The sequence below is a fragment of the Lithobates pipiens genome, unplaced genomic scaffold (assembly GCF_037356315.1).
Source record: "Lithobates pipiens isolate NorthernLeopardFrog02 unplaced genomic scaffold, aLitPip1_a1.2 Scaffold_13, whole genome shotgun sequence".
Taxonomy (NCBI): domain Eukaryota; kingdom Metazoa; phylum Chordata; class Amphibia; order Anura; family Ranidae; genus Lithobates; species Lithobates pipiens.
In genome coordinates, this window is record NW_027507718.1 from 324,954,056 (window position 1) to 325,530,771 (window position 576,716).

The window sequence follows — 576,716 nt, forward strand, 5'->3', positions numbered from 1 at the left end:
GACGGGACGAAAAATACGACGTCCTATACACTGCAATGCAACCTTCCGACGTGGAAATCCTTTCTGAGCATGCGCGAGACTTAGTTGGCCGAACAAGCCTACACACGAACGAACAGTCCGCTGAAACCTTGTTTCAGCGGACAGTTTTTCGGAATTTCCGTAAGACCTTGTTCGGCCAACTGTCCGCTGAAACTGTCCGCTGAAGCCCCACACACGAGCGGACTGTCCGCCCAAACACTGTTCAGCGGACAAGGTTGGGCGAACAGTCCGCGCGTGTGTACGCGGCCCTAGTCTCAATTTAGACTTAGAAATAGGCTTTAAACAATTACAAACAGACATGGAAAAACAAATTAGGCTATGGTGGGATGTAGCTTCCTTTGATATGTATATGGAAAAGAGTCTGACTCCAAGGAGACTCAGGTGGGATATCAGTCCCAATGAAGGGACTGAAGATCTCCAAATGCTGGATGAATGGTACCAGTTTTTCAATGCCTGTGAGCAAAAACTGATGCAACTCATGGTCAGGAAAAGGAAAGCTAAATCTGCGATTTTGGATACCAAGATCGCAGACCTTAAAGAAAGAATGGTACCATTCGTTGCCACTGATGAATATTCAGAAAGAGCCAAAACTCTCCAGAGTCATCTGGCTAAATATGATAGTGAAATTAAAAATAAAAAAATAAAAAAATATCAGAGGGATATTAAAGATTTTGAGCAACATAAAGTTTATAAATGGCAGGAAACTCTTCTGGCTAATTCTGGCAATGAGACTTCAGGTGAAAGGGAACCCACCTTTAGTGATGGCCGAACGGTTCGCCCGGCGGTCGTTTCGCGGCGAATTTCCGACTTTCGCCGTCCGCGGGTTCGAACGCCTTTTTCCGTCGTTCGCCCCGGCGGACTTACGTGTTTAATGTATACAAGAACTTTAACCTTTCGTGACACGTTTATCATGTGTTACAGGACAACCAATTGAGACATGACAGCTCATGGACACTTGGACATTCCCCCTAACCTATAAATACACCCGATCCGGTGGCCATTTTACATTCTTTCTTCTGTCACTGTAGGGAAAGGATCCTGTGTGGAGTAGGGACAGAGAAAACGCTAGCTATTTGGTACACAAAAGTTCTTTTCAGGACTGGTATAGGTGTTAGGTCAGCAGCCTGAGTTTCTTTTGTCAGTTTAGATAAAGGGACAGAGCGCTGTATGCTGCTATTTTAGGGACAGCTCAGCCAGATTAGTCTTTCTTCATCATCATCATCATCATCATCATTAGCTGTTACTATCAGGTCCACAAAAGAGCTGTTCCAGCTAATCGTTCCAGCCTACTCTTTTTTGCCAATTTGTATAGGGACAGGCAGGAAGCAGTGTGTCAGGCAGTGAGGATAATTTTAAAGACTTGCTGTTACTATTAGTTCCACAAAGGTTCTTTTCAGGACTGGTATCAGTGGTACGGTAATAGGCTTGTACACGTATAATATTCTTTCTTCCAAATATAGAAAGAATATTATACTTGACTGCTGCCCTTCTGCTGCAGTCTGCTAATCATTCACAACTCACTTGTTCCACAAAGCTCTTTATCAGGACTGGTAACTTGGTCTGTCTAGGGTGCTACGGTACATAGGCTTGGGTGCGGTACAGTCTGCTGTTCTGTAAGGACCGCTATCGGTCCACAATACATAGGGTTGCCGTGCACTACTGCTGACCGCTGCCCTATACTGCAGCAGTCCTTCATTGGTATAGGGACTGACGTACAGTCTGCTAATCACTAACACACAACCTGCTTGGTCCACAAAAGTTCTTATAAGGACTGGTAACTTGGTATAGGGTGCTACGGTACATAGGCCTGAGTGCGTTACAGTCTGCTGTTCTGTAAGGACCGCTATCGGTCCACAATACATAGGGTTGCCGTGCACTACTGCTGACCGCTGCCCTATACTGCAGCAGTCCTTCAGCGGTATAGGGACTGACGCACAGTCTGCTAAACACTAACACACAACCTGCTTGGTCCACAAAAGTTTTTATAAGGACTGGTAACTTGGTATAGGGTGCTACGGTACATAGGCCTGAGTGCAGTACAGTCTGCTGTTCTGTAAGGACCGCTATCGGTCCACAATACATAGGGTTGCCGTGCACTACTGCTGACCGCTGCCCTATACTGCAGCAGTCCTTCATTGGTATAGGGACTGACGTACAGTCTGCTAATCACTAACACACAACCTGCTTGGTCCACAAAAGTTCTTATAAGGACTGGTAACTTGGTATAGGGTGCTACGGTACATAGGCCTGAGTGCGTTACAGTCTGCTGTTCTGTAAGGACCGCTATCGGTCCACAATACATAGGGTTGCCGTGCACTACTGCTGACCGCTGCCCTATACTGCAGCAGTCCTTCATTGGTATAGGGACTGACGTACAGTCTGCTAATCACTAACACACAACCTGCTTGTTCCACAAAAGTTCTTATAAGGACTGGTAACTTGGTATAGGGTGCTACGGTACATAGGCCTGAGTGCGTTACAGTCTGCTGTTCTGTAAGGACCGCTATCGGTCCACAATACATAGGGTTGCCGTGCACTACTGCTGACCGCTGCCCTATACTGCAGCAGTCCTTCATTGGTATAGGGACTGACGTACAGTCTGCTAATCACTAACACACAACCTGCTTGGTCCACAAAAGTTCTTATAAGGACTGGTAACTTGGTATAGGGTGCTACGGTACATAGGCCTGAGTGCGTTACAGTCTGCTGTTCTGTAAGGACCGCTATCGGTCCACAATACATAGGGTTGCCGTGCACTACTGCTGACCGCTGCCCTATACTGCAGCAGTCCTTCAGCGGTATAGGGACTGACGCACAGTCTGCTAAACACTAACACACAACCTGCTTGGTCCACAAAAGTTTTTATAAGGACTGGTAACTTGGTATAGGGTGCTACGGTACATAGGCCTGAGTGCGTTACAGTCTGCTGTTCTGTAAGGACCGCTATCGGTCCACAATACATAGGGTTGCCGTGCACTACTGCTGACCGCTGCCCTATACTGCAGCAGTCCTTCATTGGTATAGGGACTGACGTACAGTCTGCTAATCACTAACACACAACCTGCTTGGTCCACAAAAGTTCTTATAAGGACTGGTAACTTGGTATAGGGTGCTACGGTACATAGGCCTGAGTGCGTTACAGTCTGCTGTTCTGTAAGGACCGCTATCGGTCCACAATACATAGGGTTGCCGTGCACTACTGCTGACCGCTGCCCTATACTGCAGCAGTCCTTCAGCGGTATAGGGACTGACGCACAGTCTGCTAAACACTAACACACAACCTGCTTGGTCCACAAAAGTTTTTATAAGGACTGGTAACTTGGTATAGGGTGCTACGGTACATAGGCCTGAGTGCAGTACAGTCTGCTGTTCTGTAAGGACCGCTATCGGTCCACAATACATAGGGTTGCCGTGCACTACTGCTGACCGCTGCCCTATACTGCAGCAGTCCTTCATTGGTATAGGGACTGACGTACAGTCTGCTAATCACTAACACACAACCTGCTTGTTCCACAAAAGTTCTTATAAGGACTGGTAACTTGGTATAGGGTGCTACGGTACATAGGCTTGAGTGCGGTACAGTCTGCTGTTCTGTAAGGACCGCTATCGGTCCACAATAGATAGGGTTGACGTGCACCACTGCTGACCGCTGCCCTATACTGCAGCAGTCCTTCAGCGGTATAGGGACTGACGCACAGTCTGCTAAACACTAACACACAACCTGCTTGGTCCACAAAAGTTTTTATAAGGACTGGTAACTTGGTATAGGGTGCTACGGTACATAGGCCTGAGTGCGTTACAGTCTGCTGTTCTGTAAGGACCGCTATCGGTCCACAATACATAGGGTTGCCGTGCACTACTGCTGACCGCTGCCCTATACTGCAGCAGTCCTTCATTGGTATAGGGACTGACGTACAGTCTGCTAATCACTAACACACAACCTGCTTGGTCCACAAAAGTTCTTATAAGGACTGGTAACTTGGTATAGGGTGCTACGGTACATAGGCCTGAGTGCGTTACAGTCTGCTGTTCTGTAAGGACCGCTATCGGTCCACAATACATAGGGTTGCCGTGCACTACTGCTGACCGCTGCCCTATACTGCAGCAGTCCTTCAGCGGTATAGGGACTGACGCACAGTCTGCTAAACACTAACACACAACCTGCTTGGTCCACAAAAGTTCTTATAAGGACTGGTAACTTGGTATAGGGTGCTACGGTACATAGGCTTGAGTGCGGTACAGTCTGCTGTTCTGTAAGGACCGCTATCGGTCCACAATAGATAGGGTTGACGTGCACCACTGCTGACCGCTGCCCTATACTGCAGCAGTCCTTCAGCGGTATAGGGACTGACGTACAGTCTGCTAAACACTAATACACAACCTGCTTGGTCCACAAAAGTTCTTATAAGGACTGGTAACTTGGTATAGGGTGCTACGGTACATAGGCTTGAGTGCGGTACAGTCTGCTGTTCTGTAAGGACCGCTATAGGTCCACAATAGATAGGGTTGACGTGCACCACTGCTGACCGCTCACCTATACTGCAGCAGTCCTTCAGCGGTATAGGGACTAAGAGTTTTGTCACAGGGTCATTTAAAAAATGACATGCAGAGGAAGAGGCAGGCCCTTCCGCAGGGGTGGTAGGGGTAGGGCAGGAGCAACAGGCTTGAGCCAAAGTGGGAAGTTGCAGAAGGTGCGTTCAATTACTTTAAAGGATGCACCAGACTTGGTTGAGTGGCTCGCTCAGCCTTACTCTTCTGCACCCTCCTCATCCTCTCGATCTGCACCCTCTTCTTCACTCTCTGCTATGTGCACCCCCAAAGACACTACCACCAACAACACGACCACCACCACCACCACCACATACCTTCCGCTTGAGTCACTGGAATTATTTTCCGATCCATATCAAGAGGACATTTCTGATGCGCAGCCACTCTTGGTATTGGATCAGGAAGAGGAGGTAGCAACAAGCGCTACTCAGCAGTCTGACGCCAGTACCCAGATCAGCCCAAGGAGGAGGTTGGTCCCCGGTGTTGCTGCCTACTCTACTTATAGCGGTGGGGAAGGTGACGTTGATGATGACGTGTCTAGTGATGTCACGTGGGTGCCCACAAGAGAGGAAGAGGAGGGGAGTTCAGAGGGAGATATGGACCAGCAGATAGGGAGGAGAAGCAGCAATGACTTACATTGCACAGCAGGGACAAAGCAGACTGCAAATGTATCAGGAGCGAGTCATCGACCATGTACGGTCACATCTGGCGCTCCCAGGACACCGGCACATGGCTCCGCAGTGTGGGCTTTTTTTAACGTGTCCGCTGCTGACAATAGCGTTGCCATCTGCAATCTTTGCAGTCAACGCGTTAGTCGCGGTAAGCCCAATACTCACCTAGGGACGACCGCCTTAAGAAGGCACATGAGCAGCCATCACCGAGCCCAGTGGGAGCAACGGAACACACAAAGCCACACTGCAGGCTCTCACCGTCCAGCCTCGTCTTCTACTTCTCCTTCTCCTCTCTCCTCACAATTGTCCTCCACTCCACCTTCCATCACGCCAAGCTCACATTTTTCTGCAAAAAGGCAGGCTTCCGTGGGCCTAATGTTTGAGCGTAAAAAAATGATGACGCCGGATAACCCTCTTGCCCAACGGTTGGCGGCTGGCTTGTCAGAACTCATAGCCCGCCAACTACTGCCATATAAACTGGTGGACTCGGAGGCCTTTCGCAAATTTGTGGCCATTGGAACACCACAATGGAAGGTCCCAGGAAGGAAGTATTTCTCAGAGAAGGGCATCCCAGAGCTATATGGCCATGTTCAGCGGCAAGTGAATGTATCTCTGGCACACAGTGTCGGTGCCAAGATACATCTGACCACAGACACGTGGTCTAGCAAACACGGGCAGGGAAGGTATATCAGTTTTACTGCCCACTGGGTGAACCTTCTGACGGCCGTCAAGCATGTAACCCGTGGCACCCGTGTAGATTTGGTTTTACCGCCACGGATTGCATGCAGGCCTGACTCTTCTTCTCCTCCTCCTACTCCATCCTCCTCCCTCTCCTCCTCAGCTGCCTCCTCCTTTTCCGCTGCTAGCGTCTCTTCCACTGCACCGCCCAAGCTCCCCAGAACCTATTCCACATGCCAGGTGAGACGTTGCCATGCCGTGCTGCGTCTGTTGTGCCTGGAAGCAAAGAGCCACACTGGCCCGGCACTCCTTTCAGCTTTGCGTTCACAGGCAGATGAGTGGCTAACACCGCTCAATTTGACAGTTGGTAAAGTGGTGTGTGACAACGGTGCCAATCTGCTTAGCGCATTGAAACAGGGCAAAATCACGCACGTGCCGTGCATGGCACACGTCTTAAACTTGGTCGTGCAGCGATTCCTTGTCAAATACCCTGGGGTCCAGGACATCTTGCGGCAGGCAAGGAAAATCTCGGCCCATTTCAGAAGATCTTACACGGCCATGGCTCGCCTTGCTGACATTCAGCGGCGACACCATCTGCCGGTCAGACGTCTTATTTGCGATTGCCCGACGCGATGGAACTCAACCTTCTATATGCTTGATAGGCTGCTCCAGCAGAAACGTGCAGTTAACGTCTACCTGTATGAACTCTGCGAAAGAAACGGTTCTGGGGAGCTGGGTTTTTTTTCACCGCGCCAGTGGCTGCTCATGCGCGACACATGCAGACTTCTGCGGCCATTTGAGGAGATCACCAAACTGGTCAGTCGCAGCCATGGCGCCATCAGTGACATGGTACCTTATGCCTTCTTTCTGGAGCGTGCATTGCGTCGTGTCATTGATCAGGCTGTGGAGGAGCAGGAGCGGGAAGATGAGGAAGTCGCAATGCTGGATGAATTCCCAGGGGGGGCTACTCTATCTGAGACAAGTCAACAACAGGAGTCTGATGAGGAGTCAGAGGAGGATGGTGCCGGGGCGGATGAGCAGGAGCAAGAAGAGCATGCTTTAAACCTTTCTGGGATCCCTGTTGTGCGAGGATGGGGAGAGGAGAATGAAGAGGACGACATTATCCTGGATGATGAGCAGGAGCCAGGCCACCACACCGCTTCCACTTTAGTGCAAATGGGGGCCTTCATGCTCCAGTGTTTTAATAGGGACCCCCGTATAAAAAGCATGAGGGTCAAGGACCAGTACTGGGTGGCAACGTACTTAGACCCCCGGTACAAACACAAAATGGCGGAAATGTTACCGCCGTCGCAGAGGGCTGTCAGAATGCAGCACTTCCAGGCCTTGCTTCGAGAAATGCTGCATTCTGCTTTTGCGTGCGCTGGCAGAGGAGCAATTCCCACTCCCAGAGAAGGATTTGCGGGTACCAATCCAACAGCGCCTGCAAGAAGAGGCCGGTTTGAAGATGTGTTGGTGACTTCGGATATGAGGTCATTCTTTCAGCCGACCCATCGACAGGTGTCATCCGGATCCAGCATCAGGGAACGCCTAGACCGTCAGGTGTCCGACTACATTGGGTTAACGGCCGATGTGGACGCTCTGAGGAGTGATGAACCCCTAGACTACTGGGTGGGCAGGCTTGACCTCTGGCCAGAGCTTGCCCAATTTGCAATCGAACTGTTGGCTTGCCCCTCATCCAGTGTCCTGTCCGAAAGGACGTTCAGCGCAGCAGGGGGGATTGTGACCGATAAGCGTACTCGCCTAGCTCACCACAGTGTTAACTACCTCACATTTCTAAAAATGAATGAGGCATGGATCTCGGAGGAATTCAACACATGTGATCAGTAGACCATGTATATGTCTATAAACAATTTTTGGAATCAAGCACACAGACCTTCTTAATTCATTTGGCTCACTTCCCTGACCCAAAAAAGCACACCGTACTATATGCCCCTACCCTCCTCTTTGAAGAGGTTGAGCGGTGTCATATTTCTACTGGGGCTGCTTATTATGAGGGGTTCCCACCATCCCTGTGCTGTGCTGACTTCCTCCTGGGTGTTCTTATTATGAGGGGCTCCCACCATCCCTGTGCTGTGCTGACTTCCTCCTGGGGGTTCTTATTATGAGGGGATCACACCATCCCTGTGCTGTGCTGACTTCCTCCTGGGGCTGCTTACGGTGCTGCTGTCAGCGCTGTATGTCACGGAGCTGCTGTCAGCGCTGTATGTCACGGAGCTGCTGTCAGCGCTGTATGTCACGGAGCTGCTGTCAGCGCTGTATGTCACGGAGCTGCTGTCAGCGCTGTATGTCACGGAGCTGCTGTCAGCGCTGTATGTCACGGAGCTGCTGTCAGCGCTGTATGTCACGGAGCTGCTGTCAGCGCTGTATGTCACGGAGCTGCTGTCAGCGCTGTATGTCACGGAGCTGCTGTCAGCGCTGTATGTCACGGAGCTGCTGTCAGCGCTGTATGTCACGGTGCTGCTGTCAGCGCTGTATGTCACGGAGCTGCTGTCAGCGCTGTATGTCACGGAGCTGCTGTCAGTGCTGTATGTCACGGAGCTGCTGTCAGCGCTGTATGTCACGGAGCTGCTGTCAGCGCTGTATGTCACGGAGCTGCTGTCAGCGCTGTATGTCACGGTGCTGCTGTCAGCGCTGTATGTCACGGAGCTGCTGTCAGCGCTGTATGTCACGGAGCTGCTGTCAGCGCTGTATGTCACGGAGCTGCTGTCAGCGCTGTATGTCACGGAGCTGCTGTCAGCGCTGTATGTCACGGAGCTGCTGTCAGCGCTGTATGTCACGGAGCTGCTGTCAGCGCTGTATGTCACGGTGCTGATGTCAGTGCTCTGTATTACGGTGCTGCTGTCAGTGCTCTGTATCTCCTGCACCCTCTTGTTTGCCTACCCTGGTCCCTGACCTTCCCTCTCCTCCATTGCCTTCATTAGCTCCATAGTCCTGAATTGTCAGAACAATTTCCCAAATAAAAAAAAAATGCTTGTAGTTATCGATCCCAAATTCACCTCATACATGTATTATGCTATTGTCCAGGTGGTGGGACTACGTGCTACCCCCTAATAATTACCCCGTGGCCGCAAATTCGACCTAAAGGTTTGCGAAATTCGCCTCCCATTGAAGTCAATGGAGCCCGCGGCGAACGGTCGTTTTCGCGAACGTTTGTGTCCGTTCGCGTTTCGCGTTCGCGAAACGTCCCGTCGGAAGTTCGTCCATCACTACCCACCTTAGACTCGTTGACCAAAGCCAAACCAGTTTCAAGCACTCCGAAAAAAACTACTACCAAACAAGGGGGTAATTCCAAAACTCACCACTATCCACCCTCTAAGTCTTACCCCTATTCCTCTCCCCGCCCGATACATACCTACAATAGGTATAGTCCTTTGGACAATAGATACCCGGATTATCATTATTATGAACCACCAAGAAATCATTTTCCACTAAGGCCCCCTAGAGGTGCCTTTAGAGGTAACTTTAGAGGAAGACCAGGGCCTCACCAAAATCAGCACCAGGGGGGGGGAAGGGAGAGGATGGAAGGGGCCCTATCGTATCCCTCCTACCCCTTACCCCCCACAAGAACCTATAGAAAACGAGGAAAGAGAGGAGGCAGGAGAAAGAAAAAGAAAGAGAGACAAGTAAATGAGGGTATTTTTAATCTAGCAGGCGTCAATCTTTCCGAAAAAGAATTAGAAATATTAAATCAGGGTTTAAAATTTGCACCTAATAAAGATGTGAATAAGTTTGAATTATTTGTTGACATCGAGAAATATGTGAGAAAACTTAATATTAAAAAACATTTCATTAACCCTAATTTAAAAACCAGTATCCCCACCACTGAGTCATCATATGTACGTAGTGGGTTGAAAAATAATTCCGTGTTTAATCCCAAGAAAGGGACGCATCACCACATAGAAGTGTTTAAAAATATGGTCCAACATGATGTGAGGAATTTAGAAATTAAAAGACAAGCTAAAAATAAAACTACATGGGAAGGCATAAAAATGATAGAAGAAAACAAACAGATAGTGATACGTGCAGCAGATAAGGGGGGGGGGGTCTCGTGATATTATCCCGAGACTATTATTATCAGGAAATGGGACGATTATTAAACGACACCTACACTTATAAAAAATTAAACAGTGATCCGACGTCAAAAATAAAAACACTACTTACAGAGTGGGTAACAGATGGCCTACATAAAGATATTTTAAATCAAAAGGAAGCCGATTACCTTGTACCACATGCTCCTAAAATTCCAGTTATGTATATTTTGCCAAAAATACACAAAAATAGTGAAAGACCACCCGGCCGACCTATAATAAGCGGGATGGAATCTTTGCTAGCGAGGTTGGGAGAATATCTGGATGGTTTTTTCAAGCCACTAGTGACAAAAAGTCCTTCATACTTGAAAGACAGTAGAGATCTGTTAATACTTTTACAAGATTTAATTGCATCAGAAGATACCATCATGATCACGGTAGATATTGAATCACTTTACACCAATATCCAACATAAAGATGCACTCACGGCAATAAAGTGGGCACTAACAAAAGAATCTAAATTAAAAAAGGTTCAGATAAACTATTTGATTAGAGGCCTGGATCTCACTATGAGCAATAACTTCTTTTGGGCCAATAATGAGTATTACAACCAATTATCAGGAGTGGCCATGGGAGCACGTTACGCTCCCAGCGTAGCCAATATTGTTCTTAATAAATGGGAATCAGAAACCATCTATAAAAACATGCATAAGTCTCTTACTTTCTATAAAAGATATATAGATGATGTAATTCTTTTTTGGAAAGGTACGCTAGAGAGTTTCAAAGATTTTTTGAGCAATATGAATGCCAACCAATATTGCTTGAAATTTGCAGCTGAATTCAGTAAGGTGGAAGTGAATTTCCTGGACCTCACTATTATGAAAAAGCATAACAAGTTTGTTACTAAAACCTACTTTAAGGTCACAGACAGAAATGGGTATGTGCCGACACATAGTTGCCATCATCCACAGTGGATAGGAGCTGTTCCAAAAGGACAATATATGCGATTAAAACGTAACTGCGAGGAAGAGTCTGAATTCCAGTCACAAGCTAAGGTTTTAACTAGTAGGTTCTTGGAAAAGGGCTACTCACAAAAAACTTTAGAGAAAGTCGTAACACAGGTGTCACAGATGGACAGACAAACTTTATTGGTATCAAAGGCTAAACCAGAACATCAAGGAGCTATAGCCTTTGTGACAGGGTTCAACAGACAGTATAAACAAGTAGAAACCATCTTTAAAAAATATTGGCCCATTTTGCAACAAGATAATGATTTGGCTTCCATTATCCCGCGGAATCCCAAATTTATTTATAGAAGGGCACCGAGTTTGAGAAACCAACTAGCCCGTAATGTCCCCGACCCCCCAAAAAAACTTGTAACCTTCCTTGATGGATCCGGCTTCCACTATTGCATGAGATGCAAAGCTTGTAAGACTACTAGAGGACCCGGTTCATCAAGGAAGATTACTCAGTTTCAATCCCAAGTCACCAAGCTAGAGTATAAAATTAAACCATTAATCACATGTAATTCAGACCATGTCACCTATGTGCTGGAATGCCCCTGTTCCATGCAGTATGTAGGTCGAACTACCAGACAGCTAAGAATTCGGATTAATGAACATCTTACAAATATTAAGAAAGGATTTCCCAACCATAGCGTGTCAAGACATTTCAAAACACATCACGATAGTGACCCTGCACTCTGTAAATTTTATGGGATCGATAAGATCTCTAAACATTGGAGAGGAACCCATATGAAAAGGGAGATATCAAAGAACGAAACGAAGTGGATATACAATTTAAATACTATGCAACCTCTAGGAATGAACATAGAACTAGATCTGAATTGTTTTTTGTCTAATGATTAAAAAGTTTCCCGTATTTCATGATCCAGCTATTTTTCTGCCTTTTTTCCACTTTGGAATTTATTTGGCGTTTTCTCTGGCTTGTGATGGGGGTTTTGGTTTGGTTTTTTTCCCCACATCTGTTAACCAGAGAGATTGCCAGTTTTCCTTTTTTGGATAATGACAGTGATATATTTAATAATTTAACATATGGTTTTTTGAAGAAATTTTTTTATCAGTAATTAGATAAAAACTATCCCTCTTTTTATTTTTATTTTTAATTTTATTTTTATTTTTATTATTTTTATTGATGAAGGGGTATTTATCTCTATATTACAGACTGACATCCAGTGGTTGGTTTGTAAATCACAAGCAATTTATCCCCTCTGCTTTTTCAATGATGAAACCGATTGGATTAGTAGTAGTGCCCCTTTTTCTTAAATTTCACCTTTTTTGATTTTCTTTTATTCTAATTCATCCCTTTGTTTGTTCGGAATGATATGTTACAAATGTTTATTTGTGATTTTCGTTTTTATTTGAATTATTATTGCTGTTAGCCTTAAGTGGGACTGAGGCTGCGCATTAAATTAAGTGTTTCTCGATTGGTCTGTTGGATCGATCGAGACACTATAAAGAACGTTAATTTTTGTGACTGGGTACGCTTCCTGATGACGTGTCAAACGAAACGTACGTCGAGGCGGTATCCAGTCACGTTCGTTTACGTTTAGTTCCGGTCGTCTTTGGTCATCGGCTGCCCTTCGGTGGAACGCACGCCTTATACCACGAGGAACTACATATCCGTTACGAAAACTTTTTGTTTTAAGCAAGCAGCCCCAGTGCCAGGTTGGGCACCAACTTATGTAAGCAGCCATTTGGCCTTATGTTTTATAATTTATGTTTTATTAAACGGTATTACGCTATGGATTTCTGTTTGGCTTTTTTTATAACCCATCTGAGTCTATGAGGAGAAGCTTCTGTCCATAGGAGGTCCACCTGATTCCATGTGAATAGGGATTTTACCCTGCATAAGCCTATTTGACTATCTTTTTAATTAAAGTAGTCAACAGCATCTGGTAAGAAGACATCTATTTTCTTCACAAGTGGGGTGTCCTTTTTATGTCCATAAATTCTTGGTGAAGGGACATTGTTTTATCACGTTATAGAAGATCCCAGCAGTTGTTCTGTTTATGGATTCAGAAGAAGGTTTTCACTAAAAAAACACTGCTTTGGACTTTTGGATTTATACTTATTTATTTATCTGTATTTCCTTTGTTTTGGTGTTAGCACCTAATTGGGACTTCACCTACTATTGTTTGTTCACTTTATTTTGTTTGTAACCTTTTTTTGGTATATTGCAGTTTTTTGTGATATGTTATGTACCAGTTTAGATATTGTATGATCACTAGTCTCACATTTTTTATTGTTTGATATTTGGTCTAGCGCCCCTTTTTATGAGTATATTTGTAGCAATTTATAGGCTGAGAAGAACAGCTCAAAAAGATGAAAAAGATATCCGATCTGATGCATGTGAATTTGTGTAAAGGAATTTTTACATGACAGGCCCAAATCTCTGCCTACAGAAGAAGCAATTGATCTTTCAAGGGAACTCAGGATTTGCTTGCCACTGCCAACCTCAGGCTTCACAAAATTGTCTCTAACAGTGACAAGGCAATGAAGGTCTTTCCTTCTGACAACCCTGCTTTTGGTGTAAAGTAACCTAAGCTTATGCAGCGTAGTGTCAGATTGCTTTGGGATTTACCGTATTTATCGGCGTATAACACGCACCCCAAGTTTAGGAGGGAATTTTGTGGAAAAAACTTTTAGGAGGGAAATTTAAGGGAAAAAAATCTACATTTAAATGCCCATCAATGCAGCCTTATCAGTGTCCATCTGAAGCCTTGTCAGTGTAATTTGCAGCCTTCTCATGCAGCCTGTCCTCATTGCAGCCTTGTCATGCAGCCTGTCCATCATTGCAGCCTTGTCGTGCAGCCTGTCCATCATTGCAGCCTTGTCATGTAGCCTGTCCTCATTGCAGCCTTGTCATGCAGCCTGTCCATCATTGCAGCCTTGTCATGTAGCTTGTCTGGCGTTGTAGCCTTAGTGCATTAGTGATGTCCGCTTATTTTTTTTTAAATGGCGCCGCCGAGATGTCCTGTGCATCTCGGCGGCGCCCGGAAGTTCTTGGCGGCTTTCGGACACTCTCGTACCCTCTCGGCAGCTTTCGGCCACCTCGGACCTTCTTGGTGGCTTTCGGCCGCCTCGGCCCTTCTCGGCGGCTTGCGGACGCTCTCGGACCTCCTTGGCGGCGAGAAAGGCCGAGGCCTTCGGACCTTCTCTGAAAGCCGCCGAGAAGGGCCGAAGGCGGCCGAAAGCCGCTAGAAGGGCCGAAGGCGGCTGAAAGCCGCCCAGAGCCCAAAAAATTGTGCAGAAATCGCGGAGTATCTGCATATAACACGCAACCGCGATTTTCCCCTGATTTTAAGGGGAAAAAAGTGTGTGTTATACGCCGATAAATACGGTAAGCATCAATATGTGACAAGGCCTGCACAAAATCAGGAGTTTTGTCTGCTGTGAGCAGTATTTACAATCCTCTGGGTTTCGTAGCACCCTTTATTCTTCAGGGTAAAATACCTTTAAGACAACTTTCTTCTGAAAACACAGATTGGGATACCCCATTACTCAAAAAGAAACAACAAAGTTAGGAATCATAAACAGAGACCTGGAAAACACTAGAACATTTTCAGATACTGCGCTCTTACATTTCTGCATCCCTAACAAATGTCACCAGAAGAGATATCCATGTTTTCTCTGATGTCTTCGTTGAAACAATAGCTGTGGTAGCCTACATCAAGGTTATAGCTTCAAGAGAAAAAATAAATGTAGGTTTTGCCCTTGTTAAGGCCAAGCTGACCCCAAAACCAGCACATATCATTCCGAAGCCCGAACTCTGTGCAGACATGTTAGCCAGTGAAATTACTGAGCTTATAAAATGTGAAATAGACTCTTTTCACTTCTACACAGACAGCAAAATAGTGTTGGGATACATACACAACTAAACTATGAGTATGTCAATAACAGAGTAGAACATATCAGCTTTCTCAGGTATATACAGGGCTATGGGAATCATTAAAATAAAAATCAAACACATACAGACATATACAGTACATAGGTTGAACTGGATGGACCTGTGTCTTTTTTTCAACCTTATAAACGAAGTAACTACTGTATATAGGTCAGAACCAAATGCCCACCCCCAGTGATATCACAGTGACATAATTCATATGTCACCAAAAATAATCATAATGCAACTTTTTAAAAAAACTTACATTTGCAATTTCCAAACATATTCCATATAAACAACAAACAGCATCTTCAAACACAGAAATGCCATGCAGATGGTAAGGTAAATCAAGAATTTGGCAGTGACATCATTACCCATTCCTAGCAATCAATGCAGCTTACTGCATCATTGGTAACAGTACAGGAAATATGCGAAATTACAGGACATCTCCAGCTTACAAGTCAACCTCAATGCACTGTAATTATGCAACTATGTGGCAAATGAGGTTAAGGCTGGGTTCACACTGCTGCGGTGTACGAGATCGGATGTGATTCGCACCGCACTGCAGTGCAAATCACATGCGATCTCTGTGTGATGCGATTTCAGCCATACAGACAGTATGGCTGAATTTGCATTGCATCCGGCCCAAACTTGTACAGGACCCTTTTTTAGGTCCGCAGCAGAATCGGCTCGCATGGGTGTTCACACCATGCGATCCGATTCCTGTCCGAGTTTGCAGATCGCACTGCGATATGCGACCTGATTTGGAGGTGTCATTAACTTTTCGCTGACACTCCCAGCAGTTCGCATAGGGCAGAGTAAACTGCCGGCCGGGAGGCATGAGATGCGGGAACCCGCAGTAGATTCGCAGTGTTCCTGCATCGCAGCAGTGTGAACCCAGCCTTAATGTGGATAAATGTAAAGTTATGCACTTTGGGCCTAAGAATATGCATGCATCATACATACTAGGGTGAGTACAACTGGGGGAATCAATGGTGGAGAAGGATCTGAGGGTTTTGGTAGATCATAAGCTCAATAATAGCATGCAATGCCAAGAGAGGTATGGACTGCTGAGAGAAATATTATTTTCCCCCTGTACAAATCATTAGTAAGACCTCATCTGGTATATGCAGTTCAGTTTGGGGCACCAGTTTACAAAAAGGATATAGGAGAAATGGAGAAAGTGCAGGCATGGTGGAGCTCAGCTATGAGAAAAATTAGAGGAACTGGATTTATTCTTTCTTGAGAAAAGGAGGGGGGGGTTTCATCAAAATAAAAGAGGGGGGAGGGGGGTTCTTCGCAGTAAGAGCTGTGAAAATGTGTTTCGGTCCAGCTCAGTAGATTGCTTTAAAAAAGGACTGGATTTTTTCCTAAGTCTTCATAATATCACTGGATACTAACATTTATAGGTAAAGTTAATCAAGGGAATATCCAATTGCCTCCTGGTTGATTAGGAAAGATTTTTTTCGCCAGTTGGAACAAATTGGATCATGTTTTGCTAGGTTTTTTGCCTTACTCTGGATCAACTGTGGGTATAGGATTGTGTGTATATTTTTTCCCCTTTTAATGGTTGAACTAGATGGGCTTGTGTCTTTTTTTCAACCAGACTAACTATGTAGCTATGAAATCTGGATGTCTATGGGGTCTGCTAAAAAACAGTTATAACCATCACTGTCCAAAAACTCCCATGTGGGTGTCTCTCACATAGAGAACATATGACATGCAGCCAATAGGAATCCAAAGGAAGAAAAAGAACCAAAAGGGAAACAAAAACAAAATAAAAGTACTATATATACACATATGGTATGGATGTCATAAAGACAACTCAGACCTATGGTGATTTAATAAGTCAGGAAATCACATAAGGGTGGAAACTGGGATAACTGTGTACTCAGACATGATACATTTTGAATATACATTTTAGACACCACCTATCCAAGAGGCCTTGACTCTGCCTTATCATTGCCTTATAATTTTCATGTGTTTTCGATGATGGCTAGCCAACACTCCCATATCTATTTTGTGGTAGCCAGTAAAAAAAAAAAAGGGATGTTTTTCATATGGACACATTTTTTTATATTTTGATATTTTGTCTCTGTATTCTCTATTTTGCTGTGATATGCCATATAACATTATTCATGCTGTACCAGAGTCATAATCTATTATATTATGGTACAATATAGAATCTATTTACCTAGATTATTTGCATTTATTTGCTTCTCTTCTACTGTTTCAAGCACCACTTTTTGCAATGGCATGGCTCTTTTAGACCTTGGTCCATCTGACGAGTATGGTCATCTGCTGAATAAACAAACATTTCAATAAGACATGGCAGTTTAATCCAACAAAGTGAAAAATTGGTGTAAATACTGTGCCAGTCTTGAAAGTGAGCAGCCAACACAACAATAAGGCTTATTGTAAAATATTATGTGAGATAAATGTGTAGCGCTAGTGCTATGCATTACACACCGGAACACGTCCCAGATATAAATCTGAAGGATGTGTACACTGTGAATACAATCACATATAACTTAAACAAAGTGTGTATAGAAAATGTAGTCAAACCTATGTGAGGGTGATGCGATTAAAAGAAAATTGCACAAAGTTGCATGGGTTTTCTATGTGATTCCAAAATCGCACGAAATCACATAGATTTGTGAATGTAATAAATCCCAGAAAGTAAGATAAACATTCTAATGTTAGCAAATATACAATTTGAAAACATTATATATATCCCTAAAAGTGGAAAATAGATGATGTGTTCAAATAATCAAGTGAATATATATCCCATGAATATATACTAAGATAGCAGATGGTAATCAAGAGTATATCCCTGAAGATGGTGACTCAAAACCATAAATTCTTGATGCGACTACTGTGAATGACACCAAATCGCATAAATTGGTAGTTCAATTAAAGTCACAGTGATTAAAAAACTGCATAGGCTTATTTATAGATTGTAAGCTCTAACGAGCAGGGCCCTCCTGTATTGATTTGTATTGTAAGTGTACTGTCTGCCCTCATATTGTAAAGCGCTGCGCAAACTGTTGGCGCTATATAAATCCTGAATAATAATAATAATAGTAATATACAAAGATGGTAAGTGAGCCACAAACCGTGAAATGGGTGCTCTAAAATAAGTAAATACGTATACTGTGTGGTTTTAGGAAAAACAAAAAAGTTTTGACACAAAATGTATAAACTGAATGAAAATACCATAAATGCTATCTCAAACATGTGATATAGAGTACAAATATTGTGAGTACCAATATTTCAGGTATATAAGTACAAAAGGTGAAACAATAACATAAATGTGTCACATATTAATGAAAACAATTGATTGAGTCCATGATTTTAAGATTCTCTAGTCTACAGACAAGGAGGTATAGTACACACAATCATTAACTGTAATAACACCCGGGTAGTGCCTCCCCCTTCTGGGGGTGGGGGGGATGGGATACTCTTACCCTAAATGGTGGACCCACTCGTCAGCAGCGGTGGATCAATCAAGCATGGACAAGAATACAGTATGTCTGGATGGATCCCAGGGAGGGGATAAACTCTCCACAAAGATACAGCAGACAGGGCTCAGGCTCAGAAGGCAAGGTAAGCAATCTTCTCCCCTATTGGTCAAATGGGTGATTCAAAGGCACTGCACAAATGCCAGGACCCTCTGGATAATAATGGTGATTTCAAAATATAAAAGAGAGAGAAAACACCTCCACATAGTGTAAATCCAATAATCTTGGAATTTATTGTAAAAAAGCAGTCCAATATTTTAAAATGGATACGAATGAATAAAAAGGGTTCAATTGAACAAATAAAATGTGCAGTAAAAATGTGGCTAGGCAGGCGTAATAACCCAGAAAGCATAATAACCCTACGTGTTTCGTCTTAAGAGACTTCAACTGGGGTGTGCCCTTGCCAGCCACAACTGCGCTTATAAAGACAAATATCAATTATTACATTGGACACCTGTGTGGCTGTCATGAAACCTAATTTCCGGGTATGGCCAGCATGCGTTTCAAGCTTCAACTTCCAATAGTGACTGAGGTGCGTACCAAGCGTCATCACACCAGGAACGCACGGCAAAGAAAAATGCTCATAGAGGAAAACTGACAAGTGAGCCAAGCCTCTGTATGAAAAACCAATCATCATGTTAGCGAGTACATCACGTGACTACAACGTCACGCGCATCAGGCGAGAGGGGCTGGCGTAATAGATGTAATGGGTAGCCACAACAACAGCAGTGTTGCCACGACTACATCAGGAATGTTAGAATGTGGAAGGCGATAAATAGGCAAGCCGAGGAAACAAAGCAGCCAATAGATCGCGTTGTGTTCCAGGGCATGCCAACAGAATAGAAGACTAAAACAGACAATGGATTGCAAATGCGTTCCAAGGCTTGTGAAGATCTATTGAGAATAACTAGCATCATGAACCAGGATGGGTACTAAGGATGATGAAGCATGAAGGTACCTAATATAGAAAAATCAGAAGGTGAGATTTCATGCGGCCAGTACAGAACTATGATACATGTACATTTTTATAAAAAAACAGTAAATCAATGATCTGAACACATATGCACCCTAATAATGTAATAAGCTGATGAGACAGCAACCTGGTAATTCATGAAAGACCTTTTGAGAGGATATGGATATTACCTTCATCAGTAAAAAAATCGCAAAAAGGTGGATCTACATCTGTATCCCTTGTTCAGCAAATGTTATAAACTGATAATGTAGGATGGAACATCAATGAAAGCGTGATCAAGCTGAATTAATGAAAGCATTGATGTTCCATTCTATGTTTAATCCATAAGGAACATAAAATTTCAACTGGTATATCCAGAAAGTTTCAAGCCTAGACACAACTCTTTGCCCTTGTACACACAGTTGGACATTTCCAGATGGAGAATGTCCGATCGGACCGTGTTGTTGGATAATTCGACCGTGTGTGGGCTCCATCGGACTGTTTCCGTCGGCATATCCGACCGACAAAGTTTTAGAGCTGGGCTGTAAATTTTTTTCGACAACATGATCTGATCGGACTTTGCCCAATCGTTTGTAGAGAATTCCGATCGGACAAAGTGCCACGCATACTCAGATCAAATTCCTAGACCAAAGCTATTGGCTACTAGCCTGAATGTAGTCCCGTTGTAACCAAATAACGTCATCACGTTCTGAATGATTGGATTTTCCGACAACTTTGTGTATGCAACACCAGTTTTGGACAGAATCCGTCGGACAAAATCCGATGGATTTGGTTGTCGGAATGTCCGACCATGTGTACAAGGGCTCAGACTTGATTCGCCCCTCCAATGTGGGATGAATTTGTCTATGACTTGAAACTTGGTATCTGTTGGATTTTTGTTATGGAATTGGAGGTAGTGTCTAGGGACGCTATGATTAATTTGTCCCTTTTTTATGCTGGCTATATGCTCACTTACCATTATGGAGAAGGTATGCATGGTACGGCCCACGTATTGCGTCCCACAAAGGGCAATATTCATATGATATTCTATTGCGGTGGATGTTGATGTAAACGTATCTGTTTTCCTCCCTCTACAAGTGTTGTGTATACAGACATTACACTTGCGGTACAGAAAAAATCCTTTCAGATTATGGAAGAAGACTGGAGTGATAGGGGGGTCTATTACGTTGGGTGCAATTTGTCCACTTAACGGGAGAGCACCTTTATAGATAACTCCTGCACGGTCTGGCAGTTATGCTTAGAATTCTGCACAGGTTGCTCTGATATCTAACAATTCCTATCAGGCAATGATATTTTAGTGATCTCTTCATCAATAAGGGAAGTTTGGTATCCTTTATCTATGAATCTGGATTTCAGGGTATCTGCCTGATGATAAAAATTTGAAAGACTGGTACAATTGCACCTAATCCGTTTCAATTGAATATGGGGTACTGACTTTAGCAATGCGGGATGATGGCAGCTGTCAACCGGAATGTAGCTATTCTGGTCAGTAGCTTTAAAGAAGATTTTGGTCATCAATTGGTTGTTAGCTATGGAAGTTTCTATAATCCAAAAAGTGATGACTGAGGAGCTGGCTACATAGGTCAACTTAATCCCAATATTATTATCATTCAAAGTCAGCATGAAATTATCATGGGAATTCTGGTCTCCTTTGCATAGGAGGAGGATGTCATCTATGTACCTAGCCCAAAGGACCATCTCAGGAGGGTCAATGACAGTTTAATCCAATGTATTAATGCAGAACATGGATGTTCACCAGTCAAGGCAAAGTGTAAAGAGAAAAGGAAAGATGGCGCAAGAATGAAATCATGCACAGCAAAACAATTTACCAGTAAAATGGCTATATAAAGAACACTATTATTAAAATATAGGAAAATGATTGGTGAACAACAAGTCCCAGTATGTGGTGATGAGGGTAGATAATAAGCACCAGCGGCAGTTTCCTTGAGAGTTGAAGCAGACTCTGGAAGACAGGGTAAAAAGGGAACAAAGTGTGCAAGACTAAGTGCAGTATATTGGAAACGTTTTATTATAAAACAAAGCCAATTGGCTACTCACACAGCACTGAAGAGGAATGAGCATAAAAAATAGGGATTTCCATGATCTCCATAAAGTCATTGTGTACCCCGGAGCTGTATCCTGAGGCGTGTCCCCGCGGGCTGCAGCAGATCAGTCAGCAGGTCAATGTAAATAATCTATACACATAATATAAGAAAATATATACTTTTGATGCAAAATAGTAAAAAATGTATTAGTTAAAATTACTATAAAAGAACATTATAAATGTTTTTGTACAGTTTGATAATAATATGATATCCTAAACATACTCGTTATATTCATATTTATATCTATATAGATAATGGAGTGGTGGTGACGTCTCCTCATTTTACAGGTACATGAATCTGGTGCAAGTAACAAAAATTTCACTGTGGAGGCCCAACAGAATTCAAAAGAATGTCTACGACACTTCATGATTTTTCTCCATTGTTTTTGGAACACCACAGCGACCTTGAGCCTAGCATTTCTGCTTTGCAGTACTGAGTCCTCGGGTAAAATGCTGGCCAGGACACTATCTGCATAGAGTTTGCATGTTCTCCCTGTACTTTTGTGGGTTTCCTCCACACTACAAGACATGGTGGTAGGTAAATTGGCCCCAGAGTGTGTTTGCATGTGAGATAGTAAAAACTCTTTGAGGGCAGGGACTGATGTGAATGATTAGTATGTAAAGCACTGAGTAAATTATTGGCATTTTAAATGCCTATAATAAATGAAGGCCTTTTAGATATGAATTGTTGAATTATTGTGTGTTGTAATCCATAAAAGTAATTATATAGCATAGTTTTGGAAGTTGGAATAGTTCCCAAGATAAACTAGAGGTGGGAATTAATTGATACCACATCTCACATGCTTTGCATTTTATTGTTGAGGACTTCAATGTGACCGATAGTTACCCTTCCATGTTTGTGCTAGAGAAGGTATATTTAGTTTGCCCTTCCAGACTTTTATACTGCTGCTAGATGCAGTGAGGAGAATGTAAAATGACATGTACTTGTTAAAAGATGTTTTATTTTCAGAAGTGTTCGTCAGACTTGTGAATGCATCAGGCTACATTTGCATATTCATCCTTGTAAAACCTAGAAAAAAAGATGTATGCTGACGCTGGAATTTTTGCGTGAAATAAGGCAGCTGCAACTGTATGGAAATTCCATTTATATTACTGTTATAAATAACAAAGCAAACATGCTGCCAATTAAGTCTGAATAAATTAGAATTTTAGCTCTCATGTATGGTCAGCCTTCATCCTTAGCATGTCATAACGGACTGGCTCTGAACCAGAAATGATTGAAAAATAGGTTACAACAAAAATTTTAGAACTTTGAGCTATAGTCTTTTGTGCAAATGGGCTAAAACATACAGCAATTGCTATTTTTGATGCAATGTCTAGCCTAATAGATTTATTAGCCACAAATGTATGACTTGACCAAAGGAAAAATTATGTGTTTGCTTGAAGTAAGCGTCATTGCTAATTCCGAACTCCATTTATGAATGCAGCTCTGTAACGTCACCTCATTATTATTATTATTATTTTTTAAATGCAAGCAGCATGAGTTCATAAATTTGACTCGGTATCAGCTTCTTGATATCCACTGTACAAAATAGCTCAAAATAGAGGAAGGAAAAGCAGCACAGGATGCCAATCAGCTGTGCTGCAGTGCAATGAGTATGCTGATAGGAGGAGAGAGCAGAATGACAGAGAGATGAGATTATCAGTCTGCTGTTTTTATTTTCACTACCTAGTCACAGGTTGGGGGAGAGAAAAGACATGTTTAATAGGCAGGGCTTTTTTTCTCAGAAAATAGGTGCAAGAACTCAACCATGCCCTGCACACATCCCGGGCACCTGCATCCCCCTTCTCCCCATCCTGCACTCAGTGGGAGCCACTCAGGAGACCAGATCTGAGGGAACCAAGCTGTCACTTGTAAACACAGAAGTCCAGCTTCTGTGTTTACAGGTGACAGCTTTGCTCCCACAGAGCGATAGTGGTGAGCAGGAAGCAGAGGGCCTGAGGTGGTGGAACTGAGTTCCACCAAGTTCCAGCTGAAAAAAAATCCCTGGTAATAGGTCTCCTGCCCTACCAGACAGGACTGTGTTGTGTTGCAGAACTGTGCTGAATTCCAGGACTGACTATACAGAAATCCTATTCCTTTGAGAGGCAAGGCAACACTTATATTTGTATTTAGTCTGTGTATTTAGCTGTCTATAATGTACAGTATATATGTATACAAAGTAGAGCAATTCCTGCATGAAGTCTTTAATGATTTTTAAAAATGGGGAGAGTCAGCCTGGGCAGCACTAATTTGGGAGGGCAGATATTTCCCCCCCAATGTCCTGCCTGTTAAACAGATGAGCTCAGAGACTGTTGTGTGAAGAGTTTGCATGCTTGCATTTTAGGGAAAAGCTGTTACACTGCGCTACCTGAAAAATTTGCATGTCTTGGACTCTGTCCTACCTGGTAAGCCCTCTGTCAATCTGTGGTGAGTTTTTAAACTTGTGTTGAAGCAAAGTAGATATGCACTCACCGGCCACTTTATTAGGCACACTTGTTCAATTGCTTGGTAACACAAATTGCTAATCAGCCAATCATATGGCAGTAACTCAATGCATTTATGCATCTAGATGTAGTGAAGATGACTTGCTATAGCTCAAACCGAGCATAAGAATGGGGAAGAAAGGGGATTTAACCACTTCAGCCCCGGAAGAATTTACCTCCTGACCAGAGCACTTCTTGCGATTCAGCACTGCGTTGCTTTAACTGACAATTGCGCGGCTGTGCAAAGTGGATCCCAAACAAAGTTGACGTCCTTTTTTTCCCCACAAATAGAGCTTTGTTTTGGTGGTATTTGATCACCCCTGTGGTTTTTATTTTTTGTGCTATAAACAAAAAAGAGCGACAATTTTGAATAAAACGCATTATTTTTTACATTTTGCTTTAATATCCCCCAAAAATATATATAAAAATCTTTTTTTTTACCTCAGTTTAGGCCGATACGTATTCTTCTACATATTTTTGGTAAAAAAAAAATTGCAATAAGCGTTTATTGTTTGGTTTGTGCAAAAGTTATAGTGTTTACAAAATAGGGGATAGTTTTATGGCATTTTTATTAATATTAATATTCTATTAATATTTTTTTTTTTACTAGTAATTGGGGCGACCAGCGATTTCTTTTTATCGTGACTGTGACATTTTGGCAGGCACATCGGACATCAGTGCTATACAAATGCACTGATTCCTGTGTAAATTACACTGGCAGTGAAGGGGTTAACCACTGTGGGGCAGTGTAGGGGTTAAGTATGTCCTGGGGAGTGATTCTAACTGTGAGGGGGGATGGCTACATGTGACATGTCACTGATCTCTGCTTCTGATCACAGGGAGCAGAGATCAGTGACATGGTCACTAGGCAGAATGGGGAGATGCTTGTTTACATTAGCATCTCCCCATTCTTCCTCTCCGTGAGATGATCGCAGGTATCCCCACGGCGATCGAGTCTGCATGACCCGCAACCCGACTCACGGAGCTTGCCAGCGGCGGCGTGCGTGAGCCCGCTGGCCGCCTCTTCTTTTAAAATTCAAGATCTAAGTAGTCAGACGGAGTTGTAAGTCCTGTATTTCACTATATAAACTGACTTTACTGTTATAAATACGTGTAAAATGCAAAACTCTGGTGGGTGTAAGAACATGTCCGCTTTCCCCCTTTTTAGACCCCTTTCACACCACGCCGCCCATAGCGTCGGCGGTAAAATACCACTATTTTTAGCTGTGTTTTACCATCGGATTTGAGGCGCATTTCGGCCGCTAGCAGGCGCTTTTACCCCCGCTAGCGCCCGAGAAAGGGTTAAAACTGCCGGCAATATGCCACAATATTACAGCGCTGCCCCATTGATTTCAATGGGGAGCAGCAGTGGAGGAGCGATAAACACACCGCTCCAAAGAAGCTGCTGGCAGGACTTTTCCTGACGTCCTGCCAGCGTACCGCTGTAGTGTGAAAGCCCTTGGGGCTTTCACACTACAGACAATGGTGCAGCTGTTTTAGGGCGCTATTTCTAACGCTATAGTGCCTGCAAAACGCCCTTGGTGTGAAAGGGGTCTTAGTGTATCCTTACTGTGGAAGAGTGTGGGGTGTAGCAAGATGGCGGCAACGGAATGTCACTTCCATAGCAAACTGCGATGGGTCGCCATATATGTTGATACACTGTTATCAACAGAAACAGGAACTGGAAGTGACAGGAAATCCCTCCATAGTGAGGGAAATCCTGGTTATCAGCATGGTCATAAGACCCAATGTTCCTACTGGAACATTTTCCCTCTATTCCTTCTCCTGTGACAACCCAAAACTTGGAATTTTCTTCCACTTTCACACACTTACCTGCATACAAGTTTAAAATGGTACATTCATTTCACATATAAATAGCACAGCACGGGTGTATTCTTAAGTAAACTAAAGCTAAATTTAGCCAGTCCAGGGCAGGGGCATTACAGTACATACAAAAAAGTGGCCACTGCCCCCACCTATAACTGGTCTTTGTAGCAAGGAGCACTGGAAGGACATGTGTGTCAAACAAATATAAAGAGATTTCCAAGCTCAAACTTACCAACCAGCCAGCGACCAACCGAATTGACCTGTCTAACAATATGCATTAAGAACAGGGGTTTAGTTTGCCCCCTTATCAAATACATGCGTAAGCTGCAGGCCCCACCAAGGCACCCTTTTTCCTGCAGTCCCTAACTACTGAACGTCTCCATCTTGGAAGCACATGCATTTATAGTGGATAGGTAGGTGAAAGGTGAGCCTGGAAGGAGCCACCCCTCCTTACAGGTACAGAGCCACACTGAACACCCCTTTAAAGAGGGGCAACTCCTTCCAGGCTCACCTGTTCCCTACCTATCCATTATAAATGCAAGTGCTTCCAAGATGGAGACTTTCAGTAGTTAAGGACTGCAGGAAATAGGGTGCCTTGGTGGGGCCTGCAGCTTACGTATGTATTTGCAAATGTGTTCAACTAAACCCCTGTTCTTAATGCATATTGTTAGACAGGTAAATTTGGTTGGTCGCTGGCTGGTTGGTAAGTTTGAGCTTGGAAATCTCTTTATATTTGTTTGACATACGCCCTTCCAGTGCTCCTTGCTACAATAAACAGTTATAGATGGGGGCAGTGGCCACTTTTTTGTACCTTGAATATATTGATCAGGCAATGCTGCCATGCTATGTGTTGGGTGTTCAGTGTGACTCTGTACCCATTAACCACTTCAGCCTCAGAATGATTTGCCCCCTTAATGGCCAGGCCATTTTTTGCAATATGGCACTGCGTCATTTTAACTGACAATTGCGCAGTCGAGCGACGTGGTACCCAAACAAATTTGGTATCCTTTTTTTCCCACAAATAGAGCTTTCTTTTGGTGGAATTTGATCACCTCTGCAGTTTTTATTTTTTGCGCTATAAACAAAAAAAGAGCAACAATTTTGAAAAAAAAACAAAACAATATTTTTAAGTTTTTTGCTATAATACAGTTGCAAAAAAAAGTATGTGAACCCTTTTGGAATGATATGGATTTCCACACAAATTGGTCATAAAATGTGATTTGATCTTCATCTAAGTCACAACAATAGACAATCACAGTCTGCTTAACCACTTGCTTACTGGGCACTTAAACACCCCTCCTGCCCAGACCAATTTTCAGCTTTCGGTGCTCTCACACTTTGAATGACAATTACTCAGTCATGCAACTCTGTACCCAAATGAATTTTTTGTCCTTTTTTTCCCACAAATAGAGCTTTCTTTTGGTGGTATTTGATCACCTCTGGGGTTTTTATTTTTTGCGCTATAAATGAAAAAAGACCGAACATTTTGAAAAAATAAAACGCATATTTCTTTGTTTCTGTGACAAAATTATGCAAATTATTAATTTTTCGTCATAAATTTTGGCCACTATTTATACTGCTACATATCTTTGGTAAAAATAGCCCAAATTAGTGGATATTATTTGGTCTTTGAGAAAGTTAGAGAGTCTACAAGCTGTGGTGCAAATCATACAAAATTGATCACATCTGATGTACTGGTGGACTATCTCGCTTCTTGTGACCCGAACAAGTCAGGAAAGTGCAAATACCCCCCAAATGACCCCTTTTTGGAAAGTAGACACTCCAAGGTATTTAGTAAGAGGAATGGTGAGCTTTTTGATGTTGTAATTTTTTCCCACAATTCTTTGCAACATTAAGATTTTTTTTTCCCCCCACAAAATTGTCATTGTAATAGGTTATTTCTCCCACGTGGCATGTGTATACCACAAATGACACCCCCAAAAAAATTCTGCTACTCTTCCTGAGTATTACAATACCACATGTGTTGGACTTTTTCACAGCCTGCCCACATAGAGAGGCCCAACATGCAGGGAGCGCCGTCACATGTTCTAGGAGCATAAATTACACATCTAACTTGTTGACTACCTATTACACTTTTGAAGGCCCTGGAGCACCAGGACAATGACACGTGGCACTGATGACAGATGGCACTATACGTGGCACTGATGACATGTGGCACTGATGACAGATGGCACTAATATGTGGCACTGATGACAGATGGCACTTATACGTGGCACTGATGACAGATGGCACTTATACGTGGCACTGATGACACGTGGCACTAATACGTGGCACTGATGACAGACGGCACTAATATGTGGCACTGATGACAGGTGGCACTAATACGTGGCACCGATGACAGATGCACTAATACGTGGCACCGATGACGCGTGACACTGATGACAGATGGCACTGATAAGTGGCATTGATGACACGTGACACTGACAACAGATGGCACGTGACACTGACAGGTGGCACTGATGACAAATGGCACTGATACGTGGCACTGATGACAGATGGCACTATGTGGTACTGATGACACGTGGCACTGATGACAGATGGCACTGGGGACAAATGGCACTGACAACAGGTGGCACTGGGGACAGATAGCACTAACAGGTGGCACTGGAAACAGATAGCACTAACAGGTGGCTCTGGGGAGGATGGCACTGGGCGAGGATGGCACTGGGCTAAGATGGCACTGGGGGAGGATGGCACTGGGGCGGATGGCACTGGAGCGGATGGCACTTTTTTTTTTTAAACTTACGGCCGCTGCAGCCGTTGATCTCTCCCTTCTCACACGCTGTCTGTGTGAGGAGGGAGAGCGGCGCTGAGAGATGATCTCATATGTTTACATATGAGATCATCTCACATTGGACATGCAGATCGCGCTGTAAACGGCCGCTGTGATTGGCCGTTTACAGCGATCTGTGACTGGCTGTGTCCGAGGGACACGGCCAGCACAGAACTTCACCGATGCGCGCTCACGGGAGCGCGCATTGCGAAAGTAAACAGGAGGCCGTTCAGGAACGGCCTCCCGGCAGTTAGCGTCCGCTCTGCAGCCGTATTTCGGCTATAGGGCGGGCGCAAAGTGGTTAAACTAATAACACACAAAGAATTAAATGTTACCATGTTTTTACGACCATGTAAACATTCACAGTGCAGGTGGAAAAAAGTATGTGAACCCTTGGATTTAATAACTGGTTGAACCTCCTTTGGCAGAAATAACTTCAACCATACATTTCCTGTAGTTGCAGATCGCACATGCACAACGATCAGGAGTAATTGTTGACCATTCCTCTTTACAGAACTGTTTCAGTTCAGCAATATTCTTGGGATGTCTGGAGTGCATCACTTTCTTGAGGTCATGCCACAGCATCTCAATCGGGTTGAGGTAAGGACTCTGGGCCACTCCAGAAGGCGTATTTTCTTCTCTTTAAGCCATTCTGTTGTTGATTTACTTCTATGCTTTGGGTCGCTATCCTGTTGCCCTGTTGGGTCATTGTCCTGTTGCAACACCCATCTTGTGTTGAGCTTCAGCTGGTGGACAGATGGCCTTAAGATCTCCTGCAAAATGTCTTGATAAACTTGGGAATTCATTTTTCTTTCGATGCTAGCAATCTGTCCAGGCAAAGCAGCCCCAAACCATGATGCCCCACCAACATACTTCACAGTTGGGATGAGGTTTTGACGTTGGTGTGCTCTGCCTCTTTTTCTCCACACATAGTGTTGTGTGTTTCTTCCAAACAACTCAACTTTGGTTTCATCTGTCCATAGAATATTATGCCAGTGCTGATGTGGAACATCCAGGTGCTCTTGTGCAAACTGTAAACGTGCAGCAATGTTTTTTTTGGACAGCAGTGGCTTCCTCTGTGGTATCCTCCCATGAAATCCATTATTTTTTAGTGTTTTACGTATTGTAGGTTCGCTAACAGGGATGTTAGCATATGCCAGAGACTTTTGTAAGTCTTTAGCTGACACTCTAGGATTCTTCTTCACCTCAATGAGCAGTCTGCGCTGTGCTCTTGCAGTCATCTTTACAGGACGCCCACTCCTAGGGAGAGTAGCAGCAGTGCTGAACTTTCTCCATTAATAGACAATTTGTATTACCGTGGACTGATGAACAGCAAGGCTTTTGGAGATACTTAGATAACCCTTTCCAGCTTTATGCAAGTCAACAATTCTTAATCGTAGGTCTTCTGAGAGCTCTTTTGTGTGAGGCATCATTCACATCAGGCAATGCTTCTTATGAAAAGCAAAACCAGTACTGGTGTGTTTTTTTATAGGGCAGGGCAACTGTAACCAACACCTCCAATCTCATCTCATTGATTGGACTCCAGTTGGCTGACACCTCACTCCAATTAGCTCTTGGACATCTCATTAGTCTGGGGGTTCACATACTTTTACCACCTTCACTGTGAATGTTTACATGGTGTGTTCAATAAAAACATGGTAACATTTAATTGTTTGTGTGTTATTAGTTTAAGCAGACTGTGATTGTCTATTGTTGTGACTTAGATGAAGATCAGATCATCATTTTATGACCAATTTGTGCAGAAATCCATATCATTCCAAAAGGGCTCACATACTTTTTTTTGCAACTGTAACTATCCCCCAATTCAGAAAAAAAAAATTCTTCATCAGTTTAGACAGATATATACATATTTTTGGTAAAAAATCTTAATAAGCGTACAGTATATTAATAAGCACCTAAATGAGGAGGGTGCAGTTCTGCTGGGAGTAAAAATGGCCAAAAAGTTAGAGGGGTTTTTAAATTAGGTGATGGGGGAGAGGGTCCAGAAATAAAGATAGTCAGCGCGGAACATAGTCCAGAGGGTAGTATTGGGGGCATTAGTGGTAGGTTGACTAAAGCACATAAACCCAAGGTAAGTATAGTAATAAGTCCTAGTTGCAATCTCGGAACACCCAATAATAGGATAGTATGCGACCGGTCAAAACTATGTGGCATGTTCACCAATGCCAGGAGCCTGGCGCACAAGATGGGTGAATTAGAAATACTGTTGTACGAGGAGGATTTGGATTTTGTTGGAATTTCGGAGGCTTGGTTCAACATCTCTTATGATTGGCTGGCAACTATTCAAGGGTATACCCTTTATTGCATGGATGGAGAGGGTAAAAAAGGGGGAGGGGTATGCCCATATATCAAGAATAATGTACAAGTGAATGAGAGATGGCCTCATTAAGGGAGCTAGGAAGGAGGTGGAATCCTTATTGGTAAAGCCCCAAAGGGATGAAGCAAAGGGGAAAATAATACTGGGAGTATGCTTTAGGCCCCCTAACCTGAGGGAGGAGGGGGACCTCCTATTACAATTTGTATTAGCAGCAACGATGGGAAATGTTATCATAATGGGGGATTTTAATTATCCAGACATAGACTGCGTGGAAGGAACCATGCATTAGTCTAAGGCTCGCCAGTTCCTAAATGTCTTGCAGGACAATTTCATGGGTCAGATGGTAGATGCACCAACTAGAAATAAAGCGTTACTAGATCTACTGATTACCAACAATACAGACCTGATCATGGATGTGGAAATACCGGGCAATTTAGGAAACAGCGATCACAGGTCAATTAGCTTCAGTATAAATCAGACAAGTAGGAAACATAAGGGAAATACAAAGACACTGAATTTCAAAAGAGCCAACTTCCCTAAACTATGAACCTTGCTAGAAGATATAAATTGTGATAAAATCTTAGGAACAAAGAACATAGAAGAAAGATGAGTTCGCTTTAAGAGCATATTAAATAAGGGCATTAGCTAGTGCATCCCATTGGGTAATAAATGTAAAAGAGCGAACAAAAGTCCTGGATGGCTTTACGCCAATGTAAAAATGCATATAAAAGCAAAAGAGAAGGCCTTCAAAAAATACAAGGTTGAGGGATCATCAACAGCATTCAAACTTTATAAAGAATGCAACAAGAAATGTAAGGCAAGTAGGGCGGCTAAGATAGAACATGAAAGACACATAGCGGAGGAGAGCAAAAAAAAATCCCAAGAAATTGTTTAAGTATGTAAACAGTAAAAAAGGTAGGACAGACCATATTGGCCCCATAAAGAATGTGGAAGGAGATCTGGTTACAAAGGATGGGGAGATGTCGAAGGTATTGAATTTATTCTTCTCCTCAGTCTTCACGAGGGAATCGGGGGGCTTAGTAACCAAAACTGCAGTGTTAATCCTTGTGACACATCACAGGAAGCACCCTCATGGCTAACAGAGGACAGAATTAGAATTAGACTTGGGAAACTTAACATTAATAAATCACCAGGATGAGATGGCTTGCACCCGTGGGTACTTAGGAAATTCAGTCAAGTAATTGCCAGACCATTGTTCCTAATTTCTGCTGACAGTCTACTGAATGGAATGGTACCAGCGGATTGGAGAAAAGCCAATGTAGCACCAATATTTAAAAAGGACCCAAAATACATCCCTGGGAATTACAGACCAGTTAGCCTAGCATCAATAGTATGCAAGCTCTTGGAGGGGATGATAAGGGACTCTATACAAGATTTTAGTAATGAAAACGGTATCATTCGCAGTAATCAGCATGGATTCATGAAGAAACGTTCTTGCCAATCTATTAACCTTCTATGGGGAGGTGAGTTGCTATCTAGAGAAAGGAAGGCCCGTAGACGTGGTGTATCTGGATTTTGCAAAAGCATTTGACACAGTTCCCCGTAAACGTTTACTGTACAAAATAAGGTCCATTGACATGGTTTGAAAACTGGCTACAAGGGCGAGTTTAGAGGGTGGTAATAAATGAGGAGTACTCAGAATGGTGAGGGGTGGGTAGTGGGGTCCCCCAGGGTTCTGTGCTGGGACCAATCCTGTTTAATTTGTTCATAAACGACCTGGAGAATGGGGTAAATAGTTCAATCTCTGTATTTGCAGATGATACTAAGCTAAGCAGGGCAATAACTTCTCCTCAGGATGTGGAAACCTTGCAAAAAGATCTGAACAAATTAATGGGTGTGGGTAACTTCATGGCAAATATGGTTCAATGTAGAAAAATGTAAAATAATGCATTTGGGTGGCAAAAATATGAATGCAATATGTACACTGGGGGGAGAACCTCTAGGGGAATCTAGGATGGAAAAGGACCTAATATAATATACACAGCGTAAAAATGAAGGGAAAGGAGCATACGTTATTCTAATTTGAAAATTAATATGACTAAATAAATATGTCTAAATCTGAAATATAGAATACATGAATACAAAATACAAAATATTTCAATACCTACGCATGAAGCTGAAATATTAAAAACAGCATTCCCTTACTTGGCAACCAGCCACCTTAAAGTATTTAGTATCCATCTTACACCTAGCCTTACCAATGTATTTCATTACAATTATCTTAATTTACTTAAAAAAAATGTAACTAGATTTACATAACAGGACTTCCCTTTGCCATTCCTGGCTGGGTAAGATCAATGTTATTAAAATGAATCTTCTACCCCAAGTCTTATATCTATTCCAAAATTGTACAGTTTGGTGTCTCTATAGGATTTTTTGTGATGCTAAAGTTATCTATAGCACATTATATTTGGAAGGGACGGGGTATTCGAATATCTCGAAACATCTTATACTGTTCTAAAAAGCTAGGGGGAATGGCTTTAACGATTTTTAAATGTATACTATCAAGCAATTGCACAAGCTCCAGTGGATGCACCAGTATGTCGGAAGTGGAAGGAAGGGACCAGACTGCCCCAGCTGAGGCCAGCTCCAGCCACGCTAAGGTACAGGGGACCTAGGGTTGAGTTCCCCTTGCCAGAACCTACCCCCCCCCCCCATGGGACTGGAGGGGTAGGGAAAGAGTCCCTCCAGAGGGAAGTTAATGGGGCCTGTAGTAGCCTGAAATGTAGAGTTTTGGCTGACTCAGATACAGGCCCACATTGAGGAAGGAACTTCAAAAGAGCAGATTCTATCCTCTTTCCTCATGCTCCTGCGAGGCATTGCTTATATTGCAGATGCATCAGCGGAATCGGTAGGGATGGAAGCCAGATCCTCTGCCTTATAAAATTCCAAAAGAAGAGCCCTGTGGTTAATGACATGGCAGGGGGACTGCGCGTCTAAAGCCAAACATTCACAGGGGACTTACTGTTTGGACCAGGGCTGGAGAAACTGCTGGATCACATGAGGGAACAAAAAAAAGCATTTTCGCTGAAGCTTAAACCAGCCTAGGGACTGCCCAGCAAAATAAAACAAAGAAAAGGCCAGAGAATTCATGAAAGCCATAAAAGAACTCAGAAAACAGAAAGTCATTACCAAAGTACCAATAGAAGAAAGAGGTCAGGGCTTCTACTTTCACATATTTGGGGTACAAAAACCCTCAGGAAAGGTCAGGTCGATACTCAACCTCAAACTTCTAAACCTATCTATAATCTACAAAAGATTCAGGATGGACTCCATATACTCAGTAAAGACTCTATTACCTCCAAACTGTTATATGGCTTCCCTGGATCTAAAGGATGCGTACTTATACATACTGATAAATCAGAGTTGCCGAAAATTTCTAAGATTAGCAATAAGAACAAAGAAGGAAACCACGCACCTTCAATTTCAGGCTCTATCCTTCGCCTCAAATTTTTACAAAAATTCTGGCAGAGGCCCTGGCGACACTTCGAGTCAAAGGCGTATCCATGATCGAATATCTAGATGATCTTTTCCTCTTTGGCATTCCTAGAAAATCTAGGTCGATTGGTAAACAGAGAAAAATTCAACCCAAACCCCACTCAGCAAATATAATACTTGGGGTACATACTAGACTCAGCTCAACAAAAAGTGTTTCTACCCAGGGAGAAGATACAAAAGATCCAAGAGGCAATGAAAGCATTACAGGCCAATCAACCATGCTCAATAAGACCATTAATGTCAACATTAGGATTACTAACCTCGGCAATCCCGGCAGTACAATGGGCAGGTTTACATTTTAGGCCCCTACAGATGTTTTTTAAAAGTATGGGACCACAACCAAGAGTCCTTAGACACACAGGTTCTGACACAGGTTCTGATACCAACATAGGTAAAAAGATCCCTGTGTTGGTGGAGGAGATCAGAAAATGTAAACAGAGGACGGATGCGGGCCCTACCAATCACCCAAATAATAACTACGGACACAGGCAGTGTAGGGTGGAGAGCACATCTAGGCTCCTGGGTAACACAGCGAACTTGGAAAGTGTAACAGATGACGAGATCATCCAATTGGAAGGAGTTCAAGGCAGTACTTCTAGCACTTCGATCCTTCCAGAAAGAACTGAGCAGTCATCACTTACAGATCAGGTCTGACAATTCAGCAGTAGTCACCTACAGCAACAAGCAGGGAGGAACAGGGAGTGGAACCCTGTGGACCTTAGCAGAGAAAATCCTAAATTGGGGAGAGAAAAACGTACTCTCCTTGTCAGCAGTACATTTAAAAGGGGAATTAAACAAAGTGTCAGATTTCCTCAACAGAAAGAAGTTGAGAGAAGGCAGCTGGGTATTAAATCATTAATGCCACATACACACAATCAGACTATCCGGCGGACTTAGTCTGGCAGACCAGAGTCCGCCGGACAATCGGCCCATGTGTGGGCTCCGGCGTACTTTTTCTTTCCAAAAGTCCGGCGGACTTAGAAGACTCGGTAATCCGGCGGACAATCCGCCCGTCTGTGTGCTATGAAATGAACGTACTTGCCCACACACGGAGAAAAGTCGGTTCATTTTGAACGTGGCTCCAGGTAGACGGGACTAGCACAGGAAGTCAATGTCGCCGCCTCCATCGGCAAGATTGACACCTCGCTGGCCCTGTCACCTGGTGTGGACTTAAAGGGAAAGCCCTACGCCGTAAAAATGGCGTGGGGGTCCCCCCAAAGTCCATATCGGACCCTTATCCGAGCACGTAGCCTGGCCGGTCAGGAAAGGGGGTGAGGACGAGTGAGCGCCCCCCCCTCCTGAGCCGTACCAGGGTGCATGCCCTCAACATGGGGGGTGCTTTGGGGAAGGGGGGCCCTGCGGCCCCCCACCCCAAAGCACCTTGTCCCCATGTTGATGAGGACAAGGGCCTCTTCCCGACAACCCTGGCCTTGGTTGTCGGTGTCTACGGGCGGGGGGCTTATCGGAATCCGGGAGTCATCTTTAATTAGGGGGCCCCCAGATACCGGCTCCCCACCCTATGTGAATGAGTATGTGGTACGATGTACCCCTACCCATTCACCTGGTGAAAAAAGTGTAAATAAAAAAACAACACAAGTTTTTAAAATAATTTATTAGACAGCTCCGGTGGTCTTCCGTCCTGGGGGGTTCTTCTGGCCAGACTCCTCCGCTATCTTCTGCTCTTTTGCTAGCTCTATTACTAGCGGAGGAGCCCGGCTTTCTTCTTCGCCTCCTCTGTCCGGAGGTCTTCTTCCGACTTCGGGTCTTGTCCCGCTCTTCGGGGGTCTTGTGCCCCTCTTCGATTCTTCTGCTGGGCCTCTGGTTTTCTTCTTCCAGCTCTTTTACTAGCGTTGGCCCGGTCTTCTGTCACTGTCGCCTTCTTCTCTTCTTCCTTACGATGTTGACACAACGCTCTCTGGCCACAATGGCAGGGACACGTTGTGCGGCGACTTATATAGGGACAAGGGGCCGTGTCAACATCGCAAGGAAGAAGAGAAGAGAAGAAGAGAAGAAGGCAACAGTGACAGAAGACTGGGCCAACGCTAGTAAAAGAGCTGGAAGAAGAAAGCGGAGGCCCGGCAGAAGAACCGAAGAGGGGAACAAGACCCCCGAAGAGCAGGACAAGATCCGAAGTCGGAAGAAGACCCCACAAGATGGAAGACCACCGGAGCGGTTTAATAAATTATTTTAAAAACTTGTGGTGTTTTTTTATTTACACTTTTTTCACCAGGTGAATGGGTAGGGTACATCGGGTGGGGGCCGGTATGTGGGGGTCCCCTTATTAAAGGGGGCTCCCGAATTCCGATAAGCCCCCCGCCGCAGACCCCAACAACTAACGGCCAGGGTTGTCGGGAAGAGGCCCTCATCAACATGGGGACAAGGTGCTTTGGGGTGGGGGGGCCGCAGACCCCCTAGACTTCCACAGCACATATTTACATGGCACTCTGTTAAAAAATACATTTGGATTTAGCATTTTAGGTTCAGCAGTTGACATGTTGGGGTAGTTTTGAAGCATGGAACAAAGAAAGCTGGGGAATAAAAGGGACTGTTACCATCAATGTGCTTACCTGAGTCATGTTAGCGACCAAACAGGCGTGTAACATAGAATCTGTTTTAGATCCAGTTTTCTCCAACTTTTGTAATTCAGTCCCACCAGGCTGCATATATTAACATGGAAAGGGGCATTTTAATATTTAATACAACTTCACTATCATAAGAGAATCTGTAACATCTCATTTACATATAAAAGCCAGAAAGAAAAGCCATCTGCAGGAAGGCTATGTATGTATGAGCCAAAAATTGAAAAGTTTTTGTAAGGTGGAAGCTGTATAACAAGCCTGGTAGACCTAATTTATACATTGAATAAAGCGTCTTGAACATGGACAAGAGATGTGCATCTTTACGAACACCTCTTAACAGTTGAGAGTTTACCGCCTTCTTTTACTCCCCTCTCTAAATAGTCAAGTCATTGGTTTGTCGGAAATAATCACATCCCATGCATGTTATGTCTGTGCATCATGAAGAGTACATACTAGTCAGTGAAGGACTGGGAGCCTTCCAATATTACACTTCCATTGTCGCTTTTGGCATGAATTCCTAGAGTTGCAGGGGAAGTTGGAAGACTTCCCTCTGAGAGACACTGTCCGAAAAAGGAGCAGATCAATGTATAATGCACAGTGAGTGTTACTGACTGCAGGTCCAGTTCTGACTGATGTCTGAATGGTGAAGTATGCTTTATTGTCATAAGTACTAGGATGCCTGTCTTTACACGCATGTGAATTTTAATGGCATCCCAGTCTTAGTTGGTAGGGTTCAATATTGAGTTGACCCACCCTTTGCGGCTATAACAGCTTCAACTTTTATGGGAAGGCCGTCCACAAGGTTTAGGAGCATGTCTATGGGAATGTTTGACCATTCTTCCAGAAGCGCATTTGTGAGGTCAAGCACTGATGTTGGATGAAAAGGCCTGGCTCTCAGTTTCTGCACTACTTCATCCCAAAGGTGTTCTCTCAGGTTGAGGTCAGGACTCTGTGCAGGCCACTCAAGTTCCTCCACCCCAAACTTGCTCATCCATGTCTTTATGGACCTTGCTTTGTGCACTGGTGCACAGTCACGTTGGAACAGGAAGGGGCCATACACAAACTGTTCCCACAAAGTTGGGAGCATACAATTGTCCAAGATGTCTTGGTATGCTGATGCCTTAAGAGTTCCCTTCACTGGAACTAAGGGGCCAAGCCCAACCCCTGAAAAACAACCCCACACCATAATAACCCCTCCACCAAATGATTTGGTCCAGTGCGCAAATCAAGGTCCTCACACATGAGAAGGTTGCTGAATAGCTAGGGTAGGATATCAGGAGATTAAAGGATTACTACCCTTCCAGGCTAGTGTAGTTTCTGCAACAAAAAAAAAGGCAGCAATAGCTTGAAAGTTCCTTTGTTATTGCTGTAGATACTTAGCAAAAGCCTGCGAGCCCATTAAAAACAGCCGTATGTAATGGGCTAATAGTCTGTGTTGCCCATTGCAATCCCAACACATGAGAAAGCAAATAGCCCTATGTCCTCTGGTTTCAATCGTGCGTGGTAAGTGCAATCGGCTGCACTGCAGAATCATAAGTTTAACTTTAAATGGTATGAAAATTTGCCTACACAACACAATGCATTTGTAAGCCAGATGTGGGTTGTGACGCACTGCAATGAAATAAAAAATCTTGCCTGCCTGATTTCAGTACAATGAGGAGCTTTAGCAGCCCATTCAAAATACTCACAAACATACTATACCACGTTACCATAATGTATTGGCATGAACAGGTCCTAACTCCAGAGTTTTTTTAAATTAAATTAATCATGAATGCTGCTGCAAGACTCATCCACCATACAAACCGTTAAGAGTCTGCTACCCTTCTCTGCCAATCACAGTCACTTACAAAGCCATCCACAACTTGGCCCTCCGCTACGTCACTAACCTAGTCTCAAAAATACCAACCAAATCATTTTCTTCATTCCTCTCAAGACCTGCTCTCTAGCTCCCTTGTCACATCCTCCCATACTCCAGGATTTCTCCCAAGCCTCTTCCATCCTTTGGAATTCCCAGCCCAAATCTGTCAGACTATCTCTAACTCTTTCCACTTTTTGGCGATCCCTGAAAAAAATTCTCTTCAGAGAAGTCTATTCTGCCTCCACCTAACAACTGTACTTTTATTTTCTTCATCAGCTCATTCCCCACAGTTAATACTTTCTGTATAACTTGGCCCTCCTTTTTGAAATGTAAGCTCTAACAAGCAGGGCCCTCTGATTCCTCCTGTTGTGAAGCGCTGCACAAACTGTTGGCGCTATATAAAGCCTGTATAATAATAATAAAGTTGTTCAGAGTAAAGATTTCTGAAAAAAATTATATTTCTGTCTGTAACTCCATTGAGAAGTATTTGTCTCACTTCCTTTCTCTTCCTTCAGCGTCTGCCAGATTTCTCCATGCATGTGTGCAAGTTGAGGCATTACTTTACTCGGGAGGAATCCTGGTTGGGGCAGGACCTCAGCTATGTAGCCAGCACAAATCCCAAGCCTGCCCATTGGCCTTTCCACCTCAATAAAAACTTTTATAAAAGGTCTTCATAGCTATTCTCTCCCCTCTCAAAGAGCAGGACAGAATTCACCACTATCTGGATCAAATTTTGCTTTAAGCACACGGTCCATAATAACTATTTACACTATAGCGGTGCCCCTGTGGGGTCGCTGCGTATTTCAACATCCACACATTTAACCCTGCTGGTCAGACATCCATTTTGGCAAACTTTCCCAGACAATGAATGCTTTCTTGTTTTTGTTGTTTTTATTAGGGGATTAAACTTGGATGGGGAAAACGGACATGGGATGCCCAGATAATGAATACTTCTACTTCTAGTGTAGATTTGAGAGTCTCTTCCTCTGCACATCTCCTCCAGCCCACTACTTGAGATCACTTGCTTCAGTTCACTGTCCAAATCTAGGTTCCTGTCTCCATTAGCACATGGCTAGGCCTCACTCTGAATAAGTCTTAACGTTTTCCTAATAGTCCAGTACAGGCTGGGGTCTGCAGTCCCCTTTGAGGTAGCAACCATTTTAGTAGAGAAGAATAAATGTGCTAACTGACACTTGGTGGACTACTGATCCCAACACATTCAATGCAAATCCTGCCAGTCCTTGTGGCTGCAACGACTCCAAAACAACACCACAGTCTCTCCCTCTGCCTCCACATCCAATCATGGCTTGTCCCCCCCAGTGCTTCGCACTGTGCTTCTCACTCACCGACCCCGACATGGATTCTTCCTGAATGACTTTCCTGGCAGTGATCCTGTCAGGGCTGGGCTCCGCTCTTCCTTCTCTGAGTTGGCCCCTGAGCTGTCTGCTAATTGCCAGCTCCCACAGTGACTCACCTGTTGATGATATCCTGCTCATCAGTCCTGCCTACATAAGCCATCCAGTCCAGATGATCTCTGCCTTCCCTGATTTCTTGCTATGTTTTGACTATGTTTACTCTGTTTACCTTTTTTTATTATTATTAAACAAGTGTGATTTAACTGTACTTCTGTCTCAGTCTGATTTATGGTTTCTGACAGTAGGTGAAGGCAATGATTTCAGAAGATGCAGTCAATCCACTTGTTGGTAATATTTCTTCCAGATTGGATGAGCAGGATCACCACATGGATCAATTTGCCATGGCGTTACAAACGCTTCCGAGTCGCATGGCTCATCTAGAATCTCCCACTGTGGTTGCTTGGGTACAACCTGTGTTGCAGGCCGTCCCTGCGGCTGCTCCAGTCTTTGTGCAGGCACCCGCCTCGAGTATTACCTGCAGAGCCTTGACCTGGGCAAACCCTCTATGGGAGACGCAAAAACCCGTTGTCTTGAGTTACCCTGAGTTTGTGGCTTCTTTTAAATGGGTATTTGACGTTCCTACACGCTCCGCTTCTGCTGCCAAGTGCCTCATGTCCATCAAAGTACGAGAACTGTTGCCAATTATACCATCAAATTCCGTACTCTGGCAGCAGAGGTTGCTTGAAACAATGAGGCCCTCATGGCTGCTTTTTCTGATCATCTCTCGGATACCATTAAGGATGAGAATAGCAGCCTGAGATACACCCACTGAGCTGGAGCAGTTGATCATGTTTGCCATCCTCATTGATTCCAGACTCAGAGAAAGACTCTCTTTTAAGCAGCGCTTGTGGAAGCCTCCTGTACATTTGTCTCCAAGCTTTGCAGTCCCAGCCTTGCCTCCCTTACCTCCCATGCCTCCTGGTACCAAGTTGGTCACTGAAGATGAACCCATGCACTTGGGCTTCACACGTCTTTCTGCAGATGAGAGAACTCTTAGCAGGAGGGAGAGATTGTGCCTTTATTGTGGCCAGGCAAGTCACTTTTTGAAGTCTTGTCCTACCCATCCAGGGAACGCCCAAACCTTGAGGTTCTGTCAAGATGGCGTTGTTTTGTCCCCAGTTATCCTGAAGGATAAGCCCCTGGTTTCCGTTACCCTTTCTAATCGACTCTGAGGCAGACCTGTTCATTGTTGCTGCCTTTGTATCAAAGCACTCGATTCCGCTGCAGCTGCGTGACACTCCACTTGCCATTGAGGTTCTTGACGGGAGACCTATACAGCCTGCCCATGCTACTCATAAGACTGTTCTATTGTCCATGGTCGTAGGGGCTCTTCACCATGAGATAATCAAATTCCAAGTTATTTCCTCACCTAAGTTTCTGCTGGTTATTGGTTATCCTTGGTTACGCAGGCACAACCCCTATTGGCTCCATGCTGAGGTTCTCTCCTGGTCGCCAAAATGCAGTAAGACATGCTTCCAGAAGGTAGCCAAGGTCCTGTGCACCTCTTCACTCTCCTCCCTGCCTGAGGAGTACTGCGATTTTAGCGATGTCTTTGACAAAGGTCAAGCCGGTAGTTTGCCTCCACACCAGTCGTATGATTGCACAATTGACCTTCAATCTGGTGCCACAGCCCCTCGTGGCCGGGTTTACCCTTTGTCAGTCTCAGAGGATAAGGCCATGGAGGAGTATGTTGCAGACACACTTTCTCGAGGTTTCATCTGCAAATCCTTGTCTTCTGCTAGTTCTGCTTTTTGAAGAAGAAGAGTGTTGAACTGAGACCTTGTATTGATTATAGGGGTCTCAATCGTTTCACAATTATGAATGCCTATCCGATTCCGTTGATTAAGGAGTTATTTGACCACCTCAAGGGAGCAATGGTTTTCACAAAGCTTGATTTGAGGGGGGGCATATAATCTTGTGAGGATTAAGGAGGGCAACGAGTGGAAAACTGTGTTTAATACCAGAACAGGCCATTATGAGTACCTTGTAGCGCCTTTTAGCCTTTGTAACACCCCAGCAGGTTTCCAGGAGTTTATTAACGGTGTCCTCCGAGATTTTTTGCAGCTATGTGTGGTGGTTTATCGCGACAATATCCTCATATTTTCCAAGTCCCTGGAGAGCCACCACACATATGTCAGTCGTGTGTTTCAGAAACTAAGAGAACAATCTCTATTGTAAAAAAATAGAAGAACGTAGCTAGCGGGACTTTTCCATGAAGTCCCGCAAGCTACGTTCTTCTATTTTTTTATATATTGAACTGGGATGGAGGAGGGGACTTGAACGGCCCCTGTATACCTCATTTAAAGTCCCAACTAATTTTCTTTCTTTTTTTCTTCTTTTTATAATCTCTATTGTAAATTGGAGAAGTGTGAATTCAATCGTGAACAGGTTAAATTCCTGGGATATGTAATTTCCACTGCTGTTTTTTTTATGGACCCAGAGAAACTTTCAGCAGTCCTACAGTGGCCCCGACCCATGGGTTTACGTCTTCTGCAGCGTTTTCTTGGCTTTGCCAATTATTATCGGAAGTTTATCCGTAACTTCTCGTCTCTGGTCAAGCCCCTGACTGATATGACCAGAAAGAATGGTAACCCACAGATTTGATCTCCAGAGTCCATTAAGGACTTTGAGAGTCTCAAGTCTGTTTCTGCTCCTGTGTTAGCGCATCCTGATCCTACGTTACCTTTTATCCTTGAGGTTGATGCTTCTGACACTGGGATTGGCACCCTTCTGTCTCAACGCCCTACCTCTGAGAGCCCTATGCATCCTTGTGGCTACTTTTCCAAGAAATTGTCACCTGCTGAGTGCAATTACGAGATTGGTGACAGAGAGCTGTTGGTGATCATTTTAGCCCTGAAAGAATGGAGATATCTCCTTGAAGGTACCACTGTGCCGGTTCTCATTCTTACTGAATATAAGACTTTCACATTCTTGTCTGAGGCTAAACGGCTCTCTCCCAGAAGGGTGCGATGGGCTCTTTTCTTTTTCAAGTTTTAATTACATTGTCTCATTCTTTCCTGGTACTAAAAATGTAAGCTGGCGCTTTGTCATGACAATTTTCCTCCACTTCCAAGATGGAGTCAGTTCCGGTTCCTGTGATTATTCCTGATCATATTCCGGCCTACGGTTCGCACCAGTCTCACTTCACTTTTGGGTGACAAAATTCTTGCTGCTCGGGTCCATGTAGACTTACCATTCTTTCAAGGCTGCTGGCTACCTTGGGAAGTATCAACTATTTTGGGCCATTTCCCATCAATTCTGGTCACCTAGTCTATGTGCTGATGTAAACGCCTTCATAGCTGCCTGTTCCGTATGTGCTCAGAGTAAGACTCCACGACACCTTCCGGTGGGCTTACTACAACTCATACCCAATGGAGAGAGGCCCTGGACCCACCTGTCTATGGATTTCATTGTGGAGTTACCCAACTCCCAGGGCAACACAGTTATTCTTATGGTGGTTGACCTATTCTCAAAAATGTCTCATTGTATTCCACTTAAGAAGTTGCCCACTTCTAAGGAACTGACTTACATTTTTGCTCGGGAGATCTTTTGCTTACATGGGCTATCCAAAGTGATTGTCTCGGACAGGGGTAGTCAGTTTGTGTCCTGGTTCTGGCGAGCCTTTTGTGCACAGTTGGGAATTTAGCTTGCTTTCTATTCTGCATGTCACCCGCAGTCTAATGCGGACGCAGAGCGAGCCAATCAGTCCTTGGAGCAATTCCTACATTGCTATATTTCTGACCATCAAAATAACTGGTTAGACCTCTTACCGTGGGTTTAGTTTGCTCACAATAGTGCCTTGAATTCTGCTTCCCGATTGTCCCCATTTATGGCGAACTATGGTTTCCAACCTTCCATGTTGCCTGACTCATTTGTTCTGCAGAGTATTCCTGCGTTAGAGGAAGATCTCTCTGGTATTCGTTCCACCTGAGCACAAGTATAGGAGGCTTTGCTAATGCTAATTGTAGGTACAGACTCCATGATGACCGCAGATGCCTGCCTGCACCTTCCTACCAAGTTGGGGGCAAGGTCTTGCTGTCATCTCGCAACCTCGGACTTTGTGTTCCCTCTCTGAAGTTCGCACCTCGGTTTATTGGGCTTTTCCGTATTCGTTGCAGGATTAACTCAGTGGTTTATGCATTAGACCTTCCTTCTAATATGCGTATCACAAATTTCATGTCTCCATCATGTCTATCATGTCTGTATTCATGTTTCTGTCCATTAAAACATTTGGTCTGCACCTGCTTTACCACCTTGGTGCCTCGTCCTCACCTTGTACAGGTTGAGAACCATGAGGAGTATGAAGTACAGTCTATTGTTGATTTGGTAGGTTCCATGGGCGCATACAGTACCTGGTGCATTTGAAGGGGTACAGTCCAGAGAAACGCTCTTGGGTCTCATCTTAGGACATACATGCCCCTGTCCTTCCATAGACATTTTCCCTCAAGCCTGTTGGTGAGGGCTCCTACATACACCCCACCTCACTCCAGCTCTCTGCCCTGCCTCTTTTCCAGAACCTTCTAAAAACCAGAGGAGGCACCCAAGAGCTGAAGCACATGTTAGTCACCTGCTGCTACGTTAAACCACTCCCCTGCCCCCATACCAAAACAAACAGGCCTAGCTCACAGCATAGGCCTGCCTAAATTTACCTGTGCTGACAGTACAAAACAAACCCACTACTCTAGCACCTACCTACCTAAGGTAACGAGTGTCACATTAAAAGATTCTCCTACAGACATTCATCCCGGCAGACATAGGGCAAGATAATCAACTTTAAGATGAGCAACCTTGATCCCTTCCAGCAGTTGGAATACCTAAGAGGTCTCTTCAACACATTAAACGGTTTCATACCCTCCCTTTACAGAAAATACCAGCATTCAAGATCCAAAAAGCAAAACCATTTACTCTAATGACAGACTCACCATGCATGAGCCTGCTAGAAACCATGTAAGCCTGCACTAATACCCTGAGCACCTCGGCACTTTAGCCAATTCCAGAGGGGGTTTCTGGTACAATGGAAGAGACAACATCTCAGTGGTGTATACAACATAAAACTCTTATGCAGTGTTAGAATCCCATTATTCTGGATCACTTTTAGCATAGACGCCAGATTGAAAGGATGGGGAGCCCTGTATGGTGACTCCAGAATGCAAGGTAGGTGGAACTTTCCAACAGAGTGGATGGTGTCAAGCATCCTGCAAATTAAGGCAGTCCTAATAGCACTGTCTTCATTAGCCCCCTATATTTCAGGGAAGCCAGCGATTCTTCATATGAACATAAAGGCAGCAAGTACCCTACATACAGAGGCAAGAGGGGACCCAACGCTGGGTCCTTCTAAAAAAGTAGAGTCTATCAGTATCTGGGCAGATGAAACTCTCCTGGAACTCCTGGAAGTGATCAATCTCCCTGGAAGCTAGAACACAAAGGCAGACTACCTGTCCAGAAACTTTGCAGAACAGTGAGTGAAGCCTGCACCCTGTCATTTATCTCACACAGTTATTGAGCCTCCCTTAAGTTGATCTTTTTGCAGATCCCAGCAACCAGAAGCTTCCTAGATTCTTGTCTCACCACCTACCCCCCAGTGGAAGGGGTCAATGTCCTCACTCACCCATGGAGTGGCCTACACCTTCCTCCCTCTCCCTCTCATAATAAGTATCCTAGTGAAAGTTCTCTAACAGTAAATTACATTTTATCTTACTGGCCCAGCATGGGCTCTGGCAGTACTCCTCAGCCTATGCACTCTGGTAGCTCTTCCACTTTTCCCACAGCTTCTGGCTCAGGGGAAGCTTCTTCATTCGAAACCAGAGCAACGTGTTCTTCAAGCCTGTAAGTTGAGAGGCTAGAATGACTAGGGTACTCCCCAATGATGATAACAACCCTGTTGAAGTTTAGCACATCACAAACCATATTTAATCTCAACATGGGGAAAATATGTACTGTTTGCTGCAGGTTTTAACTTCCAACTTACAAATCCTGAGTTTTCTTAGCCTTAGTTTCCTAAAAGTCCAGATTTTGGCAATTTCAGCAGTCACAAGGAGTGGGCAAATGAAACTTTTACTGAATGATTCTCAATGGTGGAACTAAAGATCAGACACCACAAAATACATTTCTTTCCTCAGTGGGATATAAACATGGTCCTAAACAAGATTTCATAAGAACCCTTCACACCCACAGAGAACAGTTCATCATGGACCATCACATTTAAAACCCTTTTTTGGTTAAAATTACTTCAGGGAAAGGGTTTCAGGCTTCAATCACTGTAAGCCTCCAAACTATATGCTACATTCCTCCCTGGCAGGGTGGTTCTAAGACCCATTCAGCAATTAATTCCCAAAGTGACGTCTTCATACCCTGTCACATGAACGAGTGCAGCTAGAATTTCCAACAGAAGCCGAGAGTTTAGAATGATATGGACTAGTTGTTGTAAGATCCCTGGAGGTCCTACCTCCAGGCTAGTTCCTTGTTCAGGGCTTCATAGCGGCACTAGAGTCTCCCTAGAGACAATCTCCAAAGCAGCCAACTGGTCATCTACTTACACCTTCCTTTGACACCACAGTGTGGATCTGGGTGCTCTGACAACTGTAGAATTCAGAAGACATACTCTCCAGTCCTCAATTTCTTGTATTATAAATACTTCAGCATTATCCTCCCTGTCTGCAGGTTATTTTTATCAGTATGCTGCCATATAGGCATCAGGAAAACTGGAAAATTGTAAAAATATTAAATTACGGTAAGTATTTAGACAATTTTTCCATTTATTTTTTTTTTGTTTAGGCCTTTATCTTTGTCCCTGTTGTAAAGCTTTCCCATTACTTCCTGCCCTGACAGGAAATAAATCTCCCAAACAAGGGGCACAGAAGAGAAAAAACTTGCAGGGGTTATAATGCTTCCCACATCTATCCAAAACAAAATAAAATGTTTTGACTTGAACTGGGCTACAGTGCAGGAGTGCGTTATGATAGCACCTTTCATCTTTTTATTTCACAGATATTACTATAAATTTTCTAGAGATCAAAGAATCATATGTCTGTCTTGTGGGTGGATAAAGCTGCTGACTCATTATATGTTCTAGTTCTCTTTTTCTTCTAACTTCCTGTCACGTTAGACCTAGACTTGCTGCATTGCAATGGGCCATTGAATAGTATGTCTCTGGCCCAATAATAGCCAAGACTCCATTGTTGACTCGCATAGAGCTTTTAAATCTTTCTAACTTCATTTTCAAGCAAGAGGGAGGCTCAGAATATCTCTATATTTTCTTCATGTTTGTGAATAAGGGATATAGACATTTTTTAAAAGTAGAACCCAATCTTGTTGATGGCAAGACCACCAATAACTAAATAGGTTTCATATACAGTAGAACATTGTTGTCATGGTTATGCAGTGATCTTCCTGTGTTTACTTACCTCCCCTCATGTGTTCAGACTAAGAGGCCAGCCACTTCCACCTGGTGTTTTTTATAACCTCTCCTCTAAGCATGGCTCCACCCCAGGCCCTATCAGGGAGCCCTATATTAACCTGTGCACTGCAGGCCATCAGGGCTGATCAACCATTGTGTATTCCTTTGTGTGTTAGCTTCCTGTTACCTGCCATGTGCTGTTCTACTGTTTTCCGCTACCGACTTTGGCGTGTCTTTGACTATCCCTGTTTGCCTGTGATCCTGACCTTTTGGAGTGTCCCCAACTATTCTTTTCTGCTTGTGGCCCCAACCTTGGCTTTGTCCCTCACCATCCCTATCCTCCTGTTGCCTACTGTGGGTGTGAGCTGGGGGACCCTGGGGGTCGCGACCTGGAGCCAGTTGCAGCCAAGTCCATCCTCACCACTCGAGGCTCTGGTGAACACCTGCTGGCTCTTAGACTCCGCGCCCCAGGGAATCTTACGCTCTAACCCCGGTGGGACCTGTCTCCCGTCCGCAACACATAATGCACAGTTCATTTTTGCTGTTAGACAAATGCTCTGTGATATGAGCCATTCTACCAATAATGCACTTAAAAGTCCAAACCCCTCTGTGTATATTTCAAAATTTTGACTCAACATATTAATGTGATTCAAAGTTTCCGTGGTGTTTTTACATAACAAAGTCATTCTCAGCCAGTAGCAGCCTTGGAAACATAATTCAAGATTAAAGCACAGAAAATTCTGTGTAATATTCTAACTCACAAAGGAAATGGAAAATGTACTGAGTGCCCTCAAATGTAAATGCTATTTATGCAGGTTCTAAGGAATAAAATACATTGAAAATAAATGCTGCATATTGTTTTAATATATGTGCTCTCAAGGGATAAGCCCATGATTCAAATCCGTGCTGTTGTTGTTTCTACTATTTTCTGGTGAAAGTGATCATTATTATAAATACTGTATATCTAAAGAACAATCTATTCAAACTTTAGCAACAGGGGTGGTTCTGAAAGCAGTGGGCCTGTGTAGCAGATCATTAGTTGGGTCCCCTTGAACAAAAAAAAAATTATTTTTAGTCACCACCTGCCATGATTATCTGCAGAGCATCAACAAATGTCATACAGTGCCTTGCGAAAGTATTCGGCCCCCTTGAACTTTTCAACCTTTTGCCACATTTCAGGCTTCAAACATAAAGATATAAAATTTTAATTTTTTGTGAAGAATCACCAACAAGTGGGACACAATTGTGAAGTGGAACAAAATCTATTGGATATTTTAAACTTTTTTAGCAAATAAAAAACTGAAAAGTAGTGCATGCAAAATTATTCGGCCCCTTTACTTTCAGTGCAGCAAACTCACTCCAGAAGTTCAGCGAGGATCTCTGAATGATCCAATGTTGTCCCAAATGACTGATGGTGATAAATAGAATCCACCTGTGTGTAATCAAGTCTCTGTATAAATGCACCTGCTCTGTGATAGTCTCAGGGTTCTGTTGAAAGCGCAGAGAGCATCATGAAGACCAAGAAACACACCAGGCAGGTCCGTAATACTGTTGTGGAGAAGTTTAAAGCTGGATTTGGTTACAAAAAGATTACCCAAGCTTTAAACATCCCAAGGAGCACTGTGCAAGCGATCATTTTGAAATGGAAGGAGCATCAGACGACCACTGCAAATCTATCAAGACCTGGCCGTCCCTCTAAACTTTCAGCTCAGACAAGGAGAAGACTGATCAGAGATGCAGCCAAGAGGCCCATGATCACTCTGGATGAACTGCAGAGAACTACAGCTGAGGTGGGAGAGTCTGTCCATAGGACAACAATCAGTCGTACACTGCACAAATCTGGCCTTTATGGAAGAGTGGCAAGAAGAAAGCCATTTCTCAGAGAAATCCATAAAAAGTCTTGTCTAAAGTTTGCCACAAGCCACCTGGTAGACACACCAAACATGTGGAAGAAGGTGCTCTGGTCAGATGAAACCAAAATCGAACTTTTTGCCCACAATGCAAAACAATATGTTTGGCGTAAAAGCAACACAGCTCATCACCCTCAACACACCATCCCCACTGTCAAACATGGTGGTGGCAGCATCATGGTTTGGGCCTGCTTTTCTTCAGCAGGGACAGGGAAGATGGTTAAAATTGAGGGGAAGATGGATGCAGCCAAATACAGGACCATTCTGGATGAAAACCTGTTGGAGTCTGCAAAAGACCTGAAACTGGGACGGAGATTTATCTTCCAACAAGACAATGATCCCAAACATACAGCAAAATCTACAAAGGAATGGTTCACAAATAAACGTATCCAGGTGTTAGAATGACCAAGTCAAAGTCCAGACCTGAATCCAATCGAGAATCTGTGGAAAGAGCTGAAAACTGCTGTTCACAAACGCTCTCCATCCAACCTCACTGAGCTCCAGCTGTTTTGCAAGGAAGAATGGGCAAGAATTTCAGTCTCTCGATGTGCAAAACTGATAGAGACATACCCCAAGCGACTTGCAGCTGTAATCGCAGCAAAAGGTGGCTCTACAAAGTATTAACGCAAGGGAGCCGAATAATTTTGCACGCCCACTTTTCATTTTTTTATTAGTTAAAAAAGTTTCAAAAATCCAATAGATTTCGTTCCACTTCCCAATTGTGTCCCACTTGTTGTTGATTCTTCACAAAAAATAAACATTTTATATCTTTATGTTTGAAGCCTGAAATGTGGCAAAAGGTTGAAAAGTTCAAGGGGGCCGAATACTTTCGCAAGGCACTGTATACACACACACACACACACAGTCTCTCACAAAAGTGAGTACACCCAATCAGATCGAGTTATTACCACATGTGTCAAGTAGTCTATAAAATAATAGATTTAATACTATTTTTTCAACTTCACTCTCTAGAACAGCTACATGCTAAGCTCCCTAGTATCTGACACTTCTGGGTGTGTCAGATGTGTTGTCCCCTGCTATGTTCTGTTGTTCCTACCCAGTGAAGTAGCAGAAAGGAGCAACCGGAGTGCCCAGCAGTGGACCAGGTATCTGACACACCTGAAAAGGTCAGATACCTCCCCCTCCCCCTTTGTATCGCTACTGTAGTTGCACAATTGTGTCCCACTTGTTGGTGATTCTTCACAAAAAATAAAAATTTAATATCTTTATGTTTGAAGCCTGAAATGTGACAAAAGGTTGAAAAGTTCAAGGGGGCCGAATACTTTCGCAAGGCACTGTATTTGTGTTTCCTTACTGCAGAGCATCACTGTCACCAATGTGTCCCCATACTGCAGGCCATCACTATCACCATGTGTCCCCTTACTACAAACCCTCACTGCTCAAACCCTGTGCTGCAGCAGCAAGTGATAGGTGAGGCTACAGCACAAAGCATGGCATTGTGGTGAGGAGTGTTTTTTTACTGAATTGAATCCCAATGTGTGCAGTGAGTGCGCAATTGGCCCACTCCACCTTGGGGTCCATATGCACCACACATACTAATTATGCTTAGTAAGTGATTGTGAAACCCTCTTTCTCTGGGATCCTGTGCTGCTCTCCATTCTGTATTGAGCAGAGAAAAATCTGGATGGCGATTATCAAACAATTACAGTCAAATGACTCCTCCTATAGATTTCACCTTGATGCTTGGAACAGATATTCAGCTGATGTAAAGTAAATTTAAACCTCCAGCTCCAGAGTTCCAGCTGCTTTTGTGTTTATTAAAAGTCAGCAGCTACAAAAAGTGTAGCTGCTGACTTTTAATAAACGCACACAGTCACCTGTCCCATGATCCAGCGATATGGCCACCTGAGCTCTCGCTTCTCTCCCTCCCCTCTCCCCAGCGCCGGCATTACAAGTGTGGGCACCCAGCTGTGACAGCTTGCGGCATTGTAGCACCTCCTCAAAAGTCGGGCAATCTTCTGGGACCTGTGAAGTGTCCCAGAAGATTGCAGGGAGGGAGAGGGAGAGAAGAACTTCCGTTCAAGTAACCTAGGCGGCCAAAGCAGAAGTGGGAGCAGGTACCTGTCAAAACTAGATACCTTACCCCCCCCCCAAAAAAAAATTACTTGCCAAATGTGGCATAGAAGGGGGGAGGAATGCTTAAAGTGGGACTTCCCCTTTTGGGTGGAGCTCCACTTTAAACATACTTGGGACAAACATAGATTGGTAGTATATTCAGATAAAAAAGTTAAAGGCCCCAACAAAAATTATGAGACATCACTGCCCTGCCTCTACTTGTTCAATCATAGAATGCTTTGCATTCATTTAGAAAATGCAATGGAACCCATTCCGAGCAGCTGACGTCCTGTGTTTAGGATGCAGCAGGGCACTGCTCGGTGTGTGGGACCTGGAGATCACTGGTGTATAGACATGTGCATTCGTTTTCGTCCGAATGCATTTTCGTCCGAATTTCAGCTATTTTCGTTTTCGTTTTGACAAACGATAACGAAAGCACAAAATACGAAAAACGAAAGATCCGACATAAATAAATGCTTTATTTTTGTTTTCATTGTTACAACAGTTCGATATAGAATAGGAGATTCGACATGACTCTGACAAAAACAATCTGTCTATAGAACCTGTGGTCGAATGTGCCTAACCTTACCTCTATTAGTCCAAGATTATATAGAGAAAATATTCAACAGAGAAAAAAGATTTGACAGAGAGAAAAGATTCTGCAAGTTACTGTCCTAAAAAGTGTTTGCGGACCCGGGTCCTGCCCCAGGGGACATGTATCAATGCAAAAAAAAGTTTTAAAAACGGCCGTTTTTTCGGGAGCAGTTATTTTAATAATGATTAAAGTGAAACAATAAAAGTGTAATATTCCTTTAAATTTCGTAGCTGGGGGGTTGTCATAGTATGCCTGTGAAGGGGCTCATGTTTCCCGTGCTTAGAACTGTCCCTGCACAAAGTGTCATTTATGCAGGAAAAAAAGTCCTTTAAAATCACTCGCAGCTATTATGAATTGTCGGCTCCGTAATACAGAGAACACTCATTGAAAGTCATTGATAAAAAAATAAATAAACAAATAAATAAATAAAAAAGCGTGGGGGTCCCCCAAATTCAATTACCAGGCCCTTCAGGTCTGGTATGGATATTAAGGGGAACCCTGCCTCAAATTTAAGAAAAAAATTGACGTGGGGTTCCCCCTAAATATCCATAACCAGAGGGGGTACAAAAGTACCCCTACCATTTCACAAAGAAAGTGTAAAAAATGGTTAAATAAAACAAACACACTTTTGAAAAATTCCTTTATTAAAAATAAAAAAATAAAAAAAAGATTCCAGCGGCGGTAATCCACTCTTGCTATCCAGCGACGGACGGTCATCTCTCCAGCGATGGCTCATCTCATCCAGCGCAGCGAATCCATCCTTCTTCTGTCTCCGTGGAGGAGACACTGCAGGGATTCCGGCGGCTGACGTTTCTTATATACGGAGGGCGGGGCCACCCGTCACCTGACCCCGCCCCCCCTCTGACGCAAGGGGAAACCCGGAGTTCCCTGTGACGTATGGGTGACCCCGCACCCCTCTGATGTAACACAGGCAGGTTTCCTCCCAATGTTGAGGGCATGTGGCCTGGTACGGTTCAGGAGGGAGGGGGGGCCGCTCTCTCGTCCCCCCCTCTTTTCCTGCGGCCTGCCAGGTTGCGTGCTCGGATAAAGGGTCTGGTATGGATTTTTAGGGGAAATCCCACGTCAATTTTTTTTTAAATTTGACGCGGGGTTCCCCTTAATATCCATACCAGACCTGAAGGGTCTGGTTATGGATATTTAGGGGGAACCCCACGTAAATTTTTTTCTTAAATTTGAGGCAGGGTTCCCCTTAATATCCATACCAGACCTGAAGGGCCTGGTAATTGAATTTGGGGGACCCCCACGCTTTTTTATTTATTTATTTTTTTATTTTTTTATCAATGACTTTCAATGAGTGTTCTCTGTATTACGGGAGCCGACAATTCATAATAGCTGCGAGTGATTTTAAAGGACTTTTTTTCCTGCATAAATGACACTTTGTGCAGGGACAGTTCTAAGCACCAGAAACATGAGCCCCTTCACAGGCACACTATAGACAACCCCCCCCCCCCTACGAAATTTAAAGGAATATTACACTTTTATTGTTTCACTTTAATCATTATTAAAATAACTGCTCCCGAAAAAACGGCAGTTTTTAAAACTTTTTTTTGCATTGATACATGTCCCCTGGGGCAGGACCCGGGTCCCCAAACACTTTTTAGGACAGTAACTTGCAAATTAGCCTTTAAAATTAGCACTTTAGATTTTGAACGTTGGAGTCCCATAGACTTTAATAGGGTTCTAAAGTATGCTATATACTAGCTCCGTCGAATCTTCTTTATACATTCGACAGACACCATAAGCCTTCAAAGACAGATTCGACCGTAATTCATGTGGATTTTCGGACGAATGCAATTTTTGAATGAAAAACTAAATAAATAAAAACGAATTTCGGGAGTAACTAAATAAATTACGTTTTCGGACGAAAACGAAATTCCGAAACGAAATATTTTACTCTGCACATGTCTACTGGTGTAGCGGTGTCTACTTTAGTCATTTCCAGCTTCCAGGGACATTGGTATAGTATATACATACATAGTTACATTAGTACAAGCTGGACCAATGTAACTATGTATAAAATATTCATATCTGGAATTCTTGTTTAAAATAAAAATGACAGGCCAGAACAAATGTCCCTAAAATGGTCCCTTTATGGAAACCCCAAGGTGATCTCTTTTATGGTCACAATTGTTTTGGAAATGGAAAAAACTTGCTGGTACTGAGTGTGTTAAAACATGAAGCTTGGAAATGGTGCACTAGATACAGTGCATACAGGTAGGAGGCGGTGAAAGGGTTAATGTACTGGTCATATACAGTGGGAGGGTGGAGTTGGAAGGGCTAATGCACAGATGTGGGGGGTGAAAACTTAATATGTAGGTCACATAGGCAAGCTGAAGTTTAGATGAAGGAGAGAAGGGGCAGTGAAAGGGTTAAAAAAGGTCCTTACTGCTACTGCCAAGTCTGTGTTGCAATCACAAGAACAAAAGATTATTCTGTTGTGAAGAGAATGGGTGGCTTATCACAGTGATCAGAAGGTACAGAGCTCTGCATTAAGAATTGAGCCGTGTCTGACTGAGAATGGATGTTGGTAAACCCTGGTTAAGAAATGGAATGGATGCCAGAAGCAAGTTTATACATTTCACTCCAGAAATAGACATCTACTTCCTTGCTATTTCTTACAATACACCAGTACGGCAGGGTGGTTAAAGGGGACCTAAAGATTTTCTATGATTTGGGGAACATTTACACATTTTTTTTGACTAAGCAGTATTCAGAAATATCTACCTTTTCTATGGCAGCCCTCCTGAAATATAGCAGTGTACTTGCTGGTATGTGAGGGTACCTTGGTATGCCTGTGCTTACTGCTTACAGCCTCATAGCTGGACATCTGTAGTGTGAGATCTGTTGATGCCAATACTGTGCAGCTCTCTGTTCTCTTTGCTAGATGCTCTGACATGGGGAAGCAAAACCCTGCTTCTACCAAGATGGCTACTTCAACACAGAGATACAGTGCAGAACAAGGCATGATAAGTCAGTGGGGGAAAAATCAGCTGCAGGAAGACCCCAGACAACATGTGTGACTAGTTCTTTGCCTTCTGCCCTGTGGAGGTTGTGGAGCAGTTAGCTGTGAAAGGCACTGATGTTCTTTGGATAAACTTTTTGCAATGAGGGACTAAAAATGGGAAGATGATGAGAAAAAAAACATATAACACTTTAGGTTTCGAGGTTTGGTCTATGATGGTTTCCCAGAACCGCTTACTTAGTCACCTGAGTTCCTAGAGTTCCTAGCATCACCTTGATAAATTCACACATGGGCAATCGTTTTGTTATAGACATGGGTGCATCAATGCTTAAAGCACACTAAAACCTTCATAACTGAATAAATCAAAACCAATTTTCTGATGTTTTACTTCACATTGATATATGTAATATATTGGACTTCCTATTATGAAATGAAAGGTCCAAATTAATGCTCATTAATGTGTACTCACTGTTCTTTTCTTCTATTTTTCATTATACCTCTGCCATTTAGCAATTTTTTTACTTTTTGCCTTGAGCTACTATATGTTCTAATATATAATTATAGATATGCTTTCTATGTTTCCCAAAGAAGCAGATTTTTAATCTGGGATACATGTTAATTGTTCTTATTCCACTGCAAAAATTGGCTTCTACTGAATGGCAATATACACTACATTCAGAAATATAAAGATTTTTAAATTCCATAAATAGTTGGGGTTTAAGGTTGTAAATATGGAGGAAATTAATTAATGTATATGTAAATACATCTGGTATATCTAATTGCATTTAATAAGAAATGTTCTTTATAATTTTTTGTATTAAAAATTATTTTATTATATGTGGTATAATTTGTTACACATCTATTTGTCACCTTCTGTTGACAATCCAAGTAATTGTTCTTTTGCCTTGTATTGAGGTAATTTTCCTTTCTATGCTGTTTTCCCCATTACTGGCTGTACTCCTGCTCTGTAACCAGAGGGAATGATCTGCCTGCTTCTGATTTATATTTCTAAATATTGCTTTAGTTTCATCTCACAGTTTACAATAAAATCTTTTCCAGTGGCTATTCAGCATAACTCAGGTCAATAATATCCTCTTTACCTTGTTTACCTCTGTTCTCTATAATTATGTTAAATATTGGCGTTTTAGAAAAAAATGATGCTTTAGGTTGAAATGATATAAGCGTGAACTTTTTAAAAATAAAAGAATATAACCATATCAGTGTATCAAAATTGAGAATTTTGAGGCACAACAATAGCTTTTATGTTTAAAAAATATTATTTATTAAAACATGCATATAAGTAGGCCATTTGTTTCTCACTTAATTAAAAAGATTACACCCTTTTTACTCTTCTTAAATATGTCACAACCACATTATGACACAGAAAGGTTGTATCATATACATTCAGTGATCCATTTTTTAATATTATAAGGCTCATAAAATTATTATAAGGCTTTTTTACAATGTAGTTTTCTACCAAAATTACATTTTCCTGTCACGTTGGACCAAGTGTATCTAATTTGCAGCTTTCAAGTCTTCAAATGCAGGTTTTTCTCTAATATCTTCTAATAATATGCTGCATGAATTTTGACTAAAACTCCTATGCTGTTGTAGCTCAAACACCCCAAAAATGACAAATCCACTTCCATGCTTCCCGTTAACGTTGACTCCTTATCAAACATATTGTTTATGACTGTGACCAAAAGTTTATTTTTGGCTTTATCACTGCAAATGATTTTGTTCCAGAAGTAAAAATGTGAACACAGCAGTATATAGAAGGTTTAATAATGCAACGTATGTTACGTTTCAGCAGTTTTTTGTCTGTCTGGAAAAAGCATTTTGAGATTCATGGAAACTGACTGGTATAGAGATGGAAAGAAAGGTGAGCTGTAATCAAAAGTCCATAAACATGACCCAGAGGAGTTTGCTTTGTTTTACTAAGCTATACTATGAACATATTAACTAGCATGTGGATGCTATGTACTACATGATAGTTTTTCACTGTCCTATTTGTAAAGAGATAGAAAGACTATTTTAATAGTCCAGCTACGGATTCATTTGAGTCCCCTAAATAAAGGTCAATTTCCAATGTATTACATTTTGGTTAATGTTGGCCAAGGTCATTGGGAACTGAGGTCAGCATACTGTACAATATTTTATTCAGAGTTACAGCTGGTCTGAGTGCAGACAGCAATCAACAGGGGAATAATAAGTGAGTAAGTAATATTGTATTCGGACAGGAAACAGGACTGATTTTTGTGTGAGGGTGTAGTAGACATTAGCTCATCAAATTCCACTACCGTGATTCCAATCTTTCTAGGCATGTGTCCAAAACTGATACACATAGGCCTAACTCAAATAATTTGATTCAGTACAAGTCCATTGTCTCCTGATGGACACAGAATAACTGAGAAGTATAACAGTTATGCGGTCAATTTACTTTTTTGGGTGTCTGCACCACAGTGAAGTAATCTTTTGCCAATAAAGATTAGTTGTTATGTAACATAGTAAGTCTTATAGTAGGACCACCTGTGGCTCCTATACTATGGAATTCACAGTATGCACTCTATTGTGAGTGAACCATATGATCGTTTTAAAAACAATGTGATGGAATAAATGTAGTACTTATTCAGTTAATTTTTCTTTAAATAACAATGGTATACTATAGAAGAGGAATAAAGGAGAAGCAGAAGTTTTACTTATGGTCAAACTTACTGTTTGAGTTTGACTTCACATGTAGGCAGCTTTTAATCCGTACCACAGTGCAGAATTGAAGGAAGCCCACAAAGTAATTCAGACTTTAATCCAAAAAGACTTAATTCACTAATGCAAAGCATATAAAATATTATTTTTTCCATAAATTAATTTATTTCATATAAGTTTTAAAATTAATTTTTGTGGTAGTTTGCATATATAAATATATGATATTTTGCAATATTATTTACAAGTTTTGTCTTCTTAGACATTCGGAGCATCACACCCAAAAAATCTTTATCAAAGTGTGTACTCCGTAATTTCTGGTCATTTGTCACCACCATAGCCAATCTGCCAGTATAATTGTCAAGTGACTCCCAGCTGATTCTCACTCTGTGCCTCAAGAGCAGCTGCAGCTGTTCCTGTGTAAAATCATGTCTTCATGTTTGCAAACATCTTTGGTAAATACAAGGGATCTTCAAAAAGTTTGCGCACTTTTTTAAACTCTATTAAGAATTTCAAAAACTAATTACATCACTTTTCTTCATAGTCATCTTCCCTTGTTATCAATTTTCCAAGCATTGTACCAGCTTTTTAATGCTATCACCAAAAAATGATTTTGGTTGAGAGCATAGCCAGTGATGCACCATTGCTTTCACATCATTACATGAAAATCTTTTTCCCCTTAAAGCTTCTTTGAGTGGTCCGAAAAGGTGGAAATCAGATGGCGCTAAATCCGGACTATAAGCTGGGTGTTCTATAACCTCCCAATCACAAAAAAGCGGATGGCAGAACGCTGTTCATGTTTGGTACAATTTATATATTTTGCAGCCATTTTCACCACAGCGTGCAACTTTTATACTAAACTTCAAAGCTAGCCAGCTTGCCAGACAGAATAGTCACATGATACTCTTAGACAAAACCAATTACAGTACTACTCCTTCCATCTTCACCATTTGCAACGAAAATAAATGCAGAAACTTTTTGAAGACCCCTCGTACAATATAACATATTATTGCTACATAGTTACAAAGGTTGAATAAAGACACCAGGCCACCCTGAGTGAGTGTGCATGTGTGTCTACACATTGTGTCTCATTAAGAAACTGACTGGTATAGAGATGGAAAGAAAGGTCAGCCATAATCAAAAGTCCATAACAAAGTTTGCTATGTTTTACTATGCTAAGCTATACTATGAACATATTAACTAGCATGTGGATGCTATGTACTACATTGATAGTTTTTCACCTATTTGTAAAGAGATAGAAAGACTAATTTAATATTATATTATTATTTATTTAAGGTACCCATATAACGCTGTCAATTTACGCAGCGCTCCACAGATACATCGCACACTCACATTGGTCCCTACCCTCAAGAAGCCCACAATCCAAGGTCCCCAACTCACATTCACATACTAGGGCCAATTTTGGGCATAAGCCAATTAACCTACCAGCATGTCTGTGGAGCATGGAAGGAAACCCACACAGGCACAGGGAGGTTGGGTAGTTTTATGGTTGCTAGGCAAGAGTGCTACTCACTACACCACTGCGCCAGCAATTGCTACAATGTATTTACACACTGGTCCTTTTATGTGCAGATCATAGTTTGCATATGATGTCATTTAACCTCCCTGGCGGTACAATTATTTCGGATTTTAGGTGCTAAAAGCGGTACAATTATTTTGCATGAAAATTTGGCGTTTTATATTGTAGTCCTGTAATTCTTAGGAATAACTCTCTTAAATCTGTCCAAACCAGAGTCTAGCAGACATCCCGGGTATAATAAAGTTTGAAAAATTAAATCATAAATTATAATATAATAAATAACTATAAATAATTGTACCAAATAATAATATAACAATAATAAAACTTATTCAATAATGTAATCAAATCAAAAACACTTAAATTTGCTCAGTTGCAGAATTGTCACTGTCATTACTTTTCAATATTTGATGACGGATCCCCGCACAAATCGCTGTCGCTCAATTCTGAGAGTGATTCCAATTTATTATCGCTATTTTCTAGCTGGTCTAAAACTATTTTTGATGTAAAGGGACAGTTTTGGTTGCTGTGGACAATCTCCAGTTTCCAGGCATAAAGAACAGTTTTTATAATATAAAACTGCATGCAGGGCACTGGGCAGAACCACTAGGGACAAAGAGGATGTGAAATATTTACATACAGCAATGTATTCTGTAAGATTACATTATACTGTATGTATACTGTGTGTTTCACTTTTTGAATTTGGCACCGATCTCCGTCCTCGTGCGTCGCAACGCTCGCAGGGAACGGAGATCGGCTCCATGATAGATCGAGCGAGACACAGCTCGCTCGTACAGCGGGGAGACAACGCTGGATCCGAGGGAGAAGGTAAGTAAGCGTCCTCCTGTTTTCAGCGATGCATTCCCGAGTCTGGCTCGGGGTTACCGCTAATGGTACAAAAATTCCATCCCGAGCCAGACTCGGGAAAACGGTCAGGGGGGTTAAGGCAAACAAGTAAATAAAAAATGTTTTCCAAAAATAAAATGTGTTCCTCTTTGATCCTTTATTATCTCCTAACTTAACCATAATCATACATAATTAGCTACTTGCATCACTTTAAAAAAATGTAGTTGTTTTTTTTAAGCTTCATTAACCACTTGCGCACGACGATGTACGTGGACAGAATGGCACGGGCAGGCAAATGGGCTTACATGTACGTCCCTTTAAATTTGCCGCCCTACCATCGGGAGCGAGCCGGCGGCGGCGCGCTCTCGCGCTGGTCGGGACCTCCGTGAGTCCGGTCGCGGGACCCGCGGACTCGATCGCCGCGGGCATCCCCGCGATCGTCTCACGGAGCAGCCGAATGAAGAAATGCCGTTGTAAACAACATTTCTCCATTCTGCCTAGCAACTAGTGACGCTGATCTCTGCTCCATGTGATTGGAGCAGAGATCAGTGTTCACTAAATGAAAGCCCAACCCCCCCCACAGTTAGTAACACACCCCTAGGAACACTTAACCCCTACACTGCCACCCACTGGTTAACCCCTTCACTGCCAGTGTCATTTACACAGGAATCACTGCATTTATATAGCAGTGATTATTGTATAAATGACAATGGTCCCAAAAATGTGTCAAAAATGTCCGATGGGTCCCCCACAATGTCGCAGTCACAATAAAAATCGCTGATCGCCGCCATTACTAGTAAAAAAAAAAATTATAAAAAATTATTAATAAAAATGCTATAAAACTATCCCTATTTTGTAAACGCTATAACTTTTGTGCAAACCAATCAATAATCGCTTATTGCGTTTTTTTTTACCAAAAATATGTAGAAGAATACGTATCGGCCTAAACTGAGGGAAAAAAATGTTTTTTTATATATTTTTGGGGGATATTTATTATAACAAAAAGTAAAAAGTAATGCGTTTTTTTCAAAATTGTCGCTCTATTTTTGTTTATAGCGCAAAAAATAAAAACCGCAGGGGTGATCAAATACCACCAAAAGAAAGCTCTATTTGTGGGGAAAAAAGGACGTCAATTTTGTTTGGGAGCCACGTCGCACGACCGCGCAATTGTCAGTTAAAGCGACGCAGTGCCGAATCGCGCAAAGTGGTCTGGTCTTTGACCAGCAAATTGGTCCGGTCTGAAAGTGGTTAATGAAATGCAAAATCTTATTTCATTTGTAAATATCTTTGCCCTGCTTTGTACAAGCAATGTGATTTTAGTACCATCATATATAAATTATAAAATGCAATTTGCAATTGTAACCAAAATTACAGTAACAATGCTAGTTACTTTAAACCATACACTGGTTGGACTATAAACAAGATTTGTGTAACATTATTTTGCTTATAAAAAGCATAGAAATAAAATAGTTTTTGCAAAACAGTTTTGCCAGAAGAGAGCTTTGTTTTATCCCAAAAATGACATACAATATGTATTACTTTGGTGTCATAATGTCAAAGTTATTGTCAAATTAATAGGCCCAACGTTGAAACATAAAATTTGCTTTGATCCATAAGATGATAAAGCTGCTGAAGAATTCAGCTAGATCCAAGTGATAGTTATGAGGTTTTATGAAGTGTCTATTGAGAAAAGCAGGACATGGAACCACTGGGGGTTGAGATCAAATAAAGATTTGTGTGTGAAATAAAGGCTTTTGTAGTTATAGTGGAACTACAAGATACTGGCTCACATCTGGTAAAAACACAGCTTTTGTTGCAATCCTGAGAAAACACTCAATCTAGAGCTCTCCCCTCCACAGATCTTCTTCTCTGCCACTAGATGCCGCCACTCTTCCAGGTTGAATGATGGTCATCTTCAACCAACTCACTTCTTCTAAGCCCTTGTACACACGGTCGGAGAATCTGTCGGAATGAGTCTTATCGGACCGTGTTGTCAGATAATCGACTGTGTGTGGTATGCATCGGACTGATTCTGTCCGAATCTCCGTCCGACCCAATTTTCCAACATGTTGGAAATATTTCCCGACCAACTGGGCTGGACGGACCTAATCCGATCATGTGTAGAGCATTTTCATCGGACCAAGTACCACGCATGCTCAGATCAAATTCCTACATCAAAGCTATTGGCTACTAGCCTGAATGTAGTCCCATCGTAACGAAATTACGTCATCACGTTCTGAAAGATCGGATTTTTCGCCAACTTGGCCCGACCGTGTGTATGCAACAGTTTCGGACACAATCCGTCGGACTAAATCCGACGGGCAAAATCCGACAGATTTGGTTGGCAAAATCTCCGACCGTGTGTACGTGGGCTAAGCCAAGGCTGACATGGGCACACCATCTGGGCAACTAGAGTTCGACCTCAATCCAAGGTGAAATAAACATATGCAAACTGAGCATGTTGATGAGAAAATGATCATGAAACAAAATAATAAATTAAATTAAAACATATGTTATCATTGTGAACTGATCCCATTTGATTTTATTCACAGACAATTTAACAATTAAAATGCAAATAACACTAGAGCACTGCCCCACTCCTTCATCCCTGATCTCTACAGTAGCTAGGTCTGCTTGCTAATGCCATTGATACATTTGTATTACAAAAGCTCTTTCTTAAAGGCATTGAAACATATTGGACACTAAAATGAAATTCACAGGAAAAGCAGAACATTCTAAAATAAAATTTGTAAATCAAAATCCGTTAACCTGTAAATGTTCCTTTATTGGATTCTATAGGGAGTAATAATCCTCTTCTAGTTAAGGGCTGCTAGCAGGAAATTAAGTCTCCCAAACAGGGTTCTGTACCACATAGCAGCCATTAAAGAATAAGGATTAATCCAACAGTGAACCCCTAATTAGTTCATTTGATTTGATTTTCAAAGTCAAAGTGATAATAATAACACAAAGTAAACCAATAATTAAAATATCTTACACGCGTTTACATGATAGTATGTTGTATTTCAAAAATTGTTCTAAATCTTTTTTTTTTATATTAAATTGCCAGCTGTTATCCTGTCATGAGGGCCCTTTCTCATATAATTTTGTTATGGGGTGACTGGCTCTCAATTGTGCTCCTGCGTTGTCACCCTGTTAATAGTCCCTGGTTTAAACTGCAAGCAGCTGTGCCAACATGTTGTTCTAGCATGGTCAACCATGCTCAATATCAGAAAGCCAGTACAGAGCAACAATGTGCAGTTAACACTGAAGCAAGTGCATATAGAAAATAAGTGGCTTAAAGGGTAACTCCCTTTTCATGGGGAAAAATATAGCTAAAAAAAATCTGCAGTGCTGTAATTTTCTGTAAAATTCAATGCAATATGGATACCTGGAGATGTTCTGTACAAAGACTGGTGTACAGAACACCTCCAGAATTGTATTTTCCTGCTTGTGTGATTGGATGGCTGATTTTCCCAGAAGCCTGCACTAAGATGCAAGGCCGATTTTAGGCATCCTCTGAAACAAAAATGGCATTTTTGAAATGGTTAATCACTTCTTAAGGGATGCAGACCCACCCACTCTCCTCATTAGAGCACTGCAAGTGCATCAGCTGATAAATAATGAAAAAGTCACTCCCATTCAGAATTTAGAAACAGTACAATGTACATTGATCACCCAGAGTGGATAGTTTTTTTCACAATAAAAGTTGGCGGTACTCTTTAAAAAAGCTGGAGGAGATCAACAGCACTGAAAAAGCTGGAGGGGATTGTAACGGACGCAGTATCAAATCCTAGCCACCTTCACAAACTTGGTTTGTCAAACTCACATTGCACTGTCACTGCTATGTGACAATGAAACTCTCATCCTTACCCTGCACAAAGATTTTCCAGCTCCTGGGGCCACAATCAAAGTGACAACAGATTGATAGTGATCTTCACTGGATTTTGCTAATTGTACGGTTAACTCTTTACTCTTCCACCAGATATTTATCATAAATCCCAATGTTCACAATAACATTTAAGCCTTTTAATAAATATCTGTAATACAAACACAGGAAGACAGAAAATATTCCAGAGATTTATGGTACAGTAGTGCTCTTCAAAGAGAAAGAGATTATTTAAGTCCTGCATTGGTGCATCTGAGCTACTTTTGCAATTTTAAAAATATTGTTTAGATATCTTTATGATGCTTCTACTCATCCTAAAGAAGTGTTGTTTTGTATAAGTTGTTGTTAAACGAGAAAATTGTTTAATAAAAATTACCTGATAAAAAAAAAAGATTTCATATATATATATTTTTTATATTGTTTAATAAGTACACAGGTAAAACAGTGCAAACAAATATTTACAGAAAAAGGGTATTACAAAGGAAAAAGACAGACAATAAAAAGAGTTTAAAAGTTAAAATACTTAACCAAAGCCTGATTCCGGGAGTCAAAGTGCAGTAAATAAGCACAAGATGGATCGTGTCTCTCATAGATGTTGGCTGATTATCTATGTTTGATAGTAAAAAGAGCTACAGACTACTGAACAGTGTCTCATTTTTGGTCTCTGAGAGGAGGATGTTGACAGAAATGATCTGACCAATGAGAAGGTCTAAGTAGTAGCCAATGGGATGTCACATTCTTTACGATCATTCAGTTGCTCCTCCCTTGGCTACAGTGTTTGAAATATAGCTAATATCTTGGAATACCTACGGGTTAAATTCTTGTAACTTGCATGTTTTTTTCCAGCATGAAATTACCGTTTGAATGAAAGCAATTATAACGGGTATCATCGGGTGGCTATTTTACCCATTAGAAGTAATGGACCTGATTCCCCCTCCAGTACCTACTAGGATAGTGGTGTTTATGCTTAAATGCTGCTAATTATTTTATACATGTAAATATATCCTTATTTTGGTTGTACTATTATCATCTCAGAAGTTATGAAATATACTGAAGTTTTAGTTCACCAGGAAAAGATAGACAGAAATGTGTATTTGCTAATTCCTTCAGCTAATCTATTTATGACATGTAATTAGTCCGATACTGTTAGAAGGGGTAGATATCTTCTTAAGATAAACAATTACTTAACCTAGACCTGAAGGTTTTATGCTGGCTATTAGAGCGTGACTGGGATGTGTATCGTATTAGGTTCTGTTAAGGTGGTTTATGATGGCTAATCCCAATTCAGTCAGTGGCAAATGCGAATAACCTTTGTAGATGTTTATTATTAACAGACATGGAGATGATAAGCAAACCCTGACATACTGTCCATGTTCCATTACAGACCTCCATTACAGACAGGAATTCAATTAGATATTTACAAATTAACTAATACTAAGTCCGGACTTTATGGCCCTGCCAGGAATTCTTGAGTCATGTTCTGGGAGGGGGGTCACTGACTATGGGGTTAAGCTGCTCGCATCTCCCATTCTTAAAAAAAGAGTCATGGCTGCCCTATGCATTCTCAGTTTTTTGGGGAGCCCAGTTTGCATTATCATCACAGGGATCATCAGCGCTACAATTAAAGCTGAACTAAAGGGAGCGAAACATACCTTTCCTTAACCAGTCTCTGTCCTTTGCTGGTGCCGGCATCTTCTCCTGGGTGCTGGCCTTTGGCCATCTTTATTGGCCATCGTGGGATGATAATACCAGTGGACATGTGCAGAAGCCCACCATCCTGTCACACAAGTACAGTGCTGGCAATGTAAGGCACACGCAGCCTAGTTTACATCCCTGGAGAATACCGCAAGCAGGCAGGTAGGTGTAGTTTATTGTCTGTAACAAAAAGCCTGCCTGCTTGATTTAACAGATAAACTTCAGTGATGAAAAATGGTGCAGTTCTTCCAAAAATCCAGCCCTGTCTTAATTATGTTACTTTGAGATCTTGCTTGACCACATCAATAATGCAGCGTGAGCCCTTCAAAGGGTTCCATGTAAGTGTGGTCGAACACTACAGAATAGAGTGCCACCTTTTTAGGAGATGCTAAGAATACTACTGATGAAACAGACTGAACTTCCCACAGCCTCACAATAGAGATCTGTGGTTGATTCTGTCTGACCTCTATATAAACTTAGCTATATGACTTAAAATGCACTAAGAAATTTGATAAGGTCTGGGGAGCCTGGGTTAAGGCCTAATTCTGATGATTTTAAAGGTATCCTTACATGGTAGCTGACACTGAGATGTTCCCCTCCCGTGCCCAACTCTCCCAACCCCCCCTCCCCTATCCCTTCCCCCTCCTGGTAAATTGTTCTATCTGTTATTCTTGCTTATCTGGGTGACCATAACTAACATTGATATATTTGGTAACTAACACTGATATATTTGGTTCTCTGGATGATGCCTATTGTACATTGTTAAGAGATTATTTTGAGCTATGTACTATTTTCATTGTATTAAACTGAACTCTGTGCCTCAATGCTTCTTTTGTATTTGTGTGTCTTTATTTTTGAGATAAAGAAAAATGTTTCTATTAAAAAAAAAAGAAAAAAAAAAAAGGATACTACTGATAACACTTTGCATTTATGCTACTTCTTTGGAGCTCCCCTGTACATGTAAATATATCCCTGCTCACTGGCTAGTAAGCAGATAAATTCAATCGGATCAAAGGGAAATAAATGAATAGCTACAGCGGAAAATAATATTAGTTGATGCACGCATTCATTTAATTATCTGCACCTTTCCATTGTTTATGTAATAATATTGATGGCAGGCTCAGTGGCTTGGGATTACACTCCATAGATTCTTGGGAATGTACATTCCCAGAGTGACGGTAACATTAGTGACAGCTGTGTTGTGTGTTTAGTTTACATGGTAACCGGCACACATGGCCGTGCTCCATTGATCTCAGCCTCAGGTTACACAAATTACTAAACACAAAGCAAACAACATTAGAATATCATTTATACCTGTAATGATCTTTCCCATGATGGATCAGTACACAGGGAATGAGTCTGTATAGTGTACAAGTGCCTATTTACAAAAGGTTGAGTCCTTTCACAGTGGTTTTCATGGGGAATATGGATTCTGTTTTCTCTATTTGTAATGCTGTTCTGGGTAATGACTTTATTCATCTTTGTCATTATCTAAACAGGGACCCCAATAGTTCATTGAAATTGTATTTTGTTAATGGACTTTCTAATATAAGAATTGTTACAACTTTTTATGCAGATTTACAAAGATTTTTTTTATCCCCCTAAACTTGTATAATCTATTATGTCAGTAGTAAATTTGCGGTACAGACTTGTTGAATTTTTCTGGCAGTCTGGCTATCCCCTCATCTCTCTGCATTTAACCCTAATTTACTTTTTCCCTCCACATCCCAACTTATCTTATCTCAAACGTTATCAAACTGGTGAAAAAGCAGACAAGCCATCAAGCAAAATGCAGAGAATAAGCAATTATTCTTCCAAACCTGCTGAATTGTGTTTTACTTACCTATCGTAAGAGTGTGTTGTACCTGGTATGCTAATATTGTATATGAATAAACCCATATTTCCCTTTCAACTAAGCAGCAAGTATAAGAAAAACTAAATTTGTACAAATGGCTGGCTACAACAACTGACCCATACTATATTATAAAACAGTAGACACTTTCTCTAGTAAGATATACATATGAACATTCTTTAGTCCTAGATTGTTAAGTGACTAGCACCATATTTATAAAGTCCTAAAAGTAAACATGTTTACTAAGGCTATGGACATTTAAAGCAATAATAAACCCAAAAGCAAACCTTACCAATTCTAAGATGTGCTGCAGCAATCTTTCCTTTATTTTCACCTGGTGATCCAGCCAGTGAGTCTGTTGTTTTTCAACAGACAAATCTGTCCTGCAGATGTAGCAGTTAGAGAGTTTAGACAAACCACTTAACACTGACGGGGTGCTTATATGATCAGCATTTTTGTATGTAAAACCTTTATCTCAAAAATAACACTCTTGCTGTAACTGCTTAAAAGTGTAAGCTGGAGTTTGGCTTTAATTTGTGTAGTGTATGTAAATCTGCTAGTGCATATAACACTTCACACCCCCCCCCCCCCCAGACTGACAATGTCACTGTCCAAAGGTGTCTCTGTTGCTCCTCCATCCAGAGTTTAGGCACCTTAATGCAGGAAATGCTGTCCTGTCCTGAAAACAGAGGCAAAAAGCCTAAAAAGAAAATAAAAGCAGCCACCGCATCTAATGTTTGGTACACTGCAATAGGTTACATTTTTGGTTTTGGGTGTAATACCACTTTTTATTTATATATATATATATATATATATATATATATATATATATAGTTGTGCTCATACGTTTGCATACCCTGGCAGAATTTATGATTTCTTGGCCATTTTTCATAGAATATGAATGATAATACAAAAACTTTTCTTTCATTCATAGTTAGTGTTTGGCTAAAGCCATTTATTGTCGATGAACTGCGTTTACTCTTTTAAAATTACAATGGCAACGGAAACTACCCAAATTACCCTGATCAAAATTTTACATACCCCAGTTCTTAATACCATGTATTGCCCCCTTTAACATCAATGGCAGCTTGAAGTCTTTTGTGGTATTTGTGGATGAGGCTCTTTATCTTCTCAGATGCTAAAGCTGCCCATTCCTCTTGGCAAATGTCTTGGGCTGTCTTGCCTGAACTGCACGTTTGAGATCTCCCCAGAGTTGGTTAATGATATTCAGGTCAGGAGACTGAGACCAGAACCTTCACTTTATTCTGATGTAGCCAATGACAGGTCGACTTGGCCTTGTGTTTGGGATCATTGTTATGTTGGAATGTCCAAGTACGTCCCATCCCAGCTTACTGGCTGATGAATGTAAATGTTCCTCCAGTATTTTTTGATAACAAACTGCATTCATCTTGCCATCGATTTTAACCAAATTTCCTTTGCCTTTGTAGCTCACACATCCCCAAAATATCAGCGATCCGCCTCTAGGTTTCACAGTATGGTGTTCCTTTCATCATAGGCCTTGTTGATTGCTCTTCAAATGTAGCATTTATGGTTGTGACCAAAATGCTAAATGTTGGTCTTATCCAGTCAAATGACTTTGTGCCAAAGGTTTGAGGCTTGTCTCTGTGCTGTTTGGAGTATTGTAAGCAGGATACTTTGTGGCATTTGCGTAGTAATGGCTTTCTTCTGGCGACTCGACCATGCAGCCCATCTTTCTTCAAGTGCCTTCCTATTGTGCATCTTGAAACAGCCACACCACATGTTTTCAGAGTCTTGTATTTCACCTGAAGTTATTTGAAGGATTTTCTTTGCATCCCGAACAATTTTTCTGGCAGTTGTGGCTGAAATTTTAGTTGGTCTACCTGAGCGTGGTTTGGTTTCAACAGAACCCCTCATTTTCCACTTCTTGATTAGAGTTTGAAAACGGCTGATTGGCACTCTCAATTCCTTGGATATTTTTTTATATCCCTTTCCTGTTTTATACAGTTCAACTACCTTTTCCCACAGATCCTTTGACAATTCTTTTGCTATGACTCAGAATCCACAAATGTCAGTGCAGCACTGGATTAAAGCTGCAAGGGTCTGTCAGGAGTCCAGAAACTCACTGACCTTTTATACACACACACACACTAATTACAAGCAAACAGATCACAGGTAAGGATGGTTACCTTTTAATAGCCATTCAAACCCCTTTGTGCCAACTTGTGTGCATGTTATTAAGCCAAAATCACTAGGGTATGTAAACCTTTGATCAGGGTCATTTGGGTAGTTTCTGTCGTCATTATGATTTAAAAAGAGTAAACACAGTTGATTGATAATAAATGGATTCAGCCAAACACTAACCATGAGTGAAAGAAAAGTATTTTACCTTGAACACACGGTCAGAATTTCTGAAGGAAAAGGTCCGATAGGATTATATTGTTGGACTTTTTCTGTCCGAAATTCCGACGGAAAAAATTTGAGAGCAGGATCCCAAATTTTTTGGAGAGAATTCCGATCAGACAAAGTGCCACACATGCTCAGATCAAATTACGAGACCAAAGCTATTGGCTACTAGCCTCAATGTAGTCTCGTCGTAACGAACAAACGTCATCACGTTCTGATCGGATTTTCCGACAACTTTGTCCGACCATGTGTATGCAACACAAGTTTCGGACAAAATCCGTTGGAAAAAATCCGATGGATTTTGTGGTTGGAATATCCGACCGTGTGTACAAGGCATTAGTGTTATCATTCATATTCTCTGAAAAATGGGCAAGAAATCATAAATTCTGCCTGGGTATGTAAACGTATGAGCACAACTGTGTTCTTCTAGGTAAATCTATTTCTAAAGGGGCTATTGACATGACATTTTCACCACATGTTCATACAAAGAAACCAAAACAAATATGTTCAGAAATGAAGTCATGCGTAATAAAATGGAATGACCCAGGGAAAAAGTATTGAACACATGAAGAAAGGATGGTGCAAAAAGGCATGGAAAGCCAAGACACAAGCTGAAATCTATCAGTAATTAGAAAGCAAGCTTGCCCCTTGTCAGTGCAAATTAATATCAGCTGATTCACTGTTAAATGCTGGTCTATAAAAAGGTGTCTCATTACCAAGGAGTCACACAAGAAACATCTCATGATGGTTAAATACAAAGAGCTCTCTGAAGACCTTTGGAACCTTATTGTTGCAAAACATACTAATGACATTGGTTACAGAAGGATTTATAAACTGCTAAATGTTCTAGTGAGCACTGTTGGGGCCATAATCCGAAAGTGGAAAGAACATGATTTTACCATAAACCGGCCACAACCAAGTGCTCCTCGCAAGATTTCTGGCAGAGGAGTAAAAATAATTATCAAATTATCAGAAGAGTTGTCCAAGAGCCAAGGACCACTTGTGGGGAGCTTCAGAAAGACCTGGAATTAGCTGGTACAATTATTTCAAAGAAAACCATAAGTAATGCATTCAACCACCATGGCCTGTATGCACGCTCTCACCATGCAAGTCTCCATTGCTGAAGAAAAAGCATGTTGAAGCTCATTTAATCTTTGCTGCACGGCATTTAGAAAAGCCTGTAAAATACTGGGGGAATATAGTCTGGTCAAATGAGACCTAAATTGAATTCTTTGGATGCCATAATACACACCATGTTTGGAGGTCAAATGGCACTGCACATTACCCCAAAACACCCCAATACTTCATATCATTGAAGGAAGGATGAATGGAAAAATGTACTAAGACATTCTTGATAAAAATCTGCTGCCATCTACCAGGATGAAACGAGGGTGGACATTTCAGCAAGACAATGATCCCAAACACAAAGCCAAGAAAACACTGAATTTGTTTAAAAGAAAAAAAATAAAGATGGTAGAATCAGTGATGGGACAGAAAAGCAGGGGGTAGAGCAGTGGGGCAGATGTGAAAGGAGGTGTATTGGTGGGACAGATGAGCAGGGGGTTTCAGTGGTGGGGCAAAAGAGCAGGGGGGTACAGAGGTGAGACAGATGTACATGTACATTGGTGGGGCAGATGAGAAAGCGGGTTACAGTGGTGGGGCAGATGAGAAGGTGATTCAGTAGTGAGACAGAAGAGCATGGAGATACGGCGGTGATGCAGATGTGCAGGGAGGTACAGTGGTGGGCCAGATGAGAAAAGGGGGGTACATTGATAGGGCAGATGAGCAGGGGGGTTACAGTGGTGAGACAGAAGAGCAAGGGGGTACAGTGGTGGGGCAGATGTGCAGGAGGTACAGTGGTGGGAGGGATGAGAAGGGGGTTAAGCGTTGGGACAGAAAAACGGGCGGGTTCATTGATGGGGCAGATGAGCGGGGGGTTACAGTGGTGAGGCAGATGTGTAGAGGGGTGCAGAGGATAAAGGAGTTACATCAGTGGAACACATGAGCAGGGGGTTACAGTGGTGGGGCAGAATAGCAGATACGTTCAGTGTTAAGACAGACGAGACGATGGTTCAGCAGTGAGACAGAAGAGCATAGGGGTACGGCGGTGGAGCAGATGTGCAGGGGTTTACAGTGGTGGGGCAGATGAGAAAGAGGGTACATTGGTGGGGCAGATGAGAAAGGGGGATACAGTGCTGGGGCAGATGTACGGGGGTTACAGTGGTGGGGCAAATGAGCAGGGGGTTACAGTGGTGGGGAAAAATAGCAGGGGTTACAGTGGTGGGGAAAATGATCAGGGGGTTACAGTGGTGGGGCAGGTAAGCAGGGTGGTACAGTGGTGGGGCAGTTGTACTGGGTACTACAGTGGTGGGGCAGATGTGCAGGGGGGTACAGAGGTGGGATAGATAAGCAGGGGGTATTGATCTCAGGTGTGAAGGTGCAGGAACTGGGGCTGATCTGAGGCGTGAGAGTGCAGGATGCTAATGTCTCACTACTAAAGTAATTTACAGCATTTATTTTATAACAAAATCCTTTTTGTGATTGAGAGTGTGAAGTTGACATTTTTTGTTATAAAATCGGCATGCTCAATTTCTTTGAAAACATTTTTCGACACACTGTGTTTAAAAGGTTGTGTACCCTTGAGCTAAAGGCTTACAAGTTATCAGTTTAATCCCTTTAACATCATATTTCCTAAAGAGACAGTTAGGTGTCTGAACAAATCAAAAGCCTAATTCCCTACAAAAGAAGAGCCAGTTATACTCATCTCAAGTAGCCCTTGTCTCCTTGTCTTCTTTCCTCCTATTCCTTCAGAAGTGGTGAATGCCAAAGAAACCAATGGTGACTGCAGCAGTCAAAGAGATACAAGCTACCTAAAAGGTGAATATACAAGCTCATCTATTGATGGTGGCTGTTTTTTTTTTTTTTTTTTGTTTAGAGACCTCAAATGGTCTGTCTAAGTTTCTGAAAAAATATCAACTGAATTAGGGCTTTTGATGAGAAAGGTATGTAAAAAACAAACAAAAAAAAGAAACAGAGAAAGCTAAGTTGCAATTTGCAATAATGTACAAAACATAATAAGTATATTACTGTGAATATCTACTTCACCATTCCCTTTGTTTTTTTTTTAATAAAAAAACAAAATAGAATAACATAATACAGTTTAAATAATAGACCCATCATTCAGCATGTTCTGAATAGAAAACATTCAGAATCAGAGGCCTGCAATATACAGCAAAGCCCTACTGGGAATTACCTAAATACATTTTACATGGCAATATGTTAAACTTTAAAAGTAGACCATTTTTTGCAGGTAAAAAAACAACTGTTATACTCTCCACACGCCCACACTTCTGCCCTGCACATACTGCCCCCTGTCATACCCCCCACACTCCTCTCCTACAAATACTCCTCTCCATCATATCCTCTGCACTCCTCCTCTGCATATACTGCCCACTATAAAACTTCCTCAGCATTGCTTGTTACTGTATATCACTAACATTGGCAGTTGTGAAACAGCCACACTTTTGCTAGTTAAGCTAAAACAAGATTAAGGAGCCATTATACCTGAGCAGTCAAGCTGCCATGTCAGTTTTCACCTGTAGGGGCACTGCTGGTAAAGTCTGGAGAAACAGAAAATCAAGATGTAGGAACATTTTCAATGCAACCCAGAACTGACACTAATTGGGGACTACTTTGGGTTTTAACTAGAAGAAAATAAATAAATAATGGGACTAACAAAGAATCTGTGTGAAATGTAAATGTAGCCAAGTCCTGGGCCCCCTGAAGCACAATGGTGACCTCCAGAGTTAAGGACAGCTGATATCCTTTAATGTATAGTGGGTTACCAGGCATGGAGGGTGTAATGCAAGATGAACAGGTGGGCGCCAGACACTTTTTGAATGCAAAGAGATTTATTGTTATTGTTTAAGGGCCAGAGCACCCTTAGGTAGATGCAATGTTAGCTGTCAGACTCTGATGCCGCGTACACACGACCAGTTTTCCCGTCGGAATAAACTCCTAAGGTTTTTCTGACGGAGTTCCGCTGAAACTGTTGTGCGTACACACGATCACACCAAAGTCCAATCGTCAAGAACGCGGTGACGTACAGCACGTACGTCGGGACTAGAAAAAGGAAGTTCAAGACCCAGTGCTCCACCCTTTGGGCTCCTTCTGCTGATCTCGTGCTAGTAGAAGTTTGGTTAGAGACAATTTGTGCTTTTCAGACTCCAGCTTTTTCAGATCGTTTTACTGCTGTTCAGTTTGTGCTTGTGGGTTTGTATCTGGTTTTCAGTGCGTGTAGTGAGTATCTGTTTTTCTGTGCATTCTGGTCCACTTGTTACCGATTTTCAGCTCGCTCTACACAGGCCTTGCTGCTCTTCAGTGCTTTCTGTTAAGTTGGCTCTGACCAGGCGACCATTTTGAAACCATGGTGCGGGTACATACTCATTCTAGAGTTCGTGCTGTGTGGGGGCTTGGTGTTGGGGTTCATACTTTGACCCGAGTCCAGTCCATGGACAGGGCGAGTAGGAGTTCATGGACCAAGAATTGGTTACTCCAGTGTGACCAATTCTCGCACATGCCTTCATCACATTATATGTATTTAATGTTTGCTAATGTATTGTATTTATTTCATCTTTCCCTAATCACTATGATTGGAATATGCGGTGAATGTCACCTTTATCCTCATGCATGCTGGAAGCTTTTAATGCTCTTTTTTTGGCCTACATGCATATTTGAATTCACTAACCTACCCAGCATGCTATCCTGGGCCCAGATACACCTATAGCCTAGTCCAGTGATGGTGAACCTTGGCACCCCACATGTTTTGAAACTGCATTTACCATGATGCTCTGGCACTCTGCAGTGTAGTGGAGCATCGTGGGAAATATAGTTCCAAAACATCTGGGGTGCCAAGGTTCGCCATCACGGGCTTAGTCCCTTAAACAATGTATATTGTCAGCTCCATTGTACTGATTTCCCCTAAAAACACACCCTAAAATGTGTCCAAATGTTATGTGTGTCCTTAAATTCAGGCAGAGTGCTGGAGGCTTTTTTTTTTTTGGCTCCCAAAGTCACCTCAAATCCTCCCCCCACACAATTTTATCAATGGGCCATCAGAGAGGGTGAGGAATCTGATAAGTGAGCCTTATATTTTTGTCTTTAACCACTTCAGCTCGAAAGAACTTACCCCCTTCCTGACCAGAGCACTTTTTGCGATTCAGCATTGCGTCATTTTAACTGACAATTGCGTGGTCAAGTGACATTGTACCCAAACAAAATTGACGTCCTTTTTTTCCCACAAATAGACATTTCTTTTAGTGGTATTTGATCACCTCTGCGGTTTTTATTTTTTGCACTATATACAAAAAAGGGCGACAATTTTGAAAAAAAATGCATTATTTTTTACTTTTTGCTATATTAAATATCCCCCAAAAATATATAAAAAAAAAATTTTTCCCCTCAGTTTAGGCCGATAGTTATTCTTCTACATATTTTTGGTAAAAAAAATGCAATAAGCGATTATTGATTGGTTTGCGCAAAAGTTATAGCGTTTACAAAATAGTGAAAAGTTTTATGGCATTTTTATTCATTTTTTTTTAAATGGCGGCGAACACCAATTTTTATCGACATTATTGGGGACACATCAGGGCACATTGGGGACATTTTTGACACATTTTTGGGACCATTGTCATTTATACAGCAATCAGTGCTATACAAATGCACTGATTCCTGTGTAAATGACACTGCCACTGAAGGGGTTAACCAGGAGGTGGCAGTGCAGGGGTTAAGTGTGTCCTAGGGGCGTGTTGCTAACTGTGGGGGCGTGGCTGTGTTGTGCACATCACTGATCTCTTCTCCAATCACAGGGAGCAGAGATCAATGTCACTTGTTGCTAGGCAGAATGGGGAGATGTTGTTTACATCAGCATCTCCCTGTTCTACCTCTCCGTGAGGCAATCGTGGGTATCCCCGTGGCGATCGAGTCCGCAGGACCCACGACCAGACTCACGGAGCTTCCCATGGGCACGTGCATTTGCCCCGCCCCCTCTTAAAGGGCAACGTACAGCTATGTGATTTTGCCTGTACGTGCCCTTCTGCCGATGTATATCGGCATGAGGCGGTCGGGAAGCGGTTGAATACTCCTTAAAATAAATGTTATACTAATGTTGTGCAATAATGTTTTTGTGTAATCTGCTTGCAGTGTTATGAGCAAAGTACTTTTTTTTTTTATTGCTTGACTCCACAGTTTCCTTCAGCGCCACAGGAATGGCAGACTGTGGCCTCTCATTTTGCTGACTGTTGGGACTTTCCCAGCTGTGGAGGGGCTATAGATGGGAAGCATGTCCACATTGTGCCACCACCCCATTCAGGATCTTACTATTATAACTATAAGGGGTTTAATAGTGTAGTGTTAATGGCGGTGGTATCGGTACACTATGAGTTCCTCTATGTGGTGGGGAAGAATGGTCAGATGTCGGATGGAGGAGTCTTTGCCCAGATGGAGATTTACCAGCATCTCCAGACTGGTGGCCTGGCATTGCCACCTGATGCGGATAACTTGGAAGGGCTACCCTTCATCTTTATTGCAGATGAAGCCTTCGGTCTGGGTGAGCGCCTGATGAGGCCATTCCCCCAAAGGACACTCACCCCAGAAAGGGAGGGTTTTTTACCGGCTGGCCAGTGCGAGAATAGTGGTTGAGCATACCTTCAGGATAATTGCCAGTCAGTTCTGCCGGTTTCTGACAGCAATCTATATAAAGGACTACAAGATCAACCATATCATCCTATGCTGCTGCATACTACACAATTATTTAAGAAAAAATCCACTGAATTATATAGCCTCAGTTGGGCCTGAGGCCGGACTTATTACAGACGATTCCCTGAGAGGCCTGGATACCGCCCGTACTGGCTTGGCACCCCAAAGTGCCGTAAGGTTCAGGAAAAATATGTTAATTATTTTACGGGTAGGGGGGCCATTGCAATGCCAAACAATGTCTAATTTTTATTAATAAAAAAAAATGATCAGATAAAATCTAGAAATTTCTTTATTGCTTGCTTTTCTTTTTGGCTCCTAGGTTCTCCTAGTTGTCAATGTAAACACAAAATTACTTATAAAACGTATTGAGCATTGAAAGAAGAAGTCACACATTGTTGTTTTTCAAAATATTTACTCAGTGCACATTCACATGTGCGTTTAGAAAATTTAAATAATTTTTTTTTCTGAATATTTTTTTTTTTACAAACAGGCATGTTTTAAAACATAACATACACAACTCTGGAACTTACAAAGTTCAACGTATAAAAACAGAAGTCAATATGAAACATTATAGTGTCAGAAATGTCTTGATATTGCCATCATCAGATAGGGTGATGTCACCCCTGTAAAAGCCACATTTTGAAGATGCAGACAACTTGGGAGTCCAAATGGGCAATGTCAACATGTGCTATCTCCCATCATGGGGGATCAATGGATGTGTTTTGGGTGCGCAACCCCTTTTTCTCACCTAGTAGAATTACGAGGAAGGGGTTGCACCCACAAAATGCATACATTGAGATCCCCTGATGGCAGATAGCACAAGTTGAGTGTGCATCTTCAAAATGTAAAAATGTACAAACATTTTTTTGGGGAGTCAAAAAAATTAAAACTGGATGTGATTAGGCAAAAATTTAGATTCTCCCCAACACATCTATCATGTTCTTCATTTGCTGTTCCATAATATTCAGTCTATTTTGAATATTGTTGATTTCCCCATTCCAAAGCATGATTTCCGTGAAAGGTTCTGCTTCCTGTTCCACAACCAGCACATCACCTAAAAATTAGTTTAAAAAACATGCATTTATAAATATGCAGGAATACATAGATTACCTGAAGCTGGGGTGTCATACACTCACCTGCTGGGGTGGCCATTTTGCTCACGTCTTCCACCTCTCTTTCCTCCAGATCCTCAGGGGGGCTTGGGCTGATTTGCCAATCTTTCTGGCGATGTGGGGGGTCCCTGGTGTACTCTGAGTGATGTCCTCCAAATCTTTTCTCCCCCATGAGAATGAAACACTTAGCACACAGATATTTGAGTCCAGAAATAGGAATATGTAACATTGCTTGGAAGTGGTGTACAATTGTCTGTTTGGGCAGAGATCCAAGTTGAAGACATGATTAATTCCCTTTTAACCAAGCTGGAATACTTACCTTTTTTGGCCAAGTTTCACAGATTGAGACACCCCAAGTATCCACTGGAGCACCTGTGTGGGTTACCCTAAAAGCTCTGGTGTCCCACACTAGTGCTCCTAAGTCCAGATGTGTAAACAGCTGCTGAATGTCCTCTCCTTACATTCCACTGAATCAAGTTTGCATTCATTCAAGTTTCAAAGACATCTAGACAACAATGTCCTAAACTTCTTTTAATAAGACAAATTTGCATGACCAAAATGTAGTTAAAACCCTGTATCAACTAAAAACATCATATTTATTTGGAAATGAACAATGTTTCCTACGAACGATGTTTCCTACCAAAGATTACTGTGCCCACGAACATGAAAGTAGCCATTTTAAACTGTACAACAGTAAACAAAATCACATGGAGCGGCATGCAAGTTAATAATCATAACAGCAACACACGACAAGTACTTACTTTTTTTGAAGCACCTTCTTTATTCTTCTATACTGATCCGACTCCCTTAGTTTAAGGTCGGACCAGCATTTCCTTAATTGGTCTTTGGAGCGTCGTACCCCAAAATTCTGCTCCAGAGTTCTTCACAACTGTTAACATGATTTTGGCCTTGCACAAATTCGGCTGGGTGTACGGTCCATGTTTCCCATCATAATCCTTCCACCATAAGATGTCCACCATCTCCACCATTTCTTCAAAGGCCATGTTGGAGGCCTTAAATCTCCTTCTCCTGGGTTGGGACATTTGGGGCTCCGGGTTTTGCTCCTTGCTACTGGAATAATTTCCAACCACCTGTGCCCCCGCCATGTTGCTCCTACTGCGTACTGAAGAGAGAAGGGGTGGGAAATATTCATGAAAAAGAATGTCAGGGGCTAGCAACGCGGGCGGAGTTTCATGCATGTGCAGTGTATATAAAACTAACACACGTGTCGTATGTACGATCTGTGTGTGTAGGATGAACTTGACTCATCACAGTGGCCTATACTGCTTCAAGATTGAGGCCTATATTGGGATAAGATAATGAGACTTTAGGCTGACATTAGTGTTTTTGTCTTGTGTATTGTCTTACAGCAAAGATGAATCAGTTTAAGGACCCAGAATTCATGGGCAGTTTCATAGACAGATACAGATAATTAACCTTTGATAGACACCGGTCTTTATATACTTTGTGGAGGGGTGAATTACTCCCTGTGCTTATGTCGCTAGGGACTTCGTCTTGTCATCCAGCTGAGTCTGTATCATCTATGATGACATCCCATTGAGGAATTCTCTATTATGAGCTTTAAAAATGACACTTTATCTCATTCTACTCTTTACCCCTAATGAAAGTTTTCAAGAAAAACTGCAAACATGTCGGGTATTGGGGCATCTTACCCCAATGAGAGCATAAGTGTTATTTGTGATGTCTTATTGTTGATTTCTATTGTATTGAACACTGTCCAGATGCTAGACACCTGTTTTACTATGTGACGTTTGACTTTTTGTACTATTAAAATTCTATTAGTTTAATCCAGTGTGTTGGTGGTCTGTCAGAGTCCCAATTAGGGGTATTTTCTTGGTTTATCTAATCCAAGGATGGAGCCACCACACTGTCTTCTCTGATACAGTGGGAGACCTTCTTTTTTGTCTCACTAGAGTAACAGTGTAGCACTCTGTAGCACAGTATCTTCCTTCCTGCTGGGTCCCTCGCTTGGCACTCACAGATACTCTTCCAACTTCACCCCTGCTGACACCTTAGTTCCCTGGCTTGGCACTCCACAAGCATCACATCTGCTGTCCTACTTGGTCCCTGACTTGGCACTTGCTGATGCTTTCCCACTTCTTCATTGTCCCCAGTTGGTGAGAAGTCCACTCTGGTACTAGTCTCAGCTCACTCACTATGGTCTCCGGTAGCAAGGTGGATGGTCCCTTTGTGGCAACAGCTTTCCCTCTACCCCTGCCCATGACTGGTTCCCCAGCCGTCGAAAAGGTTACTTCTGGTTGGACTACAAGCCCACAGTCCCAACCCTACCATACTTCTGGATAGACTTTCAGACAACCTAGGAGCCAGATTCCCCCGGGATAGGCCTTAGGTTTCTGGCCTAGCAGCCCGGGGAAATACGACACATTTCCACCCAGACAGCCGTCCGGGTGGCACAGAACCCCCGCTCACCTGACTCCACCCAAATAAATAGGTTCTCCCAGCAGGCCAAGGGACCAAAGAAAATCCCTGCCCATTGGCTGAGACACCCCGTTGATTCTTACTCTGTCCTTGCAGTGCCCTTGTCTTATCTAATGTCACCAGCTACCCGGCCATCTAGTGACAGAAGAGAGAAGTGCAGCAATTCCAGAATTAGGAGGACATCAATTGACCTCCTAACAATTGGAAAAGGCAACTATCACTTGGCAAATAAATGTAATAGCAACCTTGCCTAGACATCAGTGTGCTACATAAAATAAGCATATGAATGTTTTTTTAAATATCATTAGACCTTCGCATTTGTCTGCTGGTAAAGTGCATTTTAAAAGTTGTAATTTCATCTTCATGCAGATGGTGAGAAATTAAATTGTGTGTTACAATGATTGGAATGTACTGTCCAAAAAAGAAGAACATTTTTAGGCTGGCCAAAGAACTAATTTCCAGTTCTCAATGCCATCATACTAACCCTCCAAATAATTTCCTTCTCATACAATACATCTGTTTCCATGAAACAATGTGAGTCTTGCTATGTTTCTAGTACAACAGCTTTGCTTTGGAAAGGCCAAATCATTTTGTAAACAGTTTTTAAAGAATAACAGTGGTTTAGATGAAAGGAAAAAATGAAGCTGCTTTAATGATGTTTAGCTTTAAATTCAGCAATTAAATTTTAGGTTTCCTCTGCCATTTGGAAAAGCGGTTTCCATTTTTGGTAGTCTAGGGCAGTGGTCATCAACCCTGTCCTCAGGGCCCACTAACAGGCCAGGTTTGCAAGATAACTGAAATACATCACATGTGATCTCATTTGCTGCTCAGTGATTACAGTATTCTAGTCTGCGTCTCCCCAAGGTAATACTTAAAACCTGGCCTGTTAGTGGGCCCGGATTGATGACCACTGGTCTAGGGCACCTATACGAGGGTTCTTCAAAAAGTTTCCGCTCTTTTTTAAACTCTGTTATATCTGACAAAAGTGAGTACACCCCTCTCATTTTTGTAAATATTTTATTATATCTTTTTATGTGACAACACTGAAGAAATTACATTTTGCTAAAATGTAAAGTTGTGAGTATACAGCTTATATAAAAGTGTAAATCTGCTGTCCCCTCAAAATAAGTGGGCTTAAGCACCATATAGCAATATGCTGTGACCAAATCCTCATATTTATTGAAAATGTTCAGGTGTTTTAACCACTACAATACAGGGCACTTTCGCCCCCTTCCTTCCCAGCCCAATTTTCAGCTTTCATCGCTCTAGCGCTTTCAGTGACAATTGCGCGGTCATGCTACACTGTACCCAAATGAAATTGTTATCATTTTGTTCGCACAAATAGAGCTTTATTTTGGTGTTATTTATTCACGACTCCGTTTTTTATTTTTTGCGATATAAGCGCAAAAAAAGCGGAAATTTGGAAAAAAAACAATATTTTCTTTTTTCTATTTGAAAAGAAATCCAATAAAATCGAATTTTGTCATAAATTTAAGCCAAAATGTATTCTGCTACATGTTTTTGGTAAAAAAAATTCCGTTAAGTGTATAATAATTGGTTTGTGTGATCACGGACATATATACGCAAATGATCATGTACATATGTGTGCAGGTGATCACGTACATATGTGTGTAGAAAATCATTGGAACATGTGATTTTAGTGGGACATATGTGGGGGACATGTTTTTATTATTAGGGACATGTGTTTTTATTATTTGGGGACATGTATGTTTTGGGGACATATGTGGGGACTGTGTTTGTACTGTGTGGTGTGTTGTGTGTTGACACTAGACTGATGATCAGTGAGTAAAAAGCTGTAAAAAACAGCTCATACTCACTGATATTCAGCCGGCTGCAGCGATCTGCTCTCCTCTCCTCAGCGATGACTTCCGTGTGAGGAGAGGAGAGCCGATTGCCTAGCAACCGGCTGTTTGTTTACATCACATGACGGCCGTGATTGGACACGGCCGTCATGTGATCAGGAGGGCAAATCACAGAGCCCTCCTGCCGATCTGAGATGTGCCGTGTCCGGGTGACACGAGCACATCGGGATCGCGCCGCTGCGCGGGCACGCGCGTGCGCGATCCCGCTACTTCTGAAGGACGTTCCTGAACGTCCTATCAGGAGTAGACGGCTCCCACCCGGCCGTATATATGCATTGGCCGGGTGGGAAGTGGTTAAATAGCCTTGCAGGAGTTAAATGTAATTTTTTGCATGTGTGCGCTGTAATATTTTCTTCCGTCAAAATAACACACCACACAGCCATTAATGTCTAAACTGCTGGCAACAAAAGAGAGTACACCCCTAAGTGAAAATGTAAAAAATTGGGCCCTAAGTGTCAATATTTTGTGTGGTCGCCGTTATTTTCCAGCATTGCTTTAACCCTCTTGGGCACGGAATTCATCAGTGCTTCACAGGTTGCTACTGCAGTCCTCTTCTACTCCTCCATGATGACATCGCAGAACTGGTGGATGTTAGAGACCTTGCGCTCCTCCGCCTTCCATTTGAGGATGCCCCACAGATGCTCAATAGGGTTTAGGTCTGGAGACATGGTTGGCCAGTCCATCACCTTTATCCTCAGCATCTTTAGCAAGGCAGCGGTCATCTTGGAGGTGTGTTTGGGGCCGTTATGTTGGAATACTGCCATGCGGTCCAGTCTCTGAAGGGAGGAGATCATGCTCCGCTTCAGTATGTTACAGTAGATGTTGGAATTCATGGTTCTCTCAATGAACTGTAGCTCCCCAGTGCCGGAGGGGAGCATGCAGCCCCAGACCATGACACTCCCACCACCATACTTGTCTTTGTACTCCTCACCTTATTGCTGTCTGTGCCACCATTAGGTAGATTCCCCCTCTCTATTTGTCCTGATGACAGTTATCATTGGGACTGAACGTTAAGGAGAAGCCAAAATGTTGTAACTGGAACAGTAACAGAAGGTAAGGCTCCATTTCCATTAGTGCGACTTGGAGCCTACAAAGTCACATGACAATTCATACCCCGTGATTTCCAATGAGTACCGTTCATATTTGTGCGACTTCAAAGTAGTCCCTGCACTACTTTGGTCCCATTTTGATGCGACTTGAGGTCCATAGACCTCAAGAATACACAGGCATTGCTTCAAGTCGCAAAATATCATAGCAAACAATTGGAAACCTAGGTTAAACATTACAATGAGGATGTTCGATCCAAAGACAACTGTTTAAGACCACCTTTTACATGGAATGTGTCTGGTCAGATTAATGCCTCATACACACGATCAAACAATCCGGTGGAAAAGTCCCCCCCCCCCCCCCCACCGTGTGTGGGCTCCGGCTGACTTTTTTTAACTTTTTTTACCCAAAAGTTCGGCGGACTAAGAAAGTATTTTTGCACTCCAATCTGTCTGCCGGACTCGCATTTCGGCGGACAATCCAGCCGTGTGTGTGCCAGTCCACCATACTTTTGAAACTAACAGACTTTTCCCGCCCAGAGAAAAGTCCGCTCATTTTGAGCGCGTCTCCAGGTAGCCGGGGGCCAGCGAATGAGGCATCGCTGGCCCCCGTCACCTCGTATGGACTTAAAGGGGAATCCCTACACCGAAAAATCGGTGTGGGGGTCCCCCCTAGGTCCACATCAGACCCTTATCCGAGCATGCTACCCGGCCGGCCAGGAAAGGGGGTGAGGACGAGCGAGCGCCCCCCCCCCCTCCTGAGCCAAACCAGGCCGCGTGCCCTCAACATGGGGGGGCACCTTGTCCCCATGTTGATAAGGACAAGGGCCTCTTCCCGACAACCCTGGCCGTTGGTTGTCGGGGTCTGCGGGCGGGGGGCTTATCGGAAACCCCCTTTAATAAGGGGGCCCCCGGATCCCGGCCCCCCACCCTATGTGAATGAGTACCCCTACCCATTCACCTGTGGAAAAAAGTAAAAATAAAACACAACACACAAGGGTTAAAATAGCTTATTGCACAGCTCCGGGGGTCTTCTGTCCGTCTTCGGGGGTCTTCTCACCGGACTCCTCCGCTATCTTCTGCTAGCTCTTTTACTAGCGAAGTAGCCCGGCTTTCTTCTTCGCCGCCGCCCTTTTCTTCCGACTTCAGGGGTCTTGTCCCCCTCTTTGGTTCTTCTTGCCAGGCCACCGCGCCTTCTTCTATCTCTTTTACAAGCGGTGGCCCGATCTTCTGTCACCGCTGTCACCATCTTCTGTTCTTCAGGCTTCCCAGCCTAGAGGTGAGATGTTTTATTTATTTATGAGATGATTATTTACCCCATATCTCACTGTAATGAGGACCTGTCATGCCATATTTCTATTACATGTTTACATTCCTTGTAATAGGAATCAAAGTGATCAAAAAATTAATTTTGGGGGAAAAAGTGTCAAACTAAAATAAAGTAAAATGAACAATAAAAAAAATTTAAATCGCCCCATCCCCGTGTGCTCACATGCAGAAGCGAACGCATATGTAAGTCCCACCCACATACGAAAACGGTGTTCAAACCACACATCTGAGGTATCGCTGCGAACGTTAAAGCAAGAGCAATAATTTTCACCCTAGACCTCCCCTGCAGCTCAAAACATGTAACCAGTAAAAAAAAAAATTAAAGCATCACCTATGGATATTTTTAAGTAGTGAAGTTTGGCGCCATTCCACAACTGTGTGCAATTTTGAAGGGTGACATGTTAGGTATCTATTTACTCGGCATAACTTCATCTTTCACATGCAAAACTATACTGTTTTTTTTTTTTAAGCACAAAACAGTTTTTTTCCAAAAAAAATTGCGTTAGAAAAATTGCTGCACAAATACCGTGCGAGATAAAAATTTGCAAAGACCGCCATTGTATTCTCTAGGGTCTTTGCTAAAAAAACATATATAATGTTTTAGGGTTCTTTCTAGCAGATAAATGATGATTTTTACATGTAGGAGAGAAATGTCAGAATTGTCCTGGGTGCTCCAGAACACCTGCAGGTGCTCCTTGCATGTTGGGCCTCTGTATGTGGCCACGCTGTGTAAAAGTCTCACACATGTGGTATCGCCGTACTCGGGAGTAATAGCAGAATGTGTTTTGGGGTGTAATTTGTGGTATGCATATGCTGTGTGTGAGAAATAACCTGCTAATATGCCAATTTTGTGGCAAAAAAATAATCTTGATTTTGCAAAGAATTGTGGGAAAAAATCACAACTTCAAAAACCTCACCATGCATCAATCTAAATACATTGGAATGTCTTCTTTACAAAAAGGGGTCATTTGTGGGGTATTTGTACTTTTCTGGCATGTTAGGGTCTCAAGAAATGAGATAGGCCGTCCGTACTTCAGGTGTGATCAATTTTCAGATATTGGCAGCATAGCTTGTGGACTCTAACTTTCATAAAGACCAAATAATATACACCAATTTTTACTTATGTTTACCAAAGATATGTAGCAGTATAAATTTTGGCCAAAATTTATGAAGAAAAATTACGAATTTGCTAAATTTTATAACAGAAACGAAGAAAAATTCATTTTTTTTTTTACAGAATTTTTGGTCTTTTTTCTTTAATAGCGCAAAAAAAAAAAACAGCAGTGATTAAATACCACCAAAAGAAAGCTCTATTTGTGTGAAAAAAGGACAAATATTTAATAAAGGTACAGTGTTGCATGACTGAGTAATTGTCATTCAAAATGTGAGAGCACCAAAAGCTGAAAATTGGTCTGGTTAGGAAGGGGGTTTAAGTGCCCAGTGGTCAAGTGGTTAAACATTACTTACTGTATCCAATATAAAAAAAATGTGTTCACTCTTGAGTCTTTATCACACCCTCAACTTGTCTTGTCTTTAGTTAAAACCAGGTGACACTAAAATTAATCAGCTTCCTTATTTACTGTAATTGGTTTGTATCATATTGTAAAATATCGCCCTAGATAGTCCATGGAAAGCAAATGTTGAATTATTTTCTGTATTCCAGCCTAGTAGAACTCACTGAGCATAGCAAAAGTCTCTTAAACCTAATGCAAGATGTTAACTGGGAGCCACTACATTATGAACAGCTATTATCCACAGAAATGCTTCACTAAAGATAAGACATGAATGACTATGAAGGCTCTTCTGCTGTTAGACATATGATGGTGATGACGGATGTACTTCCATTGGTGTGATGAGGGTGAAAGAGTCAAGCATTCTTGAATCAGCGTGGGAGCACAGCCATGGGCTTTTTTTGTTCCTTCGAAACCTGTTAAACACAAATGAAGGCAGGTATCCAACCCTCCAAAGAGATGATTGATCTAGGGCTGTCCAAATTCCCGTCTTTTTATGATCTGTGGTTTAACCAAACTTTGGAGGGTATTTTAATTGATCTTTAATTAAAAAAAAATACACATCAATTCTTCAATAAAGTCATAGGCTTTGTGATCCAAATATTTGATTAGAAAAATTAAGCATTATTATGGTGTTAAAGAGGAAGTAAACTCTGATAGGTTTTACTTCCTTTTTTGTTCCCTGCAAAGAGCATAATGGGCTAGTATGCATTGGATACTAGCCCATTATGTGACACCTGCAAACGAAGCCCGCACCGTCCCTGCTAGTGGCCGCATCCATCTTCACCCCTCTTGCTTCCAGGGCATGCACGTTAGAGCCGCCAGTCACGGCACTTGCTCAGGCATCATCGGCACACTACAAGGTAAATATATCCTAAATGGCGCAAGTTTTGGAAGTAATTCTAGGCTTACCTATAGGTACAAGTTCTAAAGAGGGGTTTACAACCACTTTAAGACCAGCTGCCACAATTGTACTGCAGCAGGTTGGCTCTTCTGGGCGAATCGCCATCATTGTACGTTGATTGATTGTACGGTCCCTTTAAGAGCTCTAGTGGACGCGCACAGCGGCCACCCACGAGTGCTCCTGAGAGAGGCAGAATGGGGATCTGTCAATGTAAACAGACAGATCTCTGTTCTGTCAGTGGAGGAGAGACAGATCTGCTGCTCCTAGTGATTAGGAACAGCGATCTCTCTCCTCCTGCAGTCACTACACTCCCCCCACAGTTAGAAACACCTCCCTAGGGAACACTTAACCCCTTGATTGCCCCCTAGTTTTAACCCATTCCCTGCCAGTGACATTTACACAGTAATCAGTGGCTATTTTTAGCACTGATCTCTGTATAAATGTCACTGGTCCCAAAAAAGTGTCCGATCTGTCCGCCACAATGTCGCAGTCCAGCTAAAAATTGCTAAAAGCCACCATTACTAGTGAAAAAATTACAATAAAAGTGCCATAAATATATCCCCTATTTTGTAGACGCTATAACTTTTGCGTAAACCAATCAATATACGCTTATTAAAAAAAAAATTTTTTGCCAAAAATATGTAGAAGAATGGATATTGGCCTAAACTGATGAAGAAATTATTATTTATTTTTTTGTTTACATTTTTTGGGGATATTTATTATAGCAAATAGTAAAAAAATATTATTATTTTTTTTTTAATTGTCTGACTTTTTTGTTTATAGTGTAAAAAACAAACAAAAAAAAAACACAGAGGTGCTCAAATTCCACCAAAAGAAAGCTCTATTTCTATTTATGGGGAAAAAGGGACATATATTTTGTTTGGGTACAGCGCCGCACAACCGCGCAATTGTCAGTTAAATTGATGCAGTGATGTATCACAAAAAATGCCCTGTCATTAAGGGGGCAAATTCTTCCAGTTGTTAACTAGTTAAACAGAGTAAAATTTTTGTTAAAACAAAATTTCAAATTCTGCAATACGATAGAAATGTATGTGGATGCTTATTTTTACTGTCAGCTGTATTTGCTTATAAAGGTTATGGGTTAAAATAACAGCACCAGATTTTTTCTAGAGACTTCCCAAAATAAGCGTGAATGTTTAAATTACCTTATTTGACTTTTCAGCTACGTATTTGCCAAATAACAAATGTTCTCCTAAATCATAAATTAAAAACTGTGTAGGGATGCTATAGGATCATAGTATACAGGGCTTTGAAAAAGTATTCACACCCTTGAAATTTTCCAAGTTTTGTCATATTACAGCCAAAAACGTTAATGTATTTTATTGGGATTTTCTGTGACAGACCAACACAAAGTGACACATAATTGTGAAGTGGAAAGAAAATGATAAATGGTTTTCAATTATTTTTACAAATAAAATATCTGTAAAGTGTGGCGGGGCATTTGTATTCATCCCCCCTTATTCTGATACCCCTATCTAAAATCTAGTGGAATAAATTGCCTTCACCTAATTAGTAAATAGAGTCCACTTGTGTGTAATTTAATCTCAGTATAAAATACAGCTGTTCTGTGAAGCTCTCACAGGTTTGTTAGGGAACCTTAGTGAACAAATAGCATCGTGAAGGCCAAGGAACACACCAGACAGGTCAGGGATAAAATTGTGAAGTTTAAAGCAGGATTCGGTTATAAAACAAAAATATCCCAAGCTTTGAACATCTCACAAAGCACTGTTCAATTCATCATCCAAAAATGGAAAGAGTATGGCACAACCACAAACCTAGATGGATGGATGGAGCCAAATACAGGGCAATCTTAGAAGAAAACCCGTAAAGCCCCATACACACTATCAGATATTCTGCTGATTTTTGTCTTCAGATTTACCAAAACCATGTAGTGCAAGGGCCTGCCCGATTGCATACACATTGAAACTCCTAAGGTTTGACCTCATATTATATGGTTTTGATAAATCTGAAGGAAAAAATCAGCAGAAAATCTGATAGTGTGTATGGGGCTTTAGAGTCTGCAAAAAACTTGAGACTGGGAAGGGGGCTCACCTTCCAGCAAGACAACGACCCTAAACATACAGCCAGAGCTACAATGGAAGGTTTTGATCAAAGCATTTTCAAGTGTAAGAATAACCCAGTTCATGTCCAAACCTAAATCCAATTGAGAATCTGTGGCAAGACTTGAAAATTGCTGTTCACAGACAATCTGACAGAGCTTGAGCCATTTTGCAAAGAAGAATGGGCAAAAATGTCACTCCCTAGATGTGCACAGTTGGTAGAGACATCCCCAAACAGACTTGCAGCTGTAATTACAGCGAAAGGTGGTTCTACAAAGTATTGACTCGGGGGGGGGGGGGGGGGGGATATAAATATAAATGCATGGCACACCTTTCAGATATTTATTTGTAAAAAAAAAAAAATTCAACCATTTATCATTTTCCTTCGACTTCACAATTATGTGCCACTTTGTGTTGGTCTATCACATAAAATCCCAATAAAATACATTTACATTTTTGGTTGTAACATGACAAAATGTGGAAAAATTCAAGGGGTATGAGTACTTTTTCAAGGCACTGTATAATATAGATTTCTGCTAATTTCTTTGGCCTGATGCTAGAATACAAACAGTACAAATAATACGCTAGAAGATTGTTTGTGCTTCAAGAAACATCCAGTTTAGCGTTTGTCTCAGTAATGGAAACAACATAGTGGCTTTAGTCCTCAGATTTCTAGAATTTAGTTGATGCAGATGGAGAATCATTAATTAAATACAGTGCTTGGTTTATGTATGTATGTAGTCTCTGTGGGATATATACAAGTATTATGGTGGGTGGGTGTTTTTATGAGCGCCATAATACTTGTATATATTTGCTGTTTGAAACATTGTTGTGCAGCTATTTTTACGCCTAACGCCCATCATGTGCCTTATTCATTTATTGGTGACAGTTTAAACTCAATACATGAGTTACCTCCTGACATTATAGTCGTACACATGAATTTATCATTTCTAATTATACATTTTACTAATTTTAGTACTCTCAACAATAGTACCTTTACATCTTCTCTTTTTTCCTTTTTTACCCTTTTTTTACACTCTTTTTCTCATATATATATATATATATATTTTTTTTATGGATCTCCCCGCCACCATAGATTGTCAGAGGTATCTGACCCTCGATAAGTTTTATTCCCTTTTTCAATTAAATAAATTCTTCAAGGAAGCGACACTTACGGGTAAAATACGACAAACCCTATGTGGGAAGTTTAAGCAGCTTGAAAGATTAATACATACCACCAACCAACAATGGTGGGACCAATTTTTTCTAAAACAGTATATAAGAACCCACACTTCTCCGAGAGGTCTAAGAATTATGAAAGAGTGCCCCCCTTCTTGGATGTCGACAACACCAAAGAATGGGCAGATCTCGCCGAATTTTGCACTGCTAAGTGGATGGCTGTTCTCATCACTCATAGAAAAAATAGGTACAAAATATTAAGTGACCAAATTCACTTGATCGTTCAGGATGTTAACAACCAGTCCAACATCATCTCCCTCACATGGTTGGATACCCTCAAAGCCAACAATAGGCGAGATGAGGACTTTTTGATTAATATCAAAATGGGTAAATTCAAGAGGGATCTGGATGATTAAAATTTTAAGAGAATTTTTACTTGGAATAAAAAAACGTCTCTTTTACGCCACTCACTAGTCAATAATAGTTGTCCCAATCCATCTAATCAAGTGTCTCCTATGGGCCAGCAGAATTCTGCCTCTTCCCGTCCTTCTCCGGTTCCCCTTATGAGTCTGAGATTACACACCCCTGCGGGACTCATAAAAAACGCCCTAGCAACAACCATTCACCCTTCCCTTTATCCAAACATATCCCTGCAAATACAAACCACGAACCAAGGAAACAATACAGTAAGGGTAAAAATGTGAGGAACACCAAAGAGGGTTTGGTTACCTCCCTCAACCGTTTTTACAATAGACCAGTTACAACGGCGACGCATGTTCCCAGTACCTCTGGGCCCGAGAATCATCCCACTGAAGTATATTTTTCTTCCACTACCAGTACCACCAACACAACTCCTGGTACACCCAATACCGATTCCCCTGTATTATCAAATTCCAGTAGTACTAATAACAACACTCAGGCCATCTCACTCGCTGGTCAACAGAACCTTTCCTCAAACCTAGGTGGAACTGAGGTTCCCTGTCAACCCATACCACACAGCATCAATAATACGGCTACTTTTTTAGTGCCCAATCCTCCTCTGACAACCACATCACGAAAAAGAAAACTCACAGAAGAGGTTGCAGAGGAGGATGCAACAGAACGGCTAAACCTGCAGAAAATAATAAAACGATAAAGATTTTTAATCTTTCTAACCAAACCCTATCCCCTGCTGATATTTCTTTATTGAGCTGTGGCCTTACTTTCGCTCCCACCAATCGACCTAACCCCTTCCTTTTATTCAAAGACCTCAACAGTTATATTAGAAAACTAACATTGAAGAGGCATTTCCATATAAAAAACCAAAAAGCCCAACTCAAAACTCTGGATACACTAACCACCTCTCCCCCACCCACTGTCTTACCTAATGAGTCTGAAACCAGTTCTGAAAACCTTGAATATTCCATTTTGGATCTATCCCATACAGAAGATGATCTACTAAGATCACTTTCACAACATTTAACCACCTTGCCCCCCATTGTACACACCAGTCTGAAACCAAAATCTATATTTTTTCCCACCCATTCAAAAGGCCCATATCTAGAAAGCTTTTATCGAGTTGTCTTTTCTGACATGATAAAACTCTGCAGTTCTTCCTCCAACAACTCACATAATCTGACGCCTTTAGAAACTAATGCCTTGAAGCATTTCACCCAGGCCAGTGATATCATCATAAGATCTGCTGATAAGGGCGGAGCTATTGTCCTCCAGGAGAGGGACGACTATATTGCAGAAGCCTTAAGACCACTCTCAGACCAATCCACCTATATCAAGCTAAAAACGGATCCTACTAATATTTTTGCACAAGAAGCCGACCAACTCATCAAATTTGCCCTCTCAAATGGCATCATTACCAAAATTGAAAGTTCCTTTTTACACAAAGATTTTTACTCCATACCATATTTTTATCATCTTCCTAAAATCCACAAAGATCAGCAACATCCCCCCGGCAGACCCATAGTGGCATCCATGGACAGCGTCACTTCTGGTTTCAGTCTCTACATTGATCAATTTCTACAACCTTTAGTTCAATCCCTTCCGTCATACATCAGAGACGGAACCCACCTCCTGGAACTTTTGTCCTCATACACCTGGGAACCCACATACATGTGGGTGTCCCTAGATGTTAGCTCATTATACACATCGATCCCACACTCCTTTGGCATTACGGCTCTCGAACATTTTCTGACTAGTGATCCTCTAATGAATGCCCGTCAGGCTTCCTTCATTATTGAGGCCAGTAAATTCTGTTTGACCCACAACTATTTTATTTTCAACAGTGACTTCTATTTACAACAACAGGGCAAGGCTATGGGAGCCAATTTTGCTCCCTCTTACGCCAACCTCGCTATGGGCTACTGGGAACACCACTATATTCAACACAACAATCCATTTGCCCCAAACATTATCTTCTTCGGTAGATACATAGATGATTTGATAATCATCTGGGACGGTACTCCAGATAACATCAGGTCATTCATCGAGTACTGCAATAAAAATACATATGGCCTCTCTTTCACCCATGAGAGCAACCAAGTATCCCTAGCCTTTCTGGATCTTGAACTCGGCCATGACGACCCCCTAATGTATGCAAAAAACTATACAAAGCCTACTGCGGGGAACTCATACCTGCACTTCAAAAGTTGTCACTTTCCAAAATGGATTAAAAATATACCTAAGGGACAGTTCTGTCGTTTGAGACAGAACTGCACACGGGACATGGATTACATCCAATCCAGCTCGTCCTTAAAAACAAAATTCAAAGAAAAACAATACCCCGAGAGTCTCATGGAGGATGCATACCAGCTATACCTACACGGCAAACCTAAAAAAGTCGATCCAAGCCATAGAGACCATTCCAGCAACTTCATTACCACCTTTCACTGTAAACACAAAAAATTGAGAAAATCATGGAAAAACACTAGGGTATACTACAACAAGACCCCCACCTGAAACCTATTCTCCCCTCTCGGCCCAAAACAACATACCGTAGGTCGCCCAACCTTAAGAGTAAAATTGCTCCTAGTAAATTAAAAACTACTCCCATGTCCATCACGGTACCTACCCTCATCCCTCTTGTGGGAATGTACCAGTGTCATAAGAAACTGTGCAAAATGTGCATCTTTGTGGAACATGGTCAGAAGTTTTTCAACACCAAAGGCACTACCTATAGTCTGAGAGACTTCTATAATTGTTCCTCAGATTATGTGGTATATGGCCTTACTTGCCCCTGCGGTCTTATCTATGTTGGCCGAACTATCCGGCCGGCTAGACAAAGGTTTGGGGAACATATTCAGGTCATTCCCTATTTTTACTTTTATTTTTATATTTATTTTTATCTTTATTTTTATATTTATATTTATTTTCATTTTTATTTCCACATCCATCATTTTCATTTTTATTTCATTTTCATTTTTATATATTTTTATTTTTCCTTTTTTCCAACAGTTCCCATTTATTTCGTCCTTCTCCCTCTCACACATTTTTTTCATTCATTTTTCTTTTTCAATTTTTTTTTGTTTTTTTCATTTGTTTCATTATTATCATTTTTCACTTTAGTTTCATTACTAACTCCTCTTACTTCACCACACATATATAAATAAATATATATTCATGTCCATACATATATCTTGCACTACTCTTTCTCCCATTTACTCCTCTTCTTCCTTTTTCCATTGTATTTAGTTCTGTGTCCTCACATTATTATGGTCCCCCCGCATTGGTCCGTGCCTTATTAGTTCCTATGCCTGTATATTGGTTCCGGCATCCCGCCCCCTTTCCCTCCCCTGTGTGCTATTTATATCCCTGCCCTGATTCCAAGCGCCCAGCTTGATAAAGGAGCGCAGCCGTCCTGTCATACACGGTCTTGCCAGCTCAGGAAACGCGTCGCATCCCCTGTGACGTCATCTCCCGTCGCCCGGAGTTCCTCGTGCGTTCCACGTCTCGGACTAACGCTCACTGCTCTACATTGGCCGGCTCTGCACATCTAACACAGCCCCCAGGAGCGGACACACGCCGACAGGACTCCCCCAGCGCAAGGGATACAGATGACACATCGAGGGTCCCCCTCCGGTTTGGAATTTTTACATTGCCTGTTAATGTACTACTTAATGTGAGTGTTTTTAACCACCTGTGCATTAAATAAGAATTTTACAGTCTACACTCAGAGGCGCCTCTCTCTCTTATCTTTATAGTCTCTGCGGGAGCCCGCTTATGGAAGGTGGGACAGTGCGGAGTCAGAAATGCAGATTTCCACCTACTGACCACATAATTGCAAATGCTTTCATTCATGTGGGTACAGAACATTTTAAAGGAGAAATCCACACAGAACCTAGGTTTTGGGGGAAAGTCTTCATGGTACTAGGAATGTAAAGTAAAAGCACCTGCATGATGTTCCTTGTACAATTTACTCCATTGATTGGTCTGATGCTACAAACCTTGCCTCCAGGATCCCAGTAAAAAGGATTCTGAGTCTATTGCCTTCAAGCAATCACATGCCCAGCAACTGGTTTTAGTCCAGTCTATTAGCTGTATAACAAGTTATTAAAGCTGAACTGTAACTGTTAAGAAAAGGCCACATACTTGTTGGGATTATCTCTTCATATCTATTCTTCACCTTTTGCTGGCTTGAATTTCCTTTTAAGAATTGGCTCCTGCCAAGATTTCTTGACTATGGAGGTAATTCAGTCAATGGTCTTGGGAAAAGATTTGGGAAAACACATTGGCCAGGGTCTGCACACTCAGTAATACACACTACAAATTCTGTAAGTTGAATTACAGATGAGGACATGCCAATGACTGTGTTCTCACATGAGCTTCTGAACTCAGTGACCACAAGAATTGCTTTTCCAGCATGGGTTGTCAGTAGGGAAAGCTGCTAGTGATTTTAAATTAAAATCTTTGAAATTCATGTAATAAGATAATTTTAGAATATAATAAGTAATCAAAAATATATCTATATCTTTAAAAGGTATTTATATAACTTTACTGTGGTTGATTTCAGATCAGATACTCTCAGATGCCATTAACAATGTGTATGGGAAAGCTAAAAATGCTTTAATCTCCATATTTACATTCACCTGTGGCCAAAAAAGCTTACAAAAGTCTAGCACTTAATGGCCTTCTGTATCCCACTGTATTCAGGATGGACGAAAAAGTGCTGAAGTAGCATAATCTGTTGGCTGCTTATTTGGTTTGCTGAATCCTACAGCAAGTGTGTATGTTAGCCTACACTCAAGCTTAGATACTACACCAGACAAAAATTAGAATGACCTAATTTGTTTAACTTAAGAATTACTCTTAAACCCTGGAAACAGTAACAGGCATGCCAGTGGCACACCAACAGTGAAATATGTCCATATACAAACTGTTTGGATGCATTCATCCTACCTGATTTTGTAGATGTATCTTCAGAATTAGCGACCCGACAGATTAGGAAATGGAAGTGACGTTTCGTTACCTATGCATGCGTACACCCGCTACCAGGTTTCCTAATCTGACGGAACACCTGCAATCAGAAGAAGACAGCGGACATCTTACTACACCGAGCTCCGTCTTTGATTAAAAAGTCATTTTAGTAATAAAGTGAGCATATATAAATATAGTATGTTGACATCTGTGATGCTGTTTGCAACAACATGGCCTCCACCACCTTCCTACTGCTTGGGGCCAAGTTTCGTTCAAAATCAAACATCAAAACACCATCACAGATGTCAACGTACTATATTTATTTATATACGCTCACTTTATTGCAAAAATTGTTCTTAACCACTTGAGAAAAGACGGCTACAGCGCGGATCTCCTTTTCCGGGACTACGTCTATTGACGTCGTCCCGTGCACGAGCGGCATGCGCGCCCCCTGAGGGGCACGCGCGGCGCGCTCTGTGATCGGCGAGTCCATGAGACTCGCCTGATCACCGATCCGTGCAAGGGGTCGATCCCGACCCCTTATCACGTGATCAGCTGTCAGCCAATGACAGCTGATCATGTGATATAACGGAGCCGGTAATCGGCTATTATTCCTCCTCGCGCTGTCAGCGCGAGGAGAAAAAAAAAAAGCCGATCACCGGCGGCCATGATCGGGACATCAGTCCTGATCACGGCCAGCCCTGCTAGTGCCCACCTGCCCCCTGCCAGTGCCCACCTGCCCCCTGCAGTGCCACATGTATTAAAAGTAAGTGCCCCCCGTCAGTGCCACCCAGCAGTGCCCATAGTGCCACCCAGCAGTGCCCACAGTGCCACCCAGCAGTGCCCACAATCTGCCTCAAAGGTGCTGCACCCCAGTGCCACATATCTGTGCCCATCAGTGTCATCTACCAGTGCCCAGCAGTGCCGCCCATCAGTGCCCAGCAGTGCCACCTATCAGTGCCCATCAGTCCCATCTATCAGTGGTACCTATCAGTGCCCATCCGTGCTACCAATCCGTGCCACCCATCCGTGCCACCCATCCGTGCCATCTTATCTGTGCCCATCTTTGCCCATCAGTGCCGCCTTATCTGTGCCCATCGGTGCCGCCTTATCTGTGCCTATTATTGCCGCCTTAACTATGCCTATCAGTGCCCACCAGTGCAGCCTATCAGTGCCCACCAATGCAGCCTATCAGTGCCCACCAATGCAGCCCATCAGTGCCCACCAATGCAGCCCATCAGTGCCCACCAGTGCAGCCTATCAGTGCCGCCTAATCAGCGCACTTCAATGAAGGAGAAAAATGACCCGTTTGCAAAATTTTATAACAAACTATTAACCACTTTTAGACCGGACCAATTTGCTGGTCAAAGACCAGACCACTTTTTGCGATTCGGCACTGCGTCGCTTTAACTGACAATTGCGCGGTCGTGCTACATGGCTCCCAAACAAAATTGACGTCCTTTTTTTCCCACAAATAGAGCTTTCTTTTGGTGGTATTTGATCACCCCTGCGGTTTTTATTTTTTGCGCTATAAACAAAAATAGAGCGACAATTTTGAAAAAAACGCATTATTTTTTACTTTTTGTTATAATAAATATCCCCCAAAAATATATAAAAAAACATTTTTTTCCCTCAGTTTAGGCCGATACGTATTCTTCTACATATTTTTGGTAAAAAAAAATCGCAATAAGCGATTATTGATTGGTTTGCGCAAAAGTTATAGCGTTTACAAAATAGGGATAGTTTTATAGCATTTTTATTAATAATTTTTTATTATTTTTTTTTTTACTAGTAATGGCGGCGATCAGCGATTTTTATTGTGACTGCGACATTTTTGACACATTTTTGGGACCATTGTCATTTATACAGTAATCACTGCTATATAAATGCAGTGATTCCTGTGTAAATGACACTGGCAGTGAAGGGGTTAACCAGTGGGTGGCACTGTAGGGGTTAAGTGTTCCTAGGGGAGTGTTACTAACTGTGGGGGGGTTGGGCTTTCATTTAGTGTACACTGATCTCTGCTCCAATCACATGGAGCAGAGATCAGCGTCACTAGTTGCTAGGCAGAATAGACAAATGTTGTTTACACAGCATTTGCTCTATTCGGCCGCTCTGTGAGACGATCGCGGGGATGCCCACGGCGATAGAGTCCGCGGGTCCCGCGACCGGACTCACGGGGGTTCCGACCAGCGCGGGAGCGCGCCGCCGGCGGCGCGCTCCCGATGGCAGGGCGGCATCGAATATTGGACGTACCTGTATGCCAATATGCCTGCCCGTGCCATTCTGTCGACGTACATCGTCGTGCGCTGGTCGGGAAGTGGTTAAAACATGATTTTTTTTTTTTGCATCTTTTTTTGTTTGTTTAGCAAAAAAATAAAACTCTGAGCTGTAACTAAATACCACCAAAAGAAAGCTCTATTTTTGGGAAAAAAATGATAAAAATTTCATTTGGGTACAGTGTTGTATGCCCGCGCAATTGTCATTCAAAATGCATCAGCGCTGAAAGCTGAAAATTGGTCTGGGACTGAGGGGGGTTTAAGTGCCCAGTATGCAAGTGGTTAAATTCAAGACATAGCTGGATGTACCAAGATGTCCGCTGCCACCTTCTTCTGACTACAGTATTCTGTCACAGGTGATGGAGCGTCAATTCTGTTACTCAATCTGACGGGTTGCCGATTCTGACAGAACACCGGCATAGTTTTGCAGAGCAAGTGTCAGGTGGATTTGTGGAATATCTTTGCTTTTTCTTCAGGGAAGTAACTTCTAACACCAACAATCTATTTATAGGTCTATAAAAGGGCATTATTTCCACTGACCACCAATGTAGGCGGACATTCCTCTCACTGACCACCAATATAAATGGCATTTTTTCCCTCCAACAATCAACAGAGTAAGAGGGGCATTATACTACTGATCACCAATTTCTTGCACAGCCACCACTTTAAGAAATATCATTACAGCTCTATTCACTCAGTCAATTGATATTTAAAAGAATGCTGATATGGAAAGACTGGATGCCAATGATTCCCTTTCTTTAAGTGCTACGAGTGCTGTTGGTCAGTGGCCTACCAAGTGGGTGGCAGGCTGCCCCAGGTGCCACACATTCGGGGGGTGTCAGGCCAGCGCCCCCCCTCCATGGCTGAAGTGGTAACAGTGCTGCGGGGTGGCTTTTGGCAGCGGCAGATAACAGCAGCAGGGAAACGCAACTACAGTAGCGATACAAAGGGGGGGGGGGGGGTATCTGACCTTTTCAGGTGTGTCAGATATCTGGTCCACTGCTGGGCACTCCGGTTGCTACTTTCTGCTACTTCACTGGGTAGGAACAACAGAACATAGCAGGGGACAACACATCTGACACACCCAGAAGTGTCAGATACTAGGGAGCTTAGCATGTAGCTGTTCTAGAGAGCGAAGTTGAAAAAGTAGTATTAAATCTATTATTTTATAGACTACTTGACACATGTGGTAATAACTCACTTTTGTGAGAGACTGTGTGTGTGTGTGTGTGTGTGTGTGTGTGTGTGTGTGTGTGTGTGTGTGTGTGTGTGTGTGTGTGTGTGTGTGTGTGTGTGTGTGTGTATACAGTGCCTTGCGAAAGTTCGGCCCCCTTGAACTTTTCAACCTTTTGCCACATTTCAGGCTTCAAACATAAAGATATAAAATGTTTATTTTTTGTGAAGAATCACCAACAAGTGGGACACAATTGGGAAGTGGAACGAAATCTATTGGATTTTTGAAACTTGTTTAACTAATAAAAAAATGAAAAGTGGGGCGTGCAAAATTATTCGGCCCCCTTGCGTTAATACTTTGTAGAGCCACCTTTTGCTGCGATTACAGCTGCAAGTCGCTTGGGGTATGTCTCTATCAGTTTTGCACATCGAGAGACTGAAATTCTTGCCCTTGCAAAATAGCTCAAGCTCAGTGAGGTTGGATGGAGAGCGTTTGTGAACAGCAGTTTTCAGCTCTTTCCACAGATTCTCGATTGAATTCAGGTCTGGACTTTGACTTGGCCATTCTAACACCTGGATACGTTTATTTGTGAATCATTCCTTTGTAGATTTTGCTGTATGTTTGGGATCATTGTCTTGTTGGAAGATAAATCTCCGGCCCAGTTTCAGGTCTTTTGCAGACTCCAACAGGTTTTCATCCAGAATGGTCCTGTATTTGGCTGCATCCATCTTCCCCTCAATTTTAACCATCTTCCCTGTCCCTGCTGAAGAAAAGCAGGCCCAAACCATGATGCTGCCACCACCATGTTTGACAGTGGGGATGGTGTGTTGAGGGTAATGAGCTGTGTTGCTTTTACGCCAAACATATCGTTTTGCATTGTGGGCAAAAAGTTCGATTTTGGTTTCATCTGACCAGAGCACCTTCTTCCACATGTTTGGTGTGTCTCCCAGGTGGCTTGTGGCAAACTTTAGACGAGACTTTTTATGGATATCTTTGAGAAATGGCTTTCTTCTTGCCACTCTTCCATAAAGGCCCGATTTGTGCAGTGTACGACTGATTGTTGTCCTATGGACAGACTCTCCCACCTCAGCTGTAGTTCTCTGCAGTTCATCCAGAGTGATCATGGGCCTCTTGGCTGCATCTCTGATCAGTCTTCTCCTTGTCTGAGCTGAAAGTTTAGAGGGACAGCCAGGTCTTGGTAGATTTGCAGTGGTCTGATACTCCTTCCATTTCAAAATGATCGTTTGCACAGTGCTCCTTGGGATGTTTAAAGCTTGGGAAATCTTTTTGTATCCAAATCCGGCTTTAAACTTCTCCACAACAGTATTACGGACCTGCCTGGTGTGTTCCTTGGTCTTCATGATGCTCTCTGCGCTTTCAACAGAACCCTGAGACTATCACAGTGCAGGTGCATTTATACAGAGACTTGATTACACACAGGTGGATTCTATTTATCACCATCAGTCATTTAGGACAACATTGGATCATTCAGAGATCCTCGCTGAACTTCTGGAGTGAGTTTGCTGCACTGAAAGTAAAGGGGCCGAATAATTTTGCGCGCACCACTTTTCAGTTTTTTATTTGCTAAAAAAGTTTAAAATATCCAATAGATTTCGTTCCACTTCACAATTGTGTCCCACTTGTTGGTGATTCTTCACAAAAAAATAAAATTTTATATCTTTATGTTTGAAGCCTGACATGTGGCAAAAGGTTGAAAAGTTCAAGGGGGCCGAATACTTTCGCAAGGCACTGTATATACACACACACACACACACACACACACACACACACACACACAGTCTCTCACAAAAGTGAGTACACCCCTCACATTTTTGTAAACATTTTATTATATCTTTTCATGTGACAACACTGAAGCAATGACACTTTGCTACAATATAAAGTAGTGAGTGTACAGCTTGTATCAAATTTGCTGTCCGCTCAAAATAACTCAACACACAGCCATTAATGTCTAAACTGCCGGCAACATAAGTGAGTACACCCCTAAGTGAAATTGTCCAAATTGGGCCGAATTAGCCATTTTCCCTCCCCGATGTCATGTCACTCATTAGTGTTACAAAGTCTCAGGTTTGAATGGGGAGCAGGTGTGTTCAATTTGGCGTTATCGTTTTCACTCTCGTATACTGGTCACTGAAAGTTCAACATGGCACCTCATGGCAAAGAACTCTGAGAAATTGAAAAAAATTATTGTTTCTCACATAAAGATGGCCTAGGCTATAACAAGATTGCCAAGACCCTGAAACTGAGCTGCAGCACGGTGGCCAAGACCATACAGCAGTTTAACCGCACAGGTTCCACTCAGTACAGGCCTCACCATGGTCGACCAAAAAAGTTGAGTGCACATGCTCAGCGTCATATCCAGAGGTTGTCTATGAAAATTGACATATGAGTGCTGCCAGAATTGCTACAGAGGTTGAAGGGGTGGGGGTCAGCCTGTCAGTGTTCAGACCATACGTTGAACACTGCATCAAACTGGTCTGCATGGCTGTTATCCCAGAAGAAAGCCTCTTCTAAAGATGATGCACAAGAAAGCCTGCAAAAAGTTTGCTGAAGACAAGCAGACAAGGACCATGTCCTGTGGTCTGATGAGACCAAGATAAACTTATTTGGGTCACATGGTGTCAAGCGCGTGTGGCGGCAAATAAGTGAGGAGTACAAAGACAAGTGTGTCTTGCCTACAGTCAAGCATGGTGGTGGGAGTGTCATGGTCTGGGGCTGCATGAGTGCTATCGGCACTGAGGAGCTACAGTTCATTGAGGGAACCATGAATGCAAACATGTACTGAGACATACTGAAGCGGAGCATGATCCCCTCCCTTCGGAGATTGGGCCGAAGGGCAGTATTCCAACATAACGACCAAAAAACACCGCCAAGGCGACCACTGAGTTGCTAAAGAAGGTGAGGGTAAAGGTGATGGACTGACCAAGCATGTCTCCAGACCTAAATCCTATTTAACATCTGTGGGGCATCCTCAAACGGAATGGGGAGTAGCGCAAGGTCTCTAACATCCACCAGCTCCGTGATATCATCATGGAAGAGTGGAAGAGGACTCCAGTGGCAACCTGTGACGCTCTGGTGAACTCCATGCCCAAGAGGGTTAAGGTAGTGCAGGAAAATAATGGTGGCCACACAAAATATTGGCACTTTGTGCCGTTTAGACATTTTCACCTAGGGTTGTACTCACTTTTGTTGCCAGCGGTTCAGACATGGCTGTGTGTTATGTTATTTTGAGGGGACAGCAAATGTACATTGTTATACAAGCTGTACACTCACTACTTTACATTGTAGCAAAGTGTAATTTCTTCATTGTTGTCGCATGAAAAGGTATAATAAAATATTTACCAAAACTTGAGGGGTGTACTCACTTTTGTGAGATACTATATATGTAGTTGTGATCATATGTTTACATATCCTGGCAAGAGTTATAATTTCTTGGCCATTTTTTGAGAATATGAATAATAACACAAAAACTTTTTTTTCACTCACGGTTAGTGTTTGGCTGAAGCCATTTATTATCAATCAACTGCGTTTACTCTTTTTAAAACATAATCACGATACAAACTACCCAGATGACCCTGATCAAAAGTTTACATACCCGAGTTCTTAATACCATGTATTGCCCCCTTTAACATCAATGACAGCATGAAGTCTTTTTTTGGTACTTGTGGATGAGGCTCTTTATCTTCTCAGATGGTAAAGCTGCCCATTCCTCTTGGCAAAAACCCTTCAGTTCCTGTAAATTCTTGGGCTGTCTTGCATGAACTGCACTTTTGAGATCTCCCCAGAGTGGCTCAATGATATTGAGATTAGGAAACTGAGATGGCCACTCCAGATCCTTCACTTTATCCTTGTGTAGCCATTGACAGGTTGACTTGACCTTGTGTTTTGGATCGTCATGTTGGAATGTCCAATTACATCCCATGCGCAGCTTCCTGGCTGTTCCTCCAGTATTTTTTGATAAGCTACTGCATTTATCTTGCCATCAATTTTGACCAAATTTCCTATGGCTTTGTAGCTCACACATCCCTAAAACATCAGTGATCCCCCTCTGTGTTTCACAATAAGAATGGTGTACCTTTCATCATAGGCTTTTTTGACTCCTCTCCAAATGTAGCATTTATGATTGTGGCCAAAAAGCTAAATTTTGGTCTCATCACTCCAAATGACTGTGCCAGGTTTTAGGCTTGTCTCTGTGCTGTTTGGCGTATTGTAAGCGGGATACTTTGTGGCATTTGCGTAGTAATGGCTTTCTTCTGGTGACTCGACCATGCAGCCCATCTTTTTTCAAGTGCTTACTGTGCATCTTGAAACAGCCACACCACATATTTCCAGAGTCCTGTTATTTCATCTGAAGTTATTTGTAGGTTTTTCTTTGCACCCTGAACAATTTTCCTGGCAGTTGTGACTGAAATTTTAGTTGGTCTACCTAAGTGTGGTTTGGTTTCAACAGAACCGCTAATTGTCCACTTCTTAATTAGAGTTTGAACACTACTGATTGGCATTCTCAATTCCTTGGATATCTTTTTATATCCTTTTCCTGTTTTATACAGTTCAACTACCCTTTCCACCAGATCCTTTGAAAAGTCTTTTGCTTTCCCCATGACTCAGAATCCAGAAAAGTCAGTGCAGCACTGGATGAAAGATGCAAGTATCTGCCAGGAGTCTAGAAAAGCATTGACCTTTTATACATACACACACTATTTACAAGCAAACAGATCACAGGTGAGGATAGTTACCTTTAATAGCCATTCAAACCCCTGTGTGTCAACTTGTGTGCATGCTTTCAGGCCCAAATCACCAGGGTATGTAAACCTTTGATCAGGGTCACTAACATGAGTGAAATAAATGTTTTTGTGTTATCATTCATGTTCTCTTAAAAATGACCAAGAAATCAAATTCTGCCAGAGTATGTAAACTTATGAGCACAACTGTAAAAACCTTTAAAATGTGTATAGTGTACCTGGATGCAAGCTCTTATTTTAACAAAAGTGAAATATTACTTTGCCCACTCAGCACAAAGATGTAAGAAGCACATGCATATAATTCCATTTACTGCTCCTCTGCTCTGGCATTTTTGGATGGGGAGGCCCACCTGACCTTCCCTTCTGCCTCTCCACAATGCAGCAATCCATGTTTGATCAGCAAATCTCCAATCCTAAACTCTGTTACATAAGACTGAGGGGAAAAGTAATTACCCCTTTTATACCCCAGTCTGGGTTTGGAATTCATACAGCAATTCCAGTTTAGGGGTCCAGTAAGAGAGGTGAGGGGAACTCAAGACAGGTTAGCATTTGCTCCTTACCCTCGTGGCACAAAACAGAACCTACTATTTTGCCCTCAATAGGTAAAGTATAGGCTTGCTTAAAGCAATACACAAGTATAAATAACTTCTAATGTATGATTTTTTTATTATGCAATGCAAATAATCATATCAGGGGACCATGGCAGACCAAATGTCTTCACTGGACAGGATGGATTGTTTGTCTGTTACCCTATTAATTTCTGTGAATAAACCTGTGTGTGTGATTACTGCATAACAGACAGCAATATGAATATCTCCCAATTGGTGTATTCTAGGAGAACATAAGCTTGTCTGAAGATATAATTTCATTGTTATCTTCAGTCAGTATTGAAAAAAAAAAAAAGTGTATTGTGTTACTCCCGGAGCCTCAGTTACTGTTCTTATCTCCTGAGACCCATGTTTCCATCCATATTTCAAATGTAATCTTGGCACTTTTAACGTCAACAATATGTACCAAAGATATCACAACAGCAAGTGTTGGAAATTCCCTATAGATGCATTTGTCGTCAGTTATTAACCATGCTATTGCACATACAAGTTGAGAAAAAAAAAAAGTGAACCATCATTTTGATGGTTGGCCATGATTATGGTAGAGTACAGAAGAAAGATAAAATACATCTTCAAGTAGTATAGGTAAGAGCTGAAATACAGTTACAAGTATGAGCGTTGAGTGACTGTAAAGTTTGGATTTACTACTGTGCAATTTGAAGGGTTATGGCTATCTTGTGAAAATGCATAAAAAAAGGAATCACATCATTACCTCGTGGCCTGTTCACAAAAATGCATTGCACTGAAGTATGACTTGGGAAAAAGACACTGATGCTTCTTTTGATGTTATATAACAGTGATGGCGAACCCTGGCACCCTAGATGTCCTGGAACTACATTTTCCATGATGCAAAAGTGTCCTTTTTAGCGGGGGGTTATTTAATACATTTTAAAACGGAGAGCACTATGTTTCCTGTGTTTGTGATTGCATGACACTGGAAGCAATAGCTCAGGAGTGGAGGAGAGTTTAAGGAGCGAGGTTATTTAAATGAGAGATCTACACTCTACCCATGTGAATTACACTGGAAGTTGTTGAAACAGCAAAGGGCTGAAGGTGAACAGCTGATCCATTGCAGAAGGGAGAGATAGTTAAGGAGTGAGAGTAAAAGATCTATATTTGAGTCTGCCTGACTCATTGTTGAGGTGAGCAGGTATAACAGCTGGTGAAGGAGTGCACAACTAAGTAGTAGATAATCATGGATACTCACAGCAATCAAGAATTTTCATATGTTTATAAGGACTATGTTGTGGGAAATTGTGATGATTGTACTGTTTAATTTATGAATATAATTTGAGCAAGGTTTGATATTAGCGTTAACACGTCAGTAGCGTTGCATTATATACACATATCAATTTTTTGTGAAGTGACTCCACTGAGAGTGTACAGCAGAACCAAGCCATATGCTTACTGATGATCCTATATTTTAGAAGTAATGTATTGTACGTAAGTGTAGCGGCGGGCTCATGAAGAGCACGTGCTATGCGTTTTTCAAAATTTAACTCTACCTAAACTGCAATTAGGTTTGGGTTTATTTGTCTAAATTTGACTTCTGTATCAGTCTAATGGACTGTGAGATGTTCAGCCTGGCCACAGGGGGCACTGTCTCTTCTGGCAGGCGGGGTACTATGGTCTGGTCAGGTGCTTAAATGACTCTTTCAGAGTCAGGTCAGTGGGAGTGGCCCTCGTGCTGTACCCTCTGGGAGAGGGTATTTAAGATGCGGACATCACGTGGTTCCGGTCCAATATGATGTGCTGATTACATGTTCCTGGTCCACCTGACCAGCCCCCAGGAAGGCTATGGCCTGGGGTGCGGATCCACCCGACTTTAATGCCTCTGGGCTGGCTAGACCAGGGCAAGGAAACTAAAGGAGGATTCTGAGGTGTTTGGGTGCCGTCTCGGGTTCGGAAGAGACCCATTGTACTTCGAGCATTCCAGGGGAGGACCAACCCGTACGTGGTGTTCTTCTAAACAAGAGCCTGGAAGGGCTGAAGTTACAGAGAGAATCCGGTCTTGTAGATATCGCCAAGCAGGCTGAAAGATCCAGGTATCCTACAAGTGTTCTAAAGCTTAGTTTCCCTACATGTTCTGCTACAACGTCTGTGACAAAGACTTGGTTCCTGAGTAAGCACCTTGTTGGCTGCTAGGCCTTGTGAGAGAAGGACGGTCCAACCTGGGTGTTCATCCAGCTGTGAATGGCTATTCTCTGGATGCCGTCAAAGTAAGCAAGTTCTTTAACGTTTTTGGACTTTGATATTGAGAGTACCTGAACTTCCTTTCCAACCCTCTGATCCCAAGTTGAAAGACTGTTCAATGGTTTGAGTTTTTCAAATAAAATCCATTCAAGTGGATCTATTGTCAGTCTCAAGTTACTGGGTCATCTACCACGGCAAATCCCCTAGAGGTACCAGAAGGAAAACGGAGGGTAAAGGTAAGCCCAAAAATAACCAGCAGCTCCTTCGGGGATTAGTGCTATATAAGATTAACATGATAATATTTATTAGTAGTACTGGTTTCAAGCAAAATTTTCTTAACACAAGTGCAGTCACTTTACAGTCATAATTGTAGATACAGGGGGTTATTTACTAAAGGAAAATTCCCTTTGCGCTGCAAATGCACTAAAAGTGGACTTAGAAGTAAAACTGCTGTAGATCCGAGGGGGGCATGAAAGGAAAATAAAAAACAGCATTTTAGCTTGCATATGTTTGGATGATAAAATCAGCAGAGCTTCCACTCAATTCAGATCTACCCCTTAGATTTAGAGCGATTACACTTCCAAGTCCACTTTCAGTGCAAAATGGATTTGCCTTTCATAAATAACCCAACAGTGCCTTGAAAAAGTATTCATACCCCTTGACGTTTTCCACATTTTGTCATGTTACAACCAAAAATGTAAATGTATTTTATTGGGTTTTGTGTGACCAACACACAGTGGCATTGTGAAGTGGAAGGAAAGTGTATACATGGTTTTCAATTTTTTTACAAATATGTGAAAAGTAGTGTGTGCATTTGTATTCAGCTCCGAGTCAATACTTTGTAGAACCACCTTTCACTGCAATTACAGCTGCAAGTCTTTTTGGGGATGTCTCTACCAACTTTTCACATCTAGAGAGTGATATTTTTGCCCATTCTTCTTTGCAAAATAGTTCAAACTCTGTCAGATTGGATGGAAAGAGACTTTGAGCAGTGGATTTCAAGTCTTATTTTTTGTGAAATATTGTATCCAAAAATAGGTAACTATATCACGACTTATTTATTTAAAGTACTGTGAAAAACTGTTTGGGCAGGTGTGAAAGCTCTTTTCAAGACACACAAAGAAACATAGACACTGTGGCCTGCCAAGGAAACAATGCAGCAGATGAAAGACACATCATCCTTACTTCCCTTCCACATCAAAAGATATCCAGCAGTGCCATCAGCACAGACCTGACATAAACCAGTGGGACCCAGGTACACTCATCTACTGTCTGGAGAGGTCTAACTAATAGAGGTCTTTATGGAAGAACTGTGGCCAAAAAGTGTTACCTCGAACGTGGAAACAAGGCTAAGCGACGCAACTTTGTACGAAAATATAGAAACTGGGGTGCAGAAAAATGTCAGCAGATGCTCTGGACTGAATGAAATATTTGGCTGTAGCAGGAGGCAGTTTGTTTGCCTAATGGCTGGAGAGTGGAGAGTTTAACTATGAGTGTCTGCAGGCAACAGTAAAGTATGGTGGATGTTCCATGCAAACTTGGGGCTGCATTGCTGCAAATGGAGTTTGAGATTTGGTTATGAACAATGGCGTTCTCAATGTTGAGAAATACAGGCAGATACTCATCCATTATACCATACCATCAGGGAGGCGTGTAATTGGCCCCATATGTATTCTGCTGCAGGACAACAACCCCAAACATGCAGCCAATCTCATTAAGAACTATCTTCAGTGTAAAGAACAAGTAGTCCTTGAAGTGATGGTTTTGCCTTCAGAGAGCCCTGATCTCAACATTATTGAGTCTGTTTGGGATTACATGAAGAGACAGAAGGATTTGAGGCAGCCTGCATCCACAGAAGATCTTTGGTCAGTTCTCCAAGATATCTGGAAGAATCTACTTGCTGGGTTTATTCAAAAACTGAGTGCAAGTGTACCTAGAAGAACTGATGCCGCTTTGAAGGCAAAGGGTGGTGGTCACACCAAATATTGATTTGGTTTGATTTCTCTTCTGTTCAGTTAATTTTTTTTATCAATTAACAAAATGTAAAGTAACTATTAATACTTCTATTTCTGAAAGCATTCTTAATTTACAGCATTTTTCACACATGCCTAAAACATTTGCACATGTCAGGGCTGGGCCCAGACCTTCCTTCTCTGAGCTGGCCGCTCAGCTGTCAGCTAATTGGCAGCTCCTATCTCTCCACAGTGACTCACCTGTTGATGATCCTGCTCGTCAGTCCTGCTTACTTAAGCCGTCCAAGTCCAGGTGATCTCTGCCTTCACCTTGGTCACATCTCTAGAGATGCTCTCCTATGTTCCTGTTAAAGACTTGCTTGGCTGACATTCCTTCTGGCTCCAGATGCTGCTTGCTGTTCTAGTACGCCGTTCTCTGGCTCCCTGATGTTTTGGCTTGTCTGACTATGCGTTCCGGTTCCTGAACTCTGGCTATGTTTTGATTACATTTACTCTGTTTACCTTTTTTTATTATTATTATACAAGTGTGATTTAACTGTACTTCTGTCTCAGTCTAATTCATGGTTTACAGTAGTTTATATTGACTTGCAAATAAATACCATCTTCCTTGTCCATATTGCATACATAATAAACATCTTTCCACGGCAAACCGTGAAAGAATAGGGTGGGTGGGGGTACATTCTGGAACCTTGACAACATATTTATGATTCTCTGTTGTTATGCACTCTACATAGTGAAATTCTGGATGAGAGCCATTATTTTGTCATTAGGAAATGGCATTACGAAACTGATTTTAGGATTCTGATTAATTGCAATGGAAAGCACCACTCTTCTCTCATATTTATACACAGGTCTTTTAAGAGCTTCACCAGAGAACAGCAAATATAAATTATATGATAAGTTCACCTTTTGACAAAAAAATAATAAATGCACTTTTTTTGCAGTTAAAATGCCTGTAAAGCATTGCACCAGCGATCAGCAGATCACTGATGCCATGTAGGTCTCCTGTAGACCTTTCAGTGTATCCTCAGTGTATCCTCATACGAGGAAGCCGATCCATTCTGACAGAAAGAACCAATGAACTACCACAGCGCTCATATTACCACAGTACTTCATTGAGAACTACAAGCTGATAGCCGCTATTGGGACTTGTAGTTTTCCATTCACAAAACACTGTGAATGAGTGATGAGGCCAGGTGGGCGGAGGAACCCCAGAAGAGGAGGATCGGGTCACTGTGCAAAACCAACTGCACAGCGAAGGTAAGTAGGACGTTTGCTTTTTTTAAACCCTGAACCTTTACGACCCTTTTAATACCTTGGACTGTCTATTTTTCAAAAAATAGGATTTTTAAAACAGCTTACCTGTAAAATCCTTTTCTTTGATGTACATCAGGGGACACAGAGCCATAGTAATTACTATGTGGGTTATATATTGGACTGACAGGTACTGGACACTGGCACGTCCCCTAAGGCGTGTACTTCCCCATTACTGAGAGTCCTCAGTTTTGTAGCCAAGCAATACAAGTGTATAAGAAGAAGGGAGGGAACTTTGTGTCCCCTGATGTACATCAAAGAAAAGGATTTTACAGGTAAGCTGTTTAAAAAATCCTATTTTCTTTTCTTACATCAGGGGACACAGAGCCATAGTAATTACTATGTGGGATGCCCCATAGCAATGGCAACTGAAGGGAGGGAGACAGAACAAAAAACAGGAGGCCAGAGGACTCATACTGCAGCCTGCAGTATATGCTGTGCCCAAAGGCAATATCCTCATGACCTTGAATATCGATTTGATAAAATCGAATAAACGTATGAACCGAAAACCAAGTCGCGGCCTTACAGATCTGAGCCATAGAGGCCTGATGATGCACCACCCAAGATGCACTAAATCGCCCTGGATGAGTGTGCTCTTAATATGAGAAGCAAGAATTTTCTTCTTTAAGCTGAAGATTAAATAATCACTTGACAAATCCATTTGGAAAATAGTGGATCTTGACACTGCTTGTCCACATCTTGAACCCTCAGAGTACAAACAAAACCAGTGTTTTGCGAACCTGAGCGGGCGCCTTTAAATAGACTCTGATCAATCATACTACATAAAGAGAATGTAGGGCTTTCTCTTCCCCAGATTAAGGCTCTGGGGAGAAAGGAGGAAGAATAATCTTGGTTTAAATGAAAACCTGTTACCACTTTTGGTAAGAATTCAGGATGAGGACATAAAACCACCTCATCCTTATACATGATGAAATATGGCTCTTACAAGACAGAACCGCTAGTTCCGATACTCTTTTAGCAGAAGAAATGGCAACCAGAAAATATTATATTTCTTGTCAAAGAATCAAGGAAATTTCTCATAAAGATTCAAACGGCTGATTCAGCAAAGCCGATAAGACCAATTTTAAATCCTAAGGATTTAGAGGTGCCCTGATAGGGGGAATAAACGTGTTACCCCATGAATAAGTTATGCATCAAGAGTGAGAAGCAAAAGGCCATAGGAAAAACTCTGACAAGGCCGGGATCTGCAGAACATGAGGAATCCTGCCTATGACATACTTCCTGGGGTGCCAGCCCCTGGATACACACCAAGAAACATACGCCTTCCAGACTCTATAATAAGTGATTCTGGAAGCCGGATTCCTAGCATTAATCAAAGTAAACACTACCAAAGTAGACCATCCACGACCTTTCACAGAGTGGGATTCAACAGTCAGACCTGTTAAATTTTCCATCTGTAAGGTAGGATGAAATACTGGACCTTGTGCAAGAAAGTCTGGCTATAATGGCAGAGTCCGAAGGACTCCTACTGCCATCTTTATGATCTCAGTAAATCTTCTGGGACCCGCTGGGGCAATCAGAATCAACTCCTTTTGTTCCTGCTTAATCCTGCGGAGAAGGCACGGAAGTTGCAAAAATGGAGCAAATGCATAGATCAGTGAAAACTGATCCCATGGGAAGACAAATGCATCTGTTCCACCTGCTAGCAGACCCCTTATTCGACATAAAGTTGTTGACCCTGTTAATGAATCTTGACACGAATAGGTCCATGTCCGGAACATCCCCATCTGACCTATTGCTAGGAAGATGTTGGGGTGAAGAGATCATTCTCCCGGAAATAACTGTTGGTGTCTTAAGTAGGACGCCTAAAAAATTATAATTGCCGATAGGCAAGGAATGTTGTGTTCTGCCAAAGCTAGAACATTATTCACCTCTCTTTGGGCTGCATGACCTCTCATGCCCCCTGCTGATCGATGTAAGCCACCGCCGTGGCCTTGTCAGACTGAATCCTGTCAGGACAGTCCCATAGTCTGACCGCCAAGATTCTAGGGCCAGATGTACTGCCTGAAACTTCTAAAAAAAGTTTATAGGCAAGGTCCTCTAACCTGGACCATCTCCCCTGGACAGAATCTTAGAAGGCTGGCATCTATTGTTAACACCTTACAGGATAAATATTTTCCCTTTTGCTGGATTATAACCACCAATTTAGGCTCTATGTCAGAAGCAAAGCGTATTGGAAACAAACAAGGTCTGAATCTCCTTTATTTCAGACCGACAGGATGGTGTCTTGCAGCGGTCTTTGAGTAAAACTGTATGTAAGGGATGGCCTTGAAGGAGACCACCATTTCCCCTAAAAATCTCCTGCACAGCCAAATGAAGGAATTTTCCTTTGTTTTGATAAGTTGAATTACTCCTACAATGGAACTGATTCTCGTCTGGGGTAAGAATACCTTCTACTGTATGGTATCTATAACAAGCCCCCGAGTACCGTAATCTCCTTGATGGTTTTAAGGAGAATTTTCCTAGGTTGAGAATCCAACCTAGAGATTTCAGATATTTACAGCTGAGATCAGACTCTGGTTTTAGACCTGAGACTGAATGATCTATTAAAAGTATATCTTCTAACAGGCTAGGACTGCAATGCCTTGAGCCCTTAACCTGGCTAAAGGAGGTGGCAGAATCTTTCAGAACACTCGTGGTGCTGTGGCTAAGCCGAATGGCAGGACCACAATTGAAAAAATAAATTTTAGATTTCAAACAGAAGACATTTCTGGTAAGCGGGAGACTTTGGCACATGGAGATATGCAAATCCCCTCCTTGCAGGATGGCCACAGCCAATCGAATTATGAAAGGATCGGATATTTAAGTGCAGATTCAGATCTTCGAGATCTAGAATGGGTCTTACCTCTCTGTTTGGTTCTGGAACCCCTATAGGTTTGAGCCAAAACCCCCTGTTCCACTAAGGGAACCTCTGATATCACCGACTGGGATAACAGCTGATCCAGAGGCCAGAAAGAGACTTTTTTTTAGGAACATACTCCGAGGAGACAGAAACTCTTGCATAAAGACACTTTTTGCATCAGCAGCCCAAGGACCCCACAGGCAGCACCCAAACAGGGACCTGAACCTTGGATCCTCAGATCAAAAGCCAACGGAGTCATCCGGGCTCTTGGAACTCTAGTCATAACCTATAGAAAAAAAATGCAGAAATCCCTCTGCTCTTGACATTTTTCCTGCCAGACTTTGAAAATCTCAGGACCTTTCCCCTCACCCAAACGAGTAGCGGTGCTCCTTCATGAGAAGGCTTTAGCATTCTGCTTCATGGGCTTTCTGCCCCCAAGATCCTGGTGCTGCCCTTGGGGACTTTCCCCTGAACCTAACGAGTCTTTCATAGCATCTGTGAGACATTGTGCGTCAGATACACCAGCCCATTGCTGGGCCTGCTGATCAGGCAGAATTTCAGGTATCTCACAAACTGTTCCTTAACCCTTAGAAGTCCACATTTTTCAATGAATTAGCATGATTCAAAATGTGCTCCACCAAAATGGTGGAGCAGACGTCAAAGGGTTAATGGACTGAGATACACCAATTGCAGCAAGAACTGCAAAAGACATCTTGTCTTTAAAAGGAATTTCCAACTTTAATTTGCTGAATCCTTTAACATCAGTGAATTATCCACTGGACGTGTGAGACTCTGCTCACTGAGGTGATTGCAGCATCAATTGCTGGAACCCCCCCATTTCTTCATATAAATGTTCCCATTCAGAATACATAAGCTATACATGAAAAGGAAAAAAACATTCCCAGGTGGGGGAGATTCAAATGAACCTTATTAGAGGTAGATACCTCAAGAGCCTGTGCTGCAGGCAACAAAATGGTTAACTAAGGGAGTAGACAAACACCTGACTTGTGAGGTTACTCCCTGTTAGGATCCTCCGAAGAGGAAAAAGAAGTATCTTCCAATATTTTGGAAGATCTAGCCGATTCCCAACCTCCTGCACCTCAAAAGGGCCCTGAGGACTAGATGGGAATCTGCTATGTTTAGTCCTTCTATGGAGAGACATCATAGCATTAATCTTCTTTAAAAAAAAAGTTTGTTGTGTAACCATTGACGCCTTAGAGGTGTTCCTGGTCCCTTTGCCACTCATAGCTTACAGCACAAAGCAGAGGCACTACCAGCAAAAGAATGTAAACTTGCTAGGCTATAGTACAGTACAAAAAATGCAATATATTCCCCTTGGGGTTTTTAAGCAGCAATGAGAGACAATGTTAGATAAAAAATATTTATTTATTGACCCAAAAAGCATTGTAATCACAATGATTTTAAAATTCAAGCTCTGGTGTACATGTATCGAAGCGGCTAAGTAAATAGAAATACATACGACATTGAATGCAAAGTTCATCTGAAGAGATTACAAAAATCTTCAGAATTTTTTCATTAATTTTAGATCATGCAGAATAAGGCACCCTGCTACCCCAATGCATTTCGACCCTCTAAAAATTAAGATCTTCTTCAGGGGGGGACAGTATTGTAAAAGGGCAACTTTTATCACATTTCTGCGGGAGATCAAAAGAAAAAAAAGAGGGGGGCCTGGAGCGGCATGAGATAGGACGCAAGTGAGCTGAGCTCCGCCGGCCGAATATCCTGCTCGCATATCCTGAGACACAGACTGCAATTTCCCTCCATTCTGGCTGCTCCGCGGATCGGGCTACCCCTGGGCACATGTCGCCAACAAAAAGGAACACAGCAGCGGCTGCTAGACTGTCCCAATTCTGGCATGATGAAGCAGACTCAGACGATCAAGATGGCGCCGCCATGCTGGGGGAGGAGAGCGCGCGGAACACAGACACGGCCAGACTCCTGGATGCTATAACAGCATGTCAAGAAGCGGTCACTAATTGCCAAACCAACCTCACAGCCAGGATTGAAGAGGTAAAGGTAGACATATCGCTGGTTAGGCAAGATTTTCAGAAACTAAGAGAGAGGGTTACAGAGGCTGAGACCCGCCTGGGCAATGTAGAGGACTCCCTCCCCCCCTGCAGAGCTCCTCGGAGGCCATGCAGCACCAAGTGAATCAAATCCTACAGAAACAGGATGATATTGAGAATAGGATTTGCAGGTGTAACCTGCGCTTTATAGGCCTGCCAGAAGGAGTGGAGGGCAGAGACCCCCCAACTTTTTTGGAAAAGCTCCTTTTGGACACTTACGGAAGGGATTCATTTTCCCCTATGTATGTGGTGGAACATGCACATAGACTGTCGGGTAAGCCGCCACCACCGGGAGCGCCCCCCCCCCCCCCCGCACATTTATTGCCAAATTCCTAAACTTCAGGGATAGAGACGCTATCCTCCGCCTTAGCAGGGAAAAAGGGAACATCCCATTTGATAATAAAACTGTAGCAATCTTCCCAGAAAAAACGCAAAAATTTGATGGAAGTGAAAAGGCGCCTACGGATCAAAAACAAAGTATGCCATGCTGTTTCCTGCTCGCCTGCGTGTGGAAGGCACCGACCGGGCCCACTTTTTTGAGGATCCCGAGAAGGCATTGACATGGCTGAAACGTCGAGATACCAACAGATGAGTATATATGTACCGTTGTATCTGCCTCTACCTTATGCGCACTGGAAGTGCCCCCTCTTCTCCCCACTTGCTATCCCTGATTACACCTGTATTTTTGGAATGGGACCCTTATCTCCTTATACCCACTGAGTGATTTGGAACATGCATGAAAACAGTGCTTATTGTATCTATCACTCCAGGGTCCAAAAGTATTGGGACACCGGTTTTCACCACGCGGCCCCATATTGATACACAGCTCCCTTCAGCTATGCCCACTGCTGTTATGGCCTGAGATCAACCACGCGGAGGCAGGGCATCTGACTGCATATGAACATTGCTCACTGATTCAGATAGCCACCCGCAATGATGGAGGCTGAGTTCCCCAGGGGTGTTGGGGTATTCGGCACCAGCATGAACTCCCCTCCAGGACAGTGACGGCACTCTAGCAGCTTCTTTGGCCGAGATCTCCATTGATAAGGATGTCACTCCCTACTCGGGGCTACGTGTCATGTGTTTGATCATTGCTACTAATTATACCAATGTCTGTGTCAAGACTTTATTTTTTCTACTTTCTACAGGAGTATACAGTTTTGACCCCTCCTTGCCGGTGGAGGGGAACAACTAATCAGCAAGCTCACCTTGATCTGTGAGCATAGTCCTATAGTGTCACATAATACAGCGAAATTTCGCCCACCGCCTTATTATGCACTACTCGGGTTGGAATAAATGGCATAACACTTCGCTCTCTTATGACACCTTTATGTGTATTTTGTTGATACAATGTCATTCCTTCCCAAGCTGGAAAATGTTTGTGCCCTGTTGGCAGTTAGGGGTTAATGCCGGCACTAGTTGGGGTCAGTGCAGGGTGGGGAGGGGGGGCTACATGGTTTTAATGGGTTAAAGAAGTTCTTTTTGATTTTGCACATACTTGTTTTCTTTGGTACTGCATAAGTCTGGTGGTGCGGTTGGGGCCCCCTTCGTGGGGGGGGGGGGGGTGTCTCGGCTGCTCCGACCCAGGGGGTTGGTCTGTCTCCTGGAGCTTCCTCACTAAATGGTATACACCCATGGCCACATTGAAATTCCTCACGTGGAATGTGAGGGGAATGAGGGATCCCATTAAGAGGTCAGCGGTCTTCGGACAGCTTAAAAAAAAATTAAGGCAGATGTGGTGGCCTTAGTGGAAACACATGCTAAAGGTCCTATGCTTAGAGTGCTTCGGCACCCCTGGATAGGTTGGGCATATCACTCTGTCCACACTACGCACTCCAGAGGTGTCTCCCTACTGATTGCTAAACACACCCACTTTGAGCTCCAGGATTCGGTCATAGACCCTCTGGGTAGATTTGTATTTATAAAAGCAAAGCTGCATGGAGACGTGTTCCTTATAATGGCATTTTATGTACCCCCACCCTTCCAGTTTGGTGTACTGACAGAGGGCTTTAACTATATGGCTCTCCACCCCGCTGCCCCAGTGGTGTGGATGGGGGACTTTAACAATGTGTTGGACAGGACTCTAGATAGGATGACAGACCCCACACAGGTTGTGCCGCGCTCACTACTGACAAGATTTGCCCGCTTCTCCGCAATTTCCACTTGGCGGATTCATGGAGAACCAGGCACCCAACACAGCAGGCATTTACCTGCTTCTCCGTCACCCACCAGTCTATGTCCCGGATAGACCTCATACTTTTCTCCAAATCACTCCTGCCTAGGCTTACGGATGTGAGCCTCTTGCCCAGATCGCTGTCTGATCATTGTCCATATTGGGCAACACTCTCCTTACAACAAGCACACCCCCCCGACAGCGTGGCGCCTGAATTCCTTTTCCTTTCCTGAACTCTCCTGCCAGAGGATAATGACCGGGAATCGGGTTGGGGGGCATTTTTTGAGACCAATGAGATATCAGCACGACCACACATAGTCTGGGAAGCGTTTAAACTGCATGCTAGAATGACTTTACAGACTCAAATTAACAAGGTCAAACACTCTTCCACAGCAAACATAGCAGAGGCGACACGCGCTCTACAGGCTGTCGAGAGGGACTTTATAAATGACCCCACGACAGAAAAAGAAGGTAACCTTAGAATATGCTCCAGAGCACTGGATCAATTGATTTATGAAAAATCTAAACAGAAGTTGTTCTTTCTCAGGCAGAGGTCATTTGAGCATGGTGAACGAGCGGGGAAGCTGTTAGCTTGCCTAGTTCATAGCGAGGAGAGACCCCCAGTAGTGATCTCCCTCCGTTCGTCACAGGGTGTGCTCGAGACTGATCCCTTACAGGTCACGAGGATGTTTCGTGACTTTTTTACCTCTCTTTACACCACCACTGTCTCGGATGACCTCTCCCAGATGGAATCCTTTTTGATGAGGCTATATTTTCTCCACCTGACTGAGGAGCAGACCCTAGAACTAGAAGCACCTCTGACAAGGGATGAAATTGTGTCTGCTGTTGCTGCGTTTCCATCATCCAAAGCTCCAGGCTCAGATGGCCTACCCATAGAGTTCTACTCTACATACCTAGAGCTGTTGGCCCCCAGGCTGCTGACACTATATAACTATTTTTTAAACTTCCGGCGACCATGAGGGAGGCTACTATAGTGCTTATCCCCAAACCTGGGAAGGATTTGCACCTCCCGGAATCTTACCGCCCCATCTCTTTGTTGCAGGTGGATGTCAAGATACTCGCTAAGGTTCTTGCCATCCGCCTAAATAAGGTGATCCTTTCGTTGATCCACGGGGATCAAGCAGGATTTATTTTTTACTTGTCTCACATAACCTCTGGGGGTAAATTAATATCTTTTCATGACTTGCATTCTGAGTATGGGCTCCCAAATCACTTTTATTATAGATACTTACAGGTTCGTCATGTGTACCGTGCTCAATTTCCCCTAGACGATCTATCCCTTGCCCAAAATCCTCTGATGGCAGCAATTAAGAACCCAGATCCCAAAAAACGAATCTCACAGTTTTATGTTATGTTGTCGCTTCCTTCCATGACCGTGGCTGCCTACGCACTAAAGAATAGATGGGAGAGGGAGATGGGGCCTATTACAGATGATAAATGGTGTGATGCATTGGACACCTGTAAACTAGCATCGCCCAAACTCTCTGACCGACTAACCCAAGTTTTTATAACGCATAGGGCATACCTCACACCGCTTACAAATTCAAAATATAACCACACCTATTCTAGCACCTGCCGTATGTGTACACAAGTACCTGGTACTTTCTTTCATCTCCTCTGGGAATTCCCTAAAATTCAAATGTTCTGGTCGCAAGTGGTGAGATCCCTACATGACATGATGGGCTCCCCCATAACACTTCAGCCGAAACCGTGTCTTCTGGGAATCTTCCCAGATCCTGACTCTAATAAATATACTAAAATATTCTTACATGAAACTCTATTTTCTGCACGGAAAGTTATTGCCAGAGTCTGGATGAGACCTTATACCCCAACCGTCTCACAATGGGTCCGAGAAATTAATAATGTACTGCCATACAAGAAACTTATATACACTCATAGGGGATGCCCCTCCAAATATCAGAAGGTTTGGGACAGATGGCTTAAGAACTCTGCAACATGCACGCAATAATCTAATTTCAGATGGGTATTGTTCTATACTCTGGTTAAGTATATGGAGAAGTGCCGGGAGTTGGCGGGATGGGGTGGGTGAGGGCCGGGTGGGCCCATGGAGGTGGTTGTATGACTCTGATACTAATTCGAATACTATACACTGATGTACCTATTTCTGTGAAGAGCATATTGTAATTATGTATAAGAAGTTAAACTGAGACGAACATATGTTTCCATTTTGATACCCTTTATTTTTTTATGTACCACACTTTTTTTCACTAAAAAGAACTCATGTTAAAAGAAAAAAAGAAATCAAAATATATAAAGAAATTAGTTTGGTTTAATAGTTATTGTTTATATGAATCTAATACAGTATTTGCCGCTTGCACCAATCGCATGCGCTTGAACCAGAGACTTTGATTATGACGAATTAAAAAGACTATTTTCTCCCTGAGAGTGATCCTTGGTTTGCCACAGTGATATTTCTTCCCGCTCATCCCTCCCACCAAAATGGGGGGGGAAGGGGGAAGGGAAAAAGGAAAGGGGGGGGGCTTCACAGAGGCGTATAAGAAACACAGGCTTACAAGAGATGACAGCGTATTAAAGTTCTCCAGGGGAAGCAAAGGGGAGACCAGTATCGCCCACTTCATAGCTGCACCTGAAAGTAGTAATATGTCAAAATTACCTTTAAGTCATATATTCAACACTTTCTCTATAGGAAATAGTGAATATAAATTTGTTTGTCTAAATATATTACGTAATCACATTTAATACCATATATCCTTAGGGTTGTATATATTTGTGATTTTCCATTAGTCAAAAAAAACATTGTTATAAGGAAAGAAAGAGAGGTGATGAAGGGACTAAATAGTCCCGTGATAAGAAAGATGTAGTATGCTGTGCATCTGACTGAGGAAAAAGTGCATATAAAACTGAACAATACTTGTGATAAACTAATGTGCACAATAGAAGTGAGTAATGGTAAATACTAATATTTAAAAGAGTGCCCAATATTAAGAATGTGCCATTAACGGCGATAGAAACATAAAAATACAAGTGTATAATTGCGAAAAAAAAGAATTATTATTTTACCTCTTAGTTATTTCTTATTAGTTATTAATAGACACAATGCCAGCACAATGGATGTTCGTTTTTTTGTCTTTTTCTCCTTTTTTCCTTTTTTTACCCAGGGACATAATAACAATCAGTAAAACAAGGCATGATACGAGAAACAATGTTATGGACTATCTTAAAAATAATGAGATTAACACTCATGCCATTATATTATTGTTAAAGTTTAAATTATGATAATCACTTTGTAAACACTATACTGTAGTTCTATTTATTAAATAACTATTTTTTTCTTATCCCTATGGTCCAGGGTATCACAGGTAGCGCAGTGCCATTAATCCACCTGGGGGGGGGCGCTCTCGGTGGCTTCACGGGCTTCTAGGCATGGGGAGAGGTGGGAGAATAGTATTATCTCCCGGCCTCTTATTCCTTCGTCATATCTTTTGAACTGAGGGTATAATCCTCGTGCCGGTGGCGTGCCTTGATCGCCGCTGGGCTGTGTATGGAGCATGGGGCACACGACGCAATGTCATGCAGATTGTGTCAGAGGCGACGGCAGTTCTGGGGCAATGTTTGCCTTTCGGAACGCCGGGGGGATGACGAACGAGTCGGCGTGCCGGTTCAGGTGTTCCCCGGGGGTTTCTTTTTTTGTAAGGGGAGGATCAGTGTGGGCCGGACTAGGCGCAATAGAGCGGAGGCATTAAACACATATGAAGATAATTAGCAATCAAGTAAGTAATATAAATATAGTGCACACACCAGGATTCCTTAGTTGAACCCTTGGTGCAAACGGTAAATACTGTATGAGATTCATATAAACAATAACTATTAAACCAAACTAATTTCTTTATATATTTTGATTTCTTTTTTTTTTTGATATCCCGCAGAAATGTGATAAAAGTTGCCCTTTTACAATACTGTCCCCCCTGAAGAAGACTGTAATTTTTAGAGGGTCGAAATGCATTCAGGTAGCAGGGTGCCTTATTCTGTATGATCTAAAATTCATGAAAAAATTCGGAAGATTTTTGTAATCTCTTCATATGAACTTTGTATTCAATGTCGTATGTATTTCTATTTACTTAGCTGCTTCAATACATGTACACCATAGCTTGAATTTTAAAATCATTGTGATTACAATGCTTTTTGGGTCAATAAAATAAATATTTTTTATCTAACATGGTCTCTCATTGCTGCTTAAAAACCCCAAGGGGAATTTATTGTATTTTTTGTATAATTCTATTCGGGGTGTGCAGCCAGCTCAAAATCAGTATTCCTTATGCACTCCCTTTTTTACGTTATAGTACAGTACAATAACTGCTATTAATCCTAGCTTTTAAAGTACAATGTTGTCAAAGGGTAATGCCTGTGTCACCAAACCTGATCCAGCCAACCTAAAGCGCTAAATCCTCTGCTCTCACGAGTGGCCAAGGTCTGCTCTCTAAAAAAAAAAAAAGTATTTTTCTTTAAAAACAAGGCAGATGGTCTGGCACCTGGGGACACAGGAAGAGATCAGACCCCCTTTTACTTACCAGAGGGTCCGTGCTGGCTGGAGAAGAGGAGACTGAAGAGTCAGGGTGGGGAGTGCTCAATAAAGCCCCCAGTGGTGAAACATAGACAATACAATACATAGAAGAACACAACACAATACATAGAAGGAGACACAACACAAGACAACTTTGAGACACAACACAATACATAGAAGGAGAAATTCCTGAGAAAATCTCCCTTACCTTATCCTCACAGCAGCGTTTTATCAGAGATAAAAACCCAATCTTCACCCTTCACGGTAGGCTCCAAGCCCTTAAAGGAGAATCCTGGACCTGCGACAGCACCCTGCCAGTAAAAACGTTATGGACTACCAAAAAGTACTGGATCCCAGGGCCCAACTCTCAAAGAAGCGCGTTCGCAAGCAAAACCTTGTTTCTTTGGATTATGAGGCCCGGGTACAAAGACATCAGAATGGACCCGGTCAGCATGGCTGGCTCTCATCAAGGATTACTGCCCGTGGAGCTCAGCATAGTACATCTTTACTCGTGCCCAACACCTTAGACACTGGAGAAAAAAACTGATGACTCCCAGTAATGGGAGGGGTTATATGGGGGAAGTACACGCCTTAGGGGGCGTGCCAGTGTCCAGCACCTGTCAGTCCGATATATAACCCACATAGTAATTACTATGGCTCTGTGTCCCAATATAAGAAAAGAAAGGGGTCATTTTACTGTCCTGCCATTTTTGGGCCTCAAGAAATTAGATCATCAGTATTGATTGATTTTCATATATATCATAATTTGTGGACTCTATCAACTTTCCTACAGAAATAATATAACAGATTTGGGTTATTTCTTGTTTATTTTCCCCAAGGAATTGTAGCAGAACACATTTTGACCTTAATTTATGAAGATATAACATTTTGCAAATAAATAATCTACCAAAAAAGCAAAAAAAGTTTATCAAAATCTTCGGATTTTTTTCCCCACCGCATATATGCTGCAGCAGGACGGTGGGGGAAAAAAAGCCGAAGATTTTGATAAACTTTTTTTGCTTCGTTTGTTAGATTATTTATTTGCAAATTGTTATATCTTCATAAATTAAGATTAAGCACCGCTTCTGCTGTGATTGGACACAGCGGGAGCCAGTCAGCGGGCCTGGCGGCCGCGACCGGCCGGTCGCTCAGTGGAGAGACAGAGGTGCGATCTGCCTATGTAAACAAGGCAAACTGCTGATCTGTAAGGGAGCAAAGGAGGGGTTTTGTGCTAAGCCAAAACACAATCTCTAATTTCCTCCAGTGTATCCACTCCTCCCACAGTTAGAAAGCATCCCCCCGGCATACACTTAACCCCTTGATCACCCCTGGTGTTAACCCCTTCCCTGCCAGTGTCATTTATACAGTGCATTTTTTTTTTAGCACTGATCACAGTATTGGTGTCACTGGTCCCCAAAAAAGTGTCACTTAGTGTCCAATTTGTCCGCCGCAATGTCACAGTCCCACTAAAACATCACTGATCACCACCACTACTAGTAAATGTAAAAATAAAACTGCCATAAAAATATCCCATAAACTGCAGATGCGATAACGTTTGCGCAAACCAATCAATATATGCTTATTGGGATTTTTATCCAAAAATATGTAGGTAGCAGAATACATATTGGCCTAAATGAAAGAAGAAATTCGATGTTTTTACATTTTTTTTTATTGGGAATGTTTTATAGCACAAAGTAAAAAATATTGTTTTTTATTCAAAATTGTTGCTTTTTTTTGCGCAAAAAATAAAAACTGCAGAGGTGATCAAATACCACCAAAAGAAATCTCTATCTGTGGGAAAAAAGGACATCCATTTTATTTGGGTACAACGTCGCACGACTGCACAATTATCAGTTAAAGCAACGCAGTGCCGTATCGCAAAAAATGGCCTGGTCAGGAAGTGGGTAAAACCTTCTGTGGTTGAAGTGGAAAGAAAGCACCAAAAGAAAGCTCAATTTGTGTGAAAAAATGAGAAAAATTTCATATGGGTACAGTGTTGCAACAATTTGCAAGATAGACAATAAAACTGATCAAAAACAATAAAATTGGGGGATGCCCCAGTTGAAGACCCCTGGTGTCGAAAAGGGGTCGGGCTTGCACATTTGTGACTCCCACATTGCTTTTATTTCATTTTATTGTTTTTGATCAATTTTATTGTCTATCTTGCAAATTGTTGTAAGGTAATTTTAAGCACAATAAACCGTTATTGGCTGACCAGCACCATATGGATATTTTTTCCCTTTTTACTCTGCATTCCACCATGTTTGACCCTTGTTCCTCTACGTGGACGCATCTGGGACATCCTTGGTTGCTGTTTGACAGTTCTTTGTGGACTTACATGGTCCTGCAATTTGGAGCTGCTCCCCATCGCACCCTAAGTGATACCAACAGGAAGATTATAAGCCCTTTTGACCCACTGTCAAATGGTACGTGTGTCCATCTCAGCTAGTAAGAGTACCTTATTGTGTGTGTGTCAAAGGTCGATTGGCACATTCATCGTACAATTAGGATTACACTCCAGTCAAGTCTTTTTGGAAGGGAGACCTTAAAGAACTTTTCCATGTATTTCACATATGGACTATTATATCCCATTTGGTCCTATTAGCACTAGCAGTGTTTTCATTCCTTTTTTTGTCATTTCATCATTTTGTGTATAACTTTTGGTCACTATTATTGTTTGTGCAATTTATCACGTTTGTATTTAATTTTCTCACTTCTCAATGGATGTCATGTTCCCATTCACGAGGTTACATGTCTAAGCACTACACATATTTTTACACGCTGTATTTATGTATGTTTATCCATTATTGTTAAGCCTTGTTCACAATTCTAATAAAATATACCAATACACAGATGGTCTCTACAGGGCATAAAAACCCTTGGAGACTTGTTCCAACATAACCAACTCCTCTCCTTCCAGCAACTTTCAGACCAATTCATCCTCACTAATAAAGATTTTTATATCTACCTACGGATACGCCATATCCTGACCTCCATCCCAACCTTGCAAAATACCTGGTCCAAGGACATAATGCAGTTATTCGGCACAACCAACACCAAACTCTGTGGCATCTCTTGCTTTTATGGACTCCTAACAAAACCGACCCAGGAAGAAACTCTTCCAGCGATATCTTACTGGGATTCCAGGCTAAGAATCCAAATTCCCGCATGGACATGGTACCAAGCGATACGCCTGCCTTCCACTTTTTTCCAAAAATATTTCCCACTGGGAGACGGTAATAAAAATATTGTTCAAATGGTACTATACCCCAGTAAAACTAGCAAGACTCTTCTCTTCTTACTCTAGTAAATACTGGAGGAACTGTGGCATGGATGGTCATATCTATCATATATGGTGGGAATGTCCGTCCATACCTATTGGACGTACATCTCCACCCTTATCCGAGGGATCACTAACATAACCTTTGTGGTGACCCCGCAGATGGCTCTTTTTGGTCTGGGCTTCTTGAACTGGCCCCCAAAATTTCACCCCATTATTACACATGTACTTATAGTGGCCCGATTGACCATTACCCACCGCTGGAAGCAGCCCTGTGTACCTTCTCTTGGGAATGTCATTGATATCCTGAATGAACACTTATTAACCACTTAAGCCCCGGACCAATTTGCAGCCAAAGGACCAGGCCCCTTTTTGCGATTCGGCACTGCGTCACCTTAACCACTTGAGGACCGCCGTATTGCCAATGTACGTCAGCACAATGGCACAGGCAGGCACAATCACGTACATCTACGTGATTGCCTTCCAGCGGGTGGGGGGTCCGATCGGACCCCCTCCCGCTGGTTACGGCGGTCCGATTCGGTCCAGGAGCGCTCCGTGATGAGGGGATGGCCGTTGGTTTTCGGCCACCCCCTCTGGATCGCTCCTGGCCAATGAGAAGCTTCCTCCCCTGTGTATTGTTTACACAGGAAGGAGGAAGTGATGTCATTCTCCTCGGGGCGGTCTTTTTGACCGGACTACGAGGAGAAGAGTAAAAGTAAGTGTGCACCAACACTACACTGACATGTAGGTACACACAGGCACACAAACCCCCCCCCGATCCCCCCCCGCCCCCCCTCCCCCCCCAGTCACAGTGTCACTGATTGCATTGATCATTTCTTTACTGATCAATGCATTCAGTGTCAGTTGTGACAGTAAAAACTGTCAAGACAGTTAGTGTTAGGTCCAGGGTAGCCCCCTATCACCCCCCAATAAAGATTTAACCCCCTGATTGCCCCTAGAGTTAACCCTTTCACCCCCTTTTGCCAGTGTCACTAAGCGATCATTTTTCTGATCGCTGCATGTGTCGCTAGGTAGCTAGTTATTTTTTTAGGTTCACCGCCAGGTTTTTATATCGCTAGGTACCCCGATATACTACCCAATAATGGGTTTAACCCCCTGATTGCCGCTAGTTAACCCTTTCACCCCCTTTTGCCAGTGTCACTAAGCGATCGTTTTTCTGATCGCTGCATTAGTGTCGCTACAGTCGCTAGGTAGCTAGTTATTTTTTTAGGTTCACCGCCAGGTTTTTATAGCGCTAGGTACCCCGATATACTACCCAATAATGGTTTTAACCCCCTGATTTCCGCTAGTTAACCCTTTCACCCCCTTTTGCCAGTGTCACTAAGCGATAATTTTTCTGAACGCTGCATCAGTGTCGCTAGTGTCGCTAGGTAGCTAGTTATTTTTTTAGGTTCACCGCCAGGTTTTTATAGCGCTAGGTACCCCGATATACTACCCAATAATGGTTTTAACCCCCTGATTGCTGCTAGTTAACCCTTTCACCCCCTTTCACCAGCGATCACAGTATAAGTGTCACTGGTGACGCTGGTTAGCCAGTTAGTTATTTAGGTTCCCCGTCAGGTTTTTATATAGCGCCAGGGACCCCCATATACTACCTAATAAAAATTTGAACCCCCTGATTGCTCCTAGTTAACCCTTTCACCACTGATCACCGTATAAGTGTTACGGGTGACTCTGGTTAGTTTGTTTTTTATAGCATCAGGGTACCCACCATTTATTACCCAATAAAGGTTTAACCCCCTGATCACCCGGCGGGTGATATCAATTAGGTTTTAGGGTCAGGGTCTGCGTCGCCCCAGGCAGCGCTAGGTTAGTGCCAGTACCGCTAACACCCACACGCAAAGCATACACCTCCCGTAGTGGTATAGAATCTGAACAGATCAATATCTGATCTGATCAGATCTATACTAGCGTCCCCAGCAGTTTAGGGTTCCAAAAAAACGCATTGTTAGTGGGATCAGCCCAAATACCTGCTGGCACCTGCGTTTTGCCCCTCTGCCCAGCCCACCCAAGTGCAGTATCGATCGATCACTGTCACTTACAAAACACTAAACACATAACTGCAGCGATCGCAGAGTCAGGCCTGATCCCTGCCATCGCTAACAGGTTTTTTGGTAGCATTTTATATTCAAATCCGGAAGGCAGTGCTTGGTTTTCGGGGTCCTGTAAGTGGCTAGGCTCCCAAAAAGTCCCCCACATGTGGTATCCCCGTACTCGGGAGAAGCAGCAGAATTTATTTTGGGGTGTAATTTGACTTCTGCCCATAGCATGTGTGAGCAATATATCATTTAGTGACAACTTTGTGCAAAAAAAAAAAAAGTTTGTAATATTCCCGCAACTTTTGGCAAAATATAAAATATTCCATGGACTCAACATGCCTCTCAGTAAATAGCTTGGGGTGTCTACTTTCCAAAATGGGGTCATTTGGGGGGGTTTTGTGCTATTTTGGCATTTTATGGACTTCGAAACTGTGATAGGTAGTGAGGAGTTAAATCAAAAATTTGCACCCTTAGAAATCCTGAAGGTGGTGATTGGTTTTCGGGGTGCCGTGCGCGACTAGACTCCCAAAAAGTCCCACACATGTGGTATCCCCGTACTCAGGAGAAGCAGTAGAATGTATTTTGGGGTGTCATTTCACATATGCCCATAGCATGTGTGAGCAATATATCATTTAGTGACAACTTGGTGCAAAAAAAAAAAGTTTGTAATATTCCCGCAACTTGTGGCAAAATATAAAATATTCCATGGACTCAACATGCCTCTCAGTAAATAGCTTGGGGTGTCTACTTTCCAAAATGGGGTCATTTTGGGGGGTTTTGTGCTATTTTGGCATTTTATGGCCTTCGAAACTGTGATAGGTAGTGAGGAGTTAAATCAAAAATTTGCACCCTTAGAAATCTTGAAGGTGGTGATTGGTTTTCGGGGTGCCGTGCGCGACTAGACTCCCAAAAAGTCCCACACATGTGGTATCCCCATACTCGGGAGAAGTAGCGGAATATATTTTGGGGTGCAATTCCACATATAACCATGGCATGTGTGAGCAATATATCATTTAGTGACAACTTTTTGTAAAAAAAAATATTTTTTTTTTTTTTTGTCATTATTCAATCCCTTAGGACAAAAAAAATAAATATTCAATGGGCTCAACATACCCATCAGCAATTTCCTTGGGGTGTCTACTTTCCAAAATGGGGTCATTTGGGGGGGATTTGTACTGCCCTGCCATTTTAGCACCTCAAGAAATGAGATCGGCAGTCATAAATTAAAAGCTGTGTAAATTCCAGAAAATGTACTCTAGTTTGTAGACGCTATAACTTTTGCGCAAACCAAAAAATATATGCTTATTGACATTTTTTTTACTAAAGACATGTGGCTGAATAAATTTTGCCCTCAATGTATGACTAAAATTTAGTTTATTCGATTTTTCTTATAACAAAAAGAAGAAAATATATTTTTTTTTCAAAATTTTCGCTCTTTTTCCATTTATATCGCAAAAAAAAAAAATCGCAGAGGCAATCAAATACCATCAAAAGAAAGCTCTATTTGTGGGAAGAAAAGGACGCAAATTTCGTTTGGGTGCAATATTGCATGACCGCGCAATTACCAGTTAAAGCAGCGCAGTGCGAAATTGCAAAAAGACCTCTGGTCCTTAAGGTATTTATTGGTCCGGAGCTGAAGTGGTTAACTGACAATTGCGTGGTCGTGCGACGTGGCTCCCAAACAAAATTGGTGTCCTTTTTTTCCCACAAATAGAGCTTTCTTTTGGTGGTATTTGATCACCTCTGTGGTTTTTATTTTTTGCGCTATAAACAAAAATAGAGCGACAATTTTGAAAAAAAATTCAATATTTTTTACTTTTTGCTATAATAAATATCCCCAAAAAATATATAGAAAAAATTATTTTTTCCTCAGTTTAGGCCGATATGTATTCTTCTACATGTTTTTGGTAAAAAAAACGCAATTATCGATTATTGATTGGTTTGTGCAAAAGTTATAGCGTTTACAAAATAGGGGATTAGTTTTATAGCATTTTTATAAAAATTTTTTTTACTAGTAATGGCGGCGATCAGCAATTTTTATTGTGACACATTGGACATTTTTGCGACCATTGTCATTTATACAGCAATCAGTGCTATTTAAATGCACTGATTCCTGTGTAAATTACACTGGCAGTGAAGGAGTTAATCACTAGGGGGTGGGGAGAGGCACCGATTCCTGTGTAAATGACACTGGCAGTGAAGGAGTTAACCACTAGGGGGCGGGGAGGGGTTAAGTGTGACGTGTGTGTTTTTTTTACTGTTGGGGGCGTGGCTTGGCATGTGACGCCACTGATCGTCTTTCCCTATAACAGGGAACAGACGATCGGTGACAGCTACACTAGGAAGCATGGGGAGAGGTTTGTTTACACATACCGCTCCTCGTTCTCCAGCTCTGTGACCCGATCGCGGGACACCAGCGGTGATCAGGTCTGCGGGTCCCGCGGCCACGGTGCTCAGGACTGGGTTGCGAATGCGCCGCTGCAGCGATGTGCGTGCGACCCACGGCTGGGCACTTAAAGAGAAACAGGTACGTGATTGTGCCCAGCTGTGCCATTCTGCCGACGTAAATGTGCAGGAGGCGGTCCTTAACCACTTGAGACCCGCGCTATAGCCGAATGACGGCTACAGCGCGGATCTCCTTTGCCGGGACTACGTCTATTGACGTAGTCCCGTGCACGAAGTGGCCTGCGCGCCCCCTGAGGGGCGCGCTCTGTGATCGGCGAGTCTATGAGACTCGCCTGATCACCGATCCGAGCAAGGGGTCGATCCCGACCCCTTATCACGTGATCAGCTGTCATGTGATATAACGGAGGCGGTAATTGGCTATTATTCCTCCTCGCGCTGAGAGCGCGAGGAGAAAAAAAAAAGAGCCGATCACCGGCGGCCGTGATCGGGACATCAGTCCCGATCACGGCCAGCCCTGCCAGTGCCCACCTGCCCCCTGCCAGTGCCCACCTGCCCCCTCATCACTAAAGATGATTAAAAAATAAGTGCCCCCCGTCAGTGTCACCCAGCAGTGCCCATAGTGCCACCCAGCAGTGCCCACAGTGCCACCCAGCAGTGCCCACAATCTGCCTCAACAAAGGTGCTGCACCCCAGTGCCACATATCCGTGCCCATCAGTGTCATCTACCAGTGCCCATCAGTGCCACCTATCAGAGCCACCTATCAGTGCCCATCAGTCCCATCTATCAGTGGTACCTATCCGTGCCCATCCATGCCACCCATCCGTGCCATCTTATCTGTGCCCATCAGTGCCGCCTTCTCTGTGCCCATCAGTGCCGCCTTAACCGTGCCTATCGGTGCCCACCAGTGCAGCCTGTCAGTGCCCACCAGTGCAGCCTGTCAGTGCCCACCAGTGCAGCCTGTCAGTGCCCACCAGTGCCGCCTCATCAGCGCATTTCAATGAAGGAGAAAAATTACCTGTTTGCAAAATTTTATAACAAACTATTAAACATGATTTTTTTTTTTTTTTGCATCTTTTTTTGTTTGTTAAGCAAAAAATAAAACTCCCAGCTGTAATTAAATACCACCAAAAGAAAGCTCTATTTGTGATAAAAATTTCATTTGGGTACGGTGTTGTATGACCGCGCAATTGTCATTCAAAGTGCATCAGCGCTAAAAGCTGAAAATCGGTCTGGGCAGGAGGGGGGTTTAAGTGCCCAGTAAGCAAGTGGTTAAACCCCAGTGTGCCTTGAAATCTTTGCCTGAGAGAGACCTTGCTGATGCACTACATTGTGTCTTCTTGTTAGGCTCAGTCTTGCCATGGTGTATGACCTGTGTTTGTGTCTTCAACAAGCTCACCTTGGTAGCACAGTTTGGATGATCCTTATCCAGTTTTATGCCTCCTACACAGCTGTCTGTTTCAGCTATTGACCGTGTTTCAACCTACATATGAAATTGATGCTCATTAGCACCTGCTTTGTATAAATGGTCATTTATACACCTGACTCTAATCCTACAAATTTCCTGATTTTGTGCAAGTGTACAAAGTGTGCAAATGTAAGAATTGATGCTGGTTTGAAGCCAAAGAGTAGTCATACCAAACATTGATCTCATTTAGATTTTTCTTCTGTCCGCTTACTTTGCATTTTGTAAATTGATAAAAAATAAATTACAATATATATTTTTAAAGCATTCTTATTTCACAGCATTTCTTCTCACCTGTTTAAAACTTTTTCACAGTACTGTACACACACACTAAGATACATTAACTCATCCACACTCACATACATACACACTCACATACAGTAAATACATAGCCTTTTGGAAAACCACAGCTAATGCCCTGTACACACGATCGGTCATTCCAACCACAAAATCCAACAGATTTTTTCCGAAGGATTTTGTCCGAAACTGGTGTTGCATACACATGATCTAATTTTCCGACAATATAATCCGATCTGACCTTTTCCGTCGGAAATTCCGACAGTGTGTATAGAGCATTACTGTACCTGGCTGACCAGCATTTGGCACCTGCACCACTGAGTAAGATGCCTGTGTACACAGTACTCCATGAGAGGGAGGTGGGGCGGATTGAGTCCCAGAAAGCAGCTTTTCCTGTGCCTAGCTCTGCAGTTCAGCCTTTAAAGACAGTTGGCTGTTGAGCCTGTACCAGAAACTACAAAAAATAGTATCTGCCTTCCCTGTAGCTACCCAGGATATTCTGGGTACTGACACAAACTGAAGCAACGGCACGTAGTAAGTATGCCATGTTATTGCAGCATTGGCCAATCACAGCGATGGAGCCGCAATACCTGGAAGTAACCCCCAGGAGTAGTCAGCCGCCAAAGCGGTGTACGGGCACCGCAGCAAGGGCTTTGATCTCAGGTGAGTATTACATAATGCTCCCCTGAGATGCTATGCGTACTAGCTCATTATGCCTTTGTCTTGCAGGTGTTAGTTTTTTTTTTTTAAAGTGGGATTACACCCACTGTAACCACCTCCGGACCGCTGCACGCCGATAATCGTCCTCACCTTGAGGACGGATATCGTTGTTATGGCAGCAGCTGGCTGCCATAACCTTGGTGTCGCAGAGTTCGGCCGGCAGTCCAGTACAAGACAAAAGCTGTCTCTGCAGCAGATTTGCCATGAGATCACTTTTATCGGTGGCGGGATCCGGTGACCTCCGCCGTTTACCGGAGCCGTCAGCAGCGGCGGAGGCAATCGGATACTTCCAATGGCTGTGCATGGAGATGAGTGAGGGGAAGATGGCCCCTACCCGTCTCCATGACACTGCAGGGCGGAAGCAATGTCAAAACATCACTTCCGCCTATAGCTTATAAAGGGCTGTTTTTTTTTAAATGACAACTTTTTTTTTAAATGCACATTAGTGTAAATATGAGATCTAAGGCATTTTTGACCCCAGATCTCATATTTAAGAGGTCCTGTCATGCTATATTTTTTAGTATATGATGCAGCCATTTCTGCAAATCCTCCAATAGTTACAATAAATTTGTTAAAGGGACTTAAAGCGGGAGTCCACCATTTATTTATTTTTTTAAAGCCAGCAGCTACTGACTTTTAAAATAATGACACTTACCCGCCCAGCGCGCCCGCGATGTCGGCACCCGAAGCCGATCTCTCGATCGTCTCTCGGGTGCTGCCGCCGCCATCTTGGGTATGGGAATCAGGAAGTGGAGCCTTTCGGCTTCATTTCCCGGTTCCCTACTGCGCATGCGCGAGTCTCGCTGCACAATAAGGATGGTCCCTGCTGTCTCTGGGATCCGTGTGTTTCCCAGCAGGCAGCGGGGGACCTTCGGAAAGGGGCGTAGATTCTGTGGAAAGGGGCGTACCTTCTGCAGAATCTAGGCCAGAAGTGGGTGCAGATACCTGTACTGTACAGGTACCTGCACCCCCCTCCCCCCAGAAAGGTGCCAATTGTGGCGCCGGAGGGGGGGGGGGTTCCAATGAGCGGAAGGTCCACTTTAGGGTGGACCTCCGCTTTTTTAAGTCCACTGGGTGTCATCATAAGCATGTGGGCTATACTGTAGCCTTTTTGTACCCTGTTATCTCCGCCACTTTTCCAACTTCTGAGTTGCTCCTCTTTGGCTACTGAGCATGTGCACATGAGTTACAGCATCCCCAACACCTGACCCAATTTTCAGTGTCTTACAGATGCTGTAAGCAACACAGGTAGTGTACACAATTGAAAAAAAACAAAAAAAAAAACAGGGACTAGGGAATGTTTTTTTTGGCAGAAAAGTATTTTTTACAAAAAAAAAAAAAAACCCTCTACCTTCTAGCACATTGTGGACATACTGACTCCATTTTACTGGACTGCGGGTTTACAAGGCTGAAGTTCGAAACAGCAGATGACACTCTGGGCTTTGAAATAAAATGTTTTAAATATCAATACTTTGATGGCAAGCTAAAAAATAATGAAAACTAAACCCCAATACAAAGACTTAAATGGTAGGGATGATAGCATTTAGCTTAATGCTTCATATTTAAAGCAAAATTAGGTTCGAAAAACACCAAACGAAATGCCACACTCCTTTTTTAACCACTTCAGCCCCAGAGGATTTGGCTGCATGTTGAGTCCATGGAATATTTTATATTTTGCCACAAGTTTGGAGAAAATTTAATTACTATTAATTTTTTTATTTTTATTTTTTACACAAAGTTGTCACTAAATGATAACTTGCTTACACATGCCATAGTTATATGTGGAATTATACCCCCAAAATACATTCTGCTGCTTCTCCCGAGTATGAGTATGAGACTTTTTGGCAGTCTAACCGTGTACAGGACCTCAAAAATCAATCACCGCCTTCAGGCTAAGGGCGTAAAATTGTGATTTTACTCCTCACTACCTATCAGTTACGGAGGCCTTGTGCAAAAAAAACTTTTCCCAAAACTTGTGGCAAAATATAAAATATTCAATGGACTCAATATGCCTATCATCAAATGGCTTGGGGTGTCTAATTTCCAAAAAGGGGTCATGGGGGGGGGTTGAACTGTCCTGGCATTTTATGCAAAACATTTAGAAGCTTATGTTACACATCACCCACTCTTCTAACCACGTGAAGACAAAGCCTTTTCTGACACTTTGTTTACATGAAAACTTTTTTTATTGCTAGAAAATTACTTTGAGCCCCCAAACATTATAATTATATATATTTTTATATATGTGAAATGTGTGCCTATGTGTACTGATGTCAGTGTACTGTTGGTGCAACTCACAGATGTTATCTCTCCTCTCTCTTGAATGAAAAGACTTCCACAAGGACAAGATGACATCACTTCCCCTGCAGCGTTCACTGGAGCGATCACCAAGTCCAGGCCAGATATCTTTGGGGGATTGATTGGTTCTGGATCTAATCCAAATGCCATGCACCCGATGCAACATGATGGCAATTGGCCTGCCTTTGCCATTCTGCCACAGTAAAACTGTGGTGGCTGGTCGGGAAGCGGTTAAGGAGCATCCTTGGATTTCTGTGTGACACCTAACGTTTGTTTATCCTCTACTTGTAACAGTAGTGCTCATCAGAATGAAAAGCTAGGCACACACACTGTACTGAATGAGCACATCTCACCACAGAAAGGGTTATACAGTGTATAAGTTAACAATGGCAATTAGACAATTTGCTTCAACTACTGTAAGTTGGAATAGGAATTGTTTTCATTTGTGAACTTTAACAAATAACACTGCTGTATCACAAGGCAATAATCAAGCTTCTCCAAGGTACTTCATACCGTGCCTGTATGTGAAAGAACCCCCAAGATCTTTCCTGAACACACCCATGATCAGAACAATTGGACTTACTGGGTCTCACTAGCTGTAGTAAGTACTGTAACACATCAGAGAATTGACTTGGAGTACTAACAGCAAGGGTTCAGAAAAAAACTCCATGGGAACTGTGTGCACATACAACACTAAAATAAGAAAACAGTCTTTTACGTAAATAGCCTATATACATGGGAACTCCTGTGGAGGCTTGCCATGGAAGATGTGACTCTAAAGCCCCTTTAACACATGCGGACTGTCTGTTTTCATCCATCCGTTGACCGATGCAAACAGATGATCATCCATTTACATCCATTTACTTCTGCATTCGTCAACATCCATTTTTTTAAACGGATTAAAGCCCTAATTTAGTCCCGTAAAAAAAAAAAAAAAAAAAAAAAAAAACAGACGAAAAACGGATGTAAAACGGACAAACTGTCCATTTTTGCATTGGTGGTGGATGTAAAAAACTGATAATTAGTGATGAGAAACTGATAAAAAAACGAATGTAAATTGATGAAAAACTGATGTAAACAGTGACTGAACTGATGAAATAAAATGGTCTGCATGTGTGAAAGGTGTTCTACCTACAATAACAGACTTATATGCATACATTTTCCAAAAAAGGTTTTCATGTAATCTCTTTGTTTGCACTTTCCCCTTCTATAATGCTTCAGATATTGTCCACAGCCTAATATTTCAGAATATTACAGGCCACAGGTATGTGCTCTGGTTTAGTAAGAGATGTGTGATGTGTTAAATACCCTCAAGCAGGCAACTGGGGCATTTGGTTACAGCCCTGGCTACTAATAATGTAATTTACCCAAGTCCTTTCATTTTTCCAAAGGCTTATTTGCATACATTGCCAAAGCTTCCCCTATTTGTACTTAATACTCCAGTGAAGTCGCAAGGCAGCATGCGATGTCTAAAATAATCAGTTGCCATGACAACTGGAAAAAAAAAAATCTTCAACTCCTCTGTTAACTTGAAGACCATTCACTAACCACTAACTGTACAGATGCATTTTACAATTCAAGACATCTTCTGAATATGTAAGAAAGCATAAGGCTTTGTATGATCTCATACAAAATGGGCAATAATCATATCGGTCACATCTTATAGCCACATTGAACATCCTATGACCTTTCAAGGACAGCTAACCACCTACAGATCTCATACATTTTCAACAGTACTTAAATGTAAATTGTAAAAGGTATAACTCTCAAATAATAACTAACTTTCTCAAATAACGTTCAAGCTGCCAAGGGCCATGTGTTCATGTGCCCCACAAAGGGAAAAAAAGACAGATAACCTATATTTGCGTGGGGTTTCAGTGTAATTGAGGTTCATACATTCATTTGTAAACATATCACTTGTTATCATATCTCTAGATTTCACGTTGTCACAATGCGCAATGTAGTATCATAAAGGAATTCGGAGTACCAAATTATCACTCTTAAAATTCACCAATAGCTATATTTTCTTTTGAAAAAATATATATATTTATTCTTGAAAAATGTATCTCACTCTGTAGCATATGCACAATACTGTATACATCTTGATTAAGAGTGAAAAGGATAGTTTCCCCCACAATATGTATATGAGGAGTTTTGTTTTAAATCTTATAAGTCAAACACTTTGACCAACATAATTTAAAATACAAATGTAAATAGATGGTGTGCATTTGCATTCACACAAGTCTGAGACTCTTTTAGGACTGAAACCAACAGACTGTAATTTTAGTACCTAGCATTCTTGATGCCGTTCATGAGGAATGCCAGATCACATGCAACCGGCAAGAGCCCTCTAAAGACATTTTCTTCTCGAGTGCTTTTGGGACAGATGCCCGTGCTGTAATTATAGCCTTCTTCAGATAAGTGCAGGGCATTCACTCATGACCATCACAATTTCTTCCTGTTGACTTGGCAGCAAAGCCAAGGAGTAGAAAAGAATATCTGCTATCTGGACCAAGATATTTGTGATTGTAATACACTAATTAAAACTGGGTAAACAACAAAAGGTTATAAAGTTTATATCTCGTTTTCTTTAAAAAACAGCATCAGAGATTTCACTTTAGTTCCAGGTCTACCCTCCACATCAGTGAAGCCTGCAGACTGAAGACTTGCTCCCATACGAATACCGTGGAAAATCCATCTGTACTGGAGGCGGCAGGCATCTGGCACTATTGCTTTTCATAATCATCCCATAATGGAGTGCATTGGATATTTATGGTGATGGTGAGGGGTTTTTACGGTTTGTTTGTAATAGTCCAACCTCCGGAAGAGGTGAACTCTTCACATCTCCTAAGTCTTTCCTTTGGACTGCAGCAACAAACCCGCTCAGGATTTCACCTCCTCACAGTCCTGGTCAGTGGAAAGATCCACATCTGAAAGTCCCACTTCTACTGCCATAATCAGAGAGATGTCTGAGTCACTACTGATAACTGCCTCCTGTTCACCTGAAAGAAGAAATATATTTGGTTAAAAGGAGAGTAATTTTGCAGACTGATTAGTTGCATTAGATGTTCTCCATATAACACAAAATAAGATTAGGGCCCCTATGTTAGTGAGCCAAGGACTATACATCACAGCAACCTGTAACCACGCTAAATATCAATGTGATATAAGGTGTTATTGTTCAACTCACAAGCTGTATGCTAGCTCCAGAACTGTTACTACACTTCAAGCCAATGCTTTACTGCCCTGGAATGAACATACAGCTTGCCAGTAAAGCTTCCTGCTAACAAGATGATAACAGTTTCCCTTTATTTAATAGTTGTTGTCCAAGTGTTATGTTACCCCCAATGCAACTAATCATATTGCAAAGGTCATTTTTCAGTGCAGCTTTGAAAAACTCATTGGTAGGTACAGGGCAACTCAGACCGTCTTTGTTTCAGGCATTTGCATACAGACAGCTCTTGTTTTAGATATTTGAATAAAACAGGCTTAGTAACATCTGATGAAAAAATGCTAGCTGAATGAAAAGTATATGTGTAATGTTTTGCAGCAATAATAAATCATGTAAGGAGTAGGTATAACTGAAAGCAAATGTAAGTAAATGATCATCATAAAGAGAAGTGGCAGATGCTTTTTTTTGTATCCCTCTTGTATTTTCTGCTTGCACTAAAAGTATCTTCCAGGGAGGGTTTAGATTGGACACATTTATAGGTCATTACTAAAAGCCAAAATATAAGCAGATGTCACCAATGTATCAGAGGTGGGGCTGGAGACAGATGTACGACAGATGTGTGTGTGTGTAGGAGTCAGAAGGAAAAAAAAAACATTTAGCATAGCTAACTCAAATATAAGAACTGATCATAGAAAAGGACGATTCAAAGCCATTTTTTCAATCAGTATATGGGTAACTATTCTAAAAAAATACAATACAGCTGTGTTATAAATTAAAAACTTTGTGAATCATGACACTTTCTTTATTCTTGCTCCTTTGTGTATTAACATGTATGGTGTGAAAGATATCATACCACTGACTGCCTGTCCAGAACTTGGAATCCTACTTAACTAGCCACTATGGCCAATAAATCACGTTGTAAGCTTTTAAATCAAGATACTTAATCAACATAACACACTGTCAGCATATAAGGACATAAGGTCTTCGATTGTATTGATGCATTGACTGCAGTTGATTCTTGAAGTAACAACCTCATACTATAGGAAACCTGTTATGAGAAAAACATGGAGACTGCCATTGCTGATCATCGCCATTACCATATATTATGCAGATAAAAACTTTTTTTTTTAACATATTCAAACAGGCAAACGTGAGATTGTTATTCAAACTGTGCCTACAGTTAAAGGCGATATACCTGAATAAGAACACCAGGAAATGTTGCTTTGCATTTATTCAATTAAAGATTTTAAGTGGGGCACGGTTATTTCCGTGATGGCCGGCTGTGTCTAAGAAGAGGCTATGCTCCAAGCCTTAAGGCTGGTACACACTGGCCGAATATCGGACAGTAACAACTGGTTCTATAGAAACTGGCTGACACTCGGCCAGTGTGTGCCGCAGCCTGTGTAGCTTCTGTCAAACAGGCATGCTGGAAAACCAGCAGGCGATCAGCGATGGCAGCAAATGCTGACCAGTATGTTCTGGCTGGGGAAGTCAGTGCCCCTGTGAGAACACATACTGTAAGCTCAGCAGGTAGATCACTGTACTTACATTGCATGGTTAGTAAAGCAAGCTCTTTTTTTTTTGTGTTCAGCCCGCTGAGTTGAAAGAAATAAAAACTGCCTGTGTGTGCCAAGCATTAGCACCCATCAGGATTTTGCATATAGGAATTGTGGGCCTCCCTTAAAGAACAGAGGGGCAGAACAGGGTGACTGGAAAGATGGCTGAAATCTACTTTTCCTGACTCGTTTTTCTCCGAGGTGTTGGCAATGGAAAGAGTTCATAGGGTCTCCGGAAGTCACCCTCCTGCAGGTGTACCACCCAGACCACTGCTAGCCAGGCTGCTGAACTGTAAAGACCAGGATCTAATTCTTCATAAGGCAGGGCAAAAAGGTACTATCCACCATGAAATTGTTAAAGTATATATTTTTTGTTACATCGTCAGAACCAGCAGGCTAACATCACTGATATCAAGTGGCAGCTCCAAGACAAGGACATACTTTTTTCCATGGCTTATCCCACCAGATCTTGGGTAGTGGATGATGGCAAGGCATTGTCCTTTAATACCCCTGACCAAGCCCAGGACTGGCTTCAGTCTGCAAAGTACACACCTTAGAAGTGCCTACCACTTGTTAGCAGCTGCAGATTTCCTTGTCATATGTTCCTGCACCCTATATACTTGCCTAATTTGCCTTAAGCCCCATACACACTATCAGATTATCTGCTGAGTTTTTCCTTCAGATTTACCAAAACCATATAATATGAGGACAAACCTTAGGAGTTTCAATGTGTATGCAATCAGGCAGGCCCTTCTACTACATGGTTTTGGTAAATCTGAAGGTAAAACTCAGCAGATAATCTGATAGTGTGTATGGGGCTTTACAGATCTTACTGTACATATTTAAGTGAACAGCCTGGATCTCTGGTGACCCAGATCTTTGTTTGCCACTATGAAACTTTGTTTACGTGCTCCATTATAGTGGCTTTCTTGTCTTCTGCAGGTAGAAGATCTACCAACTTGAAAGCACTCCTGCACTAGTGGACATTGCAGCTTGCCTCCATTATTCGCCTCCTGGGGGACATCATAGAATACATTGTGCTGCATGTGAGACTTCTGTATGAACGCTGACTTAGAGTGCCGCCACGGGTATCAACTCCTGAATAATTCCTTTATATATTTAATTCCCATGGTTGACCACTGTAGTTTTCTTTCATGGGCTGGAAACCCCCCTTAAACATACACCAGACTTTGTCATCTGACAGTCTCAAAATATGTGTATACAAGAAACCCACATAGCCAAAGAAACCTGGCCCCAATGGGCTAGTCACTCTATTCACAATTTCTATTCCAGAGGGGTGTCTCTGTTGGTACACCATTCCGCACAAAGGGATACATGTTACAATACATGTTAAAATTGACTCTGAGGGCAGATTTAGTATATGCCAAAATATATTTTTTGTCCTTTGTGCTCCTTGCCATCTAAAACCCACCCCCTGCCACACTGCAGATTCTGAAAGAGGCTAGTGTCTTTGTTGACAAATATCCTGATGCATTTGTTCTCTGTATGAGAGATTTTAATCTTTTACTGGATCTGGTCTTGGACAGACATGATTAATCTCCCTTCCCTTATTCCTCCGGCTCTACTACCTTTAGTCGCCTCCTTGTAGAATTTGGCTGTTGATTTATGGTGACATACCCTCACACTAAAACGTACTCCTGAAATCCACTATCTTTTATTAAATATGCCTCTAGACAGGAAGATGAGGATCTAGCTAAAGTGTATACTAGGGGTGCAACGGATCAAAAAACTCAAGGATCAGATCATTCCTCGGATCAGAGTCATGGATCGGATCAGCAAATAATAATTGAATTTGCAAAAACCTGTGAAAATTCAACCACCATATAGTCCCCACTGTAATATCCACAATCTTCCCCACTGTAATATTGGCTGAGCATGGCTGGGTATCGCAGAGCATTACAGAGTATGGCTGGGTATGGCAGAGTATTGGCGGGGTATGGCAGAGTATTGGGGGGGGGGTATGGCAGAGTATTGGCGGGGTATGGCAGAGCTTCGGCGGGGTATGGCAGAGTATTGGCGGGTTATGGCAGAGTATTGGCGGGGTTTGGCTGGGTACTGCAGAGTATTTTCAGAGTATTGGCAGGGTATCGCAGAGTATTTACAGAGTATTGGCAGGGTACTGGCAGAGTATAGGCAGGGTACTGGCAGAGTATAGGCAGGGTACTGGCAGAGTATAGGCAGGGTACTGGCAGAGTATAGGCAGGGTACTGGCAGAGTATAGGCAGGGTACTGGCAGAGTATAGGCAGGGTACTGGCAGAGTATTGCAGAGAATTGGCAGGGTACTGCAGAGGATTGGCAGGGTACTGCAGAGGATTGGCAGGGTACTGCAGAGGATTGGCAGGGTACTGCAGAGGATTGGCAGGGTATTGAGGGATGGCTGCGACTGCAATTGTCAGAGCAGTGCTGTGGGCATTATAGATGCAGCCCACAGCGCTGCTTCCATCCGATCTCTCCCCTCCATTGTACAGATCTGTACATGGAGGGGAGAGAGGAACTGGCGTCATGACGAAGCCAGTTTGTTTACAAGTGGTCGCTCTGTCATTTGACGGAGCGATCACACTGGGTGCAGAAAGATGGCCGCTGCTTCTGAGCTAGGCCGAAGCCGCGGCCTTTCCTAAGGCCGAAACCGTTCGGATCACGGATCAGTGTATTGAGTTCTCTCCACAGGCGATACATAGGATTTACATCTGGACTCATTGCTGGGCTGTTCAATACTCTCCAGTCTTAAACCATTTCTGGATGCTTTCTCATGCGTGCTTTGTCCTGCTGTAAGGCCCATGACCTCTACATCAAACCGCAGACTTATTTGGTAGTCTTCAGATTTCATAATGCCAAGCACACAGTCAAGACATCCAGTGCCTGAATCAGCAAAGCAACCCCAAAACATCAGTAAACCTCCACCTAATTTGACTGTATTCTTTTTCTGAAAACAGCAAAATTATATTTAGCAAAAAGCTGTCATTTTGTATTGTCTGTCCACAGCACATTTTCCCAAAATTTGTGTTCTCAATCCTATTCTTTGCTGCTCTTTCTCTTCTCTGTGCTCCGTGTGGCACACAGAGACACACAACAGAAGGGTTGAGTCAATTTTTTTTTTTACCATTTTAACTGGGTGCCGGTGTGATATCTATATTGTCAGCACCTGTTAATTGATACAGGTGAGTTTAATTACAAACTACAGGAGCATCAAAAACTTGGAATGCAAATAATTCTTAAAATTTTGAGAAGGTGCCAATAATTTTGTCCATCCATTTTTGGAGTTTTGCGTGGAATGTGTCAGATTTTTCCTTTTGTTTCCCCACTATTTTGTGTCATACCAATACAATCAAAAGAAACATGAGAATGAAGCACCAATTTTCTGGGCGAAGTGGTGCATTATCCAACAAACACAGGGGTGCCCATATTTTTGGCCATGACTGTAAATGTGCCCCAAAGGGTTTCCTGGATAGCATTAAACACATCCTAATTGACTTAAACTGGAATTTGTCTAAAATGAAAATTCTCCAAAGCAATCAATCACTAACTTACCAGTAATGAAGCAAGTCCCGTATTGTGCAGGCAGCTGAATCCTGGGGAAATCTGTACAGTGACACCCAGTCCTCTACCTGCTGCTGAACTTCCAGCACCGAGATTATTAACAGCTTCTTCAGAAGATTTAGAGCTATTAACTCTCCCAGCACCAGAGTTTCAGCAGCAGAAAGAGGACCTGTCATCACTGTATTAAAGATTTCTCTAGAATCAAGCTGCCTGCATGATGTGGGACATACTTTACAGGCAAGCCAGGTTACTGAAGCTATAGAGATGATTTTCTTTTCCCCCCGTTTACGTCAGCTTTAAAATTGTACTTAAAAAGCAATTCCAGGCAACACCTGAATATAATCCATGAGCTATTAATATAATAAACAAACCATTATAAGTGTGCTAAAATCAAAGTTCACTCAGTTTACTGTCATCAACTGCAGCCAGAAAGGACCTCACATGTATACTGGGGGTGAATGTCCTAATGGATGTTCAAATTCCTCTTCTCTGTTGGATTGTATTACCAACCACACCCAAGTTTCCAGATTTGAATATGTCTGGCATTTGTTTTTACCTCTATATGAATGACAGCAAGGAGCATGCAGTGTGCAGTGGGTGGTGGCAAAGTAATGAAGATTATGGTAACCTTCTAAAAGAACAAGAGTGTTCCATATATAGTAACATTGGTGTGGGTGAAGAAAAGTAGCTGGTCATATTCAGCATGTTGTCACTGATTGCTACAGCCATCAGCTCCAAAATAAACTCATCTATCATAATCTTTATTGCATGTAACAAAGGATAATTGTGTAGGTGTGAGAATCCGCAGGGAATAAATTGTCTTCACTTCAACCTGCAATGTATTAAAATGTTACCTGGTAACTGAATGATTCAGAAAACAATTCACTTCTCATGAAATAAGAGGCCTGTGAAACTAAAGATAAGAGGGCACGCCAGGGTAAAAAATGCAAAAATAATCTTAGCGAAAGTTAAGATTTAGTGACAAGTTAAATTAAATATAATTTTGAAGTCTTTGGCTTTGAATGTTTCAATTATATCCAGAGCTGAAAATGAGCGAAAATAGAGAAACCAAGTGTTTGCTTCAGCATACAACATTCAAAGCAGTCTGAACCAAGAACCCTTCATCATACATATTAGAGCTCATGTCCAGGAAATCTGATAGCATTGCTTAGTTTCCTTTCTTTCCTGATCCCACGGCCAGTGTTACATTTCCTAAAGCTCATACTATGCAATATCCGTGGCATTAGGAAATTTATATACTAGTGATAAATAAAGAAAATGGGTCAACAAGAAAAAACACCCCATGAAAAAAGGTTAAAGAATACCTGTCACAAATCTACAAAAATCAAATAGTACAAAAAAAAATAATTCAACCGGGGATAGTCAAAATGTTCAGAAGATGCAGAGACTCTGCTTTTAGCAGACAATCCGTTCGTCTGTGTGCTAGTCCCGCGGACTAAAATCGACACTAGGGCAGCTATTGGCTACTGGCTATGAACTTCCTTATTCTACGTCCTCACATTCAAATCCGCCAGACTTTTGGAGTGATCGTGTGTGGCCAAGTCCGTTCGCTTGAAAGTCCGGCGGACCTCAGCTGCAAAGTCCGGCAGACAATCCACCGGACTAAGTCCACCGTATATGAGTGTGCCTACAATATAGTAAAAATGCTCCATTTATGAAAAGATATGTAAACATCAATAAAGCTTAAAAATAATTCTATCAACAAAAATTTTTTTTTTTTAAATTGGCATATAATACACCAAATTCCCAACAATGTGTGGTAATATAATTCATGAAAAGATCACAAAGTGCATAATTGAATATCCTCAGTAGCAAAATTATGTGAAACAGTTCAATACACAGTCCCAACAAATAACATCCATGTCACACCAAACTTTAGTGTATTGCAACAATCTTTACCGTGAACAGTGAAGAACACTTTTCCAGTGAATCCACACACACCACCACAGTGCGCTAATGGATGTGTAAGCCCCACCCACTTGACACGTTGCCCCTTTCAGACTTCATCAAAAGGTAGGGGATGCTATGGGCGAATCATGCTTTTAATGTTTACATTTTTAGCATCCGGTGGGTGGGGCTTAAAGACGTTATCTTGCTAGGTGTGCTTATGATGATACCAAGGACTTCCTGGCTCATAAATGTGAATTGAAACCTGTTTTGTACATACAGTTTCCCACAAAGAGAGTACACCCCCCCCCCCCCCCGCTCACATTTTTAAAAATATGTTATTATATCTTTTCACGTGACAACACTGAAGAAATTACACTTTCTTACACTACAATGTAAAGTAGGGAGTGTGTAGCTTATATAACTGTGTAAATGTGCTGTCCCTTCAAAATAACTCAACACACAGCCTAGCCCTTAAGGTATAAACCGCTGGCAACAAAAGTGAGTACACCCCTAAGTGAAAATGCCCAAATTGGGCTCAAAGTGTCAATATTTTGTGTGGCCACCATTATTTTCCAGCACTGCCTTAACCCTCTTGGGCATGGAGTTCACTAGAGCTTCACAGGTTGCCACTGGAGTCCTCTTCCACTCCTCCATGACGACTTTACGGAGATGGTGGATGTTAGAGACCTTGAGCTCCTCCACCTTCTGTTTGAGGATGTCCCACAGATGCTCAATAGCGTTTAGTTCTGGAGACATGCTTGGCCAGTCCATTACCTTTACCCTCAGCTTCTTTAGCAAGGCAGTGGCCGTCTTGGAGGTGTGTTTGGGGTTGTTATGTTGGAATACTGCCCTGTGGCCAAGTCTCCAAAGGGAGAGGATCCTGCTCTGCTTCAGTATGTCACAGTACACATGGCATTCATGGTTCCCTCAATGAATTGTAGCTCCTCAGTGCTGCCAGCACTCATGCAGTCCCAGACCATGACACTCCCACCACCATGCTTGACTGTAGGCAAGACACACTTGTCTTTGTACTCCTCACCTGGTTGCAGCCACACATGCTTGACACCATCTGAAAAATATAAGTTTATCTTGGTCTCATCAGACCACAGGAGATGGTTCCAGTAATCCATGTCCTTAGTCTGCTTGTCTTCAGCAAACTGCAGGGAGTTCTTGTGCATCATCATTAGAAGAGGCTTCCTTCTGGGACGACAGCCATGCAGACCAATTTGATGCAGTGTGTGGCATATGGTCTGAGCACTGACAGGCTGAACCCCCACCTCTTCAACCTCTGCAGCAATCATACGTCTATTTCCCAAAGGCAACCTCTGGATATGACGCTGAGCACATGCACTCAACTTTTCTGGTTGGCCATGGTGAGGCCTGTTCTGAGTGGAACCTGTCCTGTTCAGATCCTCAGTTTTTTGCCACGTGGTGCCATGTTGAACTTCCAGTGATCAGTATGAGAGAGTGAGAGTGATAACACCAAATTTAACATACCTGCTCCCAATTCACACCTGAGACCTTGTAACACTAACGAGTCTGTGGGTGGTTGATATACATCATTCTTGATTAGACAGGGGATCTGGAATTGGGGGGGGGGGGTGCTAATAAAAAGAAAAGGTATTTTCTGAAAAAATATATGCAATTATGAAGTAGGGAGGGGGTGGGGAGCAGAAGAGAGGAAGTTGGGTTTATGAGTGTAGGTCTGCTTTAACGTGGATGTAAACACCCATTTTTTTTTTTACTTAAGGCTGGTACTTTGTAGATTATAGGGTGTCATGTCAGGTCTTGCCACGGAGAGAGTTACTCCAGCTCTGAGCAATCCTCTTATCTTTTTTCAGTAAGATAAAAATGGACACAGAGAAATAGGTGTTGGTTTCTTCCTCTCTTGCTGTTACCAACAGGTGATTATCTTCTCTCATCCACTAGCGTGACAGAGGCATTCTGTGCACATCACACCACCCCCCCCTTTTCTTCTCCAGCTCTCCCAAGATTGGCTGCTCTACGCCTCAGCATGATTGGGCATGCTGAAGTCATGTGGTGCCTTTCCTGGGTTTTGTCTGGATGTTAGTGATCATGGGGCATAATCTACGAGTTTTTCAGTGTAAGAAATATTGATGTCTGGCCAAGGGGAGTGTAGAGGTGGGTGAGAAGTCTACCGATGCCACGATTCCACCCACTGAGCACCGGAAAATAGACCCGTCCACAGAATCTGGAGTATTACGGGGCTACAAAACAGCTAAAGGGGAGATTATTGACAAATAAGGATACATGCAGGAGGCATGTATATCCTTATAGATAAGCACTGTGTAAGAAATTTAGAAATGATGAGAGTGGGTTTACAACCACTTTAAGGTAGCCTCTCCTTATGCATTTTTTCATCAGTTTGAATTGCCCATGAACTGTTTAAGAACTATATCACAGTGCAAAAGAAAAAATGTAAAACTGCAAGATTGTGTGATTGGCCTTGTAATTATCACAAAGTCATGTGCACAGCACAGAATATGTTCACAAGGCCATGCCTCAAATACTTTTTTCCTTCCGTTTCTTGCATTATGTCAGTGTGAATGTAATTTTTTGTAAACTTTATTGCAAGGCTTTTTCTGATGCTAAATTAATAACTATATCTTGATGCACGAGTCCTACGTTTAAGCATTATTATATACAGGAATACAAAATGCATCTACTGAAATTGGGTCTATGCAAAACTTCAAGAAGATTGCCAAATTAAATTTAGTTTTGCAAGTAGTGCAAACAATACTTATAGCTACTTAATCTGAACGCAAACAAAGCAAGGTGTATAATCCACCACTCCATACACAATACAGTATCACATCATATAGCTGGCCACGAATTACTTTTATTTTTTAATCAGCCAGTGGCCTGATCGAAAAAAAATTCCCCCAAAAAAACAAACAGAGCCCTTCATCCACGCAAGCTAGTATAGAGCTTAAACCATTGCTGGAAGCAGCCCTAAGTCAACGTTTGTGTGCCTAATGGAAATTCTGTCTTTACACAAAAGGCTGGGCATAGGTGGGAGCTACTGCTGTCCACAGAAAATGGAAGTAATGCACTAGGAGATATTACATAACCAAAAGGACAGATGCATAGGATGGTAACTTTTAAAACAGACAAGTTATTTTAGTGATTTAACTGTTAACAAATGTGGAGTATGCCATAAAAAGATAGAAAGTCTAAACAAATGTTAATAGATTAACATATCTTGGGCTGCCAATAGATGACCAGAAACTATGGTGGTAGAGAAGCAATTGCTTGCCGATTACGGCTGTGAGGATGCTACAACATTAGTGGTGCTTTTAGTCCTCATGTAAACATTTTTATACACTGCTCTTGGGGGCATATGCCATTTTTTTCTACCTCGAAATGCCCTTGCAAGCTAGCCTATGTGCTCATGCACACAGAGGTGTTTAGAGGCATTTAGAAGCAGGAATGTTGAAAAGCAGAGGAAAAAAAAACACTGCCAGTACTTCCACAAGCAGCTTTTTGGCAGAAAAAAAAATATTAGCATGCGTAAATGAGTCTAAATGTGTGTTATTGCTGGGTGCGTCAATTAATTTCAATGGCTAGAATAAATTATTATACGTTTATAAGTGTCAAGCAGTTTTTCTGCAAAAATGATGTGTCTAGGAGAGATTGGCAAATGCCCTGTGTGCATGAGGCCTTATTGGTCACACTGCTTTTATGGCCACCCTAAGCAATGTGATATATTAGGTTTGTGTGCATATGTCATTTCAGTTTTAGGCCGCTGACCCTTATAAATCAATGAAAACAGATAATCATGCGTGCACTCATACGGTTACTGAATGCACTCCTCCCTGCTTCAAAAGATAGACCCTATGTTCTCATTTTTATCAGCTGTCCGGGTCCTGGGATTCAGAGGACATCAAACACACAAAGTGTGAGAAGCAGACATGCATTATCTTTTGATTAGAAAAGAAAATGATAGTTTGCCAATATCAACAACTCACAGGCTCAACTTTGTATAATGAGCATATCGTGTTATGTCACAAATCCCCTGATGTACACAAAACATTCTTTTGACTGCTATCACATTTCTGTATGTCTTTTATCCATATCGCCTTACAACATTTTATGTGCTTTCACATTTCATGATTCCGAGTATTTAAATATTTTCCCTTTCCTGATTGGACCGTCTTGCTTTATAGCCAGCTTCATTAAATGCCGTTAAAGTCTTAAATCACAACCCCAGGAAAATTAAAAAATGCCTTGTTCTGCAAGGCATGGGTTACATGCGCATTATCTCTAGGGGTTAAACCACAGGCAGTTTTACTTACCTTGCACTGCCCACTCAGGCTAGCTCTGTGGCTCTTCTCCACCTGAAGCTCTGGCTTGTGGCATCATGCTTTAGCATGACCACAAACAATACAGGGACATTAGGGATAGGGGAAAACACTGCGCTAAAATCAAATATACATAAAAAGCACAGCAGCCAACTGCGCTAAGATCAAATATACGTGAAAAAGTACAGCAGCCAACACTCAAACAAACAAAGTTCAACAAACAGAAATAAAAAATAGTGTAGCGCTTCTAAGGTGAAAAATATGTTGAAGGAATGCTCCTATAACAAAGAACATATAGATGTGTAAATAAACAAAATAAAGTCCAAAGAAATGGATGTAGGCTTCCGTGGAAGGACCGGCACAATGGTAGTCAGACCGTATCACAATACGAGGCAAATCTCATTAAACGGACATGTCCATGTACGACAGCTTGTCTGGAAACATTGGGAAAGAATAGATGGGTACTTCTTACCAGATCTGTTGGACTCACACAGTCATATGACGGTTGAGTCAATAAGGCTTGGGGTCACAATCTGGGACCGAGGAGTGGATCAAAGTGGGTTCATCAGCCTGGTGGAGAGACTTCAAAAGACCGTATATCCAAATGATGAATCTCACCGATGGAACTTCGGAATGGTTAAGAAATCCAACTCAGGTATAGCTCACTGCACTCCGATACTCCAAATACCCCAAATGGAGGGGAAGATATTTAAAGGGTTTAGACCAAAAAAGAAAAAAGAAAGAAAAAGCTCCACATGGTGCGGGTCAGGCGATAAAAAATAGTAATTTATTAAAAGTCAAAAGAGTAACAAATGACTTAGTGATCACAAAGCAATAAGATAAAATTTAAAGTAAAAGCAATGTGGGGTGCCAACAGCTAGCCCGACGCGTTTCGACACATATGTCTTCGACAGGGGCATGATACAGGGACATTAACCTTGTATTGTACGCTGAGAAGGCTAAAGCGCATATGGAGCTGGTCACAGCTTTCAGAGTAGGCTGTAGGGGACTGGTTGCAGTGCTAGAGGTGAATATTCAGAACGATGTTGAATCTGTCACCAAGCCACCGAACACTGCCGATGGCTCGGTTCTCACTCCTCCCAGAGCGGAGGCTGCTGTCAGTCAGCATCCCTCCTGCTATGCTCCTCCGTGCTCATTGGATCGCTAATCTTTGGAGGGGCGGGGAGAGGTCATCTCAGCGGCTCGCTGAGATTGTAATCAATCAAGGCAGCTGACAGACCCAGACTTTGGAAGTTGGGATGACGATCTGTATCGACTGATGGCAGTGACCTAATCGGAGAGCGGACCTCAGACCGCTCTCCGCTGAAAACAGGTCACAGGAGTGCAAAACGAATTCCACTCCTGTGACCCAGAGGAGAAGCCCAGATTAAAAAGCTCAGGCTGGACTTCTCATTTAACATATGTGTAAACAGAAGCCCAGCTGTCAGCCTTACAAATCTGAGACACAAATGATGCTAAAAAAGCCTATAAAGCCAACAGATCTGTCAGAGTGTTCCTTAACAGGAAAGGGAGGAACTCTATCCTTCAAACCAGACTTGAAAGATAACTTGTTTGATCCAACTAGCAATGTTGGAGCGAGTAGCAGGGAGATTGTTGCAGGAATCCGCAGACTATACAAATAGGGATTCCGACTGCCTATAATAGGCCTCTTTCAGCGTATATCACAGACCAGACAGAAGGGAAATATTTCCTTTAGATTTTTCAGGGCAGGACATAAGGAAGTACAGTGTCCTGGTTGAGGTGGAAGGAGGAGACCACCTTCACGAGTAAGGAGGCTTTAGGACTCAAAACAGCCTTGCCCTTATGCAAAATTAAGAAGGGCATCTTACAGGACAAGGCTGCCAACTCAGAGACCATCTTGCAAATTAGGTCAGACAGAGGAACATCCTTAATAGGCTAAAAAGGTTGCTTCAGAAAATCTGAGAAAACTTGATTAAAGAGGAACTATAGCCTGCTCATATAATTTGTAATCAAAACATCTTTGCCATTCTGAAGCTTCCCTCCAACCACTTTGCATATTTTATATATACTGTGATTCTGTACTTGCCAAATATGCTGCAGAAATCTCCCTCCACTAAGTCTGACTGCAGCCATTTTAACTGTGGACAGCTGAAGTTGCTGCCTGTTCACTTCCAGGATTTACACAGAGGCACACCTCCAGCTCTGCAGCTTTCATTGGACCTCTTATGACTAATCCCCCCTCCCTTCCTGGCAAGAGTGAGTAGTAAGTAGTAGTAGCTGGCAGTTAAAACAGAGTTCCATCCATTTAAAAGTCAGCAGCAACAAAAAGCGCAGCTGCTGACATTTAATAAACAGACACTCACCTGCCCCACGGTCCAGCGATGCAGGCGCACAAAGCCTCGCTCCTCTCCCCCTCCTTTCCGCGGCACCGGCATCGGCTTATACAGCCGGGTGCGCACTGTGCATGCTTGAGCCATACATTGTGAATGGCCAGGGAATCTTCTGGGACCCATGACATGTCCCAGAAGATTGCAGGGATGGAGGGGGAGAGGTGAACTTCATTCTAGCGGGCGGCACCAGGGGAGGAAGTGGGAGCTGGGTGCCTGTCAAAACTGGGTACACCCCCCAAAAAAATGACATGCCAAACTTAAAGCGGAAGTTCAATTTTTGGGTGGAACTCAACTTTAACATGCCAGATTTTTAGAAGCAAAGAATGCATGTGGCGTAGCGTAGGGGGTGCGAGGGGGGACCCGGGCGCAAAATTTAGAGGGGCGCCGTCATGAGTGTGGACCGTCTAGCACGGGGATAAAAGCTTGTTAAACTTATGATGCCAGAGAATCCACGTTGTTCAGCAACAAGGGCCGTTCTTGTGGTGCAGGCGAGCAGCTGGGGGATCCGTATCACAGTGGTGATCAGCGAGGGGCTGAGCCGAAGACAGATAGGCTGGCTGCCTGAGAGCCCGGGACTGTGGGGAGAATAGTTCCACCACAGCTGCCTCCTCCTTGACCTAGCCCCCCTGACCCCACCCCCCCAAGAGATGAAAAGCGGCAGACACAGCATCTCCCGTGCTGCCAGGGCATGGATTGCTCAAACTTCCTCTCCGCACTAACATGAGGCCCGGAGAACAGGATGACTGAGGACCCAGAGGACTTACGAGGAGGCGCATGTTGCCAGGGAGCCGCTAGAAGGATCAAAGCACCCCCGGATCAAGGAGACAGACTGGCATGAAAGGTAGGGCTAGCAGTCTCTCTCATCTCCCCCTCAGGCCCCTCTCTCTCTCTCAGCCCCCTCTTTCCCTCAGCTCCACCGTCTCTCTGATCCCAATGTCTCTCTCTGCCTCTCTCTCAGTGAATCCAAATCACCAGTGCTGCAAAAACACACAATTGTGAAAACATATAAACAAATTTTATATAATAATCAATAAAAAGTTCATCCATAGCCATAAAGTCCTTTCATAGCCATGTTTTTGGGATGCTTTTTATTGATTATATGAAATTTGTTTGTTTATTTATATTTTTGCATAATATTGTGTGTTCTTGCAGCACTGGTGATTTGGATTCACTACCCAGTAGGGCTATCTTAGAATTATTGTATTTGATGAATTGTTATATGACATTTTCTGTGCTTTATTTGCACAATGAGGTTGAGGTTTCTTTCAGCACTGGTGATTAGGACTCACTACCCAGTAGGGTTTTTTTTTCATAATATTTCAGTTAATGGGAGCTACATACAGTATGTCATATTCACACTATATTACTTGTTGCAGCATTGGGGTATTGACAACAAGTATTATAGTGTGAACATGACATATGTAGCTCCCATTAACTGAAATATTATAAAATAAATATTATAAAATACCCCCACCTAATGCCTATGATGGCTAACATGTGTAGAAAAGATGTAAACACCTATTTTCAGGCTGTCTAGTCATGTTATCCTCTGTATGAGCCAGTAGTGTATGCAGGAGAGAGGAGGGAGCGCCAACAACAGATGGGACATAGGCACCTATGCATGATGTAACCACTCAAGGCTTTACCAGTCATTGTCAAGCACACTCTCCTCTCCCCTACAGCCACCACTGTCTCACACAGGGGATCATGTGACCAGATTGGAGCTAGCTGAAAATAGGCAAGTCTGTGGGTCCTGGGGGCGCAAATTACTTGCCTTGCCCCGGATGCTGACAAAACACGCTATGCCACTGCGTAGAAGCTTTGAAAAAGAGTTCTGGTCTTGGTACTGGATAATGACTCTTGAGACAAGTTTAAAATCATAAAACAGGGGGAAAAGCACAGGCAATCTCCAGTTTGTAGCCCCTGGAAACGACACTCTGAACCCAGGCATCTAAGATTTCTTGGGACCACAAGGCAGAGAAGTCCAACAGTTATCCTTTCACTCAGATGTGGGGCTCTCCATTACTGGAAAGAAGCATCGCAACATGATTCACTGGTTTAGAGGGCTACTGTATGTCTTCTTACTAAAATGTACTTGTCTTAGATTTGAGATTGGGAGATTGAAAGATACAAAAGGAACCTTTCCTAACCTAAGGAGTAGAAATCCTAACAATAGAAGCACGACCCTTCTTTTTCTGGAGGGGTGCTCTTACTCTTTGTAATCTCTTTGATGTACTTGTCCAAAAAGCAGGTGTTTGCCTTCAAAGGGCAAGCTCATCAGGTACTTTTCCATGGGAGCTCAGCCAACCAGAATTTAGGCCAAAGGATTCTGCACGTGTATGGAAAGATTGTACAGAGTCAATAAGAGTAGCAATGGTGGTATCCTTCAATTTGAAGGAAATCTCCATTGCAGGTGTGTCACCCTGATCCAGATCCAGAAGGGAAAGATCAAGTTCAATTGCTACCTCCTCCTCAGGTAATGTGTCAAGGGCAAATTCAAAGACCAATTCAGGTTGGAGGTCAAAAGGGGCATGGTTATGACCGCTGCTATCTGCTATTGAAATTCTGCCCATGAAATCAGATATCGTTACAGAAAATTATTTTACAAGATATGGAGGTGGCAGTGTGCCAGCCCTGCTTCCCTAGACATTGCAGATATGCAGCCCTGGTTCTACTACCAGTGTATAAAACTTTTATCAAATGAAAGTAATCACTGCAAAAAAAAAACAAAAAAAAAAAAAAAACTTTCACTTGATTTTACTTGGATATGATAATTAAACTCATAAGTGCTTTATTTCCTTTATATACGTTTTACACCTTTAAAAAGGAACACAAAAAAATGTATGTAGTAACTTGTTTTATGTGCAACAGCTACAATGTTATTCTGCCTTAATATCAACTGCAGAGACATGCATTTACTTGCCAATTCATTTTGTCCCTTTTCATACTGATGGATGTGTGGCTGAGCAGTAACTAAGGCAGTACTAATAACCACTGAGAACAGGATCAATAGATTTCAAATACCACTTCCACATTAGTTCCTATAATGCTGCTTTGGAAAAACTCCACCGGTCTAAGCATAAATGATCAAGCTGGGCTGATCCACCATGTCACTGCATGCAGCAACATTGTCACTTGTTAGAATCCATTCCCTTTATATAGCTTCATTAATCATCAAAAACCCTTCATACATGAATTTGGTTCTTTACAAAGTGTCTTGCTTTTACAACTTAGCGGGATGCATTACTCACAGATTCTCACCTTATACCTTCCCCTACTTAATTCCACTTTCTGTATCAGATTGAATTTTAGAAAACTAGGACATTCATTTGCACTGAAGACAGACACTGTATTATATATATTTTTTTTAAATGCAATTACCCTGGGAAACTAAAGCATAGGGAACCAATCATGTGCAGAGACATTAAAGTGGAACTACACCCAAAAGGGGAAGTTCCACTTTAAGTATTCCTCTCCCCTGCCACATTTAGCATGCCATTTTTTTTGGGGGGGGGGGGGGGGTGAATACCCAGTTTTGACAGGCACTCACTCCCACCTCGCTCGGATCACCTAGGCGACCTGAGCGGAAGTTCTCTCCCCCCCCCCCCCCCCGCAGTCGTGTGACGTGTCCCACAAGACTGCCAGACCATACAAGAGGTGCAGAGCCACGTGTGCATGCACAGTGGGCACCCGGCTGTAAGCCAAGTGCTCACAATTAAGATGCAGGCGATGGGGAGAAGAGACAGCAAGGGTGAGCACATCGCTGGATCCTGGGACAGGCGAGTGTGTTTATTAACCACTTTGTGTCCGAGCTATAGCCAAAAGACGGCTACAGCATGGACGCTAACTGCCGGGAGGGCATCCCTGGACGTCCTCCTGTTTACTTCCCCTCTGCACGCAGCCACAGGCACGCATCGGGGAAGTTCTGTGTTGGCCGTGTCCCTTGGATGTGTCCCTATGATTTGCACCACAGCTTGTGGACTCTAACTTTCACAAAAAACAAATAATATTCACTAATTTGGGTTATTTGTAGCAAAGATATGTAGCAGTATAAATTCATGAAAAAAATGAATAATTTGCAAAATTTTATCACAGAAACAAAGACAATTTTGCTTTTTTTTCAAAATGTTGTCTTTTTTCATTTATAGAGCAAAAAATAAAAAAACCCAGAGGTGATCAAATACCACCAAATGAATACGCTATTTGTATGAAAAAACGAACAAAAAAATTATTTGGGTACAGTGTTACATGACTGAGTAATTGTCAAAGTGTGAGAGCACCGAAAGCTGAAAATTGGTCTGGGCAGGAGGGGGTTTAAGTGCCCAGTGGGCAAGTGGTTTAAAGGTCAGCAGTTACAGTTTTTGTAGCTGCTGACTTTTAATAAACACAGAAACGACTGGAGCTCCTCTTTAAGAGTATTTTTGGAAACTACATACTTAGTATTACATGTCATATCTATTATTGGATTCTGACAGGAACTACATCTATTCTGGAACTGGAACCACTGAACCCTACAAGTTCATATCTTGGGAAAAATAAATGTTGATTCCTTGGATTTCACAGTAAACTACTGTAAGTTTGTGAACTTTTTGCAATTACCTGAATTTCAGTATGATTAATTCTTAAAATGTGCCATTATCATTATAATCAGTCATAATAATGACAATACACACAACATCTTATTTTTAAGACCTCAGCATAAGTACATTATATGAACATTGCATCCTACAATATGTGCTGAAATTGGAAGCCATAACAATCTACTGTCATAAAAGTTGTATAATAAAAGTAGCCTTTACGAGTAGATAACTAATATGATTTGGACTGGTGACCTGTACAAGACATTATTTATGTGAACTTGTATAGGAATTTAAGCAGGGCACACTGTCTCAGAGGGCACATCAGGCACAGAGACTGACAATATACTATTCAATGTAACCTTTTACTCCTATAAAAGAGACTATATACTTCTCATTGCTATAATGACCTCAATCTTTATAGCAATGGGAAAGCTCCAACTCTAAAGAGAAAACCCATAAATATTTCAGAAATTATAGGTATATATAATGTGACTATAATAAAGAAAGGAAAAACAGACTGCCCAGAGGTTTTTGTTGATCCTGGATATTAAAAAAAGTGTACTCACTGCTTGCTGTATAGCTGACCTCGCCGACCTGTGGTAGTACATCTGCATCTTGGATAACTTGTAACAGACCCACTGAGCGGATAATGGGGTCAACACCTACAGAACTCTCATTCACCGTTACATCGCTGGCTCCTGTAATTTGATTGGTTGGTGGTCCTACAGACCCTTCGAAGTCTGGAGTAATATCATCTAAGCAATCTGCATTAGGCTGTTGGGAAAAAAGTGAACATATTTAGGATTTCCTAATGCTTTTCCCACAAAACAAGCCTGTAGAAAAAAAAAATGGGATTTTTGTACCCATTGTAAAATCCATTTCTTTGAGTTCACTGAGGGATACAGGGATTAACACACAATTTACAATCCAGGCTTTGACATGTTTAACCCTTGTTAGGACAAACTGTATCCACATCTAGTTTACAAATGATAATAAAGATCTGCCAGCACAGTACTGGTTAATTATGATGCACAAGATCAACTATGGTACTCTCTTAAAGCTGAGTTCCACCCACAAATGGAACTTTCGGTGATCGGATTCGTCACACCCTCTGGTGTCACTTTTGGCACCATTCGGGGGGTCGTGGGGAGCAGATACCTGTCAAATCCAGGTATTTGCTCCCACTAATGGTGAACTATGCCATGTCCAGCCTCTCCTCCCCCAAATCCCCCCCCCCCCCCCCGCTGTCTTCTGGGAGACACACAGGTCCCAGAAGACACCATTCAGAACATGCAGTGTGACTCGAGCATGCACAGTAGGGAACCAGGAGTGAAGCCAAAAGTCTTCACTGTCTGGTTCCCTTACCAGGAATGGAGGCGGAAGCACCCGTAAGTCAATCCGAAGATCGGTCTCGGGTGCAACATCGCGGGCTCCCTGGACAGGTATATGTCAATATATATAGAGTCAGCAGCTACATTATTTGTAGCTGCTCACTTTTAATTTTTTTTCCAGGCGGAACTCCGCTTTAAAGAGTGAATCAGTCTTTCTAATGAAAGCACTAGATGCAAGATAGAGCAAACACCATGAGCTACATCTAGGTAATGAAGGGAAATCTCCTTATGAAGAACTGAGGTCAGACAGATGGAAGAAGAACGTCCTGGCTGAGGTGAAAGGCTGAAACCACCTTGAGAAGAAAGGAGGCTCCAGGACTCAACACCACCTTATCCCGGTGCAAAACCAGAAGAGGTTCTTTACCTGACAAAAATGCCAAATCATACACATACCGTATATACTCGAGTATAGGCCGACCCGAATATAAGCCGAGGCCCCCAATTTACCCCCAAAAAAACTGGCAAACTTATTGACTCGTGTATAAGCCGAGGGTGAGACATGCCTGTCCATCCCTGTGTGTGTGTCCGTCCATCCCTGTGTGTCCGTCCATCCCTGTGTGTCCGTCCATCCCTGTGTGTCCGTCCATCCATCCCTGTGTGTGTGTGTGTCCATCCATCCATCCCTGTGTGTCTCCATCCATCCATCCATCCATCCCTGTGTGTGTGTGTCTCCATCCATCCATCCATCCATCCCTGTGTGTGTGTGTCTCCATCCATCCATCCATCCATCCCTGTGTGTGTGTGTATCCATCCATCCCTGTGTGTGTGTGTGTCTCCATCCATCCATCCATCCGTGTGTGTGTGTCTCCATCCGTGTGTGTGTGTGTGTGTGTGTGTGTGTGTGTGTGTGTGTGTGTGTGTGTGTGTCCAGCCTACCTGTGTCCCGAGCCTTTGTCCCGAGCCTCCGTCCCGTGTCGTGCCTTGCCTTCGTCCCGTCCCGTCCCGTCCCGTCCTGTCCCGTGCCGTGCCTTGCCTTGCCTCCGTCCCGTGCCCTCTTCGTCGGCGGCCATTGTAAAATTCAAAAGCCGCGCCTCCTCCTTCGCCTGTGATAGGCGGAACACTGAATTTCCCAGCAGCCTGTGTTCCGCCTATCACGGACGTCGTATCATCCTCGTCCGTAGTACGAGGATGAGAAGATGCCCGTGATAGGCGGAACACAGGCTGCTGGGAAATTCAGTGTTCCGCCTATCACAGGCGAAGGCGGAGCCGGAGGCGCGGCTTTTGAATCAGAATGGCCGCTGTCTGTCTGCTCGACACGCTGATCGAGCGGGCAGACAGCGATGACTCGAGTATAAGCCGAGGGGGGCACTTTCAGCCTCAAAAAAGAGGCTGAAAATCTCGGCTTATACTCGAGTATATACGGTACCTTAAAGAGGAAGTAAACTCTGATGGGTTTTACTTCCTCTTTATTTCCCTGCAAAGGTAAAGCATAATGGGCTACTATGCATCGCATAGTAGCCTATTATGTATCACTTACCTGACACAGGAGCCTGCGATGTCACTGCTGTCCCCTCTTCCACGAAGTGTCCATCTTCCTTCCGGGTATCAAAGCGGCATTCGCATCGCCGGAGCCACGATGACTCCACTCCCGCACATGAGCCACTGATAACGGCATGATCGCCGCTAGCAACGGCATGCTCAGCGTGCCGCTGTCTACGACGCATGCACCGTACACATCGGTGCCTGTCTTTTGCAAATATCTCCTAAACCGTGTAGGTTTAGGAGATCGTTCTTGTACCTACAGGTAAACCTTAATCTAGGCTTACCTGTAGGTAAAAGTGGTCTGTAAGGGTTTAAAACCATTTTAAAGTGGTGGTGGAAACAATGCACATAAGAGACACACTGGGGTTGATTTACTAAAATGGGAGAGTGCAAAATCTGGTGCAGATCTGCATAGAAACCAATCACCTTCCAGGTTTTTTTTTTGTCAAAGCTTAATTGAACAAGCTGAAGTTAGATGCTAATTGACTACCAATCACAGCTGCACCAGATTTTGCACTTCCCATGTTTTTATAATTAACTGTTTTACTGAAGTTTTCAAATATAAAGCACTTTATATATCATTCTGCATAAAACAAGGAAAAAAATATATACCACACAGGAAAGTATTTCCATCTCAGCAATGAATGTGTTATAGGAAGAAAAGAGAATAAGAAGGAAGAGAAAAGAAGATGCAAAGCTCTCCACTCTTCGGGGCACCAACAGCCCTCCACTAGACAGGAACTGATGGCCATCTAGGTCCGTCATGGTGGATTTTCAAAAAGGTGCCAGAGGGCCCAGACCTTATTGTATGGGTGCTCAACCCGCAGCTCTCCAGCTGTTGCGAAACTTCAAGTCTCCTGAGGCATTGCAAGGCTGCCAGTTTCAAGCATGACTCCCAAATGCAGAGGCATGATGGCATTTGTAGTTCCGCAACAGCTGGAGGGGCACAAGTTGAGCACTCACGCCTTATTATGTTTATGCAAAGTATAATGCCACGTACACACGACCGGACTTTACATCAGAATAAACTCTGACGGTCTTTCCGACAGAGTTACGACCAAACTGACTTGCCTACACACGAACACACCAGAGTCCGTTTGTTTCTAAGGCGATGACGTACGATGGCGCTAGAAAAGGAAGTTCAATAGCCAGTAGCCAATAGCTGCCCTTGCATCGTATTTGGTCCATCGGAATAGCATACAGACAAACGGTTTTCCCGATAGGAATTGATTCCGTCGGAAAGATTTAAAACATGTTCTATTTCTAGGTCCATCAGAATTTATGAAGAAAAAAGTCAGATGAAGCCCACACGCAATCAGAATATCAGATGAAATGATTCCGTCTGACCTTTTCTGCTGGAATGTCCAGTCATTAGGCATGCTGTGAGAGACTCCATGAGTTCAACATCCTTGAACCTTGCATATAACTCTACATAAAAAGGAGGTGTTCTATTTTTCCAATGTAGAGCAACTAAGTACCAAGCTGCAGTGAGTATATGACGTGCTAGTTTTTAAGCAGTTTTAGAGAGAGTTGGAAGACGTAGGCCTAAGAGGAACACTTTGGGGAAAAAGGGAAAACTCAAATCAAATAAGAGCTGAAGCAAGCAATGGACTGACTGCCAGTATGGTTCAGGACGATGACAGTGCCAAAATATGTGCAGCATGGAACCTTGGTCCCTGTGGCATCTTCAGCAATGATCTTCAGCAATGATCACTAGTGGTTGGATGAATAACATGCAAATACTCTAGTGTTAAATACCAAAAATCAAGGACTTTTCTTTACACAGCTTACATATAGAGCTCTTTGCAGCCTGAGACCAAATCACTTGCCAAGCTTTTCAGGAACTCACCTATAGCCCTTTCCCATTTGTGCATGTAAGCATGTTTCTCCTGTTTTTGCATTGGAAAAGCATTAAGAATTTAGAAAATATTGGACATTAAGCCTTTCTGGGAGGGAAAGGTATGTTCCCTCATGCTACCAAGTGAATTAAAAAAAAAAAAAAAAATAGGTGAAAACTGCTACTGGACCTAAAGTGACAGTGCACAAGAATACATGTGAATAAAAGGGCAACTTTTTAAATATTGAATAAAGTTAATAATTGGTTAATAATGTGCTAAAATGATTAAATAATTAAACAAGTATAACAATAAAAATGGTGATCAAAGTCCAAAATATCCAAATGTGGTGAAACGATTCTTCTAAAAAAATATAATATATAAGCCCCCGTACACACTGTCGGACATTCCGGCAACCAAATACGTCAGATTAATTCAGACGGATTTAGTCCGGAAGTGATGTTGCATACACACGGTCGGACTAAGTTGTCGGAATTTCCGGTTGCCAAGAACGCGGTGACGTAAGCCGTGTACGACGGCACTAGAAAAGGGAAATTCAGCACCATGTCTGGCACCCTTTGGGCTCCTTCTGCTGATCTTGTGTTTATCGTGTGTTAGTAGAAGTTTGGTGAGAGACGATTAGCGCTTTTCAGATTTGTGCTTCAGTTCGGTACTGCTCTTCAGTTTTTGCTTGTCTTGTCAGTAAGCATTTGTTTCTCTTTGTGGACTATATCTTGGTATAGTACGCTTTGATTTGCATTGCTTATTGTCTGCTTGCTTCTGCTTTTCAAGTCGTTCTTTCAGGCATTGCTGTTTATCGGTGCTTTCTCTTGTACGTTCTGACCAGCCGACCGTTTTCAAACCATGTTTCGTGTACGTACTCGTCGTAGATTTTGTGCTGTGCAGGGGCTTGGTGTTGGGCTTTTAGCTTTCACACAAGCCCGGTACATGAACAGGGAGAGGAGGCGTTTGTGGACCAAGATTTTTTTGCGCCAGCGCGACCAGTTCTCGCACATGCCTTTGCTCCGTGAGATCCGGGAGAATAATCCTGATGATTTCAGGAATTATCTCCTGGTGACGGACCCCGTTTTTCACCATCTGCTGGCTTTTCTGTCCCTTTATATCACCAGGCAGGATACCTGCATGCGGCAAGCCATCACTCCGGAGCAGAGGCTCATCGCCACGTTGTGCTACTTGGCGACAGGGAGAAGCCTTCAGGACCTCAAGTTCTCCACAGGCATCTCCCCCCAGGCTCTGGGGATCATTATTCCAGAGACCTGTTCTGCCATCATTCAGGTCCTGCAGAAGGACTATATGAAAGTAAGTTTTCTCCTTTAACATTACATTCTATGTATTTAATGATTGCTAATGTATTGGATTTCTTTTCTCCTTCCCTAATTACCATAATTGCAATATGCTCTAATTGATATGCTCTGCCCCTTTGTCCTCATGCATGCTGGAAGCTTTTCAAGTTCCTTTTTTGTCCTTCATGCATATTTGCCTTCATTAACTTCTCCACGATGCTCTTCTGGGCCCATAAAACTATAGTCTAGTCACTTAGCAATGTCTTTTGTCAGCTCCATAGTATTGCTTCCCCCAAACACCCCCTAAACTGTCTACAAATGTTATGTGTGTGCTTCAATTCATGCAGAGGGACATTTTTTGGGGGGTTTGGCCTAACTCATTAGGAACCCCCCTCCCCCCAACAGCTAGGTCAGCTGATAGAAATCCTCCATCTGCTGACTTTACCAAACCCAATACACACTATACCTACCTTTTTTATGGTCACATTTATGGACAAATTCACCAAAGCATGTAGTGCAAGGGCCTGACTCAATGCTTTCAAATGCTATATATATATATATTTTTTCTCCTATTATCTTGATAGGTAATAGCAGAATCTCAAAATGTGCTTACATTTTTTTTAAAGTTTTTAGTATTATGACACTTCTTACCTGTCCAGAGGGCTGCCAATAGTGTAAGTAAGGAGGGGCTGCCCAAAGTATCACACATTATTTAGGCATTCAGCTCTCAATCAAGTGGAGAGGATTACCTGTCCAAAACATCCCCCCCCCTCATTTTTTGCAAGGGCCCATCAGATGGGGGGGTGGAGGGGGGGGGGTGATGACTCTGATAAGGGGACCTTATCCTTTAGGCTTTAAATACTCATTTCCCAAAATGTTATACTGATCTTGGCCAAAAATGTTGGTGTCTAATCTGCTTGCAATGTTGATGTGCAAAATTACTAATTATTTGTCTTGTTTCACTCCACAGTTTCTTTCAATGCCACAGAAATGGCAGACTGTGGCCTCCCACTTTGCTAGCCGTTGCGACTTTCCCAATTGTGGAGGTGCAATTGATGGGAAACACGTCCGCATTCCACCCCCCAACTCGGGGTCGTACTATTATAATTACAAGGGGTTTAATAGTATCGTGATGTTGCCGGTGGTGTCAGCGACCTATGATTTCCTGTATGTGGACGTGGGGCAAAATGGCTGGATGTCGGATGGTGGAGTGTTCTCACGGACGGAATTCTACTGGCATCTCCAGAGTGGCAGTCTGGGCTTGCCACCCCCAGAGGAGAATCAGGAAGGACTCCCATGCGTCTTCGTTGCGGATGAGGCGTTTGCCCTGGCAAACCATCTGATGCGGCCTTTCCCGATGAGGACCCTCACCCCAGATCAGAGGACCTTTAATTTCCAGCTGGCCAGAGCCAGAAGAGCCGTGGAGAACACTTTTGGAATACTGGCCAGCTGGTTCCGCCTTTTTTTAATGCCAATCCACATGGCTGAATATAAACTCAATCACATAGTGCTTGCCTGCTGTGTTCTGCACAATTTCTTGAAAAGACATTCAGCAAACTATGTGGTCTCAGTTGGCCCAGACGTAGACTTGCCAGAAAATTAGACTCTCACGGCCCTTGAAGCTGCTCGTCCTGGCTTGCCCCCCCAAAGCGACCGTGAGGTCCGAACCCAATACACGGAGTACTTTGTGGGTAGGGGGGGCATTGATATGCCAGACAATGTCTGAGAGGCATTTTTGTAATACATTTTTCTTTGAAACTACAATAATCTTTGTTTTCATTTACTGCTTGGCTTGGTTTTAGCTGTCTCCTAGGTATTTTAGCTTTTTTTGTTGCGCCTTTTTATACAACAGTGCAAACCCAAGTTCTGAGCGAGATGAGGGGACAGTCTCTTTAGATAATCTTATTATGTTGTGGGTCTGCTACACACACACCTTGTTTTTGTTACTAATGTATGTAGTGCATTACTGACAAAAATCTTGCTCATTTTCAGCACCATGGCAGAAATATGTGAGATCATGAAAATGGCGTGATTGTGAAAATTTACACATCACTGTGGGTGTTATATACTAAAGGGACATCCACTAAGCACTCCAAGTGCACTGCAAAAGTGTACCTGAAACTGCACTTGGAGTGAAAAGGGGAGTTGCCTTTAGTAAATAACACCCATTGTCACCGAAAACAAAAATTTTACTCCAAATACTGCTTTTGCGCATTGAAAAAGGAAGCCACACATTGTTGATAATTTAACTTTTTAATCAAAGCACATTCACATGTGCGTTTAGAAAAGGGTTTTAAGACAAACCAACATATTGGGTGTATCAAAAACATTCTTTTAGGTAACTTTATTGTAACTTGGCGTTTTTGTGTCAACAGGCATGTATCAAAGCGTAACATACAGAACACAGGAACTTACAAAGTTCAACTTTGAAAAGTGAAGACAATATCATAAGTATGTACAAACTGGGCTGATATTGCCTTCATCACATGGGGTGTCACCCCTGGAAAATCCGAAATTATAAGATGCGCACAGTGTATCAACATGTGCTATCTCCCATCATGGGGGATCAAGGTACATGTTTTGGGGGTGCAACCCCTTCATCTCTGCCACTTTCCACAAAACACGTACATTGATCCCCCATGATGGGAGATAGGGCATGTTGACACACTGTGTGCATCTTCCAATTTTGGCTTTTGGAAAAATACAAAAGTTGTTATGTAAAAACAATAAAAATTAAAACCCTAGCTAGTTTGGGCTGTTTCAGACTCTCCCCAAAACATCAATGATGTTCTTCATTTTATTTTGAACATCATTGATGTTTTTCTGTATATTTTCTAAATCGCGATTGCACCCCATTATCTCCCCATTCAGGATCTGGGCGCTTTCACTGGTAAAATGTGATTCTTCTTCCACATCACCTGAAAAAAAAAAAGCACAAAAAAAACACCATGTATTATAAATATGACGACATACATTGATTAGCTTACCGGAAGCTGTGGTCTCCGACACTCACCTGTTGTGGTGACAATTTGTCCAAGTTCAACGATCTCTCCTTCCTCCTCCTCTGCTTCTGGTGTTGGAATGTCGCCTTCTTTGGGAGGTGTGGGGTTCCTGGTGTCCTCAGACTTCCTGAGTCTTCTCTCCCCAATGAGAATGTAAAAAAGGAATACTTAGCACACAGAGGACAGAAATAGGAATATGAAACATTGCTTGGAAGTGTGGTCCAATTGTGTTTTTTGGCAGAGTTCAAACGGTAAGAACATTATTTTGGACACTTTGTAAAGCTGGAATACTTACCTGCTGTGTGAAGAAATGTAGTGAAGTGTAATTTGGGAAAACATCGCGCTGGGAGTGGGCTAACGAACAATGTTTCTTACGAACGATTGAAACCATAAACTTGAAAGTGGCCATTTTAAACTGTACAACATTAAATCAAAGCACATGGAGCAGTATGCAAGCAATAATAATAATACGAACACACGACAACTACTTACTTTTTTTAAGAACACGCTTGATTCTTCTGTACTGATCGTGCTCCCTCAGTTTCAGCTCTGGCCAGCGTTTTCTCAGTGGATCCTTGGCTCGTCGTACCCCAAAATTCTTCTGAAGACTCTTCACAACTTTAGTCATGATCTTGGCCTTTCTGATATTTGGGTTTGGGTAAGGTCCATACTTCCTATCATAGTCGGTCCTCTTCAATATGTCCACCATCTCCAACTTCTCTCCAAAAGACTTATTTGAGGCCTTAAATCTTCTAATCCAGGATCGTGACGTTTCAGGCTTTCCTCTCCCTCCTCCTCGTTAGTGGAACTCTGATTGCGCACCTGTGTTCTCTCCGCCATGTGCTCTCCCCACTGTGTCAAAAGAGAAGCGGCGGGGAACAGTCTAGAAAGAACGTCAGGGGCGGGCGGAGTTTCACGTATACGCACTGTATATAAAACGCAACACATGTGTGTCGTACGTACGATCTGTGAACACAGTGAGGAGCTGACGCGCGATCGTGCAAACGAAGGTACAATTTTGAACTTGGTACATCGCTAGCCTAGACTGCTTCTATATAGGCCTATGTTGGGACAAGATTAAGAGGGTTTAGCATGGCATTATTAGTATTTTAGGGTTTGTCTTGTGTTGCGTCTTACAGACAAGATGGATCCCTTCAAGAACTCCAATTTTATGGGGCTATTCCTTAATCTGCTGAGGGAGCTGCCAGGCCTGTGGCAGAAAAACAACCCCTTTTATACTGACCAAAGAAAGAGGAAGGCAGCGCTGGAGAAACTTCTTGCTTTGGTGCCGATCATGGTCCCCACGGCAGACATGACCTATGTGAAGGGTAAAGTTGGTGCCCTGAGGTGTATATATCACAGGGAGCGAAAGAAGCATCTGGAGTCCCTGAGATCAGGAGATCCAGATGCCATTTATTACCCCAGAATGGTGTACTATGAGAGGCTGCATTTTATGGCAGACCAGGGGGAACCCACACCACCACTCTCCAGTCTTCCTTCAAGGCTTCATTCACCCCCAGCTGAGGCTTCCGATGTCCAACCTGGGCCTTCCAGGCAACATGTGGAGGGGCCCAGCTTGAGACAGGTATAGCATTGTTGAACATATTTCTTGTCGTACATTTAATGATGTTAACTAGATGTTATTATTGATCAGTAAGTTGTGATTTAACAAAGTGTTTTACATCTCAATAGACAGTAGTGACCTAAAATGTTTGGGACAAGAATGAAAAATGCAGGGCTCAGAATGATAGTCTGTTCTATTTGGTAACATTCAATTTGCAACAGTCATGAGCACAAAATTGTGTGATGAGCAAAAAACTAAAACTATGTCCCATTTTCATACACAGGAAGACCTCAGCCGGGGGAGGCTGTGGCAAGTGGCAGCCAGGAGGTCGACCATCGCCCTCCTTCTCCTCCTCCTGCCACAACTACAGGAGTCAAACCTCACCCCCGAAGGATGCCTGGCAGGAAGTGCCTAAGGAAGACTGGAGAGTGATGGCCTGGGTTCAGTCTGGTCTGACAGAAGATGCAGCCTCTTGCAGAACCACAGTCTGGGGACATAGATGGCATCTGCTCTTCTTGATCTCTCAGACTTCTGGACCAGACTTCTCTCCCTGAGATATGTACTCCTCAGGCCACCAATTTGGAATTTGAGAATTAGTTCATGTCTGCCCTGGGGGCCAAAGGCTGCGGCAAATTGACAAGTTTCTCCAGCGCTGCCTCCCTCTTAAGTTGTTTGACACCTAAATAAAGGTTTTTTTTTTGTTTTAAGAAATACTTGCGTATGTGTTTGACTTCAAAAAAGGACAGTTTATTTGTGAGCAGGCAGGTACATTTAAAAAAAAAAAACAAAGTGAAATGAATAACAAGGGGCACCAACACCAAACAACCTCCTGTAGATTAAAAAAGAAAAAGAAAATACAAAAAAAAATAATAATGGTGTTGTGGTAAGTTGACACACAAAACACACCCAAAAAAACGCAAAGATGAGCAAACTGTCAAAAAAGGAGATGTTGATTAAAAAAACCAACCACAAAATAATATAAAAAAAAAAAAAAAAAAAAAAAAAAGAAGGATTGTGTAGATGTGACGATTTAAAATATTGTATTGCTGAAATGAGTAACTCAGACGGAAACAGTCCGATGGAGACCACACACTGTCGGATTATCCGACAACACGGTCTGATCGGACATTGTCCATCGGAATGTCCGACCGTGTGTACAAGGGTTTGTCTAGGTCCAGAAATCCCCCCCTGAATGTCAATTGTCCCCGTCTAGGAGGTAAACTGTGGACAAGACTGGACTGTTCTGCCCAGGGAAGGATTAGATCTACCTCTTTTTACACAGAAAGACTTCTGGTTATTCTCTGATGACTGATGTACACCACTGTTGTGGCACTGTCTGATTGAATCCAGGTTTAATGATTCTCCAGTTGGAGTGTTCACCACTGCATAGACAATGTCACCTGATATTCCAGAATGTTGATCAGGAAATGGAATGCCTATAATATCCAAGTTCCCTGCACCCACAAGGTGTTCAAGACTGATCCCCAGCTGCCATTTGTTGTGAGGATTTCCAAGACATTGAATGGAAGGACTTCCCCAACACCAGAGCTGGATTCCTGTGCCACTAGACAAAAGTCTTTATTTCCATATGAATCCATCTGTTGACTGGACTGACTTATCCCATTATGACAGGATGTTGAGTTTCAGAGGTTTGGTTTGGAACTGGGTATGAGGGACTGCCCCCCCAAAAAAGCTACCATCAGTCTCAGAACACTCATGCAAAAGCAGACAGTGGGGTGACTCCCTGACTGAAGAGTCTGGGAGTGGAGAATTTGAAGTTTCTCATAGGAAAGAAAAACTCTTGCTTGACTCTAGGGAAGATGGGTACTCTTACCTAAGGCGTGTTCGCACAGTCCACGTGCAGAGCCCGGGCGTGTTCGCACAGTCCACGTGCAGAGCCCGCCAGGAAGTCGGCGCAGCGCTGCGCTAATCACAGGCAGTGAGACATTGCCCCGATGTGCGGCTGCAGAGATCGGGAAATGTCTCACTGCTTGTGATTAGCGGAGTGCTGCGCCGACTTCCTGGCGTGCTCTGCATGTGTTCTATGCATTCTGTTTGTATGTAGATTTGGGACAGTGTCCCAACTTGTTTTGAATTGGGGTTGTCCCAACTTTTTTTGAATTGGGGTTGTATGTATTGGTACATTATTAAAGATGAGGCGGTTGAGGGACGCTATGCATCACCTCACATGCTTTCATATGTGGGAAACTAAGGTGGTAGTTTGGTCCAGTTTTTCTGGGTCACCATGGCAGTGTTGGTTCCGGACCAGATTTTGCATTCTACTGGTGACCACCAGCACATGGTATAAGTAAAGCAGGACTGGAATAAGAGGTTGCTCTTGGCCTGGGACTCAGGAAGCTAAAATCTGAGAGAGCCTTGAGATTGCTGTGTAAAGAAAAGGAAAAGGTTGCATGACATTTGGTTTGTATGTGACTGGGAGAAGCCCTTCATCTGTAAGGTAGGAACCTTACCAATGTTTAGTTAGTAACTGGATGGCAAGGATTTACTTTCCGTTTTGCTTTTTTGCTTTCTATGCAACGTTTTAAATAGAACTGGCTACAAGTCAGAAGTTTTAGAAAAGACCTGTTTGTTGGACTGACTTTTTCCCAGGGAAGGTGATCCCCACTTGAGCTAACCCCTGGATGACTTTCCTGACAGTTTTTGGGTCCACCGGCATCTTTAAAAAAAAAAAAAAAAAAAAAACAAACATACAAAATTGTACTATTCCCAGATGTACCACAAGTATGTTTACATTGCACAAACAAAAATTACAGCATCTATACTATTGTGTCTACTGCATTTATACAAAACCATTCTAAATTGTCCTGTTAACACTTATATATACATAAATACCACCCAGCTTTGAATCCCATCATGTGCTGGCTAGCTGCATCACAGAAGAGGGTGTGATAGCACATGTTCAACACTCTAGAGCACACCTCCCTTATTACTATACCACCTCATGTTTTATTTCTACCCACACTCTGTACAATCTGATTGTAAATCTAAAGAAGATTGTACAATCAGCTACGTAGTACATGGGCCTGTCTAATTTCGGATTATTCAGGTCCTCCTGTTCCATAGTTTTGGTGAAGGAAACTGTACATAGATTGTACTATCAGATTACATAGTGTATGGTCATCTTTATACAAGTATATTATTATTTAGGACTTATACAGCACCAACAGTTTACGCAGCACTTTACAATATAAAAGGGAGACAATACAGTTATAATACAATAAAATACAAGAGGATTAATAGGGCCCTGCTCAGAAGAGCTTACAATCTAATAGGGTGGGGCGGGTGGTATAAAAGGTTGTAACTGTGGGGAATGAGCTGATGGAAGTGGTAGGAGAGTAGTTGGAGATGTGATAGGCTTTCTTAAAGAGATTCGTTTTTAGGGATCGCCTAAAGGTAGCAAGAGTAGGGGATAGCCGGACAGGTTGAGGTAGCGAGTTCCAGAGGATGGGAGAGGCTCTTGAGAAATCCTGGAGATGAGCATGGGAGGAGGAGACGAGAGCTTGAGAGAAGGTCTTGAGAAGAGCAGAGAGGACGATTTGGGTGATATTTGGAGACAAGATTGGTGTTGTAGCTCGGGGCAGAGTTGTGAATGGCTTTGTATGTTGTGGCTAGTATTTTGAATTTAATTCGCTGGGTGATTGGGAGCCAGTGTAGGGATTAGAGGAGAGGATTGGCAGACACTGAGTGGTTGGTAAGGTGTATAAGTCTGGCAGCAGCATTCATGATAGACTGAAGAGGGGATAACCTATGGCGAGGCAATGATAAGGGAATTGCAATAGTCAAGGCAAGAGATAACAAGGGAGTGCATGAGGAGCTTGCTGGTTTCATTTGTTAAAAAGGGGCGGATTTTAGAGATGTTTACGGAGGTGAATTCTACAAACTTTTGACAACGATTGGATTTGAGGCTGAAATTACGATTCACAGTCTAGGATTACACCTAGTACCCTGGCGTGAGGGAGGAACTGATGTTTGCATTGTTGATTTTGATGAAAAAGCCATGGAGGGGGGCACGGGCAGGGGGGATATTAATAGCTCAGTTTTAGAGAGATTTTGCTTAAGGAAGTAGTGCAACATCCATAGACAGATAGATTTGGGTGTCATCAGCATATAAGTGTTATTGGAAGCCATGGGCGGTTATCAAATGACCAAGGGAGGAGGTGTAGATAGAGAAGAGAAGGGGTCCAAGAACAGAGCCTTGGAGGACCCCCACAGAAAAGAGGCAATGAAGGGGAGAAGACAGAGTTGTAGGCGACACTGAAGGAGCACTGTGATAGATAGGCAGAGAACCAGGATAGAGCAGAATCTCAGAGGCCAAGGGAATGGAGTTTGTTGAGAAGGAGTGGGTGGTCAACAGTATCAAAAGTCGCAGATATATAGGAGGATGGAGTGGACAGACACTGAGCTGTCAGGCCCTGTTCACATCACCGAATAAAGAGATCATGCATTTCTGCATGCAGTGTTTTTGGCCATTTTGTAGCATTTTTCGCTCATCACCCATAAGGCAGCCCATTCACTTGATCCATATAGAATGCATACATATCCAACACTTGAAAAATATGTGTGGGATTAAAAAAAATAAAAACAAAAAAAAATAAAAACAATCATACTCACTCACGCACTCATGTAGATGCAGCACAAATCCGATGCTGCAGCTGTTCACCACTGCCCCCACACCGAGAACTGAACGATCAAAGACTGCTGATTGCTTAGTTGTCGGGTCTGCACTCAGTCACTGCTATTTGCTCTACTCCTCCAGTGCTCCCTGGAGTGCCAGGCTGTGGAGGGGGCGGAAGCAGCTGGTTCAGGCTTTCAGCGGTGCTCTCAGAGGCTGAGCCAGCTGTTGGTCAGGCACCAGGGAAGATCATGACATTATTTGTTGGGATCCCTGCAGAGCCTGAACCAGCTCTGCGAATTCAGCTGACAACAGGTTTCAGCCCATTGTTGGCTGAATTTGGGTCACAGGAGTGCAGAACTCCTGTGCCCTTCAGATGAATAGTCAAAAGAGCCATACTTATCCCTTAAATTATCTATTTTTCATGAAACTGTTTCTTCTTTGTGTGTTTCTGCCTTCTTGTAACGTCCACTGTGAGCTCCAAAACCTCTCCTTTATCCCCTTAACTTACATTTGTTTGGAACGAGCAGCGCACGTTGGCTTTGGTCATGTGCACAGCTGTATACACACTACAAATCCCGCATTCCATAGTCCATATTGGGAGTCAGCAGAAGAGGGTGGCTATATTCCTACATACAGTGGGACCATGGAGAACTAACATAGCCACTCTCTAACAGGAAGTCAGGCCACAGCAGCAAACAATAAGAATTTGGAGAAGGCGGAGAGCAATATAAGATAAGTCTATGAATTAGGAATACATTCTTTAAATTCAGTTTGATTTTTTTTTTTTTTTTTTTTTAGTGTCACTTTAAATTAGACTCCATGATACAAACATTTCTCTCATACATTGTGCATAGTAAAAGTCGTGTGGTTAAAAAAAAAAAAAAAAAAAAATACTTATAAGTCATCAACAAAATCTGTGATATAAAAGACTTTAAAATGTTAGTTATGAAACTTTCTGACGTTGCCCAAATGATCAATCACATGCTTATGCCCTGTGGTAAAAGAGCTGTTTTACAGAAAAAGTTCATTCCTCTTTGTTTTCATACCATACAAACCTAATTCCAAAAAAGTTGAGACTGTGTAAAATACACATAAAAGCAGAATGTAAGGATTTGCAGATCTTATAATCCCATATTTTATTCACAATAGAAAACATATATCAAATGTTTAAATGTAAAAAATGTACTATTTTAAGAAAAAAAATATGGTCAGTTGAAATTGATGCATTAATACATCTCATAAAAGTTGGGACAGGGCAACAAAAAGCTGGCAAAATAGAACCCCAATTCCAAAAAAGTTTACCACGGTGTAGCATCCCTCTTTTTTTAACAACACTCCGTAAATGTCTTGGAATGGAGGAGACCAGTTGCTGGGGCTTTGGTATAGAAATGTTGTCCCATTCTTGCCCGAGCAAATGCTGCTCTAAAATCTGGATATCTTTCAGCATTGATGGTGCCTTTCCAGATGTGTAAGCTGTTCATTCTAGAAGCATTAATGCACCTCCATACCATCAGAGATGTAGGCTTTTAAACTGAGAAGTGATAAGTCAAAAGTATTATGTTTAGTCCGGAGGAAGCGATGCCAATGTTTACCAAAAAGAATGTCAAATTTCGATTTATCTGACCACAGAAAAGTTTTCCACTTTGCAACAGACCATTTAAAATGAACTCTGGCCCAGAGAAAATGGCAGAGTTTCTCAATCATGCTCAGATATGGCTTTTTCTTTGCATTATAGAGCTTTACCTTGCATTCTTGGATGGCACATCAATCTGTGTTCACAGACAGTGATTTTTTTGTACAGTGGGTAAAATAAGTATTCAATACATAGCAATTTTTTTAGGCAAATATATTTCTAAAGGTGCTATTGACATGAAATGTCCACCACATCTTGGTAACAACCCATGCAATCCATACTTACAAAGAAACCAAAACAAAGAAGTTCAGAAATTAAGTTATGTGTAATAAAATGGAATAACACAGGGAAAAAGTATTGAACTCATTAAGAAAGGGAGGTGCAAAAAAGGAATGGCTGAAATTATCAGTAATTAGAAAGCAATTCTGCCCCTTGTCAGTGCAAATTAATATCAGCTGGTTCAGTCCCAAATGATGGCTTATAAAAAGGGGTCTCAGTACTAAGGTGTCGCACAACAAACATCTCATGATGGGTAAAAGCAAAGAGCTCTAGACCTTCACAACCTTATTGTTGCAAAACATACCGATAGCATTGGTTACAGAGATATTTCTAAACGTCTAAATGTTCCAGTGAGCACTGTTGGGGTCATAATCCGGAAGTGGAAAGAACATAATTTCACTATAAACTGGCCACGACCAGGTGCTACTTGCAAGATTTCTGACAGAAAAGTGAAAATAATTATCAGAAGAGTTGTCCAAGAGCCAAGGACCACATGTGGAGAGCTTCAGATAGACCTGAAATTAGCAGGAACAATTGTTTCAAAGAAAACAATAAGTAATTCATGCAACCGCCATGGCCTTTATGTGTCCGCTGACATCCATCGGGGATCCAATCCGATAAAACTTGCTAAAAACAGATGTATTGCAAAACATTTGCCATCTGTCGGATCAGATGACAATATGATGGAAACGGACATGCAGTCCATTTCCATCCGATTGCCCCATAGAGGAGAGTGGGCTGTGTCCGTTTTGCATAGCGGAGCGGACACGGACATGTCATCTGCCTGCTCAGTGGAGAGATCCCCCACTGAGCAGACGGATTCTGCTTAGATGGATCCACTCAGTCTGAAAGGGGCCTAAAAAGTTCACTCGCTGCCATAGCAGGCAATTTGGCAGCACAGTTATGTGCTAGATTGGATGGTGTGTCTAATATTTAATATATGGACTGGTGTGAGCTGTATGAAGCGCAGATGTATTTTAATCAGCAAGACTCATTGAAGTCTTTACACATTACATTACTACAAAACCATTAGGCATTACTCCTGGTTTGTTATTGGACAGCTACTATTAGCAACAAGTTCTATTGTTGTCATACTGGTGAGTATCTCATGCTAGCATTAAGTTGTTGCTAACCATTGGTAATGTCCTGTTTCCAATATACAGATGTGGCATAGAAATCCTTGTGGGCTGTTATTCATTGTCACCATGACACTCAGAATACTGGTGTCAGAAACTATGAAATCAGATCGAGACAGAAGTACAGTTAAATCCCACTTGTTTAACTTCTTGAGATCCGCGCTATAGCCGAATGACGGCTACAGCGCGGACCTGCTTTGCCGGGACGACGTCTATTGACGTCGTCCCGTGCACGAGCGGCCTGTGCGCCCCCTGAGGGGCGCGCACGGCGCGCTCTGTGATCAGAGAGTCTATGAGACTCGCCTGATCACGGATCAGAGCAAGGGGTCAATCCCGACCCCTTACCACGTGATCAGCTGTCAGCCAGCCATGTGATCAGCTGTCATGTGATCACAACACAGCCGGTAATCTGCTATTTTTCCTCCTCACGCTGACAGCGCGAGGAGAAAAAAAAAAAGCCGATCACCGGCGGCCGTGATCGGGACATCAGTCCGGATCACGGTGAGCTGGGGACAGCTCATCAGTGCCCACCTGCCCCCTGCCAGTGCCACCAAAAATATGCCAAAAAGTGACACCCCTCAGTGCCCATAGTGCCACCCATCAGTGCCCACAATCTGCCATGCACACACAGTGCTGCACCTCAGTGCCACATATCTGTGCCCATCAATGTCATGTACCAGTGCCCAGCAGTGCCACCTATCAGTGCCCATCCGTGCCACCCATCCGTGCCCATCTTTGCCCATCAGTACTGCCTTATTTGTGCCACGTTATCTGTGCCTATTAGTGCTGCCTTAACTGTGCCTATCAGTGCCCACCAGCGCCGCCTCATCAGCGCATTTCAATGAAGGAGAAAAATTACCTGTTTGCAAAATTTTATAACAAACTATTAAACATGATTTTTTTTTTATTTTGCATCTTTTTTTTTTTTTGTTTAGCAAAAAATAAAACTCCCAGCTGTAATTAAATACCACCAAAACAAATCTCCATTGGTGGGAAAAAAAATGATAAAAATTTCATTTGGGTACAGTATTGTATGGCCGCACAGTTGTCATTCAAAGTGCATCAGCGCTGAAAGCTAAAAATTGGTCTGGGCAGGAGGGGGGGGTTTAAGTGCCCAGTAAGCAAGTGGTTAATAATAAAAGTAAAAAGAACAAACGTAGTCAAAACATGGCCAAAGTTCAGTAACCGGAACGGATCGTAAGCCAAGCCAGGATCTGTAGCCTGAAGGGATGTCAGCAAAGCCAGTTTTTAAACAGGAATGCAGGTGATAGTTTCTTGTGATGTGACCAAGGCGAAGGCAGAGCTCCTCTGGGCTGGACGGCTTAAGTAGGCAGGACTGATAAACAGGATCAACAACAGCTGGGTAACTGAGATGGGAGCTGGCAATTTCGCCGCTCAGCTGTAGGCCAGCTCAAAGAAAGAAGGGCTGAGCCCAGCCCTGACTGTACCCCCTCCTCAATGACCCCCACGACTCGGAGGACCACCACGCTTGAGGGGAAAACATCAATGGAAATCACAGAGGAGGACAGGGGGCATGTACGTCTGAGGATGAGACCCAAGAGCATTCTTCCGGACCGTACCCTTTCCAATGCACCAGGTACTGTATGTGTCCACAGAACCTACGGGAGTCAACAATGGACTGTACTTCATACTCCTCATAGTTCTCAACCTGTACAGGGTGAAGACGTGGCACCAAGGTGGTTGCAGACCAAAGGTTTTAATAAGGAGTCATGAAATACATTTGAAATACGCATATTAGAAGGAAGGTCTAATGCGTAAGCCACTGGGCTAATCTTGCAAAGAATATGGAAAGGCCCAATAAACCGAGGTGCACGCTTCAGTGAGGGAACACGAAGTCAGAGGTGTTGCTAGACAGGCAAAGTTGGGGGCAAACCTCCTATAATAGCCCACAATGCCAAGGAAAGAACGCACTTGTTTCTTTGTGAGTGGACAGGGCCATTTCTGAATAGCCTCCACCTTGTTTAGTTGGGGCTTAATCACACCCCTGCCTACAACATACCCCTGGTAGCGGGCCTCCTCCATCCCAACCTTGTGCTTTTCTGGGTTCACTGTGAACCCCGCCCTTCAGAGAGCATCCAAGACCAACTGGACGTTCGGTAAGTGACTCTCCCAGTCCTTACTAAAGATGACAATGTCATCAAGATAGGCTCCTGAGAATTCCTTATGAGGTCTCAGGACAAAGTTCATGGCCCTCTGGAAAGTGGCTTGGGGCCCCATGTAACCCAAATGGCATTCGGGCATACTGCCATAAGACGTCGGGTGTGGCAAATGCAGTTTTTTCTTTAGCCTCTGGGGAAAGCGGGATCTGCCAGTATCCCTTGGTCAAGTCAAGAGTGGTGATGTACCGGGCCGGTCCTAATCTCTCGATTAATTCATTGACCCTGGCATGGGATACGTGTCTGGCTTGGAGACTTCATTTAACTTGCAAAAGTCATTGCAGAACCGCCAGGTTGCATTCGGCGTGGGTACAAGGACTATAGGGCTAGACCAGCTACTTGAAGACTCCTCAATGACCCCAAGGTCCAACATGCTCTTAAGCTTGGCCGAGACAATATTCTGGCAAGCTTCGGGTATGCAGTAGGGTTTGAGGTTTACTCGAACGCCTGGGTCTGTAATGACATTATGTTCAATTACCGAGGTTAGGCCTGGTAGGTTTGAAAAAAATGTCTAGATTCCTCTGCAAAAACTCCCAGAACAACTGTTTTTGAGAAGGGGAGCCTCTGCAATCCCTACCTTCTTAATCTGAGCATCAGGGTCTTCTGGGACTTTCGGACTGACTGTCAAAACCTGTCTATCTTTCCATGGTTTGATCAAGTTGACGTCGTAAATCTGGTAGGGTTTACGTTTGGTGGGCTGATGGACTTTATAGTTGACCTTGCCCACCCTCTCAACTATCTCAAAGGGTCCTTGCCATTTGGCGAGAAACTTACTCTCGACCGTAGGCACTAAGACCAGCACCCGATCCCCAGGTTTAAATTCTCTAATCTTGGCAGATCGGTTGTATACACGACTCTGGGCGTTTTGCGCAGCCTGCAAATGTTCCCGTACTATGGGCATAACTTTTGTTATTCGGTCCTGCATTTGAGACACGTGTTCTACCACACTCCGATACAGGGAAGCTTCTTGTTCCCACGTCTCTTTCATTATATCCAGTTACTGAGGCTCGGACTGAGCCCCCCATCGGTGGAGCTCCCTGGGTAGTCCATGCAGGAAACAATCAAGTGTGACTCTTACCACAATCTGAGTGGGCGTCTTTTCCTCAGGTTTCAGCCAATCTTGGAAAAAGTGCATCAGGTGGTAGAGCTGCGCCCTTAAAGCGACAGTCACTCCCAGCCTTGCTGGGATTTCTGCTTTCAGGAGCTTATAATCGCGTGCTGATTCCGGGGCCAAGTCACAAGTCAATGGGAGTCTGCGGTCAGGAAAGGAGCCAGTACATCTGCCCAGTCTTTATCAGGCAGACCCTCCCTTGCTGCAACCCGCTCAAACATAGCTAGGTATGCTTCCACATGGTCTAAGGCCGTCATCTTTTGCAGGGTCCGCTGCACTGCCCCCTGGGGGTCACTCTTTACAGCGGGGTAACCTTTCGTCATTTCAGCCTGCTGGGTCACCATCTTTTGTAATCCCGTTATCTGTTCACTCAGTAAGCGACTTGTTTCCTGTTGTACAGAGACTGTCTGCACCAGGATCTGCTCCTGCCGAGCCTGTGCTTGTACCAGGGCCTGCTGGGCCTCCTGATGGCAGGCCTGCGCTTGTGTATTAGCCAGTACCAGCTGCTTAACCACATCCTCCATGGCTCGTTCAGATGATTTTACTGTCTGTGCAGCTTTAACCCAGGACATGGGATTAGACTGGAACCCTCAAACTGCCCGCATTCTCCACCAATTGTAGGGGATCAGAGGGGTGAAGAGCTGGCTCAGAGGCAGTCCAGTAAAATAAAAGTGGCTTTTATTCAGCAAAACAGCAAAAACATAAGACCAGACAGACTTGTCTTATCACACGGATGTGCACACAGGTACAGCTCACAATTCATCAGCCCACAGGCTTAGAGGTAACAGTTCATGGCTTCAGCTACAGTCTTTTTGTGGTTAAGCTCACCCAGCAGGTACACCATCCAGCAATGGATGTTTCCACACAGCCTGCTGCTGTGTGTCTCTCTCTCCTACTCATCAGCTCCACACTGACACTTTCAGCACATTTGACCATAAGCAGGTTGGAAGGGGAAGTACCTGCCTTCTTAAAATTAACCCCCTCTTAACCCTGCCCCAGGCTGACCCTCTACAATACTTAAAGAATTTCTTGGGATTTTTTGCTCTCCTCCGCTATGTGTCTTTCATGTTCTATCTTAGCCGTCCTTATTGCACCCTTACATTTGTTGTTGCATTCTTTATAAAGTGTAAATGCTGAGGATGATCCCTCAACCTTGTGTTTTTTTTAAGGCCTTCTCCCTTGCTTTTATATGCATTTTACACTGGAGTTTATTACCCAATGGAATGAATTGGCTAATGCCCTAATTTAATATGCTCTTAAAGCAAACCCATCTCTCCTCCGTGTTCTTTGTTCCTAAGATTTTATCCCAATTTATGCCTTCTAGCAAGGTTCGTAGTTTAGTATATCATATCGAACAACAAGAGTGTCGAGAGCCTAGCTTCTAGAATGTATGGGGAGTACCACAAGTCATCAAGGAGCAACTCCCACAATTAATCAGCAGCCTGAAAGGAGGCTAGCTTGGTGGAGATATGTCTCACAAATTAGGAATAAGCAAAAGAGGAGGAGAAAAGGAGAAAAAGAGAAAGGGGAAAAAAAAGGGGGGGGAGGGAAAGAGGGGGGGGGAGAGGGGGGGGAGTGAGGGGGGAGACTCTCCAGAGGGTATAGAAAAAAAAAAAAAACGATAGGGAAGACAAGACCCAATGTTTTAAATAACTGAAAGGCTCATGTATGGACCAATATAAATAAAATCTTTAATGCTTGATGTTCTTACCGGTATGCCCAGTGCTTTGAGAATGTTCATTTTACACATTGGACAGGTGCGGTGATCTAATAACCAAGGATCAACACAGGATTTGTGGAAAAGATGCCTGTAATATGAAGAAGACACAGAACACACATGAACATACAATGGATAATATCACTTTCTCTGCAGCGGAATGAGATGTTATTAAGTACAACATAAACTCCTTGCAAAGAGCAACAGCAGGGTAGAACGCACTATAAGGTGTTCTCAGTGGACCCAATCAATTACAAAATATTAACTTAGAATGTTTTTGTTTACTTTGGGTGCTCCATCTTCTTCCCATAATTCAACATCATAGGTTCCCTTCCCCAAGTAGTTCTTCAGAGATGATGTACAGTATTCATGCAGGCAGGATTGTTGGGGGAAAAAGATCAGGGATAAAAGACGCAGGGCCATCAAATTTCATGCAAGCATTTTGTACAGCCCCATTTGTGTTTTCAGTAAACCTACTACAAGCTCCAGCAACAGGTGAGAGTACTGTAAACGGCTGTGGAGTAAACAAGAATGCTGCTTTATTCTGTACAGACAATAATTAATGGGAACTAGTAGTAACGCAAGTCTTAAGCTCTCCGTCCTCAGGGGTACAGGAGCTGTGGCTGCACCCCTGTATATACCTATGTAAGGTATTTTAATCATTTTCTGAACTTCTGCAGAACAGTTCAGAGCTGAATCTTCTAAACACAAGTAGAAGAACTAAATTTTATGTATGTTACTTTATTTCCTCATTGACCCATGTGGCTCTGAAGTGGAAAAAACTTTCAGTGGTATGGTATAAAATTTCTATGCTTTAGTAAATGGCTTTTTGCTGTCTAGAAACATGGCTAATCACACCAACTGCTGTATGCTTCATGTTAATTTGCCTTAATATGAATTGCATACCCTTTATAACTCACATAAAGCATAGCAAGTAGTAACCTAGCTGGGAACTTGCTAATGAATGTGAAACCAAATTGTATTTTGGACGGGACTGATACATGGATTTCATACTGTAAGAACACAGCAGGGCTGGACTGGGACAGAAATTTGGCCCTGGACCTCACCCAGACCGGCCCCTTACATCAGAGTGTCCCACCAGCAGCCCCCTTACATCAGAGTGTCCCACCAGCAGCCCCCTTACATCAGAGTGTCCCACCACCAGCCCCCCTTACATCAGAGTGTCCCACCAGCAGCCCCCTTACATCAGTGTGTCCCACCAGCAGCCCCCTTACATCAGTGTGTCCCACCAGCAGCCCCCTTACACCAGAGTGTCCCACCAGCAGCCCCCTTACACCAGAGCGTCCCACCAGCAGCCCCCTTACACCAGAGCGTCCCACCAGCAGCCCCCTTACACCAGCGCGTCCCACCAGCAGCCCCCTTACACCAGCGCGTCCCACCAGCAGCCCCCTTACACCAGCGTGTCCCACCAGCAGCCCCCTTACACCAGCGTGTCCCACCAGCAGCCCCCTTACACCAGCGTGTCCCACCAGCAGCCCCCTTACACCAGCGTGTCCCACCAGCAGCCCCCTTACACCAGCGTGTCCCACCAGCAGCCCCCTTACACCAGCGTGTCCCACCAGCAGCCCCATTACACCAGCGTGTCCCACCAGCAGCCCCCTTACACCAGCGTGTCCCACCAGCAGCCCCCTTACACCAGCGTGTCCCACCAGCAGCCCCCTTACACCAGCGTGTCCCACCAGCAGCCCCCTTACACCAGCGTGTCCCACCAGCAGCCCTCTTACACCAGCGTGTCCCACCAGCAGCCCCCTTACACCAGTGTCCTCCCCCCACATGTACTCACAGTTCTGAAGGCAGCTTCTCATCTTCCTCTCTCCAGTCATGTGATAACAAGTGATAGGGGAGAGAGGAAAGAAAGTCGGCCGGCTGTCTATCTCCCCCTGCAGGCTGGAGGGAGCATAACGCCTAATGCTCTCTCCAGCATATGACGGAAGCTTCTCCTCCTGACAGGCAGGGAATCGCGTTCGCTCACTGTCAGAGAGGAGCGGCTCCAGGACTGCACCAGACCGGCCCACTGAGCCATCGGCCCACCGGGAATCTCCCGGTAGTCCCTATGGCCAGTACATGCCTGGAACAGAGGATTACTTATTTCCAAGGGACTGATTTGTGGTGTATGATTTTAGTTATGAAACCAACTGTTCTTAAATATGTTTAACTTTATGTATTCTTTACAGCCCGATAGCTTGAGCCCCATACATAAATTCCTGTGTACAAGCGTACTGTATTTCATTCTGCTACATGACATTTCAAAAAGGGAATGCAAGTGATGTCCCCATAAAAAATAAATCATAGGCATTCCATATCACAGGGCTCCAAATTTTAAGCCCTGAGCCACTAGCCAGGCCTTAAAAGTTACTCGCCACCAGTTGCCCACCCAAAACCCTTCCCTGCCCCTAAACACTCCATCATAAATTGTTAAATGTTTTATGCAGAATTAGGTTCTAAAAAGAAATCTTAACAACAACTTTAACAATATTAACATAAAGTATATCAGTGCCCATCAGTGCAGCCTCGTCAGCGCTCATTAGTGCAGCCTCACAGTGCCCATCATTGCAGCCTCACTGTGCCCATCAAATGCAGCCTCATTGTATCCATAAATGTAGCTCACTATGCCCATAAATGCAGCTCCCTGTGCCCATAAATGCAGCCTCACCGTGCCCATAAATGTAGCCTCACCGTGCCCATAAATGTAGCCTCACCGTGCCCATAAATGTAGCCTCACCGTGCCCATAAATGTAGCCTCACTGTGCCCATCAATGCAGCCTCACTGTGCCCATCAATGAAGCTTTATTGCACCCACAAATGTAGCTCACTGTGCCCATCAATGAAGCTTTATTGCACCCACAAATGTAGCTCACTGTGCCCATAAATACTGCTCACTGTGCCCATAAATGTAGCTCACTGTGCCCACAAATACTGCTCACTGTGCCCATAAATGTAGCTCACTGTGCCCACAAATGTAGGCTCACTGCGCCCATCAATACAGACTCACCATGGAGTGTGTCATGGAGCCGGGTCTGTGTTTGGTGGCGCCGTAGCAAGGTCCTGCCCCCCTGGACTGGCTCGTGTGATAGGCAGAACACTGATTTAATCTATCACACAAGTCTGTCTAGGGGGGTGGGACCTTGCTACAGCGCCGCCGAACACAGACTCGGCTCTGTAACACACAGCCTACATCTCCGTGACACACAAGAGGAGGAGAGAGGGAGGGGAGTGCTGCAGACTCCGCTCAAAGTGGCCACAGTTCAGTCTGGTCCTGCCGCTCTGTGTCCTCCAGTTGATCGCTTCTGGCAGAAGTGGTGCAGGCATTTTACAGGACATCAGAGCGGCGGGGGGGGGGGGGGTGGGCGCTGGGGTCAGGGAAGCCTGCACCGCTTCTGCCAGAAGCGATCAGCCAGGAAGCTGTCAGCCTGGTCCACCCCTGCTCCTCACTCACCCTGCACTAAATTCCACTCGCAAAAGGGCTGCCATATCATATCGAAATACTTCTGTGGAGGGGATTCTAGGAAGCCGATTATCAAGAAAGAAACATGTAGTTCCAGTATTTGAATGTAAAAATACATTGAATTATTTTATTTAATAAATACACTTGCAGAAACGTGGCAATTTATTGAATGGACTGCATTTCAGTGCAGTATTTGTAAGTTAACGAGTGCTCAAAGATGTAGTGATGGCAAATAGGTAGGTGTGCACTGGTGCAGTAGTGATGAGCAAATAAGCGTATGTGGGTGTAGTGATAGTGAGTGAAATAGGTGCACGAGGGCAGTTTTGGCAAATTAATAAGAATGTGTCCGTACAGTATTAAAGTAAATCTGCAAATGCTTGAGTCTCCAGACCCACACTGCAAATATTGAATAGTGCCTGCACATACCTTAACCGGTTCCTGACCTGCTCACACAGATAAACGACAGCAGAATGGTATGGGTGCACAAAACCACGTACCCATGCGTAGTTTACGCCCACAGGCAGGGGGGTGCGCATGCTAACAGCGATCGGATTAGTTGCAGAACCGATCAGTCTTCAGTTCCAGGCCAATGATTACTGGCTGGACCTGCTGATCGGTTCTGACCAACGAAATGCCTCCTCAGCCTGTGTAATGTAAACAGAGGCAGAGGAAGTGAGGTCACTGTGACGGAATGTCCCCCACGCGCCGCTTGAGTGTTTCCGTCAGTAATACTGCTTCCTAAGTCCTGGAGTCCAATGGATCCGGCTATAGGAACCCCCAAGAACTAGACAACACCAGTCTTGGAGTACATCAGGAATCATCATTTATTTGAGATCTCACACAAAATATATACAGTGGGGTGACTAAAACCTAACCTAATTAGCATGAGCTAATTATCTAATCAACACTGGATTCCTTTATTCAACTGCAGGTTAATTAGCACAAACAACAAAACAACAATAGGTGAAATACTCTTTAGAATCTGTGTCAAGCCAGACTAGACTCATTTATATTATACAAGACAACAGACAGGTGGCTGGAGTTGATGACATCAGCATCCAAGAGTCTGTGTCCCAACAGTATGATTCAGTCCATTGCTAACATGGCATTTACATATCCAGAGTCTGTGTGTCTTGGGGGGCGGCATGGACCTGAATCCAAGTAAAACCATTTCAGGGGTCCCCAGGCATACAGCTCACAAAGGGCACTGTTCCCCCAAATGCCAGGGCCCATAATCACAAGCAGGCTGGCATTCAGTCCCTTCCAAGAACCTCGGTCCCGGCTAGGTCTGTCAGTGTCACCTCCCCTCCTGGAATCCTTTTTGGTTCCAGAGGGGAGAGAAGACATCCAAACGTGAGTTGCATCAACACTACACTGACAAAGTACATGTAGGCACACATTTCACGCTGGTGCAGTTCAAGCTGGTGCAGTGGCTAGTAGTAGTGTCCCACAGCCACCAACAAGACAAACACAGGCTCGTTGAGCCCATAGTGCCCTTCCTGCTGCATTTGCCAATCCTCTCGATCAAGTTGTCTGCATTGAGGAGTCTCTGATTACATTTTCTGGCCGCTTGAAACACAGTATCTTCCCAGCAAGCGTGCCAGATATTGGATCAAGATGTATAATCTCTGTGACAGGGTAACAGGCTATACATATAGTTTTATAGTTCACGAGGAAAAAGATGGTCACGTGGAGCCCGAGAACTGCCCAGACTTCATAGGAAGCGCTGGCAAGATTGTTTGGGACTTGGTGTCACCCTTATTCAGAAAGGGGTATCACTTGTATGTGGACAAGTATTACACGAGCGTGCCACTTTTTAGTCACTCGTTTGATCACAGAATTGGATCTAGTGGCACTGTGCAATCTAATCGCCGGGTCTCACCTCTAGGCTGGGAAGAATAAAAAACAAAAAAAACATAAAACAAAAACGATCCTGGCTTCCTAGCCAGATCGGCGCCGTTAATTTGAATACCGAGGCCGGGCGTGACGTCATAACATCGCCCCCGTCCTCCGAACGATCATAGAGACTCCGGGGACAATCTAGTCCGCCGGAAATCTCTATGATTACTTGCTGGGGCCGGCGGATCCTGTGACCGACTCACCGATGGAAACGGTGAGTCGGTAGAAGCACCCGAGGGCGGCCGGAGGGGCGTCCCCTCCCGCCGCCCGTAAGAACGATCAAGCGGCCGCTATGATCGTTCTTATGGTGTAGGGAATCACCGGCTGAAAACGGCAATATATGAATGATGTCTGTGGCCTCAGGCATCATTTAGATATAACCACTGAAACCCCATGACGTCAATAGACGTAGTGTGGGAACCAAGTGGTTAAAAGCCAGCAGCTACAAATACTGCAGCTGCTGACTTTTAAAATAATGACACTTACCCGCCCAGCACGCCCGCGATGTCGGCACCCGAAGCCGATCTCTCGATCGTCTCTCGGGTGCTGCCGCCGCCATCTTGGGTATGGGAATCAGGAAGTGGAGCCTTTCCGCTTCATTTCCCGGTTCCCTACTGCGCACGTGCGAGTCGCGCTGCGCAATAAGGATGGTCCCTGCTGTCTCTGAGATCCGTGTGTTTCCCAGCAGGCAGCGGGGGACCTTCGGAAAGGGGCGTAAATTCTGCGGAAAGGGGCGTACCTTCTGCAGAATCTACGCCGGAAGTGGGTGCAGATACCTGTACTGTACAGGTACCTGCACCCCCCTCCCCCCTGAAAGGTGGCAATTGTGGCGCCGGAGGGGGGGGAAGGTTCCAATGAGCGGAAGGTCCACTTTAGGGTGTACCTCCGCTTTAAATTGCCCGTAAGGCCAGACGCTGGTACAAAAAAAGTGTCTGCATACTTACTCCAATTGGCTCTGCTGAACGCTTATGTGCTATACAAAGCATTAGAACAAACTGGATCCTTCCATAAATTCCAGGAAGAAATCATCACAGCCCTTCTGTTTCCAGACGGTGATGTGGCCCAGCTTCCCAATCCAAATGCAGCAAGTTGGCTGCATGAGAGGCATTTTCCGTATGTCCTTCCTGGTGACCCTACTTAACGATCACCCCAAAGATGATGTGTCTGTAGCAAGCGCAGATATAGGCATGACACCAACTATTTTTGTCCTTCCTGTCCTGGCCAACCTGGTCTTTACCTCAGTGAATGTTTCTAACGCTACCACACACTAGTGGAGTATTCACGTAGGGTACAACACGGCACAGTCTAGGGTACACTTTTACACGGTTGTACATAAGCAATCTCTGAATTGGGACTTTCTTAAAAGGCAACCAAACATAATAAAAGTACGATTTATTGAAACAAGTAAAAAATTCCCACATGGGCCAATTAAAAACAAATTTTTATACAAAACATGGAAATAAGAAGGGGTGATATCCAAACTCATAAGCGGATTGATTGCAATAGAGCAATGACATGGATTGGGTACTGTATCCACTTTCACAGGGTCTCCAAAGATGTCATCGCATTTTAAGAGACCCAAATCTGGAACTGTTACAGTTCTCAAAAAGTGTTAAAAAAAACAAAAAAATATAAAATAAAAAAGCCAAAAATAGTTGTAATTTTATTACTGTTCTCTTTCTATTGTTCTGCTCTTTTTTTTACTGTATGTTATGCTTAACTGCAATGTTTTATTGTTACTATGTTTTATCATGTTTGCTTTTCAGGTATGCAATTCTTTTATACTTTACTGTTTACTGTGTTTTTTTAACCATTATTTTCTTTTCAGGTACGCCATTCAGCTGCAGCACTGGTTTATTTATCATGACAGCAACAGTGTTTGCTCTCAGGATAGGTAAATCAGCGACACCAGAGGTGTAGGAGATTTCACCACCACAGGTAAAAAAAAAAGAAGATCATATTTGCTGAAGCATGGGGGCAAGGGTGGAGGGGCGATTTGCCCCTAACTTTAGGGGTGGATTCCCCCCATGCTTTAGCATATATTTTTTTTACTATTTTTGGCACAGATTGTTGTTGTTTTATTGAGTTCATTTTTTATTGTTACCATTGTATGCTTTTCAGGTGTGTCATTCAGCTGCAGCACTCATTTATTTATCGTGTCAGCAACAGTGTTTGCTCTCACTATACGCAAATCAGTGACTCTAGCATTGTAGGAGGTGATTTCACCACCACAGTTAAAAATGTAATGTAAACAAAACGTTTCAGAAAGGGCTTTGTCTTCAAGTGGTTAGAAGAGTGGGTGATGTGTGCCATAAGCTTCTAATGTTGTGCATAAAATACCAGGACAGTTCAAACCCCCCCCCCCAAATGACCCCATTTTGGAAATTAGACACCCCAAGCTATTTGCTGATAGGCAGTCCGTGGAATATTTTAGATTTTGCCACACGTTTTGGGAAAAAAAAATTCTTTACACAAAGTTATCACTAAATTACATATTGCTCACACATGACATGGGTTTGTGTTGGTACACACCAAAATACATTCTGCTGCTTCTCCCGAGTACAGAGATACCACACGTGTGAGACTTTTTGGGAGCCTAGCCGCACACAGGACCCCGATATTCAATCACTGCCTTCAGGCTCTCTATGGGTGTAAAATGGTGATTTCACTTCCTCACTACCTATCACTGTTTCGGAGGCCATGAAATGCCAAAATAGCACAAATCCACTCACTCCCCAAATTAATCAATTTTGAAAAGTAGACACTCCAAGCTATTTGCTGAGAGGTATGTTGAGTCCATGGAATATTTAATATTTTGCCACAAGTTTTGGGAAAATGACAAACTTTGTTTTTTGCAGAAAGTTGTCACTAAATGATATATTGCTCACACTTGACATGGCTATATGTGGAATTACACCCAAAATATATTTTGGAAAATGAAGACATTTTTTATTACTTTGCTTTTTTCAATTTTCAAAACTTTGTGACAAAAAGTGAGATCTGCAAAATACTCAACATGCCTCTTTCATGGCCTCTGAAACCGTAAAAGGTAGTGAGGAATGAAATCACCATTTTACTCCCTTAGAAATCCAGAAGGCGGTGATTGGTTTTTGGAGTCCTGTACGCGGCCAGGCTCCCAAAAAGTCCCACACGTGGTATCCCTGTACTCAGAAGCAGCAGAATGTATTTTGGAGTGTAATTTCACATATACCCATGGCATGTTTGAGCAATATATAATTTCAGTGACAACTTTTTGTAAATTATTTTTTTATGTAATTTTTCAATCAGTTACGAGAAAAAAAAAATTCAATGTGCTCACCATGCCTCTCAGCAAATTCCTTGGGGTGTCTACTTTCCAAAATGGGGTCATTTGAGGGGGGGGGGGGTTGTACTGCCCTGCCATTATAGCATCCCAAGAAACGAGATAAGCAGTCATAAGCTAAAAGCTGCGTAAATTCCAGAAAATGTACCCTAGTTTGTAGACGCCATAACTTTTTTTTTTTTTTTTTTTAACTCAAGACATGTGTCTGAATACACTTTGGCCTAAATGTATGACTAAAATTTAGTTTATATTGTATTTCGTTTCATAACAAAATGTAGAAAATATTTTTTTTTCAACATTTTCGGTCTTTTTTTCATTTATACCGCAAAAAATTAAAACCACAGAGGTGATCAAATACTACCAAAAGAAATCTCTATTTGAGGGAAAAAAAAGGACCCAAATTTTGTTTGGGTACAGCATTGCATGACCATGCAATTACCAGTTAAAGCAGCACAGTGCCAAATTCTAAAAAATTGCTTCCTGGCCACCTTTTATTGACACAGCACCCTAAGAATATGCAGGGTGTCGGCACTCAATAGCAGGAAACACCAAACATTTACAGTTACAGCAGCCTTGGATTCAGAACTTGCACTCTACGGAAAAATGAATTGAAAATATGAAAGAACTATATGACTACAAACTTGTCTCAGTCTTCTGTAAGCCCCTGTAAGACCCCTTTCACACTGCCGCTCCCATAGCCTTTTATGGTTTTACCTTCAGATTTGCATCGCATTTCGGCCGCTAGCGGGGCGCTTTTACCTCCCGCTAGCGGCTGAGAAAGGGTTACAACTGACCGCAATAGCGGCATTTTACTGGCGGTAATGCAGCGCTGCCCCACTGATTTCAATGGGGAGCAGCGGTAAACACACTGCCCCTTCACCGCTCCAAAGAAGCTGCTGGCAGGACTTTTCCTGATGTCCTGCCAGCACAGCTTCGGGCTTTCACACTGGAATGAATGGAGCAGCAGTTTGAGGGCGGATTGCAGGCACCATTTCTAACGCTATAGTGCCTGCAAAACGCGCTCGGTGTGAAAGGCAATGCTCAGACAAGGATGGGAGACCCAGAAATAGAAGCCAGGACTGGGTCTGGTACATACACATAAGCTTATACTGAATATGTTAACAGCAACAGTGAGTAAATAAGCGGATAGATGACTTTATCATTCTGCTGCTGCTCTATAACTGTCCAATCAGGGCTGGATGCATGTTGTCTGACAGGGTGCCTGGATCCTCACTGATTAGATTTATCATCTGGTAGGAAAACCGTTCCTATACATTTTAGCTGTGTACTTATTTGCTTGTTTGAGCGTTGGATTTAAAAGCAGGCTTGGCTATTCTTCCGGGTCTTTGACTTCTTGATTGGCTAGCTGGGGAATTTGATGTCGTCCTGCACATCTGCATGGAAGTCAGTCATTTCAGCACATCCAGTGTGTGCGGGGAAAACCAAGCTGCACATGACATAGCATGTCTCTTCTGCAATAAAGAACTGCCTGCTTGCAAAATAGTTTAGGTTCTGCTTGTTCGTCAAATAAAAAAAAAAAACTGACAGATCCCTAAAACACCACAAGCCATGTTGATGCAGGGATCGCTCCTTCTAAGACATTGTATTCTGATGGGGGATCAGAATACACTGGCCAATGGCTGCGAGCGCTGATCAACTACTGATTTTCCAGCATGGCCTTCAACAGACAGTCTTCTGTTAATCAGAGAGCTGTAACACCTGGACTGAAAGTTTTTGGCCGATGTGTACCATTGCCTAACACTTACCTCTTCCCAGACTGACAATGTGGCTGCCCAAAAGTATATGTTGCTCCTCCATCCAGAGTGAAGACAACCTAAGTAAATGTTTTAGTGGTCAGATCACATGGTGAAAATAAAGGGAAACGTCTTAAAAAAATAAATATTATATTACCTCTTCTAAAATAAATACTTTTGCTGCCATCCATTTAGTCACTGGCCCAAAGACTGAGAAAGGCAGGGAGCTTATAAAGGGGCAGTGCGGGCATTGGCGGTAAAGCGCTGCTATTTTCAGCAGTGCTTTACCGTCATTTTAGCGGGCGGTTTTAACCCCCGCTAGTGGCCAAAAAAGGGTTAAAACCGCCCGTAAAGAGCTGCTGCAGTGGCGCTTTGCCGGCGGTATAGCCACGCTGCCCCATTGATTTCAATGGGTAGGAGCGGTGAATACACCACTCCTTTCACCGCTCCAAAGATGCAGCTAGCAGGACTTTTTTCACCATCCTGCTAGCACACCTCTCCAGTGTGAAAGCCCTCCAGCTTTCACACTGGAGTGAAAGGGGCCAGTTTTTTCAGGCGCTACACAGACGCTATTTTTAGCACTGTATCGCCTGAAAACCGCCCCAGTGTGAAAGGGGCCTTAAGTTTTTTTTTACCTCAATGCATTCTAAGTATTAAGGTAAAAAAAACTGTGCTGCAAGATCCCCCCATACTTACCTGAGCCCGATCCCAATCCAGAAATGTGCAAGCGAACAGCAGCTATCGCTGCTGTCTTCCTCCTCATTGGGCAGATTAACAGCAGCGAGAACCACTTGCTCCCGCTACTGTCAATCAAATGCTGTGATGAGGGAGCGGGGGGCAGGGCTGACTTGCCCGGTCTGTGTTGACGAGTGTCACCATAGAAAGCGACTTTCTATGAGAAGGAGAGCCTGGGAGGATCTTAGCTGGTAAGTAGAGCATGTTTACGATTTTAATAATAAAAAAAAAACTGAAGCTTTAGTGTTACTTTAAGCCAACACTGCAAATTTGTCACCAAACCCAAGTACAGAAAGTAAATAGCCATTGTGGATTCAACAAATCTAAAGTTTTCCTGTTGAACATAGTAAAGCCCCATATACACTATCAGATTATCTGCTGAGTTTTTCCTTCAGATTTACCAAAACTATGTAGTAGAAGGGCCTGCCTGATTGCATACATATTGAAACTCCTAAGGTTTGTCCTCATATTATATGGTTTTGGTAAATCTGAAGGAAAAAGTCAGCAGATAATCTGATAGTGTGTATGGGGCTTTAGAGTAAAAAGGGACTGTTCACTATTATGCAATCAACTGGACAAAACTGCTGCTGGAACAGAACTCTAATTGAAAGCACTCTCCAATCCCAGCAATTAACTAGTTTAGAGGGCCAATTTGAAAAATTCAAGTGGAGCAGTGGCCTCACTTGTTAATGCAATGATATTACTGTCTATAGTAGTCTTAAACCCTCCAAGCATAATCTGGCATTCAAAAATTAATGTAATGAAACCACTCAAAATCGATAAGTCAGGACTGGAGTGATGTGGAACCTATGAAGTCATTTAAATACATTCACAATGACTAAATTAAACAAAAGTGGAAAGAGCATAGCTGAACAATCTGCAGATGTTTCCAGTCATCTCTAGGAATTCAGAAGTGAATTCTTATATTTAAACCCTGAAACTGGCTTCTGTTATACAGTGGTACAACATACTAATATCCATCCAAATTTTTGTGCACGTATACCCAAGCTTTACTCTGTCCAAATGTAAAAAATACACTTTATTATAATTGATAATCAGTTATTTGTGCAATACATACTCCACATAGGCACTGTACATGAGCACACCATGGACTGTGCAGAAATGCTCGACCTTTTACAACATGTCCACACCCAGACTGTAAACCCATGTGTTGCTGCTGACACACAGCTTCCTTCAGAGGTCTGTTTTCCATTTACACGTAATGTGGGGCGTCCTTGGAAGAGAAGCAGTGAATGAATTCTTGGTTTCCAGCTCCTAGTTCCATGAACTGGCATGACTCTCGCTGTTAACATTCCTAGTAGCTTCACTGTAATGTCTTAACTCAGTGCTGTCCAAGTTTTCCAGGAGGTGGGCCTTAGATCTTAGAACTACAAGCTTGCAGGATGGGTTTCATTACATAAACCGTGATGTCAAGCTACTGAGGTTATGCAGTTCTTAAAGCAAGAAAACCACAGCAATAATCAATTACTGTATATTATCTCTTCACTCCTCAACTCACCCCCTGGGTCTCCTCACAGATCTCAAACTTACTGAATGACATATCGGTATGGATGTCACACCACTTTCTCAAACTCAATCTTTTTAAAACTGACTTTACCATTAAGATCAACAGCACAACTGTTGGTCCCACCACACATGCCAGGGTGCTGGGTGTAATCCTTGACTCTGACCTCTCCTTCAGCCCCCACATCCAATCACTGGCTAAATCCTGCCGCCTTAACCTCCGCAACATCTCCAGAATTTGACCCTTCATGACTAACAACACCACAAAGCAACTTATTCACTCCTTGATTATTTCCCGCCTTGACTATTTGCAACTCTCTCCTTAATGGCCTAACCTTATGCAGGCTATCCCCCTTAAGTCTATAATTAATGCTGCTGCTAGACTAATGCATCTCACTAACTGACCTGTGACTGATGCCCCTTCTCTGCCAATCCTTTCACTGGCTTCCCCTACCCCGCCATATAAAATTCAAAATACTAACCACAGCATACAAGGCCATCCACATCACCACCCCCAGCTACATCACCAACCTCATCTGAAGATAAGTTTTGTACCACCACCCCCTCCCTTTAGACTTTAACCACTTGCTTACTGGGCACTTAAACCCCCCTCCTGCCCAGATCAATTTTCAGCTTTCAGCGCTGATGAACTTTGAATGACAATTGCGCGGGCATACAACACTGTACACAAATGAAATTTTTATCTTTTTCCCCACAAATAGAGCTTTCTTTTGGTGGTATTTAATTACAGCTGGGAGTTTTATTTTTTGCTAAACAAACAAAAAAAGATGCAAAAAAAAAAAATCATGTTTAATAGTTTGTTATAAAATTTTGCAAACAGGTCATTTTTCTCCTTCATTGAAGTGCGCTGATGAGGCGGCACTGATAGGCTGCACTGGTGGGCACTGATAGGCATAGTTAAGGCGGCACCGATGGGCACAGATAAGGCGGCACCGATGGGCACAGATAAGGCGGCACTGATGGGCAAAGATGGGCACAGATAAGATGGCAGGGATGGGTGGCACTAAGGGGCACAGATAAGATGGCAGGGATGGGTGGCACTAAGGGGCACTGATAGGTACCACTGATAGATGGGACTGATGGGCACTGATAGGTGGCTCCGATAGGTGGCACTGCTGGGCGGCACTGATGGGCACTGGTAGATGACACTGATGTGGCACTGGGGTGCAGCACCTTTGTTGAGGCAGATTGTGGGCACTGCTGGGTGGCACTGTTGGGTGGCACTGACGGGGGCACTTATTTTTTATTGAGGTGGCACTGGCAGGGGGGCACTGGCAGGGCAGGCCACGATCGGCTCTTTTTTTTTTCTCCTCGCGCTGTCAGCGCGGGGAGGAATAATAGCCGATTACCGGCTCCGTTGTATCACATGATCAGCTGTCATTGGCTGACAGCTGATCACGTGATAAGGGGTCGGGATCGACCCCTTGCTCGGTTCGGTGATCAGGCGAGTCTTATAGACTCGCCGATCACAGAGCACGCCGCGCGTGGGACGACGTCAACAGGCGTAGTCCCGGCAAAGGAGGTCTGCGCTGTAGCCGTCATTCGGCTATAGCGCGGGTCTCAAGTGGTTAGGGCCCTCCTGTCCCTTCTGTATTGAACTGTACTGTAATTGTGCTGTCCCCCCCTCCACATTGTAAAACGCTGCGTAAACTGTTGGCGCTATATAAATTATGTATAATATTATTATTAATGAAAAACAGAGTAGCAGAAAGAAAGCACAATACAGAAATAACCCAATTACTGTGTAAATTAGAATGTAGTAAAATTTCCCCTCACAATATATAGTAGCACCCAACATATCAGAAAAAACAACTGCCTACTTGTGAGGCGCACTGAGCGCAGCATTTTCAATGACGGAGCTGCCGCGCGTGTCGGCTCCCGTGCGCATGCGTGGGAGTGACGTCATTGCGGCTTCGCCGAATGACAGCGGCGGAGCTGCGAGACCCCACCAAGAAGATGGATGCGCCGGACTACAGGGGACAGCAGTGACTACGCTGGCTCCTGTGTCAGGTAAGTGACACATAATGGACTACTATGCGATGCATAGTGGTCCATTATGCTTTGCCTTTGCAGGGAATGAAAGAGGAAGTAAACTCAACAGGATTTACTTCCTCTTTAACCACTTCAGCCCCAGAAGGATTTACCGCTTTCCTGACCAGAGATTTTTTACAATTTGCCATGGAGTTGCTTTGACTGGTAATTGTACGGTCATGCAATGCTGTACCCAAACAAAATTTGTGTCCCTTTTCTCCCTATAAAATCGAGCCTTCTTTTGGTGGTATTTGATCACCTCTGCGGTTTTTATTTTTTGCAAAAGAAAGGAAAAACAACCACAAATGTGGGAAAAAATTATATATATATATATATATATATATGTTTTCTACATTTTGCTATTAAAAAATACAATAAACTTAAATAATATTCAGCCACATGTCTCATGTAAAAAAAAATTCAATAAGCGTATATTTCTTATATTGCGCAAAAGTTACAGCGTCGACAAACTATGGTACATTTTCTGGAATTTACGCAGCTTTTAGTTTATGACTGCCTATCTCATTTCTTGAGGTGCTAAAATGGCAGGACATAATCCCCCCCATGACCCCATTTTGGAAAGTAGACACCCCAAGAAATTGAATATTTAAAATTTTGCCACAAGTGATTGAAAAATGACAAAAAAAATAAATACATTTTTACACAAAGTTGTCACTGAAATGCTATATTGTTCAAACATGCCATTGGAATATGTGAAATTACACCCCAAAATACATTCTGCTGCTTCTCCTACCACATTTGTATATTATTATATTATATATTTTGCCACAAGCTTCGGGAAAATGACAATACATTTTTTTTGCTTAGAAGCATGTTGAATATTTTGCAGATCTTGCTTTTTGTCACAAAGTTTTGAAAATTGAAAATACATTTAAATTTTTTTTTATTTTCAAAAACAAATGAGAGCTGCAAAATATATAGTCTCTTAGCAAATACCTTGGGGTGTCTACTTTCCAAAATGGGGTCATTTGGGGGGTAGGGGGGGGGGGGTGGTTTGTGCTATCTGGACATTTCAGGGCCTCCGTAACTGTGATAGGTAGTGAGGAGTAAAATCACAATTTTACGCCTTTAGAAAGCCTGAAGGCGGTGCTTGGTTTTTGAGGTCCTGTATGAGGCTAGGCTCCCAAAAAGTCTCACACAGGAGAAGCAGCAAAATGTATTTTGGGGTGCAATTCCACATATAACCATACAATGCTTGAACAATATATGTGACTTCCTCTTCACTCATTTGTCATGCTCAGAAACGTGTAGGCCTCTTCACTAGTGTACCTTCAATTGGACATTGTGGCCTCTAAAATTTACTGCTACAACTAGTGAAACTCGCAGGAAAAAAAAAAAAAAAAAGAGGACCTGACTGTGAGCGACCTGTGAGCTACCAAAAAAACTGTTAGTCTTCGCAGGGATCAGGCCTATCTCTGCGAACGCTGCAGTTTTGTAAGTGGCAGTAATCGATTGATACTGCACTTGGGTGGGCTGGGCTGGGTGGAGGGGCTAAGCGCAGGTGCTAGCATGTATCTGGGGTGATCCTAACCCTGCATTTTTGGGAACCCTAAACCAACTGGGGACGCTAGTATAGATCTGATCAGATTGATCTGTTCAGACACTATACTACTAAGGGAGGTATATGGTGCGTGCATGGGCATTAGCGATACTGGCACTAATCTGACGCTGCCTGGGGCGACGCAGACCCTAACTGTTGCTAATACTTAACTGATGTCACCCGCTGGGTGATCAGGGGGTTAAACCTTTATTAGGCAATATATGGCGGGTGCTAACTAACCAGTGTCACCCGTGACACTAATACGTTATGAGAGAGGCTGTGACAGGACCCTGACTTTGGAAGTGAAGACTTTTCTGCTGAGGAAGAACAACCGAGTGAGCCTCCAGAAAAAGAGCTAGCATCAGGGCAGAACTTCACGGAGCTCTGCCCAGCACCAACAGCAGCATCTGTGGGTCCAAGACCTCTGTGGCAGTTCCGGAGGCTCAGGGTGAGAAGGTGGCTGTCACTTCCCAGCAGCAGATCAGGATACAGATGGAGAAGGTAGAGGTGTTTGTCGCCCCTCCGCAACAGTCAACCAGGGTGGAGGAAGCAATCTTTCCTCCCCAAAGATCCATGCACCTGGGAGACAGTATCACAGACATGTCATCCCAGCAACCATATGAGGGAACGGAAGAGGAAGCAACAGGCTCACCTCCCCAATGGCAGCTACATAGTTTGGGAGTAGAGGAATCCGGCCTCCTGCCCCAACGGTTAGCCAAAGAGGATGATGTCGAGTCCCAAGTAGAAGTGCTGTTAACAGGGCAGAGTGCCGCTGGCTTCTGCTTAGCACCTACAGTGTGTCTAAAGCTTCCGGAAGCTGGGGCGATTGGCCCCTCTGCCCAGCAGCAGACCAACCGCCGGAATCTTAAAAAACACTCAGATGAAGCGCCGGCAGCCATACAGAGAGTAAATGACTTCTGCCGCACACCGACTGAGGTCAACTATTCCTTGCAGCCAAGAATGGAGATCATGCGAACAGAATATGAGTTCACTTTGCCCGACTAATGCATGTCCAGACCAGGTGGAGGTCTAGGACCTTGTTAGTTGACTTTTGATGGGGGAGAAATATGACAGACTCACTTAGGACAGGGTTTTTTGGAGGGGACTGAATGCTAGCCTCTTGCCTACTATGGGACCTGGCATTTGAGGTCGCTAAAAGCATTTAGGAAGATATTCTGTTATGTAATGCAACATTAAGGAGGCCATGATGGTCTCTGCCAGCTTGAGACTCAGTAGACAGATGTATGTGAAAGAAATGCTGATTAACCACTTCCCGACCAGCGCACGACGATGTACGTCGACAGAATGGCACGGGCAGGCATATTGGCGTACAGGCACGTCCAATATTCGATGCCGCCCTGCCATCGGGAGCGCGCCGCCGGCGGCGCGCTCCCGCGCTGGTCGGGACCCCCGTGAGTCCGGTCGCGGGACCCACGGACTCGATCGCCGCAGCCATCCCCGCGATCGTCTCACGGAGCGGCCGAATGGAGGAAATGCTGTATAAACAACATTTCTCCATTCTGCCTAGAAACTAGTGACGCTGATCTCTGCTCCATGTGATTGGAGCAGAGATCAGTATACACTAAATGAAAGCCCAACCCCCCACAGTTAGTAACACACCCCTAGGAACACTTAACCCCTACACTGCCACCCACTGGTTAACCCTTTCACTGCCAGTGTCATTTACACAGGAATCATTGCATTTATATAGCAGTGATTACTGTATAAATGACAATGGTCCCAAAAATGTGTCAAAAATGTCCGATGGGTCCCCCACAATGTCGCAGTCACAATAAAAATCGCAGATCGCCGCCATTACTAGTAAAAAAAAAATTATAAAAAATTATTAATAAAAATGCTATAAAACTATCCCTATTTTGTAAACGCTATAACTTTTGCGCAAACCAATCAATAATCGCTTATTGCGATTTTTTTACCAAAAATATGTAGAAGAATACGTATCGGCCTAAACTGAGGGAAAAAAAATGTTTTTTTTATATATTTTTGGGGGATATTTATTATAACAAAAAGTAAAAAATAATGCGTTTTTTTCAAAATTGTCGCTTTATTTTTGTTTATAGCGCAAAAAATAAAAATCGCAGAGGTGATCAAATACCACCAAAAGAAAGCTCTATTTGTGGGAAAAAAGGACGTCAATTTTGTTTGGGAGCCACGTCGCACGACCGCGCAATTGTCAGTTAAAGCGATGCAGTGCCGAAACGCAAAAAGTGGTCTGGTCTTTGACCAGCAAAATGGTCCGGTCTGCAAGTGGTTAATAAGATCTGGAAAGCCAATAGTTTATTGTGCTCATTAACACACCTTTATCTCCTAGCAAACTATTGGGGGATGCGTTTATACTTATGTGTATCGTACGTTGAGTGAGGAGACGGTAGGTCTACCCTGAAAAGTCACCAAGTCTGAGTAAATCATTAGATAACTAGCTCATGTTAATTAGCTTGTGAGCAGGAGGGGGAAACCCCCTCTTCAACTGTATAAAAGACTATATTCTTGTTCTAATAAACAGTCCATGTTCAGAAACCAAATGAGTATTGTCCCCTTAAAATCCAGAGCCCATAGTCGTTAGGCAGGGGGCTATCATTCAGTCCCCTCCAAAAGCCCCTGTCCTGGGTGAGTCTGTCACAGTATCTAAATCTGCTAGTCCATCTAACACTACCATCTCCCCCAGACTGACAATGCTGCTGTTCAAAGGTGTATCTGTTGTTCCATCATCCAGAGTGGAGGCACTCTTAGGTGTCCTTTTATGAAGCAGTGAAATCTATTCACTGCTTCATTCTCCGGCATTCACATAGGAGATCTTTCTCCTGTGTGTGCCACTATATGAAGCGGAGTAGATCGCTTCACACTTGGAGGAGTGAAGCGATCTACAAACGCTTCTAACACTGGAGAACGACCCCTAATACTGCAATCTCGTGAGACTTTACGAGATTACGGTACTAGAAATTCACCCATACACAGAGATGTCAATATATTAAGCAGTGATAAATTATCACAGCTCAATACACTGACACGCTGTGTGATTAATGTTAGTGAAATAAAGCGTCCCCCTACATAATATATACATGTATACACACACAGACATTATATATACATGTATATACACACACATTATATATATATACATATACACATTATATATATATATATATATATGTATATATATGTATACACATAAATATGACAGGGGGACATGGTTACAGTGTTGGGGGGTCTGAACGAGGCATAAGGAAGTTAATTATCTTCCTCTTTCCTCCTCAGATCCCCCGATTCCCTCTTCACTACCCAGGTTCTCCACCTCTGAGTTGGTGAATCGGGGCGTGTGAATTCTGACACAGATCACAAGTGAAGCGCTGAGATCACAGCTTCATATAGTGACCGTTACTGTGTCAGTCTATGAGGATTCTCCATGTGCGGAGATAATCGGCGGGAGAACAAGTTCAAACACATCTCCCCCGATTATCTCTGGTTTATATACTGTTTATGGGCTGTGATCAGCGGCGATCCTCTGGATCTCCACTGATCATTGCTTCATAAACGGACACCTTAATACAGGAGGGGTGTTATGGCCAGATCACCAGTTTAAAACACAGAAAAAGCCTAAAAGAAGAAAATTAAGGCAACCACAACATCTAATGACTGATAAGCTGCAGTAGATTACATTTCTGGGTGTAATACTGCTTTAAAAGAATATGTGAACCCTCACCTTGTAAAACAACCAATTCAGTTTAAAATAGAAATGAAAACAGTGTGTGTGTGTGTGTATGTGTATATGTGTGTGTATATATATATATATATATATATATATATATATATATATATATATATATATATATATATATACACATATACATATATACACACACACACACTATGTCACAAAAGTGAGCACACCCCTCCCATTTTTGTAAATATTTTATTATATATCTTTTCATGTGACAACACTGAAGAAATGACACTTTGCTACAATGTAAAGTAGTAATTGTACAGCTTGTATAACAGTGTAAATTTGCTGTCCCCTCAGAATAACTCAACACAGCCATTAATGTCTAAACCACTGGCAACAAAAGTGAGTACACCCCTAAGTGAAAAATATACAAATTGGGCCCAATTAGCCATTTTCCCTCCCCGATGTCATGTGACTTGTTAGTGGTACAAGGTCTCAGGTGTGTTAAATCTTGGTGTTATCGTCTCACTCTCTCATACTGGTAACCGGAAGTGCAACATGGCACTTTATGGCAGAGAACTCACTGAGGATCTGAAAAAAATAATTGTTGCTCTACATAAAGATGGCCCAGGTTATAAGAAGATTGCCAAGACCCTGAAACTGAGCTATAGAACGGTGGCCAAGATCATACAGCAGTTTAACAGGACAGGTTCCACTGAGAACAGGCCTCGCCATGGTCGACCAAAGAAGTTGAGTGCATGTGCTCAGCATCATATCCAGAGGTTGGCCCTTGCATTGCTGCAGAGGTTGAAAAGGTGGGGGTTAACCTGTCAGTGCTCAGACCATATGCCGTACACTGCCTCAAATTGGTCTGCATGGCTGTCGTACCAGAAGGAAGCCTCTTCTGAAGATGTCGCACAAGAACGCCTGCAGTTTGCTGAACACAAGCAGACTAAGGACATTACTGGAACCATGTCCTGTGGTCTGATGAGACCAAGATAAAAGTATTTTGTTCAGATGGTGTCAAGCATGTGTAGCAGAAACCAGATGAGGAGTACAAGTGTGTCTTGCCTACAGTCAAGCATGGTGGTGGGAGTGTCATGGTCTGGGGCTGCATCCGACACTGGGGAGCTATAGTTAATTGAGGGAACCATGAATACCAACATGTACTTTGACATACTGAAGCAGAGCATGATCCCTGCCCTTCAGAGACTAGGTTGCCGGGCAGTATTCCAACATAACGACCCCAACACACACCTCCAAGACGACCAAAGCCTTGCTAAAGAAGCTGAGTGTAAAGGTGATAGACTGGCCAAGCACGTCTCCAGAACTAAACCGTATTGAGCATCTGTGGGGCATCCTCAAACAAAAGGTTGAGGAGCGCAAGTTCTCTAACATCCACCAGCTCCATGATGTTGTCATGGAGGAGTGGAAGAGGACTCCAGTGGCTATCTGTGAAGCTCTGGTGAACTCCATCCCCAAGATGCAATGCTGGAAAAATAATGGTAGCCACACAAAATATTGACACTTTGGGCCCAATTTGTACATTTTCACTTGGGGTGTACTCACTTTTGTTGCCAGCGGTTTAGACATTAATGGCTGTGTTGAGTTATTTTGAAGGGACAGCAAATTTACACTGTTATACAAGTTGTACACTCACTACTTTACATTGTAGAAAAGTGTCATTTATTCAGTCTTGTCACATGAAAAGATATAATAAAATATTTACAAAAATGTGAGAGGTGTACTCACTTTTGTGACAATGTGTGTGTATGCAAAATATATATGTATATACATACATACACACACACACACTGTCAAAAGAATTGGGATGCCTGCCTTTACACAAACTTTAATGGCATACCAGCCTAATGCCCTGTACACACGGTCGGACATTCCGACGGCAAAATCCGTCAGATTTTTTTCCGACGGATTTTGGCCCAAACTTGTCTTGCATACACACGGTCACACAAAGTCGATCGTTCAGAACGAGGTGATGTAAACCACATACGACGGGACTATAAAGAAGGCATTAGCCAATAGCTTTTGTCTCATGATTTATTCTGAGCATGCGTGGCCCTTTGTCGGAATTGTCTACACACGATCAGAATTTAAATGATCGGATTTTGTTGTCGGAAAATTTTAGATTCAGCTCTCAAACTTTGTGTGTCGGAAATTCTGATGGAAAAAGTCAGAGCCCACACACGATCGGATTTTCCAACAACACAATCCGATCGCTCATTTTCTGTCGGAAAGTCCGACCGTTTGTACAGGGCATTAGTCAGTAGGGTTCAACATTAAGTTGGCCCACCCTTTGCAGCTATAAATGCTTCAACTCTTCTGGGAAGTTTGTCTACAAGATTTAGGAGTGTGTCTATGGGAATGTTTGACCATTCTACCAGAAGCGCATTTGTGAAGTTAGGCACTGATGTGGACGGGAAAGCGTGGCTCACATACTGCACTCTAATTCATTCCAAAGGTGTTTCATCGGGTTGAGGTCAGAACTCTGCAGGCCAGTCAACTTCTTCCACCCCAAACTCACTCATCCATGTCTTTATGGACCTAGCTTTGTGCACTGGTGTGCAGTCATATTGGAACAGGAAGGGGCCATCCCCAAACTGTTCCCACAAAGTTGGGAGCATGAAATTGTCCAAAATGTCTTAGTATGTTGACGCCTTAGGAATTCCCTTCACTGGAACTAAGGGGCCCAGCCGAATCCCTCAAAAACAACCCCAAATCATAAATCCCCCTTCACCATATGATTTATACGTGTGCACCCCCACCATTGTATCCCAGACTTACCCATCTACGGGCCGGTTACAGCATAGCACATGCCGCCGGTAGAAGGGGGGGTGGTGAGCGCACACACGTCCGCTCTCCACACCTTCTTGCTGACCCGGAAGCAACATGTAAAGCCAATAACTCCCTCAGAGCCGGAAGTTATGCGCCAGGAACCGGACCTGGCATCCCTGCACAGAAGATTTCTACAGGATTCAGATGTCTACATAAGACGGGACATATTTTATTACAGGTAAATGATGTGACTGCAGCTGTAGGAGAAAAAAAATAGGATTTTTCAAACAGTTTACCTGTAAAATCCTTTTCTTTGAAGTACATCACGGGACACAGAGCGATAGTCGTTACTATGTGGGTTATAGGCCACCTTCAGGTAATGGACACTGGCACACCCTAAGTCAAGAAGTCCACTCCCTATATAACCTCTCCCACTACTGGGAGTGCCTCAGTTTTGTAGCAAAGCAATACATGTGTATACCAAAAAGAAGGGAGGGAACCTCTGTGTCCCGTGATGAACTTGAAAGAAAATAATTTTACAGGTAAGCGGTTTTAAAAATCCTATTTTCTTGTACACCACGGGACACAGAGCCATAGTAGTTACCATGTGGGATGTCCCGTAGCAATGCCAACTGAAGGGAGGGAGACAATAAAAGTAGGGCTAGAGGACTTATACTGCAGCCTGCCAAAGGCGTTATCCTCATGACCTCATTAAACCCATTTGATAGAACCCGGTAAATGTATGGACTGTAGAACCTGGTAAATTTATGGACTGAAGACCAAGTCGGAAGCGGCCTTGCAGATTTGAGCCATGGAGGCTTGGTGATGCAGTGCCCAGGAAGCAGCCCTGGTGGAGTGTGCTTTAATATGAAAAGGTGGAATTTTCCTCTTTAAACCATAAGCTTGAACAATCACTTGACAAATCCATTTGGATAAAGATTTTGACGCTGCCTGTCCTCTCTTAGGACCTTCTGGCAACACAAACAAAACATGTTTTATGAATCTGAGCAGTCAGCTTCAAATAGACCTTGACCACATCAAGAGAATGTAGTGACCTTTTTTTCCTGCAGAACGAGGTTCTGGAAAAAATGAAGGCAGAACAATATGCTGGTTTGAATGAAAACCTGACACTACCTTCGGTAGGAAATTAGGATGAGGTCGCAATACAGTCTTCTCCTTATGAATAATCAAATATGGCTCTACAAGAAAGAGCAGACAACTCTGATACTCTTCTTGCAGAAGAAATGGCAACCAGAAAAACGAAGGCTGTTTCTGTAATGCCGACAGGACTAAATTCAAGTCCCAAGGGTTCAGGGGTGACCTAACCAGAGGATTAATCCACGTTACCCCCTGAATAAAGCTATGAACCAGAGAGTGTGAAGCAAGTGGTCATTGAAAAAACACTGATAAGGTCAACACCTGGCCTTTGCTAGTACTCAAGGCCAGCTTTATTTCTAATCCCATCTGTAGAAATTCAAGGATCCTACCTATGACATATTTCCTGGGGTGCCGACCCCTGGAATTGCACCAGGAGACATATGCCTTCCAGACTTTATAATATATGACTCTGGAGGCCGGCTTTCTAGCATTAACCAAAACTACTGAACCTGAGAGCCCACGGTCTTTGAGAATATGGGTCTCAATAGCCATATCATTAAATTTAGTGTTTGTAAGGTAGGATGGAATACCGGACCTTGCGAGAGAAGGTCTGGCCATGGTGGTAGGGTCCATGAGTCCCCTACCGCCATCTTTACGATCTGTGCATACCAAGATCTCTTGGGCCACAAGAATCACCTACTTCCCTTCCTGCTTGATCCTGCAAAGAAGGCGCGGAAGCAGCAGAACAGGAAGGAACGCATAGATCAGTGGAAACTGATCCAACGTAAAAACCAAGGCATCTGTTCCGTATGCCAGTGGATCCTTTGTCCTTGACACAAAATTGTTGATCTTTTTCTTGAACCTGGACGCAAACAGATTCACGACTGGAATTCCCCATCTTTGACATATTGACAGAAAGATGTTGGGGTAAAGAGACCATTTTCCCGGGAACAACTGTTGGCGACTCAAGTAGACCGCCTGCCAATTCTCTATTGCTATAATGAAGACTGCCGATAGGCAAGGAACGTTGTCTTTTGCCCAAGATAGAATACGATTCACCTGTCTCTAGGCTGCACGACTTCTCTTGCCCCCCTTGGTGATTAATATAGGCCACTGTTGTGGCATTGTCGGATTGGAGCCTGACAGGACAATTCCATAATCTGAGCGCCCAGGCCTTCAGGGACAGGCGTGCTGCCTGAATATCTAGAATATTGATGGGCAAGGTCATTTCTGTTTTGGACTATATTCCTTGGACAGAAACTTCTTCCATGACTGCTCCCCAGATGGCTGCCATTTGTTGTTATCAACCAATATCAACCACCAATTGAGGCTTTGACACACTTTGGGGGATAAATGCATTGGGAAGTCCAGAGCTTGGACCTTCTTGTTCCAAGTTGACAGGATACTGTTTTTCAGCAGTCTCGAATTAAACTGCGCATAAGGAACGGCCTTGAATGAAGCCACCATCTTTCCCAACAATCTCATGCAAAGTCGAATAACAGGATTCTTTTTTGCTTTGACCACCTGAATGAGTTCGCTTATGGAACTGATCTTCGCCTGGGATAAGAACACCGTCTTCTGAGCTGTATCCATGATCAGCCCCCGGTACTGCAATCTCATTGATGGTTTTAAGGAGGATTTCTCTAGGTTGAGAATCCAACCTAGATATTCCAGGTAGCTGACTGTGGTGACCAAACTTTGGTTTAAGCGGGCTACCGACTGATCGATCAAGAGTAGATCGTCTAAATAAGCTAGAATTGTTATACCCCGAGCCCTTAATTTGGCTAAAGGGGGAGCCAGAACCTTTGTAAACACTTGAGGTGCAGTAGCTAGACCGAAAAGCAGAGCTACAAACTAAAAATGAAGACTTTCTATCTTGAAGCATAGATATTTCTGGTGAGCAGGAAAAATTGGTACATGGAGATAAGCATCCTTGATGTTGATTGACGCTAGCAGTTCTCCACTTTGTAGAACGGAGACCACTGATTGACTCCAGCGGAAACCGCGGATATTCAAAAACTGGTTTAGATCTTCGAGATCTAAAATGGGTCTGAAATCCCAGTTTGATTTTGGTACAGTGAAAAGGTTTGAATAAAACCCTAATCCTCACTCTTCCATGGGGACCACCGATATCACTTTTTGAGGCAAGAGATGATCCAAAAGCCGGAAAGACTTATTTTTTCTGGTTCTCTGGGAATGTTTTATCGGAGAAAACGAGGAGACGGGAACTCTCAGAACTCTAGTTTGTAACCTAGAGATATTGAGGAAGCCACCCATTTGTCTCGACACTGTTCCTGCCAGACCTTTGAGAACTGCAGAAGTCTTCCCCCCACTGGAGTGCGCGGGGGCGTCCCTTCATAAGGAGGTTTTAGTATTTTGTTTTGTGGGTTTCCTCCCCCAGGGCCTCTCTTGACCCTGGGGTTGACCCTGAGGTTTACCTCTTGAACTTGATGGTGGAGGCCATCATGACTACCTGGAGGCCGATGGTCCTGGCACTGGAGAAGAAGCTTGTTTAATGCTTAAACTTATTCTTAACTGGTAACTTTTTCCATTAGAAACTCTTTGGATGTATTTATCCAGATCATCTCCAAACAACTGTTCACCATAAAATGGAAAACTAGCCAAGAGCTGTTTGCATGGCACTTCGGCTGACCAATTTTTTAACCATAGAATTCTACGCACATGCACCAGCCCGAGCATAAGCCACGAGGCCTGGAGAATAGAATCTCTCATAGCGTTTACTGTAAAACATAACGCCTCTGCTATCCCAGCCAAATCTTGGGCTTGCTGATCAGGAATAATCTTGAGCATCTCTTTAAACTGGTCTTTTAAGGACTGACATACCCCGATCGCTGCCAGCGCAGGCTGAACCACTGAACCTGCCAGAGAAATATTGTTTTTAAATAGGAATGCCAACTTATCGGTTGGATCCTTCAGCATTCGAACACTGTCTACCGGACAAGTTTTTGTTCACAGAGGATATAGCAGCGTCAATTGCTGGAATCCCTCATTTCTTATTAAACTCTTCCTCCATAGGATAAAGTGTTGAAAACTTTTTTGGAGGAAAAAACTTTATCTGGGTGCTCCCACTCAGAATACATAAGCTTTTTTAGTAATGAATGGATAGGAAAAGCATGAATAGCTTGGGGAGGCTTTGGCGAACCCAAACTAGAAGTGGGCTCACCGACTGACTCCGCTACTGGCAGCAAAAATGTGGAGCAGACTAATTCAGTGAGAGATTTTACCAACAACCTTTCTTGTGAACCCGATCCATCCGTATTAGACTCTTCAGAAGAGAAGTCATAAGCCTCTTCCTGGTCCCCTGAGAGAAATTCATCATCTCTCACCCCGTTCCTCAGCTTGAGGGTCCTGGGTAATGGACAGGGACCTGTTAAGCTTAGTCCCACTCTGTGATGCGATTAAGGCATCAATCTTTTGTTCCAAGCCTAAAATGGTTGAGGAAAAAACCTCTTCAGTAATATATACAGGGGCTGCAGTGTTAAGAGCAGCAACACCCAATGTCCCTGACATCTCATTCTGACCAGCCATATCACTCTCAGGGGGAGGATGCCATCTTTTTTTAGATGGTCCTAGGCTGCCTTGTGGCTGCAAAAGTCTTTCTATAGCCTTTTATTGAGATGTTTTTACCACTTCCGACCATAGCCCGATGCACAAAGCAGAGGTACTAACAGAAGGAACGCATTCCCTGCTTGAGCAATAGTCCAGCTCTGCCATGCCTATTAATGCTCAGCCTGATGCAAAAGTAAATGTGTTAAAAGGAATGCCTGTGTCACCAAAACAGGATTTTTAAAACAGCTTACCTGTAAAATCCTTTTCTTTGATGTACATCAGGGGACACAGAGCCATAGTAGTTACTATGTGGGTTAATAGGCCACCAATAGGTGATGGACACTGGCACGCCCCAAGACCAGAAGTGCACTCCCTATATAACCCCTCCCATTACCAGGAGTACGTCAGTTTTGTAGCCAAGCAATACAAGTGTATACCAAGAAGGGAGGGACCTCTGTATCCCCTGATGTACATCAAAGAAAATAATTTTACATGTAAGCTGTTTTAAAAATCCTGTTTTCGTTTCATACATCAGGGGGACACAGAGTCATAGTAGTTACTATGTGGGATGTCCCATAGCAAGGGAAACTGAAGGGAGGGAGACGCAACAAAAAAAGTAGGGCAAAAAAGAGGCTAGAGGACTCATACTGCAGCCTGCAGTACAGTGCCCCCAAAGGCAATATTCTCATGACCTTTAACATCGATTTGATAAAATCTGGTACATTTTATGAACTGAAGACCAAGTTGCGGCCTTACAGATCTGAGCCATAGAGGCCTGATGATGCACTGCTCATGAGGCACTGGTCGCCCTGGTTGAGTGTGCTTTAACATGAAAAGGAGGAATTTTCTTCTTTAAGCTGGAAGTTTGAACAATCACTTGACAAATCCATTTGGAAATAGTAGATTTTGATGCTGCCTGTCCCCTTTTTTTGACCTTCTGGCAGTACAAACAAAACATCTGTTTTGCGAACCCGAGCGGTAACCTTTAAATAGACTCTGATCGCTCTTACTACATCAGGAGAATGTAGTGCCTTCTCTTCCCTAGATTGAGGCTCTGGGAAGAAAGAAGGAAGAATAATATTCTGGTTTAAATGAAAACCTGTCATCACTTTTGGTAGGAATTCAGGATGAGGATGCAAAACCACCTTATCCATGATCCAATATGGCTCTTTACAAGACAGAGCCGCTAATTCCGATACACTTCTAGCAGAAGAAATGGCAAACAAAAATACTATTTTTCTTGTCAAAAGAGCCAAGGGAATTTCCCGTAAAGGCTCAAAAGGCTGATTCTGTAAAGATGACAAAACAAAATTTAAATCCCAAGGATTTAGAGGTGCCTTGATAGGGTAATTAATCCGTGTTACCTCCTGAATAAAACTACACACCAGGGAGTGAGAAGCAAGAGGCTGTTGAAAAAAAAACACTGACCAGGCCGAAATCTGGCCCTTGATAGTACTCAAGGCCAGCTTCATTTCTAATCCCATTTGCAGGAAATCAAGGATCCTACCTATGACATACTTCCTGGGGTGTCAACCCCTGGATCCACACCAAAAAACATATGCCTTCCAGACTCTATAGTAAATGATTCTGGAAGCCAGCTTCCTGGCATTAACCAAAGTAGACACTACTGAGGGAGATAACCCATGGTCCTTTAAAATGTGGGTTTCAATAGCCAAACCGTTAAATTTAACGTCTGTAAGGTAGGATGGAATACTGGACATTTTGCAAGAAGGTCTGTCCATAATGGCAGAGTCCGAGGGACTCCTACCGCCAGATTTATGATCTTGGCAAGCCAAGATCTTCTGGGCCACCAGAATTACCTACTTTTTTTCCAGCTTGATTCTGCAGAGAAGGCACAGAAGTAGCAGAACTGGAGGAAACGCATAGATCAGTGAAAACTGATCCCAATGTCTGTTCCGCATGATATCGGATCCCTCGTTCGACACAAAATTGTCGACTTTGTTGTTTAACCTGGACGCAAACAGGTCCACGTCCAGAATACCCCATCTCTGACATATCGCTAGGAAAATGTCGGGGTGAAGAGACCTTTCCCCCGGAAATAACTGTTGGTGACTCAATTAATCTGCCTGCCAATTTTCTATTCCTGGAATGAAATCGTCTATAGTCAAGGAATGTTGTTTTCTGCCCAAGCTAGAACATGATTCACTTCTTTTTTGGCTGCACGACTTCTCGTGCCCCCCTGGTGATTGATGTAAGCCACAGCCGTGGCATTGTTGTATTGAATCCCGACAGGACAATCCCATAGACTTAACGTCCAGAACTCTAGGGCCAGACGTACTGCCTGAATCTCTAGAATGTTGATGGGCAAGGTCCTTTCTGACTTGGACCATCTCCCCTGGACTGCTCCCCAGCCTGGAAGGCTGGCATCCGTTGTCACCACTTTCCAGGATACCGGCAGAAAGGACTTCCCCTTTTGGAGGTTGCTGGTTATCAACCACTAATTTAGGCTCTGACGTACATCAGGAGATAAGCGTATTGGAAAATCCAAAGCCTGAACCTTCTTGTTCCAGACTGACGGGAAGGTGTTTTGTAGCAGTCTTGAGTGAAACTGTACGTAAGGGATGGCCTCAAAGGAGGCCACCATTTTCCCTAACAATCTCATGCACAGCCGAATGGAAGGATTTTTCTTTGTTTTGACAAGTTGAATCAGTCCTATAATGGAACGGATTCTTGTCTGGGGTAAGAATTCCATCTTCTGTATGGTATCTATGACCAGCCCCAAGTACTGTAATCTCCTAGATGGTTTTAAGGAGGATTTTTCTAGGTTGTGTATCCAACCCAGAGATTCCAGGTAGTTTACAGCTGTGACTAGACTTTGGTTTAAATCAGAGACTGAATGATCTATTAAAAGTAGATTGTCTAAATAGGCTAGGACCGTTATGCCCTGAGCCCTTAATCTGGCTAAAGGAAGTGCTAGAATTTTTGAGAACATCTGCGGTGCTGTGGCTAGATCGCCACAAACTGAAAATTATGATTTTCTATCTCGAAGCTTAGAAATTTCTGGCGAGCGGGAAATATTGGCACGTGGAGATATGCATCCTTGATATCGATTGGTGAGAAAAAACTCCCCTCCTTGCAGGATGGAAACAACCGTTCGGATTGATTCCATGCGAAAGGACCGGATATTTAAGTGCCGATTCAGATCTTTGAGATCTAGAATGGGTCTTACCTCTCCATTTGGTTTTCTCTGGATCCTTGGGAACATTTGATCTTAGAAAACAAGGAGATGGAAACTCTCAGAACTCTAGTTTGTAACCTAGAGAAACTGAGGAAGCCACCTATCTGTCTTGACATTGTTCCTGCTAGATCTTTGAAAATTCCCGGAGCCTTCCCCCCCACCCGAGCAAGCAGGGCGCCCCTTCATAAGGAGGCTTTAGCATTCTGCTTTGCAGGCTTTCTGTCCCAAGACCTCTTTTGACCCTGGTGCTGCCCTTGGGGTCTTCCCCTTGAACCGGACGGTGAAGGCTGTTGAGACTGCCTAGACGCTGATGCCCCTGGCACAGATCAGGAAGCATGCTTAAAGGAGAAATGTTTAAACTTCTTCTTTACTGGTAAAAGAGAGCTTTTCCCATAAGAGATCCTTTGGAAGTATTTATCCAGATCGTCCCCAAATACCTGTTCACCATGAAAGGTCAAGAGTTTTTTTTTTACACAGTGCTTCAGCTGACCAATTTTTCAGCCACAGAACTCTGCAAGAATGCACTAGTCCTAGCATAAGCCACGAGGCTTGAATGACAGAATATTTCCTAGCATCTACTGTGAAACAGTGCGTCTGATACACCAGCCCATTGCTGGGCCTGCTGATCAGGCAGAATCTTGAATATCTCCACAAACTGTTCCTTAAAGGACTGAGATACACCAATTGCCGCAAGAACCAGCTGTGCTACTGAACTTGCTAGAGACATTACTTTTAGAAAGACGTTCCAACTTTTTATCTGTTGGAGACTTTAACATTAGCGCATTATCCACCGGACATGCGAGACCCTTGTTTACGGAGGCGATTGCAGCATCAATTGCTGGAACCCCCATTTCTTATAGAAATCCTCCTCCATAGGATAAAGCGTGGAAATTTTTTGGGAGGATAATATTGCTTATCCGGATGCTCCCATTCAGAATATATAAGCTTTTTTTTTAGCCATGAATGAATATGAAAGACACCCCAAGATGGGGGAGGTTTTAGTGATCCCAAACCAGAAGTGGTTTCATTAAGAGCCTGCGCTGCAGGCAGCAAGTAGGTTGAGCGAACCAATTTAGTAAGAGAGTGTACAAGCAACCTGTCTTGTGATGCTACTTCCTCTTCCAAACCTCTTGGAAGATCTTCCTGATCCCCGTCCCCTTGCACCTCAATAAGAGGGTCTTGAGCACTAGATGGGGATCTGCTACATTTAGACCCGCTATGGAGAGTGATCATAGCATCAATCTTTTCTAAATTAGAAATGGTAGAACAGAAAACCTCCAGCTGCAACAACAGTCTCCCCTGACGGCTCAATCTGGCCGGCATCACTCTCAGAGGAGGATGACATTCTTTTGGAAATGGATTTAGTTTGTTGGGAAACCACTGACCCTTTAGAACCCTTAGAAGAGTTCCTGGTCCCTCTTCCACTCATAGCCTGAAGCACAAAGCAGAGGTACTATCAAAAAGAATGTACACTGCTAGGTTATAGTCCAGCGCTATAAGCTGCTATTAATACCTAGCCTGGTAAAGTAATAATGTGTCAAAAGGGAAATGCCTGTGTCACCAAACCTGATGTAAGCCACCTCCTGCTCATGTGTCCTTCCACAGCCAGCAGTAGCCACACACACAGTGCTTTAAAAACGTCCTCCACGTGCAGACGGCGTCTGACGCCATTAACCTCGTTCCCGTGCTGATTACGCCCCTTTTTTCAACAAGAAAGCATTTTCCCGTGTGAGCAGCAGAATTCAGGCACCCAGCAAACAGCTGATATGGCGGCAGGGGGGTTAAAAACCACCGCTGAGCGGCCTTGTGGGTTATTATTTATTTTTTGTTTTGTTTTTTTAGAAAAGAATGCTTTCGGAGAGACCATTCCCCCTTTTCTTACTGGAGGATCTGCCTGCTTTCGGCCGAAGAAGAAGGAGGAAATGATGGCTCCTGACACAGTGCTGTCTCCAGCATAAGGCGCTGAGTGCTCAATACAGCTCCCAGTGGTAACACATAGGCATGACAACATTATAAACTTAAAGGAGAAATTCATAAGAAAATCCAAAGATATTTCTTAGAAATCTCCACTTATCTTCCCGTAACAGGGTTATCTGAGATAAACCTAATCTTCACCATTCACGGTGGGCTTCGAAACCTTCAGGAACAGGGGAACCTAGAGGCTACCCACAATCCTGGACCTGCGACAGCACCCTGCCAGTAAAAACTTTATGGCCTTACTACCAAAAAGTACTGGATCCCAGGGTCCAGCTCTCTAAAAAAAGAGAAGCATTTGCAAGCAAAACCTCGTTTCTTTCAGACATGAGGCCCGGGTACCATTCCTTAGGCCCATTAAAGGACACTCTGAACAGATCCGGTCAGCATGGCTAGCCCCAGCAAGGATTGCTTCCAGTAGAGCTCAGCACAGCACATTTTTACTCGTGACCAACACCTTAGACGCTGGCGAAAAAAACTGAGGTACTCCTGGTAATGTGAGGGGTTATATAGGGAGTGCACTTCTGGTCTTAGGGCATGCCAGTGTCCATCCCCTATTGGTGGCCTATTAACCCACATAGTAACTACTATGGCTAGGTGTCCTCTGATGTATGAAAAGAAACCTCTTTTATGCCCCTCTTGCTCTTGTGTCCCTCCATCAGCTTGCAGCAGCAATAATGGTGCTTTTAAAACCCACATTACCGCACTGGACGTTGGAGGACGCCAACGCAGCGCTAAGGGCCGCCCCCTCCGTCGCCTAGAGCCCACCTCCCCTTTAAAAAAAAAAAAAAAAAAAAAGTTTTCCCATGCGAGCGCAGGCCTCTGATCCCATGGGATCACTCAGAGGGGAAAAAACGGTGGGGAGAGGGTCGGGAAGCTGCCGAGTAGGTTTTTTCGTTTTTCTGCTGAAGCGCTTCCTCCTGAAGAGGGGAGACTACAGCACAGGTGGGGGGTGTCTGGTGAGGAGGAAAACCCCCCAGACTTATCGGAGGTCTGCTGCTGGCTGGAAAGAAAAGGAAGCCTGCTGTTTCGGGCACAGCGTGCTCTCTTTGAGGAAGCATGAGAAGGTATGTGCTCCATACAGCCCCCAGTGGTGACATACAAGTATGACAACATTTACTAATTAAAAGGAGACATTTCATAAGAAAATTAAAACATTTCTTAGAAAACTCCACGTACCTTTCCCGCTGCAGGGTTTCCTGTGGTAAAAACCAACAGACCCAATCTTCACCCTTCACGGTGGGTTCCGTTAAAACCTTCAGGAGCCGGGGACCCTCAGGGTACCCACAATCCTGGACCTCCAATTGCATCCTGCCAGTAAACGTTATGGCCTTAATACCAAAAGTACTGGATCCTGGGATTCAGTTTTCTAAATAAAAAAGAGAAGCGTTTACAGGCAAAACCTTGTTTCTTCAGACACGGGGTCTGGGTACCATTCAATTCGGCCTAAAAGACACTTTGAATGGATCTGGCTGCATAGCTAGCCCCAGCATGGATTGCTCCAGTGGAGCTCAGCACAGTGCATCTTTACTCCTGACCAACACCTTAGACACTGGCAAAAAAAAAACTGAGGTACTCCCAGTAGTGGGAGGGGTTATATAGGGAGTGGACTTCTTGTCTTAGGTTGTGCCAGTATCCATCACCTGAAGGTGACCTATAACCCACATAGTAACTACTATGGCTCTGTGTCCCGTGATGTACGATAAGAAAATCTTTGACCAAACTTCAACAATGAAAAGGATTATAGCAATTTGTTTCTGACCAATCAAACCATTAGAATATTCTCTTTTCACCTAGTGTGCACATTCGATAAATGTTGCATTAGCCATAGGGAATTAACTACTGCACGTTATAAATGAAGAACAATTTTAAAAGAAATAAACAGAATTTTCTTGATTGCTACTCCAGGCTTTCCAGGAAATTCTACTTTTTATCTCACTGACAAATACACCTTTTGAGATTCAAATTTGTTTACAGGCATACCCCACTTTTAAGTACACAATGGGGTTTATTTACTAAAGCTGGAAAGTGCAAAATCAGGCTCACTTCTGCATAGAAACCAATGATCTTCTAACCCCATCTTGTTCAATTAGGCTTTGGTAATAAAACCTGGAAGCTGATTGGTTTCTATGAAGAAGTGAGCCTGATTTTGCACTTTCTAGCTTTAGTAAATAAACCCCATTGTGTACTTAAAAGTGGGGTATGCCTGTATATTACTTGATCCTGGAAAATTAATGAGTATGTTCAAAACTTAGGTGTATTCCTAAATACTCAAATGGCCTTTACCGCAGAATCTTAACCAGAGTCGCAATTTCCCCGGGTGTACTTCTGTAAGATACAAGGGGTACTTGAATTCCCATAACTCTTGATTTTTTGGGAAATAATCAGCGGTCAAATGCAGTGTTAATTTGGGCAGCAAATTTCGATTTTGTTTTAGTCTTAGGACTAAAATTGCATTTTAGTTTTAGTCCCATTTTAGTCTTCTGCAATTGTTTTAGTTTTAATTGTATTTAGTCAACTAGATCTCCAGTACATTTTAGTCGACTAAAACTAATTTTAGTTGTCTAAAATCGAATGGGTGTAATTCAATTTTAATGCATTAAGTAACATTTCTCTGCAATTTCCAAACACATTATAAACTGCTGGAGCGAAAAATCTAATAGGTTATTTATTATGGTATTGAGGTATGAACATGCACTACAGACCAGTGTTAATTTTGAAGTCAAATTTCAATTTAGTTTTTGTCTTAGTCTTGACTAAAATGGCATTTTAGTTGTAGTCGTATTTTTGTCATCTCAGTTGTTTAATATTATTTTAGTTGACTAAAATATGACTAAATTTAGTCTACTAAAATGTTTTAGCCATTTTAGTCCATGAAATGAACACTGGTCAAACGTAAGGAAACACATCCAGTGCCCCTTGCACATGTATAACATGACCATTCCAGAAGATACTTGTTAAACATTTTTTAAATATGGTGTTCATACTTTGTCAAACATTATGCGGGCCATACACGGATGGAAATTTGGCCAGTCAAGCAGGGACTGGTCAAATTTCGACCAGTACATGGGGCTTTCCCACTCTACATAAGTTAATTGTGTAATCAACTTCAAATTGGGACATCTTGGAAAACTTTTCATTGATAAGCAGCTGCAGACAATCAGCTGATCAGTGCGTGCCGCTGTCAGATCACAATATCCTTATGGGGAGGGGGGGTGGGTAGGGGTTCAGCCACCTTGTATTTTGTGGATGGGGGAATCAATTAGGTATGCTTCACAATAAAAAAATGTAACTGTGTACTGCCAGCTGACCATGTTGGCTGCATCTCTTGCAAAAACAGAGCCTTCTGTAGCCACATTTAGTGATAATGTACACAAATAACTGAATATGGTTACCAATCACACTGTAAAAAACTGGTAATCGTTCTTATTCAAATAAATCCCAGAACGAACTCTAGTACAGGCATGTTAAAAGAAATTTCATCCCAGGGCGCATCAGAATTATGGTTGCATCTGAAAGACTACATAAATTTACGTGGGCTTTTTTTTCCCCATGGAGAACAGGTGCAAAACTCAACCCCCCCCCCCCCCCACCAGCTGAGCCTCACTGAACGCTGGCCAAATTGCCCTAAGTGGGAGGATGTGGGAAGATTTTAACGTGGCAATAAATACCAGGAGTATGTTGTTCTGTGTGGCGTTCAGGGGTGCCCATCCATTCTCACCTACACGGTACAGCTCTAGTACTTCCTGGTGGTGTAGGCGGCTCCACCTCTCTCTCACTTGCAAGGAGATTATTGGTCGACATCTGCATCCAGGCCAGGGTGAGAGCCGGAGGTGGTGGAACAGAGTTCCACCACGTTCCGGCTGAAAAAAGCCCCGGGTGCGACGACCACATTAAATAGCCTGGAGGGCCAGTTTCAGCCCACGGGCCTTGTGTTTGACACGTGCTATAGTGGGTCTAGAAGGAATTCTGGCAGGGGAAAGGGTGTGGGTGGGGTTTACCATGATAGCAGATAGCAGTAGAAGGCTGGCAGAATGCCAACTGTACATTCTAATATCCAGCCATAAGGGCATTGTCACATATGGTTCTACCAGGAGATCAGCACAGGAGAATGGAAATCCATTTTGAGAGTGATAAAAGACATTGTTATTTAATCAAAGCACTTTTAATGATAGGTATTTTTCACATACTGTATATTATTCATATTTACATATACAGTATGTTCTAATATACTGCTGCCCAAAGCTTAAGATTCTTAGTTAACAATAATGTTGTGTTATAGAAAAAAAAAAAAAAAAAAAAAGCTATGCTGAGAGATGTTGGCACTGTTTTGTGGTAGAAGAGTAAATGCAGACAAACACATAATTCATTCAGCTACTTCCTTTGCAAGGCAGCCCCACATAGTTTGAAAATGAAAAACAGACCTGGGTAATGTCAGCATAACCAGCAACACACATTTACAGTCTGGGCGTGGAGACACTGAAAAACACAAGCCGTTGCTGAACACACTTGAAAATTGCTACACCTACCAAATGAATGATTTATGAAAACTGGTGTGAAGAGATGAGGAACCATAGCCAACAGCGGATAATCAGACTACATGTTTCATTTCCCCAGGGAAGGACAGGAAGGAAAACTGAAACCCGATTTCTTGTTGTGGACCTTTCTCTTTTCTTTTTTTTTTTAAATAAAGCAAATATAATCATTTGTACTGATCCGATGATTTATTAAAGTGTATAAGTAATACTTTTTATTTTAGCTTAGTAAGGGATATTTAAAACTGCCGCAGTTTCCCCCCCCCCCCCCCCCAGTATGTGTCACATTGGTAATACCTTCTCCACCTCTCATACTAGAGATGGAACAGGAAACAAGAGGAAATCTCTGGAAAGTGAGTGGAATTCCCCTTGTAGACAGTTATCACCAGAACAGATGTCCCTATTGGAATATTTACTTACTCATACCGCATCTTCTGATGACAACTCAAAAACGTTGGGCGTTTCATCATTTTATATAGTGTGGGCAGTGATCCTCAGGACAGATAGAGCGTGAATCTCAATAGGGACACAGAAAACAATAAAAACATGAGAGGTTCTAACCCCTCCCTACTCCACCCAAAAGTAGAAAAAACATTTAGGCTATACATAAAGTCTAAGGTTAGGATCACATGTATGCTTTTTGCAATGCGTTTACAGAAACACTACAGTCCATTTAATATTAGTTCCTATGGCTCACATTCACACCAACAAACAAATCCTCCTGTCTGTTTATCAGGTAGACTCGATCAGACCACCCATTGTTCTCTATGGGGCAGTGGATGTCAGCGGATCTGCTGACATCCGATCAGGTGTGCTAAAAACAGATAGGGATCCGTTCCACATCAGTCCTGCGGATTGAATGACAAATCAGCTAGAAATGGACAGGAAGTTAATTTCCATTCGACCGCCCCATATAGAACAGGGGTTGTGTCCGTGTCCACTCTGCATAGTGGAGTGAAGCGGACTCGGACCGGTCATCCGCCTGCAGGGATCAGGAGAGAGATCCCACACAGGACAGGAGGATCTGGTTTGATGGATTCCCCTCTGTCTGAAAGGGGCCTTATGCAGTTTTCACAGATGTGTTTTTTTGGAAAGGTGCAGGGACTTTTTTTTTATTTTTTATTTTTTTTACAGGCAGCATGGTGTGCGTTTGGCTCCATCGACTTAAAAAAAAATCACATAAAAAATGCATTAAAAAAATGCATGTATATGCATCTTAGGTGTGTTTTTCTGTATGACAACATATACATTCTCCTAGCAACATTAATACATTCCAAAACACATAAAAAATGCATAGATGTGAACATGGCCTAAAATCAAAAGCACTAATATACATCCCGCCTTAGCAAATGCCATTATGTGTTTTGTTTATAATTAAGCACCTTTGGGTGTGAAATAGGTCAAGGAGATGGCTGAGACCTGTTGTATTTGTTCAATTAATCCTAATAAATCCTCACTGCAATTGGTTCCATGGTCCATCTTCTTGTTATTCAACTGTACTTTCAGATCAGGCAAGGTAAGGGTGCAATGGAGTAGCAGCCGCTGACAGCTCGTTTTCCTGGTGGTAGCAGTAGACTAATTTATTGTGTTAGAACCTTTTCTCTATTCTCCATAATTATCACAATCTCTGGAGCACAGCCAGGAAATAAGTATTTTATTAAAACCCTATAATTATATATAATTAGTAACTAAAGTCTGTCCAAAATACAATACAAATTGTCAAACATTAAGTCATCAACTCGCTATAAATGTACATTTGTGCACGAAATATCAGTTATTGGTGGACTAACAATTAGAATTTTCTTATTTTTCTCAACAACAGTGGATACATTATTTACTTTTAGGAGCAAATTAAATCCAAACCAAAGGGCTAGTCTGCCTAAAACCGAGACAGTACCTCACACAAAGACAGTCTTCTTAAATGCCCCAGCAGGTTCAGCAATGAAACCTCTAAGGCTGGATTCAAACTAATGCATTTTTAGGGCATTTTACAGATTTGCATTACAGTCCATTTAACATGGTTTCCTATAGAACACGTTCTGTAGTGCAAATCTGAAAAATGTAAAAAGCACTAACGATACATAGGTGTGAACCAGGCCTAAAGCTCCAAGGCCTTATTTTCATCAGTCTGTAGATTAAAGGCTAGGGTTACATAGCTACCTGGCCTTTAATTATGGCAGCAGGAGGTGCAACCTTGCTGTTTAATTCCTTGAACGATATCAAACCGGGGACAAGTATATGCCTTTTCAGATTTTTAGTGATGCTATAATGGTAAATAGGTGGTCTTGTTCTTTGTAGTTGTGCAACAAAAGGGTTTTCATCAAACCTGTAAAATCCTTCCCTTGGAGTACATTACTGGACAAAGGATACATCATTTTCTGAAATGCTGGATTATACAGTTACTGCCATCTTCAAGAGAACTGGACATTGGCAATCGAAGCTTTAAGCAAACCCAGTACAACCAGTCCTGTGTGCCTCGATTTTTAAGCAAACAATGATGGCAGAGAATCATAAGAGGGGAGGGACTTATGTCCAGTAATGCACTTCAGGAAAAGGATTTTACAGTTAAGGCAAAGACCATATTTTCATAATTGTACATTACAGGATACAGAATAGCATTCTAAAACATTGGGGTGTCCAAAAGCAGCCCAAGTGAGGTGTGGGCACACAACAGACAAAAGGATACCCAACCAGACTACCCACAAAAAAAATATTTACAGCCAAAGCTGGCATCAGCTGAGGCCTGAACATCCACATGGTAAATTATATTAAAAGTGTAAACAAAAGACCAGTCAGTCCTTTGTCAGTCTTTCAGAACTGACAGAGTCGGGCTGAAGAAAAAAAGCTGCAGACATGAATTCAATAAGGGAACAGAACAGAGACACTGATGATCATTTTCCCAATTAAGGTGAAAGGAAGAAACCCTATTGGCCTCAAAACATCATTGTTTTTGTGTAGCACAAGAAAGTTTTTTCTATGGTTTAAGGCCGCCAATATGTAAACCTGTAAACTCCCCTCGCAGAAGTGATGGTGATCAGAAATGCAACCTTGTGAGTAAGGCTAGACAGGGTAATATCTTCTAAAGGTTCAATGGGTGGTCTTTCAAGAACAAGCAGAACCAGACTGAGAATTACAGAGGAACATACAGGGAGAACACTGTGAGCAGCAGCCTGTATGAAGGCCTTCACTAGGGAGTGATAGGCAAGTGATGACTGAAAAAGAACTGCTAAAACAGGCCATAGACAGAGGAATTCCACGGGTTGCAGGAAAGAAAAAAAAAAGCAGTGTTGATGGAGGAATCCCTTCTGCAGAGTCATTGTGTTCTTCCAGCTATGGCCGGCCTTAGCAGTTCTTTTTCATAATAACTTGCCTACCATTCCTTACTGAAGGCCTTGATACGGGGTGTTGCTCACATTCCCACTAGCAATAATCGCATGTAAAATACGACAGGCTGGTTGTACCAAAGTTGATAGAACAATCAACTTGGACACATTTAGCCTGCCCATACATGGTTTGAATCTCACCCCGCTCCTGCTGAACTAGCCAAGATTCGAACTGTCTATGGCTGGCTTAAGGCTGAGGTTGGACCCTTGTGGGTACTTAAGACAAAACATTGATACAGGCCAAACTAGAGAGAAAAAACTGTATTTGTCCCACAGTAAACTTCCTGGGATGGAATTTCCTTATCTTGCACTAAAAGCAACGTTTAACAGGTGCGATAGCAGACTTTGCTAGATGTTGACTTCCTAGTTTTCAAGAAAGCAGATATATGCCCGTCCCTCAGGAATTAGGCTTCATCAGTCAAGCTGTTAAAGCCAGGGACCAAGAAGCAGGATGGCAAACTGTGGGACAGAAAATCTGGACAATCTGAGAGGCCCCACAGAAGCCTGAAGTTGTTCAAGTACCATGTCCTCCTGTGCCAGTTTAGTTCAATGAGAATCACAGAGATACCTTCCATCTCGATCCTGCATTGTCGGCAAGGGGGGAACTTGGGAGGGGACTTCCCCAATTCCAGGGCGGACCTGGTTTATCACACACAAGCGAACAAATCTGGTCCTGCCAGTCAGGTGTGATGGATAGGGATGGGCCGAACACCCCCTGGTTCAGTTCGCAGCAGAACATGTGAACAGGCAAAAAATTAGTTTAAACACGCAAACACCATTAAAGTCTATGGGACACAAACGTAAAAAATCAAAAGTGCTAATTTTAAGGGTTAATATGCAAGTTATTGTCATAAAAGGTGTTTGGGGACCCGGGTCCTGCCCCAAGGGATATGTATCAATGACTTTTTTTATTTTTTTGAAAACTGATGTTTTTTTTGGTGAAACAATAAAAGTGAAATATTCCTTTAAATTTCATACCTGGGGGGTGAATGAATGAATGAATGAAATACTTGTATAGCGCACAATGCGAACTGAATCGCCTCTAGGGGGGTGTCTACAGTAAACCTGTAAAGTGGTGCATTTTTCCCGTGTTTAGAACAGTCCCTGCACAAAATGACATTTCTAAGGCCCTTTTCACACTGGGGCGGTGGATGTGTTGGCGGTAAAGCGATGCTATTTTTAACGGCGCTTTACCGTAAATTTTGCGGTGCTATTCGGGTAAAAGTTCCCTGCTGGCGGCCAATAAAGGGTTAAAAACAGCCGCAAAAGGGTTAAAACCACCGCGAAGTGCTGCTCCAGCATCGCTAAGTGCCGGCGGTATAGCTGTGCTGCCCCATTGATTTCAATGGGCAGGAGTGGTGAAGGAGTGGTGTATACACCGCTCCAAAGATGCTGCTAGCAGGACTTTTTTTAGCGTCCTGCCAGTGCACAGCTTCAGAGTGAAAACCCTCTGGGCTTTCACATTGGAGAGACAGCAGCAGCTCTTTCAGGGAGCTTTTCGGGTGCTATTTTTATCGCTGTAGCACCTGCAAAATGCCCCTGCAAAAAAAAAGTAATTTGAGACCCCTTTCACACTGAGGCTCTTCTAAACTGTCAGTAAAACGAGTGCTTTTGAAGAACTTTTTAGGCACTTTTGAAGAGCTTTCCATTAATTTCAATGGAGAGGGGTGTTTTTTTACCACCCTGCCCCAGTGTAAAAGCATTCATTGATTTTAGTTTTTCGTGAGCTTTTCTGGCACTTTTCTTAGTGTGAAAAAAAGCACATCAGTGTGAAAGGGGTCTGAAAGTAATAGCGTTTATTATAGTGAATTGTCTATGGGAGAAATCAATAGTGCTAATTTTAAGGGTTAATATGCAAGTTATTGTCATAAAAAGTGTTTGGGGACCTGGGTCCTGCCCCAGGGGATATGTATCAATGAAAACGAGAGTTAGACTTACCGGTAACTCTGTTTCTAGGAGTCGTCCAGGACAGCACTAGAGAGATAGGCTCCACCTCCAGAGGCAGGAAACACAATCCAGATCTTTTAAGGGCGGTCTCCGTCCCTTCCCCTTCAGTCTTGTAAACGAGAACTTCCCCGGAAACGGCTTCTGTAACGACAAAAACACTTGTCCAGCATTACAACAGCATATAGGGAGGGAATCCATGCTGTCCTGGACGACTCCTAGAAACAGAGTTACCGGTAAGTCTAACTCTCGTTTTCTCTAGTCGTCTGTCCAGGACAGCACTAGAGAGGATCAACGAGAACTTACCAGATTAGGGGGGGGACTACCGCTTGAAGGACCTTTCTCCCAAACGCCTGGTCTTGCGCTGAGATAAGGTCCAATTTGTAATGCTTCATAAACGTCGAGTAGCTTGACCAAGTTGCTGCTCGACAAATTTGTTCTGGTGTCGCTCCAGCTCGCTCTGTCCAAGAGGTCGATAGTGCCCGTGTAGAGTGAGCCATGGGGGGAAAAAAGGACATTCCATTTTCATCCCTTTTGTAGGCTTCTACAATAGCTTGTTTGATCCACCTTGCAATTGTATTCTTTGAAGCTTGTGACCCCCATTTTTAACCCGCATGTAAAACAAATAATGCAGTTGATTTTCTAATGCTTTTCGACATCTCCAGATACTGTAAGACACAGGCTCTCACATCCAGTTGGTTAAACTCTACCTTCTTAGGATTAGTGGGGGACCCACAGAACGAAGGAAAAACAATTTCCTGTGTTCTATGGAAATTTGTCACTACATTGGGTAAAAACCCAGGGTCCGTGTGCAACACCAGCCCCTCTTCAAAAATTTGTAAAAACGGCTCTTTCACCGAAAGTGCCTGAAGCTCGTTAATGCGTCTGGCTGTGGAAATAGCCACTAGGAACACCGTTTCAAGCGTGATCCATTTCAAGGAAAGTTCTTCTTCCCGAGACTTTTTTACCCATCCCTGTAACACAATTGACAGGTCCCATTTGGGTAAATTTTTGAAAGGAACAGGTTTAATCCTGGTCAATCCCTTAAAGAACCTGCTGACCAGCGGGTCTGCCTCCAGAGGTTGATCCAACAAAACCGATAGGGCCACAATTTGTACCTTTAAGGTACCAATGGCCAGTCCCTTATCCGCACCGTCTTGTAAAAACGCCAAGACTGTCGGGATACTTATAGACACCTTTTTAGTGTCCAACCATGAACAAAAAACCTTCCAATACTTAACATAAATTGCTTGGGTTACTCTCTTTCTACTAGAAAGGAGTGTTCTAATCACCCTATCCGAGAGCCCCTTAGACTTCAAGAGGCTCTCTTCAGACGCCAGGCCGATAACTTTAGGGTCTGTATTTCTGGCAACAGAGCTGGACCCTGGGACAGCAGATCCTTTCTCTCCGGCAGTAGGATGGGAGGCTCGTCTGTCAGACCCAGCATCATTGAGAACCACGGTCTCTTCGGCCAATATGGAACCACCAGTATTAATGTGGCCCGTTCCTGAAAAAATTTCCTCAGGACTAGAGGAATTAGCTTGAATGGGGGGGGGAGGCGTAGAGAGTGCGAAACGCCCAGTTTTGTGCCAAAGCGTCTATCCCTTTTGCCCCTGCGTCCCTCGCTAGGGAGTCGTATACTGGGACCTGGGTGTTAGCTTTCTTGGCGAACAAGTCCACCTCCGGAAGACCCCATTTGCGCATTGCACATCAGCTGGAAACTCTCCCTTTTCAGGGACCATTCTGATTCGTACACCCGGTGTCGACTCAAAGTCTGCCAGGTGGTTGTCTACCCCCTTTAGATGGACCGCTGAAACTGATTCTAGGTTTCTTCTGCCCAATGCATGATCGTACTTGTTAGCTTGATCAAGGAAGGGCATCTCGTTCCTCCCTGTTTAGGTAGGAAATCGCCACTATACTGTCCGAGAGGACCTGTACATGGTGGTCCTTCAGATCCCTGGCAAACGCCCTTAAGGCTTCCCAGATTGCCTCCCCCAGTATCCTTGGGCTATTTAGCACAAAGCACTGGCATCCATAGTGATGCAGACAGACACTGGAGGAGACCACCATAGACCTCGTACTAGGTTCTCCTCTCTTACACCACCAAAGAGACCTTCTGGTCTTTGAGGATAGATGGATAATCCCGTCCAGGGATTCTTGTGTCCCGTCTCAGCTGCTCAGAATATTGGCGTGAAGGCCCCTGAAATAAGCTCTTGCCCAAGGAACCGCAGGGATTGTTGCCACTAATAGGCCCAACCCTGCCATAGCTGAGCGGATGGAAATTGTCCGATTGGACTGCAAAAAGGTTACCATCTTTTTCACCTTTTCCCCCTGTGAGGAAGACTTTCTGTGACACAGAATCTACCAGGAAACCTGGATACTGTATGGCCCGAGTTGGTGTCAAGTGCGACTTTTCTTTGTTTATTAACCACCCCAGCCTTTTTAGGCAAGAAATGGCTACCCTCAGACCTCCCTGCAGTTGGAGCTTTGAGGGGGCGAAAAATAAAAGGTCGTCCAAGTATGGTATGACAGCGACCCCTTTCAGCCTCAGGGGAACCAATGCTTCTGCCAGGACCTTAGTAAATATCCTGGGGGAAGAAGATAGACCGAATGGCAGAGCCCTGTATCGGATCTGTCTTCCCCCAAGAATCACTATCCTCAAATACTTTTGAGTCTTCTCGAATGGGGATGTGTAAATATGCGTCCCTCAGATCGAGAGAGGCCATGAAACAATTTGGAGGGAGTACTGACCTCACTGTAAAGATTGTTTCCATCCGGAATTTCTTATAAGTTACCCACTTGTTCAGCAACTTTAGATTCAAAATTCACCGGAATTTGCCTAACGGTTTCTTCACCACAAACACATGCGAGTAGAAACCGTGGTTTATTTCTTGTGACGGAACTGGCACTAGAACCCTCTGGTCTATTAAATCGCCAATTTGCGACAGCAAAGCTGTCGCTTTCTGGGGATCCTTGGGAGGCTTGGTCAGACACATCCTTGTAAGTGAAGTGTGCTTGACTGTATTTTGTAACCCTCCCTGATGGTCCTCAGAATAAAAGTATTTGGGGTAGTCTTTTCCCACTGTGGGAGGAACTGCCCCAGTCTTTTCCCCACAGGGAACAGGTCACTGGGATTTAGTGGTTTTTTTAGAAGAGGAAAAAAGATTGCCTTTCTGTTTTCCTCCCATCCACTGTTTTAGTTGTTGACTCCTTAGAGGTCTGTCCCTGTGACTGTCCCTGCCTTTAGGGATGAAAAAAGCATTTACCTGTAGCTTTTTGGGTTTAACAGGAAAGGCCTTCTCTGCAGTATGGTCCAGGACTTTTCAAGATCCTGTCCGAACAAGAGGTCTCCCTCAGAGGGGATGCCACATAACCTCACTTTTGAGGCCGAGTCTCCTGACCAAGACTTCAACCAAAGTGCCCTGCGAGATGCGTTTACGAGGGCAGCGGTCCTGGCTGACAATTTAACAGACTCTGCAGAGGCATCTACCATATAACCTGCTGCTTTATGCAGCATAGGAAGGGAATCCAGTATTTCCTTTCTGGAGGCCCCGCCTTCCAAATGGCTTTGCAATTTGTTCCAGCCAGACCTCCAAGTTGCGAGCCACTATTGTCGTGGCCATTGCAGGTTTTGAATTAGTCATGGTTACTTCCCATGACCTCTTCAGCAGCACCTCCATCCTTTTATCCATGGGTTCCTTAAGATCACCCATGTTCTCAAAGGCGAGGTTGATTTTACACACTGGGAAAAAGCTGCGTCTACCTTAGCACTTTGTTCCAGACGCAAGTGGGGTCCTCGCTGAAGGGGAATCTCCGCTTCATACTTTTAGGAAAAAAATAGCTTTTTCTCTGGCTCCTCCCACTCTCCAGTGTGCTATGATCTGCCTTTAGGGTCTGATACATCTGGTCATGCAAGGACAGGGAGACTGGCTCTTCTTTAATTTCGAGCGTCTCATAAATCACCCCCAGTAAGGCATCTACCTCCTTGAGTGAGAGCCTGTATCTGGGGAAGCTTGTCCCTTGCACAGGAATATCTCTGGATGATGCCGTCTCACTTAGGCCATCCAGTGAATCAAATTCCTCTTCCCCTGATTCGTCACCTTCCTCTGGGGTGGAAGCAGGGGGGACTGCGGCTGGTTTTGGGGTCTCAAGGTTCGCTAGCATTGTCTTGATGGATTGCATTTCTTTCTGTACTCCAGAAATCAAATCCTAACAGGCCCCGTAGCTTCCTTATAGACCAATTTGTCTATGCATGGTTTGCAGAGGGGCTTAGACCATCCTTCTTTTAATTTATTCATACATGAAGGACATCTCTTCTTCCCCCCCTGACCTCTCTGGTTCTTTGGGCAGAGCCCAAGACAAGAGAAGTAGAGAAGGAAGGGAAAAACCAGACAAGCTAACATCAGCGAAACCTTAGCAAAAAATAGGATGCCTTCACCCAACACCTATGTGCACCCCACCAACCGCTAACAGGATTCACAAGACTCTTTAGTCCGGATCCTGTTTGAGAGAGGGAGGGAGGAAAAACACACCTGGACCATTTCAGAATGCCTTTGCATTGATTAGTCCATCACTCCCCCCCTCACTCCCAACCCTGTAGGTACAAGACACCTCTGTGTTTGCCTACCTGAGCTGGTTCGGCTCCACTGCCACTCTCCACTGCATCCATTTTGATCGGAACACGCCTGGAGGCTTCTTTTCGTAATGGCGATAAAGCGATGCAGCACGAACGCTTGAAGCACACGCCTAACCGCCTGGATGCAGCGCGACCGCCTCGTGGCTGTGGCTTTTTAAAATAGCCGCCAAGGTCCCGAACGTCCACGCTCGCCGCGCGACCCGGGACCGGTAGTGGATTGCCGGAAGTCCTCTATCCTCCTCCTGTGATGCACAGGCCGGAACTCGAAGCCTGTGCCCGTCCCCCACCTGACTTCGCGCCCAATTTGAACCTATTGTCAGGTGGGGAAACGAACGCCCTCCCCGGGCTTCAGAAGGAGAACGCTGGTTCGAAGCTGCAGTCAACCCGACCGGAGGACTTCAAAACGTCCGTTTACCAACAGGTAATCCGAACTCCTTCCCCGTCTCTTATGGGCTATCCCACCGTCAGGGGAAGGAGAGCTCCTGATCCAGCCTCCTCCTCCGGTGGAGGAAACACAAAGACTGAAGGGGAAGGGACGGAGACCGCCCTTAAAAGATCTGGATTGTGTTTCCTGCCTCTGGAGGTGGAGCCTATCTCTCTAGTGCTGTCCTGGACAGACGACTAGAGAAAACTTTTTTTTTTTTTTTTTTTTTTAAACAGACTTTTTTTTTGGAGCAGTGATTTTAATAATGCTTAAAGTGAAACAATAAAAGTGAAATATTCCTTTAAATTTCGTACCTGGGGGGTCTCTATAGTATGCCTGTAAAGTTGTGCATTTTTCCTGTGTTTAGAACAGTCCCTGCACAAAATTACATTTCTAAAGGAAAAAAGTTAATTTTAAAGTAATAGCGGCTATAGTGAATTGTCAGGTCTCAGCAATACAGATAAAAGTCATTGAAAAAAACGGCATGGGATCCCCCTAATCCATTACCAGGCCCTTTGGGTCTGGTATGAATATTAAGGGGAACCCCGAACCAAAATGAAAAATAAAAATTGCGTGTGGGTTCCCTTAAATTCCATAACAGGCCCTTCAGGTCTGGTATAGATATGGATATTAAGGGGAAACCTGCGCCAATTCTTTTTTTTTTTTTTTTAAATGGCATAGGGGTCCCCCTCAAAATCCATACCAGACCCTTCAGATCTGGTATGGATTTTAAGGGGAACCTCATGGCAAAAAAAAAAAAAAAATGGTGTGGGGGTCCCCCCAAAAATCCGTTATTCGAGCACACAACCTGGCAGGCCGCAGGAAAAGGTGGGGGGGGCGAGAGAGCCACCCCCCCTCCTGAACCATACCAGGCCACATGCCCTCAACATGGGGAGGGTGTGTCCCAAATACCTCCTTCTGGGCCCGGAATATAAACATGTCTTTGGTAAAGTTGTCCAAGAATGCGGCAAAAGATTTTCTTTATAGAAAGGCATATGCAAAAGCATTTATAGTCCAAATGATTCACAGAAAAATGAGCCACTGCGTCCTCCACCTATTCCCCGTCCAGGCAACATAATCATAATCAATGACCGCCTGTGTCTATGTCACTGCAGGCTGTCATACAATCAGTATGCAAGTGCGACAATACCAGCAAAGGGTTACTCAAACCACCTGCAGAACAGGAGGGAATTAATGACTGTATGTTGACTAGGAACCTTAGGCTGACATACAAACAGTATGCAAGCGAGGCAATATGAGCAAGGGTTAGGCTTGCCAAACATTAAGAAGTTTTCTAGCCTTCAACCGTAGGTTGAAGAAAAATAAATAAAAAATAAAAATAATCGATTGATTCCGCTATCAGCATATTCAGTGTTAATGGGGGGGGGATACCCACTGCTGCATTACTGTGTTCTGAAAGTGCCATAAGAATACGATGATTACTGCTGTCTACTCTAGCCAGCAGCAATCATAAAAAAACTTAAAAAAAACTTCAGTACAACCAGCCTGCCCATAGATGGGTCAAAATTCATCTGGTTCCTGCTGAACCAACCAAATGTCAAAATGTCTGGCCGCTTTACTAAGGCTGCTTTCACACTGCAGCGGGAGCGGCGTCGGCGGTAAAGTGCCGCTATTTTTAGCGGCGCTTTACCGTCGTTTTAGCGGCGGTGTGCGGGCGCTAGCGGGGTGGTTTTAACCCCCGCTAGCGGCCGAAAAGGGGTTAAACCCGCCCGCAAAGCGCCGCTGCAGCGGCGCTTTGCCGGCGGTATTGCCGCGGTGTCCCATTGATTTCAATGGGTAGGAGCGGTTTAGGAGCGGTGAATACACCGCTCCTTCACCGCTGCAAAGATGCGGCTAGCAGGACTTTTTTCACCGTCCTGCCAGCGCATCGCTCCAGTGTGAAAGCCCTCCGGCTTTCACACTGGAGTTAAAGGGGCCGGTTTTTTTCAGGCGTTACACAGGCGCTATTTTTAGCGCTGTAACGCCTGAATACCGCCCCAGTGTGAAAGCAGCCTTAGAGTGAGGCAAGAGGAGTCAATAGCTGACCAAGACTATGTAGCACTAACCCCCAAAGGAGCTGCTAGTTTGATTTGGCTTAGTTACCTTCTCCTCCTCAATTTGTGTCTAGGGGTTTCCCGTAATAGATGGCCCAGTAACTTTAGAAACTGACGACAGATCCGCATAAAGGGATTTTTATTTGCAAAAACGTAGACAACGAGCAGTCTCTTAAAATAGGATCAGAGGTATAGGAAGAAAGTTCAGGTACTCTTCGTGTCAAAGTCAATAATAAAGGACTTGTTTACTTTGACTAAATCCAGAGAATAGCCATTCACAACTGGATGATCACTCAAGTTGGATTGTCCCTCTCTCACAAGGCCTAGCAGCCAACAAGGTACTTAAAGAGGGATTCCACCAAAAAAAAAATATTAAAAGCCAGCAGCTATAAATACTACAGCTGCTGACTTTTAATAAATGGACACTCACCTGTCCCGGGTTCCAGCGATGCCGGCAGCCGAGGCCGATCGATCGCTCGGCTCTCGGCTGCTGTCGTCACCATTCTAGGTGAGGGAATCAGGAAGTAAAGCGAATCGGCTTCACTTCCCGGTTCCCTACTGCGCATGCGCGAGCCGCGCCGCGCAATAGGATATCTCTACGCTGTCACTGGGACCCGTGTGTGTCCCAGCAGACAGCGCGGCAGGGCAGGAAATGGCGTAGACTCCCACGGGAGTCTATGCTCAGAAGTGGGTGAAAATACCTGTCTTTGACAGGTATCTCCACCCCCCTCCCCCCTGAAAGGTGTCAATTGTGACACCGGAGGGGGGGGAGGGATCCGATCAGCGGAGGTTCCACTTTAGGGTGGAATCCCGCTTTAACTCAGGAACAAGTCTCTGCCACAGACGTTGTAGAACATTCAGGAAACTAAAACTCTTAGAACACTCGTGTGATACCTGGATCTTTCAGCCAGCTTGGCGATACCCACAAGACGGGATTCACTTAGGTACTTCAGCCCCACCAGGCTCTTGCTAAGAAGCCAACCCGTTCTGAAGAGTCCTCCCCTGGATAGTTACGAAGTTACCGGGCCTCTCCAACTACCGGAGACGGCACCAGACCACCTCAGAATCCTTCTTTAGTTTCCTTGCCTCGGGCTAGCCAGCCCCGAGACAATAAGTCGCGTGGATCCGCACCCCAGGCCATAGCCTTCCTGGTGGCTGGTCAGGAGGACCAGGACCATGGAGTCAGAACATACTTCTGGACCAGAACCTCGAACCACGTGACATCCGCATCTTAAGTGCCCTCTGCACTGTGGTTCCATGCCTGCCAGAAGAGACAGTGGCCCCTGTGGCCAGGCTGAACATCCTATAGTCCAGTCAGACTGATGCTGAGGCCCAAATTTGGAACAATTGTACCCAAACCAAACTGCAGTTTAGGTGTAACATTAACTTTCAAAACATATAGCGCATGCTCTTCAGGAGCCGGCGCTACAACTATATATAATAAAGTAAAATGAAACTGGGCTTATCCTGTATACACAAAAACAAAAAAAAAAGGCTGTAGGGCACACTGCAAAAGGCTGATAATAGCCTGTTTTCAACTGACTGAAAACAAATTGCTGACAGATGAGTTGTGATTGGTTGCAATTTATTTTGAAATAAACCTAAATGCAGTGTAGAATATGAGGTGAAATTGACGAGAAGATACAAATCAGTCAAAAAATGTTTAGAAGAATACAATAAAAGTCTTCATGGTCTTACCCAACAAAATATCTAGTTTGGCACGATTTCCATTGCGGAAACTGTTAAGAACTATGCCAACAATGCATGAACTCACCGACATGGCAAGACTCGGACAACATCATTTGGTTTGTATCCTTCAATGCATACAGCACAGTTGTCAAAATCTGGCTCTGTCTCCTGTTGGAAAGAAAGCAATAGTTAGGAATGCTTGTAGTGCGCCCTACTGTCCAGCATAACTATAAGAATAACTGCAAAACAATAAAGTACCACATATACACTCGCGTATAGGCCGAGGAACCTAATTTTACCACCCAAAACTGGGAAACTTAATTAACTCAAGCATAAGCCCAGGGTGGGATATGCAGCAGCCAAAGGGTAAACAATGCCCATCTGCAGCCTCACTGTACCCACCTGTATCATCAGTGCCCATCTGCCGCTGTACCTACTACCTTTGATAACTAAAACAGCGGGCGTCTCCCGCTGTGTCATGCAGTCTGTTCGGCGGCTGTCCATTGTAACAAAGCCCCGTCTCCTGCTCGTCCGCATAGACGGAATACTGATACAGTTTCCCAGCATTGTATCAGTGTTCTGTCTATCATGGATGAGGAGCAGGCGGGGGCTTTGTTACAATGGACGGCCGCTGAACAGACTGCATGACACAGTTTTAGTTATCAAAGGTACAGCTACAGATGGGCACAATGAGGCTGCACCCTCACTCAAGACCCTCACTCGAGTGTAAGCCGAGGGGGGGGGGGGGTGGCTTGGGTTTCAGCCTAAAAAAAATGTACTCGGCTTATACTTGTGTATATACGGTAATACAGCAAACCTCCTGACACATGGGATTGCTCCTATTTTTTATAATGCAATTACAAAATCCTACTCTCATAAGCACAATGCTAATAAAAGATATTTGCATGACCTTCTCATAAGCAGTCAACCCACTTCCAAATTATATTTTTATTTACCGGTTATTTGAACGAGCTAGAAATTTGATAAATGCTGTTTGGAAGGAAATATGGAAGATGTTGACCACAACCACCATTAGACCTGTTATTTTTGCATGAAGAAAGAATTTTTAAACAAATATTGAAAACTTTCTCTAGGCAGAACAGCCATATTTTCTGTCTTTAGAAATCCACACTAATGTGAATTATACAATAAGACATTTAAAGCTGTAATAAAACCCAAAAGCAAAACATATGGTAGCTTACCAATTCCTAGCTGTTATGGCTGCATTTGTTTTCTTTTTTAGGCTTCGTGTACACTGCTGCTGGTAAACGGACATTTAGGAGTGTTGGGCGTTTTTTTTCAGCTGCTCCTGAACTCTCCTCTATGTTATCTTATCAGTACATGTACACAGAGTCGTTTATAGTCGTTTCTAGGCAGTTGAGGTTAGAAGCAATTTTTGGAAAGCAGAAAAAATGCGCTCAAAACGGATGTTCAGAGGCATTTGAAATGCCAAATGCCTGTAACAGCTTGTAAACGTGGTAACTCACGTTTAGCCACATTTCGTTTATAGGTGTTTTCAATGGAGATACATTTTTGACTATTTTCAATGCAAGAAACACTTCTAAAACTTAAACGCAGCTAAACGTAGCATGCAGACACAGCACAACGGACACTCTTAAACATCGGTTACCATTTATCAAGTTACATTGTTCAGGAGAGGTTTTAAAACGTCCTGTGTACATTAAGCCTAATGCCTCATACACACGATCGGACTTTCCGACAACAAAACCGTGGATTTTTGTTCAAAGGATGTTGGCTCCAACTTGTCTTGCATACATATGGTCACACAAATGTTGGCCAACAATTAGGAACATAGTGAAGTACAAAATGTAAATGATATCTCCATTATGAACGCTAGTTTTACAAAACCACGCACTCTCGGCTCGTACTTGATTCCAAGCATGCGTGGACTTTTGTCCGATGGACTTGTGTACACATGATCGGAAAGTCCGACAACAAACATTTGTTGGGGGAAAAATTTGAGAACCCGCTAGCCAACATTTGTTGGTGGAAAGTCCGACAACAAATGTTCGATGGAGCATACACACGGTCAGACTTTCCGCCAACAAATTCACATCCAACAATTGTTGTCCGAAAATCTGATCAGGTGTACGGGGCATTAGTCTTTCTTCTATTTTCATCTGGTAATCAAGCCAGCAAGTCGGTTGTTTTTCAAAATAACAAGCTCTCTTCCAGATGTATCAATTTACAGAGATGAGACAAACCATTTTACTCCTGGATGGAGTGCTTACAATGATCATAGGGTGCTTTATTAACGTGCAGACAGATAATAGATCATTTTAAGGATAAAGACTTCAGGAGTGAAAATTTGAGAATACTGTAGGTCAGTCTAATCTAAGAGGCTGATGAAAATTTTTACATCAATCAGAGAAATCTGTGATTGTTTAAATGACAACTCTAGGAATTTAAAAAAAAAAGTTGCTAAGCTAGGAATAAGAGGATCTGCCGCTCTCCTCCACTGCGGCTCCAGGGGGGCCCCTTGTTGCCATCAGGTGGCCTTATAAATGGGGCAGACTTGGACAATTTTTCTGCCACCTGGCACCTTTTAAAATCTCAGTATTCTTTAGTATCATTCATTTTGAATGTTAAAGGTGGGATAGTTTGCCATTACACAATAAGGACCTGCTATGTGTATTTTTACATTGACCACTGTAAGCTCTCATCCAATGCTGGAGATTTCCCTTGCGCGATTCTTTTGTGGGGTTTTTGAGCAGGTTCATTACAGTGCATGATGCTACAGAGGCGAGTTTAGCCTCAAACTGCACCAGAGCTATCCTGATGGGTTTCTTCTAAAGCTGTACTTCAAACAAATGAAAGAAACTCAGCTTTAGTCTAGTTATGCATTAATTATATTAAGACTTTAATTGCATTTATAACCATTTGTAATCTGTCAGGTATTACACTAACAGTGAGAGTTTATGCACTGAGAGCCAAATTTTCAAGCACTGGAGACTGGAGAATGGTAGCCTCAGGGACCATAGGGAGGAAACTGGAAGCGTAATGCTGTTCCTCTACAGTCCAATCACTATGCGACACCATTTACCAGCATAGCTGCAACATGAATGAGTTGGGTCACCCTCCTAGCTATATAGGGTGGAAGGGGTTTGTTATTTTCAAGACTGACTTATCCTTTGGCAGGTAAAACAGTTCACATATACAGTACTGTATGTATTTGAATGATGTATGTAGCTCTTAGCCTGGCCTTCCACTTTTTCCAACAGCTACTTTATTGTATGCAGTATTCAAATTTGCACTGCTGATTACAAAAGAAGTAAACATTTATGTTTTAAATAATTTTCCACATAGAGCTAAACATTAATGTGTTGTTTTTTGCTTCAGTCCCAAACAGCCTGTCATATGCTCAGACTGCTGCACAACAATAAAAATGTTCTTTTAATCTCTAATTAGCTAATGTTTAGACAGTGGATAGAGCAACCATACCACAAGGGAGGTTCTGAGCTCAGTTAGTTACAGGGATTTTATACAAGAAAACAACTAGAAAACAAAATCTAACATCGTATTTTTCTCTACTTAAAGCATAAGGCAAGCCTACACCAACACAAACATAAAGCAATCCTGTACGATTAGCCCTATTCAGCTATTCTAGTTTTGTATAGCAAGTTCGGCTCCAGAGCAATTATTTTCATTTTTCGCATACATGTAAAAATCTTAATAAAAATACTAAACCCCCAGCACATTCTATATTTTCTGAAAGTAGAGGCCATGTAGAATAAAAAAAAATGATAGTTGCATATTTTGTGTCATATGATATTTGTGCAACTGTTTATTAAACGCAAATTTTCAGAAAAAATATAATAAAATACATTTTAGTGCAAAAACACAAAATATAATTTTTGGTTAAAATATAAACAAACAATGTGGTTGCATCAAGTAAACAGATACAAAACAGTCAATGTCTTAAAATTGCATGCACCCTCGATCTCGCCAAAAACTATGGTGCACAAAAATCTCCACAGGTGATGCCTTAAAATCCTTTACAGCTCATCAGTTTAGAGTTAATCATGCGCTCTTTTCCTAGAATTATTATTCTCACTCTGACGTTCACGGCGATATGTCACATGTGGTGCGACCACATTTTACATGTACATGCACACCCTGGGCTTGTGTTTGTGCAGGTGCAAGGGGCAACGGGGGTTATGGCAATTTATTTTAATATATTTTGATTATAATTTTATTTTTTTTACAGTTTTTTCTTCTTTTTTTTTTTTACTTGATTGCAGGTACAAGGGGTTACTAAACCATGTGATAGCACTGGGCAGGTGAAAGGTACTCTTTATGAAGACATTAGGGGTCTAATAGCCTTTCACACCATCTAACCATGCACAGATCTGATTGGCTAGAGGTGTCCCCTGGCTGTACTGGCTAGGAAAAGGTGCATCTGAACCTGGAAGTGACATCACTTCTGGTTTTATTGTTTGCATGTGAGATTGATGGATTGATTTGCCTCGATCTCAGTGCGCTCCCTCCCCTAGCCAGCGGCTGTGTTTCCAGGCTCCGGTAACAGCGAAGAGCCTGGGAACCACAAGTGGAGGGGCTGCCTCATCCTTCTCACTTTGAAGCCGGGAGGAGGCTAAACAGAACCTGCACAAGCTGATGGCTGCTACTTAAAGTTTCACTCTTTGTACATACGGCGAACTGGTTAATAATAAATGTTACTTCTACATAACTTTTTTTTATCATTCATTTTTGTCAGTCACATGACTGCAAATACCGGTGGCACCACTCCATTGCTTTTTGAGCAATCATTTATTTACTTGTCTTTGTCTGACCAGCTCTAGGGTGGACATGGTGATGTCACTGCCTCGATGAATTGGAAAACACAGATCAGAGGGCCAACAATGGTGCAAATTCAGCAGTGGTACCGGTGTTCCAGACCTCAACAGGAAATAGAGGTAATAATAGCAGTGGCAGGAGCAACAGGTTTTTTTTAACCTTGTATTTTTCCACTTTAAATTGACATCAAACCCTCACTTTTTTAAGCTTTTTTGGCAGTTGATTTAACCACCTAATGAGTATACACTTTATGTTTTAATCTTTGCTTATGTTCCATTGTAAGCTGGTGCAATGACCGCTACTTTAGGCTTTCTTTTCCAGGGTGGCTCCTCTTGCAGCATCCAGTGCCCCCCGATGCAGGAAATAGAGTTGTGTCTCCTTACACTGTAATAAGAAATCGCACAGCCACATCCCCTGGCATGGCAAGGTGCTCCACTGCTCTTCCCTCCTCTTCTCCAAGCCAACAGGCTGACTGGAAACTGCATTGTCTACCATTAACACTTTCCTGTGAAGTTCGGAAGTTCAAGGAAGCAATACAGAGAGTAGGAGTCTGCAGCATTGAGGCCTAATGCACACAGGGCATTTATTTACTTCTCCTAGAAGCTAGCAGCGTTTTTGAAGAAAAAAACCTGATGCTTGTAAATGTGTCACACTCTTGGGCGTTAATTCGTTTTAATTGGACAGAACAAATTTATTCCAGTCATTGAAATTAATGTTCAAGCACTAACGTTTAGGCATGTTTAGAAGCTTGTAGAAGCTTCAAGCGTTTTTTCTGTCCAAACTCTGCTGCTCCTGGGTGCACTGGCAGTGTTTTTTTTTCCTGCCTCTAAATGCTGCTAAAAGCCTATGTGTGCATGGACACATAGGTGAACATAGCCAGCCAGCATTTTTCAGGCGCTACATCGCTAAATATAGCGCCTGAAAAAAGCGGCTCCATTCACTCCAGTGTGAAAGCCTGAGGGCGTCAAAAAAAATTCCTGCCAGCAGCTTCTTTGGAGCGGTGAACTCACCGCTCCTCCACTGCTGCTCCCTATTGAAATCAATGGGGCAGCACTGCGATAACACAGGCAAAACGGCGCTCCGGATTTAACCCCTTTTTGGCCGCTAGCGCGGGGGGGGTTAAAACTGCCCCTCTAGCGGGCGAATAGTGCCGCTTTACAGCCGACACCCGGGGTGGCTGGGTGTGAAAGGGCTCTTAGAGGCTCGGAGTAGATGGTAGATGTCCCCTAGAAGCAGCTGTAAAAACAATCTGTGTGCATGCAGCCTGAAAGTTGTAAACTCTAAGTGCTGGGATAAAAAAATTGTTAATTTACTGGGAAATGTTTACTTTGATTGTGCTCAATGTGTAAAGTTAGAAAAACATAGGTTTAACACTACTTTAAGGTGCAAGCAAAAACACTTATAAACCCCCCACAAACGTAAGCGTTAGGCCAGGTAAAATATTCCTCCTTACATCAATGGAGAGCTGTGGAGGAGAAGCCAATTGCTGCTTTTATTATTTTGGAGGAGAACAAAGTAATCAAGAAAATGTATTTTTAATGGTTTTCCACACAGTGGCTGCCTGCAGGAGAGGATAGATTTTTATAAATCCCTTCTCCCAGACAACCATAGGATTATTCTAGTTAAAAATAAATAAAAATCAGATTCTATAGGATTCAGGTGTCTATAGGACTCATGGCTTTTGTTTGTGGTTCTCTGCCCTTTTCTGGATGAGCAGTGTTTTTTTTTTTTTGCCAGTAAAAGTCTTTATTAAAGTCTGCAAGGTATACAATCAATTATAAAAGTACAAAAGTGCACTGAAAAACATGCAGAGACTTACATGAAACAATGATGACGATATCTCAAATTCACAATACATCAGAATATAGTTCCCACACAGGGTAGCAAAACATACCCAATGGAGCATAAGGAAGAGGTTCAGTCATCAGCAAGGAGGAGACAGAAAAGAGGGCGGGGGGGGGAGAAATGAAGGGCAAAAGAGGCAAGTGGTATAACCTGTTAATAATCCACAGTCCAGAAACAAAAACGGAGCAGTCTGAGGAGGACAGAGATTAAACAGCAACTCTAGATCTTGTCAAACTTATGTGGTCAATTCATGCAAGGGAAGGTTTCAATTGATCACTGCTTTCCAGCCACTCACAGTATGTTGGGGGGGGGGGGGGGGGTAAAAGATATCCAATGCAGAAGGATCTCTCTCTGCGTAGTAAGTGGAATAGGACACGAAAGTTGTGCATGTTTGGTAGGCACCATACCCTCCACTAAGTCCAGTATGCACCAGGCGGGATCCAATGGGAGAGAAAGCTTCCCCACCGCATTGACAGTATCCACCACACCACTCCAATAGTATTTTATGTCATGTCAAAGCCAGAAAACATGAAAGTAAGTGCCAACAGTGAAAACAGGTATCTGAGGTCCCAGGGTATATAAAGGAGAAGCATTAGAGGGTATAATAAGATAAATGAATTTCAGTTGGAGAAACCAGTCCCTGGAGGAAATCAGTGTTCAAAAAATTGAAGTACACAGTCCTCCAAGTCATTGTCAGTCAAAGTAGGGATATCAGCCTGAGATTTGTTATACAAACCAGTCATTTTGGGGAGTTAATTAGGAATAGAGTGCTGACAAAGGCTTACAGAAGGTCTTCAGAGGACAGCACCTTTTCTAACGGGTCAGAAGTCAAAGAAATGGTATGAGGGAACTGTGCATTTGCCGCTTGGCGGAGCTGCACAAACTGAAAAAAATAAAAATATGATTGGGCAAGCGGCAACAGTCTCGTAGCAAATTAAAAGACAATGGGGAGCCTTTTGGCATAATGTGTTTGAATAACATAATTTGTGTCTGGCCCACATGGAAGGATTTAGACTCATGTGGAAATGGAAAAGATTGGGATTGCCCCATAGGGAGCGTACGTATTGTCTGGCGCATATTGGACCCTAGTTTGTTTCCGAACAAAAATGTTGTTTTCATCGGAAATGTAATCTCGGGGTTAGGCCAAGGTCCTTGAACAGGCAAGTTACTAAGGGTCGTAGAGGAACCCAACAATGCAGCCTCGAGTGGAACGGCAGCAATGTCCCTAGGCTGTGCAAACCACCAGCGAACCACCTCGTTTCCCAGTAATATAGCAAAAAATTTGGGAGGGCCAAGTCTCAATCAAGTGGTAGATACAGTATCGACTTGGCAATTCCAGGTAGGCGTCTGGCCCGCATGAATGAAGTGATCGTCTTATGTATTTTGGAAAACAAGAACTTGGGCACAATTAACAGGGTTTGTCGAATAAAGTAGAGAAGTTTAGGCAAAAATACCATCTTTATAAGTTTTACCTTACCAATAGTGCTAAGAGGGAGAGATTCCCATGTTGACCATTTTTAAGTAAAGGTGGGAAGCAGTGAAGAAGGTTGTCTGTCACATAGCAGGAGAGATTGCATTGAACCTTCGCTCTAAGGTAAAGAAAATTTGTCACAATCTTAAGTCAAGGCAAAACGAGTCGAGGTATCAATCGCCAGGGTAGAGCAGAGGGAAGACTCTGGATCACCAAGATGTAATAGGGTGTTATCGGCATATAGTGATAGGCTTTCCTCTCAGGTACCCACAGTAACCCCAGCAATGATGTTGCTGACTAGATAATTAAAAAAAAGGGATTAAAGCGCCAGGACCAAGAGCCCGGAGAAAGCAGGCAGCCCTGTCTAGTACCCCGGTGGAGCGAAAAGGGAGGGGACAAAGATGAATTGGTATGGACACGGGCAGTAGGGGGCATAATAGAGGGAACAAATCCAGGAGATGAAATTAGGGCCAAAGCCAAACTTTCGAAGGAGCTCCCACTCCACAGAATCAAACTCTTTTTCGGCATCTAAAGAAACTCCCATCCCTCCCGACCCAGACACGGAAATGTTTTAAAAAAAAGTTGATATCATTGTCCTTACCCGTCATAAAGCCTGCCTTGTCTGGGTGCACAGTTTTACCCAGCATAGCATAGGCTATGACCTAATAAACCTTAGTTTCCCTCTGCTTTTTAAGAGATTTTATAATTACTACCACACATCTGCTAGTCAGAAAACTCTCATGAGACAAAATGTATCATTAACAAATAAATAAAAATTGGCAGTAGATAGGAGCTCATGGTAGAAGAGTTTCTGCTTGTCTGTTCTACAACAGAATCTGTTCCCTGCCTGCTAACAATAGATGCCAGAACGAAGGAGAGTTCCCTGCCATCAGAATACACTGATGAGCATTGCAGGGTATAGCCTGCAGCGCTGACTGAACAGGAAAAAAAAAAAAAAAATCAGAAAAAGCAGTTATACTGAAGTCGATCTACAGATGTACAAAAATCAATCTGTAGATCGACTTCTGTATAACTGCCTTTTCTGATTTTTCTGTACAACCACAGTGCCCATACAGGGATCGAAATTCATCTGGTCTCTGCTGAACTGGCTGAATTTTGATCCATGTATGGCCGGCTAAAAAGGACAATCCCACTTTTTTTTTTAAAAATAATAAATGCACATTTTTTTTGCAGGTAAAAAAAAAAAAAAGTGCATTTACCAATTTATTTATTTTATGAAAAGCATTGATCTTGTACATCTCCTGCAGACTGTCTTGTGGGCTGTCTTTCTGTACATCATGCAGGCGGGCAGTTTCACACTGACAAGAAAAAGGAAAGAAAAATAAAAAATAAATCAATAAGTACCATGGTAGTTAATAGAGAACAACAGACAGCCCCAAAAGGATGTTGGTACTTGTAGTTCATTCATTGACAGCTGGAATGGGGAACTTCTCCCTGTACCGCTGTCACACAGAGGCAGTGGATCCCCAAGTGGCTGCAGGAGCTGGAACATGTTAGATGTACCACCCTAAAAATGGGTGGAATATATAACATGTTTCTAAAGTTAAACTTAACCCTTAAAGAGGAACTGCAGTCTGCTCACATAATTTGTAATAAAAACATCTTTGCCATTGTGAAGCTTCCCTCCAACAACTTTGCATACTATTTTATATATACTGTGATTTTGTTCTTGACAAATATGCTGAAGAAATATCCCTCCACCAAGTCTGGCTGTAGCCATTTTAACTGAGGGCTGCCGAGGCTGCTGCCTGTTCACTTCTTGAATTTACACAGATGGACACCTCGAACTCTGCAGCTCTCATTGTCCCTCTTAAGACTAATCCCCCTCCCTTCCTGGCAAACTGAGTGAGAGAGACAGAGCTAAGCCTATCCTAATGATCAGACAAGAAAGAGGAAGTGGGCTGTATAGAGAATTTCTGGCAGAAAAAAAAATCTTTTACTATCCAAAGTTAAAACAAGAGCAGAAGATTTAATAGATGGAAAGTTGAAAATGACTGAAGGTCAAATTTAAGTCCTTATATGCATTAACTCCACCAAATGTCCTTCACTGGGTGGGTAAAGTTAAACACCTCTTGCTCAAGCCTAGCATTATAACATACCGTGCCACAATACACCTCTAGTATGACAGGTCAACTCATTATCACCAATAGAGGCCTCTGTAAAGTCTGCATTTTTGTATATAAAGATGATTTTGCACTACATAACTGCAGCCTTGGTGCCTAAAGCCAACCCAAAGCCAGACCAGAAAACTGACATGTGGGCAAGGGTCCCTATGCAAACACTGACTTTTACGTCAACATTCATATAGGAACGCATCATGTCCTGGCATTCCTTTAAAACATCAACTTTTTTCACTATGTCTTGGAGATCTTTTGACCAATTTCACTGAAATTTATTTCAGTTTAGTGTCTGTTAACCACTTGCCGACCAGTTTGCGCCGTTATACGTCGGCAAAGTGTCACGGGTGACACTTATGGGTACATCGGCCCTTTAAGGGCCACCAGAGGGCATGCGCTCGCTGCATAGTGGGGGACCCGATGCGTGTGGCCGGCGGGCACGATTTTTCGCCGCTGGCATTTGTGTGTGTAAACACACAAATCTCTGTGCTGTCACGGGACAGGAGACATGTAGTTTGTTCCTAATAAATAGGAACAATGATATGTCTCCTCTCTTACTTAGTCCCATCCCCATACAGTTAGAACTCACTGAGGGAACACACATTTAACCTCTAGATCATGGGTCTTCAAACTATGGCCCTCCAGTTGTTCAGGAACTACAATTCCCATCATGCCTAGTCATTTCTGTGAATGTCAGAGTTTTACAATGCCTCATGAGATGTGTAGTTTTGCAACAGCTGGAGGGCCGTAGTTTGAGGATCCCTGCCCTAGATCATCCCTAGTGTTAACCCCTTCCCTACCAGTGACATTTACACAGTAATCAGTGTATTTTTATAACACTAATCACTGTATAAATGTCAATGGTCCCATAAATGTGTCAAAAAGGGCCGACCTGTCCGTCGCAATACCGATAAAAATCACAGGTCGCCGCCATTACTGGTAAAAAAAAGAAAGAAGAATAATAAAAATTCCATAAATCTTTCCCATGGTTTGCAGATTCTATAAGTTTTGCGCAAACCAATCAATATACACATATTGCGATTTTGTTTACCAAGAATATGTAGATCTCTTATTGTCCAGAAACACAACATTCTCTCAACAGCCTGGTACACACTGGATGCGGGTCAGATACTAGTTTTCCAGCATGCCTGTTGAACTGAAGCCAGTTGTGAGACACACAAGGCTTTAGTTGTGACTAACAAGTGTCCCCACTGGAATGCTTCCACCTGTATTCCCGTTGCTATGGTCAATAATTTTCAGTCCCAGTCCAGTGATAGCTTAGAAAAGGTATCATGCCCTGATACAGTTTTAGATGCATATCTTTTTTAGAGGATGCAACATATTCCAAATCTGAATGCTGGTAGGTAAACAGCCAAGAAAGCACATGGTGACTCAGCCCACTAGACTCCACCCAGAATGCAGAGAAAGGGTAAACAATGCTACCACCTTACCAACTGTTCAGTGTCAGAAGCCAAACTGGCATTGACTGCTTCCCATTCCCCAAGAGAAAAAATAAAACTAAAATAAAATTATATTCTATATATATTTTAACATACAAGTCCATTCACAACTCTACATCCCCAATCTTGCCTCCAAATTTCGCCCAGACTGTCCTCACAAGACCTTCTGCATTCTAGCTCCCTTGTCTCCTCCTCCCATGCTTGTCTCCAGGACTTTTCAAGAGCGTCTCACATCCTCTGGAACTCCGTACCCCATTCTGTCTGGTTATCTTCTACTCTGACCACTTTCAGGTGATACCTGAAAACTCATCTCTTGGAAAACTCTGAAAACTATGCTGCCTTTAGCAAACTGAATCTCTTATTTCATCCCTCACAGTTATAAACATTTGTTCTACTTGCCCCTCCCTATTCGATTGTAAGCTCCCAGGTGCAGGGCTCTTGTGAAACCTAGTACACACTAGTAGTTTTTTTTTTTCCGTTCAAACCGGCAGGCCTGAGCTAAAAAAAATTGACAGCTCTGGAGGAGCCGCTGTACTACCTAGCCAAATTTAGTACAGGGATCTCCCCTGCTGTCCTTATGTTCTCTGATGGGGGGGGAAACGGGCGGGAGAAATACCAGTCAGCTTTCTCATTGGCTGAGAGTGCTGATCAGGAACCAATCAGCAGACTCAGCAATGCCCATTCTGTCAGACCGACTGTAGTACACATGGGCCAAATGTTGGACTTTTTTTTTTTTTTTAACCGGCCAATGCCTCCCAACAGTCGGTGCGTATGTACTAGGCCTAACCTCTTGTACTGAATTGTGTGGTTTCTCTGAATTGTCTTCTTTTATATTGCAAAGTGCTGCACAAACTGTTGGCATTATATAAATCCTATACATTAATAATAAACAACAACCAGACATCAGTGTTACTTGCCTTATCTCCCTTTTTAATAGTTCGGACTTGCAGTTTGCTAATGGCTTTTTTTGCTGCATCCCCAAGCCGCCTCTAAAAGACAAAACAAAAAATGTAAATTAAGGAATAACAGACACAGGTTACATTTTACTCATATTATCATACACAGTCTGCAATCTATTAATCTACTTTGTAGGAAAGATCAGCCATTCTCCAGACTAAGACCAGCATGGTTGGGGTACTCTGGAATATTTTCTTCCACATAGATCTCTATGATTTATGAACTCATTGTAAGATCACAATATTTCATTCATAACTCACATATAGCACACATTAGGAAGAAAGACAGACACGTGCTGTTGGCATCCATTGTGCTACCAGTAGTTTTTACATTCCTACTGTCTGTCATGACAAATAAGGAATAGTACTGCAGGATAAGAAAATACATTTTCTGGTTCATTTAAAACTACATTAAAAAATTAAGTCTAGGTTCACACTTGAGCTACTTTTCTTTTCAGCATTCTTTATATTATGTTTGCGTTTTCAGGCTTGAGCAGTTTTGTTTTAGCCAATGGAAAGCTAGTTACTATGAGAAGAAAAATTTGTTTTATGTACATTTTTCAGGCACTCCCACTGAAGTCTATAAAAATGTACGACTCTGCCTCAAAAATATTTTTGCACTTTTTTACACTTCAAACAACAATTTTTCAAGTGACGCTGCTCAGGTGTGAACGGGAACCACTGAATATAATGGAAATCTTGTGTTGAAGTGCCTCGGGAAACACGCTCCAAATCACTCATGATGTGAACTGGACCTAAAAAAAGGGGCATGTCAAATGGGGATCCCTGGAGTATTGGGGTCTACTACAGGGATTTCCAGCTTTCAGAAGCATTGGGAAGGTATGGCATACACCGTTACACTGGGCCATACTAGGCTAGTATAACTATGTATGAAAAATTTAATAACTGGAATTCCTCTTTAAATACCCAAAGTATACAGAGAGGCAGCCTATGTTATTGTTTCACTTTGTCCTCCCTAGCCATGAGATCTTGTTGGATCTGTATGAAGTTAGGGCTGGAAAGGAGACAAATTTCTGCCAACATGGATCACCTGAACAGGAAAGCAGAAAGTGCGAATGGCTTGGATTTTATTCTGTCATTATCACCATACCAATATAGCGTGGAGTGGGAGGAGTCAGACCTAGCAGACCAGAACACAACACTTTATACTACCGTACAGAGTTAATAGGGTGATACAATTTATACTGACAAAGGGTGATTTTTGGGCAAAATGCAATTGTTTAAACAGAAAAGCAAGAATAAAAAAGGCTTTGGTTTACTATACTGCATCAGAAAAAGAAATCTGGTGCATGATATAAGACCAAAGAGTTATATAGCTATTCATGCAAATGGATATGGAATCTTGTTGGTTGCAGTAATGTATAAACTAAATATCTAGTCATATTACCAAAAAAACGCTTATGTGCCTTTTCCAAAGATTGTGTGACCTACAGGTAAGCCTTTGTAGTGGAAAAAAAAGCAAGTGTCTGAATTTGCATTTTGACTGCATTTCTGGTGCAGATGAGCATAGCCTCTTACGGCAAAATCTCACGATGTATAGGTAATACATACCTTTCAATGCGAAAATCAGACTTTGTACCCTTAAAATATGACGTTATCTTCACCCAAAGATAAAAATAAAAAAAAACTATTTTTTTTTTTTTTTTTTAGGATGGCTGCGGTCTCTTTGTCCCCATACACACAATCACTATTAAACAAAAAAAAAAAAAAAAGTAATAACGTAAGTTAAGTCACGTCTTTCATTTTGTTTATCTTCAGTACAGGAAAAATAAGGTTCACAGCAGTTGCAGATACAATGAACTCTGGTTTGTCTAAAGACCACAAAGCGTTCCATGAAGAAACAAGCGTGGCCATTCCATTTTATAAAGGGACCTCTAAATAATGGCAAACAGCGGGCTCCTTCCTCATCTGCAGACGTATTTCTAAAACAGCCAACACTTCAAGGTGCTAAAAGACAAGACTGGAAACATTGTGTTCAGATGCTGGTTTTCTCCAGCAGTGACAGGAAGTAATCAAAACAGTCGTATTAATAGTCCTCAGCATGCATACTCTTCAAAAAAAAAAAAAAAAAAAGTCTAAAGTGTGTCAAAACTCAATGGCATACTCCCATTTAAGCACAATGAACACTCAAAATAGTCAAAAGACAAAGGCGGTGAACCTGCTCGTTCGCAGTTGTTTTACGGCAAGATCTCAGCAGTCAAATACTTTTTTGTGTAGCATTTGCAAGGTACACATTAGGTATCTGGGATGATTTATGTTCTTGTTTATTTATTTTATGTGCACATTGTTGAAATGAAATTTTCATGTAATTGGATAACTGATGCAAATAGTCACAGGATTTATTGAGTGAAGATTATCAACTACATTAGTAAATGAGCTTCATTGTTAGCAGCAGTGCTTTTTTTCCACAGAGAATATGTGCAGAAACTCGCTCTTTTAGACCCCTTTCACACGAGTCGCTTTACAGGCGATACAGTGCTAAAAATAGCGCCTGTAAAGAGCCTCTCCTGTCTTTCCAGTGTGACAGCCTAAGGGCTGTCACACTAGAGCGGTGCGCTGGCAGGACGCTAAAAAAAGTCCTGCTAGCGGCATCTTTGGAGCTGTGTATACACTGCAGCTGCGCTTTGCGGGTCATTTGAACCCTTTTTGTCCACTAGCGGGGGTTAAAACCGCCAGCTAGTGGACGTAAATCCCAGCGAAAAACTGCTAAAAATAGCAGCGATTTACCGCTGACGGCACCGACGCCCCAGTGTGAAAGGGGCCTTAGAGTCATCCCTTGTCTCTGCCCCTACCCACCATCGAGCACCGTCCCTGGTTCCAACCACTACCTGTCTTCCAGTACCGCCCCTTTTAGAGAATACAGAACTAAGTAACATTTGTGATGCTAAGTAATTTGTATGGAATTTGTCAATGATAACAAGGAAAGCGGTGAAATAGATCCCCTGCAGGCAGCATCAACAGACCACCCCCCCCCAATCAACAACAGATCCCCCCAAGAAACAGTGGACTGCTTGCAACAATATATCCCCCCAGCTCCCCTCAGCGCCAGCATCAATAGACCCTCCAGCGACAACAGACCCCTCCTACAAGAGTAGATCCCTCCTAGGAACAACTGCAGCAACATAAGACCACCCAGCAACAATATACACCCCCCCCCACTAGCAAAAATAGATCCCCTTAAGCAACAATAGACCCCCCTCCCCTGCAGCCAAAGTCAATTGATCCTACAGCACACCACAGCACCCCTTTGCCATTATATACATTCCATGCTGGAGGTGCCGGAACTGCGTTCCCCTTTGTTCCTGCTGAAAAAAAGCCCTGATTAGCAGACAAATGAAAGCAGAAGAAAAATGGCTATAAATACACAGCATTCTGTGAATGGGCAAGGGAAGAAGCAAAGCACATAAGCACTATGGCTTCTGTGAATGGGAGTGGCACCTCATATCCACAGTTGGCCATAAAAGTATAGCATGGGTTATGCCACTCAAAGTGTAAAATTACAAGAATGCTTTATAGTGTATTATATCTATAGCAAAAATGTACCAAAATAGTACCAAAAAAAAGTACCAAAAAAACCTCCTGCCAGATTTTTTTTACTTCTTCGCAATAGAAGATTTTCTTTCACTTCATATCAAAACAAGTATATGGGTAAATCTCTCAAAAGAGGATAAATCAACTCTATACAGTTGCATTGTAACAGGTGCCCCCTTTATAAGATTTCCGCCTACCCCCTGTTCCAGTGACAACCATAATCATTTTCTGTTCAAGTAAAAAGGACAAATAGGAAGAGAGCTAATTCACATTTCTCCAGGCCATTGCGACATGTTACCAATTAACTTGTGTTAAGATAATCCATTCATTACGAATATGTAAAACGTGGTCCAAAAATGATATGGCCTATTTTTTTGAATGCAGTAAATACAATGCTGTGAAAAAATATTTGCCCCTTTTCTGATTTTTTTTTTTTTTGCATATTAGTCACACATAATTGACTCAGATCATCAAACAAATTGTATTACACAAAAGAACCCAAGTAAATACAATATGCAGTTTTTAAATGATGGTTTAATTTATTAAGGCAAAAAAGCTGTCCAGACCTGCCTGGGTTTATGTGAAAAAAGTAATTGCCCCCTCCCTAAACCTAATAACTCGTTGTGCACACCCTTGGTGGCAACAACTACAATCAAGCGTTTGTGATAACTGGCAAGGAGTCTTTCACATTGCTGTGGAGCAATTTTGGCCCACTCTTTGCAGAATTGTTTTAATTCAGCCACATTGGAGGGTTTTCCAGCATGAACAGTCTGTGCAAGGTCATGATACAGCATCTCATTTGGATTTAAGTCTGGGCTTTGACTAGACCACTACAAAAACAAAATTTTGCTTTGTTTGAACCATTTGGAGGTGGACTTGCTGTTGGGTTTCGGATCATTGTCCTGCTGCATAACCCAAGTGCACTTGAACTTGAGGTCACAAACTGATGACTGGACATTCTCCTTTAGGATTTTCTGGTAGAGCTCAGAATTCATGGTTCCATCAATTATAGGAAGTCGTCCAGGTCCTGAAGCTGCAAAGCAGCCCCAGACCATCACGCTACCACCACCAAGTCTGACTGTTGGTAGGATGTTCTTGTTATGAAATGCTGTATTCGTTTTATGCCAGATGTAACGGGATGCACACCTTCCAAAATTTTTGTCTCATCAGTCCACAGAATATTTGCCTAAAAGTCTTGGGGATAATCGAGATGTTTTTTGGTAAATGTGAGATAAGCCTGTGTGTTCTTTTTGGTCAGCAGTGGCTTTGGCCTTGGAACTCTCCCATGGATGCCATTTTTGCCCAGTCTCTTTCTTATTGTTGAATCATGAACACTGATCTTACCCGAGACAAATGAGGCATGCAGTTCTTTAGATGTTGTTCTGGTTTCTTTTAGGACTTCTTGGATGAGTCGTTGTCATGCTCTTGGAGCAATTTTTGTAGGCTGACCACTCCTGGGAAGGTTCACCACGGTTCCAATATACCTCCATTTGTGGATAATGGCTCTTACCATGGTTCACTAGAGTTCCAAAGCACTAGAAATGGCTTTGAAACCCTTCCTAGACCGATAGATGTTGGTTTCTAATGTGTTCTTGAATTTGATGTGTGGCCTTCTGTGATCTGTTCGCATGCTTCACTTTGTCAGACAGCTTCTATTTATGTGATTTCTTGATTCAATGGGTCTGGCAGTAATCAGGCCTGGGTGTGGCAAGTGAAATTTAACTCAGCTTTCCAAAAAAAATTGTGGCCAAATCAGTTCATTCATGAACTGAATGGCATGGCAGGGGGCAATTTTTGACATAGGGCCAGGCAGGTGTGAACAGCTTTTTTCCCTTAATAAATTAAATAATTAAAAAAAACTGCATATTGGATTTACTCGGGTTATATTTGTGTAATATTAAAATTTGTTTGATGATCTGAATCATTAAAGTGTGAGAAATATGCAAAAAAATAAATAAAAATCAGGAAGGGGCAAATACTTTCACGGCACTGTATTTCTGATTGTATTATCATCTAGGTTTGCTGGGTTTTCCCTACAGCCTGGGCATTGTTTGCTTATGCCTGCTACTGAGGAGTGTTCTCGAATAGAGTGAGAAGATAATATGTTGTAGGTTATGAATATCTATTTCACCCTGATCAATCATTACAAAGTTTATTCCAGTGATGCAAGCTGGGAAAGGGAATAAATATTTGGGGAAACTTTCTAGGGATCCAATCATTTTCGCCCAGGGGTGAGAAGAAATCAGAGGTTCTTTGCCTCAAAGACCTTTTTGTGTCAACCATATTTGCACAGAGGTCTTACAAACGCAATATTTCGGGGAAAAAATATACTTTTTTGAATAAAAAAATAAAAAAACATAGTAAAGTTAGCCCAATTTGATTTTATATTGTGAAAGATAATGTTACGCCGAGTAAATCGATACCCAACATGTCATGCTTCAAAATTGCACCCGCTCATGGAATGGCGACAAACGAAAGAAATCACCATAGGCGACGTTTAAAATTTTCTACAGGTCACCAGTCGCCAGGGGGGCGATCAAGGGATTAACTGTGTTTCCTGGGTGTGTTCCAACTGTGGGGGGGGGCTGCCTGGAACACGACAGAAATCCCGATCACTGGGAACAGTAGATCTCTGCCATGTCATCTGTCAGAATGGGGATCCGCCTTGTTTACAAAAGCAGATCCCCATTCAGCCTTCATACTAGGCGATTGCAGGTCGCTGGCAGAGTTCACCCAAACTGCAGGCATGCTCCCGCAGCGTGCACGTGTGCGCGCCGCTGGCAGTGTGTGCCTGCAACTGCGCGAGCCAACGTACAATGGTGGCAGTTCATGCAGAGGAGCCAAACTGTGTGTAGTTTTTTTATCTTAGTAAAAAAGACATGAGGAGGTTTCTGTGCGCTGGTGGTTCACACAAGAGAACACCAACCTGGCGGTCAACCTGGAGGCTGCGATTCTAGATTCGTACTCTGAGCTCAGTAATCTGGTATATAGAGGCCCGAGGTATAGTCCCCAAGTCACTGCACCCATGAAAATGGCGGTTGGAGTTTAGCAACAGGTATCTACTTATCTTAGCGACCAGAATACCGTCTCCCCATATACCCTGCTATAGGGGAACCCCACAATGCCGCATTTCCAATCTGTTCCAGACCCTCAGGTCTGGGCCAGGTACGAAGTCCGGACATTGCGCCAAATTTATAAGGAGGGGCACCTCCTCTCCTTTGCAGACCTGAAAAGCAAACATCAACTACCCTCCTGGATGTTCTTCAGGTATATACAGCTTAGACACGTGGCTCGATAGCAGTTCCCTAATGGGATACACCTTGGCACGCATTCAGTTGAATCCCTGCTTACAGCCTCCAAAATAGATTGTACACTATCATCCATATGCTTCAGACTTGCCTGTAAAATGCCTCTAAAATGCTCCCATTGTTCAAAAAAATGGCAATTAGATATCCCGGAGTTGACAGAGGACTGGTCAGAGGGCCTGCAGCAATGCATTCTCCTTATGATCTCAGCAATAGATAGGTTTGTGCAACTAAAAATTCTACATAGAGCATACTATACACCTCATAGACTATCCATGATCTATCCAGGAGTTGGGGTATGTGTCCTAAATGCAGACAATCGGTGGGAACTTTCTTTCATGTAGTGTGGTCATGCCCAATCTTCCAGACTTACTGGCGTGCAGTGGTACAGGATATAAACAGAGTGGCGGGACTACACCTAGATGTAAACCCAATGGTGTTTCTCCACTGTTTGTGTTCTACACAGCTTACTATGCCAGGAAAGAGATCTTGTTCAGATGGAAGCTATCAGATCCCTCTATGGTAAAAGCGTGCCAGGCCCAGGTAAATGTGATATTACCCCTGTACAAACTCCCCTACATGGGTCGGAACTTCCCCCAGAAGTTTGACAAGATATGGGCAGCCTGGGTGGAGGCTAGACAACTCACAATTTAAATGCAACCTGCGGTTCTCCCCTCAGGAGATTAACAGATCAACGTTAGGGACATGGACCCTGCCCCACACGACAGATGACTGCCTTGTGGAGATATCCCCCTCTGTACCAAGACCGGGTCCCATTGTCACCCTTTTATCTCCCATCTGATCCCGTTTCCCTTGGATCCCCCATGGATCAATTACATGTTCTCACTGGTTCTTCCCCGGAATACACATTTCCCCCCCCCCCAGCCTCTCCTCTTCCCTGTCTCTCCTCATCTTTTCTCCCCTCTTATCCCCCCTCCTTTTACCTATTAATTAAATAGTCAAATAGGTCTGCATGTTTGCTCTATGGATCTACGTGAAGCTTACAGCATTAAATTCGTTTGTGATTTGATTCTTACATCAATAGTAGACAGATACTGTAATTGTATAACTTGTCTTCATGTGTTTCTGCTCAAGATGTATACCTTGCATTTTCAAGTGTAATGTACAGTTTTATTCAATAAACATTACCTGTGTTTAAAAAAAAAAGCGAGGATTGATCTTCGCGGCAAGACTGGGCACAGATGACTTGACATCCTTTACTGTACCAGGTATAGGTCTCCATTGACATGTTTTTTTTCAGGTTTACATCCATTAGTTGCCCATACAAGGCTCAAAATTCAACCGGTTTAGCAGGGACTGGCCAAAATTGGATCCATGTATGGGGAGAAAGGTTTTGAAGAAGTTGATCTACTAATCTACTTCTGCACAACCGCCCTGTCAGATTTTCCCTGATTAAATCGGATCAGGGATCAGTGCATTTCAATGGTGGGGAAGTATCCCTGCTGTCAGAATACAAAGGCTCAGCAAGGATTTCTCCATCCACCTCAATGTGATGAAAAAGAAATACTCATCTACGAGCTGCCTAATGCTGGCCATACACTATATGAAAAATCATCCGAAATTTGGTAATTTAGACAGTTTGTTTTTGGGCCAGCTAATGGGCACAAAATCGGTAATCGTTGAGACTCTTGAGCTGAAAAAACAAAGGGCAAGTTTGCAAATTTTCTGCCAAACGAATGATAAATTGAAAGGTTAATGTGTTTCCCATCCGAAATGTTTGCAGGAATATGTGAAAAACCAAACAAAAAAATGCAATCATTTATGTCCACTGAACGATTTATCGGCCATTACATGAAGGCACTATTGTTTGCGCTCACGGCCGAATGTTCATATTTATAAAATGGGTTCGGCCAATTTTCCATATAGTGTATGGCCAAAACACAAACCTAGTGACGTACTCTGTGGTTTTTTAACTCTTTAGTGCCACACCCTTTGGCCTCCTTCTACTAATTTTGTGTTGGTAGAAGTTTGGCGAGTGTTAATTTGCCCTTTTCATTTCTGAACGGCCGTTCGTCAATCAGACATGTTGCGGAATCGGAGGAGATCACGTGTTATTTATTATTGGCCTTAGAGTTATTGCTTTGACTTCATTATCATTCCATTATAGAAGAAAATGTGCGCTGCATTTCGATATTTCATCATTTGCCACGTCACAAATGTTAATTCTCCATTACGAATGCTAGTTTACAAGACCAACCACTTGCAGCATGACCTTGCTTGTGAGCATATGCGTTTGTACTTTGGACTTTTGTCCAACGGACTTGTGTACACACGCTCGGAAAATCCAACAACAGACATTTGTCCGTGGAAAATTTAAAGCCTGCCATCCAACATTTGTCCGTGGAAAATCCAATAACAACTGTCTGATGGAGCATTCAAAATGGTCAGATTTTCCACCAACAGCCTGTCATCACACATTCACTGTTGGAAAATCTGATCCTGTGTACGCAGCTTAAGTGTAGCCTTTACATTTGGAATCTATTGCTGTGGGCCTACATCCTGCGTTCAAGGAGCTGTCCATGCAAGTAAAACAAGCAATTGTAAGGCTTCAAAAACAATACAAATAAATCAGAGAGATAGCAGCAACATTAGCAGTGGCCAGATCAACAGTTTGGTACATTCAGAGACCAGAATGCTACACTGGTGAGCTCAGCAACATAAAAAGGCCTGGAAAGCCACGGAAGACAACAGTGGTGGATGATTGCAGGATCCTCTCTATGGTAAAGAAAAACCCATTCACAACATCCAGACAAGTGAAGGACACTCTTCAGGAGGTGGGCGTATAATTCTCAAAGTCTACAATCAAGAGAAGACTTCACGAGAGCAAATGCAGAGGGTTCACCACAAGGTGCAAACCATTCATACGCCTGAAGAATAGAAAAGCCAGATTAGACTTTGCCAAAAAACATGTAAATAAGCCAGACCAGTTCCGGAAAAGCATTATTTGGACGGATGAAACTAAGATTAATGACGGGAAGAAAAAAAGTGTGGAGAAGGCTTCGAACAGCTCATGAACCAAAGCACACAATGTCATCTGTTAAACATGATGGAGGCAGTGTGATGGCATGGGCATGCATGGTTTCCAGTGGCACTGAGTCATTGGTGTTTATTGATGATGTGACAGAAGACGGAAGCAGCCAGATTAATTTTCTGCAGTGTTTAGAGATATACCTTCAGCCTAGATTCAGCCAAATGCCGCAAAGTTGACTGGACACCGCTTCACAGTACAGATGGACAATGATCCAAAATACACTGCAAAAGCAACCCAGAAGCTTTTGAAGGAAAATAAGTGGCATATTCTGTAATGGCCGAGTTAATCACCTAATCTCAACCCAATTTAGCATGCATTTCACTTGCTGAAGGCAAAACTAAAAGGCAGAAAGACCCACAAAGAACAAATGAAGACAGCTGCAGTTAGAGCCTGGCAAAGAATCAGAAAGGAGGAAACCCAGTCTTTGGTAATGTACATGGGTTCCAGACTTCAGGCAGTCATTGCCAGTAAAGAATTCTCAACAAAATAAAAATAATTAACATTATTAATTTGTCCAATTACATTTAAGCCCCTGAAAATAGGGGGGGGGGGGGTTATAAAAATGGTTGCAGTTCCTAAAATTTGTACTTGATATTTATTATCAAACCCTTGAATTAAAGCTGAAAGTCTGCACTTCAAAATCATTTGGATTGTTTAACTTTAATTTTAAACTGGTGGCATACAGAGCCAAACGTATGAGAATTGTGCCTGTGTCTAAAATTTTATTATAATATATATATATATATATATATATATATATATATATATATATATATATATATATATATATATATTGCACAAATGCAGCCCCAAAACTTACATGGTATCTCCACCATGCTTGCACTGTTGCCTGCAGATACTCATTGTACTGCTCTCCAGCCCTTTTTGAAAAAAACTGCCTCCTCGTACAGCCAAATATTTCACATTTTGACTCAATCAGTCCAGAGCACCTGCTGCCATTTTTTGGCACCCCAAGTTCATACATTTTCATGCATAGACATTTGCGTGGAATGTTTTTGACCTTATTAATTGCTAGTTTCTTCATTAAGCATTATTGGTTGACCAGCAGCAAACACTCCTCGAGGCTGGGTTCACACCTCCGTGCGGAGTAGCTCACAGCAGGGGTTCATGTTCATCGTTTCAGGTCCGGCTTGGTCCAAATTTTTGGCTGAAATCTGAGCTGAAATGGACCAGAAGACACACAGGACCCCTGTGCAATTCGCTCCACAGTCATCCTGGAGCTGTGTGAACCAGCTCCATTGAGAGCCGGTCACAGGCTCCTGACATGCGAATTGGATGTGGGCAAACATGTATCCAATTCACAATAGTGTAAGCCCAGGCCTATAGAGGAAGGCTTTTTTTTCTGATTCCTACATATTTTGGAATGAGACTATTAGCCCTATTTAAATTAAAGCAGTCAAGGATGTCTTGTGCCTATTGTGATCACTATCTTTGCAATAAAGTTTAGGGTATCACGGATGATTGCTGAAATTTGCCTAATGTGAAAAGTAATTGTTTCCAGAATACATAAAATAATTAGTACAAGCCAGCACAAATGGCTGCAAGATCCAAGTTGGGTACAATCTCCAGGAGAGTCAGGCCAAATCGAATGAAATCAAGTGAGTGCCCCATACCATTTGGTCACTAATGTTCTAACTACACACCTCAAGTTTAGTATTACTGAGGAAAGGTGAGCTAGTGTCAGTACCTGCTGCTCTTTGTCAAACTGTCAGAAGTTGCCCAAATAATTACTTTCCCCACTCCAAGAGATACCAATGGAGTGAGTCAAAGGTGTATTTAAACAACACAGTATTTAAATATTTGTGGAGAGGCATTACAGGAAAGGAACTCCAATGCATTAGGTTCCACAGCAACGCTCTTGCAATGCAACACAATGAAATTTTGTATTTTTCAATAACCCCTAGGGGCAGAACCTGTTCAGTTACTCTCATGAACCACTCTCCACAGAGAGTAGAGACAAAATCTCATCCTCATTCTCTTCCTTTGGACCACTAACAAAAACTAGTCTAATTGAAAAAGTAATGCAAACAAATATACCAAATAATGACGTAATGTCACAGTAAATACACTGGCAGTTTCTGAAAAGATAAGCCCAAGCTTCTGGTAGATTCATCCCAGAGGAAAGCAACCAGAGAAAATCATTGCACTTGGGCTTGAAATAACAAATACGTAGTTAGAAAAGAAAACGGATTCCACCAAAAACTTCCCTTGAGAGCATGCCGAATTATTAGGAAGCCTGCAAGTGCTTGGATTCCTGTCAAATAGGTCAAAGGACAGCAAAACAAAACAGACTAAATGAAATAATGGAGCAACATGGGGCTGTTGGGATACTGAGACACAGATGTAGAAAGTCAGCATTGAACATGCTGCTACATTTTACTGACAGGTACCCCAAAAGGAAGAGAAACGTGGGATCAATAGGCTCATTCAATGTTCAATGGCAATGTTAAATTAGCAATGGCATTTTTTATCAAAAGCAAATAAAGCTATATTATAGAAGCAGTTTAAATGCAGTAATTCATCTCTGCCTTGTAGTGACTTCTCTATTACAAAGAAAAGATCACCTACAACCTGGATGCTGACAATCCATGTAGATGGAATGGGCAGTGTCTGTTTAAATCTCTTCTTTTTTTTCTAAATAGAGGAAAGTCACAAAATAAACAAAATAATTACATCCAATCAAATCATATTTAAAACTTTATGAAGACATATACTGTATACAGTATCAAAGAATTGGTAATATATCCATTCCAAAGACCATCATGTCAACTGCACACGATAGAAATGCACAGCATGTGTATATATGGATATATGAATGACAACACATTGCTCTGGAATAAAGCGTACTTATGAGCTATTCTAGAGTCGTGGGTGGGTTGTGGGGTAATACTACTAAAGGATCCCAAGTCAACCAAATATGGGATGTAGCAACAATCAAGGGGAAACTGGAGGCAAAGAAAAAGGGAGGTGGGGGGATATGACAAGGTGAAGAAGACAAAAGGGAAAGAGGGTCAGCAGCAGAGCTCCAGACATCTTTAGGCTCCATTCACATTTAGGCATCCCGGATCGTGGGCAGAATTGCAGTACACCTGTCGCCCAAAAGAAGTTCTGAAATTTATTTTGGGGCGAAAGGTGTCCCGAGATTCGTCAGGCGACGATAGCAGGAAAACTGTGCTGCGGTCGGGGTGTCAATGGAAGTGACCAGGATCGCAAGGGTGTCCCGCGATTGGCTGTGATTCGTAATCATAGGCAGAATCACAGTGATTCCTCTAGCGATTTGGGACGCTTATATGTGAACAGAGCCTTAAGGCCCATACACATGATCTGACTTTTTGACAACAAACATGCAAATTAGCTGTTTTGGAGCAACATCCGACCGACCGTGTGTATGCTCCATCGGACAAACTTTTTTGTTTTTTATCGGACTTTTGTTGGCTGTGCGAACGGACAAACTTTCTGGCAATCTACTGCCTCACTAAGGTTGGATTGCCTTTGAGGTACTTTTATAGTACACCCAGGTAGACCATGTAATCAAGAACGTGCCAGTAAAGTCACTGTCTTGGGAGAAAGTACATTCCATCTGGCAAATGGAGTCCAGTTCACACATCCATTCTGCCAATTGAGTATTAGAGTTCCACCAGTGTCTTGCAATGTATGTTTAAAGGACATCTAAAAATAAAACAAAAAGAGAACATGGATAATTATTAGGGATGCACCGAAATTTCGGCCGCCGAAACATATCGTCCGAAAATGCCCTTTTCGGCAATTTGCCGAAAGGAAAAAACGGCCGATAATTGAGCCGAAAATGGGGCGGGGCCTGGGTGGGGGCGGAGCACCGCCCCCGCCCCTGGTGCAGCCCACAATAAGCGATCTGTAACACAGGAGAGCCGCCTCCGCCGTCTGGTCAATAGAGCGTCGGGAACATCACAGCTTTAATTTCAATAGCTGTGTGTTCCCCCATCGCGCCCCGTCGCATACAGACCCTCCCCCCTTGTCCGGGGAACTGTGATAGACAGATTACCCGTCCAGATTGGCTGCACAGGGGACAACACACTGGCTGCACAGGGGACGGCTGCACGGGGGACAACACACTCATCTCTTATCATGCGGCCAGTCTCTGACCACCTCCTGCACCATGCGGCCAGTCTCTGATCCTCTCCTGTACCATGTCGCCAGTCTCTGACCACCTCCTGTACCATGTCACCAGTCTCTGACCACCTCCTGTACCATGTCGCCAGTCTCGGATCACCTCCTGTACCATGCCGCCAGTCTCTGATCACCTCCTGTACCATGCCGCCAGTCTCTGATCACCTCCTGTACCATGCCGCCAGTCTATGACCCTCTCCTGTACCATGCCGCCAATCTCTGACCACCCCCTGTACCATGCCGCCAGCCTCTGACCACCTCCTGTACCATGTCCCCAGTCTCTGACCACCTCCTGTACCATGTCCCCAGTCTCTGACCACCTCCTGTACCATGTTCCCAGTCTCTGACCACCTCCTGTACCATGTCCCCAGTCTCTGACCACCTCCTGTACCATGTCCCCAGTCTCTGACCCTCTCCTGTACCATGTCCCCAGTCTCTGACCACCTCCTGTATAAAAATATTTTTTAAAAACAGTCATTTTCTGTATCGGTGCTGTTTCGGTATCGGTTTTCGGCCTAGTGTATTTTTCATTTTCGGTATCGGTTTCGGCACCAAAAAACCTATTCGGTGCATCCCTAATAATTATGCCAGGTATGTCAGCTTCTTGATACAAAGCATCTACATGCCTATTTACATATTTTTATGTTTCTGGTATACATATATGTTTCTGTGCACAGCAAACCAGTATAGATCATATATTTTGCATTATTTAACAGATGAAAACTAATTGTTAACTTATATTATTTGTAATCTTGGTGTGCATTTCAAACCATGTCACTCTGGCTTGGCACTCAATTTTGCTACCGGTGAAAACTTAATAGTGCTAATTCTATTGGTTAATTGTGCCACTTCCTCTAGTGTAAGTAACTCCCTTGCTGGTCAAAGTGCTGCAGAACTGCAATCACTAGTATGGAAGCAGCATACCTCACTAGTTTGCTAGAAATAGAGCAACGCAATAGGAGATGGGGATTTAAGTTGCAGGGATACAGCCACTGTCAAGTTGTTGTCAGTAACACAATTCATATCTAGTTTGACATAGCCTTTAGGCAGCTTTGATAGAAAGCATCCTTTTTTTTGTGTTACTTCTCTGTGCAGTGTCTCAGACTCTGAGCACAGAGCATGGGAAAAGGCAGACTAGTGTAATGACAGCATCTCAGATTAGAGAGGTCCTCCATTCTGGTCTGTGGAGAAGGAAGGACAAAAATAGGATTTTTATTACAGCTTACCTGTAAAATCCCTTTTCCTGGAGTACAACATGGATCACAGAGCCTTAAGCAATTACTTAATGGGTTATGGGCCACCTTTAGGTGTTGACACTGGTATACCCAATCAAGGAAGTTCACTCCCTCTATAACCCCTCCTCCTTCCAGGAGCACATCAGTTTTTGTAGCAAAGCAACATACTTAAACCCCATAAAAGAGGGCAGGGACCTCTGTGTCCCATGATGTATTCCAAGAAAAGGATTTTACAGGCAAGCTGTAATAAAAATCCTATTTTCTTTATCGTACATCATGGGACACAGAGCCTTAAGTAATTACTTAATGGGACGTCCCATAACAATGCTACCTGAGGGGAGGGAAGAGACAACCTGCAGGGTACCCCCAGACTGGAGAACCTATACTGCTGCCTGCAGCACACTGACCCCAAAGGCGATATCCTCATACCTCCCTACATCCACCTGATAAAAATTTTGTGAATGTATGCACTGAAGACCAAGTTTCGGCCTTACGGATCTGAGCCATAGAGGCCTGGCGATGCACTGCGCAAGAAGCACTAACCACCCTGGTAGAATGCGCCTTAACTTGAAAAGGGGGAATCTTACCCCTTAAATTATAGTTTTTTTTTTTTTTGTGACAGTGGATTTCGACGCTGCCTATCCTTTCTTAGGAAGCTCTGGCAGAATAAATAAGACATCAGTCTTAAGAATCTAACCAGTTGTCTTTAAATAGATTTTCACTGCTCTCACCACATCAAGACAATGTAGTGACTTTTCTTCCCTGGAACATGTTTTTGGAAAAAAAAAAAAAAACGATGGCAGGACAATATCTTTGTTCAGATGAAAACCTGAAACTACTTTTGGCAAAAAGCCTGGAGGAGGGCATAACACCACTCTGTCCTCAATAATCAAATATGGCTCTTTACAAGAAAAAGCAGCCAATTCTGAAACCCTCCTTGCTGAGGATATAGAAACCAAAAATACCAGCTTCCTTGTCAGAAGGACTAAGGGAATATGCTGTATCGGTTCAAATGGCTGTTTTTGTAACACTGAAAACTAAATTCAAGTCTCGAGGATTTAAAGATGATTTAACTGGCGTATTAATCCATATCAACCCTTGCATAAAACCTCGGACTAAGAATGCGTAGCAAGTGGTCTTTGAAAGGAGATCGATAAGGCCGAGATTTGGCCCTTAATAGTACTCAGGGCCAATTTCATCTCTACGCCTATTTGTAGAAAGGCAAAAATGCTGCCTGTGATATATCACCAAGAGTGTCAACCCTTGGATTCACACCAGGAAACATAAGCCCTCCAGACTCTATAATGTATAGTTATGGAAGCTGGTTTCCTTGCATTAATCAAAATAGAGATAACTGACCCGGAAAGCCCATGTTTCTTCAGAAAGTGGGTTTTCAATAGCCAGGCCGTTAAATTTAGCATTTGTAAAGTAAGAAGGAATATCGGCCCCTGTGAGAACATGTCTGGCTTTAGTGGAAGGGACCTCCACTGCCATCTATAGGATTTCTGCACACCATGACCCTCTGGGCCCTGCCGGTGCTGCCAGAGTTACCGGGTTTCTTTCCAGCTTGATCCTGCAAAGAGGTCGAGGCAACAATTGAATAGGGGAAATGCATAGATCAGTGAGAACTGATCCCACGGTATCACCAATGCATCTGCTCTGCATGCGAATGGATCCTTTGTTCTGGACACAAAGTTGACTAAATTTATGTTGAACTGGAAGCTAGAAGATCTAAGTCCGGAGTCCCACATCTTTGACAAAAAGCCCGAAAATATGTTGGGGTGAAGAAACCATTTCCCAGGGAATAATATGCTGGTGACTTAAGTAGTCCACCTGCCAATTCTCTATTCCTGGAATGAAGACTGTCGATAGGCACGGAATATTTCTTTCTGCCCAAGTTAGAATATGGTTCACGTCTCTGCACAGCCGTGGCATTGAGAGCTTGGATCCTGTCAGGACAATCCCTTAACCTGGAAGTCCAGGCTTTCAGAGCCAGATGCACTGCCCAAATCTCTAGGATGTTGATGGGCAAGGCTCTTTCAGTTCTTAAACACTGTCCTTGGGCAGTTGGTTTCCCTGTTACCACTTTACAGATAAGTGGTGCAAAGGATTTACCTTTTAGTAGTTTCTTTAGTAACCACAAATTGAGACTTTGGGACACCATTGGGGACAGACACATTGGCAAGTCCAAAGCTTGGATTGTTTTGTTCCAAGCAAATAAATAGAATACCGTTTTGCAATAGTCTCAAATGGAACTGGGCATAGAGAACTGCTTTGAATGAAGCCATCATCCTTTCCAACAACCTCATGCAAAAGCTAATAGAGGAATCTCCTTTTGAACTGACCACCCGCACCAACTCTCTTATGGAGTTCTTTGGGCAAGAACACACTTTTTCTGGGCTGGACTTCACTAGGTTGAGAACGCAACCCAGACATGTCAAGGTAACTGTAGAGATACTGTTGTACGAGGAGGATTTGGATTCTGTGGAAATTTCAGAGACCTGGTTCAACAGCTCTCAAGATTAGCTGGCAAACATTCAAGGGTATACCCTTTATCGCAAGGATAGAGAAGGTAAAAAGGGGAGGGGTATGCCTATAGATCAAGAATAATGTACAAGTGAATGTGACAGATAACATCACAAAGGGAGCTAGGGAAGAGGTGGAATTCTTATGGGTAGAGCTCCAAAGGGTTGAAGCGAAGACGAAAATAATGCTGGGAGTATGCTATAGTATGTACCGTATATACTCCAGTATAGGCCGACCCGAATATAAGCCGTTAAAGAGGCCCCCAATTTACCCCTAAAAAACTGGAAAACTTATTGACTCGTGTATAAGCCGAGGGTGAGACATGGCTGTCCATCCCTGTGTGTCCGTCCATCCCTGTGTGTCCGTCCATCCCTGTGTGTGTGTCCGTCCATCCATCCCTGTGTGTGTGTCCATCCATCCATCCCTGTGTGTGTGTCCATCCATCCATCCATCCATCCATCCCTGTGTGCGTGTCCGTCCATCCATCCCTGTGTGTGTATCCATCCATCCATCCATCCCTGTGTGTGTGTGTGTGTGTGTGTGTATTCATCCATCCATCCATCCCTGTGTGTGTGTGTGTGTGTGTGTATCCATCCATGTGTGTGTGTGTGTGTGTGTGTGTGTGTGTGTGTGTGTGTGTGTGTGTCCGTGCAGCCTTGTGTGTGTGTCCAGCCTACCTGTGTCCCAAGCCTCCGTCCCGAGCCGCCGTCGTCCCGAGCCTCCTCTGTCCCGAGCCTCCTCTGTCCCGTGCCTCCTCTGTCCCGTGCCTCCTCTGTCCCGTGCCTCCTCCGTCCCGTGCCTCCTCCGTCCCGTGCCTCCTCCGTCCCGTGCCTCCTCCGTCCCGTGCCTCCTCCGTCCCGTGCCTCCTCCGTCCCGTGCCTCCTCCGTCCCGTGTCGTGCCGATGGATCGCCGCTCTTCTCGGCGGCCATTCTACAATTCAAAAGCCGCGCCTCCGTCCTCCGCCTGTGATAGGCGGAACACTCAATTTCCCAGCAGCCTGTGTTCCGCCTATCACGGACATCCTCTCATACTCGTCCGTAGTATGAGAATGAACGGATGTCCGTGATAGGCGGAACACTGACTGCTGGGAAATTCAGTGTTCCGCCTATCACAGGCGGAGGCGGAGAAGGAGGCGCGGCTTTTGAATTTTAATGTCCGCCGTCTGTCTGCTCGATACGCTGATCGAGCAGTCAGACAGCGGTGACTCGAGTATAAGCCGAGGGGGCACTTTCAGCCTCAAAAAAGAGGCTGAAAATCTCGGCTTATACTCGAGTATATACGGTAAACAGTAATAAAGGAAGGACATAAAATTTTGGCCCCATAAAGAATGAGGAAGGACATCTGGCTACAAAGGATGTGGAGATGGCGAAGGTACTGAATTTATTCTTCTCCTCAGTCTTCACGAGGGAACCTCATGACACATCACAGGAAGCAACTCCATGGTTAACAGAGGACATAATTAAAATTTTACTTGGGAAACTTAACATTAATAAATCACCGTGACCAGATGGCTTGCACCCAAGAGTACTTAGCGAACTCAGTCAAGTAATTGCCAGACCATTGTTCCTAATTTTTACTGATAGTCTACTGACTGGAATGGTACCAGCTGATTGGTGAAAAGCCAATGTAGCACCAATATTTAAAAAGGACCCAAAATACATCCCCGGGAGTTACAGACCAGTTAGCCTAGTCCCTTGTCTTGGAGGGGATGACAAGGGACTATATGCAAGATTTTAGTAATGAGAACGGTATCATTAGCAGTAATCAGCATGGATTCATGAAGAATCGCTCTTGCCAAACCAATCTATTAACCTTCTATAAGGAGGTGAGTTGCCATCTAGATAGATGAAGGAAGGCCCGTGGACATGGTGTATCTGGATTTTGCAAAAGCATTGGATGCAGTTCCCCATAAATGTTTACTGTACAAAATAAGGTCTGTTGGCATGGATCATAGGGTGAGTACATAGATTGTAAACTGGCTACAAGGGTGAGTTCAGAGGGTCGTGATAAATGGGGAGTACTTGGAATGGTCAGGGGTGGTTAGTGGGGTCCCCCAGGGTTCTGTGCTGGGACCAATCCTATTTAATTTGTTCATAAACGACCTGGAGGATGGGGTAAACAGTTCAATCTCTGTATTTGCAGACAATACTTAGCTAAGCAGGGCAATAATTTCTCCGTAGGACGTGGAAACCTTGCAAAAAGAACTGAACAAATTAATGGGGTGGGCAACTACATGGCACGGAACTTTTTCGCAGAAGGGAGTTTAACAAGACTCGTGGCCACTCATTAAAATTAAAAGAAAAGAGGTTTAAAGCGGGAGTCCGCCATTTTTATTTTTTTTTTAAAAGCCAGCAGCTACAAATACTGCAGCTGCTGACTTTTAAAATAGTGACACTTACCCGCCCAGCGTGCCCGCGATGTCGGCACCCGAAGCATCTCGATCGTCTCTCGGGTGCTGCTGCCGCCGCCATCTTGGGTATGGGAATCAGGAAGTGGAGCCTTTCGGCTTCATTTTCCGGTTCCCTACTGCGCATGCGCGAGTTGCGCTGAGCAATAAGGATGGTCCCCGCTGTCTCTGGGATCCACGTGTTTTCCAGCAGGCAGCGGGGGACTTTCGGGAAGGGGTGTACCTTCTGCAGAATCTACGCCGGAAGTGGGTGCAGATACCTGTACTGTACAGGTACCTGCACCCCCCTCCCCCCTGAAAGGTGCCAATTGTGGCGCCGGAGGGGGGGGAGGATTCCAATGAGCGGAAGGTCCACTTTAGGGTGGACATCTGCTTTAACCTTAAACTACGTAGAGGGTTCTTTACTGTAAGAGCCGCAAGGATGTGGAACTCCCTTCCACAGGCAGTGGTCTCAGCGGGGAGCATTGATTGTTTGAAGAAACTATTAGATAAGAACCCGAACGACCGCAACATACAGGGATATACAATCACACACATAGGTTGGACTTGTGTCTTTTTTTTCAACCTCACCTAATATGTAACTGTTTGTAATGTGTACACCTTACTCCGAACACCGATTGGTCTATTCGCAATAGATTGTCTAGGTATGCCAAGACTGTTTATGCCTTGTGCCTTGAACCTGGCTAGGAGGTGGGGCTAGCACTTTTGTGAACACTCGAGGTGCTGTAGCTGGCCTAAAGGGCAAGAGAACAAACAAATGCTGTTCCACTTCGAACCGCAGAAACCTTTGGTGAGTGTGAAATATATGGACATGCAGATATGCATCCCTGATGCCGATAAACGCCAGAAGTTTTCCTCCTTATAGGATAGAAACTACTGACCTGATCGACTCCATAAAAAAGGAACAGATCTTCAGGAACCGATTTAGATTCTTTTGATCTAGAATGGATCTGTTGAATTTCTGTGTGGATCTGTACATATACAGGAAACGCATGAAAATGGCAGTGAAGGTTTAAAGGAACCTAAGAAGAAACAGAACTATCGGCTGACTCAAGGTAGCTTGAAATAAAAGCACGAACCATCTCTAAGATTTGTACCAGCAATCTCTCAGATTGAGAGGCTGAAAAAAAGGTTCAACTCCAGTTGTCTCCTTCGCAGAGGACCAATCAGTCTGCCTTTCTTCCTGATGACCTGAGGGTAAACCATCATCCTCTACCCACTGTTCACTTGATAAGGGGTCTAAGGTGGGGGAGGGGGATCCAACATCCTTTCTATCCATGGATAGGGGATGCAATTAAAGTTGCTAATTTTCCTTCTAGGCCCTGCAGGGCGGAGGAAAAAAAAAACGAATTTTCAGTCATGTGTAAAGGGGCTGAATGTTCTCTCCTCTTAGAGTCTGGCAGTGGAGGCCGTCCCCACTGCCTAGAGGCAGCTGCCCCTAGCGCAGGGGAAGGATTCAGTTAAAAAAAAAAAAAAAAAAAGGAAGAACGTTTATACCTTCTTTTGGACAAAAAAAGAGTACCTTTCCTGCTAGAACTCATTTGGATGCATTTGATCAAATCTTCCCCAATGAAAAGGGATACTAGTCAGAAGCCTTTTTGCAAGATGCTTTGGCTAACCAACTTTTTAACCACAGGGTCCTACGCATGTGTTTTAGTACAAGCGCAAGGCAGGACGCTTGGTGGATAGAGTCTTTTCTGGCATTTATGGCAAAACATAGCGCCTTTGGTAGGAGGATTTTAACAAAAAAAAATGCAACTTATCTGTTGGATCCTTAAGCATTTGTGCATCTTTATTGATGCTGGAAATCGGAGCATCTACTGCTGGCACTTAACATCCTTTGAGAATTTTGTCTTGATGATAGCGAACTGAGAAACTCTTTGGAGGGAGAAAAATGCTTATCCGGATGATCCCATTCAGCATAAATAAGTCCTTCTAGTAATGCATGAAAAAGGCTGTAAAGTTTTTGTGTTTTTTTTTTAAAACCCAAGGAAAGAACTTTCAGCTGACTCTGTTAGGAGTAGCATAAAAAGTGCAATGAACCATCTCTGTAAGAGTTTGTACCATCAATCTGTCCGATTGCGAGGTTGCATAAGGGTCATCAACTGTTTCCTCCGCAGAGGAAAAATCGACTTGTTTTTTTTCCGTGATCGCCTGAGGGTAATACCTCATCCTGTGTCCACTGTTCCCTTGGAAAATAGGATTTTTAAAACAGCTTACCTGTAAAATCCTTTTCTTTGATGTACATCAGGGGACACAGAGCCATAGTAATTACTATGTGGGTCATATCGGACCGACAGATGCTGGACACTGGCACGCCCCTAAGGCGTGTACTCCCCTATATAACCCCTCCCATTACTGGGATTCCTTTGTTTTTTGCCAGTGTCTAAAGGTGTTGGTCACGAGTAAAGATGTGCTGTGCTGAGCTCCACGGGTAGTAATTCTTGATGAGGGCTAGCCATGCTGACCGGATCCGCTCTGATGTCTTTTCATGGGCTGAATGAATGGTACCCGGGCTTTGTGTCCAAAGAAACAAGGTTTTGCTTGCGAACGCTTCTCTTAGAGAGCTGGGCCCTGGGATCCAGTACTTTTTGGTAGTAAGGCCATAAAGTTTTTACTGGCAGGGTGCTGTCGCAGGTCCAGGATTGTGGGTAACCCAAGGTCTCGGGTATAAAACCAGAATCTGATCTCAGTTGTAACTATCTGAAATCTCTAGGTTGGATACTCTACCTAGGAAGATTCTCCTTAAAACCATCAAGGAACCTGTACTGGAAATACTTGCTTACACCCCTTTACATGCCCAGCGCTCCTTTGTCCCTTCGTTTGACAGACTTCTGTCTACAGCATATGAACTGAGAGCGTCTGTGTTAAGCCTCAGGTGAGAACCTGATTAGGCGCCTAATCAGGTTCTCACCTGAGGCTTAACACAGATGCTCTGCAGATGCAGACCCAAAGAGGAGAAGGAGGAGGTGGCGCCGGCCGCGATGGACACCAGACTTCTAGAGCCTGCAATGCTGCCTGTCCAGGCTGCTGATACCCGCATGATAGAGTACAACAAGCGAAAGTCCGATAATACAAACAGTGGAAGCTGTTACGGCACCTCTCCAGGAGGGATTGAGGTCAGCAGTGTTTGTTTGGCTCCCAGTTTTAAATGAAGACTTTACTTTATACAAAAAAAAAAGCAAATGGCCGTTTTGGTGGACCTTTTACAGTTCCTAGGCTTCTTCCCTTACCTTATCCTTGGTGCAGGATACTGATAAATTCCAAAACTTCACCCATCATGGCGGGCAGCGTAGTTAAACCTTCAAAGACCGGGTCCGTTTTAATAGGGGTTCCACTCCTTTGGACCTTTAAAACACCCCTCAGGACAACTTTAGGTAATGTAGCAAGACCAAAAAGAGTCATGGTTCCTAGGGTCCAGCTCTCAAAGAGAACGTCGCAGGCAAAACCTTGTTCTTATGCGAGGCCCGGGCACCATCCTGTGGCTGCAGTGGCGTGGATGGATCCGGTTGTGGAGGTTTTTTAAATCCAGCATGGATCCCTCCTGGAGCTCCTCAGAGCACATCTTCACTCGTGACCAACACCGTAGACACTGGCAAAAAAACTGATGAGCTACTGGAAGGAGGAGGAGTTATATAGGGAGTGAAATTCCTGGATTGGGTAAACTAAACACCACCTGAAGGTGGTCTATAACCCATTACTTAAGGTTCTGTGTCCCATGACGTACGATAAAGAAATGTAAAATTAAACTAGCCGTTAGTAAGAAAAGAAGCCCCAAATATCTGTTGTAGGGAATAAAAAATCAGAATGAGCTATTTAATTTACTGGAAAGTCAACAATTCCCTCAACGCTGCAAAATAGTTACAATGATTGCTCTAGCCACCACTATTCAAACACATTAAGATAGAGTAAGTACATTGTTCATATTTTGTATTAGGTAGTTTTAAAATGGACCTGTGTTACATCAGGTATAATAAATATTGGTTATAACAGTGTTATTTCAGATATAATAAAAAAATAAATCACAATAGACATCCTTTACTAAAGTGCATCTATAGATAATCACCACAGTGATCAAATCTGTGCCAAATAGTGAGCCTAAAATATTTCAAAACTATCCAAAAGTCAATGAACCATACATCTCTTTAGCTGAAGAAGTATGCTGGTAAAATGTTCTGTGTGCTCATCACTTTTCATAAAAAGGATGTGGAGTTTGAAAACGTTTGGAACCCTTGGCTTTGTTAAATGCCCATCTTGGCATATGCTGGCCGGTGAATGGGGACTTTAGGACACTATATTCCCCTTTCCTTCTCGCTTCGATCCCTTATGTCTAAATTTGATCGGTATGTTGTGATTTATTTGCATTTTCCACCTACGAGTTGATAGTTCCTCAAAAAGTGTAGCTTGCATGGCTATGTTGGAGGAAGGAGAGACGATGGTTCTCCCACTTTCTCAGAAACTTCTAGCATTTCCTTTGATTAGTTCTTATAAGAAGTTTCAGTATTCCAATAATGGGAATATTCTCAGGAGGTTTTGAGGAATCTTAGCTTGCTTTTGTTTGCATAATTTAAATTAATTTTTTTTTATCCTACTGTACACCTAATGCCACCTACACACGACCGGACTTTCCAGGAGACTAGGTCCGACGGTCTTTCGGCAGCGTTTCCGAAGGACTTTCCGAACGAACGGACATGGCCACAGACTAGCACACAGACAAACGGTTTCCTGATTTTTAGTCTGTCGGAATTGAGGTCGTCGGATAGATTTGAAAAACGTTCTATTTTTAGGTCCGTCAATTTTTTTCCCGAAAAACGATTGGACTAGCCCACACAGGATCGGATTGTCTGACGGACTGATCCCGTTGGACCTAGTCTGCTGGAAAGTCTGGTCGTGTGTACGTGGCATAAGTGTTTATTCTGACCATTTTGTCTGTGATCCCAGTTGTTCAGCCACGAGAACAAAGAGCACACCGCATACTTAATCACTGTTTTTCTCTTTGTACCAAACCAAATAAAAAATATTGAAAAAAAAAAAGATGTGGAGGTGGGCAACACCTTGCATGTCACAGCTGTATAATGTGCAGGCAGGTTTACTGCAGGGTTTTTTGACCCCTATGCAGCTGGAACAGACAAATGAGGGTAAGGTAGGCATGGCCAGATGGGGATAGAGAAGAGATTTAACCTTATAAGAAGTGTCAATGTTGATAGGCAACCTTAGGTGTTCTGGCATGCCACATTGTAATCTGTAAGTGGACAGCTGTTGGAGGGTGATAATTTCTTGATTTCAGAAATATTGGGATGACCTTCTCATCTCCTTTAAGGAAGAGTGAGACTCTGTACCTACCTAGCAGGATCAATAGGTAAATTTCTATGCGTGTTCTGAAGAATTTAAAAAAAATGCTGTTTCACTCGACTTTAAGTACCGTAATTGAATATGTGTTTTTCAAATGTTGACTATTTTTCAACTTTGGCACTTTTTGTTTACAACTTTAAATCAGAATATTTTGCTAGAAAATTACTTCTAACCCCCAAATAAATATATATATATATATATATATATATATATATATATATTTTTTTTTTTTTTTTTTTTTTTTTTTTGCAGGAACCCTAGGGAATAAAATGGTGATCATTGCAATTTTTTTTATGTCACAGGGTATTTGCCCAGCGCTTTTGAAAACGCAATTTTTTGTAAATTAAAAATAGCAAAACACAATATATACCCCAATATTTTTGTATACTGTGAACAATGATGTTACGCCGCATAGATACCCAACACATCATGCTTTAAAATTGCGACCACTTGTGGAATGGCAAACTACGGTACTTAAAAAATCTCCTTAGGCATATGCTTTAAACGCTTTTACAGGTCACCTGTTTAGACTTAGAGGAGGTCTAGTGCTAGAATTAATGCTCTAGCTCTAATGTTTGCGGTGATACTTCATATGTGTGGTGCAAATACCGTTATAAAAATAAAATGTATTTTTTGCTTAAAAAAAATAAATAAATAAACTTACTTATAGCCTGCACTGGAAAGAACATCATGATGTTTGCTCCAGTCCTCAAAGGCCATAGAGGCGATCAACGAGGATCTAATCTTTGATGGCCTCTGGGACTAGCCAGGCACATCATCAGATCATTTCCCCCTGGAGATTGGGCAGAAACGGTAAGCCCAAGAAAAACACTGGGAAGTCGGCTCATGAGCCACTTGGAACACTTTCATGAGAAAGCCATCTGCCGACTGTAAATAACAATACCGGGGGTTATGGCTGATATCTTCAGCAATAATCCCAGTAAACCACTTCAAAAGCTGTATATAAAGTGCTTTGAAAAAGTATTTATACCCCTTGAAAATTTTCCACATTTTGATGTTACAACCGAAAACAAAATGTATTTATTGGGATTTTATGTGATAGACCAACAATGTGACCAACACAAATTTTCTTGGCCTACATGATGTTTCTTGGCCTACATGATGCTATTTGTTCACCAAGGTTCTACAACAAACCTCTGGGGGCTTCACAGAACAGCTGTATTTATACAGAGATTAAATTACACACAGGGGAAAACTCGATTTACCAATTGGGTGACCGCTGAAGGCAATTAGTTCTGCCTGACCTCACAAATGTGCTTCTGGATGAATGGTCAAACATTTCCATAAACCTTATGGACAGCCTTCCCAGAAAAGTTGAAGCTGTTATAGCTGCAACTCAATATTGAACCCTACAGACTAAGACTGCGATGCCATTAAAGTTCATGTGTGTGTGTAAAGGCAGGTGTCCCAATATCTTTGGTAATATTGTGTGTGTGTGATATATGCACACATACATATATATACACACACACACACACACATATATCTCAATTTCCTAAACGTCAAGGTCACTTAGTCCTATTTGGAATTATCTAAACAGGACTAAAAGAGCAGTTTTGTTAAGCATATATTTCATGAGTTACATATATTTTGAAGCACAGAATAAAAAAGCATCAATGAGATTTGAAAAAGAACAGTGATCAAAACTAGAGAACACTTTCAGATACCACCAAGTTATTGGTGTTAATCTGGCACCTTGTGGTATTTTAAATATCTGACAAACCCTAACCTTCCAGTTTTCACTGTTGTTGCAAGATGGTGAGCCGTTCTGAAAGTGACTGAAAACCTCAAACAGCAGGTTGTCCAGATGAAGGCCAAAAGGGATGACCTTTTCAGCCATAGCAAGAGAAGTTTGTCATTTCAAATCTGTGATTTCTAGAATATTGCATCTTTTCAACGTCACAAACTCATTCAAGTCCCCAAGAAGGCTGCTCGTTCACAAAAGACAAATGCAAAAGAGGCTAGGATAATAAGGAGAATATCAATGGGTAATCGGTTCAACACTGCATCTGCCAGTCCAGCGCTGAACAGAGTAGGGATCTGTCTTGTCATGCAGTGTCTTGTCGTTTAAGAGAATTTGGACTAAAAGCCCACTCTGCAGTGACCAAACCTCTAGCAGAAAGAATCAAAAGGTTAGGCTAACCTTTGCTGAGGAGCATGTTATGTGGACAGAGGAGAACTGGTCCAAAGTTTACTTTAGTGATGAAAGCAAGTTTAATTTATTTGGGTCCAAAGGGAAACATTATGTTAATAGTCAAACTGGGGAAAGACTGAACCCAAACTGTGTAAAGAAGTCAGTGATAGGTGGAGGAGGAAGCATCATGGTTTGGAGGATGTTTTCTGCAGCAGGAGTTGGGCCTCTTATACAGCTACATGGCAGAGTGAATGCAAATTTTTATCAGAACCTTCTTCGACTATATGCGGTTCCTTCCCTGTGTTCATCACCCAGTCAGCCAGCAATTTTCATGCATGACAATGTCCCCTGTCACACAACGGGTAAAGCAGTTCCTTGAAGCTGAAAACACTGAAATAATGAAATGGCCAGCCCAGAGTCCTGATCTAAACCCAATAGAAAACCTCTGGAAAATCCTTAGCAACAAAGTTATGGCCAAGAAACCAACTACAGTCACCGAGACTGGAAGAGTAGAACAAAATCATGCCAGAGCAGTGTGAGAGACTAGTGATGTCCTGTGGCTGCAAATGTGCTGAAGTCATTCAAAGCAAGGGCCTGTACACTTTCTACGAATTGTTGATTGTTGTAACCTTCCGAAATTGTAGTTGTAATCCTTCTCTATGCTACAGTGATCGCTGTTCTCCAATTATCATCATCGTGTTTTCTACAAAATATAAGTTTTTTTTTGTTGAAGTGCCTTGGTTATTTTGAAAAACACTGTTCTATTAGCATGGTATAGCCACAACAAAAACCCCATGAAATTTTGGAGCCATGAAGATGACATTTCTGAAAAAAATCAAGTATTCATAAATTGTTCTCCAAATTTGTTCTATATATAGACCTTTTAAACTAAATATCATAACCACTTTATTCATCAATTTGTTAAATATTGTGGCTTAAAGTGGGGACAAGGTAGGGAGGGGGGCATGAGGGCATGTGGCCTAGTACGGCTCAGAAGGGGGTGGGGTGGGGCACTTGCTTGTCCACTTCCTTTGCTAACCTGCTGGGCTGCGGATAAGGGTCTGGTATAGACCATTTTATTTGAACATTTTGGCCATGTGCCCCCCCCCCCCCCCCCCCCAAATTATTAAATTTTTTATTGCCGGCAATTCCTTTTTTTTACATTCAGCTGACGACTCAGCGGTTGTTAAGGACGTGGAGGGCCGCTCAACAACTAGCTATTCAGTTTGTTAAAAAGAAAAAAAATGCAAAACACATAAAAACTGCATGCAAAACGCATCAGTAGAGGTAACAATTTCAGTCCTGTTCTCCGATTTTCCATACATTAGGCTATACATCCACATTCAATTTTATTTCTTTGGGCTTCCTTTAAAATGCATGTAGCGGCAGCTCCTGAAGAGCATGCGTTTTTTCAAAGTTAAAGTTATGCCTAAACTGCAGTTTGGTTTGGGTACAATTGTCTAAATTTAGACTTCAGCATCAGTCTGACTGGATTGTGAGATTTTCAGCCTGGCCACAGGGGGCGCTCTCTCTTCTGGCAGGCATGGAACTATGGTCTGGTTAGGTGCTTAAGTTGATCTCTCTCGGAGCCTGCCCAGTGGGAGTGGCACTCATTATGCTTTCTGGGAGAGGGAATTAAAGATGCGGACCTCACGTGGTTCGGAGTTCCAGTCCAGAATGATGTACTGACTTCATGGTCCTGGTCCTCCTCACCAGCCCCCAGGAAGGCTATGGCCTGGGATGCAGATCCACCCGATTTTAATGTCTCGGGGCTGGCTAGCCCGAGGCAAAGAAAGAAAAGATTCGGAGGTGGTTGGGTGCTGTCTCCGGTTTGGGAGAGACCCAGTGACTTCAAGCATTCCAGGGGAGGACTCTTCAGAAGAAGACCATGCACGGGTTGGTTTCTTAGTAAGAGCCTGGAAGGGCTGAGGTACCCGAGAGAATCCGGTCTTGTGGATATCGCCAAGCTGGCTGAAAGATCCAGGAATCCTACGAGTATTTACAAGCTTAGTTTCCCTACGCGTTCAACAACGTCTGTGGCAGAGACATTATCTTGTACGTTCTACAACAATGCCTGTGGCAGACTTGTTCCTTAGTAAGCACCTTGTTGGCTGCTGGACCTTGAGAGAGAGGGGCTGTCCAACCTGAGTGATCATCCAGTTGTGAATGGCTATTTTCTGGATGCAGTCAAAGTAAGCAAGTTCTTCAACATTTTGACTTTGATACTAAAAGTACCTGAATTTCCTTTCCAACCATCTGATCCCAATTTAAGAGACTGTTCATTGTCTACGTTACATAGTAAGGTTGAATAAAAGACACCAGCCCATTCAGTTCAACGTTTTGCAAATAAAATCCATTCAAGTTGATCTGTTGTCAGTCAACCAAGTTACTGAGCCATTTACCACAGGACACTCCTTGACGTGCAACGAGGAAAACAGAAGGTAATGGTAAACCCAAATCTAAACCAACAGCTCCTTCGGGGGTTAGTGCTACATGCAAAACCATAGACATTGAATCATTTATATCTTAACTTCTCTTGTAGTCCACTATTTGTGATGCTGTGCATCACAGCTCCGACTTCAGAGCTGCAATCTCACTTTTGTAAAACTGCGCATTCCAGGTATTGAGGCATCAAGAGCACTCTGCCTATATTTAATGCTGCAAGTTTACTAGGCTAAAATGCATGTTATAACACTAAGAAATTCAATGAACCTATGGCTTCTGCTGTGGCAGACAATGCAATTTTAACATTTCTACATGTCACAAATTCTGCTTGATAGAGGATTATTTTTACAATTTCAGTGAGTTAGAAAACACATCCATGCCTCTGATGAACTTCATGCAGCGTACATGTTATGATTGAGGTTTTCTCTCTCGGCATGGTTTGCTAAATTTACTAAGCCATAAAGTTGTGTTCAATTAAGAACAGCCTCTCACACAGAGCTTGCCTTGTGTAGCTATGTCAACAGAAACACAGAGACCCCTGTGTATCGGCACCTTCATGAGAGTTATTATAAAGTTTTCCCATTTTAAATACAGGTTATCTAATTCTCAGTGTTTAATGGCACAGTCTGAAAATTGTTCATTATGAAACTTTGGTGGCAAACAATTTTTACAACACATTCCACATCTGGATAGAATTGTATCTTTACATTCTTCTATAAACTGGTTTGGCGAAATCAAAACAGAAACAGAACATGCTATGTGTACAATTATAAAGAATGTTTGGAAATCCTATCTACTAAATGAATTGAAGTTAAAGGATGATACATGTACTAGAACATAAAATTTATATAAAAAGTGCAGTTCTGGTCCTCTATACTGCTTGCTACTCAAATAGTGGTGAATTAGAGGTGTTTTATGCTAGCAATTTATTGAATCTAGTGAATATTTTTTTTAATTGACACTATTTTTCCTAAAAATGCTAGCTAAAATATATTTAATACCTAATACACAAAACCTGCTTGTTCTGAAATCCAATATTATAGCACAATAATATAGTAGTAGGGTGTAAACAACTTGCCTGAAATCCACTTATCAGAATTACAGTGCCTTGAAAGAGTACTCATACCCCTTGAAATTTTCCACATTTTGTCATGTTACAGCCAAAAATGTATTGGGATTTAACATGATATACAAACACAAAGTGGCACATAACTGTGAAGTGGAAGGAAAAATTCTAAAATGCTTTTCAACATTTTTCACAAAAAAATTAAATAAAAAAATGTGTGAAAGGCAATACTTTGTAGAACCACCTTTTGCTGCAATTACAGCTGCAAGTCTTTTTGGGGATGTCTCTACCTGCTTTGCACATCTAGAGTGAAATTTTTGCCCATTCTTCTGTGTAAAATAGCTCAAGCTCTGTCAGATTGCATGGAGAGAGTCTGAACAGCAATTTTCAAACCTTGCTACAAATTCTCAATTGGATTTAGGTCTGAACTTTAACTAGGCCATTCTAACACATGAATATGCTTTAATCTAAACCATTCCATTGTATCTCTATGTGTATGTGTGGGGCCATTGTCCTGCTGGAAGGTGAACCTCTGCTCATTCTCAAGTCTTTTGCATACTCTACAGATTGCCCTGTATTTGGCTCCATCCATCTTTCCATCAACTCTGACCAGCTTCCCTGTTCCTGCTAAAGAAAAGCATCCCCACAACATTATGCTGCCACCACCATGTTTCACTGTGGGGATGGTGTGTTCAGAGAAATGTGCAGGGTTAGTTTTCCGCTACAAATAGCGTTTTGCTTTTAGGCCAAAAAGTTCCATTTTGGTCTCATCTTCTTCCACGTTTGCTGTGTCTCCCACATGGCTTCTTGCAAACTGCAAAATGGGACTTCTTTTGGCTTTCAACAATAGCTTTCTTTTTGCCATTCTTCCATAAAGGCCAGATTTGTGGAGTGCATGACTAATAGTTGTCCTGTGGGCATAATTTCCCACCTGAGCTGTGGATCTCTGCAGCTCCTCCAGAGTTACCATGGGCCTCTTGGCAGCTTCTCTAGGTCTGCAGTTGTGCCATACTCTTTCCATTTTAGGATGACCAATTAACAGCTTCAACCCCGGAAGATTTTACCCCCTTCCTGACCAGACCACTTTTTGAGATTCAGCCCTGCATCGCTTTAGCTGACAATTGCGCGGTCATGCTACATTGCACCTAAACAAAACTGACGTCCTTTTTCTACCACAAATAACGTTTTCTTTTGGTGGTAGGTGATCACCTCTGCGGTTTTTATTTTTTGTGTTATAAACAAAAGAGTGACCATTTTGAAAAAGAAAAAAAATATATTTTTTATTTTTGGCTATAATAAATATCCCCCCCCAAATTATTATATTATATATACACACTACCGTTCAAAAGTTTGGGGTCACATTGAAATGTCCTTATTTTTGAAGGAAAAGCACTGTACTTTTCAATGAAGCCAACTTTAAACTAGTCCTAACTTTAAACAAATATACTCTATACATTGCTAATGTGGTAAATGACTATTCTAACTGCAAATGTCTAGTTTTTGGTGCAATATCTACATAGGTGTATAGAGGCCCATTTCCAGCAACTATCACTCCTGTTCTAATGGTACAATGTGTTTGCTCATTGGCTCAGAAGGCTAATTGATGATTAGCAAACCCTTGTGCAATCATGTTCACACATCTAAAAACAGTCTAGCTCCTTCCAGAAGCTACAAAACTGACCTTCCTGTGAGCAGATTGAGTTTCTGGAGCATCACATTTGTGGGGTCAATTAAACGCTCAAAATGGCCAGAAAAAGAGAACTTTCATCTGAAACTCGACAGTCTATTCTTGTTCTTAGAAATGAAGGCTATTCCATGCGAGAAATTGCAAAGAAATTGAAGATTTCCTACAACGGTGTGTACTACTCCCTTCAGAGGACAGCACAAACAGGCTCTAACCAGAGTAGAAAAAGAAGTGGGAGGCCGCGTTGCACAACTAAGCAAGAAGATAAGCACATTAGAGTCTCTAGTTTGAGAAAAAGACGCCTCACAGGTCCCCAACTGGCATCTTCATTGAATAGTACCCGCAAAACACCAGTGTCAACATCTACAGTGAAGAGGCGGCTGCGGGATTTTGGGCTTCAGGGCAGAGTGGCAAAGAAAAAGCCATATCTGAGACTGGCCAATAAAAGAAAAAGATTAAGATGGGCAAAAGAACAGACATTGGACAGAGGAAGACTGGAAAAAAGTGTTGTGGACGGATGAATCCAAGTTTGAGGTGTTTGGATCACAAAGAAGAACGTTTGTGAGACGCAGAACAAATGAAAAAAGATGCTGGAAGAATGCCTGACGCCATCTGTTAAGCATGGTGGAGGTAATGTGATGGTCTGGGGTTGCTTTGGTGCTGGTAAGGTGGGAGCTTTGTACAGGGTAAAAGGGATTCTGAATAAGGAAGGCTATCACTCCATTTTGCAACGCCATGCCATACCCAGTGGACAGCGCTTGATTGGAGCCAATTTCATCCTACAACAGGACAATGACCCTAAACACACCTCCAAATTGTGCAAGAACTATTTACAGCAGAAGCAGGCAGCTGGTATTCTATCGGTAATGGAGTGGCCAGCACAGTCACCAGATCTGAACCCCATTGAGCTGTTGTGGGAGCAGCTTGACCGTATGGTACGCCAGAAGTGCCCATCCAACCAATCCAACTCGTGGGAGCTGCTTCTAGAAGCGTGGGGTGCAATTTCTCCAGCTTACCTCAATAAATTAACAGCTAGAATGCCAAAAGGTGTGCAATGCTGTAATTGCTGCAAAAGGAGGATTCTTTGACGAAAGCAAAGTTTGATGTAAAAACAATGTTATTTCAAATACAAATCATTATTTCTAACCTTGTCAATGTCTTGACTCTATTTTCTATTCATTTCACAACGTATGGTGGTGAATAAGTGTGACTTTTCATGGAAAACACAAAATTGTTTGGGTGACCCCAAACTTTTGAACGGTAGTGTATATATATATATATATATACATACACACATACACATATACACAAAAAAACACACCACACATTTTTTTCCTCAGTTTAGGCCAATATGTATTCTTCTACATATTTTTGGTAAAAAAAAAAAAAAAAATGCAAAATCGCAAAATGAACGGATTACTGTGTGAATGGCACTGGCAGGAAAGGGGTTAAACACTAGGGGTGATCAAGGGGTTAGGTGTGTCCTAGGGAGTGATTTTAACTGTGGGGGGGGTGGGCTTCAACTCACATGACAGCGAGCTGTGTTCTCTGTCATGTCACAAGGCAGAACGGGGGAAATGCCTTGTTTACATAGGCACTTCCCCGTTCTGCAGCTCCATGACAGGATCGCCGGGAGACAGAGTCCGCTGGTCCTACGGCATGGTCACGCTGTACACGGCAGGCGTGCGTGCGCTCGCTAGCCCTGCCAATTCAAGGGGACTTGCAGGTACGCCCATTTGCCCCCCGCTGCCATTGTGCCGACGTATACTGGTGTGCAGTGGTCGGCAAGTGGTTAAACAGTGCTCCGTGAGATGTTCAAAGCTTGAGATAGTTTTGAATAACCTAACCCTGCTTTAAACTTCTCCACAACTGTATCCCTTGCTGTCTGTGTTCCTTGACTTTCATGATGCTGTTTGTTCACTAAAGTTCTGCAACAAACCTATGAGGGCTTCACAGAACAGCTGTATTTATACTGAGATTAAATTACACACAGGTGGACTCTATTTACTAATTCGGTGACTTCTGAACAGCTGGTTCCACTAGATTTTAGTTAGGGATATCAGAGTAAAGGGGGCTGAATACAAATCCATGCCACACTTTTCAGATATTTGTAAAATATTTTGAAAACTATCATTTTCCTTCCACTTCACAATTATGTGCCACTGTGTTGGTTTATCATCTAAAATCCCAAAAAATAGGATTTTTGTACTCTCCATAAAATCCTTTTCTCTGAAGTTCACTGACTGACACAGCTCCATTATTCTTGACCATAGGGTTGTTACACCACCTTTTGGAGAGGACTAGGCAGAACATGTTATACATGTGTAAAAACAGAACTTTATAGTTCAGCCCAGGGGGCGGTCCCTCCAGTAACAACCCCTCAGCCTGCTTCCAGGGGAGTGTGCTGTGTCAGTCAGTGAACTTCAGAGAAAAGCATTTTACGGAGAGTACAAAAATCCTATTTTCTCTTTCATTCACTGACTGACACAGCTCCATTATTCTTGACCATGGGGACGTCCCCAAGCAGCGTCATAACGAGGGATGGGTACAGCATAAAATAAACTTCACCCACAACCAGAAGTGCGCCCTAACAGGGGAGTCACCCTCTTAACTCGCTAGTTCTGATGCAGCTGTTAACAATGCAACAGTGCATTCTACTCAAAAGTAACTGTATTGTCTTTAAAAAACAGAAAACATAGGAGTGCAGAATTGCAACATTACATGGCCGCTTGCAAAACTTTGCGGCCAAAGCAGGCTTCAGACGATGCGCTTACATCCACTTTGTAGAATTTGGTAAAAGTGTGAACGGACGACCAAGTCACCGCCTTACACACTTGAGCGACTGACGCTTTATGTCGGAAAGCCCAAGAGGTTCCAATTGCCCTGGTGGAATGGCCCGTGACAGGAAAGGGGGGCACCTGCCCCTTCAAGGCGTAAGCCTGTACCACAATCGGTCTGATCCACCTGGAAATGGTGGCCGAGACCGCCATACCTTTTTTTTTTTTTTCGGACCAGCTACCAAAACAGAGTCCCACTTCAAAAAGGGAGCTGTGGCAGACAAATACACCCTTAGAGCCCAGACCAAGTCCAGGGAATGAAGGGCCACCTCCTTAGGGTGTGTCGGTTTAGGACACAAAGATGGTAATACAATGTCTCCATTGATGTGGAACGCCGAAACCACCTTCGGCAAAAAGGAAGGTTGCGGATAACCAGATAAGGCGACTTGCAAGACAAGACCGCCAGTTCTGAAACCCTCCTGGCCGATGTAATAGCCACTAGAAAGACAGCTTTCTGGGAGAGAGTCAACAAGGGAATTTCCCTGATGTTCTCAAACGGCGGTTTCTGAAGCGCCGATAACACCAGGTTCAGATCCCACGGAGGTAAAGGTGGACGCACCGGAGGAACTACATGCCGGACCCACTGAATAAAAGTTCTTACTAGGGAATGAACTGCCAGGGGTCGTTGGAAAAAAAAAAAAAAAAAAAAAAAAAAAAAAAAAAGACAGCCAAGGCTGATATTTGTCCTTTAATGGTTCTTAAAGCCAATTTCTGGTCTACTCCTCGCTGTAGAAACAGCAGGATCCTGAAAACAGAATAGGTGCACGGACGCCACCCTTTCTCTTCGCACATGGAGATGTAAGCCTTCCAGGTACGATGGTATATCTTCCGAGAAGAAGATTTCCGTTCCCTCAACATATTTGAAATCACAGAGTCCGATAGGCTTCGCTTCCTTAGCACCTGGCTCTCAACAGCCGTGCCGTTAAAACCAGTGATGGTAAAGCAGGATGGAGAATTGGACCTCGACAGAGAAGGTCTTCTTGCATCGGCAGTCATCAGGGAGCGTCCGCAGCCAGGCGTACTAGATCAGAGCACCAGGGGCGCCGAGGCCAATCTGGGGCAACCAGTATTACTGGAATCCCCTCGTTCTCCACTCTGTGGAGCAGATGTGATAGTAGCTTTAGTGGAGGAAAGGCGTAGATCAGTCGATATTGACCCCACGGAGCCACCAGCGCATCTGACGCATCTGCCCAAGGATCTCGTGTCCTGGATATGAATCTCTGCATCTTCCCATTGAGACGAGAAGCCAGGAGATCCACATCTGGAGTGCCCCATCGCAGGCACATTAGCCTGAACACCTCCGGATGCAGCGCCCATTCTCCTGGGTCCAGCATCTGGCGACTTAGGTAGTCCGCCTGCCAGTTTTCAACTCCCGGGATGTAAATGCCCGACAGGGCCAGTACATGTCACTCTGCCCACCGAAGGATGTGAGCAACCTCCTGTGCTGCAGACGAGCTTCTTGTTCCTCTTTGATGGTTGACATATGCCACCGCCGTGGCGTTGTCTGAGTGGATCCTGCTCGGACGCCCTCGTAGTCTCATTGACCATGTGGAGAGGCAAAGCCTGATCGCTCTAAGCTCGAGCGCATTGATCGGCAACTTGGATTCCTCCCCCAACCAGAGGCCCTGGGTCGACTGTACTTCCAGTACTCCACCCCAGCCGCACATGCTGGCGTCCGTTGTGATAACTGTCCAATGTAGAGGTAGGAACGGCTTCCCGGCCCAAAGTGCCGGGGACCTCAGACACCAGAGCAGGGAGTCCCTGACTAACTGGCTCACTCGAATCTGCCGATCCAGGGATAACGGAGATTTGTCCCATTTTGTCAAGATCTCCTGCAAGACTCTGGTATGAAACTGGGCGTACAGTACTGCCTCGATGGAGGCCACCATGAGCCCCAGGACTCGCGTGCAGAAGCTTAGCAACAACCACCTGCGGTTCATCAATAGTTTTACTGCGGTTCTGAGAGTCTGCAGCTTGTCTGAAGGGAGAAACACGCTTCCATGGTGTCCAGCAGTAGGCCTAGGTACTCCAAGCTTTGAGTCGGCATGAGCACCGACTTCTTTAGGTTCAACAGCCACCCAAAATCCTGCAGAGTTTGCATGGTGATCACCACATCCTCCTTTAATTCTGAGGCAGAAGATGATCTCAGGAGGAGATCGTCTAGGTAACTTACGATCACGATCCCGCGTTGTCGCAACAACGTCAAAATTGGAGCCAATACCTTGGTAAAGACTCCAACTGCGAATCGCAGAAACCTCTGATGCCGGAGGCATATGGGTATGTGCAGGTAGAGTTTTGGTTGTAACATGACAAAATGTGCAAAATTTCAAGGGGTATGAACACTTTTTCCTGACCCTGTGGATCCAATGCTGTGGTAAATGCCAAATCCACATTCCTTCAAGCCTGTGAAGTACCTTCTATGCCACTCCCTCTCCTTTGAGCCCAATAAGTGTCTTCTAAACCACTCCCCACTTAATTTAAGCTCATGGGAGTGTCCTCTAAGCCACTCCTTTTAGCTATTAAGTGTCTTCTAAACCACCCCCCTCCTTCTGGCTTGTGGAGCATCCTCAATGCCACTCCCTCTTCTTTTAGCCCATAAAGTGTTCTCTAAGCCACCCATCTCACTCATTTTGGCATGTGAAGAGTTCTCTATGCCACTCCCTCTCCTTCAAGCCCAAGAAATGCCCCCTAAGCCACCCTCTCCCTTCATTCTATTTAATGGAGTGTCCTCTAAGCCATTCCCTCTTCTAGCCCATGAAGTGTCCGCTAAGCCACTCCCCACCTAATTTAAGCTCATGGGGGTGTTCTCTAAACCACTCCCCCCTTCCTTCTGGCTCATGGAGTTTCCTCCAAGCCATTCCCTCTTAGAACACATGAAGTGTCCCCTAAGCAACTCCTTCTTGCTTCTAGTTTGTGGGGTGTCCTCTAAGCCACATCCCACTTCCTTCTAGCTTGTGGAGTGTCCACTAAGCCACTTCCTATTCTAGTCCAGCAACTGTTTTGACCAAATCATTGAGGGGCATAGCTTAAAAGAGAACTGGGCACATATGCGAAGTGCACACACACACACACACACACACACACACACACACAGTGCTCCGCATAAATAGTACACCCCTTTTGAAAAGATTTGAATATCTCAATGAACACAAGAAAAATTTCCAAAATGTTGACAAAACTGAGTTTTATAGAACATTTATTTAGCTCATTACTAATATATAATTACTAATCACTAGTTACTAATATAACTTAACTTGATTACAAAATCTTCGGTTTTAATCAAATTAGTTGATGCAAAAATGAATACCCCCCACAACAAAAACGACTACATCTGGTATTTCACATGACCGCCATGATTAGTAAGGACAGCACCAAGTCTTCTAGGCATGGAATGAACAAGTTGGGGACATATTGCAACATATAATCTTTTTCTGTTCTTCAATAAAGACTTTTTTTTTAGAGCCTAGATGCTGGATGGAGAGTGATGCTCAACTTGTCTCTTCAGAATTCCCCATAGATGTTCGATTGGGTTCAGATCAGGGGACATACTTGGCCACTGAATCACTTTCACCCTGCTGTTCTTCAGCAATAATCGCAGTGGTCTTAGATGTGTTTTTTTTTTTTTAATCATTGTCATGTTGGGAAAGTGCACAGAGTGATGGTAGCATCGTATCTTTCAATATAGAGCAGTACATCCGCGAATTCATTATAAAATCAATGAAATGCAGCTCCCCAACACCGGCAGCACTCACGCAGTCCCACAGAAGGGCAATGTCATCACGTTTCACTGTAGGCACCATGCATTTTTCTTTGTACTCCTCACCTTTGCGATGCCATATAGTTTTGAAGCCATCAGTTCCAAAAACATTTATCTTGGTCTCATCACTCCAGAGTACACAGTCCCAGTAGTCTTCTTTCAGCATAGATAGCATCTGGTAAATGCTAGGCAGGCTTTTTGTGCATGGGCTTTAGGAGAGGCTTTCTTCATGGATGACACTCATGCATGCTATTCCTCTGTAGTGTATGCTGTATTGCGTCACGGAAAACAATCACCAGTTTGACTTTCTACTTATTTAGCTAACTGCAGTCAACTTGCATAGCTATTTTCTTCAACCCTTCTCATCAGAAGACGCTCCTGTTGAGGCGCTAACTGCCGTGGATGGCCTGGATGTCTCTAGGAGATGCAGTTCCATCTTTGTTAAATTTTTGCATCACTTTTGCTACAGTAGTCTGACTGATAAGTAAAGACTTGCGGATCTTCTTGTAGCCTTCACCTTTTCTTCCTCAGGCCTTGTGACATTTTTCTTCCATGCGGTGCCATTGCTGACTTCATGAAATGGGAAGGGGTTTTCTTTGTTAAGTTCTGTGATAGGATACTAGAGCACTGCTATGTATGTGAACAGTGTGAAGATGAACAGTGTAAAAAAAAAAAAAAAAAAAAAAAAAAAAAACATGGAACAACAGATGCATCATTAAAATTGTCTTAAACATTAGATGAAATAGTATTTTGAGAAAATGGTGCGATTATTCCAACATACAACATACCATTAAGGTTGTCCCGATACTAGTATCAGTCCCGATACAGAGCATTTGCGCGAGTACTTGTACTCGCACAAATGCTCCTGATGCCTGCTTCGATACCTCGGAGGTGTGGCATTTTGTCAGATTACTCATGCGTCAACGTCATTGTTTCGGCATCCCGACGCCGATCTTGGTACACCCTGCAATCGGCTCCAGTAAGCCAGCAGCAGACATCTTGTTACACCCAGCCCATATAGTTCGGGCTGGGTGTAACAAGATGGCCGCTGCTGCTTTTATGCGGCCGAGTGCAAGGAGTACCAAGATGGGCGTCACAGGCAGCCTTTCCTTTCATGGCATTTCAGTGCCTGCCCATCGGTGCCCATTAATGCAACCTATCAGTGCCAGCCACCTGTCAGTTCCATCTATCATTGCCAAGCATTTGTCAGTTCGAGACATCAGTCAGGGCTCATCAGTGCTGCATATCAGTGCCAGCTAATCCTATCAGTGCTGCGTATCAGTGCCACCTAATCTGTATTGTGCTCTGAAAACTGTCATATGACATTAAAAAAAAGTATCGGTAATGGTGAGTAAGTGAAAAAAGTATCGGTACTTGTACTCGGTCTTAAAAATGCGGTATCGTGACAACCCTACATACTACGATAAGACATAATTGCACAAAAATCCCCATGATCAATAAATAAATACATAAAATAAATTCAATACATAGATAAATAAATGAATAATAATCTGTATGTATAATGTCCTCTTTAGCAGGTTGATAGTGACTTCTTAAAGAGTCCATACAGTGCGCCTCCAATACAGGGAACTATACTGTGATACGTGCCACCACCGGGTGCAATTACCTATTGGAGGTAAATAGTAGTAGTGTCCTGGACACTTACCCCAAACAGCAGTACTGAACAGTCTGAGATCATATATTTTGAAGGCATGGTCTAACCCATTTAGGGTCGCTCCTTAAGGTGAGCGGGCATTGCACCAGGTGGTGGAAGTGGTGGCACGTATCATCACAGTATAGTGAAAGGTTCCTGTACTACTTTGGTCCTACTTCAGCCCATTGAATATCATTGCAGTCGGCTCAAAGTAGGATCCTTGTCCGACTTGTGACATCTATAAATTTCATTAGGGTTTATTCATTTTTGTATCATGGTCTTGAATGAATTTATTAGGAAAAATACTTTTTTGTGTGTACAAATTAACAAATCTTGGTTGCAATCAATGGCCTGAATTTGTGGGAGTATAGTGTCCCATAGAAAAGGTTTATTCTGAACGGAAAGTAAACGTTTTCTGACAAATCTGTTGGGGAGTATTAATTTATGCTGAGCACGCTATATAACCATAAAGGCTTTTAGTAGAATCGTGTGACAAGTTTTCTTTAAAATCACCTCTGGCAAGGGCCTGGGTAATAAATGTGAAAGCATGCTTTTAATTAAAAAAAAAAAAAAGGGTTTGAAAAACAATGACATAAAAAATATATACAACTGTTCAGAATATAGCACGGAGCAATATCAAAGCAATACCTTTTAGTGGCTAACTAAAAATATTAAGAAATACAAGCTTCCAGTTTTAAAGCTACTTCTTAGTATTATGACAGATAAAATGCTGTGGTTATACCAGGCTTGCATGATGTTTTTTCTGCATGCTTCAAAATATGTTAAAGCAGCAGAGATGTAAATATTCAAAGTTCTCCTGTGCTAATCTTAAATCTAGTAAATTGCTAACAGGTCTTAAAAACAGCTGACTAAAAGCACCTGAACATAAATTTAAATAGCTTCCAGAAAATCCCAAGTGCCCTTAAACCCATCGCATTAACTGTTTTCGGACCGCCCGTCGTCGTTATACGTCGCTACTTTGAAGAGGAATATCTTTGTTATGGCAACAGGTAGCTGCCATAACCCTGGTATGCTCTTCTTCAGTGGGCGGGTCCGCTTCAAGATAAAAGTGGCCTCTGTGACCGCGAGATCACTTTTTAAAATCGATGGCGGGAGAGGGCCCCCCTCCCGCCGCACTCTGGTGTCTTCCGCCGCATACCGGAGCCGCCGGCAGCGGCGGAGGCGATTGGATCCGTTCCCTAGCCTGACATGGAGAAGAGTGAGGGGAAGATGGCCACCATCTGTCTCCATATCATTGCAAAATGGAAGCCCATAGCTCTTAAAGGGGCCTTTTTTTGTTGTATTTTTTTTTTTTAATGACAATTTTCTTTTTTTTTTTTTTTATTTAGTGTAAATATGAGATCTGAGGGTTTTTTTGACCCCAGATCCCATATTTAAGAGGTCCTGCCATGCTTTTCTATTACATGGGATGTTTACATTCTTTGTAATAGGAATAAAAGTAACAAATATTTTTTTTTTTTTTAAAACCGTGTAAAAAAATAAAAGGGTAAAATAAAAAAAATAAAAGTTTTTTTAAACACTCCCCGTCCCGACGCGCTCACGTGCAGAAGGCGAACGCATACCTGACTAGCGCCCGCATATGAAAACCATGTTCAAACCGCACATGTGAGGTATCGCCGCGATCAGTAGAGCAAGAGCAATAATTCTAGATCTCCTCTGTAACTCAAAACAGGCAACCTGTAGAATGTTTTAAATGTCTCCTATGGAGATTTTTAAGGGTAAAAGTTTGTTGCCATTCCACAAGCGGGCGCAATTTTGAAGTGTGACATGTTGGGTATCAATTTACTCGGCATAATATTATCTTTAACAATATAAAAACAAAAAATTGGGCTAACTTTACTGTTGTCTCATTTTTTAATTAAAAAAATTGTATTTAAAAAAAAAGTGCGCTTGTAAGACCGCTGCGCAAATATGGTGTGACAGAAAGTATTGCAACGACCGCCATTTTATTCTCTAGGGTGTTAGAAAAAAAAGTATAATGTTTGGGGGCTCCAAGTAATTTTCTAGCAAAAAAAAACAATGTTTTTAACTTGTAAGCACTGAGTCTGAAAAAGAGCCCCAGTCCTTAAGTGGCTAGATGTGCAACGCTGGTAGAGACATCCCCAAAAAGACTTGTAGCTGTAATTGCAGCGAAAGGTGGTTTCACAAAGTATTGACTCAGGGGCTGAATACAAATGCACGCCCACATTTTTTTAGATATTTATTTGTAAAACATAAAAAAAAAAAAAATTTTCTTCCACTTAACAATTATGTGCCACTTTGTGTTGGTCTATCACATAAAATCCCAATAAAATAAATTTCAAGGGGTACGAATACTTTTTCAAGGCACTGTAGCTATTAAAATTAGTAATAAAACAACTCTGCCCCTACCGCCTACTTCATCCCACAACTGGCCTTTAACTACAATGGTGCAGGAGGGCATGTGTCAGAACTGATTTTGCAAGCTGCAGTTAAAATCTGCATAATTAAGTGACTCTGTATCAGTACTCCCAGATCTGGAAGCTATGTAAAAGGTATGTGCAGCAACATTTACATGCATCCTCGTCAATCCTGTTTCTGATTTACCAGCTTTTCAAGTTTTTGAAAAGATTTACACCAAGTTGCTTGCTATGGGGACTCGTGCTGGCTTGATCCTTAGCGGTGTGCGTCTATAGACACACACAGTGCAGCTTGGCCTTGCCGCCTACTCCTTCCTCACAGGATTTAATTGACAGAAGCAGGAGCCAAGAGCTCACATTGATCTCAGCCAAGACTGCGAGAGGGGAGAAGAAATGCTGCAGACGGGACACCGCTGGATTGAGAAAAGTGTCAGGTCAGTGTTTAACCAGTTGCCGACCGCCGCACGACGATGTACGTCGACAGCATGGCACGGGCAGGCATATTGGCGTACATGTACGTCCCTTGCCTCCCGCGGGTCGGGGGCCCGATCGGGCCCCCGCCCGGTGCCTGCGGCGGTCGGTTTTCGTCCGGGAGCGATCCGGGACGAGGGGGCGGCCATTCATTCATGGCCACCCCCTCGCGATCGCTCCCGACGAATAGGAATCCCCCGTGACATCACTTCCTCTCCTGTAATGTAAACACAGGAGAGGAAGTGATGTATTCTCTCCTCCGTGTCGGTATTTTTCGTTCCGACACGGAGGAGAGCGGATCGGTGAGTTGCACCAACACTCTACACACACAGTAGAACATGCCAGGCACACTCACACCCCCCCGATCACCCCCCCAATTACCCCTGCCCCCCAGTCACAGTGACACCAATGTCATTTTTTTTTTTTTTTTTTGCATTGGTGTCATTTGTGACTGTAATAACTGTTAGGGCAGTTAGGGTTAGCCCCCTTTAGTTCTAATGTACCCCCCTAACCCCCCAATAAAGGTTTAACCCCGTGATCACCCCCCGTCGCCAGTGTCACTAAGGCTGGGTTCACATTGCAGCGGTTTATGAGAACGAATGTGATTCGCACCGCACTGCAGTGCAAATCACATCCGATCTCTGTGCGATTCGAGTTCAGCCATTCGCCGCACCCGCCACACCCGCCGCAAATTCGCACGGGACCCTTTTTTTGGCCCGCAGCAGAATCGGATCGCATGGGTGTTCACACCATGCGATCCGAGTTTGCAGATCGCACTGCGATATGCGAACTGATCTGGGGGTGTCAGTAACATTTCACTGACACTCCCAGCAGTCCGCATAGGGCAGTGTGAACTGCCGCCGGGAGGCATGCGATGCGGGAACCCGCCGCGGATTCGCGGCGTTTCCGCATCGCTCCAGTGTGAACCCAGCCTAATAAGCGATCATTTTTCTGATCGCCGTATTAGTGTCACAGGTGACGCTAGTTAGGCAGGTAGGTATTTAGGTTCGCCGCAGCTTTTTATAGCGCCAGGGACCCCCATATACTACCGCATAAAGCCCCCTGATTGCCCCCTAGTTAACCCTTTCACCAGTGATCACCATATAACTGTTACAGGTGACGCTGGTTGGTTAGTTATTTTTTTATAGTTTCAGGGCACCCTCCATTTATTACCTAGTCTCACTAGTGTACCCCTAAATTTAGGGGTGTCTACTTTCCAAAATGGGGTCATTTGGGGGGGGGTTTGTGCCATCTTGGCATTTTATGGCCTTCAAAACTGTAACGCCCATGCATGAGCAATATATCATTTAGTGACAACTTTGTGAAAAAAAAAAAAAAAAAAAAAAAAAAAAAAAAGTTTGTAATTTTCCCGCAACTTGTGGCAAAATATAAAATATTCCATGAACTCAACATGCCTCTCAGCAAATAGCTTGGGGTGTCTACTTTCTAAAATGGGGTCATTTGTGGGGGTTTTGTGCCATCTTGGCATTTTATGGCCTTCAAAACTGTAATAGGTAGTGAGAAGTGAACTCAAAAATTTACGCCCTTAGAAAGCCTGAAGGCGGTGCTTGGTTTTCGGGGCCCCGTACGCGGCTAGGCTCCCAAAAAGTCCCACATATGTGGTATCCCCGTACTCAGGAGAAGCAGCAGAATTTATTTTGGGGTGTCATTTCACATATGCCCATGGCATGCATGAGCAATATATCATTTAGTGACAACTTTGTGAAAAAGAAAAAAAAAAAAAAAAGTTTGTAATTTTCCCGCAACTTGTGGCAAAATATAAAATATTCCATGAACTCAACATGCCTCTCAGCAAATAGCTTGGGGTGTCTACTTTCTAAAATGGGGTCATTTGTGGGGGTTTTGTGCCATCTTGGCATTTTATGGCCTTCAAAACTGTAATAGGTAGTGAGAAGTGAACTAAAAAATTTACGCCCTTAGAAAGCCTGAAGGCGGTGCTTGGTTTTCGGGGCCCCGTGCGCGGCTAGGCTCCCAAAAAGTCCCACATATGTGGTATCCCCGTACTCAGGAGAAGCAGCAGAATTTATTTTGGGGTGTCATTTCACATATGCCCATAGCATGTGTGAGCAATATATCATTTAGTGACAACTTTGTGTAAAAAAAAAATAAAAAAAATTTTTTGTCATTATTCAATCGCTTGAGGCAAAAAAATAAAATATTCAATGGGCTCAACATGCCTCTTATCAATTTCCTTAGGGGGTCTACTTTCCAAAATGGGGTCATTTGGGGGGGGTTTGTACTGCCCTGCCATTTTAGCACCTCAAGAAATGAGATAGGCAGTCGTAAACTAAAAGCTGCGTAAATTCCAGAAAACGTACCTTAGTTTGTAGATGTGACAACTTTTGCGCAAACCAATAAATATACAATTATTGACTTTTTTTTTACCAAAGACATGTGGCTGAATACATTTTGGCCTAAATGTATGACTAAAATTGAGTTTATTGGATTTTTCTAATAACAAAAAGTAGAAAATATCATTTTTTTTCAAAATTTGCGGTCTTTTTACGTTTATATCGCAAAAAATAAAAATCGCAGAGGCAATCAAATACCATCAAAAGAAAGCTCTATTTGTGGGAAGAAAAGGACGCAAATTTTGTTTGGGTACAACATTGCATGACCGCGCAATTACCAGTTAAAGCAGCGCAGTGCCAAAGTGTAAAAAGACCTCTGGTCATTTACCAGCAAAATGGTCCGGTCTGAAAGTGGTTAAGGAGGTACCTAGTTTGTTTTTTTTTTACCTTAAATGCAAAGAATGCATTAAGGCAAAGCACCTTTTATCTACCACCAATTTAAGCTGGTGCCCTGACCACTGGACCAGGTTCCTGTTTCTGGGTGGCTCCTCTCTTGCAGCATCCTATAGTCACCCTAGGGACTAGGGCTGTGCCTCCATTTACTGTGTGCATCAAAAGAAACTCACGGCCCTGTAGCCTTGGAATGCAGAGCAGGCCCCTGCTTCTTCCCATCTCCCCCCTCCCTTCTCCAAACATACAGGCCTGCTGAGAACTGCACTATCCACAGTCAATTCTCTTCCTGTGAAAAGCAGAAGTTCAGGGAAGCAGCACTAACAGAGCAGAAGCCAGCAACATTGTAATTTATAAACTGCAAGTGTTGGGGTAAAAAATGTTAATATTTTACTGAGAAATGTTTATTTTATTCTAATCAATTCTTATGTAAAAAAAATAAAATAAAAAAAAAATTAATAAATAAATGAATGCACTTTATTCAGTAGAGCTGCTTAAAACAATGCAACTATTAATTTGCATTACTAAATGTTTTTGTTTTGTTGAGCATGTTTAGTAATGACAGCTCTAAACTTTGTAAGTTATGTTATTTTGCACTGATGAGCATTAGCCAATATTAAATCAATGTCGCAATGTATACAAAAGCGAATAGGAATGCAAAGCTGGATATAAATGATGCGTTGTCTCCATCATCCTACAAGACCACCAAAGGACTATGGTGTTTGGATTTGTGATAGAAGATGTCACGTGTTTTGTTTTAATGAGGCCATACTGTGTTTTATTTTATGGCTTTTAATGAAGGGGATTTAGGTTCTGTTCAGCCCACCATAACAAATGTTCTGCAGATCATGTGTGCGCATAGACAAATTACACAAACAGCACCTATAAATGTAATATGTTTTACAATTCACAAGTATTGAAAAGTGTTATTTCTATAAACAGAACTCACCTGATTTCTGTCTCGAGCATTTGCATATCTGAACCTCTGGATGTAATAGAACACAAGCCAGGCCAGTGAAATGATCATCAGAACAATGAACGATATGGAAACAAACACCACTGATGTACGGCTGACAAATTTTTGTAAGTTTCGAGTTCCAATAGTAATGTAAATAGTTACATTAAGGTTCTTTTCAATTAAGTTGGCAATTTCTTTTCCTTTTGGCTCGGGGATCATTATTGCTACAATATCTTCAATACCTAGAAGAAAAAAAGAAGACTATGTTTAGAACTTAAAGGCAATTATCTGCCATGTCAGATAAACAGATAAAAGGTACTGAACCGTTTATTTTTTCAGCTTGCTTACAAAGCCACTGCAGATCCTTCCAGAGTAATCTACCACACGCACTGTACAACAAAATAATGAAAAAACGTCTTTTCAGATAAAAACATAACCAATAATATCCTGTCCAATGCCTAACATTTTGATTAAAGCGGAGTAAAATCCTAACACTAAACTGTTCTTAAAATTGTTCCCTCCCTTCCTACCTACGCTGTGTATTGGAAAAGATTCCAATATCTACCTTTTTCATCCTGGTCACATGATCCTGCAGCACCAGTGTTCTGCCGAGAACTGTCCCCCCATCGAATAGTGTCCGCCCCGTACTGCGCAGGCGTAGCGCTATCGCAGTACGAAGGACAAGGAGACACCAAAGTCTCCGAAGATGAGCGGCGCACGCGCACTTAATAGTGCCTTCTACCCTGAGTCCAGGTTCAAGCCCCACCATGCAAGTGGACATAAGGTAGATAATGTTAAACAGCACTTAGTAAGAGGGTAGCTCGCCACTCTTCGGGCATGGCCTCACTTTGCTCTGCAATTTTTTATTCTAACTCAATGTGCACTTGGATAGTGGGGCTTGAACCTGGGCGCCGTTCATCTTCGGAGACTCTCTGAGTCTCCTTGTCCTCCATACTGCGCATTTGCAGTACAGGGCGGACACTATCCGACGGGGGACAGTATTCGAGAAGACACTGGCTCCCTTGTGTCATGATTGTTCAACCACGGCTGGGAATTCCAAGAGTCCTGACATCACCCATAGGCTCCCATTGCCCAGCCATTGTCGGTGCTCCCTCCTCTCCCCTGCAGCCACTGCTTACTGATACATGCGTGCTAGAGCTGCATGATCACATGACCGGGTGGGCTAAAAAAACAAAACAAAAAAAATGTATACTTCCAAAATTAGGAAAACCCAGAGGGTTACCAGGACTAGTGTCCCCATTGGAAGATTTTCATTCTATTCCTTTTCTGATGTCAGCTCAAAATTTGGGATTTTCTTTTTATACTTTTTTTTTGATAAGAACAGTAAATAGGACAAAGAGGCTAAATCTCCCAAATGGGGGTACAGACAGCAATAAAAACTGAGGCTATGTTCACATCTGTACGGGTGCCGCACCTACTCACACAGAGAAATGCAGGACCCGCGGGAGGGTGCCTATAATCCTAATGTCACACCATCCACACTGGAAATCGCACCTGTACTGGGAACCTCGGTTCCTGTGTGGGCTGCGATTTCAAAAATAGTGCAGGAACTTTTTTTTTGCATGTCGTGGAGCATGGCAGCCCATTCAAGTGAATGGGCTCTCGTACCCAAGCAAACTGCAGCCGGCACAGCTATAAACCTAAAGTAACAAGTGTTCTAATCCCTCTCCACTCCACACAAAACTAAAAAACAAAAAACTAAAATTCTGCCCTAAGTGACACTAGTATACGGATATGATAAATATTATGTACATTGACACAAATATTATTTGGTACGTAGAACTTTTGTATTATACTTAAAGTACTACTGCCAATACTTTTTTTTGTTTTGGACACAGTGGAGAAATGCAAGTTGTCAGTTGTATCGTTGACTGTGGCTTTGCTGCTGATATAGATAGATATATATATATATATATATATATATATATATATTGTGGCAGCAGGCAGGTAAAGTCACCTGGTTGTATCCAGGATGGGAAATATGTGTGCCCTAGATTCAGGCTTTATGCAGACTTGTACAACTAGAGGGGAAGAGTTAACGAGCCCAGCTGAAGTAAATGGGCTCATTAAGACCTCTACAAAAAAATCCCAGCATGCTTAGGGAGATGCTCCATCCTGGAACCAGTTTTGTGTTGTATAGACTGGGGAGTGTGACACCTGTTCTGTGCGGTGAGTTAACGCCTGTGTGGCAAACCTCTACAACAGGGACAGGGACTGGTGCAGCACAAGGCTGCACTCAGTTGTTAGACAGGGAGTCTACGTGTGTAGTTAGAGGTCGAGCTGACCAGGATTTATTTTCATGTTTTATTTTTGTTTGGCTGTTATATGTATCACTGCATGTAGCATAAATAAACCGCTTCTTTTGTTTTTTTGCACCTACAACGCTGTCTGCTGTGCCTGATTTTGTGTTGTGTGTCACTTACACAGGAAGTGTACGGGAATCTCCCAAGAAGATTTACAACAATAAAAATATTAAAGAACTGACTCTTCCTCACTCCAAAAAAAAAAAAAACGTAACCAGTAATATTCTTTACAAATGGTTATTACAATACATTCCACATTAAACAACAAAAAAATACTTTTTGTTTTTTAAACAAAATGCTTATTAAAGTTGAACTCCAGGCAAACCGTTAAATATACAGATATACACATATTTCTCTTTCCAAAAGGTATTGCATTTCCATCTATAGCAGGGATGGTGAACCTTGGCACCCCAGATGTTGTGGAACTACATTTCCCATGATGCTCATGCACTCTGCAGTGTAGTGGAGCATCATGGGAAATGTAGTTCCAAAACATCAGGGGTGCCAAGGTTCACCATCACTGATCTATAGAGTACTGAAAGGAAAGCAGGACAGGAATAAGCTCATCCCTCAATCAATCTGCTCCTATTAGTATGGCTCCTGCACTGCAACACTCCTGATTGGCTCAATGGTATGTTGCTTTAACCACTTTCAGACCGGACCAATTTGCTGGTCAAAGACCAGACCACTTTTTGCGATTCGGCACTGCGTCGCTTTAACTGACAATTGCGCGGTTGTGCGACGTGGCTCCCAAACAAAATTGACGTCCTTTTTTTACCCCCACAAATAGAGCTTTCTTTTGGTGGTATTTGATCACCCCTGCGGTTTTTATTTTTTGCGCTATAAACAAAAATAGAGCGACAATTTTGAAAAAAACACATTATTTTTTACTTTTTGTTATAATAAATATCCCCCAAAAATATCTAAAAAAACATTTTTTTCCCTCAGTTTAGGCCGATACGTAATCTTCTACATATTTTTGGTAAAAAAAAAAACGCAATAAGCGATTATTGATTGGTTTGCGCAAAAGTTATAGCGTTTACAAAATAGGGATAGTTTTATAGCATTTTTATTAATAATTTTTTTTTTACTAGTAATGGCGGCGATCAGGGATTTTTATTGTGACTGCGACATTGTGGGGGACCCATCGGACATTTTTGACACATTTTTGGGACCATGGTCATTTATACAGTAATCACTGCTATATAAATGCAGTGATTCCTATGTAAATGACACTGGCAGTGAAGGGGTTAACCAGTGGGTGGCAGTGTAGGGGTTAAGTGTTCCTAGGGGCATGTTACTAACTGTGGGGGGGGGTTGGGCTTTCATTTAGTGAACACTGATCTCTGCTCCAATCACATGGAGCAGAGATCAGCGTCACTAGTTGCTAGGCAGAATGGAGAAATGTTGTTTACAACGGCACTTCTCCATTCGGCCGCTCCGTGAGACGATCGCGGGGATGCCCGCGGCGATCGAGTCCGCGAGTCTCGCGACCAGACTCACGGGGGTCCCGACCAGCGCAGGAGCACCCTGCCGGCGGCGCGCTCCCGATGGCAGGGCGGCAAATTTAAAGGGACGTACATGTACGCCCATTTGCCTGCCCGTGCCATTCTGTCGACGTACATCGTCGTGCGCTGGTCGGCAAGTGGTTAAACAACTTTTAACAGTCTTGCATTAAAGAAACTCTGGAACAGGACCAAATGGCAAGTAGAGGTGAAAAGGCTATTAAAAATTAAAGCCTAAAGCTGTGTATACACTACCATATTTTTGAACGAACATCCATACAAACATTCTCAGGATATTTCATGGCATTGTCTTTCAAAACTTTGTTTGCTTATAACATTTCATTTTGGAATTAATGGTGCACAGTCATGTTGGAACAGGAAGGGGCCAGCCCAAAACTATTCTCACGAAGTTGGGATCATGAAATTGTCCAAAATGTCAAGGTATATGGACGCCTTAAAGAGTTCCCTCACTGGAACTAAGGGGCCAAGGCCAACCCCTGAAAAACAACCCCACACCATAATCCCCCCTCCACCAAATTAATTGGACCAGTGCACAAGCAAAGGTCCATAAAGACACGAATGAGCGAGAACTTGACTGGCCTGCACAGAATCCTGACCTCAACCCGATATAACACCTTTGGGATGAATTATAGAGGACATGGTGAGCCAGGCCTTCTCATTCAACATCAGTGCCTGACCTCACAAATACGCCTCTGGAAGAATGGTCAAACATTCCCATAGACACTCCTAAACCGTGTGGACAGCTTTCCCAGAAAAGTGGAAGCTGCGATAGCTGTAAAGGGTGGACCGTAAGTTTACATACCCTGGCAGAATTTATGATTTCTTGGCCATTTTTCAAGGAATATGAATGATAACACAAAAAACATTTCTTTCACTTATGGTTAGAGTTTGGCTGAAGCCATTTATTATCAATCAACTGTGTTTACTCTTTAAATAATAATGGCAACAGACGCTACCCAAATGACCCTGATCAAAAGTTTACATACCCTGGTGATTTTGGCCTGATAACATGCACACAAGTTGACACAAAGGGTTTTGAATGGCTATTAAAAAGGTAACCATCCTCACCTGTGATCTGTTTGCTTGTAATTGGTGTGTGTGTATAAAAGGTCAATGAGTTTCTGGACTCCTGACAGACCCTTGCATCTTTCATCCAGTCCTGCACTGAAGTTTCTGGATTCTGAGTCATGGGGAAAGCAAAAGCATTGTCAAATGATTTGCGGGAAAAGGTAGTTGAACTGTATATAGAAAGATATCAAAGGAATTAAGTATGCCAATCAGCAGTGTTCAAACTCTAATCAAGAAGTGGAAAATGAGGGGTTCTGTTGAAACCAAACCGTGGTCAGGTAGACCAACTAAAATTTCAGCCACAACTGCCAGGAAATTTTTTTGCGATGCAAAGAAAAATCCACAAACAACTTCAGGTGAAATACAGGACTCTCTGAAAACATGTGGTGTGGCTGTTTCAAGACGCTTACAATATGCCAAACAGCACAGAGACAAGCCTCAAACCTTCTGGCACAAAGTCATTTGGAGTGATGAGACTAAAATTGAGCTTTTTGGCCACAACCATAAACGCTACATTTGGAGAGTCAACAGGGCCTATGAAGAAAGGTACGGAAGTGGATCGCTGATGTTTTGGGGGATGTGCGAGCTACAAAAGGCACAGGAAATTTGGTCAAAATTGTTGGCAAGATGAATTCAGTATGTTATCAAAAAAATACTGGAGAACATTTGCATTCATCAGCCAGGAAGCTGCGCATGGGACGTACTTGAACATTCAAACAGGACAATGATCCAAAACACAAGGCCAAGTCGACCAGTCATTGGCTGCAGCAGAATAAAGTGAAGGTTCTGGAGTGGCCATCTCAGTCTCCTGACCTCAATATCATTGAGCCACTCTGGGGAGATCTCAAACGTGCAGTTCATGCAAGACAACCCAAGAATTTACAGGAACTGGAGGCTTTTTGCCAAGAGGAATGGGCAGCTTTACCATCTGAGAAGATAAAAAGACTCATCCACAAATACCACAAAAGGCTTCAAGCTGTCATTGATGTTAAAGGGGGCAATACACGATATTAAGAACTGGGGTATGTAAATTTTTGTTCAGTGTCATTTGGGTAGTAGTTTCCGCTGTTGCGCTTCAGATCCTTGTTATGTTGGAATGTCCAAGTACGTCCCATGCGCAACTTCCTGGCTGATGAATGCAAATGTTCCTCCAGTATTTTCTGATTAACATACTACATTCATATTGCTATCAATTTTGACCAAATTTCCTGAGCTTTTGTAGCTCACACATCCCCAAAATATCAGCGATCCACCTCCATACCTTTCATCATAAGTCTTGTTGACTCCTCTCCAAATTTAGCATTTTGGCCACAACCATAAACGCTACATTTTGGTCTCATCACTCCAAATGACTTTGTGCCAGAAGGTTTGAGGCTTGTCTCTGTGCTGTTAAGCATATTGTATGCAAGATACTTTGTGGCATTTGCGTAGTAATGGCTTTCTTCTGGCGACTCGACCATGCAGTCCATCTTTCTTCAAGTACATCTTGAAACAGCCACACCACATTTTCAGCGAGTCCTGTAATTCACCTGAAGTTATTTGTGTTTTTTTTTTTTTGCATCCCAAACAAATTTTCCTGGCAGTTGTGGCTGAAATTTTAGTTGGTCTACCTGACCGTGGTTTGGTTTCAACAGAACCCCTCATTTTCCACTTCTTGATTAGAGTTTTAACACTGCCAACTGGCATTCTCAATTCCTTGGATATCTTTTTATTTCCATTTCTTGTTTTATACAGTTCAACTAACTTTTCCCACAAATCCTTTGACAATGCTTTTGCTTTCCCCATGACTCAGAATCCAGAAACATCAGTGCAGGACTGGATGAAAGATGCAAGGGTTTGTCAGGAGTCCATAAACTCATTGACCTTTTATGCACACAAATTACACGCAAACAGATCACAGGTGAGGATAGTTACCTTTAATAGCCATTCAACCCCTTTTGTGGCAACTTGTGTGCATGTTATTAGGCCAAAATCACCGGGGTATGTAGACTTCTGATTAGGGTCATTTGGGTATTTTATGTTGTCATAATGATTTAAAAAGAGTAAAACACAGTTGACCAATAATAAATGGCTTCAGACAAACACTAACCATGAGTGAAATAAATGTTTTTGTGTTATCATTCATATTCTCTGATAAATGGCCAAGAAATCAAATTCTGCCAGGGTATGTAAACTTACGAGCACAACTGTATATATCAGACACCGAGCACTGCATTAATACAAGAAGCAGATTTTTATTAGACATTTCCCCTGCCAGCAGCATTATTTCTCATGGAGGTAGATCGGTTGCAGGTTTTTTTTTTCTTCTTTTTTTGGTCCGTCGGGCGGCGTGTTAGAAGATGAATGGACAATTTTTATTTTTTTATTTTTTAATAAAAAGGACTTATCCCAAGCTGTCTCTTGTCTTTTTTACCATTTTGACACCTTTTTGTGAAATGGTAGGGGTATATTTGTACCCCGTTACCAAATCACACAGGGGGGAGGCCGGGATCTGGGGGCCCCTTGTTAAAGGGGCCTTCCAGATTCCGATAAGGCCCCCACCCACAGACCCCCACAACCACCAGGCAAGGGTTGTGGGGATGAGGCCCTTGTCCCCATCAACATGGGAACAAGGTGCTTTGGGGGGCTACCCCATGTTAAGCGCAAGTGGCCTTGTATGGTTCGGGGGGGCACTCACCCCCCTCTTTTCCTGCGGCCTGCCAGGTTGCATGCTCGGATAAGGGTCTGGTATGGATTTTGGGGCGGACCCCTACGCCTTTTTTTTTTTTGGCACAGGGTTCCCCTTAAAATGCATACCAGACCTGAAGGGTCTGGTATGGATTTGGAAGGGGACACGCCATTTTTTTTTTGTTTTAATTTGGCGCAGGGTTCCCCCTAAATTTCCATATCAGACCCCAAGGGCCTGGTATGGATTTTAGGGGGACGCCCATGCAATTTTTTTTTTTTTTTTATTCGGGTGTTCCCCTTAATATTCATACCAGACGCAAAGGGCCTGGTAATGAACGGGAGGGGGGAATCCCATCCAATCCATTATAGTTGCAATCAGTTTTAAAATGACAAATTTTCCTTTAGAAATGTTATTTTGCTGTGGTACCGTTCTAAACACGCACCACTTTACAGGCACACTATAGACACCCCCCCCCGCATGATATTTAAAGGAATATTTCTTTTTTATTGTTTAACTTTAAGCATAAAATAAAAAAAATAAAAAACACCCAACACCCAAACACTTTTTATGACAATAACTTGCATACAAGCCTTTAAAATTAGCACTTATGATTTTTCCTGTTCGTGTCCCAAAGACTTTAACGGTGTCCGTGTGTTCTGGCGAATCTTTTGCCTGTTCACATGTTCTGCTGTGAACCAAACCGGAGGGTGTTCAGCTCATCTCTAGTGTCAACAGTGGCTGGGCCATGGGAGCCTATGGGTGATGTCATGGAATTCTAAACCGTCGTTGAGCACTTCCTTACACAGGGGAGCCGAGGCTGGATGGCGTATCTCCAGTGACTCATTAAGCTGTTTGTGTACTCTAATATGGTGCTATTTAGGAGCAGGACTTCAATTGCAGAGCGTATAGTACTGGATGACAAGAATAAAGACAGAGGTAAATAACAGAAGCAAGACTTCTCATCTCAACTATAAATGGATGAAGTGATTTTTAGTGCTGTTCTCCTAACCACACACAATCCATGCCATAATAAACTCCAAAGCTTTCAGCCGTCACTCCTTCCCTTTCCTAAAGCTTTCACAGTTTGCCTCAGCTCTTAGACTTGTAAGTTCATTAAAGCATTGACCTCACCTCCCTTGTTTCTTTTTTTGGCCAAAATCGTTAAATAAGAAGGTATGTTAGGCATGTGCTCAAGATCTTGGACTCAAAGCAAAGCACGGTTAATAATGTTACACAGTGACTCATAATCAAGTTTGATTACAGTTGCACCCTATAGACAATATTTCATCAGCCATAGTTTTCAGTCTAATGATTACAGCTTGCCCCCTGCAGAAGCTGGTGATGTAAACAGCCCCACATTGGGTAACATCAAACTCAGAGAAGCTCCTGCTAGGTTTATTGGTACATCAGCCAGGAAGATTGCACAACTCCTAGAAAATATCCCGTCATTAGCATTCTCCTATTTTCAGGCTTTTTATTTCTGACAAAAAAAGAAAAGTAAACCAATCAAAAACAACAACTGCAGGACGCTGCACTGTTCATAAACATGCTGACTATTGGTGCACAATTATTTATTCAATCAGTTCTATGCACAAATTTCTAGAAAGGGCATTTTAATAAATTATGCATTCTAACTACCATTACTAGAACATACAAAAACGTAACCGGCATGTTTAATTTTTTTTATTATTTTGCTAGCAAAATTAGAATGACTGAATTGGAATGTTGTTTTAATTGGAAATCAGCTATCTTTTTCTTAAAGAGGCCCTGTCATGTAGACGTAGAACAACTATAAAGGGAAAAAAAAAATTGGATTTTTGTACTCAAGGTAAAATCCTTTTCTCTGAAGTTCATTGACGGACACAGCTCCAGTAATCTTGACCGTAGGGTTATTACACTACCTTCAGGAGAGGACTAGGCAGAACATGTAATACATGTGAAAACTACAGAACTTTACAGTTCCGTGCCAGGCCTCTGGTAATAAACCCCTCAGCCTGCTTCCTGCAGCTCAGTACGTCAACAAGCAGTATAACGTAAATCAATAGGAGGGGAGGGTGCTGTGTCCGTTAATGAACTTTAGAGAAAAGGATTTTACCGTGAGTACAAAAATCCTATTTTCTCTTTAGTTCATTGAGGGACACAGCTCCATTAATCTTGACCGTAGAGACATCCCCAAGCAGTGTCATAACGAGGGGTGAGAACAGCAACATACTTCACCCACAACCAGCGGTGCTCCCTAACAGCGGAATCATCAGCTCACTAACCGCATCAGAGCTTGCAGTCAACAAATGTAACAGTGCATCGATACTCAAAAATAACTGTTTTTCTAAAACAGAAGAAAGAGTGCAGAATTGCAACATTACACGGCCACCTGGAAAACCTTGCGGCCAAAGCAGGCATTAGACGATGTGCTTACATTCACTTTGCAAAGTTTTGTAAAAATGTGAACGGACGACCAAGTCGCTGCCTTACACACTTGAGCGACTGACGCCGGAAAGCCCAAGAGGTTCCAATTGCCCTGGTGGAATGGGCCATTACAGGAAAGGGGAGCACCTGCCCCTTCAGGGCGTAGGCCTGGACCACAATCTGTCTGATCCACCTGAAAATGGTGGCCGATGAGACCCCCATCCCTTTTTTTGGACCAACTACCGAAACGAACAGAGAGTCTGAGCTGCAGGAAGCAGGCTGAGGGTTTATTACTAGAGGGACCGCCCCCTGGGGCGGAACTGTAAAGTTCTCTTGTTTTGACATGTATTACATGTTCTGCCTAGTCCTCTCCTGAAGGTGGCGTAAAACTCTATGGTCAACATTACTGAAGCTGTGTCCGTCAAAGAACGAAACAGAAATGTGATTTTAACAATCCTATTTTTTTGTTATTATTGCAAAGCCTGCTTAGCCATTAATGGCAGATTACTTAAACTACAACTCCAGTTTGTCCTCCAATTATCTCTCCAATAGGATTAAAAAGGGGCAGCTCACCTACCCAATATTCCAAAATCCTGTTTTTCTCCAGCTAATATGCTCTTATCACAAATCCTGTATTTTTCTCCAGCAGCAGCGAATGGTCCATACTGATGCACAGAACAGCGATCACATTGTAGCATGAAAGCAACATTCTGTGCATCAGTACTTTGAGCCCAAGCTGATGTGATGACATGTTACTGACATCCTGGACTCATAGGAAATGGTTATAAATGATGATAGCCATCATTCAAATGAAAGAAGATAGTTGTTTGGCACTAGAAGCCGTGGTAGTTTTTTTAAACATGCTGGGCAAAGGAAAACAAAAAAATGTAATAAAATGAATAGAGAGTTTTGCTTTAAACTACTACAATGGCTCGAACGGGCATAATAGAATAATAGAGGCTGCTATTGCTGACATTTTCTTTTGAAAATGCTAGTTTCCTGGTTGGCATGCCTTAGGTCCAATGCTGACTGAGACATTGCCCTGGAACAAGTCAAGAGATAAGGAATTCTGATACTTCATTTATAGTATGCATGTCATGTGTCTCTCATTCAAAAGAACTGATGTTAGACAAGCATCTAGCATTTTTAGAAAGACACCAGTAATAACAGCCACTATACACTATAATTCTCTTATGACAGAGTTGCTTCTTTCATTTTATTGTAATACTTTATGTTGTCATAGAAAATCCAAGCACTTACAAAAGGTACTTAGCATTCAAACAGTGACAATGTAACTTTGTAGACACCAATTAAACTTTGTGGTTAGGGGGATTGAAAAAAATCTATGTAAAAGGGTAAATGGCACAAAAAAAAAATCCCCGACAAGCCACTAAAGTTGACAGGAAGCCCAGAATCAATTTGTTAACAAGTGTTGAGATAGGATATTAGCCACACTGGAAGTGCATTGTTTTCTTTAATTTGGTTGGTTCATAGACCTGCATCATGAGAAAGAGCGGCTAATTCAGGGCTGTCCAACTGGCAGCCTGTGGGGCCTTCTTTTTTGAAACTGAGAGGGCCCCAACTAAACAAAGCCAATGCAGGCAGCACTATTATTGCTGACACGGACACGAATGCTGAGGGTTATTAGTTATTTATTTCAGATACTTGTATAGTGTCATCAACTTGCTCAGCACTTTACATATGTATTATACATTCACATCAGTCCCTGCCCCCAAGGAGCTAACAATCTAAGGCTCCTAACTCACATTCATACATACACATACTAGGGCCAATTTACCTACCGGCATGGAGTGTGGGAGCAAACCGGTGTACCCGGAGGAAACCGTGCAATTACTGATGCAGACAGCAACAAAGAGGATTTTATTAGTGCTGCCTCTGCTGTAAGCCAAACATTACTTTAAAAAAAAAACACGTGTGGCCGCATATGCATCATTCTTAGACAGGCCGATGTAAGAAGGAGATGATTGTACTAAAGTGGTTCTAAAGCTAAAACGTTTTTTACCCCAATATATTCCCTGCATTAAGGTACAAAACATTTTAGGACTTGCTGGGCTTTAAACACTTACTTCACTCTTGAAATCGATCCAGCGCTGTGCACGGTTGCAGTCTTCTCTCCATCTTCATACAGAGACTGACAGGCAGCAGCTGGAGTCATTGGCTCCAGCTGCTGTCAGTAACATTTAGTGGGGAGGGAACAGGAATGGGACCAAGCTGCACTGTGTGCATCAATGGACACACACACAGCCAGCTCCCATAGCTTGCAGCTTGCCATGGTGGCAGACACAGAAGAGGAGGAGCCAAGAGCCATGGTACGGGCCCCCAGAATAGGAGGCTTGAATACATTGCACAAGGCAGGTACATATAATATGTTTGTTATTTTAGGTGGAAAAAAAGCTTAAATAAATATATTTATGAAATTAACAGAAATATATATTTATTTATTTTTATGAACACACATTAATAAAATTAGATTGGCCAAGCTGATCTCTAATGTGTGATCTAAAACAAAATTGAAAACAATATACAGTACTGGAGATGATATCCAGGCAGATGTATAAAACGCCATCTATGTTTAAAAAAAAAAAATTATACATTTACAGGTTGCATAAATATGTCGATTTTTTCCCAGTGCAACAAGCCTCTCGAACCCCAAAAAAAGCAAAACTTGATGCGGGGAAGTCAGCATGAGCCACTTGGGTTTACACTGGATGGCACAGTGCTGATAACCCAATAAAGTGAACATGCCTACAGAAGGAAAGATCAGTGGATGATCTAACCAGTGCCCTGCTGCTCTTTAATTGCCCAGCCAAAGTGTGGGATGGGTTCTGAACCAGGTTGTATTACATATGGTCCTGTTGGCATAAAGACCCGGTTAGCCTTCCTGCAAAAAAAAAAAAAAAAAAAAAAAATGCCTATGCAGACCTGAGATAGCCTAATCAAATAACCCAGTGAAGGCCCTATAGCTCTGCCACTGTACATGGTTTTCAGCCTGTGCCTACGCCATTGCACACAACTGTGCATGGGCAGCAATATGCCCTCATTAATTGGCAGGCCACTACCCTGGAACAAGCATGTGCTTAGCAGTTATCTGGACACTTTACTGACTGCATGCTTGTTCCAGTCAGTGAATCACTATGTAACAAAGTAAAGGCAAGAATAATAATAATAATAATATTTTTCTGCTTAAATATCAAGTTTGCAATGATCACTGACATTTTTATTTTCTTAAGATTTCCAAAGCCAGCACTAACTATGGTTTGCATTTTTAAATGACCACACAACAGTCCCAATATCAGTTTAAAAAAAGGAAACGTTCTCTGAAATATTTTTTTTCTAAAATGTTGTAAAGAAAAAAAGTATAACCAGACAAAATATATATTATATTCCCTTATCAGGTCACCGTGCCACGAACGCTAGCACATCCATAACAAAAAAAAAGAAGGACCTTTGTGTGACCTACCCATTTCTTCCATATGTCACAGTCCAGCGGGCTTCAAAAACTAAGCTTCCATGATGCAATAGGAGATGCATAAAAGCAGTTATATAATGCATTCAGCGTGATGTAGTGGAGGGGCTGGGAACAGACATAGCTATTCACATCGCTATCTGACACAGTTCAGCTTTTTCCATATTCAAGAAAAGTATGTATGCATGGCATTCTCTCATATATATTCAGCCACAGCAGCACGAAGTAGAGAATCTACGTCCCCCCAGCCACTCTTCTGTACAGATGACAGCAGAACATACACTTCACTGTGTTTACTATAAAACTGTTGAAAGAATGTTGGTACAAGTCAAGTTTATTACATGGAAAATCCATTTCTGTTTCCAATTAAGCAGCTCTTTATGGAGGACACCAGTGTACCAGAATGGATCAACGTTCGCACAATTCCAGACATCTCTACATAAATGGCCCAATCATACGAGTCTGTAGGCAGGTTGCCTACTGTGAGCTAGTTAGCATGGTTGCCCTAGACAGTGGAAAGGGGTTAATTTCTTTTGTAGCTGTTCCCAATAGGCTTTTTTTTGGGTCTGATCCACTGGTCTTGTGTCTTAATAAAAAGGGCTTTGCTGGCTCTGATGAAGAAGGTGATGCCTTCGAAACACATCGGCCAGCAGGGATCTCGGTGAGGTCCCCCTATATTCTGGAGACTGCCAGGTCTTGGATTACTGAGCTATGGACGAGTGACTCGTACGCTTGTGAGTGTATTTCTTATTCTGATGTGCCCTTTTTGTTTGTTCGTTATAAAAGTGGCAGGGGACTGGACCCAAAAGGTTGAGAGGTTGGATGGCCGAGCTATGGGTTCCAAAGATTTGCACCTGGAGAAGACGACATTGACTCGTCAGAACACCAGCATCTGGGATATTGTCATTATGGACTTTGCTTATAAGGACTCTACTTGGGCAGACACAGTTAGGGTTAGACAGTAGAAGGACGTTTGCCTGTCATGCTGTTACAATGAGTTCCTACAGTAAAGTTGTTTCAACCACTTTGAACCTGGTCTTAAGTTATTCAAAGGGGTCCATCTTGGTTTCTGCCATATTCTAAAGAACCTGCGTCGGTAAAGCACTATAGGCTTTGAGTAACACTACTACAAGAAGGTTAACTCGGCAACGGTAATAGGCGTGTACAAGCAACCAGTCCTTTGGTGTGGTATCTGGTTAGGGGACAGGTCCTCTCTGGTAGCGAGGGGATTGGTATAGGAGTGGTCATCACTCCTAAGAACAGTTGTCTCCGCAACTGTAGGGGTCTGTGCCCTAGCTTCCTCCTTGGTAATCCGTCTTCCCTGGTCACTGTGAGAACACTAATGTTACAAAGATCTAAGGCCTGATCACGAGGTAAGGGAGTTAACGAGTACATATGAAGTCTGCACTATGTGCGTGGCTGAACCCCTTTCTGTTACTGGGAGTGAGGTAACAGAGGGCATTGGACTGATGGAGTGGGCACAGGTTCAGCACTTCCCTCCTAATGCAAAACCTACAAGTACAGTGTGTAGTAACATGGGGCAAACCACCTGTCAGAGGAACCCTGCACTTCAACCCTACACACAGTAAAGCTCATCTGAAGTCAGGCAACTGCCTAAGGCCGCGTACACACGGGCGGACTGTTCGCCCAACTTTGTTCGTCAAACAGTTTGACAAACAGTCCACTCAAAATTTGCATGAGCGGACTTGACTACACACGATGAACGAACAGTCCGCTGAAACCGTGCGCGATGACGTGAACGGCACGTACAACGGGACTAGAAAAACGACGTCCTATACACTGCAATGCAACCTTCGGCGTGTAAATTCTTTCTGAGCATGCGCGAGACTTAGTTTGACGAACAAGCCTACACACGAGCGGACTGTCCGCTCAAACCAAGTTTCAGCGGACAGTTTTACGGGATTTCCGAAAAACTTTGTTCGTCAGACTGTCCGCTGAAACTGTCCGCTGAAGCCCACACACGAGCGGACTGTCCGCTGAAACACTGTTCAGCGGACAAAGTTGGGCGAACAGTCCGCCCGTGTGTACGCGGCCTAAGTGTTCCACTTTTCACACAACCACACTCCCTGTCTGGTCCCAGGCACTGATAAGATATTGGGCTGGAGGAGAACACTAGTACTTTTTAAGTCTTTGCCCCACTGGTGTTTTGTCGTTTGAAAGTCATTTTCATTCAGAAGAATCTGAGGACTGTTTTTGGACTTTATATCACATTTTCTGATTATTTTTGATTTATTATGTCACTTTCACTGTGGTAATTTTCATTGTTTATCATTCCCAAGCAAGGGAACACGAATATTTAATTGTGCGCCAAGTATCTTGCTAATTTGCAAGGACATCATTTATTCTTATGTAGATGTTATCTTTAGCAACTTTGGTAAGCACAACACTGTTTTATTATATGAACCTTGCCCATGCTTACCTTGAACAGGATTACATTAAAAAGGCAAGGCATAAAATATCCAATTTCTTTTTTTTTCTTAAATATTTATATAGTACTTGCATGCTCTATGTAATTGAAATTCTGGAATCGCAATCACATAGCCACAGACTGCATAAAAAGAGTGCCTTCCTCCATGATTACATGTTGCTCTCATTACCTGTTAATTACCTTGTTCAACCGATGAGACATTGACTTTTACACTATAATTTATACAAGAATACTATAAAAGGGAATCTAGCTGTATACTCACGTTCAACAATTATTGCAGGTTTCACGCAAAGAAAGAGGAACCAGAATACTAGAATATTAAAGTGATGCTCCTTTTTTGTTCTGTCTATAATCTAAAACCTATATTACAAGTGCAATTAGTGCAATAAATCACTGTGCTTATTGTTTTTAGATGTAGTTTTAGTTCAACTATTTACTATACTTTGTGTGTACAGGTCCCAGTGTTCACTTAAAAACAGACCTTCACACAAAAATAACATTTTTAATCCTTTTATCCCCCTCCCTCCACAAAAACACGTTTTAATTTGTTGTTGTTTTTTTATATAGTTGACCTGCACCCTGCTTCGGCTGGGTTTAGTCTCCTCCTTTAGCAACCCAGGAGGTAGAGCTGCACAATTAATCATTAAAGGGGTTGTAAAGAGAATTAATTTTTATTTTTTTTAAATAACAAACATGTTATACTTACCTCCACTGTGCAGCTCGTTTTGCAGAGTGGCCCCGAACCTGCTCTTCTGGGGTCCCTTGGCGGCTGTCTCTGCTTCCCCCTGCAAGTACTTCTCACGTTCATGCGAGCTCCCTCGCATGGTGAGAAGCACTTGCGGGCGCGCTCCCACGATACAGCCAAATAGGAGCCGGGGGAGGTGGTCTGCCCCGGGTGCCAAAACACGGGGGTTGTCAGTGGCATTGCAATGGTGGTGCGCTCCACGCCCAGGTCAGTTGACACCCGCCAGATGTGACACCATCCCGTGGTGGCAAGAGCCTTGGCTGTTTTTTTTTTCAGCCGGAATACCCCCCGCATCATGGTCTGGTCCAGTCCTTCTTCCTGCTCCTTCCACCGGAAGCTGCTGCTGGAAAATGTCCCCAGTCCTCCTTCCTAGCTGCTGCTCGGGTGTATCTGAGGCTGAGAGCCAGCCAGCGACTGAGCCAGCCAGCAAGCCAGCCAGAGGGGGTTGTGGAATGTAATGGCAGCAGTGTCCTCCACTGCCTGAGGTGAGCTGGTGATAAAGGGGTGGGAGGGGTGGGCTGGCATGGTATCCACTGCCCAGTCCCCTAAGCTGTTGTGAAAGAATAGGCTGAATAGATATTTGTGTCTGCCCTGTCACCCTGAGCTGATCTGGGAAGGGGGAGGTTGCTGTGTCCACCACCACCACCCAGGTATAGTGTAGCTGAGCTGATTTTATAGGGGGGGGGGGGGTGGTATTACTGTGTCTACACCACCCACCTATAGTAGTAGCATAATATTAAATATTTTAGGACACCATTTGGTTCATTTTTCTTGTTTTCCCCCTCTAAAATCTAGGTGCGTCTTATGGTCAGGTGCGTCTTATGGTGCGAAAAATACGGTAAATGAATTGGGAATATAGGGTATGAGTGGAGTTCCTCTTTAAAGTGGTTATAAGGGCTGAAGATTTTTTTACCTAAAACCTTCAGTATGCAGCTACACCCCCCCCCCCCCCTATTCTTACTAAAGTCCAGATTTGCATGAAAGCCGAGGTCCTCCCAAGTTTCTTCCTCCTGATTGGCTGAGATGCAGCAGCAGGAGCCCATTGCTGTCAATCACAGACAGTTGTGGCAAAGGAGCAAGGGACAGGGAGCACACAGAGAGCCGCCTCGGGGAGCGAACACACAAAGTGCCCCTGGCTTGCTATGGGGGCACTTGATTGAGGGGAGGGGGGGTTCCAGAGCACCAGTAGGGGACCTGAGAAGAGGAGGATTGGGGCTGTCCTGTGCAAAATCAATTCACAGAGAAGGCAAGTATTACATGTTTGTTTTTTCCTTTACAATCACTTTAAGTTGCCAAATCATCATTTATCTGCATTGTGCAGAAAATCATTTTGGGGGTCTTTTTTCCCTTCAGTTGTCACAAAAAAAAAAAGAGTCCTAGCATGCCTAACAGAACCAGCTACTGACCAAGAACTAGAAGTGGAACAGTTGGTAAGCTGGCAAGCTACAAGTTGTCTTATGCCCAAGGCAGACCCGAACATCGGAAATGTTTAGAAAGCAGCAATATTGTAAATCGTAATATCTGCTGATGTAGTGCTAATATTTATCTTTCAATTTTTGTTTTCGTGGCCATCTAGCAGCATGTAAAAGTAGGACATGTCAGTCCCCGGCCTGAGACAAACCTGAGGAGTTACGCTGTAGGCAACCATGGGCTCATTAAACTGTCTGCCTTAGCACATCACAAGCACTTAGTTGCTGTGACTCAAGATAAAAGCTTTGTCTAGGAGTGCAGACTGCCCATTCCACCAATTTTGTTTCTTCAAAACCAGCCTGCCCAGGTTTATTGTATGTATTCAGTCATGCATAGAAATGTAAGCATATGCAAACATAATGTGTAAATACATACATTTACAAAATGTATACATTTGCAGTGTATTATCCCAAACTTGAAAGTGGCAAGTTTTGGAAATATGGCATTCACGTACATTGGGGGTTGGTAGCCTGTCGATCGCGAGCTACCTGCCGACCGCGGCAGGTAGCTCACAAAGACATCTCTGCCTTGCCGACCCAGAGCTTTGTACAGAGCATTGCAGGCATATGCTCGGCCAATCCTAGTCTGCGGGGCAGCCCCCTCCCTCTGCATACGATTTGCCGGGGGGAGGGAGCCTCCAAAAGGACCAGAATAGCTCAGGCCGGTTCAGGGTATTGTACGAACACGTCCAAGTTCTTTTCCTGAGCCCTGCGTATAGCGAGCTCATCCCCAGCACTCCGCCTCCTCTCCGATCCATCCAAGGTACATGTGGGTTGATGAGAGTGGCCAGCTGGTGGGGATTAGTGCCAGAATATGCTGCTTCCCTGCGCTACCTACTCTGTATCTGATGACAACTTTTGTACCCATCTGACCGCATAGTACTATTCCCTCCTGGTCCCCGATACTATACTCTTCTGACCCCCCCAATACCATGTCCTCCTGGGTGAAGCAGGGCTAAAGGATATGCTCACTTTTAGGAGCAGGTTACGCTCATAGGATGTAATATGCTACTATTCACCCGTCTCTAGAGCCTCCCCCCCACGCAACAGCAGGTGGGGGTTCCTCTCCCCGCACTCTGTCACATTTTGAAAAAGGCATGGCTGTGCAGGGCTTTGCTCCCCACAGCCATATCATTCAGTCACAGTGACTTGCGAGTGACAAAACTACTAGTCCTGTTTGTGGCAGATGGCTTGTGGTTCTCAATAAATTGTGAGAGCACTGATAAGTACCGTCATAGTTCATTCACAAGCCCTGCAGACTTCAACCTGACAGCCTATGGGACTACAGGAAACTCACAGACTATGGGCAGAAAGCTGTAGAGCCTCTCTGCAGGAGCCTGACATTGCACCCCTGTTGGTCATGTGTGCAACGCTCTGCAAGCTCCTGTGAAAAAGAAATTATACTTGCACATTTTTTGTGCTGCAAAAATATATGTATTTATTTTTTCCACAAAGATAAAACTTAGCCTTTAAGGAAAAAGCCAAAGCACACACACACGCACATCTATTATAGAATGTGTTACATGTCCTGCACATTACTACAGTCTTCAGACAGATCAAATGTTGGTTGTAAGCATGCACTTCTCACGTCAGATGTGACCAATGACAGGACCACTATTGGCACTGGAGTGGTTTACGATTTGCAAAAGTCTCATTAATAGCGGTTTCCCATTCTATAAATGGAGGGGGTGGACTTTTCAGTTATCCACCCATCCTCCATTCATAGAAGCTGTAGTACCTGGGATGGAAAGGGCAGGCATAGTCTCGATGAGAGTCTGATAGTCCCTTAGTTGTGTTACCTCTCGCCACTCCAGATGAATATGGCGGTGGGGGTGCAGGAATAAGAACGGAGGAGCATTAATGCTAAAAGAAGAGGCCTCAGCATAAGGGACACAGTCTACTGACTGTAAGTTATGTCTCTTGTACTGTTTTTTATATTGGCTACACTTAAGCTTTAACCATTTAAAATGTGTTTTCAATGAGTTAAAATGGTTTTAAAGTCATAACATTTTTACATTAATGCATTCCCTGCATTAATGTAAAAAAAAAAAAAATTCCAGTAGAAGTATTGCCCCTGCCAAATACCCAACACAGCGCTGTGCTCATCACTCTCCCTGCATTCACAGGACAGAGGCAGCAGTGGGAGCCATTAGATCCTATTGTCATTAATCAAATCATGCAAGCAGAGAGTGGGGCTGACCCGCGCTTTGAGTGTCTATGGATGCCAACAGCCTGGCTGAGGAGTGAGCCTACATGTTTTTTTCTCCATTACAAGTAGATTGCTATGGTGGCAGACAAAGAAGAGGAGGAGCAGAGTGTCGGTGGGGGACCCCAGAAGAGGCAAGCATAACATATTTGTCATTTGAAAAAAACAAAAAACCCTCATAGCCACTTTAATGGGATATTCATTTTTTTTTTTTTTTAATAACAAACATGTTATACTTACCTGGTTTTGCACAGAGCAGCCTCAATCCTCCTCTTCTCGGGTCCCTTGTCTGCACTCCTGGCCCCTCCCCTGTGCTGTGTGCCCCCATAAGCTGCTTGCTATGGGGGCACTTGTGCATCTATGAGGCACACAGAGGGAGACTCGGCCCCACCCTTTTTCCTCACTGGCTGTGACTGACAGCAGCGGGAGCCAGTCTACTGCTGCTGTGTCTCAGCCAATGAGGAGGGAGAGACCTGGGAGAGCTGCTGCTCTCATGCACATTGAAGTAAAAAACCTTCAGTCTATAGAACCACTCTAAGTCCAACGAGGTGTATGCCAAATTAAGGATTTCCCTTTTATTTATAATTTAGTCTTACTAAGCTACAAAGCTATACAGCTTTCGCTATACTCCCAACAATCTGACAGGACACAGCTGCCACTCCTCCCCTCTACTTTCATAGAAGGCTTTGTATTTTGCAAATGGGTTCACATAATACAAAGCATTCCGTGAGTAAGAAGGGGGGGCGAGCAGTCCGCTCTGTGGCTGCTGTATAGGAGACCAGAAGGCCTGGTGTTGAAGAACCCGAAGTATAGTGATAGCTCTACTGTCAGCCTTCAGTAAAACTGTAAATGGTTTAAAAAAAAAAAAAAAAAAAAAAAAAAAAGAAGAAGGTGGCATACAAATGTTTGCTTTAAGCATATTTAGATACACGTTTTCTACATTTGGAAAAAAATCAGCTTCCTGCGAAAAAGCCATGAGCTGCACTGCAGTGACTGGTCTCAGTGTAAAGCATTCTGTTTCCCATTGTGACTGCCTAGTGCACAAGCCAAGCAGACAAGCGGTTACGTAAGAACATTTTGTCAGAGGATGGCCTTGCCAAGCTCTGATAAAAGCATGTGTCCTAATGACAGGCCAGATGTTTACTGCATTCCCCACTTCTCAGGCATGCTACAGTCACAGATGAATAGAAAACAAACCATTAGAGCCTTACGTTATTCACTTCAGCAGGCACTGGCTGTCTTTTTACATCAGAAAGAAGGTTGTACAATTGCCATGGACAGCTGCTGAATGTACAGGAAGATGACTTATAACTTCCATACACAGGAAGAGTGCTGCGATGGGTCTCTAAAGCACATAAATAAATGGACAACTTACCTCATGTAGTAATTCTTAATACTGGTGACAGAGAACAGTCTACTTGGGTGTATGTAGACTGTAGATATAAAACATGTCAATGAAAAATAAATTGCTCTCAAAAATCAATATCGGATTTTCAAATGACCATTCCAAATCCATGACATTTTGACATTTCTGTAAACATTTTAAAACAACTGTGACCAATCTAATAAAGAAGAGGAATCTTCTCTCTTGAATAGCTCCTGGCGCTGTTGTTAACCAACAATTCCAAGTGTTTTTGAAAGTTCCCTCTGGGTGCTGTGGTTCCTCTCGCCTACTCCTGCACAAATATAGGGCACAAAGTGTTTTTACACACTGCACACTGTATAGGTAAGTAGTCAGAGGCGGATCATTCCTTGTCCGAGAGCTTTATTTCTGTACTTCTTAGTCACTGAGACTTCATCAAAAGTCTTTGCTGTGGCACAGCCAACAGAACTACAGCTCCCATAAACCTCGTGCCTACAGACCCAGGCTGTGGTCAGGCTCATAAGACTGTTGGTGTGGCTGTGGGTATACAGCATCTTATCTTAGACTAGAAGGGCCAGTAGAAGGGCCAGTAGAATAAGGAAAGCTGCTACCACTCTAAACCCTCTGTCTCCATCTACCAGTTCCAGCCCACGTTGATGACTCTCCCTTGGAAACTTATGTGATGACGCAGTCCTATAGTCCTTGAAGCTACAGAGGCTGCACAGGGTGACAATGCTGCTGGGATTTCATTGCTTTGTCATTGTTAGGGAAATCATTAAGAGCAATAGCATAATATATTAATATATATTCAATTGCTGCTTACCGTTCCTACAGTATATGTTTTTCCCCCTCCTTAAACATAATTTTACCGAATATAATTTACATACAGAATATGTTAGGACAGCCTGACTAATAGAACTTACAACAATAAAATCAAACACATTACTAATGAAAGGCAGTGTATCATCACAGGTCATAAAAAAAAAAAATTATATATGCAGTCTACATGGCAAAAATATGGCGTGCAATTGGACCCTATGGCTTGACATCAGTTATGACGCTTCGTTTGAGCAGGAAAACAAAACAAAATGATTGCTACCATACCATGAAAGGATAAATAGACCAATATGTCTAACTACGTACAATCTGAAGCTTAGGTTAACAGCAAGCGCTTCCCAATTGTGGTCCTCTTACTTAGCAAGGAGAGTTCCAAAGTCAATTTTTAATGAAGACTTCCAGAAAAAAAGACTGAACCTTGCCCCAGCAAATTACTTCAACCTCCCATGGTTATTTCATAAGGAATAGTGGTGCCAAATACTCTTGATGTACTTCAAGGGTTATACCCATAAGCTACCTATAACCTTGCTGGTATGACCAACACCTGTCCAATAGAAGCGTATGTACCTACAGGCCTAACTTAAAACTGCATTTACTGCTCCCATTTGCAAAATAAAGTCACATACCACAGATTGACGCACAAGCTGACTGTTGTAGAACAGAAAAACATGAAAGATTAACCACTTTCAGACCGGACCATTTTGCTGGTAAATGACCAGAGGTCTTTTTACACTTTGGCACTGCGCTGCTTTAACTGGTAATTGCGCGGTCATGCAATGTTGTACCCAAACAAAATTTGCGTCCTTTTCTTCCCACAAATAGAGCTTTCTTTTGATGGTATTTGATTGCCTCTGCGATTTTTATTTTTTGCGATATAAACGTAAAAAGACCGCAAATTTTGAAAAAAAATGATATTTTCTACTTTTTGTTATTAGAAAAATCCAATAAACTCAATTTTAGTCATACATTTAGGCCAAAATGTATTCAGCCACATGTCTTTGGTAAAAAAAAAGTCAATAATTGTATATTTATTGGTTTGCGCAAAAGTTGTCACATCTACAAACTAAGGTACGTTTTCTGGAATTTACGCAGCTTTTAGTTTACGACTGTCTATCTCATTTCTTGAGGTGCTAAAATGACAGGGCAGTACAAAACCCCCCCAAATGACCCCATTTTGGAAAGTAGACCCCCTAAGGAAATTGATAAGAGGCATGTTGAGCCCATTGAATATTTTATTTTTTTGCCTCAAGCGATTGAATAATGACAAAAAAAAATTTTTTTTTTTTTTTTACACAAAGTTGTCACTAAATGATATATTGCTCACACATGCTATGGGCGTATGTGAAATGACACCCCAAAATAAATTCTGCTGCTTCTCCTGAGTACGGGGATACCACATATGTGGGACTTTTTGGGAGCCTAGCCGCGTACAGGGCCCCGAAAACCAAGCACCGCCTTCAGGCTTTCTAAGGGCGTAAATTTTTGATTTCACGCCTCACTACCTATTACAGTTTTGAAGGCCATAAAATGCCAAGATGGCACAAAACCCCCACAAATGACCCCATTTTAGAAAGTAGACACCCCAAGCTATTTGCTGAGAGGCATGTTGAGTCCATGGAATATTTTATATTTTGCCACAAGTTGCGGGAAAATTACAAACTTTTTTTTTTTTTTTTTCACAAAGTTGTCACTAAATGATATATTGCTCATGCATGCCATGGGCATATGTGAAATGACACCCCAAAATAAATTCTGCTGCTTCTCCTGAGTACGGGGATACCACATATGTGGGACTTTTTGGGAGCCTAGCCGCGTACGGGGCCCCGAAAACCAAGCACCGCCTTCAGGCTTTCTAAGGGCGTAATTTTTTGAGTTCACTTCTCACTACCTATTACAGTTTTGAAGGCCATAAAATGCCAAGATGGCACAAAACCCCCACAAATGACCCCATTTTAGAAAGTAGACACCCCAAGCTATTTGCTGAGAGGCATGTTGAGTCCATGGAATATTTTATATTTTGCCACAAGTTGCGGGAAAATTACAAACTTTTTTTTTTTTCACAAAGTTGTCACTAAATGATATATTGCTCACGCATGCCATGGGCATATGTGAAATGACACCCCAAAATAAATTCTGCTGCTTCTCCTGAGTACGGGGATACCACATATGTGGGACTTTTTGGGAGCCTAGCCGCGTACGGGGCCCCAAAAACCAAGCACCGCCTTCAGGCTTTCTAAGGGCGTTACAGTTTTGAAGGCCATAAAATGCCAAGATGGCACAAACCCCCCCCCCCAAATGACCCCATTTTAGAAAGTAGACACCCCTAAATTTAGGGGTACACTAGTGAGACTAGGTAATAAATGGCGGGTGCCCTGAAACTATAAAAAAATAACTAACCAACCAGCGTCACCTGTAACAGTTATATGGTGATCACTGGTGAAAGGGTTAACTAGGGGGCAATCAGGGGGCTTTATGCGGTAGTATATGGGGGTCCCTGGCGCTATAAAAAGCTGCGGCGAACCTAAATACCTACCTGCCTAACTAGCGTCACCTGTGACACTAATACAGCGATCAGAAAAACGATCGCTTATTAGGCTGGGTTCACACTGGAGCGATGCGGGAACGCCACGAATGCGCGGCGGGTTCCCGCATCGCATGCCTCCCGGCGGCAGTTCACACTGCCCTATGCGAACTGCTGGGAGTGTCAGTGAAATGTTAATGACACCCCCAGATCAGTTCGCATATCGCAGTGCGATCTGCAAACTTGGATCGCATGGTGTGAACACCCATGCGATCCGATTCTGCTGCGGACCAAAAAAAGGGTCCCGTGCGAGTTTGCGGCGGGTGCGGCGGGTGCGACACGAATTCAGCCATACTATCTGTATAGCTGAACTCGAATCGCACAGAGATCGGATGTGATTTGCACTGCAGTGCGGTGCGAATCACATCCGTTCTCATAAACCGCTGCAATGTGAACCCAGCCTTAGTGACACTGGCGACGGGGGGTGATCACGGGGTTAAACCTTTATTGGGGGGGTTAGGGGGGTACCTTAGAACTAAAGGGGGCTAACCCTAACTGCCCTAACAGTTATTAGTCACAAATGACACCTGCCGGGTGATCAGGGGGTTAAACCTTTATTAGGTAATAAATGGCGGGTGCCCTGAAACTATAAAAAAATAACTAACCAACCAGCGTCACCTGTAACAGTTATATGGTGATCACTGGTGAAAGGGTTAACTAGGGGGCAATCAGGGGGCTTTATGCGGTAGTATATGGGGGTCCCTAGCGCTATAAAAAGCTGCGGCGAACCTAAATACCTACCTGCCTAACTAGCGTCACCTGTGACACTAATACGGCGATCAGAAAAATGATCGCTTATTAGGCTGGGTTCACACTGGAGCGATGCGGAAACGCCGCGAATCCGCGGCGGGTTCCCGCATCGCATGCCTCCCGGCGGCAGTTCACACTGCCCTATGCGAACTGCTGGGAGTGTCAGTGAAATGTTACTGACACCCCCAGATCAGTTCGCATATCGCAGTGCGATCTGCAAACTCGGATCGCATGGTGTGAACACCCATGCGATCCGATTCTGCTGCGGGCCAAAAAAAGGGTCCCGTGCGAATTTGCGGCGGGTGCGGCGGGTGCGGCGGGTGCGGCGAATGGCTGAACTCGAATCGCACAGAGATCGGATGTGATTTGCACTGCAGTGCGGTGCGAATCACATTCGTTCTCATAAACCGCTGCAATGTGAACCCAGCCTTAGTGACACTGGCGACGGGGGGTGATCACGGGGTTAAACCTTTATTGGGGGGGTTAGGGGGGTACATTAGAACTAAAGGGGGCTAACCCTAACTGCCCTAACAGTTATTACAGTCACAAATGACACCAATGCAAAAAAAAAAAAAAAAAAAAAAAAAATGACATTGGTGTCACTGTGACTGGGGGGCAGGGGTAATTGGGGGGGTGATCGGGGGGTAAAGGGGGGGTGTGAGTGTGCCTGGCATGTTCTACTGTGTGTGGGATGTGTTGGTGCAACTCACTGATCCGCTCTCCTCCGTGTCGGAACGAAAAATACCGACACGGAGGAGAGAATACATCACTTCCTCTCCTGTGTTTACATTACAGGAGAGGAAGTGATGTCACCGGGGATTTCCATTCGTCGGGAGCGATCGCGAGGGGGTGGCCATGAATGAATGGCCGTCCCCTCGTCCGGGATCGCTCCCGAACGAAAACCGACCGCCGCAGGCACCGGGCGGGGGCCCGATCGGGCCCCCGACCCGCGGGAGGCAAAGCACGTACATGTACGTGCTTATGCCTGCCCGTGCCATTCTGCCGACGTACATCGGCGTGAGGCGGTCGGCAAGTGGTTAAACATGTCACAAAAGGTGAACTTCAGCCTTTATAGCCAAGTATTTGTTGTTTATGAACTGATGGAATGTTTAAAGTGGTTCTAAAGGCTGGATGGTTTTTTACCCTAATGCATTCTAGGCAGCCCCCCCCCCCCCACCAAGCCCCTCCTTATACTTACAGGAGCACCATCTCTATACAGAGACATGCACAAGAGCCTTAGCTCTCCAGGGACTCTCCCTCCTCATTGGCTGAGACATATCAATCACAGCCAGTGGGCCAATGATGAGAGAGAGGAGGTGGGGCAAAGCTACAGATCTGTGCATGAAGGGACACGGAGCGAGCCTGCTCGGGTGCCCACAGACCAAGCTGCTTGCTCTGGTCCCACACGGCAGGAGCGCCAGTAGGGGACCAGAGAAGAGGAGGATCTGGGCTGCTCTGTGCAAAACTACTCCACAGACCAAGTAAGTAACTTTTTTTTTACACTTTACATTAACCAACAATGAATGCTCCAGCCATTTAGGCATTTGTGTTCCAATAGTTTTTTCTATGGGTATCCACAATGTTAGGTTTTTTTTATTGGGCATCTCTTACAGCTCCATAACATGGCCCACACACACACCTACTTTAGACTGGCTTCACCCCTATGCATCTCTATTTTCATTTGATATTTTATTGCTTGAGGCATGTGTGTTTTAACATGCACATGGATTTACACTGTTCCATGAGCTGTAAAGCTACTCTTTTCTTTTCTGTAAGGCTGGTTTACATCTAGGCCTTGTGTGAAAAGGAAAGAAAGAGATTTCTTCTTGGAATGCATCCTAATGCATTTTTGCTGCATGAAAATGTACAAGTGGTAATAGGCTCTAATAGCAAGTTGATAAATAAATGAAAAAAAACTAAAATAGGACTATGGCTATCACCCCCCCCCCCCCCCCATTTTGAATAGAGTAAGGGAGGTTATAAACCCTGTTGGATTTATTTTTTGCCCATCTGTCTCATTGGGGAGATTTACCTGACCAAACGGGAACCAAGAGAAAATAAAATGCAAGGGGATCCCTTAGGGCCCCTCGGGTCACCAGAACTAGTGTACCCATTGAAAGATTTCCCCTCTACTACTTTTCTGGGAATCCTAAATTTGGGACTTTTAAAATTTGCAGTGAAAGGGAACGTAAAACGGGACAAATAGAAAGGATGACTCTCCCTAATGGGGGCACAGACAACTATGAAAACCTGACAGGGGTTCCAACCCCCCTCCGCATTCTATCAAAAACAAAAAAACAAAAAGTTTTGTCTATAGTTATACTTTAAATTTGTTACCATATGTCAATTCAATGCATACAGTATCTGTGAAAAAGCAACATTAAAAACAAACAATGGCGCACCTCTTCCCAAGCATGAACATATAGTAAAAATGTGCGCATGGACACACAGTACGAGATAGCAGCGGCTTATGCAGGCTCACCATTATTGTCATCTGCAGACATCTTCAAGGTGCTCCAACAGTTTGGAATGCCTGCTCTTCACCTGACCACACACTGTATGAAATTTGATGTGTGTGACCCTACTGGCCACCTCCCACCACTCAATTGAGAAATTGAAGGACCTGGGTAAAAAATTATTGGCTGAAAAGTGGCTGCATCCAATGAGGTGCAGCCACTTGTTCAGGTATTCTGGCAGCCAACAGAAGCAGCTGTCAAAATACAAGAGCGGTAGTGGGGGAATTCATCCAAATGCACTGTACAGTGTGGATAGTGGAATCTATTATTTTTCCATTCAGCCCGCAGGCTGGAAACGATAACCTTAAAAGCAGAACTCTGGGATTTTCAAAAAAATACCCCCCCACACAAAACACTGAGTTGTTATTACTTTTCTGAAATTTCTTACCATTTAAGAGATATGACAGATTTAATTTTCAGTCAGCTCTGTGATTTAAAAAAATGCAGCCAGCGCCGAATGTCAGGGACCACCAACATGGTGGTGTAGTAAGGACGTTCCAGCTTATCACCGATCTATCAAATGCCTGCATCTCAAATCATGTTTACTGCAATTTTGGTACATATTTGCTCAGATAAAAAAAAAAAAAAAACACAACACACACACGCAACCAAAGAACATACCTCCCCATTGAAATGCATTGAAAGCGCAGCAGGGAACATTACATATTTTTTGGGAATGTCCAAAAATAAGAGTGTTCTGGGAGATGGTAGCTGATACTATTGTAATAACAGGAATTGACCTGGGAGATAAACCGGCAACTTTTTTGTTGCTGGATACTCCAATGGCAATAGAAAGATTTAAAAATTCTTTGCTGAGACACCTATTGATAGCAGCAAGGGCATGTATTCCGGCTCTGTGGAAAAAGAGCAGCCCTCCAGCTAGAGCACAGTGGTTTCAGAGAATTGCAGAAATCCAAATGGAAAATTTGACAATGACAATGAGAGACCAAGATGAGAAATATCAGAAGATTTGGGCTCCATATCTAAAGTATAGAGAAAGTATGATGCAGAACATTTGAAATATGCTAGAGCTGGCGGATCGTGTGGGGGGGGGGGGGGCGGGGGGGGCGGAGGGTGAAGAGGTGAGGGGGTGGATTATTATGAAAATTCCCTTTTTTTTTTCTTCCTTGGGAGGGAAGGGTGAGGGATGGGGGGAGGATGATGTGGAATTGAGGTATAGATTGAAATGTTATAAGATATAGCTGTTAACCTCCTCGTGCCCGCCCTATAGCCGAATGACAGCCGTAGAGCAGGCGCTTTCGTCCAGAAGGCCGTCCCTGGACGTCCTGATGTTTACTTCCGCAATGCGCGCCGCCGTGGGCCTGCATCGGGGAAGTTCTGTTTGCCGTGTTCCCCGGAGACAGGCAAACACAGATCGCTGTAAACGGCCAATCACAGCGGCCGTTTACAGCGCGATCGGCGTGTCCAATGTGAGATGATCTCCTATGTAAACATATGAGATCATCTCGCAGCGCCGCTCTCCCTCCTCACACAGACAGCGTGTGAGGAGGGAGAGATGAACGGCTGCAGCGGCCGTAAGTGTGATCAATTTTGTGCGATTCGCACCACAGCTTGTAGACTCTCTAACTTTCACAAAGACCAAATAATATCCACTAATTTGGGTTATTTTTACCAAAGATATGTAGCAGTATAAATTGTGGCCAAAATTTATGAAGAAAATTAATAATTTGCATAATTTTATCACAGAAACAAAGAAATATGCTTTTTTTTTTTTTCAAAATTTTCGGTCTTTTTTCATTTTTAGCGCAAAAAATAAAAACCCCAGAGGTGATCAAATACCACCAAAAGAAAGCTCTATTTGTGGGAAAAAAAGGACAAAAAATTCATTTGGGTACAGTGTTGCATGACTGAGTAATTGTCATTCAAAGTGTGAGAGCACCGAAAGCTGAAAATTGGTCTGGGCAGGAAGGGTGTTTAAGTGCCCAGTAAGCAAGTGGTTAAAGAAACTGTAGGTATATAACGAAAATGTAATGTGTAATCTATGGAAAGAAAGGATGGAAAAATAAAGAATTTATAAAAAAAGAAAGCGCAGCAGGATGCTATGAAAAACACACCATAAGCAAGGTAAAATCATGGCAAAATCGCTGTAAAAATTATTCAAAATAAGTGATTTCAGCAGCCATTATCTGCACTTTTTTTTTTCTCTTTCGGCACAATGCAGAAAACCCAATTTTTATCCAATCATTTTTGGCGCATCACTATGTTAAACTGCCTACTGCATCTATGACAACAGCAGGGCTTCGTAGTAGAAAAGTCCAGGTACTTAAGTGGTCTGCCTGCAGTCCAGACCTTTCACCAATTTAAAATATTTGGTGCATCTTAAAATGAAAATACCACATCAGGTAATAATGGGACCACATTTCTCTCCCAAAATGCCAGCAACTGGTTTCAGTTCCCAGACATTTACAAAGTGTCTTTATTAGAAATGGGGATGCTACCTTGTGGTAAGCATGGCCCTATCCCAACTTTTCTGAGATGTGTTGCTGCCATCAATTAAAAATATTACCTTTTTTTCCCCCTTAAAATGGTACATTTTCCAAGTTTAAACATTTGATATGTTTTACATTTTCTATTGTGAATAAAATATGGGTTTAGAAGATTTGCAATTCATTGTATTCTGTATTTATGTAGCCCTTACATCAGGGGTGCCCAACCAGTGGCCTGGGGGCCACATGTGGCCCGCGGAGCCCTCTGATGTGGCCCACGACCTCCTTCTGTAGGATGGTGGATTGGCAAGCCCAGATCACGGGTTGCAGACCCGCCATCCCAGAGCATCTGTGTTAATGAAGCCAACAAAGCAAGCAGCTGTGGAGCAGAGCTGTACAAGTTGATGCTTCCTGTATAGCGCCGTCTCTTGCCAAAGGCGAAGTGATAACAAATGCACTCTGACAGGGACAGCAACAGCAGACGATACCTGAATGGAAGAATTATTAAAGGTCAGTTTATTACTAAAACTGTAGTGTATGTATGAGCATATTTGCACAGTTGTTACTGGGCTGCTTTCAAACTGATCCGCAGGTGCAGTGAACCTTCAGGTTACTTGCACTGAGGCATAGACTTCTATTACCTGCGGGTTTGATGTGCTTTCAGAAAATGCACCACACCTGAAGGATATAATAGAAGTCTATGGCAAAGCGTAGCTAACCTGCAGGAAAGACACAGGTTCACTGCGCTGCATTAGTGTGAAAGGCCCCTTTCACACAATTGGTCCAACCCAATCGGACCCTCCATTCACCTCTATGAAACGGCAGATGTAAACAGATTTGTGTCCTTTTACACCCGCCTACCTCCAATCTGATTTGCTAAAAAAAATAAAAAATAAAATAAAATAAAAAACACAGAAGGGGGATCAATCCCCTTCCGTCTGGGCGGATTGGATCGGAGGATCCATAGAGTAGAGTGCGCTGTGCCCGCGTCCGCTCTACACAGACCTGTCATCCGCCTGCTCCGCTCATTGTGGCCCGTGACCGGTTACCAAGTCGCATAAGTGGCCCTCACTCTTCAAAATGTTGGGCACCCCTGCCTTACATCAATGCCTCTCTATGGAAAAACGGATATAAACAGATAATCATCTATTTACATCCACTTCCATCAAAAAAGTGTTTAAAACAAATCAAAGTCCTATTTTTGGTCTGTTTTGCATTGGTAGTGGATGAAAAAAAATAAAAAATAAAATAAAAAAACTTTGAAAAAAGCGTGACTGAACTGATGAAACAATCAGAACACTCGTGTGACAGGGCCCTTGGGTTTGAGTCTCTGGGATTTGAAGTAAGAAATAATTCTAAATGGGGATACAGACAGAAATGAAAATATGACAAAGATACAAGTGACAAGAGTTCAGAAAGCAATTAAGCACTTGAATGACATTTTGACCTTTCTTCACTCAACAAACAAACACAACACAACAAAAATTGTGCTTTTCTCACAGTGTGAGATTTACAGTATGTATGACCACAACAGAGGAAGAAAACTTCAACTGGGACACAAACAGTGATTTTAAATACATTTTTTGCCTTTTCTCTTTTTAGGGTGGAATTTTAAGGCTTATGCTACTTATTACAAGGTAGGCGTAGCAATAATTAAGATTACAATTCAGCATTAACTCAGGATGTCATATTAGTGGTAAATATTTCGGTGATGCAGACTGGTCTTCTTTCAAAATGACATTAGATCGGAAATGCGCCTTAAAAAACAAAAAAGCAAAAAAACACAACAAAAAACAAAAACCACAATAAATAGGTTTGTACTTACCTGTTCCGAGCAATGGAATTGTGCAATACAACCCCGAACCTCCTTTTCTCAGGTCCCCCACCGGAACTTCTGGCTCCTCCCCTCTACCGAGTGCCCCATATGGGGGCACTTATGCAGGCTTGCCTTCAAGCCTCACTGTCTGCGTTTATTGACTCCCCCCCCCCCCCCCCATGCTCCATCTCTGGCTTTCATTGACAGCCATTGGCTCCCACTGCCTCAAAGCTGAGAGGCCAGGAAGTGAGAAGAGAAAAGAGCTGCCGATGTTACCATTGTTGGATTAAATGAGGGCTCAGGTAAGTAAAAGGGTGCTGATAGGGGACACTGATGTCTAAACATCTTTTACCTTCATGCAAGGAATGCAATAAGGTAAAAAATGTTTAGGCTTTATACCCACTTTAATAAGAAGATTGAACATTTGTTACACACAGAGAGTGGATATTCTGAATAAAAACTTTCATCTAACTACTGAATTTCCACTCAACTGTAAAGAATAGGAGCTGCAATATGTGCTTCTGTGGTTACTAGATGACCGCCGAAAAAAATTCCAGCAAATATTTTGGTAAAATATGTTTTAAAAGTATGAAGTTATTGTAAGCGTAAATTGTATGTAAAAATACTTTTCCTACGTCTATTTAATCTGTACATATCCATAGCTGGCCACTTGAATCATTCCAAAAGCCTTTTTAATCTCATAGCAGCTTAGTATTCAGAGCAATTTTAGAGTCTTTCCACAGGCAAAGCCTAATGTACAAAACCCTCCCCACAAATTGATTCCCTTCTTTTTTCATCACACTTTAAATAGTTTACAGTGCTTTGCCTGAATAAGATAGAAGTGCAGCTTCCTGGGGGATGCGTATTGAAGTCATCAGAGCCCAGTTTATACTTTTATACTAGTGTTCTTACCAGAAAGGCATTATTACTTTACAATGCAGATATCTAAACCCTGGGAGATGGATTTAAACTGGAGCACATAGAATCTTGTGCATCAGCTTCCAGGTTTTATTGTCAAAACTTATTTAAACAAGCTGACGTTAGAAGCTGATTGGTTACTATGCACGGTTCCCACCCCCCTCTTATACCTACCTGAGCCTAGAGCTGCACGATCATAAAAACAAAAAACAAAAAAAAACAAGAAGAAAAAAATAAAATAAAGACGCAATTTCTATTCAACCCCCTCACAATCTTAATCCAGCATTACCATGATTTATGTAAACAGTGCAAAGTAGCTCTCTGATTAGAGCTGTCAAAAAAAAGAAAAGAAAGTAGAGCAGATGGCAACGTTTATCACAACATTGCTCAGCACTGAGAAATAAAAATGTATCTCGGTTCTTTTAGATTAAAAGGGATGAACTTCGTTCTGCAAATGAGGTCAGTTTAACCACTTAAAGACTAAGCCTTTTACTGACACGTGTTGCTTACAAGTTTAAAATCAGTATTTTTTGCTATAAAATTGCTTCAAATTATATATATCATTTTAGCAGAGACCCTAGAGAATAAAATGATGGTTGTTGAAAAACTATGTCAAACTGCATTTGCGTAACAGTCTTTCAAACACAATTTTTGGGGAAAACACTTCAATGAATTAGAAAAACAGTAAAGTTAGCCCAATTTTGGATATTGGATATAAATATGAAAGAGGATGTTACGCGGAGAATCATCCTTATTCTAAGCAAAAAAACAAAAACAAATCGCGATTCTCATTTTATCCCAAATCGTGCAGCTCTACCCGAGCCTGATCTTAGTGTCCTTCGCTGTGCCCAAGAGCAGAAGCTCTCTCCGCTCTCTCCCTCCTCAAAGGGCAAAATTAGAGCAGTTGGAGCCATTGGCTCCTGCTGCTGTCAATCAAATTTTGTGATGGGGGAATGGGCGGCGGGGTCAGGTTGCACTGTCTCTATAGACACAGACAGCATGGCTCAGGATCCGGGCTGCTCCGTTCTAAACTATTGCACACAGCAAGTAAGTATAACATGTTTAACCTAAAAGAAAAGACAATTTGACTTTGCAATCATTATTAAGTTAGAGATAAAAAAAAAAAAAAAAAAAAAAAAGTGAAGACCAAACTCAGCGGCATTTTCTTGAGAGAGACAGAAGCCCAAAATGGCATTGCATAACTTTAAGGTACACAAAAACATTGAAAATCATTTCATATTCTGCTCCAATGTTTTGAAAGTCAAATATTCTTCCAGCAGGTTTCCTGAGGATGGAGGAAGCCAGACCACCTGGACCACATTGAAACATGAATGCTGTAGTAGGTCATAAGTGCTAACCACTTGGTCATCATGCTGTCCAATGCAGGAATAGCAGCAGAAAAAAAAAATATTTTCTTTCTGACCTGACCCCGAAATAATATTAGATACAATCACAAGTTAAACCTTTGTATTCAGTCCATCACAGCTATTTTAAATAAGTTGGTCGGAGGGAAGATCGGTGATTTGGTCTAAACTTAAACAATGAAAGAGATATTATAGCATTATTCTGATTGTTTTCTCAGGTTTTTAATTAGCAGGTTGAATACAATAAGCAATCCATTTCCAAAGTGGCAAACAGTAAAGGAAACCTGCTTTGACTGGCTGCAGTGACTGTAGGTACAGCTAGCCAACAACACTGAGCCAACTGGATTGTATCCATGTAACAGCGAGAGATCTCACAGCCTATTAGATCTAAGTAAAACTGACAGTGTAATCAAGGAGAGAGCCTGCGACATCAGGCGAGCCACGAGGGGCTTACTAGTGAAGTAGATGCAGACCTAACGAGCGCACAGTCAAATCGCGTGAGACACTGCAATCCTCTTATCTTCCCTTACTGATTCCTGCTCTAAATAGTAATGGATTCCACAGTATTTACTTTTCTGAATGGAATGTGTGGTTGTACAAATTACAGACTAGATCTGATTACAGAAATTTGCAGATAGTGATACATGAACCCACCATGTCATTTACTTCGTGTTCTTGGCATGTCCAAATCATCCAGAACAAGGAGTCACACTTTCTTTTATAGAACAACAGTAACACTGGTAGGGTTTACTTCCTCTTTAAAGGTTGTATATTCACTGTGTGATAGCTGCTAACTAATCATACAATGCACAAACTATTTTGTTTTTAATGCAGATATGACAGCATGTTCCCCAGCTGGCTGTCAAACTGCCTGATGTCCGCCACGGCCCGTTCCTCCGCCCAACTCCCCTTTTATATATGTCTCAAACTGCTCCTAGTCACTAACCCCACATCACCAGAACATGGCTCCCAGCCCATTCCTCTTACACCTCCCCATTCAAACCAATGGCCACTGCATAGTCACCACCCTCACCCACCCCGCCTCCATTCACAGTCAGCAACCCTGAACAATCTGAGGTCCCACCTATTCTTATCTCGGGACCCCTCCATCCTTCAGTTCCCATCAACCACAGCCCTCCATCAAATAATATTCCTGGACTCTTCCAGCCTTCCATTCCTAGCCTCTGATTCTTCAATCCTTTCTTTCCTATTCATGAATTTCCCCTTCCCTATCCCCGGACTCTTCCATTTTCTATCCATGGATTCCACCATCTTTCAAATCTAATCTCTTGACCCCCCCATTCTTTAGTTCTATCCCCAGAGTCCCCCATCCATCCTTTCATATTCATGGATTCCCCCTTCCCTATTCCTAGACTCCTCCATCCTTCCTTTGATTCTTTCATCAAACAGTGAATTGTGAAGCATCGCAGAATCAAATCTAATTGTTGACAGGATAATCGTAATCGAACCAAATCGTGAGGCCACCGAGGATGACCACCTCTACTACATACTGTAGTAAAGTGGGTTTTTTTTTTTTTTTGGAAGGTGCCGATTAGTGGGGCTTTTTCCCTATATAAGCACATCAGCTGAAACGGTCTTGCTAAATTTGTAAAGATTTGGGCTGGCTGGATAGAGGCGTAGGGCATTACTGTTTAGGTGTTGATATCTTACAGTATATAACTGAGGGCTATCTATTGTACCTTGTGTATAGTACCCTACCTATCCACAGTGCTCATTTCCCACCATTTTCCCCCATCCCCTCTCTTTCTCCCCCTTACCATACACCTCCTTTCTCCTTGTCCCTCTTCTTTTAGCACTGACCCAATCCATGGCAATGTCAGATTCTTGGTTGCAGAAACACAGGACATTATTTTTAACATGGATTCCTATGGAACACATTCACATCAATGCATTTTTGTGCCTCTGCATTTTTGGAAAGGTTCATGGACTAACACCTTCCCACCCAGCCTATAGCAAAAGGACAGCCGGGCGTGGGCTCCATTGTTCTGACTGGATGTCATATGATGTCCTTCAGAACAAGCCGCTCGTGCATGCCTCCGAGGGTGCGCAGAGCAGCGATCGGTGGTGTGGTGTGCCACTCCGACACAGTGCAGCTCTGTTGACAATAAAGAGCCTATAATGTAGGCTCTTTACCAAGTGATCAGCTGTGTCCAATCACAGCTGATCACAGTGTAAATACAGTAGGAAGTACCAGCTCTTGCATTGACAGCGCGTGAGTAGAGGAGAGCCGATAAGCAGCTCTGCTGATGGGGGGGGGGGGGGTCTGCACTGATAATCAGTGCATCGATTACCAGTGTAGTCCTATCATTAATGCCTGCCGGTGCCCTCTTCTGCCCTGTTTGGATTAATGATTGCATAGCTCCTCTGACCATTTATCTATAGTGATTATTGATCGTTTGATTAGATTTAGGAGTACCTTTACTTGTTCATGCTGCTGAAATGCAACTGTTAAAAAAAAAAAGTTTGCATAAATGTGAATGTGCATTTAACTTTGGTAACCTGAATATCTTGAATATATAACTCGTTTCAGTAAATCATATCTCATTTCTTGATTCACATTTATATAGCAGTAAACATGATGTTTATGCTCAGTGGCTGACAACTCCGGGACTGCAGTTAGGGTAATTCTCTCTCTCAACAAATGAATCCAAAAGGCCTGTATGATCACTAAATATAGAGAGATCCTATAAATAGCTGGCAAACTGAGCATCTGTTACCCAGGTTATCGAAGTTCATTTAGAAGCAGACATGTGAAACCCATACACAGATGAGAAAAAAAAACAAAAAAAAACAAACACACAACATGATCTTCATATCCCTGAAAAGTTGCGACAACACTCATTTTTTTATTTAAGTTCACAGCATTTACTTTAGCACTACAAGAAGAAAAAAAAGATGTGTATAATATATATTATATAATATAATCTCACACATACTGCTCAAACAAAATTGAAGGTCAAGTCAGTTAAACTCCCAGGTATTGATCTGGTCAGTTAAGTAGCAGAGGGGGTTGTTAAAGGGATTGTAAAGTGATTTTTTTTTTTTAAATAACAAACATGTTATACTTACCTCCACTCGTGTGGCCCCGAACCTGCTCTTCTGGGGTCCCTCGGTGGCTGTCTCGGCTTCCTCCCGCAGGTGCTTCTCAGGTTCATGCGAGCTCCCTCGCATGGTGAGAAGCACATGCGGGCACGCTCCTGTGATACAGCCGGCAGCTATAGCCGCTCGCTGTATCACACGGTCCCGCCCCCCGGCGCTCCGCGTCAGTGGATGTGATTGACAGCAGCGCGAGCCAATGGCTGCGCTGCTTTCCATCCATCCACTCCAGCCAATCAGCGGCCAGGCCTAACGGTGGAAAGGATAGCGGGGGAGAGCACAGGACTTTCAAGGGGTGAGGTAAGTAAAACGGGGGGGCTGGGGTCGCAGGCACTGTCAGATGTTTTTTCACCTTAATGCATAGAATGCATTAAGGTGAAAAAACATTTACCTTTACAACCCCTTTAATTTCATTAACACCAAAGCAGGTGAAACTGATTAACAGGTACACTAGATGGGCAACAATAAGATGACCTCCAAAAACAGGAAATTTCTTTACAGGTGGAGGTCACTGACATTTTTTTTTCCCCTAGTCATCTTTTCTGACTGATTTTCATTAGCTTTGCATTTGGATAGGGTCAGTATCACTACTGGTAGCATGAGGCAATACCTGGACAATATAGAGGTTGAACAGGTAGTCCAACTCCACCAGGATGGCACATGAATACGTGCCATTGCCAGAAGGTTTGCTGTGTCTCCAGCATAGTCTCAAGAGCATGGAGGAGATTCTAGTAGACAGACGGTTACTCTAGGAGAGCTGGACAGAGCCACAGAAGGTCCTTAAAGAGTAAAGGCTATTTAAAAAAAAAAAAAAAAAATGCAACCTGCAAGGCAAAGGCATAATGAGCTAGTATGCATAACATACTAGCTCATTATGAATAACTTACCTGAGAACGAACCCCTGAAGCGGTCCTCCATCTTCATGTTCGCCATGTATCCCGGAGTGACTTCCGGGTCTCACTGCTCCGGTGCTATGATTCGCCGGAGCCGCGATGACGTCACTCCGGCGCATGCACACGGGAGCCGACACGAGCGGCATATCACCGTGATCTGCGGCCTGCCCAGTGCACCGCTGTTTACAGCGCATGCGCTGTAGACAGCGGTGGCTGTCTTTTTGTAAATATCTCCTAAACCGTATAGGTTAATCTAGGCTTACCTGTAGGTCAAAGTGGTTTGTAAGGGTTTACAACCACTTTAACCCATCATCAGGATGGATATCTGCTCCTTTGTGGAAGGAAGAACAGTATGACCACTGCCAGAGCCCTACAAAATGACCTCCAGCAAGCCACTGGTGTGAATGTCTGACCAACCAGAAAAAAACTTCATGAGAGCTCAACGTCCTATAGCGGGGTCTGATCACTGCCCAGCACCGTGGAGCTCGATTGGAACTTGCCATTGAACACCAGGATTGGAAGGTCCACCACTGGCGCCCTGTGTTTTTCACAGATGAGAGCAGGTTCACCCTGAGCACATGTGACAGGGTCTGGAGAAGCCGTGGAAGAACGTTATGCTGTCTGTAACAGTATTCACAGCATGATCGGTTTGGTCGTGGGTCAGTGGTCTGGGGAGGCATATCCATGGAGACTACAGGCTATACAATGGCACCATGACTGCCTATTCAGTATCGGGATGAAATCCTTGGACTTATTGTCCGATCCTACGATGTTGGTGCAGTGTAGGGTGGTTCCTCCTGGTGCACGACAATGCCGGCCGTATGTGGCGAGAGTATGCAACCAGTTCCTGGAGGATGAAGGAATGTATACCACTGAATGTCCCCCACGTTTGCCTGGCCTAAATCCAATAGAACACCCCTGGGACATCATGTGTCGGTCCAGCCGAAGACGCCAGTTTGCACCTCAACCTGTTCAGGAGCTCAGTGATGCTCTGGTCCAGATCTGGGAGGAAATATCCAGGTACACCATCCTTTGTTTCATTAGGAACATGACACAACTTTGTTAGGCATGCATACAAGCACATGGGGGCCATACAAACTACTAAGTACCATTTTGAGTTGCTGCAATGAAATGTCAGCAAAATGGATTAGCCCGCTGCATAATTTTTTCACTTTGACTTTCGGGGTGTCTTTGAATTCAGCCCTCTGTAGGTTGACAGTTTCCATTAAACGATGTGGCATCCTTTCGTTCGTAACACATTACCCAATCCATAACAGTACAGATATACAGCATGATATTTTCCCCATTGAGATCTGATGTGTTTTCAAAGTGTTCCTTTAATAAAAATGTATTTATATATTATGCACGTATACATATACAAACATGAGAGAGGATTGCAGCACATGAAAAATTAGTGGTGAAAAAAATGACGGCAAAAATCAGGTACAGACGGTGACCGTCTGTACACCTCAACACACACATTTATATTATATATATTATATATATCGTGGCAGTACTAAGTGGCAAGTGTGTCTTATTACTGATAAGTAGCACACATTTCATGAGCCAATCCAGAGACTGTTAATCAAGGTGGCAGAGAACAGTGGTGGTTAATGAAGGTGACAAACAACAGTGTTAGTGCGTGGATTAGAGGTCGACCAATATTTGCATCGGCCGATTGTACGGATAAAGATTATAACTTCAGCAGGACTTGCAAATTACTTCTGTAATAGAAGTCAATGCAAGTTACCTGAAGTCTTCAGTAGAGGACTTCTCCTTTCTGGGTAGTCGGCCAAGAAAAGACCAAAGAGATACAATGTTTATACTTATGAATGATCTGAACTCCTGTGTAGGAGTTCTCAGGTTAACCATTTAAAGACTAAATCTTTTCTGGCACTTGTTGGTTACAAGTAAAAATCCTGTATTTTCTGCTAGAAAATCACTTAGAAGCCCGAAAAATTATACATTTTTTTTTAGCAGAGACCCTAGGGAATAAAATAGCATTTTTTGCAATATTTTAGGTCACACGGTATTTGCACAGAGGTTTTTCAAACGCAATTTAAAAAAATAAAAAACACTAATGATATAAAAACAGTAAAGTTAACCCATTTTTTTCGTCCAAAAGTTTTGATTACGTGTTTTTGTGTATTTAACGTTTAACATATTTTTTTTTATTTAAATTATACATACAAGTAAACTGATTTGAGGTTTGTTTTGTTTCACCACTTCAGCCCCGGACCATTTTGCTGGTCAAAGACCAGACCACTTTTTGCGATTCGGCACTGCCTCACTTTAACTGACAATTGCGCGGTCATGCGACGTGGCTCCCAAACAAAATTGATGTCCTTTTTTCCCACAAATAGAGCTTTCTTTTGGTGGTATTTGATGACCCCTGCAGTTTTTATTTTTTGCGCTATAAATAAAAATAGAGCGACAATTTTGAAAAAAAATGCATTATTTTTTACTTTTTGTTATAATAAATATCCCCCAAAAATAAATAAAAAAACATTTTTTCCCTCAGTTTAGGCCGATACGTATTCTACATTTTTTATTTTTTTTTACCAAAAATATCGCAATAAGCGATTGATTGGTTTGCGCAAAAGTTATAGCGTTTACAAAATAGGGGATAGTTTGGCATTTTTATTAATTTTTTTTTTTACTAGTAATGGCGGCGATCAGCGATTTTTATTGTGACTGCGACATTATGGCGGACACATCGGACATTTTTGACACATTTTTGGGACCACTGTCATTTATACAGCAATCACTGCTATATAAATGCAGTGATTCCTGTGTAAATTACACTGGCAATGAAGGGGTTAACCAGTGGTTGGCAGTGTAGGGGTTAAGTGTTCCTAGGGGTGCGTTACTAACTGTTGGGGGCTGGGCTTTAATTTAGTGAACACTGATCTCTGCTCCAATCACATGGAGCAGTGATCAGCGTCACTAGTTGCTAGGCAGAACGGGAGATGCTGTTTACAACGGCATTTCCTAGTTAGGCCGCCCAGTGCGACGATCGCGGGTATGCCCGTGGTGATCGAGTCCATGGGACCCGCGACCGTACCCGCGACTGGACTCACGGGGGTCCCGACCAGCATGCGAGCGTGCCGCCGGCAGCACGCTTGCGATGGCAGGGTGGCAAATTTAAAGGGACGTACAGGTACGCCCATTTGCCTGCCGTGCCATTCTGCCGACGTACATCGGCGTGCGCTGGTCGGGAACCAGTTAATAAATGTTTAAATGTAAGACATTTTCTGTATCAATTAAGGCTGCTTTCACCCTGGAGCGGGCAGGCGTGGAGGGTAAAATGCTGCTAGTTTTAGCGGCGCTTTATCGTGATTTTAGTGGTGCTATTCGGCTGCTAGCTGGGAACTTATAACCCAGCTAGCGGCCGAGGAAGGGGTTAAAACGCGCCTGTGAAGCGCCGCTGCCAAATCGCATTGCAGGCGCTTCGGCAGCAGTGCCCATTCATTTCAATGGGCAGGAGTGGTGGCATAGTGGTATTCACCGCTACAAAGATGCTGCTTGCAGGAATTTTTTTTTAATGTCCTGCCAGCGCATCGCCTCAGTCTGAAAGCACTCTGGCTTTCACACAGACTGCAGAGGAGCCGTTTTGCAGGCACTTTACAGGTGCTATTTTTAGTTTAAAAGCACCTGAAAAACGCCCCAGTGTGAAAGGTGTCTAACTGTTAGATTTTAACGAGATGAAGGAAAAAAAAAAAATAAAAAAAAAAAAAAAATGAAAAATCTGCATCATATAATCGGCCATCGGCCACCGCGATTTCTAAATATCGGCATCAGCCAGAGAAAAACCCATATTGGTCGACCTCTAGCATAGAGGAAACAAGAGAGAGTGGTGAGGAAGTTTCTTGTGAATGAAGGTGTAAAATGCATAGACATCTAAAGAAGACTTCAAGCACAGTACGGTGATGAGAATGGTGTAAACATTTTGGCCGGACGTCCATCAGTGACAATCCCGGCTGTGGTGGTTCCCAGCCCACAGCAGCCATACCTGTGAACAATGATGAATGCCTGATCCCGATAAATCGACGCATAACTTGTTGTGAACTTGCACAAGAGTCAAATCTTTCTGTGAGAACAGTGAACACAATAATTTACGAACATTCGCATTTTGAAAAAGTTAGCATTCACTGGGTACCAAAACTGTTTGGACCCCTAAAAACGTTCTGTGAAGGTCAGCACTGATTATGAAGTGAAGCAGGCTGTCCCGGAATGGTTCAGGCTTACTGACAAATTTTTCTATTATAAAGCTTTCCAAGCACTAGTTAAACGTTGGGATAATTGCATAAATGAATCAGGGAAATATGTTGAAATATAAATGCCGTTTCCAATCCTTGAAACGTGTTCTTTTATTATAGAAACTCACAAGTCCCCGTTTGACTTGACATATATACATTATATATATATATATATATATATATATATATATATATATATATATATATATATATATATATATATATGTGTGTATATATATATGTGTATGTATGTATGAACACACACATTATTATGGAGTGAGTGTCCCACAGACTGTCCGTGGGGATACCTGTGATCGTCTCACGGAGAGGAAGAACGGGGAAATGCTGATGTAAACAATTGCTGTATAAATGTGAACGGTCCCACAATAGCGCCAAAAGCGTCTGATCTGTCAGCTATATCGCAGTTACAATAAAAACATAAAAAAAAAAAAAAAAAAAGATGATGATTGCCGCCATTACTAGTAATAAAAAAATAAAAAGAATTAGTAATAAAAATGCCATAAAGCTATCCCCTATTTTGTAGACGCCATAACTTTTTCGCAAACTAATGAAACGCTTATTGTGATTTTTTTTTACCAAATATATGTAGAACAACCATCGGCCTAAACTGAGGAAAAAAATAGTTTTTTTTTATTTTATTTATTTTTTGTGGATATTTATTATATTTAAAAAGTAAATAGAGGTTTTTTTCCCCAAAATGTACGCTCTTTTTAGCACAAGAAATAAAAACTGCAGGAGGTGATCAAATACCACCAAAAGAAAGCTCCATTTGTGGGGGGGGAAAAAAAGAAGTCAATTATGTTTGGGAGCCAACTCGCCCATCTGCGCAATTGTCAGTTAAAGCGACGCAGTGCCGAAAAAGTGCTCTGGTCTTTGGCCAGACAAATGGTCCGGGGCTGAAGTGGTTAATATCTCAGGAAACTTCCGCAGTGAAGAAAATGTAGAACACCTTTATGCTCCTATGGTCCATTTTGCATCCAGAAACTGACAGTGTATATGACACAGAAACAGGCTAAATATACAGAGCAATTTATCTGCACTTGCATACAGCTGTTTCAGTGTGGGCTTGTTGCTGCAAGGCATAGAACACATGATTCTTTGAAGTGCCATAGGAATTGTTCCCACTTCTTGCTGCTTCTAGTACAGAAATATTCTTTGGTCGGCTGACATGTGCTGGATCTCCAAGATCTAACCCTGTATTTCTTGTTTCTGGAAGCAGTTATTGGTTCATTTGGTGATTTGGAGCAGTCTGAACCTATTTTCACTTTCACTTTTTTCACCGACAGTGGAATACTAGCTTCAGAGTTCATCCCAAGTAGATTCTTTATTTTCCTTCTTTTTCCTGCCACTGGAAACATACTGCATTACCAATCCCCAACAGATTCACATTCATGTTCATCAGTAAGGCTCCATGCACACTGAAGCTCATAAACTGCAGTTTATTGGAGTTTGGGCGTTTTTTTAAAAGCCCATAAACTCCACTCTAGGTTAGCCTATGTGTCCAGCACACATGGACATTTTTTAGCTTTAATGAGCAGTGGAGTTTATGGGCTTTTTTCTGAACTCCAGAAATTTGCGTTCAAAGTGCCGTTTTTCACCGCCAAAAAAAAAAAAAAAAAAAAAACACAGATAAAGTGCATAAACGGTCATAAATGAGCGTTTATTAGCGTTCAGAGTTTTATTTTTTTCAATGCATTGTGGGAGTTTGGAATGCATTGTGGGATTTTTGGAGTGTCCTCTGTGTATTTTTATTACAAACGTCCATAAACGCCAAAGCTAAAAAACACTCAAACTAGTACAAAATGCTGTTAAAAGCACGTTTTTCAACCAGCGTTTTCTGCCAGCAATCTTGTGTCCAGAAACAGCTTTTTTTTAGGCTTCAGTGTGCACGGAGCCCAAGTATAGTACTTTATTAATCTTTCTAATCTTCTCCATAAGTAGTCACCTCCCAAAAACATTACTTTTCAAGTGTTTCCAGTGAAGGGTACTGTTTTTGCTACAGCATTACATAAACAAAAAAAGTATTTGTATACACTGCTAAAATTGTTGGTGTTTATGTCATGTTGCTGCTGACAGTTGTATTTGCATGTATGTGTGCTACGGCATTTGTTTTTTACAACTTCAAACAATTATGCACTTCCAACCTTGTGAAAGTAATTTGGGGAAGGCCCTTTTCTGTCCTTACATAACTATGCCCTGTTCATAAAACCAGGTCTATAAAGACATGGCATGTTGAGTTTGGTGTGTGGCAACACAAGTGATCATTAAAAGAATTCTGACCACAACCTTGTTGAACATCCTTGGGATAAATTGGAAAACCAAGTGATAGTCAGGTCTTCTGGTCCAGTATCAGTACCCAACGAAATCTCTTAAGCTAAAATAGGTACAAATTCCTACAGACATCTGCTATATACAGATTTATATAGCTCCAACACTTTTACAACATTAGGGCAAACAGTACAGTTACAATAGAATTCAAGACAGGAGGAATCAGAGGGCCCTGCTCCTTAGAGCTTACAATCTAGAAGTATTTCAAAATCAGGTGGAAAGCCCCAGAAAAGTGGAAGCCATTATTACTGCAACTCCATAATAATGTTATCCCTGACAACGTCACCTTATGATGAGCCACGTAGGGCAGAGTCAACAGTACATGACATGGGATGTCATTACACGGAACACTGTAGCGTGATTTTCAGATACATTTCCCGACTGCTGTGATATGCAGATCAGCCTTTTAAAATATTTGAGTGGATTAATCTGTTTTAATAAATTTTAGCTTTTAAAATTTACTAAAAACTTTGAGCTTGTTAAAAAATAATAATAATTTGCTTAACCACCTCAATACAGTGCACTTACACCCCCTTCCTGCCCAGTCCAATTTTCAGCTTTCGGTGCTCTCACAGTTTGAATGATAATTACTCAGTCACACAACACTGTACCTATATGCAATTTGCATCCTTTTTTGTCACACAAATAGAGCTTTCTTTTGGTGGTATTTAATCACTAGTGGGTTTTTTATTTTTTTTGTGTTAAAAAAATAAATAAAAATATGCCTTTTTCTTTGTTTCCGTCATAAAATTTTGCCAATTAGTAATTTTTCCTTCATAAATTTGGGCCAAAATTTATATTGCTACATATCTTTGGTAACAATAACCCAAATTCATGTATATTATTTGGTCTTTGTGAAAGTAATGCAGGCCATACACGGTCGAATTTCGAACAAAATTTTCTTTTCAAAATCAGAAAATTCGTTTTTTTGTGATCCGATGATGCCACCATTGATTTTCGAAATTCGGCCGACCAAGCCTTCAATTTCACCTCATGTTGCTACAGAAAAGAATTTTCTTGGCTGGGAATCTTCTTTTCTCTCCGTACATTTTCTTTTATTACGTTTCTCGCACGATTCTCCCATCACTGATTAGAAAAATCGCTTGTTTTTCTAAAAATGTACAACATGTCAGATTCCTCAAATTTTATTTCCGCACGAAAATCGGCTGTTGCTGCAGCCGACTAATGGTGCGAAATTCATACGAAAATTCTTAGATACGATTTTCGAAAGAAAATTCTTTCGAAATTCGAACCGTGTATGGCTGGCATTATAGAGTCTACAAACTATGGTGCCAATCACTGAAAATTGATCACATCTGATCAGGCCTTCAGTACATCAGGTGAATCTCATTTCTTCAGACACTAACAAGTCAGGAGATTACCAATACTCCCCAAATAACCCCTTTTTAGAAAAGTAGACATTCCAGTGTATTAAGTAGCATGGAGAGTTTAAGAGGTCATTTTTTCCCCCACAATTCTTTGCAATAGGAAGATTTTTTATTTATTTTTTAAATTGTCATATTATCATCAGGTTATTTCTCACACACAGCATACGCATACAACAAATTACACCCCAAAATATATTCTGCTCTTCCCGAGTATGGCAATACCATGTGTGAGACTTTTACACAGCATGGACACATACAGAGGACCAACATTGAAGTAGCACCTTCAGGTGTTCTACGAGCATAAATGACACATTTCATTATTCAACCAGGGCAATGTAATTGCCCACAAAATGACTGCATTTTGGAAAGCAAAACACCCCAACGTATAATCTATGAGGCATAATGAGTCTTTTGAATGGTTCATTTTTATTTTTTTTATTTTATTTTTTTACACAAAGGTGTCAATTTATATATATAAGATATTTCTAACACACAGCATGTATATAGCAAAAATGACACCCCAAAATACATTCTGTTACTCTTCCCAAGTATGGCCACATACAGAGGCCCAACATTGAAGTAGTACCTTCAGGCGTTCTAGGAGCATAAAATTACACATCTCATTTCATTCCTACCCACCACACTTTTGAAGGTTCTTGAACACCAGGACAGTGGAATTACCCAGAAAAAAAAACCATTTTGGAAAGCAAATACCCCAAAATATATTCTATGAGGCATGGACTGCAGATAGGTACTCGGGTACTCTGATAGCCTGGCGACAGGTACTCAGGTGCTCTGATGGGCTACAGATAGATACTCGGATGGGCTGGTGACTGGTATTCGGGTACTCTGAAGGGCGGTGACAGGTACTCAGGTACCTGGTACTGAGATGAACTATGACAGGTACTCTGGTACTCTGATGGACTGACAGGTACTCATATGGACTGCGACAGGTAGTTTGATGGGTGGTAACAGGTCCTCTTTATTGGGGGGGGGAGTAATCGTGTGTGTTGGTGTACACTGTAAGCGGTAACGAGATGTTATCGAAATCTCCTTCTCACACGCGATCAGTGAGTGAAGAGGAGAACCTGGTAACATCTCGTGACTGCTCTATGTTTACATTTAGTGATCGGCTGTGAAAGGATCACAGCCAATCACGTGGTAAACAGGTTTCGGTCAATGGCTGTTTACCAGCGTTGGTGATGAGCAGTGTTCCCAGGACTTCATCACGGCCGATCACGTGGTAAACAGCCATGCCCAATGGCTGTTCACCCTCCTCGATGGCGAGAAGTGTCTCCGTGACAGGCCGCCACCGAAAGTACAGAGATGAGAGCACACAATTGCATGCATTCCCTGTTTAAATGGACGGACATCATATAACACCCACCCAGAACGAGAGCCGCGCCGCCTGGCCATCATATGATGGGTGGCAAGCGGTTAAAACTTTGATATTTTTTTTCATTTATTTTAGTAAAATGCTTTTGGTGTAAAAATCTTTCTAGAGATAGTTTTCTATTTACCCGCTTGCCGACCACCTAACACTGATATATGTCGGTAGAAGGGCTCGTACCGGCAAACTAACATACCTGTACGTTGCCCTTTAAGAGGCAGCCAGCGGGCACACGGCAAGCTCCGCGAGTCGGGTTGCGGGTCCCGCGGACTCGATCGACGCGGAGATACCCGTGATCGTCTCACGGAGAGGAAGAACGGGGAGATGCTAATGTAAACAAGCATCTCCCCATTCTGACTAGTGACAGTGTCACTGATCTCTGCTCCCTGTGATCGCGAGCAGAGATCAGTGACATGTCAAACGTAGCCACACCCCCACACTCCACACCCCACACTCACTCCCCAGGACATACTTAAACACTGCCTCCTAGTGGTTAACCCCTTCACTGCCATTTACACAGGAATCAGTGCATTTGTATAGCACCGATTGCTGTATAAATGAGAATGGTCCCTAAAATGCGTCAAAAATGTCCGATGTGTCCGCCATAACGTCGCAGTCATGATATAAAAAAAAAACCACGCTGATCGCCTTCATTACTAGTAAAAAAAAAAAAAATTATAAAAATGCCATAAAACTATCCCTTAATTTGTAAACGCTATAACTTTTGTGCAAACCAATCAAATGCTTATTGCGATTTTTTTTACCAAAAAACTGAGGAAAAAAAGTTTTTTTTATATATATTTTTGCGGGATATTTATTATAACAAAAAAAAATAAAAAATTTAAAAAATAATGGGTTTTTCTCAAAATTGACACTCATTTTTTTGTTTATAGCGCAAAAAAAGAAGACCACAGGTGTGATCAAATACCACCAAGAGAAAGAGCTATTTGTGGGGGGAAGAAAAAAAATAAAAGGGAGGTCAATTTTGTTTGGGAGCCACGTCGTACGGCCACGCAATTGTCAGTTAAAGTGACGCAGTGCCAAATCGCAAAAAGTGCTCTGGTCAGGAAGGGGGTAAAAGCCTTCCGGGGCTAAAGTGGTTAAGATACATTAGCAATTTTGTTTATTCAGGATGAAATGGAGCTTAGTTATGTAGCATGAGGCTGTATATTCTGCAATATTTAAATTTTTGGTAAAATCATTCAATGAATCCAAGCTCTGCAAAATGAGATAGCATGCACTGCATCAATGCATTCACACAATTTCACAGTAACCATGAGATAAACCAAAGTTCAGGAATATTCCTTTATCCTATTGTTTTGCAAATCTATGTACACTAAAAACTATGATTGAATAGGTTCTGATATCACCGTTTTACTAATCTGACAGCTTATTATTCTAAATGGGAAACCTTCATTTTGTTTGCAAATATTAAAGATTCTAACTACCAGTAAGAAGAAGTCCTTACATTTAAAGAACACCTGTCATTTCAGATCCATCATGGCAGTGCCTGTTAGCATCCACTCACCTGTTGCCGCCACCTCCCTTGCCTTGTTGTGTCACTGCAGCATCACCAGCCGTCCCATTAAAGTGAATGGGACTGTTGGTGAGTTAAACTGCTTGTCTTCAGCAAACTGTGGACTTTCTTGTGCATCATCTTTAGAAGAGGCTTCCTTCTGGGATGACCAATTTGATGCAATGTGTGGCGTATGGTCTGAGCACTGACAGGCTGACCCCCCACCCCTTCAACCTCTGCAAGATTGCTGGCAGCACTCATACATCTATTTTGCAAAGACAACCTCTGGATATGACACTGAGCATGTGCACTCAACTTCTTTGGTTGACCATGGTGAAGCCTGTTCTAAATGGAACCTATCCTGTTAAACCGATGTATGGTCTTGGCCACCGTGCTGCAGCTCAGTTTCAGGGTCTTGGAAATCGTATTATAGCCTAGGCCAGTGATGGAGAACCTTGGCCAGATGTTTTGAAACTACATTTCCCATGATGCTCATGCACTCTGCAGTGTAGTGGAGTGTCATGGGAAATGTAGTTCCAAAACATCTGGGGTGCCAAGGTTTGCCAACTGTATGTAGAGCAACAATTCTTTTTTTCAGATCTTCAGAGAGTTCTTTGCCATGAGGTGCCATGTTGAACTTCCAGTGACCAGTATGAGAGAGTAAGAGCGATAACACCAAATTTAACACACCTACTCCCCATTCATACCTGAGACCTTGTAACACAGTCACATGACATTGGGAGGGAAAATTGCTAATTGGGCCAGATTTGGAAATTTTCACTTTTGTTGCCACTGGTTTAGACATTAATGGCTGTGTGTTGAGTTATTTTGAGGGATCAGCAAATTTACACTGTTACACACGCTGTACACTCACTACTTTACATTGTAGCAAAGTGTCATTTCTTCAGTATTGTCACATGAAAAGATAATAAAATATTTACAAAAAATTGAGGGGTATACTCACTTTTGTGAGCTACTGTATAAGTCTTATGTCAAAATAGATGTAATTACAATAAAAGATAAGATAAACAAACATTATTAAACCAAGTTAAAGGAAACCTGTACCCCAACTTCTCCTTTTAAATTGCTGGTTGCCTTGGTATTATACTGTTCCAGAGAGTTCAATAATTTCTTAGAAACCAACCTGGAATAAGCATGGAGATCAAGAGACTCTGCCTTGATTTTCTATTCTGCATGCTTGCTCTAGGTCAATGGCTCAAAATAAATAAATAAATAGAATTTTTAGAAGTCCGCAATTGCAGCCTCCATATTACACAGACCCGTAAATGTGTTTCACAAACCACGTTATGTTTACTGGCCAGTAATTACAAATTGAAGGGAATGCATGCTGCATGCTGCTGGCTTGCAGGAATACCACATTGAGCCATTTAAACCAGTGATCATCTGAATGCACAAAACAAAAGCATTATCTGCCATAAATCAGCACCTGTCATCCTCAAAATAAATGGCCCCAGGCAATGTACTCCACTTTACCTACTGTCCTTGTCAAGGCAGCTCCACTAATTAGCATTCCTCACTGTGCAGAGAAGACTGAGTGGTTACATTACTGTCCTGCCACATAACCATCAAAACTACAAACCAACTCTTCTGATGCACAGTTCACACAAGTCCTTTTGTAAAGGGCCAGTAAACCAAAGAAACAACCAGGCCAGTATACATCTGAACAAAATGTGTTGGTGCTCTTACGTGTCTTTCACGAAAAAGAACCATCCATAGGTTTTCTCTGAAATAACTTGACGTAATTGGCCTCCATCATTGTTTATTCCATATTAACAAAAATCAGACTTTGCATTTGATGTAACAGAGCAGTTTAAATACAGTGTATCCAGAAAGTATTCACACCGTTTCACTTTTTACACATTTTGTTATGTTGCAGCCTTATTCCAAAATTGATTAAATTCATTATTTTCCTCAAAATTCTACATACAATATCCCATGATAACGTGAAAAAAGTTTTCTTGAAATCTGCAAAATTAATAAAAATAAAATAACCAAAAAAAAAAAAAAAAAATCCCATGTACATAAGTATACACAGCCTTTGCTCAATACATGAAGCACCTTTGGCACCAATTTCAGTCTCGATTCTTTTTAGAGTATGATGCTACAAGCTTGGCACACCTATTTTTGGGCAGTTTCTCCCATCATTATTTGCAGGACCTCTCAAGCGCCATCAGGTTGGATGGGGTGCATTGATGCAGAGCCATTTTAAGATCTTTCCAGAGATGTTCAATCGGGTTCAAGTCTAGGCTCTGGCTGGGTCACTCAAGGACTAAACTGTGTTTACTATGCTTCAGTTTGTGAATGAACAGGAAGCCACTCAGCACAGAGCACTTCCCATTCATTCAATGTCCAGTAGAGCTGAGGCTGCAGAACGGGACTAGGGAATATTTGTCCTTCGTTCCTTTCTCAGTCTCAAAAATGAGACATCAGTGGTCTGTTTAAACCCCTGATATTTCACCAAAGCCCATCCCCTACCAAAAAAGAAAAAAAAAAAAAAAAATATTGATGCTGTCCGCTGTCCTATTGACACTGTCCACACACCGTCCACTGCCCTACTAACCTTGTCCACTTCTCTACTGACACTGCTCACTTTCAAGGTAGGCTACATCGATGACATACCAAAAAGATGCAGGAATAAACAAGACCTTTTCTCTGAATTTCAACAGTTTTCAGGAGGAACAAAGCATTTTTTGAGCTTTAAGGGTATCAACAAATGTGTCTACAGCTCTAAATACAGAGTCATGTATAGGGTAAGGCAAAATGAAAGTAGTTTTAAACCCTTCCATATACCAGGTGAAGTGACTGGCCTCAGGTGATACACATATGGAACCAATCCTCCTACATAAATTGTACCTGTTTATCTGTAGTCTTCTCTTCATCCAAAGTTTAGAATTTTTCAAGTTTTTCTAAGGGTTTGTCTGAGTAAGTTATTATGTCGAGGGAGAGAGAGTCACAGGTGTAGAATGGGAGGATGAGGTAAATAAAACAATAAGAAAGGAAAAAAGTAGGATGTTATTTTGATAGGGGAGGAAAAAAAATATTTAGTGTAAATGTTGGGGTGGTGGGTTAAATGTAGGGGTGCAACGGATAGTCACCGATCCATGATCTGAACGAGTCACCCCACTTGGATCGGCACACGCTGCGATTTGCGGAGGCTCCGCGGTCATGGCTTTAGAAAAGGCCGCGACTTCGGCCTAGCTCCGAAGCGGCAGCCATCTTTCTACACCCAGGCCGTTTACAATGTGATCGATCCATCAAATGACGGAGCGATCACTTGTAAACAAACCGGCGTCATGTCATGACGCCGGTTCCTCTCTCCCCTCTCTGTACGGATCTGTATAGTGGAGGGGAGAGATCGGATGGATGCAGCCCTGTGGGCTGCATCTGTAGTGCCCACAGCGCTGCTCTTTGACAGCCTACTCTGCAATACCCTGCCAATACCCAGCAATACCCTGCCAATGCTCTGCCATACCCTGCCAATGGTCTGCCATACCCAGCTCTGCAATACCCAGCCATTTTCAGCCGTACCCAGCCAATATTACAGTGGGAGAGATTGTGGATATTACAGTGGGGACTATATGGCAGTGGAATGTTCACAGGTTTTTGAGAATTCAATTATTTGCTGATACGAAAAATGATCCGATCTGCGACTCTGATCCGAGGAACGATCCGATCCATGAGTTTTTTGATCCGTTGCACCCCTAGTTAAATGTGGATGTAAAAAAGATGTAGAAAGTTTATTGAATAAAACATTTTTAGCAAAAAGGGGGGGGGCAGAGAGCTAAAGTTACACTCTGCAGAGCTCAGGGAGGAGAGCTGATTGGAGGAAAGAGCGCCCCCCCTCCCCCTCATACAGCACACAGGAACAGAGCCGAGGCTGTCAATAAGCTGGAGTTCCTTCCCCCATCACCTTTTTTTTCCTCTTGGTGTCAAGAAAACTTGTCAGAAGCGATTCATGATGATAGAAGAATGAAGCAGCAGACAGAAATTACACTTTGTGCTCTTAGTACACACTACAGAACAAAGAATGCTCTGTTCATATTTCATATCGGAGGTTTGCAATGACTTTAAGCGATACTGACTGTAAGGTTAATTTGACTTCTCATGTGAATAGACAGTAATTCATTGGGTGGAAGACGCAAAAGATCAGGTAAATCTACATGCCAGAAAAGACAAGTCTTGGGTAGAAGCTAATAGAACATCAATTATTTAGTCAGGAAAAAATGAAAATCTGTGCATATGGGATTTGCACGCATTAATAACTTTCTCCGAGATAAGGGAAGGGCACGCAGTGCACAAGGGCCCAGAAAGACCAAAGGCTCATCTAGCTGCCAGCATGGGAGTTCAAGGTGATAAAAAAATAAAAAAAATAGAAAGAACTGCTTTCTGCTCAAAAACAGACACGAACGCTACAAGAAAACATGGCTTCCTTGGAACCTGTTTTTTTATTTGGATGAGGGCCCTGCTGGATATTTGTCCTGGGAATTAATCTCCCCCCCCCCCCTGCTTTAGTGGTCCCCACACTGACCAGCATGGCTTCTCCATGCTGCTCCCCCCCCCTTATTTCTTGCTCTGTATCTCCCCACAGTTTTCTCCTAGTACTTCATAAAACCTGGGTACCCAGCCCAAATCTGTCCCACGGCCTTATACTATACAATACTGTAGTTCCTCTCTCATTTGTGAATATCTGATATCTGTGGATATAGTTATATTAGCCCATGTCTCTTATGACCTTTCCATCAATGATCTTCTCTATTTGTGACATCACTGTTGTTACAGTATTGAAGCAGCTTATTTATAAAGCAAACGGTATCCAAAGAATTTGAAAAAAAAAAAAGGGAACCAGAAGTCCAGTCTCTAGCAAGAGCTTCTAACTGTTCTAATTGTTTCCCCACTTTAAATGCCCCTCATTTAAAGTGGGGGAACAATTGCCCTAGCATTATATTATGTCTTTATTCAGATCTGCATTTTGGGTGCAGCATATTGGAAAAAGTCCTCCTTGGTAGATCTTTAGGAAGTTTTTCAACAAAACTGTTACATAAATAGCCATGGTAATGCATAAAACACTCAACACACATACAAATCCATAAGTATGACTAAATCCCAAGTGTGGTACCATTAGTAGAGCTTATGTAGATATCCTGATAACTGACAAAATGCGCTTTCTGATATTACATGCATTTCCAGCCAGCTCCCAGAAGACAACGGCTGTGAACATCAAAGCTAAAGAGGGCAATGCAGGACTTTTGACTACCAAACTCTTCTGCAGCTCATGTTTACCAATGAGTAAAATACTTGGCCATAAGACAATACTGATATTAAAACAAATTTGTAAATGTAATTAGGACAGAAACCTAGTTATTGAGGAAGTAATGTTTCTCTGTCTCAATGTAAGAGATGTTTAGAAATGACCCCTTCACCAAGTTTCCATAAGCATAATATTTCTACAGCTAAAGTTTTTGCCAAACTTGTACAGTGAATGTGGGCTGGCTGCCAAAAGCAGCACTCAGCTAGATGTAGTGCCATTCCAGACACAGAGATAAAATGGTCTAGGAGCATAAAGCAGTCAGGATAATGTGCGTCGCTAAGTTTAAAAGAACATTCACAACATGTATACTCTTATAAATCCATATTTTTATATATATTTTTATATATATATATATATATATATATATATATATATATATATATATATATACACACATATACATACATACATATATACATATACACACACACACACACACACACACACAGCTCAATAAATTAAAGGAACACTTTGGAAACACATCAGATCTCAATGGGGAAAAATAAAATGCTGGATATCTGTACTGATATGGACTGGGTAATGCGTTAGGAATAAAAAGGATGCCACATCGTTTGATGGAAATTAAAATTATCAACCTACAGGGTGCTGAATTCAAACACACCCCAAAAATCAAAGTGAAAAAATGATGCAGCAGGCTAGTCCATTTTGCTGAAAAAAAAGGGTACTCAGTTTGTATGGCCCCCGTGTGCTTGTATGCATGCCTGGCAACATAGGGGTATGTGGGGTATTTCCTCCCAGATCTGGACCAGGGAATCACTGAGCTCCTGAACAGACTGAGGTGCAACCTGGCGGCAGCGGATGGACCGAAACTTAATGTCCCAGAGGTGTTCTAATGGATTTAGGTCAGACGAGCGTGGGGGCCATTCAATGGTATCAATTCCTTCATCCTCCAGGAACTGGCTGCATACTCCTGCCACATGAGGCTGGGCATTGTCATGCATCTGACAATTGGTCCAAGGATTTCATCCCGATACCTTATGGCAGTCAGGGTGCCATTGTCTAGCCTGTAGAGGTCTGTGCATCCCTCCATGGATATGCCTCCCCAGACTACTGACCAAACCGGTCATGCTAAATGTTACAAGCAGCATAATGTTCTCCACGGCTTCTCCAGACCCTTTCAGGTCTGTGACATGTGCTCAGGGTGAACCTGCTCTCATCTGTGAAAAACACAGGGTGCCAGTGGTCCACGGTGCTGAATAGTGAGCACAGGGCTCACTAGAGGATGTCGAACCATCAGGCCACCCTCATGAAAATCGGTTTCTGATTGTTTGGTCAGAGACATTCCCACCAGTGGCCTGCTGGAGGTCATTTTGTCGGGCTCTGGCAGTGCTCCTGTTCCTCCTTGCACAAAGGAGCAGATACCAGTCCTGATGATGTTTTAAGGACCTTCTACGGCCCTGTCCAGCTCTCCTAGAGTAACTGCCTGACTCATGGAATCTCTTCCATGCTCTTGAAACCTTCTGGCAATGGCACTTATTTATGTGCTATCCTGGAGGAGTTGGACTGCCATGCAACCTCAGGTATCGCCCCATGGTTTGAAAGTCGTCTCATTGTTGCCCATCTAGTGCACCTGTTACTTTCATTAACACCAAAGCAGCTGAAAATGATTAAGGTCCCTTTCACAGGGGACAGATCAATAATGATCCGCCCCGTGATGATCCGCTCGCTCAGCGGGGATCGCTCCGTTGTCCCCACTGAGCCGGCGGCGGACAGGGCGGTCTCTGCACACTGTGCATGGACCGCCCCGTCAGCTGTCCGCTTTCCTCTATGGGGGATTGGATGAGCACGGACCGTCTATCCGTGTTCATACGATCCGCTCTGCAGACGGATAGAAAAATAGGATTTTCCTCCATCTGCAGAATCAGACAATAGCGGAGGCGGACGATAGCGGGTGTCTGCGGATGTTTATCCGCAGACTCCCGCTATCCCATAGGAATGCATGTATGTCCGTATTTCATCCGCAAACGGATGGATGAAATACGGACATATCGTCCGCATGTGTGAAAGGGGCCTAACAACCTCCTCAGCTACCTAACTGATCAGATCAGTATCCCAAGAGCTTAAAGTGGAAGTAAACTCCCCTATCGTTTTCAGCCAAGGAAGCTGCCATCTTTGCCTCCGTTTAATCTTCAACTGCTATGGTGCTGCACATGTGATTCGTTATGACACCAGCCATTGGATGGTTTGATAGTTTGGCTGAGAGCACAGCCAATGTGCAGTTAGCATTCCCAGCATGCCTTTTTTTTTTTTTTTTTTTTAACTGTTTAAATCCATGGGTTTACTTCCACTTTAAAGGGGTGTTCCAGCGGGGATTTCTTTTTTTTTATAAAAAAAGTCAGCAACTAAAAAAAAAAAAAATAAAAAAAAAAAAAAAAAAAAACTGCAGACTTTTAATAATGACACTTACCTTTCCAGGGCACCCACGAGGCCGACCCATCCCTCAGCCTTGCGGCTTCACTGCCCGTTTCCTACTGCGCATGCGCAAGACGCGCTGCGCTTGTGAATGGGACGCGCGGTGTTAGGAAAAACACAGTTCCCAGAACACATCACGCCCCATTACCCAGAAGACAATGCGAGGAGGAGAGAAGACCAAAGATCACCGCGGAGTAGGAAGACTGCCTAGCAACAGGGATTTCTAGTAAGGTAAAAAAAAAAATATTTTCCCCAAATATTTTTTTTTTTTAAGAATATTAATGCTGTTTTTTTTTAGGGTGGCCCTCCACTTTAATTGACTTGATGCTATACTCCGATTAAAAAGTGATCCTTTAATGTTTGGGCAGTGTAGAATTCATGATTGAAAGAAGTGGGATGCCCCTGCTGACATATCTTCTGAAAATGCTAGTTACCGGTCATGCTGATGCTTTGTCTTCAGTACTTTCTGAATTGCGGCTTTTAAGCAAGTATAGAGGTTAAAAGGCAGTAGTAAAGCCCTCTTTCTGATTTTTTTTTTTTATTTTAACTCTTTTATTGAAAAGCAGTACATTACAACTTAATGCCACCATTTCACTTTGAGGCATAGCTTATGATTAACAAAAATATACAATCAAGCAATTTAATATCATTTGACAATTAGTAATCCCAACTTTACGACCTCTTCCTGAGTATCAGTTGTACAGGAGTACAAAAGGTAAGTGCACTAGTTTCAAATGTCGATCCTGACAACCCAAAAGGGTTCATACTGAGTCAGGGGCTGACTAAATACGGAGTTAGCAAGAGCGCTCTTTTGAGACTTGGAAACTTCTCACCTCCTGGGAATGCAGTAATTTCCCAGCTCTTTCTGATTTTTACCTACAGGTAAGTCCTATTATAGGCTTATAAAATGAACATCTCCTAAATGTGCACCAATTAGGAGATACTCGCGCCAGATGCAGCCGGCAGCATCACCGGCGCATGCCAGACATTCAGAGCTTCATGGCTGAACCAAGGGCTTTGTATGTACTCACAGCACCGGAGCCCGGAAGACAAACCGGGGGAAGAGGTCAGCCCTCTCAGCAGTGACAGCGCTCCGCTGGGGGGGGGGGGGGGGGAATGGGGAGTCTTGGTTCTGCAATGCATACTAGCATATTATGCAATTGCCGTTCAGTTTTTTTTTTTTTTTTTTTTTTTTTTTTTGCCACGATTTACTACCACCTTAAAAAACATACTTTTTTTGCATGCCCATTCTGGGTCATGCCAAACACAACCAGGCAACATTGTAGAGCACCCAAAGCACCTGTATGGAATACAGAATTTCTGTGGAGCAGTGCTTGGGACCCAGCAAGACAGTATATTCACACTGGTTTTGGTATGAAGGGATTTAGGTTAGGTTCAGTATCTAATGGCAAAACTTAGGATTAGCAACAATACACTGGTATACAGGGTGGTCTTACTATATCAACAAAGTCCCTCACCGGAAGAAATTTTAAGGAAGACAGAGGTTTTCCAGATGTGCTGCCCAAGCTCTTTTACAGAAGCACAAAAAAAGAGCAGCAGGCAATGCTGAGGACTGCCAAAATACAGTAAATCAACTAAAGCAAAGCGTGCCACACATAAAAGATACATCATTCTGACAACTTCTCAATTGAAAGATGTCCTGTGGCACCATCAGGTAAGAATTGGCAAAAAGCCTCGGTACACCCATCTACAGTCTGGAGAAGGCAGCGCGGAAGTGTCTAGAAAGCCAAACCACAATGTGGAAAGAAGGCCAAGTAACCTATGCATGAAAACACAAGAAATGGTCTGCAGAAAAATGGCAGCAGATGCCATGAATTGCTGAGCAAGAATATTTGGATAGAATATAATTATGTATGTTTGTCAAAGGCCCCGAAAGTCGTACAACAATGAGTGTTTGCAGGCAGCAGTGAAGAATAGCTGAGGTACCTTACATATTTGGGCTGCTTTTCTGCAGAAGGAGTTGGAGATTTGGTCAGAATTAAAGAATAAAGCAGGGCCCCCCCAATTCCTCCTGTACTGAATTGTTTTGTAACTACACAGTCTGCCCTCATGTTGTAAAGCGCTGCACAAAACTGTTGGCTCTATATAAATCCTGTATTATAATATGTTCCCCCATTTTGAACAGAGTAAGGGAGGATTATAATCTCTGTAAATTTTATTTTTTGCCCTCTTTGTCCAATTAGGGAGATTTGCCTTCACTTCTTGCCCCATAGCCAAAACAGGAAGTGAAATGAAGTCCCTGCAAATTAAGGGAATATCTTGGGGAACCTCAGGTCACCTGAACTAGTGTCCCCATTGGATAGTTTCCCTTCTATTACTTTTCTGGGGACAACCCAAAATTTGGTATTTTCTTTTACTTTCACTTTCAATGATAATGGTAAACAGGACAAACAGGAGGGTGAACCTCCCTAATGGGGACACAGACAGCAATAAAAACTGACAGGTGCTCTCCCCTAGAATCTAAACTAAAAAAGTTATACTTTAATGGTCTACCAGCACTAATATCCTTTGCATTAGAGAAGTTACTGGTGAGATTTGGACTACTCCAGCAGGTATTTTGCAAGTCTTTTAAATTACTATGAAATTCTTTACACACCTTATCCATCTTGTGATTGTTCAGCCTTGTCTGACAAACTGCAAAAGCTGCACATATCTTCTCTTGCCATTGCTGGCAAGGAACTTTTGAGCACCCCTATAACATTGGAAGAGGTCAAAGAATCCTATCCTAACAAGTCTCCTGGCCCTGATGGCATACCCTCTGAGTGGTATGAGCTTTAGGTTGACGAGCTTGCCCCTGACCATGTGATCTCTATGCACAATTTCATGAGCAGGAGGCTCTCCCAGGTGCAAGTGGTCCTTATACAGAGAAAGACCCTCTCTATTGTGGTCTATATAGATCCATCTCATATTTGAAAATGCATCTAAAAGATCTAAAGGTTCTGGCATCCCGCCTAAGGTAGTTGAAGATTTGATGGATTCTGACCAAATGGGTTTAGTTTCCTATACATCTACAGATATTAACATTGGGTACTTCTTCACCAATATTTAGGCTTCCCATGTAAAACGAAGGTAGTAGGATGATCGTGGCGTGTGATATAGAGAAAAACTTTTTATTCCATAGATTGGTGCTACATGTGCAGGGTGCGAGAGAAAATGGGCTTTGGCTCCTCCCTCCTAAAATAGATTGCCCTTTTGTAAAAACATCCTCAGGCAGCCATCAGGCTATTGTATTCAGACAGCGGGGAGACTTCCTCCGCTGTCAAAATACACAGATCAGTGCTGAAGCTGCTGATCAGGCAGCTTTTATCTGGCAGGGCAAATGAACAGAAATTGATTAGTAGATCGACTGTTCAACTGCAGTATCCACACATGAATCAAAATTCAGCTGGTCCCTGTTGAACCAGTTTCGATCCATCTATAGCCGTCCCCACATGGAGAAGACAGCGATAATGTGGTGGGCTGGTTGTACCCAAGTTGATCGATCAAACCTGCTGAACTGGCCGAGATTCGAACAGTGTATGGCTGGCCTTACGGTTTTAAAATTCCACTTTATGACGTGAAAAGTTTTAAAGAACAAAAAAGGGTAGAAACACCCAATCTGGATTTGATTATTTTTCTGGTTATGCACTTTGTAGGCTTTTAATTGATAAATTAAAACAAATGTATTTATGTGTGTGTGTACGCTTCCTTATGTTACAACATTCTCTCCCCCAAGTGCCTGAAACTTTTGCACAGTACTGCACGTGCATCATCTGCAGGTCACCATCACAATCAGGATTATTAAGTTAAGTATGAAGAGTAATGCCGAAGGCAATATGCATAAACCCAAAACAATGTTTTAAAGCTCCTTGTTCAAACGGGGCCTAGTGAAATGTAAAGTCTCACGGTTTTTCACCTTAATGCATTCTATGCTGCAGCAGCCCCCCACCAAAGCCCCCCTTTTTCTTACCTGAACTCGATCATTCCAGTGACGAGAACAAGCCCTGCCACTGTTTCAGTCCTCACTTGACAGATTGATAGCAGTGGGAGCCACTGCCTCCCGCTGCCATTAATCAAATCTAGTGACATGGGAGCCAGGGGTAGGGCAGAGTCCTGCTGTCTGCGTCAATGGTCGCAGCAGCAGGACTCAGGAGGGTCCCCTTACGAGTGCCCCATGGAAAGCGGCTCTCGGTGGGGGCACTCTATGAAGAGGAGGAGCCAGGAACACCGCTGGGGGACCCCAGAGAAGGAGGATTGGGGCTGCTCTGTGCAATACCCTTGCACTGAGAAGGTAAGCATGACATGTTTGTGATTTTAAAAAAAATCACCTGTCCCATGGTCCAGCAATGTGGGCGAACGAAGCCCCCGCTCCTCTCTGCGGCGCCGGCATTGTAACTGTGGGTTCGTAGCTGTGGCTTCACAGCCGAGCACGCACTGCGCATGCCCGAGCCACGCTGCACGCCGTGAATGGCTGGGCAATCTTCTGGGACCTGTGACGTGTTCCAGAAGATTGCAGTGAGGGAGGGGGAGAGGTGAACTTCCTTCTGGTACCGCGGAGCCCCAGGAGGAAGTGGGAGCTGGGTGCCTCTAAAAAGAGGGTATCCCTCCACCCCCCCCCCCCCCCAAAAAAAAAAAAAAAAAAAAAAAAAGAATATGGCATGTCAGGGGGTCAACATCACTTAAAGCAGAAGTTCAATTTTTGGGTAAAACGCTGCTTTAAATGCCAAAAAAGGAGTTTGTTCCCTTGCAGCACTCTACAATTGTAAACCGTTTTTTTTTTTGGGGGGGGGGGGGGGGGTTGCATTTATTCATATTTTTTTTTTTTTATTATTCTTCCAGACCAGCTGCCAATCTTGACTTGGATTGCACTGGGCAGGTGAGTAAGTATTTTGAAGAGAACCCAATAAAATAAAATGAGTGAAGTCCTACTTTAACATCAATGAAGGATGAATTCAGATTGTTTGGCATAGGTTACTTTACTCTGAATAAGCCTTTATCCATGTGGTCCAAAATAGTACTTTAATCACACCAATGTTACAACTCGATATAGGTCAGATGATGATTGCCTTCCTATGGAGGGCAGTGCTAGCAGAATATCACCATTCATTGGGAACATTTTTATATCTGGCAGTCCACAAAGGGACTATTAAGTGAGTCCTTTGCTCACATGACCAGTGACCTTGTGAAGAAGTATAAGGAAAGAATGCAGGCTGGTAGATACAAGTGTTACAGGTCTTGCAAAATAAAGATTTTAAAAGACTAGATAGCCCTCTTTTTATAATGAATGTATGCGTTATGCAATAGAATCATTTTATTAAAAGGAAAAGACGCTGTTCATGAAGGCAGGCCATAGATGGTGTGATTTTCCTTCCTGCAACCTTGAGCTGCAGGTAAGAAAATTGCTCTATTTTCCCATTAACACAGGGAATCCCTTTAGTGGCGCTATTGTGTTCTCCCGGTGGGGACACGCTGGATTGAACCAGCTGAACCGGCCGAGATTTGAACTATGGCCAGCTTAAGTGAATACTCACTTTGCAATGTGAACGGTAGCAAATAAAATTACCCTGTGCGCACTTTGAATATCCAATACCTAGTCAGGTAAAGAAAAACTTAGAAAAAGAAATAAAATAAAGTTGTGCTAGGACATAATTTGCTGATTGGAGCAAACAAAGCTTCACCTCATTTACTAGGCACAGTCAACATTCAGCTTTGCTAATCCTTTACTGAATCAATCTCCCATGTATTTCTTTATTTCCTCTGATACCAAAAAAACGTTCATACTAGGCTCTAGCAGATCAGATGTGTTTAATCCATTTACCAACTGCCTAAGTTTCATCACTGTAATATGCTATTTATACTACATTTAACAGGTGCAATGGGCCGCTAAATCAAAACTCAGAAGTGGTCCGTCTTTGCATTTGGTAAGGGCTGGAAAAAAGATCAGATTGCTCCTGAAGTGCCGAGATTATTTGCATTTATAACACCCGACGAAGACGAACATCAGTCATTGGAAAAACATTGTGGCACAATGCATGAGAAGCAAGATTACCATAGAGTTGTCTGAGCACACAATGGCTGTGACAATTTTATTTCACAATCTTTTTTTAACTGGGTCTTTTTAATAATGTGAATGCCCACTTTCCACAGTCCCCTACAAAAAAAAAAAAAAAAAAAAAAAAAAAAAAAACACACAGGAGCCCTTTGCTGCTTACAACCCTACACAGAAAACCATTGTATTTTCTGGATTCACCAGCAAGTTGTTTCAGTGTTACTTGAATTCTCCTTTTTTTGGGAAAATATGTCACCCTCAGAACTTTATTATGTTCTGTGCATAGGAGATCCTGAATATTAGGGTAGGATATCTAGAGGGATATGTAGAGGGATCTTTCTGCAGATGTTCAGCCACTGCCTACCAGAGTCCAATCCCTGCCTTGCATTTAACTTATCAGGGTACAGAAAAGTCTATTGGGATGGAAAGCAAGCAGGCTGCCAAGAGAACTGCGGGGAGCAGTAGTGGGCAGAAGGTAGCCATTGATGGGAGACTGCAGCAGGAACACCAGACAAAAGTGTATCTTAAGCCCAGAAGGGGAATGTCGTTTGGCAGGCTGTTGTCCAAAGTGCTTATTGTTCGTGCGCTCCTTTCAAACAATTGTTTTCCGATTTTCAGGCAACGAATGTTGGATGACAGGCTAGTAAATTTTTGTCAAAACCTCAGCTCCGTGCCAGATTTTCGGATGGTCAATATACAAATCCATTACACAAAAGTCGAAAGTACAAATATGCATGCTCGGGATCAATGCTCACCAAACACAAAATTAGCAGAAGGGGCCCATAGGGTGGCGCTTAAGAGCTGAAATTCCGCATTGTACTTCACTACGTTTGCGGCATGACAGTTTGTGTAACGTTCTTATGCAAGACAAGATCCTGGCTCTTGATAAAAATCAGACCCTCGGTTGTCCAACAATTATACCGTGTGTGTGTACAAGGCTTTACACTTACATTATGAACAACTACAGATGGGCATTTCGTGGGAATGACCTTGGGTGAATCTGTGAAATATGCCATTGTGTACTTTTTATCAATCGTTTTTAGGGCTCATGCACACTGCAGCAAAAAAATAAATAAAATAAAAATACATTTAAAAAAAAGCTGCTTTTAAAAGCATGAGTCCCTCTTACTTTTATTTGTGCTCTTTGACATGTTTAAATTGATCTTCTTTCATCTTTTTTGAAGCACCCCCCCCCCCCCCCACAAACCACCCCCTCAGCCAAGGTTTCCTTTTTTGTGTGTGTGTTTTCAATCTCTTCAAGCTTATTCATGCTTGTTCGTGAATTTCTGGGCACTTTGGCATCTTTTCTGCTCCAAAGCTCATCAAAAACATGAGTTGGGTGGTGGTTTGAGAGATATATATAGATTATATATATATATATATATTATATATATATATATATATATATATATAGAAGATCAAAAAAGATAAGTAGGTGCAGTGTGCATGAGCCCTTAAAGTTGCAGGGTCTAGAGCCTTCATTCCTATTTTGGCCTCACAACCTAGCGAGTCTTTGACCTGAAAATAAAAAATAAGCGTACAAGACATAAATTAACCACTTTCAGACCGGACCATTTTGCTGGTAAATGACCAGAGGTCTTTTTACACTTTGGCACTGCGCTGCTTTAACTGGTAATTGCGCGGTCATGCAATGTTGTACCCAAACAAAATTTGCGTCCTTTTCTTCCCACAAATAGAGCTTTCTTTTGATGGTATTTGATTGCCTCTGCGATTTTTATTTTTTGCGATATAAACGTAAAAAGACCGCAAATTTTGAAAAAAAATGATATTTTCTACTTTTTGTTATTAGAAAAATCCAATAAACTCAATTTTAGTCATACATTTAGGCCAAAATGTATTCAGCCACATGTCTTTGGTAAAAAAAAAGTCAATAATTGTATATTTATTGGTTTGCGCAAAAGTTGTCACATCTACAAACTAAGGTACGTTTTCTGGAATTTACGCAGCTTTTAGTTTACGACTGCCTATCTCATTTCTTGAGGTGCTAAAATGGCAGGGCAGTACAAAACCCCCCCAAATGACCCCATTTTGGAAAGTAGACCCCCTAAGGAAATTGATAAGAGGCATGTTGAGCCCATTGAATATTTTATTTTTTTGCCTCAAGCGATTGAATAATGACAAAAAAAAAATTTTTTTTTTTTTTTTACACAAAGTTGTCACTAAATGATATATTGCTCACACATGCTATGGGCGTATGTGAAATGACACCCCAAAATAAATTCTGCTGCTTCTCCTGAGTACGGGGATACCACATATGTGGGACTTTTTGGGAGCCTAGCCGCGTACGGGGCCCCGAAAACCAAGCACCGCCTTCAGGCTTTCTAAGGGCGTAAATTTTTGAGTTCACTTCTCACTACCTATTACAGTTTTGAAGGCCATAAAATGCCAAGATGGCACAAAACCCCCACAAATGACCCCATTTTAGAAAGTAGACACCCCAAGCTATTTGCTGAGAGGCATGTTGAGTTCATGGAATATTTTATATTTTGCCACAAGTTGCGGGAAAATTACAAACTTTTTTTTTTTTTTTTTTTTTTTCACAAAGTTGTCACTAAATGATATATTGCTCACACATGCCATGGGCATATGTGAAATGACACCCCAAAATAAATTCTGCTGCTTCTCCTGAGTACGGGGATACCACATATGTGGGACTTTTTGGGAGCCTAGCCGCGTACGGGGCCCCGAAAACCAAGCACCGCCTTCAGGCTTTCTAAGGGCGTAAATATTTGACTTCACTCCTCACTACCTATTACAGTTTTGAAGGCCATAAAATGCCAAGATGGCACAAAACCCCCACAAATGACCCCATTTTAGAAAGTAGACACCCCAAGCTATTTGCTGAGAGGCATGTTGAGTCCATGGAATATTTTATATTTTGCCACAAGTTGCGGGAAAATTACAAACTTTTTTTTTTTTTTTTTTTTTTTTCACAAAGTTGTCACTAAATGATATATTGCTCACGCATGCCATGGGCATATGTGAAATGACACCCCAAAATAAATTCTGCTGCTTCTCCTGAGTACGGGGATACCACATATGTGGGACTTTTTGGGAGCCTAGCCGCGTACGGGGCCCCGAAAACCAAGCACCGCCTTCAGGCTTTCTAAGGGCGTTACAGTTTTGAAGGCCATAAAATGCCAAGATGGCACAAACCCCCCCCAAATGACCCCATTTTGGAAAGTAGACACCCCTAAATTTAGGGGTACACTAGTGAGACTAGGTAATAAATGGCGGGTGCCCTGAAACTATAAAAAAATAACTAACCAACCAGCGTCACCTGTAACAGTTATATGGTGATCACTGGTGAAAGGGTTAACTAGGGGGCAATCAGGGGGCTTTATGCGGTAGTATATGGGGGTCCCTGGCGCTATAAAAAGCTGCGGCGAACCTAAATACCTACTTGCCTAACTAGCGTCACCTGTGACACTAATACAGCGATCAGAAAAACGATCGCTTATTAGGCTGGGTTCACACTGGAGCGATGCGGGAACGCCACGAATGCGCGGCGGGTTCCCGCATCGCATGCCTCCCGGCGGCAGTTCACACTGCCCTATGCGAACTGCTGGGAGTGTCAGTGAAATGTTACTGACACCCCCAGATCAGTTCGCATATCGCAGTGCGATCTGCAAACTCGGATCGCATGGTGTGAACACCCATGCGATCCGATTCTGCTGCGGGCCAAAAAAAGGGTCCCGTGCGAATTTGCGGCGGGTGCGGCGGGTGTGGCGGGTGCGGCGAATGGCTGAACTCGAATCGCACAGAGATCGGATGTGATTTGCACTGCAGTGCGAATCACATCCGTTCTCAAACCGCTGCAATCTGAACCCAGCCTTAGTGACACTGGCGACGGGGGGTGATCACGGGGTTAAACCTTTATTGGGGGGGTTAGGGGGGTACCTTAGAACTAAAGGGGGCTAACCCTAACTGCCCTAACAGTTATTAGTCACAAATGACACCCGCCGGGTGATCAGGGGGTTAAACCTTTATTAGGTAATAAATGGCGGGTGCCCTGAAACTATAAAAAAATAACTAACCAACCAGCGTCACCTGTAACAGTTATATGGTGATCACTGGTGAAAGGGTTAACTAGGGGGCAATCAGGGGGCTTTATGCGGTAGTATATGGGGGTCCCTGGCGCTATAAAAAGCTGCGGCGAACCTAAATACCTACCTGCCTAACTAGCGTCACCTGGGACACTAATACGGCGATCAGAAAAATGATCGCTTATTAGGCTGGGTTCACACTGGAGCGATGCGGAAACGCCGCGAATCCGCGGCGGGTTCCCGCATCGCATGCCTCCCGGCGGCAGTTCACACTGCCCTATGCGAACTGCTGGGAGTGTCAGTGAAATGTTACTGACACCCCCAGATCAGTTCGCATATCGCAGTGCGATCTGCAAACTCGGATCGCATGGTGTGAACACCCATGCGATCCGATTCTGCTGCGGGCCAAAAAAAGGGTCCCGTGCGAATTTGCGGCGGGTGCGGCGGGTGTGGCGGGTGCGGCGGGTGCGGCGAATGGCTGAACTCGAATCGCACAGAGATCGGATGTGATTTGCACTGCAGTGCGGTGCGAATCACATTCGTTCTCATAAACCGCTGCAATGTGAACCCAGCCTTAGTGACACTGGCGACGGGGGGTGATCACGGGGTTAAACCTTTATTGGGGGGGTTAGGGGGGTACATTAGAACTAAAGGGGGCTAACTCTAACTGCCCTAACAGTTATTACAGTCACAAATGACACCAATGCAAAAAAAAAAAAAAAAAAAAAAAAAATGACATTGGTGTCACTGTGACTGGGGGGCAGGGGTAATTGGGGGGGTGATCGGGGGGTAAAGGGGGGGTGTGAGTGTGCCTGGCATGTTCTACTGTGTGTGGGATGTGTTGGTGCAACTCACTGATCCGCTCTCCTCCGTGTCGGAACGAAAAATACCGACACGGAGGAGAGAATACATCACTTCCTCTCCTGTGTTTACATTACAGGAGAGGAAGTGATGTCACCGGGGATTTCTATTCGTCGGGAGCGATCGCGAGGGGGTGGCCATGAATGAATGGCCGTCCCCTCGTCCGGGATCGCTCCCGAACGAAAACCGACCGCCGCAGGCACCGGGCGGGGGCCCGATCGGGCCCCCGACCCGCGGGAGGCAAATCACGTACATGTACGTGCTTATGCCTGCCCGTGCCATTCTGCCGACGTACATCGGCGTTAGGCGGTCGGCAAGTGGTTAAAGTGATAAGGTCAGAAGTTTTTTTAAATCTTAGTGCAGTCTAGGCATTAGGATAAAAAGCCTTATGTGTGCAGCAGCCCGCCCTAATACTTACTTGAGCTGAGCGCCATCTCTATCCAGCAATGTTGTAAGATTGTCTCAGCTGCCCGGGACTCCCCTCCTCATTGGCTGAAACAGCATCCAATCAGGAGAGAAAGGGGGAGGTGCTGGGCCACGGCTCCATGTCTGGATGGGCACGGGGAGCTGTGGCTCGGTTTCCAGTGTCCCACAGCACTGTGGGGGCACTCAACAGGAGGGAGGAGCCCGGAGAGCCGAGGAGGGAGCCAGAAGAGGAGGATCTGGACTGCTCTGTGCAAATCCAGTGCACAGAGCAGGTAAACGTGTTTGTTTGTTTTTATTAAAAATAAGACTTTACAATCACTTCAAGTCATTTTAAACCTCACTAGCTGCATTCTTGTTGCAGGTCAGTGGCTCACTTGATAGTGAGGCCTAAAACAGACTGAGCCTCAAAACCTACAAATTCAAAAGCAAAAGCCAGCAATGGCAGATGCTTTGTTTCCATAATTACGGGTTCCATTTAAAAATGTATACCTCTGAATCCTATTTGTAGCTTTTTGTATATTCATTAAACCAGTATTAATCCCAAAACCAAAAATGTAACATATTGAAGCTTACCAATCATTCGATGTAGTGGCTGTATCAGGTGTAATTTCTTTGGCATTTTCCCCCGATTTCACCTGGTGATCTGGCCAGTAACATGCTTTCTGTATTAGTGAGACACAACCCTGGATAAAGCACAGGAGGCACAGCCGCATTGTCAGTCTTGGGGGGGGGGGGGGGGGGGGAATTGAGTGTAAAATGCATTAGCAGATTTAGAACTACTACAGGCTAAAGGTTTTGCACAAATAAATAAAAGCTGATAATTTAATCACCCCTGCCAGTGTGACATTCTGCTGGAGAGCTTAGACTTCCTGGCTGGATTACCAGATGAAAATGGAAGAAAGCAAGCCTAAAAATGGAAAAACAGCCATTATAGACCATATATAAAGAATTGGTAAGCTGCATTGAAATAAAAATGCTTGCTTTTGGGTTAGTTATAATGTACATTTAGTGGCCCTCTAACCAGCTTTCTGTAAAAATACAGCCTCAGGTGCTGACAAATTTTAGATGTAAACCTTTACAGAGCTCTCACTTCATGTTCCACCTTCTTACAGAAAGGATAAAAAAAATAAATAAATAAATAAATAATAATAATAATAATAATAATAATAATAATAATAATAATAATAATAATATAGGATCTGATAACTGCAAAGCTGAATGAAAAAGCTGAGCTGCTCAAAGTATATGAAAAATCTTTTGGCTCAATGCTTGGATGAGGGGATTCTTTTGCACGGTTAAATTTTGCTTTCACAAGTTAGATCACAGAAAAAAAAAAAATATATATATCACAAAAATAGGCGGATAGTTTATATCTAAAGGTGTATTCTGTAAGGCCTTGTTCACAATTTTTTTTTGCTCCCAACACGTGTTTCCGGGTGTTGTGACTAGACCAGACCATTCACTTAAATAGGCTGCTCTATTCATATTTGTCGTGACCAAGAAGTTCAGGGACCAATTTTTGCCCTGAGTGAGGCTCATTTTGGAGCAAGCTTTGTCAGACTACAACCCCTGCAAAAATCGCACTGCATTTGGGGCGCCATTATTAATGCATGGCAAGGCTGCCCCCTTTCTGCGAGCCTGTTCGCACTGGCGTTGGAGCCTTTAGTTTGTCTGATTTGTTCATCTGAGACCATTAGGGGTCTAACCCGTGGGTGAATGGGAGAAACTTATTTTCTTGTATGCGGATGATACCTTGTTGTAGCTCAGAGATTGTACTTCCTCTCTTCGAGAAGCCCAAAGAATTATAAAGGTTTTTGATCTTTATCCGTGCATCTAGATTAAGTGTCCCCTCTGACCCCAGGTACCTACTCCTCTGTCGTTTTTGCTCCAGTGCATACCGTATCCAAAATTGAAATGTTTAGGTATTGAGGTGCAACATGATCTTTTAGGGTTCCTCTCCGATAATCTCCTCCCACTGTTAACTTGCCTACAAGCTAAATTAATAGTGCATGGCACTCAATTGCGCAGATTTTGCCTGCAAAAACCAAATTACCAAGTGTGAACGGGGGCCCAAGATGAAACCAAATTCCAGTTTGCAATGTGTAAAGTGAAGTTACAAAATGAAAGCGAGCAACTAACTGGCTGCAGTTTGCAAGGGGCTGCCACTGGACAATACATACAATATTGATGCAGGCCAGGTAAAACAGCAACCTGTGCATGGTATAAATCAGGGGTCTCCAAACTTTCTAAAGAAAGGGCAAATTTACTGTCCTTCAGACATTAGGGGACCAGACTTAGCCCAGTGGGATTAGACAATGTCTTCTTTGGTATTAGAGGGAGAAATACTGTAATTGGTGTCGTTGGGAGGAACAGTGCACAAGTTTTGTTGTCAGTGAAAGGATTTATGCTCCATCGTTGGTGTCATTGGAAGGAATGGTGCCCCATTGTTGGTGTCAATGGTAGTAATTATGCCCCATTGTTGGGGTCAGTGGCAGGAATAAATGTCTCAAGGATCGCATTCAGGCAAGCAAGGGACCGCAGTTTGGAGATCACTGGTATAGATAGTCATTGTAACCCACACCCCAGCCCACATACCCTACACAGGAAAAAGTTACTTTTTTTATGTGAAATTAATAATAGAGCACTTTTATTGTATTCATTATCTATATCCACATTCTACACACTGTATGTAATGCATAATACCAACAGGGCCGGCTGTACCCCCACAGATAAAAACACACCTTTAAACCCAACTCTTGCTCCAAGTTTATTCTTTTGATCTGTGTAATAATGACATTCAAAAAAAGTACAGTCATGTCTTATAAGGTCACAGGTGGTGCCCATATATTTTTCACTACTGGTCTGCTCACAACGAGCAAAAATTCTCATCAGTACATTCAATGATGGATACCATTAAAAAAAAAAAAAAAAAAATTAAACATTAAATTTTGCATTAAATGGATGGTCCTGAATGGAACAAAAAAAAAAAAAAAAAAAAAAAAACTGTATTCACTGTCAGAAATGTGATCATTCGAAAAAAACACCTCCATTCTGTGCCTTCAAGTTTTCTCATCAATGTGGTCGAAAAAGGAACATCAGTTCATCAGAAAAAGGAACATCAGCATCACACTAACAAACGCCCAAATTAAAACTTTCAAAAGAAAAATTCTAATAGTGTATAGTCAGCTTAACTAGTATTGTAGATTACAACTGATAATTTCCCATTTTGTTACATAAATTCCAATCCACTCATTTGTACATGCATACACGTGTAAAGTCACTAGAAAAACTGTACACATCTAAAACGCAAGAACTTTAGTTGCATGTTTTACGCAAGCTTTTCACATAGCCTTGTCAGCAGGAACTTGCGTTCCATCCAGAATATATGTATATGCCTGTGTGATCAAGCCCTACAATGATACACAAGGTAAAGAGGCTGTGTTTTTTTTTCTGAACACCAAAAAGGTGGCTTCTTGAAAAACATCTTGTATGCTTAGGAATTATTTTTGTTGTAATTGGTATAAAAATGTCCAACTACTACATTATTTCTAACTGTAAGATTTAGCCTTCAGCATTCCATGAACTGATCACTTTGCTACTAAAGTACTTGTTCAGTCTCTTTCCTACTGAGACATTCTTTGTCAAGTTTATAAAATCTAAACATAAATACAGGAAAACACATAGCATTTTTCCCCTTCTCCGAAAGCACACTATAATGTTCTTTTCAAAAAGGCCAATATATCAACTCCAGCAGCTGCAAAAATAAGATATAGTATATCAGGACTGGAATGTATAAATCTCAGAACTCAGCATGCCAAAGAAAAGCAGCCAAGGAACAATTCACAATTCCAAGTAAAAGTGAATACATCTTGTTTAGAAAAAGACATTTCACAACAGAAATATATAAATACATACATTAGATGAGCAAGCATTACACAATGCATATTATGAGAAATCATACTGTAAATATCTGTCCCAATTGTAGGTCCACCCAAAATAGAATGCTTTTGAACATAAGGCATACTGTTAACCTTCAGAACCCCAGAAAAGGGGAACAACCCCCCCCCCCCAGAGACCCCAGCTCTGCCCATCATCACAAGCACCGATGCCTTTTCTAGCCTGGTCTTACACAGGTACAAGATCAGCTGTTCCACCAACCTGTATAGAAAGGAAGGCCAACAAGTCTGCATTACTAAGCACTTGTATTGTCTCCTTTTGTCTCCAAATGCAGGGAGGCAATTATCAGGCATAAGGACTCACTTTAAAGTGGAATTCCGGGAAACCTAAAAATCCTATCTTGCAGTAGGGCTGAACCCACCACTGCAAGGGTTACCTTCTTGTTTATGTCTGGGGGACAAATCTTTTAATCCTGAAGCCTCTTTTTTCCAGTTTTCCTACAATCTAAGGCAGACTTCCTCAACTAGGGTTACTCCTGGGGTTGTTAGGGGTTCCTTGAGCAATGAGAAATTTCAGCCTCTCAGAAGCTTATATTGAAACCACTAATCTTTTTAGCCATCTGTAAAGGGGATATTTCTTCCCAATGTCCACAAGTGTAAGGAGCATTCTTCCCACTGACCATCACACTAATGTATCATGAGTTATACAATACAGATACAGAACACTTTATTAATCTCAAAGGGAAATTGTTAAAAATAAGTTGTGGATATAGAAATTTTAGCAGGGATTCCCTGAGACTGGAAAGTTATTTCAAGGGCTCCTCTGTGTTGGAGAGGTTGAGAAAGGCTGGTCTAAAGGTCATCTGGTATCAAGATTAAGGCAGGACCCAAACCCTACTTTGGACATGGAGATTCTGAGAAAAAGACAACCACCAGAAAATGTGGCATATCGTCTACCAGGGGTGCAGAGGCTCAGATAAGTTTTTCCGTCCTCTACACAGAAATAAGCAGTTGACCTTACAATGCAGCCATAGCCCCACTGCAAAAGGAGTCTTTTTAAGTCTCCTGTAGTTGGGCTTTAAGTTCTAGGGTAGACAAAACTTTTGGCTTATACAGCACTCTCTATCTGGCATGTCATTTGTGAAATGGAATCAGATACCTTCACTCAATTTTAACACTTTTGGTTTAAAAGGTATTCACTGATTTTTTAAGAAAAGGATGTATAACAAAAATGGCAATAAGCACATACAGAGGAATAACAGTAAGTGAAGGTACAGCTTTGATGTGAGGGACATTGGAAGACTGTATTACATAAAAGCATGCTGAATGTGGCCACCTAGCTTTTCATACATAGCATGGAACAGACTTTCAACTTGGTGAGGACCAAACCGATGCCAAGAAGTCAACACAAGGGTTTCAATTCTTTTTTATTTAAAAAAATTATCACCTAGTAATGACAAGTCATGAGGGTGTCATCCAAGCCAAAGCAATTTGGATGTGAGTAGCCATACTGATGGACAACATCAAGTCGCAATGAGATCAAACTAAATTATACCTTTAGTCCAGGTCTTAGACAAAGTCAAAAACCATTTAAAAAAAAAAAAAGCCCAAGCCTATTAAAAATGTCTGTCAAGAAAATTTACAAACATGTTTCCTCTTGTTTGTGTGGGTAAACCTCCTAGACTAGCTAAATCAGCAGCAGTAGTGGTTACAGCGAGATGGTGGTCTGTGCAACCGTGAGATAACTCTGCAGTTATGTTAAAGGCAGCACTGTGGGCTAATTTTCCAAACTCAGCAATCTGACTTTCAGTGATCATCATTCTAATTCTGCCATTACTGTCCCTACGTAGACAAATTTTGCAGTTGGAAGGCAAGCCACAGTGTAATTTGTAGCTTGGGATTCCCTCTCCCCATGTACCCCATTCTGGGGCAATCCTAACCTTACACATTTGTATGGTATACTGGACCATCAGCTCCAATTTACTAAAACTGGAGAGTGCAAAATCTGGTGCAGCGTGTCATGGTAGTCAATCAGCTTCTAACTTTAGCTTGTTCAGTTAAGCTTTGACAAAAAAAATCCTGGAAGAGGATTAGCTTCTATGCACAGCTGCACCTGATTCTGCACTCCCCAGTTTTAGTAAATCTACCCCATTCTGTTTAGAGGTGTAATGGTAAGAATTGACACTCTCAAATCCTCTTTTACTCAACCAATGTTCTTTAGCTACCTGCAGCTGAGACATGCGGTCAGGGCCCAATTTCCGACATTACTCTGGTCTTGGATCCTATTCAATAACTGCTCATTGACCAAACCACGCTACTATTTGTACAGTAACTTGGTACATGCACCCACTGGGACTATGCTTTTTTTATAAATGGCATGAATACTAGCTTAACGCCTAACATGGTGCAAAAGGTGAGCTTAGCCATTTAAAGCAGAACTTAACAGTATTTGAGCATCATAAAAAAGAGAAAATGCTGTTCAATTCATTTTTATTATTCAACGCAAACCCACCTATCCATCCATGTCACCACTTTGAAAAACACAGTTCAAGCATTTCCAGCCACAACCATCTTAAGTAAAGGCAGATGGTTTATGTAGTATTTACTTCTTGGATCTTAACTGCCCTTAGCTCAGGCATGCGCTTGGCTGAGAAAGCTCCTCCTCCCCTCCTCCAGATGAAACAAAAAAAAAAAAATGCCCATAAAGACTTCTGGGATATATGACATTATTGTGTAATGTCTAAAAACAATTACATAGATTCTACATTCCTATACAGTATAAGGCTAGCAGAACATGGATTACAACAGAATAATAATGCAACTAAATCAACATGATGGCATACTTTAAAAAGATACCGTCTTAACTGTAAGTTTAATATTCATGGGAATACTGAGAACATTGACAAATAGCTTGCTTTATTTTGTCCTATATAACGTAGCAAACAGCTATTTTTGTGCAGACAACTCAGTGTGACTGCCATTAACAAGGATGTTAGCTGTAGCTTCTATGGAAATCTTATAGTACCCATTTTCAAAATGTAGTATTCATGTTGCTTTCTGAAAAAAAATTTAATTTAAAATTAGAACTAAAAAGGTAACCCCCCCCTTTTTTTTTAATATAATGGATAGAGGGAGCAATTGGGATGAGATTTTTCCTCACTTTCTGTCCCACAAGAAGTGACAGCAAATCCCTCCAAAGTGTGGGATTGTCCGATAGTCACCAGATTTCATATCCCAGTTTCCTATACTGGTGAAAATACAATTTTTTATTTCACTTTCACTTGCGAGAACAGTAAACAGGACAAATAGAGATGGTGAATCTCCAACAGGGGGCACAGAGAGTGGTACAAACACAATGGGAGTTCTAATCCCTCTCCACTATCTAATACTATAAAGGTTTTGCTTTCAGTTAAGATTGCTTAGGCCTCATGCACACGAGACGCAGATGAAACCTATGTTAAAAAAAATCTGAAACGCGCGTTTAGAAACGCGCGTTTTGCCGCGTTTGCATGCCGCGTTTAGACGCGTTTGCGTTTAAACGCGTTTATAAAGATAACATCATGTAGACCCTCCCCAAGCTCTCAAAGCATTTTTTTTAACTATTTCTGCTATTTTGATCAGAGTGAGCAGCAGCAGCATAGAGAGCAGTTGTACACTTGCATTTGCCGTGTCACTTGCCACGGCACCTGCCACAAGTTGTGGATTGTCCACTTGCCACGGCACTTGCCACAAGTTGGGGATTGTCCACTTGCCACATCACCTGCCACGTCACCTGCCACAAATTGTGGATTGTCCACTTGCCACGTCACTTGCCACATCACCTGCCACGTCACTTGCCACGAGATGTGGATTGTCCACTTTCCAGGTCATCTGCCATGCCACCTGCCACAAGCTGTGGATTGTCCACTTGCCACATCACCAGCCACATCACCTGCCACAAGTTGTGGATTGTCCACTTGCCACGTCACTTGCCACAAGTTGGGGATTGTCCACTTGCCACATCACCTGCCACGTCACCTGCCACAAATTGTGGATTGTCCACTTGCCACGTCACTTGCCACATCACCTGCCACGTCACTTGCCACGAGATGTGGATTGTCCACTTTCCACGTCATCTGCCATGCCACCTGCCACAAGCTGTGGATTGTCCACTTGCCACGTCACCAGCCACATCACCTGCCACAAGTTGTGGATTGTCTACTTGCCGCGTCACTTGCCACATCACCTGCCACGTCACTTGCCACGTCACCTGCCACAAGTTGTGGATTGTTCACTTGCCACGTCACCTGCCACGTCACCTGCCACAAGTTGTGGATTGTCCACTTGCCACGTCACTTGCCACAAGCTGTGGATTGTCCACTTGCCACATCACTTGCCACGTCACCTGCCACAAGTTTTGGATTGTCCACTTGCCACGTCACTTGCCACGTCAGCTGCCACGTCACTTGCCACGAGATGTGGATTGTCCACTTTCCACGTCATCTGCCATGCCACCTGCCACAAGCTGTGGATTGTCCACTTGCCACGTCACCAGCCACATCACCTGCCACAAGTTGTGGATTGTCCACTTGCCACGTGACTTGCCACATCACCTGCCACGTCACTTGCCACATCACCTGCCACAAGTTGTGGATTGTCTACTTGCCGCGTCACTTGCCACTTCACCTGCCACGTCACTTGCCACGTCACCTGCCACAAGTTGTGGATTGTTCACTTGCCACGTCACCTGCCACGTCACCTGCCACAAGTTGTGGATTGTCCACTTGCCACATCACTTGCCACAAGCTGTGGATTGTCCACTTGCCACATCACTTGCCACGTCACCTGCCACGTCACTTGCCACGTCACCTGCCACAAGTTTTGGATTGTCCACTTGCCACGTCACTTGCCACGTCAGCTGCCACGTCACTTGCCACATCACCTGCCACGCCACCTGCCACAAGTTGTGGATTGTCCACTTGCCACGTCACTTGCCACATCACCTGCCACGTCACTTGCCACGAGATGTGGATTGTCCACTTGCCATGTCACTTGCCACGTCACCTGCCACGTCACTTGCCACGTCACCTGCCACGTCACTTGCCACAAGATGTGGATTGTCCACTTGTCACATCACCTGCCACATCACTTGCCACAAGTTGTGGATTGTCCACTTACCACGTCACTTGCCACATCACCTGCCACGTCACTTGCCACAAGATGTGGATTGTCCACTTTCCACGTCACCTGCCATGCCATCTGCCACAAGTTGTGGATTGTCCACTTACCACGTCACCAGCCACATCACCTGCCACAAGTTGTGGATTGTCTACTTGCCACACCACTTTCCACGTCACCTGCCACGTCACCTGCCATAAGATGTGGATTGTCCACTTGCCACGTCACCAGCCACATCACCTGCCACAAGTTGTGGATTGTCCACTTGCCACGTCCCTTGCCACGTCCCCTGCCACGTCACCTGCCACAAGTGGATTGTCCACTTGCCACATCACTTGCCACATCACCTGCCACAAGTTGTGGATTGTCCACTTGCCACGTCACCTGACACAAGTTGTGGATTGTCCACTCGCCACGTCACTTGCCACATCCCCTGCCACAAGTGGATTGTCCACTTGCCACATCACTTGCCCCATCACCTGCCACAAGTTGTGGATTGTCCACTTGCCACGTCACCTGCCACAAGTTGTGGATTGTCCACTTGCCACGTCACTTGCCACATCACCTGCCACGTCACTTGCCACGAGATGTGGATTGTCCACTTGCCATGTCACTTGCCACGTCACCTGCCACGTCACTTGCCACGTCACCTGCCACGTCACTTGCCACAAGATGTGGATTGTCCACTTGTCACATCACCTGCCACATCACTTGCCACGTCACCTGCCACAAGTTGTGGATTGTCCACTTACCACGTCACTTGCCACATCACCTGCCACGTCACTTGCCACAAGATGTGGATTGTCCACTTTCCACGTCACCTGCCATGCCATCTGCCACAAGTTGTGGATTGTCCACTTACCACGTCACCAGCCACATCACCTGCCACAAGTTGTGGATTGTCTACTTGCCACACCACTTTCCACGTCACCTGCCACGTCACCTGCCATAAGATGTGGATTGTCCACTTGCCACGTCACCAGCCACATCACCTGCCACAAGTTGTGGATTGTCCACTTGCCACGTCCCTTGCCACGTCCCCTGCCACGTCACCTGCCACAAGTGGATTGTCCACTTGCCACATCACTTGCCACATCACCTGCCACAAGTTGTGGATTGTCCACTTGCCACGTCACCTGACACAAGTTGTGGATTGTCCACTCGCCACGTCACTTGCCACATCCCCTGCCACAAGTGGATTGTCCACTTGCCACATCACTTGCCCCATCACCTGCCATAAGTTGTGGATTGTCCACTTGCCACGTCACCTGACACAAGTTGTGGATTGTCCACTCGCCACGTCACTTGCCACATCACCTGCCACAAGTGGATTGTCCACTTGCCACGTCACTTGCCACGTCCCCTGCCACAAGTGGATTGTCCACTTGCCACGTCACTTGCCACGTCACCTGCCACAAGTTATGGATTGTCCACTTGCCACGTCACATGCCAGTCACCTGCCACAAGTTGTTGATTTTCCACTTGCCACGTCACCTGCCAAGTCACTTGCCGCGTCACCTGCCAGGTCACCTGCCACGTCACCTGCCACAAGTTGTGGATTGTCCACTTTCCACGTCACTTGCCACTTCACCTGCCACGTCACTTGCCACAAGTTGTGGATTGTCCACTTGCCACATCACTTGCCACCTGCCATGTCACTTGCCACAAGTTGTGGATTGTCCACTTGCCACGTCACTTGCCACAAGTTGTGGATTGTCCACTTGCAATTGCAATTGTTTAAAATATTTTTCTAATGGTTTTTCATCATTTGCAATCATTTTTGAGATTTTTAATGTAAAAAAAAAGGTCACCTTTAAAAATGCATATAAACGCAAACGCGGCTAAACGCGGGTGCCGCGTTTAGCCGCGTTTTGCGTCTGAAACGCAGAAATTTTTGTTTCTGAACGCATTTTTTTGCTTCTGGAAAAACGAGATTAAACGCAACTGCATATAAACGGAAAAAAACGAGACTGTGTGCATGGACACATAGGATAACATTGAATGAGTTCAGGTGCAGTTGAAAAAACTGTCCAACTGCATCTGAACGCGCGTTTAACTGCGTCTCGTGTGCATGAGGCCTTATAGGTAGGGAAAGGGATGGGGAATCCAAAAACAGTGCTTCAATGCTTTTCTATAGATCAATTCTGATAACCTCTACGTTACTTATATAAAAACCTAACATCAAAAAAAGTTGTTATTCTACCAGCACATGTATGCCACATTTCAAGCCGCCTTCTCATAAATACCTAGACAGCATAATTGGTTATTGGGATAATCCAGTAGGTAAATCTATTGTAATTACTATAATGGTATTACTTACTCCTTCTACTAAGTGGATTGATCAAGTTTCAAGGTCTCCATGAGGCCAGAAAGTAGATTTCAACAAGGACATAAAGAATATCCCAATATTAAAGAATAACTTCAGGCAAGATGCAAGGTTCACATAAAGCTGCTCTGCATGCCGCATTTGTATTTAAATGGGCTGCTGCACCTGTGTTTCCTGCAAAGAAAAGGCCCCTGAACCTTTTTATAAATGCAGTGGTATAGAAACTGCAATTCCGTGTGCGGGAAGCTGCACTGCATTTCAGTACATGGCACCCAGTGTTTACTTAACCACTTGACCTCCGGAAGATTTTACCCCCTTCAAGATCAGCACATTTTTCTGCTATTCAGCACTACGCTACTTTAATTGGCAATTGCACGGTCATGCAACACTGTATGCAAATTACATTTTTATATTTTTTTCCACACAAATTGAGACTTCTTTTGGTGGTATTTGATTACCACTGGATTTAGCATGTTTTTATGTTGGTGAAGTTTTGTGTTGACTGCTCTTTAACTACAGGTGTTTTGTGTTAGGTGTTCGACTTGATATACACCTTTAAATAGCTTGTATTGTGAGCATTTCAATTGTTGTGAACAAGCACGGTTCTTTTCGTGCGAAACGCGTTAACTGATCATCACTGCAATTTTATCTGGCTCATGAAAATAAAGAAATCTCTACGGCGTCTTTTGGATTCAAGTGTGCGATCAATCTTTTCTTCTCTTCTTGATATTGCCTACGGTGATGAGCAGGGATTAGCAACTTGGACTGGGTGCGTTTTTTGCCTGAAGAGGTGTGTGTACTCTTGTTCTGCTATCTGTGAAGCATGGTGGGGGAAATATCAAAGTTCATGGTTGCCTTGCTGCTGTAGAGCCTGGGCAGCTCACAGTCACTGAATCAACTAGTCTGCATCATAAAGTGTCTTTGGGGAGACTGGGAGGTAATCTATGCAAAAGTTGAAGTTGAATTGCAAATTGTTTTTTTCAACATGATAATGATCTGAAACACACTAGCAAATCAACAGTTATGGTTAAAAAAAAAAAAAAGGGTTATGGACGGCCACGGTCAAAGCCCTTATTTGATTCCCATTGAAACTTAAGGGAATTTTGAATAGAAACCCACAAACATCTGTCAATGTCAGACTGATAGGCAGATAGTGTCAGGGCTGGCTTAGCCCTGCCTTCTCTTGGCTGGCTGCTCAGCTGTCGGCTAATTGCCAGCTCTCATCTCTCTCCACAGTTACCAGCTGTTCCTGATCCTGCTTGTCTGACCTGCCTACTTATAGCTGTCCAGCTCACTTCACCTCTGCCTTCGCCTTGGTCACATCACAAGAAACCATCTCCTGTGGTTCTGTTTAAAGACTGGCTTGCCGACATCCTGCTTGCTGTTGCTCTACTTGGATCCCTGACTTCTGGCCTGGCCGATTACCCGATCTGGTTATTGAACTCTGTCCTGGCTGACTACTCGATCCGGTTACTGGACTCTGGCTATGCTTTGTCTACGCTTTTTCTTTTTACCTTTTTATTTAATAAACAAGTATGATTTAATTGTACTTCTGTCTTGGTCTGATTCATGGTTTCTGACAGATATACAATAAATCATTTCTGCTAAAGGGTGCAACACCAGCTTCTAAAATTACTTTTTCCACAGCACACAATTACAATCTATTGATATTTTTGTTGAGAATAGTTATTTATTCCTGTGCTCTTATTCAAAGTATATCACCTATACCCATAGGCACTATTTGAATAAAAAGAACTAATGCTGCCGGTTAGAATAGGTTGAAAAGGCAACAATTTTCAGTGTATTTTATTGTTCACATGACTGCATATTCCTTTATAACTTATTATAATGCATCAATAATAGAACCTATGGAAGGTGAAGGCTCTGCACTGTAATAAGTAAGACATGTAAATGGAGCCATTTGCTATGCGACAGCACTACTAGAACATGCGGGGTCTAAACATAGAGCAGAGAGGATTCTTCTCTGTAACAGTATATTGTACTGCATGAGTTATGTCATAAAACAAAGCAGACTATTCCGGTACCAACATCAAGGAAGTCTTTTTTGTGTGTTATCAGCATTGTATTTTACAACACATGCTGAGGCTTTTGTGTGGTTTTACTTAAAATTAGAAAACTGGAATAGAAGAAAAAACAGCTACTGTTCTTACAGTTATGAAATACCACAATCTGCCACTCTGTTCTATAGAATCCTTAGACTAGATCTAAACCCTGGTCGTAGGATATTTTGTTTTTCCAATGCATTAGAATAGCGAAATGATCGACCTCCCACTTGGCTCTTATAAATTTAGAATCATATCAAAAGATTTTAAAGGGGGAATTGCAATCAACATGTTCATATGGTAGGCATCTATCCCATGGAGATGTACAGGAAACTTTGGCGGTACAGGCAACTGGGGTACCAGATTGTTTATAGATGCCTGGCATTTCTGACAATTATAAATGATATAAAATGATGGCAAACAGTAATCAGTCATATGAATTACTGATGCATACAGTGCTTAATGCATGGCTGTAATGCAGGGGTTGACAAATTTGCTTGGAATCTAGGAGCCAGCTTAGAAAGTTAGGAGCCAGGTCCGTGACGGCGATCCGGACCTGTCCCTGGCCTGACATGGAGACGAGTGAGGGGAAGATAGCAGCGCCGCCGCCGCCGCCCCCACCCCCCCCCCCCCCCCCCCCGTCTCCAAGTCATTGCCCATAGCTCTTAGAGGGACATTTTATTAATTTTTTTCATATGACAATTTTTTTTTCAATTGCATTTTAGTGTAAATATGAGATCCGAGGTCTCTCTGACCCCAGATCTCATATTTAAGAGGACCTGTCATGCTTTTTGGTGCAATTTTGAAGCGTGACATGTTGGGTATCAATTTACTCGGCGTAACATTATCTTTCACAATATAAAAAATAATTGGGCTAACTTTACTGTTGTCTTATTTTTTTATTAACTAAATTATTTTTCCCAACAAAAGTGCGCTTGTAAGTCCGCTGCACAAATACGGTGTGACAGACAGTATTGCAACAACCACCATTTTATTCTCTAGGGTGTTAGAATAAAAAATATATATAATGTTTAGGGGGTTCTAAATAAAGGGAAGAAGAGGCAGGTAATATAAAACAGGCAGAGGCATTGCTGGTTTGTCATACCAACGGCGACCACAAGAGGGCGCCAGATTCCATAAGGAATCATAGGACCGTAGAAGGCCTCAAAGCCGCGGCCTAAATTTTCGGCCGCCGGCGGAACGGCCCGACGCGATCACGAGACAGGATACCCCCAGCTGTGCTGCCCCAGGCGCGAGGTCGCTATTTCTAGTCGCCAATGCGACCTGGCGCCCGGGTTTTGTCGAGCCCTGCTGTAATGTATATTTATATTTACATAATATGGAATTTTCCCCATGGACTGAGTTTTTTTTGTTCCTCTGCTATTGTTTTTTTTTATGAGCTAGAGATACTGGAGCCCCATGCCTAAAAAGCCAGGTCTGGCTGGCCCTTATGGTCAAACGTTATGGGATAACAGATATGTATATCTTCGTATGACCCCCCATCAGATCAGACGTTACTTCCCTCCTTTTATATTTTCTATTTTCTCTCTTTTTTCCTTTTCCGTTTTTGGTTTTCTTTAATTGTTGGAAAAGAGGGCCTTGATAGTAAATACTATGTTACTGTACAATGATTTGTGTGATACTGTTGAAGGACAAGATTGTATGCTGTTATCTACACTTTATTACCAAAAGTATAGGGACTGCCTTTACACGCACATGAACTTTAATGGCATCTGTTACGGTCCAGGTGTGGAAGCCCGACTTGTAGGAGGAGACCTCTCTTACAACGCTGGTTCAGGAGCCGCTGGAATGGAGACAGCGGTCTCGAGAGCACAGTGGGTAGGAGTGCCTGCTGGATAGGACCGCTGGAGCTGATGGTAGAGCAGAGGATCCTCTGGAAGACTGAGCGACTGGAGGTTAGCTGGCAGGCTGAGAGATGCAGACAGTAGCTCGGGAGCCGATCACTGAACAGGCAGAAGGCTGGAGCAGAGTCAGACGGTCCGGGTCAAGGTAAGTAGGCAGGTGGCAACAGGAGGCAAGGAGTGTCGGTAAAACTGGCAGAGGTCGGCAACGGAATCGTAGGCAGGAGAGGTAGCGAGGTCAGGCAAGCCGGGTCGGGTTCGGAGAAGGCAGAGAAGTCAAACAGGCCGGGTCGGTAACGGTAGCAGGTAATCAGGTTCAGAATCAGGTATTCAGGCACTCAGGAGCTGAGACGAAACAGCGCCGCACCAGCGCGCTTGAGGAACCTTTAAACGTTCAGTGGCGGGAAGTAGCGCACGAACGCCACTCACGACCACGCGAACGAGCGCGCGATCGGCACACACGACGATACATATTAGCGTGTAAACGAACGCGCACGCGAACGCGTACGCGAACGCGCAGGGAGCACGCGTCGACGCCTGTGTGAACGCAGCTGTGCCTGTCTATTGCTGGTAAGTTCCTGACATTGCCCCCTCCCAAGGGGCAGCCTCCGGAAGCCCAACAGGTTCCTCTTTTCTGGATGGGCAGACAGGTATGCACGAATTAATCGCTTGGCATGGATATTGCTATCCGGCTCCCAGGAATTGTTCTCCGGCCCAAACCCCTTCCATTTGATCAAAAATTGAATGCGTCCCTGTCTTCTTCTGCAGTCGAGGATGGCCTCCACCTCATATTCCTCATTTCCATCCACTAGGATGGGCTCTGGAGGTCTAGTTCCTCTATCAGGAAAAGGATCAGGGACGGCAGGCTTCAGCAGTGACACGTGAAACACAGGGTGAATTTTAAGCGACTCGGGCAGGGTTAACTCATAGGAGACTTCATTAATTTTCCTCTTAACCGGGAAAGGTCCCATAAACTTAGGTGCAAGCTTCCTGGAAGGACAAGCCATTTTAATGTTACTGGTAGAAAGCCATACCTGGTCGCCCGGTTGTAGGGTCAGTTCCCCTCTTCTTTTCCGGTCAAAGGCTCTCTTACCGTCTGCCTGGGCCTTGGCCACTGCCTCCTGCAACACCCGGTTATTGTGGCTGAGGAAGTCCACTGTCTCCTGGACCGCTGGAACTGAGGTTTCTGAAAGAAAATCAGGAAAAAGGTTAAATGAAAGCCATAATTGGCGAAAAAAGGGGATTGACCGGTGGCCGAATGACAAGCGTTGTTATAGGCAAATTCTGCCAACGGCAGCAGGGGCACCCAATCATTCTGCACGAATGATGTGAAGCACCTAATATACTGCTCAAGAGTCTGGTTGGTCCTGTCTGCCCATTAGTTTGGGGATGATAGGCCGAGGACAGGGCCAGCTCAATTTTCAGGATTTCACACAGGGCCCTCCAGAAACGTGAGGTGAACTGCACTCCTCTGTCGGAGACTATATTTGCAGGAACTCCGTGTAGCCTCACAATCTCCTTAATGAATACGTGGGCAGTCTCCACGGCAGATGGGGTCCCTTTTAGGGGTAAGAAATGGGCCATTTTGGATAGCCGGTCTACCACCACAAAGATAGTCGAGCACCCCTCAGAACATGGGAGCTCGACAATGAAGTCCATGCTAATCATTTTCCAGGGTCTGTCGGGCACGGGTAAGGGTTTTAGCAGTCCCCAAGCCTGATTCCTTGGTGTCTTGTTCTGAATGCAAACGGGACAGGAGCTGACGTACTTTTCGCAAAAGTCCTTCAGATTGGGCCACCAGAACGTGCGTCGTACGAGCTCAAGGGTCTTACGGACCCCAAAGTGGCCTGCCAGCGGGTGATCATGAAGAAGGGACAACACCTTGACTCGGACATCTTTGGGGACGAAGACTTGACTTCCCCTCCAGAACAGGCCGTCTCTGGACACTAGGGTGATTCCGGGGGGTTTTGATGAGTCAGAGGATGCTTCCTTGATCAGGGAAAGTAGGTCTGACTGTAAAAGTAAAAAATTTCCGGCAGGCAGGATTGTATCAGGGACAGATGAGTCTTTGGGGTTGTCGTACATTCGTGACAGCGCATCTGGTTTCACGTTCTTCGATCCGGGCCGGTACGTGATATGAAAGGAGAAACGTGAGAAGAACAAGGCCCAGCGGGCTTGTCGGGGTCTTTGTCGCTTGGCAGACCTTAGGTACTCTAAGTTCTTGTGATCTGTATATATTAGTACCGGGTGAGCAGCGCCCTCCAACAGATATCTCCATTCCTCCAAGGCCGCTTTAATAGCAAGCAATTCTCGGTCGCCCACGTCGTAATTTCTCTCTGCGGAAGAGAGTTTCCTGGAGAAGAACCCCACAGGGTGCATTAGGTCCTTGTTGCCTCGACGTTGGGAAATGACCGCTCCTATAGCCACTTCAGAAGCGTCTACTTCAAGGATGAAGGGTAGAGACGGGTCCGGGTGACTGAGAATTGGGGCAGACGTGAAAAGTCCTTTAAAGTTCTTCAAAGGCACTCTGGGCCTCCTGAGTCCAGCAGAAGCGAGAGTTCTGTTTGGTCAGTTGCGTGATGGGCGCAATTATAGCCGAAAAGCCTCTTATGAATTTTCTATAGAAATTCGCGAAGCCGATGAAGCGTTGTACGCCCTTCTTATCCGGAGGTGCGGGCCAGTCTAGCACAGCAGATACTTTCTGGGGATCCATCTTGATGCCCGTTGGGGAAATCACTAGTCCCAGGAATTGGATGCTCTGTAACTCGAATTCGCATTTCTCAGCCTTTGCGTAGAGTCGATGTTGGCGAAGACGGTTTAGGACCTTGCGGACATGTTCCCGATGCTGGTCGAGGGAGCTGGAAAATATTAAGATGTCGTCCAGGTAGACGATCACAAATACATCAAGGAAATCCCTGAATACGTCATTGATTAGGTGTTGGAATGTGGCCGGGGCATTGCAGAGCCCGAAGGGCATTACTAGATATTCATAATGCCCAAATCGGGTCCGGAAGGCTGTCTTCCATTCGTGGCCGGCCTGAATGCGAACTAGGTTATAGGCTCCTCTTAGATCAAGCTTGGTGAATATGACAGCGGACCTCAGTCTCTGAAAGAGTTCGAGTATCAAGGGTAAGGGGTAGCGGTTCTTCACCGTAATTTTGTTTAACTCCCTATAGTCCACACATGGTCGGAGGGTCTGATCCTTCTTGGTGACGAAAAAGATTCCAGCTCCTGCTGGGGAAGTTGAAGGGCGAATGAACCCCTTCTCTAGGTTCTCGTCCAAGTAGGTCTTAAGTGCTCCCTGCTCCTTTTCTGATAGAGGGAAAATGCGTCCGAAAGGGATCTCGGCCCCAGGGAGTAGTTCAATCGGACAATCATAGGGGCGGTGAGGAGGTAGAGTGTCTGCTTCCTTCTTACTGAAAACATCAATAAAGTCGTGGTAATGCTTGGGTACAGTCCGAAGTAGATCTTGGTCAGAGTCTACACAAAAAAGGGTGGCAGAAGGTTTGGTGGAGTCTGTGAGACAGTGCTTAAAACAATAGGAAGAGGGAAACGTGACTTCTCTAGTGACCCAAGTGATGTAGGGGTTATGGGCTTGGAGCCAAGGTATGCCCAGAATGATCGGAAACATTGGAGAAGAGATCACATCAAGGGTCAGGAATTCCTTGTGCAGAGAGGAGATGGTGACAGGCAGGGGAAGAGTCTCTTGGATTACCTTCCCAGAACTGATGCTGGACCCATCGGCCAGGAAAACTGAGAGTTCATGAGCCTTGCCTCGTAACGGGATGCCCTGCTGGCCAGCAAAGGTGGAATCAATAAAGCAGCTGCACGCCCCGGAGTCAATGATAGCATTGACTGTCACCGTCCTTCCTTGGAGCTGTAGTAGAAGAGGAACAGCAAGGTGGGTTGAGTTGGCAGACAATGCAGAGAGACTGGCAGAAGCAGGAGACAGACACTTACTTGTCTTGACAAGGCAGTTGAAGACATAGTGGCCCGAACCACCACAGTAGAGGCAGAGGTTCAGCTGCCGACGACGTGCGCGTTCCTCCGGGAGTAAAGCAGGGCGCATTAGTCCCAATTGCATGGGCTCAGAGGTGTCTGGAGTCGTACAAGGTGGAATGGAGCTGGTCGGAGGCACATAACGGGAAGCTGGCATTGGGGCCTTTGCTGTCATCCAAACTGGGCGGCCTTGCTGAGCGAAGCGCTCTGATCTTCGCTCCCGGAGGCGACGGTCAATCTGGATTGCCAGGGAGATCAGGCCCTCCAGGGTTTCTGGTATGCCAACTCGAGCAAGTTCGTCTTTAAGCCCCTCGGATAACCCCATGCGAAATTGATGTCTCAAAGCTGCATCATTCCATTCCGTGTCTGCGCTCCAGCGTCGAAAGTCCATAACGTAATCCTCGGCCGGTCTGCGGCCTTGCTGGAGCGCAAACAGGGCAGACTCAGCCGTGGCAGTCCTTTGGGGATCCTCGTAAAGCTGAGCCATGGCCTCGAAAAAGGACTGCAGAGAGAAGGTCGAGACTGAATCTCCTTCAAGTAAGCGGTGGGCCCAGGTCTGGGGTTCTCCTTGCAGGAGGGAGATTACAAACCCTACTTTAGTAATTTCTAGGGAAAAAGTCCGTGGTTGTAGGGCGAAATACAGTTGACAAGCGTTCCGATAGGCCCGAAATTTGATTCGATCCCCAGAGAACCTCTCTGGGATGGGTACCCTTGGTTCAGGTGGAAGCATGACAACGGATGGTGAGGCGGCAGGCTGTACTGGTGGGGAGGAAGGAGCAGGAGACCGGTATCCGTAAGGTTCTGGACCTGTCCTTCAAGTCTGGTGTAGCCATCCTGCAGTGATCTTACAGCTTGGGTAAGGGCCGACAGATGCGTGCAGATCTCCTTCATGGGAGAGGTCTCTCCTGCGGGCTCAGTCATGGCTGTTTCGTACTGTTACGGTCCAGGTGTGGAAGCCCGACTTGTAGGAGGAGACCTCTCTTACAACGCTGGTTCAGGAGCCGCTGGAATGGAGACAGCGGTCTCGAGAGCACAGTGGGTAGGAGTGCCTGCTGGATAGGACCGCTGGAGCTGATGGTAGAGCAGAGGATCCTCTGGAAGACTGAGCAACTGGAGGTTAGCTGGCAGGCTGAGAGATGCAGACAGTAGCTCGGGAGCCGATCACTGAACAGGCAGAAGGCTGGAGCAGAGTCAGACGGTCCGGGTCAAGGCAAGTAGGCAGGTGGCAACAGGAGGCAAGGAGTGTCGGTAAAACTGGCAGAGTTCGGCAACGGAATCGTAGGCAGGAGAGGTAGCGAGGTCAGGCAAGCCGGGTCGGGTTCGGAGAAGGCAGAGAAGTCAAACAGGCCGGGTCGGTAACGGTAGCAGGTAATCAGGTTCAGAATCAGGTATTCAGGCACTCAGGAGCTGAGACGAAACAGCGCCGCACCAGCGCGCTTGAGGAACCTTTAAACGTTCAGTGGCGGGAAGTAGCGCACGAACGCCACTCACGACCACGCGAACGAGCGCGCGCACGATCGGCACACACGACGATACATATTAGCGTGTAAACGAACGCGCACGCGAACGCGCAGGGAGCACGCGTCGACGCCTGTGTGAACGCAGCTGTGCCTGTCTATTGCTGGTAAGTTCCTGACAGCATCCCAGTCTTAGTCCGTAGGGTTTAATATTAAGTTGGTCCACCCTTTGCAGCTATAACAGCTTCAACTCTTCTGGGAAGGCTGTCCACAAGGTTTAGGAGTGTGTCTATGGGAATGTTTGACCATTCTTCCAGAAGTGCATTTGTGAGGTCAGGCACTAATGTTGGATGAGAAGGCCTGGCTCGCAGTGTCCATTATAATTCATCTCAATGGTGTTCTATCAAGTTGAGGTAAGGACTCTGTGCAGGCCAGTCAAGTTCCTCCACCTCAAACTCATTCATGTCTTTCTGGACCTTGCTTTGTGCACTGGTGTGCAGTCATGTTGGAACAGGAGGGGGTCATCCCCAAACTGTCCCCACAAAGTTGGGAGCACGAAATTGTCTTGGTATGACGTCTTAATAGTCGCTGAACAAGTTTTCCAAACATGTCCCTTTTAAGCGATGATCAATTTCTGTCAAGCTGGGATGGTCACACACCAATAGAAATTCATCCAGTACCTGCTGAAATCTGGAGGGCTGATGCGGGGAAAGGGGCTAGTCAAATAGGGTACTGCTACACCTTAATGCTTAACAGTGCCAGGTTTCTTTACTGGGTGGTATTAGACACTGTGCTGAAACTGACTTAGTGCAAAAAAGCTTTAAAGGGCATTACATTTGTATAGCATATTCACCAACTTTTTCCAGCCTCAAGTCTATTTATTAGCGATAGTAATTTTAACACTTTTATACAATAACTTCACAATGTGTGTGTAATCACATAAGTGAATAAGAGGGCAAAAGAGGTTAAAAAAGGCACCCAGTATTGGTATGTTATCCAGTGAAAGAAACAGATATGGAGTCTGTATCCACAATAAAGCCTAGTACATGCGATGACAAAAAATACTGCTTTTAGAGCGATTGTCCAATTATCTGATCGTTAGTAAACAGCTTCAGAGAGTCAATCACAAGAGTTCATACGAAAGTATCCGAAGGCACAAGCATGAAAATTTTCCTTGTACGATAACAGAATGAACGATTTTTACGTAATTAGTATTTGTATCCTGTGACCAAGACCACGCATTCTCACAAATGAAATACATAGCAATACAATACATCACTTCTGAAGTTGTATTCTGTCTTACGAGAATTCTCTTAACTTATTTGTTTTTGATATGAGGCTAGCATGCCAAGATAATTTATCCGATATGAGGCTTAAGGGTACTGGGCTTAAAAAAAAAAAACACCAGTTACCCTACCAGGAGTTTAGGAGAGCTTGGGTGCATTCAGCATTTTTTTTTCCTCTTTCAGAAAACTCTTCTCAAAAACGCAAACCAGAAGGTTTTTTGTTTATTCTGCCTCTAAACGCCGAGCTTAAATTGGTTCTTCACCCTAAAGGGGAAGTTCCGCTAATCTGATCCCTCCCCCCCTCCGGTGCCACAATCGGCACCTTTCAGGGGGGAGGGGTGTGCAGTTACCTGGATAATCCAGGTATCTGCACCCACTTCCGGGCAGACCGCCGCAGACCCCCGCAAACGCTCCACCCCCCCGTTGTGTTCTGGGAAACACACAGTTCCCAGAGACACAGCGGGGACCATAAGAGACGCGCAGCACAGCTCGCGCATGCGCAGTAGGGAACCGGGCAGTGAAGCTGTAATGCTTCACTTCCCGATTCCCTGACAGAGGATGGCGGCGGGGGCAGCAGCGAGACGAGTGATCACTCGTCATCTGCCGCCGACATCGCTGGACCCTGGGACAGGTAAGTGTGATTTTATTAAAAGTCAGCAGCTGCAATATTAGTAGCTGCTGGCTTTTAATTTTTTTTTATTTATTTTTTTTAGGTGCAGAACTGCTTTAAGCTATGCCTCTAAATCTCCTAATGTGCATGGACACATAGGATAACATTGAGCTGCTTCTATGGGCAAAAACGCAAAACTCTAGAAGAAGCGTTTTTTTTGTTGTTTTTTTATCCAGTGTGCAAGGACCCAGGAGGTATTTCTACTCACAAAACAACTCCTTCATTGATGAGGGATATAGGCAATCATTACAGCCTTTCAAGAAACATGCCCTCTCTCCGAAGTATATCTGTGGGAAATAATGAATCCATGTGGCCAACATTTTATAACATTTTTCCTAGCTCCCCTTACACTTGTGAACCCAGTATTCTGCCTCCATAACCTTCTCTCTGACCTCTAATCAAGCAACGTCGGACATTTATCACTCCTCCAGTAACGCGGTATAAGACTTTTAGCTGCATTTAAAACGATGTGGGGGGTACACTATTTCTTTTAATTGAGATTACTGTATTATGAAATAAAACTTGAAGGGGGTACTTACTAACTGGAAAAGGTGAAATTCTGGTTTATCCATATCAAGATGTCTTCCCAGGATTTTTGGATTTTGGGGCACTGCCACCATAAATGCATTAATTTTCCTGGTTGGGTACAGCCTCCACCAGACAATCATTAACTTTAGGCTCGATTCCTACTAGCCAGACTCAAAAAGTCATGCAGCTTTCAGTACAACTTTGAAGTCAGTCTTTGATACTACTTTGATGTGACTTTTTACACTCTGCGGCATTGAAGTCGTATCAAAGTTGGACCAAAGTAGTACAGGAACCATTTCTAAAGTTGGACAGACTTGGGTAGTGTCAGTTAAGATTGGGAAAAATTGAATTTCACATGTCATCCGACTTGGGGATCTCACAAGCTGGATCCTACGTTGGATCAGTTTGAACCAATTAGACTTTTGATAGCCAGTGGAGGAACAAACGAGAAAGTTTATTAATCTAGGGATTCATTGAGGGAGGATGGGAGAGTGCTAAATACTATATCCAAACCAGAGAAATGCCTGAAAGGGCTTGATTTTTCAAAATGTCACTTTGTTCTCAGTAGTTACACACACCAAATCTTTAAAGCGGTAGTAAACCCGCTGAAAAAAAAAGTTTTTTTTCATACCTGCAAAAGGGAAAAGGCATAGTGAGCTTGTATGCACCGCATACTAGCTCATTATGAAATACTTACCTTAGAATGAGGCCCCGACATCTCACCCGATACACGCCGAGGGAGCTGACATGTCCCCTCGGTGTGTCTTTTCCGGATATCGTGGCTCTGGCGCTGTGAGTGGCCGGAGCATCCATATCGTCACTCCCGCACATGTGCGGGAGATTTCTTTCCGGCAGGGTCCGGCGTCTGCCAGGCTTCCAGCCGAGAAACCCCTGTGCGCATGCGCCGCTGCAATCAGCAGCTTATTGCCAGGGGGTTATCTCCTAAACCATACAGGTATTTTTTTTTTATTTTTTTTTTTTTATTATTATTATTATAGGCTTACCTGTAAGTAAAAGTGAACAAGACTATACAACCGCTTTAAAGACTTTTTTAAACGTAACGCTGTCAGGTTAATGTTCATGGGCTTCCCAGGAAAGCAGCATGGTTTAGGGAAAAAAAAATTACATTTAGGGTAAATGAGAGGTGACATAACTCACCACATTTAAGAGACAAAGCTTGTAAAATGCACTGTAATATTAAATGCCACACTTGGCTTTCTTTGTGGAGGAATAGACTGTATAAGTTATGCAAAAACTGGCAAAGTGATAAATGCACTGTACAGCAAGTCTCCTACTTACGAACAAATACCCTTCTGGGAGCTCTAACAAAGATCAGTGCTTGCACACTAAGGCTGTGAACGCTGATTAGTATTTTCTGGTGGGGGGATCCCTTTGTTAGAACACAAAAGCGCAGCATAGGAGATCACTGCACCAACACTGCTTGTGTTGGTATGGCGATCTGTCTTTTTTGTTCATCCTACTGGATTGAAGAAAAAAAAAAAAAGAAAAGAAAACTGCGCAAAACACGTGTTCACATCTTTGAAAGTTTGCAACTCAAAAAAGGTTTGTATGTAGGGAACTTACTGTAGCTCATACAGTTCCGTTTTGAAGTTTCCTCGGGGCTGGGTTTAGCATTAGGCCTATACTTATAGGTAGGTGGTTTTTCCCCAAAGATTTTTTTGCTGTCTTCAGCAGAAAAGCAACCATCTCATGTGTGTCTGAGTAAACACCAAAGAACATTGCCTCGGTTAAAGTAGTAATCCCAGCAGAGGAATGTTGCTTTAGGCTCCCAAAATTGTGTGCCTGTATGCTCCAGTGTTGGACATTTAGGCCTTGATCTTCTATTCTTACTCATACAAGTGTGTACATAGACATACAAAATGGCACAGTCCTTTCTCTGTTGGGGATTATGCTCAACCACGGTTCCATGGAATCCTAGTGTTTCTCCTGAGGTTACCTGGGGCTACTTGAGCAATTTTTGCCTCTCCGATAAGTTCTCACTGACACCATTGGGCTTTTTAGCTATCTGTAAGGAGGTAATTCTTTCCAATGACCACACTAATGTATCATGAGTTGTAGCTATGGTTGCTTTTAGCAGGTGTTCCCTGAGACTCTAAAGTTGTTTCAAGGGTTCCTCTGTGTTTAAATGGTTGAGAAAGCCTGCAGTAGACTGTAGAGCATCTTCATAAAAGTGCAGCAAACAATGGGTTTCACTTGTTATATTGCGATGAAGGACAGGCGTTTCTGATATTATGACTAGACATTCGTCCGAACATCATATTTTTATGAAGAAAGCCTTTATTTTTGGATAATAATGGACATGTACCACATACACAGCTTTTCCAAAGCGGTTATAAATAAAATAAAAGCAATCTGTCTAATGTCTAGCTTCAGTAGCATAAACAATAGCAATAATGATAAAAAGGTAGACAGTCAGTCATTGGGGACAATGATCTCTGTCACGTCCCTGCCAGTCCGCCTCCCCTACAGTTAGCACACACTTAACCTTGCTCGCCCCTACTGTTAACTCTTTCCCTGCCAGTATTTGTTATAGCACTGATCAATGCAATGTCACTGGTCCCCAAAAAGTGTCATTTGGGGTCAGATTTGTACACCACAATCCCACAAAAAAAAATATTGCAGATTTCCACCTTTACTAGTAAAAACAATAAAAAGTCCCTAAATCTATCCCATAGTTTGGAGACGCGATAAGTTTTGCACAAGCAAATCAATATACACCTATTGCGATTTTTTTTCCAAAAGTTCTGAGATGGAGATGATAGCCATAACCAAAAAAAAAAAAAAAAATATATATATATATATATATATATATATATATATATATATATATATATATATATATATATATATATATATATATATATATATATATATATATATATATATATATATATATATATATATATATATATATATATATATATATATATAAATTGTTGCTCTTTGTTTATAAACACAAAAAATAAAAACCGAAGAGGTGAACACCACCAAAAGAAAGCGCTATTTGTGGGGGAGGGGGGTGGGGAAACACATCAATATTGTTTGGGCAAGCGTCACAAGAAGCGCAATTGTCAGTTAAAGCAAAGCAGTGGCGTATCGCAAAAAATGGCCTGGTCATTAATCCTTCTGGGGCTAAAGTGGTTAAAGTGATTACATCCATGCAACTAGTCTCAGCCTTTAGTACTACTTTAATATAAATTAGATTTATATCCCCTTCGCGTAGCTTTATGTCTGACTCCCGGATAAAATACCCTATATATCCTACATATATACATAATTACTTTCATTGTTTCACAGTATAATTGAATCTCTTATAGTAGTGATTATCTGCTATTTTTGTACTATAAAGCTCATTTTTAAACAATAAATTGCCCAATGAATCGATTATAAAAATAATCAATAGTTGTAGGCCTACACTGAAATGACATCTAACCACTTGACCTCAGGCCAATTTTTGCTATTTAGCAGTGCGCTATTTTAACTGGTAATTGCGCGGTCATGCAATTATATACTTAAAATTTGTAGAATTAGAAATAGCGCCTGCACCACCCTCAAACTGCTGCACCATTGTCTCCAGCGTGAAAATGCTTTCACACCAGAGCGGGGCGCTGGCAGGACATCAGGAAAAGTCCTGCCAGCAGCTTCTTTGGAGCGGTGAAGGAGCGGTGTGTTTACCGCTCCTCCACTGTCGCTCCCCATTGAAATCAATGGTGCAGCGCTGCAACACCACTGGCAAAACACCGCTATTGCGGGCGGTTTTAACCCTTTCTTGGCCGCTAGCGGGGGGTAAAAGCGCCCCCCCGCTAGCAGCTGAAACGCGCCGCAAATCCGACGGCAAAACACTGCTAAAAATAGCGGAATTTTACCGCCGACACTATGGGCGCGGCAGTGTGAAAGCCCTCTAAACGTGTTCCTATTGGGAGCATCTTACCAAAAGTTACAATTTTGATACAGGGGATGCCTGAATTCTGACTTGTATCTTAGGTAGACTTCTGGAAAAATTGGCGAGCCAAGCAGCAAAAGAGGTTTCTGGGGAGTGGTCAGTACACACTGTGTACAGAACAACTCCAGGTAGCCATATTGCTTTAAATTTATAGAAAATTACAGCAACTGCAGATTGAAAATGAAAGGTAATTTTTAATAACATTCAATTACAATATGCCTTGTATCGCAACTGTACATGCTATATTATTTTTTCTCTATTTGCTATTTTTTTTCCCCACGAAAGAGGCGTTACCCTTTAAAAGCGTGATTTAAATCAACTTCATTTAGATCAAATCCACCCTGATTTCAGCCCTGTATGTTATTGCCTCACAGTGGTCACTGAAGGCGGGTATAGCAGTCTTATTTTTGAAGCCTTCTGGGGACCGATATGAATTTTAAAAATGTTACCCAGTTACAGTAGGCACATTAAAAACTCATTCTGAGCATCGTTAGACAAGGACCTGACTTCCTCTATATTATGTAAGCATGAGAACCCACGTCACAGTGTAGCAGGTCATTGGCTGAGGAAGTCTGAGGGCCGGTTCACACAGCGAGGCGTCTCCGACTTGCCTCGCCGCGACCTGCGGGGACCTCAGCGGCGACTTGCAGAGGACTTCTGTATAGAAGTCAATGCAAGTCGCCCCCGAAGTCGCCCAGAAGTAGTACAGGAACATTTTTTCTGAGTCGGAGCGACTCGAGTCGCTCCTCTCAGAACGGTTCCATTGTACAGAACGGGGGCGACTTGCGGGAGCGAGGCGAGGCGAGCCGTGTCGCCTCGCATCGCCTCGCTGTGTGAACCGGCCCTTAGTGGGGAAATGCAAGAAAGAATATCCCAATGGTCAGGAAACTTTTCCAGTTGCCATATCATCTTATGTCAGCCACTGAGAGCTCCCTCCTGTGACTGATCTACACATCTCTACATTTAAATACAACAAATATATTAAAATGCAATCAGGTACAAATGTAAAACATGGCAACTACAGAAAAAAAAAAAAAAAAAATATCCAAAAATGCATCCTATCTATAAAAAAATCCTTCAGGTATGCTTTTTATTGCAAATGCAAACTGACATTGGTCCAGCTGAAACTTATTTGTGAATGCATATCTCATACCAGAGGGACTGCTGGGGAAGCCCATGATCACTGTAGTAGTTGGTTCTACTACATTGATGGGTACAATCTTCTGGGTCCTGTACTAAATGGCTTCCCCTCTGCACACTGAACACAGGAGCTTGCTCGCTTGGTACTTCCAATGCACCCTGTATTGTTTCAAGAAGTTGGAAGATGGTGACTACTACTACATTTGTCAGCATCCCCAGTGGCCTCTCGGGTAGAAGACATGCATGCACACATTGGTTCAAGCAAGACCAATGTAAGCATGCCATACAGACCATACCTGGAGCTTAGCTTTAACCATTTGTGGACCAGCCCCTGCAGTTTTACTGTGGCAGGTTGGCTCTGCTGCATGAAATCACGGTATTGTACGTGATCTCGCGAGGTCTGTATAGCATCACTCCCTAGGACACACTTAACCCCTATAGTGCCACTTAGTGTTAACCCTTTCACTGCCAGTCACATTTACACAGTAATCAGTTAATTTTTAATCGCACTGATCGCTGTATAAATGAATTGTCCCAAAATAGCGTCAAAAGTGTCAGCCATAATTTCGCAGTCACAATATAAATTGCTGATCGCCACCATTACTAGTAAAAAAAACAATTTATAAAAATGCCGTAATACTATCCCCCATTTTGTAGACGCTATAAAACTTTTGTGCAAACCAATCAATAAACACTTATTGCGATATTTTTTTTAACAAAAATATGTAGATGAATACGTATCGGCCTAACCTGAGGGGAAAAAAAAGGTTTCTTTTATATGTTTTTTGGAGACATTTATTATAGGAAAAAAAAAGTAAAAATAATGTTTCTAAATTTTTCAAAATTGTTGCTCTTTTTTTTTGTTTATAGCCCAAAAAAATAAATAAGTAAAAAACAATTAATAAAAAAAAAAATAAAAAAAACAGAGGTGATAAAATACCACCAAAAGAAAGCTCTATTTGTGGGGAAAAAAGGATGTCAATTTTGTTTGGGAGCCATGTCACACGACCGCACAATTGTCAGCTAAAGCGACGTAGTACCAAATCGCAAAAAGAACCTGGTCAGGAAGGGGGTAAATCCTTCCGGGGCTGAAGTGGTTAAGACAGAATTCTTCTGCAATCCAATAGGTAACACTAATTACATATTGGCAAGGTTATACCAGTAAAGCTAATTAAAGGAAAAGTGGAAGATTATTATGAATAATAAAGGAGGTTCCCCAGGCCTTCTCTATCATTTTGAGAGTACAAATATTTGGGCTAATTTGATCAAGGGGATTTGATGCACACTATGCAAGGAGTGAAGCCGGGACACTTGCATCATTTATTATTCATCAAATACTGAATATTATTCCTAGCTAAAGTTTTTTAGTGCTCCATTTTTATAGACATGCTATAGATACTCATCTGTACTTAGATTTGGTTTCCTCTGCATGTATACTGTACACTTTGCTCATTCTTCCCAGGTACATTACTAAAAGATCAGTACTATAGTATGTGACACAGCAAAACAACATCCAATATCTCAGAAATAGAATTTCGATTTCCCTTTGTAGCTAGTACTAGGCTTAAAGCGTAACCCCACTTTTGTTGAGAAAAACAAACACATTCCCCTCTAGGTGATCTCTGTACATTGCAAGGAGTATAACAAACTTTGCTGCAGATTCCTACCTTTTGTTATTCTGAAGAAATCCCTGTTTGTTCCTCTGTGCCAAGGGGATCTAATGGGAGTGGTTTCATAATTATCAGGCAGCTGTGCACCTGCAGAGCACTAATGAGGAAAGCTGCTGGGCCTGAATCCCTTTAGACGTGTTCCTATCAAAAGTATCTCACCAAAATATACATTTTTGTTGCAGGGGATGCCTGGAATCTGACTTGTATCTTAGGCAGACTTCTGGGAAAGTTGGTGAGCCAATCACACAAGCAGGAAATTATGTTTCTGGGGAGTGGTCGGTACACATTCTGTGTACAGAAAAACTCCAGGTAGCCATATTGCATTGTATTTTCAGAAAATTACAGCGGCTGCAGATTTAAAAAGGAAAGGCAAATTTTTACTAACATTCAATTACAATTGTGTTACAATTGTATACACTAGATAACTTTTTTTGCTATTTTTTTTCCCCCCACTAAAGTGGAGTTACCCTTTAAACTATAAAGCAGATCTGGTATACAAAATACATCGGACTGCAACAGTATTTGTAAATTGAATGACAATACCACTGAAGTGTCACTTAGGAAAAAAAAAAAAAAAAAAAAAAAAAGGGATAAATCAAAAAGGACCGTCCATTCTTTGTTAAAAATTGTGTACACAATTGTGAATTTTCTCATGCATTTACTATTAAGTCCTTGTTGGAATGTATATTTTGATGAAATTGAAAAATATTAATGTATGGTTATGTGCAATAATATGTAAATATATGACTATTCGAATTTATTAAAACCCGTTTTTTACCTAAATTTATTTTTCTGCTTCCGTGTGCCTCATACAAAGTCCCGCCCGTTGCTCCCTCTTTTTTTCTAAATATTGAACCCGGGATGGAGGAGGGGATCTGAAAGGCCCCTACTACCTCATTTAAAGTCCCAAATATTGTTGCTCTTTTTCTTAAAAAATGTAACAGCTTACCAGCCCTTACATGTGGTGGCTGTATTCGTTTTCTTCCTTAAAGTGGAGCTCCACCCAAAAGGGGAAGTTTCACTTTAAGGCCTGCTTCCTGACTCCAGTTTGTGAAATTGAGCTTTTGGGAGGCAGGTACCCGATATTGATAGGTACCCCCTCCCACTTCTGCTGCAATCGCCGTCTTCCCTCCTCCCTCCTGAAGTCTTCTGGGACAGGTCCCAGAAAACTATAGGACACGTCACAGAGTGCAGACCTGCTCGAGCATGTGCAGTGGGCACCCGGCTGTGAAGCTGAAAGCTGTCAAAGTCGGGTGCCAATAGTAAAGATGCCAGCGAGAGGGGACACAGATGAGAACACTGCTGGATTGTGGGACAGATGAGTGGTTGTATATTAAAAGTCAGTTGCTACAGTTTTTGTAGCTGCTGACACCTTAATTTTCCCTTAACCACTTCCCACCCGGCCAATGCACATATACGGCCGGGTGGGAGCCGTCTACTCCTGATTGGACGTTCAGGAACGTCCATCAGGAGGAGCGGGATCGCGCCTGCGCGTGCCCGCGCAGCGGCGCGATCCCGATGCGCCCGTGTCACCGGGACACGGCGCATCTCAGATCGGCAGGAGGGCTCTGTGATTGGCCCTCCTGATCACATGACGGCCGTGTCCAATCACGGCCGTCATGTGATGTAAACAAACAGCCGGTTGCTAGGCAATCGGCTCTCCTCTCCTCACACGGAAGTCATCGCTGAGGAGAGGAGAGCAGATTGCTGCAGCCGGCTGATGATCAGTGAGTATGAGCTGTTTTTTTACAGCTTTTTACTCACTGATCTTCAGTCTAGTGTAAACACACAACACACCACACAGTGTAAACACAGTCCCCACACATGTCCCCAAAACATAAAAACACATGTCCCTAATAAAAACATGTCCCCCACATATGTCCCACTAAAATCACTTGTCCCAATGATTATGTGCACACATATGTACGTGATCACCTGCACACTGTACATGATCATTTGCGTACATATGTCCGTGTTCACACAAACCAATTATTATACACTTAACGGAATTTTTTTTACCAAAAACATGTAGCAGAATACATTTTGGCTTAAATTTATGACAAAATTAGATTTTATTGGATTTCTTTTAAAATAGAAAAAAGAAAATATTGTTTTTTTTCAAAATTTCCGCTTTTTTGCGCTTATATCGCAAAAAATAAAAAACGGAGTCGTGAATAAATACCACCAAAATAAAGCTCTATTTGTGCGAACAAAATGATAAAAATTTTATTTGGGTACAGCGTAGCATGACCGCGCAATTGTCACTGAAAGCGCTAGAGCGATGAAAGCTGAAAATTGGGCTGGGGAGGAAGGGGGCGAAAGTGCCCTGTATTGTAGTGGTTAAAGAGGGATTTCACTGTAAAAAAAAAAAAAAAAAAAAAAAAAAAAAAAAATTATTAAAAAAAGCCAGCAGCTACAAATACTACAGCTGCTGACTTTTAATAAATGGACACTCACCTGTCCCAGGGTCCAGCGATGTCGGCAGCCGAGACCAATCGATCACTCGGCTCTCGCCTGCTGCTGCCACCAGTCTACATGAGGGAATCATGAAGTAAAGCATTGCGGCTTCACTTCTCGGTTCCCTACTGCGCATGTGCGAGTCGCGCAGCACAATGGGAACGGTCCGCGCTGTCTGCTGGGACATGCATGGGTCCCAGAGACAGCGCGGGCCGTTCCCATTGTGCTGCTGGGACAGGAAGAAGCATAGACTCCCGTGGGAGTCTATGCCCGGAAGTGGGTGCAAATACCTGTTTTAGACAGGTATCTGCACCCCCCTCCCCCTGAAAGGTGCCAACTGTGACACCGGAGGGGGAGGGTTCCGATGAGCGGAAGCTCCATTTTAGGGTGAAACCCCGCTTTAAAGGAGGCTGAGCTAAGTACATTTTCTGCAAGGACAAAAATATCCCGTGCATTGAACTAAAATCTCAAACAAACAATGTTATCATCCTTTTCAACTATCTTCTGGGAATTACAAACACCTGTAGATAAGGAGAGGGGATGAGTTTGTAGACTGAATTAGGAGGGCAGCCTAGAGGGACAATGCTGCTCCTCCACATATTCAGTACAGCGAATGAGCATGTCACCCCAAGACACCAAGCGGTTGCTTTACTAAAAGCAAATAGACTCTGCACTTTACAAGTGTAGTTGCACTCATTTTCCCCAGAGCTTTGAGAATGGGTATTCTTTACAAAGTGAAGCTTTGCCACAATTAGGTGCAAGCAGTAAAAATAAAAAATAAATAAATTGCATTTTTGCTTAAACATGATTCGACGATGGAAATCAGAAGAGCATTCATTAAATTTCTGGGGAAAAATGTATGCAACGGCACTTGCAAGGTGCACAGTCTATTTGCCTTTAGTAAGTGTGCATTATTACCAGGATCAAGTGAAAATAAAGAAAGCAAAGCCCAAAAAAGAAAACAAATCCAACCACTGATTCTAACAATTAGTTGCAATTAATTATTTTTGTGGGGAGTGTGAGGGGCAAGATAAACTTCACAAATGATTTTCCTACACCAGTGTTGCAGAGCGATGCACCATGTCATAGTATTTGTTTTAGAATCAGAAATGTACATCTGAATGATGCATATTGTACATTTGTTCTTATACAAATGTTTCCTTCTCCATAGTTATGTCTGAGTGTTCCAACAAATCTACCATGTTACAATGACTGTACAATGTTGCACTGCGCTCAGATGATGACTCACATTAGAGAATCATATGATAAAATCTGATCAGGCCGAGTTCACACTGGCAGGTGTTTGAGAGGCGTTAAAAATGCCCCTCAAAACGCCTATCCACACTATCAAAACAGTAAGCGTTAGCGTGGCGTTGCTTCAAATTTGAGGCCACATTTTGAGTCAGGGGGCGTTTGAAGTCTTTCAACACCTCCCATTCAAGTCTATAGTAAAGGCTCTGACATGCGCTTTCGGCACAGTTTTGGTGTGGTTGCAGAGCATTAAAATGTGTTTATTTCTGTCACTTTCCATTGTGAAGCAGTTTTAAAATGCACCCCAATGATCAAACGCTACGAAACCGCACATAGGGCATTTAGGGAGGGTTTTTAACTCCTGTAAAAAACGCCCCATTCTAAAGCTCATTGATGCCTGTCTGACACCCATACGAACGCCATACAAACGCTATAGGAACGTTTGTGGAGCATTAGAAATTTAGTGAAGTGTGAACAACCCCTTACTATACTATTGTGAATTCTTCTAGATCTAAAAAAAAAAAAAAAAAAATCATTACGGGAATGGAAAGCTCCAACAATGGAGCACCCTGGTCAGAATGTCACAACTGACCAGAATGCATTGTCCTGCTAATTATAGTCCCCAAGGTTCTCAATATTTTGCACCGGACAATGAAGACATCAATAGATGCTCCCAACAAAGGAACAATACATATACATTATCTGAAGCCTTGCTTCAAGTAAGCAATGACAGAATGAATAATTACATGACAGCCTGCAAGAACGCCACCACTGGAAAGCTGCACATTGGCCAATATAACTAAGAGACATAAACATTACTAATCAGTCTTCTAGATTACTGTCCTGTTAGTATGGTTCAAAATGTTTCAGTCCCATAACTGCAAGATTTACATTTGCACAAAAGACAAGTTGCATTGGTTACCGCTATATGAAAAACAGTTACCGTACACAGTTTGTTATTCCTGCTGAATTAGAGGAGAGCGACAACCTAAAGGGTTTACACATGCAAGTCACTTTAACCTGTCCACACAAGCAAACACAACTTATACTACAACATTCCTCAGTCCTATACAGTCGGCAGAGTTAGAAATCTGCATGTGTGATTGTCCGGTCTCACCTGCATGTAAAAAGATCCCATCTTAGATCTGCATATGAGCATGCCATCTGAACATGTGTGCCATTGGGCAATTCAGCGTGTATGGGCTTGCAGTAACTGACTTGCTCACACAGGTAATGTATTACAGGTATATTTCATAGCATCATCAATAAAGATGCCCAGTCACTTCCTCTAAGTAGGTGATACATATACGGTGTGTGGGTGGTGAGAGATGCAGCATCACCTGTACAGAGAAGGGTGCAATGTCAACCCTGCATGCATCTATGTACAAGGTATAGACAAACAGAGGTTCAGAATGTCACCCTCACAGAACTGAAGTGTCACCCACCTAAACGGCATCGCCTGGACCTCCATTGATGGAAGATCTGTGTCATCTGCAGACAGTTCAATGTGTTACTGTTGCAGAGGTGAAGTGTCTCCCAGGGATAAAGTGTATAACCTGACCAAAGATGCAGTGTCACTTGTACATTGTGCTTGTGTCACCTGTGCATGCATCCATGTACAAGCTGTGTCACCTGTTGAAAGAGGATCAATGTGACACCCTATCAAAGATATAGCATCACTTGGGTAACCTGGGGTGGAGTATATCACATGAATCAAAGTGTCACCTGTGCAGAGGAACACTAGGTCATGTATAGAGCAAGGTCTGTGTCACCTGGTAAGACAGAGGTTTTCTGTCACCCTAACAGAAATATAGTGACACCTGTGCAGTCAGAGGAATATTATGTCATCCATAAACGTGCATGCACCTGAACAGAGATAAAGAGTCACCTGGGTAAGCCAGGACACAGTATATCAGCTGTACAAAACTAAAATGTCCTATGAGCAGACACAGGAATATCATCTATACATGCATGGACTGTCACCTGCTAAGGTTTAGTGTCAGCCTATGAAATGTCACCTGGGTAGAAAGGGATGTAGTATATCACCTGAACAAAAATGGTGAGACAGAAGTTTAGTATCACCAGGATAAACTGGGGTGCAGTAGATCACATGAACAAAAATGCAATGTCACCTGTGCAAACAGAACACCCCTATATCATGTATACATGCACTGACTGTCACCTAGTGAGACAGAGGTTTAGTGTCACCCTATGGAGTGTCATCTGTACAAACAGGCGGACACTATGTCATGTACACATGCACTGACTGTATCCTGGTGAGACAGAGGTTTAGTGTCACCCTATGGAGTGTCATCTGTACAAACAGGCGGACACTATGTCATGTACACATGCACTGACTGTCACCTGGTGAGACAGGTTTAGCATCACCCCAACATAGATGAAGAGTCCCTTGGATAAACCAGGTTGTAATACATCACCTGAACAAAAATGGAGTGTCACCTGTGCAGACATAAGAACACTATGTCCTCTGTATATGCACAGATACCTCCTTAGAGATTTACCATCATGCTAACAAAGCTGAAGTGTCACCTGGGTAAAGCAGGATGCAGGATATCACAAAAATGTAACGTCCCCTATGCAGACACAGGAATGTCATATATACATGCAGAGACCGTGCCACCTGGCAAGACAGACGTTTAGCATCACCCTATGGAGTGTCACCTGGGTAGACAGAATAAAGCTATGTCAAGTATAAATGCACAGACTGTCACCTGGTAAGACAGAGGTTTAGTGTCACCCAATGGAGTATCACCTGGATAGATAGGGATTTATTATACTAAATGCAAATGCCCCCTGTGCAGACATAGGAATGTCATCTATATATGCAGTGACTGTGTCACCTGGTAAGACAGACATTTAGTGTCACCCTAGCAGAGATAAAGTGTAACTTGGGTAAACTGGGCTGCAGGATGTCATCTGAACAAAGATGTAATGTCACCTGTGCAGACTGAGGACCTCTTTGCCATGTATCCATGTACTGACTGTCACCTGGTGAGACAGAGGTTTGTTGTCATTCCAACAGAGATGAAGTGTCACAGGGGTATATTAGAATGTAATATATCACCTGAACAAGAATGAAGAGTCTACACATGTACTGACAGCGCTGCCTTATAAGACAGAGATTTAGCAACACTAACAGAGCTGAGGTGTCACCTAGGTATACAGAGGAATGTCATTTATACATGCTCTGACTGTGCTGTGAGACAAGTTGAGTGTCACCGTAACCTCCCTAGCAGTAGGATGTCAGATTTTTGCGTCTCAGAGCGGTACATTGTTTTGCAAAGAAATTTGGCGTTTTATATTGTAGGCCTGTAATTCTTAGTAGTAACACACTTAAATCTGTCCAAACCAGAGTCGAGTAGACATCCCGGGTTGAAATGTTTTAAACACAAAATGATAAATATAATAAATAACCAAAAATAACTATGAAAAAAAAAAAATAATATAAAATTAATTTCCCCATGATTCACTGGCTCTGTTTTCTAGCTGGCCTAAAACCACTTTTGACGTAGGAGGACATTTTTTGGTTGCCATGGACCCCTTTCACAATGAGGCGTTTTTAAGGTGTTTTTAGGCTAAAAACAGCACCTGAAAAGCAGCTCCCCTGCCATCTCAGTGTGAAAGCAGGAGGGGCGATGCGCTGGCAGGATGTTTAAAAAAAAAAAAAAAAAAAAACAACTCCTGCAAGCAGCATCTATGGAGCGCTGTATACAGAGATTTGGAAGTTAACAGAGATAAATTGTCACCTGGGAAGCAAAGTATTACCCTATGGAGTGTCACCTGTGCAGACAGAAGAACGATATGTCAAGTATAAATGCACTGGTCGTGACCTGGTAAGACAGAGGATTAATGTCACCCTCTAGAGTGTCACCTAACACTAATGTTGCGTACACACCACCCGACTTTCCAGCAGACTAGGTCCGAAGGGATTAGTCTGATCCTTTAAAAAAAAAAAAAAAAATTATATATATTTTTTGTGAGGGGTTAGCTCGGCAGCGGGTGTGTGTGACCCCCTGGATGGGTTCACAACACAAAGTCAGGCACAGCAGACAGCGGTGTAGGTTCAAAAAACAAAAGATCCGGTTTATTTATGCTCCATGCAGTGATGCATATAACAGCCAAACAAAATAAAACAAGAAAATAAATCCTGGTCAGCTTGACCTCTAACTACACACATAGACTCCCTGTCTAACAACTGGGTACAGCCTTGTGCTGTACCAGTCCCTGCCTTTGTTGTAAAGGTTTTGCCACACAGGCGTTAACTCACCGCACAGTACAGGTGACACACTCCCCAGTCTATACAACACAAAACTGGTTCCAGGATGGAGCATCTCCCTAAGCATGCTGGGGTTTTTTTGTAGAGGTCTTAATGAGCCCACTTGCTTCAGCTGGGCTCATTAACTCTTCCCCTCTAATTGTAAAAGTCTGCATAAAGCCTGAATCTAGGACACACATATTTACCATCCTGGATACAACCAGGTGACTTCACCTGCCTGCTGCCACATACCCCCCCCCCTCTTGTTTCAACCTTGGGGTTGTAACACCAGCAGTCAGACACGCATGTATCCGAGACAAAGCATCCACATTCCCCATTTTAACACCAGGGCGATGCTTAACTGTAAAGTTAAATTCCTGTAGGGCCAGGAACCACCTATTTACCCTTCTATTGGTCTCCTTGTTCTGAGCCATCCACTTTAAAGGAGCGTGATCAGTCACCAGGTCAAAGTGCCTACCTAGCAGATAGTACCGAAGGGAATCTAGAGCCCACTTCACTGCTAAACATTCCTTCTCAATCGTGGAGTAATTTACCTCATGGGACTTTAACTTCCTGCTGAGGTAAATGACTGGGTGCTCTTCCCCGTTCCAGACCTGGGATAACACTGCTCCTAACCCAACGTCTGATGCATCAGTTTGTACCACGAAGTCCTTAGAGAAGTCTGGTGAGTACAACACTGGCTGGCTACATAAGGCTGTTTTTAAGGACTGAAATGCTTCCTCAGCCTCTGGGGACCATTTAACCATAACAGACTCTTTCCCTTTTGTCAGGTTGGTGAGGGGCACAGCCTGAGAAGCAAAATGGGGAATGAATCGTCGATAATAGCCAGCGATTCCCAGAAAGGCTCGTACCTGTTTCTTGCTGTTGGGACGTGGCCAACTCTGTATGGCCTCGACTTTATTGACTTGGGGTTTTATCACCCCCCTCCCAATAGTGTACCCAAGATATTTGGCCTCCTCCTGTCCAATGGTACACTTCTTTGGATTGGCCGTAAACCCAGCTTCCCGGATAGAGTCTAGGACTGCTTGTACTTTTGGTAAATGTGAGACCCAGTCTGTGCTATGGATAAATCACATCATCCAGGTAAGCTGCAGCATATTTCTGATGGGGCCTCAGAATCTTATCCATTTTCCGCTGGAATGTTGCCGGTGCATTCTGTAACCCAAACGGCATTCTCTTATATTGGAATGCCCCATCTGGGGTTACAAACGCAGTTTTCTCCTTGGCCGACTCGGCCAGGGGAATTTGCCAATACCCTTTGGTGAGATCAAGAGTTGTCATATATCGGGCTGTTCCCAGCCGGTCAATCAACTCATCTATACGTGGCATGGGGTAGGTGTCAAATTTTGTAACTTTATTTAATTGTCTAAAATCGTTACAAAACCGCCAGCTCCCATCAGGTTTGGGCACTAGTACGATAGGACTGGACCAGTCACTCTGGGACTCCTCTATCACACCCAATTCCAGCATCCTTTGAACCTCCCCCCGTATTGCCTCCCGTCGGGCCTCTGGTATTCTATAAGGTTTTAGTTTTACCCTTTCTCCTGGCGGGGTGATAATGTCATGCTCTACGCCAGATGTTTGTCCCGGAAGCTCAGAGAAAATCTCTTTGTTACGAAGTACAAACTCTTTAACCTCCTGTTGTTGGGGTTTCGATAAGGGGTCTGCTATTCCAACTTCAGGAACTAAGCAATCAGGCTGTACTTGTGACAAAGTCTCTGCGACTAGGGATTCCCTATCCCTCCAGGCTTTCAGCAGATTGACGTGATAGATCTGCTCCGGCTTTCGCCTTCCTGGCTGTCTAACCCTGTAGTTCACCTCACTAATTTTCTCAATTACTTCATATGGACCTTGCCATTTGGCCAGAAATTTGCTTTCAACCGTAGGGACTAGCACCAAGACCCTATCCCCCGGGGAAAAAGTACGTGTCTTGGCCCCACGGTTGTACACTCTCTGCTGTGCTAACTGCTCTTGGGTTAAATGTTCCTTTACAATTGGCATTACCTGTGCAATTCTATCTTGCATCAGGGCGACATGCTCAATCACACTCCTGTGAGGAGAACTCTCATTTTCCCAAGTTTCCTTGGCGATATCCAGCAGCCCTCTTGGGTGTCTCCCATAGAGCAACTCGAAGGGTGAGAAACCCGTAGAGGATTGGGGTACCTCCCTAATGGCAAACATCAGATAGGGTATTAGACAATCCCAATTCTTTCCATCTCTATCCACCACCTTCTTTAACATTTGTTTTAGGGTTTTGTTGAATCTTTCAACCAACCCATCTGTTTGGGGGTGATACACAGATGTACGCAATTGCTTCACTTTGTACAACTTGCATAATTCTTTCATAACCCGGGACATAAAGGGTGTACCTTGGTCCGTAAGCAGTTCCTTACAAATACCCACGCGGCTAAAAACAAGAGATAGCTCTTTGGCTATGGTTTTGGCCGAGGTATTTCGGAGAGGAATTGCTTCCGGATAACGGGTGGCATAGTCCAAAATAACCAAAATGTACTGATGCCCCCTAGCAGACTTCATTATCGGACCTACCAAATCCATTGCGATCCTCTCAAAGGGGACCTCAATGATAGGAAGAGGTACCAGTGGGTTACGGAAATGTGGCATAGGTGCCGACTTCTGACACACAGGGCAGGAGGAACAATACTTTTCTATTTCCTTCATGACCCCAGGCCAATAGAATCTCTGCAGTACCCTCTCTCTGGTTTTCTCTGTCCCCAGATGACCTCCCAGAATGTGTCCATGAGCCAATTCTAACACCAACTTCCTGTAAGGTTTGGGCACTACAAGTTGCTCAATGGTTTCTTCTGCCCTTTGAGCCACTCGATATAGCAGGTCCCTTTCCATAGTGAAGTAAGGATAAGGGCAAGTCTTATCTGGGTTCACTAACTCGCCATCTATTTTCACCACATTTTCCCGTGCCTTTATTAGGGTGGGGTCTTTTAACTGTTCTGTGGCAAAATTTTCCCTGTGAACCTCAAGATCCGAAAACTCCACAGACGGCATGTTTTCATCTGAGGATGTTGGCTCCTCCCCAGTTTCTCGAGTTTCCCCCGCCAATACCGACAAGGGAAATTCAGGAGAGTCCTCACCACTCCCAGGAGGAATTCTGGTCATCTTCCTGGTTTATAGGGGCACCAATGGGGGCCTCAGGACAATCCCAGAGTTCCCAGAATTTTGGAAAATCCCTTCCCACAATAGCATCATGTGGTAAGTGAGCCACTAACCCCACCTGATGAGAGAGGTTACCTTTGGGGGTCTCAAAAAACACTGAAGTTACAGGATACTCTCGGGTGTCCCCATGCACACAAATAACAGCCACCCTGTTCTTCCCAGAGACCTCTGTAGTAACTAATTCAGCTTTTATCAACGTTACCAGGCTACCTGAATCTAGCAACACATCAACATGTCTACCATTAATACACATTTTACATAAATGTTTCTCAGGTCCCCGAATGGCAGTGCATGCAACTGTCGCAAACAGCGACTGACGTCTCTCCCTTATAAAGTCACATTGCATAGGCTCATCCACAACTGGGCAATTGGCTGCAATATGTCCCTCTTGCCGGCAGCGGTAGCAAATAATCTTTTTCGCTGCCTCTTGCAGCATGGGCTTCCTGGGCTGCTCCCGCCAGACCTTAGGTAGAACTCCCACCCTCTCACTCTCTCCACCCTCACCCCTTGGAGTCATCTTACCCGCCACTGGGGATGATCTGGTCTTAGGGGGGAAAGTCCGTGAGTCCCTGGAAGAGGTGGTCAGGTTCTCTGTAGCCAAGTACCTCTCAACCAGATCCACAAGTTTATCTGCATTTTCTGGGTCTCCATGGCTTACCCATTTTTGGATGGCAGTAGGAAGAGCTCTCAGGAAACGATCCATAACCACACGTTCCACAATGTTTGGTGCAGTCAAAGTCTCTGGCTGCAGCCACTTCCTGCTCAGGTGAATGAGATCATACATTTGAGACCTGGGAGGTTTTCCAACCTGAAAAGTCCAGTTATGCACACGCTGAGCCCGGACGGCCAGGGTGACACCCAGCCGTGCCAATATTTCTGCTTTTAGCACCACATAGTCTTTTGCTTGGTCAGGCTCTAGGTCATAATAAGCTTTCTGCGATTCCCCAGTTAACAGAGGGGCCACCAGTCCAGCCCATTGCTCCTTAGGCCACTTTTCCCTTTCAGCAGTCCTTTCAAATGTGGTCAAAAACACCTCCGGATCATCCTCTCCAGTCATTTTTGTCAGTAAACGGCACTGACTGTCACCTGGTGAGACAGGTTTAGCATCACCCCAACATAGATGAAGAGTCCCTTGGATAAACCAGGTTGTAATACATCACCTGAACAAAAATGGAGTGTCACCTGTGCAGACATAAGAACACTATGTCCTCTGTATATGCACAGATACCTCCTTAGAGATTTACCATCATGCTAACAAAGCTGAAGTGTCACCTGGGTAAAGCAGGATGCAGGATATCACAAAAATGTAACGTCCCCTATGCAGACACAGGAATGTCATATATACATGCAGAGACCGTGCCACCTGGCAAGACAGACGTTTAGCATCACCCTATGGAGTGTCACCTGGGTAGACAGAATAAAGCTATGTCAAGTATAAATGCACAGACTGTCACCTGGTAAGACAGAGGTTTAGTGTCACCCAATGGAGTATCACCTGGATAGATAGGGATTTATTATACTAAATGCAAATGCCCCCTGTGCAGACATAGGAATGTCATCTATATATGCAGTGACTGTGTCACCTGGTAAGACAGACATTTAGTGTCACCCTAGCAGAGATAAAGTGTAACTTGGGTAAACTGGGCTGCAGGATGTCATCTGAACAAAGATGTAATGTCACCTGTGCAGACTGAGGACCTCTTTGCCATGTATCCATGTACTGACTGTCACCTGGTGAGACAGAGGTTTGTTGTCATTCCAACAGAGATGAAGTGTCACAGGGGTATATTAGAATGTAATATATCACCTGAACAAGAATGAAGAGTCTACACATGTACTGACAGCGCTGCCTTATAAGACAGAGATTTAGCAACACTAACAGAGCTGAGGTGTCACCTAGGTATACAGAGGAATGTCATTTATACATGCTCTGACTGTGCTGTGAGACAAGTTGAGTGTCACCGTAACCTCCCTAGCAGTAGGATGTCAGATTTTTGCGTCTCAGAGCGGTACATTGTTTTGCAAAGAAATTTGGCGTTTTATATTGTAGGCCTGTAATTCTTAGTAGTAACACACTTAAATCTGTCCAAACCAGAGTCTAGTAGACATCCCGGGTAGAACGTTTTAAACACAAAATGATAAATATAATAAATAACCAAAAATAACTATGAAAAAAAAAAAATAATAATATAAAATTAATTTCCCCATGATTCACTGGCTCTGTTTTCTAGCTGGCCTAAAACCACTTTTGACGTAGGAGGACATTTTTTGGTTGCCATGGACCCCTTTCACAATGAGGCGTTTTTAAGGTGTTTTTAGGCTAAAAACAGCACCTGAAAAGCAGCTCCCCTGCCATCTCAGTGTGAAAGCAGGAGGGGCGATGCGCTGGCAGGATGTTTAAAAAAAAAAAAAAAAAAAAAAACAACTCCTGCAAGCAGCATCTATGGAGCGCTGTATACAGAGATTTGGAAGTTAACAGAGATAAATTGTCACCTGGGAAGCAAAGTATTACCCTATGGAGTGTCACCTGTGCAGACAGAAGAACGATATGTCAAGTATAAATGCACTGGTCGTGACCTGGTAAGACAGAGGATTAATGTCACCCTCTAGAGTGTCACCTAACACTAATGTTGCGTACACACCACCCGACTTTCCAGCAGACTAGGTCCGAAGGGATTAGTCTGATCCTTTAAAAAAAAAAAAAAAAAATTATATATATTTTTTGTGAGGGGTTAGCTCGGCAGCGGGTGTGTGTGACCCCCTGGATGGGTTCACAACACAAAGTCAGGCACAGCAGACAGCGGTGTAGGTTCAAAAAACAAAAGATCCGGTTTATTTATGCTCCATGCAGTGATGCATATAACAGCCAAACAAAATAAAACAAGAAAATAAATCCTGGTCAGCTTGACCTCTAACTACACACATAGACTCCCTGTCTAACAACTGGGTACAGCCTTGTGCTGTACCAGTCCCTGCCTTTGTTGTAAAGGTTTTGCCACACAGGCGTTAACTCACCGCACAGTACAGGTGACACACTCCCCAGTCTATACAACACAAAACTGGTTCCAGGATGGAGCATCTCCCTAAGCATGCTGGGGTTTTTTTGTAGAGGTCTTAATGAGCCCACTTGCTTCAGCTGGGCTCATTAACTCTTCCCCTCTAATTGTAAAAGTCTGCATAAAGCCTGAATCTAGGACACACATATTTACCATCCTGGATACAACCAGGTGACTTCACCTGCCTGCTGCCACATACCCCCCCCCCTCTTGTTTCAACCTTGGGGTTGTAACACCAGCAGTCAGACACGCATGTATCCGAGACAAAGCATCCACATTCCCCATTTTAACACCAGGGCGATGCTTAACTGTAAAGTTAAATTCCTGTAGGGCCAGGAACCACCTATTTACCCTTCTATTGGTCTCCTTGTTCTGAGCCATCCACTTTAAAGGAGCGTGATCAGTCACCAGGTCAAAGTGCCTACCTAGCAGATAGTACCGAAGGGAATCTAGAGCCCACTTCACTGCTAAACATTCCTTCTCAATCGTGGAGTAATTTACCTCATGGGACTTTAACTTCCTGCTGAGGTAAATGACTGGGTGCTCTTCCCCGTTCCAGACCTGGGATAACACTGCTCCTAACCCAACGTCTGATGCATCAGTTTGTACCACGAAGTCCTTAGAGAAGTCTGGTGAGTACAACACTGGCTGGCTACATAAGGCTGTTTTTAAGGACTGAAATGCTTCCTCAGCCTCTGGGGACCATTTAACCATAACAGACTCTTTCCCTTTTGTCAGGTTGGTGAGGGGCACAGCCTGAGAAGCAAAATGGGGAATGAATCGTCGATAATAGCCAGCGATTCCCAGAAAGGCTCGTACCTGTTTCTTGCTGTTGGGACGTGGCCAACTCTGTATGGCCTCGACTTTATTGACTTGGGGTTTTATCACCCCCCTCCCAATAGTGTACCCAAGATATTTGGCCTCCTCCTGTCCAATGGTACACTTCTTTGGATTGGCCGTAAACCCAGCTTCCCGGATAGAGTCTAGGACTGCTTGTACTTTTGGTAAATGTGAGACCCAGTCTGTGCTATGGATAAATCACATCATCCAGGTAAGCTGCAGCATATTTCTGATGGGGCCTCAGAATCTTATCCATTTTCCGCTGGAATGTTGCCGGTGCATTCTGTAACCCAAACGGCATTCTCTTATATTGGAATGCCCCATCTGGGGTTACAAACGCAGTTTTCTCCTTGGCCGACTCGGCCAGGGGAATTTGCCAATACCCTTTGGTGAGATCAAGAGTTGTCATATATCGGGCTGTTCCCAGCCGGTCAATCAACTCATCTATACGTGGCATGGGGTAGGTGTCAAATTTTGTAACTTTATTTAATTGTCTAAAATCGTTACAAAACCGCCAGCTCCCATCAGGTTTGGGCACTAGTACGATAGGACTGGACCAGTCACTCTGGGACTCCTCTATCACACCCAATTCCAGCATCCTTTGAACCTCCCCCCGTATTGCCTCCCGTCGGGCCTCTGGTATTCTATAAGGTTTTAGTTTTACCCTTTCTCCTGGCGGGGTGATAATGTCATGCTCTACGCCAGATGTTTGTCCCGGAAGCTCAGAGAAAATCTCTTTGTTACGAAGTACAAACTCTTTAACCTCCTGTTGTTGGGGTTTCGATAAGGGGTCTGCTATTCCAACTTCAGGAACTAAGCAATCAGGCTGTACTTGTGACAAAGTCTCTGCGACTAGGGATTCCCTATCCCTCCAGGCTTTCAGCAGATTGACGTGATAGATCTGCTCCGGCTTTCGCCTTCCTGGCTGTCTAACCCTGTAGTTCACCTCACTAATTTTCTCAATTACTTCATATGGACCTTGCCATTTGGCCAGAAATTTGCTTTCAACCGTAGGGACTAGCACCAAGACCCTATCCCCCGGGGAAAAAGTACGTGTCTTGGCCCCACGGTTGTACACTCTCTGCTGTGCTAACTGCTCTTGGGTTAAATGTTCCTTTACAATTGGCATTACCTGTGCAATTCTATCTTGCATCAGGGCGACATGCTCAATCACACTCCTGTGAGGAGAACTCTCATTTTCCCAAGTTTCCTTGGCGATATCCAGCAGCCCTCTTGGGTGTCTCCCATAGAGCAACTCGAAGGGTGAGAAACCCGTAGAGGATTGGGGTACCTCCCTAATGGCAAACATCAGATAGGGTATTAGACAATCCCAATTCTTTCCATCTCTATCCACCACCTTCTTTAACATTTGTTTTAGGGTTTTGTTGAATCTTTCAACCAACCCATCTGTTTGGGGGTGATACACAGATGTACGCAATTGCTTCACTTTGTACAACTTGCATAATTCTTTCATAACCCGGGACATAAAGGGTGTACCTTGGTCCGTAAGCAGTTCCTTACAAATACCCACGCGGCTAAAAACAAGAGATAGCTCTTTGGCTATGGTTTTGGCCGAGGTATTTCGGAGAGGAATTGCTTCCGGATAACGGGTGGCATAGTCCAAAATAACCAAAATGTACTGATGCCCCCTAGCAGACTTCATTATCGGACCTACCAAATCCATTGCGATCCTCTCAAAGGGGACCTCAATGATAGGAAGAGGTACCAGTGGGTTACGGAAATGTGGCATAGGTGCCGACTTCTGACACACAGGGCAGGAGGAACAATACTTTTCTATTTCCTTCATGACCCCAGGCCAATAGAATCTCTGCAGTACCCTCTCTCTGGTTTTCTCTGTCCCCAGATGACCTCCCAGAATGTGTCCATGAGCCAATTCTAACACCAACTTCCTGTAAGGTTTGGGCACTACAAGTTGCTCAATGGTTTCTTCTGCCCTTTGAGCCACTCGATATAGCAGGTCCCTTTCCATAGTGAAGTAAGGATAAGGGCAAGTCTTATCTGGGTTCACTAACTCGCCATCTATTTTCACCACATTTTCCCGTGCCTTTATTAGGGTGGGGTCTTTTAACTGTTCTGTGGCAAAATTTTCCCTGTGAACCTCAAGATCCGAAAACTCCACAGACGGCATGTTTTCATCTGAGGATGTTGGCTCCTCCCCAGTTTCTCGAGTTTCCCCCGCCAATACCGACAAGGGAAATTCAGGAGAGTCCTCACCACTCCCAGGAGGAATTCTGGTCATCTTCCTGGTTTATAGGGGCACCAATGGGGGCCTCAGGACAATCCCAGAGTTCCCAGAATTTTGGAAAATCCCTTCCCACAATAGCATCATGTGGTAAGTGAGCCACTAACCCCACCTGATGAGAGAGGTTACCTTTGGGGGTCTCAAAAAACACTGAAGTTACAGGATACTCTCGGGTGTCCCCATGCACACAAATAACAGCCACCCTGTTCTTCCCAGAGACCTCTGTAGTAACTAATTCAGCTTTTATCAACGTTACCAGGCTACCTGAATCTAGCAACACATCAACATGTCTACCATTAATACACATTTTACATAAATGTTTCTCAGGTCCCCGAATGGCAGTGCATGCAACTGTCGCAAACAGCGACTGACGTCTCTCCCTTATAAAGTCACATTGCATAGGCTCATCCACAACTGGGCAATTGGCTGCAATATGTCCCTCTTGCCGGCAGCGGTAGCAAATAATCTTTTTCGCTGCCTCTTGCAGCATGGGCTTCCTGGGCTGCTCCCGCCAGACCTTAGGTAGAACTCCCACCCTCTCACTCTCTCCACCCTCACCCCTTGGAGTCATCTTACCCGCCACTGGGGATGATCTGGTCTTAGGGGGGAAAGTCCGTGAGTCCCTGGAAGAGGTGGTCAGGTTCTCTGTAGCCAAGTACCTCTCAACCAGATCCACAAGTTTATCTGCATTTTCTGGGTCTCCATGGCTTACCCATTTTTGGATGGCAGTAGGAAGAGCTCTCAGGAAACGATCCATAACCACACGTTCCACAATGTTTGGTGCAGTCAAAGTCTCTGGCTGCAGCCACTTCCTGCTCAGGTGAATGAGATCATACATTTGAGACCTGGGAGGTTTTCCAACCTGAAAAGTCCAGTTATGCACACGCTGAGCCCGGACGGCCAGGGTGACACCCAGCCGTGCCAATATTTCTGCTTTTAGCACCACATAGTCTTTTGCTTGGTCAGGCTCTAGGTCATAATAAGCTTTCTGCGATTCCCCAGTTAACAGAGGGGCCACCAGTCCAGCCCATTGCTCCTTAGGCCACTTTTCCCTTTCAGCAGTCCTTTCAAATGTGGTCAAAAACACCTCCGGATCATCCTCTCCAGTCATTTTTGTCAGTAAACGGCTCACACCAAAGGATGCGGTATTATTGTACCCACTTGCTTCATTGGTCTGCGGATGTTGCTGTATTAATGTCTCTATTTTCTGTTGAAAATTCTGCTCTTGCTTCTGCAAGAGGTCTATGAAGCGGGCTTCAGATCGCTGCTGGGCTTGTTGCTGAGCTTCCAAACTCTGCTGGTGAGCCTTCTGCTGATTTTCCAAACTCTGCTGCAAAGTTGCATTTATCTGCTGCTGGGCTGCAAGGCTCTGTTGTTGAGCTGCAAGGCTCTTTTGTAAACCTGCATTTGTTTGCTGCTGATTTGCATTTGCTTGTTGCTGGTTTGCATTTGCTAGAGCCAGCTGTCTCAGTATCTCCTCCATGCTGGCCTTAACAAAAAAAAAAGTGCCAAAATTCTCCACCAACTGTGAGGGGTTAGCTCGGCAGCGGGTGTGTGTGACCCCCTGGATGGGTTCACAACACAAAGTCAGGCACAGCAGACAGCGGTGTAGGTTCAAAAAACAAAAGATCCGGTTTATTTATGCTCCATGCAGTGATGCATATAACAGCCAAACAAAATAAAACAAGAAAATAAATCCTGGTCAGCTTGACCTCTAACTACACACATAGACTCCCTGTCTAACAACTGGGTACAGCCTTGTGCTGTACCAGTCCCTGCCTTTGTTGTAAAGGTTTTGCCACACAGGCGTTAACTCACCGCACAGTACAGATGACACACTCCCCAGTCTATACAACACAAAACTGGTTCCAGGATGGAGCATCTCCCTAAGCATGCTGGGGTTTTTTGTAGAGGTCTTAATGAGCCCACTTGCTTCAGCTGGGCTCATTAACTCTTCCCCTCTAATTGTAAAAGTCTGCATAAAGCCTGAATCTAGGACACACATATTTACCATCCTGGATACAACCAGGTGACTTCACCTGCCTGCTGCCACAATATATATATATATATATATATATATATATATATATATATATATATATATATATATATATATATATATATATATATATATATATATATATATATATATATATATATATATATATATACATATACATACATACATATACATATACACACACATACATATACATACATACACACCTAGAAATAGAGCATGTTTCAAATCTATCTGACGGACTCAATCGGGAAAACCGTTCGTAAGACGCAAGGAAGGCTATTGGCTACTGAACTTCCTTGTTTAGTCCAGTCTACGTCATCAGGTTCAAAACAAACAGAATTTCGAATGGACTAAGGTCCCTTTCACACTGGGGCGTTTTTCAGGCGCTACAGCGCTAAAAATAGCGCCTGAAAAAAATCGGGCCCCTTCCACTCCAGTGTGAAAGCCGGAGAGCTTTCACACTGGAGCGGTGCGCTGGCAGGACGGTGAAAAAAGTCCTGCTTGCCGCATCTTTGGAGTGGTGAAGGAGTGGTGTATTCACTGCTCCTACCCATTGAAATCAATGGGGCAGCGCGGTTATACCGCCGGCAAAGCGCCGCTGCAGCGGTGCTTTGCGGGCGGTTTTAACCCTTTTTCGCCCACTAGCGGGGGTTAAAACCGCTCCGCTAGCAGCCGCTTCTAAAACGATGGTAAAGTGGCGTTAAAAATAGTGCCGCTTTACCGCCGACGCCGCTCCTGCACCAGTGTGAAAGGGGCCTTAGTCCATTTGTGTGTGGCCAAGTCCGTTCCTTAAGTCCGTAGGACCAAGTCTTCCAGAAAGTCTGGTGAAGTGTCATCTGGGTAACAAATATGCAATGTCACCTAGTAAGACAAAAGTTTAGTGTCATCCCAAAAGAGAGAAAGTGTCATTTGGGTAGACATGGATGCAGGATGTCACCTGAACCAAATGCAATGTCACCTGTGCAGACAGAGGAATGGCCTCTATACCTGGGAAGACACAAGTTTAGCCTCTTCGTAACAGAGATGAAGTGTCACCTGGGGTGCTGTATGTCACCTGTGTAGAGGAACACTATGTCACGTATACATGTAGTGATGTCACCTGTATAGAGGAACACTATGTCATGTGGTGGAGGGATGTCACCTGTGTAGAGGAACACTATACAGGTGACATCACTACATGTATACATGACAGTGTTCCTCTACACAGGTGACATCCCTCCACCACATGACATAGTGTTCTTCTACACAGTTGACATCATTACATATATACATGACATAGTGTTCCTCTATACAGGTGACATCACTACATGTATACATGATAGAGGAACACTATGTCACGTATACATGTAGTGATGTCACCTGTATAGAGGAACACTATGTCACATACACATGTAGTGATGTCACCTGTGTAGAGGAACACTATGTCACGTATACATGTATTGATGTCACCTGTGTAGAAGAACACTATGTCACGTATACATGTATTGATGTCACCTGTGTAGAAGAACACTATGTCACTTATACATGTATTGATGTCACCTGTGTAGAGGAACACTATGTCACTTATACATGTATTGATGTCACCTGTGTAGAGGAACACTATGTCACGAATACATGTATTGATGTCACCTGTGTAGAGGAACACTATGTCACGAATACATGTATTGATGTCACCTGTGTAGAGGAACACTATGTCACGAATACATGTATTGATGTCACCTGTGTAGAGGAACACTATGTCACGAATACATGTATTGATGTCACCTGTGTAGAGGAACACTATGTCACGAATACATGTATTGATGTCACCTGTGTAGAGGAACACTATGTCACGAATACATGTATTGATGTCACCTGTGTAGAGGAACACTATGTCACGAATACATGTATTGATGTCACCTGTGTAGAGGAACACTATGTCACGAATACATGTATTGATGTCACCTGTGTAGAGGAACACTATGTCACGAATACATGTATTGATGTCACCTGTGTAGAGGAACACTATGTCACGAATACATGTATTGATGTCACCTGTGTAGAGGAACACTATGTCACGTATACATGTATTGATGTCGCCTGTGTAGAGGAACACTATGTTATGTATACATGTAGTGATGTCACCTGTATAGAGGAACACTATGTCATGTGGTGGAGGGATGTCACCTGTGTAGAGGAACACTATACAGGTGACATCACTACATGTATACATGACAGTGTTTCTCTACACAGGTGACATCCCTCCACCACATGACATAGTGTTCTTCTACACAGTTGACATCATTACATATATACATGACATAGTGTTCCTCTATACAGGTGACATCACTACATGTATACATGACAGAGGAACACTATGTCACGAATACATGTATTGATGTCACCTGTATAGAGGAACACTATGTCACGTATACATGTAGCGATGTCACCTGTATAGAGGAACACTGTCATGTATACATGTAGTGATGTCACCTGTATAGAGGAACACTGTCATGTATATAGACAGGTGGAGGGGATGTCACCTGTGCCCCCTCACGCCTTGTGCAGTAGGAAGGTAAGTGGTAGGGGGACCTACCTGGGTGGGCCATGGTGCTGGTGTCATTCCCGAAGCCCACGTTGTAGATGAGGACGGCAGAGGCGTTGTGCAAAGCGGCGTGCCGGATCTTGTCCCTACACGTGCAGTTCCCGATGGGGATGAGGGCCACCCACCGGCCGGCATAGGTAGGTACTGGGAACTTGGTGGCGGGGTCGCAGGCCAGCCTGTCCTGCGGGGAGGGAAGGACCGCCAAGCCCCAGGCATCCTGCTTGAGGGAATGCTCTCCGTAGCGGCCGCACTCGCTCTTCTCAGTCCGGTTGGTGCCGCTGGTCGGGTCGTGGTAGGTGATGTTGACGAAGGCCGTGTACCACTCCTCCTTCTCGGCCACCGTGAAGTCCATACACAGCAGATGGACGAAGCAATAGGAGAGCAGCCAGGTGGACAGAGCCAGGCTGCGGCACGCTCCAATGACAGACATTGCCATCTTTCTTCTCCCAGCTCAGGCTACACAGCAACTCTGCCTGTGCATATGTCACCGCCGGAGACTGCGCGCTCATTGGCTGCCGCCAGCTCCCCCGCCTTCTCCTCCTCCTCCTCCTCCGCAACTCTACTCCTTCTCCTCCTCACTCCTCAGCTATCCGCTCCGACCACCGCCGTACATTACCGGCCTGACATCTCAGGGGGCACACGGGGAGCCATGCCATGGACTGCCCCTCTTCTGTGGGTTCAACCGGAGTGTTGTCCTCCTCCAGACTCCGCACAGCATGACGTGTTCTGGGGAGGAGCCTGAGGGGACACCACAGCGTACACAGTTGGCTACACACTCTACTCACTGACATTATATATATATATATATATATATACACTCCTCACTGATATAGCCCGCCTCACACCTGTAAGCTCTCAGCCCCCCCTCATACCTGTACGCTCTCAGCCCCCCTCACACCTGTACGCTCTCAGCCCCCTCACACCTGTAAGCTCTCAGCCCCCTCACACCTGTAAGCTCTCAGCCCCCCCTCATACCTGTACGCTCTCAGCCCCCCTCACACCTGTACGCTCTCAGCCCCCTCACACCTGTACGCTCTCAGCCCCCTCACACCTGTAAGCTCTCAGCCCCCTCACACCTGTACGCTCTCAGCCCCCCCTCACACCTGTCCACTCTCAGCCCCCCCTCACACCTGTACGCTCTCAGCCCCCTCACACCTGTACGCTCTCAGCCCCCTCACACCTGTACGCTTTCAGCCCCCTCACACCTGCACGCTCTCAGCTCCCCTCACACCTGTACGCTCTCAGCCCCCTCACACCTGTACGCTCTCAGCTCCCCTCACACCTGTACGCTCTCAGCTCCCCTCACACCTGTACGCTCTCACCCCCCCCTCACACCTGTACGCTCTCAGCCCCCTCACACCTGTACGCTCTCAGCTCCCCTCACACCTGTACGCTCTCACCCCCCCCCTCACACCTGTACGCTCTCACCCCCCTCACACCTGTACGCTCTCAGCCCCCTCACACCTGTACGCTCTCAGCCCCCCTCACACCTGTACGCTCTCTCAGCCCCCTCACACCTGTACGCTCTCTCAGCCCCCTCACACCTGTACGCTCTCTCAGCCCCCTCACACCTGTACGCTCTCTCAGCCCCCTCACACCTGTACGCTCTCTCAGCACCCTCACACCTGTACGCTCTCAGCTCCCCTCACACCTGTACGCTCTCAGCTCCCCTCACACCTGTACGCTCTCAGCCCCCCTCACACCTGTACGCTCTCTCAGCCCCCTCACACCTGTACGCTCTCTCAGCCCCCTCACACCTGTACGCTCTCTCAGCCCCCTCACACCTGTACGCTCTCAGCCCCCCTCACACCTATACGCTCTCTCAGCCCCCTCACACCTGTACGCTCTCTCAGCCCCCTCACACCTGTACGCTCTCTCAGCCCCCTCACACCTGTACGCTTTCTCAGCCCCCTCACACCTGTACGCTCTCTCAGCACCCTCACACCTGTACACTCTCAGCCCCCCCCCTCACACCTGTACGCTCTCAGCCCCCCTCACACCTGTACGCTCTCAGCCCCCTCACACCTGTACGCTCTCAGCCCCCCCCTCACACCTGTACGCTCTCAGCCCCCCTCCCACCTGTACGCTTTCAGCCCCCCCTCACACCTGTACGCTTTCAGCCCCCCCTCACACCTGTACGCTTTCAGCCCCCCCTCACACCTGTACGCTTTCAGCCCCCCTCACTCCTGTACGCTTTCAGCCCCCCCTCACACCTGTACACACTCAGCACCCCCTCACACCTGTACGCACTCAGCCCCCCCCCCCTCACACCTGTACACTTTCAGCCCCCCCTCACACCTGTACGCTTTCAGCCCCCCCTCACACCTGTACGCTCTCACCCCCCTCACACCTGTACGCTCTCACCCCCCTCACACCTGTACGCTTTCACCCCCCATCACACCTGTACGCTTTCACCCCCCATCACACCTGTACGCTCTCACCCCCCTCACACCTGTACGCTCTCACCCCCCTCACACCTGTACGCTCTCACCCCCCTCACACCTGTACGCTCTCACCCCCCTCACACCTGTACGCTCTCACCCCCCTCACACCTGTACGCTTTCACCCCCCTCACACCTGTATGCTTTCAGCCCCCCCTCACACCTGTACGCATTCAGCCCCCCCTCACACCTGTACGCTCTCAGCCCCCCCTCACACCTGTACGCCTTCAGCCCCCCCTTCACACCTGTATGCTCCCAGCACCACTCACATGTGTATATATGACATGCTTGTACACACACACACACACACACACACAAGACATGCACACATACAGAGACATATACACGCAGAGACGTACACAGGCATATACACACACACTCACAGCCCGTCCCCCCTCCCCCGTACACCAGCCCCCCCTCCCCCGTACACCAGCCCTTACTTACTAGAGGTGGCAGCAAAGAGCCTGATGTCAGCTCATGACAGACCAGCAGCCTGCCGACTCACACACATACAGGAGCGAGTGTATGGGCTGTACCTCGCTGATGGCGGCCCTGCCTGTCACTGATATATATATATATATATATATAGATAGATAAATAAATAGTGCATTTTATATACAACTATATATATATATATATATATATATATATGTAGCGCCCTGCTCCTAATGAGCAGACGCTATTGTTTTTGTAAATTTAAGTTTGTCTGAAGCTGCAGTTTGGCTATAATTATAAGTACCAGTACCAATTCAGCTGGGTTGTGCTAGTTTCCACTTGGCCGCGGGTGTCGCTGTCATCACCGGTAAGTGTTGGAAATGCAACAGGCTGAATGCATTGGGTACCCCTTTTACTCAGAAGTAGCCCAGTGGGAGTGGTTCACCTACTATGCATTCTGGGTAAGGGTACTTAAGGTACAGGTGCCATATTTTTGGGTTGTTCATTATCCCGACCTCGTGGCCCTCCTGGCCTGAGGTGTGTGCTGCCTGTCTCTATTTCTCGGGAGCAGCTGGCCCGTGGCTTTGTAACTGAAAGGGTGGGCCCAAAAGTCTTGGAGCCTACCGATCCAGGGGTGGTCCTGTGCTGTCTTGCCTGCGGGGAGAAGCCGAGCAACTGGAGGATCCAGGGGAGGCCAGGAGGGCCATGAGGTTGGGATAACAAACAACACAAAAATATGGCGCCTGTACCTTAAGTATCCTTACCCAGAATGCACAGCAGGTGAACCACTCCCACTCGTCTACTTCTGAGTAAAAGGGGTACCCAATGCATTCAGCCTGTTGCATTTCCAACACTTACCGGTGATAACAGCGACACCCACGGCCAAGTGGAAACTAGCACAACCCAGCTGAACTGGTACTGGTACTTTGACATAATTAGTCTGAGCCAAACTGCAGCTTCAGATAAACTTAAATTTACAAAAACAATAGCGTCTGCTCATTAGGAGCAGGGCGCTACACACATATATATATATATATATATATATATATATATATATATATATATATACACACACATAACTCTCTATATATATATATATACAGTATATATATATATATATATATATATATATATATATATATACACACACTCACAGTATTTCACAAAAGTGAGTACACCCCTCACATTTTTGTGACTATTTTATCTTTTCATGTGACAACACTGAAGAAATGACACTGCTAAAATGTAAAGTAGTGAGTATACTGCTTGTATAACAGTGTAAATTTGCTGTCAAAATAACTCAAGACAGCCATTAATGTCTAAACCGCTGGCAACAAAAGTGAGTACACCCCTAAGTGAAAATGTCCAAATTGGGCCCAATTAGCCATTTTCCCTCCCTGGTGTCATGTGACTCTTTAGTGTTACAAGGTCTCAGGTGTGAATGGGGAGCAGATGTGTTAAATTTGGTATTATCGCTCTCACACTGTCATACTGGGCACTGGAAGTTCAACATGGCACCTCATGGCAAAGAACTCTCTGAGGATCTGAAAAAAATTTTTTTTTGCTCTACATAAAGATGGCCTAAGCTATAAGAAGATTGCCAATATCTCAAGCTTGCCTGACATAGTGTATATCCCTCACTGACATACTGTATACACCCCTGTCAGATATACTGTATACACCCCTCACTGATATATACACCCTCACTGATATATACACCCCTCACTGACATATACACCTCTCACTGGCATACTGTATACAACCCTCACTGACATACTGTATATGCCACTCACTGATATACTGCATACACCCCTCACTGACATACCGTATACATCCCTCACTGGCATACTATATACACCCTTCACTGGCATACTATGTACACCCTTCACTGACATACTATATACACCCCTCACTGACATATATACACCCCTCACTGACATACTATATACACCTCTTACTGACATACTATATATACACCTCTTTACTGACATATACACCCCTCACTGACATATACACCCCTCACTGGTGGGAACCGATAGGTGACACTGGTGGGCACTGTTGAGACTGCACTGATAATCAGGACACTGGTAATCAGTGCGCTGATTATGTACATGTCCCTAACACAAGCTGGTTATCGGCTCTCTTCTTCTGATGGCGTGAGGATTAAAGCCGATAACCGGTTTCTGTCTACATCCTGTGATCATCTGCCATTGGTTGACAGCTGATCACGTGGTAAAGGGTGGCTGTGATTGGCCCTTACCCTGATCTGTGATCAGCTATATCTGAAGGCGCGATCATGGGAAGACGTCCAATGTACACCCCCCTAGCATTGGAAGCCCATGCTGTAGCCGTCTTTCGGCAATAGTGCGGGCGGCAAGTGGTAAAGTTTGAAAAACTGCTGCACTAATACGTGTAAGGTAGGCCTGCTTTATACAAATGCCCTAGTAGGGCAGGCCTGCTTTACGCAAATACCCATTGGCATGGGCGTAACTACAGGGGTCACAATTGTGACCTGGTCCCATGCTTCAGGGGGTCCGTGTGGTTCCTCTGTCACACTCGGCTCTACACGTTCATAAGAGAGGCGGTGGCATATAGAGGGACTGGTGCCCTCCATTTTTCTCCTGCAGCTGTTAAAAGACAGCTTCCCCTCCTCTCACCTCCTGCAAGCATTCAGCGGCTGCATGAGAAAAATGGAGGGCATCAGTTCCTCTATATGCTACCCCTATCGTTCTGTGCCACCTGGACGGCTGTCTGGGTGGACGTTGTGCTGCTCCTGGCTGCTAGGCCGGAAGCCTGAGGCCTATCCCGGGGACATTTGGCTGCCTGAGGGCCTTTCCAGGAGTGGGAGACCAGTGTAGGGTTGGGACTGCTGGCTTGTAGTCCAACCAGAAGTAGCGGTTCAGCCGGACGGGGAACCAGCCGTGGTCAGAGGTAGAAGGGAAAGCTGTTGCCACTAAAGGATCATCCACCTTGTTACCGGAGACCACTGGGAGTAAGCTGAAGCCAGTACCGTCTCACCAGCCGGGGATGGTGAAGAAGTAGACAAACTTAATCGAGAGCCATGCCAGGGAAGCAGCAGGACAGCAGAGCTGACGCTTGCGGAGCATTAGTGGGTGCCAAGCCAGGGACCTAGCGGTTCAGCAGGGGTGGCAGTTGAAGATTATCTGTGAGTGCCAAGCCAGGGACCCAGCAGGGAAGTGGGGTGACACTTGAGGAAGATACTGAGTGCTAAAAGTGGAAGAGCTCAGGGGATCCAGTAGCTATTGGATCTGAAGTCTGTAATAAACAAAACTAAGCAAATGACTGTTCACTGTGATGTTCACTGTGATATATGATGCGCACACCACAGGGCAGGTGAGGATGGCGGAGGGTGGTCGGAGGATGCCCGCTATGCAGGATCGGGTGCTGGTCGACACCGGCATCCGACTGGAGCTCTGTAAAAGCGACTGGAGTGGTAAATCTGAAGGAAAAAATCAGCAGAAAATCTGATAGTGTGTATGGGGCTTAAGTTTGTGGAGGAGGCAAGGATTCCAGGAAGCAATAGTCTGCAGGAGTTATGCAAAGGAGGAGCAATAATATGCATGGAGATGCAGGGAAGAAACTGTAGATGTTATACATGTGCATCATTTCTTCAAGGCTCAAACAAAGTTCTAATCGATAAATATGATGGCAAAGTAATTTGATCTATGGGCATCCCATATACCCCTTTTCCCAACCAAGTTGTATCCCCCCAATAAACAAAAACAAAACAAAGCAAATGACTGTTCATTGTCTCAGAGGTGATATATGAAGGCCTGGCAGCAGGGTGACATGGTGGATGTTAGTAACTAGTGACAACACACCGATAATTTGATGGACTGTTTACCAGGATTATATTTAACATGCTGGCCACCAGGTGGCGTGAACCGTGCCACCCTGAGTGAGCCCTTGTTCACATTATCTGATAGGAAATGCTAAGAAAGATTTTACGTAAGTACCGTAAGCTATAAAAAGGGGTGGCACCCTCGGATGAAGGTGGGGCCCATTTTCACCTGTATTTGTGTTTAGATATAGAGATCATTGTAGCTTAGATATATTATAGGGTGTACTTACACTGCTTTGCTGCTTTCTGCTGAGGGTAATTAAAGAGGAGAGCCAGTTTAAAAAATTTTTTTTTAAAAGTCAGCAGCTGTAAACACTGTAGCTGCTGACTTTTAATAAGCAGACTTACCTGTCCAGGGCGCCCGCGATGTCGGCCGCCCGCGCCGCCATTTCAACTAAGGGAAACAGGCAGTGGAGCCTTGCAGCTTCACTGCCCGTTTCCTACTGCACATGTGCGAGTCGCGCAGCGCTTTGTGAATGGGGCGCGCTGTGTTCTGGGACACACAGTTCCCAGAACACACAGCGCCCCATTACCCAGAAGACGCCGCACGGAGGAGAGAAGAGCGAAGATCACCGCCGAGGAGGAAGAGGCAGATTAGGACGATATGCCTAGCAACAGGCATTTCTGGTAATTTACAGATTTTTTGCTAAATTTTGATGTATTTTTGTTTTTCAGGGTGGCCCTCCACTTTAACATTTACTCAAGATTCACTCATGTATATATTGCACTGTTTTCATAGGAATAGGATGCATTTTTTTTGCTCTCTATTTTTTTCTTTCAGGTGTTCCTGCACCCATTGCATCTTCCTTGGACAAGTAGAGAGAGTGATTCGAAGTGGATAGCAATGCTAACCTTTTATGTCCCTCATATATTAGATAGATAGGATATAAGGCTACTATTTGTATTTTTTTCCCTTAACTGTTTGAGTGGTATGTCACATGCAAACTTGTATATATACGGTCTGCTATTTAGCTGCCCTTGTGTGAACTGCCACTTGCTAATTTATATGTGCATGTTATGCATATCTACTTTGTGTGGCACGCCACATGCATTGTTATTGTTATTATTGTTCCTTTCCTGTTTCCCCATCCATCCCAGTTTTTGCCAGGATATTCACTATCAGGCTTGAGAGTTCAAATTATGTTTCTGCAAACTCCGAGACGTAGTTTTAGTAGGCAGGGAGAGGATGTTGTAGCACATTGATTTTTAGGCAGGGTTGCTATCAAATTTAGTTGCCAGGCGATTGTTGCCTTGACCAATTGTTACGAGATCAATTGGTTCCTCTCTAAATCTGGAAATGTTGCACACTTTCTCTTCTGTGTGCCCCTGTGTGTGTAATTAATAAAAAAAAAAATGCTGATTATATTTCCATTTCAGTGCTGATCAGCGCTCATGTGACCGGCCGGCTCTCTCCTCTCCCTGTCTGACAGCTGCAGCGGGTGGGGCCAAGATTCTCCCGCTGATGTCAGGTGGGACGGGAGGAGCAGAGAGCCAGCCAATCACATGAGCGCAGAACGGCGCTCTGCAATTAGGTATAATCAGCATTTTTTTTTATAAATCACATACACGGGGGACACAGGATTAGGACACGAGAGGAAGGTATAAAAATAACACTGTTATTACAGAAGCAGGAGGGGTTGGGCAGGCACTTTCATGAGCTGACAGGTAGGGAGGGACCGGAGAGAACAGAGAGGAGAGCTGCAGATGACGGGGGCACATAAACTGACCATGGTGTCAGGGCTCAGCAGCCATTATGAACTGTGGAGGGGGGTAGAAACTGGCAGGATCAACCAGGTATTTCAGGTGATACAGGGGGGCCAAATGACACAGCACAAGCATTGTGCTGTATAACATGCTTTAAAGGAAGAGGCTTTTATTTTTTTATTTTTTAACAAAACGCCTTAAAGAGGAAGTAAACCCTGATGGGTTTACTTCCTCTTTGATTCCCTGCAAAGGTAAAGCATAATGAACTACTATGCATCGCATAGTAGTCCATTATGTGTCACTTACCTGACACAGGAGCCAGCGATGTCACCGCTGTCCCCTGTAGTTCCGAGCGTCCATCTTCTTGGTGGGTCTCCGTGGGTCTCACTGCTCCGGCGCTGTGATTCGCTGGAGCAGTGATGACGTCATTCCCGCGCATGCGCACGGGAGCCGACACTCGCGGCATATCGCCGCGATCTGCGGCTTACCCAGTGCGCCTGCGCGCCACTGTCTACGGCGCATGCGCCGTAGACAGCGGTGGCTGTCTTCAGGTAAATATCTCCTAAACCGTATAGGTTTAGGAGATATTTCTTGGACCTACAGGTAAGCCTTAATCTAGGCTTACCTGTAGGTCAAAGCGGTTTGTAACTGCACCTTTAGCATTTACAATGTGTTTATGAAACATGTATACAGTGTTAGTTGGGTATTGGGGGAGAGAAGGTGGAAGTTCCTGTATCCCAGAATGCACTGGGAAATAATAGAGAATTAGGACAAAGCAGCTCCAGCCACTTCCTGTTTGTAAAGAGGCAGCCGTGTGGTAACACGATTTATTTCTGTGTGCAGGCAAAAGCATTAAGCCAGCCAGCAATACTAGCAATACTAACAGTGCCAGGCAGGAGCAGAGGCAGAGGCACTGAGCATTAATACTCAAGCCACAAATGTGTTTGCTTTTGGATTGAGTGGGGTAGGGATAGAATCACTGTTTTTTCTGAGCTCATTTACACTTGCAGCGATCATTATTGCATCTCTGAAAAGTGACCCGCCACCACAGCAGCTTGTACTAATGTGGAGGGGGACAGTGTTATCTAGTGGCTAAGAGGTCAGGGGGGTTAAAACCGTGGCTTAATCACCTATTTTTACAGTTCGCAGACCACCTCTGTGTAAAAAAAAGACCTCTGTGAGTGAGTGAGTCTGTTGAGGGGATTACCACTGATTTTTTTGTTCCCATGACACAACATGAAATGGGAAAGAATCTACATAAAGTGAGATAGGTTTAAGTTTAACTGTCTGTCTGAAAAATCATAGTGTGTTTTAGATTGTTAACTACACAGAAACCTGAAGTTGTTGTATAATGTGCTGGGTTGCATGTCCTCCATGTGTGCAGCTGTGGTGGGGGAATCAATCTTTAAACCCAAGTTTCTACTTGTGTGAACACAGACATCGCATGTGATTCGCCCCCACACTGCGGTGCCGATCGCATGTGATGTCTGTGCAATGCAAGTTCAGCCATACAGTTGTATGGCTGAATTCGCATTGGATTTGCAGGAAAATAGTGCAGAGTCTTTTTTTCTGCACTGAAATCGGATCACATGTGTGTTCTCATCCATGCGATCTGATTCCTGTACAAGTTCACAGTTTGCACTGCGATCTGTGAACTGATCTGAGGTTGTCATTAACATTTTATTGACACCTGCAGTGGTTCACAGAGGGCAGTGTGAACTGCCTGCAGGAGAGATGCAATGCGGGACCCAGCGCTGTAATCGCGCTGGTTCCCACATTGCTACAGTGTGAACCTAGGCTAAAGGATAAGTTCACCTTCAAAAAAATGTCCATTTATTATTTATTTACTTGAAGCCTGTAAAGAATTATGCCATGCAGGACTCCTAGAGACTTTTCAGTGTATCTGTCTGCTCGTAACTCATTCGGGCATGCAGATACACACTGACAGGAAGAGAGAATGAACTACCACAGCGCTCAACAGTGCAGTGGTAGTTCATTAAGAACTACAAGCCAACAGCCGCAAAAGCTGTTGGGACTTGTAGTTTTCCAATTCACAGAACATTGTAAATGGTGAGGTGACCGGGCAGGTGGAGCCCCGCACGACTGTATTTTTGTTCAGCTAGTGGCAGTGAGCAGGGGGATTAGATCCCCCCCGCTCAATGTCAAAACAGGGACTCGGGGTGTGGGGGCCGGTGCAAGTGTAACATGTTACATTTTACACCTTGAATGTATGTATGTGTGTGTAACATGTAACAATTCTTTCCAGGCATGGACCCTAATAACAGCTTCACTTAGCACAAATTCTCTTTCGAGAAGATGCTCTTGAAGTTAGGAGAAAGAAGAGTCCAGACAGCAGAAAGCCTTATTTTGCTATCCATACAGTATATACATGCTTTCAGTCATCCCAACAGAGATGGCATATTCTACCTGGAGTTTGCATGTTCTCTCTGTGCCTGGTTTCCCCCAGGTACTTCGGCTTCCTCCCACACTCCAAAGACAAGGTGGGAGGTTATTTGGCTCCGGTCTAAATTGGCCCTAGTATATGTGTGTATGAATGTGAAAGCGCCTCCAGAGGCAGGGGTGGGCTAGCATTTTATCCCAGGGCAGAGTCAATGGCTAAAATGGGGGGGGGGGGGGGGGGGGGCGAGAACAGACATCGGGCACCAGTCACTTTTTAAAGTTTTATTGCAAAATGCAAAACAGTTAAGGTGGGGAGATTAGGGGGAGATTAGGAGTCTTAGATACCATAGCAGATCACTTACAGACTCTCCAAATCCAGATCATTGTCCAGCTTCACAGTGTCAGAACCTTTAAGCCAAATACTTTTTGCAACACTGTAACCATGTTCATGCATTTCAGTACATCCTCCAACTGGGTCACCAGGCCCTTCTGAGAGATGAGCCTTCTTCCTCGCTCTCTCTAGCAAGGGGTCTCCCCTGGGTCTGCTCCTTGGCGCAGCTTTATCTAGACCAGGCAGGACAGCCTCAGGATCACTTCAGCACATGTTAAATCCCAAAACAAGCTATTTGGTCTAACAACAGAGCTCCATCCAGCAGCACCTCCCTAAGCTTTATCCCAGGAAAAGAGAGTGAACACATGGTCTGTCTCCCCCTCCTCTTCTGTTTTTGGCACTTTTTTTGGGGGGGGGAGCCGGTATCTGGTTTTGACAGGTGCCTGCTCCTACTTGCAGTTGGATTGATGCGGCGATCCACCGGAAGCTCTCCCTCCACAGCCTTCTGGGACACGTCACAGGTCGCAGAAGACTGCAGGACCATTCACAAAGTGTAGTGTGGCTTGCACATACGCAGTGGGCAGCTGGCTATGAAGCCTCAAGGAAACACAGCCGGCTGCCCACAGTAAACAGGTGAATGTCCTTTAAGTCAGCGGCTACAGTATTTATGGCTGCTTGTTGGCAAGTTGAACTGTGTTTGAAAAAAACAAAGAAATTTCAAAGTTCAACTTACTGATCAGTCTGCGACCAAACGAATTGACTTTTCCGACAGTAAAAACAGGGGCTTAGTTATACGCATTTGCAGATACATGCGTAAGACACAGAGCCCCAGCAAGGCACCCCATTTTCTGTGACCTAAACTTTAATATCTGTGAGACTCCAACAATGTAAGCACATGTATTTAGATAGACAGGTGTAGGGCAGATAAACCTGAAGGAAGCCCACCCCTTCTTAAAGGCACAGGGGCACACTGAACACCCAGCCCATAGCACAAAGGTATGAGTGCGTTGCCTTTCCAATATAATTTATAGTACAAACAAGTGATTACTGCCCTCACCTGTAACCGGTCACCGCAGCAAGGAGCATTGGAAAGGCAACACATTTTTAAAAAAAATGTGCGAGAGTGACATTACGCGGCTCCGGGCCAGTCACAGAGCTGGACTCCGTGGCCCCAGAAGGAAGATGGATGAAGGTGGAATGCGCCCTGCAGCGGGGGCAGCGCAGGCTTCTTTTGCAGGTAAGTGTTATGTAATGTGCTAGTATAGTATTTGATGCATACTAACACATTATGTCTTTACTTTGCAGGGAAGGGGGGAAGTTTTTTTTTTTGCAGGGTTTACTTCCTCTTTAAGAGTTCCCCTCACTGGAACCAAGGGGCCAAGCCCAACCACTGAAAAATAACCCCACACCATAATCCCCTCTCCACTACATGATTTGGACCAGTACATAAAGCAAGGTCCATATAGACATGGATGATCTAGATTAGGGTATAGGAACTTGACTGGTCTGCCAAGAGTCCTGACCTCAACCCAATAGAACACTTTTGGGATAAATTAGAGACTGCAAGGCAGGCCTTCTTGTCCATCATCAGTGTCTGACCTCACAAATGCGCTTCTGGAATAATGGCCAAACATTCCCATAGACACTCCTAAACCTCTCCTTTCATGTCAGAGTCCCACATCTTATCAGAGACCTCCCTATACTTTGGAGCCCCCCATCACATCAGAGCCCCCCATCCTAGAGTTCTCTCATTACATCAGAGACCCCCAATCACAGTCTCCCATTCCCAACAGAGCCCTACTTTCTGGCTTCAGTAGTATGGCAGAAGGTGGGAGGTGGACTTCTGCCCACACTGTGGCAACTCACATTGATAATCCAAGACAAATTGGGTCCTATGTTGACGGCCCCCTGGGGGAGCCCTAAATGCCACTACAGGGTGCTGCAGCACTCTGATTACATTGCTCCAGTAGCTACATAGGAACTTACATTACAGGGATTCCAACCTTAACTATGCTGACATCTAGTGGCCAATCTGGATAGCTACACTGAGCACATAGGCTGTCGGTGTGGCTTTTTGCCATTTGATTGCTTGTGTCCTATTTTAGTAATGTGAGTACCTTTCTACTTTTTAATGTTAAGTACACATCTAGCGGTATTCACGCTATGTGAGCCCCTAGGTCAAGATCCATTGGACATGATTCGGTTTGCCCTGGACATTAGGAGGTGTCAGTTTACCATGCGTATTTGAACTCTGTAATTGGAGATCCTATTTATCCAGTAGGAGGCTTTCAGTGTGGTGTACATGTCTATGGTGGATTTTCCAGTAACTTCAATGTGGTTTGGTGGCTTTTGGGGTGCACCACTATATATTAGAGGAAATTGACTAATTCTTACTTTTTTCTGAAAACTTTCGTGTTATATCTGTTGTTGGTACATGGACTACTATTTATTTATTTATTTTTATATTTATACCACTACAAGGATTGAAACTTTTAACACTTATGTTTATGAATTATTTATTAACTATGTTTTCACTGTATTGAATTTATATTTCACCAGGAAGTGCACAATAGGTTGTATAAATTTGTCTTTAAACCATTCAGGGTATTCGGATAGGACATGGTGCAGCTCTTGTTGAATTTATCACACTTCAGCACATAATATATTTTTGGTTATTGCAATACATGTACATTTACATCACTGTGCAGTAATAAGCATGGTTACTGTACAAATAATATTTACAAGTCAATTCGACTTTACAATGGTTTGCAAACAGTCACTGGCAAATGAACTGGTACAAAAGTCCTTCTTGCCCTCCCCCAAGAGTATATGTCCTAACCACAGCACTTTACAACTCATAGTACTATGAGTCAGGGTAATGCTTTGCCTGTATGTGAGCCCCTCCTAGTGACAGTCCTTACAGCATTAGACGCTTGGCTCTCGCAAACACCACTCTGTCCTTATAATTGTGTTGGTCATACTGAAACTATGTACACAATCTTAAACAGATTCAGATGAGGATTTCTTTACCACCATGCCTCACTGGCACTGCGCCCAGGGGACCATTTATATAGTTCCATGCAGCCTGTTGGTATAGGTACTCGTGTTGTTCTCTAGCTGTTCAAAAAGTTCTTTGTATACAGTGGGGAAAATTATTATTTGATCCCCTGCAGATTTTGTAGGTTTGACCACTTACAAAGAAATTAAGGGTTTATAATTGTTATCATAGGTGAATTTTAAATGATAGAGACAGAATATCAACCAAAAAAAAAAAACACAATACAAATTTTATAAATAGAGTTGCAGTTCAGTGAGTAAAATAAGTACAGATTAGTCCTGTCAATTTAAAGGAGCTGTAAAGACAAGTATTTTTTTTTATCTTAATGCATTCTATGCAAAAAACCTTCTGTGTGTAGCAGTCTCCCCAGCACTCACCTCATTACTTACCTGAGCCCCATCTATCTCCAGTGATGCCCACAAATGTCCAAGCCCTCTGGGACACTCCTCCAGATTGGCTAAGACACAGCAGGGGTGCCAATGGCTCCCGCAGCTGTCAATCAAGGTCATTCAGCCAACCAGGGTAGAGAAGGGGTGGGGCCAGGTTTGGGCTCCGTATCTGAATGGATACATGGAGCTATGACTCGGCTCGGGTGCCCCCATACGAAGCTGCTGGCTGTGGGGGGACTCGACAGGAGGGAGGGGCCAGGAGCAGCAACGAGGGACCCAAGAAGAGGAGGTGTCAGACTGGCACTTACCGAACTGGTGAGTCCGCTTGGGCAGAGGGTGGTCTCCCGTACGTGTCTGACTTACAACCCCTGATAGAGCAGGTGGCTGAGAGTGCGGAGTGGTAAGAGAGCCTGTGGTATGGCTCCAGGAGCAGGGACTTGCAGGAAACTTCCAGCAGCAGGTGCGTAGGTAGGACACAGGCAAACTGGGTACGGAGCAGGAGCAGAGCAGGCAGGTCCGGGTGCAGGCAGGGTTTGGCAACAGGCGGGCAGCAGAGGCACAGAAGGAGCAGGCAAGAGAGAGGTCAAACAGGCCGAGGTCAGGTGCAGGCAGAGGTCAGAGGTGTCCAAGGAGAGCCGGGTCGTCAGGAGATCTGGAAACAGGAACGCAGGATACGGACAACGGGACAGGAACCGAGGAGCTGTTGATCAGGCAGCACCTGAATGGTCTCAGCAGCAGGCCTAACTAGGCCGATTGGCGCCAAGCACCACGCACGCGCACACGGGCGCCAGCAGACACACCAGCGGCACCCGAAGTGCCCACAACACCGCGCGCCGACGCGAACCGGCGCCAGCAGGGGCACGCGAGGGCACACACCGACGCGCACCAGCGCCCACAGGAGCGTGCAACACCGCGCGCACAGGAACACGCACCCCAGCACGCACCGCAGGACATCGGCGCACACCAACACGGGCAGCACCGCGACCATCCAGGTAACGACCCTGACAGGAGGATCCTGGCGGCTCTGTGCAAAATCAACTGCACAGAGGAGGCAAGTATGTTTGTTATTGTTTGTTATTTTTAAAAAACAAGACTTTACATAGTTACATAATTAGTCAGGCTGAAAAAAAGGCTGAAAAAAGGCTGAAAAAAAAGTCCATCCAGTTCAACCACAAAAAAATAAAAAAAATAATAATATCACTTTACAATCAATTTAAGTAGATGCTCCTAATGACAACTTGTTATGTGTATAATATATCTTCTATTCAAACCTTACCATCATGGGCAATACTAAAGAGCTGTCAAAGGATGTCAGGGACAAGATTGTTGTTCTCAGTCTGGAGCTCCATGCCAAATTTCGCCTCATGAGGTAAGGATAATTATGAGAAAAGTGAGGGATCAGCCCAGAACTACATGGGAGGCACTTGTGAATGATCTCAAGGTAGTTAGGACCACAGTCACCATACACCGCCATGGATTGAAATCCTGCAGCACCCACAAGGTCCCCCTCCTCAAGCAGGCACATGTACAGGCCTTTCTGAAGTTTGCCAATGAACATCTAAAGGATTGGGAGAAAGGGCTGTCGTCAGATGAGACCAAAATTGAGCTCTTTGGCATTAACTTGATTATAACCCTAAGTACACCATCCCTACAGTGAAGCACAAAGGTGGAAAGATTATCCTAGTCTAGTTCTCTGCTAAAGGTACAGGCTGGCTTTGCCGCATTGGGGGGGCGGCAATGAATGGGGCCATGTATTGTAAAATCTTGCATGAGAACCTTCTTCCCTCAGCCAGAACACTGAAGATGGATCGTGGATGGGTCTTCCAGCATGATAATGACCCAAAACTTACCACCAAGACAACAAAGGAATGGCTCAAGAAGAAGCACATTAAGGTCATGGAATGGCCTAGCCAGTCTCCAGACCATAATCCTATCGAAAATTTATGGAGGGAGTTAAAACATTGAGTTGCAAAGCGACAGCCAAGAAACCTTAAGGATTTAGTATTATTATTATTATAATACAGGATTTATATAGCGCCAACAGTTTATGCAGTGCTTTACAATATAAAAAGGAGGCAATACAGTTATAATACAATAAAATACAAGAGGATTAAGGGGTCCCTGCTCAGAAGAGATTACAATCTAATAGGGCGGGGCAGGTGGTACAAAAGGTCGTAACTATGGGGAATGAGCTGATGGAAGTGGTAGAAGATTAGTTGGAGATGTGATAGGCTTTCCTGAAGAGATGAGTTTTCAGGGATCGCCTGAAGGTAGCAAGAGTAGGGGATAGCTGGATCGGTGGAGGTAGTGAGTTCCAGAGGATGGGAGAGGCTCTGAAGAAATCCTGGAGACGAGCATGGGAAGAGGAGACGAGAGAGCTTGAGAAGAGCAGAGAAGACAATTTGGGTGATATTTGGAGACAAGATTGGTGATGTAGCTCAGGACAAAGTTTTGGATGGCTTTGTATGTTGTGGTTAGTATTTTGAATTTAATTCGCTGGGTGATTGGGAGCCAGTGTAGGGATTGGAGGAAAGGATTGGCAGACACTGAGCGGTTGGTAAGGTGTATAAGTCTGGCAGCAGCATTCATGATAGACTGAAGAGGGGATAGCCTATGGAAAGGCAGGCCAATGAGAAGGGTGTTGCAATAGTTAAGGCGAGAGATAACAAGGTGATTGAATGAGGAGCTTGGTGGTTTCTTTTGTTAAAAAGGGGAGAATTTTAGAGATGTTATGGAGGTGAATTCTACAAACTTTTGACAATGATTGGACTTGGGACTGAATGACAAGTCAGAGTCTAGGGTTAAACCTAGTACCCTGGCATGAGGGGAGGGACTGATAGTTGCATTGTTGATTTTGATTGAAAAATCATGGAGGAGGGCACGGGTGGGGGGAATATTAATAGCTCAGTTTTAGAGATATTTTGTTTAAGGAAGTGGTGTGACATCCATGCTGATATGTCAGTTAGTAAGTTAGTAATGCGAGAAGAGACTGAAGGAGTGAGGTAAGGAGTGGACAGATAGATTTGGGTATCATCAGCGTATAAGTGGTATTGGAAGCTGTGGGCAGTTATCAAGTGACCAAGGAAGGAGGTGTCGATAGAGAAGAGAAGGGGTCCAAGAACAGAGCATTGGGGGACCCCGATAGAAAGGGGCAATGGAGAGGAGGAGACAGAGTTGTAGGTGACACTGAAAGAGTGCTGTGATTGATAGGCAGAGAACCAGGATAGAGCATAATCTTGGAGGCCAAGGGAATGGAGTTTATTGAGAAGGAGTGGGTGGTCAACAGTATCAAAGGTTGCAGAGAGGTCAAGTAGTAGGAGTATGGAGTACTGGCTGTTGGTTTTAGCAGTTAGTAAATCGTTAGTGAGTTTTAGTAAGGCAGTTTCTGCAAGCAAAAGACAGACTGTAAGGGGTCAAGAAGGTTATTTTCACTAAGGTAGAAGCTAAGACGATTGTAGAATAAGCATTCTAGAAGTTTAGAGGTGAATGGGAGCAAGAGTGTACAGATGGATAGACATTTACCAAATATGATACAGCAATGAAGATCTTTAAAGAAGAGTGGACCAAAATCCCTCCTGAGATGTGTGCAAACCTGGTAACCAATTACAAGAAATGTCTTGCCTCTGCGCTTGCCAACAAGGGTTTCTCCACCAAGTACTAAGTCATATTTTGCTTGCAGATTAAATACTGAACTGCAACTCAATTTATAGCATTTGTATCATGATTTTTTTCTAGGTTTTTGGTTGATATTCGGTCTCTATCATCAAAAATACATATATAATAGAAACTGTAGACCATTCATTTCTTTGTAAGTGGGCAAACTTACAAAATCTGCAGGGGATCAAAAAAAAAATGTCCCACTGTATGTAGGGGAAATCCCATCCATACTATAGCACTATGTGCCTTTTTGTTCGCTTTCCCTTGGGGCAGATATATGTCACAATACCCTGAGCACAGGCTAGTCCCCAGTTCTGTGCCGCTAACCTGGCTGGTCAAGCACAGCCACAAAAGTTAGAGGAGTGGGAACCTCTCATCCATTCAGGGCCAACAATCCACTTGCAGCATTGTATCTAAAGTATATTATAAAATTTGTAAAAGGTAGCTGTGAAAAATCATCTCCATGATTAAGCTTAAGGGCAGGGTGAAACATGTTGCAGACATGGTCTGGATGAATCGAGCTGATGCTGCTTTTACCTGCTAACCACTTTGGCTGGTCGAGGTGTGTAGCCTTTTTCTATTTTCGCAGCATAATGTGAAAAAGAGAACCTTCTAGGGATAGATGAATAATCATTCCAATAAAACCAGTTTCTTGAGAATTTTCCCCTGTTTGTTCCCACTGGATGAAGTAAGGTCTTCCATTTGTTTGATCTGGTTTACTTTATCCATAATGTTATGGATGGTGCCTGCTATTTGTTTTCATAGCTTAGGTATGCAGTTCTGGTTGCATTGATCAAGTTTGGGGGAACAAACCTTTTATAGCTTTTTTTTTCTTGGTGTAGTGTTGTTGAAAAAAAAAGTCCCGGGTCTAGTGGAATTATGAATTATTTTTGGACAATTTGCCTGACCTCGTTCCTAAATGGTTTGAAGAACAGAACACATGTTGCATGCCTCCCTAGTCTTGTCCACATCTCCAGCACAGGTTTAGTATTGGTGGGAAAATGTAGTGGACTACTTATGATGCAAGAAACTTGAAGTCTACTTCTTGTGGGGGGAGGGGAGATGGTGATAGAGATATGTTGTTTAGCACCCTCTAGTGTGCTAGGAAATTAAAGTGTTTCTTTTCTTTAGGACAGGTACATTTACAGGCTTGGCTGGTAGCCAAGCCTGGGTGTGCTTTGTGATCTGGGTTGGGAGTGGCTCGGAGTAGTGCTGGGTGAATCACAGGTGGCATCACTAGTTAGTGCTTTCTGGAAAGAGAGGCCAGAGGGGAGGTGGAGCCATCTGGGGTATTCTACAGAGCCCTGACCAATCCCCAACTTGGACTGACAGGGGGCAGGCCTCCTATAATACCCGGGGTCAGCCCAGCTGGGTAGGAGTTGATTGGGTGGAAGAATGGAGATGGAGTGTTAGGCTGACGGGGCCTTTGAGGGAGCTCCCTAGTCTGGGTGGGGGGGGGGGTGACCTTGGGCCTGGGCTCAGGTGTGGACAGGGCCCTCCAAGAAAACGTGGAGGTGTCCTGGACAGGAGGCACAGGAGGAGCAAGAGAGGACAGTGGGAGAACACTGCCAGGCAGCAAGTCTCCAGGAGTTTCACAGACACAGCCAAGAGGGCTGGTGAGTGTTCACACAGTCGGGAGGACTGGGAGGCACGCTTCAGAGGACTGGGATGGAGCAGTCTGGGGTGGGTGCAGAGCCAGTCTGGAGGATTATTGTGGCACGGGCAGTGGAAAGTGGCAGCTACAACCAGGAGGGTGCTGGGAGCAGTAACTGCAGAGACAGCTAGCACTGGGACTTTATTTCTATTTGCTACACCATAGGGGCCCACGGTCCCTGCCTCCAAAGGACCTTTGCTTTGGGTCTGGCTGAACCAGTGTCAGGCCTTCAGTGCTAGCTAGTCTGGGGAGTGCAACAGAGGAAGTGATGTGCAGGAGGAGTATGGAGAATGTATATGCAAGATGTATATAGTAGTCCCAAGTTCTGATGTTGATTACCTGGGCATCTCATAAGTCCCCATCCCTAGTCAAGTTTAATCCCCCTCAAAAACAAGTGCAAGGTCTGCTTTCATGTCTTTGGATGAATGACAAGTGTGTGCCTGGCTGGGGCAGGGTGACAGACCCACCACAATACTCAGCAGCTCCAACGGGGTACCACTATAGTTGTTTCTCTGAAATAATTTTCTGCAAATAGCTCAGGTTGGGCCTTTATAGCATGTATTTAGGATACCATGACACAGAAATTAGTGGAATATCAGATGCTATTTTCTCTATGGCTATCCATTGTCCATAGCTGCACCTTTAAGAGAGCAATACACTGTCACTCATGGCTAGATTGCAATCACTGGTGCCTGTAAGCAACACAAACATGGGTTCCCAAAAGAAAAGCCTGCCCTGTTTTACACATGCTTGGGCCACTTTTTAATGCTTTCCGAATGCTTAGCAATGGCATACAGAATTGTTACAATAAGGAGTGGATGGAGGTGTTCACAATGCAGCATTAGCATTGCTTTGCATCGCTTCAAGGCAAAAATAACGCTGCCTGCCGAGTTTGACAGGTGTTGACGCTTTGCAACTGCCTCCATTCACTTTTATTGAAATGCACCACAATCGCACCTATGGCGTGATTATTTCCCATTTCAGCCTTGTAAAAAAAAAAAAAACAACATACGGGGAATTTGTTGCTTGATGCGACATGAATGCCTGTCCAAATGCTCATAACATTATAGGTGTGTTATTGCGCTTTTAGGCTTCTTTAGAATTTAACGCACATGAGAAAGATCCCTTACACAGAAATTACCATGGTTTACAATATTAAGACAGTGTATTTTTATTTTACAGCAATACATTTTTTGCTAGGACAGCAACTCAGCACCAAAAAGTGACTGCTAACCTCAAATTAACTATAAAATAAAGGACAAAAATGCCCCCGACAATAAGGAAAACAGTCAAAGGGGTTCATTAACTCAAGTTCGAAATAAGAAATAAAAGTTTCCAAACTGTCCCTAATCTCTCCCTATGAGGTTTGTCAGCTTTCCCTACAACAGCTTCCAATTCATTGACAAGATGGTTGCTCTGTGCTGCTCCCTTTTATAGTCAAGGGGCTAGTTATCCAAAAGCTAATGACCATTCAAAGTATACTTGATATACGGTAGTTTAAAAATCATGCATTGCATTATGTGTTCAGAAAATCTCCCCTGTGCGAATCTGCACAAAAATTTGCCAGGACCGCAAATCTTGAACCCACAGGATTCACCTTGAGCCTATAATAGCAGAAAGCCTGACCCGCATTGCTACCAAGAGCTTTAGATCTAAAGGAGACATGCAAGGAAAATAAAAAACAACATTTTAGCTTGCACGTGATTGGATGATAAAATCAGCAGAGCTTCCCCTCATTTCAGATCTTTCCCCTCAGATCTACAGCGACTGCACTTCCAAGCGCACTTGTAGTGCAAAGTGGATTTGCCTTTAGTAAATCAACCCCTTTGTGTATTCTGAAAATAAATGTCCATTTTTTTCTGTGCTATAAATGAATGACGTACATAATAATAGAACCTCACATATTCAGATATTTCAGTATTTATAAGTTTATAAAATGACTACACAATACTGGAAATATGAAAATGCTTTTTCTTGGTAATTAAGCAAGCCATCCTAGAGAAGGATGATGTTTCTGCAATGAATAGCGCCTTCATGGCTTAGTTGTGACAGTTTGGCGCCATCTCCTGGCTTTTTGTTTCACTTACAGGTAAAGTAAAGGCAAAATGCAAATAATAAGAAATTGAGGGGTAAAATTGTAGCTACTCAAATGCTAATTAGCATGTTGTTATTCTAACCCACTAGTTTTAAACGAATGATCTAGGTATTAGGTTCCCTTTACTGTAGGGATCCAAACTTAAGGTTTGCCTGACAAAGGGATCCTGTGTAACAAAACGTTGCTCTCTCTTGTTTGTGATGTGATCATACTTCAAAAAATCAGTTTGAGCTCAGTTTGAATATCCATGGTGTGCTGGGAAATATTTACACAAAATTAAAGTTTTACTCCATGTTTACCATAACTTTAATATACACAAGCTCATCAATCCCTGGAACAAGGCAGGGCTGTGTTCATGTGAAAGTCAAACATTATGGTGGTACCTCGGCTTAGAGCTGAGCCGTGCCTTATGTGCAGAGTCCCTCTGTAAAACGGATTGTACTGTGTTACTGCACATTTGCTTGATGAATGTCACATTTAGGAGGGATACTGGCTGAGCCCATGCCCTCTATACCAGTCCAGCGTATCTCTGCCACCTCATTTCCAGTGACAGAATAGGGTCCACCAAGCACTAGTGTGGACCTCATACGTACTATCACTCTTTCGTTCTTACATACCACGCAACTAGGTACATAGGGTTTCTGTACCGTGGGTTCGATCCTAGATACTTTTGGGGAAACATCACTAGGGAGGAAGCCAGATCACTGACCACCTCAGTACCGGAAGACCTGTCACCTGTACCGGGTACCACGCTTCATGACAATTCATGATTGCCCGTAGTAATTGTTCAACTTCAACTTTTCTGCCACGTTAACCCTTCACAGTGGCCTTGATTCATACCCCATATGTGCTTTATAGGACCCATTCTTCTAATATACCATGTACCACCATGCAACCCTTGAATAATTTACAACCAGGCTTAAAACAGTTAACAGCTTTACTGAAAATTCAGCAACACAGTTCAACAGCACAACACACATGAAACCTAAAACTTTGCTTCTCTGGAAGGTATGAGCCTGGGCAGCCTGCATTAGTTAGTTTGGGTTGGCCCTAATGCTCAGGCTCATACAAGCAAAGTCCATTTAGCAAATGTCCAGTAATGGTAGGTTCCTAGTCCAGGGAAAATACCAGCAGGGTGACCCAGGAGGGGGCCACGTGCTCCAGCAGGACTACATGGAGCAGCAATCTACCTTTATAAATAAATGGGGAAAAGAGCCAGAGCTCTAAGCCCTCCCCTGTATTTATGTGGCTTACAGCCAGGGGCAGGACACTGAAAGCCCAGGAAGAGTCTAGACACAGTTAACCCCTTCCCATCCTAGGCAGCCTGTAACTGTATAACTACACAGTGCAAGGGACATCAGGCAGTGGAAGGACAGGTAATCATCACAGAGTTTAGCTCCACTTTAAATACTGCTTTAAGATTAAAAGGTAAAGTTTGGAGGCATTCAGTTTGTTAGGTAATGTTCATAGCTGCCAACAGTCCCAATTTTCCCAGTCTGTCCGTGTCCCAGGAAAAACCACAGGAAATTGGCTTTGTCCCGGCAAACCCGTAGCTCCTGGCTATGAAAACATGGCCGTGGGGGATCTCCATGTGGCCAGCAGGTCTCTTCCATGTGTACAGTGGAAAGGGGAGGGGCCTCCGACCCGGGTAGCTAATTGGCTTCTCTCTTCAGTGCACAAGCAGAGCAATTCGCTTGCACACTGTCAGAAACCATGAACCAGACCGAGACAGAAGTACAATTAAATCACACTTGTTTATTAATAAAAATAAAAAAGGTAAATAGAGTAAGCATAGTCAAAGCATAGCCAGAGTCCAGTAACCGGTATCGAGTAGTCAGCCAGTCCAGAGTTCAATAACCAGATCGGGTAATCAGCCAGGCCTGAAGTCAGGAATCCAAGTGGAGTAACTGCAAGTAGGATAAGCAGCCAGAAGGGATGTCAGAAAACCAGTCTTTAAACAGAACCGCAGGAGTTGGTTTCTTGTGATGTGACCAAGGTGAAGGCAGAGATGAAGTGAGCTGGACAGCTTTAAGTAGGCAGGTCAGACAAGCAGGATCAGGGACAGCTGGGCAACTGTGGAGAGAGATGAGAGCTGGCAATTAGCCGACAGCTGAGCAGCCAGCCCAGAGAAGGAAGGGCTAAGCCAGCCCCGACACACACTGCAGCCAATTAGCTGCCTGGGTTGGAGGCCCCTCCCCTCTCCATTGTACACATGGAAAGAGACCTGCTAGCTGCGGTGATCCTGCGGGCACTACAAAGATGCCCCTCGCCTCAATTCTCAGTGAGCTGACAGCCAGAGGTGTAGGGGGATGTTGCAGGCATGTGGCCATGCCTGGGGTGATCTGCTGGACATTCTGTGTGTTGGGGGGTACAGAGTGCTGTGTTGGAGGTGCACATCAAGTCCTGTACAATGTCCGCACACTCTCTCACAGCCTCCTGTACCATGTCCACACCCTCTCTGACCATCTCATATATCATGTCTGCAGTCTCTGACCATCTCCTGTATCATATCCTTACAGTCTCTGACCATCTTGTGTATCATGTCAGCAGTCTCTGAACATCTTGTGTATCATATCTGCAGTCTCTGACCATCTCCTGTATCATGTCCACAGACTCCCTGACCATCTCTTGTATCATCTCTGCACACTCTCTGACCGTCTCTTTTATTTTCTCTGCATACTCTCTGACCCTCTCTTTTCTCCCTCCCTCTTCCTTTTCCCTCCATCCGTCTTTCATCAGACTCTAACCACACCCCTGTTGTGCCACGCCCATTATTTAATTTAAGCCACGCCCATCTTTCACCCACCTTTTCCACACTACTAGGCCATACCTACAAATAAATGCCCAACCCCTAAATAAAATGAGACACCGCCTACATACAAAAAAGTATGTATTTTTTATTTTAAATAGCATAATGAACAATTTCCACCTGTAGCCTAAAGGAAAATACATATCCAAAATATTGAGAGGTATGATACTTAGCCACTGAGGCTTAACCACTTCAGCCCCAGGATTTACCCCCTTCCTGACCATAAAGTTTTTTGCGATTCGGCACTGCGTCGCTTTACCTGACAATTGCGTGGTCGTGCGACGTGGCTACCAAACAAAATTGACGTCCTTTTTCCCCACAAATAGAGGTTTCTTTTGGTGGTATTTGATCACCTCTGCAGTTTTTATTTTTTGCGCTATAAACAAAAAAAGAGCAACAATTTTGAAAAAAAAAACGCATTATTTTTAACTTGTTATAATAAATATCCCCCCCCCCCCAAAAAAAATATATATATAAAAAAGTTTTTTTCCCTCAGTTTAGGCCGATACGTATTCTTCTACATATTTTTGGTAAAAAAAAACAACAAAAAAAACGCAATAAGCGTTTATTGATAGGTTTGCGCAAAAGTTATAGCGTCTACAAAATAGGGGATAGTTTTATGGCATTTTTATTAATTTATTTTTGCTAGTAATGGCGGCGATCAGTGATTTTTATCGTGACTGCGACATTTTGGCAGACACATCGGACAATTTTGACATTTTTGGGACCATTGGCATTAATACAGCGATCAATGCTATAAAATTGCATTGATTACTGTAAAAATTTCACTGGCAGTGAATGGGGTTAACCACTAGGTGGCAGTGTAGGGGTTAAGTGTTCCCAGGGGCATAGCTGTGTGTGACACCACACTGATCGCTGCTCCTGATGACAAGGAGCAGACGATCAGCGTGCTGTCACTAGGCAGAACGGGGAGATTCTGTTTACATTGGAAGCTCCCTGTTCTTGAGCTCCGTGACACGATCGTGGGTATCCCCACGGCGATCGAGGCCGCGGGACCTGCGACCAATAAGCTCTCGGCAGGTGCGCATGAGCACAGCGGGAAATTCAAAGTAACATTGGGGTACATTACTTTGCCCAGCTGTACCATTCTGCCAACGTATATGTACAGGAGCTGGTCGGGAGCAGGTTAAGGATGTAAGCATGGCAGTTGGGGCACTGGGGCCAAAGCCTGTCCTTCAGGGGTGTATTTAGCCACTCTACGATGCGGGGGGAGGGAAAGCAGCGGGGGCAGCTCAGTCTGAAGGGCCTACTCCCTCTTCCAAATCTTCCAAGCAGATGGTGCTGATAGTAGGACGCGCCCGCTGAACAGCTTCTATCCCTCTGGATGAAATCAGGAACCCGGCGTTTCTGTCCTGGCAGCTGGACGGGTGCATGGCTGAGAAAATCGTGATCTGGTTCTCAAAGCAATAGGAGAATTTTATCCTGCAATAACGGGATACATTCATATCAGTGGGAGATGTTAAAAACATGACACTTTTTTAAACTTTTTTTTTGCATAGTTGAATTTGTCCAGCTTGAACCTTTGTATGCATAGCCCATACCAGGCCCTTCCCTGTGGAAGCAGAGTTATCACTGTAGTAGGCTCTGTTACTTCAGTGATAGTCTCTATGGCTGTGGGAGGGAGAGGCGGAGAAGCCATCTTTTAGCGGTTGCAGGAGAAAAATGAAGAAGATTGGTTCCTTTATATACTGCCCCCGCTGCCCCTCCTGTCCAAGTGTAAAACAGAATGTGACAGCGAGGCTGCACGGGGCCCCCGGAGCATTGGAAGGGATCACCATTGTGACCGCTGATGTTACAGTGTTTGGTGTGTAGTAAAAACACATCTCAACTGTGGGGTTTTACCGCTCTCCAAAACGTGAATGTAAACAAGCCCTTACTGTCTTGAGCCCCCTATAAGGCTGCTGATGCGCTGCAGTTTACCCGAACCCCGGGTGCAGTGCAGTAAACCTTCAGCTTTCTGGCAGGTTAGCTGCGCTTTCCCATAGACTTTTATTATAGCTTACAGTTGTGGTGCACCTTCTGAAAGCACACCAAAGCGCCTGCATTCAGGAGTTTTGGTGACCTTTCAGAAAGCACACAGGATATAATAGAAGTGCGCTTCCCTGGTTTGAGGTCGAGGGCCACATCAGAGGGTGCTGAGGGCCAGATGTGACCCACGGTCCGCAGGTTGAGCAGTTATCCCTTTGGGGCATTCCATTTAGCAGTTAAGTTTTGGGGCCATGTGTAATGTTTGGGAGTATTATCGCAGGTATGTTTTAAGGGGCATTCAGTTTACCAGATAAATGGAGCATTCATACCTGAGCGTACTGGAATCACGTGCAGAATCACGCAATACTGCCCATGTTTGCAGAATCATGGAAAAACACAGGACACGTTTATAATGCCATTTTTTCGTAATGGCACCCCCAACACGGTGCGATTTTGCCACGATTTTCAGGTGATAAAATGTGCTAAAATCGTGGGGGAAAAAAATAAAATAATCGCAATACAAAATGCGCCTGACTCTGTGCCAAAATTTTTTAATCGGCTCTCGAATCCCTGTAAGGGAAACAGCCAGATCCCTGCTGCGTATGCATGAAACGCCCTGCACTTTCTGACTGGCCCGGCGGCAGTTGAACAAGGAGGGGGGAGGGGGCAAACATCTGGGGGATGGGTACCTGTCAAAAAGGGATACCCGCTCAACCCTGAAAGGTGCCACAAGTGGCAGCGGAGGGTTGGAGAACGCAAACAAAGGGAACTTCCCCTTTTGGATGGAGCTCCGCTTTAAAAAGAAAGAAAAGGGGCAACAGATGAACTTTACCCCAGAACAATGGGTTGGGGAACACCCATATCAGGGACAACTAAGAGGGCAATTTCCTTTACTTTGGGGGATTTCCTATAACTTCCTGTTGTGTCTCTGTGACGGGAAGTGAAGTAAAATTTCCCCACACAACAACAACCAGGAAGGGGTTTTAACCCTTCCCTAGTCTATCCGACACTAGAAAGAAACATTTTGCATAAAGATACGCTCTAAATGGTTTACAAATAAATGTATACGTCTAGAAAACTCCTGTGTCTGAAAGATCTAATCCCTACCACATCGGAGGATAATCTCCGACAGCTCAGCGCTGCTCTGAGGAAACGTCTCTACGGCTACTACACTGGAGACACTAAAACAAAGCACGTCTTTCCTCTAGTGCCTGCTGTTTGTCATTTGACTCGCTGGGAAGAACTCCGTTTAGCCTATCAGAGTTTTCTATATTTACTTAGTGGGGCGGAGCAAACTGAGAGCGACCCAGCCATTGGCTGGCTATACTGAAGTGACTTGATGCGGGACCTAGGGATCTGTGCACAGGTGTCTGCCAGCAGTGTGGAGTTTCCGGTGCGTGCTGGAGCTGGCATTACTAATACATAGGGCCTCAGGTATGTCACGGCTGATACCGTATCGTGCGGTACAGGTTTCAGTAGGCGCTACTAAAGCTTAGTAGAGTGTCACATATGTGAGTAATGTTCGTCATTCTGCCTCATTGCCATGTCATATAGACCCTTCACCGCCCCTAGGCCTCCATTTCTAGGAACCCTCCCAAGTTTTCTACCTCTGTCCCTGTATACTCCTAATCTCCAGTATACAGAATTCTCTCAGATAGTCCTTTTGCTATTTTATGGGGTTTCAGCTCTTAACCCATTCATTGTATATTTTATTAAGTAATTTGGATAATTTTATGTCATAGGACCACTTTAAGGCAGTATTGTTCACTGTATGCTAAAGTTTGCACCCCTATTACAGTGTCTTTTAGACTGACTGAGATATATATATGACAAGGGTCCCCGTCCGGTTGGTTGCCAGCGGCAAGGGCCCTTTCCAGTTGGGTATAGGTAGGTGCATGGTCATTTAGTTGTTAACCACTTGCTTACTGGGCACTTAAACACCCTTCCTGCCCAGACCAATTTTCAGCTTTCGGTGCTCTCACACTTTGAATGACAATTACTCAGTCATGCAACACTGTACCCAAATGAATTTTTTGTCCTTTTTTTTTCCCACAAATAGAGCTTTCTTTTGGTGGTATTTGATCACCTCTGGGGTTTTTATTTTTTGCGCTATAAATGAAAAAAGACCGAAAATTTTGAAAAAAAACGCATATTTCTTTGTTTCTGTGACAGAATTATGCAAATTATTAATTTTTCTTCATAAATTTTGGCCACAATTTATACTGCTACATATCTTTGGTAAAAATAACCCAAATTATTGGATATTATTTGGTCTTTGTGAAAGTTAGAGAGTCTACAAGCTGTGGTGCGAATCGCACAAAATTGATCACATCTGATGTACTGGTGGACTATCTCGCTTCTTGTGACCCGAACAAGTCAGGAAAGTACAAATACCCCCCAAATGACCCCTTTTTGGAAAGTAGACATTCCAAGGTATTTAGTAAGAGGCATAGTGAGCTTTTTGATGTTGTAATTTTTTTCCCACAATTCTTTGCAAAATTAAGATTTTTCATTTTTTTTTTTCTCCGCAAAATTGTCATTGTAATAGGTTATTTCTCTCACGTGGCATGTGTATACCACAAATGACACCCCCCAAAAAATTCTGCTACTCCTCCTGAGTATTACAATACCACATGTGTGGGACTTTTTCACAGCCTGGCCACATAGAGAGGCCCAACATGCAGGTAGCGCCGTCACATGTTCTAGGAGCATAAATTACACATCTAACTTGTTGACTATTTATTACACTTTTGAAGCACCAGGACAATGACACGTGACACTGATGACAAATGGCACTAATACGTGGCAATGATGACACTTATACGTGGCACTGATGACAGATGGCACTAATACGTGGCACTGATGACAGATGGCACTTATACGTGGCACTAATACGTGGCACTGAAGACACCTGGCACTAATACGTGGCACTGAAGACACCTGGCACTAATACGTGGCACTGATGACAGATGGCACTAATACGTGGCACTAATACGTGCCACCGATGACAGATGGCACTAATACATGGCACCAATGATGCGTGACACTGATGACAGATGGCACTGATAAGTGGCATTGATGACACGTGACACTGACAACAGATGGCACGTGACACTGACAGGTGGCACTGATGACAGATGGCACTGATACGTGGCACTGATGACAGATGGCACTGATACGTGGCACTGATGACAGATGGCACTATGTAGCACTGACGACAGGTGGCACTGACGACAGGTGGCACTGACGACAGGTGGCACTGGGGTGGATGGCACTGGGGGCAGGTAGCACTGGGGTGGATGGCACTGGGGGCAGGTAGCACTGGGGCGGATGGCACTGCTGGGGGGAGGATGGCACTTTTTATTTTATTTTTTTACTTTTTTTTTTTTTACTAGAGGCACACTGTCTGTGCGAGGAGGGAGGGCGGCGCTGAGAGATTATCTCATATGTTTACACGCCGATCACGCTGTAAACGGCCGCTGTGATTGGCCGTTTACAGCGATCTGTGTTTGCCTGTCCCCGGGGGACACGGCGAACACAGAACTTCCGCGATGCGCGCCCGCGGCGGCACGCATTGCGGAAGTAAACATCAGGACGTCCAGGGACGACCACCCGGACGAACGCGCCTGCTCTACAGCCGTCATTCGGCTATAGGGCGGGCGCGAGGTGGTTAAAGTGGAACTTAAACAAATGGCCCCTGCCCCCACCTATAACTGCCCTCCACAACGAGGAGCACATGGAAGGGCAAACGCATAAAAGACAAAAAACAGAACATTCCATGGCTCGACTCACCAACCAAAATGAACCCATCCAACAGGCATTTGTAAATGCATGCGTAAGCTCCAAGGCCTCTTCGCGGCACCCTGTGTATTCTTGCAGTTCTAAACACTACTGATATTATGAGCGTCTCCACAGTGGGAGCACATGCATTCAATGGATAGATGAGGGGCAGGGGGGCCTGGAGGCAGCCCAATCCCCCTTAAAGGAGAAGGAGCACACTGGACACCCAGCAAGTAGCGCTGTTGGACAGGTTAATTTGGTTGGTCAGCAGTCTGGTTGGTGAGTTGAGCTATCTGTTTTTGTCTTATAGGCTACTTTCACACTGAAGCGTTTGGGGGCGCTGGCGTTTAAAGCGGCGCTTTACCGTAGTTTTAGCGGTGCTATTCGGTCGCCAGTGGGAGGTTTTAACTCCCGCCAGCTGCCAAAAAAGGGTTGCAACTGGGTTTGCAGCATTGCCCCATTGTTTTCAGTGGGAACGGGCGATTTAGGAGAGGTAAATACACCGCTCCTACAGCACTCCAAAGATACGGTTTGCAGGACTTTTTTGACCGTCCTGCAAGGGCACCGCTCAAGTGTGAAAGCCCTCAGGCTTTCACATTGGAGACACAGCAGCAGCTGTTTGAGGGTGCTTTGCCAGCGCTAATTTTAGAGCTGTAGCGCATGCAAAGTGCCCCAGTGTGAAAGGGGCATTAAAGTGGAACTTTAGTCAGAAAATTAAGTCCTGCTAGATCACTTCGGGATAGCCTCTTTTGCAGGTATAGCTAAGTAAAACATTAAAAGTAAGTGTCTATACTGTTTCAAATCTATACTGTCTCACCGTGCTCTGCACATGCTCAGTTGCTCCCCCCCCCCCTTTTTTTTTTTTTAAGGGACTGCTGAATTTGTAGAGGCCGATCTGCTGACAGCCCTCCTATTCTTTACAGCAGGGGTAGGCACCCTCCGCACGCCAGCTGTGGTGACACTACAAATCCCGTCATGCCTGTGATTGTCAGGGTCTTGCAATGTCTCATGGGAATTGTAGTTTCAAAACAGCTGGAGGGCCAAGGTTGGCTACCCCTGCTTTACATGCAAGGAAGCTGCTTCTGTTTGTTCTGCAACTGCCATGGTGCTGCACATGTGATCAGTTATGACACTTGAGGGTTTGGCTGAGCAAACAAGCAAATTGACAGTTGTTCCCAGCATTCCAGGAATGTAACAGTTTTTTTAAGGCAATTTACAGCACACACTAATGTTGGTAGCACAATTATTATTAATGTATGTTCCTTGCTAAAAAAAGAAAAGAAAAAAAAAAACACACTATTATTTTGTTATGAGTGAGACTAAAGTGTAATATTTAAAAACTGTAAGCAAGTTATAGGATCACATCTCTGGGAATGTCCTATCTAGGGGTCAACCGATATTGTTTTTTCAGGGCCGATATTCTATAGATTTAAACGTTTATTTTTACACTGTCCTTTTTTAAATGTGTGGTGTGTGTTTGTTTTTTATATCACTTTTATTGCTGTAACAAGGGAATGTAAACATCCGTCAGTAATAGGCAGTGACACATACTCTTTTATGGGGGGTCTATAAGACCCCAAACCCCTCCTCTGCACTTGAAAGTATTCAAAATGTCAAGATCAGCAATTTTTGAATACTTCCTATTTTTTTTTTTTTTTTTTTAAACTGGCACCTTTTTAGAATGGCAGTAATCCGTAAGTGATGTCATCCATAAGCTTTGTCAGGGTCTTCGACCAGAGGGCGGAAGTGCCGGCTTGTCGCTTGGGCCTCCTGGTGAGGGGGGGGGGAGGTACGTCCCCTCCTGCTGCTTGGAATAACAGCCAAGCGGCTGCTGAGCTGCATGAGTTCTTATTACAAGAAAGCTGACCATCTGTTCTAATGAACGGTACCAGGGTGATGCCTGCAGTTGCATGCATCACCCCAGTACAAACCCCTTAAAGCAATATCGGTAAGGTTGTGACCGAGACGATGCTTCAGAAAAAGTGAATATTGGCCGCCGATAATCGGTCGACCCCCTAGTCCTGTCATACGCCCCTTTTGACAGCAAGTCCTGCACTTCACAAACTTCTCTCTTTTTCCACAATCCGGCAGCTGTCTTCTTAAACTTGACATCTCTGTCCAGAAAATGTTATCATAAATCCCCCCCCCCCCCCTTAAAGGATAAGTCCAGCCAAAGCTTTTTTGGCTGGACTTCTCCTATGGGTTACAGGAGTGCTGTTCATTTTGCATTCCTGTGACCCATTTTCAGCAGAGAGTGGGCTGAAGTTCATTCTCTGCCGACGTCACAGATATCAGTCCAGGCACCGTGTCATCCCAAAAATAAAGTCTGGATCTGCCAGGAGCCTGGACGGACACAGTCTCAGCCTCTCAGTGAGCCTGAGATGACCACTTCACCCCTCCACATCTCAGTGCTCCAATGAGCGAGGAGGGAGAAGAGTAGAGAGCTGTGACTGACAGTCTACAGCTCTCTGTTCACGGAGCTCTGAAAACAGTGATCGACAGTGTTTGATTGCTCTGAGGCACCAGGGGGCAGATGCAGCATGGGACCGATGCTGCATCCATCCATCTATGTATGATGGGGGGGGGGGGGGATTCTTTACTTCTCTTTTTAGCATTGACCAAATACCGCTAGAGCCTGTGGATACAACAGTCCCCACCCCCCACCTACTGTATCACAACAGTTTGCCAGGGTGAACGATGCACAATGCATGGAGCAACTTACATCTGTCCTGCGGCATAAAACTGAGGAACATAAGACCAGGTGATTCTACTGTGATCTATTTGGATTCTCTGTTGAATACCTCCATGCATATGTTCTTTTTCTTCGAATAAAGATCACGATTCTCTCACAATTCTCGCAGCATAACATCATCTTTCACAATATTCAAAAAAATTGGGCTAACTATACTGTTAGTGTTATTTTAATTGAAGTGTAAAAGAACACTTTTCAAATAGTGTGACATAAAATATTGCAACAACTACCATTTTATTCCCTAGGGACTCTGCTAAAAAAATATATCTAATGTTTGGGGGTGCCAAGTAATTTTCTAGCAAAAAATACAGATTTTAACTTTGTAAGAAACAAGTATTAGAAAAAGGTTTAGTTTTTAAATGGTTGAACTTCCATCATCTACACAAGGAAGTTCATTCCTTTGATCTAAGAACAAAAAGTCACGTTGTCCACAGTGTACACCAGCATAGTATATGTGACGACGGAACATTATTTTCGAGTGATGTTGACTTAAAAACTTCCAGTTCAAGTTTCTCAACACGATGCAAGTTTACCTTTGACTTTTTGCTGATGTGCAATGGTGTATATCGCTGCTGATTCCAGGATACAAAATGTCCTTTTTAAAAGATGTTGAACTAATAACTGGCAAATCTAGTTTTCTACAGTGACTGTGCAGGATTACCGACGATAGCTTGTTTAAACATATGTGGCTGTCACTAACAATCACGTGATGTACCTTGTCAAGATGCAAACCAAGTTTAAATAAAGAATTAAAAAAAAAAATACTGTGAGCAGGCAGGTCCTTCATTGCATCACTGATAAGCAAAGTCTCTTCTGCAACAGAACAAACCTACCTGCCTGCTCACAGGTTTCTGTAGTATGTACATGGAGCTGTGCATGCATGGTAGGAGATGCTGGTGAGGGATCTCAGGGGCATTGTTATACTTAGTAACATGCAGGGCTTCTCTGCTTTTTCACTAAGATCAAATGTAGTATCTGTCTTTGCAAACAGAACACTATTATCCTGGGGGGGGTTTTGGAATGCCTGCTGTAATAGAGTAAGTACCGCGGGTGGGAAACATTCCTCCAGGGTTAATTCTGGCTGGGTATACCAAGCTTGTCCCGTTATAGGCTGGCAGGTGTTTTGCCTGGTACTGTACAGCCTTTTCATGAAAATTAATTCTGACTTGGCCCTGAACATACTGGGAATGTGCAATGTAATGTCTATTTTATTTTTATGGCTGGGGCTGACCCTATTACGAACCAACCATAAGAATAAATAAGATAAAAGTCAAGTTGTCCTTTTAAAGGAATTGCAAACCCTCAAGGTTTTTCACCCATGCATTAAGGTGGAAAACCTTCTGTACTGCAGCAGCCCCCCAGAGTCCCCCTTTTTCTTACCTGAACCCAATCGTTCCAGCGACGGGGACGAGCACAGAACCTCCAGCTGCTGTCTCGGGTCCTCATTGGATAGATTGATAGCAGCTGCTGTCAGTCAATTCCAGTATTACAGGAGCCGGGGGGCGAGGCTCAAGTTCTGCTGTCTGTGGCAATGGATGCAACTGCAGGACTTGGGAGCGCGCCCACACGAGTGCCCCCATGGAATGCGGCTTTCCATGGGGCACTCGATGAAGAGGAGGAACTAGGAATGCTGCCAGGGGACCCCAGAAAAGGAGGATCGGGGCCGCTGTGTGCAAAACCCTTGCACAGGACAAGTAAGTATAACACGTTTGTTTTAAAACAAACAAACAAAAAAAATAACCTTTTACTATGATTTTAAGTTTAGGATTTTTCTACTTACATTTAATGGAAATTGTCCCTTGTGCTAGTGCCAGTATTTACAGTGAAAATCTGAAGTCCTCTGCTCCACTTCCATACTCTGCAGCTGTAATCTTCTTTTGCTCTGGGGGTTAATACCAGTGCTCGACCTGTGGTAGGCACTAATCAAGAGTGTTTCCCATGCTCGACCTTTCTGACTCCCACCTCTTCCCTAGTAATTGAATCTGTAATATAGCTTCTATTAATAAAAGAGATCTATAAATTGAGATTGAACAGACAAATGAAAAGTTTGCTTCCTTTGTTCATAGAGCACTTTTCTTTTATAGAATCCTATAGTACGCCTCTGTTATAGCTTATAATACAATTGCCTGCTGAATCACCTTAAATTAAAGTTGTAGATGGCACTGTCAGTGTCAGCACCACCTGGCTCCACAAAAATCATATGAAAATTCAAAAGGTGCCAGTGAAAACTGAATGCAGTCACTATTCAGCTGACAATCGGATGCAGTCACTGTTCAGGTATTCAGAAACCTGTGGGTGCTGCAGCTGTCCCAGTACAATAGCTGGCAGGGAAGTTCCTCAATTGATTTAGAAATGTAAACCTGTATGGCTAGCATGTTGTGTTTGAGAAGCACTCTTTATTGAATTTCTTATGTGTTTTGTGGACTGTTTTAGAAAATGATTAGATTTTTTTTTTTTTTTTTTCAGTTGAGCCCTATGTTCTGATCTACATTGTTTAAATTCAAATTATGAAGAAGACATTGCTGACATTTAGTGTCTACAGGATTTTTTTTTATTATAAATTCTATTTGATTAGGTTTTGGTTAATAAAATAACAGTAGATTATTTTCTTTTGACAGACCGTGCTTGAAAAATGCCCAAAAAGAAGACAGGAGCCCGTAAGAAGGCAGAGAGTCGCAAAGAAAGGGAAAAACAGATGAAAGCTGCTCGAGGCACTGTAGACCTTGCCAAACACCCTTGTAATGCTTCTATGGTAAGTATGTGTTTTATATGAGCTTATCATTAAAATAAAGACTGCATCAGCAACCTATACAACTGTTTCTTTATCAGATACATAAAGCAACCTTGTCATGACGAATCACCAAAAATCCCGATCCAGCACCCTTGCTTCCTAGGCCCCTTCTTGTGCTTGTGCTTTTACTGCCACTCAGATCATTACCACTGTGCGAAAATCCCTGCTACTGAAATGGCACCTGCCTTTTCTTTAATGCAGTGCATCAACGATGAAAAATGCTATTACATTGAAGAGTGCCAAATACTTTGCAGTTGTTAACAATACTAGCTATTCTTGACAACGACCAGTGATTTTGAGGCGTAGTACATTTTTAGTAGCTATGCTACAAGTTATTTGCTATAGCAAAAACCATTATCCAATACACTGCTTCAGTCTTACTGAAGTTGTATGTGAAGAAAATAGGGGCCTAATGTGGCTGTCAAAGTGTAGAAATGTCATCAGCACACCAAGGATTCCTCAAAAGGGTCCAAAGCTTTATTCAAATGGTCACACAGTACACATAGGGCAAAGTTTCTGAGCCATGCAGGGCCCCTTCATCAGGCAAGTGGCTGTCAGACACTTGATTGAAAGAATTTAAGAAAATCTGCATGGATATCATAACTGTCAGTGGGGGAACATGCAAAGCTATACCATGGCTACCACTGACTTCCAGTGATCCTAACCCCTTCCCACCTGCAAATTGATTATTGGCTTTCCTAGCACAATGTTCCTTAGCAGTTCTCAAAGGGGAGGACATTTATTATCCTCGCATTGTGCAGCTGCCTACTCTCAAAATCCTGGCTGTCACCAACAGCTATGGTACCTACTGATGAGTTGTTCCCATGTTATCACATACAGGCTGGAGGTTTTGTTGACAGAAATTTAGGCCTTCAGTTTCCAGATGAATATTGTCACCCTAAGGCTATGTTCACAACAGCGATTAAAACCGCTGCAAATTGAAGCGTGGGCTCCTTCTTCAGCTCTCAGCTGGTAGTTGCGGCCACATTCACCATAATTGATCGATCACCATCGCCTGCAGCTGTTCCCTGCTTTTCTGCACTTTGCGCGCGTCCAGCAGTGGTCACCACTGGTAGTTTTTGTTTTGGTAGTCTGCTTGCCTTGGGGTGGCAATTACAGCCTCTAACAGTATGGCACCCTGTATGCTACTGTGCATGCACAAGGACACCATTGTAAAAATGCATTAAATACCTTGCAGAGGAGGAATATTCTTTCTTTTTTTTTTTTTCTTACTGTTGGTGCATATGTACATTAGCTCACGGATTGCCCCTCCAGCAGATGTGTAAGCGATACATAGAGGTGGGTGGGCTGCAGTACAGTGAACCAGGTGAAGCCATGATCTAAGGCATGTACTTTTATAAAATGTTTGATCTTTGCCAAAAATTACTTCATTCTAGTACCACCTCCACATATATGCCATAGAAGCTGAAACATAACAGCACTGTAATCCAGTGGTATTTTAAAGAATAATAACCTGTTTAATAAACTTTATGAATGATATTTATTTACAAAATACTGCAAAAATTTGTACCATAAGGTGAATGTATAAAACCATTAAAAATGTGGGCAGTAAAGTAAATTTGGGACCTCTGCCTTGCAGCACTGAGGGTTAAATCATGACCCGGACACTGTCTGTATGGAGTTTGTATGTTCTCTCTGTGCTTGTGTGGGCTTCCTCAGGGTACTCTGGTTTACACTCGCACTCCAGACATGCTGCTGTTGAAGAGAGATTGTAAACCATCGTTTTTTTTTCTTTTGTTTTTTTAAAATAAAAAACCTGTTAAACTTCCACTGGGCAGTTTGCTTTGCACAGAGTGGCCTCGAACCTCCTCTTCTGTGGTCCCACGGCGGCTCTGGTGGGTCCTCCCCGCATCAAGTGTCCATGTTGGAGAATCGCTCTCCTTGGACAACCGTGCAGGTACACTCAAGTTCCACATCTGTGTCCATTCACACAGAATGCAGGACTCGGCGGTGCATTCTTGGATTTGATTGACAGCAGTGGGAGCCAATGGCTGCGCTGCTATCAATCTATCCATTCGGCACACGAGACACCAGCTACAGGTGGTGTGCTTGTTCCTGGACAGAGGGTGACAGCTTCCAGGTAAGTAAAACAGGGGAGGCTGCAGCATTAAAAAAAACAAAAACATTTTTTTACCTTAATGCAAAAAACCATGAGGGTTTACAACCCCTTTAATTGGCCCTAGTTTGTGCATGTATGGATACATATGAGATGGGGAACTTGGATTGTAAATTTTTGTTGCCATATAATAAATGTAAATGTCCAAAGAAAGCAATTTGATTCCTTGGTCTAGGAGGCAGTTATAGTTTATGCATTATAATACAGTATCACTTTGTCATAAATTAATCTTGCCCACTATAGGTGACTTTTTTTCATGACTATTTTTGACTTAGAGTACTAAGTCGTCTTCTACTAGAGCATGGGTCTCCAAAACTTTCTAAACAAAGGGTCTGTATACTGTCCTTTAGACTCTGTGGGAGCTGGACTGAGGCCAGTGGGAGTAGAAAATGTCCTGGCATCAATAGGATAAATAATGCCTCATCATCGGTGTGAGTGGTAGGAATAGTGCCCCATCGTTGGTGTAATTAGGAGGACTTGTGCTTCTTCATTGATGTCTGTGGGAGAACATATGCCCAGATGTTGGTATCAGTGGAAGGAATAGTGCCATATTGTTAGTGGAAAGAATGATGCCCCATTGTTGGTGTCATTGGGGGGATTTGTGCCCCCTTCTTTGGTGTCATTGAAAGGACATATGCCCAATTGTTGGTGTCAATGAAATGAATTGTGCCCCAGTGTTGGTATCTTTGGGAAGAATTGTTCCCCTTCATTGGTGTCACTGGACAGACGTATGCCTAATTGTTGGAGTCAATAGGAGGACACCTGCCCACTTTGGTGTCAGTGGATGGAACTGTGCCTCAAGGGCCAAATAAAAGCAAGCAAAGAGCCTCATCTGGCCCCGGGACCACAGTTTAGAGACCACTGTTCTAGAGTACTAAGTAGGCATCTGTAATACTCTTATTTTGTCCAGTCTGCTCTGCTACCTGAGCTCAATAATAACAGATGATTTAGAAATGACTATAGAAAATTGTGTGAAAAAACTTTGATGGCTTATTTTAAAATGGAACTAAATCCTCCTAACCTTTTTAGTCAAGGAGGTTGCCATCTGTGTTTGATCTGCAACTGCCATGGTGCACTGCTGTCCATGTGATCAGTCATGACACCAGCCATTTGATGTCTTGACAGTTTGGTTTTCGAGCACCAGCAATTGGCAGTTGGCATTCCTGGCATGCTGGGAATATACCTGTGTGTGTTTTTTTTTTTTTTTTTTAAACTGTAAAATCAATGGTTTAGTTTAGTTTTAACTGAAAGTTTTTTTTATTTCAGTAGCCCTGGTCACTTATCAGCTTTGAGCTCAAGCATATGATAGGTTGGTCTCTATGGGGGTTAATTTTACACTTGAATGCCTGTCACTGACAAAGTATGCACTAGAATATGCAGGGAGCACTGGTGGAACCAATTTGGAGGGATCAGAATGTTTGGCGTTTCCGCATGAATAACCCAGGAGAGTGAATCTCTCTACACCAATGATGCCAATTCTCCAATATATTCCCTTTTAAACCCAACAGTGCGTTGACCCCCATCTTACCTCTAAAAATAGGTGATCTTAGCCTTTTAAGGGCTTTTTCAGATAGACATGAGAAACTCTGCATACAGTGTATGGTTCTGTATGTATCTATATGCAGTATTCTAGAAGGCTATGGGCCCATTCAGACAGCCCTGCTGAGCAGTGTTCCTCTGAGGTCAGCAGCATTAGGTCCCTTCCTCATGGGGTGGACTCCACTATGAGTCCGCCTGCTCAGTGGGGGTGGGTGGACCAATTCCCTGCTGAGCAGGCGGATATATAGATAGAGATATATAGATATAGATAGAGATATATAGATATAGATAGAGATATAGAGATAGATAGATATAATTATAGAAACCAAAACATACGTTCAGAAATGAAGTAATATGAAATGACACAAGGAAAAAGTATTAAACATATTAACTCAAATGTATTTAATACTTTGGTACAAAATCCTTTGTTGGCAATGAAAACTTCAAGATGCCTCCTGTATGGAGAAACTAGTTGCATGCATTGCTCAGGTGTGATTTTGGTCCATTCTTCCACAGTCTTCACATCTTGAAGGTTCCCTGGGCCTCTATGAACTCCGATCTTTAGTTCTTTCCATAGATTTTCTAATGGATTCAAGTCAGGTGATTGGCTGGGCCATTCCAGCAGCTTTATTTTCTTTCTTTGAAGCCAATTGAGAGAGTTTCCTTGGCATTGTGTTTGGGATCATTTATCTTACTGAAATGTCCATTCTCATTTTATCTTCATCATCCTGGTAGATAGCGGCAGAGATTTATCAAGAATGTCTACATTTTTCCATTCATCCTTCCTTCAATGATATGAAGCGTGCTGAAAAAACGGTGCCTGGTTGCCACAACGACAAATTGCGTCCTGGCTGCTGGCTGAATGCTCCACACACCCCCTGTGAGGCCCCCTCACTATGTATCCCTGGCTCCAATTACCCATCTGTGGGCTTGGGAACGGCATAGCAGTTGCTGACCCGAATGTGAATTTGGATATCACTTCCGGGTCCCAGTTGACAGTTTTATTGGCCATCAAGGCTGGGAAAGAATGTAATGCACCTGCACCTGAAAATGTTTTTTGCAATACACAGCGCAACCTGGAATGAGCGCAATAATATTAGCACCGGACCTGTTTTATAACGCTAAACTGATGACCTATATGGGGCTTTCAAAGTGTTGCCTATGGAAAATATAGGGTGCTGAAATGTGCTGCCATTTCACGGTCGCACGCAAATTTAAGGTTTGAAATGTTGGGTATCTATTTACTTAGTGCAACCTTAGCTTTTATATTTTACCAAACAATTTAGAAATTTTATTGCGTTTTTTTTTTTTTTTTTTTTTTTTTTTTTTTTTTTGTGCCCCCTAAAATGAACCTTTAATGTGTGGTGTGTGTTTGTTTGTTTTTATTATCTGAAATTTTGTGTTTCTTAAACCTTTATCGTGTGACATAAAAAATTTGGAACTACCACTGTTTTGATCTTTAGGGTGTCTGCTTTCAGAAAATATATAATATTTGGGGGTTTTATGTAATCTTCAGGCCTAAAATGTATTTTTTAAACGCGTGCAAAAGAAGCAAAAAACCGCTCACCTTCGGGAACAAGTTACATGATCCACCTGTAAGCTTTGTTAGTTAAAATAAACCTGGCTCTTAATTTTTTGGGCTGACTCCTAGATTTAGCTTGGGTTCGCGCTGATGCGGTGCAGGATACCGCATGTGATTTGCACAGGAGTCGCAGCACATTCCTGTGCGAATTACATTCTGTGTCTATGGTGCGATTTGAGCCATAGATTTGTATGGCCTAAATCGCACCAAACTCGTACAGGACCCTTTTTTTTTGTCTGCACCAGAATCGCACGGATTCTGCTGATCGCATTGTATTTGGTTGCAATTTTAGTTGCAGTCCGAAATCCACAGGGAATTTGCACAACATCTAGTGTGAACCGAGGCTCAAAGCAGATTTGTCAAGCCCTGCATTATAATACCACACTTAAAATGTATAGTAAAATCATGGCACTTTTATTTTTAAAAGCAGAATTACAAAAATGCCTCAAAAATGTGGTTTTCTTTAAACCTCAGGATGTCAGTGGTTTGCTATGGCTGGCTCTGCCATTGTTCTACCATTGCGCTCTCATAAAAGAAAACAAAGCACTTGATAAAAAAAAAAATGCAGCTGTGGCATTTAGAAAAATAATAACAGTGGTCCATGGAGAAAGAACAAGTTATGTTTTCTAGACAGGCCGAATCGATCCAAGTTACAGTCGCTTTTTTTTTTTTTTTTTTTTTTCTTTAGGAAGCATCCATAATATATAATTGATGCTTTGCAGTCGTCATACCTATAGCTCCCCTGACTGCTGTAATGTGTCATGGGTCCTTTGGGTACTTGTTATAAGCAGGTGTAAAAAGATATAACTCTGTGAGACTAGGAATAATTTACATTTCCTTCTACTGACAGGGGCATAGACTTGCCTGGTAAGCGTATATGTTAGAGTACTATAATCTTCACCACGGGAATCATTATTTATTTTTTCTGGAACATAAAGTGCAGCTTAAGTAAACACTGTTGGGAAATTGTCATGTAAATACTTGTTTGTGTTCTGATGTACTTCTCTCTTTATTTTTATAGGAATGTGACAAATGCCAACGGTAGGTTGTGTGTTTTTATTAGCCTTTTCTTTCGCTTTGCTGTTTTTCTAACAGCTTGTCGATGATCTGTTAAATCTGGGTTATGTTTTTTTTTTTTTTTGTTTTTCTTTATGTCTAATGAAGGCGGCAGAAGAACCGTGCTTTCTGCTATTTCTGCAGTTCTGTACAGAAGCTGCCCATGTGTGCCCACTGCGGTAAGTGCTACAACAACATTCTACTGCTTGGTTTTAAGGAAATGGCTTAATAAATGACAGGCACACAATTCTTACTCTTCAGCTTATTTAAAGGGTCACTCTACTTTAGTGGGGAAAAAAAAACAAATTAAAAAAATAATGTGTATACAATTGTAACACAAGTCATATTTGAATTGAATTCTTAAAAATGACCTTTCCTTTGTAATCTGCAGCAGCTATAATTTTCTGCAAAGTATAATGCAATATGAAAACCTGGACACATGGTGTACAGAATGTCCTTCAGAAATTAATTTCCTGCTTGTGTGATTGGCTTAAATATTTTCCCAGAAATCTGCACTAAAATACAAATCAGATTTTGGGCATCTCCTGAAACATGGAATTTTTGGTGAGTTGCACTCAAAGGGAAATCACTTCTAAAGGGATGCAGACCCTGCCACTTTTCTTATTCTTGCAAACTCAGCAGCTGATTTGATAAATATATCTAAAGCTTTTTTTATTTTAAAATAACAAAAAAAGAAACATATCTATACTTACCTGCTCTGTGCAATGCTTTTGCACAGAGAAGCACCAATCCTCTTCTTCTGGAGTTCCCAGCTGACGCTCAAGGCCCCTACTCATCATCGGGTGCCCCCACGGAAAGCCACTTTCCATGAGGTCACCCATGTGGGCACACTCCCAATGCGGGACTCGACCTCAATCCCGTGTCGCAGGATTTGACTGACGATAGTGGGAGCCAATGGATCCCGCTGCTATCAATCAACGAGGAGAGAGACAGAGGCTGGAGCCACTGCGCTCATGCACATTGCTGGGTCAGATCGGGCTCGATTAAAAAAAGGGGGGGGGTTCTGGGGAGGAGCTGCAGCATTGAAGGTTTTTCACCTTAATGCATAGAGTGGCTTGCCGCCGACCGCCACTGGTGGGGATGGAGTTCTTGGGGTCATAGGCAGCATTTCGCCACCTCCAAACACGTCGAGTTGATGCCAAACAGCTTGATTTTTGGTCTCGTCTGAACACAATTCATTCAGATGTTCATTAGCAAACTTCAGACAGGCCTGTATATGTGCTTTCTTAAGCAGGGGGACATGCGGGCGCTGCAGAATTTCCTTCACGTTTAGTGTGTTACCAATTGTTTTCTTGGTGACTATGGTCCCAGCTGCCTTGAGATCACTGACCAAATTCCCCTGTGTAGTTCTGGACTGATTCCTCACCGTTCTCATGATCATTGAAACACCACGAGGTGAGGTCCTTTGTGTTTCTTCCATTTGCGAATAATCGCACCAACTGATGTCACCCTCTCACCAAGCTGCTTGGTGATGGTCTTGTAGCCCAGTCACGGCTCTGTGTTTGAATGGTACACAGAGTTGTGGCTCAGCTCGGGTGCCCCCATAGCAAGATGATTGCTTTGGGGGCACTCAATGGGAAGGAAGGGCCAGAAGCACCAAAGGTGACCCAAGAAGAGGAGGATCCAGGTTACTCTGTGTAAAATCACTACACCGAGCAGGCAAGTATAACATGTTTGTTATCTTCATGCAAATGAAAACTTTAGTATCACTTTAACCCCTTGGCGCCAGCCATATGCAAGTATGTGGCCTCTTGGCGCCTGGTCCTTGGTGCATAGGGGCTGCGTATTTGCGTTCATTTCTGCCTGTGCCCAGCGCGCCCGCAGGACAGTTACTGTAGACTAACCGAAGCTTCTGTTCATTCATGGCGATTGGAAGTTTTCGGACCACGTGACCGATCATGGCAGTCACGTGATCTTAAGCTGTGCCGTGCCCTGCCCCACGGTGCCCTAAACCTCTTAAAGTGCCTGGAGGCGCTGGCACCAATAGGTTAAAGAAATTGAAAAATAAATGTGTGTCACCAGTCAGTGTCCCTGATCACAGCCACACCGGTTATGATGACTGTACAGGCATACCCCAATTTTAAGTACACAATGGGACCAGAGCATTATGTAAAACAAAAATGTACTTAAAGTGAAGCAATACTTTTTTACTAATTTTTTTTTTTTTTTCATGAATGTACTGCATTGCAATAGTCATTTACAGGCATAGGGGAGATGGGATGGTCCCTGTCCCTAGAGGTGATGGGTTGGTCTCGCTTGTGTCCACCTGGATGTTTTAGTTTGTGAAAAAACTGAGTGCTGCAGCCGGCTGATCCGCATGGGAGGCTGCATCTCCACTACATGTGCTCTCTGAGGGAGATCTCCATGAAGGGGCAGGGCTGGGGGACAAGCCTGTGGTATCCTCCATCGTTCCATGAAGCCGGCTTTCATAGGTGGAACCAGAGTGCTTGTCCAGCAGAAGTATGCACCAGAGGGCTCTGTGCAAAGGAAGGACACTGGACTGAGCGGCAATTTATGGGGCAGGACAGAGGGGCCAGCTGAGGACGTTGGGGGAGAATGTGATGCTAAATAGCATCTGCCAAATGCTGGTGTGGGCCCTGATCGGTGCCTGGTAGTGCTCCCTGCTTTTTAGGACATGCGGGACTGGTGACACCTCGGTACGGGCTGCACACCGACGCCACTGTGCGTATTTGTGATACACTTGCGAGTGTACGTAAAGCGGGACAAAAAATTACAACTTCAAAAACCCACCATGCCTCTTACCAATGGTAGGATACTATTCCTCCTACTGATAGGGGCACTATTCCTACTACTGACCACCAACCCTGAGGCCATATTTATTCTTACTGATGCTGGGCCTGGGACATTTTCTGCCCCCACTGGCCACAATCTGGCTCTCCTAAAGTCTGAAGAACAATAAACTGGCCCTTTTGTTTGAAAAGTATGGAAACTCCTAAATTTCACATCACTAGTGCATGCGCACTGCGTTCTGAATTGAGGGCCCACTAAATGTGCGGTAAATCCAGAGAGCTGTGCCCTGACCATGATTCCCACATGTGGGACTGACACAGGAGTGACCAGTTTTAAACTAGCAGATTATGCCATTAACTTGGATTGGTACCTTTTTTTTATTTTTTATTGCAGGACTTAACCACTTTAATATGTATGGCCTTGCGTAAAGAATGGAAATGGGGGACATGATTGAAACCTTTAAGTACATTAAGCATGTGAATAAGGATCAGGAGGGTGATCTTTTCAATATGAAATGAAAACCAAGAACACATGACCTCAATCTAGTAGTGGGAAGGATCAGAAGTAAACTTAGAAAGTATTCTTTTACTGAAAGAGTAGTTGATGCTTGGATTCAAGGCAGTGGGTCATTCAACAGTGAATTTAAACATGCTTTGGACAAATGCTCTGTATAATCAGACAAAAAGATTAAAAAAATATCAGAAAAGGGGACCTTTGATGGACCCCTTGGCCATTTTCTGCCATTACTTTCTATGTTTCTATGTAGACTAATCCATTTTCAGTGTATATGACGTTCTGTCTCAAATTCATTTTTTCATATCCATTAGAAAATTTTCAGTTGGCAGCTTTGGTAACAAGTTATTTTGTTCATTTCTTACAGGAAAGACCAAATGCATGATGAAATCCTCAGACTGTGTGATTAGACACCCTAGTGTTTATAGCACTGGTATGGCGATGGTGGTAAGTGTCTGTGCTCACAAAACAAAATGCCCCTTTATCAATTATTTCAATTTATTAAAGTATTGCAATTGCTTCAGTTTGTGTAGGTTTTAAAGGATATTTCCACTTTTGCAGCCAAATTGTGACAACACTTACTTTTATAATGTATTTGGTATGTTTTCATTCACATAAGCATATATTATAAAAATATTGGGGGGCAGCACCTTCAGGGGAAAAAAAGCAATCACCATAGAAGTGTTTGGGCAACTGTAGCACTGCCAAGATAACTTTCACCTAAAAAGCTCAATGCTGGCTGTAAAACTCTTTCTTAAGCTTACAGCTACAGCAGCTTGTTTTAACCCCTTGAATACCAGGGTGCTTATAAGCAAAGGCATTAGACTATAATAGCATATAATATTAACCACCTCAATACCAACATGTCTCTTCATTATCAAAAAATTATGGGTATCTATTTTCCAAAAGAGGCAATTTTTGGGGGTGTTTGTACTGTGCTGACATTTTTGATTTTAAACAGTAAGGTCCTGGCCACACCACATGCAGTTCAGTGCTTTTTTTTTATCTTATTTTTTCTGCATCAAAAACACATGGAAAGTAGGTTATATGGGTTTCAGTGGCATAGTTCACACCAGTGCAGCGTGTTCCAGTGCTTTTCAGTTCTGGGAAAAAGTAAAACATGCTGCTTTTTTCCTGCACAGAACTGTACTGGAACGTGGTAAAAAGCATTAAAAACCTACCGGACCCCAGTACAGGGGGGAAAAAAATTGGAATAAAGAAGAAAAAAAGCATCTGGAGTGCATCCAGGAATGCCTCAAAAACACACTGGAATGCATCAGGGCTAGTTCACATCACAAAACGTCCTCCAGACTCGTTCCCAATGCATTTATTCATGCACATTTTTATTTGTTCTGGTGCCTTTTTTGATGCATTCTTTTTTTTTTTTTTTTTTTTTTCCTTCTTCCTTTCTTCCTTTTTTTTCAGTGCACTGGAGTCCGGTGCATTATTTATGTGTGTAGGTGTGTTCAAGTGCATTTTTGATGTGGTTTACAGCCTTCCAGTACAGTTCTGTGTAGGAAAACGGTAGCATGTTCTAAAATAAAAATTATATATATATATATATTATTATAATTTCTGGAACAGAAGCGCACTGGTGTGAACTATGCCATTGAAAACCATGTAACCTACTTTCTGTGCATTTTTGGATGCAGAAACAAAGCACTGGAATGCGTATGTTGTGAACTAGCCCTAAAAAAAGTGTTTAAAAATGTACATGCAGAAACGCATCCGTAACGGATCTGGAGGACTTTTTTTGATCATGTGAATGAGAGCACTAGGGGAAACTTTTCAAAATTTTTGTCCTCCTTGCCTTTGTATAGAAAAAAATGTAAAGACCCAGTAGCTATTAAATAGCACCAAAAGAAAACTTTATTGGTCGCTAAAAAAACAAAAACTTTTATTTTGTGTTTTCTTTTACAAATGCTGCAAATACAGAAAAACACATATCCAGAGTGTTTCTAACTTCTTGTTGTGAGCTAGCAAAGTTATCAGCCCTGCCTAATTTTCTTTTGCCGGACTACAGAACACCTCCCCTTTCGTAATATGAAGAGAAGGTGTTCCATAGTCTAGGATGGCTTGGGAATTTCGCGTACCAGGGCACATGCAGTTTAGAACTCGCTAGATTCTTGGTGAATCAACAGGTGTTTTTCTGTACTTGCAACATTTTTAAAAGAGAAAACATGGAGAAATATGCATGTGCTGCATATATTTCTTTGAGCCCTGGTTCCCATTGATGCTGCTTTGAAACCGTGCTACTTCAGTTGAAGTAGCATGATTTCAAAGTAGAAGGGTCAGTGCGATTTCAGGTGCTACTTGGCTGACATCTGTGCCACTTCATGCACAGATGTCTATGCAAGTCACACCTGAAATCGCAAAAAGTAGTACAGGAAAAAAAATTCAAATTGGCGCGGCACTGCAAAGTCAGAGTTGCACCGATTTAAACAGTTCCATTGCCAACAATAGGGTGCGACTTGTCATGCGATTTGGAACTGTCAAGTTGCATGACACGTTGCAATGGGGTGAAAGTGTATGTAAAACCTAAGGGCTCATGCACACTGCAGCTCAAAACAAAACCCTGCTTTTACAGGCATTTGAGCTTTTATTTCAGCTTGAAGAAGAGTGTTCTTTTTTGGGCTCCTTTTGTAGGTTTTTACTTGGCTTCTTTAACCATTTCCTGCACAGCCTGTAGCAGAGTGGCGGTAGTTTCGCTATCATGACGTCTTTCAGGATAACATGCCGGGACACACATGCTGCGATCTATGGTGCTGTGTGTCAGGCTGGCGCACTGCATCTCTGATCGTGGTAGGGAGCCCCCTTACCACACGATCAGCTGTGACCAATAACGAACAGCTTTCCTTGGTTCGTGCTGATGGGGAGAGCGATCGGTGGCTCCCCCTATGGGGGGAGGGGTGTGTGTGCTGATAATCAGCACATTGATTATCACCACCCCCATCAGGTGTGCCCATCGGGTGCCAGTCTGTGCCTCATCAAGAACGCGTGTCATTTCCAATCAATGCTGCCTATCCAGTGCCACCTATCAGTGCCCATCAATGCTGCCTATAGGTGGCCATCAATTCCACATATCAGTGTCTCCTCATCAGTGCCCATCAGTGAAGGAGAAAAGCACATATTTTCTTTTCTTACATCAGGGGACACAGAGCCATAGTAGTTACTGTGTGGGTTATAGGGCCACTGATAGGTGATGGACACTGGCACGCCCTAAGGCAAGAAGTGTACTCCCTATATAACCCCTCCCACTACTGGGAGTCCTCAGTTTTTTTTTATACAGTGTTTTAAGGTGTTGGTCATGAGTAATGTGCTGCGCTGAGCTCCACTGGAAGTAATCCTTGCTGGGGCTAGCCATGCTGACCGGATTCTGATGTCCTTTCATGGGCTAAATGGATGGTACCCAGGCCTCGCATCCGAGGTTTTGTTTGTGAATGCTTCTCTTTAGAGAGCAGGGCCCTGGGATCAAGTACTTTTTGGTAGAAAGGCCATAAAGTTTTTACTGGCAGGGTGCTGTTGCAGGTCCAGGATTGTGAGTAACCCAAGGTTCCCCAAATCCTGAAGGTTTCCCAAAAGGTCTTGGAGCCCACCGTGAAAGGTTGAAGATTGGGTCTTTATCCCTGATAAAACCCTGCTGCGAGGAAAATGTAAGGGAGATTTTCTCAGGAATTTCTCCTTCCATGTATAATGTTGTCATGCCTATGTGTCACCACTGGGGTCTGTATTGAGCACTCGCCGTCCTGACGCTGGAAACGGCACAGAAGCCTTTATTCTCCAGTCGCAACAGATCCTCCGGTAAGAAGGGGGTTCTGTTTCTCTTCCTGTGCCCCCAAAATAGTTTTTTCCCCTTTGGGTGATGAGATGCCAAACTAGTTTCCTTTTAAAAAAAAAAAAAAGAGAGAGACAGACCGCGGCCGCTCAACCAAAGGGCAGCACCAGGGTCAAAAGAGATCTTGGGGCAGAAAGCTAAAGCCTTCTCATGAAGGGGCACCCCCTCTTGTTCAGATGAGGGGAAAGGTCCTGTGATTCTCAAGATCTGGCAGGAACAATGTCAAGACAGATGGATTTCTGAAGTGTTTTTTTTTTTCTCTTACGACTAGAGTTCCAAGAGTTTCTGTCTCCTCGTTTTTTCTAAGGGAAAATTTTCCGAAGGATCCAGAGAAAAAGAAGTCTCTCTCTCTGGCCTCTGGATCAGCTATTATCCCAGTCGGTGATATCAGAGGTTCCCTTAGTGGAACAGGGCACATGGTTCGGCTCAAACCTTGTATGTTTCCAGAACTAAACAGAGATGTAAGACTCATTCTAGATCTCGAAGATCTGAATCGGCACTTAAACATCCGATTTTGACATTTGGTCTTATCGGCTTTGCTGAATGAGCCGTTTGAACCTTTACAAGAAACTTCCTTGGTTCTTTTGACAAGAAAGATAATCTTTCTGGTTGCCATTTCTTCTGCTAGAAGAGTATTGGAACTAATGGCTCTGTCTTGTAAAGAGCCATATTTGATCATGCATAAGGATGAGGTGGTTTTTTTGTCCTCGTCCTGAATTCCTACCAAAAGTGGTAACAGGTTTTTTCATTTAAACTAAGATATTATTCTTGCGTCTTTCTCCCCAGAGCCTCAATCTAGGGAAGAGAAAGCACTACATTCCCTTCATGTAGGAACAGCAATCAGAGTCTATATAAAGGTGACCGCTAAGGTTCGCAAAATTTAAAATCTATTATTTTCCAAATGGATTCCTCAAGTGATTGTTCAAGCTTTGACTTAAGAAGAAAATTCTTCCTCCTTATGCTAGAGCACACTCATCAAGGCCGATTTAGTGCCTCTTGGGTGGTGCATCATCAGGCCTCTATAATAAGGCCGTGACTTGGTCTTCGGTTCATAGGTTTATCAGATTTTGTCAAATCAATATTAAAGGTCATGAGGATATTGCCTTTGGGCGCACTATACTGCAGGCTGCAGTATGAGTCCTCTGGCCTCCTGTTTTTTTTATTTATTTTTTTTGTCTCCCTTCCTTCAGTTGCCATTGCTATGGGACATCCCACATAGTAACTACTATGGCTCTGTGTCCCCTGATGTAAGAAAAGAAAACAGGATTTTTAAAACCACTTACCTGTAAAATCCTTTTCTTTGATGTACATCAGGGGACACCGAGGTCTCTCCCCTTCTTGGTATACACTTGTTTTGCTTGGCTGCAAAACTGAGGACTCCCAGTAGTGGGCAGGGTTATATAGGGACTACACTTCTTGCCTTAGGGCATGCCAGTGTCCATCACCTATCAGTGGCCCTATAACCCACATAGTATCTATTATGGCCCTGTGTCCCCTGATGTACAGCAAAGAAAAGGATTTTATAGCTAAGCTGTTTCAAAAATCTGTGTTGTTGTGTGTGGGTTTTTTTATTTTTATTTGAAAAAAAAAAATTTTTTTAAGCTTAAAAAAACCCAGAGGTGATCAAATACCACCAAAAGAAAACTCTTATTTGTGGGAAGAAAACTATAAAAATTTCGTTTGAAGGACAATTGTGCGGTCATACAACACTGCACCCAAAGTGCGACAGTGCTGAAAACTGTCCTGGGCAGGAAGGGGAGAAAAGTGCCTAGTAATGAAGTGGTTAAGCTTCTTTGAGCATAAGCTTTTTTTTTTTTTTTTTTTTCACAAACCCTCCCCTCAGCTAATTTTTCCTATATTTTTTTTATTTATTTTGTATGTTTTCAAGCTTCTTTAAACGTTTTCATGCTCTTTCGCTCTTCTTTGCTCACTTAGGCGTCTTTTCTGCTCGAAAGATCCTCTTAAAAATGTGTTTGTTGGGGGGATTTCTGCCTGAATGAGCATATGGCTGTAAACTCCTGAAAAAGCCATACTATGCAAGGACACTTTGGCTAACATGGAGGGGAGTTTCCAAGTAGAAGCCTGTAGGAGCCATTCAGCCAAAATTATTGGGGGGCAGCACCTCCAGAAAAAAGTGATCGTTGTAAAAGTGTTGGGCCACTCATACTTAAGCTTACAGCTACAGCAGCTTGTTTGTGTGTTTTTTGAGATTTTCATTTTTCCCAGGCACCCCAGGATTTATTTACTAAAGCTGGAGAGTGCAAAATCGGGCTCTCTTCTGCATATTAACTAATCCGCTTCTAACCTCAGCTTGTTTTCTTAACCACTTCCTGACTGGCGCACGACGGTGTACGTCGGCAGAATAGCACGGGCAGGCAAATTGGCGTGCAGGTACGTCCATTTGATATTGTGATTGGAGCAGAGATCAGTGTTCACTAACACACAGCCACGGCCCCCACAGTTAGTAAAACGCCACTAGCACACACTTAACCCCTACACTGCCACCCCCTGGTTAACCCCTTCACTGCCAGAGTCATTTACACAGGAATTGGTGCATTTGTATAGCACTAATTGCTGTATAAATGATAATGGTCCCAAAGATGTGTAAAAAATGTCCGATGTGTCCGCAATAATGTCGCAGTCACAATAAAAATCGCTGATCGCCACCATTACTAGTAGAAATTGTTTTTATAAAAATGCCATAAAACTATCCCCTATTTTGTAAACGCTATAAATTTTGCGCAAACCAATCAATAATCGCTTATTGCGATTTTTAGAAGAATACATATCTGCCTAAACTGAGGGAGAAATTTTTTTTTATATATATTTTTGGGGGATATTTATTATAGCAAAAAGTAAAAAAGAATGCTTTTTTTTTTTTTTTTTCAAAATTGTTGCTGTTTTTTTTGTTTTATAGCGCAAAAAATAAAAACCGAAAGGGTGATCAACTACCACCAAAAGAAATCTCTATTTGTGGGGGGGCAAGTCAATTTTGTTTGAGAGCCATGTCGCACGACCGCGCAATTGTCAGTTAAATCGACGCAGTGCCGAATCGCAAAAAGTGGTCTGGTCTTAAGCCAGCAAAATGGTCCGGTCTGAAAGTAGTTAAAGTCTTTAATGGTATGCGACAGATACAATAAAATGGTAGCGTTGCAAAACGTACAATCGGATGAAGTATATGTTCAGCCGGTGCACTGTACATCTTGTTAAGAACAGTATCATTTTAAAATGACAGCAAATGGTTAAGAGAGATTTAAGCTTTGGCAATAAAACCTGAAAGCCGATTGGTTTCTATGCAGAAGTGAGCCTGATTTTGCAATCTCCAGCTTTAGTAAACAAACCCCACAGTACACCATGTAGTAGTCTTCTTTTTTTTTTTTTTTTTTTTTATTTCTTTTGTGCTTTCACCAGGTGACCACAAGATGGTGCAATAAGTACAATTTATGTTTTTTTGTGTGTGTAGAGCTTCCTATAAAGAAAACCTATCTTTTTTTCATCCATTACACACTAAAGCTGTAATGTATTTTAACATGCAGTATTTTAACCACTTCAGCCCCGGACCAATAAACACCTTAAGGACCAGAGGTCTTTTTCCAATTTCACACTGCGCTGCTTTAACTGGTAATTGCGCGGTCATGCAATATTGCACCCAAACGAAATTTGCGTCCTTTTCTTCCCACAAATAGAACTTTCTTTTGATGGTATTTGATTGCCTCTGCGATTTTTATTTTTTTTATTTTTTGCGATATAAATGGAAAAAGACCGAACATTTTGAGAAAAAAAGATATTTTTTACTTTTTGTTATAAGAAAAATCGAATAAACTAAATTTTAGTCTTACATTGAGGGCAAAATGTATTCAGCCACATGTCTTTAGTAAAAAAAAATGTCAATAAGCGTATATTTTTTGGTTTGCGCAAAAGTTATAGCGTCTACAAACTAGAGTACATTTTCTGGAATTTACACAGCTTTTAATTTATGACTGCCTATCTCATTTCTTGAGGTGCTAAAATGGCAGGGCAGTACAAACCCCCCCCCCCCCCCAGATGACCCCATTTTGGAAAGTAGACACCCCAAGGAAATTGCTGATGGGTATGTTGAGCCCATTGAATATTTTTTTTTGTCCCAAGTGATTGAATAATGGCACAAAAAAAAAAAATGTTTACAAAAAGTTGTCACTAAATTATATATTGCTCACACATGCCATAGTTATATGTGGAATTGCACCCCAAAATATATTCTGCTGCTTCTCCTGAGTACGGGGATACCACATATGTGGGACTTTTTGGGAGTCTAGCCGCGTACGGCACCCCGAAAACCAATCACTGCCTTCAGGATTTCTAAGGGTGCAAATTTTTGATTTCACTCCTCACTACCTATCACAGTTTCGAAGGCCATAAAATGCCAAAATAGCACAACCCCCCCCCAAATGACCCCATCTTGGAAAGTAGACACCCCAAGCTATTTACTGAGAGGCATGTTGAGTCCCGCAAAATATTTTATATTTTGCCACAAGTTGCGGGAATATTACAATTTTTTTTTTTTTTTTTTTTTTTTTGCACAAAGTTGTCACTAAATGATATATTGCTCACACATGCTGTGGGCATAAGTCAAATTACACCCCAAAATTAATTCTGCTGCTTCTCCCGAGTACGGATACCACATGTGTGGGACTTTTTGGGAGCCTAGCCGCTTACGGGACCCCGAAAACAAAGCACTGCCTTCAGGATTTAAATATAAAACGCTACCAAAAAAAACTGTTAGCGAACGCAGGGATCAGGCTTGACTCTGCGATCGCTGCAGTTATGTGTTTAGTGTTTTGTAAGTGACAGTGATCGATCGATACTGCACTTGGGTGGAGGGGCAAAACGCAGGTGCTAGCAGGTATCTGGGCTGATCCCGCTAACAATGCATTTTTTTTGGAACCCTTAACTGCTGGAGACGCTAGTATAGATCTGATCAGATCAGATATTGATCTATTCAGATTCTATACCACTACAGGTGTATGCTTTGCGCGTGGGTGTTAGCGGCACTGGCACTAACCTAGCGCTGCCTGGGGCAACGCAGACCCTGACCCTAAAACCTAATTGATATCACCCGCCGGGTGATCAGGGGGTTAAACCTTTATTGGGTAATAAATGGTGGGTGCCCTGATGCTATAAAAAGCAAACTAACTAACCAGAGTCACCCGTAACACTTATACGGTGATCACTGGTGAAAGGGTTAACTAGGGGCAATCAGGGGGTTCAAATTTTTATTAGGTAGTATATGGGGGTCCCTGGCGCTATATAAAAACCTGATGGGGAACCTAAATAACTAACTGGCTAACCAGCGTCACCAGTGACTTATACTGTGATCGCCGGTGAAAGGGTTAACTAGGGGCAATCAGGGGGTTAAAACCATTATTGGGTAGTATATGGGGGTACCTAGCATCATTAAAAACCTGGCGGTGAACCTAAAAAAAATAACTAGCTACCTAGTGACACTAAGGCCGCGTACACACGGGCGGACTGTTCGCCCAACTTAGTCCGCTGAACAGTGTTTCAGCGGACAATCCGCTCGTGTGTGGGCTTCAGCGGACTGTTTCAGCGGACAGTCTGACGAACAAAGTCTTACGGAATTTCCGTAAGACAGTCCGTCGAAACTTGGTTTCAGTGGACAGTCCGCTCGTGTGTTGGCTAGTTCGACAGACTAAGTTTGGCGCATGCTCAGAAAGGATTTACACGGCCGAAGGTTGCATTGCAGTGTATTGGACGTCGAATTTCTCGTCCCGTCGTACGTGCCGTTCACGTCATCGCGCACGCTTTCAGCGGACTGTCTGCTCATCGTGTGTGGTCAAGTCCGTTCATGCAAATTTTGAATGGACTGTCTGTCGGATTGTCTGACGAACTAAGTTGGGCGAACAGTCCGCCCGTGTGTACGCGGCCTAATGCATCGATCAGAAAAATGATCGCTTATTGACACTGGCAAAAGGGGGTGAAAGGGTTAACTAGGGGCAATCAGGGGGTTAAAACCATTATTGGGTAGTATATCGGGGTACCTAGCGCTATAAAAACCTGGCGGTGAACCTAAAAAAAAATCTGTGACACTGTGACGGAGGGGGCGGGGGGCGATCGGGGGGGGGGGGGGGTTTGTGTGCCTATGTGTTATTTAGTGTCAGTGTAGTGTTTGGTGCAGACTTACTGTGTCTTCTCCTCGTAGTCCGGTCAATAAGACCGCCCCGAGGAGAATGACATCACTTCCTCCCTGCCTGTGTATACAATACACAGTGGGAGGAAGCTTCTCATTCGCCAGGAGCGATCGAGAGGGGATGGCCAGAAACCAACGGCCATCCCCTCATCCTGGATCACTCCTGAAGCGAACCGGACCGCCACATCCAGCGGGAGGGGGTCCGATCGGACCCCCCACCCGCTGGAAGGCAAGCACGTACATGTATGTGCTTGTGCCTGTACATGCCATTGTAATGACATACATTGGCATGCGGCGGTCCTTAAGTGGTTAAGGCAACAGGATCTGTTTTTTTTTCTTGGGGGTATTTAACAAATGCTTTAATGCTTCAGCTGTCAACAGGGGAACCCCACTGGTGGCTGAATGAGTCATTTGTTGTTAAAGACATGGCAGCCCTACTCCTTAACAACCGATAATTATTATTAACCACTTCAGGACCGCCGTATTGCCATTGTACGTCAGCACAATGGCACAGGCAGGCACAATCACGTACATCTACGTGATTGCCTTCCAGCGGGTGGGGGGTCCGATCGGACCCCCTCCCGCTGTTTACGGCGGTCCGATTCGGTCCAGGAGCGCTCCGTGATGAGGGGATGGCCGTTGGTTTTCGGCCACCCCCTCTGGATCGCTCCTGGCCAATGAGAAGCTTCCTCCCCTGTGTATTGTTTACACAGGAAGGAGGAAGTGATGTCATTCTCCTCGGGGCGGTCTTTTTGACCGGACTACGAGGAGAAGACTAAAAGTAAGTGTGCACCAACACTACACTGACATGTAGGTACACACAGGCACACAAACCCCCCCTCCCCCCCCAGTCACAGTGTCACTGATTGCATTGATCATTTCTTTACTGATCAATGCATTCAGTGTCAGTTGTGACAGTAAAAACTGTCAGGACAGTTAGTGTTAGGTCCAGGGTAGCCCCCTATCACCCCCCAATAAAGATTTAACCCCCTGATTGCCCCTAGAGTTAACCCTTTCACCCCCTTTTGCCAGTGTCACTAAGCGATCATTTTTCTGATCGCTGCATGTGTCGCTAGGTAGCTAGTTATTTTTTTAGGTTCACCGCCAGGTTTTTATATCGCTAGGTACCCCGATATACTACCCAATAATGTTTTTAACCCCCTGATTGCCGCTAGTTAACCCTTTCACCCCCTTTTGCCAGTGTCACTAAGCGATCGTTTTTCTGATCGCTGCATTAGTGTCGCTACAGTCGCTAGGTAGCTAGTTATTTTTTTAGGTTCACCGCCAGGTTTTTATAGCGCTAGGTACCCCGATATACTACCCAATAATGGTTTTAACCCCCTGATTGCCGCTAGTTAACCCTTTCACCCCCTTTTGCCAGTATCACTAAGCGATAATTTTTCTGAGCACTGCATCAGTGTCGCTAGTGTCGCTAGGTAGCTAGTTATTTTTTTAGGTTCACCGCCAGGTTTTTATAGCGCTAGGTACCCCGATATACTACCCAATAATTGTTTTAACCCCCTGATTGCTGCTAGTTAACCCTTTCACCCCCTTTCACCAGCGATCACAGTATAAGTGTCACTGGTGACGCTGGTTAGCCAGTTAGTTATTTAGGTTCCCCGTCAGGTTTTTATATAGCGCCAGGGACCCCCATATACTACCTAATAAAAATTTGAACCCCCTGATTGCCCCTAGTTAACCCTTTCACCACTGATCACCGTATAAGTGTTACGGGTGACTCTGGTTAGTTTGTTTTTTATAGCATTTTATATTCAAATCCGGAAGGCAGTGCTTGGTTTTCGGGGTCCCGTACGTGGCTAGGCTCCCAAAAAGTCCCCCACATGTGGTATCCCCGTACTCGGGAGAAGCAGCAGAATTTATTTTGGGGTGTCATTTGACTTCTGCCCATAGCATGTGTGAGCAATATATCATTTAGTGACAACTTTGTGCAAAAAAAAAAAAAGTTTGTAATATTCCCGCAACTTTTGGCAAAATATAAAATATTCCATGGAGTCAACATGCCTCTCAGTAAATAGCTTGGGGTGTCTACTTTCCAAAATGGGGTCATTTGGGGGGGTTTTGTGCTATTTTGGCATTTTATGGCCTTCGAAACTGTGATAGGTAGTGAGGAGTTAAATCAAAAATTTGCACCCTTAGAAATCCTGAAGGTGGTGATTGGTTTTCGGGGTGCCGTGCGCGACTAGACTCCCAAAAAGTCCCACACATGTGGTATCCCCGTACTCGGGAGAAGCAGCAGAATGTATTTTGGGGTGTCATTTCACATATGCCCATAGCATGTGTGAGCAATATATCATTTAGTGACAACTTTTTGTAAAAAAAATTTTTTTTTTTTTTTTGTCATTATTCAATCCCTTAGGACAAAAAAAATAAATATTCAATGGGCTCAACATACCCATCAGCAATTTCCTTGGGGTGTCTACTTTCCAAAATGGGGTCATTTGGGGGGGGATTTGTACTGCCCTGCCATTTTAGCACCTCAAGAAATGAGATCGGCAGTCATAAATTAAAAGCTGTGTAAATTCCAGAAAATGTACTCTAGTTTGTAGACGCTATAACTTTTGCGCAAACCAAAAAATATACGCTTATTGACATTTTTTTTACTAAAGACATGTGGCTGAATAAATTTTGCCCTCAATGTATGACTAAAATTTAGTTTATTCGATTTTTCTTATAACAAAAAGAAGAAAATATCTTTTTTTTTCAAAATTTTCGCTCTTTTTCCATTTATATCGCAAAAAAAAAAAATCGCAGAGGCAATCAAATACCATCAAAAGAAAGCTCTATTTGTGGGAAGAAATGGACGCAAATTTCGTTTGGGTGCAATATTGCATGACCGCGCAATTACCAGTTAAAGCAGCGCAGTGCGAAATTGCAAAAAGACCTCTGGTCCTTAAGGTGTTTATTGGTCCGGAGCTGAAGTGGTTAAAGTGGTTGTCCTTCTTCTTTTTTTTTTTTTTTTTTTTAATGAGGTATGGACATCACATAGTAATTGGGTTTGGTACTTTGTTTAAACTGTGTCATAAAGTAGCCTTTAGTTGTACTTTAAGTGGACTTGCTGTTGGCTAAATCATTGTTTCAGGGGGTAATATAAGCAGTTCACTGATTAAATTAAATTAACTTTTTGCATGTGCTTGCTATGTACAAGGTATCAGTATAATTACATTCTAACCTTTCTCATGTTTCTCTTTTTCCAGGGTGCAATCTGTGATTTTTGTGAGGCCTGGGTGTGTCACGGCAGGAAGTGCTTAAGTGTCCATGCATGCAGCTGTCCCCTCACCTCTGCCGAATGTATTGAATGTGAAAGATCAGTCTGGGACCATGGTGTGTTATACCATTGATAATCATTGAATTATATAAAAAATGTATCAAGTCAATGTTTAGCATTTGAGAGTCAAATAGCATATCTGAATAGTTATGTGATATTTGGAAGCTCCTAATGTACAACATGAATAATGTATAATATGCTTCTAGACAGTAGAGTTGCTTGCCTTGCATCTATAAAGGTGAGCAGAATACATGGTTCAAATTGACTATATAGAATCTTCAATCACTCTCTCCCTTTTTTTTTTTTTTTTTTTTTTTTTTTTTTTTTTTATTACTTGGCATCCACACTGGATGTTTGTTAGTAATAATATATTAGGCTATATGTGATTTTCAAGTATATTTAAAGGGGGTACACACGACACACACACAACATACATCCATCTAGTTCAACCAATGGAAAAAATGAATAAATAAATAGAAAGCCTCTATAACCAGATGGTCTAGATGAAGGTAGAGAACCCCATTAAGCATGGTCCAATTCGCGGCATGGTGGAAAATGTTCTTTCTTGATCCCCCCCCAAGGCCTTCAGATATTGATTTTATCAACCTTATGCAGTGTTATTAACTGTATATGTTAAATAACGAGCTTCATTTGTTTTTCTTACTGCTGCGGGTCCCTGATGTCGCCGTCTTTGTGTATGTGCTGTGCATGCATGAGCGTGTATGGTGCTCTGTGAATTGTCCTGCACCAGACCCTAGATTATAGGTTAGTATCTTCAAGTCATCGAACACTGCCAAAGCTTTTGAGGAAATTTCCCTCTGGGTGTCCTCCTACAACCCAACCCCTATCTGCGAGTCCTCACTCTTAGTTTAACTAGTTTATTATTTTACTTCAGATTCTTCAATCAGGTCTGTACTGTCTTCTAATTCAACAATAGAAGCAGTGCATCAGAATCTGTGCAATCACGATAAAACCTTTGAGTGGACTTCAGCACTTGCCGCAGGGTGCTATACAGGTCCATGGCTGTGGTGCATCCCTATGGAGCTTAGGCCTTGAAAACCACTTTAGGAGTATGCCCATATTGAAAGGAAAAGCTTGGACCCCCTATATAAGGATCAATGACTTTGACAGGTAAGACAGGCCACCCTGTTTTCTCTTATATTCACTGACCGACACGGCTCCTCTCTGTAACAAAATGAGTTGTCAGCCCTATCACTGGAGATACTAGGCAAAGTTGTAACACAACACTTCAGAACTTTCAGTTCCGCCCAGGGGGAAGTCCCTAGGCTACAACCCCCACAGCCTGCCCTAGCAGACTCAGTTTTTTTTTTCTTGCCTAGTGAAGGAGATAGACCTAGGAACCCTGCGGGCCCATAGGTCCGTGCTTTTTTGCGCAAGATGAATGATCCTGTGATCTTCTATCAACAGCCGGCTGGCTGACAGGCTGGTTCACTTATCCTTGTAGTCTCCCCAGTCCGGCCATCGAGCGCGTGCAGGTCGCAGGTACGGCTCGGCAGGCCACAACATATCCCAGCTCCAGAGGTAGTCGGTGAGCTTTATGCTCCGGGGCATACATATGACCAGGCTACTGATGTCTGCGTCACAGTATGCCGGGCCAGTAGTCTTCCCTGTACTGATCAGGAGCTGACTACCATGGAATGTCTTCCAGCTCTTCAGGACTGGTAAGTGCAGCTCTCCCTGCCTCGGCAGGGTGAAGCAGCTGGGCATTCCCTGGGAGGTCGATTCGGGGGCCCCCCTCACCCCCTCTCTTCTCTCCCCTGTCCCTAACTCCCCTCCTTCCATGAGCTGTGTGTGTGTGTGTGTGTGTGTGTGTGGGTGGGCCCTGTGCTCTCACCTGGGGGTTTAGCTGTGCTGGGTGCCTGGGTCCTGCAGCTTAGTCCCGCTGGATGCCTGTGTATTCTGCCCCTGTGTTGGTGCAGCGCTGTGTCTGCCACATGTTCTCTCTAGCCTCTCATAGTGCGGCCATTTTAAGTATGGGCAAGGGTCAGACATGCTTCTGGCTTCAAGCGGCATTTTCCTAGTGATTCTCTATTAGAACACTGGTGGCCATTTTTCTTGTAGCCAGACCACGTTTTTTGTGCTCTAACAGCAGCCGCCCATGTGCTCGCAGCTTCCTGTTTAGTCATCACAGAGCGCTGGGAGGTTTATCCTGTGATTCTGGACACGTGTGTCAGATCGCTCACCGATCGCCGGCCACCGACAGTTTTGCTATCTCTGCATCAGGGAACGTGGGGATCATCGGGCACTGTGGTAATACAGCGCGGAACTGCCCAGGGTGGTGAGTCCAGCGGGTTAGAGCCCCTCAGTCAGCTGCAGCAGGAGGGTGGGACGATCACTGTCCTAAGTCCCCCTTCGGGTGGCAGACAGAGTAGGGTCAGCATGGTTTCAGAAACTGGTGTTTGTTCCCCCGAAATCCAGGCAATTGCAACCTGGTCACCTGCGGACTGCGGGATCCCTATGGACACCCTTATGACAGTCCTCAATTCGTTCGTTGCCAAGATAGAGGTGGTACGTGGGAGGAAAAGGTGGTAAAAAGCAGCCCCTGCTCCCCCCCCCCCCCCCCAGTCAGCCCGGTGGTCCTCCCGGTTATCCGATCAATGGGTCTGCGATCTGATTTCCACAGGCTACAAGATAGAGTTCCTCTCTTGGCTGCCAAACAGATTCTTCCCCTCCAGCGTACCCATTTCCCCGGGTCTCCAGGAGGCCCTGTTGGGGGCCGTAAGGGACTTGCTGAATCGAGGGGTGATTGTACCTGTTCCGGAGCCGGAACGCTTCCAGGGATTCTACTCAAATCTGTTTATGGTTCCCAAGAAGGAAGGGGTATGTCCAATCTTGGACTTGAAAGCCCTCAATCACTTTGTAAAAGTGCAGAGGTTCAGGATGGAATCAGTTGAACTCCGTAGTCGCTGCACTCCATCAAGGGGACTCCCTGGCGTCCTTGGACATCCAGGATGCGTACCTTCAGCATCAAAAGTTTCTGCGTTTTTTGCAGTCGGGGAAACCCATTACCAATTTGTGGCTCTTCCTTTTGGTCTGGCATCAGCCCCCTGAGTCTTTACCAAGGTATTGGCGTTGCTGAAACAACGTGGGATCGTGATCGCGGGCTACCTGGATGATCTCCTGAGTGCATCTTCCGCCTCCGAATTAGAGGAGGATGTGGCGATCACCATGCAGACCCTGCAAGAATTTGAGTGGCTGTTGAACCTAAAGAAGTTGGTGATTGTGCCGACCCAGCATCTGAAGTACCTAGGTTTGCTGTTGGACTCCAGGGAAGCGAGAGTTTTTCTCCCTTCAGACAAATTGCAGACTCTCAGGTCCGTGGTGAAACTGCTGATGAACCGCAAGTGGTCGTCGTTCAGCTTTTGCGCTGTAGTACTGGGGCTCATGGTAGCCTCCTTCGACGCAGTACCTTGCGCCCAGTTCCACACCAGAGTACTGCAGAAGGAGATTTTGTTAAAATGGGACAAGTCTCAGTTGACCCTGGATCGACAGATCCAGGTGAGCCAACCAGTTAGGGACTCTCTGCTCTGGTTGTTGAGGTCCCCGGTGATTCATTCCGGAAAATCGTTCCTTCCTCCTGAAGTGGACGGTGGTCACTACGGACGCCAGTCTATCCGGCTGGGGTGGAGTGATGGGGGTTCAGTCGACTCGGGGCCTCTGGACGACGGTAGAATCCGAGTTGCCGATCTGCTCGAATTCAGAATGATCAGGCTGTGTCTCCACACATGGTCGGTGAGTCTTCAAGGGCATCCTATCAGGTTTCAGTCGGACAACGCCACATCGGTAGCCTACATAAATCACCAAGGGGTAACGAGAAGCGCAGCCGTTGCGCAGGATGTCGCTCACACACTTCGGTGGGCAGAGCGACACGTTCCGGCCCTGTCAGCCATTTACATCCCGAGTGTGGAAAACTGGCAGGTGGACTATGCTGGACCCAGGAGAATGGGCATTGCATCCGGAGACATTCAGGCTGCTGTGCCTGAAGTGGGCAACACCAGATGTGGATCTATTGGCCTCCCGTCTCAATCGGAAGGTGCCAAGATTCGTGTCCAGGATGAGAGATCCGTGGCCAGACACGTCAGATGTGGCCCCGTGGGATCAGTATCAGCTGATTTACGCCTTTTCTCCACTGAAATTTGTTGCCACGTCTGCTTTGCAGAGTGGAAGCCAAGTGATACTGGTGGCCCCTGATTGGCCTCAGCGTCCCTGGTACGCAGATCTGATGCGTCGAGTGGCAAATGCTCCTTGGCGACTTCCGTTGCGAGAGGACCTTCTGTCTCAAGGTCTGTTTTTGAATTTAATGTTGTTTTTTTTTTTTTTTTTTTTTTTTTTTTTTTAGTTTTTTTTTCATCCTGCTTTAATGGCATGGCTGTTGAGAGCCAGGTGTTGAGGAACCGGGGTCTGTCGGACTCGGTGATTCCAACTATGTTGAGTGCACGGAAATCCTCTTCTAGGAAGATATACCATCGTACCTGGAAGGCTTACATCTCCATGTGTGAGGAGAATGGTTGGCAACCACATTCTTTTTCCATAGCAAGGATCCAGCTGTTTCTCCAGTGAGGAGTAGACCAGAGATTGGCATTGAGCACCATCAAGGGGCAGATCTCAGCCCTGGCTCTTTTTTCAACAACCCCTGGCATCACACTCCTTAGTGGGTACCTTCGTTCAGGGGGTACTACATTTAGTCCCTCCGGTGCGCCCACCGTTGCACCCATGGGATTTGAACCTGGTGTTGTCGGCGCCGTTTGAGAATATCAGGGAGATTCCCCTGTTGACTCTTTCCCAGAAAGTGGTGTTTCTAGCGGCCTTTACCTTGGCCAGAGGGGTTTTGGAATTTGCGACCTTGTCTTGCAAGTTGCCTTATCTAGTCATCCACAGGGATAAGGTGATGTTGCATCCGCAACCATCTTTTCTACCGAAGGTGGTCTCGGCCTTTCATATCAATGAGGACATTGTATTACCATCGTTGTGTCCTAAGCCGAAGCACCCCAAAGAGGTGGCCCTTCACGCTCTCGCCGTGGTTAGGCCTCTGAAGGTGTATTTGTCTGCCACGGCTCCCTTTCAGAAGTCAGACTCACTGTTTTGTTTCGGTGGCTGGTCTAAAGTGGGGTATGGCGGTCTCGTCGGCCACCATTTCCAGGTGAATCGGACAGATTTTAGTACAAGTCTATGCCTTAAAGGGGCAGGTGCCCCTCTTTCCGGTCATGGCCCACTCTATAAGAGCAGTCGGTTGTGCAGGTGTGTAAGGCGGCGACCTGGTCGTCTGTCCATACGTTTACCAAGTTCTACAAGGTAGACGTCAGTGCATCGGCTGATGCCTGTTTTGGCCGCAAGGTTTTGCAGGCGGCCGTGTAGTTGCAGTTGGATATGCAAGCTAGTTTTTTTCCTGGTTTTTCGATAAAAACGCAGTACTGTTATGTTTATGCACTGTTGCATTACTTCCGCAATGTTGCGGTATTGGGGATCACTCCTGTTGAGGATACCCGGTTATATGGTGGTGTTTTTCCACACAGCTGTTTTTTTTGTGGGTTTAGTTTCACTAGATCCCACTTGCCCTGGTGGATGAAGTTTTTATGCTGTTTTTCCCACCCCTCGTTTGGCACTGCTTGGGGACGTTCCATTATGTTACAGAGGAGCTGTGTCGGTCGGTGAATATAAGAGAAAATAGGATTTTTTTTGTACTTAAAATAGTTTTCTCTGTAATTCACCGACTGACACAGCACCCGCCCCTCCTTATTCTCTTTATGTATACTGCTTGTTGACGTACTGAGTCTGCTAGGGCAGGCTGTGGGGGTTGTAGCCCAGGGACTGCCCCCCTGGGCGGGACTGAAAGTTCTGAAGTGTTGTGTTACAACTTTGCCTAGTATCTCCAGTGATATGACTGACAACCCATTTTGTTACAGAGAGGAGCTGTGTCGGTCAGTGAATTGCAGAGAAAAGGATTTTATGGTGAGTACAAAAAAATCCTATTTTTCTGACCGTTGGCTGCTTTCACACTGGAGGCACTTTACAGGCGCTATAGCTCTAAAAATAGCACCTGTAAAAAGCCTCTCCTCTTACTTCAATGTGAAAGCCCGAGTGCTTTCTCACTGGAGCGGTGCGCTTGTAGGACAGTAAAAAAAAGTCCTGCAAGCAGCATCTTTGCAAGCTCTGTAGGATCGGTGTACACACCGCTCCTAAAGCGCTGCTGCCCATTGAAATCAATGGGCAGTGGCACTTTGTGGGGGGTTTTAACCCTTTTCCGGCTGCTAGTGGGAATTAAAGGCGACCTGCTATCGGCCGAATAGCTGATAGTGTTTTACCACCGACCCATTCAACGCCCCAGTGTTAAAGTAGCCTTACTGTCATAATGGGGATTTTCTAAAACTCTTGCAGATGTGCACAGTAAACAATAAGCTTCTAACTTTAGCTTTTAACATTTAAAACTACAAGCTGATTGGCTACTACGCAAAGCTGCATCAGATTCTGTGTACACAGTTTTAGTAAACTCCCACAATATCTCTATTACCTGCCTCACACATTTATGTATATCCTGAATAGTTTGCGTTTTTATATGCTAAAATTATCAGGAATACAAGAATTTGTTTTGAAACGTATTCACTTATATAGTGTTATACTTTGAAATTTAGCTCCAAGTTTGAAATCGCTCATAGCCTAGTCTAAGAGATGACCAAGTGTTGCATCACATGACAGGCTGCACACAGGTTGCTGCCTAGAGCCCTTTGTTTGGTACTCGGGCACTTCCTCCTGCCCTTAAGTACTTTACTACAGGATGGTTACCACCCAGGCTATGATCTTTCTCAGACGCACCCAATTTCTGTACCCTACTTTGTAGGTACTCCAGAGGCATACCCTCACCACTGACACTGGTGCAACCATCAGTGCAAACCAGGTGCAAGCGAACAGCCACCAAAACTCGGGCAATAATTAGCTCTGCTGAAGGACTGGAAAACATTTAAATCAGTGTGATGCTTCCCTTGCATCAGAGTAGGACCCTCTTCCCCCCCCCCCCCTTCTTTTTTTTTTTTAACACTGGTCTCTGAATCTGATTCAATCTCTCTCAGGCACTACATCATAAAGACAGATTCTTTAGTAAAAATTCCTTGGACTATTTTACGGCTTTAGTACAGTCATTGCTGAAATAGCACTAGACCCTTCTTGACCCCCACCCAGTGGCAGACTGACTATACAGGCATTTATGCACTGCCCGGGGCTAGTAGGGGGCCCCATGATGCTCTCCTTATACTCATTAAAGCTATCAGCATTGTAGCGAAGCTGGGTCTAACCTGGGAGGTTTATTTGGTGTGAGCTGGAGCAGGCACAGGGGAGAGGAATACACAGCAGCTCTGTGCTCAGAGCTTGTGTTACATTTTGGGCAACAGATCCTAAAAACATCTGATGTGGGATTTAATGCAACAGCAAGCTGGAAGTTAAAGTGGGTAAAGCTCTCTGTTCTGCTCTGTTTGACCGATCTGATTTGCTGGCATCCGTGGATGAGCTGCGAGTGTTAACCATTGCTTATCTACTGCAAGGAAATGCTACACTGCTGCTTTCCTCTGTTGTTGCTTTAAAGCTTATATAAAGTGAAATTCTTGCCTCTGTCACCATGATTTACTTACACTGAGTATAAAAAGCTGACTTGCTATATGCTTCTGACAAGAGCGTAACAAGAACCATGAAGAGCCCCGACCCCTAACCTGGGCCTTTCCCACTGATCCCTGGGGCCCTTTACTCTCATTTCAGGTTTCTTTATTACGATCCCACAGCAGGACCCTTTCACATGTTCAGCAGCTGGCCTCCTTCCTACTGTTTTGGGCTCCCCCACGGTAGCAGAACACCAGAGACTGATTGCATGTGCTAACTTTGCAACCCAAGCAGTGGACAGTGTCAGTTTATTTATTTATTTATTTTTTCTTTTTGTGCCATTTTATTCATTTGTTTTACAATTGTGTGTGTGTTTGGTGTTTGTTTTTTTTTGTTTTTTTTAGGAACCCCGTTCGGAGGCTTTGGTGATATACCAGGGGTCTAAACAGACTTCTGATGTTTCACCTTTGAGCTAGAAAAAGAGAAAATTGAGGACACAGCCCTCAATCACCATCTGTTTGCATCCTAAGTACCAATCACTCACTGTGTCCATTTAGAAAAAGGAAGGGGACAATAAATTACTTATTTACTGGGCCCTTCCCCTGTTTTCTATCCTGAAAGGATGCCCCACAGCAGCCAGTGGGAGAGGGGAGGGGGGGACCCGACAGTGCTTCCGGAGGCAAGGGGTGTGTGTGTGTGTGTGTGTGTGTGTGTGTGTGTGTGTGTGTGTGGTGGGGGGGGGGGGGGGTCCAGGGGAGCAGCACACAGGGGCCCAGGTGCTTCAGGACCTGGATAGGAGGGTCAGTGGGGATAGCATATAAAAGAACCGATACCCTACATTTTCCTCCTGCAGCTGCTGCATGTTGGCAGGAGAGAGTAGCTGGCTTTCAGTGGCTACAGGAGAAAAATGGAGAGCATCGGTTCCTCTATATGCCGCCCCTGCTGTTCCTCCTATCCAGGCAAACAATATGCTTGCTGACGTGCGTTTGAATTAGTTTAGCTGCTCCTAGAAGGTGGCACACTGCTTTTCATTTATTGCTGTGTTAAAGCATTTGTGAGCAGTGCAATATGTAGGTGGGGCTTTGTGTGGGTGGGGATACAGGGGGCCCCGTGATGTCCTATTGCCTGGGTGCCCCATGAGTTGTCAGTTCACCTCTGCCTCCACCTTCTCTGCCCAAGTCAGGACTTTATATATCTTTAGAAGAAATAGACGTTAAGGGGAATGAAAAGGACCCAGAAGAAAGCACCCTATGTTTTGGCATTTACGCAAGATACTTGCCAGTGTTAATATGCTCACTTCAGCTGCGAGCAAAAGGCTTTGCATTGCAGTTGATTCTCCTTGCCATTCCCACAGGCAAATGGATGAACACAAGTACCAAAACCAAGTGCAGGTATTCATCCTATTCTGGACCTAATATCCCTAAACTAGTACCTTCAAGTTACAAAGTTTTGTATGGAATCTGCAAGGTCAGTTTTTGCCTCTCTAAAACAAGGTGAATACTGGTATCCTTAGACGTCGATGATGCTTATCTGCATATTCCCATTTATCCATCTCATCAGTGCTTTCCATGTTTTGCAATATGAAAAACATTTCCAGTTTCTCATACTGCCATGTGGCCTATCCTCTGCTCCTTGGTGTATTCACAAAGGTGCATGCATCTCTTCTTGCCCTTTTTTGGGCTTTCAAGTGACAGGCTATTTAGACAACCTTCTCTGAAGAATTCCTCTGTATTCCAGTTATCTGCAAACACTTTCAGGGCTATTTAGATACTTAAGGTTTTTGGTTGGGTAATCGATTTCCAAAAATCTTCTATAAAACCTTCCCTTCCCCTAGAGTAGTTGGGTCTCATTCTAGAAGCAGTCCATGCAAAGGGTTTTCTTCCAGAAAACAAACTTTTCTCTCAGAACCAGCTTGGACCTTGAGAGCTTAGAAACAGGCCTCATGCTGACCTCCTTCAAGGCTGTTCCATTTGCTCCATTCCATACAAGGCCCTTCCAACGCAACATCTTCCAACTGCGACATCTGACAAGGAACAAAAATGGTCCCCCTTCTCAACCTGCATAGCCAAGCAATGAACTCAATAGTGCTATTGATTTACAACCCAGCCTTGTCAGTGGGGTAAGTTGTTTTTACCATACAACTGGATGGTGACGACAAAATATGGCAGTCTCTCATGCTGTGGAGGAGTGTTCCAATCATTCAAAGTTCAAGGAAGTTACTTGATGAAACCTAGCTCCCCATAAACACCTTGTAGTTCAGAGCAAAAAAATGGCTTTGCAACACTAGACCCCCTTTCATCAGGGCTGAATTTGATCAGGGTGTAAGCAGGCATTGCCATATCTGACTGACTGTTGCCTGCATCACCAAGGGGGCACCAGGAAGTCATGCAGCCTTTAGGAGATTCAGTCTGATCATCACATGTATGGAAAAACACTGTCCAGTCATCCCTGCTGTCCACATTCCTGAAGTGGATAATTGGAAGGCGAATTATCTCAGTTGTCATCACTTGGACCCCTCCCCCCCTATCTCCCAAATAGCCTCATTTTGATATGTTGGAGATTAGGGACTCTGAATGTGGATATCTTGACCTCCAGGTTTAACAGAAACTTGCTGCTGTTTGTGGCCAGGGCCGAGGATCTTCTTGCACTAGCATCGGATGCACTGATAATTCCCTACACTCAGTTCAGGCTGTCTAATAGTCGATTAGGCTAATTCTGTCTTAACTGCTCTACAAAATACAGCTGGAGAAGAAACCAGTGACTCTCATTGCACCAAACTGGCCAAGAAGAACCTGTTAAACAGACAAACACAGACTTCTAGGAGACTACCCCTGGCCCCTCCCATACAGGTCAGACCTGTTCTCTCAGGGTCCCCTGTCCCATCTTTTCAATCTCGCATTCTGTCCTTCCTTCAGTCAGGACTTGACCAGATTTTGGCCTTAAGTACTCTTAATGGACATGTTTCGTCCATTGTTTTTGAAAATCCCTGGTTTCATTTTCCCTTGTAAAGACACTTTTTTTTTTTTTTTTTTTAATTCAAGATGTTTCTTGGTACAAACTACCCTTACAACACCCTGTGGTCCTGGCCACCTCTGTGACCCAGTGAAGCCGGAAGCGACGCAGTGACGTCACTTCCAGCTCTGGTAGATGTAAATGCTGCTGTTTTTTTTTTCCCTGCAAAGTAGAGATCTATTTTATTTGTTTTGTGTTTTTTAACCTTAAGATTTCCAGGGTAGAGGAGATATCTGGGGTAAAGGTGATCAAAAAAAAGGTACAGTGTAAAAGAAAAAGTAAAGCACCCTCGTGCTTGCACACAGAAGCGAATGCTTTGTTTGGTGCAATTCCGCACAACTTGAAAGCGTGACATGTTAGGTACCTCTATTTATCTGGTGTAACACTTTATATTTTACCAAACAGTTGGCTTATATATTGTGTGTGTGTGTGTGTGTGTGTGTGTGTGTGTGTGTGTGTTTTTTTTATTTATTTATTTTTTATTTTTTGCATTAGAATTCATTAAATTGTATTTCTTCCAAACTAATTGGGTTTGCAAAAATTGCTGTGCAAATACTAAATACCAAATACCGACTGCCGTTCTATTCTCTAGGGTCTCTGCTAAAAAAAAAAAAGTGGGTGTGTGTTTATATATGTGTATGTGTGATGGATTGAGATGACACTTTGCTACAATGTAAGTTAGTGAGTGTGCAGCTTGTATAACAGTCTAAATTTGTTGTCCCCTCAAAATAACTCACAGACATTAATGTCTAAACTGCTAGCAACAAACTTGAGTACACCCCTAAATGAAAATGTCCAAATTGGGCCCAATGTGTCAACATTTTGGGTGGCCATCGTTATTTTCCAGCACCGCCTTAACCCTCTTGGGCATGGAGTTCACCAAAGCTTCACAGGTTGCCACTGGAGTCCTCTTCCACTCCTCCATGATGACACCACAGAGCTGGTGGATGTTAGACCTTGCGCTTCTCCACCTTCCATTTGAAGATGTACCACAGATGCTCAATAGAGTTTAGGTCTATAGAAATGCTTGGTCAGACCATCACCTTACCCCTGGCTTCTTTAGCAAGGCAGTGGTCATCTTGGAGGTGTATTTGAGGTCATTATCATGTTGGAATACTGCCCTGCCGCCCAGTCTCCTAAGGGAGGGGATCATGCTCTGCTTCAGTATGTCAGAGTATATGTTGACATTCATTGTTCTCTCAATAAACTGTAGCTCCCCAGTGCTGGCAGCACTCATGCAGCCCCAGATCATGACACTCCCACTACTATGCTTGACTGTAGGCAAGACCACATGTTTTTGTACTCTTCACCTGGTTGCCACCACACAGGATTGACACCACCTGAGTGAAATAATTTTATCTTGGTCTCATCAGACCACAGGACATGGTTCCATTAATCTATGTCCTTAGTCTGCTTGTCTTCAGAAAACTGTTTGCAGGCTTTCATGTGCATCATCTTTAGAAAAGGGCTTCCTTCTGGGACGACAGCCATGCAGACCAATTTGATGCAGTGTGCGGCGTATGGTCTGAGCACTGACAGGCTGACCCCCCCATCCCTTCAACTTCTGCATCAATGGTAGCAGCACTCCTACATTTATTTCCCTAAGACAACCTCTGGATATGACTCTGAGCAAGTTCACTCAACTTCTTTGGTTGACCATGGCGAGGTCTGTACTGAGTGGAACCTGTCCAGTTAAACCACTGTATGGTCTTGGTGCTGCTGCTCGGTTTCAGGGACTTGGCAATCTTCTTTATAGCCTAGGCCATCTTTATGTAGAGCAACAGTTCTTTTTATCAGATCCTCAGAGTTCTTTGCCATGAGGTGCCATGTTGAACTTCAAGCGACCAGTATGAGAAAGTGAGAGCGATAACACCAAATTTAACACACCTGCTCCCCATTCACACCTGAGACCTTGTAACACTAACGAGTCACATGACATAGGGAGGGGGGGTGGCTAATTGGACCCAATTTGGACATTTTCCCTTAGGGGTGTACTCACTTTTGTTGCCAGTGGTTTAGACATTAATGGTTGTGTGAGTTATTTTGAGGGGACAACAAATTTACACTGTTATACAAACTGTACACTCACTACTTTACATTGTAGCAAAGTGTCATTTCTTCAGTGTTGTCACATGAAAAGATATAATAAAATATTTTCAAAAAGTGTGTGTGTGTGTGTGTGTGTGTGTGTGTATATATATATATGTGTGTGTGTGTGTGTGTATATTATAACAAAATTCCCCTAGGTGGGTGAAGCATCGATCTGATGCTGCATATGTCCCCTTCTGCTTCTAAGACTGAGAATGGGGCCAGTTCGCAGCCTTCAAGTGAGCTGAGAGCGCTGCCAGTCCAGGCGTCTGGGTGGATCATGACTTTAAAGTCCCGATCAATCCAGAGCCTGCAGTGGCTGAGTGATGTCAGCAGGCTTTAGCCTGCTGTCAGCTTCAAATGGTTCACAGGAGGGCAGAATGAACTGCACTCCTGTGATTCATAGTAGAAGTAGGGCCAACCTTTCCTTTAAGTTTATGACCTCTCAGAATGCAAAACTATGTATTTATTTATTTCTGAATAGTTGTATGACTTTTATATTGCTTTATTTTGACCATACAGGCTTTTAAAGCAGATGTTCATAATTTTTTTTTTGCTGCCATTAGATTTACTCCACAGCTGCCTACACTTAAAACTCTAACAGTGACTTTGGAATGTGTGGTGTAAACATGTCATTTAATGTTTTCTAGTTTCCATGTAATAGGATACATACCAGGCAAGTACAGCTGAGAACATATTGGTGAAAAAGAACCACCTACATTTTTCTCTGAGATATCTTGAAACCTTTGAAAAGCTTTAGCTTCTATGAATGATGGATCTCGTAGAAAAAGCCAGGCATAGTAAGGCTCTCTTGATGAGAGCTCCCAACAGCCTTTTAGTTGTACTAACCTCTTTGCACCCGAAGGTTATGGTGATGTGGGTGGGGGTAGAATGGAGGAAGATTTGTACTGAAACAAGAAAAATCTGCACAAGTGCCAAATCATACTTGGACCCCTTTCACACTATTTTTTATTTTTTTTCTTTAGCCGTTATAGCGCTAAAAATAGCTCCTGAAAAGTGCCTCTCATGCCTCTCCAGTGTAAAAGCCTGAGTGCTTTCACACTGGAGCAGTGCGCTTGTAGGACAGGAAAAGTCCTGCAAGCACCATCTTTGGCGCAGTGCAGGAGCGGTGTGTACACCGCTCCCAAACCACCCCTCCCCATTAAAATCAATGGGCAGCACTGCCGAAGCGCCTACAAAGTGCTTTGGCAGCACAGCTGGGGTTAAAATTGGCCGAAAAACGCCACTCTTTACAACGGTAAAGCACCGCTAATGCTGGCACCACCCCAGTGTGAAAGTAGCCTTACTGAAGGTAAGTTCCTTATGCTGATTTTTATGTTTTTAATTTTGATTAAACTTTGGCTTTAAAGTAGAACTATAGGCAAAAGCGAATGAAAAAAGTGAACAACATAGCAACCAATAATGGCTAATTAAAAAATGCCAAAGCTCAAATGCTGTACACAAACACTCAAAAATGTGCCTGCAAACACTTGAAAAAATGCCCCGAAAAATTGATCAAAGCCATGACACTTGGTGGGTGTGAATGCAGCCTAAACCAGCCTCCTATGTCTCCCTCCGATCTAATTATGCCAGAATCTAGCAATGGGGAGTGCATAAGTCCTGTATCCAGACGGGTCATCAAACCTTCCAGCCTGGGTTTGCACCACATTCCTGTGCACATCACATGCGATGTCTGTGCGGTGTTATTTGAGTGTGATTTTGAATGGCTCAAATCGCATTCGCATCAAAATGGTGCAGGACCCTTTTTTTTTTCTCTGCACCTGAATCGCATCAGATGGGTGTTTCTACCCATGTGATGCGATTCTAGCAATTGTGCTGCGTTTTGCGGCCTGTTTCGGGTGTCGTTAATTTAACATTTAATATTTGACATCCGCGGCAGGGCGCTGTACGATTTTCGGTGCAGGAAACGGACAGGATTCGCTGCGTTTCCTGCATCACATAAGTGTGAACCAGGGCTCAGGGCCTTATTCAACTACACAAAATGGTTTGCTATTTGTTAGGTTTTACCTGCATTTCAAAAGAAAATGGCCCAAGGTCCTGGCAGAAACTGTCACACGGTGTTGCCTTTGTGATTCGTGGAAAAGGTCTCGGGGTCTTCTAAACCTTTTCGTGGCCTGATTTTTATTTTTATTTTTCTGTCAGCCTTTCCCCAGAAGAGACCAGTAAACACTTTTGGTACAAGATTTAACTAAAACCCATGGTCTGTTGTCCCAATTAGTTGAATGGTCGTCTATATAAGGCAGAATATGGCAAGTTTTTTTTCTAAAATCCCTGGCGCCACCAGTTTTTATACTAATTGTTAGAGGTTTTTAATTGTCCATTGAGAAAGTGAAAGAGTTAAGACAATGTACAGAAGTGTAAGCAATTCTTCTTGCTGGTTTTTAGCTTGAACCCGGTGAGGTAAAACGTTATAAATTGCTGGCTAAGTATATAGTGCAGGTGGAAAAAAGAACAAACACTATAGATGTCTTCCAGTGCAATGTTTTCTTTAACAGTGAATGATTGTTTTGTGAATTGTCTTGTTCTTCAGGTGCTAGTCAGCTTTTTTACCTTTCTGACATAAAATGTTCCAGTAGGACAGAAAAAAAAGCAATTATACAGAGAAGAACAGAAGTATTTCCTTTAGCTTCCAGAGAGAATGGGTTCTTCTTCCTTTTTACAGTTTTAATTTTCACCTGTGGTTAATATTTTGAAGCGTTACTGTCAAACAATTAACACTTGATTAAGATAAAGTCAGTCTTTTGCTGCAACACTTCAACCTGCGCATGGCAAGATCAGCATTTTCTGTATATAGTACCATTCCCTAAATCGGTGCTGTAAAAAACCTTACATTCCATGCATCTATTCTGATCTTAGCACATTATAAATGTATCACCATAAACGGCCATCTTATTTATTTATTTATTTATTACAGTAAATAGTGTTTTCACTTTTTTTTTCATCCATTTTTGCATCTGAATGCTGATGATGATCTCTGTACATGCACACCCTCCAGTGTCAGTTGCACATCATTGCTCGGGACTTCTGGTAGTGATAACATTGGACCATGCCTGCACAAGGTATGTCGGCATGGCCTCTTGTCTCCACCAGGGGTGCGTGTTACAGAGTGACAATGCAAGTACACAATTGAGAAAGTTGTCACCTCATAACAGAAGTGTCTGAACAAGGGCCATCTTGAATGGATCACCAGGTTTTCATTTAATGATGCATACATATTTAAAAATATTAAGAATGGACTTGGGGAGGATTAGCTTGTCCAGATTTCTGTCTATACTACCTGGCAGCTATGAGCTTACCCTTGCCCACAATTGGTTGATCTCAGATGACTCAAATTCTTCAGTTGTCCTGCAAGACACTGGCCTGGGTTCCTATGAGGCTCTTTGTAACCTTTTGTGCAGAGGAGCACAGACTCCCTTTTACCTTAAATTATCCATGAATTATCCTGTATTCAGATATTGCCTAAAAGACCGTCCCGGTCTACTCATAGTACACCCCATATGCCTCTTTGGTTTAATCCCAATCTTCCTGAATTTCATTCCATCCCTGGTGTATCTTTGTGACCCTCTAAGGGAGTGAAATATTTGTGCCATATTTGTGAGGGTGGTGCTCCTGAGGCCTTTTTGATGTCTTGAAGCTCCAGTTCAACCTCCCCAACTCCTTTTTTTTTTTGTTTTGTTTTTTTGGTTCCTGCAAATCCATCACGCCTATAGGGTACAGTTTGGTGACTCTCACTTTAGAACCGTGTGATAGATGGATATATATATATATATATATATATATATATATATATATATATATATATATATATATAATGCTTTACAGCCCTCGATTCACCACGGACTGGAGAGGTTACATGCCTCTTGGGTAGACAGAGGTGCCAAAGTTGGAGATTTGTCTTTCCTTCAGCTGGTTTCTGCCAGAGACCGCCTCATTCAATTCAAGATAGTCCATAGGGTTTACTTGATGCCCCATAGGCTACATAAAATCCACTCTCAATCTCCTCCCCATTGCTGGTGGTGGTTGGATGAGTCATGTATTCATGATTTCTGGGAGTCTGTTCTAGAATTCATTTTTACCCTGACCATCATACGAGTTCCATGCCAGGTTGATGTTTGGATTTTGGACCTAGTAGAGTCCCTTGGCTTATTCCAGGGCGATCAGGACCTTGCGGAGTCTTATTTTATGCCAGGAAGTCAATAGTGCTTAAATGAAAGGTCCCTTCCTTTTAGAATATTAGAAATCTCTAGTGAACTCCCCTATACAAAAGTACTTATCTCTCCCGAGCTTGTCCCAAGAAATTTCATAAAATGTGTGATATGGTTTGATTCTTCTTATACCGCTACTTGATATGTCTGTAAGTGTTCTTCCCAGCTTTATTTCTGTTCAGCTTCCTTAATGACCTGAAGCCACCTAGCATTGTGCTTTGATTATACTTATCAGATTAAATAAAATTGTATTGGTACCATATTCACTAGTTTATCCTTAAGTACCGTATATACTCGAGTATAGGCCGACCCGAATATAAGCCGAGGCCCCCAATTTACCCCCAAAAAAACTGGCAAACTTATTGACTCGTGTATAAGCCGAGGGTGAGACATGCCTGTCCATCCCTGTGTGTGTGTCCGTCCATCCCTGTGTGTCCGTCCATCCCTGTGTGTCCGTCCATCCCTGTGTGTCCGTCCATCCATCCCTGTGTGTGTGTGTGTGTCCATCCATCCATCCATCCCTGTGTGTGTGTGTCTCCATCTATCCATCCATCCATCCATCCCTGTGTGTGTGTGTCTCCATCCATCCATCCATCCATCCCTGTGTGTGTGTGTCTCCATCCATCCATCCATCCATCCCTGTGTGTGTCTCCATCCATCCCTGTGTGTGTGTGTGTGTGTGTGTGTGTGTGTGTGTGTCCAGCCTACCTTTGTCCCGAGCCTCCGTCCCGTGCCTTGCCTCCTTGCCTCCGTCCCGTGCCTTGCCTTGCATCCGTCCCGTGTCGTGCCTTGCCTTGCCCCCGTCCCGTCCCGTCCCGTGCCGTGCCGTGCCTTGCCTTGCCTCCGTCCCGTGCCCTCTGCGTCGGCGGCCATTGTAAAATTCAAAAGCTGCGCCGCCGCCTTCGCCTGTGATAGGCGGAACACTGAATTTCCCAGCAGCCTGTGTTCCGCCTATCACAGACGTCGTATCATCCTCGTCCGTAGTACGAGGATGATACGATGTCCGTGATAGGCGGAACACAGGCTGCTGGGAAATTCAGTGTTCCGCCTATCACAGGCGAAGGCGGAGCCGGAGGCGCGGCTTTTGAATAGAATGGCCGCTGTCTGTCTGCTCGACACGCTGATCGAGCGGGCAGACAGCGATGACTCGAGTATAAGCCGAGGGGGGCACTTTCAGCCTCAAAAAAGAGGCTGAAAATCTCGGCTTATACTCGAGTATATACGGTACTTCCCAGATTTTATTGTGAGGGACACTAATTCTGTGACATTGCCCTTCTCTGTTGACTTGGTTGACTCTGAGTAAGTTGGTCAACCACTGACAAGTGTTCGAGTTTATAGTTCTTTTGTTGGCTGTGCGAACGGACAAACTTTCCGGCAACATAAGTCAGATGAATCAAAGTCCGATCGTGTGTACAGAAAACCATAGGACTTTTGTACAAACACACATGCTCAGAACCAATGTAAAAGATCAGACAACAATACAGAAGTTGACCAAAGGTGGCGGTGAAGAGCAGAAAAAACATGTGATTTGGTGAAAGTTGGCTGAAAAAGTCCTGCTGTGTGTATGCAATACAAGTTCACGGCTGACGCCCTTTGTACAAAAATCCACCGGAAAGTTTGTACAAAGTCTGATCATGTGTATGAGGCTTGAGAGTTGAACTCCAGGCAAAAACATAAATCCTCCCTTCGCAGCGGGGCTGCCTTGTACTACAGGGGTTCAATGCTTGTTTACCTCTAGGATGACAGAAAATGCACCTTTACTTACATAGTTTCTCTACTGCGGCAGACTCTCTATCTCTCTCTGCTTAAATGGCCGCCTCACCTGCTGGGTTCAACGAAAATAAACTTATGTGTACTAGGCATTAATCAGCCTTTGCTATATTACATAGGGCACAGGGAGCTGACTGATAAGACTACAGGGCTGACCGGTGCTTCACCAACCTGTATTGCTTTCATTAAAGTAGAGAAAAGTTAGATCAGACATTGGTTTTGCTGTCTAGAATATGTGAGATGTGCAGATTCTTCAATTATGAATTTCATGGTTTGCCTACACGTTCATCATTGAGCTGCACAAGCCAAAAACACTAATTTGTTTTTAATATAGTTAAGTTTTTGGAGTTCTATATTACGCAAACTCCCTCATCCATCCATGTCTCCATGCTTTATTTTGCTAAAAAATCACTTTGAAAAATGCCCCTCTAGCATTTCTGGCTGCAGCCTTCTTAACCACCTTCAGACCGGACCATTTTGCTGGTAAATGACCAGAGGTCTTTTTACAATTTGGCACTGCGCTGCTTTAACTGGTAATTGCGCGGTCATGCAATGTTGTACCCAAACAAAATTTGCGTCCTTTTCTTCCCACAAATAGAGCTTTCTTTTGATGGTATTTGATTGCCTCTGCGATTTTTATTTTTTGCTATATAAACGTAAAAAGACCGCAAATTTTGAAAAAAAATGATATTTTCTACTTTTTGTTATTAGAAAAATCCAATAAACTCAATTTTAGTCATACATTTAGGCCAAAATGTATTCAGCCACATGTCTTTGGTAAAAAAAAAAGTCAATAATTGTATATTTATTGGTTTGCGCAAAAGTTGTCACATCTACAAACTAAGGTACGTTTTCTGGAATTTACGCAGCTTTTAGTTTACGACTGCCTATCTCATTTCTTGAGGTGCTAAAATGGCAGGGCAGTACAAAACCCCCCCAAATGACCCCATTTTGGAAAGTAGACACCCTAAGGAAATTGATAAGAGGCATGTTGAGCCCATTGAATATTTTATTTTTTTGCCTCAAGCGATTGAATAATGACAAAAAATAATTTTTTTTTTTTTTTTTTACACAAAGTTGTCACTAAATGATATATTGCTCACACATGCTATGGGCATATGTGAAATGACACCCCAAAATAAATTCTGCTGCTTCTCCTGAGTACGGGGATACCACATATGTGGGACTTTTTGGGAGCCTAGCCGCGTACGGGGCCCCGAAAACCAAGCACCGCCTTCAGGCTTTCTAAGGGCGTAAATTTTTGATTTCACTTCTCACTACCTATTACAGTTTTGAAGGCCATAAAATGCCAAGATGGCACAAAACCCCCACAAATGACCCCATTTTAGAAAGTAGACACCCCAAGCTATTTGCTGAGAGGCATGTTGAGTCCATGGAATATTTTATATTTTGCCACAAGTTGCGGGAAAATTACAAACTTTTTTTTTTTTTCACAAAGTTGTCACTAAATGATATATTTCTCACGCATGCCATGGGCATATGTGAAATGACACCCCAAAATAAATTCTGCTGCTTCTCCTGAGTACGGGGATACCACATATGTGGGACTTTTTGGGAGCCTAGCCGCGTACGGGGCCCCGAAAACCAAGCACCGCCTTCAGGCTTTCTAAGGGCGTTACAGTTTTGAAGGCCATAAAATGCCAAGATGGCACAAACCCCCCCCCAAATGACCCCATTTTAGAAAGTAGACACCCCTAAATTTAGGGGTACACTAGTGAGACTAGGTAATGAATGGCGGGTGCCCTGAAACTATAAAAAAAATAACTAACCAACCAGCGTCACCTGTAACAGTTATATGGTGATCACTGGTGAAAGGGTTAACTAGGGGGAAATCAGGGGGCTTTATGCGGTAGTATATGGGGGTCCCTGGCGCTATAAAAAGCTGCGGCGAACCTAAATACCTACCTGCCTAACTAGCGTCACCTGTGACACTAATACAGCGATCAGAAAAATGATTGCTTATTAGGCTAGGTTCACACTGGAGCGATGCGGGAACGCCATGAATCCACGGCGGGTTCCCGCATCGCATGCCTCCCGGCGGCAGTTCACACTGCCCTATGCGAACTGCTGGGAGTGTCAGTGAAATGTTAATGACACCCCCAGATCAGTTCGCATATCGCAGTGCGATCTGCAAACTCGGATCGCATGGTGTGAACACCCATGCGATCCGATTCTGCTGCGGGCCAAAAAAAGGGTCCCGTGCGAATTTGCGGCGGGTGCGACACGAATTCAGCCATACTATCTGTATGGCTGAACTCGAATCGCACAGAGATCGGATGTGATTTGCACTGCAGTGCGGTGCGAATCACATTCGTTCTCATAAACCGCTGCAATGTGAACCCAGCCTTAGTGACACTGGCGAGCGGGGGTGATCACGGGGTTAAACCTTTATTGGGGGGGTTAGGGGGGCACATTAGAACTAAAGGGGGCTAACCCTAACTGCCCTAACAGTTATTACAGTCACAAATGACACCAATGCAAAAAAAAAAAAATGCATTGGTGTCACTGTGACTGGGGGGGCAGGGGTAATTGGGGGGTAAAGGGGGGGTGTGAGTGTGCCTGGCATGTTCTACTGTGTAGTGTAGTGCTTGTGCAACTCACCGATGCTCTCTCCTCGGTGCTGGAACGAAAAATACCGACACGGAGGAGAGAATACATCACTTCCTCTCCTGTGTTTACATTACAGGAGAGGAAGTGATGTCACGGGACATTTTCATTCGTCGGGAGCGATCGCGAGGGGGTGGCCATGAATGAATGGCCGTCCCCTCGTCCAGGATCGCTGCCGAACGAATACCGACCGCCGCAGGCACCGGGCGGGGGCCCGATCGGGCCCCCGACCCGCGGGCAGGCAAGGACGTACATGTAAGCCCTTATGCCTGCCCGTGCCATTCTGTCGACGTACATCGTCGTGCGGCGGTCGGCAAGTGGTTAAGTAAGGGCAGATGAATTTACTTACTAAAATTTGTTAACCATGTACCCTTGGCCCAGGCACACAGGGTGTGCTTGGCTGATAAAGCCCCCCCCCCCCTCCTGAAGTCTCCTGGAATGTATGACATTGTTTGCCTAGGCCTGAAAACCAGAAAGTAACTGAAGAAATGTAAAAAATAAAAATAAAACAAATCAATATAATATACTTTACTATCTACAGTATTTACTTATATTAGCAGCATAAGGATTAAAAACTGTAATGTTGAGAGAGTATAGTTCCACTTTAAGGTTTGGGTTATTAGCAAATTAACTGCTTTTAAAGCTTAAGCTCCCAAAGAAATGTAAAACCTACCCATGCAGTGGGACTGTCCCTGCACTGCAAAGGGTAAATGCCCCCCCCCCCAGGCTTCCACCTTCAAAGCCACTTCTCCTCGGTGCTCTGTCCGGTGGTCGCACTTTGATCATCAGTTCTGCACTGTATGTGAGGACGCGGATGACCCACCAACAAACCAGGGTGTCAGCTGAGCATAGGCTTAAGGTAAGAAATAACACTTTTTAATACTCCCCTGTTTGCTGTTAACCTTCAGCTGCCCATAGCCAATACACAGAGGGATAAAGTATCCCCCCACTGTGTGTGACGTCCACATGTCAACTTTAAACACCTGCCACACCCCAACCCCCTCTCCACCAAGCAATAGTACCTAGATTACTTCTGTGTACTATTGGTTGTTACTAGCTGCACAAACTACCCTATTGTCTATACCAGCTTATGTATGCTTGACTGCTTGAGGGGGACGCTAGGCTGGGGTTTACTTAATGGGTTTTTGTTTTTTGAGATGTCACATGGGCTTCTTGAGCCTTTGATTGTACTGGTTGTTTTTCTTTTTGTATTAGCAAATCTAAAAAAATATATATTTAAAAAAAAAAAAGAGGGGGGGGGGTAGGGAAGCTGTGTGGTCATTACAGAAGAAGTGTTTACACTTATATATGCCGTAACTTCTATATATTTAAAAAAAAATGTAACTAGCAGAATCTCGTGAAATTGTCTTTATATCATCTTGTAATCCCCTCTATAGCCGACTTGGGCAGGAAGGAGGAAAATCAGCATTAGGAGCAAATCAGTCTCTGCTGGATGCACATGTGCTGACAGGGAACATGCTGATGGCAGGGATATTGTCACCAGTATGCAATGGGTTCTGCTTTATTTTCCAATAAATAAATGAATGGGTGGGCGAGTGGCTTACAATTTGACTCTGCATTTTGGAATAAGCTGTGACCCTGACAGTGGCAGTCGCAGACCTTTATGTCTTGTCTAATAGGAGTGGTGGCTACCCATAATTACAGATCTTTTGACATGTCAAATGTTTCCCATGTGAATCTTTGGTTTGCTCATGCAAGCAGATGCACATACTTGCCGTTTTCTTTTGCTCTTCTGATGCCTCATACAGCTCCGCAAATAAAGATCAGAAGCCCTGTGTAAGCTCCATTTTGCAACTTATAGCTTACACATGGCTAAGGCCCATTTACCCAACCCCATGTGTGCTTTCCTATCGCATTGGAGGAAGGGGAATAATTTGCATAATTTCCAATATATAAATGTGCTCTCTACGTCTATGACTTTTTGATGGCCATGCAGATTTAATATAGTAAATGGAGGTCAGAATTCAGCCGGAGACGGAGGCATTTTAGTACCCCTGTTTTGTCTTTTTCATGAACAGAGCACAGGTTTACTTTTAGGGCCATGTAAACACATGCTCTGGATACTTCGCTAAGAATTTCTGTGGATTGAACTACAGTTTTTTTTTACAGATCCTGCTTTAAATCATTGTTGGTAAATAATACAAAGCTATTTCCACATAGTTCTACATGTTCCCAGTCTTGCCTGCCTTTTCAGTTTGTGTCATTTATAAGCTCATCTCTAGAAAACTACGGTAATTCTCCCTTTTATTGGGGCTACACCTGCATTGTAAGAATGAACTGCTTGTTTATGCCATAGGGTACAGTAAATTCACACCAGCCGCTGCATTACAACACAGTGGCTGGTGTGTGATGAGAGGACAGCACTGCCAATGTGCATCACACGGTTTACTTTTTTTTTTTTTTAAATGAACTTTATTGAAATATCGGTGACATCTCATTGAGTTCTATTGGCCGCCGCACTGTACAAGGCAGCGGTCTGCCTTGCACTGTGCTTAGCTTGATAAAAGTAGTGCATTCAGTACTTATCTTCAGCAAACACAACCGCAACAAGGCAGTGTGAACCAGCCAGGTAAGAGACGAGGCATTTTGCTTTTTCTTGTAGTGGGACTGCACCGGGTGTGCATCTACCCTAAGGGTACAGATTAAAGCCGTTTTATTTGCTCCTGTAGCCTCTTATACTCTGTTGGTCTGTCCTCTGATGTTACAGAGACTGATTCAGGGACTATGGCCCTGCATTGGATGTGAGAATGCTGAAGGACAGCCAACTGCTGGAGTTGAGGGAGCACTGATTGCCAGCAGAACGGAAGAGCAGATTACTAAGTGTGATGACAGCAGGAATGGTCATTGGTTGTTTAGAGACCATTGAGTGCCAGCTCTTTCAAGTGATATTAAAGTGTTTGTTAACCCTTGTATATCTCACTATGCCAGCCCCTCTATTAGAGGCTGGCATAGCACACTGTCAGTGGTTTTAAAAAAGCGAGCATTCTAAATACAGAATTTCAGCTGTCTTTATGCCGGTCACATTACTCGCGGCTGCTTTACAGCTCTGATTTCTTCTGCAAGAGGAGCCGTGATCTCCCTTTGACGTCAGCCAGGGAGATCACGTGGCCACTCGTCTCCTCTGCAGAATCCCCGTCTCATAGCTGTAAAGCAGCCACAAGGCAATGAAAATGTTACTTTTTTTTGTTTTAAGAATAGCAGCAGCAGGGCGGAGACAGACACACAGAGGGAGATGACTGGCAGTAAGATGGGGGAGAGAGAGGAGAGCAGAGAGGACAGATGCGTATGATGGAGGGACGTACCCTGACCACAGTGGTCAGAGCTGAGCAGGCCTGATTTTCTTGGTCAGCGCAGATAGGGCATACAGGAAGTAGTCGATTCAGGGGGAGTGTTTTTTTTTTTTTTACAATTTTCAGAGTGGGGCAGATTGTTTAAGGGTCCAGGGTGTGTAGTTTATTTTTATTTTTTACAAACACTTTAAAGTCCTTTGGTGGTTTTGGTGGTATTTAATTACAGCTGGGAGTTTTATTTTTTGCTAAACAAACAAAAAAAATCATGTTTAATAGTTTGTTATAACATTTTGCCAACAAGTCATTTTTCTCCTTCATTGAAATGCGCTGATGAGGCGGCGCTGGTGGGCACTGATAGGCTGCACTGGGCACTGATAGGCACGGTTAAGGTGGTACTGATGGGCACAAATGGGTGGCACGGATAGGTACCACTGATAGATGGGACTGATGGCCACTGATAGGTGGCACTGATGGGCACGGATATGGGGCATATGAGGTGCAGCACTGTTGTTGAGGCAGATTGTGGGCACTGATGGGTGGCACTATGGGCACTAATGGGTGGCACTTTTACTATAATTAGGTGGCACTGGCAGGGGGCAGGTTGGCACTGATGACTTGGGCCCCAGCTTGCCGTGATCGGGACTGAAGTCCCTCTCGCGGCCGCCGGTGATCGGCTTTTTTTTTTTCTCATCGTGCTGTCAGTGCGAGGAGGAAAAATAGCCGATTACCGGCTCTGTTGTGATCACATGATCAGCTGTCATTGGCTGACAGCTGATCACGTGGTAAGGGGTCGGGATCGATCCCTTGCTCCGATCTGTGATCAGGCAAGTCTCATAGACTCGCTGATCACAGAGCGCCGCGCGCGCAGAACGCTCGTGCACGGTACGACGTCAATAGACGTCGTCCCGGCAAAGCAGGTCTGTGCTATAGCCGTCATTCAGCTATAGCGCGGATCTCGAGTGGTTAAAAATAACAAACAGGTTATACTTGCCTGTTCTATGCAATAGTTTTGCACAGAGCAGCCTCGGTCCTCTTCTCTGGATCCTCGTCAGAGCTTCTTGCCCCTCCCTCCTGCCAATGGCCCCCACAGAAGGCAATCTTTCTATGGGGGCACCTGAGCCACTGCTCTGTGTTTCCATGGAGACAGACATGGAGCTGCGGCTCGGCACTGCTCCCTCTCCCTCCTCATTGGCTCACTGACTTTGATGGCAACGGGAGCCAATGGCGCCCACTGCTGTGTCTCAGCCAATCAGGAGGGAGAGTCCCAGGCAGGCCAGGTTCTTGTGAACCATCGCTGGATCGAGATGGGGCTCAGTTAAATATTAGGGGGGCTGCTGAACACTGAAGCTTTTTATCTTAATGCATAGAATGCATTAAAGGAGTTGTAAAGGCAAAAGGTTTTATATCTTAATGCATTAAGATGAAAAACCTTTTGTGTGTAGCAGACCCCCCAGCACCCCCTAATGTTTACCCTAAGCCCCTTATCTATCCAGCGATGTCCACAATTCCCTCGCCCATCCAGGATTCTCCTCCTGAATGGCTGGGGCAGAGCCGTGGCGCCATTGGCTCCTGTTGCTGTCAATCAAAGTCAGTTAACCAATCAGGAGAGCGGGGGCAGGGCCGGGTTCGGACTTTGTGTCTGAAGGGATACAAGGAGCTCTGACTCGGCTTGGGTGCCCCGTATCAAGCTGCTGGCCTATCTCATCAGGAGGGAAGGGCCAGGAGCACCGGAGAAGAGGAGGATCAGGGCTGCTCTGTGCATATCCACTGCAACAGAGGAGGCAAGTATAACATGTTTGTTATTTAAAAAAAAAAAAGCGAGGCTTTACAATCACTTTAAGATTAAAAAAAGTTCTACATTTAACAACCATTGACTCATCTTTGCTCTTGAAATCGGGAATGAGTCGCTGGTTTTTAGGATGCCGATGGGTGCTGGCTCCTTAACCACTTCCAGACCATTTGGCTGCCCAAAGACCATAGCATTTTTTGCAATTTGGCACTGCATCGCTTTAACTGACAATTGCGTGGTCGTGCGACGTGGCTGCCAAACAAAATTGATGTCCTTTTTTTTTTTTCCTATAAATAGAGCTTTCTTTTGGTGGTATTTGATCACCTCTGCGGTTTTTATTTTTTGCGCTATAAACAAAAAAAGTGTCAATTTTGAAAAAACGCAGTATTTTTTACTTTTTGCTATAATAAATATCCCCCAAAAATATATAAAAACATTTTTTTCCCTCACTTTAGGCTGATAGGTATTCTACGTATTTTTGTTAAAAAATAAATAAATCACAATAAGCCAATTTGGTTTGCACAAAAGTTATAGCGCCTTCAAAATAGGGGATCGCTTTTATAGCTTTTTTATTTTTTTATTTATTTTTTTATTTTTTTATTTTACTAGTAATGGCGGCGATCTGCGATAATTTTTTTTTTTTTATTGTGACTGCAACATTATGGCGGACAGATTGTGCTATTTTGGGACCATTAACATTTATACAGCGATCAATGAGCTTAAAAATGCACTTATTACTGTGTAAATGTGACTGGCAGTGAAGGGGTCAACCACTAGGGGGTGCTGCAGGGGTTAACTGTGTCCTAGTGAGTGATTCTAACTGTGGGGGGGAGGGGCTACATGTGACACGACGCTGATCACCGCTCCCGATCACAGGAAACTGTGATCAGTGTACTGTCACTAGGAAGAATGGGGAAATTCATGTTTACATCAGCACTTCCCCATTCTTCCTTTCCGTGAGACGATCACGGGTATCCCCACGGACATCGCGTCCACGGGACCCGCGATCACACTCGCAGAGCTGGCAGCACGTGCCCACAATGCCGCGCCTTAAAGGGCAACGTACAGGTACGTTAATATGCCTGTACGTGCCCGTCTGCCGACGTATATCGGTGTGAGCCGGTCGGCAACTAATGACTCATTCCTGCTGGCTACCAGCAGGGATGAGTCAAAATGCAGTAGTATCAAAAACGCCAAAACCAAATCAAGTTGCACTGAAAATCCAATCAAATCGCAGCTGTACTAATTTGAAACTAACTTTAAAATAAAGGCTTATTTTAAATGGTTTTTGATGTGAAAACTTTCTTTTTGTTTGTACAACAATGCTAGCCAGTTGCCAAGAAATGCAGACTGGCAGCAATAAGAATGGTCACATGTGGCCTTGCCTGCTTTCTTCCCTGAAACACCCTGCTCTTAGGTAATCAAAAGGCTTTCAGAGTACAGACACAAACCTGCATTGATTGATTTGAAATATGCTTAAGCTTTGTAATGGTAAATGTTTATTGGCACTTCTGCTTTCTAAATCTTTCTAATCTTGTGTTATACAGGTGGCAGGATATTCAGTTGCTCTTTCTGTTACAACTTCCTGTGTGAAGATGACCAGTTTGAACACCAGGCAAGCTGCCAAGTCCTGGAGGCAGAAACCTTTAAATGTAAGTCATTGGGAAATGGCTTAAAGCCCAATCGTAGCTGAAGAAAAACAATATGCAAATCAAATTGGAATACTCACTCCTAATAGTCAGTTTATTCTCTATGTAACCCTTTCACAGCAGAAAAGTCCTGTGGTGTTTTTAGTCTTCATTTTGTTATTGTGTTTTTTTTTCACTGAAATGAATGCTATGCTTGACTAATGTGCAAATCTGGACTAAGCTGTTTGGTGTGTCCTATCACACTTAGTGGTTGGAGGACGTCTGACAGGTGTTCATAATGCCTGCCAGTTATCTCTTTCAACCTCTTTATGCTTGTAGCCTAGATTAAACAGTTTGGATTGTTTTGTGGTTTGTTGACATTTTATTTTTTTAAACAGGTGCCTCCTGCAATCGATTAGGTCAACATTCATGCCTGCGCTGCAAGGTAATTATGACTAATATTGACAAAAATGATTACAGGTTGACAGTAGGAAGCACCTTCATGGCCTTTCACTCATTTCACTTTGTTTGGACAGGCATGTTTTTGTGACGATCATGCTCGTAGCAAAGTGTTTAAGACTGAGAAAGGCAAGGAGCCCCCCTGCCCAAAATGCGGCCATGAAACGCAGCAAACAAAGGATCTCAGCATGTCTAGTAAGTGTTTTTCTCTTTTTTGCTTTGGACTCCACCTAGCTTGTTCAAAAAACATATTTTGGTCTCTAATATGCTTTAGCAGTCCCTTGTGAAGAAAGCGCATACCATTTATTACACTAATTCAGTTAGCTACCTTTCAATTTTGATAAACCTTTTAAAAAAAGGATATCTTATGAAACATGCAGTAAAAGCCATTCTATTTCATGGTGTTTGAACTATAAATAAGCGGATGTATATCGCGGTTAAGTGCAGGATGTACAGTAGTAATCCTGTTTATTTCATGGAGCTTTCACTGAAAGTAAACAGATGTATAGTTATGCTAAGAGCAGCAATCACAGTAATAAGCCTGTGTAGCTTATGGAGCTTTGCACTGAAAATTAGCGAATGTGTAGGTGGGCTTGAAGCACAATAGTAAGTCTGTATAGTTGATTGAGCATGCACTAAAAATTGGCAGATTTGTAGGTAGGCAAAGGGAAGGAAGTATAGTAAGAAGACAATATAGTTCATAGAACCTGCTTCGGAAATTAGCGGATGTGTAGGTAGCGGAGGGCAGGCAGTACAGTAGTAAGCTTGTATAGTTCATAATCTTTTAAGTGAAAATGAGAAGATGTATAGATAGGTGGTGGTCAGGAAGTACAGTAGTAAGCCTGTATAGCTCATTAAGCTTGCTCTGCAATTTATTGGATTTGTAGGTAGGTAAGGGCAGAATATACAATAATAAGCCTCTATATTTAATGGTGCTTGCTTGCCTGTGGAAACTAGTGGCAGTATAGTCAGACCTAGGGGCACAGAGTGCACTTCTAAGCCGTTCTCTTTTTTTGTTTTTTTTTGTTTTATTTGTAGCACGAACACTCAAGTTTGGCAGGCAGAGCGGAGCAGATGACGATGAATATGGAGCTTCTGGTTATGACAATTATTGGAAGAATCTGGCATCTGGTGCCACCAGTACATACGATGATGATTATGAGGAAGAAGAGGATGATGATGAGGAGGAGGAGGAGGGTGATGAGGAAGGAGAAAAGGATTCTGATACAGAGGCCACAGATCTATTTGGCCACTTGAACTTGGGAAGAACATATGCCAGTGGCTATGCCCACTATGAAGAGTCTCGAGACTAAGTTATCTAAATATTGTGCACTATGAGAATGTGGTAACCTTACTGCTTTCCAAGTTACTTTTGAATGAAGCAGGAGTGCCCTCATGTATGTGTATGATTAAAATTGACATATAAATTAGTTTAATAAAGCACTGGGTAGTATAAACTGCTGCTGTTGATTATTTTCATAAAATGCAACTTTCACCTTTTTTTGTTTCATCCTTTTTTTTTTTTTTTTTTTTTTTTTTGTACCTTGGTGTAGTTGATCTCCCCCAGACCTTTTTAGGCACTTCCTGTCTACGTGTATTTGCTACAAATCAATGCTTTGGACTGGTTTAGACCATGGGCCACGCCTGTGCAATGTGTTGACATTGTACTCCCCATCAGGGGCAAAATGACAGGGTGACAATACATAACTACAGTTGGAGGAAAGCTGTCGCCCCATAACCTTAGATATCTGAACAAGGACCTCCATGGCAGGATTACCAGGTATTACTTAATGAAAGATTAGAAAACAAAACTGGACACAACTGTTGGAATTTTATTAACATATCAAAGAGTATGAGATTTTAGGGATTGAGTTTGGATCTTCTTTAATATTCGTTAGCCAGAAATATAACTATTGTTTTTATTAGGATCATAGAGGAAAATTATTTAAGTGGGTTAAACTCTAGTGCGAAGCTATTTAGTATATTGCAGTTCTTATCCCTTCATATATGAAGTGTCAGACAAAATTCTTGTCATAAGTAAAAGAACAATTTCTCTTTCATTCACTGATTCAGCTCCATTAATCTTGACCATAGGGTTGTTACGCCACCTTCAGGAGAGGACTAGGCAGAACATGTTATACATGTGAAAAAACAGAACTTTACAGTTCCGCCCAGGTGGTGGTCCCTCCAGTAACATCCCCTCAGCCTGCCTCCTGCAGCTCAGTTTTTTTTTTTCTGCCTAGCGAAGGAGACCTAGGAACCCTGCGGGACCATTGGTCCTAAGATGTTTTTGCAGAAGTTTGCCTTTTGCGCAAGATTATTGGATCCTGTGATCTACTATCAACAGGCGGCTAGGTGACAGGCATGGTCAGGGGCCATTTTGCTGTAGTTCAGCTGCCATTTTCCCTGTGATTATATCCCTTATACTGGGCAGCCGTCGGGAAATTTGTTGTAGCCCAGTGCGATTTTTTTTCTTTTTTATGCTCAGCGCTGGTCCCTGCTGCTCAGAACAGCGCAGTTTCTCACTCAGGACACCTGGGAGCTGACACAGGACGCAGGCACTTGTACCTGAACGGCACAGAACTTGGTCAGGGTGGTGAGTCCTGCAGTGGGGACCCCTCAGTCTGCAGCAGCCAGGAGGGTGGGACTGTGCACCTGTCTTAAGTCCCCAAGGGTGGCAGACAGGGTGGGTCAACATGGCTTCAGAACTGATGTTTCTTCCCCCGAACCCCTGCAATTACAACCGGCTCGTCTGCAAACAGTGCAGTGCCTTTGGACGCTTTGGCGGCGGTCCTTAAAACATTCATTGCCAGGGTTGGAGGCGGTGTGTGGGCGCAAGGTGGTAAAAAATGGCCCCTGCCCCCCCCTCCGGGCAGAGCTCTGACACAGACTCAGGCCCCGCTGAGACTGGCGGGCCCTGCTCTGTTGCTTCAGATGACGCTGACCAGGACCGTGAGAATAAGTCCCTGTCTGTGTCCGCACAAGAAAAGCGCTAGTTGGAGCACTTATCACAGCTGTGCATGATACCCTAAAGATAAGAATACAGCAGGTCCTTCTGCTGAAGTAGCAGTCCCTTTTGGGTCCTGTAAGCCAGCCCATGCACCTAAGGTGTTTCCGTATCTGACTTATTTCAATAGGTTCATATACAAGGAATGGGGGTGACTGCAACAGACCTTTTTGGTCCCAAAATGCCTTTACGGAACTACCCTTCCTTGGTGAGCGGCTCTTTGGAGCCTCATTGGATGACATTTTTAAGAATGTCACAGATGGGAAGAGTAGTCTTCCTGACCTGTTTGGAGCAAGGTAAGGAACCACGCCGTAGGCAAGGGCCCTCATTTTCCATTTAAAAGAGGCTATTTGTGTCCATCTGGGGCTTCGGCTAAACGATCCCAGTCCTACAGGATGACCTCTGAGGGACAAAAGCATCCCTGGAACCGCAAACCTAACAAGCCTGTGAGCAAAAGTGCTACCACATACCGTTTGCCCTCACCTGTCATACGGGTGGGGGGTCGCCTTCGGGAGTTTGCAACCGGGTTGGCCTCTCAGGTGTCTGACCAATGGGTCTGCGATCTGATTTCCTCTGGCTATAAGATAGAGTTCCTCTCTTGGCCACCAAACAGATTCTTCCCCTCCAGCATAACCTTACTCCCGGCTCGCTGGGAGGCCCTATTGGGGGCTGTATGGGACCTGCTGAGCCGCAGGGTAATAGTGCCTGTTCTGAGCTCGGAAAGGTTCCAGGGGTTCTCCGGCAATCTTTTTGTAGTCCCCAAAGAAGGAAGGGGTACGTCCAATCTTGGACCTAAAAGCCTCAATTGCTTTGTTAAAGTACAGAGGTTCCAAATGGAATTGGTTCGCTCAGTAGTCGCTGCACTCCAGCAAGGGCACTCCCTGGCATCTTTGAACATTCAGGATGCGTACCTGCACATACCCATATGCCTCCGGCATTAGATGGTTCTGCGATTTGCAGTTGGGAAAGCCCACTACCAGTTTGTGGCTCTCCCTTTTGGCTTGGCTTCAGTACCCCGAGTCTTTACCAAGGTATTGGCTCCAATTTTGGCATTGTTGCGACGAGGGATTGCAATCGTAAGTTACCTGGACGATCTCCTTCTGAGAGCAGCTTCTGCCTTAGAATTAAAGAAGGATGTGGCAATCGCCATGCAAACCCTGCAGGAATTTGGGTGGCTGTTGAACCTATAAAAAGTCGGTGCTCATACCGACTCAGCGCTTGGAGTACCTAGGCTTCCTGCTGGACTCCATAGAAGCGAGAGTTTTTCTCCCTTCAGACAAGTTGCAGACTCTCAGAGCCATGGTAAAACTATTGTTGAACCGTAGGGGTCGTCACACTTCTGCATGCGAGTTCTGGTCCTCATGGTGGCCTCCTTCGAGGCGGTACTGTACGCCCAGTTTCACCCCAGAGGCTTGCAGAAGGAGTTATTGACAAAATGGGCAAATCTCGGTTATCCCTGGATCTGCAAATTTGGGTGAGCCAGTCAGTCAGGGACTCCCTGCTCTGGTGGCTGAGGTCCCCGGCACTTCGGTCCGGGAAGTCGTTCCTACCTCTACATTGGACTGTGATCACAACAGACACCAGCCTGACCGGCTGTGGTGGAGTACTGAGGGCCTCTGGTTGGGGGAGGAATCCAAGTTGCCAATCGATGTGCTCGAACACCGAGCGATCAGGCTATGCCTCTCCACATGGTACATGGGACTACGAGAGCATCCGTTCAGGATCCAGTCAGACAACACCACGACGGTGGCATATATCAACCATCAAGGAGGAACAAGAAGCTGGGCTGCAGCACAGGAGGTCGCTCACATCCTTCAGTGAACAGAGCGAAATGTACCGGCCTTGTCAGCCATTTACATCCCGGGAGTGGAAATCTGGAGGCGGACTGCCTAAGTCACCAGATGCTGGACCCGGGAGAACAGGCGTTGCATCCGGATGTGTTCAGGCTACTGTGCCTTTGGTGGGGCACACCATATCTTCTGGCCTCTTGTCTCAATCGGAAGGTAATGAGATTTGTATCCAGGACAAGAGGTCCTTCCTTGGGCAGACGCGTCAGTCCCGCTGGTGGCTCCATGGGTTCAGTACAGATTGATCTACGCCTTTCCTCCGCTAAAGCTACTACCACGTCTGCTCCACAGAGTGGAGGCCGAGTGGATTCCAGTAATACTGATTGCCCCAATTGGCTTCGGCGTCCCTGGCACGCCGACCTAGTACGTCTGGTTGCGGATACTCTCTGGCAACTACCGTTGCGAGAGGACCTTCTGTGTCAAGGTCCGATTCTCCATCCTGCTTTACCATCGCTGGTTTTAACGCCATGGCTGTTGAGAGCCAGGTGCTAAGGAACTGGGGCCTGTCGGACTCTGTGATTTCAGCTATGTTGAGGGCACGAAAATCGCCTTGTCTGAAGATATACCATCGTACCTGGAAGGCCTACATCTCCATATGTGAGGAGTTGGCGTCCGCGCACCTATTCCATTTCCAGGATCCTGCTGTTCCTACAGCGAGGAGTAGACCAGAAACTGGTCTTAAGCACAATTGAGGGACAAATATCAGTTTTGGCTGTTTTTTTTTTTTCCAACGACCCTGGGCGTCTCACTTTCGAGTGAGCACTTATATTCAAGGGGTCCGGCATGTAGCCCCTCTGGTGCGTTCACCTTTACCCCTGAGGGATCTGAACCTGGTGCTATCGGCACTTCAGAAACACAGCCGTTGGAGAGCATCAGGAAAATTCCTTTGACTCTCTCAGAAAGTGGTTTTCCTAGTGGCCATTACTTCAGCCAGGAGGGTTTTGGAACTGGCGGCATTGTCTCTCAAGTCACCCTACCTGGTTACCCATAAGGATAAGATGGTGTTGCGTTCACGACCTTCTTTTCTGCCGAAAGGTGGTTTTGGAGTTTCACATCAATGAAAACATTGTGTTACCATTTCTGTGTCCTAAACGGACACATCCTAAAGAGGTGGCCCTTTATTCCCTGGACGTGGTCAGGGCTCTAAGGGTGCATTTGCCTGCCACGACTCCCTTTCAGAAGTCAGGCTCTCTGTTCATTTCAGAAACTGGTCTGAAGAAAGGTATGTCTTGTCGGCCACCATTTCTAGGTGGATCGGACAGATTGTGGTACAGGCCTACGCCTTGAAGGGGCAGGTTCCCCCCTTTGCTGTCACAGCAATTGGAACTTCTTTGGCTTCCGACATCAAGCGTCAGTCGCTCAAGTGTGTGAGGCAGCGACTTGGTCGTCCATTCACACTTTTACCAAATTCTACAAAGTGGATGTAAGCGCATCGTCTGATGCTTGCTTTGGCTGCAAAGTTTTGCAAGCGGCCATGTAATGTTTCAATTTTGCACGCTTTTTTCTGTTTAAAGAAAATACAGTTACTTTTGAGTATAATGCACTGTTGCATTGTTGACCGCAAGTTCTGATGTGGCTAGATAAGGTGGTGATTCCCTTATTGGGGAGCACTTCTGGTTGTGGGTGAAGTTTTTCTATGCTGTTCCCACCCCTCGTTATGACACTGCTTGGGGACGTCCCTATGGTCAAGATTAATGGAGCTGTGTCAGTGAACGAAAGAGAAAATAGGATTTTTGTACTCAGCGTAAAATCCTTTTCTCTGAAGTTCACTGACTGACACAGCACCCTCCCCTCCTATTGCTTTACGTTATACTGCTTGTTGACCTACTGAACTGCAGGAGGCAGGCTGAGGGGATGTTACTGGAGGGATCACCCCCTGGGCGGAACTGTAAAGTTCTGTTTTTATCACATGTATAACATGTTCTGCCTAGTCCTCTCCTGAAGGTGGCGTCACAACCCTATTGTCAAGATTAATGAAGCTGTGTCAGTCGGTGAACTTCAGAGAAAAGGATTTTACGGTGAGTACAAAAATCCTATTTTTCCTCACACTACAACAGGGGAAAAGCCGTACAAATCAGGAGATTAAAATTCAACTAGAATCAAAATGTATGTGTTTTGTTCTAGGTACAGCATTATTGACCCAACAGGGTCACATGCAGACATTTTATGTTTTCCCAGCTCATGTTAAAGTTAAAAAAAGGTTGGCATTGGTCTTTATGGCAGATGTTTAAATAGTATCACCTCAGGAAACATTCATAGGCTCACAGTGGCTAAGTGGTTAGTGCTTCCGCCTGGCAGCACTCGGGTTGTCTGAATCCCAACCACGGCATTACCTGCCAGGAGTTTGCGTGTGTTTCCTCTGGGTACTCCAGTTTCTTCCCACACTCCAAAGACATGCTGGTTGGGTAATTGGCTCTTGTCTAAATTGTCCCGTGTGTGTGTGTGTGTGTGTGTGTGTGTGTGTGTGTGTGTGTGTGTGTATGTATGTATGAATGTGAGTTGGGAACCTTCTATTGTAAGGTCTCTGAGGGCAGGGACTGATGTGAATGTACTGTATGTATGTGTGTCTAAAAGCGCTGCGTAAATTGATAGCAGTATATAAGTACCCCTAATAAATAAAAATATTTTATTAACTGATTCAGGTTCAAAACTCACCCAGGGTGTTAGGTGTGGTCGTATAATGACTGTATTTTGTTTTGTAAGATGTAATTGTATGACTGCATCCATTGTTCTGTACGCAGTCCAGTTCATCTTAGTTGCCGAACATCCAACTCTGATTTGGTTAGATTTGTTAAAGATCAGAAGGCCACAAAGCTTCTGTATCACTCACGTTCTAAGAAGACTTGTCTTTTTTTTTTTTTTTTTCGTGGGCCACCTCTTACTTATGACCTCACATCAGCATCCTTTTAGAACTACACATTATTTTAAGTCTTAGTTAATGTTAGTCGTATTAATATTAAGAATAAAGAAAGCTACAAGTGTAATATTCAACCAGATTCAAAATGTAACTGTTCTAAAAAAAAAAGGGGGGCTTTCGAAGCCATAGGGAACTTTAATGAGTCCAGACTGTGGCCAATACAGAGAGCGCTGAGCTAGAGAGGATTAAAGGTGGGCCAACACCCCTGTGTACATGAAACAGAACAGAGTTCCACCTTGAGGGATTTTAAAGGCCGTAGTGGTGATATAACACCTACAAACAAAAATGCATATTATATATAGACATGTATTATACTATAAAAAAAAAAGATTAAAAAAAAAAAAAAAAACATGACCTACACATACTTGCTGCGAAAAGCATGGCTAATACAATTACATGACATGACTAGATGTTGTAAGGGTCCTGAGACACCGCAATATAGAGTGCAGGCTTCAATAGATAAAGTTTAAACAAATATATTGTATCAGGGCATAAACAAAATAGCATTTGTCCATTTTATGGAAACCAAGTCCAAGGACAGACTTACATGTTGATGGTAAAAAAATCACATATTAGCCACATACATTTAGAAATTTAAAAACAGCTGGATCCTAACCAGGGGTAACCCATGCACCAGAAAACCACTCACCATCACCGGGGCTGTATCTAAGGACACCCAGCTGGGTGAGAAGAAAAGTGCTCCATTGTTTGGTGTTGGTGGGAGGAACAGTGCCCCCCATCATTGGTGTCAGTAGGAGGAATATTTCAGTAGGGTGGAATTGTGGCCTATTGTTGGTGTCGGGTTAAGAATAGTGGCCCATTGGTGTGAGAGCGAGGAATGGTGCCCCAAGAGTTGGTAAAGGCAGCTTTTGGGGACCAGTGTTCTAAACTGATGATAGATAAAAGAATGGTTACACAGTATAACTCCTTATAATTGTTAAATTAGCCCCATGATAATTCGTTTAATATGTACCTGCAATTGAAAAAGAGTTTAAGACAAAAAACATGTCTTCCCTGGTCCTCTTTTAAAAAGTAAAGTGGAAAACAGGCACCAGATACAGACAACTGCATTCTGCTGCTTCTGTTAGGCACCATTGGGATTCTACAGTGAAGCCTTTTGAATTCAAATGCTTACACCAACAGCTCCTATAGAGGGATACCAAACTAATGCCACCATTATACTGTATGGAAGCCACAGATGAATGTGAGATGGTAAATAGGATTCACTTGCCCAATACAATAAAATTTATTAAAAACCGTAAAAATGACTGTACCCCTGCACACACCCACAAAATGCAAATGTCCTCCCAAGGTGCGCACGTGTATGTAAACCACAACTGCACCACACATATGAGGTATTGCCACGATGTTGGCGTGAGAATAATAATGCTAGTGCTAGAGCTTATGGTTAACTTTAATCTGATAAACAGTAAAGGCTTTTAAAGACTTGCCTATGGAGATTTTTGGGTGCCATTGTTATTCGCTATATCTTGGATGCACACACTTTTAAGACTCGATGCAACACCAATCCTTTATATTTGATAAAAAATTGGCTTTTGTGTGCACTAAAATGTATTTTATTATATATTTTTTCCTGAAAAATTTGATGAACAGTTGGTTTGAGATGCTACTCAGGGCTTCAAAATGGTGTCAATGAAGACTTGTCTTGTAGCTCTTTTACAGCTTGTTAAGACTATCTTAGACTTTATGTAGATGTAGTGTTGCGTGGCCAAATCTTGCTTATGCTTGGGCACCTTTACGCTTGTAAATAACTGTTAAATAAAACAACCTTTGACGGACGTACCTGAAAAAGAAGATTCTAAATACTTGCATTTCCCACTGCCTGCACTGCCAGAACGCAGCTCTGTTCACAAAAAAATCCTCCTGAAGTCTGCAGGGAAGCCAACAATTTGGGAAAGAACCACTGAGCACTGCAGAGGTCACAGGAGATTGCAACTCCTAGAAGTGTCTGTTTTCCCACAAACTTCTGAGGAGGTTTTTTCATGAGTAAAGCACAGGCACAGTGGTGGCACAGACAATGGGAAATTCAGTCTTTTACAGGCAAGTCATGCTGAAGCTTTTTGTTTTAATGACAGCGTTTCTTTAACTGCAAGCTCCAAGAATGTTTACTAGTACTATGTACATTAATGACAGGAATAGTACCACTGGATTGGCGCAGGGCCAATGTGGTGCCTATATTTAAAAAGGGAACAAAGTCTTTACCAAGTAATTATAGACTTGTTAGTTTAACTTCTATAGTTGGGAAGATACTGGAGGGATTAATAAAAGACCACATACACGAGTCATTGCAGGAAAAAAATATTTTGAGCAACAGACAGCATGGATTCATGAAAGACAGAAGTTGTCAGACAAACCTGAGGGAAGGGGTGGTGTTGCGCTCTTATTTGAAATATTTAGTGCAATATTAGAAAAACTGCTGTGATTGGCTACCTAATATATATCACAGAAGTACGTAAAGTGCAAAGCAAATTAAATTATTAAAAGGAGAAAAAACAAGCTATCATAATCATGACAATAGTGCAAAAGATGAATACATGGAGCAATTATTAGGTGATATTACCAAATATCCACATTCAAGGTGCAGCTATAGGTGATTAAATCACTGTGCAAAATATATAACATATACGTGAACTATTCGTATGGTGACTGATATACAAAAACATGGAGCAAATTAGCAAATAAAATTAAAAAGCAACATAAAACTAGTCATTTAAATCATCTAGCTAGATAAAAAATAACCAGTGCGATTTTGGACTTTTAAAATCCTTAGTCCAATGTGCAAGAAAAGTGCAAACGTGCAGAGTGTTGCGCTGGAACACTGTGTATTGCTGTCTTTGACTTCAAAGTGACACTGTGCCTTTAAGTGCAAATACAACAAAGCAGATCTTCAGCGTCACTGACACCCGTGGAAAAATTGAATAGTTACCTTACTGCTGTAAGGTAACAGCATATAGCAGATAAAGGAGGAGGGGAGCGTTCCCTTCAACTTGATCCTTCCCACGATGTTCGTTTCAACTTTTAGGTATAGACAGGGGAGGTGGGGGAGGGGGGTAAGGGTAATCCTTATCTTCCTATCCTTCCACTGGGTACTTCAGATGGTATGGTTCTCAGTATGTATTTAAAAAAGATAAAGGGAGTCCACCATAGTGTAGTATTTTTAAACAGGAACAAAACCTTTTATTTATATTTATAAAAAACTCACATTTTGCAAGGGGTACAGATGTATTGAAAAAACGAGCGCCGAGCTCGTGTCACTGTCTGAGCGTCCGTTCCGTTATCAGGAATGCCTCGGATCCTACGCGTTACGTCCCAGTTGAAGTCACGTGGTGACGTAACGCGTAGGATCCGAGGCATTCCTGATAACGGAACGGACGCTCAGACAGTGACACGAGCTCGGCGCTCGTTTTTTCAATACATCTGTACCCCTTGCAAAATGTGAGTTTTTTATAAATATAAATAAAAGGTTTTGTTCCTGTTTAAAAATACTACACTATGGTGGACTCCCTTTATCTTTTTTAAATACATACTGAGAACCATACCATCTGAAGTACCCAGTGGAAGGATAGGAAGATAAGGATTACCCTTACCCCCCTCCCCCACCTCCCCTGTCTATACCTAAAAGTTGAAACGGACATCGTGGGAAGGATCAAGTTGAAGGGAACGCTCCCCTCCTCCTTTATCTGCTATATGCTGTTACCTTACAGCAGTAAGGTAACTATTCAATTTTTCCACGGGTGTCAGCGACGCTGAAGATCTGCTTTGTTGTATTTGCACTTAAAGGCACAGTGTCACTTTGAAGTCAAAGACAGCAATACACAGTGTTCCAGCGCAACACTCTGCACGTTTGCACTTTTCTTGCACATTGGACTAAGGATTTTAAAAGTCCAAAATCGCACTGGTTATTTTTTATCTAGCTAGATGATTTAAATGACTAGTTTTATGTTGCTTTTTAATTTTATTTGCTAATTTGCTCCATGTTTTTGTATATCAGTCACCATACGAATAGTTCACGTATATGTTATATATTTTGCACAGTGATTTAATCACCTATAGCTGCACCTTGAATGTGGATATTTGGTAATATCACCTAATAATTGCTCCATGTATTCATCTTTTGCACTATTGTCATGATTATGATAGCTTGTTTTTTCTCCTTTTAATAATTTAATTTGCTTTGCACTTTACGTACTTCTGTGATATATATTAGGTAGCCAATCACAGCAGTTTTTCTAATATTGCACTAAATATTTCAAATAAGAGCGCAACACCACCCCTTCCCTCTCTTTTACATTTTTTTGGACGTGAGTTTGGTCCATACGGTGTATGCAGCACTTGTTTTGTCTTTATTTTTGATTCACAATTCCATTTTAGCACAGGAGTACCCACTTTTACACTGTCAGACAAACCTGATTTCTTTTTATGAGGTGGTAAGTAAAACCTTGGACAGAGGGGTGGCGGTGGACGTGATATACTTGGATTTTTGCAAAAGCGTTCGATACAGTTCTGCACACACGGCTCATGTGTAAGGTAAAGTCTACAGGTTTGGAAATATCAGTTTGTAAATGGATAGAAAACTGGCTAAAAGACAGAATTCAGAGAGTAGTGGTTAACGAATCTTACTATGAATGATCTAAGGTTATCAGTGGTGTACCCCAAGGTTCAGTGTTGGGACCCTTACTTTTTAATATCTTTATAAATGATATTGGGTCTGGGATCAAAAGTAACATTTCCGTCTTTGCAGATGACACCAAGCTATGCAGTGGAATAACGTCCTTACAGGATGTCTCCAATTTACAAGCCGACCTCAATGCTCTGTCTAATTGGGTGACTTTGTGGCAGATGAGGTTTGTTGTTGAGAAATGTAAAGTTATGCACTTGGGGGCTAAGAATATGCATGTATCATACATGCTAGGGGGAGTACAACTGGGGGAATCCATAGTGGATCTGGGGGTTTTGGTAGATCATAAGCTCAATAATAGCATGCAATGGCAAGCTGTGGTTTCCAAAGCAAGCAAAGTCCTTTCCTGTATTAAGAGAGGTATCATTTTGCCCCTGTTCAAATCATTAGTAAGACCTCATCTGGAATATGCAGTTCAGTTTTGGGCACCAGTTCTCAAAAAGGATATCGGTGAACTGGAGAAAGTGCAGAGAAGGGCAACCAAACTGATAAGAGGCATGGAGGAATTCAGCTATGAGGAAAGATTAGAGAAACTGAATTTATTCACTCTTGATAAGAGGAGATTGGGGGGGCTATGATCAACATGTACAAATATATAAGCGGTCCATATAGGGAACTTGGTGTCAAGCTATTCACTTTACAGTCAACAAAGAGGACAAGGGGGCACTCTTTACGTCTAGAAGAAAAGATATTTCATCTCCAAATACGGAAAGGTTTCTTCACAGTTAAGCCGCGTACACACGGGCGGACTGTATGGCCAACTTAGTCCGTCAGACAATCCGACGGACAGTCCGTCCTACTTTCGAATGAACGGACTTGACCACACACGATGAACAAACAGTCCGTTGAAAGCTTGCGCGATGACGTGTACAGCACGTACGACGGGACTAGAAATAGGACGTCCAATACACAGCAATGCAACCTTCCGCTGTGTAAATCCTTTCTGAGCATGCGCCATACTTAGTCCGTCCAACTAGCTTACTCACGAGCGGATTGTCCGCTGAAACCAAAGTCTGACGGACAATATTACGGAAATTCCGAAATACTTAGTCCGCCAAACCGCACGCTGAAAAAGTCAGCTGAAGCCCACACACGAGCGGACTGTCCGCTGAAATGTGTTTCGGCGGACTAAGTTGGACAGACAGTCCGCCCGTGTGTACGCGGCTTAAGAGCTGTGAAAATGTGGAATAGACTCCCTGCAGAGGTGGTTATGGCCAGCTCAGTGGATTGCTTTAAGAAAGGCCTGGATTATTTCCTAAGTGTACATAATATAACTGGGTACTAACATTTATAGGTAAAGTTGATCCGGGGAAAATCCGATTGCCTCTCGGGGGATCGGGAAGGAATTTTTTCCCCTGCTTTAGCAAATTGGATCATGTTCTGCTGTTTTTTTTGCCTTTCTCTGGATCAACATTGGGTATATGGGCTGGTATGATATTTATTATATATATATATATTTATTATTATTATTATTTTTTTTGTGGTTGAACTGGATGGACTGTCTTTTTTCAACCTGACTATGTAACTATGGTGCTTTTATATATATATATAATCATAAAATAGCACCAGTAATACCATGTATAACATCAGGTTTACTCTGAAATGTTCTCTAAACTGTGACCATTTGCTTGCTTTTATCTGGCCCTCGGGGGAACCATTCCATCCACTGACAACATCAAAAAGACACTATTCCTCCCACTGACACCATCAAAAGGGCACAATTCCTCTTACTGACACCATCAAAAGAGCATAATTCCTCCTGCTGAAACCGAGGGTGCACAATTCCTTCTATTGACGCCAACAATGAGGCACTATTCCTCCCACTGACTCCAACGAGGGGGCATAATTAGATCTGATGATACCAATGAAAGGGCTCAATTCCTCCCATTCACACCAACGATGGGACAGAATTCTTTCCATTAATACCAACAATGCAGCACTGACACCAAAGATATGGCACTATTTACTCTCACTAGATGCCAGGACGTTTTCTACTGCTCCTGGCCCTAGTCCGGTCCCCCTAAAGCCTGAAGGATCGTAAACTGGCCCTTTGTTTAGAAAGTTTGGAGACCCCTGATATAGTAAGATGAGCTGCTGCAATTCACATTGTTTTTCTTGACTCTTTGTAAAAACAAAAGGAGTTGTCTGCTGGGGTACCTTTTTAACCGCATGCCGACCAGCCGCCGCAGTCATACTGCATAGTCCCATCCCCCCTTCAGTTAGAACACAAAATAGGGTACACATTAACCCCTCCCCATGTTAACCCCTTCACTGGCAGTGACATTTTTACAGTAATCAATGCAATTTTAATCGCACTGATCGCTGTATTAATGCCAGTGGTCCCAAAAATTGTCCGACGTGTCCGCCATAATGGCGCAGTCACGATAAAAATCAATGATCGCCGCCATTACTAGTAAAAAAAAATATTGATAAAAATGCCATAAATCTATCCCCTATTTTGTAGACGCTATAACTTTTGCGCAAACCAATCAATAAATGCTTATAACGATTTTTTTATATTAAAAATATGTAGAAGAATACGCATCGGCCTAAACTGAGGGAAAAAACGTTTTTTTAATATTTTTGGGGGGGATATTTATTATAGCAAAAAGTTAAAAAGAATGCCTTTTTTTCAAAATTGATGCTTTTTTTTGTTTATAGCGCAAAAAATAAAAACCGCAAGTTGATCAAATACCACCAAAGGAAAGCTCTATTTGTGGCAAAAAAAGGACGTCAATTTTGTTTGGGAGCCACGTCGCACGACTGCACAATTGTCAGTTAAAGAGACGCAGTGCCGTATCACAAAAAGTGGTCTGGTCTTGGGCCAGCCAAATGGTCCGGGGCTTAAGTGGTTAAAGGATAAGTTTACTTTTGTGGGGGGAAAAATAGCAAATAATAAAAATAATAATATAGCATATACAATTGGAGACACAACATTGTAATTTGATATTAATAAAAATTACCCTTTCTTTTCAATCTGCAGCGCTGTCATTTTCTGTAAATTGCAATATGGCTACCTGGAGGCATTCTGTACACAGATGGTGTACAGAACGCCTCCTAGAAATAATATTTCCTGCTTGTGTGATTGGCTCATTGATTTTCCCAGCAGTCTACACAAAGATACAAGTCAGATTTTGGGCATCCTCCTGCAACACCACTGTCATTTTTTGGTGAGATACTCCCAAAGAGAAATCGCATCTAAAGAGATGCAGACCCTGACACTTTCCTCATTATAGCCTTGCCAGTGCAGCAGCTGTCTGATTAATTATACAATCGCTCCCATTGATATTAATTTTGCACACAGAAACAGGCTAACAGCTACTTCTTCAGAATAACAAAAGGTAGGAATCTGCAACAAAGTTTGTTAAAATACTTGCAATGTACATAGATCACCAAGAGGGGACTTTTTTGTTGAGAAAAAAAAAAGTGCCGTTACTCTTTAACCACTTAGCAGGAACGGTGTGCTGAAATGCAGTATGTAGTTGGTGCGTGTTCTCCTTGTCTTATGATTACAATTCCCTGGGAATGAGGGAGAAAAAAATGAAAGTATAATGTCAGCTTGTAAATTGAAGCCCAGTGTCAATGCTATTTTACAAATATCATATTATGTGTTTTACACAAACAGAACTTTGACCTTAGATGTTTATTGCTGCTTTTTTTTTTCTAGTTCAGATAAGCATGTTTGTGTGGCGGGAGATTATTATTTTGCTAACATGTGATATTATATAGTCCACTCTGTTAAGACATTTCTTGGCCTGCAGCACAAAGGCACAGTTTGATTTTCTTGAACAACTTGAAGCTGTGATAGCAGCATATTTCATTGCAAAGAACAATGCTTCTCATGTGAAGGGTTATGACTGTATTTAGATTGGATCAATAAAATAATGGTTATCCAGCTAATAGAATTACTTTTCTTTTTTCACACTACTGGTGTCAAGTACCTTTTAACACTCTGTCACTTCTAATTTCTCTTCTAAATGCCCACTTAAATGACACAGCAGGGACATATTTAACTAATAGCATATGAAACAGAAGATGGAAATGTACTTCTCTGTCTGATTTATACAAAACAATACTGAGCTTCCACTGTTGAAGTCTGAAAGAAAGGTAAGTTTACAGGTGAATTTTAAATGTCATTTTAGATGGCAGTCAATTTCCAAAAAGCAGTCGCTAAGTGACCTTTGTGATAAGTCAGTTTGCATCAACCAAACCCTTATAATGTATCAATGAAGGGGAGAGGGAAAAGCTGTGGGCTCTGGCTACCTTGAGGACATTAGGGTACATTGGGTACATAAGAGATTACAGTAGAACTCAAGGCAAACCGTGAGGTTTAAAATACTTTGTTTACAACATCAGCTCTGCAACATTTTACCCCCTTCATGACCAGGCCTTTTTTTTTTTTGTTTTTTTAGCACTGTGCTACTTTAAATGGCAATTGCATGGTCATGCAACGCTACCCAAACAAAATTTATATCATTTTTTTCACACAAATCACACTTACTTTTGGTGGTATTTGATCACATTGCTCGACGATTTTGAAAAAAAATATATATATATATTTTACCTTCTGCAATAAAACATAGCCAATAAAAAATACCAAAAAAATGAAATTCATACATTTTGGCCAAATTATTATAATTTCTTTTTAAATACTACTAATGGAGGTGATCAGTGACTAATAGGACTGCAATAGTGTAGTGGAAATCTGACACTAATAGAACAGACACTTGGGGGGGTACTGACAAACTGCCACTGACATCACCAGTGACATTAATACAGTGATCAGTGATAATATTATATGCTATCACTGTGTTAATGACACTGACGATCAAGGGGTAACTTTGTGCCTAACTATGTGAAATGTGTGTAAAGTCTGATGCTTTTACTAATAGATCTCAACATTTCTCATCCTTGCTCTCTCTGGACAGATCTCTGTGTTAATTGTCAACACATAACTGTGAACTGTGAATGGGTACAGCCGATCAGAAGGTGCTGGCCAGGATCTGCTGACAGGCTCCTGCTGTGCATAATCCAGGTGGGCGCTGGCCGGGGGGGGGGGGGGGGGGCATGCATGCGCACGCCCTAAAACCCAGAAGTAGGCAGTGACGTTTGTTTGGGAACGTCCCTTTGCCCAAACCAGTCGCTCGTCAGTAGTACATTGTGGGCAGACAGAAAGTGGTTACCTGTTTTACTGCCAAAAGATTTGTTATTTTGGCCAGCTTTTGAAGTGGTTAAAATAAGCTTGCAGCTGTGAGCATGTTTCTAATTTTAACAGCATGCTAAAGGCAAATTTGTAAAGCTGATCTGGGCAGAGGTAGGGCCTCCTGATCACTTTTAGGCTTCATATACACTAGCAGCTCCTAAACTTTAGTTTGGGAACTTTTGGTGTTTTTTTGCCAAAGCGCCTATGCTCAACTCCATAAAAGCCTATTGTATGTGTATATGTACACATAGACTTTTAGAATTGCTTAGGAGCTGCTGCTTAGGGTAGGTTCAACCTTCCACTCCTGAATGCGGAAGAATCGCTCTCAGGCTAGGAATGTTTTGACTGCTAGCTGCAAGTTGCGGCACAATTTTGCCCCGCTCTGCGTTTTTCTCACAGCCATCGGTCAAAGTAAGCTGTGTGTACATGAAGCCTTACAAAGCCAGGTAAATGGTGGATCAAGACCCCTGATGTCTGCCTAAAGAGTTGCCTGTCAATTGTCCAATGCTGTAACAAATATTTTTTTTTAATTGCTCCGGATGCAGTGTTAAAGCAAGTTTCCATAAAACCTGCAATTAAATCTAAAAATATTCAGCTGTTTTTTGCCCCTGTTTTAAGCTTAGCGTCTTACACAAAATCTATTTATTTAACAAAAAGGAAGTACAACTTAGTTTTGAAGACACATGTATCCCATCTTGCTAGGTGAGTAAATTTCCAAGGAAAATAATAAATATTGCATCAATGTTGTCTAAAAACTATAAGAAGTCCAGAGAAGTGCAAAGAATGATGACTTGCACAGCTTACCCTCCTGCTAACACTACTTTTTTTACATTACTGCTATTGTTAAACCTTATCCATGAAGATCTAGTTATTCAATAACTATATCAAAATGATAAAAATTACCTTTCACTGACAGTTGGAATTGGTTTGCCAGTAAAAAAAAGGTTATTGCAATGACACTTGTATACAATGACATTTTTTGAATAGCAGATACTTCTGTATAGCATATGTTAATCCTATTAAAATGTGTGGGTTTCTAGTGTAAAGCTATTTAGCACCAGAACAATGATTACTATGCCCAGGCACAGAACACCACCTAGAGACTATTACAAGGAGCTGATTACAAGGAGATTTGGTACCATTTTTAATTAACCTTTTAAAAACGCATGTAACCGTTTTTTTTAAACAACCTAATATAGGTGGTAGGGTCAGACACTTTTCATTCTGTATTAAAACTGCAAACCGTATTATATTAAGTTTCCTTTCTAAACTGCAGTAGGAAAAGATTACATCTATTTGTTCTGATTACTAGGGAAAACTGCAGGGCAGTTATAGTAAATGTTCAAAATTATACTGTAGCACTCTGTGTTGATTGTGCTATGTAACACCGTATTACAAGACAGGTGCTGAATTTTATAAAATGCACATAATTCAACATTATGTTTGTTTTCCCGTGAATCTTCCCCTGTTCCTATAAGGCAGCAATAAGAGAGACTGTTTTTGTTGTATTCTTCATACAGTTATTTCCCATCCTACTAGAACCTGACGTGGTGGTGTAGGTGTGGAAAGAGGCTAGGGCTTATTGGGAAGGAGTGCAGAGGGGCTGCAGTGCTTTGAAAAAGTATTCACACCCCTTGCAAATTTTGTCATGTTACAAGCAAAAATGTAAATGTATTTTAGTTGATAGTCCAACACGAAGTGACACACAATTGTGAAGTGGAAGGAAAATGATAGATGGTTTTGAATTTTTTTTTTTTTTTACAAATATCTGAAAAGTGTGGTGTGCATTTGTATTTAGCCCCCCCGAGTCTATACTTTTGTAGAACCACCTTTCGCTGCAATTACAGTTGCAAGTCTTTTTGGGTATGTCTCTACCAGCTTTGCATATCTAGAGAGTGAAATTTGTGCCCGTTCTTCTGTGCAAAATACCTCAAACTTTGTCAGATTGGATGAGAACGTCTGTGAACAGTAGATTCTCAATTGGATTTAGGTCTGAACTTTGACTGGGCCATTCCAACACATGAATATGATTTGATCTAAACCATTCCATTGTACCTCTGGCTGCATGTTTAGGGTCCTCGTCCTGCTGGAAGGTGAATCTCTGCCCCAGTCTAAAGTCTTGCAGACTCTTAACAGGTTTTCTTCTAAGATAGTGCTGTATTTGGCTCCATCCATCTTACCATCAACTCTGACCAACTTCCCTGTCCCTGCTGAAGAAAATCATCCACACAACATGATGCTGCCACCGACATGTTTCACAGTAGAGAGGGTGTGTTTAGGGTGATGTGCAGTGTTAGTTTTCTGCCACACATAGCGTTTTGCTCTTAGGCCAAAAAGTTCAATTTTGGTCTCATCCTGAGAAGAGCACCTCTTCCAATTGTGTCCCCAATGTGGCTTCTCGCAAACTGCAAACAGGACTTCTTATGGCTTTCTTTCAACAATGGCTTTCTTCTTGCCACTCTTCCATAAAGGCCAGATTTGCCAAACTAATGGTAGTCCTATGGACAGATTCTCCCACCTGAGCTGTGGATCTCTTCAGCTCCTCCAGAGTTACCATGGGCCTCTTCGCTGCTTCTCTGATTAATGCTCTTCCTGCCTGGCCTGTCAGTTTAGGTGTACGGCCATGTCTTGGTAGGTTTTCAGTTGTGCCATACGCTTTCCATTTTCGGATGATTGATTGAACAGTGCTCTGTGAGATGTGGGCGCCAAAAGCCTGCCAAAGCAAGGGATTACAATTTTTCCTCTACTGCTAGAGCTAATAAGCATTTAACCCTTGTAAAGTGGGGTTCCTACTGCAAGGGATTTTTCTTTTCTTTTTTAAATCCCAGAGTTTTACAAGTGCAAGTTAAAATTAAGGAAAAAAATTATTGAGTTACTGGACCTGTCCTCAACAAGCAACAAGATAATATATAAAAGGTTTTACAGAATTTTCACATTGACTTCATAAAAGTATTCGGTCTTTCAACCCAGAATTAAGTGTCCTGCAAGTCAGTACTATACTGTACATAGAGTGCCTTGAAAAAGTGTTCATACCCCTTGAAATTTTCCACATTTTGTCATGTTACACCCAAAAAACAAATGTATTTTATTGGGATTTTATGTGTTTGACCAATACAAAGTGGCACACAAGTGGAAGGAAAATGATTAATGGTTTTAATTTTTTTTTTTTTACAAATAAACATAGTTACATATTAAGTGAGGTTGAAAAAAGACACAGGTCCATCAAGTCCAACCTATAGGTGTGATTATATGTCAGTATTACACTGTATATCCCTGTATGTTGCGGTCATTCAGGTGCTTATCTAATAGTTTTTTGAAACTATTGATGTCTGAAATCACTATCAGAATTGCATGTGCATACAATTTCTGTGTATTTCCATTAAAGTCTATGTGGCCAAAATCGCACTGAAATTGCAACAAAGCAGTACAGAAACCTTTTCCAAAACAAGTCTGTACTGATCACAGCTAAATTGGGCACTGCCCCCGAGCCCCTTTCCCCATGTTGATTGAGACAAGGGCCTTTTCCCCACAATCCCGGCCAGTAGTTGTGGGGGGGGGGGGGGGGGGTTGGGCAAGGGTCTTATCAGAATCTGGCAATGTGGCTAGGTATGGTTCAGGAGCCCCTTTCATGGCCTGCCAGGCTGCATGCTTAGATAAGAGCCTGGTATGGATTTTGGGGGGATGCTACTAACCAATTCAGAGAATTGGATACATCCGAATCTCTGATTAACCAAAAATTCACCCTAGTTTATATTTTCAGTTCCATTATCAGGTTAGATCACCCTCATATACAGTTTACTAATTATCATAGCTGTGCCTGTAGACATTTTAATATTTTGATTTTGTACATAGTGGAGAACTTTCATTATTAATATATACTTTTTTTTTTTTTGCTGCATGTGTCCTGTTGGAGACACTTCCCCTCACTTTCTGTTCCAGTGAAACAACTGAAAATGATAGGTAACCTCTTCAAATTGAAGGAAAACTCCTTCTATAAAGTTGTCCCATTGGAAGAGGAAAATTTCTCCAAAATGTGTTTCTCTTTTTGTTTATTGGAGGACACACTGATCTCTGACCATTGAGTTATAGTGCCACTTGAGGAGGACACTAGGCACAAAAACAAAGCACACCTTCGGGATGGCCCTTGATGGTGGCCCAACTCCCAACTTACTTGAGGCAGCTTAGTTTTTAGCCTAGTATCAAGGAGTAATAACCTGGTGGGAATCTTGGTTCTCTTTTCTTTTGCAGGGATTTATTGTTTTTGTTATTTTTTCTTCTGTCTGCATGACCTTCAATCAACGGGTGAGTGCATGCAGATCCCTAGCTATGTGTGGGTTTCGCTGCAACTGCCATTTTCTGGACTCGAGGCCAGCCTCTGAATTTCTTCTCACTTTCTGTCCCAGTGAAACAACTGGAAATGATAGGATATCTCTCCAACCTGAGGGAAAATCTCCTCTTATAAAGTTGTCCCATTGGAAGATTTCTCCAAAATGTGTTTCTCTTTTCATTTATTGAAGGACACACTGATTTCTGACCATTGGGTTATAGTGACACTTCATAAGGACGCTTGACATAAAAACAAAGCACAGCCCCAGGGTGGCCCTTGCTGGTGTCCCAACTTGTTCTAGGCAGCAGTTTTTGGCCTAGTGTCAAGGAGTAATAACCTAAGCTCCCTGTTGGGAATCTTGGTTCTCTTCTTTTGCAGGGATTTATTATTTTTGTTATTTTTCATTCTGTCTGCATGACCTTAAATCAACAAGTGAGTGCATGCAGATCCCTAGCTACATGCTGGTTTGGCTGCAACTGCCATTTTCTGGACATGAGGGAAGCCTGTGAGTGTTCCTCATGTTTTGCTGTGTGTCCTATGGGGGAGATTTCTCCTCACTTTCTGTCCCTTTTGAAACAACTGGAAATTATAGGAAATCTCTCCAATGTGAGGGAAAATCTCTTATAAAGTTGTCCCATTGGAATATTTCTCCAAAACCCTTTCTCTGTAACTGTATTTTCCAAACTCGTGAACATCAGCCAACATTACCTTTGTGTTGCGTTGCTTAGAAACACACTTGAAATAAAGATTATAGCTTTTGAAAATCCAGAAAAATTGTTATGTGCCGTCTATTGCTATCATTTTTACAATATAAAAATCTTTAGTAGAATGGGATCTTCTCTAGCTGTGGTATTTGATAATTACATGGGTCTTCATGCAAGTTCCACTCTCCATTTACAATCATCAATTCAACCCCCACTGTTGTTTCAAAAAAGTGTTTACACTTGTATTTCATTCTGTTGAAACAATTTAACCCATTTTAATTATGTCTTGAAGTGTTCCCTCTCTTATTCATTCCTCCTTAGGATGAATTTTCCCCAGCAAGGAGCAGGCACCCAGCTGGTAAATGAAAGTCTCAGCTGCTTCTGAAATAAAGTTGTATTCTGCAAATTCCCTTTAGATTAAGGCCATCTGTTATTAAGAGACAAATGGAAATGAAGCTTTGTACACCAGGTGCACCAGGCACCTGCTGGATAGAAAATGAGCATAATTTATACTGCCAGGTTACATCTTAAGGGAGCAACTGCACAGTTTTTAGAAGTCAAGCATACAGCCATCTACAAACAGATTCTGCTAATGAGAGTGCAGGTTGGTGGTGATGATTGCTGGGTGTATGTCTTAAACATCTGTTGTAAAGTTTATTTTGTTGGGGTGCCTTGGTCCACACAGAACTAATTCCGGCTTTGAGCATTAATGACATTTATCTTTTATTCAGCCTATAAAGCCTTGTGAAACCTATCATCGACGTTTGAAACAAAGTGTGCAAAATATAGTAAATGTGAGAGCCTCCTCCTGATACCTTGACTGATAACCTTGCTAAAATCACATACGGTAGTCCTGCAAAGTGATGTATTCATCTTTAGCCTGCCTGTGGAACCTGCTGTATATTCTAAAACTTTATTACATAGTGCAAGCTTCCTACTTGCACTGTATTATTATTATTTTTTTTTTTAAGATATCTGGGGAATTCAAAGAAACATTTGCAACACTTTCCTGATGATAATTTCCTTGTAAAACTGCCTGCACCTTATTCAGGCAAGCATTTGTGCCAGTTTTGGTAACAGTACCAACACATGCAACAATTTCAGGTAGTTCTTACTATGGAAATTTTAACAACTTGTTGATTTGACTACAGCAGATTCTTTAAGAATTACTGCCAGTTTGCAGATTTGAAAATGGTGATAACTAGGACCATCTCTAATCTATCTTACAGAGAGACACCAGTGCTCAGAGTGGGTCATAAATGTGACTTCTTCGCAAACAGGACTATATCTTCAGCCCCTTTTAGCTGTCCAAGAGATTCCCCAGCTGAAAGCAAACAATGGAGTTGGGATGCTGGTGATGTCATTACTCAAATGTGCCAATGGCACAGTGGAGCTGATGGGGAAAAAATCTCCATAGCCACAGCACCTGTTGAATGAGTGAATCCTGGTGGAAAACAGACTATTTCCCCCATCAAGTCTGTCTTGCTTTTGATTGACAGTACATGGCAGTGGGCTAATTCCATAGCCATAGTTATGTCAATCAAAATCAAGGTGGACTTGATGGGCAATATGTCTCTCAGTTGCCCATTAGGCTCCATCCACTCCACTACAAAACCCCTCACTAAGGATGAGCTCAGGCGTGTTCGCAAACAGCTCGGGCAGAGCCTGCCAGGAAGTCGGCACTGAGGAGCCCTAATCACAAGCAGCACAAGCAGTGAGACATTGGCCTGATGTGTGGCTGCAGAGATTGGGAAATGTCTCACTGCTTGTGATTAGAACTCCCCATTGCCAACTTCCTGGTGGGCTCTGCAGGTGCGGTTTGCAAACATGCTTGAGCTCATCCTCACTCCTCACCCATGCATCTGGCTGTGGGCCTGGTGCAGTAGATGGGGAAGGATTACCCAGTATTGTGCTGGCTTCCAACAACACCTACTCCTAATATCTACTACACCCTTTATGAATTCCCCACTATGTGTTTCAAATGTTCCAAATGGGCCCATACACATCAATGTGTGCATATTTCTGGCACATCAGTGTGCATTTTAGTGTGTTTACCCATTCATGTTCAAAGTAGCCTCAACTACGTGTCTCATATTTTTTGTTCATGGCACCATATACACACTAATATGTGTTTTATGGTGTGCTGAGAGGCAGGTGTGTTTGTTTACACCACATATACTGTATGTGTTGGGAGCTTTTGAAAACGAATAGGCATGTACAAGAACATGGATACACAGCATGCACATACAGCGGGTAAAATAAGTAATGAATATGTCACTATTTTTCTAGGTAAATATATTTCTAAAGGTGCTATTGACAGAGATGGGCGAGGGACCCCCTGTTCAGTTCACACCATAGCTCCAGAATCTGGTGGAATAGGGTGGCTGCTCTCTAATCTCTCATGACGGCTGCCTCATTGGGGTTGTGCTTCACTCTCACTTTCGGGCGTCATATAACATCCTCGGCTTCTTGCTGCTCCTACAGGCCCCCAGCACGGCGATTGGGGATGAGGCGTATCCCTCGGACACAGCCTATCCCAGATCCGTATAAAGAACCAATAAAAAATGGCTCTTTACCACGTGACCGGCTGTGTCCAATCACAGCCGGTCACATGCACTGCCCACATGCACGACCTAGGGCACGCACAGAGTGGCGATTGGGGATGGGGCTTGTCACCCTGACACAGCCCAACCCTGATTGTGGTAAAGAGCCAATGAAATTGGCTCTATATCACGTGCCCAGCTGTGTCCAATCACAGCCAGTCACAGAATGTCAACAAACCGTGGTAACGAGATGTTATCAGGTTCTCCTCACAGCTTGTTACCACTTACAGTGTACACCAATCACGCTGATTGCCCCCCTAATAAAGAGGACCTGTCACCAGCCATCAAAGTACCTGAATACCTCTCACAGTCCATATGAGTACCTGCCACAGCCCACCTGAATACCTGTCACATCCCACCTGAGTACCTGTCACAGTCCATCTGAGTACCCGAGTACATAACTACCTGTCACAGTCCATCTGAGTACCTGTCACGGCCCATCTGAGTACGTCACCGTCCTTCAGAGCATCTGTCACCACTCATCAGAATACCTGAATACCAGTCACCCGCCCATCAGAGTACCCGAGTACCTGTCACCAGCCCATCAAAGTACCTGAGTACCTGTCACCAGCCCATCAGAGTACCTGAGTACCTATCTGCAGCTCATGAGGTTACCCGAGTACCTGTCTCCAGCCCATCAGAGTACCCTAGTACCTATATGCAGCTCATCAGAGTACCTATCTTCAGCCCATGCCTCATAGAATATGCGTTGGAATGTGTTTGCTTTCCAAAATTGGGTCACTTTCTGGGTAATTCCACTGTGTTGGTGCTCCAGGACCTTCAAAAGTGTAATAGATAGGAATGAAATGAGATGTGTAATTTATGCTCCTAGAATGTCTGAAGGTACTACTTCAATGTTGCACCTTTGTATGTGGCTGGGTTGTGTAAAAGTCTCACACATGTGGTATTGCCATACTCAGGAGGAGTAGCAGAATGTATTTAACGGTGTCATTTTTGCTATATACATGCTATTAGTTAGAAATATCTTATAAATGTATCACTTTGTGTAAAAAAAAAGTTTTCACTTTTTTTCCATGTTTTACAAAGACTTGTAGAAAAAAAATGAACCATTCAAAAGACTCATAATGCCTCATAGAATAGATGTTGGGGTGTTTTCTTTCCAAAATGGGGTCATTTTGTGGGTAATTCCATTATCCTAGTGCTCCAGGGCCTTCAAAAATGTAATAGGTCGTAAGAAAATTGAGGTGTAATTTATGCTCCTAGAACCCCTGATGGTGCTCCTTGCATGTTGGTCCTCTGTGTGGCCAGGCTGTGTAAAAGTCACATACATGTGGTATCGCCATACTCGAGAGGAGTAGCAGAATTCATTTTGGGGTGTAATTGTAAGTATGCATATGCTGTGTGTGAGAAATAACTTATGACAATTTTGTGAAAAAAATAAATCTTAATTTTCACAAAAACTGTGGGAAAAAATTACAATTTAAAAAAACTCACCATGCCTCTTACTAAATACCTTGGACTGTTTACTTTTCAAAAAGAGGTCATTTGGGGGGTATTTGTACTTTCCAGACATTTCAGGGCCTCAAGAAATTAGATAAGTCGTCAATTTTCAATGATTTGCACCATAGCTTGTAGACTCTATAACTTTCACACAGACCACATAATATACAATAATTTGGGTTATTTTTACCAAAGAGATGTAACAAATTTATCTACAAAATTTATTATTTGTAAAATTTTATCATAGAAACCTTTTCAAAATTTTCGCTCTTTTTTCACTTCACTTTCACATGTCGCAAAAAATAAAAAATCTAGTGGTGATTAAATACCACCAAAAGAAAAGCTCTATTTGTATGTCAAAATGTGAGAGTGCTGAAAGCTGAAAATTGGTCTTGGCAGGAAGGGTGTATAAGAGCCCTGTACTGAAGTGGTTAAACAGAGAAACATTTATTTAAAAATATTTTTTTTCACTTGACAGGTTACTTTAAACTGACTTTATTTGCAGATGGAAGCTTGCCCATTTGATCTGTAGATGAATAAACAGAAAGATAAAAAATAAATAATGTTTATTTTTATATATCTGTTTCAGCAGCAGAGCAATGTTGTTGATAAACTTTGCCCGGATACTTTTTTCTTTTTTTTTGAAAGCTCTATTTGCCAGGACCTTGTTTAACCTTCAGCTGCCAACAGGGGAACCTCACTGATATTTGAATGAGTTGTTAAGGATGCAGTGGCCCAACCGATAATTGCCGGAGTTTTTTTTTCTTCTCAGCTGTCAGTAGGGGAATCCCACTGACAGCTGAAAGAATTGAGCCTGAAAGTATCAGTTTCAGGTAGAGAATTAAAAGTACCGATACTCGTGCAAATAAATATTATCAGTAGCGATACCAGTATTGGTGCAACCCCACTTTATGTTCTACTCCCTGTATCATAACCTTTTCCAGACAGTGATTCTAATTTACAAATTTTGTTTAAAAGACTTATCATGGACGTATTCTTATTGATCCTTTTTTGGTAGCTCTGACTTATCTTCTTCTGCCTCTCACTGGTGCCCATCACTATGTTATGTAGCTTCACTAACCAATAGTGAAGCTGAAAAGGGCGTGGAGAAGAGTTTATTACTCATCTTAGAGGGAATCTGTGCCCAGAATATGGGCATTAAAATATAGAAAAATCCTTAAAATGGAATACCAGCTTATACCCAAGCTAGTTTTAAAATTAACTTATGCTTACTAACTTATATTCAGCTCACTCCGGTACGGTCACGTGATCTCCCCTGTATCAGCCAGTGGCGACTGCAGGAGAGAGAAGAGAACACTCATACAACAGTTAGTAAAGCCTAGAGCAGTAGCCTTACTCATAGGCTTCAATGGCCCATCCATTGCTGGTGCTGCCTCCTCTCCCCTGAAGCTGCACTGGCTGGAACAGGGAAGCTGGGTCACATGACTAAACTGGAGTGGCCTGAAAATAGGTAAGTATATACATTTTCCTTACACAGGTTAGTTAGCATAGATATTAGGAGGAGGGAGGGGACACTTTTAGGAAAAGTTAGGGTTAAGCTGGAACTCCACGTCAGCAAGCAATAAAACAGCTTTAAAACAAGCCTTCACTAACCTTCCTAGCTGAATGTACTGTAATGGCTTTTAAAAGATCCCCAAACGTCACGCCAAACACTTTAGGCGGGAATACTGAACGATATACCCATGCAAAGGGCCTTCTTCACTCGCACTGTTGCCCAGGTTCTCAAGCGTGCATCCTATGTAAATCTGTGTGGGTCTGTTGTACAGATCAGCATGCAAATAGTCAGTCGGTTTCTAACAGCTTAGAAACATCTACTGTATGATGTGTGTAGGGATGGGCGAAAAGTTTGCCCCGAGCATAAGTTTGGGCCGAACTTTGGTTGTTCGGATGTTCTGCAAACACCAAACACTATGCAATGTTTGGGGTAAATTCGAAAGCCGCCAGAACACGGTTAAAGTCTATGGGACACTAACATGAAAAATCAAAAGTGCTAATTCTAAAGGCTTATATGCAAGTTATTGTCATAAAAAGTGTTTGGGGACCTGGGTCCTGCACCAGGGGACACGTATCAATGCAAATTAAAATTTTTAAAAACGGGCTCAGACTCAAGTGTGAAATTGTACTCAAGAAATATACCAACATGGTTTTACGGAGATTCGCCAATTAGAAGGGCAAAAGGAGTGGCTATAGGCTTTGGGAAAAAAAAAAACTTGTAATAGAGAAAAGAAAAGTGGACCCAGAGGGATGTTTCTTCTTTCTACTGGGGTCTATACAGATTATAAAATATACGCTCGCTAATGTAGACTGCCCCAATAAAAACCCCAAAAAATACCTGGTGGGAATATTGAAAGAGCTGATGGAATTTAGGCAGGGTAAATTAATATTAGCAGGGGACTTTAATTTTTCTATGGATCATAGATTAGATAGCACCTCAGATGCAATAGATATAGAAATAAGGTAACTTCAAAAAAATAAATAAAAAAATTATATGAACACCAATCAGTGGACCCGTGGCGAATACAACACCCGAGCATAAAAGACTACACATTTTATTCAGCAGTACACGGAACATATTCTTGATTGGATTATATCATGGTTGAACACAGAACTCTGGAGGAAATAGAAACAAAAATAGGAACAACTGCCTCAGACCATGCTCCAGTGTCCTTGAGAATGAAACTACATGGGGAACCCCTGGGAAAAAAGGTACGTGGAGAATAAATGCAGATCTATTGGAAGATAACAAAGTCGAAAAAAATTATAAAGGAAGAGATTGAAAAATATTTTGAAGAAAATGATACACCAGAACTTTTAAAAGCAACTATCTGGGAGGCTCATAAGACCGTCATTAGAGGTAAACTGATATCCCTTGGGCAGGAAAAGAACAGGGAAGAAGGAAAAATAGGACGAGAATTATAAAAGAACTACATGAATTGGAACAAAGACATAAAAATCAAGCTGAAAAGGAAACGTACCGGAGTCCAATTACAAAAAAAGAACAATTAAAGACCCTTATGGAACAAGAAGAAAGGCGGGACTTGAATAGAGTAGCCCAGGAGAGATACAAATGTGGTAATAAACCAGGAAAATATCTTGCAAATTTAGTAATGAAAAATAAATTATATAGAGAAGATTAAAAAATGAGAAAGGAGAATTAGTAAACAAGACATCAGAAATTGCAATAGCTTTTCAAAAATATTACAGTGCATTATACTCAATAAAAAACGTCAGGAGTCACAACAAGAAGAACAAATGAGAAAAAGGAAGATACAAGACTATTTAAAAGAAGACAAATTACCAAAAATCCAACCTGAGCAATTGGAAGAACTAGAAAAAAGGATAACGCAAGACGAGATCAAATGGGCTATGAAAGAAACTGCATCTGGAAAAAGCCCAGGACCAGATGGCTTTACGATCAAATATTATAAAAAAAATTCCGAACACCTGATCCCAAGGATATATGAATACCTGTACCTATAGGAGAGGATGAAGTAGTAAGAAGAAAATCATTATTAGCACATATCACAATTATAACTAAAGAGGAAAAAGACAAAACCAACTGTTCAAGCTATAGGCATATTGCCCTACTAAATGTTGGCATAAAATTTTATGTAAAGATCCTAGCTACTAGATTAAAAAAAATTAATACCATATTGAATAAATTCAGATCAGACGGGATTTGTTCTGGGCAGAGAAGGAAGGGGCAACGGTATAAAAACATTATTGATGCTATGTAAAGGAAAGTCCAGTGAACCCTCAGCTCTACTCCTGTCTATAGATGCAGAGAAAGCATTTGACAGGGTAGACTGGGGGTTCATGATGGCTACATTGCAACATCTAGAAATAGGACCAAAATATATTAACTGGATTAGAAATTTGTATAGCGGTCCAACAGCAATGGTGAAGGTTAATGGGAGACTGTCACCTATGTTTGAGATGTACAATAGACATGGGCGCCGTCAATTAGAATTAATTCGTACTTCGTATTTCGTGTCCGAAATTCAATTTCAATTCATACGAAATACGAATTGTCGTTAGGTTCGTTAACTTGTACGAACGTTCTTTACGATGAATTTAAAGGAAAAAATATATACCTCAATATGACAATATGTCCAAATTTCATTACTACGGAAACAACATGTGACTTGGTTGACCAATCAGAGGTTTTCTTCTGCTGCTGAGGCCTACAGGACAGGCCCGATCATGTGACTTCCCTTTGTGGGTTAGTTAGTGTAGTGGAGCAGATCACACGATTATTTGTCTGTGCATCTGAGCGAATATCTTTGCAATCCTTAGTTTTTCATTGTTCATTTTAGTTTATATCTGTTGTAGTTTGCAAGTGTATCATCTCTTAGTGTTTAGTTTCTGGTTTTATTCGTTTTTTGGTTGGTTTTGAGAGATCTTTTTTTTTTTTCATTTCTTGTTTCATTTAGTTAATATTTTGTTATTTTCTGTTTGTATAATATTTTTTTTGTACATTTGGTGATTTTGGTGTTAGTTTGCTGCAATCAAAATCATATTTTTTTTTTGTCTACATTTTTCTAACTTTTAAAGGAAAAATTAGCAGCAAACAAGGCCAAAAAAGCAGTAAGAGTGCTGCTGGGAGAGGGAGAGCTATGAGCTGTGTACATGAGCAGCAGGTGGGACATTCTGTCTCTGCACCCTCTGAGCTCAGCTCACCTCCCATAAAGCTGAGGCGACTGGGAGTGAAGACTGCTGGTGTTGTGCCCTGATGTGCCCCAATGTGCTCCAATATGCCCTGATGTGTTCCAATGTGCCCCCACCATTCTTCTCATTTACACATATGACTGCTAGAACAGATAAAAAGACATTTAGGGAAATTGATTAAAATTGGAGCGAACAGAATCTGGAGCAGTTGCCCATGGCAACCAGTCAGCTTCTCTTCAGTTTGTTCCATTAACCACTTCCCGACCAGCGCACGACGATGTACGTCGACAGCATGGCACGGGCAGGCATATTGGCGTACATGTACGTCCAATATTCGTTGCCGCCGTGCCATCGGGAGCGCGCCGCCGGCGGCAGCGCGCTCCCACGCTGGTCGGGACCCCCGTGAGTCCGGTCGCGGGACCCGCGGACTCGATCGCCGCGGGCATCCCCGCGATCGTCTCACGGAGCGGCCGAATGGAGGAAATGCTGTATAAACAACATTTTCCCATTCTGCCTAGCAACTAGTGACGCTGATCTCTGCTCCATGTGATTGGAGCAGAGATCAGTGTACACTAAGTGAAAGCCCAACCCCCCCACAGTTAGTAACACACCCCTAGGAACACTTAACCCCTACACTGCCACCCACTGGTTAACCCTTTCACTGCCAGTGTCATTTACACAGGAATCACTGCATTTATATAGCAGTGATTACTGTATAAATGACAATGGTCCCAAAAATGTGTCAAAAATGTCCGATGGGTCCCCGACAATGTCGCAGTCACAATAAAAATCGCAGATCGCCGCCATTACTAGTAAAAAAAATAATAATAAAAAATTATTAATAAAAATGCTATAAAACTATCCCTATTTTGTAAACGCTATAACTTTTGCGCAAACCAATCAATAATCGCTTATTGCGATTTTTTTACCAAAAATATGTAGAAGAATACGTATCGGCCTAAATTGAGGGAAAAAAATGTTTTTTTATATATTTTTGGGGGATATTTATTATAACAAAAAGTAAAAAATAATGCGTTTTTTTCAAAATTGTCGCTCTATTTTTGTTTATAGCGCAAAAAATAAAAACCGCAGGGGTGATCAAATACCACCAAAAGAAAGCTCTATTTGTGGGAAAAAAAGGACGTCAATTTTGTTTGGGAGCCACGTCGCACGACCGCGCAATTGTCAGTTAAAGCGACGCAGTGCCGAATCGCAAAAAGTGGTCTGGTCTTTGACCAGCAAATTGGTCCGGTCTGAAAGTGGTTAAGATTTGAAAATAAAAGAGAGAAGCAGATTGTCTGCCATGCATGGCTGGTCCAGTTTTCGCCTGATCACCCCACACTGTTTGGGGTCACCGGGGATGTGCGGAGATCATGCTTGTAGGCATTCTTCACAATGCCTACAGCTACAGAGGTAAATAATTGCCTATTTTAATGTGTTTTTACTACTTGTTCAGAGGCAATGTGCATTGTCCTGGGCAATGGTTACCTTTAAAGAGGAAGTAAACCTCTTTTTATTCCCCTGCAAAGTAAAAGCATAATGGGCTGGTATACATGGCACACTAGCCCATCATGTTGAACTTACCTGCAGACGAAGCCTGCATTGCTCCACTGGTGGCCATGTCCATCTTCACACCTCTTCCTTTCGGGGCTGTGGACTCCAGCTTTGTGACTGGCCAGAGTCGCGTGACGTTACTCCCGGGAGCCCTGACGGTCACGGCACGGGCCCTATATAAAGGGCACGATCGTGCCCTTTCTTTAGTGCGCAAGTGTATATTATTTCCAGTACCTACAGGTAAGCCTTGTGATAGGCTTACCTGTAGGTAAAAGTGGTGTGTAAAGCCGCGTACACACGGGCGGACTGTCTGTCCAACTTAGTCCGCTGAAACACATTTCAGCGGACAGTCCGCTCGTGTGTGGGCTTCAGCTGACTTTTTCAGCAGACAGTCTGGCGGACTAAGTCTTTCGGAATTTCCGTAATATTGTCCGTCCAACTTTGGTTTCAGCGGACAGTCCGCTCGTGAGTAGGCTAGTTGGACGGACTAAGTATGGCGCATGCTCAGAAAGGATTTACACGGCGAAAGGTTGCATTGCTGTGTATTGGACTTCCGATTTCTAGTCCCGTCGTACGTGCTGTACATGTCATCGTGCAAGCTTTCAACGGACTGTTTGTTCATCGTGTGTGGTCAAGTCCGTTCATTCGAAAGTAGGACGGACTGTCTGTCGGATTGTCTGATGGACTTAGTTGGCCAGACAGTCCACCGTGTGTATGCGGCTTAAGAGTTTACAACCACTTTAACCGCGTCAGCTCCCGAAGATTTTGCCCCCTTCCTGACCAGAGCACTTTTTGTGGTTCAGCACTGCATCGCTTTAACTGACAATTGCCCCGTCGTGCGACATTGCACCCAAATAAAATCAACATCCTGTTTTTTCGCACAAATAGAGCTTTCTTTTGATGGTATTTGATCACCCCTGCATTATTTATTTTTTGCAATATAAACAAAAAAAAGCAACAATTTTGAAAAAAAACGCAATATTTTTTACTTTTTGCTATAATAAATATCCCCCAAAAATATATAAAACATTTTTTTTTCCTCAGTTAAGGCCAATATGCATTTTGGACACTATTTTGGGACCATTGTCATTTATACAGCGATCAATGCTATAACAATACACTGATTACTGTGTAAATGACACTGGCAGTGAAAGTGTTAAACAATAGGGGGCGATGAAGGGGTTAAGTGTGTCCTAGGGGTTGAATGGTCTACTAGTCACATGACAGCGATCACTGCTCTTGATGACAGAGCAGTGATCTCTGTCATGACACAAGCCAGAACGGGGAAATGCCTTGTTTACATAGGCACTTCCCCATTCTGAGGCTCCGTGACACGCGCCTGCTATCCCCGCCTCTTAAAGGGGACATACAGGTACACCCGTTTGCCCACCATTGCCATTGTGCCGATGTATATCGGCGTGCAGCGGTTGGCAAGTGGTTAAGTATCATTTTAATACCTTACATGTGTTCATGTATAGAGTGCCGCTTACAGCAGGAAGACTCCACCGTGGAGTCAGTGCAAGGTTCCAGGTTTTGCTTTACTTGAAACTTGAAATGAGAAAGCACATATGGATCTCCAGGTGCTTGTGTGACACTTGCAGAAACATTCAAAGCCTTGACGCGTTTCACTGATACAGCTTAATCAAAAGGGTAACAATAACATAGTTGCTGCCTGGCCAAAAAATTCCTTTCCACCTATTAGCTTCCAAATCAAATCTCAGCTATGTGCCGTTATAAAATCAACTTCATTAGTATTGTTTTGAATTACGTCCATACTGTATATTAAAGGGAGATCCAGGCTATTCAGAAATAATAAACCAAGGAATAGGAGTGGGTGAGATGTAACAAAGAACCACCTGTCACAGTGTCACCCAGTTTTATTAGAAGAGCCCTACATGGTTAAAGGGGGCATAAAGATGTGAACATAGAAGGCGCCAATATTATACATCTGTAAGTAAACAGATTTTTTTCCCCAGCACAGCTGCACCTTTCCTATTAAAATTCAGCGCATTACTAGCACAGAACCTGAAGGCATCACAGGAGATATAAGGAATACAACTGTCAGTTGTGCTCAAAGAAATAAAGACAATGTTGTATTTCATATCAACTTTAGGATATAATACATTCAGTATTAAATGAAAATGAAAATTGCTTATTTGTGTGATAAACTCATCCTTTCAATGCTGTGTTAACCTAACGTCTTATTTAAGCTGGCATAGACAGGTCTATCTTTAGGGATCCACATGTTATGTAATCACTCAAGTCATTATTACCACAGTAAACGGAAAGCAAAATGTTCAAGCAGCATATTATATTTGCTGACCTGGAATTGTGCTGTTTAGTTCATTAGGATCTTGCAGAGAGTTATAGTTATATATAATTTGAGCTGCACACATGGAAAAATAAAATAGAAACAGCATATTGGTCTTCCAGGTATAGCAGGGTGGCAAATGGTATTTGTTATAAAGCCAGGTTGGTTTAAGTGTCCTGCAATATGGTTCTTTAACCCTCCTGGTGGCATTCCTGAGTGTGGCTCGGGGGTTAAATTTCAGTACCATTAGCGGTAACCCCGAGCCACACTTGGGATTGCATTGCAGAATCCTGGTGCAGTATACTTGCCTTGTCAGCAGGATCCTGCGATGTCCCCTGACTGTGTCCTCCACCATCTGCCCAATGCTCTGTGTTCTGGGCTCCGTTCCCTGTGGCATGACGCAAGGGGGCAAAGCCTGGCGGCAAATTCAAACAGTACACAAACATAAAATACAGTACACTGTAATCCTACAGATTACATTACTGTATCAAATCATTTCAGCTTCCCTTTGTCCCTAGTGCTTTGTCCAGTGCCCTGCATGCACTTTTATATTAAATATACTGTTCTTTCTGCCTAGAAACTTGAGATTATCCATGACAACCAGAAAGTGTCTAAAAAGTGGTTTTAGACCAGCTAGAAAACAGTGATAGTAAATTAGAACACTTGCAGAATTGAGCGATAGTGAATCATGGGAAAATTTATTTTATTATTAATAAATTATTTTTTTTATAATTATTTATTATATTATAATTTATGATTTCGTGTTTCAAACGTTATCATAATCGGGATGTCCACTAGACACGTTTGGACAGATATAAGTGTGTTATTACTAAGAAGTACAGGCCTACAATATAAAATGTCAAATTTCTATGCAAAACAATGTATCACTTTGAGATTCAAAAATCTGACATAATCATACTGCCAGGGAGGTTAAAATTAGGGGTGCCAACCTTATTTCAAGCCAAACCCAAACACAAACACTTTAGCCGCACATGGCAATTTTTTATTTATTTTTTTAAGGGGGAACTCTGTGGACTCTGGTGTAAAGGGGGCACTGATGTAGGGGGTTTCTGCTCATCAAAGCCCCCACTTACATCAGAGTAACAAACATTCTCCCTTTAATCAGCTCACTCACCTGAGGATGGAGGCTCAGACATCGACACCTTTCATCCAAGATTTATCTGCCGCATACTGGGCTTCAAATTTCTCACCCACACATCCGTTTTCTGAGACACAGCACACCAGGGATTGGAGTGTGGCCAGGCAGACACAGAGGAATAGAAGCAGCAGGAGGAGAAGCAGATCGAGCCCTCTCTTCTTTCCTTTCTGTTGGGGGGATAACTGTGCTGGCTTTGAGCAGTGTGAGAGAGTGTCACAGACACTCAGCTTAGACAACCACAGCCAGCCCTTGGTTTGCAACCCTGGTCATTAGGGGGTGGCCTGGGACACCTGGCTCGAGGTCACGCCTATACACTCAGAGGTTGTGGTACTTGGTTATTTGAGGAGCCACAGTCTAGTTTGAATAATGTGTCCAGCATATGAGTGTGTGCAACCTATTGCATTATTGAATTGTTGATGGGAACTGTTGGTGAATAGCAATTGTTAGTCTTGCTACAAATTCTTTGTTAGATTTGGTTTTGGGCTTTACTTGTCCTTTAAAATACATTCAGATAACTACATCAGTGTAGTACTAGACATATTTCTAGGGTTATTGTCCTGTTTAACGACTTGCTTACTGGGCACTTAAACCCCCCTCAGTCCCAGAGCAATTTTCAGCTTTCAGCGCTGATGCACTTTGAATGACAATTGCGCGGTCATACAACACTGTACCCAAATGAAATTTTTATCATTTTTTTCCCACAAATAGAGCTTTCTTTTGGTGGTATTTAATTACAGCTCAGAGTTTTATTTTTTGCTAAACAAACAAAAAAAGATGCAAAAAATAAAAAAATAAAAATCATGTTTAAAAGTTTGTTATAAAATTTTGCAAACGGGTCATTTTTCTCCTTCATTGAAGTGCGCTGATGAGGCGGCACTGATAGGCTGCACTGGTGGGCACTGATGAGCTACATTGGTGGGCACTGATAGGCTGCACTGGTAGGCACTGATAGGCTGCACTGGTGGGCACTGATAGGCATAGTTAAGGCGGCACAAATAGGCACAGATAAGGCAGCACCGATGGGCACAGATAAGGCGGCACTGATGGGCAAAGATGAGCACATAAGATGGCACGGATGGGTGGCACGGATGGGCACTGATAGGTACCACTGATAGATGGGACTGATGGGCACTGATAGGTGGCTCTGATAGGTGGCACTGCTGGGCACTGATGGGCGGCACTGCTGGGCACTGGTAGATGACACTGATGGGCACGGATATGTGGCACGGGTGCAGCACCTTTGTTAAGGCAGATTTTGGGCACTGCTGGGTGGCACTGTGGGCACTGCTGGGTGGCACTGCTGGGTGGCACTGCTGGGGGGCACTGACGGGGGGCACTTACTTTTTTTATTGTTGCACTGGCAGGGGGCAGGTGGGCACTGACAGGGTTGCAGGTGGGCACTAGCAGTGCTGGCCATGATCGGGACTGATGTCCCGATCACGGCCGCCGGTGATCGGCTTTTTTTTTTTCTCCTCGCGCTGACAGCACGAGGAGGAATAATAGTCGATTACCGGCTCCGTTATATCACATGATCAGCTGTCATTGGCTGACAGTTGATCACGTGATAAGGGGTCAGGATGGACCCCTTGCACGGATCGGTGATCAGGTGAGTCTCGTAGACTCGCCGATCACAGGAGCGCGCCGCGCGCGCCCCTCAGGGGGCGTGCAGGCCACTCGTGCACGGGACTACGTCAATAGACGTAGTCCCGGAAAAGGAGTTCCGCGCTGTAGCCGTCAATTGACTATAGCGCGGATCTCAAGTGGTTAAATTGAGACTAAACCATGCTTTCATTTAGTCCATTTCTAGTTAGCTCTATCCATCTTCCCCATAATTCTGATTAGTTTTTGTGTATCAAAAGAGGAACTTCACTACTTTTTTTAGTGTAATATCTTCTGGTTCTAAAATTAATTCTCTAATATTGTGCTCACGTGTATAAATCAGCATGCGTTTGTGCTAGTGTCTTCTTCACTCCCCCTTCTGTTTATTTTCTTACCTGAAAAACTATAAATATATATCATCCACATAATTATCTTCCTTGAAATGTTCCTAAAGCCCCCCCTCTTGTGAATTTTCCAAAAGAAAAGAAAAATCAAAATAGTGTAATATGTAGGGATGGCCAAACGGTTTGCCAGGCGGTCGGTTCGCAGTGAATTTCGGCTGTTCGCGGTCCGCCTGATGGGCGGACTATTGCCGCTGTTCGCCCGGCGGACTTACGTGTTTACTGTGTAAAAGAACTTTGACCTATGATGACACATCCATCATGTGGTACAGGACAGCCAATTGAGACATTACAGCACATGGACACTTGGACATTCCCCCTAACTTATAAATAGACCCGATCCGGCGGCCATTTTACATTCTTTCGTATGTCACTATAGGGAGAGGTTGCTGTGTGGAGCAGGGAGAGACTGCAGTGACCCAAATCGCTAGCTGTTAGGTCCACAAAAGTTCTTTTAAGGACTGGTATGGTATAGGTGTAGTTCAGGATATAGGTTTGAGGCACTGCTATTCAAGTCATTGTTGCAGCAGCCTGTCTTTTGTCAGTGCTGAGAGAGGGACAGGATGTTGTGTGCAGCAGGGACAGTCAGTTTAATCATTAGCTGTTACTATTAGGTCCACAAAAGACCTTTTCAGGACTGGTATGGTAAAGTAGTACAGGATATAGTTTTGAGTGCTATTCAAGTAATTGTTGCAGCAGCCTGTGTTTTGTCAGTTTAAATAGGGACAGACAGGAAGCTGTGTGTGGCAGTGAGGGACAGTCAGTTTAATCAGTAGCTGTTACTATTAGGTCCACAAAGGTTCTTTTCAGGACTGGTATGGTAATAGGCTTGTACACGTATAATATTCTTTCTTCCAAATATAGAAAGAATATTATACTTGACTGCTGCCCTTCTGCTGCAGTAGTCCTTTATGAGTATAGGGACTGGGGTACAGTCTGCTAATCACAACCTATTAGTTGAACAAAGGTCCTTCTAAGGACTGGTAAGGTATAGCGTACTAGAGTATAAAGAGTTGAGTGAGGTACAGTCTGCTAATCCTTAAGGACTGGTATAGGTCCACAATATATAGGGTTGAGGTGCACTACTGCTGACTGCTGCCCTATTCTGCAGCAGTCCTTTATGAATATAGGGACTGAGGTACAGTCTGCTAATCACAACCTACTAGTTGCACAAAGGTCCTCCTAAGGACTGGTAAGGTATAGCGTTCTAGAGTATATAGGGTTGAGTGAGGTACAGTCTGCTAATCCTTAAGGACTGGTATAGGTCCACAATATATAGGGTTGAGGTGCACTACTGCTGACTGCTGGCCTATTCTGCAGCAGTCCTTTATGAGTATAGGGACTGAGGTACAGTCTGCTAATCACAACCTACTAGTTGCACAAAGGTCCTTCTAAGGACTGGTAAGGTATAGCGTACTAGAGTATATAGAATTGAGTGAGGTACAGTCTGCTAATCCTTAACCACTTAACGACCGCCGCATGCCATTGTACGTCATCACAATGGCATGTACATGTACGTGCTTGCCTTCCAGCGGGTGGGGGGTCCGATCGGACCCCCTCCCGCTGGATGCGGTGGTCCGTTTCGCTGCAGGAGCGATCCGGGATGAGTGGATGTCCGTTGGTTTCTGGCCATCCCCTCTCGATCGCTCCTGGCGAATGAGAAGCTTCCTCCCACTGTGTATTGTATACACAGGCAGGGAGGAAGTGATGTCATTCTACTCGGGGCGGTCTTTTTGACCGGACTACGAGGAGAAGACTAAAAGTAAGTGTGCACCAACACTACACTGACATGTAGGCACACACAGGCACACAAACCCCCCCCCCCCCGATCACCCCCCGATCCCCCCCGCCCCCCTCCCAGTCACAGTGTCACTGATTGCAGTGATCATTTATTTTTTGATCACTGCATTCAGTGTCAGTTGTAAAAGTAAAAAGTGTCAGGGCAGTTAGTGTTAGGTCCAGGGTAGCCCCCTACCACCCCCCAATAAAGGTTTAACCCCCTGATTGCCACCTAGAGTTAACCCTTTCACCCCCTTTTGCCAGTGTCACTAAGCGATCATTTTTCTGATCGCTGCATTAGTGTCGCTAGTGTCGCTAGGTAGCTAGTTATTTTTTTAGGTTCACCGCCAGGTTTTTATAGCGCTAGGTACCCTGATATACTACCCAATAATGGTTTTAATCCCCTGATTGCCCCTAGTTAACCCTTTCACCCCCTTTTGCCAGTGTCACTAAGCGATCATTTTTCTGATCGCTGCATTAGTGTCACTAGTGTCGCTAGGTAGCTAGTTATTTTTTTAGGTTCACCGCCAGGTTTTTATAGCACTAGGTACCCCAATATACTACCCAATAATGGTTTTAACCCCCTGATTTCCCCTAGTTAACCCTTTCACCAGCGATCACCGTATAAGTGTCACTGGTGACACTGGTTAGCCAGTTAGTTATTTAGGTTCCCCGTCAGGTTTTTATATAGCGCCAGGGACCCCCATATACTACCTAATAAAAATTTGAACCCCCTGATTTCCCCTAGTTAACCCTTTCACCAGTGATCACCGTATAAGTGTTACGGGTGACTCTGGTTAGTTAGTTTGCTTTTTATAGCTTCAGGGCACCCACCATTTATTACCCAATAAAGGTTTAACCCCCTGATCACCCGGCGGGTGATATCAATTAGGTTTTAGGGTCAGGGTCTGTGTCGCCCCAGGCAGCGCTAGGTTAGTGCCAGTACCGCTAACACCCACGCGGAAAGCATACACCTCCCGTAGTGGTATAGAATCTGAACAGATCAATATCTGATCTGATCAGATCTATACTAGCGTCCCCAGCAGTTTAGGGTTCCAAAAAAACGCATTGTTAGCGGGATCAGCCCAGATACCTGCTAGCACCTGCGTTTTGCCCCTCTGCCCAGCCCACCCAAGTGCAGTATCGATCAATCACTGTCACTTACAAAACACTAAACACATAACTGCAGCGATCGCAGAGTCAGGTCTGATCCCTGCGATCGCTAACAGTTTTTTTTGGTAGCGTTTTATATTTAAATCCGGAAGGCAGTGCTTGGTTTTCGGGGTCCCGTACGTGGCTAGGCTCCCAAAAAGTCCCCCACATGTGGTATCCCCGTACTCGGGAGAAGCAGCAGAATTTATTTTGGGGTGTAATTTGACTTATGCCCATAGCATGTGTGAGCAATATATCATTTAGTGACAACTTTGTGCAAAAAAAAAAAAAAATATTTTAATATTCCTGCAACTTGTGGCAAAATATAAAATATTTCATCGACTCAACATGCCTCTCAGTAAATAGCTTGGGGTGTCTACTTTCCAAAATGGGGTCATTTGGGGGGGGGGGGTTTGTGCTATTTTGGCATTTTATGGCCTTCGAAACTGTGATAGGTAGTGAGGAGTGAAATCAAAAATTTGCACCCTTAGAAACCCTGAAGACAGTGATTGGTTTTCGGGGTGCCGTACGCAGCTAGACTCCCAAAAAGTCCCACATATGTGGTATCCCCATACTCAGGAGAAGCAGCAGAATATATTTTGGGGTGCAATTCCACATATAACTATGGCATGTGTGAGCAATATATCATTTAGTGACAACTTTTTGTAAACTTTTTTTTTTTGTGTCATTATTCAATCACTTGGAACAAAAAAAAATATTCAATGAGCTCAACATGCCCCTCAGCAATTTCCTTGGGGTGTCTACTTTCCAAAATGGGGTCATTTGGGGGGGATTTGTGTTATTTTGGCATTTTATGGCCTTCGAAACTGTGATAGGTAGTGAGGAGTGAAATCAAAAATTTGCACCTTAGAAATCCTGAAGGCAGTGATTGGATTTCGGGGTGCCGTACTGCCCTGCCATTTTAGCACCTCAAGAAATGAGATAGGCAGTCATAAATTAAAAGCTGTGTAAATTCCAGAAAATGTACTCTAGTTTGTAGACGCTATAACTTTTGCGCAAACCAATAAATATACGCTTATTGACATTTTTTTTACTAAAGACATGTGGCTGAATAAATTTTGCCCTAAATGTATGACTAAAATTGAGTTTATTCGATTCTTCTTATAACAAAAATTAGAAAATATATTTTTTTCTCAAAATTTTTGGTCTTTCTATTTATATCGCAAAAAATAAAAATCGCAGAGGCAATCAAATACCATCAAAAGAAAGCTCTATTTGTGGGAAGAAAAGGACGCAAATTTCGTTTGGGTACAACATTGCATGACCGCGCAATTACCAGTTAAAGCAGTGCAGTGCGAAATTGTAAAAAGACCTCTGGTCCTTAGGCTGAAAATTGGTCCGGGGCTAAAGTGGTTAAGGACTGGTATAGGTCCACAATATATAGGGTTGAGGTGCACTACTGCTGACTGCTGCCCAATTCTGCAGCAGTCCTTTATCAGTATAGGGACTGAGGTACAGTGTGCTAATCACAACCTACTAGTTCCACAAAGGTCCTTATAAGGACTGGTAAGGTATAGTGTACTACAGTATATAGGGTTGAGTGAGGTACAGTCTGCTAATCCTTAAGGACTGATATAGGTCCACAATATATAGGGTTGAGGTGCACTACTGCTGACTGCTGCCCTATTCTGCAGCAGTCCTTTATGAATATAGGGACTGAGGTACAGTCTGCTAATCACAACCTACTAGTTCCACAAAGGTCCTTCTAAGGACTGGTAAGGTATAGCGTACTACAGTATATAGGATTGAATGAGGTACAGTCTGCTAATCACAACCTACTAGTTCCACAAAGGTCCTTAAGGACTGGTATAGGTGTACTATTTGGTGTGCAGTATATAGTTGTGTAATACACATATAAAATACTTGCACATATAGAAAGCATAGTATAGTGCGTTTCCACTGTCCAGCATTGTGACTGCTGAGCGGTTCTGCAGCGATACTACAAAGAGTGACAAACGCAATCCAAAAAAAAAGTATTGTAACTGGTGTGATAGACCAGTGGCCCCCAAAAACAATAGATTGAAGCGGGGTGTTATATACCTTCTTCCACAAACATACTGCACTTCTGTAGAGAGTTTTGTCACAGGGTCATTTAAAAAATGACAGGCAGAGGAAGAGGCAGGCCCTTCCGCAGGGGTGGTAGGGGTAGGGCAGGAGCAACAGGCTTGAGCCAAAGTGGGAAATTACAGAAGGTGCGTGCGATTACGTCAAAGGAAGCACCAGAATTGGTTGAGTGGCTCACTCAGCCTTACTCTACTGCACCCTTTGCTGTGCATATTATGAGGGGCTCCCACCATCCTTGTGCTATGCTCATTATGAGGGGCTCCCACCATCCCTGTGCTATGCTGACTTCCTCCTGGGGCTGCTTACGGTGCAGGTGTCAGTGCTGTATATCACAGTGCTGGTGATCATCTCCTGTACCCTCTTCTTTACCTACCCTGACCTTCCCTCGCCTCCATTGTCTCAAGAGTACTGAATTGTCAGAATTTCACATATAAAAAAAGAATGCTTGTAGTTGTCGATCCCAGATTCACCTGATACATGTGTTATGTCACGGTGCTGGTGTCAGATCACTCTATCACGGTGCAGGTGTCAGGGCTCTATATCACAGTGCTGGTGATCATCTCCTGCACCCTCTTCTTTGCCTACCCTGACCTTCCCTCACCTCTATTGTCTCAAGAGTCCTGAATTGTCAGAATTTCACATATAAAAAAAGAATTCTTGCAGTTGTCGATCCCGGATTCCCCTCATACATGTGTTATGTCATTGGCCATGTGGTGGGACTATGTGTGCACAGCTAGTAATTATTTTGTGGCTGAAAATATGACCTGTAGGTTTGTAAAGTTCACCATCCCTGTGCTGTGCTGACTTCCTCCTGGGGCTGTACCTCTGCTGTGCATATTATGAGGGGCTCCCACCATCCCTGTGCTATGCTCATTATGAGGGGCTCCCACCATCCCTGTGCTATGCTCATTATGAGGGGCTCTCACCATCCCTGTGCTATGCTCATTATGAGGGGCTCCCACCATCCCTGTGCTGTGCTGACTTCCTCCCGGGGCTGCTTATTATGAGGGGCTCCCACCGTCCCTGTGCTATGCTCATTATGAGGGGCTCCCACCATCCCTGTGCTATGCTCATTATGAGGGCTCCCACCATCCCTGTGCTATGCTGACTTCCTCCTGGGGCTGCTTATTATGAGGGGCTCCCACCATCCCTGTGCTATGCTGACTTCCTCCTGGGGCTGCTTATTATGAGGGGCTCCCACCATCCCTGTGCTATGCTCATTATGAGGGGCTCCCACCATCCCTGTGCTATGCTCATTATGAGGGGCTCCCACCATCCCTGTGCTATGCTGACTTCCTCCTGGGGCTGCTCATTATGAGGGGCTCCCACCATCCCTGTGCTGTGCTGACTTCCTCCTGTGGCTGTACCTCTGCTGTGCATATTATGAGGGGCACCCACCATCCCTGTGCTGACTTCCTCCTGGGGCTGCTTATTATGAGGGGCTCCCACCATCCCTGTGCTATGCTGACTTCCTCCTGGGGCTGCTTATTATGAGGGGCTCCCACCATCCCTGTGCTATGCTCATTATGAGGGGCTCCCACCATCCCTGTGCTATGCTCATTATGGGGGGCTCCCACCATCCCTGTGCTATACTCATTATGAGGGGCTACCACCATCCCTGTGCTATGCACATTATGAGGGGCTCCCACCATCCCTGTGCTATGCACATTATGAGGGGCTCCCACCATCCCTGTGCTGTGCTGACTTCCTCCTGTGGCTGTACCTCTGCTGTGCATATTATGAGGGGCACCCACCATCCCTGTGCTGACTTCCTCCTGGGGCTGCTTATTATGAGGGGCTCCCACCATCCCTGTGCTATGCTGACTTCCTCCTGGGGCTGCTTATTATGAGGGGCTCCCACCATCCCTGTGCTATGCTCATTATGAGGGGCTCCCACCATCCCTGTGCTATGCTCATTATGAGGGGCTCCCACCATCCCTGTGCTATGCTCATTAAGAGGGGCTCCCACCATCCCTGTGCTATGCACATTATGAGGGGCTCCCACCATCCCTGTGCTATGCTGACTTCCTCCTGGGGCTGCTTATTATGAGGGGCTCCCACCATCCCTGTGCTGTGCTGACTTCCTCCTGGGGCTGCTTATTATAAGGGGCTCCCACTATCCCTGTGCAATGCTGACTTACTCCTGGGGCTGTAGCTCTGCTGTGCATATTATGAGGGGCTCCCACCATCCCTGTGCTATGCTCATTATGAGGGGCTCCCACCATCCCTGTGCTATGCTCATTATGAGGGGCTCCCACCATCCCTGTGCTATGCTGACTTACTCCTGGGGCTGCTTACGGTGCAGGTGTCAGTGCTGTATATCACGGTGCTGGTGTCAGTGCTGTATATCACGGTGCTGGTGTCAGGTCACGCTGCTGATGTCAGTGCTCTCTATCACGCTGCTGATGTCAGTGCTCTCTATCATGGTGCTGGTGTCAGATCACTCTATCATGGTGCAGGTGTCATTGCTGTATGTCACGCTGCTGATGTCAGTGCTCTCTATCACCGTGCTGGTGTCAGATCACTCTATCACGGTGCAGGTGTCATTGCTGTATGTCACGCTGCTGATGTCAGTGCTCTCTATCACCGTGCTGGTGTCAGATCACTCTATCACGCTGCTGGTGATCATCTCCTGCACCCTCTTCTTTGCCTACCCTGACCTTCCCTCTCCTCCATTGCCTTCATGCGCTCCACAGTCCTGAATTGTCACAATTTCACATATAAAAAAAGAATGCTTGTAGTTTTCAATCCCAGATTCACCTCATACATGTGTTATGTCATTGGCCATGTGGTGGGACTATGTTTGCACAGCTAGTAATTATTTTGTGGCTGCAAATTTGACCTGTAGGTTTGCAAAGTTCGCCTCCCATTGAAGTCAATTGTGCACCGCCGCGAACGTTACGGTTCGCGAACTATCAGCTGCGTTCGCGGTCCGCGTTCGCGAAACGTCCCACCGGAAGTTCGTCCATCACTAGTAATATGTACAAACCAGAATAAAATAACAAGTATTCAGGTGTCAGGTGCTTCTACAGTGGAGAAAAAAAATTTGATCCCAAAAAGATTTTGTAAGTTTGTCCATTTACAAAGAAATGAAGGGTCTATAATTTTTATCATAGGTATAGTTTAAATGATAGAGACTGGATATAGATATTTGATCCCCTACCAACCAACAATAATTCTGGCTCCTACAGACTGGCTACAGTATGTGCTCATGTGGTGCACAGATAAGTCCTGTGAATTTAGGAAGGTGCTTCTAACAGCTTGTTATGTGTAGGGATGGGCGAACGGTTCGGCCCGAGCATAATTTCGGGCTGAACTTTGGTTGTTCGGACGTTTGGCAAACAACATATGGCGGTGTTTGTGGCAAATTCGAAAGCCGCGGAACCCCGTTAAAAATTCTATGGGACACTAACATGAAAAACCAAAAGTGCTCATTTTAAAGGCTGAAATGCAATTGTCATAAAAAGTGTTTGGGGGCCCAAGTTTTAAACAGCCGTTTTTTCGGGAGCAGTGATTTTAACCACTACAATACAGGGCACTTTCGCCCCCTTCCTTCCCAGCCCAATTTTCAGCTTTCATCTCTCTCGCACTTTCAATGACAATTGCGTGGTCATGCTACACTGTACCCAAATTAAATTTTTATCATTTTGTTCGCACAAATAGAGCTTTATTTTGGTGTTATTTATTCACAACTCAGCTTTTTATTTCTTGCGATATAAGCGCAAAAAAAGTGAAAATTTGGAAAAAAACTATTTTCTTTTTTCTATTTGAAAAGAAATCCAATAAAATCAAATTTTGTCATAAATTTAAGCCAAAATGTATTCTGCTACATGTTTTTGGTAAAAAAAATTCCGTTAAGTGTATAATAATTGGTTTGTGTGATCACGGACATATGTACGCAAATGATCATGTACAGATGTGTGCAGGTGATCACGTACATATGTGTGCAGATAATCATTGGGACATGTGATTTTAGTGGGACATGTGGGGGACATGTGTTTTTTTTTATTTGGGGACACGTCTTTATTATTTGGGGACATGTGTGGTGACATGTGTTTTGGGGACATGTGTGTTTACACTGTAGCTTTACACTAGACTAGTGATCAGTGAGTAAAAAGCTGTAAAAACAGCTCATACTCACTGATCACCAGTCGGCTGCAGCAATCTGCTCTCCTCTCCTCAGCGACGACTTCTGTGTGAGGAGAGCCGATTGCCTAGCAACTGGCTGTTTGTTTAGATCACATGACGGCTGTGATTGGACACGGCCATCATGTGATCAGGAGGGCCAATCACAGAGCCCTCCTGCCGATCCGAGATGCGCCGTGTCCGGGTGACACAAGCGCATCAGGGTCGCGCTGCTGCGCGGGCATGCGCGCGATCCCCCTCCTTCTGAAGGACGTTCCTGAATGTCCAGTCAGAAGGAGGTGGCTCCCACCCGGCCGTATATGTACATGAAAAATGAAATATTCTTTTAAATATCGTGCCCGGGGGGTGTCTGTAGTATGCCTGTAAAGTGGCACGTTTCCCATGTTAGACCAATACCACAGCAAAATTACTTTTTCCTTTAGAAATAAAAAAAGTAATTTAAAACTGATCATGGCTGTAATGAATTGTCGGGTCTTGGCAATATAGATAAAACTCATTGAAAAAAAACGGTATGGATTCCCCCCCCCCCAGTCAATTACCAGGCCCTTTAGGTCTGGTATGAATATTAAGGGGAACCCCGAACCAAAAATTAAAAAAAAAATTGTGTGGGGGGCCACCCCAAAATCCATACCAGGCCCTTCAGGTCTGGAATGGATATTTACGGGAACCCTGCATCAAATCAAAAATAAAAACAGCGTAGGGGTCCCCTTAAAATCCATACCAGACCGATTAGGTCTGGTAGGGATTTTAATGGGAGCCCTGCACCAAAATAAAAAAATGGCATAGGGACCCCCCAAAATCCAATCCAAGCATGCAACCAGGCAGGCCGAAGGAAAAGAGGGGGGCGAGAGAGTGCCCCCCTCCTGAACAGTGCCAGGCCACATGCCCTCAACATGGGGAGGGTGCTTTGGAGTAGCCCCCCAAAGCAACTTGTCCCCATGTTGATGGGGACAAGCGCCTCATCCCCACAACCCTTGCCTGGTGGTTGTGGGTGTCTGCAGGTGGGGAGCTTATCGGAATCTGTTGTTAAACAAGTGTGATTTAACTGTACTTCTGTCTTGTCATCAACATGGGGACAAGATGCTTTGGGTGGCTACTCCAAAGCACCCTCTGCCTTGCCTGACTATCCGTTCCAGTTACCAAACTTTGGCTATGTTTTAACTACGTTTGTTCTATTTACTTTTATTATTAAACAAGTGTAATTTAACTGTACTACTGTCTTGGTCTGATTCATGGTTTCTGACTGATGGCGAAGACCATGAAATCAGATGGATTCAATCCACTTGTTGGCAATATTTTTTCCACATTGGATGATCAGGATCACCAAATAGATCAGTTTGCCATGGTGTTACAAACACCAAATGCTCTCTCACCCCCCTCTTTTACTGTGGCCTGCCAGGTTGTGTGCTTAGATAAGGGTCTGGTATGAATTTTGGGGTGACCCCTACACCATTTTGTTTTAAATTTGGCACAGGGTTCCTCTTAATATCCATACCAGACCTGAAGAGCCTGGTATGGATTTTAGGGGTACCCCCACGCAAATTAAAGAAAATGTTAGTTTTAGCTATATTGCCGAGACCTGACAATTAATTACAGCCGTGGTCAGTTTTAAATTACTTTTTTTCCCTTTAGAAATGTCATTTTGCTGTGGTACTGTTCTAAACGCGGGAAAACTGCGCCACTTTACAGGCATACTATAGACACCCCCCAGGCACGATATTTAAAGGAATATTAAATTTTTACTGTTTCACGTTAAGCATTATTAAAATTGCTGCTCCCGAAAAAACATCAGTTTTAAAACTTTTTTTTGCATTGATACATGTCCCCTGGGGCAGGACCCGAGTCCCAAAACACTTTTTATGACAATAACTTGCATATAAGCCTTTAAAAATTAGCACTTTTGATTTTTCATGTTCGTGTCCCATAAACTTTAACGGTGTTCGTGTGTTCTCTCTGCCTGTTCGCAAGTTCTGGTGCGAACTGAACCGAGGGGTTATGTGTATAAAAGACAACTATCCACGGAATATCTTTTTTCCATTCAAACCTCTTCATGGGCAAGATCAAAAAGTTGTCAAAAGTCATCAGGGACAAGATTGTAGACCTGTACAAGGCTCAAATGGGCTACAAGACCATCGACAAGAAGCTTGGTGCAAAGGACATAGTTAGAGTGATTTTTCGCAAATGGAAGAAATACAAAATAACCATCAATTGCCCTCGGTCTGGAGCTCAATACAAGATTTCACCTTATGGGGTAAGGATGATCGTGAGAAAAGTGAGGGATCAGCCCAGAACTACACATGAGGAGCTTGTCAATGATCTCAAAGCAGTTGGGACCACAGTCACCAAACAAACCATTGGTAACACAATATGCCGCCATGGTGTCAGGGCTGGGCTCAGTCCTTCTCTGAGCTGACCGCTCAGCTGTCGGCTAATTGCCAGCTCCTATCTCTCCACAGTGACTCACCTATTGATATCCTGCTCATCAATCCTGCCTAGTAAAGCCGTGCAGCCCAGATTATCTCTGCCTTCACCTCGGGCAACATCACAGAGACCATCTTCTGCATTCCTGTTAAAGACTTGCTTGGATGACATTCCTTCTGGCTCCAGATCCTGCTTGCTTTTGCCTTTGTTTTATTTACTTTTATTATTAAACAAGTGTGATTTAACTGTTAACTGTCTTGGTCTGATTCATGGTTTCTGACAGTAGGTGAAGGGCATGAATTCAGAAGATGCAGTCAATCCACTTGTTGGTAATATTTTTATCCTATTGGATGAGCAGGATCAGTTTTACATGGCGTTTCAAACGCTCCGGAGTCGCACGGCTTACCTGTAATCTCCCGATGTTGATGCTCCGGTACAACCTGTGTTGCAAACTGTTCCTGCTCCTGCTCCAGTCTCTGTGCAGGCCTCCACCTTGAGTATTAACTCTATAAGAGGTATGTCTGATTACGCTTAGCGTCCCCAGTGATTTGGGGGCAATACAGTTCAATACAGAGGGTTTCTTAACCAGGCTGAGATATACTTTGAAATGCAGCCCCAGGCATTTCCCACGGACAGAAGCAAAGTAGGTTTCATGATATCTTTGCTTTCTGAGAGAGCCTTGGCCTGGGCAAACCCTATATGGGAGACGCAAAAGACCTGTTCTCTTCAGTTACCCTGAGTTTGTGGCTTCTTCTAAAAAAAGGTATTTGACGTTTCCGCATGCTCCGCTTCTGCTACCAAGTGCCACATGCCCATCAAACAGAGTACGAGAACTGTTGATGATTACGCCATTGAATTCCATACTCTGGCAGCTCTCCGAGCTTTGCTGTCCCACCCTTGCCTACCTAACCTCCCATGCCTTTCGGTACCAAGTCAGTCAGTGAATATGAACCCATGCACTTGGGCTTCACGTGTCTCTCTGCCATGAGAGAACCCTTAGGAGGAGGGAGAGATTATGCCTTTGTTGCCAGGCAGGTCACTTTTTGAAGTCTTGTCCTACTTGTACAGGGAATGCCCGAACGTGACAGGACCTCATGGGACAGACCTTAGGTGGCGTTGTTTCATTCCCAGTTATCCATAAGTATAAGCCCCTGGTTTTGGTTACCCTTTCTTGAGCCATCCATGGAGATACAGGCTCTAATCGACTATGGGGCTGCAGGCCTGTTCATTGATGCTGCCTTTGCATCAAAGCACTCGATTCAGCTGCAGCTGCATGACACTCCACTTGCCATTAAGGCTCTTGACGGGAGACCTCTACAGCCTGGCCATGTGACTCATTAAACTGGACAATGGAACATAGCCGTGGGGGCTCCTCACCATGAGATAATCCAATTCCAAGTTATTTCCTCACCTAAGTTTCCGCTGGTTATTGGTTATCCTTGGTTACAGAGGCACAACCCCCTCTTGATTGGTTCCATGCTGAGGTTCTCTCCTGGTCACCACAATGCAGTAAGACATGCTTCCAGAAGGTAGCTAAGGTCCTGTGCACCTCTTCACTCTCCTCCCTGCCAGAGGAGTACTGTGATTTTAGCAATGTCTTTGACAAAGGTCAAGCCGGTAGTTTGCCTCCACACCGGTGTATGATTGCACAATTTACCTTCAACCTAGTGCCATACCCCGTCGTGGCTGAGTTTACCCTTTGTTGGTCTTGGAGCATAAGGCCCTGGACCATTATGTTGCAGACACATTTTAATCAAGGTTTCAATCTCCATCTCCTGCTGGTGCTGGTTTCTTATTTGTGAAGAGCGGTGAACCGAGACCTTGTAGTGAATATAGGGGTCTCAATCGTTTCACGATTAAGAATGCTTATCCAATTCCATTGATTATGGAGTTATTTCACTGCCTCAAGGGAGCAAAATTTTTCGCAAAGCTTGATTTGAGATGGGCATACAATCTCGTGAGGATTAAGGATGACGTTGAGTTGAAAACTGCATTTAATAACAGAACAGGCCATTATGAATACCTCGTAATGCCTTTTGGCCTTTGTAACGCCCGGCAGTTTTCCAGGAATTGTTTTAACAATGTCCTCCAAGATTTGTTGCCGTTATGTGTGGTGGTTTATCTTGACAATATTCTCATATTTTCCAAGTCCCTGTAGAGCCACGACACAGATGTCTGTCATGTAGTTCATAAACTAAGAGAGAACAATCTCTACTGTAAACTGGAGAAGTTTTAATTCCATTGTGAACAGGTTAAATTTCTGGGTTATGTCATTTCCACGGCTGGTTTTTCAATGGACCCAGAGAAACTTTCAGCAGTCCTACAGTGGCCCCCCCGACCCATAGGTTTACGTCCTCTGCAGCGTTTTCTTGACTTTGCCAACTATTATCGGACGTTTATTCATAACTTCTCGTCTCTGGTCAAGCTCCTGACTGATATGACCAGAAAGGATGGGAACCCACAGAGTTGGTCTCCGAGTCCATTAATGCCTTTGAGAGTTTTAAGGCTGCCTTTGTTTCTGCTCCTGTGTGTTGGCACATCCTAATCCTCCTTTTATCCTTGAGGTTGATGCTTCAGAGACTGGAGTTGGCGCCCTTCTGTCTCAACGTCCTACCTCTGAGAGCGCTATGCATCCTTGTGGCTACTTTTCCTAGAAATTGTCACCTGTGGAGTGCAATTGTGAGATTGGTGACAGAACTCTTAACGATAATTTTAGCCCTGAAAGAATGGAGACATCTCCTCAAAGGTACCACTGTGCAGGTTCTCATTCTTACTGACCATAAGAATCTCACATTCTTGTCTGTGGCTAAGCGCCACTCTCCCAGAAGAGCATGATGGGCTCTTTTCATGTCAAGTTTCAATTACATTGTCTCATTCTTACCCTGTACTAAGAAGGACCGAAACTTTGTGACTGCTGCTTTGTCCCAGGGAGTCTCCATACTGCTATGCTTCAGACACTTCTCAACAATTCTGGTGGCCTAGTCTACGTGCTGATATAACCACCTTCATAGCCACCTGTTCCATCTGTGACCTCAATGTAAGACACCCTCCAGTGGGCCTCCTACAACCCATATCCAGTGGAGAGAGGTCCTGGACTCACCTGTATGGATTTCATTGTGGAGTTACCCAACTCCCAGGGCAACACAGTTATCCTTATGGTGGTTGACCGGTTCTCAAAAATGTCTCATTGTATTCCACTTAAGAAGTTGCCCACTTCTAAGGAACTGGCTTCCATTTTTGCTCGGGAGATCTTTCGCTTACATGGGCTAAGTTGAGGGCCAAGGTGATTGTCTCAGACAGGGGTAGTCATTTTGTGTCTCGGTTCTGGCGAGCCTTTTGGGCACAGTTGGGAATTTGGCTTACTTTCTCTTCTGCGTATCACCCACAGTCTAATGGGGCTGCAGAATGAGCCTATCAGTCCTTGGAGCAATTCCTACGTTGCTATATTTCTGACCATCATGGCAACTGGTCCGACCTCTTACCGTGGGCGGAGTTTGCTTACAATAGTGCCTTGAATTCGGTTTCCCGATTGCCCCCATTTATGGCAAACTATGGTTTCCAACCTTCCATGTTGCCTGACTCATTTGTTCCTCAGAGTATTTCTGCATAAGAAGAGTATCTCAGTGGTCTTTTTCCACTTGGGCACAAGTCCAGGAGGCTTTGCGGCATGCTAATGATAAGTACAGACTCCATGCTGACTACAGACGCCTGCCTGCACCTTCCTACCAGGTTAGGGACAGGGTCTGGCTGTCATCTCGCAACCTCCAACTTCGTGTTCCCTCTCTGAATTTCACACCTCGGTTTATTGGGCCTTTCTGTATTCAGGATTAACACAGTTGCTTAGGCATTAGACCTTCCTTCTAATATGCGTATTTCAAATGTATTTTATGTCTCCTTATTGAAACCTTTGGCCTGCAACCACTTTACCACCTTGGAGCCTCATCCTCACCCAGTACAGGTTGAGAACCATGAGGAGTATTAAGTACAGTCCATTGATGACTCCTATAGGTTCTATGGGCACATACAGTACTTGGTGCATTGGAAAAGGTAGGGTTCAGAGGAACGCTCTTGGGTCTCATCTTCAGACGTACATGCCCATCCTCCTCCATGATTTCCATAAACGTTTTCCCCTCAAGCCTGGTGGTCCTCCAAGGGGGAGGGGGTCGTTGAAGAGGGGGTACTGTCAGGGCTGGGCTCAGCCCTTCCTTCTCTGAGCTGGCTGCACGGCTTTTGGCTAATTGCCAGCTCCTCTCTCTACACAGTGACTCCCCTGTTGATGATATCCTGCTCGTCAGTCTTGCCTATTTAAGCTTTCCAGCCCAAATGATCTCTGCCTTAGTCTCTGTGATGCTGCCCAAGGCGATCGCCTGTGTTCCTGTTAAATGCTTGCTTGGCTGACATTCCTTCTGGCTCAAGATCCCGCTTGCTGTTCCACTATGCTGATCCCTGGCTTCCTGACTTTCTGCCTTGTCTGACTATCTGTTCTGGTTACCAAACTTTGGCTATGTTTTGACTACGTTTGTTCTATTTACTTTTATTATTAAACCAGTGTGATTTAACTGTACTTTTGTCTTGGTCTGATTCGTGGTTTCTGACACATGGATTGAAATCCTGCAGCGCCCGCAAGCTTCCTCTCCTCAAGAAGGCACATATACAGGCTCATTAGAAGTTTGCCAGTGAACATCTAAATGATTCAGAGAAGGGTTGGGAGAAAGTGTTGTCAGATGAGACCAAAATTTAGCTCTTTGGCATTATGTTGACTTGCTGTTGTTGGAGGAAGAAACATGCTATGACCCTAAGAACATTATACCTACAGTCTAGCATTGAGGTGGAAACATTATGCTTCATGGCTGTTTCTCTAATAAAGGTACTGGCTGGCTTTGACTCATTGAGTGGCCAATGGATGCGGTCATGTATTGTAAAATCTTGGATGAGGACCTTCTTCCCTCAGCCAGAGCACTGAAGATGGGTCATGAATGGTTCTTCCAGCATGACAGTGTCCTGAAACATACTGCCAAAGCAACAAAGGAGTGGCTCAAGAAAAAGCACATTAGGGTCATGGAGTGGCCTAGCCAGTCTCCAGACTTTCATGCCATAGAAAATTTATAGAGGGAGCTAAAGCTTTGAGTTGCCAGACAACAGCCAAGAGACCTTAAGGATTTAGAGAAGATCTGTAAAGAAGAGTGGACCAAAATCCCTCCTGAGATGTGTGCAAACTTGGTAACCAACTACTAGAAAGGTCTTACCTCTGTGCTTCCCACCAAGTACTAAGTCGTGTATTGCTTGTGGATCAAATATTTTACTGACTGAACTGCAACTTAATTTATAACATTTGTATAATTTATTTTTGGATTTTGGTTGATATTCTGTCTCTATCAAAATACACTTATGATAAAAAAAAATTATAGACCCTTTATTTCTTAGTAAGTGGGCAAACTTACAAAATCTGCAGGGCATCAAATAATTATTTCCCCCACTGTATACTGCAACTTCCAGTGTGTTTATTCACGCCAATTTGAGTCTTCCTCCATGCTCCAAACACCTTAGCAGACTTGTTCCTGTAACCCAGGGTAAAGTGGATTCACTTCAGATCTCCCCCTACTGCTCACTTTGTTATTCCAAACAAAGTATTCCCCAAATATTTGGTTTTTATAGGAAATGCAAGAGAATAACCAGACCAATAGTGTAGAAAATCCTAATAGAAGTGTATTATATCCAGAAAGCTTACATTGGTAAATTAATGCAATTTCCCAAATCAAAGATGGCGGAACGGGCACTTCCGGTTCCATTGTTAATGTTTGAAATCACTTAATGACGCGTTTCATCACATCAACTTTGTCAATATACATATTAGGGGAAGGCAAAAAAATTAAAAAAATTACATATATTTTGTGCCTAGAACTTAAAGAGGGACTCCAAACAAAACATTTTTTTATTTTAATTTTTTTATAACTTTTATCAAAATTGTATTGCTGATCCTGTTGGTATGGAGATCCCGTCTCACTTCCTGCCCTAGCAGTATATCTCTCTAGAGAACACATGGATATATACAACAGAAAGTTTTTATAGTTTGATAGGGGAAAAAAAAAAGAATTGACCATGCACTATACAGTGGCACGGCTATTAATCCATAGTCTTTTAAGATGTATACAGTTGTTTTGCAACCACTGAGGAATAAATGAAAAATATACACAATCAGCTTCCTTTTCATGATCTAGGCCTAGGAACCAAAACCAATAACATACCCATACTCTACTGCATAACTTACATTAAAATACAAAACTTCTGTGAATAATGTCTAATTTTACAGGTGCGTGATTTAAAATCCATACTGCAATAAAAGGCAATAGTAATGTATGGATTTTTTCAAACAAAAGTAAGGTTTTAAAGATAAATACTGGCAGATCTGTTACTAAAGACAATCTAAGAACAATAAGAAGTATTGATTGCTGGTGTCCTCAAGTGTGATGTTCTATGCCAGTGCTTCCAAGTAAGCAAAATATATACATCATACGGGTTCATCACTGCTTTCAGTATTGTCTTTTAAAATACATAATAATGGTGCACCAGTGCGGCAAGTGATAAGTTGGCAAGGTAATGCCAGTATTACTGTCTGCTTTCTATTGTTATTTTTTTTTCAGTTCCCACAGAACTAAATGTTAGCTTGCAAATCTTGTATTGATTTTCAAAGGTACCTAAAACTAGATGATCATCACTAAATCTGTGACATTTTGCAAAGGCATTCTCTATATTTAAACTTTTAAAGCATATCAAAACCCAAAAATAAAACCCTAATATATTGCAACCTACTGAATTAATTTTCTGAATCAAAGAGTTAACAAAGCTCCAGCATAGCATGGAACTGTGGGAGCTTAAGGTAGCGCAGTGCCTTGTCCTAAACATTAATTGGTCAAATAAAGAAAGTAAAAAAATTTTGCAGGCACCAATCATAAGAAACAAACAGTACATTTTTATTAACAATACATAGAGGTAGACATAGACATTGTCTTGTTGGAAGATAAATCTCCGCCCCAGTTTCAGGTCTTTTGCAGACTCCAACAGGCTTTCATCCAGAATGGTCCTGTATTTGGCTGCATCCATCTTCCCCTCAATTTTAACCATCTTCCCTGTCCCTGCTGAAGAAAAGCAGGCCCAAACCATGATGCTGCCACCACCATGTTTGACAGTGGGGATGGTGTGTTGAGGGTGATGAGCTGTGTTGCTTTTACGCCAAACATATCGTTTTGCATTGTGGGCAAAAAGTTCGATTTTGGTTTCATCTGACCAGAGCACCTTCTTCCACATGTTTGGTGTGTCTCCCAGGTGGCTTGTGGCAAACTTTAGACGAGACTTTTTATGGATATCTTTGAGAAATGGCTTTCTTCTTGCCACTCTTCCATAAAAGCCAGATTTGTGCAGTGTACGACTGATTGTTGTACTACGGACAGACTCTCCCACCTCAGCTGTAGTTCTCTGCAGTTCATCCAGAGTGATCATGGGCCTCTTGGCTGCATCTCTGATCAGTCTTCTCCTTGTCTGAGCTGAAAGTTTAGAGGGACGGCCAGGTCTTGGTAGATTTGCAGTGGTCTGATACTCCTTCCATTTCAAAATGATCGCTTGCACAGTGCTCCTTGGGATGTTTAAAGCTTGGGAAATCTTTTTGTATCCAAATCCAGCTTTAAACTTCTCCACAACAGTATTACGGACCTGCCTGGTGTGTTCCTTGGTCTTCATGATGCTCTCTGCGCTTTCAACAGAACCCTGAGACTATCACAGAGCAGGTGCATTTATACAGAGACTTGATTACACACAGGTGGATTCTATTTATCACCATCAGTCATTTAGGACAACATTGGATCATTCAGAGATCCTCGCTGAACTTCTGGAGTGAGTTTGCTGCACTGAAAGTAAAGGGGCCCAATAATTTTGCACGCACCACTTTTCAGTTTTTTATTTGCTAAAAAAGTTTAAAATATCCAATAGATTTCGTTCCTCTTCACAATTGTGTCCCACTTGTTGGTGATTCTTCACAAAAAATGTAAATTTTATATCTTTATGTTTGAAGCCTGAAATGTGGCAAAAGGTTGAAAAGTTCAAGGGGGCCGAATACTTTCGCAAGGCACTGTAACACTGACAATTTAGCAGCAGGCAGTGCGTGTACAAACATGTGTTGAATAAAGTATAACAAACAGCAGTTCAACTGTCCAATCTTGTCATTCTACATAAAATGATAGATATATTTCTCTCTTCACTATCTGTACTTTGCTTTAAACACCTTATGATCTCTCTGAGATCTCTATCTGAGGCTCAATAAATAGTTTTGTTTGCTTGCTTGTTTGTTTGATAATGCTGGTTTGTTTGTCTGGTTTGGTTTGATGGAACTACAAGTGAACACATAACTAGTTCAGTATACAATTCTAATCACATTATTTAACAATAGTAACATATATAACTGTATTAAATATCTATTTTGGCCTCTCTCTCTCTCTCTCTCGCTCTCTCTCCCTCCCCCCCATGTGCCGGGTAATTTTGCAGACAAAATAATAGGTGTAAGGCTGGCTGTGATTGGCCAAGACTCTTAATCAGTGTGAGATTGGCTGTGATTGGCTAAAACTCCTGATACGTCACAAAGGGAGTAACTCTACGCTTTCAATTCTGCTGTGTCTTTGAGCTTACCTTTTACTGTCATATAATGAATCTTAAAAGGCATACATGTTTCTTGTTTGCTTCTGTGAACACAATATACAACTGTTATATGACATTTGTGTATAAAGTCACAGTAAATAACTCTGTTCTTATCTCTCACATGTGAGCATATAAACTGTATTAAGGTTATTAGCAGGTCCATCTGTATATGCATGTAAATCACATTAGCAACCTAGGACAGGTTTTTGCTGGCCAGCTACACCTTACCTGATACAATGTTATCTTTGGAGACAGCTTCCATCTTCACCCGTCTTGCTTCCAGGTTCGTGAACTCCGGCTCTGTCACTGGCCTGAGCCACAAAGACGTCACTCCCATGCATGCACGTGGGCCAATGCACATGGCTTTGGAGGAAAAGCACGGGTGGTCGTTCCTTCAGAGGGCATGAGCCAGTGATGTCATAGATGTCACTGGCTGCATGTACAGTAAATATCTCCTAAATGGTGCATGTTTAGGAGATATTTACACTACCTATAAGTACGCCTTATTATAGGCTTACCTATAGGTACGATTCCAAGATGGAAGTTTACTTCTTCTTTAAATAGTTTGTTTCAACTCTGTAATTTCCACTTTTGCAAAGCAGTATGGTCTGTAAAGGATGAGCTGCCCGGCTAGTGTGTAAACTGTAGTAATAAGTGGGTGGTAGGGAGGTGGTCATTAGGGAATTTAGAAGAATATGTCCCCTTGTAACACAGACTCACCTGCTTTAGGGACCACTCCTCTGTATGTGCTTCTCCTAGGGTAGGGCTGTTGTTGGTATACATTTAAAGGCCAATGTTACTGTTCAATGCGTAGCAGTAACACAACGTTTATATTGATTACCTTACCACTAATACTGAGCATGTGCCAGGTATTGGTGCCATTTTGGCTTATACCAAAGACCTGGTATTAAGTGACAGTTCTGCTGATCGCCTCTAACCTGTAGCAATCAGCCCCTAGTCTAGGAAGTCTCCCATCACTAATAATTTATTTGTGGCTTCTACATTTCACATGATTAACTATAGAGAGCTACAACTGCTTAATTATCACTCCTTCCTCCTAAACTATTGAACCCTCTGTAATATTATTTTGAACATGCAATCTCCATCTCAGGCTGAAACAAAGGAAGGAACTAAAACTCAGTTTTACTTTGTTTTTGTCTTTTACAGTAAGTAAAGGATAGCATAGCCTTTACCCATAACCTTGTGATCCAGCATTGTGAAACCCTGTAAAGCAATAATATTTAGGAACCTGCACTGACATAATAACTTATGCTGCATTTTTCTCTGAAAATACTAACTGCCAGGTTCATGGGTTTCAATTGTTTTTTGTTATAATTAAAGTGGTTGTAAAGGCAGGAGTTTTTTTTATCTTAACGCATTTTATGCATTAAGATAAAAAAGCCTTCTGTGTGCAACAGTCCCCCAGTACTTACCTGAGCCCCATTTCTATCCAGTGATGTCCACGAGTGCCTCAGCCGTCCAGTACTCTACCTTTGGATTGGCTGAGATACAGCAGCAGCACCATTGACTCCCGCTGCTGTCAATCAAACTCAGTCACCCAATCCGGAGAGGGAGGGCAGGGCCGAACCATAGCTCTGTGTCCGAATGGATACATGGAGCTGTAGCTCGGCTCGGTGCCCTCATAGCAAGCTGCTTGCTCTGGGGACACTCAAGAGGAGGGAGGGACCAGGGGCTCCATCCAGGGACCCAAGAAGAGGAGGATCTGGGCTGCCCTGTGCAAAACCACTGCACAGATCAGGTAAGTATAACGTTTGTTATTTTAATAGAATTTTTTTTTGACTTTACAATCACCTTAATGCCATTGTGGGGACCAATATTCTTAGCAAACAGTGTGGAATAAGGGACGCTAAATACTATGTGAATATAGCCAATAACACACGCTGTGAACACTAATGTAACCAATAAGATAATACAAGTAACAAAAGTGTCAGTGAAATGTAGCAAATCAAACTATAAGAGAAAACACCAAGTGAAATGAATGATTTCGGAAATAAATACATGTATATATGAATTATCCAATTTAAATAACACCAACAAAAAATGTCCACTTCCTAAAAAGAGTTCATAAAATGGTGACCAGTGGATCAATTCAATCCAGGAACTCTCCCCCGCCACACTGCCGTGCTCAGTCCCTGGCTTGACACAAAAAGCTGCTCTGCAAGCATCATCTCTGCTGGCTGGGTCCCTGGCTTGATACCCACTGACGTTTCCCAATTCTTCACTGTCCCCGGTTGGTGAGAATACTCAGGGGTCAAGTCCTGGGAAAAAAAAGTGTGGGAACTCACCCAAGATCCCCTCCCCCACCTCAAAAATGTGTGTATATATATATATATATATATATATATATATATATATATATATATATATATATATATATATATATATATTTGTGGCAGCACGCAGGTAAAATCACCTGGTTGTATTCAGGATGGGAAATATGTGTGTCCTAGATTCAGGCTTTATGCAGACTTTTACAATTAGAGGGGAAGAGTTAATGAGCCCAGCTGAAGTAAGTGGGCTCATTAAGACCTCTACAAAAAAAACCCAGCATGCATAGGGAGATGCTCCATCCTGGAACCAGTTTTGTGTGTATAGACTGGGGAGTCTGAGATCTGTTCTGTGCGGTGAGTTAACGCCTGTGTGGCAAACCCCTACAATAGAGACAGGGACTGGGGCAGCACAAGGCTGCACCCAGTTGTTAGACAGGGAGTCTACGTGTGTAGTTAGAGGTCAAGCTGACCAGGATTTATTTTCCTGTTTTATTTTGTTTGGCTGTTTATGTATCACTGCATGTAGCAGAAATAAAACCGGATCTTTTGTTTTTTGAACCTACACCGCTGTCTGCTGTGCCTGACTTTGTGTTGTGAACCCATCCAGGGGGTCACACACACCCGCTACCGAGCTAACCCCTCACAGTTGGTGGAGAATGCGGGCAAGTTTTTTTTCAATTTTTTTTAAAGGCCAGCAATGGAGGAGATACTGAGACAGCTGGCTCTAGCAAATGCAAACCAGCAGCAAGCAAATGCAAATCAGCAGCAAACAAATGCAGCTTTACAAAAGAGCCTTGCAGCTCAACAACAAGCCCAGCAGCAGGCAAATGCAAATCAGCAGCAGACAAATGCAACTTTGCAGCAGAGTTTGGAAGCTCAGCAACAAGCCCAGCAGCGATCTGAAGCCCGCTTCATAGACCTGTTGCAGAAGCAAGAGCAGAGTTTTCAACAGCAAATAGAGACATTGATACAGCAACGTCCGCAGACCAATGAAGCAAGTGGGTACAATAATACCGCATCCTTTGGTGTGAGCCGTTTACTGACAAAAATGACTGGAGAGGATGATCCGGAGGTGTTTTTGACCACATTTGAAAGGACTGCTGAAAGGGAAAAGTGGCCTAAGGAGCAATGGGCTGGACTGGTGGCCCCTCTGTTAACTGGGGAATCGCAGAAAGCTTATTATGACCTAGAGCCTGACCAAGCAAAAGACTATGTGGTGCTAAAAGCAGAAATATTGGCACGGCTGGGTGTCACCCTGGCAGTCCGGGCTCAGTGTGTGCATAACTGGACTTTTCAGGTTGGAAAACCTCCCAGGTCTCAAATGTATGATCTCATTCACCTGAGCAGGAAGTGGCTGCAGCCAGAGATTTTGACCGCACCAAACATTGTGGAACGTGTGGTTATGGATCGTTTCCTGAGAGCTCTTCCTACTGCCATCCAAAAATGGGTAAGCCATGGAGACCCAGAAAATGCAGATAAACTTGTGGATCTGGTTGAGAGGTACTTGGCTACAGAGGACTTGACCACCTCTTCCAGGGACTCATGGACTTTCCCCCCTAAGACCAGATCATCCCCAGTGGCGGGTAAGATGACTCCAAGGGGTGAGGGTGGAGAGAGTGAGAGGGTGGGAGTTCTACCTAAGGTCTGGCGGGAGCAGCCCAGGAAGCCCATGCTGCAAGAGGCAGCGAAAAAAATTATTTGCTACCGCTGCCGGCAAGAGGGACATATTGCAGCCAATTGCTCCGTTGTGGATGAGCCTATGCAATGTGACTTTATAAGGGAGAGACGTCAGTCGCTGTTTGCGACAGTTGCATGCACTGCCATTCGGGGACCTGAGAGACATTTATGTAAAATGTGTATTAATGGTAGACATGTTGATGTGTTGCTAGATTCAGGTAGCCTGGTAACATTGATAAAAGCTGAATTAGTTACTACAGAGGTCTCTGGGAAGAACAGGGTGGCTGTTATTTGTGTGCATGGGGACACCCGAGAGTATCCTGTAACTTCAGTGTTTTTTGAGACCCCCAAAGGTAACCTCTCTCATCAGGTGGGGTTAGTGTCTCACTTACCACATGATGCTATTGTGGGAAGGGATTTTCCAAAATTCTGGGAACTCTGGGATTGTCCTGAGCCCCCCACTGGTGCCCCTATAGACCAGGAAGATGACCAGAATTCCTCTGGGAGTGGTGAGGACTCTCCTGAATTTCCCTTGTCGGTATTGGCGGGGGAAACTCGAGAAACTGGGGAGGAGCCAACATCCTCAGTTGAAAACATGCCGTCTGTGGAGTTTTCGGATCTTGAGGTTCACAGGGAAAATTTTGCCACAGAACAGTTAAAAGACCCCACCCTAATAAAGGCACGGGAAAATGTGGTGAAAATAGATGGCGAGTTAGTGAACCCAGATAAGACTTGCACTTATCCTTACTTCACTATGGAAAGGGACCTGCTGTATCGAGTGGCTCAAAGGGCAGAAGAAACCATTGAGCAACTTGTAGTGCCCAAACCTTACAGGAAGTTGGTGTTAGAATTGGCTCATGGACACATTCTGGGAGGTCATCTGGGGACAGAGAAAACCAGAGAGAGAGGGTATTGCAGAGATTCTATTGGCCTGGGGTCATGAAGGAAATAGAAAAGTATTGTTCCTCCTGCCCTGTGTGTCAGAAGTCGGCAAGTATGCCACATTTCCGTAACCCACTGGTACCTCTTCCTATCATTGAGGTCCCCTTTGAGAGGATCGCAATGGATTTGGTAGGTCCGATAATGAAGTCTGCTAGGGGGCATCAGTACATTTTGGTTATATTGGACTATGCCACCCGTTATCCGGAAGCAATTCCTCTCCGAAATACCTCGGCCAAAACCATAGCCAAAGAGCTATCTCTTGTTTTTAGCCGCGTGGGTATTTGTAAGCAACTGCTTACGGACCAAGGTACACCCTTTATGTCCCGGGTTATGAAAGAATTATGCAAGTTGTACAAAGTGAAGCAATTGCGTACATCTGTGTATCACCCCCAAACAGATGGGTTGGTTGAAAGATTCAACAAAACCCTAAAACAAATGTTAAAGAAGGTGGTGGATAGAGATGGAAAGAATTGGGATTGTCTAATACCCTATCTGATGTTTGCCATTAGGGAGGTACCCCAATCCTCTACGGGTTTCTCACCCTTCGAGTTGCTCTATGGGAGACACCCAAGAGGGCTGCTGGATATCGCCAAGGAAACTTGGGAAAATGAGAGTTCTCCTCACAGGAGTGTGATTGAGCACGTCGCCCTGATGCAAGATAGAATTGCACAGGTAATGCCAATTGTAAAGGAACATTTGACCCAAGCGCAGTTAGCACAGCAGAGAGTGTACAACCGTGGGGCCAAGACCCGTACTTTTTCCCCGGGGGATAGGGTCTTGGTGCTAGTCCCTACGGTTGAAAGCAAATTTCTGGCCAAATGGCAAGGTCCATATGAAGTAATTGAAAAAATTAGTGAGGTGAACTACAGGGTTAGACAGCCAGGAAGGCGAAAGCCGGAGCAGATCTATCACGTCAATCTGCTGAAAGCCTGGAGGGATAGGGAATCCCTAGTCGCAGAGACTTTGTCACAAGTACAGCCTGATTGCTTAGTTCCTGAGGTTGGAATAGCAGACACCTTATCGAAACCCCAACAACAGGAGGTTAAAGAGTTTGTACTTCGTAACAAAGAGATTTTCTCTGAGCTTCCGGGACAAACATCTGGCGTAGAGCATGACATTATCACCCCGCCAGGAGAAAGGGTAAAACTAAAACCTTATAGAATACCAGAGGCCCGACGGGAGGCAATACGTGGGGAGGTTCAAAGGATGCTGGAATTGGGTGTGATAGAGGAGTCCCAGAGTGACTGGTCCAGTCCTATCGTACTAGTGCCCAAACCTGATGGGAGCTGGCGGTTTTGTAACGATTTTAGACAATTAAATAAAGTTACAAAATTTGACACCTACCCCATGCCACGTATAGATGAGTTGGTTGACCGGCTGGGAACAGCCCGATATATGACAACTCTTGATCTCACCAAAGGGTATTGGCAAATTCCCCTGGCCGAGTCGGCCAAGGAGAAAACTGCGTTTGTAACCCCAGATGGGGCATTCCAATATAAGAGAATGCCGTTTGGGTTACAGAATGCACCGGCAACATTCCAGCGGAAAATGGATAAGATTCTGAGGCCCCATCATAAATATGCTGCAGCTTACCTGGATGATGTGATTATCCATAGCACAGACTGGGTCTCACATTTGCCAAAAGTACAAGCAGTCCTAGACTCTATCCGGGAAGCTGGGTTTACGGCCAATCCAAAGAAGTGTACCATTGGACAGGAGGAGGCCAAATATCTTGGGTACACTATTGGGAGGGGGGTGATAAAACCCCAAGTCAATAAAGTCGAGGCCATACAGAGTTGGCCACATCCCAACAGCAAGAAACAGGTACGAGCCTTTCTGGGAATCGCTGGCTATTATCGACGATTCATTCCCCATTTTGCTTCTCAGGCTGTGCCCCTCACCAACCTGACAAAAGGGAAAGAGTCGGTTATGGTTAAATGGTCCCCAGAGGCTGAGGAAGCATTTCAGTCCTTAAAAACAGCCTTATGTAGCCAGCCAGTGTTGTACTCACCAGACTTCTCTAAGGACTTTGTTGTACAAACTGATGCATCAGATGTTGGGTTAGGAGCAGTGTTATCCCAGGTCTGGAACGGGGAAGAGCACCCAGTCATTTACCTCAGCAGGAAGTTGAAGTCCCATGAGGTAAATTACTCCACGATTGAGAAGGAATGTTTAGCAGTGAAGTGGGCTCTAGATTCCCTTCGGTACTATCTGCTAGGTAGGCACTTTGACCTGGTGACTGATCACGCTCCTTTAAAGTGGATGGCTCAAAACAAGGAGACCAATAGAAGGGTAAATAGGTGGTTCCTGGCCCTACAGGAATTTAACTTTACAGTTAAGTATCGCCCTGGTGTTAAAATGGGGAATGTGGATGCTTTGTCTCGGATACATGCGTGTCTGGCTGCTTGTGTTACAACCCCAAGGTTGAAACAAGAGGGGGGGGTATGTGGCAGCACGCAGGTAAAATCACCTGGTTGTATTCAGGATGGGAAATATGTGTGTCCTAGATTCAGGCTTTATGCAGACTTTTACAATTAGAGGGGAAGAGTTAATGAGCCCAGCTGAAGTAAGTGGGCTCATTAAGACCTCTACAAAAAACCCCAGCATGCATAGGGAGATGCTCCATCCTGGAACCAGTTTTGTGTGTATAGACTGGGGAGTCTGAGATCTGTTCTGTGCGGTGAGTTAACGCCTGTGTGGCAAACCCCTACAATAGAGACAGGGACTGGGGCAGCACAAGGCTGCACCCAGTTGTTAGACAGGGAGTCTACGTGTGTAGTTAGAGGTCAAGCTGACCAGGATTTATTTTCCTGTTTTATTTTGTTTGGCTGTTTATGTATCACTGCATGTAGCAGAAATAAACCGGATCTTTTGTTTTTTGAACCTACACCGCTGTCTGCTGTGCCTGACTTTGTGTTGTGAACCCATCCAGGGGGTCACACACACCCGCTACCGAGCTAACCCCTCACAATATATATATATATATACATATACATATACACACTGTATTTTTCTGACCATTAGGCCGCGTACACTGTCTGGCCAACTAAGTCCGTCAGACAATCCGACGGACAGTCCGTCATACTTTGGAATGAACGGACTTGCCCACACACGGCACTTTTTGAGCGGACTAATACGGCGGACTAAGTCCGCCATACTATCCGCCCTACTTTTGAAATGAACGGACTCGCCCACACGCGGAGGAAAGTCCGCTCATTTCGAGCGCGTCTCCAGGTAGGCGGGGCCCGCGAAGGAGACGTTGCTCACCCCGCCGCCTGGTATGGACTTAAAGGGGAACCCCAACGCCGAAAAAAATCGGCGTGGGGGTCCCCCCAAGTCCACAACAGACCCTTGTCTGAGCACGCTACCCGGCCGGCCAGGAAAGGGGGGCAAGCGAGCGCCCCCCCCCCTCCTGAGCCGTACCAGGCCGCGTGCCCTCAACATGGGGGGTGCCTTGGGGAAGGGGGGGCCGCGCGGCCCCCCCACCCCAAAGCACATTGTCCCCATGTTGATGAGGACAAGGGTCTCTTCCCGACAACCCTGGCCGTTGGTTGTCGGGGTCTGCGGGCGGGGGGCTTATCGGAATACGGGAGCCCCCTTTAATAGGGGGGCCCCCGGATACCGCCCCCCCACCCTATGTGAATGAGTATGGGGTACAATGTACCCCTACCCATTCACCTGTAAAATAAAAGTACCAAAAAAAAACACAACACACGAGATAAAATATTTTATTGCACAGCTCCGGGGGTCTTCCGTCTTCGGGGGTCTTCTCGCCGGACTCCTCCGCTATCTTCTTGTAGCTCTTTTGCTAGCGGAGGAGTCCGGCTTTCTTCCTCGCCGCCGGCCTCTTCTCCCGACTTCGGGGGTCTTGTCCCCCTCTTCGGTTCTTCTGCCGGGCCACCGCGCCTTCTTATAGCTCTTTTACAGGCCGTGGCCCAGTCTTCTGACGCCGCCGCCGCCGCCCGTTCTTCTTCTTCTTCTTCTTCTTCTTCTTCTTCTTCTTCTCCAGGAGATGTTGACACAACGCTCTCTCCGGCCACAATGCCAGGGACGCGCTCCGCGGCCACTTATATAGGGACAATGGGGCGGTGTCACATGGCTTTATGTCACATGGGTTGGTCACATGGGTTGATGTCACATGGGGACTATGACATCGTAAGGGGGCGGGGTCACCATGTGACCAACCCATGTGACATAAAGCCATGTGACACCGCCCCATTGTCCCTATATAAGTGGCCGTGGAGCGCGGCCCTGGCATTGTAGCCGGAGAGAGCGTCGTGTCAACATCTCCTGGAGAAGAAGAAGAAGAAGAACGGGCGGCGGCGGCGGCGACAGAAGACCGGGCCACCGCCTGTAAAAGAGCTATAAGAAGGCGCGGTGGCCCGGCAGAAGAACCGAAGAGGGGGACAAGACCCCCGAAGTCGGGAGAAGAGGCCGGCGGCGAGGAAGAAAGCCGGGCTCCTCCGCTAGCAAAAGAGCTACAAGAAGATAGCGGAGGAGTCCGGCGAGAAGACCCCCGAAGACGGAAGACCCCCGGAGCTGTGCAATAAAATATTTTATCTCGTGTGTTGTGTTTTTTTGGGTACTTTTATTTTACAGGTGAATGGGTAGGGGTACATTGTACCCCATACTCATTCACATAGGGTGGGGGGCCGGTATCCGGGGGCCCCCTTATTAAAGGGGGCTCCCGTATTCCGATAAGCCCCCCGCCCGCAGACCCCGACAACCCTGGCCGTTGTTCATCAACATGGGGACAAGGTGCTTTGGGGTGGGGGGCCGCGCGGCCCCCCTTCCCCAAGGCACCCCCCCATGTTGAGGGCACGCGGCCTGGTACGGCTCAGGAGGGGGGGCGCTCGCTCGCCCCCCTTTCCTGGCCGGCCGGGTAGCGTGCTCGGACAAGGGTCTGTTGTGGACTTGGGGGGGGACCCCCACACCGATTTTTTTCGGCGTTGGGGTTCCCCTTTAAGTCCATACCAGGCGGCGGGGTGAGCGACGTCTCCGTCGCGGGCCCCGCCTACCTGAATACCCGCTCGAAATGAGCGGACTTTTCTCCGGGCGGGAAAAGTCCACTCATTTCAAAAGTAGGGCGGACTGGCACACACACGGGCGGATTGTCCGCCGAAATGTGAGTCCAGCGGACAGTCTTTCCAACATTCCGAAAGACTTAGTCCGCCAGACTGTCCACTGAAAAAGTCCGCTGAAGCCCACACACGAGCGGACTGTCCGCTGAAATGTGTTTCAGTGGACTAAGTTGGACAGACAGTCCGCCCGTGTGTACGCGGCCTTAGACACACTTTTCCCCCCCAAAAATATGGGGGGTCAATGTCTCTGCGTCTTATGGTCCGAATGTACATCAGGCACCGCCCTCCCCCCCTCGACACCAGTACCGCCCCCACAGCTGCCAGCAATTTCTGCCGCCGTCGACACCACGTTAGTACTGGAAGGGAGGCAGGAGGAAAGACATCCCCAATTGATCTCCCGACTTGTCGAGATAGAAGACAGAGCAGCCCAAGCGATGGCAATGGTAAGGCTGCAATAATAGCACAGGTCGGGCTGCAAGAATGGCACAGGTCGGGCTGCAAGAATGGCACAGGTCGGGCTGCAAGAATGGCACAGGTCAGGCTGCAATAATGCAATGGTCAAGCTGCATTTTATTGGCACTGGTAAGTTTGCATTTCTTTGGCACGAGTCAGGCTGCACTTCATGGGCATATTTTTTTTCTTGTTTTCCTCTAGTAAGTCTTATGGTCAGGTGCATCTTATAGAGTGGAAAATACGATATATATTATATATATATATATGTATGTATATATATATATATATATATATATATATATATATATATATATATATATATATATATATACAGTGCCTACAAGTAGTATTCAACCCCCTGCAGATTTAGCAGGTTTACACATTCGGAATTAACTTGGCATTGTGACATTTGGACTGTAGATCAGCCTGGAAGTGTGAAATGCACTGCAGCAAAAAAGAATGTTATTTCTTTGTTTATTTTTTTTTTAAATAGTGAAAAGTTTATTCATAGGGTCAATTATTATTCAACCCCTCAATTCAACAGAATTCTGTTTGGTTCCTCTAAAGTATTAAGAAGTAGTTCAGGCACAAAGAACAATGAGCTTCACATGTTTGGATTAATTATCTGTTTTTCCAGCCTTTTCTGACTATTTAAGACCCTCCCCAAACTTGTGAACAGCACTCATACATGGTCAACATGGGAAAGACAAAGGAGCATTCCAAGGCCATCAGAGACAAGATCGTGGAGGGTCACAAGGCTGGCAAAGGGTACAAAACCCTTTCCAAGGAGTTGGGCCTACCTGTCTCCACTGTTGGGAGCATCATCCGAAAGTGGAAGGCTTATGGAACTACTGTTAGCCTTCCACGGGCTGGACAGCCTTTGAAAGTTTCCTCCCGTGCCGAGGCCAGGCTTGTCCGAAGAGTCAAGGCTAACCCAAGGACAACAAGGAAGGAGCTCTGGGAAGATCTCATGGCAGTGGGGACATTGGTTTCAGTCAATACCATAAGTAACGTACTCCACCGCAATGGTCTCCGTTCCAGACGAGCCCGTGAGGTACCTTTACTTTCAAAGCGTCATGTCAAGGCTCGTCTACAGTTTGCTCATGATCACTTGGAGGACTCTGAGACAGACTGGTTCAAGGTTCTCTGGTCTGATGAGACCAAGATCGAGATCTTTGGTGCCAACCACACACGTGACGTTTGGAGACTGGATGGCACTGCATTTGACCCAAAGAATACCATCCCTACAGTCAAGCATGGTGGTGGCAGCATCATGCTGTGGGGCTGCTTCTCAGCCAAGGGGCCTGGCCATCTGGTCCGCATCCATGGGAAGATGGATAGCATGGCCTACCTGGAGATTTTGGCCAAGAACCTCCGCTCCTCCATCAAGGACCTTAAGATGGGTCGTCATTTCATCTTCCAACAAGACAACGACCCAAAGCACACAGCCAAGAAAACCAAGGCCTATTTCAAGAGGGAAAAAATCAAGGTGTTGCAGTGGCCTAGTCAGTCTCCTGACCTTAACCCAATTGAAAACTTGTGGAAGGAGCTCAAGATTAAAGTCCACATGAGACACCCAAAGAACCTAGATAACTTGGAGAAGATCTGCATGGAGGAGTGGGCCAAGATAACTCCAGAGACCTGTGCCGGCCTGATCAGGTCTTATAAAAGACGATTATTAGCTGTAATTGCAAACAAGGGTTATTCCACAAAATATTAAACCTAGGGGTTGAATAATAATTGACCCACACTTTTATGTTTAAAATTTATTAAAATTTAACTGAGCAACATAACTTTTTGGTTTGTAAGATTTATGCATCTGTTAATAAATCCTGCTCTTGTTTAAAGTTTGAAGGCTCTAACTTATTTGCATCTTATCAAACCTGCTAAATCTGCAGGGGGTTGAATACTACTTGTAGTCACTGTATATATATATATATTGTAATATTGGGGATTGTATAAGTCAAGTGTAGCACCCACTAGCGAGACCAATCCACACTAGAAACTCAATTTCAGGGCTATATGACCCACTTTTATAAAAAAAAAGAAAAAAGTAAATGTCCATCAATAATTCCCACGCACGGGTTTCAATTTCACAGCAGTGGTAAACGGAAAAATACCAAGCCACCTGGCTCTATGGTCAGCAGTACTGCCGTTTAGGCTTTACCCTTCAGCCCTCTTGGCCATGTAACAGAGATCACATACAAGGACTGTACCTCTTTTAATCTCCCTTACTGCGCATCCCACAGCTTTGGGCTCTCTGACTACACCATGCAGACATGCATGCATGCTTCTCCCTTGCTTGCTTGGACTCCTCGGGAGGGTGGAGCCCAGAACCACGGTCAGGTGTCTAGAAATAGACCAACACACACCTGACCAGTCAGTGTGCTGGTGAATCCCAAAATCTGGACCCAGGACTGGGGATTTCATCCCACCCAGATCACTACGAAATCCCCGGGTTCCAGATCCCAAAACAGAATTTAGTAAATAATGAGGAAACTGAAAAGTCAGTTTCCTCCCAATGTTGCAAGCTCCCTGGAGCCCCTCAACCCGTCTGGTTGAAAATGCTGGGTCCATTCACTGGTGGGGTACCACACTACCACAATATATATATATATATATATATATATATATATATATATATATATATATATATATATATATATATATATATATATATATATATATATATATATATGTGTGTGTGTGTGTGTGTGTCATGGCCGAAATTGTTGGCACCCCAGAAATTTTTCCAGAAAATCAAGTATTTCTCATAGAAAAGTATTGCAGTAACACATGTTTTGCTATACACATGTTTATTCCCTTTGTGTGTATTGGAACAAAACAAAAAAAGGGAGGAAAAAAGTCAAATTGGACATAATGTCACACAAAATTCCAATTACTGCAATACTTTTCTGTGAGAAATACTTGATTTTCTGGAAAAATTTCTGGGGTGCCAACAATTTCTGTATATTACATACCCTTTTTTTTTAACAAACAACGTGCAACATTTATTGTAAAGTGCCAGTTCACGAGGATACCTCCAGAATTCACATGCATTAAACAAATATAGGACAGATGTAACAAAATAATTTAACCTGTATGCTATACTAACAAAAAAATCACCAAAATGTGTGATAATGCAGCCTCACTGAACCCATCATTGCAGTGTGTGTGTGTGTGTGTGTGTGTGTGTGTGTGTGTGTGGGGGGGGGGGGGGGAGGCAGTGTGACAGGGAGGGGGGAGAAATTTGACAGGGAGGGGGAAGCAGTGTGACAGGTGGGGGAAGCAGTGTGACAGGGAGGGGGGTACAGTGGGACAGGTGGGGGGAGCAGTGTGACAGGTGGATGGAGTAGTGTTACTACGACCACTTACTGTGCGTATGAACATGAAAGTAGCCATTTTTAAATGTACAACACCACACATGGCGCAGTATGCAGTATTAATAATAATAGGAACACACAACAAATACTTACTTTTTCGAAGAACTTTCTTGATCTTTCTATACTGATCGTACTCCCTTAATTTGAGGTCCGACCAGCGTTTCCTCAATTGATCCTTGGATCGCCGTACCCCAAAATTCCTGTGCAGACTCTTCACAACTTTAGTCATGATCTTGGCTTTTCTCAGATTTGGGTTTGGGTATGGACCATAATTTCCGTCATAGTCGTTCCTCCTCAAGATGTCGACTATCTCCAACATCTCAGCAAAGGACATATTTGAGGCCTTAAACCTCCTCTGGGATCATGACGTTCCTGCTTCCATGCTTTCCTCCTCCTCCTCGTTACTGCTATTCTTATTATGCACCTGGTGTGTCTCCGCTATGTTCCTCTCCCACTGCGACAAAAGAGACGGGGCGGGGAATATTCTAGAAAGAACATCAGGGGCGGGCGACGTGGGCGGAGTTTCACGCATGCGCAGTGTATATCAAGCTTAAACACGTGTGTGTCGTAACTACATTCTGTGTGCGGGGAATATTCTAGAAAGAACGTCAGGGGCGGGTGACGCGGGCGGAGTTTCACGCATGCGCAGTGTATATAAAGCGTAAACACGCGTGTGTCGTAACTACGTTCTGTGTGCAGAGGAAGGAGGAATGGAAGTGATGAACGTTAGACCGAAGGTAAGATTTTGACATGAGCGGACTATACCGAATCTAGATTGAGGCCTATATTGGGTTTTAAGATTATCCTGAGATTAGTTTTTTGGTCTTTTGTTTGGTCTTGCAGAGAATATGTATCCATTTAAAGATCAAGAATTCCTGGGCGAATTCCTGGATAAATACAGAGATATGAGAAATCTATGGGAGGTGAAAAACCCCTTATATCATAACAAAGCAGCTAGCAACGCTGGAGAAGCTGCTTGAATTTGTAAAGACCCGGGCCCCCAATGCAGACATGAGGTTTCTGGAAACAAAAATTGGTAGCTTGAGAAGCACCTATAGGAAGGAGTATCAGAAGGTCCAGCAATCCCTGAGGTCAGGAGCAGCAGCAGTCAAGGTGTATGTACCTAGTCTGTGGTACTATAACAGGATGCGCTTTCTTGACGATCAGATTGAGGCCAGGGAATCGCTTTCGACTCTTCCAGCATCCCTTCCCTCCAGCCTTCCATCCAGCCTTCCCTCAACCACAGCTGAGGCTTCTGTGGACCAACCTGGGCCTTCCATCCAGGAGGAGATTGAAGAGCCCAGTTGGAGCCAGGTATAGGATTTTTTTACATATTTTTTATGTGAAAATTATGATTGTTAATTATATGTTATTAATGATAAGAAATGAATGATTTAACAAAAAGTGTTTCACATATCAATAGACAGTAGTGGCCAAAAATGATTGGGGTAAGAATGAAAAATGCTGGGCTCAGAATGATAGTCCTTTCTATTTAGTAACATTAAATTTGCAACAGTCATGAGCTGAAAATTGTGTGTGTTTGATGAACAAAAAACTAAAACTATGTCCCTTTTTCATACACAGGAAGACCTCAGCCAGGGCGAGGCTCTGGCAAGTGGCACACAGGAGGAGGCGGGGGAAGGTGACAGCCAGGAGGTGGCAGGGCCCAGTAACACCCAGTCTCAGGTGCCTCCTCTTGTCCTTCCTTACAAAAGGCCCAGGAAGGGGACTAAAACAGAGGAGGCAGCACTGGCCCTCATCAAGGAGGCTAATGACGCCCTGAAATCCCCCCTCGATGCTGCAGAGGCCTATGGAATCTACATAGCCTCCGATTTACAGCAAATGGAGGAGGGCTAACGGCGCAAATGTGAAAAAATAATTATTACAACCATCCACAAGGGTTTGAGTGGCAAAATAACTGATGACGACCACCTGTGTGCGCTCCCCCATCCTCCTCCTCCTCCGGCCACAGGTCCACCTCCAGAGCCACAGCCTCCAGGGAAGGCTGCAGGGAAGGCTGTATGGAAGACAAGAAAGTGATTGCCTGGCTTCAGTCTGGTCTGAAGAACACACAGCCTGTTGTAGTACCACAGCCTGGGTACATATGTCATCTGCTGCTGCTCCTGTTCTCTGGGATTCCTGGACCAGACTGACCAACCTTTCTATATGGACTTCTCAAGCTACCAAGTTTTTGAGCCACAAAGTTCATGTGTGCCTTGAGGGCCAAAGGCTTCGCAAATTCAAGCACTTTCTCCAGCGTTGCCTTCATCTTTATTTTGTTTTTATGATGTAAAATAAATAGTGTTTTTTTTTCAAGGAAATACTTGCCTATGTGTTTTTCTTCAAATAGCAAATATACAATTTTTGGGTGAGTAGGCAGCTACATTTCAAAAATACAATGTCAAAATTAACAAGGGACACCAATAACAAACAGGTTTACAAATACAACATAATAATGGTGCTGTGGAACTGTGACATAAAAAAATAAAAAGTAGAGCAGGAAAAAATAATACAATAATCCAAAAATTTCTATTAATGAAAAAAAAAGGACTTTACAAAAAAAACATATATATTCTGTTGATCTGACTTAAATTAAAATAAAGATTATTCAGGAGATACCTAGAAATAATAAAGAAATACGTTTGTGATAACTCTGTGTGAATATGAGCAGCAAAACAACTTCATTCTTCTAGCATTATATAAAGAAGAGAATGCGTGGCATTGAACACTTTAAAAATTTGCAGTGTGACGAATCTGCTATCTCCATTACGAATGCTAGTTTTACCAGACCGAGCGGTTCCATCTCATACTTGATTCTGAGCATGCGTGATTTTTTGGCATGTCGGAATTGCATACACACGATCGGAATTACCGATAGCAAGTTTTTCCGTTGGGAAAATTGAGAGCATGCTATCAATTTTTGGCTGGCGGAAATTCAGACAGCTAAATTCTGATGGAGCATACACACGGTCGCATATTCCGGTGAAAGGCTCTCATCTGTCTTTTTCTGGCCAGAATTCCGACCGTGTGTACGTGGCATAACAATAATGTGTGTGGTGTACCACAAGGAATAAACATAGATGTTGGATACATAAAAATGGTAAATCGCATATGACAATGAAGTATCAACATTTTTTATGTACAATTTAAAAGGCAAGCATACGCAATGGGCTTTTTTTCCTAACTATATTTCTAATATACATTAATAACAAAATATAAAAAGGGATAGTGTTGTCGTCAGGTTAGATCCTTGCCTCTACTTATCCAAGGAAGACGCTCCGACACAGCAACACCTGGAAGAGAATAAACAACAATGCAGATGCATCCTATCCTAGGATAACATGGTGCAGTATATACATACGTAATTAAATGGTCTTCAATTGTCCTCAGCTGAAGACAGCATAGCAGTGTAAAGACACCCTACAAACTATTTGCATACATACTGAAAGCAGGTTCCATTCTCAGCCGAGAATGCCACCTCCTTTCCTAATAAGCATGAACTTCATTAGGGTTTCATCAAGTAAACAGTCCCGATGCATGAAAGAATCCATTATTCAAAAAAAAAAAAAGTAAGCATTTGCCCCTTTATCACAGCCTATTCTAACTAACTACACACCCAGTGTCTATGGCGTGTCACAGTCCATCAATTTCACTCTGGGTGGACAATACTTCCTAGCAGTTTCCCTTCTTCTTTAGGGACAACTCTGGGGACAAGAAGGCACAGCTGCATTTCAGACAACCAGCAGCCAGGCCACAGTGCAAGGGGCCCCACTTTGGGACATAAGTCCCCTTGCTACAATATTTTTAGTCTACCCACATGACAGCCGAGACCTGAGGTGGCTTCCTTTCTTAATTTGAAGAAGCTACAACCTGTGGAAAATCACAGGTCACTTTTTAGGGTGGAGTACCCCAACAGCTTCAACTTTAGCCAAGGTGGCTCAGATGGGCACTCCATGTATTTGCCGGCAGCATTCAGTCCAGCACAATCCTGGCAGTTCAGCTCTCTGGAATGTTCTCCACTAGCAACAACTTGAATGTGAGTGTGAAGTGACTGTCAGCATAGCGTCCTTGACATCACACAACACATTTGTAATCCATGGTAAAGATAACAGAAGCATCTTGATGTCATTTACCAATAGTACCTGGGGTCGGGCTGAATTACTGACACTCCCTTTACATTTACTGTAGTGACAAAGCGTTTGATGTCCTTTTTTTCTGGTCTGCGGATGACCATGCTATTCAGACTCATTTTCCGGCTATAGCCCCAGGTGTTTAATACTGACAAATATTTTCCATCCATTTTAGGTGACAATTTCAGAAAGTCTATGTTAAAAGGGATCTGGAGGGAACTGTGCAAGGCTTCATCCACCCAGTGAGTCTGCTTCAGCTACTCACTGTAGTCCCCTGGTAATAAGGTGATTGGTCCCTTAATGGTGAGAGCTTCCCCTCTACCTCTGACAGCGACAGGTTCTCCAGCTGGCAGAACTGTTACTTCTGGTTGGACTGCAAGCCGCAATCCGGACCCTGAGCTGCTCTTTTGCGTCTGGATAGGCCCTCAGACAGCCTAGTAGCCAGATGTGCCCGGGATAGGCCAAATCTTTGGCCTAGCAGCCCTGGCAGTACAACACACTTCCACCCAGACAGCCGTCCAGGTGGCACAGAACACCAGCTGACTCCACCCAAATATATAGGTTCTCCCAGCAAGCCAAGGGATTCAAGAAAAACCC

The 576,716-nt window shown here is 43.4% G+C and overlaps 2 protein-coding genes across 3 annotated transcripts; one reads left to right on the top strand and one right to left on the bottom strand.

Annotated features, from left to right (window-relative positions):
• Positions 1 to 136,206: 136,206 nt before the first annotated feature.
• RNF150 (ring finger protein 150) lies at positions 136,207 to 412,538 on the bottom strand. The gene is made up of 7 exons (XM_077476943.1): positions 411,835 to 412,538; positions 290,840 to 291,090; positions 243,025 to 243,096; positions 230,464 to 230,546; positions 179,079 to 179,175; positions 156,384 to 156,591; positions 136,207 to 137,347 (listed from the first exon to the last, which is right to left on the bottom strand). The coding sequence occupies exons 1-7, from the start codon at positions 412,277 to 412,279 to the stop codon at positions 137,229 to 137,231; spliced, it is 1,275 nt and encodes a 424-aa protein (XP_077333069.1). The 5' UTR covers positions 412,280 to 412,538; the 3' UTR covers positions 136,207 to 137,228.
• Positions 412,539 to 439,972: 27,434 nt separating this feature from the next.
• Positions 439,973 to 500,870, top strand: ZNF330 (zinc finger protein 330). Of its 2 annotated transcripts, none has more exons than XM_077476944.1 (10): positions 439,973 to 440,101; positions 447,818 to 447,951; positions 454,270 to 454,289; positions 454,413 to 454,483; positions 457,957 to 458,036; positions 470,827 to 470,953; positions 498,874 to 498,978; positions 499,353 to 499,399; positions 499,491 to 499,608; positions 500,452 to 500,870. In XM_077476944.1, the coding sequence occupies exons 2-10, from the start codon at positions 447,832 to 447,834 to the stop codon at positions 500,724 to 500,726; spliced, it is 963 nt and encodes a 320-aa protein (XP_077333070.1). In that variant the 5' UTR covers positions 439,973 to 440,101; positions 447,818 to 447,831; the 3' UTR covers positions 500,727 to 500,870. The 2 variants fall into 2 exon arrangements, with proteins under 2 accessions (XP_077333070.1, XP_077333072.1); XM_077476946.1 differs by having other exon boundaries at positions 440,059 to 440,178.
• Positions 500,871 to 576,716: the final 75,846 nt, after the last annotated feature.

Coding starts and splice junctions, on each gene's coding strand:
- ZNF330 (XM_077476944.1), top strand. CDS start 447,832: ATGCCCAAAAAGAAGACAGGAGCCCGTAAGAAGGCAGAGAGTCGCAAA. Junction 447,952..454,269: donor ACCCTTGTAATGCTTCTATG/GTAAGTATGTGT, acceptor TTATTTTTATAG/GAATGTGACAAATGCCAACG. Junction 499,609..500,451: donor AAAGGATCTCAGCATGTCTA/GTAAGTGTTTTT, acceptor TTTTATTTGTAG/CACGAACACTCAAGTTTGGC.
- RNF150 (XM_077476943.1), bottom strand. CDS start 412,279: ATGGCAATGTCTGTCATTGGAGCGTGCCGCAGCCTGGCTCTGTCCACC. Junction 243,097..290,839: donor ATGCTCGAGACAGAAATCAG/GTGAGTTCTGTT, acceptor TTTGTCTTTTAG/AGGCGGCTTGGGGATGCAGC. Junction 230,547..243,024: donor CTATTAAAAAGGGAGATAAG/GCAAGTAACACT, acceptor TCTTTCCAACAG/GAGACAGAGCCAGATTTTGA.